The following is a 576716-nucleotide window of genomic DNA, read 5'->3' as shown; positions in this document are numbered from 1 at the left end:
TAATAAAGTATCTATCTATCTATCTATCTAATGTGTTGAAATGTATTGCTGTGGATGTGTTGTTTGTTGTCATGGTTGTTAGCACTGTCATATGTTTCTTCTTTGCTATATAAGTTTAGCTTTTATCAAAATTAACATTTGATTGATATTTTTATTATTATCTATTTATTGTATTTATGAGTGGTGTGCCACCTTTCCACTGCCATGGCATTTACTCAAAGTGTTCCTCATGTACAACAGACCAGAACCTACATATAGTATGTTTAAAAATAAGCCACGATTCCTGTGTGAGATGACTGAAAACAGATGAAAATATGTGCATATGGCTACATTTTGAAAAATACAAGCAATGAAGCTACGTAAAAGTTCAGAATAGAACTGTGCATGTTGTATATCACAAGTACTTTCCCATGTTAGGTTTATGCACCTTCTTGACAATTTATTCAATCACAGCCTCTTATGTTCTCTTGTTAACCAATCATTTGTAAACCAGCAGTCAATATGCTCTTACCTGTGTGTACTGACATGCAGCTAACATTGCAGAACTGAAGACCAGGAAACCATCTCTTCCCTTCAGCAACCCACCCCAGACACCTGGCACGTCCAAACAAAGTTGACTATGACTATGACTTTGCAGTGAACTTTCAAACGGGAGCTAGGCATCAAAGACCATAGCTTTTTTCAGGATAAATGAAATAATTTTATCAGATTTAGGGGTTCATGTCTCAATTGTGGTGAATAAGTAATTTATGAATCACAGTAGGGGAAGTGAAAGTGGCAAGCACTTATAAAAAATGCTTATTGTAACTGTCCATTCTCACCTCCTTGGTAAAACCACTTAATCCTAATCTTCAACCAGAGACTCCTGAAAAGGCTGTTCAAGTGAAGCTTCCAAGAGACTGACCCTTTCTGACTGGATTCAAACCATCAGTCAGGGACCTTGCATAGCAAATAAAACAGCAGTAAGATGCGAATCAAACCTATGACTTCCATACCGGATCATTCGAGGCCCGGGTTAACAACGACCGCCATCGGTGCTGTTGACCTACAGGGCGCCGGTGGAAATTGGATTACTGTCGGTCGAAGAAGGAGAGGAGGAAAGTGTGTTCGTAGGAAGAAAGAGAAGAGGAACACCAAGAGTATATGACTGAGAGTAGGACATTGAATGTTAGAACTATGACAGGAAAAGGTAGAGAGTTGGTTGACGTGATGCAGAGGAGGAAGGTAGACATACTGTGTGTCCAGGAGACCAGGTGTAAAGGTTGCAAGGCTAGAAGTTTAAGAGCAGGGTTCAAGTTGTTCTATCATGGTGTAGATAGGAAGAGAAATGGAGGAGGAGTTATCCTGAAGGAGGAGTTTGTTAGGAATGTCCTGGAGGAAAAAAGAGTGTCAGATAGAGTGATGAGTCTGAAGCTAGAAATAGAAGGTGTGATGTTCAACGTTGTTAGCGGGTATGCTCCACAGGTAGGATGTGAGCTGGAGGAGAAGGAGAAATTCTGGTTGGACTTTGATGAAGTGATGAAGAGCATGCCTAGAAGTGAGAGAGTTGTCATTGGTGCAGACTTCAATGGACATGTTGGTGCAGGTAACAGAGGTGATAAGGAAGTGATGGGCAGGTTTGGTATCCAGGAGAGGAATGCAGAAGGACAGATGGTAGGTCACTTTGCCGGTTGGCAAGACAGAGAGACAGAGATGGGAAGGACGTGCAGCAGGTTAGGGTGATGAAGGATAGGGATGGAAGTCTATTGACAGGTGCCAGTAGTGATGATGGGAAGATGGAAAGAGTACTTTGAAGAGTTAATGAACATGGAAAATGAGAGAGAACAAAGACTAGAAGAGGTGACTGTTGTGGACCAGGAAGTAGCCAGGATTAGTCAGGATGAGGAAAAAAAAGAAAGACAAGGGAAGTGTTGAAGCTAGACCAAGGGCAGAAGGAAGCATTTGTGAGCAGCAGTATGGTTTCATGCCAAAAAAGAGTACCACAGATTCAGTATTTGCTTTGAGGATGTTGATAGAGAAGTACAGAGAAGGCCAGAGGGAGCTGCATTGTGTTTTTGTAGATCTGGAGAAAGCTGATGACAGGGTGTCCAGAGAGGAACTGTGGTATTGTATGAGGACGTCTGGAGTGGCAGAGAAGTATGTTAGAGTGGTGCAGGACATGTATGAGGACTGTAAGACAGTGGTGAGGTGTGTGTAGGTGTGACAGAGGAGTTCAAGGTGGAGGTGGGACTGCATCAGGGATCAGCTCTGAGCCCCTTCTTGTTGCTATGGTGATGGACAGGCTGACAGATGAGGTCAGACAGGAATCTCCATGGACTATGATGTTTGCAGATAACATTGTGATCTACAGTGAGAGCAGGGAACAGTTGGAGGAGAAGCTAGAGAGGTGGAGGTTTGTCCTGGTAAGGAGGGGAATGAAGGTTAGGTGGAATCCACCTAGAAGATCTTGTGCCCGAACCCAAGTTCGGGCCCGACCCGACCTGAATTTTGGTTGGGTCGGGGTCAGAAAGTCAACAATTACTTTCGGGTCGGGTCGGGCTTTAACACCCTCGGGCTCAAGTCGGGTCGGGCTGGGTTTTTTTGGACTCGGGTTCGGGCTTAAGATCCGGCCTGAACTTTTTAAATAAATATATATTTATACAGTACATTATGTATCTCAAACGATCTATGGGTATTAAACTAAGGGATACCCTTATAAAATAATTCAGGTAAAACAGAGAAGGCGCTGTGATGATCTGCTTCTTCTGTGTTCTATTTTGCCATATTAATTTGTTTCTGACCTAGTCTTGTTTATTGGTTTTTTATTGGTTTATGTACTTTTCTGGTTTTCTGTTACCACTGCATTCATGATTCACTTCACCTGGTTTGTTTCCCCTGATTGTTTCATTTGGTCGTTAACAAATCCGTGTTTAGTTCTTCCCATAGTCAATTAGAGTATCATTAGTTCCACCTCCTACTAACATAGCACCCTGGTCCCTCTATTTAAGGCCCTTCAGTTCAGGTTTGTCGCAGCGTAACACAGTGTCCATTAGAGCAGAGAATCTTGTATGCCTGATTGTGATTGTTGTTCCTGGACCGTTTCCGTACGACCACGAGTTTTGCCTTGCCTTCTCTGTGTTTGTTCTGGATTTTGATCTTTGCCTGTTGACCACGATTTTTGTCTTTTGATGCCCCGTGTATGACCTTTTGCCTGTCTGTTGGATTACGATTTTGCCTGCCTCCTTTGTACCGTCTCTTCCCTGATTTTCTGGTTTTGACCCCTGCTTGGATTTTGGACTACCAACTGATTAAAGGTTTTTGATTAATTGACACCTTGACTCTCGCGCCTGGTTCCTTTCGGAAAGCGTTACAGGCGCTGTATGAGAAACATTCATCTACAATACCTGCTCAGTTCCCTCCATGCGTCAGCTGTGTTTTCTCCTGTCACTTTACCTTTCCGATCTTATACGTGCTGAAAGTAGAGGTAAGATCTTTAGCCCAAATCCAAGCCCGAAATTTGGGCCGGTTCAGGCTCAAAATGTCAATAATTACATTCGGGTCAGGTCGGACTTTAATACCCTCGGGCTCCGGCCGAGTTGGGCTTGAATACCGTTGGGCTTGGTTCGGGTCGAGATGGATTTTTTAGGCCCGATCTTACCTCTAAATCCACCAAACCTTCATTCCATCTCCTGGTCCAGATGCTTAGGACCGTTTGGCATCGGCAGCTTTAATGAAAACTGCCAACGCCTCCTGGAGTTTTGCTCAATTTACGACCTGTGCATCACCAACAGATTTTTCTAGTCTACACCACATCACAAGGTATCCTGGCAACACCGGAGATTTCAAAAAATGGCATCAGCTGGACCTGATCATCACCAGAAGGAAGCACCTGTGAGGAGTTCTGAACACCTGTACTTGCCACAGAGCAGACTGTGAATCACTGGTCTATAGCAAAATCAAACTAGACCCCAGGAAGTTCCATCGAGCCAAACCACCTCAGAAACCTCGCTTGGATGTCACCAAGGTAAAGAACCCTGCAACTCAGGCTGCACTCTGCAACCATCTTCAAGAAGCATTATAAGCTGATTCCCCAGTAGATACTGCTGAAGAACACTGGAAGCCTGAAAGATAAGATCTATGGAGCAGCCAAGGGCACCTCTGGGATGAAGAAGGGCAGAAGGGAAGACTGGTTTGAATCAAGCACAGGTACTATGAACTCAGTGATTGATGAAGAAACGAGCTGCACGCCTAGCCTACCAACAAGACCCAAGTCAGTCAACCCTACAAGCCTTCAGAGCAGCGAGAAACGGGGCCAAACAATCAGCCAGGAAATGCATGAACCAGTACTGGAACAATCTCTGCGCGAAGATCCAGGCAGCAGCTGACACGGGCAATATCAGAGGTATCTTCGACAGTATCAAGCAAGCTGTTGGCCCCACGCAAAACAAGATCGCTACCCTCAAGAGACCATCAAAGTCAAGGGCGAGCAGATGGAACGCTAGGTAGAGTATTACGCAGACCTGTATTGCAAAGAAAGTACCATAGAACACTCAACAATTGAGGCTATTGAAGAATGGTCTGTCATGGAAGAACTTGACAACACACAGTGGAAGAGTTGATCAAAGTCATTGACAACCTACCTGCAGGAAAGGCACCCGGACTTGAAGGCATCCCTGCCTAAGTCATCATGAGTGCAAAAGGACCAATCAACTCCTGTACGAGATTCTCTGTGCATGTTGGGAAGAAGGAGGCATCCCTCAAGACATGCGCAACTGTAACATTGGTCACCCTTTATAAAAACAAGGGCACAAAAAGTGACTGCAATAACTACTGTTGGAATTATATCTTTTTATGTTATGTTGGAATTATATCTTTTTATGTTATTTTGCTGTGGAAAGTTACTGAGCTTAAAGTTCATCTTAGGTCACATCACGTGACAGTTAGAACTGCTGACTTATGCTAAATTGCTTGCACAGCTAGTCGAGCAGAAACTCTTGCAAGGCCGTCTTCCTCTTTCTTCTCTGATAATTGGCGTATATCTTCTTAGATAATTGGCGTATAGCTACGATAGTTTTCATGACCTGTCTGCTTATCACCTCTTGCCAGGCCGTCTGCAAGGCCGTCTTCCTCTTTCTTCTCAGATAATTGGGGCATCATGACATCACCTGAATGTAACCCACTGTCTTGCCTGCTATCTTGCAGCTGTTGTGATACCAGGTGAACCCCGCCTTCTGATGTGCATAAAATCCATGTGCTGCAAGTGCATCCTCGCACTCTGCAGGAAGTAATCTCCCATGAGACAAAGTGCCGAGAATATTCTCTTTGCAATTGAAAAATAAACTTTGAAGCTTCGACATTTCACTGAGTGTTTTGTTTATTTAACTCTGTTCAGAAATTGTCCACAACCAAGAGAAAACGAACACGAAGCTGGAGGACCAAGGGTCTTTAGGACCATATTATTTGGCTCCACTTCAACATTTGGTGACCCCGACGTGATCTTGGCTGGACTCCTGCCGGACAGAGACAACTCCAAAGGGTACCCCGACTTGTAAGGTAAGAGGAACTTTGCCTCTTAGGGCCTTGTCTCTGCCTGTCAGTATAAGGTTAAAATCTGTCTTTCCCTATTTGGAAAACGTTCTAGAATCATTGACTCGAACACCAGTGATTTGATTTAATAGACGTCTTTTTGTGAATGTCAAACCGGACGCTGTTTGGATTGATCGGTCTTTTAATTATACTTTGTGTCAGCGTCTGGTGGTTCTTACACCTAAATTATTCTTACAGTAAGAACACTCAACTAGGTTTACAGACGTTCAAACCTAGTTGTTTTAATACTGCGGTCGCTCAAAGAGTTTGTGGGGTTGCCCCAGCTGATGACATTAGGCTGTAGAGGTTAAAGCAAACTATTGGCTAAAAACGTCTGGTAAATTCTTCCATAACTGAGTAGACTGAGAGGATTGTCTGGGACATCCTGCGCGCTAGAGATTTTGCGTCTGGGACGCCCGTCTGGGAATATTAGTGAAACGATCCGGGATCGTGGGTCGAGTGATACTGAGTTCCGTGTTGAGGTTCTCGGAGGAAACGACGCCGAATTTTCTTAACTAAATTGGGAAAAGGCCTAATAGAATTTACAATGGAAGGTGAATTCGATCGGGAAACAGACTGGTTCAACTGGAACTTAATTCCAGACGACCCAGATGGTGCACCATTAGAAAATCAAGCAAAAATTGCTATTTTAGTGGCATCCGAGGGACTGCCCACAAAGATCCGCAGTAAGACGGAGTCTGAAATGAAAGATTGGTTTGAAGATTGCTGTAAAAAGGATGGTTACCACCGCTAACATCCAAAAAATCATTCGTCTTACTGATGAAAGAGGTTGAAAAAGCATGCATTAAAAAGTTAAATGTACTGGCCACAACTGTCTCTGCAACAAATAGAATCAGTATTCCAGGAAGGCGGGCACGAGAGTCATATGTAAAGGTGGAAAAAGTTAAGTCACATGTACGATTGCTGTCAATGGGAGGATCAGTCAGAGTAAGTAGACAAGAGGTCAAAGAAAAGTGTGCTTGGAATAATCCTGACCCGCCTCCTTATCTGGGGGAGAATTTTGCATCTGTTTTTTCCAAAACTAACCCGTTTGCCAGTAATCCTTATGCAGAATTACAACAGACTCTGACTCTGACTCAGACCAAACCAGACCCGCCGTCACTATACTTCCAGGCACCAGTCTGGAACATCACCAGCGGGAAACTGCACATGGATCAGACCGCCCCATCCGCGCCCACACCCGCGACTGAAGGTAAAGTGGTACCGGAACATGTCAGAATCATGGCCGCGCCCTGTGAACGAGCTAACAAACAGCTTAAAGATGAGTTTGAAGAAATCCTCAGGACCAGTAAAACTTATCCGGACCTGAGGCTTGCCCTGAGTGAGTTCAAGACGGAGCTGCTGCGCAGAGGGAATGCCTCCCGCAGCGTCAGAGACGAACTCCGTCAGAGGGTCCTACAAGCAGAACAAGAAGCGGAGGAACACTTCAAGACGTCACTCAAACATCATGAGGTATCATTTGACAACGAACAACATTCCACTTTACAGAAACAGGTGGCTGCACTTCAGGAACAGCTCTGTCGCCTCTCTTCCCGAGTGGAACCTCCCGTCTCCGCTCTTCCCCTCCCTTCTCTCCCTCCCTGGCCTCCAGCAGCGGAACCTCCCGTCTCCGCTCTTCCCCTCCCTTCTCTCCCTCCCCGGCCTCCAACCCCGCCTCCCTGTCAGCCCACCTCAGAGGGACCTGTGACTCGATCCAGAGCCGCTGTACAAGCTCCATTGATGGATACAGTGGACCCCAACTCCGGACGGCGTGTTGCCGTCTACCGCCCTTTCCCTGCAGCAGATCTCAATGCCATGCTTCAGACATTGCCACCTATTTCATCGGGGGGACGCAATTGGTTTGCATCCGTGCAGCGTCAGGCTATGGGCCACGACTTGTGTGGTGGTGACATGCAAATGATTTTAACTAAAGTATGTCCTTTGTCTATCTTACCATAGGTTCTAGAGGAAACAGGGGTGGGTCGTATGGCTAAAGATGAACCTCTAGACCACGAAAATTTGGACCGCATTGACGTAGGTCTTAACGCACATTTCCCTTTGCCTCTGTGTGCTGTCCATGACATGGTGTTCACTCCAAAAGTTGGAGAGGACGCGACTACTTACGTTGATCGGGCCAAAACTGAATATCACATTAAAACAGGTTTTCTACATAATACCTCGCCTTTCCATGACTCAGTCTTTCGAGCTTCCATTTTGAAGGGGATTCCCAAAACAGTGGTTACCGCCATGGAAAACATACCAGATCTGGCTGAAATGACGGATGACCGGTGGTGTTCCTGCCTGAGACACTTTCTGAGGAGACATGCCAAAGAAAAAGATACTAAGGTAGAAAAACATCAAACTGCTGTTTCTCAATTGACCGTCATGCAGATCCAGGACATCAAGAAGAAAGAGGACTCTGTTTCCTCTCCTGCCTCTGCTCTTCCACCTGATGATGCAGATAGAATGATGTATCAGTCGGGGCCACGATCTTGGGGTGGGGCTGACACTCAACGTTACGTATGTTTCCGCTGTGGCAGAGAAGGTCATTGGGTCAAAGATTGCCCCGAGAGGCCCCCACCTAGGGGGCGTGGTCGTGGATTCCAACGCCCTCGTGGACGTGGCAGAGACATGGGACGGTGGCAGTCTCTAGATCGGCAGCAGTACCAACAGCGCCGCCCAGTGGACTCCAACCAAGGTTCGCCCGTCCCGAATCGCCAGCGTCTGCCCCCTGGTGAACAGTTCTCACAATGAAGATGCCCGGAACCCACGGACATAGGCATGCAGGAGCCTATGATCACCATTACGGTAGGAGGAGTGTCAACTCCTTTTATGGTTGATACTGGTGCCCGTTATTCCACCATCCAACGGCTTCCTCCTGGCGCCTATGTCACCAATGACGTAATTCCTTTAGTTGGGTTCAAGGGTGAAGAAATTGCCCTGCCAAAGACTTCCTCCATTTTGGTTTCTGCACACAACCAGTTATTAACTCACTCCTTTATCCTGGCTCCCTCCAGCCCTGCCAATCTTTTAGGGCGTGATTTAATGTGCAAGTTGTGTCCTTTGATAAAGTGTTCTGCCGACGGCCTGCAACTGATGTTTCCGGATGGATCATCCCGACTGTGCCTGTCTGCCACCAACCCCGTCAACACCATGTTTCCGGTACATGCCAAAGTTGCTGTGGTGTGCATGTATGCTGACATCTTTTGGGTTGTGATGGACACTGATGCTGGACAGTGGACTCCTGTTGAGACTTTCTGGACAAAGTGGTCGCCCTGGGTCCGTCACCTACGCCCCTATGATCTGGTCTCTGACGCTTTGCATTGTACTCTGTATTATGACAGGATGGAAGACACAATTTTCCTGGGAGCCTTCCAGGAGGTGGAAGGACTCCCGTGGGATCTCTCTCTCCAAGATCTCTACGTAGGACCTCAGGGTGTGGCTTGGGCCGTATCCTTGACGCCCGAACAGCAGAAGTGGTATCGTATGGATGATCCTCCAGATCCTTCGATGCCGCCTTGCTATCCTCATGTCTCCTTGGCTGTCTCCCCAAAACACACACAGAAAGATCTGGGTCCCTTCGTGAAAGCTTGCATCGATGCTGATGATTGGAAGCCGACATTCTACTCTGGTTTGCACTATTCTGCATCTCTTGACTCATATCGCATTTTGTCTCCAGAATTTGTGATCCCTTCCGTCCTAGAACACAGCGTCCTGGACAGGCACCATGGCAGAGAAACATCCGACAGCGATTTGGCACCTGCGCTGATTGACTCTCTTCCCGACTCCCTCTGGACCCAGGGTCCTACGGATGTCGGTCGTTGTGACGTCACGCCAGTCACGTTTCAAATGAAACCGGGTCCCATTTGGGTTCCTCAATATCCGGTTCCTGCGAAGGGTAAGGCCGGTGTAACTGAGACCATAAACGGGTTGCTTGAAGCTGGTGTGCTTGCTCTAATTGAAAGCTCTCCTTTTAATACACCCATTCTCCCTGTAGAAAAGAAAGGTACAGGCAAATGGAGGATGGTCCATGATTTGAGAGCTATAAATGCTGCAGTCACCACTCCCACCCTTCCGGTCCCGAACCCTCATGCTGCACTCTCACTGTTGTCGCCCTCTCACACTCACTTCACTGTCATCGACTTGGCTAATGCTTTTTTCAGTATTCCTCTTCATCCATCCATGAAACCTTATCTGGCCTTCACCTGGGATGGAAGGAGATACTCCTACAACTGTCTGCCCATGGGGTTCCTCCTTTCTCCTGGTCTCTTCAACGTCCATCTTCGTGAGCTTCTGAAACCTTTGTCTCTTCCGCCCGGTGTGCTCCTCGTCCAGTACGTCGATGACCTCCTGGTTGCGGCTCCATCAGAGCAATCCTGTCTGGACACGACTCACTCTCTGCTCCTTCGTCTCCATGAAGTAGGCCTTAAAGTTTCTAAATCCAAAATTCAAGTTGCCAGAACTCAAGTCTCTTTCCTTGGTCGCTGTGTATCCCGGATGGGCACAGGCCTCTCCTCCTCGCACAGAGAAGACATTTTACACTCTGCTCGTCCATCTACCGTGAAGCAAATGCTAGCTTTTCTGGGGTTGTGTAACTACTCTCGCCATCATGTTGTTGACTTCTCAGAGTGCACGCATCCTCTCCGTGCTATGGTCAAGGAAGTCGGCATGCGGAACCTTTCAGCCGCTTTGGCCTGGACTCCGGACGCTGATGCTGCCTTTTCTCACCTTAAGGCATGTTTGGCCTCTGCTACATCTCTTTCCATTCCTGACTACAATAAGATGTTTTTCCTCGATGTGGCTGAAAAAGCAAGCAGTGTTTCTGCTGTGCTTTTTCAAAAGGGGGATAGAGGAGAACGAAACGTCTGTATGTATGTCTCAACACCATTGGACAATTATGAAAAACGCCAAACGCCCTGTTCATCTTTTGCCTCAGCACTAGCTAGGTTGGTCCAGAAAACTGCCCACGTGGTACTTCATCATCCACTGACCATCAGAACTGGACACAGCACTGTCCAATACATCACAAGCCAATTCTTCACCATGACTGGAGGACGCCAACGCAAGATTGAATCGGTCATCACTCAACCACACATCATCTTCATCCATGAAGGGATCAATATGGCTGATGGTCTGATTGAAGGTACCCCACACTTTTGTACAGAAAAAGTCCAAGACGACACAAAACTCAGAGATGACTTGTACGAACAGCCATTGACTAACCCCGACATGACGTTGTTCACCGACGGATGTTGTTTTAAAGGCATGGATGGCCTGCAATCAGGTTTTGCCATAGTTCAACATCAAAACGACGATTTTGAGACAGTTAAGGAAGTCAGACTGGACGGACCACAGTCAGCACAGAGAGCTGAAATCCTAGCAGTCGCAGAAGCTCTAGGACTCGCAAAAGACCAAACTGTAAATATCTACACTGATTCTGCTTATGCTCATTTGGTTGTACATACTGCATTAAGTGAATGGCAACGGAACAATTATCAGACAGCAACAGGAAGTCCAATTAAACACCTGAAAGAGGTAATGCATCTCCAGGAAATGCTGATGTTGCCAAAAGCTGTTGCTGTTATCAAGTGTCCAGGTCATTCCAGAAAAAATGACCTGATTGCAAATGGAAACGCCGCAGCAGATGCAGCTGCTAAAAAGGTGGCAGGTTATCAGCCAGCACTCCAACTCTCGGTGAGTGACAAAGAAATTGATTGCAAAATAACGAATGATGTGATCCGAGAGTGGCAGGTGAAAGCTAGCCCAGAAGAAAGGAGTTTGTGGAAGGCAAAAGGGGGTGAAAAGAATGATGAAGGAATCTGGAACAAAGAAGGTAAACCTGTGCCGCCTCAAAAACAATTGAAAGTTTTGATTCAAGAAGCCCATGGACCATGCCACGTAGGCACGGACGAAACACTGAGACGTCTCTGTGGCTGGTGGCATCCGTTCATGAGAACAATTGTGAAAAGTGAACTGCAGGACTGCAGTGTTTGCAATAGGCATAATTGCCTGCCAACAACTAAACCACCTCCAGGGGTGCAGGACCAGGAAGTGACAGCACCTGGTCAGGTAATTTCAATGGATTTTACCGACATGATCCAATCGGTTAATGGGTATCGATACCTGTTAGTGATTGTTGACTCTTTTTCAGGATGGCCTGAGGCTTATCCATGCAGAGCAGAGACAGCAGCTTCTGTAGTGAAACATTTGGTTAACCATTACATTCCAACTCATGGTTTTCCGAGAAAAATCAGGTCAGACAATGGAACTCATTTCAAAAACAAACATCTACAACAGGTGGAAAGTATGTTGGGATTGAGACACACTTTTGGCGCTGTGTATCACCCTCAGTCACAGGGAAAGGTCGAACGAATGAATCGCAACATCAAAGAAAAATTGTCAAAATCCATGGCCTCGTCAAAGATGAATTGGCTACAGGCCCTCCCTGTGGCTCTGTTGAATGTCAGAATGTCATTGAATTCATCCACAGGTTGGACCCCATTTGAGGCACACACTAACAGACCTTTTCCAGCTCCCACAGCTCCATTGGAACCAGTTCCCGGATTCCAAGGCCCAAAAGGCCTCCGCGAACTAACAGTCAATTTTTCCCATCTCACAGAACCACAGGAGAAACCACCAAAAAGTGTGAATGTGTGTGAATGGGTGTGGCTGAGAGTAATCAAACGAAAATGGTCTGAACCTAGGTGGACAGGTCCCCATCAAGTCATTGAGAGAACCGGAACCGCAGTTCGGCTTCTAGGAAGAGGGGACACGTGGTTTCATCTGACGTCCACCAGGCCTGCAAAGACCCCAACGGGAGTCGCTCTCCCCTCTCCAAAAGCTGCTAATAGTGGTGACGACCACTAGGGCATCCGCCCCAACTGAGGACATCGAGCAACGGCTCCAACTGAGGACATCGAGTGAGTGGTTGTTCAACGTGGCGTAAAGTCACAAAGCAACCCGAGAGCAGGCAATTACGTTCAGTAACTGACCTAAGCTTTTGAAGAGACCCCAGCGGTCACGGTGCAGCGTTCCCGAGCATCGCTCTCAACCAGCGTCCGGACGAGCCAGTATCCAGAGGGGTCAACCCAGAGGAAAAGGTGCAAGACCTCCCTCTCTACAAGCAACAACCGTTATCTTCAGTCTAAAAAAAAAAAAAAAAAAAAAAAACATGCTGTATTTCCTTGTTTTTAGTCTTTTGGCTGTCACTGCTGCATCCTCTCCTGACAAATGTTTACAACAGTATGGTGGGTTAACGCTTAGCTACACTGAGGGGGCTACAGCTTCTTATACCTTTGATCTCTGCAAAGTAATTAACTGCAGGGGTCCTGGCGCACCATGGCGACACTATGATGTTTACATCTGCGGTCACAGTGACAACTCCCTTAATGACCCGTGGTGTGCTTCTTGGTCCTCTGTTTGGTATTCCACAGAACATGGGTTCCAGCCCCCCACTTCTGGATTGGGCTCCTTCTTTTCTCTGCAAAGGGATTACTCCCCCACAAGTAATCCTTTAACTCTGTCCATTAAACCCCTATTTTTCCCAACATCTCAATGTCATGCTAGTGTTATGGAACCCTGCGGAAGGTTCTCTCCCGGCAGCAGGTTTTGCTCTACAGATTTTCTACATTTAATTTTAGGTGTTGGACTCTTTCGAGTCCAAAAGGGGGATTGTTGGAATTATATCTTTTTATGTTATGTTGGAATTATATCTTTTTATGTTATTTTGCTGTGGAAAGTTACTGAGCTTAAAGTTCATCTTAGGTCACATCACGTGACAGTTAGAACTGCTGACTTATGCTAAATTGCTTGCACAGCTAGTCGAGCAGAAACTCTTGCAAGGCCGTCTTCCTCTTTCTTCTCTGATAATTGGCGTATATCTTCTTAGATAATTGGCGTATAGCTACGATAGTTTTCATGACCTGTCTGCTTATCACCTCTTGCCAGGCCGTCTGCAAGGCCGTCTTCCTCTTTCTTCTCAGATAATTGGGGCATCATGACATCACCTGAATGTAACCCACTGTCTTGCCTGCTATCTTGCAGCTGTTGTGATACCAGGTGAACCCCGCCTTCTGATGTGCATAAAATCCATGTGCTGCAAGTGCATCCTCGCACTCTGCAGGAAGTAATCTCCCATGAGACAAAGTGCCGAGAATATTCTCTTTGCAATTGAAAAATAAACTTTGAAGCTTCGACATTTCACTGAGTGTTTTGTTTATTTAACTCTGTTCAGAAATTGTCCACAACCAAGAGAAAACGAACACGAAGCTGGAGGACCAAGGGTCTTTAGGACCATATTATTTGGCTCCACTTCAACACTACAGGGGCATATCACTTCTATTCATTGAAGTGAAGGCCTTTGCAAGGGTGCTCCTCAACTGCCAACAACAACTAGCGGACCGAATATACGCCAAGTCACAGTGTGGATTTCGGTCAGGCAGGTCAACAATTATGCATAATATTCTCATTAAGGCAGTTACTGGAAAAGGGCCGGAACAGAGGCATCCTTTTCATTGATCTCACTAAACCCTTCAACTTTGTGAGCCGTGAGGGGCTGTTCAGAGTCCTCGATAGAATTGGCTTTCCACCAAAGCTGCTAACAATTATAAAATCATTTCATGACGGCATGAAAGGAGTGGGTCAGTTTGACGGCTCATCCTCGACACCCTTCGAGATCAAGTGCGGAGTGAAGCAAGGATGTGTCCTAGCGCCTAGCCTCTTTGGTATATACTTCACGGTAATGATGAAACATGCTTTCACCAACGCAACTGAAGGATGGTATCTGCACACAAGAAGTGACGGAAAACTGTTCAACATAGCAAGATTAAGAGCAAAGACGAAAATACGCAAAGTACTCAACAGGGACTTGCTATTCGCTGCTGACGCTGAGCAAGTTCTCCAAAGCGTGCGAAGCCTTCAAGCTCATCATCAGTTTGAAGAAGACCAACATCATGAGCGTTAACACCGAAATCCCACCAAGCATCAGCATTAACGATCACCAACTGGAAGTGGTAAACAAATTCATTTACCTGCACACAGTGGTCAACGACGACTTCTCTCTGGATTCTGATGTCAACACATGAATGACTTGCAGCAATGACATTCGCCAAGCTGACAAAAAGAGTCTGGGAGAATAAGAACTTGTCACTTACCACCAAAATGGCAGTGTACAGAGCTTGAATCCTCAGTACACTGCTGTATGGTAGAGAGTCCTGGACTCCGTATGCAAGACACAGGAAACGCCTCAACACCTACCACCTGAGGAACCTCCGAAGGATCCTGAAAATCAAGTGGTCTGACCGCATCACCAACAATGTGGTGTTACAACGAACAAAAATGACCAGCACTCTCCTGCGACTACGTCATCTCCGTTGGCTGGGAAATGTGCGGAGAATGGAGGATGGGAGGATACCTTAGGACATACTCTACGGCGAACTACAACAAGACAGGAGACCTCAGGAACACCTCCACCTATGATTCAAGGATGCCTGCAAGACTGATATGAAAGATATTAGAATAGATGTTTGTAGATTGGGAGAAACTTGCAGAAAACAGGGCAGGATGGAGGCATGAGCTACACATCAAGCTCTAGGATTGAGAAGAATTCCTCCAGAAAGCAGCAGAACAACAGCGGAGACAGAAGAAAGAGGCTTATGGATGTAGTGCAAGAGGACATGAAGGTAGTTGGTGCAAGAGAAGAAGATGCAGACGACGGGGTTAGATGGAGGCAACTGATTCGCTGATTTGCTGAAGGGAAAAGCCGAAAGGAGAAGAAGACTGTCTGAATGAATACCAGCCAGTCACAGGGACCAGTTGCAGGAACTCCTCATAAAAAAAAGTGAAATCCAGTCTCGGGACAGGTCAATATAGTAGGTGTAAGAGAATCACAGAGACCACAGGATATCCCCGTTTGTTTATCTCCGTGTTGAGATGTCGTCCTCCTTTGCCTCTTCCTTTTCTTCCTCCTCTGAGATGCAGAGACCCCCTGTACCTGGCAGGAATTCCTTCCCTGCTCCCTCCAGGATCTAAGATGAGGTGACGTCCTCCTCAGCGACATACTTCTCATTTTGTTTTGCTTTCCTTCGCTTTTTGGTAGCGAAATATCAAAGGAGGGGCCCCAGGACAGAACCTTGGGGCATGCCTGAAGTGACAAAGGTTGGGTTAGATTTAAAGGACTTAAGTTGAATGTCTAATGAGTGTGGGTGATGCCAACAGAAGAGAGCCTGTTGAGGAGGGTGGAATGAAAGATGGTAACAAAGGCTGCACTCAGATTGAGGAGGAAAAGAATGCAGAGCAGTCCAGAATTACCTGCCATGACAAGATCATTGGTGAGTTTTTTTAGAGCTGTTTTAGTGCTATAGGTGCAAACCGAACCGGAACTGTTCAAACAGGTTCACGTGGGATAGGTGAGATTGGAGTTGGGAGGCACCTGTTTTTTTGAGGATTTTTGGAAATGAAAGGTAGATTGGAGATAGGACAGAAGTTGTTGAGGATGGAGGGGTCAGCACCAGGATTTTTCAAAATTGGGGTAACGGCAGCAGTTTTGAAGGATGTAGGGACACTTCCAGTGGTGAGAGAGGAGTGGCCACCTAGGATAGGCTCCAGCGTCACCTGTGACCTGCAAGGCAAAAAAAGCAGCTGAAGACAAGACGATTATAATCATATTCAAGAAAATGGATGGATGGATAGTAGTCACAGTGTGCAGCAAACAGGCACAAAGTCAGGATTCTAACAACCCTTGTGAAAGGAAATTTTGCAATTTTTGCAAAGTCTTTTTGTTCCTACACTTCACAAGTTTTCTGTATGCAAGGTTGCCTTGGATAATTGGTAACCGGTTTATGTAAAACTGAGCTCATCTGGTGTGAGACTGGTTATGTTGTGTAGTTCCCGACATTTCACATCTTGTATCGTGTTTCACAGCATGATTATTTGCTCTTCAAATATGCAAAACAATAAAGATTGAAATAAATAATAATGTAACAGAAATCAACAAAGGCTATTCTTCTGCAATTAACTTTTCTGTCTCTTTTATGACTGTCAAATTAATTAACACTCAGGTTGCTGATTATGACTATTTCCATGCTTGTTTTAATGTAAAACAACAAAATAATTAGGTGAATTTCCTAGAGGGGAAGAATCAAATCATTCTTAATTATTAGTGTGCGGATCCACAACAGAGACAAAATATTATAATGAGGCACATCGCTATTCCCCTCTACACATTGCAACAAAGGTGAAAACTCATTTTTCAGCCTATCATTTGCATAAATTCTCCTTTTTTAACTTTCTTCTGCCAAAAGTGATAAAGTGCATGCAGCACCGGGTGGAGATTCTGGAGGAAGGAGGGGTGATGGGGATTGGGGTTAAAGGTTACGGAGAAGAGGAAGAAAAGCACGTTTAATAGACAGAACATAGAAGATCTGCATAGACTGTCGAAAAGAGTTTGTGCACTTGAAAGGAGGATTAACTATGAGAGGAAGTGGTGACACAAAATTGAGACAAAGAAAGAAGATTGAGAGAGAACGAGCGAGACTGACTGACATAATGTGGATGAATCAGATAACAGAGAACGCTGTAGGCAGGAGAATGTAATGAGCTTTTGAGAGGAGAGAATGAAACAGAGAGCTGAGTACAGTGAAAATACAGACTTAATGTGATAGAGTACTTAGTGGATGGATAAAATTGTGCTGTCTGTTATTTAAATGTATATATGGTGCATTTAACACAAAGTACATGAGAGGATAGGACAGTAATAATAGTTCATCATGTCACAAAGAAGAAACAACCTACTGCACACCAGACATAAACATTAATATTAAAGTAATTGTACTAGAATAGTTACAACAGTTGTCTTTGTGTTTCATGACTCCGTGAATTCTTTGAAAGGATAAATACGGGGGGAAAAATTGTGGTAAAATCTGACCAAAAGTTAGATAAGATGTGGTATAGTGGTAAGTAACATAAATTAATATTCAAACTTCTGCCTGCTCTCAGCATCAACAAAGACCAGAAACAAGAATGGGAAAATCACAAAGGAACCTTTGATGGCAAAAAATGCTATAAAGACATTATAAGTGAGTGTCTGTTTCTTGCTTTTGCAAGATGTCTGTTGTATGCTGTTCTCAGTGTGAAAGGTAAGCATTTGAAATTGTGCTTCTGTAGGTCAAACAACATTTAACACACACTGACCCACACATATCCACAGCACACATCAGTAGATCTGAACTATTTATTACTAACGACTGCTCCAAACAGTTGACATACATGTCTTAGCTGCTTTCACAATCATTCGCATGCGGCACACGTACACAAACGCACACAGTGTTCGGGTATCAGCTGAGCCTCACCTCTCCTCATGCCCCCTATCTCTTGTTTTTTTGCTGTGTTTGTGTACACTGGGCATGTTTCTTCTTTGTCTGATGACCTGTAACTGTGTCATTATGCTCACCTGGACTTCTACAGGTCATCACCCTACCTGCAGCATATAACCCCCATTCTGTGTTAGATTGTTCGATCACCCAAGTGATGCTGAAGTGCTGACAAATACTTTTTATACTTTTTTTTATACATTGATCAGAATTCCTGACTCTTGATTTGCCAGGTATTTTTAATTGTGTACAATTGGTACACTGCTTTTGCAGCTAAGTAAATGGTCTGTGACCTAATCCAGCATCTTGTCAAAATAAACATTGTCTGGTCTAACCTTTATCATCAGCTTTCTACGTTTTCCACTTTTTAAATGTTGTGAGGAAAAGAGCGGCTTTGTCTGGTCCAGTTGCTGCTGGCTGGGAACAAACACAACTCTATGGCAATAACATGTACCATATGTTCAACTCATGTGTTCATAGATGACCATTATTATGTTTGTATTTATGAATGTATTTTGGTTAGCATGTTTTTAACCTCAACCACTGACTATTGGTGTAACTGTAGATAATAGATGATGACACTATTTACTGCTGCAGGTAAACCTTGCTTGGAAAAGAGGTGGTAGAATAAAAAATCGCTCCTGTCACCACCACATGTTTTATGCATGAATTGGTCTTCAGTATATTGCCTCATACGGTTTGGCCTGTTTGAATGTATTTTTAAGTAGTCTCTTTATCATATTGTTAAAAATGTTTGGCATTATATTACATAACCAATGTCTTTACTACATCCATATCTAATTCACCTAAGCTGCATGTTTGTAGAGGTAGAAAGAAGCCAGAAAACCAGCAGAGAACCCACATAGACATGGACAGAACATACAAACTCTGCCCAGAAAGAAATCGAACCTGGAACCTTCTTGCTGTTATGCACCAGTGCTGCTCACTGTCCCACTGTGAGACCCAGGCAGTGATTAAAGAATAGTAAATGATTTTGTTATTATTCAAAAAATTAAGCTCAGTGTGTGACATTAATTGTAGCTGCTGTGGAGGAGCTGAGGAGGCTGCTGAGCTGAGTATACAACTGTGACTAGGGTATGGACGATAAATAGGATTGGAGTTTAGGTGAACATTACTGTATAAGGTGGTGCACAGAGCTAAAGTAGTGCATTTAATTACATTAATGGAAACTATCTCTGACAAGGAGGAAATATTTTTTGAAGTTTTTTAACTGTTACTTAAAAAAGTATGATATTTATTTTTTGTATTATAATTTTACAGCTAGACAGCAGACTGGACTGGTCACTCAACTGGGACTGTGTGTACAAGAAGGGGCAGAGCAGGATGTACTTCCTGAGGAGGCTGGCCTCCTTCAACATCTGTCCTAAGCTCCTTCTCATGTTCTATCAGTCCGTAGTCTCCAGTGTGCTGTCATACGGCATTGTGTGTTGGGGTGGGGGGGGCAGGAAAAGAGATATGGACCGTCTGAACAGACTCATCTGCAGAGCAGGCTCAGTGGTCGGGCTGAGCCTGGACTCTGTGGAGACAGTTCTGGAGAGCAGGACCATGTCCAAAGTCAGGGTCATCATGAACAACACCCCCCCCCCCCCCTACACACCACCTTCTCCCAGCAGAGGAGCACCTTCAGCGACAGACTGCTGTCACACAGCGCCTCCACAGAGAGGCTGAGGTCCTCCTTTGTGCCCCGTGCCATCAGGGGGTACAATGACTCTCTCAGGAGGAGCGGGGGGGGGGTCAGCACACGGTTAAATGGATTTTATTTAACTTTATACTGTTTATATTTTAGTGATAGTTTAGTATATATCCTGTTAATAATACATGTGTCTGTTAGTGTAGTGTATGTCCTGTGATGTCAGTGTTTCTTTTTTTCATGGTGTTTATCTAGTATTTATTATGTAATGCATGAGCAGTGGATATGTGCTATTTCCTCCGGAATTATTAAAGTAATATATATATATAATATATATATATATATATATATATATATATATATATATATATAGTCCAGAGTTAAAAGTTGTGCTTAATCAATATAACAATTAAGACAAAGTTATGACATTAAGAAATTGCTTGCCAGTGCCAGTTTCTAAATTCAATCAAGCTCTCACATTTGTTCTATGGTTTGGCCTTTAGGTCATGCCAACCTATATATAATCAAACGCATTGTTCTTTACTGCTGTGGATTGGAAATTCTGGACTATAAATTCAGCACCATAATTTTTATTAAATACAATATATAGAAGGGAAAGTCAACAAACTGTTTATCCTTCCATGCATTTTTTTGTAAATGGATGGATAGATTTACAGCTGATTCTTCTGCTTTTGGGGGTCACCTGTTGCTTGTTGTCCTGGCTCCCCCTTGACATAGCATTGTTTTAGTATTTCATCAATCTTTAGTTGTGATATTAGTTTTTGGAGGCATGGAGAAGTATGGTGATCAATCAATCAACCTTTATTTGTATAGCGCTTAATCATGTCAGCAGACATTTCAAAGCGCTTTAACAGAGAAACCCAACAGGACCCTGGTCTAACTCCTCGCTCTCACTGCACCCTGTCAAACGAGCAGACGGCATGTTGCCGTTTGGTCAATTTTAATAGGGCTGAATCACAGAGGTGAGTCTCCTGATGAGAAACTTGTGCGCAAAACTCGTGCGAGATCAAAGCATCACAGTCTGGTTCGTTGCTGCCACCCAAAGGGACAGGACAAGACTGCAAAGGGCAATCAGGTCTGCTGAGAAGATGACTGGGACCTCCCTGCCCTCCCTCCAAAAGTTGTACTCCTCAAGAGTTAGGAGTCTGGCAGGGAAGATCATCTTAGACCCATCACACCCTGGATACAGACTGTTTAAAAGTCTACCCTCTGGGAGGCGCTACAGAGCCCTCCTCTCAAAAACCACTAGGTTAAAGAACAGTTTCTTCCCCCAAGCCATAACACACTTGAACAGCAAATGTTAATTATCATGTCTTCCAGTCCTTGCACTCTGTTTACACATGCACTCTGCACTTGTACATTGTGTCCCCCACCCACTGTGATTTGTGTTTTTGTATTTAGCATAGTAATTTATAGTATTTAGCATAGTTAATTTAATGTTACAAATGTACAGTTTGAGACACCACCTGCCGGAAACAAATTCCTTGTCTGTTTTTTAACGTATGATGGCAATTAAAGCTGATTCTGATTCTGATAATGGCGGTTTCCAGGTTTGAGATTTAAGTTGAGAAATGGAAAAATTGTGAATGTTTTTGTTGAATGGAGGTGCCTTTTCCCCCAATATTATATTGCGGAAGAGGTAGAGTTGATTTTTTTTTTATTGTAAGTATTTAAAGCTTGCTTCCCATGGACGCGTGCTGTCTTATGATCATTCATCCCTGTCAAAATATTGTGTCAAAGACGCAAGGACGCACGCAAACGATAACACTAGTCCAGAGCTGCGAAGTAGAGCATATAGCGTGGTTTGAGAGGGCATGTAATAGTTCATTGTCTGGTTCACCAGCACCCTATGCCTAACTGGTGAACCTTGTTTTTCACCGGGCAGTAAGACACAAAAGGGCCAGGCTGGCCACAGTGTAGGCAGTGATTTTACCACAGGCGGCACTCGCTCTCAGCTGGAGATAGATGAGCTCAACCTAGTTGCATGAGCTTCACAAGACCCCCAGGGGCACAGGTGAGGAGAGGTGTGCCTGGAAAGCCTCAGGGAAACAAACTCTCTCTCTCCTCCACTCCCGGGGGCGGCCATCAATGCGGATAGCCAGGACTCGAGCGAATTTCAGTGGGAGGGTCCTGTGTCGCCAGCTCATCCTTAGTAAGGTCCAAAGAGTCCATTATAAAGGGGATGAAAAGGAAAATGGAGTTCCAGTCACTCTCCGCCGAGATGGTGCAGAAGTCAATGAAGTACTGGGTGACGGATCTCCCCCTTTGAGTTATCTTCAACAGCCCCCTAGCTATGATCAAACACTTTTCAAAGCTCAGCGGCAAACAACTGGACTGAAACAGAGATGGGCGGCTGTCGCTCCCACGGTTCCCCAGGCTCAGGCTGTCCCGTGAGGAGGGAGACGTTACCTGGGATCACTTGATAAGAAAGGCTGGAGTCTGCTGCTCGACGATGAGGGAACGCAGGTCCAGCAAAGGACGACAGGTTCCTGGAGCCCCGGAATGCTGTTCGGGGCCAGAATCCAAGCATCATAAATGATAGATGATTGAACGGGTGGTTTGGGGACAGCGGTAGTAGCTGCGGAGAGCCTTGCAAGATGGTCCTGGAGGACATCCATGCTGCATTCCTGGTGGGCAGCCATGGACTGCATTGCCTCAGCCAAAAAGGTAAGCTGATGGCCTGGCGCCGGATCATGCTGGCTTCTGTTGGCAGTTCCATCTGAGCCAGGATACCGTCGGCTGGGTTCATTTTGGCCGGATTGTTCTCTCACAAATTGAACAAGACTGGCAGAGGGCAATAATAAGTATTTTTTTTAAAACATTTTGAACTGGTGCCGCCAAACAAAGTAGATTTTGATTTCTAAGAAACTTGTTTTCAAGCTTTATTGCTCACACAGTAGAAAAGAATAAACCATACGTGTCATTTTTAATTTGGAGGTGAAGCGTTTGCTTTGTTCCCAGCCCCTGATGTACAGTGACAACACCAATGATGAGCTGTTACTTAGCCAGACATGAGAATGAAGCTGGTGGCGCTGCTGTGATGATGTCTCCATCAGGTGAGACACTATAATGTTTGTTGTCAGTCAATAACAAGGATATTTTACATCTGTAACTGTTTAAGAGCAAGGAGTCTGGGCGTTTGGGCGTATAAAATGAAACTAACTTCAAATGACAAACATAACTGTGTCTGTATTCTAAATTTAAATATTTACACCTTAACATTTACCCTTGCAGCTAACTGTGTTCCTTCTAAAACTAAATTAATGTATTGTTCTGCTAACATTTATATTTCGGGTACCTGGAAGCAAGAGCTTGATGAAGCTCTTGTGGATTTCATAGTGAAACGCCTGGACATTCACTGTGGTGTCTGGTCCTGGGTTCCTTGCTCTGGCAGCACAACAGGACCCCACATACATCCTTCCATCTAGGCAGGCAGTTAAAGCCATGGTGGAGAGGAGGTATACGGAGGAAAAGGAGGTCAAGGCAGCACTGCAGAGCGTCTATAGCATCAGCCTGACCGCAGACATGTGGACCTCCATCAACATGGATGCATATCTCGCCGTCACCTGTCATTCCGTTCATGCAGGTGAACTGTCAACCACACTGTAAGGAGTTCAGTCATTCCCGATAACTCACACGGTGGAGAATGCCAATGAGAGTGCCAATGAATTTGAGTGTGTTCACCAGTGCGTCAGGATGTTGGCACCTTTTCATGCTGCCACTGTGGAGCTGTCACAGGAAGCAAGAGTGTAGGGAGCCAAAGTTGTTCCACTTATCAGAATGTTGAAATATGCATTGAGTGAAGGAACGGCACGCGTGACTAATGACATGGCGAAAGAGCTTGGTTTGAACCTGTCAACGAGAAGTTCTGCGGGATAAATACCACAAGCATCTTTTTGTTGGCCTCACCACTTGATCCGACGTTCAAGGCTCTCGGGTTTCCAGAACCCTGCAAATGCCGAGTCAGTTGTGCGTTGGCTGAAATTTGAGTGTGCTGCTTTAATGAGCAATCTACCCCGAGAAGTGGAGCCACCGGCTTCAACTGACACACAGCCAGAACCAGCTGCATCTTCTCAAGGTAGACAGTTCCGTGGAATTTGGTTGAATATGGATGCTGAAGAGGCGAGAGCCGTCGATGCCATCGTGGTATTTTTCGACACTTCCACTGAAAAGATCCTTGGATCCTATGCGTTATTGGATAGAGCACAGAAGCTCCTATCAGAACTTTTTCCACCTGGCAATGCAGCGTGAGAGAGTCTTCTCCAAAGCAGGGAAAATTTTGTCCAAGAAGAGGAATCGGCTCAAACCCTCCCCACCTACTGTATATATTTGAATAAGCTCACTGGAAGACCTCACATGTCACATTTTAACTCCAACCACTACCTGTCAATCAAGCGCCCAACCAATCGTGGCGCATCTGCTAGCAGGAATCACGTGAACAAAATAGCGTAAGGCATCGGGCAGCGAGGCTTTTTGTTGCGGTTACGCCTTTCCTCCACACTAAAACGCAGGTATCCAGGACCAAAACGCCAGCGTTGTCGTGTGGATGCTGTAACCAAACTTTTTCTGTCCAGGGGGCGTCGCCCTGCGACAAAAACCGCTGTGACGTTAGTGTGTGTGACCCGTGTCTACATGTACACACAGAATGGATGGAGTTAAAACCAGCTATTTTCTGACATATAACAGATCCACATCGAAGACACTTTGATAAAAATGCTGACAGTTGGATATTTGTTCGTCTGTTTCTTTCGTTATAGGCCATTAAGTTTATATATTTATTTATTCATTCATTCATGTTCCTCGCCAAAGACGCCAATGCCAGTTCTGGGTCAGACCAAGTCGTGCTACCTGCTGGAGGAAGAACTCTGTGATGGGTGCGCTTGGTTTATAATACCAATATATTTGTTTTCATATGTTTGCTTTGATAATAATCATGAATCAATTTGCTATAATATATGGCAACAACATAGAAAGCAAGGATTACCGCATTAAAGTAAATTATATTCGGTTTTATTCAGAAAATGTATGCAATACAGAAAACGTCAAAGTGCTGATTTCTGGGCTCATTGACCGTTGTGTGGTTGCAGTACAGTCACTCTGCCAAAGAGGGCGCCCACATTCACAATGAATGGGGCGTCGAGTAATGAAAAAATTTTCGGCACAATTGTCACAAACGGTTTGAAGCCCAATGGGGCGCCATTCAGACATCACTACACAGAACCAAAGGTGAAGCCGGCTTGAGAAGCCTCAGGCTAATCAGCCTGATCAGGCTCAGGTGTGGAGATGAAGCTCCGCCCACCAGTTCAGCCCCGCCTGCTGTCACATCCAGCACAGCAGAGTAACGTGAGAATAGTACCAAACTGTTACAGTTCACAGTAGAACTACAAAGCGTACTTTAAAGATGAAACATACTAACCCTTAGACCCCTGACCTATTGTGGCCATTTTTGGTACCTTTGATACTTGTCTCTATATATCACATTAAAAATGATTTAACATACCCATGCTTGGTATGTTTATCTTCAGCACAACTTCAGCTATATTTATTTATTTATTTTGCTATAGGCCAAAATGCATTGACTCGGGATATATGCTCACTTGGTTGTTTCATCACAATTGTTTCCACGGCATGTTTTGTGATGACTTTGTTCATGCATAGTTATTGTCCAGCAGGTTTGACAAATATTAAATATCAAGCTAATTTTTTTTCTAATGTGTTTGATAATAATAATAATTCAAACTTTATTGATCCCCAGAGGGGAAATTCTCTTTTCACTCTCAGAACATGCTTATTTTTTTGTTAGTTTTTAGCACATCACACAGTGTTGTGAACAAGGCCCCTAAAACACAGCACACTATGGGCCTGTAATCATGCAGTTAGTCCATGGGAGGAAGAGTGACGGGTCGCGCACGGAGGTCACGTCCCAAATAAGCAGCTTGTGGTGGGGACGGTGTCTTGCTCAAGGGCGGCAGTGGCTGACACCTCCCACTGTCAGCTCACACTCCAAGGGATGTCATGGCGGTAGCGGGAATCGATCCACCAATGGCTGGGCGATCCATCTTCAAGACATCTGCTCTACCGCTGAGCCCTGTTTAAACAGCATTTCAAATTGACATAATGAAGTCAAATGAACATCTATTTTACATGTACAGTTCCAAACAGATCAGTTCCCGACAGCAGTGTCAAATATTTGGTCTTTTATCAGTACCAACATCTCACCAGTGGCACTTTTGAAAATGTTAGGGTTAGAAATGGAGGTCATTAAACATAGTAGGTTTTGCGGGTTGACTCTACATCACTTCTTTAGGGATAGGGTTATTTGTGTTCAGTTATAGACCGGAAGAAGTTCTGCAGTGGCACACACATTCTATTTACCAAGATAATGAGACTTAAAGCACATTTTCTTCAAGTACAATATGCAAATACCAGTAACTGTTAATTACTGTAGCAAAGGACCTGTACTGCAGAGCATGGATGTGGGTATTTGGTTTGAAATAGTGGTGATTAGTGGCAAGTCTCTCCTGAATCCAGCTGGAGAAGACTCTGGAGATATCTGAATCTCATCTAATGTAACTGTCTTTCAATCAAGAACGATAATCAGTGAATCTAGATGAAGTTCATTGTCAACATTCATCATCCAGTTCACAAAATACTTGTCAAACTATATGACTTAAATTTAACATGTAAAATTTACTTATGTTATCATTACACAGTACTGACAACCACAGAGACACAGTAAAGCTGTAAATAATGTACATTGACCACTTCTACCAATTCACCGTGGGCTGGTATGCATCAACTTTTTTAGTGTGTTAGCAGGTCGTATGTTATACTGATCGATTTTGGTGAAGCAGTCAAACTTCACACAAACATACAGCTTTTTGACTAATTTGGCAGAACATTTTCAACAAAAATACCTGTAATGGACTTTGCTCTTACATCCTCTGAATCTGGGAGGCTCACAGGACTTAGACGGATTGGTGCTGGGTTGTTTTGTGTAACCAACTACAGTGCAGTTACCTGTCATGTCCCCGAACGTTTAAGTATTCCTTTTGATTTTGGTTGTTTTTGTTTTTTCTAATATATATCTTTCCATATTCTGCCCCAATTACAATCAACTCATTCACTCCCCAATCTATCTCCAGCTTTCTTATACCCTGTTTAGTTCTCAGCTCTCTGCCAGCCCCTCGTTGGTTCTGTCTGCTCGTTTTTCTGGATTGCTCTCATGTACGATCCTGCCTGTCTCTTGGATTCTGCTTACCCGCCTGCCTCTCGTCGGATTAGTCTGCCCTGGGATCTGTACCCCAAAAGTCTGTCTGTGACAATTAAACCTTTTGAGACCCTTGACTCACCTGCTCCCCTGCCGTGCTTTAGGGTTCCCCCTGCCAGTCGTGTTTGAGCCTTGACATGTTCCATGGTTACCACATACCTTTGACATTGAGCTTGTACCCTTAACAATGGCAGTGAAATATGACTAAGTGAAGACAGGTATGGGTCAACATTCTCATGTAAGGAGAGGTATGTATTCACCAGAACAGACGGTTACAAGCACTGAATGGGCTTGGCTGTCAAAGTTAAATGATTGATACTAGATCCTCACATCATATGCCTGCCTGAGGGAGGCCAAGAAGGCGTACGGGAGGAGGCTGGAGAAGCAGCTGGGGCGCAACCAGGTCTGGAATGGGATGAGAATCATCACCGGACACCCGAAAGGGTGCAGCACTGTGGAGGGGAACAGTGAACGAGCGAATGAACTAAACAGCTTTTTCAATCTGTTCAGCCCCCCCACCACTCCTGTCTCCTCGTCCCATCGGACCGCTCTACTGATGCTCCCTCCTCCTGTGCTTCCTCTCCTTCCACCCCTGCAACTTCTCCCGAGACCACTCCAAGAGCTGCGAACCTTACCAGCCCCCACCTCAACCACTGGACTTCCAACCTCGCCACGACCTCCTGCTCCCACCACGACCAAGATTTCTGGCGGGCACCTCCCTCTCCACAACCAGTGATCATCGAGGGCAGTGAGGTGGAGGTGGTAGGAAACTATAAGTACCTGGGACTGCAGCTAGACAGCAGACTGGACTGGTCACTCAACTCGGACTGTGTGTACAAGAAGGGGCAGAGCAGGATGTACTTCCTAAGGAGGCTGGCCTCCTTCAACATCTGTCCTAAGCTCCTTCTCATGTTCTATCAGTCCGTAGTCTCCAGTGTGCTGTCATACGCCATTGTGTGTTGGGGTGGTGGGGCCAGGAAAAGAGATATGGACCGTCTGAACAGACTCATTCGCAGAGCGGGCTCAGTGGTCGGGCTGAGCCTGGACTCTGAGGAGACAGTTCTGGAGAGCAGGATCATGTCTAAATTCAGGGCCATCATGAACAACACCAGCCCCCCCTTGCACACCACCTTCCCCCAGCAGAGAAGCACCTTCAGCGACAGACTGCTGTCACACAGCGCCTCCACAGAGAGGCTGAGGTCCTCCTTCGTGCCCCGTGCCATCAAGGGGTACAATGACTCTGTCAGGAGGAGCGGGGGGAGGTGGGGAGGTCAGCACGGGGTTGTATGGATTTAATTTAATTTTATACTGTTAATGCTACATGTGTCTGTTAGTGTAATGTATGTCTTGTGGTTTGTCCTGTGATGTCAGTGTTTCATTTTTTCCTGGTGTTTATCCAGTATTTATTCATTATGTATGCCTGAGCAGTGGATATGTGCAATTTCCTGTGGGATTAATAAAGTATATATCTATCTATCTATATCACTGCACGACATCATTGAACACTTTGTGTGATTGTAGACACTGGAAATTATATAATTGAAATAAATATATATGAATGAATACTAATATTGTTTTTCAATGTCTCCTTTGATTAATAACATATTGAATATTTGAAAAACAGCCCCCATCCCTTGAAGTTAATGCTTAATGATGTATTCAGAATTTCAACAATGACAGTAGCGAACAGAAAAATCCATCCATGTATCTACCCCTATGGTTCATCCTTGATTTTCTCCAACAATAATGCTTCCTGGTAGGGTACCAGAAATTGCCCTGCAACCACATTGTTGGGTCTGCACAAATAGCCAGGCACTATTACCCAACTACAGTCTATTTGCTTTACACTGGTTGTAAAGTTACTTCCCTGGTTGAGTTAAATGAGGATTCACAATTACAGATCTCAAATAACATTTAACAAAGCTTCACATTTTGAACTAAAAGACTGAAACAAAAACTCAAAAAATTTTGAAAATGCAAACGTTTTACCTGTTAAAAGGAAAAGACTTGTTTTGATTTGACACTGTAAAAAATTATACATTTTATAAGTATATTTTATAAAATTTATAATTTCTTTTTCTTTTTTTACAAATGCTTTTGCTCTTGACTGTAGGTGCTGTGATGACTTTGGCTTAAAATATGTGGTTTTCATGTTGTTGTTTTCTGCTGTAATATAAATTCTTATTAAATTGTTGTGACTATAGGTGTAATGTTTTCATAGCCATATAGATAAATACAAAAAACATGAACATCACTACGGTGTGAAAGCAAGTGTCACTGACTTTCAGTCATTGTGAAATACATCCAACCATTCATCTTCTACTGCCATCTATCCAGGGCCAGGTCACTAAGGCCTGGCAGCAACAGTCTGGGCATCCCTGCTCAGACTGTTGCTGGCAGGACATGCCCGGAAAACTGTCAGCAAATAGGAGTCCAGGAGGCATCTGAGACCTACTGTACGCCTGAGCCATCTCAGCTGGTCCCTCTCAATGTGGAGAGGGTGACTGCTCTCCTCACCCTTTCTCTAAGGGTGCAACCAGTCACCCTATGGAGGAAACTTATTTCTGCCGCTTGTATCCAGGATCTTCTTTTTCACCTTTACAGACCAATATAAATACTGCATCACTTCAGCAGCTGCACCAATCTGTCATTTTCTTCATTTTTTCACCAATCTTCATTTCAAGCTCCATCCTTCCCTCACCCATGAACAAGACCTTTAGATATTTGAAGTCCATCACTTGAGGCAAAGACTTCCCACAGATCCATAGAGGGCAAACCACCTTTTTTCATCAAGAACCATGGCCTCAGATTTGAAGGTGTTGCTCCCCATCTTACTCGCTTGACACTCAGCCACAGACCACCCCAGTACATGCTGAAAGTCCAGGCTCAATGAGACCGCCAAAACATCATCTTTGGTTTGATACCCATACTGAACCTCTTCTGGCACCTGACTGCACCTAGAAATGCTGTTCATCAAGATTATGCACAGAACCTGTCATAAAGAGTAGCCTAGCTGAAGTTCAAAATGTGCCTGAAACAGGTCTGACTTACTTCCAGCAATGCGAACCAAGCCCCACTTTCAGCATATAGTGACTGGACAGCCTTTAGCAAAGGGCCCAGGGCCGTATACTCCCAAAGAACTCACAAAGATAACCACATTGTTCCTCCAAAATCTGAGGTCCAACTGTTGGTCTAATTCTCCTTTCCAATACCTTGGACCAGACTTTCCATGGGGAGTGTGAGCCCCCTTTAGCAGACCACACCCTTTTTGAAAAGGGGAACCACGAGCCCAGTCTGCCAATCCAGGGGTATTGTCCATGACCGTGATGCAGTGTTATGGAGTTGTCTCAACTTAAACCAGCCCTGCACCTCCAGGGACTTAAGATAGTCTGGGTGAATCTCATCTAACCTCAGTGCCCTGCTATCCAGGAGCTTGGCAACCATTGGTGACTTTAGCTTGGGTGATGGATGAGTCCACCTTTGAAACCTCAGCCTCAACTTCCTCCATGGAAGACACGGTAGTGGGATTGAGGATACCTTTGAAGTGTTTTATAACCTCTCAGGCTACGATATGGCTGGCCTGCCAGTAATTGTCAGTTGCCTCTGGAGTCCCAAGTCAGCAAGACTCCTACTTCAGCTTGACAGTATCACTGAAACTGTGTGGTCCCCTGCTTCGTCAGCTGATCCTAATCACCACCAGGTGGTGTTGGGTGAACAGATGTGCAGAACTGTCCACCAAAGTGTCCAAGACACAGCCAGTGGTCCAATGACTCAACAAGAAATTTAATCAGCAGCTTCCAGCCTAGGGTGACCTAGTTCCATGGGCACTGATGGACATCCCTGTGCTTGAAAACTGTGACTACCAAAAAAGTCCAATAACAGCACACCACTGGAGTTCAGATTAGGGAGGACACTCATCCTAACCACCCCCTCCATGTCTCACGGTCATTGCCCTCATGAGTGTTAAATGACCAAGAAGTGAAGTCCCCAGCTGTAGCACTATTCAGTACTCTGGAGGACTACAAGAAGGCCAGTAACTCTACACTGCTGTTCACCCCTGAGGCTGAAACAACAGTGAGACACCTATACCTGACCTGAAGATCCAGGGATGCAACCCTCTCATTTAGCTGAAATCAGAAATAGTATGAGACCTGCTGCATGATCCACATGCATCCACATTGCATACCGATTTGCTGGTAGGATATATGCAGATGATAAAATTATTATCCATTATTCCTGTAAAATGAACAGATTAAATTTTTATCTGCACTACGTGCCTTTACACGCTCACTGATTAAGAGGTAGCATCAACACAAACCCTCAAAGATACACACAGCTATAAATATAGATGGCCATGGTCATTTGCATTTATTAATAAGAGCACAATCAGGATTATGGAGTGAGATAAAAAGGAATAGACATTAAAGGACAGCATGGACAGGAAAAATAAATAACATCCAATTTAGCCCTGTGTTTTTCAAGTTACACCTTGGCATTTTGAATTCAGAATGGTTATTTTTCTTCACTGTATGCATGTCATTGTTTGAGGAAAAAGTTTTACAGTCCTCAAAAATGGCTTGTTAGCATCTGTAGAATGCCACATTGAAACCAAAGGGGCACACTAAGCAATCTCTATAAATCCTTAAAAAGGAGGAGGAAGAGGGACTAGGGGAAGGAAAAGACACGAAGAGGAGACCGAGCTGATGGTGGCTGTGGCTGAAGAGAGAAATGGAAATATCAGATTGTAGAGAATGAACAAATGAAGGGGAGGCAGATTTTATATAAAGTGTGAGAAACTATGGAAAATATGTGACTTCAAAACTGCTCTGAGTATGTTAGAAAAAGGTCAGATGGAGGCTCATGAAGATTATGAAAGCCGTTCGAGGTTCTTCTTCAGATGTGTGTGCCTCACGTCAGGATACATCTTTCTGTCCTTTATGTGTGTGTGCTGCTTTTTGAATTTGTGTATGTTATTGGGACTCACTTCTGTGGGTGTATGTGTGTCTCCTTTTATGCAGCTGAGCATTTCATTTAAAGGCTGAAAGCAGCCTTTTGTTTGGCGAACTGTTGAGGAGAGAGAAAGAAAGAGCAAAGTATCTTACTCTATTCAAATATGCGGTAGGAACGAAAGGAAAAGATTCGATTTTGTCCCTGTCTGCCTTGGATGAAGGACAAACTCTTTTCACTGGTGTTTAGAGAGAAAAAAATACTCACAGACAGATAATCACCATGTCCCATACTTGTTCAAGCACATATATGCATCCTTTTACTCATTGCCAGCACCCTGACCCTGACAGCACCCTTTGGTCACACACATACACATGCACACAGTGTGTACTACCTCCAGTTTAATGATGAAGTAGGGCCAACTTTCTGTTTGTTGTGAATCTGCATAATGTACCTAATGTGATGTACCAAATAATGTTTCCTACCCTTGTAGCACAGGGTGGAAAACCTTCAAATTTGAAGATTATCCAGAGGGTCATTGATATGTTGATTCTTCAAGGTAAATTGTGTGAAATAGAAACTCAACCAATAAATCTATCAAACTTGATTTAATTTGCAATACACGTGTTATTTAGACTATAACAAGTGAATAACAATACAATAACGACACAGAGGAATTGAAAGAACACCAAAAAGGGAGGACGAAGGGAACACTACGATGTCGGTTGAAGTAATTTTGAAGTCTGAATACATTTCTTTTCTCGTAACGTGAGATCACACTGTTCTCTTCTCTCAACAATACTGTGGGTAAGAACCACAATTACTTGATCTGATCACGTGTTAACATTTTGTTGGAGCATGCACAAGAACAAAAAAGGCAAGGGAAACAGTGTGTGAATGCCCAGCTTGTTTCTTAGAGACCAGGGAGTATTGTCGATGGCTAGGATATACCACATGGTTCGTAATTTATTTCTATGGCTGAAAGAATAAAGCCGGTGCAGAAAACAAAAAGAATGTTTTTCAGTAATACGAAAATAACAAATGTATTCTACACTACTGTGTGGTTCAACAACATCAAATTCTGGGATACAATATTTTTTTAGTTTGTTCTCATTTCCATACATATTCACAATTGACCTTCAGGTAGATGTAGAGAAAACAAGTTGTTCAGTCTGTAGAACAGAGACTGGGATCTTCTAAAGGATTGGAACTCCATTACTGATTTTAAAAACATTTTAAAACATTTTCTCCCCAGTAAAACTCTAATAAATTTAATCTAAAGGACATGGTGTAGTTGTTTAAGTCAGGCAGTTTGAAGTGTGTTGTAGCCAAAAAAAAAGGACATTCCACCAGAACACATCTGCAAATTTGAAGTGCAATTATTTCCCAGTACTTTGACACATTCAGAGAGAAAACAAATATTTTATTTCCAAGTGGCATGAATGTTGATGAACTTCAAATACAAAATCTTAGAACACCGATTCAGAAACACATAGCTACATGGCAATTAGAGAAACACTTTTTAATCAGAGTATAGCAACATATATCAGTCAAAGATTGCTTTGTTCACTCAAGGTCTGTTCATTTATTCATCTGTATAATTTTATTTTACTTGAACAATAAAAATTCGATTTCCAGCAAATAGCCTTCCATGTCATGAAGTCCTTGTCCAAACAATGAAATGTACGCTACAACAGGAGTGACCCCAGTTCTTTTGTTACGACCCAGAATGATGGAATGGCTAGAATGCCGGAACAGTAAGAGATGACCAATAAAACCATGAGTTTGGATCATTTAGCAGGAAGAAAAAGCTTTATTTGTACAATTCGTGTTCTCTGAGAACGAGCAAATGAAAGTATTGTGAAGGAGGGGAGTGAAGGTTGTGCCAAGATTACAAAAAGACAATAAAAATATCCGTCTGGAAACCTTGTGAAGGAAAGCAAACATCCTGCCTTTTCTGAAAACCAATTTAAATTAATAAAGAATAAAGTTTCTTTAAATAATAATAATAATAATAATAAAAGAGCACTCTACAAGGCAGAAAATGTGTTTTGTACAGAACAGGGGGGGTCAAACTCATTTTCACCGAGGGCTACATCAGTATAACTGCTGTCCTCAAAGGGCCAGATGTAACTAATAAATGTAAGTAGATGTAACTCAATGTAATCTAGGTTACAAACATTACAGTTGCAGAGAAAGAATATGTTTGCTTGTCGTTCTGTTATAACAAAAATCCCTTTAATTTGTCAGGTTATGACATCAAACACAAGTTGGGACACACGTTTTGTTGGCATCAAAATGGGCTGAATTACTGCATTTTGGGAATTTAGTTTTTGGTCAAGGCACACTTTGACCTATTTATTATTATACTCTGACCTTTTATGCTCTTGCAGGCCACATAAAATGATGTGGCGGGCCACATTTGGCCCCCGGGCCTGGAGTTCGACACCCTTTGCTGTAGAGGGTTAAAATATCCTTTAGCACAAATCGGTGGATTTTCAGATTGATCCAAAATGTATTATTCTCAAGATAAAAACTAGAAAATAAAACTATATTAACAAAGTGGAATGAAAAAAAATCACTTTCAAAAGAAAGGCATAAACGACTGGAAATCCCTCATCTGAGTCGAAAAACGTAAACTTAAAGGAAGCTGACCTCCTTCCTACTCTCAGAAAAGATTTTGGCTGATAACAGTTCCAGCAAAGCACCGAAATGTAAATCTGTCCACCACTGGAAGAAGAGACCGGGACCTCTTTCTCTCTGACACCAGACTTAGGGAAGCCTCTATAAGATGGAATCATTTATGCAGAGGATTAGAGGATAACATTAAAATAATTATCAGTGGGTGTGAGTCTTTTAATTTGTGCGTCATCAGTTTATCCCATGTTTAGAATACTGTGTCTTATTGTTCACAACAGATATGAAGTCCAGTTGAGGGTTGACCACAACTGAGCAATTGCTCTTCTCAGGGTACTTGTAGTTTGTAAGATGTGAACTAAGGCTTTCATTCATCAGAATCGACTGATCAATGGCCCACCAGTAATCTTTTGGATTATTACTTAAAGTAGATAAATGAAGATACTTTAACCAGCTCATTCTCTTCACTTTATTTTGCAAACAAATTTCAGTGGCTATGCCACTGAAGGCCCTTCAAAAGTTAAAAATTCAATATTCTGAATTTCAGGCTTCATAATGTCATTAAAAATAACCTTTGAAAATATTCTGTCAGAAGTGAAAAATAGCATGTTGGAATAAAATAATTGTATTAATGGATGGATTGTTTTTAAAAGCAAAATGAGTAACTGTCAGCTTTTTGTGAAATGTTCCATCCCCTTCCTAACAGCCACACACCTGAAAATATTGCATCATTGGTGCAGGAGCTGATGGTGGAATGGGGATTATGTGAAAAGGGGAGATGTTTGGTCACCAAAATATGATTGCCACTGCCAGAATCCTCAGTTAGGCATGCAGTCGCCTGCTGCAGCTTCCACAGGTCATATGTGGAATCATATGCCATATTCATGTCACTGAATATATGTTTTATAATATGTGTTTTACACCCCCCAGGTATTAACCTGTGGAAGCTACTGGACAGAGATCCAGAAGACACAAGATCAAAAAATGCCCCTGTGCCACATTTGCAGGGGTTCATTTGGATGATGACTCCAGATGAACAATGATCCCCACCGACAGCAGATGTCTCCAACAGACCTGAATGAAGCTTCAGGTAGTCAACCACTTTATGACACAGTGGTTCGGGAAAAGTGCAGAACTTCAGCAAACCGTGTTTTGCCATCTCTGTCCATATGCAGGACACCTGGAGAGACTAACGCTCATAGTTTAATCAGAAAAAGGCAATAAATCCAGGAAACACAAGAAAAATCAAGAAGTTCAACAAACTGGAGACACGGTAAAAAACACTCTGGTACCGAACCAAAGACGAAGCCGGTTTAAGAAGCCTCGGGCTAATAAGCCTGATCAGGTACAGGTGTGGATATGAGGAACAGGTGTGGAGATGAGGAACAGGTGTGGAGATGAGGAACAGGTGTGGAGATGAGGAACAGGTGTGGAGATGAGGAACAGGTGTGGAGATGAGGAACAGGTGTGGAGATGAGGAACAGGTGTGGAGACAAGGTTCTGCCCACCAGTTTGACCCCGCCTCCTGCCACACCCCAGCACAGCAGGGCAACATGAGACAAATACCAAACGTTAACAGATAAGATTTTGTCTTACTGTACATGGATTCATTGGGGTTTAGTAAATATCTTAACACATTAGCTATATGATAAATATAAGATAAGTAAATGTATGGTGACAGTAACGTTTCAAGTTCACATTAAACATATATTAGTGTTGCCACAGAACACAGGTGACTCAGTAGAATCAAATGGAGAGAAGCCAAAGAAAGGGATTAAACGAGATGGAAATGAAAGACTACCAGATGTGACGGCAGCGAGACAGAAGCAGTCGATAGTCGACACAGAGAGTGGCCATGAAAGACGCCCGTGGCTGTCAGCTGGTTCAGAACACACCCTGGGTACTGTGGTGCCAAGGGGCCTGTCTCAGCCAGACTGACACTAAATTTGACCCCCTACAGACAGGTTCAAGGGGGCAAACTAATGACACAACATTATGTGAGCTCACCTTGTGTTTGTATGAAAACAATGTTACACCTGGTTCTCTGGTTTTGAACATTACTGTCTCTTGTGTGGTGATGGATTTGAATTAGAATCAAATTGTGTTGAGGCCAAAGGGCATTATGAAATTTGTTGCACTTTTTAAATTTATTATTATTGTTACAGTAATAATAATTAATAACAATTATATTAATATTATTGTTATTATTACTATTATTATTATTTGTTGTTATTATAAACATGGGGGGCCCCCCCTGGAGATAGGGACCAATCAATCAATGTTTGCAGCATTTGAAAAGATTTTTAATTTGATGATTACAGCTTACATCCAAAAGAAATATATATAGCTCAACCTTGTGGGGTGGTATCTGTGTCATCCTCAAGCTCGGGTCCTCTACCAGAGGTCTGGGAGTCTGAGGGTTCTGTCAGTATCTTAGCTGTTCCTAGGACTGCGCTCTTCTGGACTGAGGCTTCAGATGTTGTTCCAGGAATCTGCTGGAGCCACTCTTCCAGTTTGGGGGTCACTGCCCCAAGTGCTCCTACTACCACGGGGACCACGTTAACCTTGACCTTCCACATCTGTTCCAGCTGTTCTTTCAACCCTTGATATTTCTCAATCTTTTTGTGTTCCTTCTTCAGAACTGAAGAAGTCTCTTGGATGAGAGACGAAACGTCTTCAAGAACTTTCTTAACGTCCAGTGGATTGACTTAAACAGCTGTGGGATTCCAAGGTATTTGTAGCTGTCCTTGATGTCTTCTATCCTGCCCCCTGGTAGGTCAACCCCTTCCGTTCTGATCATCTTGCCTCTTCTCGATACCGTCCGGCCACATTTATCTTATCCGAATGACATCCCTATGTCGTCGCTGTCCATCTTGGTGTGAATCCATGTAGAGGAGGTGGTTGATTGTTGCTCCGCTTCAGAATCAGTATCTGTAGCCACTCTTTGTGATGATCTGACTGAGGGGGTTCAGACCTATGCAGAACAGAAGTACGTGGGTTTTTTTAAAAATTGTAAATTCTTCTTTGTCACAACTGCTCACACACATACTCACACCTTTGGATAATTTGGAACTGACCAGTCCAACTTAAATTTATGTTTTTGAAGTGGGAGGAAACCAGAGAACCTGGAAAGACCCCACACAGACACTGGGAGAACATACAAGCTCCACACAGGTAGGACTCAAACCCAGAACCTTCTTGCTGTGAGGTAACAGCACTAACCCCTGCACCACCCAATGATGGATCAGAATATATTAATTTAATGAGGCAGTAGTACAGATGTGGCTGAAGAGAGCAGGAATAATTTCAAAAGAGAGGTGGGATGATTCTCAGTGAACACTGAGGGGATGTAGTTTGCTGGTTCTTGTGATGCAGGGGGTGTCAGCAGCATTCTGATGTGGCTTCAGCAGCAGCAGTAGTTCACTGCTGTATGATCTATGGTGGGGGGTTCTGTCCAAGGTGCTTTAGGCTGCTGGGACAGGAAAGGGCTGCATTGGAAGCAGCACAGGAAACAGGCTGGCGCCCCCTACAGCTGGTTTGATGGAAGTTAATGATATCTAGGGAGTGTCTGTCTTTACTCTGGGGTCAGAAAAGGACTCACTGGAGTTTTCAGCGGATTTCCCCCAATGGTAGGAGAGAGTTGTAGGTAGATTTTATTGCGTGACTGGGAAATGGAGCCGAACTATTGGTCTGGCCCAATATTGCTTACCATTATTCAAGGAAAATACAAGTATAGCTCACAGTGTTCTAGTTAGGTAGATCCACACAGCACTATTATTTCTTGAGTATTTCCGAAACGTTGCATGCTGTGTGTTTATTCTTTACCTTTTTTGTCTGAAATTACGATGTTTACTAGTCATGGGAAGATTCACCAATTTACCATCAACTGCTAAAGCTTCATTCCCCAACAGTCCCTTTTTACTGCAGAGATTGGAGACGTTATTGCAGAGATTAGTTTTAATCAATGATCAAAATTTGAATATTTCAGATTTTAAAATGAAATTCATTTTCATTCAACACACATTGTCCAGCAGCTCAGACATACACAAGGAGTTTCCTCATAAATATTTAATGCATATGAAGAAACGAGACAGTTTCTTTCTCCTCACACACACACACACGCACAGGCACACGCACACACACACACGCACACACACACACGCACACACACACACATCACAGAGCTCTGTAGGTCTTTACTTAATGAGCTCCAAATGCAGCTCTTCCCTACTGTGCTGCATAGCAAGAGAAAGATGGATGCATTAGAGAGGAGATGATGGAGGAGAGCAAAGAGGGGAGGCAGGAAGAGGTTTAGACAGAGAAGAGGTGTGGACGAGGAGCGTGATGTTTCAACTATCTGGATGAGTTATCACCATATTTATGTTTGCTGCTCTACGTGTTGTGTGACTGAGTGGTTCAAAACATTTTATACTTGTCCGAGGAGTTTTAACTTCCCATGAGTCTGGATTTGAAAAAGAAATACAGCGACTGCACTGACACTGCTCATGATCACACCTGAATTCTCAGATTTTATTTTGCAAATTGATTCCTAATTATAGTCTTCTTCTTTTTTCTGTCTCGTAGGGTTCGCATCTCTCTTAGCCACATTACCAAATATAGCACGGTTCAATTCATTTTGCATCTAGTTCACCCTATGAACTCTTCATTATGACCATCTTTCCCTTTTCAAGTACAACAGAGTGGCAGGAAAATCCCTCCAGTAAAGAAGAGTCTGCAAGGTGACATCCCTCATTACATTTACAGTATTTTCTGCACTACAAGGCACACATAGAAGCCTTTAATTTTCTCAAAAACCAACAGTGCGCCCTATAAAGTGGTTCCTCTACTTAAGAATGTCTCTACATACTAAATATTCTACATACGAAACGCCTCAACAGGAAAATATTGCCTCTAGTTACGAAAGAAAAATCCAAGTTACGAAAAGGTAAAAATACAGTAATGGGCTGATACTCGCAGTTCCCACAGGTTCCTGAACGCAACATTCTTATAGCTGCTCTGCCATTGGCTATTACCTAGCATCCTGGCATCCCATTGGCTAAGAGGGACCTCTGTGTGGAGCTGGATACTGTAGATGTCTATGCAGCGTCCTCGTCGTTCGGCCCTCGACCCATGAGGTGTTCTGATAGTTTTACGTAAATATATTAACTTTTAGAGTATTCACTATGGACCCCAAGAAAGTGACGGAGAAAAGAGGAAAAGAAAAGACGAAGAAAAGAGTTTTTTAGTCCGTACAAACAAAGCAAGAGATGATAGAAAAGCCTGAAAAAGGGATGCGTTTGGTTGATCTCACCAAAGAATATGGCCGTAATGCATCTACAATCACCACGTTATTAAAACTAAAGGAAGTTTAAGGAGTTTAAGGCGTCGCGTGGGTGGTTGGAGAAGTTCAGAAGGAGGACTGGAATTCACTCTGTTGTTCATGGTGGGGCAAGAGGGCATGAACCAAAGAGGGCAAAAAACAATGAGGACAGCAGTTAAAAGGTAAATGACCATCATTATTATTCTTTACTCTATTCTTTGTTTTTTACGTTATGCACAACTCTCATTTATTGTGTAATAATCTAATCGTAACATGTATTTGTTACATGTTTTGATGCATTTTTATGTTTTATAAAACATTTATGTCTGAATTTTGGGGGGCTTGGAATGGATTAGGGCATTTGCATGGAAAACGCGTCTCTACTTACGAAATTTTCTACTTAGGAAATTTCTTCCAGAACCAATTAATTTCATAAGTAGAGGTACCGCTGTATATGAAAACAGTTTTAAAATGGGCCGTTCATTGGAGGTGCGCCTCATAGTGCTGAAAATACTGTAATCAATAAAGTTTTAAATGGGAGTTGATATAAAACTAAACGTGTGCAAATATTACAATAATGAGATGGTTCTCCATTGAAGCCGTCAAATGCTAATTTTAATTTTAGCAAAGGTAGCAGAATAGAAACAGAAGCTCTGTGTAAGTCAGCACTAACAATATGTTACAGGGGCAGGTCGGTGAACAGAGAACGCCTAACACACCTAACACACTCTTAATGTGTGTGTGAGTGTGTGTGTGTGTGTGTGAGTGCCTTTGTGTCTACTATATTTTTTCACTTATAACTCTTATTTTCTGTCTCTCTCCCTTCACACACACACACACACACACACACACACACACACACACACACACACACACACACACACACACACACACACACACACACACACACACACACACACACACACACACACACACACACACACACACACACATGTATGCCCTGTCTGTCCCATATTCTCTGTGCCAGTCCTGACTTCAGCTCCAATTACCTGGTGGCTGCAGAAGCATCACCCTGAAATGGGTAGTAACAACGATCAGGCATGTCTGCAACGGATTTCCCAGTGGGAGAGAAGGAAGAGGACTAGGAACAGAATTGGGGGGGTGTAAAGGTGGGGGGGGGGGCATAGGTTGTGGAAATTAAAGGGATGAATAACAGAAAGAGTCAGGGCAAACAAGATGAGTGAGGATCAAAAATGTAAGACAGGAGAAGAGGAGGAGTTCTGAAGAAGTTTTAGGAGCAGAAATATGAGCCTGCAGAGGGAAGGAGGAAAGAGAAAAGGGGGTAAAAGGCACAAAACATGCAAAAGTTATCATTGATGAAGCTGTTTCAAACTGCATGTACCATAGACATTGATGGTGGTGTTTATTTTTGAAGCTTTTTCCTCAGTTTTCTTTCCAGTTTCACAATTATTTTTTCTCTATTTTCTGTCATATCTTAAGCATCCTGCATGTTTGCCTCCTTCTTCTGTTCTAATACCTCCTTTCACTTCCTTTATGTCTCTTTCAGGTTTGTGCGGAGACAAGGGATAAGAGGTGGAGGAGGGGACACTGAAAGAAAAGCAAGCAGAAAAAAGCCCCAGAGTGGGTGAGAATGAAAAGAAGCTGTCATTTCCTTCATGGCTTAAAAAATGATCTTACTGAACCTAATGCAAAATACAATTTGTGTGATTTATATTATATAGAAATGTTAGCAAATCTTCATTATTTCTGCCATTTCTGTATTTAGAAACAAAAATATTACCTCAAAGGAACAGCATCCTGAGAACTAATAGATACTTTTAATAGTCTCAATAAAACTCAGGACATACTGTACATTTTATTACATTTTTTTTGTTTCTCTAATAATGTCATCATGAAGTAAGTGTCTTGTGATTTTTTTTTATTTGTACATGAATGGAAAACAGTTTGAAGCATGAAAAAGACAGGTGTATTTCATTTACTAACTGATAAAGGTTACTTCTGAATGTTAAACACCCACATAGTCTATGTTGAAATGTTTGTATTAGATTTTGGGAGACTGTTTGTGAAGGTTATTTACTTCAGCCTGAGCTGGAGGGTTATTCATTCAGTAAGGAGCAGGTCAATGACCGTCAAGTCCAACTGAACCAGGGGTATTATTTGAAGTACATAATTAAACAAAAGTTTTGGTGGCATTATTATTTTTTATACTCAATGGGGACCTTGGAAAAATAAAATATGGGTTTAAGTTGGATTTAGGATGGGATGGATTGGGATGGGCTTAAATGGGTAGAAAAGATCAAAATGATTTGACAGTTGTCAGAGTCACAATCTCAAAGCGCTGCCTCTCCACACCAGTGTGTATTGAAGAGAAATGATTCCTCATTCCAAGTCCAATTTTTTGTGAGGGAATTTTTTTCTCTCACAAGTCCAACTGAAAATCAACTTCTTCAAAAAAAAAATTTAAATAAAAAAACCTTCAACAGGTCAAAATGTGTTTTCAGTTTCACATCATTTCATGTTAAAAGTTGAGGCTCTTTAAAAACAGACCATTAGTGTGTAAGATAGTCTTAAAAGAAAATGCTAATCAAGATGTATTCTTTGCTGTCAGCCTCACAAATAGGAGGTTGACAGATCCAATAGCTCATTATTCACTATTGGGACAAACATCCGATATCTGTGTGAGAGTTTTTGTCTTTAACTATCTTTTATGTCTCATAAACTCAGCGATGTTAAAAGTTGAGGTGATTTCTTAAGACTTTTATTGTCTTAATTCTCAAAATTATGTCAGAATTCTTTCTCGAAATCAAATGTCTTTGTCTGGGGTAAAACCTTAATAAATTCTAACATCTAAATATTTCTGAATGAATAGTAAATGAAGCTAAAACATCGCTTTTAAGTTTCATCTTTGAGAAATAAAATGAATTTACATTCATCCTGAAGTGTTTGTTAACATCATGATGATAAAAACCAAAATACCGGAAGATTTTAACTTCCTGCTGGATGATGAAATATGACAACAAAATGATACAGCATCTGTTCTGTGTGAAACAAACATCTAAAAGCCTGACATGTCCTGACCTTTAAATGTCCTGACCTCATGCTGCACCATGCTGGCTGCGCTGTGGAGAAGAGGGCACTGCAGAGGGTGGTCAAGTCTGCACAAAGGGCCATCAGGTGCAGCTTACTGCTCATCAGGTATACATCTACACCACCAGATGAAGTGCATGAGCTACCTGCATCATTGACTCCGCCCACCCTGCTGCTATGTGGAAAGAAGCTGCATCCAGGTTAAAAATACAGATTGTACCCAGATGGAGTCAGAATGCTGCACTCTTCATGTTGTTGAGCACCCTGTGATGCTGCTGTGGCTCAATTATGTAGCTCTATCTGCAATAATGATCATTTGGCTGTAGTGCCACATGTGCAATTTGAAAATACTGACATTTAAACATCTTTTCCTTACCTTGAAAAAAATAGATCAAGGTCAAATTTCAACTTTTGTACACTCAGGAACCGGATAAGACAGAAAGACGAGGGAGAAGGCCAGTGAAGGCTAGTGCTTTGATCTACCTATGCACTAGCTTTGACCTACCCTGCACTTGTCAGGTACTACTTTCAGGGTACCCCGACCTACCCTGGAAGTAGGTCAGGGTAGGTCGCAGGATGTTGCAGTGTCTGACTGCCTTGTTTAATTCTGTTACATTTTATTCTCCTCTATTGTACTTTAATAATATTATATTTATACTAGCAGGAACCTGTGGAAATTCCACGATAACACAATAACATCAGACTTCATACCAAACACATGAAAACAAATGTATTGGTATTATAAACCAAGCACACCCAACGTAGTCAAAAGTCAGCGTGGTGACATAATGACTTTGTGCTGGCCAATCGTGGATGGCGCTGGGCGGGCATTGTGAAGCCGTAGATGGATGCTAGCAGGTTCACTGGAGAAAGAAAGCAAACTACTGGTGAGACTGGGAGAGGAGCTAACGCTAAAAAGAAATGTTAGAGAAGTGATGGTTCTGTTGGGGAGCTCGTTCAAATAAAACTGAAGTAGAAGAAAGAAGATGTTTCTACTGAGTGTATTCACACTGCAGTGTGTTGTTTAGAGATGTTCATAACTTCCATTAATGCACTCCGTTTACCTCCAATGAGGATCTGGTGTTCGGCTATATCTTCGAAGTTTATGGGCTGTAATCACAACGAACAATCAAGTTATATGTAGCCTGTCTTACAATGTTTAAATATGATTATTGATGCCTCTACGCTCACAGTGAACGGCTATGAGGCGTGTGTCTATGGCCTTTCAGTGCAGGGTTAATAATGGTCACACACAAATTGTTCAGTGAATCACATGAATCACACGGCGATTGAGTCACACGGTTGATAGTGATTTGAAGGGGGACATGGGGGTAGTAGTGATCGAGAGGGAGCTAAATAATTAGCAATTAATCTATGAGGCCATTATTGTTTCAAGATGCACGCGTGTGTGTGTGTGTGTGTGTGTGTGTGTGTGTGTGTGTGTGTGTGTGTGTGTGTGTGTGTGTGTGTGTGTGTGTGTGTGTGTGTGTGTGTGAGAGAGAGAGAGAGAGAGAGAGAGTTTCTGCATTAAGTTACTTCAGTATCCTGATTACCTGCGCTCAGTGGCTTCTGTTCACTAGTGGGATCTGGAGACATGAAGAGTTTGTAATTTTTAAAAAATAAAAAAATAATAAAAAAATAAATAATTAAAATTAAAATTAAAATTAAAAAATAAAATATAAATAAATAAATAAATAAATAAATAGATAAAATTTGTCATTTAAAACCAAAAGCTGTAACAATGCAGTATCATGACAGCAAACTGATTTTTGATGATGGTTTGTTTGACTCTCAACAGAAAAGCAGAGCGAGTGTGTGACCGGATTTTCAGCATGAATCTCTTGTGTTAATTTAGCACGTGTTCGTGTGCAAGTAACTGTTAAGGTAAGTCTAAAGTCTTGCATTACAATAAATCTTAGTTTAACAATACTTGATTTGCCACTTGCTGCTGAGCTCCATGTCTTCATTGATCAAGACTGTGGCTGTTTTATTTTTCATGATGTAGGCCTTTCATTGCCAGAGATATTCATCTCTTTCCCATCTCCCGTGACCTACAAGAGATACAAGGGAGGAGGAACGGAGAAGTCATTGTGTTCCAGCATCAAAGGGGGGGGGGAGTATTCAGCTGAGCCGTCCATAAATAAATTTGTTAAGTGGGTGGGTGTGATTGAGTATTTGTGTTGGAGCTTGTGTGCAAGTCTCCCACTAAGAGGTCTGTAAAAAACACATTTTTCTCTCTTTGTACGTAATCTGCACATTTTTTCTGCTTTTCATGACACTTATGATTCTCTTGCTCTTGTTGTTCTTTAGTTTTTTTTGGATTAGATCATTAAGATCGTCTTTGTATTTCCTCAAAAGGGCTTTTGTGATATGATCACTCATTCCTTCATAATAATTGTGCGATAAAGTTCATCCATCTCCATCCTTTGTCTTAAATGCTGATGAATATGGTCCTCCCTCAATAAAATCTATTTTTATAATAGCATGTAAGCAGTTTCATATTACTACCTGCATCAATGAGGGTTATGATTTCATCATTTTATATTTGTTAGTTAATAAAAATGTCATAAGGTATTTCTATAAATTAGAATTTCACTTTAGAGAGAGGAGATTGTTGTAAAGGTGAAACAAGTGATTAGATTGGAGAAACACAGTGAGGTCACGGTGCAACAACAAATGTGACAACATACTGAAAAGCTCATTGTTGAAATACTCAGCTGAAAAAAGAAGCAGCTGAATACGAGACCATTACAGGATCACCAGGAAGGAGTCAATGAATCAACTGAAATATGTATGAAAATGACGTATTTTAATGACTTCAGAATTCACTGGTAGATAATTAATTAACATGTTTTGTCACGTCTTATCCTGTCGATGTATATGATCTGTACATTTATGAATAAGGTTTTGTGTAAAGTTCATCCAGGAAGACTAAATCTTAAAACAGCATTTTTGCCTTTATCTACCAGATTGGGAAGAAGGAGAGGAAGGAGAAATGTTAAAGAAATAAATACAGGTAAATATTTTTTAAAAAGAGTTACATATTTATATTTTTATATTATATTAAAAAAATTTATATATTGTGTATCTGTATATATACGTGTATATATATATACATATGTGTGTGTGTGTGTGTGTGTGTATATACTGTATATATATATATATATATATATATATATATATATATATATATATATATATATATATATATATATATAATTTTATTTTTTATTTTTTTTAGTCACTTTACATATTCTCTCCTGACCTGTGACGACTCAAGAGATCCCAAGGGAGCCCAGCCTGACCCAGATAACGGTCCCTGAACTCTAAATTTGTTCTTGGCTGCAGGTCAGGTGCTGCATGGAGCCCCCCCCCCCCTGTTTGCCAGTCATTCTAGGGTGAACCAAACACTTGAGCTGCTGAGCCACCATTTTTGTTGGACCTCCCTTAAATCGGATAAACTGACTAATGAAGTCAACCTATAGTTTTATTACTTTTTTCCCACTGTGTCTCTGATCTTTCCTACTTTTTATTTTTTAATCTGGTTTGTTCTTCCTGGATCATCCACTTTTGAGGTACCTCTCTTAGGTACACAGATTTTTAATGTGGATTAGCACCACTTTAGAAATCTGTGGATTACCATACGTATTATTTGTCATGGTTTTGCTGATCTTCTTGTGGACCATCTGCCCCTTTCCAGGTTATTATATCGGATCCACATTTTTCACACATACTTTTCCTTTTTTTATGAATCTAACTCTAGAAAATATTCACTAGAAAATACAGTAATTTTACTGTCTTGAGCCACACTTTATTTCTTATGACATTGTTTCATTCGCTCATAATTAATCTCCTGTCATGATTTAAAGCTGTCAGTTCAGTTATCTGTCTAATCAGGCCACGTCAAGCCCATTCCTTTAATTTCTTTCCTGCTACTGTTTTATAAGCCCTTCACCTCCTCATCTTAACACATTCACCAACTCTATCATTCATCAGCTTCAAGAGGGTCATAAGCCACCACCACCACCACCACTTCTACACACTTAAGGGAGAATACAATGGATCTCATCCAGAACAGAACAGATGCCCTTTGGTCGGAAGCCCACTGAAGACTCTAAGCACCAGGTCATACCTGACAAACTGTGACCCATGGTCAAGAGGTGGGAGATGGATGGATGGATGGATGGATGGATGGATGGATGGATGGATGGATGGATGGATGGATGGATGGAGATTTGATTGTTCCGGGAAAAAAAAGAACAAATGAAGAAGAACGGTCCAAAACAGGATACTTATCATAAATGTCAAATATATATACATTTGTTTTAAACGCTTCATACCATATCAAGTATCAGTTATGTCTGCGCTCCAGCCAACATTGCCCACTATGTGCAGGTACGCTATATGCTGTGAGTGAAAGGAAAACGTGTGCAAATTGGAAAGTACTCGCTGTTCCATGTTAAACGCTTGAACTACAGAAACATTACATTTATGATAAAGATCGTTTATCTGCACTTTGACTCAGAAAAACAAGGTGTTATCTTATTTTTTAATGCAGCTTATGAGTAAGCGTTGATAACATTCAGACTGTATTCTGTAGAATGTGTGTGAAACCTACGCTATGGTGCTTAGTCAATAGATGTAAAGGTCAAATAGCAACTAGCTTTGACAAAATAACATTACCAAAATAAATGTTTAGTTAATTATTTACTTTTTACAGAGTCACAAACTGAATATAACTACATATAAATTATAAGATTAGATTATTTACTAATATTGTTTGCAATTTCTCAATCGACATTCACATATGCAAGTTTCCTGGTGTTTAAACTGGGGATACACAGCAAAAAAAATGAAAGCATTCTCCAAAAACACCTGAAGTAGCTGTAGAATTTATGACATTTCAATGAAAGAATGTTTAAAATGTGGCTGATGAAAAAGTGAAAGCTTCTGAAACAGCGCCAGCGATGCCAAACACCTCCTTCCAGCTGACATAAGAGTGAAGCTGTTGTGTTGATTCATGTACAGACAGTGTCGGCTTCCTATGGATTTCCTTTTATGTGCTTCTCCTGGGATGGAATACCTTTATTTATTTTAATCTAGCACAATGAGAATTTAAGTACTAAGTACGAATGATCTAATATACAGGCATGAATCTATTAGATATTCATACATCACCTCGGAAATTCAGAAGGCATGATTCTGCAAGGTTATTTCATGTCGTATGGCTATTTCAACTAAGCACCCCCCCTCACACACACACACACACACAGACACACACACACACATACAGACGCACACACACACACACACACACACACACACACACACACACACAAACACAAACAAACTAAGGAGAAGCATGTGTCACATGTCAGCCTCCTATCACCTCACAGGTGGCAGCCACAGCTGGCTCACACACACATCCATCTGTAACCGTAGTAAAGGGACCCCTGGCGAAGCAATGATGCAGTTTTCACTGTTTCTGTGGTAGTCCTGCTTTTATTAGACTTGCTAACTAATGCACTGGAATTACAATTACAGTTTATTTCATATAAAATGGTCTCAGGTAATTATAATTTATGAAGGATGAATGCACTTTTCTACCCACTGTCACAGGTTTTGTTTTTTATTTATTTATTTTTCAGTCAAAGCAGCTGAACAAATGTGTGTTAAACAGTGTGTGTGTGTTAAACAGACAGAATTGGGTAATACTGTTAGCTTTTGTCTCTGTCTGCCACTCTCCATTATGTTACAACCCATAATTTATTTACTGTTTGGGTCTAGGCCTCAAATAATAGAAAAGTATGAAGGTTGGTAACAACTTTCAGTCAATATCACTAATCCATTTGGATCAGATGAGGGAACAATGGTTTCCATTCTCAAGCTTCTAGCGCCATCTAGTGTTTGGTGACAGTGATGACAGGAAAGCCCTTTAGATTGACATAAATCATCCATTTGATTTTTTATTTTTATTTTTTTTACAGATCAGACAAAGTCGCATTTTTGTGGCTATTCACGTTTTAAAATCTTTTACAGTAAATACAGAGATCTCTGAGCAACACTTGTGAAAAATCTGCAGTTCATAAATTTACTTTTTTACTTTTACGTTTTATGACTGAACAAAAATATATCACCCATCAACTTTAATGGGGAAGGCTACAGATAGTAAAAGAATGTACTTATTTGTCAAAGTAAAGTTATTTTTTTTATAATTCCTGTAGGAAAATTCCACAAGTACATACAACCACAATTCTACAGTACCAAATAATTTGTACTAAAAAAAAAAATCAAGAAAATATAATGTATGGATCGTTTTTTCACAGACCCTCAGTGTAAAACCAGGAATTCAGATGTTAAGTTTGGAATTTGCATTTTGTCTGCATGTTCTTTGACTTACTTTCAGCATTAGAATTGTCTAAAATTACTGCATATAAACCGCCAAATGTCCACTTACCAAATGTATAAAATTTCATAAAAAATAATTCAAAGGAAATATATCATTTCAATTTGATAGAATTTATGTAAACAATTTTAATTATTTTATTTATTAATTATTATTATGCTTTAAGCATAATAATAACAGCCTGAACACACTTATTAGTAGTACATAAATTTGTCAAATAAAGAAAAGTAAGGTTATTGTTTCTTAATGTAAATGTTTCCATACAAAGAGTAAAAATGGATTAAATCAGTTTAGCATTTTATTGTCAGTATCATAATATTTATAAAGAGAATAATAATAATAATAATAATAATAATAATAATAATAATAATAATAATAATAATAATAATAATAATAATAATAATAATAATAATAATAATAATAACAATAAGAAGAAGAAGAAGAAGAAGAAGATTTTTTAAAAAAAACAACAACATTTATTTATAAAAGCCAAATTACAAGAAAATCACGTTGACACAGAATCCAAAAGAGATTCACACAAAAAGGAATTCTCATCAAAAACATTCCTGAATGAAGAAAACTAACATTTATCAAACTAAAACAGAGGCTCTTGTCTCCATGTTGAATATGTTCCATTCATATTCAAAGTACAGGACTTAAAACACAGAAGAAGAAGAAGAAGATTTTTTTATATTTTCGCAAAAACACTTTAATCACATTCAAACATTTTGCAATTTTACATTAGATGAAGCACTAAAGTGTTTCAGAAGAAGATTTTTTGCAAAAAAAACTTCAATCACATTTAGAACATTTAGAACATTTTACAATTTTTCATTAGATAAAACTTCCAAAAACACTAAACACCAATAAACAAAGGGAAATACAATATAAAAATTAGTACATTATAACAGGAAGTTTGCAAAAGTGAGGTGGTCATCAACTAAGAAGAAGAAGAAGAAGAAGAAGAAAGTAGATAATATACGTATATCAATATCTAATATAAAAGCACTAACATGGAGGTGATGTTTTCACCATTTTGTCACAAGGATTGCACCAAAACTACTGAATGTCAAACTGTCAAACAAGGAAGAGGATCAGTCTTCAATGCAGGAAAATGTTGGTGCAACTTTGTGATTTGTGAGGGCTTTTTCCCATTCTTTTTTGTGTGTACACAAATACCCAACTTTTCAACAATTAGTCGGTTTAAAGTTCAAGCATTTCATTGAAGAATTATCCAACACACTCAACAATCAAGACAAAAGAAAGAAAGAAAAAAACACAGAATTTTTAAGGGAATGGAAAACATTTTACAAAAACATTTTGAAATGAATTATATTCCTGTAACAATAGTGAAACAAAAGTTTCTTAAACACGGGGGTGATATCATTCCACAAAATAGAAAAAAGAAAGTAGGTTAAAAAAAAAAGCAAGAAATAAAAAATTAACTCACTTAAGATGACTAAACACAAGGGCCATGAATGAACAGGATTAAATTAGTTTTTATAAATTTTACATCTCATAGGACATTGGTGCTACTGGCAAGTGGACTGTCATTTAATATAAATTAGCTAAATTAGCAATTTTTTTAAAGAAACAGTTAACCTATTTAAGAATTACAGTATAATCTAATATAGACAATCATATCATGGATCACATCTGTAAAGGACAGCGTAAGACAGGGGGATAAAAGTCATTTTCACTGAGGGCCACATCAGCATCAGGCTGTCCTCAAAGGGCCAGATGTAACTAATAAATGTAACTCAATGTAACTCAATGTAATGTAACATAAATGTAACTACTCCTTAATGTTAAATAACTCTCAATTTATTACTTATTCAAGTTAAAAACACTACAGTTACACAGAAAAAAGAATGTTTGTTTCTCTGTTAACATAATTTGTCAAGTTATTAAACCCACAGAACTCCGTCAATCAAGGATCAATCAAGGATCAAACTATCAATCAATAAAGAAAAATGACATCAGACACAAGTTAGGACGTTAACTTTGTTCAAAGTGTTTTTGTGCAATTCAAAATGGGCTTGATTACTGCATTGTGGGAAATGTAGTTTTTGGTAAAAGCAAATTTTTGACCTATTTATTTTTAGACACTGACCTTTAATGCTCTCGCAGGCCACATGACATGATGTGGCGGGCAACATTTGGCCCCCGGGCCTTGAGTTGCAAGTTGCACATGTGCAATAAAATACAGCAAACGTCTCCTTTTTTTCCGTATGTGTTCAGAGTTCACTTTACCTCAAGAAAGTAGCACATCCCTGGGATGCGCTCAGAGGTGTGTGACAAATTGCTGGTTTCTCACTGCCAGATCCTTCCTCTTATGGTGGGCGTGGCCACTCACATGGTGGGCGTGGCTTCTGTTGGCAATTAGCTCTGTGTCACCAGAGGCAACCACAAGCTTGATTCATCTCTTATCATGTCCTGAAGCACATAACTCTGGTGCAAGCCTCCATTCCTCAGTAGTACTGTAGTCTAGTCTGACAGTCAACTAATCTCTTTGACAGTTTCCTTTGGTGACTAATAACTTCTTTGCTTCCTGAAAGACACTCCGACTGCTGGTCTGCCCTCCTCTGCCCAGTTCTGAACTCCTATCAGTATGCTTCAGCCTCACCACCACCACTGATCTCACTACTCTTTCATCCCAGGATGCTCTCCACCCGTTACAAACTCAGTATTTGTTCCTCAGTTCAAAGGGTTGTTCCTGTACCACTACTGAACATCACCTACCTCCTCTCTGCTCTGCCATAGACTCCTCCTGAACCCCGTCCAGTGACGCTTCAGGAGTGTCACTGCAATCTGTTGGTTACTGTTAATTTCATTAAACTTGTTAGAACCATTGCCATTGTCAGTATATCTTGCATTTGGGTCTAATTATTTGTAATGCAGTCCTCAACACAAATCACTGTTACTCATTATGACTGACAAAAGCAGTAAATTCACTACATGCGATTGACACGAGGTGTATGTAGAATATAAGGACAATGTGGTTTTCCAGTGATCCTTGTGTAGTGTGTCATTATTATTTGACTGTATATGTGAAATGTATCTCCTAAAGCTATATCCCTTGATCCTTTGTTGATTTTTCTTTAATTGTACATTAGTTGCATAAGTTAACGTTCTGCTCCTCTTCTATTGCCTGCAATTCATTTATTAGTTGGACATTATTGCTATCATGTCATAGTTGTAACAATTCACTTTAATAACTGACAAAGAAATTAATATTTCGGGGAAGCAGTTTCTGGACTCGGGTTATTCAAAGTATTCTTGAATGGAAAAACAGTTCTTATTAACAGTTTTCACCACAAAGAACCAAACCTGAAACATTACCGGCAGCTAAAGAAAAATTAGAAACATTAGATTACTCCTTTCAAGAAAGTGTCATGTTTAAGATATGTGAAAATACACGTTCTTCTATGTTTCATGCATAAGAGACATTTTTCTGGTATGCCTTAATATCATAAAAAACTTAACTGTGTAATATAGCGGGGCAAAAAATAGAGGTAGAATATCAGAGGAATCTTTGAAAACAGATTAGAATAAAGTGTAAATTAACAGTAAATAAAAGATGGCTAATATTCTGGTAAAAGACGTGCAAAAATGTAACATATTTGAAAATGATGCAAAAATGATCATAAAATCGTTGGGGTATCTGATTCATGTAGATGTGACTTAATGTCACCAGATTGATGCGACACTCGTAGTGAATCACTATTACGTTTTATGATTATTTTTTTAAACCCAAGCTATTTTAATGCAGTTCATGGACCAACATGTATTTTTCATGTTTTATTTTCACCAGTTCTTTTGTTCTGTCCTGTCTATTCGGTCAGATAATGGTTGATAAATGCAGCAGCAACAGGCTGGTTTAGTAGCAAAAGACGTTCGTGTTTTAAAGGGACGCCGGAGCAAAAGAGGCATTTAATCTGATTATGAGCATAAAAATATCATCACCGTGATAACCAACCACAGCCATAAGGTAACGATCACATGACAATCCGTTCCTCAGGTGAATGAGATTAGCCACGATCCCTCCACGCTCACTGCGCAGGGCTGAGCTGTCGCCTCTTGATGACATCATCACGGGACTTTCCTGAGACGCATACTCAGGGCTTCCGAGTTACTAAGCTAGCTCTGCCCAGTGTCCATGACGTTGGCCACGATAATTGTCGCTTTGTTGCTCTAGAATCCGTTACTAAAGATACAATGAAAACACTAAAGGCTCCTAACGCCGCCTAAATGTCTGAATATTGAGACGTCGTCATCGGGAGTGACGGTCACACCGAGAAGCGGAATGTCAACAACGCGGCCCCTCCTCGGAATGAAGCGAGTCACCGAGCTCACGTGCCCGGAGCAGCCGAGCAGCAGGCTCCCTGCGTCGGCCGCCAGACAGCAGCGAGAGGCCCCCACCGTGGACGAGTTCACGGTGCCGGAGGATAAAGAGGAGGAGCTGAAATGCGCCAAGTGTCGTCTGGAACAGGTTTTTAAGGTGACGTTCACTATTATCGGTCTGTTGGACCACACGGGACAGTCACACGGGAGCAAAACATCACGGCAGATATGGCTGCAGCTCAGGGGGAACCGGGAAGACGTGTCGAAAGCTAAGGTGAGGTTCAGGTGTACCTTTTCACTTGATTTGGGTTTGTACAGATAAATCAGCGACACACCGTGACAGAGTTGTCTTAAGGGATAAATAAACGAGACATCATCCGGTTAGTAGTTAATTCTAAATCATTTTCTCTCTGTAAATGATGAGCAGGTGTATCAGTGACCAAAGACTGGCACTAGTCCTTGTATTTTATCACCAATCTCACCAATCCAGCCGAATTACACAGAGCTGGGAGATAAATAATATACTGTTTGCGTTTTCCTCGTCCATAAAAGTTCCATCACACCTATAACTTAAATGAAGTCATTGTTGTTGAAAGCAGATGTCCATGATATTAATTAAATTGATGATTGTAGATTCTTCTAATGGTTTGGTAATAAAGGATTAAAAGCAATAGTATGTGAATCTGATGATCTTAGGATAACATGATTGTATGTTTTCCCGTGAAACACACCTTTACCGCAATGTTAAGAAATGTGCAAATGTTTATTAGATACATGTAGTTGGTTGTTGATGTACCTGTGCAGTTATTTTTTATTTTATTTGTAATATTGTAAATATATAACCTTGTCTAACAAGACAAACTGTCCCTTCTACTCAAACAACACTTAATGTTAAAATTGATGCATGATCTATGTGGTGGAAAAATCAATTAGTCTAAATTACTTTTCTTGATCAACCATGAAAAAGTGAGAATATTGAAAAGAAACAGGTGTGATAAAATGCTGTACAGCGTTTTGCAAATGTTTTAGCAGGTGTGAAACAAATAACTTTTTTGGTGATTGTCAAAATACAAAGTGGGTAGAAAAACCTAAATCAGATCGATATTTACTGTGACTAGACTTTGCCTTCAAAATAGCATCAATTCTTTTAAGTAAACGTGCACAAAATCAGGGATCTTGTGAGATCAAAGTCAGGCGTATGATTCACTAAGTATGCCAAATACAAATTCAAATGATCATCAAATTCAAATGTAGGTTGAAGCACAGTCTTGAACTAGAACAGAAAAATCTGTGTACCTTCACCCTGGGCGAGAAACAGCCAAACTCCGCTACCAAGGTGAGATTGTGGAAGACGGTTTCATTTCACAGGTCGTATACCTTGACGAGACGGAGCACAGCAACAGACACATGGTAGTTTTGCATGCAAAAGTTTTACGTAGGCATGAAAAAAAAGCTGTAAAGTCAGTGTTCTCTCAGAAATATAGACTGAATAGTTTTTGTTTTTTAAATAAATTTACAAAACACCTACTAAACAAACCAACACAGTTTCCTTGGGTGGGGTGGGGGGTGGTGGGGGGGCATCATCATTTCCAGGACTCCTTGTTGGCCTTTTTACTTTCCTAATGACATTGACTGTATGGTTGGGGTCATTTTTGTGGAGCAGAATAAATTCTGGGTTAACCAGATGGCTCCCTGATACGTATCTGACTGTATTTCACCATAAATCCTGAACAAATGTCCCAATCCATTAGCAGAAATACCGCCCTAAATGTGTAAGGGACACTTTGCTGTTGCCTACAGACACTCTTTTGTACAGCAGTCCAGCCCTACATTGAACGAACTTCCTCCTACAGCCAAATATATTACATTTTGACTCATCAGTCCAGAGCAGTTGTTGCCATTTCTTTCTGCACAGAGTTTGTTTTTGTGCTTATGTGAACATTTCCCCTTGTTTCCATGTTAGAAATATCATTTTTGGCAGCAATTCTTCATTTGAGACCACTTCTCAGATTTCTGCAGAAAAATATGGGTGTACAGTAATACCTTGAAATACTATTTTAATTCAATCTGTGACTGAGCTCGTAACTCAAAAATTTTTCTCCATTTTAAATTACTCAAATCATTTTAATCCAATCCAGCCTTGTAATAAAGCCCCAAACCTCCTAAATTATGACCAAAAAAACATGTTATCGGCCAATAGACATGCAGATGTTACCTGTGCATAGTTAGTTACGTATAAGTTCCGTAAACAGTGATATGAAGAACGAAAAGTAGTGGCTCAGCGGTAGAGCGGGTCGTCCAATGTTCACAAGATCAACGGTTCGGTTCCCGTTCCTGCTCACCTTGGAGTGTGAGCTGGCAGTGGGAGGTGTCAGCTCACCTCCAGAGCACTGCCGAGTCGCCCCCCTTTACAAGTTGCTCATTTGGGGCACACCATGAAGGAGCTGCCCGCCGCTCTACCTCCCATTGCATGTTTACAGGACCCTTGTGAGTGTGAGTGTATTACAGGAGCCTGTACACACTAACATGTATATATGTGTTTGATTGAAGAATTTACTAACGAGATTGTGCTCTTCATTTCCCTTCGGGTATTAAAACAGTATAAAAAATTTTTAAAAAGTTAAAAATATACTAATATTCCTTGGCCATCACCACCTCTATTAACATCACTCGTTCTTTGTGCTTTTTCAAAAGAGCTTGAACAGGCAGACAGCAGAAGTATATTGGCTGTTACAAAGTCCAGTCTGTTCAAATAAATGAAGAAAAATTATGTCTGGTAACAACTCTACCAGATAAACAACATATGCAGCAGTTAAAGTCAAAGAAAAGTGTGTTTGTGTTGAATCGAGTTGGATTTGACTCCCAAATGTCAAGCACATTGTTTAATCACTGACAAAATGGTAAACTTTTTGTGGTGGGTTGTGTTTAAGAAATTGAAGTTTCAAAAACGTATTCAAATGTGTCAGAAAAGTTTACAACACAGACCAGAAAGGGACAGGTTTATGTTCATATTTTATGTAAACACTCAAGTGATTTCAAAAAACTGTATAATTTTTACTGAACATGGCACAAAAACTAAAACATTCAATGAATCCTCAGTCAGAATTTGACATAAAAAAGGATAACCTGTGTTACCACAAAATGCACGTTGTACTCGAGCTTCAGCTCACAGGCTGATGACCTTAATTGCCCCTGAATTGTCATCCTGCCCCTTATGGAGCAAAGCATCTCCACAGTATTACACTGCCACCCCCATGCTTAAACATGGGTAGAATGTTCATTTTTTTGAATGCTGTGTTCACATATTGTGTTTTTTAAAAATAGCCCACTCTTCCAGACGGTTCAGTTTTTGACTCAGTAGTCTATTGAATATTCTATTAGCTCATCAGGCTTTTTTGATGCAAAATTTACATGAGCCTTAAAAGTAGTGTAGCCCGAAAGACTGTCCTCTTTTAACATGAGAAAGGCCTGCACATCCTTGGATTTTATTTTCCTTTGGATGTTTTGTGACTTCTTCACTTCTCCACTATGCTCTGAGCGGTATTATTACTATTTGTCGTGTTCTCAATTTGTAGATAGAGGGGTTATGTAGTGTCCCAGAGCCTCAGAAAAAGCTTTGTAGCTCTTGTCAGACTTGTACTTCCATGGCCTTCTTCCTTGGTCATGGGATTTTTTATTTTAACACTACGTCCTACTGGTGAAACCTAAAAGTTTACAGCACACTTTTAAATATACAAAACTGTAATGCAATAAAAATTACGTTTTGACTAAAATTTCAAGATGACAATTTGAAAACAAAGTTTGATCTTCATTTATAGGTTGAAACGTAACCAAACTAAAGACTAAACTATTGAAGGAGTCAGAGGGATGCAGAGGAAAATTAAAAACAGCCTTTCTGGTAAAAATGATGCTGTGACAGGTAATAAGAATATAAATGAGTATTTCACACAAGAAATGTAACTCAACATTCCATACAACAAAGTATTTAAAAACAGCAATGACAAAAGACAAGGGATGAAGGAATGCATTATTACAATGAACAAATGCTAAAGTTATGGGCCCACTGAGATCTTGTTTCTAAATTATATTAACAATCAAAGTACAAATAATCACCATAATCGGAGCAACTAATTTCATCACATCAAGTAATGGGACCCAGTAATGTGTGCAGCCCGTCATCTCTTATTGTCCTCCCCATGCTCTTGATGAGTCAGCAGACGGTGTCTTAGGACCTGAATGTTTAGAACTGTAAGATTTCCACAACCTTTATACTCTTGCAAACATCTAAACATTCAAGATTCTTCCACCAACTCATTTCTTTGCTGAGTTTATCATTGGTGACTGTCTTCTGGAATAAGGAGCTGGCTACACATGAAGCTGATTATTGTCCTGCAGCTGGAGGGACCTCGTGACCACAGCACCATGTCTGACTATCTCTCTGAGGGTTTCTTCCTGGTACCTACCAGCAGTCAGTTCTATTTGATTATGACTTGGAAGTCTGTGCAACCAACCAAAGGTGTACCTCCTTAGAGCATCACTGACTGGTTTTGTTAGCCAGCTTTGCAGGCAGAACAAACAAGCGATCTTGGCTAAATTGTTGAATTACCATCTTATTTAAAACCAGTCACTCTCCATTGCCTCTTGGTAAACATATGATCATCTGGGATGTGCCTGCAGTGGTGAAGAGTCTTGGTTGAATTAAATGTTTTCCTACAACAGACTGTGGACTTCACCCAACGTCAGTCTTAACGTTAACAGTTTTTCTTGTCCTCTTTCAGGAATATGTTCGAGGACTCTGCAACCCTGAACTGAGAAAAGAAGAATGGTACCCAGTGGATATGCACTGTATTTTTGCTGGTGCCCGGGGTCTGTTCTTGGACAGACTTATTCGGGACACAAGTGCTGAAGTTCAGGTGCCTGAACCCGGCCATTTGAGGTTGCTGGGCCGGGCGGAACCCGTGGTGATGGCCCAGAGCAGAGTTCAACAATTTGTAGCTTTATTCCAGGTAGGGGTACTTTACATGTGTCACAGTATTTAAATCTCAGGCATGGATAAACATGTTCAGTCATTTGCCCACCCTTATTCCATCCCTCTTCAAAGCAGTGATGTATTGTAATTGTCAGTGTTCACTCCGTCCGTTCATCCAGATAGAAAGATGAAACAAAGAGCACTTGGGCAGCAAAGGGGATGAAAATGAGATGTTGACCTTGAGAAAACTAGGTCAAGGTCAAATTTCAACTTTTGTACACTTAGGAACCAGATAAGATAGAAAGACGAGGGAGAAGGCCAGTGTGAGTAAGACCATAGATCAAAGCACTAGCTTTGATCTATGACAGTAAGTCAGAGCACAATCTTTGACCTATGAAAGTAGGTCAGGGCAAAATTTTGAATCCAGTGGTTTTGCGGGATTGGATTGCAGTGGAACATCAATTTTTGAACTGACCCTCTTCTTTAGCAACGACCTAATGGTTTTTTCTGTGGTTCCTTTGAGACAACTCCTTCTTTTTTTCAGTCTACTGGTTACGTTCTTTTGGATATTCTGCTCTGTACAGTAGCTCCAGAAATGTACTTGGGATCTTCACCCTACTTTCTGTTAGTGATGGCAGTGAGTTGATAAAGATTGAAGATTATTTTTAGAAAGTGGAAGTTTCAGCGGCAGAGGGTTTGCTACTAACATTTCTGTAATTTTATAAAAGGCGTTTTGCTTGTAATCTAGTAATTTGAGAAGACTTACAACTGTACAGTTGAACATTTAAATATTCCAAAATGCAGCTGAAATAATTACTCCAATAATTTTTTCATACCTGCTTTCAGCTCCTCAAATATGCAGATTGGCCCTCTTCAAATGTTGTGCTAATAAATGTATTGTCTGGCTGGTGGGAGTAAAAGCTGTTGGCAATTATTATTTATAGATTTATTAATGTAAATAGCAAATCAATTGTCAGATTATCTGAGTGACAATGTGTGTCTTTTTTAATCCAGGAGAAGCAAAGTCTGCCCATCGACCGAGAGCCCACGGTGAAACGAGCGTTCAAGTCCTTTGTGGAGGAGCGGGATGATAAGTACACGATGGAGCTTCTTCTACTGCCTAGCGCCCTGAAGGAAGAGTTACTTGGACTGGCTCACAGCCCCACTGCAACAAACACAGCTGCCGTGGTCAGTTCACATCTTTTTCAATTTTATTTATTACAGAACAGGTTAACCTGCAAGTCAGAAGTATCTAATGTGTAGTTAGGATTAGGAAGTTGCGATCATGCCAAAAAAATGTTGTTTTTTGCTTGTTCAGTGCCTTCATTTGTTGTTCGGTCGTTCGCTATGGCCAGATTCAACAGATGTTTTCCTTTTTTTTTGGTTTGGTGACGTCTTTTTGTTGAACTCACCCAAGAGGCTTCTTCAGTACTGAGGCTGGTGGGGGGGTTCCAGATCTGGATTCTCAGGGATTTTCCACACCCAGAAAAGCATCTGGTTCTGTCTTTGCATCAGGGTTGTTCCAGCATGTTGGATTTTGCACTAGATGTCTTGTACTTATTGTGGAAGTCTGACAATCGACACAAGGTCACCACCGTAGAGTTTGTGCACCCAGCATCCTCCACTCCTCTATGAACTGGGGCAGTAGCGCTGGCTGTTCCAAGAGCTGCATCTGGACGCGGACTACTTTCAGCGGAACACCTGGCTGACTACGGTGGAGTTTGATGAGCTATTGGCTGGAAATGGGGCCAGGGTCACCCATTGGGATATCTACCCCAGACACTCCACCACCTGCAGAACTTCTCACTCTTTCCTGTGTTTTTAAAAGCAGCTACTTCTTGGTTTATCGTAGCCAATCACTGTGACTGGAGCCGGCAGCATATCGCTCCATTTGGGATTCGTCATCTCGGACATTGAGCGTTTTTTGTTCTATGACACTGTCGCTCTTGTATCGTCCCAAGGATTTGTCGCATGAGTGCCTTGAATGCATTGAATTTGTTTGTGAACTCATTACTAACAGAAAAAGTAGAACAGTGTCAACTTTTTTTAATACACAAGGGACTCAGAAGTTCAAGGAACTGTTGAATGCGTATTGAATTTTTTTGAATACAGTAATCCCTGGCTTGTTTGTGCTTCAAGATGCGCGGCTTCACTTCACTGCGGGTTTTTAGTAGGTAGTCATGTGATACCATACGCGCCTGCTATTGGCTAATGGCATCTGGAAGGTCACTACTCATGTAACACAGCGCACTTCCATAGAAACAAAAGTGCTTTAAACAGTCTATCAGAGTGTGGGAAAAGATAATGCAGGTACTGTAGGAGGTGGTTTAATATCAGTATGGGGAGGGTTCATAAACGTTTAAATTACCGTAAATAACAAAATAAGTACTTTGTTGTCATATCGCGGAGTTCAGCTTTTCACGGGTGGTTCCTGGAACGCATTAACTGCTATATATCAAAGAATTTTTCAATGTTGGGAGCGGTAGTGAGTGGTAGTGGTGATTGGTGGTGCACTAGTCTTTCCCAACCTCTGGCAGTTATTCAAACAAGCTTTAACACCAGATTCATCTTTGTGGTGTCAAAAACACTCCTCCGCAGCAAGCCTCAGTTACTGCATTGGATCCCCCCCCCCCCCCCCACAGTGCTTCCAGTGGTTGGTTCTGATTCCTCTTCAACCCAGCCGTTCATCCTCTCTGGATCTCCTCCAACTTGTCGACCTGTATATCATCAAATTCGCAGATAAAGCAAAAGGTTATGGACCTCATCAAAAATATCCATCACCTGATGCCACGGTTCCCTCTCAGAAAACTGGTCCTCATACCAACAAATCTAAGAAGCTCATTGGTGAATTCAGGAATGTCCAGAGCTTTGACACATGGACCCGTCCACATAAATCCAGTGTTTTTTTTAGCCTCTTTTTAGCTTCTTCTGTTTAGTTTATTTCAAGGTTTCAGGCTGTGTCCCTGAACCACCCATAGAAAACCTCTTTGAGCATTAATGTAATTTAAAAAACAGGCATAAAGCGTCAATAGTGCCATACCATATGTGCAGGTTAATGTTATGTGGATTTCCATCAGGAAAAATGTCCATTGTATCTCCTACAGTTTATTAGCACCATCCATGAGAGGTCAAAACGCAAATTCATGTTATTCTCTTCTGTTCTAGGCTCATCTCAACCACACGCTGCATCCCAACGTGGTGGAGATTGACCAGGACCGTTCTCAGAGCAGCACCCCCGTGACAGAACTCTCCAACCGCATCCTGGACACCAGCTTTGAGGAAAAAAGCACCAGAGTGGCGTCCGCTGGCAGAGAGAGCAAAGTAGAAGGAGCCGCGGGTCCAGAGACCGTCCTGTTCAACGGCACTCGACCTTCGCACAAGCGGCGCTCATCCGAGAGTGAAACCCGTGATACGAAGAGACAGTATTCTCTGGAGCGGAGGGACGACTCACCAGAGAGGACGAGAGAGAGGGAGCGGCAGAGGGACAGAGAAGGCCGTGAGAACAGCAGCAGCTGTAGATCCAGAACGTCCTCACACGCATCGGCTCTGTCCTCGTCAGCTAAAGCAAACGCAGGAGTCGGTCCAATCATGTTGGACTCCAGCGAAGGAGCCTCCGACGACGGGGAGACGGTCAGCCCGGAAACCAACCTCCGCTGCCTGGTTAACTTTTTCAGGTGAGTTCACAATGGCTGTTGTGGGTGAGCAAGTGTTTGAAAAATAATGAATCCTTACAGGAATAACCAGATTATGTAGTCATTGGTCCAGAAGTGTCACCTGACGTGTCTGTTTTCTGTTCATGATTCTGTTTATAGATTAGATGACCTCAGAACTTTTTTTTTGTGGCAATAGAAAAAAATTTGAAAATTAAAAATGCTCATGTCTTATTATGGACAAAGAAAGACTAAGGATTTGCTGACTGTTCAGGATTGACCTGGAAGATACAACTGAGATGGATGCATAATCTTGAATGTAATTACATACCATAATGCAATAACGCAATATCACGTCCTGGAAGTTATAGCAAAAACTATGTTGTGCTCTGATATCAAAGATACCAAAACACAAAGTGTTGCTTCAGGTCATGTGTTCCCATGTTGTCATGTGAGGAGAGTAAAAGCCTGTCAGATGGGACCTGAACATGTGAAGGGGGGGGTCACCCATGACCACAGTTTTCTAAAAAATGAAATGTAGTGAGTATTCAGGTGAGGCAGATAGTCCAGTTTGTTGGTAGAGAATCCCTCTGCAGCGGAGTTCATTCATTCATTCATTCATTCATTCATACATACACACATTTTCCGTTCCGCTTTTTCCGCTTACACGGGTCACAGGGGTTAATGGATTGTATCCCAGCTGATTTACAGACATGTTATCAGCACATCACGGTGCAACATAGTTAATGAGCATTAATATTACCCTTAACACACTATAGTTAAGTGGTTTAGCAGTTCACTGTTGATCAAAAGGTTGGTTTGACCCGTACCCCCGACAGTTTAAGATGAAGAAATCAACTTTATTTATCCCCCGTAGAGGAAATTATTGTCCTCCTAGTATTAATCATTCTGTTGTTAATCACATGCAAATTAAGAGTTTTATCCACTTCTCAGGCGGATGGCGCGACATGTTGTTAGAATAATAATTTGTTTTTTTAATTAAAGGTCCCAATAGACCTCTTCTGTATAGGAAAGATGACTATAAATGAGCAAGTGCAACAGCTGACACCAGCAGTAAAATCATTCCACGATATCAAATGTTAGCTTTAGAGAGAACTATAGAAGACACATGTTCAACCCCATAATCACTGCCTTAAATTTGTCTTCTTGTAGCTAAACACCTGTCACTGTCATCCCCCTCAGAACCATGGGATACCAGCAAGACTTGGTGGAGCGTGTCATCAAGGAGACGGGACAGACAGAGGATACCTTCCTTATTCTGGAGAAGATTGTTGAGGAGACCAAACATTCTGAAGAGACGAGCAGAGACAAAAAGGACAAACAGTTGAGCTTGATGTGCTCCTTGGAGACTCCCTCGTCCTCGTCGCCCTCCTCTCGTTTCAGAGGGAAGGAGCACGAACGAAACAGAGCGTTGGTCGACCCGGGCCGATCTAAAGAGAACATTAAGTCCAACCAGCACAGCAGCAGCAGTAACGGTCTGGGGCATCGGAGGCAGTGCAGCAGCAGCGAGACCAGCACCCAACAGGTGAACGCTCGCAGAAAACAGATGCATTTTCCTTTGATTCACACAACATCTCTCTGTGAGGAGCACAAATATCCTTGTCAAACTCTCTCTGAGCATTTGTGCGTTTCAGTTTCTAGAATATCATGAATTACCGTCTTTCAGATTCACAGGTTCTCCATAATGTTCTTAAATATTTGTTTGCCATCGAAAGAAAGAGAAAGTAAGAAAGTTTAATTTTTTTGCTGTAAGTAAACAATATAGATAGATAGATACAACACTTTTTGGAATTATTTCTGTTCCTGTAAGAAATCTCACTGCTGTGGGAGGGGGGAGGAAGCTGGACCACTCCTAGGATCAGCGCTTTGCATAATACTGTTGTCTTTCTACCGGTCTCTGTCATCTCAGTCACTTTTTTTTTTTTTTTTTTTTGTATTTTGACTGTATTTTTTAACCAGAAACACTTTTTTCTCAAGTATTTCTGTCAGCATGTGTTTAGTGAAGCAGTATAGTAGCAAAAAAAAGTATATAAAAGACATGTTCCTATGTAAATTATTTACCAGAAGAGTGTTAACTAGTGGGCTTTATGTTAAAAGATGTGCGTATAAAGTAAATATCATAAGATATTTATTTCTTATTAAGTTTGATATTTTCCAGATTGTCTGATTCATCCTGTTTTTTGTTTTCTTCATCCAGGCAATCACCATCAAGAGGAGCTCTAGTGCTCAGGGAGGGGCACGGAGCTACGAGGTCATCACCATCGACGATGAGGATGATGTCATCCCGGTAAACGCCAAAAGAGCCGATACCAAATCGTCTTGTATGATGACGGTACCACATCTGGACCAATCAGGATCCAGAACAGACTACTTGACCCGGGGAGGGGGTGGCATCTCACAGAGGGACTATCTCACAAGGGGGGGGACTCAAACTTTAGGAGGTCCAGTGAAGGTGGAGAGTGTCACAGCGCTGCGCAGCGCCCCCCAGTGGCTGACCACCAACAGCAGCTCATATGCTTCTAATCCCAGCGTAGGTATTTCCCTGGCGTTTCCCTCCTGTGTGTGTGTTGTGCATATTGTGACGTTTAGATGTTTGAATGTGCAGAAGGATGAACAGAATTTCCAGATCGTAGTGATGTCACACCTTCAACATCCAGGACATGAAGATCCTGTTGGCTGAATGCTTTTTGGTACTATACAGGCAAACCTCTGTTTCCGATCACAATTCGTTCCTGAAGGCTGTTCAAATAGCGATTTGTTCCAATTCCAAATACATTTTTCTCATTACAAATAATGTAAATGGTCTTAATCTGTTCCAAGATGCTACAAAGCTACCTTTTCTCAACATGTTATTTCATAATGTCATTTATATATCAAATTGTATAGTAATGAAACATATCAAAGAAAGTTAAAAGAAAGAAGCAAACACAAGAAAGAAAGGAAAAACATGGACTTAATCAGGTTAGCCTAAAGTACGAGTTACCGCCGTCTTTTGGACAGAAGTTTACGGTACTGTAACTCGTACCGTAGGCAATGGAACGCAGATTAAGTGAAAAATGATTGAATTCAGTAAACTAAAATAAAAAGCACATTACCGTCACTTTTTCTCTCAACTTTTCTCGCCTTTTTCTTGCACTTGGCGGCAAAAAAAAGGCGTTTGTTTCACGTTCGACTTCCAAATTTTGTTCGACTTTTAAGACAAAAAAATTACGAATTTTTTGATCGAATTCCGATTTGTTCGATGTCTAAAGCATTCAAAAACCAAGGTTTGGTTGTAGTTATATTTTTAACATCAGTACGGTCTCATCTCTAACCAAAAATCACACCCAGGCCTGACAGAGATCACTCATTTTTAATATTGATGAAATTATAACACATAGGAGAAGAAAAGGTGATCAGTGTGGGAAGGTTGATCACCTTTGAGATCTGGGACTGAACAGATCCATTTTATGACTTGAATCAATAGTTACGTATTTTGATATTGTTGATGATATAAAATGACCGCAGTATGACCATAAATATTTTAATTTATGTTGATAATGATCATTTTTGTGGTTATTAACTAAATTGTTAAGGAACTAGTTTTTGTCCTCGATGACGCTGTTGAATAATACTGTGGCACTCCAAAGAACATATACTATGATCAAGGTTCAACTTTTTTTGTTTTGTTTTTAGCGTAATGAAACTAAATTATAATACCCTTCAAATATATGAGATTATTTAGAATTCCTGGATTGGGAGAAAAAATTCCTTTCTGTTCAAGTCCCTACCACTCTTTTTTAAGTTTTTTGGAAGTTTCCAAACCAACCTGTTTCCAGGAAGTTTGAATAAATCATGGGCACTGCACATTTTGTTGTGGATTCATATAAATGGACAGACACAGAAAAGAGATCTTTGCTGGTGTAAAGTGTACATCAGTAAAGATTTGCAATTGGAATAATTTGATCATCAAGAACTGCATGTTTGACTTGTGTCCTTAATTCTTGTGAGCTGTGTATTCAGTCTGTCGAGGCAGTATTGGTGATGGAACTTTTCAAACTCAATACAGAAGCAGGTCACAGTCGTGGCTCAGAACGTCTACAGTGGTATTCTGGTAATTCTAGGCTGCTTGCTGTCTGTGTGTGGAAAAGCCAGCAGAACCTGTGATGGGTTTGCACTAAGCAGGGCTGTGTTGTCACTTTTTTCCAGCCAGAGTTGGTTTTGCCCGTTCACATGACACCAGTAGGGTGTACATTTTCAAAATGTACCGCTCAGAATTCTCTTCAACCAGCTGTTGTGTAACTGAACCCTAAACATCTGTATGGTAACATTGCTGGGGTGTGAATACGTGAATTCCTCATTCCTCACCAAATACTGCCAGAATTGAGGAAGCCTTTGATTGGAGATGAGATGTTTGTGAAAATTTTTATCAGCTTTAAGGATTACTGCGACTTTTTTTAATGAGAATATACAAAAGCATAAAATCCTCTTTGGATCATAAGATATTTATTTATTTGTGTTGCTCTCTTCTCAGTCTGCTCAACCAATCATGCGGCCCTCAGCCTCTGCCTACCAGACCATAGGCCACGTGGGCTTCCACAGGATCGGAGCGAGGACCCCTCCTGCAAATGAGCCCCCGCTGCCTCTGGTGACCGGTATGGCTCGTTTCCACCAGGCTCTGAAGACCCCCTACACGCTGAAGCTGCCCAACGAGCCGGGCTGTCAGGAGCTCAGACACGTCATCATCGACGGCAGCAACGTGGCCATGGCGTGAGTTACACACGATGAAAACTCTTCTTTGAGTGGCACACAACGGTTGGAGCTTTTGTAATCTTGTGTGTGTGTGTGTGTGTGTGTGTGTGTGTGTGTGTGTGTGTGTGTGTGTGTCTGTGTGTGTGTGTGTGTGTGTGTGTAACAACTGTGCCACCCAAACTGAAGACATTTTTTTATTAAAATTTAATGAAAGTATAAAAATTAGCCGTATCAGGTGTGTAGTTTTTGAATAAAAAAGCTGTTACAGCATGTGTGATTACTTTTGTATCTACATATGTAGTCTTCATCATCATGTGCATTTTTTTCCCTATTTGTTTACATCAGTGAGTCAGGGATGATTTACTGGAAGGGAAGAAAGCAAAAGTTTGATAAATGCTGAATTTGCCAGAAAGCATGAGTGATCCAGAATTTACCATTCCTGTTAAACAAACTTTATTACTTCTTTGCTGTTGCAGCGACAAAATTTCCAGGATTTGTTCCAGGGATTGTGGGTATTTTGCTGATACATTTTTCATGAGTGAACTCATTTGAATGAGTGTAGTTACAAGCATGGGCTGCTGACATTAGAAGAGAACCTAAACAAGTCGTTCTCATCACAATAATCCAAATAAAAATGAAATTGTAGCTCTTTTTACATAAATTGGTGTTGAAGCTTTTCGGTACCATGTTTACAGGAACAAGACAGATCAGTTTGGACCAATTTAATCAAAAATAGGAAGTTGTCCTTCTGAAACTTATAATGCAGAAACTTCTATTCAGCAGTGTGGTTCTGTTCTGGGACGTCCCTGCTCTTCCCTGCATGGAAAGCCCAAGACAGGAAGTGAACTCCTTTATGTTCTTCCATGAGTTGGCATGGGGAAGGATATTTCATGGTGCTTTTGCTTGTCCTCCCTGTGACAGCGGATGAAGCAGTTAGAAAAGGAATGAATGAATGATGGAAAGAGAGAGAGAAGAAACAAGGATACAGACATGTGAAAACTCTTTAACTAGAACAATTATATTCTAAGACAAAGGTTGTAATTTGTAGTATTTATAATAACTTCTACAGTGACAGCATAGAGTTATAATCTTGAGGCTAGTAATGGCATGATATGACAGAATTTATAATAAGAATGTTGATTAGGATGCAGTACTTACATGAAACACCAGGAGGAGCTATTAAACTACTGAGTAGAAGGTCATTACAAACTAATGTGTGACTGTTTCATGGTGTGTTTCTCAGTACTAATATTACAGTGGGAAGTAGTTCCAGTATTTTTCTTATTTCTTTTAGTGTTATAAAATGCTTGCATTTATCACCAGCTGCGCATCCCATAATTAAAATGAAGAAGAAGAAAAAACACTAGAATTTGATGCACACAGACACACCGTTACAAAACTCACAATCTTCACCAGAGCCTATCACTAACTGGTTAGAACTGTTCTTACTGAACTGGAAGACAGTATGTTCATCTTTAGTGGTTTATCAAAATGTAAAGCCTCTTTAACTACATGTGATGTTGGGATAATACTGGGGCAAACAGAAAGGAGTTATGACAACTTCTTCTTTCATATTTGAAGCATGACCACACCCACACCATTCTAAAAGAACTTTCACCCTCTGGGCTGAACATAGTGGCTGAACATAGTGCCAACCAAATGTCAAGTTCATCTGGTGAAATCACTCACACAGATTTGTTAAAATAGAGCGTGTGCAATGACCGGGGGTTTATTTTTAATAATTTGGAAAAAATGGCCACGGCGATTCTGTGTGACACCAGTCACACAGAATCAGAGTAAAACACAGAGAAATGGTTGAAACCACGCAAAGTTCCTGTTTGTCTTGGATTTAGCACCATGAGAATCATGGAGAGAGAGATAAGAGTAACTGGGGGGTTACATCATAACATTATAATGCAGCCAGCCATGACTATATTAGGGGATATGCAGCCTCCACACTCAAGTTTAAGATAATTTTGAGTTATACCCATTATTGCATATATTTAACACTGAAACCGACCGGATTGATCGTGGAAGGGTGTGTCTCAGATTTCATTAACTCCATGAGGACTGTCTGTAAAGTACCGTAGGTGTATTGAAATCTGATGTAGACAATTTCACTGCATTCATATTGTTTTCTGAGTTGATTAAATGAACTTACTATACAGAGGTCAGAGATTTTCACATGAACTTCAGTCATTCAAATAATGCAAACTGTTAAAGTAATAATGATTTATGCTGCTCTCCTGACTTTGTCCGTCCTGTTTCATCCTCACCTCTGCAGTCACGGCCTCCATCGGTTCTTCTCCTGCCGAGGCATAGCGCTGGCGGTGGAAACCTTCTGGAAGCGAGGCCACAGGGAGATCACCGTGTTTGTCCCTCAGTGGCGTCAGAAGAGAGACCGGCTCACAACAGGTACTGTGTAGATATTGTTCACAGGTTTGGCCCTCAGCGCACTTCCATCTAAACTACATCTAGTAATAATCTAACACACGCTGACGACGAGGCCACATTAAAGCTGAAGGGAGCTCAATGAAACCACAAAGTCCAACCTGTTTTATATTACACTACACCGAGTTAAAACCCCGTTATTTCCTGATTCATTCTTTCACATGAGTTCCATTTTATAAACAGTTAAGTTTTTCATTCATTTATTTAATACAAGGAAAATTTGCATAAACACACTTTTTAAAATTTTTATTTTTTTAATTTAATAATAATTTTAATTTAATTTAAAATTGATAATTTAATTTAATAATAATTTAATAATACAATTTAATACACGTTACATATCTTAATGTTATTTTTTACTGCTATGAGAATGGGTTTTTTTGGGGTTTTTTTGCAATTGTCCTACAGAATTGCCAGAAAGTTCTTTGATAAATTCTTGATGTGATCCTGCTACGAATTGTCCCTTGTGAATAATGACGCTCAAGATCAGTGTGTGCTATTGCACGTAACACTGATAGGTGTTGGGGCTGATGTAGGAGAAAATTAAGTTAATAAGATATTTGTGAACATGTTTTTGAATACAAATACTGTTTTTGTTTTCACTAAATCAATATTATTTTCATTATTATTATTTAGCAGTAAAAGTTCAACACTGTGGCTCTTACAACCAGCTGTGAAGGAGAAGACATGCTGTACTGGCAGTGTTACACTTTTTTTTTAAGGTCCAGATATTTTGTAGAACACATTTAATTGGAAGGTATTAGAATCAATTATTGTTTTGTTTAATGTTCCAAAAAGTATTTCCATGATGTAAGATTCTTTCTTGTCTTTGTTATTATCATGAGGTTAAAATTCCTGTTTTCTTATTTCAGAGCAACATTTCCTGAACCAATTAGAAGACTTGAGATTGCTCTCCTTCACTCCCTCCAGAGAGGTCTGTGGGCAGAGGATCTCCTCACATGATGACAGGTACACGTTCAGACAGAATACACAGGTCTAAAACTGTGGTTTAGTGTGTGCAAATGTGGTGTCTAACCCACACACACGCTGTCTGTGACTTTTCTGCACCAGGTTCCTGCTCCACTTGGCAGAAAAGACGGGTGGAATCATCGTGACCAATGACAACCTGAGGGACTTCGTCGACACATCGGACACGTGGCGCAAGATCATTCAAGAAAGGTCAGTCAGTCACTGCCTGTTACAATTCATTCAGGATATTACAATGAATGATGATAGAAAACTAAATAACACATTTACAGTTTCTGTTTTTATTAAAGTATGTTAAACACCAACCTTTTGTCACATCAAAGGAAGAAACAGCTTGAAGAACAAATAATCTCTCAAACAGAAAAGGTTCAATCAGATTTTGTCCAAGGAAAATAAAATAATTATCTAACTCCAGTTACTACAAACTGCATTCATAACTGGTTGTAACTGGATTAGACACGTCGGCCTGATTACCAGCAGCCCCATTCATGTAAATTTTATTTAGATAGAGAGTTTTCAGAAGCACTAAACTTGTAGGACTTCAAGAACAGAGGAGGAATAAAATGATGGAAAGAAATCATTCTAATGTTGAGGCTCTGGGGCTCCACAGAGAGACTGGATGAACTTATTTTTCCATCCTGTACTTGATGCAGCATGTATTACTCTACTGTCGAATTCATCAATTTTTTTTTTACATTTAAGAATCCATTTCCACTGTTTTAAATCTCCACACAGAAAAACAGTTTAGCCACAAACAGTCCAGCTTTATCCTAGCATAGCAGCCAGAAACAAATTGTGCTTGTGTATCAGCAACATCTGTGAAAGTTCCATCTTAATGTGTGTGTTAATGAAACTAAATCTTCCTGATTATCACTCTATTCTGTAACCCATACAGTAAGTTGATCAGAATTCTTCTCATTATAAATAAGAGATCCTCATGTATTCGGATCTCATTGTGACTGGTCGGCTGTGTACTCAGTTTCATTTCTTTCTTGTCCGTTAACAGACTACTCCAGTTTACGTTTGTGGAGGATCACTTCATGATTCCTGATGACCCACTGGGCAGAGATGGACCCCATCTCGATGTGTTCCTGCGTAAAGACAACAGGTGTGGAAGGTTCTGTTCACACTAACAGGAATGATTCTTATATAACTTTATAAAATGATTATCAGGCCTCTATGATGTGTTTCAGTAAATTGATGAGAGGAAGGACCAACGGGTCCTCAGCTCCTCATGGAACTCCCTTTATGTTGGAAAACCATTTCAAATGAACACTTTATGACGGTCTTGGAGAAAACATCAAAATCGTGTCAGTCGTCAAAGTGAAGGGAGAATGTTTAGAAGATCTAAAATATAAAACGTGTCTTGAGTTATTTCACCTTTTTTTTTTTTGCGTACTACATAATTCTATGTGTTCATTTATAGTTTTGATGCCTTGAGTGAGATGTAACTACTTTACAAAGATAAGGAAACCCAGTGAACATTATTCCCTACCTGAGTATGCAGTTAAAATGATTACTGACAAAACTTGTATTGGCTTTTAAAATATTGTCTAGGATGATTAATAGACTTTAATATCAATTAGATCAATCTTCTCACACATACAACCATTACACTGAAGAGAAAATATGTTTTTAAACAAGTGATCTATAATATATGATCAAGTGTTTTGATTGGGTCTTTATTCTAAATACACTCACTAACACAGTACTGAATGTTTGGCAGATTTAACTTAACAAATGTTGATCTTTTGTTGACCTTTTTATGATAAATGTTGGAGAAAATGTGTGAATCTTTTCCGTCGTATTCTTCGACTCACTCTTGTTTCTTTTTGTCAGGAGGGCTGCGGGTACACCTCCCCCCCTGAAAGCCCCAGACTTACGGCCGTCATCCCAGCAGCAGCCCATTTACGTGCAAGCCCTCCACTCTGCTCCCCAGACCCCCACCTCCATGGTAAGGCCCCCTCCTTCCCTGATACCCCACCCCACCACACACTGGCCCCATACCGGTCCTCCGGAAAGACACCCGCCCCACCGTTCGCCTTCCCCCTCGCCTCCCCCTCAACGGTCACCCGGAGAAACGTCGGAGCTGAAGCGGCAGCTGTACGACATCTTTCCCGACCAGAAGCAGCGAATCGACCGCATCCTGAGCGACAACCCGTACATGAGAGACCTGAACGCGCTCTCAGGGCTGCTGCTGGGGTAAAACACAAAAGAACAAACTGATGTAGCACTGAGAATCAATCAAACACACGCAAGAAAACATGTGTCATCATAAAAACTGTTGATTTCAACATGTCCTCGAGGTTGGAGGAATTGTAAAGTTTGAAGTTTTGTACATTATTTCAGCAAATTTACTGGTATTGGCAGCAGATGTATATTATTTCCTCTTTATTTTTTGTCTTTACTCTCAAAATCTTAAAACAAATTTGTCCATCAGTATGATCAGAAGGAACTGTTGAGCCAACACCAAGAGGAAAATGTTTTGTACCACAGAGTGAAGTGGTTGTGACCACATGTGACCGTCGTCCCAACTTGACTCATTTCCTTTACTTTTGTTTCCCATCAAATATAAGTTTTTTACAAAAACTTTGAGACACTGATGCATCATGTTATGTACGTTGGTTTTAAACTTACGTTATTGAATAGATTAAATTCGGGGGTCATGCAAAGTCTTTGAACTCATTGTTGGCAAGCAACTAAAAAAACATCTCACAATCTGCATATTTAAACTGATCTGTTTCCTTATGTCAAAGAAACTTTTAAACGGTTTATGTATTTCTTCATGCACACCATTCAAACACTCATCGCATTAAAGATAGTTCATTGTTGGTACGTATTCTTCATTGCTCAGTCAGAATCGTTGACAGTCTTTCAAAATAAGATGAGAGAGGAGCCATATTTCATCCAATGAACAGCCAGCTACATCACTCTGTTGGCTCACAGTGCTGATCCCCTAATCAAAGTCTGGAAAGAGAAGTAGGATGACATGAAGTACGTATACCGTGGGCACCGTATTCCTGCAGATTGATCCAAGTGAAAATGGTCAGATCTGCATGCCTACGTTCCACCGCTGGTTTGCTGTTGGTTTTAACAGACAGATAAACCAGTGAAACCTGTAGTAGTGGAAACGCTACAAGGCTGTGAAGTTATCCTTTCAAATAGCACATTGTTTTCCTGCCAGAAAAACCTGCAAAGCCAACAGATTTATGTTTGTAATTAGTGTTGATAGCCATTGAATGCACTGAAGGCATGGGTGTGTGTACTGTAGTCAGTAGAACAAGGTTTATCTAACTTTTGTTTTCTTAAATCCTCTACACCCAGGGATTCTTGGCCACAGCTTGCTGATTTAATGCGTGTCTGAGTTTTGTAATATGTATATAAGCTCTGTTTCTTTCAATAAAGGGTATTGGTACAAAACTTGATAAGGTGTAAAAAAAAAGAAATCAGTTGCTTTGTTGCTGGAAGGTATGGAGGATTTTTGTTCTCCATTGTATTATAAATTTTTGTTTATATTGATTTTTTTTTTATTAGATAGTCATTTATGTCTGCATTGCACATGGTTTTATGTACGTGGAAAAAAGTAAATAAATGCAGCCATCGCCAGAAAGATTTTTTTCCCACATTTGCTGTGTCTGTGTGTCGTTTCTCAGAGGCAGTATGACAAAGTGTTTAGTGTTGCCCATACTTGAAAGTTTTTGCACTTTCATGGTTAAGCATTGATATCATAAGGAACAGTTGGCCCAACTTCAGGAAGTTATAGATTCTGGTCAGGATGTAGAAATCTCTACCATTGAAAGATCACAGAACTTGATTGAAATGTCTTTTTTTGCTTTATATTGACTCAGGTTTTGCAAAATAATACAAAAGCATGCAACATAATTCCTGCTCAATCACATATTGACACACGTTTATGTATGTATGGGCAGGCTCTTCACTCCCAACGTCTTGACTGTCCTGATGAGTGACTGGAGAACAATTCCTCTGTATCCAACCTTGATGGGTTGCATCGGGTCCTCCAGCCCCTGCTTTGGCATACCTCTGCCAGTTTCTCATACTTGGCCCTCTTTCTGTCGAATGCCTCCTCCATCCGGTCTTCCCAAGGGACATTCAACTCCAGCAGGACCACTGGCCTTGTTATTTCTGACACCAGGACCGTGTCTGGCCTGAGTGTGGTCGCTGGGTCGTTCTCCTGGAATTTGAGCTGTCTCCCTTGGTCGACCTTCAGCTGCCAGTCCTGAGCTGTTGCCAGCAGCCCCCCTGGTTGACTCCGGTGCGGCTGTGGCTTCTCCCCAGCCTTAACGAAGGCGATGGACTGCCTTGTTGGCTGGTGGTGTTTGCTGGTGGAGATCTCTGTGCTGATGACCTCTGCTATGACCCACAGCACTTGGTCATGGTGACAGTGGTAGTGCCCATCTCCCAGTGCCTCGGCAGCAGCTCAGGATGTGCTCAAGCCATCTGGCTCTCTGGCAAAGAGGACACAATAGGGTCTCGGTCAAGCCCCAGCGGGACATGTTAGACGGGCTTGTGAGGACATCGTACACTGACTGAATGAGGAACTTGATCCGGTGTGGCTCAGATCTCCATACCTCTGTCCATGATATCTTCCAGTCAGCTACCTCTTCCCATCGGGTCCATGCCCCTTGCTGCTGCATCCCTGCGGCCTGACTGCAAAGGGCTTCCTCCACCCCTGCTCGGACCTCCCATTGGATCAGCTGATGCCTTTCCTTTCCCTGGGACTTGCTTCCAGATGCCACTGTTCCCACCAGCTCACTGTGGCACAAGCAGGACTCAACCATTCGTGAGCCTTCCACTTACTGTCGGTTCTCACTTCTATGCCGGCCAAGGAGACTTTGCTGTCGCTGGAGTCCCTATACAGCAGCACCTCTCTTGCTCTGTCAGACTACTGAAGGGCAGTTTCAGCTTGTTGTTCTTCCCATACAAGGCGATGCTGCAGAGACTTTACATAGGCCTAACAGCTGACCTTCCTTTCAAAGCACTCGACTGTGGTCATTGGCACATCGTAGACCAGCAGTGGCCAGAGGAGTTTTGGCAAGATGCCATCCTGGTAGATCCAGGCTTTAAACTTGCCTGGTAGCCCTGACTCACCCACTGCTGTCAGCCAGGTTCCCAACTCCTCTGATGTTGCTCAGAGTGCTGCGGTGTCCTTCGAGGTGCAGTCAAAAGTCTTGTCCAGGCTCTTAACTGGCAAAAAAAGTATATAGATAAAAAAAACTATTTATTTTCTGGAGCTGTGCCATGTCATGGGGACTAGAGCCAATCTCCTATCACCTATGGGAGTATTTGGGCTTTGCAAGGAAGCTACAGACATGGGAAGAACAGTATTCTTGAAGTCATAGCAATGATAGTAGCTGTAGATGATATTCACATGGGTTTATAATGAAGTGGTTGACATTAGAATTGAGTAGAGTAGCCACACAGACATCTAATAGTAAATAAGCAGTTGAGTACAATTAAATAATTATATAGCAACTTTGATCTTAGAAGCAGGAGAATAATTCAGCCTCATGTCCTGGTTTTATTCAAATTGATTAAAAGAAAATACACGACTTATGTACATATGTAATAGCATTACATTTACAGTAAATTGAGTTCATATAAAACATTTAAATAACTGATTTTCAAGTTTTTCCTTCTTCAGGAAAGCAAAAATATTTTAGCAATTGTAGTGTAGATGGTTTTGAACTGGCTTACCGTGATTGGCTCACCCTAATGTCCATCTCATGAGTTTACCCAATCGCACTCAAGATGCTTTTGGGTAAGCCCAGCCAATCAGAGAGAGGGAGGCCCGTGACGTCACTCTCATGCGCCAGTTTGAGAGGCTCTGCGCGTCCCGTTCGGCTTCGCTTCGAACAGCTGCGGTGAATCTCACGCAGGTTTTTAAAGTTTTTTAAAAACTTTAGCGGATTTTTTTTAAAGTTCCGCTAAAGATGACCGCAGCGATCCTGTCTGCGCTGAAGGTTCTGACGCAGCCGCTCGGAGGTGAGTCCGGAGCGGCGGACGCGAGTGGCGTCAGCCGGGGGGTACGGTTAGTGGTTATGTCGTGACATTAGAGACCTATGAATGTTAATAACTGTTAATAATACCGACAAAAACACTTTCAGGCACTAAACTGTAATCAAACAGGTGACACGTGGTAACACTTTATTTAATGAGACTGGTAGGTAGGTAACTATTGATCCCTTAAACCTGCCCTTACCACTGGAATGTGTTAATTATCATTTATTCTAATTAATTTTGCTCCACATGGTCAGGACCCCCCCCAAAAAAAATGTGTTTGCCAGCTGTGCATCACAATTGTTTTCAGTTTGTGCCAATTTTTTATTACCTTATATGTACATTTTATTCGGTTTACAAAAGACACACAAAGCACCAGATGTAATCATGTACTTAAATCCAAGTCAAACACTTACTTGTGATTCTGACTCCTGTTCTGATATAAATCTAAAAGATCCACGCCTGGGGTCAGGGGTCGTTCTGTGAGGGACCACAGCGTACCACCGTGACAGGGGTGGGGGATCTTTGTTAACATGTATGTGCTTTTGTTACAAATGGTGAGGTTTCTGAATTTAAGCAGACATCTTACAGTATTTTCCGCACTATAAGGTGTATTAGATTATAAGGCGCACCTTCAATTAATGATCCATTAAAACAAAAATCGTATGTAAGAGAGAGTAGAACTTTATTGATCCCGTCAGAAGAGAGTCCCACCTGCTCCTGTTTTCTCGTGCGGCTGTCAGAACTCTCCTTCCTGTCGTTCCGTCTGGTCTGCAGACCCGTCTCTCCGTGATGTCGGGGCCCCTCAGCGTGAAGCCTTGTCGGCGGCGCTCCGGTCCAACAGAGCCACGCTGCTGCAGCGGCTCCAGAGCGACTCCAGCCTGCAGGAGGCGAGAGCGCTGCGGGGGGGGGCGATGTCCGAGGCGGACTGGTTCTCCACCGACACCACTGACGCCACCTGGAGCTTCGTCCAGGAGTGTCTCCTCCTCCTCCTCGCCTTGGCACGACATCTTTCTGTTGAACTCCAACGTTTCCAGCAAAGCGCTGCCCCCTCCACGTGTAAACGACCCCCCCCTGAGGCGGCTCCACCTTTACCACCTGATGTCCTCAGTTTCAGCCAGCAGAAGACGGTCGGCGCCGCTCTTCAGTTCGTGGTGTGTCTGGGCCTGTGCCCCTACCTGGCTCCGGGCGTGGGTGTCCCCCTCCCCCACAGGTCGGCGTTCGGACACCTGGTGGAAAAGCTCGTCTGCGGTGAGGCGGCGCCGGCGGCGGGGCGTCGCCTTCTCACCACCGTGAACGTCCTGTTACGTCTGGCGGAGGTGGCGTCTCTCGCCACGCTGGTGTTCACGCAGCATCTGGGCGATCTGATGGCGGCGCTGAGCCAGCTGGGATACCGGCCCCATCGGGCCGAGAGGGGGGAGCCGGAGAGGAAGGTAACGCGTCTGGAGGGGCGGGGGAAGCTCACAGCTACATGCTAGGAAATAGATGATCATCTTCAGTCGAGATGAATGAAACGGGTTTTTCTTCTTCTTCCTAACGTCAGACGCAGGAGTTGACCTCTGAGGAGCGTCAGCGTTACAGAGAAGCCCTCAGGAGCCTTCTGGGTAAAGTGTACCAGCCAATCATCATCAAGGAGCTGCTGATACTCCAAGGTGGTCCCAAACAGGTTTGCATGACTTTGGTTTCCTCTTAGCTTTAGACGCTCCGGATATTTCTCGATGTTTTCTTTCTGTTCTTGATCAATCCCATGATGCTTTGCTCAGAGCGACACTTTGTTGCGTCATAAGCTGCTGATACTTCTCTGTCTTCCTCTGATTCTCCATCCTCTGTTCCGTAACTGGATCAGTTGTCATGACGATAAAGTCCGTGATCTGAAGCCTGATTTTCACTGAAAAGCTCCTGCAGACATCGCTGTTGAGAAACTTAATTAACGTCTCCGGACGCCATTGGCAGCCAGTGAGTGAAGACACCTCTGGTGGTCTGATGGTCATTTGTCCAACGGGAATAAAAGACGTGTTTTCTTCGATTACTACTGATATTAAAAGAAACATGAAATTTAAGTTACAAACTTTTTCACCTCTTGGCTCTTAACACCACATTGACACACATTATCATCTCCTGAAGCTGAAATGGTAAATGGAATCGAACTACACATTCAGCAGAAATCAGCATCATTAGTATTCATGTACAGTGCCTTCAGAAAGTATTGGCCCCCCCCAAGAACTTTCTGACATTTTGCTACATTTCAGGCTTTAAACTTAAAGATGACAAACTGAAAATGTTTTTTCCAGAATCAACAACATGTGAGACACAATCGTGAAGTGGAACCAGATTTATTCTACATTTTGTATTGTGTTTACAGATGAAAAACGTAAAAGTAGGACGTGTTGAAGTATTGGCCCCCTTTGAGTCAATACTTTGTACAACCTCCTTCTGCTGCGATCACAGCCACAAGTCTTTTTGGGTGTGTTTCTGTAAGTTTTGCACATCTTGAGACAAATATTTGCCCATTCCTCCGTACCGAACAGCTCAACAACCTCAAGGTTAGATGGAGATCGTTTCTGCACAGCGATGTTCAGATCTTTCCACAGACGCTCTATTGGATCGAGGTCTGGACTTTGGATTGGCCATTCTAACACCTTTATAAGGTCAGTCTTAAACCATTCCATTGTAGATTTGGCTTCATGTTTAGGATCGTTGTTCTGTTGGAAGGTGAACCTCCGCCCCATCCTCGGGTCTGTTAAAGACTCCAACAGATTTTCTGCCAGAATCGCCCTGTTTTTGGCTCCATCCATCTTCCCATCAACTCTAACGATCATCCCAGTCCCTGATGAAGAAAAGCCCCCCCAGATCACGATGCTGCCACCACCATGTTTGACGGTGGGGATGGTGTTTTCAGGCTGATGTGCAGTGTTACTCCTACGCCAAAAGTAACACTTTGCATTCAGCACAAAAAGTTAAATTTTGGTCTCCTCTGACCAGAGCACCTTGTTCCTCATGTCACCTGTGTCTCCATGGGGCTTCTTCAAAACTCCAAACGGGCCTTTTTATGGTTTTCTTTCAGAAAAGACTTTCTCCTGCCACTCTTCCATAAAGGCCAGATTTTTTGAACTTTTCCATAACTTCGTCCCGGACCTGCCTGGTGTGTTCTTTGGTTTTCATGATGCTGTTGGTTCTCCAGTGCTCCTTTCACAGACGTCTGAGACCTTCACAGAGCAGGTGCATTTAAACTGAGACCAAATGACACACAGGTGAACTCTGTTTGTCATTGTTAGTCATTCAGGTCAACATTGGATCATTCAGAAGTCATCAGGGAACTTCTGGAGTCGTTTGGCTGAGCTGAGAGAACAGGGGGCCGATACTTTAACACGTCCTACTTCTCAGTTTTTTATCTGTAAACACAATATAAGATGTTGAATAAATCTGGTTCCACTTCACGATTGTGTCTCACATGTTGTTGATTCGTGAAAAATATTTTCAGTTTGTTATCTTTAAATTCAAAGCCTGAAATGTAGCAAAATGTCAGGAAGTTCTTGGGGGGGGGGCAATACTTTCTCAAGGCACTGTAGTTCCTGACCCTCAGATGTCTGTGACTCTGATTTGGTTCCGTTGGTTGTAGAAAAACAAACATCCAGTACATCTGAAGTCACAGTAAATCCAACGGAGGGGCCCCTCACTTGTCTTGTGTTGTTTTCTGTGTGTATCTCTGAGTTGTGATGTAACTCTGATGTCACACATCCCAGCCTGGAGCAGCAGGAACCTCCAGCGGTTCCAGCAGCAGAGCTGCTCTGAGATCAGCTCCAGCCTGGTTGAGGCGTCTCTGTGGTCAGCTGCTGTCTGAACGCCTGATGCAGCCCAACGGCGTCCAGGCTGTGGTCAGAGCCATCCTGGGCGGGGGGGCAGGTGAGTCCGAGGGCATCTGAGATACAAGGAGCATCATCCAACCACCTGAACAGTTTGATGAGTCTGTTAGTCATCATCTCTTCATCCACACATTAAAAAAAGCTGCTGCTTTTTTTCCTCTTTACTCCATTGACAGTATTTGAATTTCCGTGTGTGTTTACGTCGTATTGATGTGTTCAGGTCTGTCTAACACAGTGTCCGTCACCTAGGTGACGAGTCAGACTGGAGGAAATGTGATGGAGTGGCCAAGATTCTGGTGACCTGTCCTCAACAGTCGACCTCAGAAGAGAGCTATTACAGACAAGTCTGTCCTCAGGTGTGCTCAGCACACACACACACACACACACACACACACACACACACACACACACACACACACACACACACACACACACACACACTTCAGTATCAGAGACTCTGATCTTCTCCCTCTCACATTGTCAAATCCAGTGCTTTTAATATCAACTCAATGCTTCCTGTGCTTCCTGGACTCCCTCTGGTTATCCAGTCAACATCTGATCCAGGAGCATCTCAAATAATTAGAATATCATAGAAAATGTGTTTATTTTATTGTCAGTTATATTAGATTTTGATCTTTACAGCCTAAAACTGAAAAAAAAGGGAACAAAACACAAAATAATACTTGCACTATTTCAAGTCAAGTTTGGTTAATCCCTGTTCATGCTGTTCAGTACACACCAGAACAATCAAAGTGACCTGACAGTTGTCCGGTCGTCATGGAAACCCCCCAGGCTGGCTGTTCTCATAGAGCTGTAATAAAACCTTTTCATGGAACGCTGACTGGAAGGACAAAGATGCTTGTGGAGCGTCTGTGCTTGATTGGCCGACCTGAACCTGGGGGTGGTCAGGAGGAAGAGGAGACCGTTTCAGATGAGATGAAGGCCTCTTTCATCAGAGATTCATGCAAAAGGAGCCCAAACAAGCATAGAACTCATGCCAATCTACTGCATGTCTGAATTTTACTGAGCTAATGAAATAAGATCTAATCGTTTTAGAGACCAGACGAGCTGAAAGCCATAATGATCAAAATTAACACAAAGGAAGGCTTAAAATGATTCAGTGTAATAAATGTAAAATATCTCAAATTTTAAGTTTGAATTTATGTGAACTTTTCTTTAACATTCTAATCTTTGGATGCGCCCTGAAAGGCTGCATTTGAAGGCTGACTGTCCCATTTATGAGCTCGATGTTAGCAGTTACTAATATGTTTTTTTTAATATTTAAAGTAAATGTTTTCTCTGTTTTTCTAGATACTCAACCTTCTCCACTTTGCAGACAAGCTGACGGCCCAACAGTTCCAGCGCGTGGCCACCAGGGCCTTCCTGTCTGTGGTGCAGGAGAAGCCTGGATTTGCCCAGCAGTATTTACTCACTCCTCTGCTCTCACCTCTCCTCAGCTGCACCACTGCGTCCAGTCAGTAACATCCAGTCATCCAGTCAGTAACACTGTCATCAGCAGGCTGTAGTAAATGATTCATGTCAATCATAATCACACTCATTCCTGTAATGTAAGGATTCTACATTTGTTACTCTCAGGCATTTAAATCTGGAAGGTCTGAATATTTATTTGGATCTACATCAGATAGCATAAAATAACAGATGTCTACCTCTGAAATATAACCTGATCTGGTTGCAGTAATCCTGAAGAAATTATTGGCATTTTGACTTTAATTGTAACTGTAAACTTTTTGTGTTTTTAGAGAGGCCCCTGGCAGAGGAAACAAAAAGTTTCATACAGATATTGATGGATTCCTTGTGAATGAAGTTGTGTTCTTTAGTAACCAAAGGACTGAATACGGATACACAAGAATGAAGTGATAATAAAAAATGACCATATATTATAAAACAACAAAGCAGGAGGAGCATTTTTAGTTACTGCAAACAACAAATGAATAAGGAAAAAAGGAAAAAGGGGTTCAGTGAACAAGCATTTATGTACAGTAAACCCAGAATCTACAGGTTTGACTTTTCTGTCGGGTTTTCTGTCCTGTTAGCGACGACCACCTTGTGTTACAGGCAGCTGATGAATATTTTGACACCAAGTGTGTGTGTGTGTGTGTGTGTGTGTGTGTGTGTGTGTGTGTGTGTGTTTTGTTACAGATAAGGATCATTCCCAAACTGCGGTGGAGGAAAGCGAGCTGACACGATGTATAGAGGATGTGTACAAAGTGAGGATGCTGAAAGGCATTGATGATACACCTCACCATATGTTGTGTGTGTGTGTGTACACGTGTGTGTACACACACTACCAGTCAAAAGCTCGGACAGACCTCCTCAAACTCATGGCGTTCTTTATTTTCATGACTATGTTATATTATAGATTCTCAAAGAAGACATCAGAACTATGAATGAACACATGGAATGTTGTAGAAAACAAAACAATGTGAAACGACTCACATTTTAGATTCTCCGTCTTTTGCCACTGAATGATCTTCAGCTCTTGAATAAAGATGAACAGATTTAGACTTCGCTCACATTTTGTGGTTTGCTGCGTAATTCAGTGCATATTGTTTCATGTTTTGATCAGAATCTTTTAATAATTGCTTTATGTTAGTCGCTCCGCAGTAGAACAAAGTAAAAAAGAGACAGGAGTAGAGAAATTGTGATTAAAAGGAGCAAATACTGTAATTTTGTTAATTATAATTACTTCTCCAGTAATTGACGTGTTTTTCTGCCCGTCTAACTCCAGTCTGTACTTCTAGTCTAACTCCAGTCTGTACTTCTAGTCTAACTCCAGTCTGTACTTCTAGTCTAACCCTAGTCTGTACTTCTAGTGTAACTCTAGTCTGTACTTCTAGTCTAACTCCAGTCTGTACTTCTAGTCTAACTCTGGTCTGTACTTCTAGTCTAACCCTAGTCTGTACTTCTAGTCTAACCCTAGTCTGTACTTGTAGTCTAACTCTAGTCTGTACTTCTAGTCTAACCCTAGTCTGTACTTCTAGTCTAACCCTAGTCTGTACTTCTAGTCTAACTCTAGTTTGTACTTCTAGTCTAACTCCAGTCTGTACTTCTAGTCTAACTCCAGTCTGTACTTCTAATCTAACTCTAGTCTGTACTTCTAGTCTAACCCTAGTCTGTACTTCTAGTCTAACCCTAGTCAGTACTTCTAGTCTAAACCTAGTCAGTACTTCTAGTCTAACCCTAGTCAGTACTTCTAGTCTAACCCTAGTCTGTACTTCTAGTCTAACCCTAGTCGGTACTTCTAGTCTAACCCTAGTCTGTACTTCTAGTCTAACCCTAGTCTGTACTTCTAGTCTAACCCTAGTCTGTACTTCTAGTCTAACCCTAGTCTGTACTTCTAGTCTAACCCTAGTCTGTACTTCTAGTCTAACCCTAGTCGGTACTTCTAGTCTAACCCTAGTCTGTACTTCTAGTCTAACCCTAGTCAGTACTTCTAGTCTAAACCTAGTCAGTACTTCTAGTCTAACCCTAGTCAGTACTTCTAGTCTAACCCTAGTCGGTACTTCTAGTCTAACCCTAGTCGGTACTTCTAGTCTAACCCTAGTCTGTACTTCTAGTCTAACCCTAGTCTGTACTTCTAGTCTAACCCTAGTCTGTACTTCTAGTCTAACCCTAGTCGGTACTTCTAGTCTAACCCTAGTCGGTACTTCTAGTCTAACCCTAGTCTGTACTTCTAGTCTAACCCTAGTCGGTACTTCTAGTCTAACCCTAGTCTGTACTTCTAGTCTAACCCTAGTCTGTCCTCTTGTTGCTGACAGATCTGGGTGGTTGGAAACAGTTCTTCAGCTCCTCTCCTCAAATCTCTGGAACAAGTCATTCCCGTTATTTTCAAACTGCTGTGCTTCAGCCTGCAGAACGTCTCCCACCTCCGGTAGGTTTCCTGTCATTCCTGACTTTTGTTTGTGGAAATGTTGAGGAATGAATGTTTGCACAGATTCTGACAGATGGACATGTAACCTGTAAAAAAAGCCACGTATGAAGGTAATTTCCAGACGGATGAATCGGCACAGAATTACCTGTATTTGAGACTCGTCTGTGCGTGAGCAATACATTTGTGGAGATCTGTGGTAAATAATAAAGTAATAATAATAAAAAATAAATATAATAATAATATAATATTAATAAGAAAAATAAATAAGAAAAAAGAGTGTTGTTTTGTCATCGAGAAGCCGGTTTAAATACCCGGTGGGGATGGAGGAAGGTGACCACACACAACAGCAGCTAGATTTTGGTTTGGAAAAGAGGACATTTTAGTGTATTTGTTTTAAAAAATATATAATGTGACATAAATAGACTGGACACTCCAGAGTGTTGTTCATGTATGGATAGAACGTTTATTGTTTGGGGAACTTCTACTCCAGTTTGTTCTGTGCTGTGTTGTGCTGTAGCGCCCCCTGTAGGGAGATCCTGCTGTGGTACCTGAGACACAGCGAGACGCCGGACGCTCTGTCGACTCTACGGCGCCTTTCAGGCTTGCAGGGACCGGAGGACTCGATGACATCAGAGCTCAGCTTCACGCCCGGCAGCGATGGAGGAGCGAGACTCACCTTCAGAGAGAGCTGCAGGTGAAATAAGCTCGTTTTCAACTCTACGTTGTTCAGATGGTCACTGACACGTGACTCACAGCTCTTGGGAAAAGAGCCACGCTTTATTTTTTGTCTCCTGTGTTCGTCAGTGATGAAGATGATGCTCTGTATGAGAAGCTGCTGGGGGAGCAGCAGAGCCTCCAGTGTCTGATGCAGACGCTGGCTGAAATGAAAGACTGTGACCTGCCTGGGGAGTTCTTCCATTGTCTTCTGCAGGTGAAGAATCCACACACACTGACACACACAGCTCAGCCCAGCTTTGTGTATTCCGTCGGAGCTGTGGGTGTCCCATCGTCTCCTTGCATCCCCCCCCCCCAGGAGTTGACCAGCTGGACGGCTGCAGAAGATGAGAATCAGGAAGACGAAGAGCATCTGGACGTGTCGGCCATGAGTCTCCTGGAGGTGGAGCAGCAGCTGTTGGGGAGGGCGACGACCCGGGGTCAGAGACTGGCTCTGCTCCAGGTGCTGGCGGTGATGGTGGAGTCTCTAGATCACACTGTGCTGCTGAAGAAACACACACAGGTGAGTGGAGGGGTTATAAACGGGTTATAAACGGGTTATAGATGAAGATTCCTGCATTGTTTGTTGATGAATTGAGCTTGAAACAGTTCAAAGGTCAACAAGATGTTAACAAGGTTGGAATCACAAACTCATTGAGTTTTGACACTGTTGACGAGTCAGCATAAAGAAACATTTTTATTATAGCATGTGGACGTCATAGAGTGACAGTGTCCGACATGGACATCGCTCGTCGCCTGGTGACCCGTCATCAGGCTGATGGTGTGTTTCTGTGCAGTGAAGTACAGCCACAGGGAGAAAATAGGTTCATGCTTCCTTTCTAGTGCGTTTGGGGGCGTTTAGGAGATGCTGTTGTGGAGCCAACACACATTCCTTCATAGATGAGGTCACCTCTGATAAACTGACGCTGCTCCTGTGGACATTTTGTTTGTGATGTCTTTATAAGGACTCTTTCTGTCCTGAGAGTTTTCTGTCTTGTTCTTTACATCCTTGAACATGAAACTTTGCTGTGATCTTAACAGGATATAACTTCCACCTTCAGCGTTCATAGTTCACATGTTTGAGGTCTTCAGTTTCATTCCAGTCATTATAACTGTGGGGCCTTTCCTCCAGGTGGTGGACTTCCTGTCCTCCCTGTTCCAGAGGGCCTGTGTGGGTCTGGATCAGGCCCCGGATCTGAGCCGGAGGAACCCGGTAGAGAGCCAGATGCTGAGCCTGGGGATGACCCTGGTGGCCGCTCTGCTGTCTGGACCTCAGGTAGACCCAGAGGGACCTACACACACACACACACACACACACTTTCCCTGGGTTTTCAAATGAGCGTTCCGATGAGAAGGGAATGACTGGATTATAGTGGGGCGGTTTTTGGGGGGGGTGAACTATTTCTTTTAAAGTCACATATATATTTATATTTTCTCCATAAAACTCTATTACAGACTATTATAAAGTGCTCTCTGCCGATCACGTTCTCCCCTTTTTAACCTTCCAGGTGAGGGCGGAGGACTACTCCTCCATGTGCGGGCTGCTTCCCCTCCTGGAGACGCTGTCTCAGATGCACCCTGAGGGGGTCGTCCAGCAGCTAGCGTTCAACCTCAGAGCCGTCATTGCCACTCAGGGAGCCTATCGACCTGAAACCTCCACGGCTGATGCTAAGCCCTCTGGAAACCCCCCTGGGAACCCCCCTGATAGAACAAATCAGAAGCTGGGAACTGAATCAAACGGCTTGCAGAGGAGCCCACATCCATCTCCTGGATCACCAAGAAACCCCCCAACCAGACAGCCGTCCTCTGAAGGCTCTGCATCAGGAGTGTGTTCACACACTGCGGGGAGGACGAACGCCACCGGCGAATTCTGCACCACCTCCAATAAAGCCTTTTCTGATTGGCTGTTGGAAGCATGTGACCCAGACATCCCAACCAGAGCTGCTGCCCTGAGGAGCCTGACCCAGATGGTTCAGAAACGGAATCCAGAAGCGGTTCAGGCTCAGGAGAAAATCCTCAGGGTGGGTGGCTTTGTCATGTACAACATATTTAGTGTTTAACTACTGTAAAGACACTAAGAACCCATTTTTGGGATGTTTTCAACCATCTTTCACTGATGCATTTCCAAAAGGACAAAATGCATACTGTACTTCTGTCTGTTACTTTGCAGTGACTGTCGTTAGATGAGTGTGTAGCGAGGGAACATGAACAAGGATCAATTTATGGAATAATATGGACTGAGTAACTATAGACCAATTAGAACCGCTTCGGATTAAGTGTTGGTTATTCGTATTAGGTATAGAATAAACCATTCATTTTTCTTAGTGTTTGAAGTCGTTGTTGACGATGTGAGTTCTCCTACCTGGACCTCATTGATACTGACATTTCATTGTTGGTATACTCAATGCTTCATCTGGTTATCAGGTCGTCTCTCCATTGATTCTGTTGAAAGCCAAAGGTCTCACAAGTGTAGATTTTGACAAGTTGGATTAAAAAATGAACTGATTGCATTATTCAACATTATTCAGCACCATAACTCAGAGAAGTGAAGGGAAAGTCATGTTTTCTTTGACTCCTTACCTCACTTGGTTGAAGCGTGTGCGTTTGTGCAGCAGGAACACGTCGTCACCAACATGTATTGTTGGGGTCTGGAAAGACATTTATAATAGATGAGGTGGTTGAACGTCACCCCCCCAGGAAAGGGTTCAAAAGGGTCTGTGGTGCCCCCTGGGGACTTATTATTGCAGTATGGGTGAGAAAGATGACTCGTATAGTATTCTCTGTCATCACAAAGATCCCACTGTGTCACTGCACCACCAGTCAAACCAGTGTCTTCACAGACCCCTGGTAGTCTGGAGTTCATGTTTGGATTGTTCTTCTTTATATTACAGTATTTTTCGGTGCTATAAGACGCACTGGATTATAAGGCGCACCTTCAATGAATGGCCTTTAAAAAAAGAAAAATCTTCCCTATATAAGGCACACTGTATTATAAGACGCATTCTCAGTTTTTGAGAAAATTAAAGGCTTTTGGGTGCGCCCTATGGCGCAGAAAATACTGTAATTGATTCTCTTTGATTCTGCTTTTTTGTTATCATTCTATGCAAAACTTGCGAAATATTAAAAGTAGAACATTGTTTATTTGGATAAATAATGCTGATGCCTTTCTTTTCCAGCTTTTCCAAGAAAACTTAGAACACGAGGACTCGTTCGTCTACCTGTCGGCCATTCAAGGTAAGATTGTCCAAATGTTGACCTTCAGTCAATGTAAATGGTGTTCTAACCTTGTGACAACGTCACGTCTTGCTGTAACCGTTAGCACATGAGCTGAGTGGAAACTTTCTTCAGGTCTGGCTGCTCTGGCTGAATCCTATCCTAAAAGGATTCTGGAAAGACTCCTGAAAGACTTCCAACATGGTCCCTCCCTCCCCACATCCAACAAGCAGCGCTCCCTGGAAACACGACTCAAAGTGGGAGAAGTCCTGATGAGGGCCAGCAGAGCTCTGGGTGAGCGTTGTGATGACGGGCCTTGTGCTGTCACGTCAGTATGCTAGACAGTGCTCTGGTTTGCGTGCGTCCTTGTATCTTTGACGCATATTTCCTGACAGGGACGCACGATCTTCAGGCAGCGTGCGTTCCTGGGACGCAAGCGTTAAATACACCTCTGTTCAACAAAAATATTCACAAGTTTTCTATTTCTCCACTTAAATTTCGAACCCGGAAATCACCATTATGGTTTGATGTCGCAAAAGTTTCAACAGATATTACTGCAGATATTACTACAGATATTACTACAGATATTACTACAGATATTACTACAGATATTACTACAGATATTACTCAATGTGTGTGAAGGTTCTGTCAGCTTGGTTCAGTGTCCTCAGGAGAAAATATGAATTAAAGGAGAAGAAAACTATCGAGTGAAAAGCAAAAGTGACACAAAAACTATTACATCTTCATTTCTAAATGACTACCAGGCTTTAAAAAATTGATAAGATTAATATATAATTTTATTCTTTTTTTTACGTAAACAGTTATTAGTAAAAACATTAAAATTAACAGTTTACCTTTTATATTGTACCTTTGACTAACCTCAATCCTTGCATACTCTTCTACCGTATATTCTCTTATTAATTTGGAATGCATAAACGTCATGTTGGGATGCATACATTTTTCTTGAAGCGCATCCCAGGGATGCACTACTTTCTGGAGGTAAAATGAACTCTGTATATATTTCAAAATATTTCATACAGTAATGGATACAGAGCATCAATCTGTAGCTACAAATGTATGAAATCTCCTCAAGGACCTCTGGCTGTTGACGATAAATCGGAGCTGCTCCGGTTGTGTGTTCGGCTGCTCTGTCAAAGTGGAACCTGTTGTTGGAGGTTCAGGTGTTGGTGACTGAACCTCAGTCGGTCCCTGAGCCTGATGTTCACATCGGTGGAGTTGGACTCTTTGTGAGTGCTCAAAATTACTGACATTTGTCCTTGTCTTAAGTCACAACTGCAGCATCACCAAAGCCCCAGTGGAGCCTCGTGTTCCACACAGATCTCTGCTCAGAAAGGAGTCCGTTTCTCAGAACCGATAGAAAGCCCTGCTGGCCTTTCTTCTTACTCCAGTCATCTGCCAGATTGCCATCGTTCCATCGCCCCAACACAAGGGTTTATGACTCTGCTGAGAAACTGGATGGACCTTCAGTGGCTGCACAGATGTCTAGAGGGTCTCTTTGTTGAACCCCCCCCCCCCAGTGAGACCAGGATTTGCCTTTTGCTCGGCTGTCATTGGTAAATAAGAAGGTTTTCTTAATGGACTGGCCTGGTTGAGTAAATGTTGAATAAATTGGCTGGCTGTGCTGTGGTGTGCTCCCAGTAGCTGACGGGAACTACACTGGTAGTCCTGAGAGCTCCTTTAGTCAGCAGTGATGGGCAGAGAGTGGAGTTAAAGAGAAGAAGCAACTGATAACTTATCTAAAAGGACAATGTAGACGTCTTGATCTACTTTTATTATTGGGTTATTGTTGTGATCAGGCATTCAGAAATGGAGCAATCCAAAACTTGAATTAAAACATATCTGGTTACAAATACTGGTGAGGGTGAATGACTGCTATCTGGAATGAGAAGCTTCTGACGCATGAATGGATTGAATGAATTGTCATTTGTTCTTTGAAGGATAAGGGTGATGTCGTATGAGAATAACCATGTTATAAACAGCAGGATTTTTAGGTGCTTCTGGATTCAGAGCCTCCAGCTTCACAGGAAATAGTTTTCTGAAATAACTTTATTCATAACGTGCAAGAAGCAGAAGACGGGCTAAGAATGCTGGCAGTGTGGGACCAGTTCTGGTTCTGGAGGGGCCACTGATGACCAGACACATGTAACATTCTCAGTATAAAATAACCACTAATAGAATAGAACAGAAGTTTGATTTGATGTTGGAGCAGAAAACAGACAAAGGACCAAACCCACACACTGAGTGTCATTAAGAGTCGTTACCATTCATAGGGGGGTCATTGTCCCGCCCACCCTCAGGTGTCAAAAGGTGTTGTGGTTTCTGGGTCGCTACTGCATCGTAGGTTACTGATAGAAGGTGTCTTAAAGGTCCCATATTAGACACTTCTTAATACATTTCCACAGAACTGTCAGACGTTCAGTGATAAATATTCACTAATACATATGTATTTATATATACGTATATATATATATTAATTTATTTTCATAAAAGGACTATGAAAATAGGACCCCTCAGGTGTAATCCTGTCTCTTTTTATTATTATTGTTATTATTCTCCATTATTGCTGAGAATCAGACAGCTGTCACTTTTTTTTGGGGGGGGGGGGGGGGGGGCTCTAATGTAGGTTTTTCTTAATTTTGCATCAGAATGGGAAGATCAGTGTCCCCCTTTTGAAAAAGTTCAGCTAGGTCCACCTGGTTGGAGGGTGCTTATTATCTCCCACCACTAATTACAGAGGTGGGGGGGGGGGTCTTTATGTCACCTTTGGTTTCTGTAGAAAAATTCAGAACCTGTATTTTTCCTGTCTGGTTATTATTTGTCTTTTAGCTCCCCTCAGGTAACTTCTGGAACTTAGTCTTGTTTCCTTAGAGGAACTGAAATACTATTTATTTTCTCCATCATTTCACACAAAAAGACAAAAGTGATGCCTTTTGTCATTTTGGGACGTTTCACGTTTTAATCTATTCTGTTTCCATGATTGCAGGTTAAACTGGTGCTTTTCTGAGATGAGGGATTTGGTGTGTGACTAAAGTTCTTCATTCATCTTTGTGAACCCATCCTACCTACAGCTGGGGCATCGTTGTCTTTGGAGGAATGGTAACGTCTATTCACCAAACTGAACCTTCTCACTGGACCGTCTCTTCCTTCAGGGGAACTGGCTCCACATCTAGGCCGTCCTCTGGTGGGCGTCTTTCTGCAGGGAACCCGGGACCCCGACCAAAGTGTTCGGGCGAGCAGTCTGTCCAACCTGGGGGAGCTGTGTCAGAGGCTGGACCACGCCCTGGGGGCCCTGGCTCAGGAGGTGGGGCACAACGCTTCATAGCAACATCTACCTCTTGTCGATGTGTGTTACAAGAACAGAGAGCATTTACTTGTGTGTGTGTGTGTGTGTGTGTGTGTGTGTGTGTGTGTGTGTGTGTGTGTGTGTGCACGTGTGCAGCTGAGCTCCTGTCTAACAGCTCTGATAAAGACTGAGAAGGAAGCAGAGGTCAGGAGAGCTGCTGTCCATGTTATCACCCTCCTGATCAGAGGCCTCAGCGACAGAACAACCCAGGTACACACACACACACACACACACACACACACACACACACACACACACACACACTGACAACTACTATACTTTGGGTCATTTTCCTTCAATCGATCAGTAAATTCACTGATCTCTCTGCTGTTATTTTTATATTCTCATGCCTCATGTCTTAAACTAATTAATTGTAGCGTTGGTGTTAAAATAATATTAAAATATATTCAGTTATATTTACGAGAGGGTTTAATAGATGATTATATGATATGATTTGATTGTTCCTTAGGCAACTGACGCCCCGGTTGATACATAAATAATACATCTTTATCAACCTGAAGCCGTTCAATGCTCGTTTCCCAGCGTTACCCCTGTATGACATAAAGAAACTACTGGCTTTAATGTTAACGTCACCAAATATCTTTCAAGAACTTACGTCGTAAGTAATCAGCAGGTTTTTTAATGCTCCAAATTGATTTTATGGAGGTGTCTGCAGCCTGTGCGTTCATTTTGAATGACGGAACAGTCGGTTTCACTGGACTTCTTAATAGGTGTGTGTTTATTATATGAAAATAATGGAGGGCTTGCAGCCAATCAAAATGTAGCATTCACCCATGGCAGGAAAAAACTGAGATATGGTTTGTTTTCAGTCAGTGATTGGAAATATTTTGTCAATGACGATCTGCTGCCATTGGATGAGCAAAGACACCAGACTGTAAAGGTCAGTGAGGTCATCAATGGGACTTTTCATAACAGCTGAAAAATGTTCACAACAACTGAAAATATCAGATCCAACTCCAGCAGGAGCTCAGAGTGTGTGTCTTCTGTACTGTGCTGAGCAGTAATGTGTCCCAGGGTGTGTTTATGGGAATGACAGACGCTTTTACAGAGCAGCTCAGGTCCTTTAATTTACCTCCACCTTCCTGCGGACATCATCAGGTTGTTAGCGTTAGTCTGCAATTAAGACAAGGAGGCTGAACACAAACACCACAAACTGGAGTCACACTGGTCTGTCCCGCTGCTAAACCTTCCTCTGGTTTGAGTTTGAAGGATCGTTTTTAGAATGTTCAGAGTCGTCACATCACAGTTCTGTGAACCCTAACATGGAGGCAAATCAGAATGTTTTTTACTGTGGCAGAATGTAAATTATCATAATTTAGTTTGATATATCACAGTATTTTCCACCTTCAATCAAAAGCCTATTTTAATTATTTTCATATATAAGGCGCACTATCAGTTCTTGAGAAAATTAAAGGCTTTTATGTGCGCCTTACTGCATTGAAAACTAGAGTAGAGTAGAACTTTATTGATCCCTTAAGGAGGTTCCATCAGGGAAATTAATTTCTCCGTCGCACTACACACAACACAGTGAGTACACAAAACACAGAAAAAGCACACAGGAAGCACCAGCACATAGAAAGTAGTACCAACACCAAATAGAAAGAGTAATAAATAACCCATAAAGAATATACAAATAGAAAGGCATAAATAGGCATAGAAACAATTTTTTTTTTAAATAATAATAAATAAAAAAAATTTAAAAACTAAAAAAACTAAAAGCGCCCTCAACTGAATGCTAATTTTTCAAATGTCTTAAAATGTCTTACTAATTAAAATAAACCCTAATTCAATTCTAATAAGGCATACGTGTCAACGAAGAAACAGTCATTATGTATATCCTCCTCTTGTTCACCCTCTTTGGCTGATGGGTGCAGGTTTACGACCACCACTGGCAATGAGATTTATTTAGTCTCACAATCAAAAATGGAAGTGCCAGTTGGCCGTTGTCTTCTTTGCAGTGTGAGTGAGTTTCATGAGGGAGAACATCGCAGCTCGTTCTGTCATGTCTCTGTTTCCTGTCTGGGGCGTCAGCTGATCGATGCATGACGCCGATGTAAGGAAGCACAGACGTAATAAACCAGTTTCCAACAGGAATATAAAAACAGACACGAGACTATTGATTCCCATGTGCTTGTCCACTCCACATTCACGTATATACGAGCTGCTGGCTGCTTCCATTTGCTGTGACTCGTGATCAGTTCAGGTCCTCTTGTTACTGGTAACATCTGGAGCCGTTCAGAACCAGCTGGACGTGACTAATGATATACAGATACATGAGAGCAGACGAGAAGGACTGACCAGCCAAACTACAAAAGAACAGACCAGGTGTGGGTCAGGAAAGGTCAGAGGTGACAGGAAGCAGAGGAACACTGGAATCTGTTGATCCATCTAAAAACAGGGACTTGTTGATGGTTTGGAACAAGTTTGCTGTGGAGGTCTGAGCCTAATGATCAGATGATTAACAGATTGGTGTTTCAAGATCAATTTTCTGGTGAATTGACTGATTCTAATGTGACTTTTTCAGGACGAAGGATGGGTCACGTGTAAATACACTGTAATCAAAGTCTTGTGGCTCTGGCCCTGACACTGAACAGAAGTTTTCTGACATCCCATTCTAAATTCATTGGCCTTAATTTGGTGTTGACACATTACTCCTGTGACTTCCTCAGGTTCTCAGCGACGTGTTGTTGGACCTGTACCGAGCTCTGAAGCTGGTGGTTGTCTCAGACCCCGATGACGTCACCGTGGTTCATGCCCAGCTGGCTCTGGAGGAGCTTGATGACGTCATGAGGAGCTTCATCTTCCCCAAGCAGAAGCTGGAGAAGAAGATTGTCGTACTGCCGTAGGGCTGAAATGTTTTTGTTGGGTCTTCATCACTCCTTCATAGTTGGTTCCTGTGTGGCTGCCTACATGTAGTTCATTAAATGTTCTGTACCAAATGTCATCTTTAGGGCAGTAACAGTGAATTCTTTCCATCAAATTGACTCTGACACCAAATATCCACTTCCAGAATAAAATCTTGAACACTGAATTTGTTTGGAAGTCTACATAGTATGTTGCTAAAATGCTATTGTTGCTGATATGTTTGCTATGTTACCTGGGAAGGAGCCTCATGGAACGTAGCATGAAGCTGACAGATGGATATCTTTACCAACACCGCTTCAGTTTTTCTTGTATGCAATAAAAAAATGAAGTACTCCATAAAATAACACTAGGAAATACTACGTTTGCAGGGGATTGCAGCTACCAACATCAAGTCAGGTGACGGCTCAAATATTTTCTTGGAAACTGACTGAAAACAGCTGCAATGATGATAGAAAAAATGCTTATACATTTTTTAAATGTATACAATATATACAGTACATGTGTGTGTGTGTATTTATATATGCATACACACACAGACAAGCTGTAGAAAAATGAGGTGGGAATTGAGTTTTTTGCTAAGATATGATATTGACTGACTTTACATTTAAGGTCATATTTAATTGGTGGTTCATCCCTTTGGTTCATTACACATCAAATATTTCTAGATTCCTATAATGTAGGTAGCAGTTGTCCAATAATGATTTACTACTGTGTGAAGTCATGATTGTAAAACCATTTCCAAAATTACCTATGCTTTGTAGAAAATTACTTGTGCTGCAGTCAATAGATTTTTTTTAACCTTTCATTGAGTCCAACACAGAAAAAGGTGATGAAAAAGACTGAATAATGATGTTTGACAGTTTTAACAAGGTTTGCAAGTTTTACTTGCCTCTTGACAGCTTAAAAAAAAAAAACCTGCCCCATCTTTTCATTTTTGTCGCACCTTAAGGCTGAGCTGAAAGGGAGACTGGACTTTACATGTGTCTGTGGTATATTTGCATGTATATTTGGACTCCAGGAGGGTTTGAACAGTCAGGCTCAAGGGTGACAGAAAGGAATGAGACATTCCTTCTTTTGTTTCATCTATTGACTGACAGACAGACACACACACACACACACACACACTGTAGAAGCCACGACTTTGTCCAGCTCTTCCTCCGTGTGAACACACCGCGAACAAATATGAAGAGCTTCGGTTTGTTTGCAGTCTGTGGATATTGGACCCAAGAAATTACAATTGACATGGAGGCTCCACCAAACTGGCTCAACTATCCCATATTTACTTGTAAGGTTATAGTTTTCTTAACAATACAAACTCAAGTGGCCTGCAAGACATTTCCAACATTCCTTCATTAATAGCGTTGACTGAGTCTTGGATAGGTTCACGGTGACCTGACTGTCAGGGGACAGCTTATGACCTACAAAGACACACTGTCCTGCACCACACAAACCCAACTACCCTCCTATCGACAGGCATCAACACAACAAACACTGCACTCCACCAGTCCGTCCTGATTACCCCCTCCCCTGAGATGAAGCTGGGCGTATTAGAGCCCATGCCTATTGTCTTATTGATCAAACGCTACCCTTATTCTGCCCTCTCATGGTCAATATTGTTAATAAGTCAGTGTGGCCCCCATCCCCAAAGAAATCAGGCCTGGATTTGTGCGATCTTAATAACTACCGTTCTTCTCCATCCTCCCTGGAAGACTCTGAAAAGAGCAGTTACCATTCAGATACACCAACATATGTTCAATCATGCCTGATGAGCTGGCATCTCACCCAGGGTGCACCCTGCCTCTCACCCATAGCCAGCATCACTGGTCTACTGGTGTACGCCCCAGTAGACCAGTGATGCCCGCAGTGCTCTTGACTAGAGGTTTAAACAATGGATTCCGATCTATTCAACATCTACTCAGATACCTGCTACCGAGGGATTTTGTTGTCAATAAATACAACGTACTGCAAATTTGGATAAACATGACGTAATCAAGACCATGATGGGAATCTACAAGTCAAGAAGGTGAGAACATTTCTGAGGACCAGTGGTTGTATATTTGGAGCTCATACTGCTGGAAGAATTTAATAAAATTCTTTAGTACAGCAATCCCTCGTGCATTAACACTCGCAGCTTCACCTCATCGCAGATTGTTAGTAGGCAGTCACGTGATACCGTACGCACATTCTATTGGCTGACGGTATCCAGAAGTGCCCTGGGTTCCGTGAGTCTTGGAACGCAGCGCACTTCCATGAGTCACAAAAGTGCTTTAAAGAGTTTATAAGAGCGTGGGAAAGGTAATACAGATAGAAGGTGGTTTAATATCAGTGTGGGGAGGGTTCATAAATGTTTAAATTATCCATTGTTGAAGGAAATTCCCAACATCGCTATATCACAGAATTTCGTTTTGCAGGTGGTCCTGGAACACATTAACCGAGAGTAATGAGGGATCACTGTACACACAAAATTAAGAGCAAATGCAGTATTCCCAACCATGTTGGAGGAAATGTAGGGCTAAAAATGTGCATCATTCCCATGTTTGATTTCGCCCTGAAATTGTAGAATTCTGGAAAGATGTTCACCTTGTTATTGTTGAGATTCTGGGCAATGAGATAACCAAGATATTTATGTTAATGTGTTTTGCAAACATGAAGAAAAATGTGTTGAAAAGAGAGATATTTGATTTAAAAAAAATTGTTACTAGCTTGTAAAAAGGCAATCACAAGACGATGGTATAAAACAGACCTTTATGCAATAGATGCCTGGTTGAAACTAGTCAAATATTGTGAGATGCACCTCCCTTGTCCGACACAGGTCTTTAACCAGCGACTCTCCGGTCCCCAGGCAAAGGCTTGGTGGGCTGCCCCTGCCCCTGCCCCTACCCCTGCTCCTGCTCCTGCCCCTGCCCTTGCCCCTGTCCCTGCCCCTGATCCTGTCCCTGCCCCTGTCCCTGTCCCTGCCTCTGCCCCTGTCCTTGTCCTTGTCCTTGTCCTTGTCCCTGTCCCTGCCCCTTCTCCTGCCCCTGCCGCATCTCCTAGAGATCAGATTTGGTCCCATCCTATCCATCATGTTCGTCAGACAGTAGAAGTATAGTCTCACTTTCCATTCATGAGCAGATAACGCACAACTTTACCTCAGTTGCCAGCTCTCTGCATCAACCGCCTCCATAAACCACTGGCTGATCTCAAATGTTCTTATGCTGACGTCATGGTTACGACCCCCAAAGTCCTGCTTGGGAAGGTCAAAGATCACATGGTGAACACAGGTGTTTGCTCCGTCTCTCATCTGCTGTGGTCTGTACCCTTTGACTTCAGTTGCATTGCCGGACTACATCTAACTGACAGGAAATGCTTTTGGTCATTTCCTGTCAGTTATTTGACGATTAAGAAGTAGTTTGTCTCAAGCTGCCCTCTTTGGTTTGGACCCTGCCTGATGTCAGCAGCTTAGTCCCAGAGCAGAAGAGGTGAGGGAGGGGCCGGGGATAAATGAATCCATAAAGGATGCTTTAAGTCAGGCAGAGAGGTGGAAAAGAGGGGGTGGGGGGCGCTCCGGTCAAACAGTCCACAGGCTTGTTGCAGGCAGCTGGCTGGCTGCATTGCAGAGAGATAGGGAGCTTGCTTGGCTTTGCAGGGAGGTGGGGGGGGGTGTGAGCTAAGGAGAGTAAATTTAAAGGAGACAGAGTGGAGCAAGAGAGGAGAAGCTCAGCATTTTTGGTCCACCAGCCTGGCAGGAGGGACGGTAGGGCGGAGGACGGACAGGGACTGGGGTCCTGCTGCAAACACAGAATGCAGAGAAAAGTTGATATCTGAACACGGGACAGAGGAATAGGGGGTGAGGAAACCTGGGGGAACAAACATGACTGACTTCAACAAGATCTAACTACCTGCTGTGGTGCTCAGTCTTCACTTCATTATCACATTGGTGGAGATCAGGGGTGAAGATGAGAAGCCAGAGAGGCCCAACCAGCTGCTGCCAACCTGTAATCTGCACATGTAAGCCTGCAGCGGCACCACCACTGATCACATCTCAGTCGGGGGGCTTCATGCCCTGGGACAGTCCTGGGTGATAGAGGCAGGGGGAGGAGGAGGAAGAGGAGGAGGCAAAGGGAGGCTGGCTCAGAGAAGAGGTGGAGGGTGGTGGTTAAAGCTGCCTGCTGTATTTTTGGATGTGGCATCTTGTGAATTAAGCGAGCAAGCTGGAATAAAGATGTAGTGTGAGCTGGTGGAAGGAGGGGGACAGAACAAGGAGAGGGCTGTGCTGAGGAGAGGAGAGGGCTGGATGTCCCGGCTCCGCAGACGGACCAGGCGGTCGGAGATCTGGGGGGAGTCCTGAGGGGGAGACGAAGACGAAGGGTCCACTGGATCACAAAGGTAAGGACTTGTGTTTATAGAGAAGCAAATTTGTACAGGGATGAAAATAAAAGGACCTTTCAACTCTTCACACTGGCCAGATTACCATTTAATCTGAGGATGAAGTCTAGATTTAAGTGATGCTTCAACTTCAGGTACATATAAAGGTTTGATGAAAAGAGAATGAATTAAATTGTTTAAATTAAATTGTTCTGTGAAAGCGACACTTCTGAAAAATTGGATTAAGAAACTTCAGGGAACATGACAGACTAGTTAGAAAACCCGGGACAAAGGGTCGAGTGTGTTCAGCCTTGTGTGGTGAACGTGTTTGCAAAATGAGGTAGAGAAAATATTTTTTCTGCCAGACATTGCGTGTGTGTGTGTGTGTGTGTGTGTGTGTGTGTGTGTGTGTGTGTGTGTGTGTGTGTGTGTGTGTGTGTAACAGAGAGAGATGAAGTTCACAATCGCTGCTGACTTGTGTTTTAATTGGATTTAATGGATGTTGTGTCTTTGCTCTGAGGACACAGACTGACGGTTAGGAAACACGAACACCAGAAAGTGTCTGTTTGTGGGCATCTCTAAAGAAAATGCTGGTGTGTTTGATTTTCCATGGCATCACAGCTGTGTTGGACCTTCATACAAAGCCTGCTGTTTTCTGCCTTGCTACTGACTCCATGTATAGTGAGCATTCAGGTGAAGCAGTCTTGATCCACTACACATCCTCATCCAACCACAAAATCAGAACTCCAGACAGGCTGAAGTATCTCAGATCACACCTACATTTCTTTCCTATGAGGATGTTTACATGTTATTTTCCTTATTCATGCTAAAACTTCCTACTTTGGCTTTTTTTTTCTGCTTCCAAATATCCTGGAGCTAGGGTTTACAGACTTGTTGAGCCGTATGATCAACACTAACCCATACGAAAACTAGTCAGAAGTTCTATTTTCGTCAGGAGGTGCAGGTTAGGACCTACATGCAGGACACCAGGAGAGAAGCTCTCAGTCATAGTTCAATCAGGTCAGTCAAAAATCCAGGAAACACAGGAAAACTCAACAAATCCAACAAACTGGAGACGCGAGCAAGGATATAAAACAACCTGGCCCCAAACCAAAGGAAAAGCCGTCTTAAAAAGCCTCAGGCTAATCAGTCTGATCAGGTAGAGGTGTGGAGACGAGGCTCCGCCCAAACGTTTTGCCCCGCCTCCTGCCATATAAAAGCACAGCAGAGCAACACGACACAAATACCAAACCCAATAACCAATAAATGTTTGTTAGGACACATTTTTAAGCACTGCATCAACACGCGCGACTTCACTACGGCGCCAATTGTTAGTAGGTAGTCACCTGATACTGTACGCGCATTCTATTGGCTGACAGCATCCGGATCCGGCCCCCACTTTGACATATTTGACCTTATATCAAATAAAGTTGATTGACTAATTGATTGATCAGACAAATAGCGGCACCAGTAGCTCAGGTGGTAGAGCAGGTCATCCGATGATCGTAGGATCGGTGTTTCGAATCCCACTCCCCCATCTTGCGTCCTTGGGCAACAAACTTCCCCCTCCTTGCCCCCAGCGAGGGTATTCACAGGCAATGTAGTTTGGCTGCCCCCGCTGAGGCAGGGCTCCTCCTCATGAAGGAGTGCAACTAAGGGTCATTTGATTGATTTTCACCTGGAAATTTCAGTTTTAACATTTGTTCATTTTACCTGCATCTTTTCGTAATATTATTTGGACAGTATGAATCTCTTTTGCCTGGACCACGTTGTTTGTCACTAGTGTGTGTGTCTATGTGTGTGTGTGTGTGTGTATGTGTGTGTTTGTTTGTTTGTTTGTTTGTTTGTTTGTTTGTTTGTTTGTTTGTTTGTTTGTGTTTGGATCTTAGGCCAGAACTCAGGTAAATGTGGACATTATCACTATAAAATTCATTCTTGACATCTGGATGGAACCCAAAATAGGTTTCTTCAAGTCCAACGAAAAGACTCTCCTTCCGACAAAGAGACACTGAGCCTCTTGAGAGTACCTGATTGTCTTGTCATTATATCAGACATTCTTATTTTGAATGATACTGAATGCAGCAGGAGAAAAACCGTGTCAACAGCATCAGAAACAGTGTGAGGATGTAGATCTGTCCATCCACCCAGAGGTAGGTGGTGTTTCTGTGCTAGAGCGTCTCACGGAGCTGGAGGACATGAGTACCAGTCTGTTCTAGGAGGTCGTTTCATGAAGGACAGCACAGAGTTGTTGGTTCACACTGACTACTGCTGATGACTGGCCACAGCCTGGATTGCCTTCATTTCCAGCTATTAGACCAGAGAGGAATAGGAAGAGGGGCCCCACGGGGTGAGGTGTGGAGGGGTGAGGAAAGGTGAGGAAAGAGGTACAACTGGAAGCCTTTTCACTTCGGGTTAGTGAATGTGGATCACATATGAGCAGGTGTTCCAGCAATAGGAGCAGCAGCAATATTAAATGATCGAGAAGGTAGTAATTAAACACATAAATATCTATATATTAATAACATGTCGTCACATATTGTCACGATTGATGCAGAGTGTCCCTGTTGACTCAATGTTAATATCAAAACTAAATTAAATTCAAAACCCGTGCACGGTGGAACCGCCGCACAGCAAGGTAGTTCCAGGTTCTCCGGCTTCCTCCCACCTCCCGAAACAAACCTCCAAATTGTCCTAAGGTTTGTTTCTGGAGGTGGGGGTGCACTCAGCGGTGCACTGGTGTGGCGCCCAGAGTGTACCCTGCCTCACGCCCCCAGTCCACCGGTGACCAAAATATGGAGTGTGAACTGATAGCTGGAAAGATGACCAGTTCACTGTCGGAGCACTGCTGAAAGGCACTAAACCCAAAAAACACTTCCAGGGTGCCCCCACACAGCTGCCCTTCACTCCACCATCTCTCTCTGTCTCTCTCTCTCTTGTGTAAACAAATTTCCCCAAATTATTTTATAGGAACGAATTATTTTAATTTTTAGTATTATTTTTACTATTATAAAAAAAAAAATATATATATATATATATATGTGTGTGTGTGTGTGTGTGTGTGTGTGTGTGTGTGTGTGTGTATGTGCATATATATATATATATATATATATGTGTGTGTGTGTGTGTGTATATATATATATATATATATATACACACACACACACACACACACACATTTCCATGAGGGAATTGTGTGTGCTACAGGGGCCTGTACTCACTAATATGTATTCATGAACAGAAATAAAGAAAGAGCCTACACCCCCAAAGGTAAAGAAAATGTCTCAGAAGTTTACTTAATCCAAATCCTTCTCAAAGTAAATCTATATGTCTTCCCTGTTCAAAGGACCATTTCTCCCTAAAATTTAATTCACGTCTCTCCAGAAAGGTTTTTAGGTGTTCTGATAATCAAACAATCCGACAAACCACAATGAAAGGACTGTTCCTGAAGCTGTAAACCACTGGTGAACCGTTTGGTATTTTCTCTCGTACTACAGTACAATAAGTCTCCACAACGTACCTGCGGAGGGTGTTACCTCAGCCGATGGTGGCTGATTAACCCTTTAAATGGGAACAAACAGGAAATGACACGCGGGTCGACTAGTCAGGAGTTAAAGGTCTCTCTGTCGGAGCCTCAAAGGACCCCCAGAGGCCGGGGGCTCTGCTGACATGTTCTCCAGGCCGTGTTGATGCAGACACCTTCATGTGCTCAGTAACACCTTGAACTTCCTCACGTCTGCCGGCCGGGGTGAGGTCTCACTTTCCACTGAAGTGCCCTGCAGAGTGTCCTGAACTCACCAACATGTTTGATGAGGACGCATCAGTTTAACGACCTTACTTTAAAAGACATGCACTAGAGTTTGCTTCCAGATAATTCTAAAATTCCTTCACAGTAACGTTTTCAGAAGCTGATGGGGTTTCAGCTTTCACAATGTTTAACGCTCATGGTACTTTCTCTAACTTCTTTTCAACGCTGTATTTGTAACTGAAAAAGGAGGAGTTAAAATATAAGAATTATACTGAATTTAACACAAAAAAAAATAGTCAAAGTACTAGTATTAGTGTACTAGTAAAATGGATTCAATGCAGGAGTACAGTAATCCCTCGTTACTTGCAGTCAATGCGTTCCAAGAACCACCTGCAAAAAGTAAATTCCGAGATAAAGCAACAAACTACTTGTTTAATTATTTACAGTAATTTAAACATGTATGACCCCCCCCCCCCATACTGACATTAAACCACCTTCTATTGAATCACCTTTTCCCACACTCTGATAGACTGTTGTTGATCTTTTGTGTGAGAGTCACGGAAATGCCCTCAGCCAATAGAATGCGGGTGCGGTATCACGTGACTACCTGCTAAAAATCCGTGATGAGGTGAAGTCACGAGTGTATGTAAATGTATATAAATACTGTATATAAAATAATTTCCTCTACAGGAGATGAATGAAGGTGGTTCTTCTTCCTTTCTTCTTCTACTAGTGTCTTTTCCCACTCGCCCATCGCCGTGTGCCAACCTCCCTCTCTTTTTCTCTTTATTTCTTGCCATAATATCTTGGATGTCTTTTTTTAAGCAGGTCGCTGAAATAACAATCACAACTTTTAAAATGGACACCTCTGTAATGACATTGTTGTAAAGCGTCCTGCACCTCTTTCCCTCTTGCCCCCCTCCAGATGCCCTCTCGCTGCAGGAATGTGCTCAACATCATCGTCACCACCCTGTTTGCTGCGGTGGTGCTCTTCACCATCCTACTGGCCTACGTCACAGGTTTTTCATTTGAATCATACAAACACTAACATACCAAAAGCGATCCGATCAGTGATGTGCATGTTTTTTGTGTGTTTTTTTTTACTGGTTCCCGCTGTGTCATGAAGGTTACCAGTTCATCCACACCGAGCAGCACCACCTCTCCTTTGGCCTCTACGGTGCCTTCCTCTCCCTCCACCTGTTCCTCCAGAGTCTTTTCGCCTTCCTGGAGCATCGACGGATGAGAGGCCCCTCCCAGCCTCAGCACCTCCGTCGCTCTGTAGCCCTCTGTGTTGCTGCCTATCAGGAGGACCCGGACTACCTGAGGAAGTGCCTGCGCAGTATTCGTAGGATCTCCTTCCCTGGACTGAGGGTGGTGCTGGTGGTGGACGGAAACCGGCCTGAGGACCGCTACATGATGGATATTTTCCAGGAGGTGATGGGTGGAGCTGACCAGGCTGGCAGTATGGTGTGGAAAGGAAACTATCACAGTGATGGGAGTGGAGAGGGAGGGGTCAGGCGTGGTGGGACGAGTACAGTGCACATGGAGGAGGCTGCACGAGTGGCTCGCCTGGTCAGAGGCTGCCGGTACTCCTGCATCATGCAGGAGTGGGGAGGGAAAAGAGAGGTGATGTACACTGCCTTTAAAGCGCTGGGGGACAGCGTGGATTATGTGCAGGTAAGGAGCACAAAAACAGGATACTAGGCCTGTAGGTCTGCAGTGACAGAGCTCAGAGAAAAGGTGGAATCATTGAAAAGTTGCAAGAGATTAAAGAAAGGACAAAGATCCTCATTTAAAAAGCTGCTTAGCTGATTTTAGGTCCAGTTTGTCTGATTTAAAGACAGAGTGATCATGTGTCTTTTATGATTGGGGCAGAGGCTTTCGGTCTTGTACGGCATTATCAACGATAACTAGAGCAGGAGAAGTGATTGGTGATCAGTTTACATCCATAGCACTACATGCTCTAAGTTAGGGGTGTTAAACTCATTTTCGCCGAGCGCCACATCAGCGTGTCTGTCCTCAAAAGATCAGATGTAACTTATAAATGTAACTCAATATAACTCGATGTAATGTAAAAAAAATGTAACTACTCCTTCTTCTTCTCCTTGGGGCTTTTCCCTTCAGGGGTCTCCACAGCCAATCAGTGTCCTCCATCTAACCCTGTCTTCTGCATCCTCTTCTCTCACGCCAACTACCTTCATGTCCTCTTTCACTACATCCATAAACCTCCTCTTTGGTCTTCCTCTAGGCCTCCTGCCTGGCAGTTCAAGACTCAGCATCCTTCTACCAATATATTCACTATCTCTCCTCTGGACATGTCCAAACCATCTCAGTCTGGCCTCTCTGACTTTATCTCCAGAACCTCTAACATGTGCTGTCCCTCTGATGGACTCATTCCTGATCCTATCCATCCTGGTCACTCCCAGAGAGAACCTCAGCATCTTCATCTCTGCTACCTCCAGCTCTGTCTCCTGTCTTTTCCTCAGTGACACTGTCTCTAGACCAAACAACATCGCTGGTCTCACCACAGTTTTGTACACCTTTCCTTTCATTTTAGCTGAAACTCTTCTATCACACATCACACCTGACACTTTCCTCCACCCGTTCCATCCTGCCTGGACACGCTTCTTCACCTCTTTTCCACCCTCTCCATTGCTCTGGACTGTTGACCCTAAGTTCTTCAAATCCTCCACCTTCTTGATCTCTTCTCCCTGTAACCTCACTCTTCCACTTGGGTCCCTCTCATTCACACACATGTACTCTGTCTTACTGCGGCTAACCTTCATAGATTTGATTTGCATGTTTGATTTGGCAAAAGTTTTACATCAGACGCCCTTCCTGACACAGCCCTCTGTATTTATCCGGGCTTGGGACCAGCACAATAAGACACTGGCTTGTGCCAGCTACATTACTCCCACACCATTTGAACATTATGCTGCAAATAGGATTTAAAGGTGTGCCATAAATGATTCAATAATCTTGAATTAATCAACAATAAAGCCGTGGTTCCAAAATTAACTCCCACTTATTCCAATAATGGGAAAGATTTTTGATGTGGTGAGTACCTCTGGGAAAATGTTTAAGCCAAAACTTTCACATCATAAAAACTGTGTTTAGAGTGTTAAGTAGTATTCACCACCTGCCGTCTGGGCACAGACATCATGGAATATTAAAGACATATCTTGTAAACTCATTGCTATGATGACAGTATGAGCGCTTACGGGGGCTTCAAGTTACTCCTAAGATTCCCTCAACAAAGAAAACATCGTAGAGGGGAGCAATGACTTCAAACTTGTTTTCATATTGAAGTAGTAAAATAGTACATCAGTTAAAGACAACATTATGACCTAACCTCAAAGATTAGCACTTGGGATATGTCAGTCTAGACTTGTTTCTATTTTTTAAATAATCCAGGTGATGGCAACACAAAATTTCCTTTGGGGTACAAACTGGACTCAAAGAGTCTGATATGCAAGGAGGTTTTATCAAAGAAATTTAGGGTGGATTGATGATTGGAAAACAATTTATCAAAGGTTGAATACGCTGCAATGAAAGTCCAAATGAACAATCTGCCTGTCCTCATCCATAATCTGTCCTTGACATTTTTATGCCTACAAGACATTTCCAGCTAAATATGGTGCTCATAATTGGCCACTTGTTCTGCAACAGTTGCCTCATTATGTATGTTGTGAGTTAAGAGTTCTTTAACATTTCTTCCCCAGAAACTAAAACTATCCTAATATCTTACAAGGCTCTCACCTAGGTAACAAGAATACAATAGTCAAACCAACTCACTCTTCACACCCAGCTGTTGCGTGACCTCTGTGGCCATGCTGTGGAGCAAAGGTCATGTCGACAGCTGATTTTCTTCTGTGCCATTGTGATGAATTGGCCGCGTCTGCAGCCTGTTCTTTTTCACATGGAGCTCAGCACTAATACTATTCCGTGTTCTACTGCACCTGCAGCCTCAATGCGTATGTACCGTTGGTTGTCAGCATTAATGTAGCCTGTGTCTGTTCGTCCTCTCTCAGGTGTGTGACTCAGACACTGTTCTAGATCCAGCATGCACCATAGAAATGTTAAAGATTCTTGAGGAAGATCCAATGGTGGGAGGGGTTGGCGGAGATGTTCAGGTGAGATGCGAAAGATATGATGAATATCATGAAGGCTCAAGAATAAAATGTTTGAAAGTCAGTTACAAACTTAAGAGTGAGAGAAATCTCACCAAACATGTAAAAGTACAGCCAGAGCTGACACTGTGTCTTCTTGTTCCGTAGATACTTAACAAGTACGACTCCTGGATCTCCTTCCTGAGCAGTGTGCGCTACTGGATGGCCTTCAACATCGAGCGGGCCTGCCAGTCCTACTTTGGGTGTGTCCAGTGTATCAGCGGCCCTCTGGGAATGTACAGGAACTCTTTGCTTCAGCGTTTCATGGAGCCCTGGTACCACCAGACCTTCCTGGGCTCCAAGTGCAGCTTTGGTGATGACCGTCACCTCACAAATCGAGTACTTAGCTTTGGCTTCAAGACAAAATTCACAGCACGATCGCAGTGCCAGACTGAGACGCCAACGCAGTATCTGCGTTGGCTCAACCAGCAGACTCGATGGAGCAAGTCTTACTTCCGTGAGTGGCTCTACAATGCCCTGTGGTTCCACAAGCACAGTCTCTGGATGACCTATGAGTCTGTGGTCACTGGCTTTTTTCCCTTCTTCTTGGTTGCCACAGTCATCCATCTCTTCTACCGTGGAAGGCTGTGGAACATCCTGCTCTTCTTGTTGACTGTCCAGCTGGTTGGGATGGTGAAGGCCACCTATGCCTGTTTCCTTCGTGGTAGTCTGGTCATGATCTTCATGTCTCTGTACTCTCTGCTCTACATGACCAGCTTGCTCCCTGCCAAAATATTTGCTTTGCTCACCATCAACAAGGGTGGATGGGGCACTTCAGGCCGCAGAAAGATTGTAGTCAACTTCATAGGTGCTGTACCTGTTGCAGTGTGGGTATTGGTGCTGCTTGGAGGTGTAGTCTATACAGTCTACTGTGAAACACAGGAGCCCTTCAGTGAAACAGAAAAAGCCTTGTTGATAGCAGGTACGATACTCTACGCCTGCTACTGGCTCATCTTATTAGTGCTGTACCTGGCAATAGTGGCCAAGCGTTGCAACAAGAGGGAAGAGCAGTATCACCTGCCCTATGCCGAGGCATAAACACTGCAACAGAAAAAGTGGTAGGATATTTTTGTGCCAAGTTTTACTGCAGTATGATTCTAGCAAGATCTCTCTTGACCCTGTCAGTGGTTCAAGTGGCACACTGTGAACACGCATCTTCATCACTGGTGCTAAAAATGCGTGAATCTGAAGTCTGAGTGACAAGAATCTCCAGCAGGAGGAGATGCGAGATGACTCTAACAGCTCTCCCATACTCCATGGTGCTTGGCTTTGATAACCAGTCCAAACTAAACTGATCCCATTTTTAAGTATTCAGACACTTGGCATGGTCAGAAGAACATTGGGTAGTTTATGGGTAAAGGTTTGCTGTGACAAAACAGCGTAGTTCTAAAATGGTATGACAACGTAATAGTCAACAGTTTTATTTGTCTTTTATTTTAATAAAGATGAAATGGGATGAACAAGATAGAACTGAGTCTGATGAACAACAATAAATAATGTATTTTCCCTCTAGTAGTCAAAACATAGCTTTCTTTTAATAAAGGTAAGTCAGTTTTAACCAGTTAAGAATGCAAAGAAACTGATTGGCTGACTAAACAGTCAATAAATACAAATATAAAGGCTTCCATTGTGAGTTGAAACCTGGGAGCTTGAGTGTAGGAGTGGGTTGCTCTCTGATGTAAGTGCAGCGATGAGAGAAGATAACAGACAGAACTGAGGTTTATACAATGTCCACATCCTGGCGACTTGCTCAGGGTGTACCCCACCTCTCGCCTGCAGTCAGCTGGGATAGCTTCCAGTAAACCCGTGACCCGCCTTCAGATAGACGACTGAAAATAAACAAATTGATCGGTATTACCAATCCTACAAGGTCCCATTGTACTGAAGCGAAAGTGATCATTTTTAAAATTTACAAAATTTATAATGTTATGAAGTTAATCTTGCTAATATGAGCAATAACCCAAACCCAAATGGTAATGAAATATTCGTTAGTTATTCTTGGGGGTAAGTGGTTTAAAGTGTTGACTCTAATACCCTGTAGGTGGGAAAGTGGAATGTTTGTATGTCTCTGTACAAGTCTGCCCCGTGATGATACGGTGCCTTCTCAGGGTGTACCCCACCTTCTTTGCCAATTCCAGCTGGAATAAGCGTCGACCCCTCATGATGATGGATAGATCAATAATTTATTACTTTAAAAAAATATTACTAGGATTTGGCAACTCAGACTTACTCTGTCAACCATACCTTTAAGCAAAATTTTTACATCCGTTGCATTGATGTGACAGAGTTCCTGCACAGTACTTATATTAGGATTTAATTGATTTTTTTTATTCAGAAAATGCAGAGAATCTGATAAATCTTCTGTCACAATAACAATTTGAGTGTAATTGAATGATTACAATATAATTATGTCAGCGTCACCAAATTAAGACCAAGTGTCACGGAAATAGCAAAATTTTAAATTCTTCATGAACTAACTGCACAGGAAAATACATGTTTACTAATTGATTCACTGATCTATGAATATAATATACAATATGAATGAACAAAAACATTGCAAAATTGTACTATTTATTATTTCAAGTTTAGAGGTATTGAATAGTGATCAATCAGGAAATATCTCAAATAAAAATTGTTCTGCCAAAGTAATATCAAACAATCACAAAATGTAAAAATCTGTTAGAAAATGCTGTCAAAACAGTTAATTTAAAATATGATTTGTTTGATTTGTATGCATTCTTTTTTTTTTTATTAGATGTTATCTTTTTTTTCTCTCCAAGTGTCTATTTTGCATTGTGAATTATTTTTTGTCTGCATTGATATTTCTGTGGTATATTTGGTCCTCTGTAGCCTCAGACACGACCCTCCACACACTCTTCAACCAGGAACAGCACAATAATTAGCAGCTGATGGAGCAGCTCTCATGTGGCACAACAGACAGTCTGACATGTGAAATGTATCTTTGGTGATGTTTAGCTTGAACATATTGTTGTACATCACGCTCCAGTTCTCACTTTACAACCACCAGGGGGTCAAAGTTTCATTGAGTCCTCTAGAGATATTTTTCATATGCTCACTTTTACATATCATTAAAAATAAGGTGCCAATTTGCATTTGTGAAACTGAATGATTTGACTGGAAGTGTTGTTCATTCATTGTTTCAGTAGGATTTGACCAACAAAGATGTTTAATTTAACATGAAAACTGCTTTGCTTTGGTTTATTTTCTGTCTTTACATTTTAATGACTTCATTTCATGACTTCAGGTTACGTTCAGGTGTGTTTAAATGAACAAAAATCTCAGCTGCATAAAATTAATGAATAGATGTAAACAGAGTGTAATTTATCCAAAAAAAAAAGGAGAGGATTTTTTTTCTTTGAAATCAATCAACAGGCCTAATTCTATTTTTAGATTAATGGTCGGCTCTATGAGCTTCAATCCCACACATTAGAACATTCATATTCAATACACACTTTAAAACACATGATATATTTAATTTTCTGCATCGGTCACATTGTAGAAGATGAAGATGATGAAGATTAGACTTCAGGAGAGGAGTTAGCCTGATGCTAACGCTAACAGTCTGTTAGACGTAATATTAACACCCCATAGATTCAGATTTCACAAGTCATGTTAACATGACTCAGCAGATCTCAGACTCAGTGAACAGTTTGCTCTGATGTCACTTCCTGTGGTCTTTTGGTCTTTCCTGTTGGCGTCATTTGCAGCGTTTCTCCTTTTCTCCACATCTGTCAACTTCTGACAGGGCTACAAACATCTGGCCCGTTAATGGCAACAACAACAAAAATACGGTGGACATCAGAGTGGACATTTTCATTCTGTTGCGCTCATCAGTAAGGATGCGATTCAACAGAGGTAGACATCTAAAAATTGCAGGGAGTGTTGATCCTACCTTTGCCCAACAAATTGCTCCCTGGATGTAAAATTAAGGTAGCCAGAGAACACATCTGACACAAAATACACTTGGAAGGTTGAAGTGGACAACGTTTAAGAGCCCATTTGTGTAGCACCTGCAACTACCATTAGAATGTCTGCACTCATTCATGCTGAAACCCAGGCGTGGATCCAGGTCAGACTTGAGGGGAGGCTTTGTCTAGAACGTTTTGTTGTCACAAGGTAGGCTAAAGATGCACATGGCACAGAATTATACTGAAAACTTTCTGGCAGATAAAAGATAACTAATTTTGCCATTTCAGTGTTCCCATCTTCTGTGCAGCACTGTGGACGTTACAGAAAGCTAGACCTCTAGAATCCAATGGGTGGACAGGAGACAGACAAAACAACAAAATGTGACATGAATGTATGCAAAATTGTGATGCTTTAATGCTATTTATATTTCAAGTTTATTCTCTATTTTAGGAACCTGTTATTTAATTTCTCTTATTTTAATTGACATTCTTAGTCTCTTTATATTAGATATATTTAAGTTTCTATCTCTTAGTTTGAAGGAAGATGCTGCAGTACTGTAATCATTATGTGAATTTACAAAATCTACACATTAGACTGGTATACAGTCATTGATTGAAGGCAATACAAAATCAATAAATCAAATTCAACATGTAAAAATAAATAAATAAAAGTAATCATTTTCTTCTCTCCAACCAAATTGATCTTGTGGAACCCGAGAGGCCTGAAGCGGTTTGGACCTGTGTCTGTCTTCTCTAAATCAGAATCTTCACATCCTGCTGCTCTGGTCTGGTGGCCTGAATTCTGTCTTTTTTGGTCTGTTCTCTCTCATCTCCAGAGATTCTCTCTCCTCGTGTTGTGGAAATAAACAAATTTCAACTCCCTTTAAACTGTCACATTCAACCTGGGTATTTTTGCTACGTTATGTGAACTTAACCGAACAGCTCGCCAAACTCAGTCAATGGCTACAGGGACGTAAACAAGTAATCGCACTCATGTCTGACCATAAACATGACCTTTTTTGGCCCCAAAAAACAATTTCACTGCTTAAAGTTTGATAAATTAAGCCATTCTTTGACAACATAAATCTTGTTAAAATAAAATAAGCAATCATCATCTGTCGGTGTGAGTCTTTAAAGCAGCTGTCCTTTAGGTAACAAAACACTGAATGGCTTCTTACCTCTGGGATCCATCCCAATGTGGAACTAATGTAAAACCAAAAGACTTAGGTGCTGTAAATATTCTAATATTTTGAATGTTTATCATTGGGCTGCTCTCCCAGCTGCTTTGTAAGACTATCATTTATATCCGATCACAGCTCCTCATTTTAACCTCACCCCTCATTTTTGAGTGTCCGTTGGGATTGGGATTAGTCTGTAACCTCGAACACACGTCTGATCTTGGATTTCTTAATAAAAAGATAGCAACTTCTCAAAAATACAGCCAGCCAATGACAGTTTATCTTGCCACCACAACACAGAATACATTGTAAACCACCACTGAGTAGATGGATTTACTCTTTTTTATATAAACCTCCCATTTTCACGTCACCAAAGTGCTTCCTTTCCCAGGCCCTGATCACAGGGACTCATCTCTATGTCCACAGCTGTTTTAGAAAAGAAAAAAAAGACTCCTGGGAAAAGCAGGACTCTTCTGTCCTCAAAACACTGATCTGTCTGTGGACGGTCAAATATAGTTAAAGGAAAAAGCAGTGCATCTGTACCTTCTGTTGTGAATGCTCCACCAACATCAGCATGAATCAGTCATCAGTTTATTCAAGAAATATCTATACAATTCTGCAAGTTCAACAGGGAAAGGAGTGTTTTTAATCCTGACACTGCAATATTTTACATATAATAATGAAATAATACACAGTACTGAACCATTAAGGTGTCTAAACACGTGCTGACAGACTTAATTATAACAGAAAGCCTGTCTTATAGAGTGGAGTTGTGAGTTCAGCAGGTTGTGGGTCTGATCATAGTAGTACTGGAAGAACTACTATGTCAAATCCTTTTATAAGAAAATGTACAGTCTATACATCCAATAACCCCCCCCCCCATAAAAGCTACACTCATCATTCTACAAAGAATGTGATTTTCTTTTTTCTTGAAACAAGCCTTTACAACAATATTTAAAGCATTGTATGGTTTAAATGTTTCTTGTGGATTTGTGAAAAAAATCACATTAACTTGTGATGACCAGGAGCCTAAAAGTCTTTTGTTGGTTTATCAACATGAGGCTCAGTGTTCCAACTACACAACAAATATGTTGATAAAGAAATTTGATCTTGTCAGCGCTGGATGCCACAAACTAAATCATGTATTGAGATGGATCAGTTTCTGGTCATCAGACAGGATCTCCAACTCAGTGATGGGCCTCACTAGACCTTCTTGGGTACATTAGTGATGATAGGTTTAGGGCGCGTCTTAAAAATCAGTTTCCATTTGATGAGGGCGGTCACTGAATATGACGTTGAGGTGGATCCTTCATCATTAGTTTCCATCGGTGTGACATCACTGCTGCCCAAATTGTCCTTCAGATGGCCGGGATGCTTGGTGAGGACAGCAAACGGTTTCTCCAGTTTGACCGGTTTTCCATACAGAATATGGTGTCCAACGATCAGGACTGGCACCCCCTGGTGGACAGAGTGAGAAAAACTTCCACCCGTGAACAGGGAAACGACGCAAAGACGTTCATGACTCGTTTGTTCAGGATTACAAACACAGCAACACAACCGGGATGTTGTGAGCGACAGAATGGTACTGCGTTTTAGATACTACCCAGAATTGGTTTGCCTGCTAGTCTGACATTAGGACTACTCCAATCTTGATGGAGTATGGACCAAAAATAGTGGTGATCTGGGTCTCATCTGCATCCAGGGTGGGATGTCATGGAAAATGACAAATTGTGTTTTTCAAACTTCATGGATAAATCCCACAATTACTGGACAAGAATGACTTCATGACATCCTGACTAGATCTAGTCTAATCTGGATCAAAGTAATACATTTTGTGTATTACTGACCCAGACTGTTCTGACTCAACAACAAACAGTAATGTCACAGATTACAGATATATCTGGATTGTATCTTAAATTGATGTCAAATTGATAGACACACACTGGTATTCTCAGGTACTACACTGGTTGTGGTATCAGATCACCCTATAGTTCGTCTAACAACATTCCCACTAGCGTGTCTTCTGGCTCTTCCGGTCACCTCTTTGGTGTAGAGGAGGTCTCCCATCACGCTTCCAGCCAGACCAGAGTTGTGTCTTGACATCATCTCACCCTGGAGCTCCACCAGCAGCCATTCTGGAGGGCTGCTGCCGTCCACACTGCCTCTGCGCCAGACGACACACCAACATCACACACTTCCTTCAGACTTCCACATTGATTACACACCCAGAGTTCATTTTACCTGAAGAAAGTAGTGCATCCCTGGGATGCGCTTCAAGAAAAATGTGTGCAGCCCAACACGACGTTTATGCATCCCAAAACTTATAAGAGAATATACAGTAGGAGCGTACCCAAGGATTGAGTTTTGCCAATAATGCAATATAAAAACCAAACAAAATGTTAATTTTAATGTTTTTATTAATAACATCATAACTGTTTAAGTAAAAAGGGAAAAAAAGAATATTATATTTTAGTTTTATCAAAATGTTAAAGCCTTGTAGTCATTTATAAAAAAAACAACTTTTAAAAATAAAGATGTAATTTTAAAAAAACAACTTTTAACTCAGTATTTTTCTTTTCCTTTATCTCATGTTTTCTCCTGTGGACACTGCACCAGGCTGACAGGACCTTCACACACATGTAGTACTACAGTACAGTACACTGTCGCTACACGGTTCTCCTCAAGGCAGGGACAGGAAAACCTTTCAGATATTAAATTATCAGACCTCTAAGTTAAAGTAGTTCATTCATACCTGATGAACATTTGAACCATTTTCTTGATGACGGTCGAAAGAAGCCGTTCTGTAGCATTAATGTGGACAGAAGTCACACAGACGGTCTCCGTGTTGCCCCGTAGCCGCTCCGTCTCCGCTGGCATTTCCCGCCCGTTGTGTTCGGCCCTTCGGTGACGTATTTCCGTCCCGCTTCCTGTCTCAGGGATTCGTTTCCGGTTCAGATGTCACAACGTGACTGCTGGTGTTTTCCAACGTGTTAGAGGAGGTTTAGTGCCGGGAGGGAGCTACCAGCTGGTAAACGGAACTAAATGATGAAAACACAACTAGTTGTTGACAGATAATCTGCCTTAATCCCGTGACGTCACTGACGTGGCTGACAGACTGCAGGTTGAGGAGCCGCTAGCTTTGCTAACCCGTCTGTTTTTCACTATAGTGAACACAGACCGCTTGTGCTCTCCTCTGGTGAACATGGGGGAGTTCACGGCGCACCGCGTTCGCTTCTTCGACTACATGCCCTCTGCTATCCGGACGATGAGGTTTAACGCGGGGACGGAGCGGCTGGCTTTAGCCCGGGCGGACGGAGCCGTGGAGATCTTCAACTTCTCCGACCACTACCACCAGGAGAAGGTAACACAGATCAGTATTTCTGCTGGAACAAACACTTCCTGACGTGTTTCCATTCAACACGTTTGTTTCAAGAAAGCTGCGGCTAAATAAGTGCTGTGTTGCGTTCACGTGTCCCTCGGTCATTCAGACTCTGCTGCACTTCAACATCAGGGGGGTCAAAAGTCATCAGCGTGACCGATCAGAGGGTCAGATGTAACTCATCAATGTAACTAAATGTAACTCAATGTTATGTCAAATAAATGTAATTACTCCTTAATGTTAAGTAACTATTTATTACTTATTCAAGTTACAAACATGTTACACAGAAAAAATGTGTTTGTTTCCCTGTTATGTAATGTAATTTTTTAAAATAAAAAAATACGGAAAAATTATAGATTAGAATTACAGAAAATTTACAAATACTGCAGTTACACAGAAAAAAAAGTTTCTTTGTTCTAACATTAATCCTTTTAATTTATCAGGTTATTAAACCCAAAGAACTCCATCAATCAAGGATCAAACCACAGGGGGGGTCAAACTCATCAGCATCATGGCTGTAATCAAATGGCAAGATAAAATTAATAAATGTAACTAAATGTAATCAATGAATAAAGAAAAATCAAACGCAACTTAGGAAATTAACTTTGATCAAAATGTTTTTGTCGGAGTTAAAATGGGCTGAATTACTGCATTGGGGGATATGTAGTTTTTGCCCAAAGCACACTTTTGACCTATTTATTTTTAGACACTCTTGTAGGCCACATAAAATGATGTGGTGGGCCACATTTGGCCCCCGGGCCTTGTGTTTGACACATGTGCCCAACAACATCCTTCGTCATTAGACGTCTGGGCGGTTCAGTCTCAGTTAAAGGCTTGGCCCTGAATTCCTCTGTCCAGATCATTCCAGGACAGGACGGCAGGACGGTGGAGGCGCTGTGCTGGGTGGGCCAGCGTCTGTTCGGCGCTGGTTTGAATGGGGAGATCACCGAGTACGACCTGGAAAACCTGAGGCCCAAGTACACAGTGGAGGCCTACGGAGGACCAATCTGGACCATTACCAGCAACACACAGGGAACACTGCTAGCAGTGAGTCAATTCAGAAGAGATGAGTTACGTGGCCTTTAACTGTGATGAGCAGTCACATGAACGTTCTCCCTGTCAGGTGGGATGTGAGGACGGGACGGTGAAGATGTTTGAAATCCTGGAGGACAGGATTCAGTTTAAGACAAACCTGGACAGGCAGAAAGGTACGAGTTAAAGTCTCAGAAATAAAGTTTCATTTAGAAATATGTGCCTGTGTCAACAGCTAGTTACCATCATTTTGTGTGCACCATAAACCATTTCAACATTTACATTTATTTAGCAGACACTTTTATTCAAAGCGACCTCCTAGACTTCTAAACGATGCCCTAAATGACAAAATTAAAGGACTAACTAACCAAATTAAAGTTGATCTGGCCTCCGAGCCACTCTGACTACATGTTTAATGAGGTCTTGTCAGAGAGAAGGAACCCTGAAAACACTTAAAGTAAATAACAAAAAATGTTTGTACACTAGACTGAACATCTCAATTCAGTAAAAAAAAAATTTAATTCTGTGTTTTGTTTAGTTGAGAAAAACATGATGAGCTAGTATATGAGCATCATAATGACAGAAGCTTTTTTCAGTGGGATAAAATACATTAATGACTTACTTATTGAAATAAATGTAAATGGAGAAATTCTAGGCATCATCTTCTGCAAACACACACATATCCGGCCTTCCCTCGCTGGAGACTTAATCATGTCTGTGATCTTACAGGTCGCATCATATGTCTGTCCTGGCATCCCTCTGGAACGCTGATCGCTGCTGGCATGATGGACATGATCAGGATCTTTGATGCAGAGACGGGTGAGGATGTACTTCTGGATCCTGAACTGAACTCGAGAAGATTGCTCCGTGTGTTTTGTGTGATTCTGACCTTTGCTCTCCTGCCGTCAGGACACGCCACACAGAGGATGCTGGTGGAAAGAGGCTGTGGAGCATCAAAGAGCAGAGAGGTGGTGGTTTGGAGCGTCATCTTCCTCTCTGATCACACAATCGTTAGCGGTGATTCTGCGGGAAAGGTCCAGATCTGGGATGGAGTAACAGGAACTCTGATCAGAACTCACCTGGTCACTAAGTGGGACGTCCTGGAACTCTCTGTGTCACAGGTACGTTCACGTGAACCGTGGCTGAGGCGGATTGCTCTTGTATCAGCGATGAACTTTGTAAATGCCCAACAGGACGAGAGCAGTCTGGTCGCTGGGACTTCTGAAGGGACCGTGGTCCAGTTCCAGTTCCTCTCATCCACTGTGAACCAGCAGGACAGGGAGTGGATCAGAACCAGGACCTTTAAAAACCACACGCATGACGTGAGGGCCCTGGCACACACCGAGACCGCCGTGGTGTCCGGAGGTCAGTGGTGAAGTGTCTGTAGTGTTTCACTCATAGACAGGAAGTCTGGCTTCACAGGGGTCTAGTTTTTGATTAAATCTCATTACAGTGAGACCACTTGAGTCAGATCAATCAGATCTGTGCTTGTGCCTCTTTATTGTATTAATCTTTGACAACTTCTATCTTCTGTACGTACAGGTAGTACCTCAACATACGATTTTAATCCATTCTGTGAGTGACAAATTATCCCCATTTAAAAAAAAAAATCAGATCATTTTAATCCATTCCAGCCTTGAAAAAACCCCCCAAACCCCCTAAATTATAACAAAAAAATCTGATTTTTTTTATCGACAAATAGACATGCAGATTTTACCTGTGTATAATTTATTATATATAAGTTACGTAAACACTCTTTACCATGCCAGGGTGGTAAAGAACGGGATACGTCTCACTAATGCTGTATCCATCCGCCAACACGTAAAGAACGAGATCCGGTCTCACTGATGTCGTATCCCTCCGCTCGTGTCTCAAATAACTCGTATGTGGAGGTACTGCTGTACATACATACATGTATGTACATCTTGGCTTTCAGTCGTTTTAAATGTGAACTGTGTGTGAAATCGGTGAATGACGGTGATGTATTGATCCCTTCAGGTATGGACACACAGCTGGTGGTGCACCCCCTGCTGGACAAAGTGGAGAAGAACACCCAGGCGTCAGCGCAGCGCAAAATCGCTTTCCCACATGTGAGTAGAGGGAAAACGTCTCCCCACCACCACAAATCATTAACATTTAATTTACAGGGAAATTTACTTTGATACATCGATCAGTTAGGACTGTTTCCATGGTAACACGCCTTTTTTTTTTTTTGTATTTTTGTAGAAAAGTCTTGTTTGTTGTGCAAAGAAAGCAGCACTGCTGCTTTTCCAGTTCCCTGACCATTTAGAGCTGTGGAGACTTGGAGAGAGTGAAGGACATGGTAAAGAAAACACACACACACACACAGACACACACACACACGCTGGAACCTACATGGAAACACTCGACATTAATCTTTTGTTTCGTAATGGAGTGAGTTTCACTGTGTCTGAACAGGAAAGCCTGGTGATTTTCTACCTGTGAAGAGAAAACCAGAGAAGCTGATCCATCTGAAGAGGAAGGTGTGTTCTCCTCTCATCTTTTCATTCGTACTGCAGAGATTATTCACAAGCATCCAGGGTTTCGTGTATAGTTTGTGCCTTGACTGTATTTATTTAGATTACAGCCGTGTCTGCTCACTCTTGCAGGGAGATGATCACATCTGCAGCAGTGCCTTGTCTCCATGCGGGGGCTGGTTGGCCTACTCCACTGTCTCCAGTGTGCGTCTCTATGCAATACAGTACAACAACATCAGCATCACGAAGGTGAGCTCCTCACCTCCTCCTCTGTCTGATCAGGTTGCTGTAATGTTGAGGACCGTGATGACGCCAACCTCTCTGCCCCCCCCCCCCCCCAGGTGTCCAAACTACCCAAAGACCTTCGCTCAGCCCAGCAGCTGTGCTTCTCTTCTGATTCCTCCAAACTCTTTGCTTCCCACCATTCTTCGGTGTCTGTTGTGTCCCTCAGCCAGCAGGAGTGCAAACACCTTCACACCCTCAAACCGTCAAAGTCAGGTGAGTCTGAGTCTTTGTTTCCACCCAGTTATGTAACGTGATGAATTCTGATGGAACATTTTATGTTGTCGTACCATGAGTCTTTCCGGAAGAAATTTCGTAAGTAGAGGTACCACTGTACTCGCGTAATGAACTTAAAACAGGTCACTGTAATAAAGTATTGGTTCAGTAAACTTGTTTTACTTTATGGTCATTGTAACTATGATGGCTACCTCTATTATTAGTGTAAATGGTATCGTACTGTCAAAATTTAAACCCTTCAATGTTTTTCGTGACATTCACTACAGTATTTTGCTCACGTTAAGGCGCACCTCCAATGAACGCCCTATTTAAAACTAAAACGTTCAACATGAAATGCACTGTATTATAAAACGCATCTGAGAACTCATCTTGAATGAACGTTCTTCATATATAAGGCACACTGAGTTATAAGAAATTGAGAAAATACTGTACATCTTGGGACTTAGAATGAAGAAAAATGATGAAAATCCTATATTTAAACATTAAATCCATCTTTTTTGTTAAGTATTGTTTAGTCTCTGTTATGCTATGTTTGAGTGTTCTTGTGGACCCACAAGTTGAGTGGAAGCACTGAAATGGTTCTATAATAAGATAATTCCTATTTTGCATGTCAAAGCTAAGAAAAAGTATTTTAATGTATACTGACTGATATAAACTTCCTCTGTGCATTGGTCCAGCCTCCAGGCAGCCGGTCCATCTGCTGTGCACCAGCGAGGATGGCAGATGGCTCGCTGCAGCCAACACACACTGTGAGATCCACGTGTACGACCTCCAAAAGCTGAAGGTGACCCCTACAGATTCTTTTGTGTGATCTTTTTGAATGTAGCCAAAATGACAACATTAACGCTGTGTGTGTGTGTGTGTGTGTGTGTGTGTGTGTGTGTGTGTGTGTGTGTAGCTTCACTGTACAGTTCCAGTTTACAGCTCCTGTCCCACCGCCATAGGCATCCACCCAACAACCAGTAACCTCGTGGTGGTGCACGCTGACCAGCAGGTGAACACTGGTTCATATGTTTCAGTCAGGTTGATGAACCACCGGTGTCGTCACACCGTGTGTTTCCTGTCACACCGTGTGTTTCCTGTCACACCGTGTGTTTCCTGTCACACCGTGTGTTTCCTGTCGCACCGTGTGTTTCCTGTCGCACCGTGTGTTTCCTGTCGCACCGTGTGTTTCCTGTCGCACCGTGTGTTTCCTGTCGCACCGTGTGTTTCCTGTCACACCGTGTGTTTCCTGTCACACCGTGTGTTTCCTGTCGCACCGTGTGTTTCCTGTCGCACCGTGTGTTTCCTGTCGCACCGTGTGTTTCCTGTCGCACCGTGTGTTTCCTGTCGCACCGTGTGTTTCCTGTCGCACCGTGTCTTTCCTGTCACACCGTGTGTTTCCTGTCACACCGTGTGTTTCCTGTCGCACCGTGTGTTTCCTGTCACACCGTGTGTTTCCTGTCACACCGTGTGTTTCCTGTCGCACCGTGTGTTTCCTGTCGCACCGTGTGTTTCCTGTCGCACCGTGTGTTTCCTGTCGCACCGTGTGTTTCCTGTCACACCGTGTGTTTCCTGTCACACCGTGTGTTTCCTGTCGCACCGTGTGTTTCCTGTCACACCGTGTGTTTCCTGTCACACTGTGTGTTTCCTGTCGCACCGTGTGTTTCCTGTCGCACCGTGTGTTTCCTGTCATACCGTGTGTTTCCTGTCACGTGTGCTGCAGATCTTCGAGTTCTCTCTGCTGCGGAAAGAATACACAGACTGGAGCCGGAAGCTGCAGAGACAAGGACTGCACCATCTGTGGCTGGAGAGGGACACGCCCGTCACTCACGTCACCTTCAGTCCTAAAAACCCAGCCCACATCTTCCTGCACGATATGTTCATGTTCTGCATCATCGACCAGAGTCTGGTATGTGGGTCATGTGACCAGAGTCAGTGATGCCAGCCGCTTTGTGTGTGCTAGGTGTAAATGTGTTTGCTCCTACACACACAGCCCCTCCCAGAGGAGAAGACTCTCCTCTACAATCAGATGACACTGAGGAGTCTCCCCGAGAAGGAGAGGAGCAGACACAGTCACGCCTTCAAGATATGCAAGAATTTTAAGGTAGTGTCGTCATTTATCGACAGTAGGACTGGGACCGCGAGTAACGAGGGATCAGTGTAAATATGACATGTTTGGTGTCATCACAGACCACGACACTAATGTGTTCTGTATGTTAGGAAGGAAAGGAGTGTTTATAGTGGAGTTAATGCTTTAACGACATGCAAAACTAACTTGGATTCTTGTCCTGAATAAATAAATTGAACCTTCTCCCTCTCAACCACCCATCCACCGTCCATCAGGACGTGTGTGAGGAGTGTGTGTTTTCAGTTTGATCAGGACAGACGGGGTGAAGCCGCATTGTGTTAATGACATATTTAGACCAGGAGAGACTCAGGTTTTAATCTATACTTATTCACTGATCAACATTCTAACTGTTCTTTCTTCTTTATGTTCCCCTGTTCTACAGCACCTCTTGTGTGTCAGTTTGCTGGATGACCATTCTCTGGTCGTGGTTGAGCGCCCCCTGCTGGACATCATGGCCAAGCTTCCTGCACCTGTCCGTCAGAAAAAGTTTGCAACATAACTGAGTCCAATCAGTTTGTGTTTGATCTACGATCATGTATAGGCAGTGTTACAGTAGTGTGTCATCACTTTGTAGAAAAAGCTTTGGTGAAGTAATAAATAAAATTATTCACTAACTTTGTCTCATTGTGTTTTTAAAATGCTTGTTTTGTAATCAGAGAGAAATTTATACGGTGATTTCTTATTTATGTCTCCGAATCCAAGACTGGGAGTTGATTCTGAAAGAGAGGAGCTTAAACGCCGAAGGCTGGGGCTCCTTTTTGGCCCCATTTTTGGAGACTATAACAACAACAAGCCTTTATTCTGAGAGTGTTGTGTCCGAATGGTGGGATATGGTAATACGTGGTCTCAAAGATATGATGGTGTTATCCATACTCTGTCTCATAGGTTAAGAAAACAATTTTAAATTGCATTCAGGATTGTACTGGGGGCCGGTGCGGGGGTGTTAAAATAGAAATATTTCCTGCTTCCTGTCAGACGTGAAGCAGGATTGTGGTTCAAGGGACTTGCTGGGGCAGCCGGATAAACAGTTGAACTTTTTTTTTTCCCCTTTCTGTTTGAGACACAGTGTGCCTCATTTTTGTGATGTTACCTAGGCGATAAAGGGTAGTCATTGAAGTTTTATGTGGGAGAGGACATTCCAATCAAAGATACCTGCGATTCCTGGGTGACTTTCGATCAACTCCCCTTTGACTTGATGCCACTGCTCTTTCTTCACGCTACCCCTGTTCAGTTTGTCTTCAGAAGCATCTATGCGAGCAGATACACAAAGCTTATTACAGTATTATGTAATAATAAGATTTATTTTTTTTTTGACAATAAATCTTGATAAGACTGAGCACAGATCCCGTCTTGATGACCTAAAACCAGATATTAGCACAGTGACCAGGAGGACGTCTGGCCAGAAAACAAACACATTTATGGCATCTACATGTTTTAATACATTTTCAAGGGTAGATATATTTTCAATGTTTGGAATTCATTTGGAACAACATTTTAAAATGAACGGACTCCAGCTGTGCTCTTCGTTATGAAATTACTGCTCTATGTAGAACGTCTAACATGAACCTGTATGCTCGTTTGCCCTTTGGTCAAAGAAGATTCCTGCCTGCCTCAACTTTCCCTTTTAATCCGTAGTTTTACACAATCAGAAAAACTAAAACTAATAAAATATTATCATAAATTTTACCCTATGAAGTTTGGCACATGTACAGTATTTGAACAGGAAATTCGTAAAATCAGCAGTTTTGACTATGAAACCATCAACATTATTTGATTCAAAAAGAAAATCAATATGAAGCAAGGACCAGAGAATTTGGAATTTTACTTTATCATTTGATTTTTTTTTTCACTCTTTATAATGAACTGGACCTGAGACTTGGTCTTTAGCCCAAGTGAGGGCATCAGCTGGTCCTGGTGAGTTTCGAACACACTGGCTCTGACCAGCTATGAGACTAGAAGCAACTTTACTTTGGCTTGAAGACATGAACTTTTCATTGTTATTCATGCTTTCCTGTTGGAGTTGCAGCTGAGGGGAGCAAAGACAGAGCAGAAAGGGGAAAGAAGAAGCCTGAAGCAAAGAATGGCCAACAGAGAGCGTTTCTGAGGGAGCTCCGGCCTCTTACCCGATCAGAAGAAGATGGTCTTAGAATTGAAACCCAGGTGTAAAATGACCACCTGGGAAATACAATCTCCTTGTGCTGCCATGGGTCTTACTTTCTGGTGTTAACAGGCTTTAGACCAGTGGTTCTTAACCTTGTTGTTAGGTACCAAACCCTTCTTTAGTAAAAATGGTTGTTTTTTTTCAAATTGAAGACATAAGTATGTGTTTTACTGGTGTATTTAATGAAGTGTGCATTAATGTCACCTTTATCAAAGAACAAAACCAAGACAGTGCATGAACTCACATGAAATGACCTACCTGCAAATCAGTGTGACTTCTGCTGTTGTCATAGAGACCAGTTCAGATATGAGTGGCTTCACCTTGACAGGTGTTACTCTGATGTCATTTTACACCAAAGTCTGTTTCTGTGTTTTTCCATGTAGTTTAAGGAAGTGTTCCTTTATTTTTACCAGTGCCAGACTAGACAATGTCAAGTTGAGGAACTTGACATTGAAAATCCTGCAGAACGCTGACTCCCATCACGTTCTGTTATACAGTACGTGTAAATTCATGTTGCACATATTCATCTGACCACTTTCTTTTTTTGTTCAACATAGTTACTATGAATTAAAATATTAAGAAAGCAATCAGATATCGTACCATCATGACAGGTAGAAATCGACTACTGAGTGCGCAAAATCCCCTGTAGCACAGGTAGGCTAATTGATGTAGCGTCACGTGATCACCTGCAGCCAGTGATGGCTAAGGGGGCTTTACTCTACCCAGCAACCACCGTAAGACTATTTCATTGGTATGTGATATCCTTGGCATCTTCATCATTGGTCTTGGGGTTACCCTGGTTAAATCTACACAACCCAAATATTGACTGATCCAAGGTTTCCATTACAAGTTGAAGTCTTTTCTAGATTCTGTCCCACATATGAGCCGTTCCATCCCGGATCCACCCAAAAAGAGAGATCTAGTTTCAACACCTCCGTGAACGTCTAGACTTCCAGAAGGTATTCCACAAAGTCAAGGCTCTCTCTCCCTATCTCTGCATCAACCTTATGATTAGGCCATTGATCTAATCCCTAGTCCACCCAGTAGCTAGCTATACAACCACTCCAAACTAGGAGCAGGCTTCTTCTTTGTTGAAAAGAAGGACAAGACTCTGCAGCCATGTAGACCATGACCATGGGGTATTTAATGATTTCACCGTTAAAAACAAGTATCCTTTGCCGTTGATTGATTCTGCCTTAGGACCATCTTCTCTAAGTCAGACTTCCAGGATGCATACCATCTCTTAGAATTAGAGAGGGGGATGAGTGGAAGATGGCTTTCAATACCCCTCTTGGACACTTCTGACATTGGTTCTATTGCCCCTGCTCATTAATGACGTTGATCAACTGCTGATTAATGATGTTCTACGGGACATGCTTGTTTTGTGTTTGTTTATCTAGATGACATTTTTTATTTTTCCTGGCTCTCCAGAGGAACACATTCTTTACGTTAGGCTAGTTTTGCAACCTGTTCACAACCTTTTCTCCTGGAGGACAGGTTGTATGCTAAAGCTGAGAAAAGTCAGGTTAATGTTTCCTAATGCTTTCTGGGTTTTATGGTGGTGAAGGGACAGATAGGAACCTTCTTGCTGTGAGGTTCCCACTGCACCACCGTGCCACCCTTATTCTTATTTGCTGTTTCCATCCATCCATCCATCCATCTTCTGAACCGCTTTCACAAATTGATATTTTTTTCTTTACTTACCTTAAAAAGCACCGGATCACAGGCCATTAGATACTGGGTGGCACAGAACATTTACATTTTTCCTTTTTTTGTTATCACTCTAAGGATGTTTTATTTTGAAAAGTAGTGATTCAGAGCTACATTCGGTCTGAATGAAGCAGTGACGTGGTTCGAACATCCTCTGTGAGTCAACTGAAGCAAGCTCCGGCTCACTGCTTCATTATAACCAACTTGTGGAGTTTGAAGCGTGCTGAGACCGTCAGTGTTAGAGGTAGCATCACTAGGCGTGTTTGACCACTACACTAAAAGAAAAAGGGAATGGTTACCGTAGCAACGGCCCTTTCATACTTTGAGAAGAACAAACCCTTTGAAAACTATCAAAGGAAATATTTGTTCAAAAGATATCTGTATATACACAGTGTATATATATACAATAATCCCTCGAGTATTTGCGCTTCAAGATGCACAGCTTCATGTCATCACACATTTTTAGTAGGTTCTCACACGATACCATACGCGCATCTTATTGGCTGACAGCATCCGAAAGCGCGCTGCGTTCCGAGACTCATGGAGCGCAACGCACTAGATAATACAGATAGAAGGTGGTTTGATACCAGTATGGGGAGGGTTCAGTAACGTTTAAATTACCATTAATAATAAAATAAATCTCGCTATATCGCGGAATTTTGTTTTTCACGGGTGGTCCTGGAATGCATTAACTGCGAGTAACGAGGGATTACTGTATAACAGTTATATAGATGGATGGATGGATGGATGGATGGATGGATGGATGGATGGATGGATGGATGGATGGATGGATGGATGGATGGATGGATGGATGGATGGATGGATGGATGGATGGATGGATGGATGGATGGATGGATGGATGGATGGATGGATGGATGGATGGATGGATGGATGGATGGATGGATGGATGGATGGATGGATGGATGGATGGATGGATGGATGGATGGATGGATGGATGGATGGATGGATGGATGGATGGATGGATGGATGGATGGATGGATGGATGGATGGATGGATGGATGGATGGATGGATGGATGGATGGATGGATGGATGGATGGATGGATGGATGGATGGATGGATGGATGGATGGATGGATGGATGGATAGATAGATAGATAGATAGATAGATAGATAGATAGATAGATAGATAGATAGATAGATAGATAGATAGATAGAATTAACAGGACTTTATATTATACAGTATATACTGTATATTATACTTTTTATATTATACAGTATATACTGTGTGTATATATATATAAACACACACACACATATATATATATATATATACTATATATATAAACACACACATTTATATATCTCCTTGTATATATACATCACACACACACACACACACACACACACACACACACATATATGTTCAATAGTTTTCTTGGGGTCTGTTTGAAAGTCTTCTGTCTTGTTTTTGAGTTTCTCTGTATTCTTGTCTCTGTTTTGTCCTGTCCTGCTCTACAGCCGACATGGAACATAAACATTGCTCGTTGGTGGTTGAGAACGAGAAGGAAAGTTTTCCTTTGCCCGACCCTCTGGCTATGACCAAGATGCCAGAACCAGAGTCTGACACTGATAAACACCTGGTTGACTCGGGCATCACACTGGAGGAGAACAATGAAGAAACTCTGTGAGTGGAGCTGCTCCAAGTGCTTTTTTTTTCTTGATACAATTCTTTGCTTTCTTTCAACACATCTTGGATTACTTTCTTGTGTGAACACTCATCTTTCATCATCTTTAATCGTTTGTTTTGATCGGTCCTAACCGTTGCTGCTCTGGCTCCTCCGTAGCATCAACACTCCAGTGCTATGTATGTCCCAGGACACCATGTGGGATAACAGACAGGGTCTCCACGAGGAGGAACTCTCTGCTCATCAATATCCAAAACAGGTACCTGAACTGAATGCAGGCTCTTGGAGTCTAAATCTTGGACTCTAAAAGCCAAATCCATTTGCGTCCCTACACGTCCTTGCATCTCTAACTAATCCAAACTTCTGTTTCCCTTCAGATATGTGAGAACACTGCTCAGTGCTTGGAGATGGTTGAGATCAAGAAGAAATGTGTGACTTTTGCTGATCCTGTGGTTCAGATCAACTTTGAACCGGAGTTTGAGACTGATATCCCCGAGGATGCCCCTGTCTCTCACTTAGTCAGGGAATTCTTCAATGGGATACGCTTTCAGTCACTGCTACGCTGGTATCGCTTGAGAAGGAGGATGAGGAGGTTTTTTAATGGCAGAAGAGCATTGAACTCTTATGCATGCTAAAGGGAATCCCTGGGTGGAGGAGTGTTTGGGTCGCTGCTGGTGTTCCAGTTGCACTGAATCAAATTGGATTTTGACTCTGCCGTTGTACTTAATGTACACATACCCAAGTTTCCAGAGTATAAGTCGCACCAGCCAAAATATGTATGAACAAGAAGAATGCATTTAAACATAAGACAAAAAGTAAGGAAAATGACAATTCTACAAATAACAATAACAATACTCCTTCTGTTCCTTCATATCAGCGGTGCCCAACCACCGTGTTGCAACCCGTGGGTCACTAGGTACCGGGTGGCAGAGAATGTTTAGAAAAATTGTCCATCTAAAGATGTTTTATTTTGAAAAGTGACTTTTGTGCTGAATGACGCACAGACAAATGCAGGTTACCAGCCGTTACCCCAAAAATTAAGTGCACACACCTGTGCCAGTGTTCTGGATTAAAGTCAAGGCAGATTATTCTGAGATCGGCCCAAAAAGTATCGAAAAATCCAGCTTCCATTTCCAACCTCCTGTCTTTGTGAAAGAGGATTTTCTGCAGTGACCGTAAAGAAAACCAAACTATGGAGTAGACCGGACGTCCAGAACACACTTCAGGTGTCATTGTCTCCCCTTAGCCCTAGATGGGACCGGCTCATTGCAGAGAAACAAGCTCAGGCTCCCAGTAATTCTCATTATTTGATTGACTTGTTCACCCTTTTATATAGAAATGGTCAATATTTTTCTTATGTTGAATGCACTGATTGTAAGTCGTTATTATAATTATTTCTTATTAAAAATGATTTTTGTTCTAAAATGAATAATTTTGTTTACAGACATGTTATTAATTTATGACCAAACGGTTGTCTTCTGATGTCTGCCACAGGAGACCAGTCTATTGTTTAGGTTATTGTGTTCTTTATTAATATTTCTAATGTCATTGATAATTTGGTTTGTGTTTGTATTGTCATCATGTGTACTCTGCCCTGTGGGATCTGGGGTTCTGGTGTTATACCCCCCACCCCCATCTTACATCCCAGTTCAAACATCCACTCTCAACACCACACAAACTCCCACTTACACCGTGTCATCAATACATAAAATGTATTGATGATCACCGGGTTCTCTGGCTTCCTCCCACCTCCAAAAACATGCACTTAAGTTGAATTGGCCAGTCTCAAATTGCCCGTAGGCGTGTGTGTGTGTGTGTGTGTGTCATGTATGTGGCTCCATGGTGCACTGGCGTCGTGTCAGGTGTGTACTCTGCCTTCTATACCCCCAGTCCGCTGGGATAGACTCCATCAACTCTGCGACCCATGACGGCAGGAGAGGCAGGTAATGACAAATAAATGATTTTATTATCAATGTTGACATTCAAACCCTCACGCCAGTGTGGAGTTCTTACTACGAGCAATATCCTTGGATAGTTTTTGGGGAAAGTCATCCGACAAAATGCCTCCAAAATTGGCAGAACATTGCTCCAAACAGGGATAGTCCTCACCGCAAAGTGACGATCTGCTAATGGGAGCAGCTAATGCTGCTGCCAGTGATACCGGCCTTGAAGGTAATCTGAGATTGAACAGGAATCTGGAAATAATGCTTCAATAATGGGCGCAAAATTGTAGAAGATGCTACGTGATATTAATGCTCACATATCTCAGAGTCTAAAAATCTTTAAACCAGTCGGCGAGGCGGAGCAGCAGATTCTGGGAGTGGAGAACGCTGCGGATGTTTATGTTGGAAGAAACAATGGCCAAGTTAACTGAAGATCCTACGGATTAGTGGCCTCCCAGAGTCCTGGATTCCCAAGGTGCTGCAGCTTAACACCAAGGCGGGCCGCATCAAACTAGAAAGGGCGCATCAGTTCCTGGGTCTCAACAAGTTTCCTCGTACTGTTATACTGTTATAGTACGCTTTCAAAGCCTCAGTGACCGTCAGAGAGTAATGATACTGCCGGGTTACTCAAAGATGTGACACGATGGGCAAAGATTTCTTTCCAGACTTTGTTGCTAAAACAAATATTCCAGAACATAGACGGTGCCCGCTACACTATGATTTACCTTGCTTCCTTCCGGATTACCGTGAACAATACTGTGAAATCATTTCATTCTCCTGAAAAAGCTTCAAAGTATGTTGTCAGTATAATGAAAATAAATTAACACAATAAATGATGAAAAAAAATTGAAAATAATTAAAAAAATAAATAGGTAATACAAATGGTTTCGTGTCACAAACATGTTTTATTACGAATACCTGGAATATGAATGTATTACAACTTTTTATTTTGAAGCTGTTGAGGGAAAAACAATCCCTGGGGTCAGGTTTGACCTCCACTGTGGAAGACTGGATGCATCGGTAGAAAATCAAAAGAAGGACGATAACTCTGGTAAAAATACTTTTTCACCAGTTCATGTTAAATCAATTCAAAAACTTCATTCTTCTCCTTTTTTAATGTTTTGGAGAAAAATGTCTTCAAAAAGTTGGAAAATTTGAAGCAACATATTTCCATTGAAGTTGTGATGAGAAAATAAAGAATACTGCATCACTGCTTGTCTCTGTTCTCAGTTAAAACTAAAAACTAGTCTTTAATTTGCTGCTCTATGTTTAATACACATTGGTAGTAAGACATAAATAATGTGGTCCTTTGCTGAAGCAACATCCTATTCTGATCTGAGCTGGTCACATGTTGGGTCGTTCTTTGGTGAATGCTCAAGGAGGACAGTACAGCACCTGATCAGGATTCAGCACTACGCTCCACAAACAGATCCACGCCTGTGTGGGAAAAAAGAACGATATGAATACGATGACGTGTGTTTATTCCCCAGTATGTAACTAATCTAAGATTTGGATTCAGTCTTAATACATTTAATCATCACACATGGTTTTTGTTGTAAATATACATTTGCTCTCACCCGTTAGGTTGGCACTGCAGGCCGTCAGCACAGGGGCAGTGGTCACGGGGGCCCTCCTGGTCCCAGGCCAACATATCCATAAGTAGGTTGGGGTGGTTCCAGCAGGATTCCCCCTTGGCTGGTTTGGGATTACACACTGGGAACAGGAACTCTGGAGGAAGATGTTAGATGATGCCTCTTATTTTGTTTACCACAAGCACCGACTACCAGGTTCTTGTAACAGAAAATGATAAAATGAAGCCAAAATTCACAACTCAGGTCTCTTTTCCAGAAGTGAAAGACTGTGTGCAACTGAGTCAAGATTATTGTGTTTTAATAAAACTTAATTGAGAAAAAAAGGAATTTTACCCATTTTACCATTTTCAAAGGAAATTTCAAAGGAAATACTCAATGAAATTATATTTTTGCTTGCATTGCTCCTTTAAGTCCAGTCAACGATAAGAGGGGTTTTCCCATGGATATTTCTAGTTGGTTTAACTTTTATCTAACTCAACTGAGTTTAACATGTTCACTACTGCCTGAAAGATGAAGTTCTAGTGGATTACATTTGTGAGAAAAGTTTCTTTTTTGTATAACAGCAACTTCGCTTCAGCATGTCCCGCAACGGCGTGTCACTAACACATGCTCAACGATGTCCGCACCAATCCGGCTATGATAAAAATGAATGTTTGTCTTACCATTTCCATTTGGCTTACTTACATTGGGTCATGTCACATATTAGTGGAGGATAGAAGTCAGATTGAGATGAGGAAATACGTGAAAAAGGAATTTAACACCTCTTCATAAGACCGTTCCTCTCATAATGCTGCTGCAGGACAGCAGGACACCGTGACATTACTGTCTGGTGTGATTTCATGGGAAACAAAGATCACGTCTTATCACACTCAGCAGTGATGCAGGGTGTGGTCACATAATTCTAGCATCAGGATGAAACATGCTGATCGAATTAGAATTTAAGTGGGAACATAACAATGCCTTGCTAAGCCAAAGTGCAGTATCTGCAAAAATACCAAACAAAGAAAAAACTTGCGGTTTCCTTTTATCAAGTACAAACATAAAAATACATCAAAATACATCAAAAACTTAAGAAACTGTCTTCTAACGTTAAACGACTGGATCCGTCCATTTATTCAGGTCCTCACCAAAACTGAATGTTTTTCTGCTCTATTGAAAAGAAAAAAAAAATTGAGGTAGAGACATATAAACTAAACTGATATAACCTGAGCTCGTACTAACTAGTTATAGTTGTATGTGGCGTTAACTGACTAAGGTCCTTTTTGTGCTCACCCCGCTGAAAAGCACAACAGAGGTCGGACCTGCAGTCCATCTGCCCCTGACAGATAGTTCCTTCGGATCCGTTGGTGGCATTGACTGTACACTGGCCCCACACACACTTCTGATGTGTGCAACACTCCTCATCTTTTGTGCAGGGCTACATGGGGACACACAAGCAGATATGAAAGAGGTATGTTTGTTGTATTTGTCAGAAAAGACATTACCAGGAGATATTGTTGTCACTTAATAATACCGTTGTGCTCTGTAGCAATAGCACCTTGGCTGACCTGCATTTTCTGGATGCTGAGACACTTTATTGGGACAATTCGGATGATCACTCAAAATAAATAATCATGCATTCTCCGTCTAATCTCACGCTCCACTGTTCCCTCACTCGTGAGCAAGACCCCGAGATACTAAAACTCTTTCAATTCAGGAAGGACTTCATTCCCCACTCGGAGAAGGCAGTCCACTGACAGATATAGAGGTGCTGATCCTCATTCCCGCCACTTCAAACGGCGGCAAACCAGACCAGGGAGTGCTGCAGGTCACAGACAGATGATGCGAACAGGACCACATCATCTGCAAAAAGCAGTGATGTAATCCTCAGCCCACCAAACTGTAAATCCTCGTCCATCCTTGCTGTACACAGCTTGGATGGTCAGCCGTTTCAGACAGTCCTCCAGAACAACTTTGGTGCCTCCAGAACAACCATGGCCTCTCCGAACTCCCATACCCTCCGTTTTGCCTCCACAAAGCCGAGGCTGCAGTCCTTCTGGCCTGTTGGTACCCTGCAACTGCTTCAGGAGTCCCCTGGGACAACATGCCGATGAAAGCCTCCTTCAGTCGACCAGGTTCCCCGACCACCAGGCGTTCAAGGGTTACCGCCCCTTGAGGCACCCAAGACCATGAGACCACAGTTCTCAGCTATAGAGCTTCAGCAATGGGAGTTTTGAACATCGACTATTCAGGTTTCATTTCCTCAGCCTCCACAATGAGGCAAGAGTAGCTTCTTTGGAGGTGGGAGTTGACGGCCTCGTAGACAGTCTTACTCCAGACGTTTCGAGTTCACCCGCACTACTCGTTTGGGCTTACCAGGTCTATCCAGAGGCTTCCCCCACCAACGGACTCAACTCACAATGGTGATCAGTTGACAGCTCTGACCCTCTCTTCACCCGAGTGTCCAAAACACATGGTCGAAGGTCAGATGATACGATCACAAGATTGATCATTGACCTCCGACCCAGGGTGCTCTGGTACCAGGTACACTTATGAGCATCCTTGGGTTTAACATGGTGTTAGTTATGAACAATCTGTGACTAGCACAGAAGTCCAACAACATAACACCGCTCGGGTTTAGATCAGGGAGGCCATTCCTCCCAATTACGCTCCTCCAAATGTCTCTATCATTGCCGACGTGTGCATCGAAGTCCCCCACGAGAACAATGGAGTCCCTTGCAGCGATCCCATCAAGGACCCCATTTAGGGACCCCAAGAAGGCTGAATACTCCGAGCTGTTATCCAGTGCATACGCACAAACAACATTCAGAGACACCCCCCCCCACAGCCTTAAGGCTTAGGGAGGGGACCCTCTCATCCAACACAGCGGCGCTCAGCCGGGGGCTTGTGAGTATCCCCACATCCACCCTGCGCCTCACGCCTGATGCAACTCCAGGAAAGAACAAGGTCCAACCCCTGTCCAGGAATTTGGATCCAGAACCAAGGTATCTGGTCCCTCGTGACCCCCTGTCTTCGCTGCTACCCATATGGCAGCGCACCCGATTCCATTGGTCTGCCTTACGAGTGGTGGTATGTTTATTGATATATGTTAAATTCCAAACTAAATTAAGAGTATATACAGTATATATATATATATATATATATATATATATATATATATATATGTATATATATATATATATATATATATATATATATATATATATATATATGTGTGTGTGTGTGTGTGTGCATTTTCTGGATGGATAATATATATATATACAATTATCTCGGGGTCTCGTTCACGAGTGAGGGTACGATGGAACGGGAGATCGACGGGCGGATCGGTGCAGCGTCTGCAGTGATGTGGACTCTGTATCGGTCCGTCGTGGTGAAGAAGGAGCTGAGCCGAAAGGCAAAGCTCTCGATTTACCGGTCACTCTATGTTCCTGCCCTCACCTATGGTCACGAGCTGTGGGTCGTGACCGAAAGAATGAGATCCAGGTTACAAGCGGCCGAAATGAGTTTCCTCCACAGGGTGTCCGGGCTCTCCCTTAGAGATAGGCTGAGGAGTTCGGTCATCCAGGATGGACTCAGAGTCGAGCCGCTGCTCCTCCGCATCGAGAGGAGCCAGATGAGGTGGCTCGGGCATCTGGTCAGGATGCCTCCTGGATGCCTCCCTGGTCAGGTGTTCCGGGCACGTCCTACCGGGAGGAGGCCCCGGGGACGACCCAGGACACACTGGAGAGACTATGTCTCCCAGCTGGCCTGGGAACGCCTTGGGATTCTCCCGGAGGAGCTGGACGAAGTGCTAGGGAGAGGGAAGTCTGGGCTTCCCTGCTTAAGCAGCTGCCCCAACGACCCGACCCCGGATAAGCGGAGAAAGATGGATGGATGGATGGATATACACAATGAGATTATATTTAATCTCATTAAATATAATTACTGCAAGCATAGACAAAATAGTGTTTTTTAATCATTACATAAATCTTAGATTTATGTCATTGTGTCTGACCATTTATTCTTCCCTGTTTTGCCAAGAAGAAAAGATGCTACTTGTGTCCACATGCTAACAAATATGAGAAATATGTCTGACTTAACGCTAGCTTGCTAGATCACCTGCAAATTTTAAAAGAGTTCTCCTCTCTAAGTTGCTATTGCAGAATTCAGCATGCAGACAACTTTATCAGCTTTAGGTAAAGAAACTGACAGAAAGGCCAGTTGTGACTGAATTCCCACCATGTCTGTTGGTATGCAGGGGAGGCACTTGGACTTCTTTATCTCATACAGGCAGTATTTATGGTGGCCACAGTCCTCGTCCACCATACATTCCTAATGCAAGAGACAAGGGGAATGAGAAAAAGAACATTTCAGTATCCATTTGTATTAAAATAATAAAGTCAAACCAAACCGGTGTACCAGCATGAATTGCAGAGAGTTAGGGTTCAGGTCTCAAACTCAGACACACAATCAGGAGGCTGACAGCACATTACAAAGCAAAATACAACTCATTTGATAGAAACAGGAAAAGCAGTCCCACAATTCTGCTTTTTCCTCAAAAAGTAATTGTGTGTCTGATATTTTATCCAGTCAGGTCCACTTCAGAAATCTCTCTGCCGACACACATTCATTGGCCTAAAACTTTTACAGAGCTGCTGATAGAAGATGCGTAAAAGCCAAACCTTTATATGATCCTTCCTGTGTTTCTCAAAATGCACAGAAATGCATGAACAATTTAAGCCACTCACCAGAGACACTCTAGGAACAAAAAATGAGGATGAATGAAAGAATTGGTGCGGATTGGTGTAATTTGAACGCAGAAATTGAACATAGCTGTAGAGCAAAGCCAGAGCAGCTTCACTGTACTTATGGGACATTGTGGCAGTCAAGGCTAAAAATTAAGAAAGCTGGCATAAAGAGGATATACTAATAAGGCAGTCAGAGACTTCAACATCCTGCAACACCCCTGAATCCAATGGGTGTAGTAGGTCAGGGTCATTTAATAAATGACCCGTGATCCAACATGTAACTGGTGAATTCTATTTGTCACAGAGTTTCCGAGATCTTCTTTTCCTTTCAGCTTTTCCCTTCAGGGGTCCCCACAGTGAATCAATTGCCTCCATCTAACCCTGTCCTTTGCATCCTCTTCTCTCACACCAACTACCTTCATGTCCTCTTTCACTACATCCATAAACCTCCTCTTTGGTCTTCCTCTAGGCCTCCTGCCTGGCAGTTCAAAGCTCAGCATCCTTCTACCAATATATTCACTATCTCTCCTCTGGACATGTCCAAACCATCTCAGTCTGGTCTCTCTGACTTTATCTCCAGAACCTCTAACATGTGCTGTCCCTCTGATGTACTCATTCCTGATCCTATCCATCCTGGTCACTCCCAGAGAGAACCTCAGCATCTTCATCTCTGCTACCTCCAGCTCTGTCTCCTGTCTTTTCTTCAGTGACACTGTCTCTAGACCAAACAACATCGCTGGTCTCACCACAGTTTTGTACACCTTTCCTTTCCTTTTAGCTGAAACTCTTCTATCACACATCACACCTGACACTTTCCTCCACCCGTTCCATCCTGCCTGGACACGCTTCTTCACCTCTTTTCCACACTCTCCATTGCTCTGGACTGTTTACCCTAAGTACTTCAAATCCTCCACCTTCTTGATCTCTTCTCCCTCTAACCTCACTCTTCCACTTGGGTCCCTCTCATTCACACACATGTACTCTGTCTTACTGCGGCTAACCTTCATTCCTCTCCTTTCCAGGACAAACCTCCACCTCTCTAGCTTCTCCTCCACCTGTTCCCTGCTCTCACTGCAGATCACAATGTCATCTGCAAACATCATAGTCCATGGAGATTCCTGTCTAACCTCGTCTGTCTGCCTGTCCATCACCATAGCAACAAGAAGGGGCTCAGAGCTGATCCCTGATGCAGTCCCACCTCCACCTTGAACTCCTCTGTCACACCTACAGCACACCTCACCACTGTCTTACAGTCTTCATACATGTCCTGCACCGCTCTAACATACTTCTCTGCCACTCCAGACTTCCTCATACAATACCACAGTTCCTCTCTGGACACCCTGTCATCAGCTTTCTCCAGATCTACAAAAACACAATGCAGCTCCCTCTGGCCTTCTCTGTACTTCTCTATCAACATCCTCAAAGCAAATACTGCATCTGTAGTACTCTTTTTTGGCATGAAACCATACTGCTGCTCACAAATGCTCACTTCTGCCCTTAGTCTAGCTTCCACTACTCTCTCCCATAACTTCATTGTATGGCTCATCAGCTTTATTTCTCTGTAGTTGCTACAACTCTGCACGTCTCCCTTGTTCTTAAAAATGGGCACCAGCACACTTCTCCTCCATTCCTCCACAACCCAGTCAGAAACTCTACTGCCACCTCTCCTAGACACTTCCAAACCTCTACAGGTATATCATCAGGACCGACTGCCTTTCCACTCTTCATCCTCTTCAGTGCCCTCCTCACTTAATCCTGACTAATCTTTACTACTTCCTGGTCCACAACAGTCACCTCTTCTAGTCTTTGTTCTCTCTCATTTTCCACGTTCATCAACTCTTCAAAGTACTCTTTCCATCTTCCCATCACACTACTGGCACCTGTCAATAGACTTCCATCCCTATCCTTAATCACCCTAACCTGCTGCACGTCCTTCCCATCTCTGTCTCTCTGTCTTGCCAACCTGTATAGATCAGTCTCTCCCTCCTTACTGTCCAACCTAGCATACAAGTCATCATAAGCTTCTTGTTTGGCCTTTGCTACCTCTACCTTCACCTTACGCTGCATCTCCCTGTACTCCTGTCTACTCTCCTCAGTCCTCTCAGTGTCCCACTTCTTCTTAGCTAACCTCTTTCTCTGTATACACTCCTGTACCTCCTCATTCCACCACCAAGTCTCCTTATCTACTTTCCTTCCAGATGACACACCAAGTACTCTCCTACCTGTCTCCCTGATCACATTAGCTGTAGTTTTCCAGTCATCTGGAAGCACCTCCTGACCACCCAGAGCCTGTCTTAACTCCTTCCTAAAAGTCATGCAACACTCTTCCTTTTTCAGCTTCCACCATTTCGTCTTCTGCTCTGCCTTTGTCCTCTTCATCTTCCTCACCACCAGAGTCATCCTACACACCACCATCCTATGCTGTTTGGCTACACTCTCACCCACCACTACTTTACAGTCACTGATCTCCTTCAGGTTACACCGTCTACACAAGATGTAGTCTACCTGTGTTCTCCTACCACCACTCTTATAGGTCACCCTATGTTCCTGCCTCTTCTGGAAGAAAGTATTCACTACAGCCATTTCCATCCGTTTTGCAAAGTCAACTACCATCTGTCCTTCTGCGTTCCTCTCCTGGATACCAAACCTGCCCATCACAACCTCATCACCTCTGTTTCCTGCACCAACATGTCCATTGAAGTCTGCTCCAATGACAACTCTCTCACTTCTAGGCATGCTCTGCATCACTTCATCAAAGTCCGACCAGAATTTCTCCTTCTCCTCCAGCTCACATCCTACCTGTGGAGCATACCCACTAACAACATTGAACATCACACCTTCTATTTCTAGCTTCAGACTCATCACTCTATCTGACACTCTTTTTTCCTCCAGGACATTCCTAACAAACTCCTCCCTCAAGATAACTCCTCCTCCATTTCTCTTCCTATCTACACCATGATAGAACAACTTGAACCCTGCTCCTAAACTTCTAGCCTTGCTACCTTTCCACCTGGTCTCCTGGACACACAGTATGTCTACCTTCCTCCTCTGCATCATGTCAACCAACTCTCTACCTTTTCCTGTCATAGTTCCAACATTTAACGTCCCTACTCTCAGTCCTATACTCTTGGCGCTCCTCTTCTCTCTCTTCCTACGAACACACTTTCCTCCTGTCTTTCTTCGATGTGTACCTAAAAATGTATAGAAGTGAAAATGTGACCTTGACCTAGTTTTTCAAGGTCAAGGCGGTGAACTAATTTTCATCTCTTTGCCTCCCTGAATATAACGCTTTTTATTTCATCTTTCTATCTGCAACGGTTGTGAAGATATTTGGTGGACTAACGGATAGACGAACACACAAACACTGATAATTACAACACATCACTGCTTCACGGGCAGTAATCAATTCATCTAATGCATGCAAATGATAGTACATATATTTAATTCCGGGTGCACTCATTTCAAACAGTATTTGCACAGTTAAATCATTGGTGTGAGGATTGTAAACATTTCATTAAAAACTTTTTTTGGGGTGTTGTTCAGGAAGTCTTATGGAGACCAGATGGGACTCCAGTTCGCTCCAGTGGAGAGACATTGAAAGCACCACTGCACAAAGCAAAGTGTGCGTGCTCTGGCCTGTATGTGTGTGTCGAGTGTAAAAAGGATTTCCCCATTTGGGGATTAAAAAAATTTCATAAAGTTTTTACAAAAGAAAGAAGGAAACTCATGCACTGATCACAGAATAGTAAAGAAGTGTGAGGTAAATCAGGACTAATAGGGAGGCTGCATAGTAAAACAAAAAATGACTAAAACAAAGCCCCAAGTCAGAACAATTTGTCTCTGAAATTAAATTTTACTATTTGACCATTTGGCTTACTTTTTACTTATTTAAACCTATTTAGATGACAGAGCCTTAAAGATCTGTTAAAGTGGAATCTCCTGAGGCCCCCAGTTACTAATGACCTGAATGAAACAACGACATTAGCTAACCTTCAGTCACATGTACCCCAGGTGTCCACATGTCTTAAATTTACACCGTAAAAGTTTGCAGGAAAATTGCAGGTGCTGAGTCAACCACTTTTACTGTGACTCCCTGAGGTGTAATTCAAGAGAGACGCAATGCAGAGGGAAACATTTCTGTACAGTTAGTCATTTCAGTTTAGCAGACCCGTCCTGAATGGTTTGCAGATTTATTTGCTTCTGTGATGTATTTTTTTCCCTCCACCAACAGACTCCATTAACTGTTTTCTGTGTAGCTGCCAGAAAAGATCAAAAGCGCCATTTAAAGTTAAATGGCAAAGGAAGCAGCACTGGCGACCTCAATCCAAGCTGGTCTCTGGTTGGTTACAAGTATGAAAAGTACAGGGTAGGTTAGTCTGTGGGATGATGTCATTCTATCTCGACAAATTGAGAGCATAAAGCCACAGTTTTATTTAAGAATCTGTGGAAAAGTGTAATGGAGACATTTAAAATCACTGCTTCCAGTGCCTTTGTGGAGCCAGTGTAACTCAAAATGGGATGATAACACATAAGGACTTGAGTGTTTATCTGTGTTTCTGAAGTTTGTACTATTACTCTGAAAAAAGAAACATTTGACCTGAAACTGTGGGCAGTTGGATTTGTTACCTGCTGGAAGTAGAGCCAGCATGTTCCACAGCTGTGTGTTCATCCAAAAAGGCCACTCTGATATAAGCATGTCAGCATGTACAGAGAAACAAATGACCTCACAACAAAGGAAGTGCAGGAATCTTCTGAGTCCAATCTGCTAATTATTACCAAAGATCACATAAAAAGGACTCACGTGATCCACACTGTTCCAGTGAGCGTGTGTGTCTGTGTCAGCATGCGACAAGTCAGTGTGTCCGGTCGTGTTCATGGTTTCCTATAAATGGAAAAATGTAAGGATATTATGTCTCAAATAGACCACTAATTAATTAAACTATTATTTGATTTTTTGATTTCTTTTTGTTTTATTGTAATAACAGAAAATGACAAAGGAGCAAATTACTATATCATATATACAGTATATGAATATATGTACAGTATATACTGTATATATTATATATATATTATTTATATATTATACAAATTTATATATATATATACTGTATATACACATACACACACATATATAAATACATACATATATATACATACATACATATATATACATACATATACAGTATATATACATATATATATACACATATATATACATATATGTACATATATATATACACATATATATGTATATACTGTATATATACTGTATATACTGTATATAAAACCCATCAGATTTGAAAAAGAGGATCATTTTGTTAACCACTTTGTTTTCCTCTATTTAAGAAATATGTTTTACTGTAAACGTGTAGAAAAACATTTAAAAACAACAACTTGTCCCCCGTCTTGTCTGCTCCGTCTAGTGCCCTGCCTCCCGCCTTTATCACCTTCTTTGGGCCGTTGAGGGAGTTTGAACGGTGATCCAGTGATGATTTAGCCGTCTCAGTAGTTATCTGTTGAATTACACATGAGGATACACATGGGACTGATTCATAAATCTCAGGCACAACCACACAAACACACTCAGAAGGTACAAACCATCATAACTACAACAATTATTTAATGAAAATTTGTTGATAGAAAATTTAATACTCCTGCTTATAAGCAAATGAATGAAGCAATGATGGGAGAAAAACACATTAAATCCTTTGGTAGAGGAAATAAATGGAGTGGCCTTTGGTGCCTTCTGTAGATTTCTCTACTAAGGCATGAGAGTAAGCCTCACCCTGATGGGCATACTGAGGACATGTTCGTACTACTGACACAGACTAGTGTGCATATCGAATAAGCTGATGCTAAATTGAATTTAAAATGATAAAAAGTTGCTCAGTGGCTTGCTCAGTTTTCCAAATGTGTATGTCGTAGGAAAAGGGTAAAATAGCACAGTCGTAGTAGTCTTAGTATTAATGGAAATACTGATTTCTGGAATTACCATTAAATCTATGACACACGGAGACCTAAACATAGATTGTTACATGTCTGTTTACATGTTTACAGTCAGTACTAGTTACTGACTGAACCGACTGGACAGCATTTAGAGAACTTCTATCTTGATGAAGACTCTAATCATTGGACCTAGTGAAGGTCAGACTGACCTAAAAACAGCTCTGTTCTGAGTGGATAAAACATGACGCAGACCTGGTCCACAGCCTCCTCCAGAATGTGCTGGGTGTCCTCCATCAGCTCCTCCAGTTCCCTGAACATGTCGTTCAGACTGAGCGGGCTCCGGTCCAGGACGTCCCGCAGGGTGTCCGATCCGCTCCCCGCCGAGCCCCCGGTGGTCCACAACAGGCTCAGGCTCAGGGACACGGACAGCAGCGCCACGCCGGACATCTTCCTCTCTCTGGCGGCTGTCGGGTGACGCACCGAGGGCGCACAGCCGCACACAGCTGGATCAGGTTTATTTGGAAAGTCTGAGAGATGGTGGGGGTTCAAACTGGAAAGAATCTCGTTTAATAGCGTGGAACAGCTTCAAATTACGTTTCGTTAAGTCCGCGTCAAAACTCAAACGGATGCTTTAAAAAAAAGACCAGAGTACAAGGAAAAGTCGCAGGCAGGGTGACGTTGATCCATGAAGGTATCACACACACCAGTGGAGTCGAACACTCCAGCGGCTCACAGCCATAACCGTTCATGGTTGGAGATGGAAAACATGGAAGGAAAGAGTCATTAATGCATCTGTGTATACATGTAACCTGTGTGCGTTGACTTTTTCTTGACCGGGTGATTAAATACATTTACTTTAATTTCTCTCTACCTATTTCTGTGGATTTTCCAGCCAAAGCTGATAATAATTACAGTCAATATTTTAGTCTTAATTAGAATATTACATCCAAAATAATGCCATGTAAACAACAATATGTGTGCGTCTGGATAAAATTAGTGTGTACATGAGTGCTTAGTTTGTATGTCATGTTCGTGTATGTAGGACAACAATGACAAATGAGAATAAGAGGAAATGAGTGAATGCTGCTCAGAGGGGGTTGTGGCAGAAAGGGGAACTGCAGGACAATAGCTGGATATGGTGATGTTTGTTCGTATCTACGAATTTTCGTAAAAATCACATTAATCACTGGCCAGACATTTATCTTTTACAACAGTTCTCATGCCCCGACCACATTTGATTGTTGTTGAACGATGTACTGCATCCAATCCACTGTACAGTGTACAGTACTGTACGAGTTTCTCGTCACGAGACTCACCTGCCTGATTCTGCATGATTAAAATCAACCAAACGGCAACACGTCGTCTGCTCGTTTTACACGCTGCAGTGAGAGAGAGGAGTTAGTCTGATATTATCACCATGCCTCCAAAAAAGATGCAAAAGTTGGAGAAACAGCAAGTGACAATGAGTGTTTTCTTGCATAAAAAACAATTGAAAGTAATGAAGAAAAAGAGACAGATATTACTACAGATAGTACTAAGTGTGTGTGAAGGTTCTGTCAGCTTGGTTCAGTGTCCACAGGAGAAAATATGAATTAAAAGCATAGAAAACTATTGAGTGAAAAGCAAAAGTGAAAAAAATCTTCTTTACATCTTTCTTTATTTCTAAAACTGTTTTTTAAATGACTGACAGGCTTTACCATTTTGATAAAACTAATATATAATTTCACTCTTTTTTTTTTACTTAAACAGATATGATGTCATTATTAATAGATAAGTAATATTAACAGTTTAGTTTTTATATTGTACTTTTGGCAAACCTCAATCTGTGCGTGCTTCTACCATATATTCTGTCATTACTTTTGGGATGCACAAACGTCATGTTGGGATGCACAAATTTTTCCATCCCAGAGATGGACTACTTTATTTAGGTAAAATGAACTCTGTACATTGTACATAAAAACTTTTTACCACTAGCAAATCTGACAGAAATACTTTTAATCAAATTTCAAGGGGCTTTAACAGAAAGAAAAACCCAACAGGATGCTCCATCCATAGCCACGTTCTGAGCTGGATGTAAAGTCCTAATGGAGGAGCTTGAACAGCCTCAGAGTAACAACTGAAGTAGACTACTGTGATCTATAAGTAACAAAGGCATTAATGATTTTTTTCTACATCTTTAAAGGACAATAAATTTCTATTTTTAGCAATTTTTCATAAAAGAAAGAGGAATTTCTTTCAGTGGTTCATGTAACACATATTTACATAAACCACTAATTAAATAAGATAAACTAAGAAATGACAATATGATATATATAAAAAAATATTGCTTCAAGGCTTTATTTTGCAATGTAGAAATTTTGCACATATTTATTAGTAATTTATTAGTTTATTTTGTTTAATATACAGTATAATGCAAATTAAGGGATATGCATTAGTGATGTATTTCCAACCAAACACCCACTCCTCCCAGTTTATGAATTATTATAATCATTCTAATTAGTAATTATAGTTAGTTATACAATGTCCCATAATGATAATTGGATGGACGTAAATTATTTGCTCCTTCTGTTCTATATATAAAAACTTAAATATTTGTGTTCAAAAGAGGAAGTCCTTCAAGATGATAGCCCCCTTAATTTAGGGTTTAAATTTATCCAAGGTGACATCCTCTGAGTCCTCCGGGCCAAAGGTCCTCACGCCACGACCGAACACAGGGATACATGGAGTCCGATCTCCATCCTTTTTGTTGGGAATACTGAGAAAAAACAATGGGCAGACAGAAGAAAATGGGGCTTATTCCTCTAAAATCAATTCTTTTCTTTACAGCCATCCTGTTTTGTTAAAACACTGAGTGGAATAACACATAGATCAGTATGGCAGTGTCACTAAACTTAATGCACTACTAGAATATCAGTTTAAGCTAGGTCGCTTAAAATTTGTGTGTATACTTATGTATTTTTTCTACCTGCATAATATCCTGTTCCGGAACTCAGACACCTCCAGAGGTGAAAATTTGATGATGAAGTTGTGTTGTGCACCAGGCTCTATGGATCCAGTTCTGGGCTCAATACTAATGGGAGGTGCAGGCTGGGGCGTTCCAGAGGACATTCTTCTGGCCACACCTCCAGCAGAGCAGGCTCCAGCTGACCCTCCTGAAGGAGGGTGAGTTGGCGGAGGGAGGCCTGATGAAGGGAGGCCTGATAGGGGGCAGCTTGACAGAGGGCGGTCCGGTGGAGGACGGCTTGATGGAGGGCGGCGTGACCGAGAGCTGCCTGACATAGGGGGGCTTGAAGGAGGACTGCCTGTTGAAGAGCTTCCTGATGAAGAGTCAACGGTCAAATCTGCCAAAATATCAGAAGACCATCAAAACGTTTGCTCTCAATTGTACATACATTGTAAATTTAAATAATAAATATCGTTTGAATATACAATGTAAATTTACATTGTAAGTTTAAAAATGTACTTAAAATTGACAATTTACAATGTGTATTTAATATTAAATATAAAATATAAAATATCAACATAAAATAATGTTATATTAAATATTGAATAAAATATTAAATATTAATATTAACATTGAATTTCATATTAAATTTTTTAATTTAAATTTACAATGTATACATAATATTATGAAATATAAACGCTGATAAGTTGTTGTCATCTAATAAGGTAATAAAACAGCCACATTATTCATGGAGAGGATTACCTGTTTGTTCATGGAGGATCTCGTCATAGAACGGCTGTGTGAGGACCACACAGGAGAATTCCAATCTGACTTTGCCGGTGTTCACCATCTGAATCCTGCACACACACGCACGCACAGACACACACACACACACACACACACACACACACACACACACACACACACACACACACACACACACACACACGTCATGTTCAACTTCAGACGACTTTACTCTGTTTACATTCATTTCTTTAGGACAGCTGAAACGTAGCACCCACTTTAACGGCAACTTCAACATTGATCTAAACTTATACTTGATTTAATTTATGGTAAATCTCACCACAAGGTGAATCATTCAAATCTGATTTTCATATATGACATTGACATGTACACACACACAACTATGACACACTTTAAGGTGTTATTACTGTCAGAAAGATGTGCTAGAGGATGGTTTGCAACAATTCATCATTTTGATTGTAAGTATTTGGATTTTTTACGATATGTCTTTCCTTTGAGAGGTTGGGAAACAGAAAATCTTCCTGTAGTGTAATTATTTTGTTGAAATGATCCACAGGCTGCATCCGCTCAAAGGCCGACTTACTGGTGGAGCCTGGTTTGGTGAATCAAGGTGTCACTGAAGCGAATGGAGTCGGTGTCGCAGCTGAACTTCACGTAGTCACAAACTGCTTTAATACACAACTCCAGGTCCAGCTGTGAGCCCTCCACCACGGAGTGACCGGGCTCAGGGTCCGTGATCCTCACCTGGGGGCAACCACACAGTCCACATGTTAGCCCTGCTAAAGTCCGACACTCTCCACACACACGATGCTTACCTCCTTCTCCTCATTCCTCTGCCACGTTCTTGAAACCTGCTCGGCACTCTGCACCATCCCCCGTCGGTCATCCCAGTCAGCCACCTGCTCTATAGGCTGCTGGAACGTCACCTGACAAAGCTTGCATCTCATTGGCTGGGCCGTTAGAGTCAGTGGCTCGTTGGAGCAAAAGGTGACTGTCACTTCCTTTGAGCAACCAGCATGAATGTGTCCCACCTGAGAGGGAAAAGCTTATTCTGTATTGTTTTGACTACAACAGTAATTTGTATGTTTTTGGCAATCATGTCTTGTCCTTTGGGCTTTTCCCTTCAGGGGTCTCCACAGCCAGTCAGTGTCCTCCATCTAACCCTGTCTTCTCATCCTCTTCTCTCACACCAACTACCTTCATGTCCTCTTTCACTACATCCATAAACCTCCTCTTTGGTCTTCCTCTAGGCCTCCTGCCTGGCAGTTCAAAACTCAGCATCCTTCTACCAATATATTCACTATCTCTCCTCTGGACATGTCCAAACCATCTCAGTCTGGCCTCTCTGACTTTATCTCCAGAACCTCTAACATGTGCTGTCCCTCTGATGTACTCATTCCTGATCCTATCCATCCTGGTCACTCCCAGAGAGAACCTCAGCATCTTCATCTCTGCTACCTCCAGCTCTGTCTCCTGTCTTTTCCTCAGGGACACTGTCTCTAGACCAAACAACATCGCTGGTCTCACCACAGTTTTGTACACCTTTCCTTTCATTTTAGCTGAAACTCTTCTATCACACATCACACCTGACACTTTCCTCCACCCGTTCCATCCTGCCTGGACACGCTTCTTCACCTCTTTTCCACACTCTCCATTGCTCTGGATGGTTGACCCTAAGTATCTTCACACATTATATTGAATTCATGTGAGCAACCCCTTCATTTAAGTCTTTGCTCCAGTCTGATCCCTTCAGTCAAACCTTCTCATCTACTCATATCTTTTCTTCACCTGTGGTGAAAAGCTGATTTGAAGTCCAGCTGGAGGCCACTCAAACCTCACTGCCTTGCTGCTGCTCTGGTTGGTCATGAGAAAACTTTCTTGGTAGGGGCAATCTACGTAGCAGGCACCAAAATCCAGCAGTTCACAATTAACTGTGAGAGAGAAGCAGATGTCATGTTAATGAAACACTTATTTTCTAAGGAGTGACTGCTGATTATTGTGCTCTCTAGCAATATTCAGATCTAACAGTGAATGTGTGGACTGATATACAGTATTTTTCGCACTATAAGGCGCACCTGATGCCTTTAATTTTCTCAAAACTGACAGTGTACCTTATAAGTCAGTGTGCCTTATATATGAAAAAAGTTTCAAAATAGGCCATTCATTGGCTCTCAGCTGAATGTGCACCTTATAGTCCAGTGCACATTATAGTGCAGAAAATACTGTAAATAATTCACACCTCTTTTCCTCCATCCCAGCCACATTAATAGAGCCACTCTTTGCAGTCTTCTCTTACCCGCTTCATCGTCGTCTTCTGGCTGCGACGACCTGCTGAAGTTTGTTAGAGAGACTTTGTCCAGGTAGGCCTCTCCTGTTACTTGGATTATGGCGTTGCTCTCATTATTTTCCTTCACCCTGAGTGAAATTTTATCCTGAACATTCAAGGGCTTGTCAGAGCAGAATCTGACCTCAAACACCACCTTCTCTTTGAAATCCATGCTCACAATGGCTCTATGCACCAACTGATGGCCTGTGGAAAACAAGATAGTTATTGACTTGGGTGCATGGCAAACGCTTCAGTACCAACTTTGCGTATGTTCTTCATGAGACATTTTCTGTTCTGTACATTTTTTATACAAAGCCCATACAGCTGCTGACTGCCAGCAGTAGCCGGCCAGATATAAATGCGACAAATGACTCAAAGAGTAGAAATCAATCAATTGATTGATTGAAAGAGTAGAAAGGCTAACCATCTTGCAGAATGATATTGCTAATAAAAATCCTCCAAATAATTATAGCTTTTCTTGGAGAAAGCATTTTCTTAAACGAAAAGTCTGCAAGGTATACATAGTAAAGTCTGAGCTGTCACTGGTTTGATAAACATGGGATTACTATGGAATTACTTTCCACATGTTTTTCACATTCCATAACTACTACCAAGGGATTAAAACCAAATCTTGGTCTATTACCAATAATTATAAGTGTGTGCCTAGAAATTACCATGGTGGGGTAGAATATGGACTACAATAATCCATCGCGTATTCGCGCATCAACATGTGCGGCTTCACCTCATTGCGGATATTTGGTAGGTAGTTACGTGATAGCATACATGCATTCTATTGGCTGACGGCATCCGGAAGTGCGCTGCGTTCTGTGACTTTCTGAACACAACGCACTTGAGACACAAAAGTTCTTTAAACAGTCTATCAGAGTGTGGGAAAAGTTAATACAGATTGAAGATGGTTTAATATCAGTATGGGGAGGGTTCATAAACGTTTACATTACCGTAAATAATCAAATTGATAGTTTGTCGCTACAGCGTGGAATTTTGTTTTTGCGGGTGGTTCCTGAAACGCATTAACCTCGAGTAATGAGGGATCACTACAGCTAATGTGATCAGGGAGACAGGTAGGAGAGTACTTGGTGTGTCATCTGGAAGGAAAGTAGATAAGGAGACTTGGTGGTGGAATGAGGAGGTACAGGAGTGTATACAGAGAAAGAGGTTAGCTAAGAAGAAGTGGGACACTGAGAGGATTGAGGAGAGTAGACAGGAGTACAGGGAGATGCAGCGTAAGGTGAAGGTAGAGGTAGCAAAGGCCAAACAAGAAGCTTATGATGACTTGTATGCTAGGTTGGACAGTAAGGAGGGAGAGACTGATCTATACAGGTTGGCAAGACAGAGAGACAGAGATGGGAAGGACGTGCAGCAGGTTAGGGTGACTAAGGATAGGGATGGAAGTCTATTGACAGGTGCCAGTAGTGTGATGGGAAGATGGAAAGAGTACTTTGAAGAGTTGATGAACGTGGAAAAAAAAAAAAAGACAAGAAGAGGTGACTGTTGTGGACCAGGAAGTAGCAAAGATTAGTCAGGATGAAGTGAGGAGGGCATTGAAGAGGATGAAGAGTGGAAAGGCAGTCGGTCCTGATGATATACCTGTAGAGGTTTGGAAGTGTCTAGGAGAGGTGGCAGTAGAGTTTCTGACTGGGTTGTTCAACAGGATCTTTGATAGTGAGAAGATGCCTGAAGAATGGAGGAGAAGTGAGCTGGTGCCCATTTTTAAGAACAAGGGAGATGTGCAGAGTTGTGGCAACTACAGAGGAATAAAGCTGATGAGCCATACAATGAAGTTATGGGAGAGAGTAGTGGAAGCTAGACTAAGGGCAGAAGTGAACATTTGTGAGCAGCAGTATGGTTTCATGCCAAAGAAAGAGTACTACAGATGCAGTATTTGCTTTGAGGATGTTGATAGAGAAGTACAGAGAAGGCCAGAGGGAGCTCCATTGTGTTTTTGTAGATCTGGAGAAAGCTGATGACAGGGTGCCCAGAGAGGAACTGTGGTATTGTATGAGGAAGTCTGGAGTGGCAGAGAAGTATGTTAGAGCGGTGCAGGACATGTATGAGGACTGTCAGACAGTGGTGAGGTGTGCTGTAGGTGTGACAGAGGAGTTCAAGGTGGAGGTGGGACTGCATCAGGAATCAGCTCTGAGCCCCTTCTTGTTGCTATGGTGATGGACAGGCTGACAGACGAGGTTAGACAGGAATCTCCATGGACTATGATGTTTGCAGATGACATTGTGATCTGTAGTGAGAGCAGGGAACAGGTGGAGGAGAAGCTAGAGAGGTGGAGGTTTGTCCTGGAAAGGAGAGGAATGAAGGTTAGCCGCAGTAAGACAGAGTACATGTGTGTGAATGAGAGGGACCCAAGTGGAAGAGTGAGGTTAGAGGGAGAAGAGATCAAGAAGGGGGAGGATTTGAAGTACTTAGGCTCAACAGTCCAGAGCAATGGAGAGTGTGGAAAAGAGGTGAAGAAGTGTGTCCAGGCAGGATGGAACGGGTGGAGAAAAGTGTCAGGTGTTATGTGTAAGAAGAGTTTCAGCTAAAATGAAAGGAAAAGTGTACAAAACTGTGGTGAGACCAGCGATGTTGTTTGGTCTAGAGACAGTGTCCCTGAGGAAAAGACAGGAGACAGAGCTGGAGGTAGCAGAGATGAAGATGCTGAGGTTCTCTCTGGGAGTGACCAGGATGGATAGGATCAGGAATGAGTACATCAGAGGGACAGCACATGTTAGAGGTTCTGGAGATAAAGTCAGAGAGGCCAGACTGAGATGGTTTGGACATGTCCAGAGGAGAGATAGTGGATATATTGGTAGAAGGATGCTGAGTTTTGAACTGCCAGGCAGGAGGCCTAGAGGAAGACCAAAGAGGAGGTTTATGGATGTAGTGAAAGAGGACATGAAGGTAGTTGGTGTGAGAGAAGAGGACGCAGAAGACGGGGTTAGATGGAGGACACTGATTCGCTGTGGAGACCCCTGAAGGGAAAAGCTGAAAGGAAAAGAAGAACGAGGGATCACTGTAGTATAGGTGAGGAGACAATAAATATTGTCAAGTGAGCACTAAAAGCACGTAAACCTGGAACTTGACACCTCGGGGCAGAAGACCCTTTGATTTGTGTGGCTAGCATGAATCGCTGTCCTCATTGGCTGTTCAGTGAAGAGGCGGTGCGGTCGGATGTGTACCTGCATCAGTGGCGCCTTTGAGCTGAGTGCAGCTGATGGAGCTGCAAGTGTTTCCTGGAGCAGCTTTGAATGAGAACACTCCATGCTTGTCCAGCATGTCAATTTCAATCTGAATGTCGCACAAAGCACCATTGTTGGAAAAAATCAAAAAAAGGTGATGTGAAACGAATGACTTCCAGGATGGCCTAAATTAAAATTAAAATGAACAGGAAAAAGAAAATGTCTTCTCCCACCTGTGCTGAGAGCTCTCCATCATTTGACAGCACCAGAGTTTGGGTGTGTTCATGCCCTATCATCACTCGTCTGAACCGCAGCACCGGGTTTCCCCCAGCGTCCCTAAAAGCGGGACGTAACACGCTGATGTGGGGCAGCTTGCCTTCTCCCGTTAGCTCAAACTCCAGCACCTTGATTTTCTTTAAGTTTTTCCTTGAGAAAGAGCATACAGTCAGCACAGTGGAGCGAGAGATGATACCCCCTCGCACCTAAAAGGTGTAATTTTCTCAAAAACCGAAAATGCGCCTTATAGTGTGGAAAATACTGTAATGTAGAATTTGAATGCTTCACCATAACTGCTGTGCCGGGGGCTTGCTGTGGCATCACTTGCAAAGAGAACAGTAAAGTAGTACGCATGGTCGTCTAGTCCTACCTGTGGGGTATCTCCATTGAAGCCACAACCATGGCATTGTAGGCCCTTGCTTCCAGTGGTGTGAAGATGACTGTGGCGAATGAATGCGATTGGCCGGCAACACTCAGTGCTGTTGGAGGCAATTCAAAAGCTTCCACATTATTGGAAGTCTGTTGGATGATAAACAGATGTTGGATGTTATTGTATCATCCCTCCATCTATCTTCTGAACCGCTTCAGCCGCGGTTGTGGGTCAAGGGGAGCTGGAGTCTACCCCAAGCAGGCTTAGGGCGTGAGGTGGGGGAAACTCCGGATGCGGAGCCACACAGAGACATACAAACAGCGGTTCTCCAATCTCATCTGTGCATCCCCCAACAGAACCTGGAGAATCTCGATATGTCTTACCTTAGGTCGACTATCTCTGAAGGCCAAGCGGACGTCACAGGCCACCTTGCTGTCATTGGTGATTTTGAAGCGGGCCTGAGAGGGTCGTCCAACTAAGGCTTTGTTGAAAATGAACTTGCTCTCCTCCTTAATGTAAATGCTTTCAGCATTGCAAAATGGCTCAGAGGAGAGCTGGCTGCTGTCTTTGCAAATATGATGTTCTTCAAAGATGGAATCTAGGTCCAACTGTAAGGCTGCAGAACAAAAAGAAATTAAAACTTCTGTCCTGGATGTCTTCATATTCGCATAACTAATGAGCACTCATAAGAACGGTCGCTTGGAGATATCTTATTGGACCAAGAGAATCCAGGCCATGACATGAACAGTATGGAACTGAGCCAGTCTTACTCTGCTCAGATAAACTCAGACGACACTCACTTGGTTTACAGACTTCAGCTGCTAGTTTGTACGGAATTCCTCCAGGATGATCTGAGGGGTCTCGGTCAGTGATGTCAATGAGCAGATCCTGGTTCCAGTCGCCTACCTGGTTAGCTACACAGGTCACTGTTACCACCTGCTGAGAGCCTGGCTGCAGAGAGCCTGCGCAGGGAGACACTAAGAATGCCCCTATTTTTAAGCATTGCTGCAGACAAACACAGGAGGATTAAAATACAGATGAGAAGTTGGGGGAGACAAGGCAAGGCAAAAAAACCCCAAAAAACTGTTGATGTGATGCAGAAGTCATAGATACAGACCAGAAATTCACTTGTTGCTTGAAATAATAAAACCATTTAGTTTTCCTTAAATAAAAACAGCCTCAGAATTGAAATGGTCATTGTTCTCTCACCTGTGGAATACTCTTGTCAATATGGACGGAGTCAATGCTTTCTATGCTGCCAGCGGGGCTGACCCTCCTGGAAAGGCTCTTTGAAATCCTGAGACAGAAACAGTTCAATTTAAATACATCTCTACGCAAAGTGATACCATAATAACACTTTTGTTTGCTTGTTGTTTGGTCAGTCCATACACAACAGCTCCTGGGCAGAATGTCACCACATGACACCATCAAGTGTCGTATGCTTGCATCTATTTGTATTTTAAAAATCAGATTAAATTATAAACTAGAACCAGGGCAGTCAGAGACTGTAACATCCTGTGACACCCCTCAATTCAAAATTTTACCCTGACCTACTTGCATAGGTCAAAGATCAAAGCCAGTGCTCTGACCTACTGTCACCGATCAAAGCACTAGATTTGATCTATGGTCGTACTCAGACTGCAACATCCCGTGACTTACACTAACATACTTTTAGGGTAGGTTAGGGTACCCTGAAAGTAGTACCTGACTAGTGCATATGGAGAAGGCCAGTGTAAGACCATAGAGCAAAGCTAGTGCATAGTTAGATCAAAGCACTAGCTTTGATCTACAGTCTTACACTGGCCTTCTCCCTTGTCTTTCTATCGTATCTGGTTCCTGAGAGTACAAAAGTTTAAATTTGACCTTGACCTAGGTTGCTCAAGGTCAAGGTCATCAGCTCATTTTCATCCCCTTTGCTGCCGGAGTAATGTGCTTTTTGTTTCACCTTTCTATCTGCAACGGTTGTGAAGATATTTGGTGGACTAACGGACGGACGGACAAACATGAACACTTACAATGACAATACATCACCCTTTTGAAGCAGGATGTAATAACCATCATATATCGGTTTTTTGTCATTTATGCGCTTCTCTTTTTATATTTCCCAGGATGCACTGTGTAGCTGAAACAATACGACATCTAGCTGGCTCTACTAAGGCCTGAAAGAAAAACCCCAATCTGAGACTATTGATGTGGTCCACTGGTTGACTTTTGTAAGTTTTTACAAACAGCCCTCTAAATGAACTACAACCCCCACCGAGGACCCTTGTATGACCCTAGAAACCTCTACTCTATTCACTGCTCTCTGATTCTGTCCACACTTGGACTTCCAATACTTGGATGTTGGCGTAGTGTCCATATTTCTGTGTTTGGCTCTCTTACTCTGTCTTGCTCGCTGAAGTGGCGTCTGTGATCATGAATCGGGTCACAAAGATTCCATTGTTCTTGATTGTGAAACTGTGGCTTGTCCTGCGGTGATAGACCAGTGGTCCAAAGTCGACGCCACATTCAGGTGTGATGATGTACCTAAAAAAGGTCAATATTTAGAAGATGGATTTTCAGAGTTACTTGATCAACAAAAGAATATTGATGCTTGAATCGGGGCCTAACCTGGTGAATGCTGATGTGATGGAAACTAGCATGCCTACGTTGGCTATGGGCTCTCGTCCATTTGTGTTGGGATCGATCACCTGTACAAAAAAAATCCAAATGTTAACTTGAGTCAAGTAACCGACTGCGACATTTAAAGGGTTTACAGCATATTTGACTCCTCATTTAAATCTATTTAACTTGCAGTTAAATCTTTTCTAATTTTATTTTTTACGATTTTTACGATTACGATTGTAATTACAAGTTGTCTTTTCATGACTGAGTTTCTGCCTTGTATCTCATGATGTTAGGGTTCTGCAGAATTTTTTTAAAAAATCTTTAAAGAACACAAAACTATCAGACTGCTTACAGGTGACATTCAGAACAAACCTGGCAAATTAAAACTGGCTCCTCGTTGATCAAAAGTTCTGCATTGGGTTTGCAGAGGATCTGTACTACTGTGGGCTTCTCGTGGGGCGTGAGAGACCCACTGTCAGGTTCCATGGTGAAGATGGAGTCTAGTTCAGGCTGTGTTGGACTGGTTTTCTCTGATGCAAACCTTATGACCAGAACAGATTGAAGACCTGTACCATTTAGTTTTCCTTACAGTAATGTAGACTGAAGGTTAAGGGACAGCAGTTAAAACTCACTTGAAAGCTACTTTATATTTCCCCTTGTTTTTTATCTTGAGAGTTATTTTCCTCTCTCCAAAAACTTTGAGGGTTCCGAAGTTCAGACAGTCATCTGGCACAGATAAAATACTTAACATATCATTGATTTATCATAACATCACATCTGCAGTTCCATGTGTCTTCATAAGATTAAAAGGCCCGAATGAAATTAAATGTTTAGAAGCTGTTAGGACGGTTTCTACCTGGCATGAATTCCAGTGTTATGTCATAGGCTTCAGCAGCCACCTTTATATTTTCAGTCTGGACAATTCCTAGAATCTTCTCCACATCAGATACCTGAAATATAACATCAGCTATGTGTAGTACAACAACTGTACATTGTAGAGCTATTCAACATGAAATTTTGTATAGGTCTGGCACAGGTAGATTTCCGCTGACTTTTTCACGTAAACATTTTGAGGTAATTATTTTTTTCCATCAATATCAATGAAAAAATAATAACAGATAGTGATGTCCGCTTTGTTTCGGCACTCCAGTACCCACTCCAGACTCGTTAGGCGTTCTCTTGTGAACCACTGCTTCGAGGCCTGCTTCAAACATGGAAAAACTACGTGACTGATGACGTTTGACAGAGTCAAGTGCTTTGAAACACTACGTGTTAAAGTGTTAAAATGGATGAAACAGCGCAGCGCGCTACCTATCGGATCAATACTTTCTGGATTGATTAGATTAGTGTTCGGATTGCTGACGGTTTGCTTTCCAATTGCTTTGCAATGGAACCAAGTAGAAAGAGATCTCAAGTGTCCATGGTACGGAAACGGCACTCTTCAAGGTTAGCAATGACAGTCCATCCATGTCAGACTGTGGACTTGTTTCTATACTGGTTCTTTTGGATCTTAGCGCAACGTTTGACACAATTGACCACATTATTCTATTGAAACAACTGGACAAAACTGTTGGTATTAAGGGATCAGCACTAATGTGGTTTAAGTCCTATCTAAATGACCGTTCCCAGGTTGTTAACGTTAATAATCACTCCTCCCAGTCCACTTCAGTTAGTTATGGAGTTCCTCAAGGCTCAGTTCTTGGTCCAATATTGTTTATCTTATACATGCTTCCTCTGGGTAATTTCATATGGAAACACTCCATCAACTTCCATTGTTATGCTGATGATATGCAATTGTATCCATCAATTAAACCTCATGAAGTCAGTCAGCTGGACAAATTACAGGAGTAATTAAAGAGATTAAAAGAATGGATGACCAACAACTTTCTGCATCTTAAATTCTGGTAAAACTGAGGTCATTGTGCTCGGCCCAAAATCCATTAGGGATGCAGTGCCCGGTGATGTTATTGCCTCTAGTCATCTCCCTTTTGAGGCCAAAACCACTGTGAGGAATCCAGGTGTCACTTTTGATCAGAATCTGTTGTTTAATTCACACATAAACCAGGTTTCTAGAACGGCCTTATTCCATCTCCAAAATATTGCTAAAATCAGGCATACTTTTGCAACGGAATGATACAGAAGAAATCAATCCATTTGAATGGATTTCTGGCCATCTACCATTATTAACATTGGAACAATGCCCCTGCATTTAGCAGAAATCCACTTTCTACTGAGGTTTCATTGAACATTGTTTTGCCTTACCTCTAGACGTAACACCTTTTTAACGTAGAGTGGCCTCCTGGCCTCAAAGTGCATGGTCAAGAGGAAAGAGGAGTTAGCTTGGATGACGCCTTGGTCCTGTGAAACACTGAACTCCTCAGCCAACTCCTCCAGACCATCCAGTCTCCAGAAAACTGGCAAAGCTGTCTGATTATGCAGCGTCGCACTCCGGCTTTCCTCCCTGCAGAGAGCAGAACAAGTTATATACAGTGGTATAAATTTAACATGCTCTTTCTCTTACCTGTTATGATGGAGACAAAATAAAATGTCTTCCCTGTTTTTTTTCAGTAATTATTATTGTTATTGTTGTTACCCGAGCATCAAAATCCTGCCAAAGTGAAAGTCTTTGTTTTCCAGCTGCAGCTCTGGTTGAACGCCCCAGCAGGACAGACGGATCATGACGAGCTCTGGATTGTCTTTGATGGAGCAAACAACTCTGTCCTTTATTTGTCCCAGACTGGTTGGGTAGGCCCACACAGACAACTCCTGGTAGGACAGAGGATCGTTCATAAAATGACACTGGCAATTGAAAGTTGTATTTTGGACACACATTGGCAGTGTCCATCTGACACGCCTACCGCACCTGCTTCTCATCAGGTTTGAGAGTCATGGCTGTTGGGTCAAGCAGATATGTGGTGGCCTGGACATCATGGTGGAAATGGAACTGGACCTCAACCTCCATAACTGAATTGTTATGTATCACCAGTTTCTGTGAATTCTCTGGGTAGATGTGTTCCTTGTATCTACATGAAGACAAAGAGAGAGATGCAATGTTTTACACATTGCATAAAACGGATAAAAACAAACTCACTGGTATCACTTGGCCTCTCACCTGTCTCTGCTCTTGCCACAGATTAAAGGTCCAAACTCAAAGTATCCCGGGTCGATCACATAAGTCTTCTGGATTCCTTCTTTCACGTGACGCACCTTCTTACTCAGCGCAAATAGAGTCCTGGAGGGGCAGATAGGACTACATTATGTCTGACTGAACTCAGCGTTTGTAGGTTAGATAGAGAAGAAACTTGACTGTTGCATTGCAGACTGTCATCTGTTACTGCTTTGTTCCTCAAATGTATTCAGAAACTGTGATTGTCAGACTAATAAACACACAACACCAGATTCTTCCTCCAAAGCTTTTTAAATCAATCCACTGGACTGTAAGACAGTTTCTTGAAGATGTTTCTCCTCTCATCCAAGAGGCTTCTTCAGTTCTGAAGGTATCTGGTCTTGTCCCAGCATGCTAACCCTGTGGGGTGTGTTCACCTTCAGAACTGAAGAAGCCTCTTGGATGAGAGGCGAAATGTCTTCATGAAACTTTCTTAAAGTCCAGTGGATTGATTTGAACAGCTTTGGATAACCATGACCTGAATAAATGAGAACCTACACAGACAGATTTGTTTTTTTCCAAAGACAACATCATACATGTGATTTATAGACTTGTTATTTATATCTGTAGTGACTAGTATTTCTCTGTGTCTTTTCTTCAGCTTCTGTCTTCCTGTGACTGACCTGTAATCAGTGCAGATGGAGGGATAGGTGCAGATTCCTCTGCAGAGCAGGCGGTAGTTTCTCCGGGTTCCCAGCAGCTCAAAGTTGAAGACCTGTTCAAATGTCCCTTCGGAGTCCGAGTAGAACCACATCTTGAGAACCACCTCCCCGTTGGCTGGTACCACCCACCGAAATGTCCTCAGGCTACCCACAAATGCACATTTAATAGAACAACAATGAGGAATGACAAAAGTTAAATCTGTCTTTGTGATCTTGTATGCGTTCTCTCTTGCCTCTGCCTGCGTTTCAGCTCTAAGGCCAACTGGTGTTGGTCATCTGGCGTTGGGGAGTCAGATGTGGAGGCCCGTGACGTTGTTCGTTTCTTGCCCCTCTGATTCTTTCTGCCTTTTTTATCCTGGCTCTTTTTAGATGAGCCCCTGCTGATATGGTCAGATGTGGATGCTGCTTCCTCCTTCAATGTTCACAAAGACAAACATGTTCTGCTAAATCATAGGTTTGTACATCGCTAGATCATCATTTATCATCATGAGATGAAGGTTAACGTGTATTTCATGGCAACTAATAATTCTTTAGACTGAGTCCACATTTCCTGTAAATTCTTTACGATTGTAAATGAGGCACGGGTCTCACTTGTATTTGTAGTTTTTCACTTGCGTTTGTGAATCTATTTGTGTAAGTGTGTGTGTGATTGCTGTTACCCTTAGAATGGAAGCATGCCCATCTCCTGGGTCCTGCATCTCCTCCCCCTGTTCTCCCGGCCTCGAAGGAACCAGGAAGGTGAAACAGTCACTCCTCTGCTGACTGGTAGTTTGCTGCCTGTTTGGGGGGTAAGAAACTACTGAGAAAATAACAGGAGCAGGAATGGGCGGGCCACCGGATCCCTGCCCCAAATAATCCAGCACCTAAACACCAAACGGACAGACAGAGACAATTTAGACAGTGACGATAAAAAGGTTCCCCACTAGAAATAAAATTACAACATTTTCCGCACTATAGGGCACACCGAAAAGCCTTTAATTTCCTGAAAACCAACAGAGCCCCTTATAATCCTTATAGTGCGGAAAATTCTGTACAGTCGTAAAGGAAATCCTACCTCGTCCAGCGATGGAAGGCTGTTCATTAACAGCTCAGTGGCTCTCAGGTAGTCTTTCTTTGTGACATCCATCACAAAGTGGGGGATCACCTCCCGTACAGACGCCGTGTCTCCTGTCTTGTCAGAAGGCAGAACCTCAGCTGATTCTGTCTTCTGACTGGGAACTGGAGATACAATCTTGCCACTGTTCTTCTTGGTTTTCTTGCCCGCAGTAGCCTGTGTACGCAAGTTAAAAGTGGATTACGTCGATGTGTTTCACATTTAGCTTTAGTGCTAATTAGTGATAAGAACATCTATATCATTGGAGGTGTTTCAAATGTTTTCATGCTGAATATAACTTTACTTTATCTTGCCTGTAAAGTTCATATTTTAGTTAGTAATTTCTCATAATGGTGAAAGGAAGAAAAAAAATCTCTGTTTTTTATCATAGATTCAGATTATACAGGTTTTTTCTTATCTTATAAAGTACTCCAAAAAATAGTTACTACACCAGTAGATGTACATTTAATGCACCAAAACCAGAATTTTGTCTGGTTTTTAAAAAGGCTTGATGTATGTCAACATTATTGAAAATGAAACAACGTGGAAAAATATTTTCTTGTATTTCCAAACTGTTAAACACAGTTAGTGAATAGACAGCAAACAAGCTCACCCGTTTTTCTTTTGAGCCACCATCACTTTCAGTGGACAGTGGGACCAGCAACAACCCCTGGGTTCGGTCCCAGTACTCCAACATGTGCTGCACCTGCCTCCGAGTCCGCTCATATGCAATGAACTGGGATTGAATTTCATCTATGGGGGTCTAGATTAGATAACAAAGGTAGAAAGATTATAAATACCGCATAGGATTTGTTTCATTTCTTTCCATTGATCTTTAGTTGCAGATACATCCACACAACTGAAATGTAATTCTTTCTTTTTATTTTGATAGGCGAATACATTATGATGACAGATGGGTGAACATCAAACACCCTATCTTTAATTCAAGGGTTCCATATTATACTTTTTTTAAAATTCATGTCATTCAGCTGCCAGATGTCCAACTACAGTAATCCCTGGCTTATTCACGCTTCAAGATGCACGGCTTCCCCACATCGAGGATTTTTAGTAGGTAGTCACGTGATACCATACGCACATGCTATTGGCTGACAGCACCTAGAAGTGCACTGCGTTCCAAGACTCACGGAACGCAGTGCACTTCCGTGTATTAAATTTAAAAAAAAAAATTAATACAAAGGTTCTTTAAACAGTCTATGAGAGTGTGGGAGAGGGTATTGCAGATAGAAGGTGGTTTAATATCAGTATGGGGAGGGTTCATAAACGTTTAAATTACTGTAAATAATAAAATACATAGTTTGTCACTATATCGCAGAATTTCACAGAATAGCCACGCCTTTATCCGGGTAGAGGACATGTCAATCAATCAAATATGGCTCAGCATATGTCAATCACTCCTTTAATCATTTCAGTTATTATGTCAACTTGGGAGCTGCCATGAATTGGGACATTTTGATTTTGATTTCCAAAACATTTAAAATACTTATTGGTGCAAGATTCTAAGACTTGATAGGGTTAGGAAGGACCACCATGTATACTGTATGTAGAGACCTGAAAAAAATGTGTTTTTCAACCCTTTAAAGGTTACTTCTTATTACATCCATCAATCAGGTTGTGTTTTAATCTATGTCCCTTGGTTTGTTAACGGATTGCCTCAAAAAGTTGGAAGCCAAATTTCTCAAAACTTGTTGGAGGCATCAACCTAATCGATTAGGTTGACTGTTGCTGTTGAACATGCATTTTGGTAATCAATAAGTGATGAAATAATTGTGTACCGGCAGCAAACCTACATGTTCTTCCTCTGGCTTTTTGGGTCGAGGAGATTCTGCACATGATGCTTCAGTTTCTTCTCCCTGCGTCTGTAAATCACCAGTCCCTTTGGTGTGTTGCATAAAGAGAATATGTCACCAAGTAACCATGTTACAATCTATATGATGTCATGTACTGTCTATTATTTACATTTCCACAGCTAAGATGCGAGAAAAATCATACAAATTCACCTTTGCTGTCACTTTGTTGGTCCTCAGTGTCCACTGGCGAATTGGAGCTGGACTGAAGGGACACCATTGATGCAGCTGGTGACTGTAGAGACAAAATCAGACAAATCCAGTTGCTGATAATTGGGAGTCTAAGTGTGTTTATGCCTGAAGGGGGTAGATTAGGTGTATTTTTGTTCATATAGGACTTTCTTTATATAGAATGGTTACAGATACAGACCGGCTTGCCCTCCTTCAACACTTCTTTACTGCCCTTCTTCTTGTTCTTATTCTTTGTCTTGAGTTGTTCTTCTCTCAGTCTCCTTTCTTCTTCCTGCTGCTGCTGCTTTTCTTCTTCCTGCTTCTTTAGCAACTCAGCATTCCTTGGACACAGACACACAAATAAGGCATTTTCAGACTAAAGTGCTCAAATAAATTAGTAGAGACTTTCAACTACTACTATTATATTGGCTGGTACTGTTCTAGCCTTGCTTGCACCAGTTCATTGTAGAATCCTTTGTAATTGTTGTTTTTACTGGAATATTATTGTCCTGTCTTTGTAGGCTTTTTCCAACAGCCTACTTCCTGTGAGCAAGAGGAATGGGAGGGAAATTCACTCACTTGACAGAGTCCTCCCCTCCAAGGAACCATCACCTTATCGTGGTTGAGAGGTTTGTGTGCCCTACGAATCCTTGGGTGACCCTACACCTGGTGGGTCACCCAAGGCAATCAAGCCTAAGGTGGATGGCCAGACAAAGAATGGTTCAAATGACCCAATGATAACTTGAGAAGGCAATAATGTGACCCTGCCCGGTCTTCTATGTCATAGAGCTGCTGTCAAATGTCACCAGACCCAAAGATCTACTAGCTGTGTAGAGCAGTACTGTTGGATAACAGACATACGGTGGAAATAAGATCTAATATTCATACCAAGTGTCTTTCTATCATTAATATGAAAGGAGGTCAAAGAAAGAGACAAGCATCAGACAATAGAATACAAAATACGGCTGAGAATAGTACTGGACAAGACCTGTCATCATCATCTTCATCCACATTATCCAGAGACGGGTCGCGGGGGCAGCAGTTTTAACAGGGAACCCCAAACTTCTCTTTCCCCAGCCATATCAATCAGCTCTGACTCGGGGATCCCAAGCCAGTGTCGAGATATAATCCCTCCCTCTAGTCCTGGGTCTCCCCCGAGGTCTCCTCCCAGCTGGACAAGCCAGAAACACCTACCTACGGAGACGTCCTGGAGGCATCTGCACCAAATACCCAAACCACCTCAGCTGACTCCTTTCCATGTAAATGAGCAGCAACTCTACTTTAAACCCCTCACAAACAGCAGTTTCTCACCCTATCTCTAAGGGAGACACCAGCTATCTGCCTGAGAAAACCCATTTCTGCCACTTGTATCCGCGATCTCGTTCTTTGGGTCATGACCCATCGCTCATGACCATAGATGGGTAGGAACGAAGATTGAAAGGTAGATGGAGAGTTTTGCCTCTCGGCTGAGCTCCCTCTTTGTTGCAACAGTGTGGCACGATCCATTGTTCCCTCACTTGTGAACAGGACCCTAATATACTTAAACTCCTTCACTTGTGGAAGAACCTCATTCCCCACTCGGAGAAGGTAGTCCACCGGTTTCCTGCTAAGGACCATGGCCTCAGATTTGGAGGTGCTGATCCTCATCCCCGCCGCTTCACACTTGACTGCAAACCAGAACAGTGAGCGCTGCAGGTCAGAGGCCAATGACGCAAACAGGACCACATCATCTGCAAAAAGCTTTGATATGATCCTCTGCCCACCAAACTGTAAACTCTCCTCACCACGACTATGCCTTGATATCCTGTCCATGGAAATCATGAACAGAATTGGTGACTAAGCGCAACCCTGTAGAAGGCCAACGCCCACTTGGATCAAGTCTGACTTACTCCCGAGACAACACAGTTCTCATTTTGGGTGTGCAAGGATTGGGTGGCCCTGAGGAGAGGCCCCCTCACTCAATAGTCCCGCAGTACCTCCCACAGTATATCCCTGGGGACCCGATTGTATGCCTTCTCCAAGTCCACGAAACACATGTAGACTGGATGGGCATACTCCCAAGCCCCCTCCAAGATCCATTGTTCCATGACCAAGACGGAACCCACATTGTTCCTCCTCATTCTGAGGTTCGACAATCGGCCAACACCCTTTCATCCCTCTTTTTAAAAGGAGGGACCACCACCCCAGTCTGCCCCTCTTTCGGTACTGTCCCAGACTTCCACGCAATGTTAAAGAGGTGTGTCATCCATGACAGCCCCTCAACACCCAGAGCCTTCAGCATTTCAGAACGAATCTCATCAATACCCGGGGCTTTGCCATGGGTGTTGATGTTGTTTAACCAACTCGATGACTTTTCCCAGAGAGATTGACTCGAGTCCCCCTAACCACCGGAGTCCACCACGTTGTTCGAGGGTTACCGTCCTTTTAGGCACAGAAGACCTTGAGACCACAGTTCTCAGCTGCAGCTTCAGCAATGTAAGCTTTGAAATCAACCACTCAGGTTTGATGTCTCCAGCCACAAGGACACGAGAGAAGCTTCTTCGGAGGTGAGAGTTGAAACCCTTGCGGACAGAGTCCTCCTATAGATGTTCCCAGTTCACCCGCACTACTCATTTCGGCTTACCAGGTTTATCACAAGGTGTCCCTTGCCAACGGACCCAACTCACCATCAGGTGGGGATCAGTTGCCCCTCTTTTCACCCGTGTATCCAAAACGTATAATCTAAGGTCAGATGATACAATCACAACATCGATCATTGACCTCCAACCAGGTTAATCTGGTACCAGGTACGCTTATGAGCATCGTTGTGTTCGAATATGGTGTTAGTTATGAACAATTCATAACAAGCACAGAAGTCCAACGACGTAACACCGCTCAGGTTTAGATCAGGGAGACCATTCGTCCCAATCACTCCAACTGTCTTTGTCTTTTACAAAGTGTGCATTAAAGTCCTCCCAGGAGAACAGTTGAGTCCCCTACAGTAATCCCATGAAGGACCCAAATTAGAGAACCCAAGAAGGCCGAATACTCCAAGCTGATATTTGGTGCAGACGCACAAATAACAGTCCGATTTTTCTGTCCTACAGCCTTAAAGGGTAGGGAGGTGACCCTCTCATCCACCGGGGTAAACTCCGACACAACGGGGCTCAGCCGACTGCTTGTGAGTATCCCCACACCTGTACTGCGCCTCACGCCTGATGCAACTCCAGAAATAGTCCAACCCCTTTACAGGAGTTTGGTTCCAGAACCAAGACTATGCATGGAGGTAAGCCCCACCAGATCCAAATAGAAACGCTCCACCTCCAACACAAGCTACGGTTCCTTCACCACCAGTGAGGTGACATTCCACTTTCCCAAAGTCAGCTTCTGCCGCCAGGGTCTGGTCCGTCTTGATCCCTTGTCTTCATTGCACCCAACCCCATTGGTCTGCCCTGTGGGTGGTGGGTCCACAGGGATGAGGAAAGTCCACGTTGCCATTTTGGCCTGGCCCTCCTCACTTACAGGCCCTCCATCCAGGCCTGGCTCCAGATGTGGGCTCCGTGGGCCACCTTATGTCTGTTATCCAATAGTACTGCTCTGTAATCTACACAGCTAGTAGGTCTTTGGGTCTGCAGACATTTAACAGCAGCTCCATGACATGAAAGTCCTTTTTTTTTAGTGCTGCAAATAGATTTTTGACTGAAACTTGCCAATTAACAGAGGGCGACTGCTTGAGACTGAAATGAGCAACCCAAGTAAAGTATGGTCAGCTGAGAGACTCTGGTGTTTTAGACATGAAATAATCATGGAAGAAAACCTCCCAAAAAACACTGATAAAGTTATGATAACACATAAATGTTTGCTTTCTAGTTATTACCTGAGTTTCTCCTTTTTCAGCTTGTCTCTGTGTTGTTGAAGAACATGCCCCTTGTCCTCATCTGGCAGAGCATCGTATTCCTCCTCATCCAGCTCCTGAAGCCATCGCTCCTTCCTCTCAGCTCTTTCTTTCTCCAAAACCTCTGAAGGGCAAACACACAGAGACGGCGTTCAGTGTTATTAACCTTTCTGCTCAGAAACGACAAGGACTACTCAGAAACTACTCTTTCACAGAATAACAATTTGTGTTGAGTATGTGCGTATAGTACCCTCAGCTTCTCTCTGCGCTCTCTGTCGTTCTTTGAAGGCAGCGTGTGAGTCGTATACGTTGACGGCGTAGATGTATCTGCGATTATTAAGGACCTTGAGAAGAACTTGCAGTGTGCTCGCTGCTGACTGAGTGTACACAGAGTCCAGGCCATCTATCACTAAGCCACGGTGACAGTCATCCAGCTGTTACCACGACAGCAGCAGCAACAGCAAGAAGACGGAGACAACAATCATAAGGAAACAGAGTTAGAGGTAGGACATCTGACAGTTTTAATGTGTAGCTATAATCTAATTGTCTAATACTAGATTCTGTGGGCACTAATGTAAGGTCCTGTGACCTCACCTGAAATCTTTCTGCCAGAATATCAACCAGTATCTGTTCAGGGAAGATGTAGCTGATTGCAGTCGTGTTTCCAACCTGTCGTAGAATCACAACAGAATAAATGATGTTTCATAAATAAATATTACACTGTGTTCAAGACAAAACACATTCAAGAGACATTTTGTTCTACAAAAATGGCTTTAGTTCTCAAACCTGAAGAAAATCTCAAACTACAATATTGACCAGTCAATATGAAGCTAAAATTACCAGGCAAAGGTCAGAAGCTTTGTTTTCAGTCTCCTGAGGAGAATGTGAGTCATTTCTGCTGTCCTCATGGGGTTGTCCAACAACGTCCACTGAATCATGTGGAACTGAAGCTGGATCTGAGGCTTCGGCCCCAGCTGCAGGTCCTGACACTATAAATAAATGAAATATTACATTTTACCTTTAATTTAATATGCAGACCCTAAAATCTGAAGACAATTCATATCAGCACTCATAAACATATCATTCAAAGCAGCCCTGCCCTGAATTGTCCACAATAGATCAGGGGTGTCAAACTCATTTCCACCGAGGGCCACATCAGCATAATGGCTGTCCTCAAAGGGCCAGATGTAACTAATAAATGTAACTAAATGTAACTAAATGTAATGTAATATAAATGTAAAATAAATGTAACTAATCCTTAATGTTAAATAACTGAATTTATGACTTATTCAAATTACAAGTATTAAAGTTGCACAGAAAAAACATGTTCTGTTCTAACATAAAACCTTTTAATTTGTCAGGTTATTAAACCCACAGAACTCCATCAATCAAGGATCAAACTATCAATTAATTAAAAAAAATAACATCAAAAACAAGTTAGAAAATTAACTTTGTTCAAAATGTTTATGTCGATGTTAAAATGGGCTGAATTACTGCATTGTGGGAAATGTAGTTTTTGGTCAAAGCACACTTTTGACCTATATATTCTCTTGTGGGCCACATAAAGTGATGTGGGGGGCCACATTTGGCCCCCGGGCCTTAAGTTTGACACATGTGACACAGATGACTGGTACACGCCAGGCTGAGTCAGGCTGCTGGTGAGCTCATCCCTTAAGGAGAACCAAACCCACACAACATAAAGATAGTGTTCAATGAACATTCTGATGGTGAGATCATCCTTCAAGGACAGTCTAACCCAAACACCATATAGATCACACTCAATGAACATTCGGGGCTCTCCTCCAGAGGTTTGTTGCTGCGTCTGTTGGGGATCCCACTGCTGTATCTTCACCAACTTTGAAAACTGCTGAACTTCTTCAGTAAACCTTGTTTCAACAACAACTTGTCTCACTGGAGATACACCTCTCAACCGAGCCAAATGAACCAAAGAGGGTTTTGTTCAAAGTAAAACCCGAACAAACAAAAAGCAAAGAGTGTACACACCTGTCTCCACAGGCCTCCCCTCAGCATTCTGCTCAGCAGCACAGCTATAAAGTTGCCTTGCAGACAAGCTAACAGGTGAAGTTCCATTTCGCAGCACGTCTTTAATCACAGCATCAACACTCAGGCGTGCGCCTCCATAGTGTCGGGCCAGAGCAGCTGCTGTGTCGCTCCTGTCTGGAAGGTGAACAGACACTTCAGACATATATAATAAATCTCTATGTTTTAGAAGCTTAGTCATCACATATTTGATGAGAACATTAAGATTTCCCAAATGCTGAAGTGATGTCATAATCCACTTGTTTCAGTTGTGTCACCTGTCAGTGGTGCTCCATATAAAATAACGGCAATGCCTCCGCAGTCGTCTGCACCCAGACCCTCAGGTGACAGGTCAGGACAGATGTGGCGGACAAGTGATCTGGAGACGGGGGTCATCTCCAGCTGCCTCAGTCTGCCTCTGCCCCCCCTCTGGCACGTCTCTGAAATCACTGAATATACAAAAGACAAGCATTAGGGAGTCTAGAGCCCTCCTCTGGGACCAGAGTTCATTTTACCTCAAGAAAGTGGTACATCCCTGGGATGCACTACAAGAAAAAATTATGCATCCCAACATGACGTTTATGCATCCTAAAAGTAATAACAGAATATACGGTAGAAGCGTACACAAGGATTGAGTTTAATCAATAGTACAATATAAAAACTAAACTTAATTTATTCTCTTGTGTGTTTTTATCAAAATCATTATAACTGTTTCAGTAAAAACATCTGTAGTAATACCTGTAGTAATATCTGTAGTAATATCTGTAGTAATATCTGTGGTAATATCTGTGGTAATACCTGTGGTAATACCTGTAGTAATACCTGTAGTAATATCTGTAGTAATATCTGTGGTAATATCTGTAGTAATATCTGTAGTAATATCTGTAGTAATATCTGTGGTAATATCTGTGGTAATATCTGTTGTAATATCTGTGGTAATACCTGTGGTAATACCTGTAGTAATACCTTTAGTAATATCTGTGGTAATATCTGTGGTAATATCTGTAGTAATACATGTAGTAATGCCTGTAATAATATCTGCAGTAATATCTATAGTAATATCTGTAGTAATATCTGTGGTAATATCTGTAGTAATATCTGTAGTAATATCTGTAGGTATATCTGTAGTAATATCTGTAGTAATATCTGTAGTAATATCTGTAGTAATATCTATAGTAATATCTGTAGTAATATCTGTGGTAATATCTGTAGTAATATCTGTAGTAATATCTGTAGTAATATCTGTCTATATTGTTGCTCTGGAGGGTCGAACTAACTCCTCTCTCACTGCAGCGTTTAAACCAGCAGACGTCGTGTTGCTGTTTGGTACTTTAATAAGGCAGAACCACGCAGGTGAATCTTGTGACGAGAAACTCACACAAGATCAAAACATAATGGCTCGAAATTTAAATGGAAAAATTGTGAATATTTTTGTTGAAGTGCATGTAAAGCTCGCGTCCCAGGGACGCACCCTGTCTGACGAGTGTGCGTCCCTGTCAGAAAATGTGTGTCAAAGACGCAAGAACGCAGGCAGAACGAGAACTCTGTGTGACAGTAACACGCTTTACCTTAGGAGATAGTCAACGCCATGGGTCTTCTATAAACATGTCAAGTTGTGCTTCTGTAATGTTCTACTCACATAAATGTGCTGTTTCCACACTTATAGTCTGTGGTCCTTCCTGTCTGCTGTTACTTCCGTGGGAATCACTTCCTCTTGACCCCTGTTCTTCCTCCCATTTGTCACTCATCTCGTCTTCTTTTTCACTACCGTCCATGTTTAGCGCTGCTGCAGAAATGAGGAACAGATTACAAAAGTTATGGAGAGAGAATATGACCTCTCACAGGTAAACGATTTCATCATATCTACCGTCGTCTTTCAGCTGGGAGCAGGAGCCGTTGTAGTACCCCAGCAGTTCATTGGGAAGACCTTCCCCAGCAGCCCTGGGAGGCAGCAGTAATTTGTTTTTCTCATCATATCCCTGAATCAGGCGCAAAATCTAGATGGCAGGAGACATGAGACGAGAAGGAGTGAATCAGGATTCATTGTGTCCCTGTTGTCTCAGGCCCCGTCCACATGTAGCCGGATCTTTTTGAAAACACAAGTGTTTTGTTGCGGTTACGCCTTCCGTCCATACGACAATGTGTGCAGCTTTCAAAAGGCAACCAATACGTACCGATACATAATATGTAGTGTAATATACGCCATCAGCTGTGTATTACAAAAATAAATCAGTGATATTATTCCAGAGCTCGATCACCTTTTCCTCCTTGAGGTACTGCGTGTCCATCTCCAGCGAGTAGAACTCGATGGGGAAGGAGCAGGGGTTTCTGACGGTGACCTCAGCTTCCACCTGGGTGCTGGTCGGCAGGCAGGGACCTAGTTCCAGTACCGACGGGCTGAAGTCCAGCTGCGGCAACTCCCCCTCGCCCAGGGCAGTTATGAACATCTGCTGGTGGCTCTCAGCCACGCTTAACACCAGCCGTCTCCTGTAAGCGTACTGCAAAGGACAAAAAGTGTTTCCACAGCTCCACATGAAGAGTAAATGATGCTACAAACCCTACCCTCCATTAGGTAGACGTCCACTTACCCCCACAGTGGGGCTGAACGTAATTAGGACATTGACTCGTTCTCTAGGGGACAGCGTGCCAGAGCTGGGACTCATGTCAAACGCCGCTGGAGGTGGTCTTAGCTGCCGCAGCACCTTTCTGCGCTGGTGGAGAGGCAGGAACTTATCGATCTGAGGGGGAAGACCAGAAGAGGTTATCACCTTAATACAGTCTGGGATACTTAAAGCTTGATTTTCCTCCATCTAAAGACGATGGATGCCGTCTACTTTTAGTTATTGGTGCAATATTAAAAGTTCATTATAACTGTTTCCATCAGATGACCTTTACCTTGACAGGTACCACCTCCTCAGCTATGCTCCAAGAGCAGGGCACACGCGCATGATTGAACAGCTGGACTGTCTTAATCTGAAAGGGGGATTATAGAGCACCACTTTAAAAGGTTTTCAACAATAATCTGAGTTTATTCTCTGGTGCGTTTCGCTGAAAACAGATGCATGATCTTCTGCTTCTGCATCAAATGGTTAAAAATGTGTTACTACAAACAAACAAGCACTTGTATCAGCTCAGGAAGAGAAATCTTTGGAAATGATGGATTGGACCTGATCTAACAACAGGATAGCATGACAGCATGTTGTCTTTGGATGTAATCATGTTGGACTTTATTACCTGACACATGCCACACTGCACATCATCAAACTGCAGTGTGTCTGAGGAAACACTGAGGGTCGGAGCAGACACCACCGCACAGATCCGCACCTGGACCACTGGACCATGAAGGATCTGCAAACACAATCCTCTCAAGAATCAGCAATAATGATGGGATTCATGCTCACAGACATGTTTATGTGTTCATACCTGCATAATAACACACTGGTTGTGTCTCAGACTCAAACACCAACAGAACCACGTAGCAGCTGAAGCGCTAAGACTACCTTTGATTCTTAGATAGCCTAAGACAAGGAAAGCACCCCATACCCAAATGACCCCCAGTGTTCATCTATACCTCTATTGGCATCACAACACTAATGTCTGCATTCTTCAGGTCGGCTTCAGTGGGATCAAATTTAACTGAGAACGTCTGCGTCTCACCGCAGGGCAGATTTTGCACTCTTTCAAATTCTGCACTGAAACCTAGAGAAACAGCAACATATTCAAAATCAGTCAAAGTGTTTGTCACATATCTGTCAGTTATGAAGCTGGATCCAGAATGATTGGCTTGGCATAAGTACTAGAAGCTGGGGTGTATGATCCCTAGCATGAGCTCTAATCTATTGTAAAATACTTGAAAATGTACACAAAAAAATCACAGCTAAAGTTACAGTTTGTAGTCAGACTCCCTTTAATCCCTGCCAGACATGCAGAATCTCTACCTGCACAGGTGAAGCTCTCTCTGTACTTCTGTCTGGGTCTAACTATTCCAGCTGTGTTGCTAAGGCAACCATATCTTGGCTCCAGCTTCAAGCGTTTAAAGATCAGTAGAAAATTATTATCAATCCTCTCATTTAAGGTTTATCAAGAAAACAAAATGAGTGTATTTCCCAAAATATCATGTTTTCTTTTTTTTTAGATAAGCTGCCATTTTCTGAAATAAGGATATTTTAACAATTCAGCATTCTTCAAGGAGAATTAATTTTCCGTTTTAATGGTTGTTGCTGAGAGGAGGTGAAACATTCCTGTTTTGTACATTATTATCGTTGGGCCAATCAAAGATGTCACAGAGAAATGAAGATGTACAAAAGTCACAATGCTGTCAGTGCTGTAATGCCTGACCTGTGCCAGCCAGAGGGGTGAGGTTGGCTTTGAAGGACACAGCCACTGGTCCAGTGTTGGTGACGGTCACAGAGTGATGGACGAGCTGGCCTGGGACCACGGGACCAAAATCCAAAACATACTCTGGGAGCAGGAACCTGGGGGAGAGGAACGAAGTGGAGGTGGATACAAGCATCAGGCAACAGAAAACTACATCCATGTCACAGACCTGCTAAGTCCTGCTAAGTCCTGTTAAGTCCTGCTAAGTCCTGCTAAGTCCTGCTAAGTCCTGCTAAGTCCTGCTAAGTCCTGCTAAGTCCTGCTAAGCACTTCGGTCAGTGAAGCAGGAATTAGCAATTCAGTGATCCCTGGTTCCTCGTGGTTAATGCGTTGCAGGAACCACACGCAATTAATGAATTCCACGATACAACATAAAACTATTTATGTTATTATTTAGGATAATTGAAATGTTTCTGAACCCCCCCCCCATACTGATATTAAACCCCCTTCTATCTGTATTACCTTTAAAACAATTTTGTGTCTCACACAAGTCCAAGACTCACAGAACGTAGCGCACTTCCTGATGCCGTCAGCCAATAGAATGCGTGTATGGTATCACGTGACTGCCTACCAAAAATCTGCGATGAGGTGAAGTCGCGACTGTTGATGCACGAATGCATGAGGGCGCACTGTATGTCAACTTAATAATGATCAATACTTTGTGTGTGTGTGTGTGTGTGTGTGTGTGTGTGTGTGTGTGTGTGTGTGTGTGTGTGTGTGTGTCTTTAAGCATACTCGCTGAGTTTGCGACACTGTCTGAAGGAATCTTGTGAGTCTCTGAGCTCCAGCGAGCTGCTGCTCACAGCCAGAGTGTTTTCTTTCACCAACATCTGGTCAAACTTCAAGTGATGTAACTGTTGATTCTAGAGCAGCGGGCGAAGCAAAGCATAAAAATGAGAAGAAGGCAGACGGAGGAGCATCTAACTGCAGAAAGTGTATTACACTTGAATACGTACGGTGAGCGTGTAGCTGGCATCTGTTTGCTTCAGCGCCGTCTCTCTGACTCCACCCGCCTCCAGCTCCGTCCTGGCTTCATGCAGCCCATCTTGGTTGGATTCATCTGCTGCAAGAGAATGATGTCAACCCATCAGTTCATGTGTCCGTTGAACCCTCACTTGACCTTTCTAACTGTACGACCAATTGTAGCAACATGGATTTCAGGCATAACGTAAATTCATTTATACAAACAGAATCTGCTTACCATACAAAATAGCCATTACAGTAATCCCTCACACATTTTTTTTAGCAGGTAATCATGTGATACCGTACATGCACTCTATTGGCTGATGGCACACAGACACAAAGGTGCTTTAAATCAGTGGTGTCCACTGAGGGCCACATCAGCATAACAGCTGTCCTCAAAGGGCCAGATGTAACTAATAAATGTAACTAAATGTAACTCAATGTAATGTAAAACAAATGTAAGTACTCCTTAATTTTAAATAACTCATTCAACTTATTCAAGTTATAAACATAAACATAAATCCTTTTAATTTGTCAGGTTATTAAACCCACAGAACTCCATCAATCAAGGATCAAACTATCAATCAATAAAGAAAAATAACATCAGACACAAGTTAGGATATTAACTTTGTTCACAACGTTTTTGTCAAATTTAAAATGGGCTGAATTACAATATTTTGGGAAATGTAGTTTTTGGTCAAAGCACACTTTTGACCTTTTCATTTTTAGACACTCTCGTGGGGGCCACATAAAATGATGTGGCGGGCCACATTTAGCCCCCGGACACATGTGCTCTAAACAGTCTATCGGAGTGTGGAAAAAGGTAACACAGATAGAAGGTGGTTTTAAATCAGTATGGGGAGGGTTCATAAACATTTAAATGACCGTAAATAATAAAATAAATAGTTCATCACTTCTTCTTGTTTTCCTTTCGGCTTTTCCCTTCAGGGGTCGCCACAGCGAATCAATTTTCTCCATCTAGCCCTGTCCTTTGAATCCTCTTCTCTCACACCAACTACCTTCATGTCCTCTTTCACTACATCCATAAACCTCCTCTTTGGTCTTCCTCTAGGCCTCCTGCCTGGCAGTTCAGAACTCAGCATCCTTCTACCAATATATTCACTATCTCTCCTCTGGACATGTCCAAACCATCTCAGTCTGGCCTCTCTGACTTTATCTCCAGAACCTCTAACATGTGCTGTCCCTCTGATGTACTCATTCCTGATCCTATCCATCCTGGTCACTCCCAGAGAGAACCTCAGCATCTTCATCTCTGCTACCTCCAGCTCTGTCTCCTGTCTTTTCCTCAGTGACACTGTCTCTAGACCAAACAACATCGCTGGTCTCACCACAGTTTTGTACACCTTTCCTTTCATTTTAGCTGAAACTCTTCTATCACACATCACACCTGACACTTTCCTCCACCCGTTCCATCCTGCCTGGACACGCTTCTTCACCTCTTTTCCACACTCTCCATTGCTCTGGATGGTTGACCCTAAGTACTTCAAATCCTCCACCTTCTTGATCTCTTCTCCCTGTAACCTCACTCTTCCACTTGGGTCCCTCTCATTCACACACAAGTACTCTGTCTTACTGCGGCTAACCTTCATTCCTCTCCTTTCCAGGACAAACCTCCACCTCTCTAGCTTCTCCTCCACCTGTTCCCTGCTCTCACTGCAGATCACAATGTCATCTGCAAACATCATAGTCCATGGAGATTCCTGTCTAACCTCCTCTGTCAGCCTGTCCATCACCATAGCAACAAGAAGGGGCTCAGAGCTGATCCCTGATGCAGTCCCACCTCCACCTTGAACTCCTCTGTCACACCTACACACACCTCACCACTGTCTTACAGTCCTCATACATGTCCTGCACCGCTCTAACATACTTCTCTGCCACTCCAGACTTCCTCATACAATACCACAGTTCCTCTCTGGACACCCTGTCATCAGCTTTCTCCAGATCTACAAAAACACAATGCAGCTCCCTCTGGCCTTCTCTGGACTTCTCTATCAACATCCTCAAAGCAAATACTGCATCTGTAGTACTCTTTTTTGGTATGAAACCATACTGCTGCTCACAAATGTTCACTTCTGCCCTTAGTCTAGCTTCCACTACTCTCTCCCATAACTTCATTGTATGGCTCATCAGCTTTATTCCTCTGTAGTTGCCACAACTCTGCACATCTCCCTTGTTCTTAAAAATGGGCACCAGCACACTTCTCCTCCATTCCTCAGGCATCTTCTCACTATCTAAGATCCTGTTGAACAACCCAGTCAGAAACTCTACTGCCACCTCTCCTAGACACTTCCAAACCTCTACAGGTATATCATCAGGACCGACTGCCTTTCCACTCTTCATCCTCTTCAATGCCCTCCTCACTTCATCCTGACTAATCTTTACTACTTCCTGGTCCACAACAGTCACCTCTTCTAGTCTTTGTTCCCTCTCATTTTCCACGTTCATCAACTCTTCAAAGTACTCTTTCCATCTTCCCATCACACTACTGGCACCTGTCAATAGACTTCCATCCCTATCCTTAATCACCCTAACCTGCTGCACGTCCTTCCCATCTCTATCTCTCTGTCTTGCCAACCGGTATAGATCAGTCTCTCCCTCCTTACTGTCCAACCTAGCATACAAGTCATCATAAGCCCCTTGTTTGGCCTTTGCTACCTCTACCTTCACCTTACGCTGCATCTCCCTGTACTCCTGTCTACTCTCCTCAGTCCTCTCAGTGTCCCACTTCCTCTTGGCTAACCTCTTTCTCTGTATACACTCCTGTACCTCCTCATTCCACCACCAAGTCTCCTTATCTCCTTTCCTTCCAGATGACACACCAAGTACTCTCCTACCTGTCTCCCTGATCACATTAGCTGTAGTTGTCCAGTCATCTGGAAGCACCTCCTGACCACCCAGAGCCTGTCTTAACTCCTTCCTAAAAGTCATGCAACACTCTTCCTTTTCAGCTTCCACCATTTTGTCCTCTGCTCTGCCTTTGCCCTCTTCATCTTCCTCACCACCAGAGTCATCCTACACACCACCATCCTATGCTGTTTGGCTACACTCTCACCTACCACTACTTTACAGTCACTGATCTCCTTCAGGTTACACCGTCTACACAAGATGTAGTCTACCTGTGTGCTCCTACCTCCACTCTTATAGGTCACTCTATGTTCCTGCCTCTTCTGGAAGAAAGTATTCACTACAGCCATTTCCATCCTTTTTGCAAAGTCAACTACCATCTGTCCTTCTGCGTTCCTCTCCTGGATACCAAACCTGCCCATCACATCCTCATCACCTCTGTTTCCTGCACCAACATGTCCATTGAAGTCTGCTCCAATGACAACTCTCTCACTTCTAGGCATGCTCTGCATCACTTCATCAAAGTCCAGCCAGAATTTCTCCTTCTCCTCCAGCTCACATCCTACCTGTGGAGCATACCCGCTAACAACATTGAACATCACACCTTCTATTTCTAGCTTCAGACTCATCACTCTATCTGACACTCTTTTTACCTCCAGGACATTCCTAAAAAACTCCTCCTTCAAGATAACTCCTACTCCATTTCTCTTCCTATCTACACCATGACAGAACAACTTGAATCCTGCTCCTAAACTTCTATCCTTGCTACCTTTCCACCTGGTCTCTCTGACACACAGTATGTCTACCTTCCTCCTCTGCATCATGTCAACCAACTCTCTACCTTTTCCTGTCATAGTTCCAACATTCAACGTCCCTACTCTCAGTCCTATACTCTTGGTGTTCCTCTTCTCTTTCTTCGAGCGAACGCACTTTCCTCCTCTCCAAAATAAATAGTTCATCACTACATTGCGGAATTTCCTTTTTTGCGGGTCGTTCCTGGAACGCATTAACCGCCAGTAACGAGGGGTCACTGTAGCTACTGTAGATGAGTTTACATACTCAGGCTTCGTGGCAGGTCGAGGTGGATCATCGGACACACTCCCTCCCCAGCTAGAGTGATGTCCTGGGGAGGCAGGAGAGCCACTTTCAGCTGAATGTGCTTTTCAAACACCTCGAGGAGTCCCGGGAGGTAAAGCACACGCAGTCGTTGCTCCTCCCCAGCCTTAACGTGACCCTGACAAACACAAAAACAAACAGTGTCAGAAAATAGTCCCACCGTGGGTCTGAAACACATTCCAGGAGGAGCTCACCATGCTGGGGATGACCACGGGCCGACCAGGTCTGAGCTCCTCTTCCGTTTCCTTCGGCTCATCGTCCCTTTGCTGCTGCTGGGTATCCCCCACCATCTCCCTCTGCCCCTCTCCCCCCTCATCCAGGTCCTTCTCTCTTTCAGGATCTAGGATTTTAAATTTAAAACCCACCTTTCCAGTGTTCCTCACTGTCAGTTCAGCTTCCCCACTAGTATCAAACACCTGGAAGATAAAGAGGAAAATGATGACCTTGACCTTGAGAAAACTAGGTCAAGGTCAAATTACAACTTTTGTACACTCAGGAACCGGAGAAGATAGAAAGACCACGGGGAAGCCCAGAGTGAGTATGACCATGGATCAAAGCTAGTGCTTTGATCAGTGAACACTAGCTGTGATCTTTGACCTATGCAAGTAGGTCAGGGTAAAAATTTAACTCAGGTGTGTTGCGGGATGTTGCAGTCTGTGAGTGCCTTGGTTTTGACCTTTCTGGTTTATGCCAATAAGACGCAGGACAAAGACACAGGTCAAGACTAACTCAAAAGCGCTACAGAACGTGGAACTATTCAAATTTGTTCGTCTCTAGTTGTTCAACCGCCAAAATATTGCAGACAAATCAGCTATTTTCTGTAAGGACGCAACAGAGGGAGAGAGATGAAACAGTCACATGCTACAATGGAAGCCTTTAATAACTTGTGCTAAAGGAGCTCTGTGTTCGTACCAGCAGACCAAAGTCAACATGGGAAGAGTCGAGGCTGTAGCTGACGACGGACGCTTCCGCTCTGAGCTGGATGTTAAACGTGGAGCCATGCTTTACGTGACACTGTGCCGTCACTTCTGTGCTGTCGTTTTCCTGGCCGTAGTAAAAGACCATGACCTGCTGCTTCTCTCCAGGCTGTAGATTACCCTTAAGAGGCAAGATATCAAAGACCTGCAGGCAAGGAGACAATCTGTTCAGGTAACATCTGATTCATTTTTAGCATGCATGCATTCCACCAACATGCCCTTAAATGATAATGTCAGCACCACTCTCGCATTGGCAATATACAGTATATTATGGGTTCGAGTGTGCTGGACTATTTCATAGTAGGATGATGTCTATCTTTTATAAAGCAGTAACTTTCCAGGAGGCTCCTCTTAGTTGTCAGTAACCATTACATTCATGCAAAATAACAACCATTCTGCACACTGATACACAGAGGTAATACTCTAAATTTCATAATGCAAAAATGTATGTATGGGCATAGACGTAGTTTGTACCTATGTATCCCTCAAAACTGCAAAAAAAGTGAGAGAACTTCCATTAGTTTGCAAATATTTGCCTACCTCTTGAATCTTTTGTGCGCTGTCCTCTTCATCTTCGAAAGGTCCGTGGATGGCAGTTGGAACAAAACCGCTGTAAAGAAGCAAGAGCAAAAAGAAAAAAACAGCTGAATGACAATTGGCAATGAAATAAGTGTCAGGTATGATCTTGTTAACAGAAACAGCTGGTTGGGTAGTTGTGCAAAGATAAAAGTCTGTCTTTGCTAGAGGCCTGCCTCAAAAAGGCTTGGGACATTTTGTAGGGAAACCAGTAAATATACTGTACCTTGTAAAAGTCCAGCGGTAGGACACCGGCAGTGGAGAGCAGTTTGTGATGTAGAGTCTTTGCCAAGCCTGTGAGTTGTTGAGCACACAGCCAAAATCCACTGTGGTGGAGGAGAAATGCAGGTTGGGGTAGTGGACTTCAGCATGTAGGTTCACTGTGTAGTTAAGTTGATATCCTCGGTAGTGGAATTCAAGCAACTGCAGAAAAAGGGGAAAAAAAGTCAAGTTAAAGAAATAAATTTAGCAAAAAGAGGTGACATAACCAGAAACATTTCAATCAATCAATCAATCAATCAATCAACTTTTATTTATATAGCGCTTAATCACATCAGCAGACATTTCAAAGCACTTTAACAAATAGAAACCCAACAGAACCCTCCAGAGCAAGCATGAGCAAAGGTGGCGGGGCAAAACTCCCTCATTGAGGAAGAAACTCTGGGCAGGACACAGACTCTGGAAGGCGGGCAGCAGTTGGTGTAACTGATATTTCTAAATTTTCCCATGTGGGGATTTTCAAAAGTGAAATATCCAGATTTTTAACAGTTGAAAGTAGGATAGATTTAATTATTAATATCCCAAGAAGTCTAAAAATCCTAGGAAGAACACATTATCCCAGATTAAAAACTGAAACCTACTGCATGAAATATGTAAAGCAAAAAAGCATCACGACATTACCTCATCAAAGACTCGTGGCACTGGATCCAGACAGTCCGCCGGATTAAAACACACCCACAACTCTGCCTCCTCTTTCTCACCTAACGTCAGGCTCTGGACAAGACAAGAAACATTTAAACTGTGTTGCATAAAGTCACTGAAGGATTCTTCTTGACTTCTTGAAATATTTACGATGATAGACTTTGCCAGTGAACCAATGAACAGAATTTATCAGCAGTTTTATCTTCATTTTCACAGACAGCATTTATCTGTCGTGCTTCTGCCCCAACTGTCCATCAAGTTTCAATCATCTGACAAGTAGTTCATTCATTCATTCATTCATTCATTCATTCATTCATTCGTTCATTCATTCATTCATTCATTCACAAAGACAGATAACCACTCACACACACACTCACTCCTATGGGCAATTTGGGACCTGCCAATTAACCTGAAGTGCATGTTTTTGGAGGTGGGAGGAATGTGGAGAACCCGGAGAGAACCTACACAGACACGGAGAGAACATGCAAACTCCACACAGAGCGGGACTTGAACCCATAACCACCTTGTTGTGCGGCGACAGCGCTACCCAGTGTGCCACCGTGACGCACGACAAGTAGTTCATGCAAGACAAAAATCTTAGTAATAGTTGTGTCTTTAAGTGTTGGAATAACATCCTGAATTCACACCTCAGGTCAATCTGACCTGGGACATGAAGTACGATGTGTACCTTCATGGGAGCAGAATGTTGGCCTCCTACGGCCAAATGCAGAGAAAACGGCTCTACAACAGAGACATCCAAGGACAGAGACAGACTTGTCTCATTCCTCAAGGCCAGCCTCTCATAAACAGGCAACAAAGTGTTTTCTGGGACCTGAAAAACATATAGATATGTTTGAAGAACAGGAAGAACAGCACATTAATTCAGGTTAGAAAGGTTGGTGCTAAAAATCGCACACCGTCTATATTCAAATTGTGAGTAGCGTTGTCATGTTCCTGGTGGTATTTGGACTCTGTGGCCATCCTTCTCCACAGATCCTGTCGTAGTCATAGAATCTTTGGGAAGGAAAGAACTCTGTCTCTGCTTTTTGCAGATGATGACCTTCTGTATGTTTGTGAACTTGAACTCTCAGCAGGGCAGTTTGCTAACACCCAAACCAGATGGGTTGTAGAAACCAACAATGACTTTAAATGAACGGCTGATAAAACATTATAAACTCAAATACATTCCCTAATCTCTACAGATCTGCTGAAATCCGTCTTTGAATAAGTTACCTGTCTGCTGTACATGAAGCATTAGATTTAAGATCAAACTGTATAACACTGTATGGGCAGGTTTTTGCCAAATATCAATTTTTATGTGTGAATTCAGTATTCTCTTGATTCCTTGACTAACCTTTAAGCAGAAGTTCAGCAGTGTGGGATTCATGCTGAGCCAAGAAGCTACAAATTCACATGAAACATCCACAGACATGATGTCCTGAGGAGCTTTCTGGCCACCGATGAAGGCGCGGCATATCAATCTCTCCCGTACCACCTGAGACGTCAGGAACATGAAAACGGATCAAGTAGACTCACAGCTGTTCTAATCAACACACTGACAGTGTTTGTAAAATTCACTTGTGTGCCTGTAAGCAAACTGTCTCACCTTTGGAGTGTCTGAATATCCTGTCAGCACCGTGTGAACAGAGGAGCCTGGGAGAATTTCCACACGAGGGGGGCTGAGGCTGAACACTGGCTTCAGAATTGTGGATGTGTTATGTTGTTTTCTGCCCTTATTGGATAAAGGAGAGTTGTCAGTTCTCCAGTACACCTCGTGTTTCCTCTGGCCGAGGTTGGTCAGTTTGAAGTGATACTCGAATGACCCAGGGCTAGAAGGAGAAACAGACCGGTGTGGGATAGAGTCAGCACATTATCTTCAGCTCTACGTCATCATATCACTGTTACCATGGGTGTGATCACTTTTACGATACCTGCACTGTGTGCCGAAGTCAATGCTGGGTGCAAAAGGCTTGTCACTGACAATGGAAGTGCCAGTACCGGTGGCAGACAGAAAGATAGTCTGTGTTGGACTGTTAAGGATGGATAACTCCAATCTGTCCTCAACAAGAATGGTATCCCTCAGGTGTGCCACCACCCTGAGCACCAGCTTGCTCATTGGAGGCATAGACCCCTCATTGGGCTCAACACGCCACAACGACATGTCAGCGCTCTGGGGACACAGAAACACCAACACAACTCCATTTTTGAGCCAAACATGTATCACTGACAAGGTCATTCCCATGTTGACATTAAGCAAAAGAGAAATACTTTTCTTTTTCTTCAGAACTGATCAAACTTTGACTTGTAAAAGCAGTCGATATATCAGTTTGAACCCAAGCACAAAAAGTTATTGAACTTGTCAGCTGACAAGTAAGAATTGACAATGACTTAAGAGTAAAAGATGAAATATACTGTAGTTAACATATGGGGAACATGTTTTTGGTGCGTGACGACTGAAAGCAGTTGAGCCATTATTTTATGAGTGAGAAATTCCTGTTGAAATGAAAGTTGAATTGTAAATTTAAGTTTTGTAAACAAAATGATCTTTTGTGCATAAAACCCTAAACATGAACATTCCAAGATGAGCATCACTGAATCAAACCATCAGACAGGTTCATAAACAGGGAGAACACCCCTTGTTCTTCTGGAGTGTGGTGTAAATCTAACTCCCAAATACGTAATTACTGTATTTCTAGAGCTATCAATGCAAACTTAGCTTATTTCGCACATATCGAATTTTAAGTTCATCATTAATTTGTGTGTTCAGACCATGCGAGCAGTAAAGTGGGCAGGAATAGTCGACTCGTTTGACAGGGGCAGGACTCGAGTATGATCCATCAGAACCTGGATTGGGCCAAAGTTCAGGCTTTGGCACGGAACACAGACTACTGGTCCCTGTCCGATACATGACAAGACCGCCTCCTGGAAAACGCAGAAATATGATTAGACATAATTTTACAATGCAAGTCAGAGAAAAACACTGCATGTGTATTCAGACTTAATCTAAATATTCACTTAGAGAAGCTTCTACTCACCAGGGGTGGCTTTAAACAACCAAACACGTGAATGAGCAGAGTCTGATACAGTTGTCCGAGTTTCTTTGCCAACAAAATCACTGGAACCTCCACTGAACTTTCAGGATAAATCACTCCTCTTGGTCTGGAAAATCCACACTCTAGGGCGAAAGTATCCTCGGGCTCCTGAAGCACGTCACAGAGATGAAACGGGATGTTTAAATGGAAGCAGACTAAACCTGCTTTGACCATTGAATACACATGGAGACACAAAAGCACACATACACACACACCCTAAACTGCGATCATCTAGTTTACCTGGTCAAGCACGGCGTAGCAGGCAGTCACTTTTCCGCTGTTGGTTAATCGTAAGCTGTGTTCATATTTCTGATCCAGGAAACAAGTTCCAAAATAAAGCACTGGAGTCTCCACCACAATATCAGGAACAACACATCTGATCAGAAGGAGAAATAATGGGAGGGAAGAGGTGGAAACATTCACTAGTGATGGATGAATAGCAGCAGAAAGAAACCTACACAATGCCAGTTGGATTCTACTCAATAGAAATGATTCACACTACTGCTGTTCGCCAGGGAGCTCAGACGCTAATGTCCTTTTTAGACCGATGTGTCAGGCTGAATTTTAAAATATTATAATGCAAATAGCTCCGCAAGTGCGCTGGCGTCACGCCAAGAGTTTCCCCCACCTCACGCTCTCAGTCAGCTGGGACCCGTGACCCGCCACAGCGGATGAAGCGGTTGTGAAAATGAATGAGTGAATATAATGCAAATAAATTTAAAAATATTAAACAAATGTACCACAAATTTAATCAACACCTGTACGGAGGCTCATCTGGACATCCAGCAGACATTACTGCCAGAAAAATGTAGATCTTCATCCTAACACTTAATGTTTTTTTTAATTTAATATAATTTAGTAATCCCCAAAGGGAAATTAAATGAAGTTAGTCAAATCCAATCCAATCACATGCATATGTTAGAGTGTACAGGCCCTGGACACACACAAACACAGGGGGCCTGTATGCATGCAGGGGGGGTAGAGTGGCGGGCAGCTCCTTCCTGGTGCGCCCCAAATGAGCAACTTGTAAGGGGGACGGCGCCTTGCTCAAGGGCGCCTCGGCAGTGCTCCGGAGGTGAGCTGACACCTCCCACTGTCAGCTCACCTCCGGGTGTTTTTGGGGCGGGAGCGGGAATCGAACCGCCGACCTCAGATCATTGGACGACCCGCTCTACCGCTGAGCAACTGCCGCCCCAAAAATGGTGGTAGGATGAAAATACGAGATGAACCTTTAATTTAATACATCACACATCAATACACCATTTAATATGATTTACCGTCCTTTTGTGTTTCACCTTATATTTTGTGTTGTACTGCTTGTGTTGTACTACCTGTGTTGTACTGCTTGTGTTGTACTACTTGTTGTACTGCCTGTTGTACTGCCTGTTGTACTGCCTGTTGTACTGCCTGTCTACCGTGGGTCAGAGAGGACTGCAATTTCATCTGTGCTGCATGTCGTGCATGTACGGTACATTTGACAATAAAGTTGACTTTGACATGTGACACTCATGTGACAGGAATATGTGATATTCAATTCGATTTGGATATTGATTAATTCTTTTTCAGTTCATCACGTTTTTATGAATCATGTTTTCAAGAGGGAAAAGATCCCACAGCGTGACGGCAACAGCAAAAATAAGTTAGCAGCTGACAAAATGATGTGTTCGGGCCTTAAATGGCAAATATACTGACATGACTTTGCTGATCTAGCTGTAAATGAATATCTGTGTCATAACACAGGATAGTGTGTGTATGTTCGCATCACGTAAATGTGTCTAACCTGGCATTGATCGGCAGAGTCATGATCTCCTCCCCAACACCTTCAATATCAATGGCCAAGGCATTCCTGTACGTCCCCACTGTGTTGGAACACAGAGTCACCTGGAAACACAACGCACGCATACAAAGTTCAATTCAGCTTCAATGGTTGGAAACATGAAAGTAGTGTAGATGTATTTTATGTGAGGAGCCTCACTGTCTGACACCAATGAGGCTGCAGACGACCTGAAGAAATCCCTTAGTATTTAGAGCAGGATTGTACATTTCCTTTGTTCAGTAATGAGGTCATTGCCACTTTTATGAAATGGAGATATAATGCATAATCAACTACAAAATTCTGACTTTCTGTGTGCTCCATTCTTGTAAGTTTCGTGTACCTTAATGGTGACATCTGACAAACAAGGCAAAGTTCCTGAAGACGGACTGATGGTGAACTCCACAGGCCGTTCAGCAACAGCTTGATGGTTGTTTATGGGCACGTCACACAACAGATTATGCCAGGTAGCACTGGAAGAGCCCAAGCCATCATTCAAGATGCGTAGGTTAAAGGTCATAGGCACATAGGATGTATTGGAGAGGGAAAATATGACTGTTCTCGCGAAACCTGGAAAAAGAAAGGCAGCATAAAAGAAATCCAGAATGAGAAAGGACAGGCTGAAGAGTAGACACTCAACTGAATTTTGACCTTCTGTTAAGTATTTGTTATGCAGTTAGAAAAATGAGGTATGAATGAGGCGCATCCACCTCGATAAGCCTCTCACCGTAACCTAAATCTCCAAAATCCAACTCTGAAACGTTGAATTCGAAAGTGGGACAAATGACGTGACCCCTGAAAGTAAAGAGGAAGATGTAAATAAGAGGCCTTGGAAATAACAAGACAAATTCATTATGGTTGTAGACCTAGGGGGTAGTTGGAGAGTGCAAATATCGGTTTACCCATTATAAGCACAGCTTTGCCTACAGTCTGATCTAATGTTCACAGTAAGTTACATTTTATGTGAGCCAAATTAATGTAGCCATCAGAGATGAACTGATCTGGTCCTAATTACCAGCCCAATCTACTGGATTGTTTCTTGGGCCATATTCTCCCTCTCAAGGTTTCTTAAAATCTATTGCTCACTTATCATATACAGTATTTTACGCACTACAAGGCGCACCTAAAAGCCTTTAAATTAATCATAACCTACAGAACTCAGATGAGTTTTCAGCTCTCAGCTCTAACCTCGACTTCCACGCTGTTGCCTATCTGGTCAGCAGTCCAGACAGAATACACAAGTCTAAGCTGCCCCACACACACACACACACACACACACACACACACACACACTGTTACATGATGTTTCAGGTACCAACCATATTTGCGCATCAATTGTAGCATGCCAGGCAACTTTGGTTAGCAGTGACTTGGCTCTTGAAATTTTAGAACAGCCTGCAGAGTTGTGAATGCTATCCCTTTAGCGCAGTTCAATCTAGTGGATGCATAACACAGCCACAGCCACTACAGTAGATTATATTCTATGTGCCTTATAATGCAGTGCGCCCTATTCTGGTGAAAACAGTTTTAAAATAGGATATTCATTGAAAGTGTGCCTTATAATCCAGTGCGCCTTGTAGTGTGGAAAATACTGTATTCCTACTAACATGGAGACAAAATTGAATTGCTGTGACTCTCCTGGGAAGTGTTAATATTAAACAACACTGTCAGTGCTTTTTGAAGGGTTTTAAATGACTAAAGTAAACCTGGATGTTCCAGTATTTGAGTTTACCTCAAAGTCATGGTTGTGACTGCAGGCTGTCCTCTCACACTTAGCACCAAATCCTCAGAGAAATCTCCCACTGTGCCACTTCGGAAGGTGATATCCACAATGTAGCTACCCCCAGGTGGAACGACACCATGATCAGGTTTCAAAGAGAAACATTGGCCAAAACTCGTGTCGGGAAGTAACAACCTGAAAGGGGCATCGATCAGACCTCTGTTGTAGAGTTTCACCTGGAAAGAATATTTCACAGCACAATCAATGCTAAATACACAATATGCAACATATGCACAAAATGCAAATCTGCTCATTGGAAATATTCTATATTTAACTGGTTGTAGCTTCTCCTGCAGTGTGCTGTATTTTAGTAGTCTGGAGGTTATAGAAGCAGGCTAGTACCTGAAAGTCGAATTCAGTTACAACCTCTCCCCACAGTCAATAATTACAAAATAAGAATAAATGATTTACTCAAATCAGAACTGAAAAGTGACTTAAAATTTATTTTAAAATTTAAATGTTTTAAAAATAAAATAAAATTCTAAAATTTTTATTTGAAGGAAGGGTTTTAACCCTTCCTTCACCAACATTCAATTCCATAGAATTTATTTTCTTTTGAAGATCATGGTTTTCCAATAAAGCTAAATCTAAAGTACTGAGACTTCTCACCATAACCAGTTTATCAAAACAAGAAGGTAGTCTTGACACCCAACTGGACATCCAGTGGGCCCAACAGGTCTGCTTTACATCCAGGACTACGTATCTTGTGCTATACAAGTGGAGACTTTGGAGGGGGACTGTTAGCTTGTAGTTTCTTTTCCTTTCAGCTTTTCCCTTCAGGGGTCGCCACAGCGATTCAATTGCCTCCATCTAACCCTGTCTTCTCATCCTCTTCTCTCACACCAACTACCTTCATGTCCTCTTTCACTACATCCATAAACCTCCTCTTTGGTCTTCCTCTAGGCCTCCTGCCTGGCAGTTCAAGACTCAGCATCCTTCTACCAATATATTCACTATCTCTCCTCTGGACATGTCCAAACCATCTCAGTCTGGCCTCTCTGACTTTATCTCCAGAACCTCTAACATGTGCTGTCCCTCTGATGTACTCATTCCTGATCCTATCCATCCTGGTCACTCCCAGAGAGAACCTCAGCATCTTCATCTCTGCTACCTCCAGCTCTGTCTCCTGTCTTTTCCTCAGTGACACTGTCTCTAGACCAAACAACATCGCTGGTCTCACCACAGTTTTGTACACCTTTCCTTTCATTTTAGCTGAAACTCTTCTATCACACATCACACCTGACACTTTCCTCCACCCGTTCCATCCTACCTGGACACGCTTCTTCACCTCTTTTCCACACTCTCCATTGCTCTGGACTGTTGAGCCTAAGTACTTCAGATCCTCCACCTTCTTGATCTCTTCTCCCTGTAACCTCACTCTTCCACTTGGGTCCCTCTCATTCACACACATGTACTCTGTCTTACTGCGGCTAACCTTCATTCCTCTCCTTTCCAGGACAAACCTCCACCTCTCTAGCTTCTCCTCCACCTGTTCCCTGCTCTCACTACAGATCACAATGTCATCTGCAAACATCATAGTCCATGGAGATTCCTGTCTAACCTCGTCTGTCAGCCTGTCCATCACCATAGCAACAAGAAGGGGCTCAGAGCGGATCCCTGGTGCAGTCCCACCTCCACCTTGAACTCCTCTGTCACACCTACACACACCTCACCACTGTCTGACAGTCCTCATACATGTCCTGCACCGTTCTAACATACTTCTCTGCCACTCCAGACTTCCTCATACAATACCACAGTTCCTCTCTGGACACCCTGTCATCAGCTTTCTCCAGATCTACAAAAACACAATGCAGCTCCCTCTGGCCTTCTCTGTACTTCTCTATCAACATCCTCAAAGCAAATACTGCATCTGTAGTACTCTTTTTTGGCATGAAACCATACTGCTGCTCACAAATGCTCACTTCTGCCCTTAGTCTAGCTTCAATTATTCTTTCCCATAACTTCATTGTATGGCTCATCAGCTTTATTCCTCTGTAGTTGCCACAACTCTGCACATCTCCCTTGTTCTTAAAAATGGGCACCAGCACACTTCTCCTCCATTCCTCAGGCATCTTCTCACTATCTAAGATCCTGTTGAACAACCCAGTCAGAAACTCTACTGCCACCTCTCCTAGACACTTCCAAACCTCTACAGGTATATCATCAGGACCGACTGCCTTTCCACTCTTCATCCTCTTCAATGCCCTCCTCACTTCATCCTGACTAATCTTTGCTACTTCCTGGTCCACAAGTCACCTCTTCTAGTCTTTGTTCTCTCTCATTTTCCATGTTCATCAACTCATCACATCCTTCCCATCTCTGTCTCTCTGTCTTGCCAACCTGTATAGATCAGTCTCTCCCTCCTTACTGTCCAACCTAGCATACAAGTCATCATAAGCTTCTTGTTTGGCCTTTGCTACCTCTACCTTCACCTTACGCTGCATCTCCCTGTACTCCTGTCTACTCTCCTCAGTCCTCTCAGTGTCCCACTTCCTCTTGGCTAACCTCTTTCTCTGTATACACTCCTGTACCTCCTCATTCCACCACCAAGTCTCCTTATCTACTTTCCTTCCAGATGACACACCAAGTACTCTCCTACCTGTCTCCCTGATCACATTAGCTGTAGGTGTCCAGTCATCTGGAAGCACCTCCTGACCACCCAGAGCCTGTCTTAACTCCTTCCTAAGAGTCCAACACTTTCTTTTTCACCTTCCACCATTTCGTCCTCTGCTCTGTCTTTGCCCTCTTCATCTTCCTCACCACCAGAGTCATCCTACACACCACCATCCTATGCTGTTTGGCTACACTCTCACCTACCACTACTTTACAGTCACTGATCTCCTTCAGGTTACACAGTCTACACAAGATGTAGTCTACCTGTGTGCTCCTACCTCCAGTCTTATAGGTCAACCTATGTTCCTGCCTCTTCTGGAAGAAAGTATTCACTATAGCCATTTCCATCCTTTTTGCAGAGTCAACTACCATCTGTCCTTCTGCGTTCCTCTCCTAAATACCAAACCTGCCCATCACATCCTCATCAGAGTCTTTATTTGTCATGCTGACACACATTTTCACATTTGACAGTGCGAAATACGTCTCTGAAGGTCCCAGTAAGCCCGGTCGATAAATAAGATAAAAAAGATAAGTTAAGAAAAACAAGAGGAAAAAAGGGTTAAAATTTAAGATAAATAAGAAAGAGACAAGAGAAAAGTTAAGAATATGAGATATATAAAGGGAAAAGTGTAAATTGAAAAGTGTCTGAACAGTAAAAATTTATTTACAATGCAGCAGCTTAAGTATGTAGGTGCTCCATCCATTGCACCTGATGAAGCACCATATTGCACCAGATCCCCGTGTGTCTGTGGTGACACTCGGAGCGTCGTGAAGGTGACTACAGAGCACCACAGGATTTCAGCTGTCTAACAGCCTCTGGGAAGAAGCTGTTCCTCAGCCTGGTGGTCCTGGTGGTCCTGGTGGTCCTGGTGGTCCTGGTGGTCCTGGTGGTCCTGCTCCGGATGCTCCGTAGTCTCCTGCCTGAGGGGAGGGGTTGGAACAGACAGTGTGCTGGGTGGGTGGGGTCTGTCATGATGTGGGTGGCCCTCCTTCTACACCTACTTGTGTAGATTTCTGTGGTGGTAGGTAGGCCACCCCCTACAGTCCTCTGTGCAGCCTTCACCACCCTCTGCAGAGCTTTCCTGTCTGCTGCAGAGCAGCTGCCGTGCCACACAGTGATGTTGGTGGTGAGGATGCTCTCCACCGCTCCCCTGTAGAAAGCCTTCAGGACGGGACCCCCCAGTCCAGCACGCCTCAGCTTCCTGAGGAAGTAGAGCCGCTGGTGGGCCTTCCTGACCAGGTAGGAGGTGTTACAGCTCCAGGTGAGGTCCTCAGTGAGATGAACCCCCAAGTACCTGTAGCTGGAGACCACCTCCACAGATGCTGCTCCAATGTGCAGGGGGGGAGGGGAGTGTCTCTTCCTCCTGAAGTCCACCACCATCTCCTTGGTCTTCCCCAAGTTGATGCAGAGGTTGTTGTGTCTGCACCAGTGCACCAGGTGCTCCACCTCCTCTCTGTATCTGGACTCATCATCGTTCTGGATGCGTCCCACCACGACTGTGTCGTCTGTGAACTTTACTATATGACAGCTCGGGTGTTTTTCTGAGCAGTCATATGTCAGTAGGGTGAACAGGAGGGGGCTGAGCACACAGCCCTGTGGGGAGCTGAGGGCGATGGGGGAGGAGACGGTGTTGTTGACCCTGACAGTTGTGATCTGTCTGCCAGGAAGTCCAGGACCCAGTTCATTTTAGCTGAAAGAGGTGAAATCCAGGAAGAGCAGGTGGATGTAGGAGTCCTTGCTCTCCAGATGGGTCAGGGATGTGTGGACCACAGAGGAGATGGCGTCATCGGTGGAGCGGTTCCTCCTGTAGGCATATTGGTGGGGGTCCACCGTAATGTCTATGGAGTCCTTGATATGTGCCATGACCAGCTCCTCAAAGCACTTCATGACTATCGGGGTAAGGACCACCGGTCGATAGTCATTCAGCTCCTTCACCGAGTGGCCTTTGGGGACCAAGATGATGGTGATGGCAGCTGGGGACCGTTGCTAGCTGCACTGATGTGTTGAAGGTGTCTGTTAGCACCTCTGCTAGCTGGTGGGAACAGTCCTTCAGCCCCCTCCCTGGGACGCCGTCGGGCCTGCAGCCTTGCGAGGATTTATCTTTTGCAGGGTCCTCCTCACATCCTCTGTGGTCACACTGAGGGGTGTGTCGTCTGGGGGGGGGGTGTTAGTTTGGTGCTGGGGGGGGGGCTCCTCCAAGCAGGCATAAAACGTGTTGAGGGCATGTCGGGCCCTGTGCATTCCTGGTGTTAAAGTTAGTGATTTACTTGGTGCCCTTCCACATGCTCCGTGGGTCCCCTGAGGTCAGGTGACCCTGGATCTTTTGAGCATAAGTGGATTTGGCCTCCTTTATGCCCTTATCCAGAGCCCTCCTCGCTGCCCTTAGTGCCCCTGCCTCCCCCACCCTGAAGGCAGCATCCCTGGCCTTCAGCAGAGCTCTCACCTCTGCATTCAGCCAGGGCTTCTGGTTCAGGTAGACGGTGATCGTTCTGGTGTTGGTCACATCGTCCGCACACTTGGAGATGAACCCGAGGACAGAGGAAGTGTATTCCTCCAGGTTCACCTCTCCCCCCTGTGTGGCTGCCTCCCTGAACATCTGCCAGTCTGTGTGCTGGAAACAGTCCTGGAGCACCGGGGCCGCGTCCTGGGGCCACACAGTGACAGTTCTCCTCGTGGGTTTGAGGGATTTCACCCGGGGACGATATGCTGGGGCCATCAGGATGGAGATGTGGTCTGATAGGCCCAGGTGTGGTCGGGGGAGGGATCTGTATGCGCCGTGTAGGTTGGTGTATACACGGTCCAGCGTGCTGTCGTCCCCCCTGTGGGTACGGTGACATGCTGGTAAAAGCTGGGCAGTGTGTCCGTTAGTCTTACGTGGTTGAAGTCCCCTGCTACCACGTAAAACGCCTCCGGGTGCCTGGTCTGCAGTGAGCTGATGGTGTCGTGCAGCTCACGTAATGCTTCGTTTCCGTTAGCGTTAGCATTAGCACCCGGAGGGATATAAACAATGATGAACACCGCCGTGAACTCACGAGGCAGATAGTGCAGCTGGCATTTAACAGTCACGTGTTCTATCGCCTCGGAGCAGTAGCTCTTGACCAGTTCACTATTTGTGCACCAACCTATATTCACGTATACACACAGTCCTCCCCCGCCTTTTTTCCCGGATCGATGGTCCCGGTCCGCTCGGAACAGCTGTAATCCATCGATCTTGAAAGCAGAGTCCGGCATGCTGTTGTTTAGCCAGGTCTCTCAACTGTTTCCTCAACCTCTGTTTCCTGCACCAACATGTCCATTGAAGTCTGCACCAATGACAACTCTCACTTCTAGAGACTGTTAGCTAATGGTACTAATATAATCTAATATAATCTACACAATGTAAATTGGTGTGAGTGCGCTTAGCTAGCACCATCCAATCCAATACTAAATACGCCAATACTAAAGCTAACCCAAAACTCAAATCAATACAAATCAATCATCGCAAATAACGCACTGAAAATCTACTCTTAAGTGAGAGATGAAATGTTTGTGACGAGCAGAGATTGAACACAAAGATGTCTACAGTATAACACCCTCCTATACATCTCACCTCGCATATGGAGATGTACAGAAATACTTTATATACTTCACTCTTGTCAACTAGTACAAATCTTGGTCATTCTTTTTAACAAGTATCTTGGCTGACTGTGTGGGACAGAGGATATGGATATGCTCTGGACACACACATATCTTACCTGATGGCATTCCTCCTCTCCAATGAAGATATCTTTCATGTCCAACAGTTGGTATTCAAAGTGGAGGTTAGGTCCCATGCCCTTGCCGTTTATTCGGAGAGGTAACCGAGCCTCACAGCCTGAGAATAGATCCAGACAGAAAGATATGCACTGTCAGATTGAAACATGGGATCAAGTAAGATTAAGGCTGTTTCCAACCTTTGGTGTTTGAACCATGTTTGCATGTGGTCAATCGATTTTAAAACCAAATAGTTGATGAGGAGTTGTATTGTGAAAATACACCCGGGATGTGTGTTTCTTTTGGTACGATTTGACTTCACCAAACATTTAGCATGTACCCAATCATAGGCTCAGTCGAAGGCTTGCGAATCAAAGTCTTACCATTTTGCTCAGTTAAATGTATAGTAGGTGCTGACTTTTTGCTGTTAGGGTTAATACATGCACGGCATGTTACAATTTGCAAATGTGGTTGACACCTGAAAAAGCAGGTAACGGGGGGGGTACTTGTGTATTCTGAGCTGCTGACCAGATAGGCAACAGCATGGGGGTTGAGGTTACAGCTGAGAACTCATCTGAGAACTCATTTTCAATGAATGGCCTATTTTAAAACTTTTTTTCATATATAAGGCGCAGTGCATTAGAAGGCACACTGTCAGTTTTTGAGAACATTAAAGGCTTTTAGGTGTGCCTTATAGTGCAGAAAAGACTGTACAGTGCGCCCTCATTCTTCACGGTTGCATTCCAGGAACCACACACGATTGAGGAATCCGCTATCAAGATTGCGATGTGCTAATATGTTCAAACACAGCATGTATACAGGAGCTAAGACTGAGCTTAAATCAATCATAAACCATTTCTGGCGACTAAATATTCAATGAATCTTATCTTTTCTAGCTGGGCACTGACCTTCAACATCACAATAGATGGTCTGCTGGTACACTGTGGGCTCCTTGGGTTCAAAGACAACGTTCAAATTTGATGTGATTGTGGGCCAGACTTTCCCCTCCTGAGGAACGCACAGAAAGGAAGAGAGCCGAGGCATTACTTCATCACAAATGAATATGTCAGACATGAAAACACATGTTAAGGGACTGATTTGAGTTAACTGCATTCGTAGCATTCAGGATTTCACTTGAGTTGGAAGGAAGGGGAAGGACCTAAACCTACCGCTGGGAACACAGATAAGCATCCCTGAAGGAGGACCAGATGATGTTGTTGCATGGCCTGGTGTCGATGTTGCTGCAGGGCTTGGGACAGCCCTGGGATGTGATAGACAGCCATTGGGTCGGATTCACACTGAGAAATGAATGTATGTCTCTCTTTCTCCTCCAGGTGCTGGAGACTTGAACTATCCCTAGAGAAATGTAGGAGAAATGGAAGGTTAACGGGGGAAAGAGGTAAAGGATACAGAAAAGAGGTACCATAGAAAAAAAGTGATGGACACATGTTGAGGCAGTTTACCATATACAGGTACAGTAATCCCTCGTGGATTCGCACATCAACACGCGCAGCTTCACCTCATCGCTGATTTTTAGTAGGTAGTCACGTGATACAGTAAGCTCATTCTATTGGCTGATGGCATCTGGAAGCGCGCTCTGTTCTGTGAGTCTGAGACTTCCGCGAGACACAAAAGTGCCTTAAAAAGTCTATCAGAGTGTAGTTTAGTATCAGTATGGGGATGGTTCATAAATGTTAAATTACCGTAAATAATAAAGTAAATATACATTGTTATAGCGGGTGGTTCCTGGAACGTGTTAACCGCGAGGAACGAAGGATTACTGTACAAGCACATGGACCAGTGGGGGGTCTTTAACAGGTCATAAGAGAGTAATAAAATATCTATCAAAGCCACATCCTGTCCTGTGTGTCTAACCGTTTGTGCACACATCATACCTCAGGAAGCTCAGGACCTCCTCTTGCAGGCTGGGCCACGTGCTCCAAAAGTACTGAAGAGGAACGTCACCCTTGTTAGTGAGAGACACTCTCTCCACTACCATCTGTGTAAGTGCACACGGTTTAAATAGCACTGTGTGCGTGCTGAGGAGCACATTCACTTTTTTACAAGTCCCGGACAACTTGATGTAGACATCTTCACCTGGTTGGACAACATGAGAATCATGAGACCAGTGGCTGAGGGAGGAAACAGGTTCACCTTCACGCCGTCAGCCGACACACAACACAATAATGTGTTTAGAAGTAAGAGAAGACGAGCACTGGAGTGCCGACGGTTTTTAATCTGCGTTTGCCGGAGTTGATTGACCTTCTGCTATTACTGCATTTACATTCGCTAAGTCGTCATGTCAACATGAGAACACATTTCACATTGTCCAGAGGACACATACATAAACCCAACACAACTGCTCAAAAGAGCAGCAAAAAATTCTCGAAAGCACAAATAGCAATTAATTCAAGCTTTTATCAGCATTGTATGACATAAAATATAATATTAATGATTGAATGAAGGATGGATTTTTCATCACTTTAAAGCACTGGGCTTAGGAAAATATAGAAATAAAATAATTTATCTGTTTTGTTCTTGTTAATCTGATTTTTGATCCTTGACTGAGTTCTGTGGTTTTAATAACCTGACAAATATAACAGAGCAATAAGCAAACTTTTTTTGTTCTATGTAACTGTAATGTTTGTAACTTGAATAAGTAATGAATTCAGAGTTATTTAAAATTAAGGGGTAGTTACATTTATTTTACATTACATTGAGTTACATTTAGTCACATTTATTAGTTACATCTGGCCCTTTGAGGACAACTGTTATGCTGATGTGGACCTCAGTGAAAATGAGTTTGACCCCCCTGCTGTGAGGTCATGAGGTCACCTCAGACACGCAAAGGGAAGCTGAGCATTAATTCCAATGGATGACTGATGCTAACGTTATCAGTAGTCTTTTTAGTCACTGGACGTTTGTCATTAGCTTGCTTAAAGGTTCTTGTTTTCTTTATGTTAAGAGGTGTGGATTTCTCTAACCTGTGTCATAATGAATAATGAGGTCCTGGTTGTGGTCTCCTATGGTCTTGGGCTTGAAACTCACAGTTACCTGCATGCTCTCACCCACATTAAGGGCTCCGTCAGAGGGTGTCACTGAGAACGGCCTGGAACAAATCAGCAGACAACACAAATTCACCAGCTGCAATAAGAAGTATAAGATGTCAAAGCGTATTTTCTGAACAATAATGTTTTCTGTAAATATAAGTTGGATTTCTTACCAATGCTCTTTTAGCAAGTGTCATTATTAAATTTTAAAATACTAGCGGGGACCCATGGAAATTCCACGATAGAACAATAATATCAGACTTCATACCAAACATGTGAAAACAATGTATTGGTATTATATAAACCAAGCACACCCAAAGTAGTCAAAAATCAACGTGGTGCCATAACGACTGTGTAGGACTATTGGAAGAAAAACAATGCACACAAAACACAGTGGGGTAATGCTTTTTACACTTTTACACGTTCATTCATTCTTTCATCTTCTTGACCACTTCTGCTTTCGAGGGTCACGGGGGTTGCTGGAACGTATCCCAGCTGACGTATGGGCGAGAAGTGGGAGACGCTCCAAACACGACAAGCATAACTTTTAGGATAGATTCTATAGCTGAGGTGTTCAATTGGATAAATAATTCATGTTTGATCAGCAGTTTAATTTTAATTTTAAAAAATGTCTTCATTATTTCCCAGGGTTTTGTGCTCCAGAACATCTCAGAGCTACAAAGGTACAAAAATCTCTCGGTCCTGCTTTGACCTGCCCCCCTGCTGCACAATAAAATAAGAATCTTAATTCCCGTAAAGGCAGCTGAATCTTACCTCTGAGTCTCTAACTTGAAAATTGCTTTGGCCTTTCCTGTGTTGCGAACAAGGTGAGTTTTCTCCGTGAAGGATTTGAAAATACATGTTGGAAGACAGATTTCGTCATCACAGTCCAGAATTGCACGTGGTCCAATGGCTCGGACCCTGACGTCAAACCGCTGTCCTTTCTCTGTTTCAAATGGGATTCTGTGGTCGTAGTCCTACATGGACAAACACACGGACTATTTCAGACTCCAAACTCCATATATCTTTTACATTACTAAAGACACGTTGGTAAACAGACGTAAAGCAGAGGATTGTGTGGCACTGTGATGAAACAATGTGTTGATGTAAACTAATGACTCTGACTTATCAAATGATTTGCTTAAGATTCCCTTCTGTCTCCGGTACCGTGTTCTCCAGCGGTGTGAAGTAGACGGTGAAGGTAGCAAACATTCCTGATGCCACTTTGCTTCCATCGTTTGAGCCCGCCACATGGAAATATGGTGAATCCTGAAGCTCCAGCTTCAACCGCTGTGGAACCTTAAAGTTGAAAATATATAAATAAATACATAAATAAAATTAAATAAATATATAAATAAATAAGTACACATCATTTTGGTGAGCACACGTATTTATTCAAATCAAGTGTCTTGTATGCCTTGTGTTATAAATGTGAACAAACAGAAAAAACATTTACTGAGTACTAAACATAACTAAAGCTGCATCAAAATAAAAATAGATAATAGATAGATAAATATCAGCTCAGTACACGACAAAATAAAAAATGTCCACAGTAGACGAATGCAATACAGCTCTTATCCTTTATGCAGTGTTGACAGAATCTTAAATTAACCACTAAATAGTGTGCTGTTCACACGCTTACTGCTATTCCAGTCAGATTAGCATACTGAACAACATGTAAGTCATGAATTTCAGTGGCTGGGTTTGGATTATGACCAATTTATATTTGAAACTATTTACTCATTGATCATTCTTTTACACACCTTGTCATTGTTCAGAAGATGGATCTGTAATTGACAGGTCTGTCCAGGCGCAAAATTCTGGAAGACCAGCTCAGACGGGTAGGGCTGAAAAAGTGGCTTTTCCTTATTGATGGAGACACAAAACCCAATATAAAAACCAGCGAAAGCATGTCGATCACATAAAAACCCTACACAACACTCACATTTTCAAATTTTAACTTTTGTGCACTCAGGAACTGGATAAGATAGAAAGACGAGGGAGAAGGCCAGTGTGAGTAAGACCATAGATCATAGCTGGTGCTTTGATCCATGACAGTAGCCTCAAAGAGAGACCACATGAAAAGGGTTCATTCATTTGTGGGTTCCTCCGACCTACAGAAACATCTAGCTTAGGTAAATTGGTCAGCTCCCAATTGTCTACAGGTGTAAGTGTGTGCATGAGTGGTTGTTCATCTTTCATCTGGCCCAATGATGCACTGGGAACGAGTCCAGAACATATTCCCGCCTCATGCCCATAAGTCCGATGGCATAGGCTTCAACAACCCCCATGAAAGCAGTACAGAAAGTGAATGGATGAAAAAAGTTCTCCAATGGGGGCACATTGGATCATACATAACAATGATCACAGTAGAGAAAAGGTATCACGATGAGACCACGAGCAGATGGTAGGTGCATGGGGAGATGTTTAGCTTCAGAACACAATATCAAAGCAGAAGTCAATGTCAGTGATGTTTAATAGATGGGTGAATATTTGTCTGTGTCGTGGCATTTCTCTTTTATATGATCCTAGATAAGCCTATCCCATAACCTCGGAGGATCATTGGGACACCACAGACAACACACGGTTGTCATCATATATTGTGTCTAGGGTTAGTTTTAGGATTCTCCAACCTAAGCTTTTTAATATTACAGTAATCCCTCGTTACTCGCAGTTAATGCGTTCTAGGACCACCTGCAAAAAACGAAATACCGGGATATAGCGACATACTACTTATTTTATTATTTATGGTAAACGTTTATTTGCTTCTTTAATACACTGAAGTGTATTAAAGAAACACTTAAGCCATGCATCTTGAAGCGCGAATACGTGAGGGATCACTGTAATTTATGTTGAAACACTTAACTGTATTGAAACCTTTCAAAAGCTAATCATACAGACAAATGAAAACAGGATAGTGAAAGTCTAAAAACTGCCAAGTTACTGATGCATCAGTGATATTAGATAGAACCCTACTTTTTTGTTTTCCTTCTTGCACTTATCCTGCAGGATGAGGGGTGTGTACACCACCTCAGTTCTGGCGTAGCGCTGCTCAGAGGACAGCGACATGTTCTTGTTGTAAGTAGATGGAGTCATCTGCAAACAAAACAGAAGAGTGTATTATGTTATGCACTACTGACTCGTTTTCTGTTTCTATCCAGCAGTGATCAGGAACAACAATGTCGGTAAAGGTTCTCGCTCCATTCAGGTCATGGTAAATGGATTTGTGTGTTGAATCAAGTCAACTAGATATGGGAACAGCTTGAGGAGCTTGAGATTCAGGGTTTGGTTGTCACTTTGATAACATGTCTGATGTCAGAAGTTGTCACCTTTTGAGTCTCTTTAGATTGCAGGACTTTACACCTCATTAAAGCTGGGTTTGTTTTCTTGGATGACATTGTTACGGTTCTCTAAAGACTGATTGATGATGCCCGTAAAAAATTTGTGACATATATATAGAAGATCTTTGATGAACTAAAGAGCTTTGATGTGATCTACTGAGTTGATCAAAGCCACTTCTTTTTTCTTTTTTCATTCATGATCTTAGTGATGGACAAATGAAGCTTTTGTGAAGCATTGAATCACTTGAGCCAACTGGTCCGAAAATGGGTTCATTACTCGAAGTTTCAGTTATAGTGACCTCTCCTGGCGAAGTTCAAACCCTGCACTGCAGGTTAGTTTGACAAGAAGCTTTCAACTACACACACGCACAATCACCTCCTTTTTGCTTGGACTTAAAGTATCTTTTTTTTAAATTTTGATATACCCTAGACTGAATATTATATTCTATGCACTTATAATAACTGACAAATGTGTGGATTGTTGTTGAGGAGTGAATGCTTGTGCAACTATGGAAGGGCTGATAATTTGGGATGAGGGTGGTCAAAGATTTTTATTGAGATACATTACCTTTTCCACAGTATTTGGATTAATTAAGTCTGTTTCTTCTTTTAGTCACAGTTTCTCCACATTTGGAGAAGACTCGTTCACATGGAACAGATGAAGCCGGCATGCATAAAAAAAATTTCGCCAGTTTAAATAAGTTTGGGTATACATTCTGGTGGTTCTTCCAGTAATCCACAGGGTCTTCTGACCTGGCCAGCGGTGGTTCGGTCAGGTACCGCTGCACCTCCACAGTTGCGTCTGCAGTAGCCTCCTTGCCCTCCTTGCATCCAACGCATCTCGGTCTAGCGTTTCCCAAATGTTCCTATCTGAAAGACAAACACGACAACAATCATCAGCATTTTAACTTATTGGAAAAAAAATACTATCCATAATATTACTTGTGGATGTTAGATTTTCAGCAGATGCTGGTTGAGCCGATGTGGAGGGCTGTTCTTCAGAGACTGTGGGGAGGGTGGTTTTGTTTCTTATAGATTCGAAGCATTGTGCTGTCAGTCGCCTCACTGCTGCCTGGGCCTGTCCTTGATTGTAGAATCCAATAGTTTTAAATCTTGGATCCAGCAGCGTCGACATCGTCAGGGCCGTTTGGCTTTCCGCAGCCTCAAATTTATCTTGCATCAATGACACTAAGTTTTGTCCCAGTTGTTTCGCTGTTCCATGGGTTATTTTTCCCGTAGTGTCAAACAAATACAACATAAGCCTTTTTACCATTGGGATCACTTTGGACACTGACACTCTTGTCCTCAGAAAGTTCGACCGTTGCCTGGAAAAGGGGGGAAAGTAACTGGAGGCATGTTGCTGTCGTGTCATCCTCATCAGAAGATGACATCAGTTTTTAGTGTTGAGAGCTGCACCCACAGACTCTGTTCATATAAGCGTCGCAGCATGAGGAAGGTGCTGTTCCAGCGTGTGTCCACCTCCTGAATTTGTGTTTTGACAGGAATTCCCATCTGCTCTTGCACGTCTTTCAGTTTTTCTCTGGCTGTTGTGCTGGCGCTAAAGAGAGACACCACCTTCCGTGCCCTTGTGCGTAGTTCGTGGAGGCCAGGGGTTGAATCCAGAGACTTAACGACCAGATTCACAGAATGGGCAAAGCAAAGTGCATGTCTCAAGCATTCTGACAGAAGCAAGCATATTGGCTCCTGCGTCAGTCATAATTAAGGTCACTTTTCCCTCAAGGCTCCATTCCTCCATCAGAGATCTTGTAGCTGCACTGATGTTAGCTGCAGTATGTGCTTCAGGGAACGGCACCACTCCCAGGAGCACTGTGGCCAGCTTCATCGGGTCCTCCAGTAGTGGCAGGTCACTGCAAGACAGGCCTCCATGTTAATGGACGTCCACATATCAGCAGTGAGACTCACAGCCTCCACCCTCGCCATGACAGCCTTGGTCTTGGTCTCCTCCTCCTCATATTTCTGAAGCACCTTGCTCTTGAGAGCTCGCCTGGATGGAAGAACGTATGAGGGATCAAACAATCCCACAAACTCCTTGAAGCCACAGTCATCCACGATGGAAAAGGGCTGCGAGTCTTTCACCACCAGATTTACCAGAGCTTCATCCAGCTCTCGCTTCCGGTCCACTAGGACAGAAATGAAAAGTAAATGATTAAAATAATACCAGAAGATTGATGTGAAACTTCACTTAAGTTAAGCTGGCCTACGACTCATGAAACACAGCCAGACCACATTATGTTAGTGTGTCTAATAATATAATAATATAACCAACCTTGATTTGGGGTCCCCTGATTTCCAGCAGCTCCATGTTTGGCAGTGAAGTGTCTGATCATGGAGGAAGTATTCCCATGATACTTCAGCTCAGCAGAACACACCAACCAGACCTGGACAGAAAGTAATTTGTTAATAATAATAAAGTTTGACTCTATAAAGTTGTCACGTTAACAGCATAATTTATTATCATTAATCAATATACCCGGATGGTAGACCATAGCTATAGCTAGTTACTGTTAGACATGTAACTTCCTTCATTACAGATGTGACATTACACCTACCTTATCAGCAGAGATCAGAACGCAGTGTTCCCACATTTCAGAACGACCTGTCTCCCTGACTGGCTCCATAATGATCCAACGATCCAAAAAAACAACACAATAACAACAGCAACAGCAACTCTCCGACAAAAACCCACAAACGGTGCATTTTCCAGAGCGTATATGAAGGAGTTTAGGCGCTAACATTCAAACCTGTCACAGGTGAGGAGGCGGGTCAGTGAATGACCTCCTTGGACCTCGAACCAGTCAGGTGGTTCCTCAGGAAACAAAGCAGTTGCTGCTTTGGACGTCATTGTCACGTGTACCGAAGCTTCAGTGTCGAACTGCCATCACTGCATGATCTCCTTCGTCCGCTGTCGCGGGTCGCAGGGTGCTGGAGCCTCTCCCAGCAGGCACCAGAGTCTCTACCTGGTGGGAAGCTTTAAAACAGCCCCAAGTTACACCTGACGTCCAGTTAGCGTGTTCTGTATTATGAGGACAGACTACACGCATCAGAATGAGAAGATAGACAGGCACAGAGTGATAGAACAGTAAAGACATGAAGTATCCAAGTTCACAATTCAAAATGGAAAATATTATTCCAGAAAATTATTTTAGCAAATTATTTTTACGTGTCCATGTACCGGTTAAAAATTAGTCCCTGAAGTACAGCATGAAATCATAGCCTGTGGCGAATGTAAAATGAGTGTATAGTTCAAGCAAAATGTTGGGAGATTTACGTCATGTTTGTAAGTATGAGAATGAATATGAAGACCGTCTGAAAGAAGCCATTCACAGAAAAGTATGATTCGCAAAAGCTAAAAAAAATTACAGGAAGACACAAAAAGTTCAAAGGCCAAATTATAAAATCTCTCTCCTGCCCTCAACATGTTTCTGGATAGCGTCAGTTTTCATTGGAAAAATCCAGAAGGACGTGACCAACCAGTTTTTACAGACCAAGAGCTTTTTAGCTTCAAGAAACTAATGACAAAAGTAAAAAGGATGATTGTGGAGAACGGTTAGTTGTTTTTTTGAATTCTGTCTGCTTTTTTTTTTGTTTAATACATTTTAAAGGTTAGATGTGTTCTTTCTGCAGGAAACACAGTACTGTTAAAAATCCTGCCTTTGTTCCGTTTTTGAGATGTGAATTCCTTTTTGCGTGAATCTCTTTTGAATTTTGTGTCAATTTTGTTTTTTTGGTTTTTTTAATGACTAAACGTGATTTTTAAAAAATCAAAAATCTCTTTTTCTCTAATTCACACACACTCACACGCGCGCGCTAAACACACGCACGTGACCTGGTGCCCCGCCCCCTTGACGTCACTTCCCTTTGGAGCGCAGAGCGGTGAGGATCAGCTGGAGGCTGCGTCACAACACCGACTTTTTTGCTCGCTTTGTGGCTGAATTTCGGCCGAACCTTCTGGACTCTGGTGTGATCATGGAGTAAGAATCCATCATGGTGGTGAATTCCGTGCACTGGTTCCGCAAAGGTCTGCGGCTGCACGATAATCCCGCCTTGCAGGAGGCCCTCAGCGGGGCGGACACGGTGCGCTGTGTTTATATCCTGGACCCGTGGTTTGCTGGCGCCGCTAACGTGGGAATCAACCGATGGAGGTGTGTAAAATAATCCGTGGCGCTAATCTAGCATACCAAACGCTGCTAGAGCGGAATGTAGATTAGCGCATGTTAGCACGTCGACATTTGTACGAGTCATTGCCGGGTAAATAACGGGTCCAGAGAGCCGAGGCCCGGGCCTCCGGGATGCTAACGCTAGCTTAAAAACGGAGCGTCTGCCACAACATTTACGTGTTCGTAAAGTCGAACCTTCATTCTCGTTCACAGTTACGAACATCCAGTTAATGTTTGGCAAACAGAAGATTCAGGAGTAGAATCCGGTTTTCACAAACCAGGAATTTGCGTTGGATTTGACGCAATATTAAGAGATATGCAGAATACAAATACACACATAAAATACTAGTTACACACACACACACACACACACACACACACTCATGCACGGATACTACTGTACTCCATTACTACTGCAAAATAAAAAAGTATTATTCTCTAAGACTTGTCAGAAACAATAACTAGACATTAAAACAACACGTAACCAGAACCAATGCAGTCACAGACTGCAACAACCCGCGACACCCCTGAATTCAAAATGTTACCCCGACCTATTTTGCACAAGTCAAAAAGCAAAGCTAGTGCTCTGACTTACTGTCATTGATCAAAGCTAGTACTTTGACCTATGGTCTTACTCACACTGGCCTTCTCCCCTGTCTATTTTATCTGGTTCCTGAATGTACAAAAGTTGAAATTTGACCTTGACCAAGCTTTCTCAAGGTTGAGGTCATCATCTCATTCTCATCCCCTTTGCTGCCTGAGTCATGTGCCTTTTGTTTCATCTTTCTATCTGCAACGGTTGTGGAGATGTTTGGTGGACAAACACACAAACACTGACAATTACAATACATCACCGCTTTGAAGCGGGGTGGAAATAGGCCATTCATTGAATGTGTGCTCTCTGAGACCAAAAAGCCCAGTGGTTGGGATGGCATTCAGGGAGGCTGTTACTACTGGAAACTGACAAACCTTGATTTAGCACAACAACCTTTAATGTCATATTGTCCATTAGTCAGTGCCGTTATTACAGGCTTTCTTGGAGAGTCTCAAAGGCCAGAATGTCAGCAACAATTAGCTCCGGTTTTTTGTGGTGGGTTTTTACACAATGTCCTGCAAGAGCGTTCCAGACAGGTTCAATCAGCCTTGCATTTGTGAAAATGGTTAAAATGTCCATATAAATCACAAACTAATATAAATCATTGTTGCTTGATATTTTGCATTCTCCTCGTCACCAAAGACTCCTGTAGGGTGTTTGTGTTTGAATGAGAATAGAACAGAAATGGAACAAATAAGGATCTTCCAGGTTCTCCAGCTCCTGTACTGTGTGGAGACCTTTTGAGTTTTGTTTTATTTAACTTTTGTGGACTTATATCAACAACCTACTGTAGGAAGGCCTACCTTCCTACCTTGGAAGAAGCAATGCACCGACATGGAGAACACCGTAAATATGGCCCAGACAGTTAAATTATCATTCTCACAAAATCATCCTCACTGTGGGAATCAGTATGATTGGTTATTGATCTCTATCGCATACTGTGAACACATCTATCACCTTAAATGCCAGCGTGTGTTCTATACTGACTATAAAACATATGTGTAGAACGTATCATTTTAAAGTGGACTGACCAAACCTGTATTTGCAGCTTTGTTTGTTGTAGAAATATTAACACTGACGGCTGTCTGATGGGAAAAATGAAGGCTGAAAGTTAAACATGACTTTAATAAATAGTGAACAACACAGCATCCCAATGTCTGTAATAATTTATAACTGTCCTTGGAACAAAAGGTGTGCTTCAGTTGGTCTGCAGATGTTTTCTGTGTATATCACTGCCTTCATAAAATCCAAAGAAGGAAAGAATTAAAAGTGACTTAAAATTAATACACTTTAATAAAAGTGTTAAAAAAAATCACGCACCAGTTACCAGTGATGTCTTTTCTTCAGGCAGATTTTGGCTAAAATAAGGATGCATCCTTCCCAGTTGCATGCTGGGAAGTTAGCTGGACTCTTACATAGTTGAGTTTGTCCTCCAAAGAGTGGAGTGTTGTCAGTGCCGGTGTTAAGCCTTGAGCCTTGAGAGGGTAGCACTTTGAATGCATTTGTTTTGTGTGACATTGAAATATGATTGGATCTTCAGTCCATGCACACAGAAGTTTATTCCGTCAAGTTTATAATGAACTTTCATAAAAAAAGATCTCTTTTTGATCTGAAGTTCGCTGCTCTTTTTTATGACAACCAAGGTCCAGATGCAATTATCTCTGCTGAGGTCATGTTCTCATTGCTAGGAGGATAGTAGAAAAAATGGCTGAAGGATGGACGGGTTTTGTGTTTCCTAGAACATCAGCCACATGTAGTTGTGACTGTAGACTGGCAAGCTTTGACGTATAGCGATGATATAACCGTGTTTATTTCATTATTTCAGACAGCATGTTCTTTGCTAATTGTATTCTTGTATGTCTGTGTCTTCAGGTTTTTGCTGGAGGCTCTGGAGGACCTGGACAATAGTCTGAAGAAGCTCAACTCCAGGTTGTTTGTAGTTAAAGGACAGCCGACTGATGTTTTTCCAAAACTTTTAAAGGTGTGTATCGTAAGCCACCAACAGCTCCTGATCTAAAGAACAACACAATACTGAATCTATTGAATCTAAGGCTTACATTTTGATCTTTTGTCATATAACTCATTAGAACTGTACCTCTCTAACCCGGTGCTCACGTCCACAGTTTTCATGATAAAAGAAAACGCCTGAAACCGTCTGTGAAATAGTGGCTTGTTTTGAGAATAAAATCCCCCACCAACATTTTAAATTAGGACTTTTTGATTGCAGTAGAAGAAACAACTCTATTCCCTGAAAGTTTGGGTGGGATGTCGTTGAGTTTCAGGATCATGCCCTCTGCGAGATCCATTCTCACTGATGTTGTATCCATCCGCCAATACGTGTTAAAGAACTAGACCCGGTGTCACTGATATTGTATCCATCCGCCAACACGCAGTAAAGAACGAAATCCGGTCTCAGCTGTATCCCTCCGCCGACATGCGATGGTGACCTGAAGCACGACTCTTGTCTCAAATTTTGGTTCATCACCTTCGGTCTATCGTCTCTCTGCTTGGTGTTGATGTATGATGAATTCATAAATTTAATGCTAAATCAAACAGCACTAGAAAGGTAATGTAATACCTGCATTGAGCTGACATCTCATTACAAGTTAGCTGTCACCAGATTCTACTCCCACGATGCACCAGGGTTCTTTTCTGGTTTTCTTTCTCCTCATTTTCTGTTGTTCTATCTGTGTTTGGGTGCAGGAGTGGAAAGTCACCAGGTTAACATTTGAATATGACCCAGAGCCTTATGGGAAGGAGAGGGACGGAGCCATCATTAAGATGGCACAAGAGTTTGGAGTCGAGACCATTGTAAGAAACTCGCACACCCTCTACAACCTGGACAGGTATGATACAAACTAGAACTGGCTTTCTATTCTTGACTTATTTGTACCAAATGATGGTTAAGATGAAAGGTGTCTCCGGCAATGAGCGTCTCAAAACGAATCATCTGGCCCCATAGCTCAAACGTTTCTTTATTCACCTTTGTGTGCGCTGGTGTGTTGTGAATATTGATCTCTACCGTTACATCTAAACCTCAGCTCTGAGCGACAAACAGGAAGATGCTGAACATCATCTGAACAGTAAATCCCCACCTGCAGCAGAGCCTGCCTGTCATCATCTCATGTTACTCCCATGATGCACTCTGTTACCGTGCTGTGGTCTAGGACGATGAGTCCGCTGCGTGATGAAGATGGGTGTCATGTGTCTTAGCTTGCCGTGCTTCATCCAGTCTTCTATGTAGAGATCGTTCCTACCGTGTTGTGTTATGTAATGATTTGGTGTGTTGCTTGCACTGACACGTGTGTGTGTGTGTGTGTGTGTGTGTGTGTGTGTGTGTGTGTGTGTGTGTGTGTGTGTGCTGTTACAGGAGATGAGGGGGGGTTGGGCTTAGCTTTGGGTGTGTAGTTTTCCAGGTTTACGCTGGTGTTTGCAGACATGTGGCGTGCTTACTGTGCTCATTGACAGTGGTGGCATTAAACCGACCAATAGGAAGCCAGGCCTGCTGCAAAGCCTCACTCACATGGCCGAGTTGTATAAGACGGAAACTATAAATACAGAGCTGCCCTGGTAAAATAGCCTGAAAAGACTGTGGTGTGTCCATATGTCAGACAATGATGTGTGGGGTAATCTGTGTAGCTCATCAGTGGTGAACTTGATTTTATCATTTCTATGTACATTTGCATACATTTTCTACTACAGTAAAGCCTGTTTCTGCTGCCATTGTCTACCGTTGTCTACCCTCTCCAAGGGTAGACAACTCTGACTTTGAGCGGTTTACAAGCACTGGGGTTTTGACCTCTGACCTCAGGAAGGAGCTGCATGGACAATAATGTGTGCATTTCCTTCCTTTGCTACGTATGACTTCTTCCAGTGGAGTCGATGTGGTTGCGTACAATTCAAGCGTTCACTGAGTCGTGTTCTGCTCGTGAAGACTTTGTGTGCGTGGTAGCGAAGGAGTTTAGCGTGTCCACGTGATCTGAATCAGCTGTGTCCTCTGGTGCCGGAGGGGATCACCAGGACAAACACTGGTGGAGAGTGTGGCCGAGGTTGGTCTGCGGTGGCGCCAACTCGATCCATTCCTCTGTTTTAATCAATCACACCAGCAAACCCACAGCCTTCAGCCAGATTTAGTTCCCAGTAACACCAACAGTCAGTTCTAGAAGTGATTAATGGCGACAAGAATAAGTTCTTTAAGATGACAGGAAGTCAGTGGCGCTGACCAAACCACTTCCTTTAACATTAAGTATGGTCTGGTACACTTTACCCACAAGAAACACAGGAGTGACGGTGATTGGTCAGACCCAGCAGGAGACATCTTTTTGTGCTGGTGTTGTATCACAGCTCTACCTTTGTGTAGTCATCTTGTTGGTTGTCATGGTTTGTTATAACAGGGATGTTGGGATGTGTTTTAGAAGACAAACTCTCTGTAAAGTTTAGGGAAAAGAATCAGATATTCTATTTCATTCCTTCACAAAACCTGTTGTGCACAGCTTGATCTCACGAGTGCTGAAGATGTTTTGAGAATTTTTGTATTGTTATCATTTTTCTGAGGTGTCCATTTAATAAATCATAATTAGTACACATCTGAGTGTTTCATGCTTCTTTTTCAGATGGAAATGAATGTCATCTATTGAAAAATTCAATGTTCACATTTGAGTTTTAATAATCTTTGAGCCACAATGTCCTTTCATCTGTCTACGTCATATCATATGGGGGGGAGGGGGATCCTGTTCGCATAAAATTGTCACTGGTGCGACCTGTGGAACACATTTTCATTTTCGTTCTGTTTTCCATCACTCACAGGATAATAGAGACAAACAACAACAATCCACCGCTGACCTTCAAGCGCTTTCAGACCATTGTGAGCAGACTGGAGTTACCCAGGAGACCCCTGCCTCCCATCACCCAGCAACAGATGGACAAGTGTCGCACTAAAATAACCGACAACCACGACCAGCTCTACAATATACCTTCACTGGAAGAACTGGGTAAACATTATTATTTTCAGTGTGTTATTGGACTTTAAAATGATTCTTTATTTTTCATTCAGGCAGTAGTTTGGGCGTCCTGAGGACACAGCTCTGAAGGTCTTCATTCGTGTTAACACACACACACACACACACACACACACACACACACACACAGTTTGTAACAGTGTAGTGAATAGGAGGTTGTTTCCTGTGATTCATCTTCCATGCCTTTCAAGAACAGGAACCCTGGTGAGGCGGGAGCTGGCTTTTCTTTCTTTAACCTTGTCTCTGTGGGGAAATGTGTGCAGGTTTCAGGACGGAGGGGCTACCTTCTGTTATTTGGCGGGGAGGAGAGTCTGAGGCTTTGGACCGACTCAACAAACATCTGGACAAAAAGGTAACCACACACACACCATCGGTCTGACCCAGCGTTCAGTCAGCACGTCGTCGCTCGGAGACGTTTGGCTTGTGTTTCTGACGTTTAGCTGATCCAGTGATTTTAAATTTGTCAGTGTCACACCTGCATGTGGTGTTTGAGGGGTGGCCTGACGTGTTGTTGTGTTCTTCTTCTATGGTGGGTTGTGTTATGTATTGATTGTGGTCTGTCTACAGGTGTGGGTGGCTAACTTTGAACACTCCCGGGTCAACATGTGCTCTCTGTACGCCAGTCCCACTGGTCTCAGCCCCTACCTGCGGTTCGGCTGTCTGTCCTGTAGGGTCCTGTACTACAACCTCAGAGAGCTCTACATGAAGGTGCAGTGGACACTGACCCAGTAGCAGTACTGAACAGAACTGACCTGTAGGGTAACCGTTGTGTTTGCTCTTTCTCTTCCCATCAGCTCCGTAAGCGTTGCAGCCCCCCGCTCTCCCTGTTCGGACAGTTGCTGTGGAGAGAGTTCTTCTACACCGCTGCCACCAACAACCCAAACTTTGACCGCATGGAAGGAAACCCCATCTGTGTCCAGGTGGGAACCGGTTGGAAGGAGAGGTTCTGAACTCCTGAACCACCTTTCTAAAGGTTCTAAAGTTCTCAGATCTATAAGAAGAGGGGTAACAGTGTCAGATCTGAGAACTTTAGAACCCAGAGTAAGAAGAGGGGTAACTGTCAGGCGCTGCAATGCAGCTGCTAGATGAACTCATTGGTTGCTAGCGCTTTGTGATCTCCTTCGGTGGACTTTCTCCACCGCTCTGGACATTTATCGGTGTTTGATTCTTTCTGTTCTTGACCAATCCCAAGACGCTTCACTCAGAGCTTCACCTGTTCGCTCGCCGGTGAGCTCTGACACACACAAACTTTGTTGCATCGTCAGCTGCCACAATTTATTTTTCTTCTTCTGCTTCTCCATCCTCTGTCCCGTGAGTGGATCAGTCGTCATGATGCTGAATCCCATGATTAGAAGCTTGATTGTCGCTGACAAACTCCTCCAGATCGTCTATTAACCCTTTGAGGACAATCTTTTGACGGCACTGGCAGCCAGCAAGTTAAAAAAAATCAAAGCCACTGATATTTGTGGCAAAATAAAGAGAGATCCATCAGAAAGGAAAAGAGGAGTATTGAGTCTGGTACCTCTCCCCTGTGTCACACGTCTCCAGATCCCGTGGGACCAGAACCCGGAGGCTCTGGCCAAGTGGGCGGAGGGTCGGACCGGCTTTCCCTGGATCGACGCCATCATGACCCAGCTCAGACAGGAGGGCTGGATCCACCACCTGGCCCGACACGCCGTGGCCTGTTTCCTCACCAGGGGGGATCTGTGGATCAGCTGGGAGAGTGGCATGAGGGTAGGATTCCAAAGCGTTTCCTCTGGCTGCCTCAAACCCAAAGCTGCCGCGTGACAGGAGGAGAAAGACGTCTCTCTGTCCCTGCAGGTGTTCGAGGAGCTGCTGCTGGACGCCGACTGGAGCGTGAACGCTGGCAGCTGGATGTGGCTGTCCTGCAGCGCCTTCTTCCAGCAGTTCTTCCACTGCTACTGTCCTGTCGGCTTCGGAAGAAGAACGGACCCATCAGGAGACTACATCAGGTAGATTTCATACATACGTAGTCTACAGCCGTGTCACTCTGGTGTGCGGTGTGTTTCTGAATAAGTTGATTGTATATACGTGGAAAAATGTTGTATTCTGTTTCTGTGTTCCGATAATTCCTGGATGATGCAAGAAATTAACAAATTAGAAGCTGAATAAACAAATATGCGGTTGAACATTTGGAATACAGTGGTACATCTACTTACGAAAGTAATTGGTTCTGGAAGAAATTACGTAAGTAGAAAATTTTGTAAATAGAGACGTGTTTTCCATGCAAATGCCCTAATCCGTTCCAAGCCCCCCAAAATTCCGACATAAATGTTTTATAAAGCATAAAACTCCATCAAAACATGTAACAAATGTTACAATTAGATTATTACACAATAAATGATGTAATAAAATAAATGTAAAAAATAAAGAATAAAAATGATGGTCATTTACCTTTTAACTGCTGTCCTCATTGTTTTTTGCCTTAAACTCCTTAAACTTCAGTCATCTTCAGATCACCACCGCTGTTTCCGCCGCAGCGGGTCACGGGGAGCCGGAGCCTATGTCGGCGGCATAGGGCAAGGGGCGGGGGACATCCCGGGCACGACGCCAGTGCACCGCGGAGCCACACACAAAGACATACAACGATGCACACACATTGGGGTCCATAGTGAATACTCTAAAAGTTAATATATTTACGTAAAACTATCAGAACACCTCAGGGGTCGAGGGCCGAATGACGAGGACGCTGCATAGACACCTATCTAGCTCCACACAGAGGTCCCTCTTAGCCAATGGCATGCCAGGATGCTATGTAATAGTCAATGGCAGAGCAGCTATAAGAATGTTGCGTTCAGGAACCTGTGGGAACTGTGAGTATCAGCCCATCCTGTATTTTAACCTTTTGTAACTCGAAATTTCTTTCGTAACTAGAGGCAATATTTTCCTGTTGAGGCGTTTCGGAACTAGAACATTTCGTATGAAGAGACATTCGTACGTATTTGCTTATATTCCAAATGTTTTAGTAGATTTCCGTTGGTGGAACCCCTTCCAAACTGTTTTGTAGCACCTCTTAACGTGATCATCTCAGACGTTTGTAACAAAGGTCTTTGGGGTTTTTGTGCTCAACAGTGTTCGGAGTCTTTTCTCTGTTCTGTTCTTGAGTCTTGTAATGTTCACACACATCACAGGATGTGACTACAACCGGGCTTTTCAAACCTTTCCTGCAGACGTTACGTCCCTATCCTGAAGGACTACCCAAACCGGTACATCTACGAGCCGTGGAACGCCCCGGAGTCGGTCCAGAAGGCAGCCAACTGTGTGGTGGGGGTGGATTACCCCAAACCCATGATAAACCACGCAGAGGGCAGCAGGCTCAACATCGAGAGGATGAAACAAGTTTACCAGCAGCTCTCCCACTACAGAGGACTCAGTAAGTCACCTAGACTGGTTCTGTTATGAAAAAACATTTGTTCTGGTCTCTCTATGCATATAGTGGTCCTCCCTAACCCGACCAAAACAAACGTGTCCTGGAGCGACCGTGGAGCCCATAAACTCTTGAAAGGAGCCTGAAAAAAACAGGTTTAGGATCCGTTAGCGTCTCTGATCAGCTGATGTGAACAAAGATCGTGTGAAGAAATCTGCATGGAGGCGTTACAGTCAGCTGAGAGTGAAAGTACCTCCATGATTACCAAAGAAAAATTAGAGAGAAATAATTAGTTAATTTAAAGATGTAAAAGCAACAGGGGCAGCGGGATCAGTTTGGGGCAAAACATTTCAAATACAGAGTAGCTGGGCATTAATTAAAAAGAGAATAAAATGGGACCTTTAATATATTAAGGTTTCTGTTCTTTCAGTCAGTTTTGACTTTACTTTCGCTCGAGTGAAATTCAGGTTTCTGTCGTGGTTGGATGCGGCTTTCGCTGTTTCTACCTTCCAGGCTTTAGACCAGACCCAACAGAGCTGTTGCTCTGAAACACGCCAATGTGGCGGTGCAGCACTTCACTCACCGCCTCACTTCCTGTTGGTGTAACAGAGAAAGCACAACCCCCAGGTCTGCCCAGGCTAATACCATGATCTAAACGGGGCATTAGCTTTAATCCTCTGGGAAGAACGTTCCATTTGTCCCGTCTGGACAAGAGTTTAAACCTGTTCTGTGTCGTTGTAGATGGTCGACCTGATGGATTTCCAGTTATTTTATCACACATCTAGTAGACCCCACATTGGGATATTTTTTGGAGGCAATCAAGATTCTACAAAGTCTCAAAACCCCACCTGACCTGACGGCTAAACATCTGAATTTTAAAACATTAGCAGAAGTCCCAAATAATAGATTGACTTGATCAAATCTGTTCTCTGAAAGTTAGTAAGTTTAAGATAGTACCAGTTCTTCACAGGTCAAAGGTCGTCCTGTCAGAATAAAACCTGAGGTCGGGGTCATTCTGGGTCACTCCCAGGTTCTGTGTAATTCTTGGCTGCCCAATGCTGGTACTCTCTCTCTAAACTCGATTAATACTATTTTCATTATTTTATTGTTGTCATTTAGTTTATTTGTCTTCTCCAAACTTATATAATGTTGGTTATAATTTAAGTTAGGGCTTGTGGGTAGGGGGGGGGGCTTGATAAACCAACACTGTCCCTTCACACTGGACTTCTAGCAGCTTGGATTCTGTCTTTCATAAATCTGTTTTATATAAGTTACCGTGTGTGTGTGCTCCAGGTTTGTTGGCGTCGGTACCGACGATCCAGGAGGAGGCGGAGCCACCGATGACGGACGAATCCCAAACCAGCAGCGGCGCCGGTAGGAACCAGAAGCAGCCCCATCAGTGACGTTTAGTGTCTGAGCTCCAACCATTGTTCTCGTCCTCCAGACTCTCCCCCCAGGGTTCCTGCTGACGCTGAGGCGGCTGGTTGCTCCACAGCTCCTGATTCGTCCACCGCCTGTGCGTCCTTCATCCACGTTCCACATGCAGACGCTTACCCCTCCCAGACTCCCTGCCCCCCCTCAGGCCCACACACATGCCCCTCCTCAGCCGTAACATCTACATCTGCCCTAAACCCTCCTCCCTCCCCACCCCACAGCCTCGTGCTGAGATCCAAACCCTCGTCTCCGTCATGTCCCACCTTGTCCTTGTCCCCAAGTCCCTCCCCCACCCCGATTCAGTCCTGCCTCCACGGGCAGAGGAGAAAAGGCTTCACTCGTAAGGCCCGGCGCAACCAGAGGCCCCGAGGGCGGCAGAACTGCCCCCAGGCTGACCCAGAGAGACGGAGAGATGAAGATGTGAGGTCAGAGGAGGAGGAAGCTGGAGGGGAGTCGAGGATGGAGGAGGACACCGAGCAGGATGAGGAGAGGATGGAGGAGGAGGCGTCTGTGGAGACAAACGGGCATCATTAGAGACATCAGGTACTCCGTGCCACAGTCTAGATTTTTACAGGCTAACGGTCTCTAGGGGGCGCTCTAGCAGCAAGCAAGACTGACAGCTGGAAGAGATAATGCAGCGAGCAAGACACTACCGTGGTTTGATTGAGTTCTGAACAGACATTTTGCACATCATGAACACCCCTCATGATGGGAAACACACGGGGGGGAGCAACATGACGCAGATTTAAAGTTAAAGACGATCTGGTCGTCCCAGCAGGAAACAGCTGCTGCAGGTTGTTTCCAGGAAAAAACACGAGTCTTTCTTTTAGAACTGAGTTGGAGCGGTTTATGTTCAGCTGCACTCAATAATCCAGAATTTACAGCACAAAAAGACAAATGGTGATTAAAATATAGTAGAAAACATTTCTTAGTATATGTGTGAGTTAATTTTCAAACAGCTTTTTTTATTATCGTCACTACAGACAAACCTCGGTTTCCGACCACACTTCATTCCTGAAGGCTGTTCAAACAGCGATTTGTTCCAATTCCAAATACATTTTTCTCATTACAAATAATGTAAATGGTCTTAATCCGCTCCAAGACGCTAGAAAACTACCTATTTTCAACATAATATGTTATTTCATAATGTCATTTATCAAATTGTATAGTAATGAAACATATCAAAGAAATGTAAAAGAAAGAAGCAAACACGAGAAAGAAAAGAAAACATCAACATAATCAGGTTAGCCTAAAGTACGAGTTACCGTCGTCTTTTGGACAGAAGTTTACGGTACCGTAACTCGTACCAGAGGCAACGGAACGCAGATTAAGTGAAACATTATTGAATACAGTAAAATAAAATAAAAATCACATTACAGTTAAAGCATAAGAACAATAGAGATAAGAGTTTTTACCTTTGTGGTGGTGAGCAGTTGGCATACGTGAACGTTGAAGAGGGAGAGGAGGAGGATGGATGTTACTGCGTTTGTTTGGCGTTCAACTTACAAAGTTTATTTGACTTCTAAGACAAAAAAAAATCCAAATTTTTTGGTTGAATTCCGATTTGTTTGATTTCTAAAGCGTTCTAAAACCAAGGTTTGCTTGTATTTGAAGTAACTGAGTGTTCTGTGCTGTGACTTTCAGATGAGACCTGCAGACGGTCAGACAGCTGAACTCATGATGACCAGCAGCGGACGGCGTTCTGGACGTGTCGTCAATGTAAACAGACAATCTGCACACGTAAAGGCAGACTAGGAAATGGACACACACTCTGGTGCCAGAAACATTTTGCTTTCTATTTTTAGTGCTTGTAGTATCGACCAACAATGTTTGTGCAGGCTTTTGCTGCAGCGGGTAAACGGTTGTCGTTGGCGACAAGTCACTCCAGGATTACCGATCCAGATGAAGGCGGGCATCGTCTTCACTCACCGACCTCATCGGAGTCTCGCTGCCATCCCAGAAGCCCCAGAACATTATCTGTTGTCACCAGAGACCAGATGGATAACAAACACGTACCAACATGCAGACAAGTGGACCGCAGAGAGGTTTTGCACATTTCCCGTTGCTCCATGGGAAAGAACTCAGAGTTAGTAAAGGCACCTGCGTACAGCGATCCCTCGATCCTCGTGGGTAATGCGTTCCAGGAACCATACGCGATTTACGAATTCCATGATAGAACAATTAGTACAAATAGTATAATTTCCTCCGGGATTATTAAAGTATCTATCTATCTATTGTGGAATTTCGTTTTTGCAGGTGGTTCCTGGAAGGTTAGGATAAATCTTTAACCTGATGAATTTGTTTCTTTGAACTCAAAGCCAGAACATATTGAAATTATCCAATTTCCACATTATTTTGATGTCAAGTAAATGGTTAAGCACTTTCCTTCAAAGCTATCCGTCAAGTTGTGATCAGCTCGGGGCTTCTTGATTAAACCTGTGTGGTTTGGGACGATGTTGAGACATTCACTAAAATCATTACATTAGAAAAATATGAGTACATTTCTTACCAAAGGAAACAAACTGGTCATGTGACTCCTGGAGGAACCGTTCATTCTTTGAGTTTTCCAGTCACACGATCAGAATGTGTTTTTAAAAATGACAATCACTACATCCACTTCACTTTATTTCAAGCTCAGGTTTGTTCTTTTCTTAATTTGCAGACAAAGCGGTTCTGTTTAGAGTGGGACTTCGTGAAGCCCCCCCCCCCAGTGATGCCTGTTAGGGTGGAGGTTTCCCCAAAGACGTTTCGTAGACATGTTCAGACGTTTTGTTCTTGTGTTTCAGACAAACTGGTAATTGTAATGTTTGAATCGTAGAACGTAACCGGCCTGCTCAGCATCTCAGGTCAGAAACCATGACGGGGGTCACCCCCGCCCCCCCAGAACGCAACACGAGCTCTGATGAGATGCTCCTGCTCTGCTGTACATTCCAGCTAACAACAGTATGAGGCTCTGCTGGACTGAACAATGGACATGTAGTTGTTTTGTATTGCACTAAAAGACTTTATTTTCATTAAAATTGCTGAAGGACTAATTCTAATCACAGTTTCTGGTGTTTCCTCTTTTTGCTGAACAACACTGGTGTCAGATAGATGACATCCTAGCCCAGAAACACGGTTTACGAATGAAACATTCTGGTGTCTGAACAACATGTGATCAGGACTGAAGTATCTATGGATAGATAATTCAGTATCAGTACAAATCACATAAAAACTTTGATGATTACAAATCAATTTCAGTTTTTAAATCTATTCAATAGTTTGAAATAACCTTTGAAAATGTCTAAGTTGGTTTTCTGTACTGTAAATCTAGTTGTGTGTGCAAGACTAAAGCTTAACCTAATTTTTTCTTATCAGTATAAAGTGAAAAGAAAATGATTTCAGTTGTATAGTTAGATCTGACTTGGATCCAATATAGATCTCCTTTATGGAAAAAATGAAGACCAAAAGTTACATTTCTTGCAAAAGGTGAGTTATCGTTTCCTTTCTGATGTAAAGGAAGAAAAAAAAAAAAGGTCAAAATTTCATCTAAACTTTGTGGTAACAAATTTAACCAAATGAAATCTAATGTTTTCCCTGATATATTTCAGACCTTAACTGAAACAAAACACTTCCTGGGTGATAACCCAGTTTTCTCCTAGTTTCTATCATAACTATTCCAGTCAGGCCTTAGTGGCGTGCAGTCAGGTGAGCACGGCCTCATCTGCCATCATGAGAGGAAAAAAGAGATGTTTATGTTTATCCAGTGATGTGTATAATGAAATTATTTTCTATTTAACGTCACCAATTTTAGGTTATTTTTACTCAAAATCGCTGAATTTTCTCATTTTCCACTGAAACACTGATCAGAGACCTGTGGTGAGACGCCAGCCAGACGAGCCTCGCCATGGATTGATCAATGACTCCACTAGCTGTGCTGGTAGCTAAACAGTGAGACCAATGCCATCTCTCTGTATGTCGCTATTAAAATGTTCAAACACGTTTGCTATATAAACCAAATTTCCATACTTTAGCTAATGTATATAATGTACACTGCTTGTTTTTGTCAACAACTCCATGTGTGTAACGTCTTTCTGGAGTGGAGCGGTCCTGAAACCGCCGGGAAAAGGCATGAAGTGAGGCACGCAGTCCTCCTGCTTCATGGTAGGGGGCGCTGGTGATCCCAGGGATTCGGCCGAGGATTCTTCTTCCTTAGCCGTAGAAGAAGTGACGGCAAACTACAGCTACATACAGTATCTCAACTCACAATTTTTCGCTGCTTTTGTTCAGAAGGAGCGGCGCATGGACTTCATTTAGAAGTAAACGTAAGATAAACAAGATGGCTGACGAGTGAACGCTGGCGCAACTGGCTGCTGCTGCTCGCAGCTCTAATTCCCTCCAGACTACTTCTTCTGGTTTTATGATTTTATATAACCGAGTAATATCCTTCAGTTGTAATTCTCCCACGATCTGCTGTCACTACTGTCAGTGTGAGTCCTCACTTCTGGCTCACCTGTCCTCTCCTGACGTGAGCCTCACCTGGCGTTTGCTGACCATCGACACGGCCTCAGTCCTCGTCCACAGTGTGGGCTGGTGGAATAAACATCTTGTTTGTCTGTGCCTGGCTCTTTCTGCTGCCTGATCACCTGCCAGTGACAGCTCTCCTTCGGTACTCGGCCGCTGACCTGCTCCGGCTGCGCTGTCGCCTGCCTGGACCTGGGCCAGAGGCACTCCGCCTCCACCCGGACATCACCGTCCAGCCCCGCCGGAGATACATCCACCGAGGGTCTCGCCGGAATCTCCACCACAACCGTTCAACACCAATAAAGTCCATCTGGTCCAGCTCTCGATGCCCTCCACGTTCCACCAGCCGGGCAGTTGACCTCCTGGCTCGGTCGGCTAGCTCCTTCACCAGCTGCGACAACACGGCCCTCAACTTCCCTCTGCTCAACATCCGATCACTGACGGGCAAGGGACAACTCATCCAGGGCCTCATCACTAACCGAAAGATAGACTCTCTTTGTTTAACCGAGACATGGCAGCAGCCCGACGACTTCTCTCAGCTCCTCGAATCCCCCCCTGGTGGGTTTGTGTACGTACACCTGTCGACCCAGTGGCTCCGGTCGGGGAGGAGGTCTCGCAATAATTTCAGGCGAAAAGTGGAAAATGCCAGCCTTCAGGTCGTTTGAATCTACGGTCTGTGAGTTGTCTGGTCCCACTCCAACCATCATTGCCACAGTCTACCGCCGCCTTAAACCGAACTGTGACTTTTTAAGTGACTTTGCTGCTTTCCTCACCCACCTATCCTCTCTCTCACCAAGCATAATACTGCTGGTTGATTTCAACATCCACATGAACAAAGTCGATCTGCCTCTTACCAAAGACGTCACGACCTGTTTGGAGAGTTTTGGATGTCCCACACATTCTAAAGGACACATTCTGGACCTAATTTGCTGCTCTGGTGTCACCCCTCTTGACCTTACAGCCGATAAACTCCCCATAACTGACCACTTTCTTCTTTCATTTACTGTAAAACTCACCTTCTCTTCTAAAACATAATTTCCCCATTGTGTGGACTATTAAAGGTGGATTATTATTATTATTATTATTATTATTATTAAAACACCACATCTCATTTCATTCCAGAACATAAAGAACATAAACCCGGCCACACTCAGCTCAAGTGTCCATTCCTTGCACCCCCCAGAAATCCACAACCTAGCTACTCCTGATGATCTGGTTTCCTATTGTAACAACAATCTCCATCATATTGTAAATTCTCATGCTCCTTAAAAATCAGATCTGTCTCTTTCTCCATCTCTGCTCCCTGGTTCACCTCCGATCTTCGTTTCAAGAAAGCCCAAGGTCGGCAACTTGAACGACTTAACAGGAAAACTGGTCTAACCATCCACAAAGAATTATACAATTACCACGTGTCAAGCTACAAAGAGGCCATTGCCAACACCAAAACCCAATACTTCACCAGTATAATCACAGCCAATAAGGGAAAATCAATGTCACTGTTGTCCAAACTGCTGCCATCACCCCAATAATGAAAAAACCTCGTGCCAATCCCTCTGACTTCAATCAACTCAATCAATCAACTTCTATTTATAAAGCGCTTAATCACATCAGAAGACATTTCAAAGCGCTTTACAGATAGAAAGCCAACAATGCCCTCCAGAGCAGCATAAGCGACAGTGGCGGGGGAAAACTCCCTCATTTAGGAAGAAACTCCGGGCAGGACCCAGGATCTGGAGGGCAGTCATCCGCCTTGACCTATTGGTTAGGAAATATAAATACATTGAGGAAAGAGATAGGTCAAGTAAAAGAGACAGAGAGACAGAGAGAGTTGCAGATAGGCCAGTTTGAGTTTCATGTCCACTGCGCTGTCGCTGAATTGGGGGTGGGATTTCCAGGCCTTTTGATATCCTGTCTTCCATCCGCGTTCTCCACCTGTGGAACAGAGGCACAAAGACAGCGGCAGCATCGTGCAGAAAACGAGTGTGATTTGACAATAGTAATAAATTCTAGGAGAATAGAAAGATAAAGAAAGAAGTGACAGAAGCTCCAGAGTATCTCCCTTTAACGGGAGAGACGGAGAAAAATACCCTCAGCAGTCTAGGCCTATAGCAGCATAGCTAGTGGGGTGTGTGTCATTTCAATTGTAGGCTCTATCAAAGAGGAGGGTTTTTAGTCTACTCTTAAATAAGTTAAGGGAGTCTGCCCCCCGGACCGAGGCTGGGAGATCGTTCCAGAGTAAGGGAACCAGATAGCTGAAGATTCTGCCTCCTGTTCTACTCTTAAAAACCCGACGGGTCGCCAGAAATCCTGCATCCTCAGATCCAAGGGCCCTGGGAGGGTGATACACTTCAATAAGATCTTCAATGTAAGACAGAGCCTTACAGTGGAGAGCTTTATATGTGATCATGAGCACTTTGAATTGTATTCTATGATTAATCGGGAGCCAATGGAGTGACGCTAGGACAGGAGAGATGTGTTCTCTCCTCTCATTTCCAGTCAGTCAGTGGGCAGCTGCATTCTGAACTAACTGTAGAGTCCTAATAGAGGAGCTAGAACAGCCCATAATAAGGAATTGCAGTAATCCAATCTAGAAGTAACAAAGGCATGAATGATTTTCTCTGTGTCTTAAAAGGATAAGAAATTTCTAACTTTAGCAATATTTGGCAAGTGAAAAAAGTCTGTCCGGGATACAGACTTGATGAGAATTAAAGGACAGATCTTGATCAAAAATCACTCCCAAGTTACTGACTTCATTGGTGGGGGATAGAGCAATGCTATATAAGAGAATTACAATGTTAGAAAAATCATCTCTAAGATGCTTCGGCCCAATAATAATAACTTCAGTTTTGTTACTGTTTAACATCAAGACATTGTGAAGCATCCAGGATTTAATATCCCTGAGGCAGGTTTCCAATTTAATTAACTGATCGGATTCATTTGTTTTAATTGATATAATTGAGTATCATCAGCAAAACAATGAAAATTAATATTATGTTTCCTTATAATATTTCCCAAGGGTAACATATAGAGACTACAGAATTGGTCCCAGAACAGATCCTTGAGGTGATCCACAGGTGACAGTCCCTTGATTTGAAGATTTATTATTTACATAGAAAAACTAAAATCGGTGGGATAGATATGACCTGAACCAGTCTAGTGCTGAGTTTTTAATCCCAACTTCAACAACTTCTGACCCATCTCAAATATACCCTTCATTTCCAAAATCATTGAAAAGACAGTCGCCTCCCAACTCCATCCTCTCCTCTCCTCAATAACCTGTATGAACAGTTCCAGTCTGATTTCCACCCACTCCACAACACTGAAACTGCCCTCAATAAAATCATCAATGATCTTCTCATGGCAGCTGATTCTGGACTCCTCACCATCCTCGTCCTCCTTGGCCGGAGTACACCCTTCGATACCATCTGTCATTCCAACCCTCCTCAACAGACTATCTTCTATTGGCATCACCCACAGTCCGTTAGCCTGGTTCTCATCTAACCTTTCTGGCCGCACTCAGTTCATTCAACTCAAGTCTGTTAAATCCTCCCCCAGCCCCATCACTTCAGGTGTGCCCCAGGGTTCTGTCCTGGACCCCTCCTTTTCTTCATATACCTCCTTCCCCTTGGCAATATTTTTTGTAAATTCAACATTCATTTCCACTGTTATGCTGATGACACACAACTCTACCTCACCACTAAACCCTAGTCCACTCTTCTGCCCACCTCCCTTACTGATTGCATCTCTGAAATAAAAATCTGGTTCACCCTAAACTTACTTAAATTAAACAACAATAAAACCGAGGTTCTCCTCATTGGCACCAAATCCACCATTTCCAAAATGGACAGTTTTTCTCTCATCATTGATGATTCCACCGTTTCGCCTTCTCCTTGGTTAAGAGTCTGGGCGTCATTCTTGACAGCACATTATCCTTCCAGTCACACATCACCAGGTCTGCCTACTTCCACCTACGCAATATCAATTGTCTCTGCCCCTCCCTCACGACCCTCACTACTGACATTCTAGTCCATAGTCTTGTCACCTCTCGACTCGACTATTGTAATTCTCTGCTATTTGGGCTCCCTCACAAATCCCTTCAGAAACTACAACTGGTCCAGAATTCAGCTGACCGCATCATAACTCGAACCCCCCCATCCACCACATCACTCCTGTCCTTCAACAGCTTCACTGGCTTCCGGTCCAGTTCCGAATCCATTTCAAAATTCTTCTCCTCACCTTCAAGGCCATCCACTACCTCGCCCCTCCATATCTGTCTGATCTCCTCCACGTTACCACCCTCTCCCGCCCCCTCAGATCCTCCTCCTTACACCTGTCCGTCCCTTCAGCCCGTCTCACTACCACGGGATGCAGAACATTCAGTCGCTCTGCTCCCCGTCCCTGGAACTCGCTACCACCCCAACTAAGAAATACCTATTCACGCCCCCATTTGAAATCACAACTGAAAACACATCTGTTTAAGACTGCATATTCAGCTGAAATCTGTTGCTCTTTGTATTGATTTCATGTATTTTTATTTGTTGATTGTACAACGGACTTTGTGTAATCTTGTACGATGACCTTGAGTGTCTAAAAGCACCTTTAAATAAAATGTATTATTATTATTATTATTATTATTATTATTATTATTATTATTATTATTAAGTAGGAAACAACGTAACGTTTTTATTTAATTAAATGTGCAGTTGTTACAGTTTGTACGTGTAAATAATTCTGCTATGAGACTATTAAAAATAATAATTAAACGGTGAATAAGCTACACTGTAGGTTCATATTTTTGAAAATCTAATTCTGATGAATTCAGTGCCTCACCAGAATGAGCATCACCGCACGTCACTGGATTAAATCATCTTGAATCTTGGGTGAGAATCTGAGAATCTGAGTCAGCTGTTAAAATTCCCATTGTCTGAGGAAGACGACCTGACGACCTTCACCGTGTTTCTGGTCATTAAGCTGAGATGAAGTAATATTAACTTCACATTCAGTGTCTTTACTTCATAGGTGGATGGATATTCAGGGTTTCTTTTTTTAATTTCAGGTGAGAACAAGATCAAATGTTGATCCTCAGCTCCATCCGTCTATTTTCATCTGATATTTATGTCACAAATTCTGTTTGAGTGAATTGATTGAATGTTATGATGGTTTATGTAAGTGTGTGATAATGGTTTATAGCAAAGGAGAGAGCAGTATATTTAATATTTCATGGTGATGTGTTTCATATAGATAGAATGTCATGAAGCGTAACATACTCCTGGTTTATAATAACACATTAAACTGTATACCAGTTTAATTTGTACATTTAATAATACTAATGATCAATGCAGCATCTTCCTTCAAACTAAAAGAGATTAGATAGAAACTTAAATATATCCAATAGACAAACACTAAGAATGTAAGTCAGTTAAAATAAGAGAAATTAAATAACAGAGGTTCCTAAAATAGAGAATACATTTGAAATGTAAATAGCATTAAAACATCAAAAATTTGTATACATTTACAGTATCACACATTGTGTTGTTTCGCCTGTGTCCTTCCAGCTGAATTAAATCTACAAAATATTATCCATCAATAATAATAATAATATAATAATAACGATGATAATAATAATAATAATAATAATAATAATAATAATAATAATAATAACAATGATAAAAGTAATAATTAGCTTTTTTAGATGGTTTGTTGGTGGACTGAATCACACACACACACACACACACACACACACACACTCACACACACACACACACACACACACACACATAGATTTTATTATCCTTAATTCAAGCAAACCAGCTGATGATGTCATGCCTTGCTCTGATTGGTTGGCTCTGACTTCCTCCTCCCCCTCCCTCTGTGCTGCTCTCTCCACTGCCTTCGTCACTCCATCAGTCCCACTTCACTCCATCCCTGTTGGAACGCCACCCGCTCCTCTTCCTCTCCCTGTGTGTGTTTCTCTCCATTCCACTACTGCCGGGAAGATGATGCTGATGATGATGATGATGATGGTGATGATGTGACACTTTTGCCATCCAATGATTGTGCAGAGGTTAAGCGGAAGGGGCGTGTCCTGAAGAGAATCTTGGAGCTGATTGATGCTGAGAGGAGCGAGGAGGAAGACGGGGCAGAGAGAGAGGAAGAGGAGGGTGGGAGAGGCCTTGTCCGAGCTGAGCGGCTCCTGTGCTGGCTTACCGAAGGAGGAGGAGGAGAGGAGGAGGAGGAGAGGAGGAGGAAGCTGTCCTCTTTCAAAAGGGACCAACCTGTGCTGTCATGGACAAATACCGACCCAAGAGGCCGACCACGCTGGCTCTGTTCCCCCAGCTGCCACAAGCCGGTACCCAGGTAGGGATGCTGGGGGAGTCCGCTGGCTGGGAGACGAGCTGAGAGGCTGGATGGGTGGAACCGTGTGTGTGTGTGTGTGTGTGTGTGTGTGTGTGTGTGTGTGTGTGAGATGACACCCTGCACCACCCACACACAGGTCTGTCCACACGTCTCCTGCGTGGAGCTGACGTGTTTCCCTCCTGCTGACCCACATCTCATCAGCTCCTGGTCGCTCCTCATGGAGTGTGTTTCAGATGAGGCTGAGCTGTAGCGTCGTGTCCCAGGAGTCAAATCCCGAGGCAAAGCAGGAGCATTACCTTGAAAACAGACTCTGAAGCAGGCAGCGGTTAGTGATGAGTGGCTGTTTCTGAGTTAACTTCCTTTAATCTGCTTTAATCCTGTTTAAGACTACAGATAAGAGCTGTCACCTCATCCTAACCTAGACTTCCCTTCACAGTAAACTGAGTAACAAAGGGTTGCTGGGAGAATCAAATAAAATGCAGGAATTAGCTTCTAAATGATAACCAGACATTAGAGGCTTTAGTTTAGTCACGGTGTTTTTACATCCAGCAACACCTGTAGTCTGTCCCCCAGCCCCCAAGTTTATTTACCTTCACTTGACCGAAAGCTACATCAAGCATATCCTTCTCTACTATATATGTACGTACATTATTCCTCTATGATTTGATCAGTTGATTTTTAGCAAATATAAAGAAAATCCCTTGTAGAAAGGATTTCTACAAGGGATTAAGAGTTCTTCTGGGTTTTGAGTCTTGATGGAACTCCATTCTGCCACAGCAGATTATATGAATGGAATTCTTTGCTTTTGTTGTTGTTGGGTTTTTCTATCAAGTCAAGTCAGGATCAGGCCTTAAATCCCATTGGATATGGAAAATCTGAGAATGGCGGGTTTACTTCAGGGGCATTGAACCAGAGGGGACTTAAACTTCCTTCATTGGTCTCGATGCATGTTGCTATAGTTGGAGTCCAGGTGCTGAACTGACCCACCTGCAGCCTTCACTCGTCTTCCTTTTGAAAAGGTTTGGCAACAATCCTATGGAGCTGAATCATTGAGGTCCTGACTCTGACTGGTGAACCTACATGCTAACAGCTGCCATTACTATATTACCCCCACCACATGGGCTATTTGAACTGGTTGATGTTTCCCTTCAAACTGCTCCACACAAACATAAAATCCATTTGTGTCAGACGTGGACTGTGGGTTTAGTCCCCTTCTCTTACTGTTGAGGTGAAAAGAAAGAATCTCATAGTGAGTTTAGTTTTTTGACAGGGTCGACAGTTTGAGCCCATTGTTGAGCATCGCCTAAGTGCAGGAGAGAGATGTGAATTGTCTGTTTAATAATCCTCCTATGACCTTTCATAGTCGTTTGACTGCAGGCCGTTCAGAAGCTGAGCTTCACTGACTGAACCCTGAGAAACAAACAGGAACAGCTGATCCCACTCTGCAGTGGACCAGAACCTGCAGATGCATGATGAGCAAACAAGAAGACGCAGACTCTGACATAAAGATACATACATGTGTTATAATGCATCCGTTATGTCAGTGCATCCTACATATCATGCATGGCGGTTTAGTAAACCTGCAGTGAAGATGAAGGTGACGGGGCTGCAGCTTATGGAGGCTCAAGGGGGGGGGGCAGTGAAATAAATATGAAGTAAATAAATGCTCTAATAATAGAAAAGAAAGGCTTGCCAGAGTTGGATGATTCAGCCATTGATCTGTTATGTCTGTCTGAAGGGGGGTGTCTGGTGTCGGTTAGAGAGGCTCGCTAACCTGTTAGCCAAGAGCGATGTGGCCTCATAGCTCACCCGGTGGTGCCGTGGACTGGATGTGGTCATTTTCATTTGTCTTCCTCTTCACACCCCCTGATCTGTGGGGTGCGACTCATACAGTCGTCATCTTCACACCCCCTTCGCATGTATCTAAATAGCACATGGGCATCCGCCCTCCTGTGCAGCCATGGGGGTGTTGGGCTTACAGTAAATGAGATCAGGTGCATTTTTTGCAGATGCAGATGCACAGCTGATGGAAACATTCTGGACAGAAGGCATCAGAGGGCCGTTATCAGAGGCACCGATGTCCATCAGGACCTCACAGCTGGACCATGTACTTTAGAACATGTCTTGTCAAAAGCATCACATTTATTCAATGAAAATACTATAACCTGCAATACGATAACCTGCAGCAATGGTTAAAATGATCAGTTCTAAGTTATCTATTTATTGGCAATACCACATATTTATTACAACAAACTTCCTTCTAAAATCAGCTGATTGATGAGTTTGATTCCCTGGAGATCAATTGTGTTCTAAAGAGGAGTTTATATTTTAGCTCAGTGACCATCAAGTGTTATCTGGGTTGAACTTAGGCCCAAATTCCTACATAATGATAAAAACAACAACATTCATGTTCTGTTATTCAGCTGGGTGCATGTGCACGGTCTAATGAGCTCTGTCCACTCGTGTTTATGTGAATGAAATCTACTTACAGTACTCTATATACTGCAGCACCTCAAATAATCACCCAACATTCCCACAGCTGTGACTAAGTTTTCCATCTTGTGTGACTAAATGATTTTCTACATGTATACAAGTGTCTGAGCCTTAACCGCTGTTATTGGTTACTAATCTGCATGTAAATTTAATCACAGATCTAAAACCTTCTATAATAACACAAAACTATATAAATCTGTTTCACTTGAATAAACATGAACTATTTCCTACAGATTATGTTACACAGTCCAGTCAGGCTTCTACAGACTGATTTGTGCTTCACAACAGGAGTGGGCTGTGTTGAGTGGGTTCGTCCTACCCCCCAAAATATGTAATGTTGTGAATATTAATGGTTGTACCCCTAAGAGCACAGTATTTTCAGCACTATAAGGCGCACCTAAAAGCCTTTAATTTTCTCAAAAACCAACAATGCGCCTTATATATGAAAAGGTTGTAAAATAAGCCATTTTATTGAAAGTGCGCTTTATAATGCAGAAAATACTGTAATTTAAATTAATGCTTCCTCTTATTGTGAAAGGAGCTGAAGCACGACGTCTGACACAGAAGTGATTGTTTCAGGAGTCAGAACACAATGGTTCACACTCCCCCAGCTGTATTTTAATAGAATCACACCCAGCAGCCGAGACAGCCAATCAGATTAAACGTTTAGAGGTGTGTGTGCACACACACGTCACCCCATACTGTTGTAATGGCAGGCTGGGAAAAGACAGCAAGACACAAGCGGAGGTTCCTCACATACTGGACCCCAACACACACACACACACACACACACACACACACACACACACACACACACACACACACACACACACACACACACACACACACACATGCTTAGTAACCATAGTAACAGAAGAGAGGGCGCAACAGGGAGCACAGATGCATGATGGGATTTCTGTCAGTGAGTCAGCAGTCTTGTAGTTGATATCGATGCTCTTTCCTCTTCCTGGCAATGATGTCATCAGACGGGATGGGGGGGGGGACACGCAGAGGAAACCTGAATTATATGTGTTTATGTGTTAACACCTCTTCCTTCAGCAGACACTGATCAGTACTAATATAAATATTAGTGTCCATAGATTTCCAGCTGTGTATAGTTTAGTTTTGTGTTTATATATATATATATATATATATATATATATATATATATATATATATATATATATATATATATATATATATATATATATATATATACACACATATGTGTATATATATATATATATATATATATACACATATGTGTATATATACAAATATGTGTATATATACACACACACACATATATATATAATTTCATTTGACTATTTGTTAATCTGGAATGGATTATTGGGCCTCCTGGTGAAGCCACTGGTTTGATGTAAAGCAGTCCGGTTGACCAAAGCCATGATAGGAGCTTATTGCCTGCAGCTAGCGACCGACTCTGTGTGTGTGTGTGTGTGTGTGTGTGTGTGTGTGTGTGTGTGTGTGTGTGTGTGTGTGTGTGTCAGAGACAGAAATAATTGTATTCTGCGTTGTGATGTCTGCTCGTTGCTTTGCAGGACTCCATCAACAACAACTCTTTGGGCAAGAAGGACAGCTGGAAGGACTCCCGCTCCTCCTCCCCACACATCACAGGTGTGGACACGGAACAAAAGAAGAAAACAGATTACTATTTTATTTCAAAACAAGATTAAACGATTTATCTCAACACACAGTAGAAAAGCTACTTCAACATCAATGATTTATACCATAAAGAGACCAAAAAAGAAAGAAAAGAATTAAAGAAGACATGAAACAAATAAAGAAGTACTAGAGTCACAATTGGAGAAAATGTCTTCCTCACTTTAGTGCAATATTCTTCTTTAATATTCTTTGCTGTTCTGACTTTCCCCTCATTTCGGAGTTACCAGGAGTGCCCCATTCAAGAAACTGGTCATCGATATATACGTCACAAATACCTGAAGTCACAGATAACTATCACACATTTTCACAGTGGAGTTCTTTTTTACAGGAAATCAGATTAGACTCCTGGTTTGTTCAGGTGTGAAATGGTGAAATGAACACAAACTGAATGTCCAAGTCCATGTTTACTGCTCAACAACCTTCTGTATATTAATTTAATTTACATTAAGTACACCTATTGATTTTATTTGTCTAAGAAGTATGAGATTTAAGCTCTTCTTTTACCAGAACGACAACCATGTTTCATTTACACTGCCTGTGTTCCAAAAGCATTGTGGGAGTTTCTCCCTCTAACACATCCCCTCCATTTTGAGTCTGCATGTGAAACTTCATCTGGGGGATCGATGACCACTGACTCTCTCTCCCCGGAAGCCGGGGGGGCTAAGGCATCGCTTTGACTTTCAGTATTTGATAGACGGGCTGGTCCAACAGTAGACGCATTCATATCAAATATTAACACAAAAATGACATTACAATATTCATATTCCTAACTTCTGGTGCTAGCAGTGTTGTCAATCACCCTCTCTTGCCAGCGCATCAAAGTCTGGTTTTAGTTTTGCTGTGGAAGTTCTCAGAACTTCCTGAAGCCAGCTGTCAATCTTTCAAAAATCAGAGAAGTGACAGTAGAATTGGTCCCTGCAGGTCGTCCAGAGACTTCCTGTATTTTCTGTGGTGGGGCCTCAGTCAGCTCAGTCTGGTGTGGAGACAGGAGCTATTGACATGTTTGACATTTTTTGCTTTTGAAGGCTCTGACATTTGTGTACATTTCATGGTCTTTCCCTCGGAGCTTCGCCTTCAGCTCATTCATGGTCAGGAATGACAACAGGACAACTCCAACCAGTGATTTGGGGTTTTCTGAGAGGTTTTCAGTAATTTGTATCCAATTTAGGTTGAAATTATTGATAAGAAAAACAAAAAACATAAACATAAACGTAAGTTAAGGTTTTCTGGTCTCTGCTCATTTGAATACCAGCAAATAATTTGCCTTCATGCTCGATTCTTGGATGGCATTTTGTCAGATAAAACAGTTTTGTTGACCCTGGTTATTAACATGATTTTGAATAATGCTTGGTGGAAAATGATGGCAGATTGTATTTCTTTAAAACCGCAACAGTTTCCTGATTGACACGTTAATTCAGAAGGCAGGCATCTCCGGCGTCTCAAGGTGTGTGGAGCACGCTAGTGTCATCTGGCATCAGATCCAGGTCGCCAAGAAGGAGGGAAAAGATCTCCACGTGGTGTTCCTGGACCTGACAAATGCCTTTGGCTCAATCCCTCACAACCTTCGTTGACTACTTCAGAGTCCCACCAGCTCTTACAACCCTTGTCAAGGCTTGCTTCCAGGACATCCAGCTCTGTGTGACAACATCAGAGTACACCACGGCATGTAAACACCTGGAGTAGGGAATCATAGCCGGCTGCACGATCACCCCAGTGGGCCTCTCCCTAGCCATGGAGGTCATCACATGGGCCTCTCGATGAGTGGTGGGTGGACAGCAAATAAGATCTGGGCTGAAGCTGCCACCAGTAAGGGCCTATATGGATGACCCCACAACATTGACCACGACCAAGGCTTCGGTCTCCGAGAAGCATTTAAAGAGCCTATGTTGCTCGTATGATGCTTACCTCAAAGACAAAGACTAGGTGGAGTGACTCAGGAAGGAGGTCAGGTGCATGCAGTATGGACTTCTCCCACATCCTCTGTGGCCATTAACCCTCTATGAAGTTCTGCTCTCAATGGTAGAAAAGCTGGAGAGATTTGTTAGCTCATATGCAAGGAAGTGGCTTGGCCTTCCCAGGTTCCCGAGCAGCATTGGGCCTTATGGCAAAGGGATGTTACATCTGCCCATTTCCAGTCTGGCAAAGGAGTACAAGTGTGCCAAGGTCTGACTGTACCTTATCACCTTATCAGTGAAACATCAGTGAAAGAGGGCCCACTTGACAACCCGAAGGATCCCATTTACTCACTTGAACTCCACAGTCTAATCGGTGCCTGAAGTACTGTATCTATTGAGGGATATCGACACCTAGTCCTATACAACGGATTTGGTCAATAAGACACGCAGCCTTTGACCGGACTTTAGTGGAAAAGTATTTAGTTGTATATTCTTTATTAAACACTCTCCACTCACTGTCGAGTAATATCAAGGAGTAGCCTAGACTCTTCAAAAACAAATCAGTACTGTACTTCATGCACCACCTGGTGGAACACCGGGCGTCACAGGACAGGGTGAAATGAATGGAAGCAGTCATGGTTTTATTTGATTTGATTTGATTTGGTTTGGGAAAATCTGTTCCAAGTTTTTGGTGGGCAGGATTAAAAAAGACCAATGGGGCCGCTGTAGCCCCCCACGCCATAGTTTGCCCATTCCTGCCCAGAAAGAAATGGGACACACCATCCTACAAGGGAGCATGCTGATTTGATTGAAAGGGGCAAATGATAGGGGTAAGGGGGGGAAATGATGGGGCCTAAAAAAGATTGAAAAGATAAAGAACTCACGTCTGGCTATTATTTGTTCAATGCTTTGAAAGATGCTGAAAATATCTGCAGATCGTCACCTCTGGGAACGGCTCCTGTGTCTCATGTCGTCAGATTCAGACATGTCCAGTCTGTTAGTCCAGTGCAGGACCCTGGCAGGTGTGAGGGTCTCTGTCTCAGAACCTCATGGGCATTCTTTACCATCGTCATGCTAGTAGGATTGTGCGTGTTGTTCCAGCATGTAAATACGTACAAGTTTGGACTCAAAAGCTGCATTTTTATTTTGAATACACTAAGCTAAGAGTTCCTTCCCATTTTTAGTCTTCATGCAAAGTTAATACCAAGTTAAAAATAGTTTTGTTCATTCTAGTTATTCGTTTCCTCTCCCATTTTTTGTGAAATTCTTATTTTGTTGGGATATGATGAGATACAGTGGAGTGTTTAAAGGGACAATCCACTTCTTTTGCACACAGAAGTGATGATTGGTTGGACTGATTACCCTCTTAGAGGAGTAGAATAAGGAATAGCAGGAAGTTCAGGACCCTATTCATCCAGTAAGTACCATTATACTAGCAGTTTTCAACATTGAATGCTTTGTGGTGAAATGGTGTCTTTGTTAGAGTATAACAGCAGCAACAGACCCTCAAGAATTAGAATCTTTAGCTTCTTAATTGTCCTTCTGTTCTAGGGTCTGGTATTATTCAGGATAACCTGCTTACTGTGGGTGTTGTGATAAACCCTTTGTGCACGTCATATGGAATGTAATATGTTTGTTTCCATGTGTTCTAGGGGATCTCACCCCTCCGGCTGCTCAGCCAAAAGCTGAGGACAAAGTCCGGCAGATCACGCGCCGGCAAGCCCCCAAACCACCGGCCGCCAATGGAGCCAAAAGCAAAGGCAACACTGCTGCCACCACCGCAGACGTACGAGCTCGACCACGGGACAGACATGTGTCTGCAGCCACACAGTCGTCACAGAGGAGTCAAAGGAGAGGAGGAGGAGGAGCAGGAGGAGGGAGAGGGGCAGGGAAAGGAGTTCCAGCTCTGAGAGACAAGAACCAGGGGGACATCAGAGGAAGGGATGGAGTGACAACAGGTAAGGAAGACAGAAGAGGAGGAAGACTGTGTGAGGAGTCCAAAGGGAGGGAGAAAGAGAAAAATGGACATCCGAGACCAAAAGAAGCAAGTGGACTGAGAAGCCGAGGGGCTGATGGGAAAGGAAAAGCAGGAGTTAAAGACGGAAACAGAGCCAAGCCTAATAACGTTCTGTCCAACCAGGAAGTCTATCTGACAGCCATGGTGGTCCCACGTACGCCCATAGTGCCAAGAAACCAGGACAAGGCCCAAGACCCAGGTAAGGATCCAACTCCAGAACTAACAGTGGTCTGTTTTCTAGTGTGTGAGGAGGAGGGGCATCTGGCCCTATATAATAATATTCATACCCTGCTGATGGGTTCTTGTCTGTGGGTGTACAATCACTGGACACGTCTTCCATTGTACAGCCATCAGTTTTCACTTAAATAACACTAATCATGAAGACAGTTCAGAAGCGACCTTCTTGACTACCTTTATGGTTGTACGAAGTACAAAGTAGCGTTCACGTTCTAGTTTGTCTTATGTTCATTTTATGTTTTTATAGGTTTAAAGGGACAGTTCACCCAAAATCCAAGGTTTGCTTTGGTTCCGTTTGTTCTTTCTCTTTGTTGTACACTATCCTTCTTGATTGTTTTGGTGTGTATTGCTGATGAGTCTGATGGAAATACCTGCTCCTTGTTGCTCAAGGTTGTGTAACAAACTTGTGAAGAAATCAGGAACCAGCTACTGAAGATAATAATTAGATAATTACATAATTAGTGTTCTCTAACATGTCGATCCAGTCGGAACTTCTAACATTTGAAGATCTGGAAGGACAGCATGATTGAGCCGTTACCATCAGCAGAATCAACACAATGTGCAGCACAATTAAAACCAATCTGGTCAACCACAGGTTCAGATAACTGATAGTTTAGTGATGGATTGATATTGTTCACCATCTGTTCATCAGGGTCACGTTTGTTTAAAATGTTTGGACACAACTAGTTTTAATTTAAGCTTTGAGAAGTAAAACAAAACCTTCTCTGTAAAATGTGTGCGCTGCAGGGGAACAAGGGCTGACGGGAAATCAGCCCAACCCCACCAAATCAAAGATTGTGGATTAGCTTGAAAAGGCAGATTTTTATTTGTGGACAGAAATTTTTCAAATGTTTTTTCTGGTGTTTTGAGCTCCACGAGTCGAGTTTTTAAGTTTAGTAATCCCTCACGCATTCACACATCAACGCGTGCGACTTCACCTCATCATGGATTTTTAGTAGGTAGTCACGTGATACCGTACGTGCATTCTATTGGCTGACGGCATCCTGAAGTGCGGTACGTTCCGTGAGTCTCGGACTTCCGTGAGACACAAAAGTGCTTTAAACAGTCTATCAGAGTGTTTTAAAGGTGATGCAGATAGAAGGTGGTTTAATATCAGAATGGGGGGGGGGTTCAGAAACTTTTAAATTACCGTAAATAATAAGATAAATAGTTTGTCGCTCTATTGCGGAATTTCGCTTTTGCCGGTGGTTCCTGGAACACATTAACTGCCAGTAACGAGGGATCACTGTGGTGGTTGACATCTCTACAGCAAACATCTCTGTATTGTAACGTAGAAACTCACACCTAAACAATATAATTGGGTGACTTCACTCTTCATTTTGGGCTGAACTGTCCCTTGAAGTTTGTGTGTAATATATCTGAGGTGGTGTGACTTTTATTCACAGAATGTACTGTCCACACACTCTGTCCTCAGGCCAGAACCATGACAGGACCCAGGAAGACCCCCCTTTCCTCTCCAGGTCCAGCAGCGAGGGTGGATCCAACAGGATGTCTCTGGGCTCTGACACTGAGGGGCCCCCACCTGGGCCCCTTCCGCCCTCGGTACCTCACCGAATAAACGCTGACATCAGCGAAGAAGACGGGGAAGGAGTCGTGACTCCCTTCACAAATGTCCTGAATGGCTCCACCTGCCGTCCTGCAGATCATGTGGTAACAGATCCAGACGTGGATGTAGCTGAAGGCAACATGGAGGTGGACGGCGCCGGTTCTGCCGCTCAGGGGGGTCATGTGACCGCTGAGACGGAACCACAGAGCGACGCCACAGCGGCGTTGAACTATGATTCTGTCAAGTACACACTGGTGGTGGATGAGCACGCTCAGCTGGAGCTGGTCAGCCTCAAGGACTGCTTGCACGGTTACAATGAGCACAACCAAGACAGCGACACGGAGACGGTTTATCAGTCAGCCAATGAGGAGGAGGACCCGGAGTACGAGGAGGAGAGGAGGAGGAGAGAGGAAGCAAGGAAGCAAGGTGAGGATACAGGATACAGGTTTGTTTAAAATGTGTCAATCGATCGATCGATCGATCAATCAATCAATCAGTCAGGCAGACTTGCTGCCTTCCACTGGATGAAATCAATGATTTCTGGTTGAATAAGACTACAGACACCTCAGACAGACACTAGGAATCATATCAGTGTTACTAGAATGTCAGTCGAGTCTCTGCCAGGCTACATATTCATGTCCATGTCCTACAAACTCTTCCTGTTCCTGGTGATAGATAGATAGATAGATAGATAGATAGATAGATAGATAGATAGATAGATAGATAGATAGATAGATAGATAGATAGATAGATAGATAGATAGATAGATAGATAGATAGATAGATAGATAGATAGATAGATAGATAGATAGATAGATAGATAGATAGATAGATAGATAGATAGATACTTTAATGATCGCAAGGGAAATTCAGGTGACATCTGCTCACAAGAGATACAATAAATACACATAACAATGACAGAGAGAAATGGCACAGCCAAAAGACGTTGTATAAATTACATTATTTACATACTGTTACATAATTATAACAACAGGAAACAGAAGAACCAAAAGGAAGCATAGGGACATGAGAGAAGAAGGAAGCATTGGGCGTAGATGATGTACCGAGCTGTAAACTGACACTAAGGACCCCCACAAAGTGTCCCACAGTGCATCCACAGTGTGTCCCAGGCCCCCCTCGTCTATCCCTTCTCACCCGGCCTTGATGACCCTGCAGCTTCGGCCCCCCTCCTTCTGAGAGAGTGGTTGTGCCCCCTGATGGCACGGGGCACAAAGGAGGTCCTGAGTCTCTCAGTGGAGGAGCTTGGTGACAGCAGTCTGCCACTGAAGGAGCTCCTCTGCTGGGTGAAGGTGATGTGCAGGGGGTGGGTGGTGTTACCCAGGATCGACCTAAACCTGGACATAGTCTTCCTCTCTAGAACAGTCTGTATTGAGTCCAGATCCTGACCGATCACAGAGCTAGCCCTCCGGATGAGCCTGTCGAGTCTCTCTGTGTCCCTTTTCCTGGCACCACCACCCCAACACACAATGGTGTAGGACAGCACACTGGACACAATGGACTGGTAGAACAGTCTGAGCAGATTAGAGCTGACGTTGAAGGAGGCCAGCCTCCTCAAGAAGTACAACCTGTTCTGACCCTTGTTGTACACACAGTCCAGGTTGTGCGACCAGTCCAGTCTACTGTCCAGCTGCAGCCCCAGGTACTTATAAGTCCCCACTACCTCCACCTCCTTACCCCCGATGACTTCTGGCTGTGGGGAGGGAGGTGCCCGCCGGAAATCCAGCACCATCTCCTTGGTTTTGGAGATGTTCAGCTGAAGCTCATTCCGCTGACACCACCCCACAAAGTCCATCACCACCCTCCTGTACTCCCTCTCGTCACCCTCTCTGATACATGCCACAATTGCAGTGTCATCAGAGAACTTCTGCATGTGGCACGTACCCGAGTTGTGTTGGAAGTCTGTTGTGTAGAGGGTGAAGAGAAGGGGGGAGAGTACCGTTCCCTGCGGGGCCCCTGTGCTGCTGGTCACCACTGATAACAGACAGTCCCCCATATGGATGTACTGGGGTCTGTCTGTTAGATAGTCCGTGATCCAGCTCACGAGATAGGGATCCACGGCCATGGATGACAGTTTCTCCTGCAGGAGCCGGGGCTGGATGGTGTTGAAGGCGCTCGAGAAACGGTGAAACGGGTTAAGCAGTTGGTGACTTTCAGAAATTCTCCTAAAATGTCTTTTAATACCCTGTTTACTATATTTACTCTGGATATAAAAAGATGTGCACCAAAACATAATGTAATGAGGATGACCACTGACAGCGACTAGAGCGCCAGACTTCAGCAGTTCATACCGGTTTAACCTGACCCTGTGTTCTGCTCCAAGAGAGGAGGACAGAGGAGGAAAAGAGAAGAAAGGAGGAAGAGGCCAGGAGGAGGAGGGAAGAGGATGTGCGGAGGAGGAGGGAGGAGGAGGTGAAAAGAAGGAAGGAGTACGTAGCAAGGGTCTGCAAGCAGCCCAAGGTCTGTTCAGCTACGACTTCAGAAGATGGGAACGGAGTAAAGACGGGAGCTTCCAGAAGCAGGAAGTTCCTCAACCTGTTCGGCAACAGCAGCAACCATTACGTCGCCACTGGTTTGTATATTCCAGAGTTCATATTACATCAAGAAAGTAGTGCATCCCTGGGATGCACTTCAAGAAAGATTTGTGCATCCCAACATGACGTTTATACATTCCAAAAGTAATAACAGAATATACGGTGGAAGAGTACGCCAGGATTATGTTTTGACAATAGCACAAAATAAAAACTAAACAAATTGTTAATTCTAATGTTTTTATTAATATTATCATAACTGTTTAAGTTCAAAGAAAAAAAGTAAAATTACATATTAGTTTTATCAAAATGTTAAAGTCTGGTAGTCATTTAAAAAAAACAGTTTTAGAAATAAAGATGTAATAGTTTGTTTTTTTTTCACTTTTGCTTTTCACTCAATAGTTTTCTTTTCCTTTAATTCATATTTTCTCCTGAGGACACTGGACCAAGCTGACAGAACCTTCACACACATTTCAGTAATATCTGTAGTAATATCTGTAGTAATATCTATAGTAATATCTGTAGTAATATCTGTTAGTAATATCTGTAGTAATATCTGTAGTAATATCTGTAGTAATATCTGTAGTAATATCTGTTTCTTTTTCTTCATTAACTTCTGATTGTTTTTTATGCTAGAAAACACTCATTGTCTCTTGATTTCTCTCCAACTTTTGCATCTTTTTCTTAGGCATGGTGATAATCAATCAATCAACCTTTATATGTAGAGCGCTTAATCACATCAGCATGTAAAACGAGCAGACGTCGACTTGCCGTTTGGTCGATTTTAATTAGGCAGAATCACGCGGTTGAGTCTCGTGACGAGAAACTCACGCGAGATCAGAACATTTCATGGCGATTTCCGGGTTTGAAATTTAAGTGGAGAAGTGGAAAAATTGTGAATATTTTGGTTGAATGGAGGCGCATTTAAAGCTTGCGTCCCAGGGACACACGAGGTCTGACGATCGTGCGACCCACGCTATGGGTCATGTGACCTACAGGAACAACCTGCAGCAGGAACCATAAGATCTAGCCCCCAAGATCTAATGCTTGTTGTGTTCTTCTACAAGTCCTAAAGCTTCTCCTCACAGCCCGGGTGAACTAGGCAGAGTCTCCAGATCCTCCTGATCATTTCACAGTAGAGCTGGAGGTGACAAATGTTCATGACAGTGTCTCTGAAAGAGAGAAATGACTTCAGGTCAACCAGCCTATGTAGGCCACGTGTCGCTAGCTCCCAGTCTTTTATAACACAGGTATTAGCATCAGAGCGTTGATGGGTGTTGTGTCTCCTAGGGGCCGGGCCCTTCGGTCTGTTCTCCTGTGTGCTGGATGGAGTGGAGAGACAGCAGAGCCACAGAGCGGTCTACAGGTGACACCCCCCACACACACACAAGTTCCTGACGACACCCTCCCAGACCAAACACCGGATCGTGTCGTTTCTGTTTGGTAGGTTTGTGCCCCGCCACGCGGACGAGCTGTGTCTGGAGACAGACGACCCCGTGCTGATGCTGGATCAGTCTGAGGACCTGTGGTGTCAGGGCTACAACATGAGGACGGGGGCCGCTGGCATTTTTCCTGCTTTCTACGCTGTCAAGGTGGCCAAAGATACAAGCAAAGGTGCCGATGTAAAAATCTGCTGTCAAAGAAATTCTCATCATGATCAACTTCACAAACTGATCTCTTTTTGGTTTTGGCTTTCAGTCCTGAAGGAGGGTTGGATCGAACAGTTCCTGGTTCAGTTCCTGGGGTCGGTTCAGGTCCCCATTCACAAAGGCAATGATGTGTTGTGTGCTGCCATGCAGAAGGTACAGTGTGTGTGTGAGTGTGTGTGTGTGATAACTTGTGATGAGCTAGGGTGTTGTTTATCGTCATAGATTGTGTCTCATCTGGAGTCTCACATATCTGAATCTCCCATCAGATAAATAATTCTATAAAGTATAAAACTTGTTAAACTCACTACGTAAATCTCACATTTTTCTGATTATTTAGCTGCATCCTCATGATTCTTTAAGGAAATATGACCTTAAAAGTCTCCCCCAGCCTGGAAACAGAAATCTTTCAGCCTTAAGTGGTGTTCAAACATCCTAAGCCACACAAACAGATGGATGAACGGCTAGTTATTGTAGGTTTTTACTTTTGTTCAACAACACACCTGAGTTTATGCGTCGACGTTCTCCGTCGCTCAGACTGATCACAGGTGGAGCCGTTTGGGATAATCTCCTGGTTTCCTCTCAAGCCGGCGCTGCGTCCAAAGCCTCTTTAAGAACACTACAACACAGAGCTGCTTTACCTTCAGTCTCTGACCAAACTCGTGATACTTCATGGTTGAACCCTTGATTTTGTTATATGAAACGGATTTTATTGGTTCCACAGATTAAATTAACTCTTTAAATGTAGGTTTCTGAATAAGGATAATGGAACTCTTACCTTGTAAAACGTAAAATCCCAAAAACCCGGTTCATTCCATTAATTAGTCTTATTATTAGTAGATTAGCAGTGATTAATGGTTACGTCTTCTACTTTAGAAAAAGCCTTTCATGGATCATCTGTGTTGGACTACCCTGTTTACCGGAGCCCACAGCTGAACAAACACACACACCCACCAAACTCAAACCCTGGAGGCTCAGAGGAGACGCGTGAAGTGGTCCTGGTAGTCCAGGCTGCTGTTTGGGACGTTTAACAGACTGCAATGTGGAGCCACACCACTAGAGGCCACTATGTCATTGTGCATTAAGAAAAACTGCCAATGCAGAGCAGATGTGAAACAAGGAATGAACCAAATATATCAATATGTTTACCAGATGATCAATAAGCCAGACTGCTAACACTCAGGAAAACCTGTCCAGAATTTTTTGTTTTTTTGCTTAATCTGCTAAAATTCTCCCGCTGGAGGAAACAATGCGGGGAGGAGGTAACCATGCCAACGCTCAGATAAAGCTGGTCTCATGATATTTGCTGACTGGACACTTGTGCTGACAGGTGGCGTGTAACAGGCGGTTAGCAGGTCTGCCCCTGTCCACCTGTGTGCTGGAGGTGAGCGTGAAGGGAGTGAAGATCAGCGTTCAGGACCAGTGTCACTCTGCTCACAGGGTACGTGCATCACTCCAGCCCACCAGCACACCAGGCAATGGTGAACCGTGCAGCCGGTGCAGCAGTGATGGTGATGAAACTCACTAACCCCGCTGGAAAATGACTGACAGTGTTTTGACTGGATCGTTCATGTGTGACCTGAAAGTGAAACTTGTAACTGTACTTCTGCACATCTGGCCTCCCATCCGGCATTCGTGACAGGCAGTGTGAAAATATCTACTGGTGTCTCAGTCTCCATAAGACCTGTTACATATGGATGTATGACCTCTGACCTCTGCAGCTACGAGTACATGTAGACCTCGGCTTACGTCATTTCAAGTCATGTCGTTTTTCAGAAAAAAATACACGGAAAAATAAAAATCCATTCTACTTTAGGTCTGTGCGTCACAAATATTGGAATCATAAAATCACCATTAAACCGTTAAAAGCACATAATATCATGTTACTGTACAATAAATAAGAATAAATCACAAAATATTATATTAATAGCCTGTAGCAACCCCCGTGACCCACAGTGAGGAAGAAGCGGACAAAGATGAGACGACGACGTTTTTCTGTGCTATATAAATTAAATAAAATTTGTTGGTAAGCTCAAAATAGATTAGTATTAACCAAATGCGTTCATTAATAAAGATCAGTACAGAATTGGGAATGGTTATTTTCAGTTCAGCCTAATTAATTCGACTTACATTGTTTTCCGATTTCTTTGCGTCTCCTGGAACCGATGAACAGCGTAGGCCGAGGTGAACCTGTAGACGTTTCTCTAGAACTTTTCTACTTTAAGGAGATTCACACAAACATCCCTGCTGCACGACCTTTATTTAATGCGTGTCTTCAATAATCCCCTGTTTCAACACCAAGACAACAGTTTCTCCACCTTTAATTCTCTCTCTGTGCTTCTGTCAGGGCGACCAGTGTTTTCATTACTTCCAGCTGAAGAATATCTCATTCTGTGGCTGTCATCCCAAACACAACAAGTGAGTCAGACCGCGCTGCACATAATTTGATGAAATCAGTTCTTATACAAACAACAAAATAATTCATGAATGAATCATAAATACCGCGTTAGGGTGGAATAAACCTTTTAATGCACGGCAGGTATTTTGGCTTCATCACCAAACATCCGGACCAACAGCGCTTTGCATGTCATGTGATGATGTCAGAGACGACGTTACATCCTCTGGCAGAGTCTCTGGGGTAAGACTCTTACTTTCACACTACTGCACGCTCATGTTCTGTTGGTGTCGGTGAATTCCTAAAACTCCCTAAATGAGCGGAGGAGGTCTTCCGTGTTACAGTCACACTGCTGCTTTTCTTGTGTTTGTTCAAAATCACCTTTTTTTTTGCTATTCAACTTCTGTAATCTCTAGGACTATAACTGTTGACTGTATTGACTTCAACCATGTAGGTACAAATAAACAGCCATGAATTAAACTATAAAACAAACATCAACTCTGACATTTCTGTTAAATCATATCACATTTTTACTCATCACCAAATCTGCAGTATTTTTTGAACAAATTATTGCATCTTTTACTTTCATGAAAAATTATTTTTCTCTTTTGTGTGCAGTATTTTAGTTTCACATTGCCAGTGTTTCACTGTTTCTGAGAGAATTTCCGTTACTTTGGGTGTGGCTGAACTTCCTGTGTTTTCCTCTGTTTGCTCTTGATAATGTTCATATCAGAAAACATTAACTGAGGACACTGTCACTGTTTAGCAGTGAGAATTTAATCTCCCCCATCCAGAAAACAGATGAATGTTGATATGTTTTGCTTAACAATGCTTGGCATGCCCACTTGCATGAAAGCATTTGAAAAGAAACGCACACATGGCTCAAGCTGATTACTCAATAACTTTTCATGACATTCATGACCTTCAGTGTTTTTCATCATCATCTTTCTTTTTTTTATTATACAGTTAAAAACCAGGACAAACTAGAAGAAACTTTATAATTTGAATTGAAAATTCTTTGTTGTCCATTTTTGTGTTCATGTCACGTGACGGTAAAACATCTAAACACTAGAGGGGGGAGGGGGGAACGTTTCCCTGCTATATCTGACACAGGCTTCGTCAAAGTCAAAGTCAGCTTTATTGTCAAGTACACCAGATATGAACGACAGGCAGCACAGATGAAACTGCAGTCCTCTCTGACCCACGGTAAACAGGCAGTACAACAGGCAGTACAACACAGGCAGTACAACAGGCAGTACAACACAGGCAGTACAACAGGCAGTACAATAAAGACAGTACAACAGGCAGTGCAACAGGCAGTGCAACGCAGGCAGAACAACACAGGCAGAACAACACAGGCAGAACAACACAGGCAGAACAACACAGGCAGAACAACACAGGCAGTAGAACAACAGGCAGTAGAACAGACAGTACAACACAAAGTACTCGTCCTCGTTGTTGAAACCACAGCATTGCAAATAAGAGCAGAAGCTAAAGTAAAGAATCGGTCTCACCAGGCTAGAACCAATCCGGTAGCAGTGCCAACTTGGTTTCGATATGATCGATATTTGGATCGATCTTCCCACCAGCAGGACTCCACTGGTGTTCTCCAGAGAGGAGATATTACCCATGAGGAAGAACCTGGAATTTGAGATCTTATCCCGGCTGAGATCTAGCGAAGCTGCAGAGGCAACCAAGGGACAGCAATATGAGAAGCAAATGAATAGCGCCTTTAGCCAGGGGGCACTCTGAGCGCGACACCGGTGCACTGCAGGGCCACACGAGAGGCCGCTCACATACACACCCACACCATATTACAATCACCAATTTGACTGAAGAGGATGTTTTTGGAGGTGGGAGGGAGCTGGAGAACCCAGAGAGAACCCACGCAGACACGAGGAGAACAGAGAAAGAATCTGAACCGGGAACCTTCTAGCCGTGAGGCGACAGCGCTACCCACTGTAAAATAAAATGAAAAAATCCTGTTTTCTTTCATTTGTATTTTTCTTTACTTCTGGGGGGTCAAAACACTTTCTAGAGGTGCCCACTCACCTGTCGTGGTACAGATTTTGAGTTGTATTGGTATTTTGTCAGTGTCCATTGATGACTATTGACTATTTTTTCGAACATCCCCTGAAGGCACCTGCAAGTGCCTTCGGGCCCCGTATTGGTGGCCCCTGCTCTGTTTTCTGTCATCTACTTTATGGTTTCATTTTCCATCTATCTCCTCTCCCACAGGAGGGCATTCAAGCAGTATTACAAGGAGAACATCGGCTACTCCTGTCCCACTGAAGACATCTTCATTGAATAACACCTCCCCTCCATCCACACCATGGACTGACTGGTCGCTGTGTGCTTGTAGCACTGGTCTGACACCAACTGGACTACAGATATATTCCCCTTCAAAGTACCTGCTTGGTGGATCATCTTTAATGGCATCCAGCAACAGGCAAGCTTTCCTCCCTTTGCCCACAGTAAAATCCTGTGGACGGGATCAGATGGGCCGACAGCAAGAGCAACACAAACACAATATATGTATTTGATGTGCTAAAATGATGACATGCTAAACCAGACGACGGCTTCAGGGCTGTCGACTTATCTTCACGACGGAAATTGAACTTATGCAAGCTGTGCAAGTTGAAAAGAATCCATATCTGCAGCTCGGGTTCCAGTTTGTTGTTCACCATTTTTATTCGTCTGTCATCTTTTCACCTATTTTCTGCTCATTTTAATAGCGACACAATCAAACATGAAGCACATTTACAGGACAACCTCTTCAGGAAGGAAGGAAACAAGATTTTCAGCCATGTCAGTTGATAAGTGTTGATTATGCATAAATGTTTGTGCTCTCTTGTGGTTTACATAACCCTATCGTACCAACGTCACAGTGACTTCCCAGGAGCTCACAGGCAAAAATCTGGAGTAGATCACATGAGCAGTTCTCACAATAGAAGATTTAAAGATACGCAGATGTTTCTCGACTGCACTGGTGGCTCAGCAGCAATCGTCTCTGTCCATTCGGTGGTCTACAGTGTTTCACATGACCTGCTCAGGACCTGCTCAGGTCATGTGAAACACTCGACCTGAGCAAATTCATGACCACTTGATTTAGTAATGGCTTTTTGCGAGTCAGAAGCACCTGGGTAATGCACAAACGAATTATTTATTGTAAATATCTACATGATGAAGTGGAATTTATAGTAATTTCGTTTACAGTATTTTCCACACTATAAGGCGCACTTAAAAGCCACTAACTTTCTCAAAAACCAACGCTGCGCCTTATAATCGAGTGCGCCTTATATGTGAAAATATTTGCGGTGGGTCATTCATTGAAGGTGCGCCTTATAATCCAGCGCGCCTTGTAGTGCGGAAAATACCGGAAAATATTAGATTATGTGGGATCAGCAAACTAGAACTCATTGCAGATATTTTCCAGGTTGAGCTTCACTTAGCAGCCGTCTCTGGCTTAGAATGGAGCCCAAGGGAGGAATGCTAACCGCTAACGATATGACTGAATACCAACACCCTGCTGACCTTATGTCTGTAACTTAGCTTATCATGTGACAGAAGGACAAAACAGTGGTTCGCATTAACTTAACTCTACACTAATGGACCTGCATTATTTTATTCACAGATGGACTCATTCATGTTTTTGGTTTTTTGTTTAATGAAGTTCAAATTGATATCTCGCTTCACCAGACTTGACAATCTACTGCTGAAAACCTTTGAAGTTACTGTTAATGTGCCTAATTTCTCTTTTTTGCTGCTGGATGTTTCTGTCCCTTTTAAATGGAGTTCAGCTACATGCAGGTCTTCGTTGAATGAGTGATATAATAAGTCCCCTAATTAACTCTGTGTGACAATAAGGCCCAAATGGCGCCGTGCAATTTAGTATGTGTGCAACAGAGCCGACCGGTGGGATGGGGATCACAGTACAGTCACGTCCAAGTCTGTCCACATCGCATTCAGCTCAAACATTTCCTGATTTGCCTGCTCAAATTTGGGATTTGATTTGAAGTTAGCATTTTAAAACAATTGCCTGGAGTTCCAATTGTCATTGTTTGGAGATGAGGTTTGAACTAAGCCTACATCGGGGGTTTTTTTATTTGTTTTGTTTTTTGTAAAAAAGCATTTTTTCCCCATAAAACAGTGTTGTCTAATTGTTCTACAGTGTATTCCAACACATTTGAAACTTTCCCTGGACCAGTAACCTGACCCCAGTTTGGACGCATTCATTCAGACGATGGCAGACGGTGAATATGAATCTAAATGCGTAGAGATGTAACGATGAAGGTGACAGGATGAGTTCATTTAAAGCTATTCATTAACGCAACATGAAAGTAAACCCAGATGGTATGTATGTATCATAAAAATCAACCTTGGCTTGACTTTTAGATGTAAAAAGCACATTTAAAACTTACTGTACAGATCCAAACAACATGTAACCTTAGACACCAAATAAGATAAATTCTTATTGCAGGTTTAATGTTTAGTACTTCAACCTTTCCAGTCAATCAGGGAACGTCTGAAGAGCTGAATTATGGCATACAAACAGATTTGAGCAGGTAAAGTGGAAACAAATCTGATGTATTTTGTGTTCTAACACCAGTGCCTACATTATTTAGTGGTGCAGTGATGTTGGCTGTGGTCTACATGTTGACCTCAGATGGGTGGGCCGTACCGTGAAGCAGGATCGACAGGTTATCTGCATCGTGTTCCCATCAGCCTCCTGTGCAGGAACAGGCTCAGCACAGCTAACATTATGATCATGTGACTGACCTGCATTTGCTGGTGATTTATGTAGAATTCCACCTTGATTTGGCCAAAGACCAAAGTGATGTCAAGTCAGGTTTACGTATACATTGAAAAAAATTGTACACTGAGGAAAATTGCTTTTAACAGGCAGAAACCTTGAGCAGAACCAGGAGTTTATCGAGAGATGATGCCAAATTTAATTTTTTTTGCGAATGTTTAAATCTGTCGTGTAAAGTTTGAATTGAAGAACCCTACACTAAGAGTGGAAACTATACAATCAGTACAGTTGTGACAGAAATCCTTTCCTTTTTACTTTAATATTTATAACATTAAATATTTTATCGCTGTCTTTGTGACAGAATAAGAAAATCCAAAGATTTTTTGGGGGAAAAAATCAAATAACTCACAAATTGACCTGTCTCAGGAACTGAGGTCGTAAAGGGAGCTGACGCTGAATCACACTGAAACAAAGCCTGACTGTGTTGAACCTGCTTCAGTTACTCCCCTCCTCTCCATGTCTCCAATCACAGAACCTATAATGATATCTCTGTTCTACCACACAGCCAGGATCATTCAAACGGATGTTCATGCAACAGGTGTGACTTGGTCTATCAAAGATGGCTGCCATGGAAAGTTGAATACTGGTTACTTCTGTCGAGTAGTCTTTCATTTAATATACTGTATATATCATGTCAGCATCAAACCAACATTCTATGTGGGATGATATGCAACATTGTGGAGAGATTTTATGCACATGTGCAATAAAAGAAATAAAACACTGTCAGAATTATGGAACCTTTAGCCTGAGAAATAATGATCTGGGCTGGTATTTTTGTGAAGCCTTTTTGTCTCATGATCTCTACATTTGTAGCCTTGGGAGGATAAAAATGCAGAACCGATAGTAAAGGTTTACAAATGTTGGCATGAAAATGATTTAAGGTTACAACACACCTTTCAAAGCATGCATCCTACACACAATACCAAAAGTCCCAATTCTTGTAGATTTTCTTTATAAAATTAAGTAGTATGAAAATAATTCATTTATGTGATTTAATATTTATAATCAATTTAATCTGTGCTGACTATGATGGATTCCAGCTTTCAAGTCAGATATTTCAGCATAAAATGGGAAAACTAACGTGACTGGAAATGAGTGAGAACCTCAAGGCATCACGTTCACCACATGTTCATTTCCATGTCGGCCATCTTGACTACACCACAGGATCCACCAGGAAGTGTCCTTTTTACTGACGCGATACCAACGTGTGGATCTAATACTGTACATGACCCATCTATATATACCTATAGATGCCCGACTGTATGTTTGTTTGTCTAGGAGTTAATGTTGTATGCTGTTGGTTTGACCAAAACACTGCATGATATTGTTGTAAAAATGAAGATGCACAGACTGCTGAAAACGGTGGTAATTATTCTTGTCAATAAATCTCATTTTATCTCAACTTAAATGTTTTATTTCTCATAGTCATAGTTTCTCATAGTCTCATATGAACACACACACACACACACACACACACACACACACACACACACACACACACACACACATTTAATGTAAATGACAAACAGGACAGACGGTGCTGTCACACTACAGAAGACTTCATTCATTCTAAGCTGAATGTAGCCACAAGAGGACACAAGCCAGTGTCTTATTGTGCCGGTCCCAAGCCCGGATTAATACAGAAGGTTGTGTCAGGGAGGGTATATGACATAAAACTTTTGCCAAATCAAACATGCGAATCAAACCGATGACTTCAATCAATCAATCAATCAAGTTTTATTTATATAGCGCTTAATCATGACAGCAGACATTTCAAAGCGCTTTAACAGACAGAAACCCAACTGGACCCTCCAGAGCAAGCATAAGCGACAGTGGCGGGGAAAAACTCCCTCCATGAGGAAGAAACTCCGGGCAGGACCCAGACTCTTTTGGACGGCCAGGACCCCAGCCGATGGATAGTTGAGGGGTGGTACTGGTGGGCTTGGAGGATAAGGTGCACAGCACATGGAGAGATGGGGGTGATACTGGTGGGCTCGGAGGTGCAGGTCCACAGAGGAAGGTCCACGGCGGCTGGGCGGATGAGGGGTGGAAAAGTAAGATGACACCAAGGAAGACAGGCAGCAGGACCCCAGTCGATGGATAGGTGGGGGGTGATAATGGTGGATGGGAGGTGACTTCCATACCGGGTTAACAACGACCACCATCGGTGTTGTTGACCTACAGGTTGCCGGTGGAAATTGGATTACTGTTGGTCAAAGAAAGAGAGGAGGAAAGTTTGTTCGCAGGAAAACAAAGAAGAGGAACGCCAAGAGTATAGGACTGAGAGTAGGGACGTTGAATGTTGGAACTATGACAGGAAAAGGTAGAGAGTTGGTTGACATGATGCAGAGAAGGAAGGTAGACATACTGTGTGTCCAGGAGACCAGGTGGAAAGGTAGCAAGGGTAGAAGTTTAGGAGCAGGGTTCAAGTTGTTCTATCATGGTATAGATGGGAAGAGAAATGGAGTAGGAGTTATCTTGAAGGAGGAGTTTGTTAGGAATGTCCTGGAGGTAAAAAGAGTGTCGGATAGAGTGATGAGTCTGAAGCTAGAAATAGAGGGTGTGATGTTCAGAGAATCAGAATCAGAGAATCAGTCTTTATTTGTCATACTGACACACGTTTACATATGACAGTACGAAATACGTCTCTGAAGGTCCCAGTAAGCGCAGTTGATAAATAAGATAAATAAGATAAGTTAAGAAAAGATAGGTTAAAAATGTAAGGTAAATAGGAGAACAGAGAAAAATTAAGAATTGTAAACTGTAATTGAAAAGTGTAAATTGAAAAGTGTCTGAACAGCTAAATCTATTTACAGTGTAGCAGCTTAAGTATGTGGGTGCTCCATCTATTGCCCCTGATGAAGCATCATGTTGCACCAGATCCCCGTGTGTCTGTGGTGACACTCGGGGCGTCGTGAGGGTGACTACAGAGCACCACAGGAGTTCAGCTGTCTAACAGCCTCTGGGAAGAAGCTGTTCCTCAGCCTGGTGGTCCTGGTGGTCCTGGTGGTCCTGGTGGTCCTGCTCCGGATGCTCCGTAGTCTCCTGCCTGAGGGGAGGGGTTGGAACAGACAGTGTGCTGGGTGGGTGGGGTCTGTCATGATGTGGGTGGCCCTCCCTCTACACCTACTTGTGTAGATTTCTGTGGTGGTAGGTAGGCCACCCCCTACAGTCCTCTGTGCAGCCTTCACCACCCTCTGCAGAGCTTTCCTGTCTGCTGCAGAGCAGCTGCCGTGCCACACAGTGATGCTGGTGGTGAGGATGCTCTCCACCGCTCCCCTGTAGAAAGCCTTCAAGACAGGACCCCCTCAGCTTCCTGAGGAAGTAGAGCCTCTGGTGGGCCTTCCTGAGCAGGTAGGAGGTGTTACAGCTCCAGGTGAGGTCTTCAGTGAGTTGAACCCCCAAGTACCTGTGGCTGGAGACCACCTCCACAGCTGCTCCTCCGATGTGCAGGGGGGGAGGGGAGTGTCTCTTCCTCCTGAAGTCCACCACCATCTCCTTGGTCTTCCCCACGTTGATGCAGAGGTTGTTGTGTCTGCACCAGTGCACCAGGTGCTCCACCTCCTCTCTGTATCTGGACTCATCATCGTTCTGGATGCGTCCCACCACGACTGTGTCGTCTGTGAACTTTAGGGCCAACGGCCGATAGTCATTCAGCTCCGTCACTGAGTGGCGTTTGGGGACTGGGACGATGGCGGCGGACTTCAGGCAGCTGGGGACGGTTGCTAGCTGCACTGAGGTGTTGAAGATGTCTGTTAACACCTCTGCTAGCTGGTGGGAACAGTCCTTCAGCACTCTCCCTGGGACGCCGTCGGGGCCTGCGGCCTTGCGAGGGTTAATCCTTTGCAGGGTCCTCCTCACATCCTCTGTGGTCACACTGAGGGGCGTGTCCTCGGGGGGGGGGGTGTTAGTTTGGTGCTTGGGGGGGTGTTGGGGTCCTCAAAGCGTGCATAAAATTTATTGAGGGCATCTGCTAGGGAGGGGTCTGTCGGGCCCTGTGCGTTCCTGGTTTTAAAGTTAGTGATGCACTTGATGCCCTTCCACATGCTCCATGGGTCCCCGGGGGGCCAGTAACCCTGGATCTTTTGAGCATAGGTGGATTTGGCCTCCTTTATGCCCTTATCCAGAGCCCTCCTCGCTGCCCTTAGTGCCCCTGCCTCCCCCGCCCTGAAGGCAGCATCCCTGGCCTTCAGCAGAGCTCTCACCTCTGCGTTCAGCCTCTGCATTCAATGTTGTTAGTGGGTACCCACATAGCACCCGACACCGGGGTGGATCCACCCTTAACATGGGCAGTTCCGCCCCGGAACCGCCCCGAGCCGGTGGCAGTTCCGGGGCGGAGTCAAAAGGCTATCTGGGTATGCTCCACAGGTAGGATGTGAGCTGGAGGAAAGGAGAAATTCTGGTTGGACTTTGATGAAGTGATGCTGAGTATACCTGGAAGTGAGAGAGTTGTAATTGGTGCAGACTTCAATGGACATGTTGAGGCAGGTTTGGTATCCAGGAGAGGAACGCAGAAGGACAGATGGTGGTTGACTTTGCAAAAAGGATGGAAATGGCTGTAGTGAATACTTTCTTCCAGAAGAGGCAGGAAGAGTGGAGGTAGGAGCACACAGGTAGACTACATCTTGTGTAGACGGTGTAACCTGAAGGAGATCAGTGACTGTAAAGTAGTGGTAGGTGAGAGTGTAGCCAAACAGCATAGGATGGTGGTGTGTAGGATGACTCTGGTGGTGAGGAAGATGAAGAGGGCAAAGGCAGAGCAGAGGACGAAATGGTGGAAGCTGAAAAAGGAAGAGTGTTGCATGACTTTTAGGAAGGAGTTAAGACAGGCTCTGGGTGGTCAGGAGGTGCTTCCAGATGACTGGACAACTACAGCTAATGTGATCAGGGAGACAGGTAGGAGAGTACTTGGTGTGTCATCTGGAAGGAAAGTAGATAAGGAGACTTGGTGGTGGAATGAGGAGGTACAGGAGTGTATACAGAGAAAGAGGTTAGCTAAGAAGAAGTGGGACACTGAGAGGACTGAGGAGAGTAGACAGGAGTACAGGGAGATGCAGCGTAAGGTGAAGGTAGAGGTAGCAAAGGCCAAACAAGGGGCTTATGATGACTTGTATGCTAGGTTGGACAGTGAGGAGGGAGAGACTGATCTATACCGGTTGGCAAGACAGAGAGACAGAGATGGGAAGGACGTGCAGCAGGTTAGGGTGATTAAGGATAGGGATGGAAGTCTATTGACAGGTGCCAGTAGTGTGATGGGAAGATGGAAAGAGTACTTTGAAGAGTTGATGAACGTGGAAAATGAGAGAGAACAAAGACTAGAAGAGGTGACTGTTGTGGACCAGGATGTAGCAAAGATTAGTCAGGATGAAGTGAGGAGGGCATTGAAGAGGATGAAGAGGGGAAAGGCAGTCGGTCCTGATGATATACCTGTAGAGGTTTGGAAGTGTCTAGGAGAGGTGGCGGTAGAGTTTCTGACTGGGTTGTTCAACAGGATCTTAGATAGTAAAGAAGATGCCTGAGGAATGGAGGAGAAGTGTGCTGGTGCCCATTTTTAAGAACAAGAGTATGTGAAGAGTTGTGGCAACTACAGAGGAATAAAGCTGATGAGCCATACAATGAAGTTATGGGAGAGAGTAGTGGAAGCTAGACTAAGGGCAGAAGTGAACATTTGTGAGCAGCAGTATGGTTTCATGTTTTTGTAGATCTGGAGAAAGCTGATGACAGGGTGTCCAGAGAGGAACTGTGGTATTGTATGAGGAAGTCTGGAGTGGCAGAGAAGTATGTTAGAGCGGTGCAGGACATGTATGAGGACTGTAAGACAGTGGTGAGGTGTGCTGTAGATATGACAGAGGAGTTCAAGGTGGAGGTGGAAGAGGGAGGTTACAGAGTGAAAAGATCAAGAAGGTGGAGGATTATAAGTCCTGAAGAGTTTCAGCTAAAATGAAAGGAAAGGTGTACAAAACTGTGGTGAGACCAGCGATGTTGTTTGGTCTAGAGACAGTGTCACTGAGGAAAAGACAGGAGACAGAGCTGGAGGTAGCAGAGATGAAGATGCTGAGGTTCTCTCTGGGAGTGACCAGGATGGATAGGATCAGGAATGAGTACATCAGAGGGACAGCACATGTTAGAGGTTCTGGAGATAAAGTCAGAGAGGCCAGACTGAGATGGTTTGGACATGTCCAGAGGAGAGATAGTGAATATATTGGTAGAAGGATGATGAGTTTTGAACTGCCAGGCAGGAGGCCTAGAGGAAGACCAAAGAGGAGGTTTATGGATGTAGTGAAAGAGGACATGAAGGTAGTTGGTGTGAGAGAAGAGGATGCAGAAGACAGGGTTAGATGGAGGCAACTGATTCGCTGTGGCGACCCCTGAAGGGAAAAGTCAAAAAGAAAATAAGAAGATTCATTCTAAGCTGCTTCAAGGTCTTTTAACTTTACTCTTTAGACCTGGATCAGTTAAACCTGCTCTTAATCTAGAGGCAGCTACATAGCCTATTTGAGGTTTTTAGTAGCAGATGTAGTTATAGATGACATAGAAAATTAAAGGTTCAACTACAGTCCTACATCCCCCCCATCCAAACGTATCATGCTGGTTTCCTGTCTGTACTGCTAGCTCTGCTTCAGGCGCCATGTTTGAAGCACATACATCCTGTTTCTACACAGATGTTTTCGCTTCAGAGACGGTCAGTGGCTGACACCCCGCCTAAAGGTGGAGGCAGCAACACTTCCTGTTTATGATTCTCCTTCACACACATCATTCCACTCAATACCATACAGATATCACACACACACTCCACTCTTTACACACTCATGCAACCAGCTTGCCAGTTTGTACGATCCGTGTCTCAAAGCTTCAATAATGAAATAACAAAAACACAACTTTGTGTTTCAAGACTACTGGACAGAAAGAGATGAAGGAATGTTTCATCCTGTTAATGTTTCTCAGAGGCAGCGGCTTGTCAGCGGCTAGTCCACCTTTCCCCAGTCACAGCCAATGTGGCACAGTCTGATAATCTGTCTGTCTGTCTGCCTGTCTGTCTGTCTGTCAAAATATTTTAAGCATTTATTCATTTTCACTGGGTTGTGTCTGTAATTGAAATAAAGATAAAAGACGATTTTAAAGGTCCCATATTCTGTATTTTTAGCTTAATGTCATTCAGCTGCCAGATGTCCAACTAGACTGTATTCCAAATATTTTGACCTAAAGTGATCTGTGGTCCTAAATATCAGCTTTTCAAAATCCCTCATCTGAGCTCCTCACAAAACGCTTCGTTTCAGGCCTCCGGCTGCAGTATGTTAATGAGCTCCGCTGGGCCACGCCTCCTTCACCTGGACCACGCCCCTCTGAGGTAGAGCATGAGGCTAACCGGACACTGATCGGAGTTACGTTTGTTAGCATTATGGCGTTTGGAGGACCCGTCGTGTCGCCGTACATTCATGACCCTGAGTCGGACCCAGAAGCTCCTACAGAAACACCGACTGTGCGGCTGCAGCAGGACGTTTCTGATTGGTTAGTCCGGGTGAACGGTACTTAGTTGGTTCTGTTGTTTTGTTGTGTAACCTACGTCATCACAGGACGTTAGCATCGTCCGGTAGCTACTTTAGCTTCTACTCCCGCCTCTCATCACAGTAATAATGTCACATGTCTTATTATGTATTTAGTATGTGTACAGATGTGTTCAGTGTTAAAATGTTCCTGTATTTCTATAAGTGACAGTAAAGTCTGATGGTGGTTCTGATAGTTATTACCATGTGGCTAATGCTAGCTCCTGCTCACGGCTAAGTGACTTTATTTTTCCATCACATTGATTTAACCCGTTACTAAGCTGCTAAATGTTTGAGGCAGTCCTCTGTGACGAGACACGGAGCTGACACCTGCTACCATCACACCAGGTTAATGGTGAAGTGATGTCACCATACTGCAGTGATGCCTTTATCTGCTCCATTTTGAGGTGTCTTCACCTGTTGTACAGGTGTCTTCACCTGTTGTACAGATGTCTTCACCTGTTGTACAGGTGTCTTCACCTGTTGTACAGGTGTCTTCACCTGTTGTACAGGTGTCTTCACCTGTTGTACAGGTGTCTTCACCTGTTGTACAGGTGTCTTCACCTGTTGTACAGGTGTTCCTGTGGACACTGAATGTGTGCCAACAGAAGCAGAAAACATCTGTTTGGAGACACAAGTAACAAGCTCACAGCTAAACCACAAAGTTATGTCTCTACGGTATTCAGCTACTTTTACCATGTTTTGCTACTTTTACCACTTTTACCATGTTTTCACTGTAGGTTAGGAGCCGTCTGCAGGTTGGTGAGGTTCCGTTCATGACTCAACATCCTGGGTTCCAGCCTGTGTGCCTAAACGTGTACACCCTACAAAGGGCAGGTCAGGTACTGAGGGCCGAGTGTGGCCCTTCAGTCTGAGACCAATACATCGGTAAGTCGTTCTTTGAAAAATATCGGAATAAAAACTAGTTATGTCTTATTTTGCCTCATTAGGCATTCCTTCATTAATGCAGTAACATGACATATATAGGTACAACAAAGTCTAATGTATTGTATTTGCGACACCTTGATTTTTATCTTATTAATAGACACGTTGAACATTTTTTGGTATTCACAATCCATTTATGTTGACATATACAAGCATTTATTTACATAAAACAATACATCCAATAATAATGAGAACACAGAACCATCCTGTCAGGAGATCAACAACAGTTGTAATACTCAGGATTGAAAACATTATGAGGTCCAACATGTCAGCTACAAAACCTGTTCAATAAAACACAAAGATAGATCTTTACTGTTATTGATATTGTTTGATTCATTTCTTTGTTTAGAAAAATTGTGTTCAAAATACATCCTGGTACTTGCTACTAATTTATTTATTTGTATGGTTACTTTTTACTGTGTTTTGGTGCGAACAATTACTAACAGAATTTCAAAACATGTTTGTTTGAAATATTAAAATATTACAACACTAACAGAATGTTGGCTCTGTCTTGTGAGGTTTGACTCTACATTGTCCCTTCACAAGCCTTTGGAACGTGGATCTTGTAGAGGGGAACACCAAACGTAACGAAATAAGGAGCCAAAACAATACATGACATACATGAATCTGTCTCAAAATATTTTATACTAAAGTCTTCACTTCCTGTCTTGCTGGAATATTCTAATACACAACACTTATTTTTTACTGAACTACTATCAACACATGTACATTCACTAACACCTGTAGACAACTATATTTATAAAATTAGTGTAACCAATTTTATTAAAACATTGTATGGAATATGACTTGTACATACCTTTACTTCAATACTGGGAATGAAGAGTCCTGCAGGACAGCTGTGTACCAACAGGATGAGTGTCCCCTGGGTCAGTTTGGCCCCCCACGTCCCTTCAAGCTGAAGGCTGAAAGGATGCACAAGGAAGAGGGACACTAATGTCAGGACACCAATGTTCTGATATTGGATAAGGAGGACAGACCTGTGTGCGTTGTCGCTATGACGACCAGCAAACAATATTCTAACACGTGCGCACACAATACGAAACAAAGCACAACTCCCTACGTAGCCTAGCATAAGTTGACTTTATTTACGCTGACAGATAATAGAAAAGAAAATATGAGACCAACTTACTGTGTTTTAGTTTTATACTGTAGGTCCAGCACGCACACACGTGTGGGAGTGCACGCACACACACACACACACACACACACAAGACGCAAACGTGAAACAAAGCAGACCTCCCTACATAGCCTAGCATAGCATGACTTCATTCAGGCTAACAAACAAAAAGACAAAAGATAAATGTGAGCCCAACTCTGGTGCCTTGTACCTACAGTAGGTACTGTAGGTTCAGCACACACACGTTGTACCTACAGTAGGTACTGTAGGTTCAGCACACACACGTTGTACCTACAGTAGGTACTGTATGTTTAGCACACACACGTTGTACCTACAGTAGGTACTGTAGGTTTAGCACACACACGTTGTACCTACAGTAGATACTGTAGGTTCAGCACACACACGTTGTGCCTACAGTAGGTACTGTAGGTTCAGCACACACACGTTGTACCTACAGTAGGTGCTGTAGGTTCAGCACACACACGTTGTACCTACAGTAGGTGCTGTAGGTTCAGCACACACACGTTGTACCTACAGTAGGTGCTGTAGGTTCAGCACACACACGTTGTACCTACAGTAGGTGCTGTAGGTTTAGCACACACACGTTGTACCTACAGTAGGTACTGTAGGTTCAGCACACACACGTTGTACCTACAGTAGGTACTGTAGGTTCAGCACACACACGTTGTACCTACAGTAGGTACTGTAGGTTTAGCACACACACGTTGTACCTACAGTAGATACTGTAGGTTTAGCACACACACACGTACCTACAGTAGATACTGTAGGTTCAGCACACACACGTTGTACCTACAGTAGGTACTGTAGGTTTAGCAAACACACGTTGTACCTACAGTAGGTACTGTAGGTTCAGCACACACACGTTGTACCTACAGTAGGTGCTGTAGGTTTAGCACACACACGTTGTACCTACAGTAGGTGCTGTAGGTTTAGCACACACACGTTGTACCTACAGTAGGTACTGTAGGTTCAGCACACACACGTTGTACCTACAGTAGGTACTGTAGGTTCAGCACACACATGTTGTACCCACAGTAGGTACTGTAGGTTTAGCACACACACGTTGTACCTACAGTAGGTACTGTAGGTTTAGCACACACGTTGTACCTACAGTAGGTACTGTAGGTTTAGCACACACACGTTGTACCTACAGTAGGTACTGTAGGTTTAGCACACACACGTTGTACCTACAGTAGGTACTGTAGGTTCAGCACACACACGTTGTACCTACAGTAGGTACTGTAGGTTTAGCACACACACGTTGTACCTACAGTAGGTACTGTAGGTTTAGCACACACACGTTGTACCTACAGTAGGTGCTGTAGGTTTAGCACACACACGTTGTACCTACAGTAGGTGCTGTAGGTTTAGCACACACACGTTGTACCTACAGTAGGTGCTGTAGGTTTAGCACACACACGTTGTACCTACAGTAGGTGCTGTAGGTTTAGCACACACACGTTGTACCTACAGTAGATACTGTAGGTTCAGCACACACACGTTGTACCTACAGTAGGTACTGTAGGTTTAGCACACACACGTTTTACCTACAGTAGATACTGTAGGTTTAGCACACACACACGTACCTACAGTAGATACTGTAGGTTCAGCACACACACGTTGTACCTACAGTAGATACTGTAGGTTCAGCACACACACGTTGTACCTACAGTAGGTACTGTATGTTTAGCACACACACGTTGTACCTACAGTAGGTACTGTAGGTTTAGCACACACACGTTGTACCTACAGTAGATACTGTAGGTTCAGCACACACACGTTGTGCCTACAGTAGGTACTGTAGGTTCAGCACACACACGTTGTACCTACAGTAGGTGCTGTAGGTTCAGCACACACACGTTGTACCTACAGTAGGTGCTGTAGGTTCAGCACACACACGTTGTACCTACAGTAGGTGCTGTAGGTTCAGCACACACACGTTGTACCTACAGTAGGTGCTGTAGGTTTAGCACACACACGTTGTACCTACAGTAGGTACTGTAGGTTCAGCACACACACGTTGTACCTACAGTAGGTACTGTAGGTTCAGCACACACACGTTGTACCTACAGTAGGTACTGTAGGTTTAGCACACACACGTTGTACCTACAGTAGGTGCTGTAGGTTCAACACACACACGTTGTACCTACAGTAGGTACTGTAGGTTCAGCACACACACGTTGTACCTACAGTAGGTACTCTATGTTTAGCACACACACGTTGTACCTACAGTAGGTACTGTAGGTTCAGCACACACACGTTGTACCTACAGTAGGTGCTGTAGGTTTAGCACACACACGTTGTACCTACAGTAGGTGCTGTAGGTTTAGCACACACACGTTGTACCTACAGTAGGTACTGTAGGTTTAGCACACACACGTTGTACCTACAGTAGGTGCTGTAGGTTTAGCACACACACGTTGTACCTACAGTAGGTACTGTAGGTTCAGCACACACACGTTGTACCTACAGTAGGTACTGTAGGTTCAGCACACACATGTTGTACCCACAGTAGGTACTGTAGGTTCAGCACACACACGTTGTACCTACAGTAGGTGCTGTAGGTTCAGCACACACACGTTGTACCTACAGTAGGTGCTGTAGGTTTAGCACACACACGTTGTACCTACAGTAGGTACTGTAGGTTCAGCACACACACGTTGTACCTACAGTAGGTACTGTAGGTTCAGCACACACACGTTGTACCTACAGTAGGTACTGTAGGTTCAGCACACACACGTTGTACCTACAGTAGGTACTGTAGGTTTAGCACACACACGTTGTACCTACAGTAGGTGCTGTAGGTTCAACACACACACGTTGTACCTACAGTAGGTACTGTAGGTTCAGCACACACACGTTGTACCTACAATAGGTACTGTAGGTTTAGCACACACGTTGTACCTACAGTAGGTACTCTATGTTTAGCACACACACGTTGTACCTACAGTAGGTACTGTAGGTTCAGCACACACACGTTGTACCTACAGTAGGTGCTGTAGGTTTAGCACACACACGTTGTACCTACAGTAGGTGCTGTAGGTTTAGCACACACACGTTGTACCTACAGTAGGTACTGTAGGTTTAGCACACACACGTTGTACCTACAGTAGGTGCTGTAGGTTTAGCACACACACGTTGTACCTACAGTAGGTACTGTAGGTTCAGCACACACACGTTGTACCTACAGTAGGTACTGTAGGTTCAGCACACACATGTTGTACCCACAGTAGGTACTGTAGGTTTAGCACACACACGTTGTACCTACAGTAGGTACTGTAGGTTTAGCACACACGTTGTACCTACAGTAGGTACTGTAGGTTTAGCACACACACGTTGTACCTACAGTAGGTACTGTAGGTTTAGCACACACACGTTGTACCTACAGTAGGTACTGTAGGTTCAGCACACACACGTTGTACCTACAGTAGGTACTGTAGGTTTAGCACACACACGTTGTACCTACAGTAGGTGCTGTAGGTTTAGCACACACACGTTGTACCTACAGTAGGTGCTGTAGGTTTAGCACACACACGTTGTACCTACAGTAGGTGCTGTAGGTTTAGCACACACACGTTGTACCTACAGTAGGTGCTGTAGGTTTAGCACACACACGTTGTACCTACAGTAGGTGCTGTAGGTTTAGCACACACACGTTGTACCTACAGTAGATACTGTAGGTTCAGCACACACACGTTGTACCTACAGTAGGTACTGTAGGTTTAGCACACACACGTTTTACCTACAGTAGATACTGTAGGTTTAGCACACACACACGTACCTACAGTAGATACTGTAGGTTCAGCACACACACGTTGTACCTACAGTAGGTACTGTAGGTTTAGCAAACACACGTTGTACCTACAGTAGGTACTGTAGGTTCAGCACACACACGTTGTACCTACAGTAGGTACTGTAGGTTTAGCACACACGTTGTACCTACAGTAGGTACTGTAGGTTTAGCACACACACGTTGTACCTACAGTAGGTACTGTAGGTTTAGCACACACACGTTGTACCTACAGTAGGTGCTGTAGGTTTAGCACACACACGTTGTACCTATAGTAGGTGCTGTAGGTTCAGCACACACACGTTGTACCTACAGTAGGTACTGTAGGTTTAGCACACACACGTTGTACCTACAGTAGGTACTGTAGGTTCAGCACACACACGTTGTACCTACAGTAGGTACTGTAGGTTTAGCACACACGTTGTACCTACAGTAGGTACTGTAGGTTTAGCACACACACGTTGTACCTACAGTAGGTACTGTAGGTTCAGCACACACACGTTGTACCTACAGTAGGTGCTGTAGGTTTAGCACACACACGTTGTACCTACAGTAGGTGCTGTAGGTTTAGCACACACACGTTGTACCTACAGTAGGTGCTGTAGGTTTAGCACACACACGTTGTACCTACAGTAGGTGCTGTAGGTTTAGCACACACACGTTGTACCTACAGTAGGTACTGTAGGTTCAGCACACACACGTTGTACCTACAGTAGGTACTGTAGGTTTAGCACACACACGTTTTACCTACAGTAGATACTGTAGGTTTAGCACACACACACGTACCTACAGTAGATACTGTAGGTTCAGCACACACGTTGTACCTACAGTAGGTACTGTAGGTTCAGCACACACACGTTGTACCTACAGTAGGTACTGTAGGTTCAGCACACACACGTTGTACCTACAGTAGGTACTGTAGGTTCAGCACACACACGTTGTACCTACAGTAGGTACTGTAGGTTTAGCACACACACGTTGGAGCCACACACGCAAACACGAAACAAAGCAGTACTACCTAATTAGCCAAATAGCACTGATCACCCATGCTAACAGACAACTGCTAAAGATAAATGTGGCGAGACTTACCTTAACCAGGGTGCAGGTCCTTGGTCCTTGGTCCAGGGTGCAGGTCCTTGGTCCTTGGTCCAGGGTACAGGTCCTTGGTCTTTGGTCCAGGGTACAGGTCCTTGGTCCCTATGGTTGGGAGTGACCCTTGAATGAGGACCAGTCTCAGACAAAGCCCCGTCTGGACTGACCCTCATTGCTAACACAGGCTGGACTGAAGTGGTTCACACACAAACTAACGAGCAGGAGATGTAGCTGCACAGAGCCATTAAACATGAAATGTAACCACGGTCTGTTCTGTTCTTCATTGATGGGATGAAAAATAAACACTGGTGTTGATTTGTACAACCAACAACTGAACAACTACCTTGTCTCCTTGTCACAGACGCCATTTCAACAGACTGCTACCTCTCGTCCGACACGAAGAACTCCATTTTGGGGATGACCACGCCCTTGGGCGTGTCATCCAGTCCATATCGTCCACGCCCCTGAGCATGTCCACCAATCCATATCGACCAATACTCTGTCCAATAGCAGAGTGCAAAGTCTGACGTCAAGGATGCCTATTCTAGCAATCGAGTCGTTCAGAGCCATGACTTCCTAAAAGTCCAAATATCTATTGATGCAGGAAGTGTTTGTTTACCAGATTCTAGGAGTTGGTCGGGTTAGGGAGGACCACTATGTATATGTAGAGACCTGAAAAAGTGTGATTTTCATAATAGGGCCCCTTTAAATCAAGGACTGATGGGTGGAAAATACCATACTGAGAGGTGTCCTCAACAAATACAAAGAGTTTAATGCGGAACGTGTTGACTGCTAAGTAAATACACACAGAACTCACTCATTCATTTTCTAAAACTGCTTCTTCCACCATTGCGGGTCGTGGGAGCCTATCACAGCCGACTGGGGCGTAAGGCAAGGATATACTCCTGGCGTGACGCCAGTGCATCGTAGAGCTGCATGTAGACAAACACTCACACCTACAGTTATCTGAGACCAGCCAGTCCACCTGAAGCGCATGTTTTTGGAGGTGGGAAGAAGCCAGAGAACCGTTCAGACATCCACCACACATCCTTGATGAATGAAACAACCATCAGACTGAATGTCTCCTAGAATCCCTCCAATTTCTCTCCTACTGATAACTTGAACTCTTGTGTTTCTCAGAAATCCCATGACCACAGAACGCACCGTGCACTGAATACTGATGACTTTTAAGCTCAGATTATTTCTATGAGCAGTAGCTGCTTTTTCATTGGGGGCTCACAGTCAGTGTTTCTGATAAGTCATGTGACCTGTGCTCTGCCCAGCCCCTCCCTCTGCCTTTATATTCCTCTCCCGTCTCTCTGTGGTCGGAGAGCTTCAGGACGACAACAGGTGAGAACGCTGATGGTTGTCTGGACTTTGAATATGCCAATTTATTTATGAGAAAATACATTTGAATGTTTTGTGATGTGTATCTTTTCCATCCAATGAGACATGAGATAATGATGTAAACTTTTTCTGGTGTTTATGACGTGAGACAGAAATGAATCAATAGGATCACAGTTTGCTTGTTTCTTGTGTGTAAAGAGTTGTGTGCACATATTTACATGTATAATGTAACCTCCATACTGAACTCCACTTTGAACCCTTTTTCTATTTTTATGTCTTCGTTATGTATTTCCTGTTTCTGCTCTCATCAGACTGTTTGGACACTTTTTTTCCCTTGTGTTGGTAATTTGTCTCCTCCCATGAGTTTAAAAATGTTTTATCTTCTATCAATAGAACTGATAAGCTGGTCCATTCTCAAGACTGTCTACACCCACAACAATGGCAACGTGAGTAAAATCATTACTTTATTGAAATGTATAAAATACATTTGTTTTTGTTTTAGAATCTACCTCTGCAGCATCTTTGACTTGTAAATTATACACAAGTATAGAAGCAAAAACATACAAATTAGGTTTGTCTATCAATTGGCTCAGTGACGCGCTGGCGAAGCGTCCAGAGTGAAGTCTCGTCGTGTAAATCAAGGATGGATGAAAAATAGTTGTCAGCTTTTTATTGTGATGATGAAATAAAGCAGTCTGGAATGATATGAGCTGGAAAAATCTAAAATCATGATTAAAATCATGATTTACCTTCTCCAAGGAAGAAAGAATGACTTTGCCCTGGAATGTTATAACCACATAAAATTAATTTTAAAAAAGGTTTGACTTTCACCAATATATATATATATATATATATATATATATATATATATATATATATATATATATATATATATATATATATATATATATATATATATATATATATATATATATATATACACAGTATATGTATGTATGTATGTATGTATGTATGTATGTATATAAGCATATATAAAAACTGAAGTGTCTACCATGTTTGTCAACTTTACAATATCAATGCTAATGAATTAGCTAGTTGGACACATTGCTCTTGAAGGTACAATTTCAGCTCTCACAGCCTATGCAAGCTAATGTAAGCTAATGTATCATCGTGTCTTAGTTAACATTGGCTGGTTTCAGCTCTGGACTGGGCTCATACTCCATCAGTGTCATTTTAATTCAGTGAACCAGGTTGAGATAAGTATAGAGAAAAAAATTCTCCTCCTGTGACATAATGTTGCTGCTGCTGACTTCTTTTTACATGAGGGTAAAGTACCCCAAATCGGTAAAGATATGGGATCAACGTGGGTAGGGGTTAGGAAGTGATAGGCAACACCTGTGGCCATTGAAATTATTCTGTTGATGCTGATTCATGTTTTGGGCATTATGTAAAATGTATGTATGTCTTTTTCTACAGACCAAACTCTTCCAAATTTGATTACATCACCTCCAAACGTTTGATCCAATCAGGATGTCCTGATATCTACCAGCTGACTCCAAAGAAAGAGACCAGTGGAACTCTAAGAAGAATGACTCTGGGTGAAAGAAATAGTCTAGCACCAAACAAAACCATCTTGCTCGTTGGAGAAACTGGAACAGGAAAATCCACTCTGATCAACGCTCTGGTCAACTACACCATTGGAGTGAAGTTTGACGATGATGTCTGGTTTCAGATCATCGAGGACCAGGGAGATGAGGGGCTCCCAGGGAGAAACCAGTCTGAGAGTCAGACATCAGATGTCATTGTTTATGAGATCTTTGGTTTTCAAGGTAAATCTCTTCCTTTCTCCCTGACCATCATCGATACTCCTGGATACGGGGATACCAGATCGATCGATAAAGACGACATTGTCAAACAAAGACTGTTTGACTTGTTCCGCGCAAATGATGGCATTCATGAGATCGATGCAGTGGGTCTGGTGCTGAAAGCGACAGAGAACCGAGTGAGCGATCGACTGAGGTACATCTTTGATTCAGTGATGTCTCTGTTTGGAAAAGACATGGAGAAGAAGATTGTTGCCCTCATCACTCACTCAGATGGCATGACACCTGATAATGTTTTAACGGCTCTTGAAGACGCAAAAATCACATTTGCCAAAGATAAGGACAACGACCCAGTCTACTTCCTGTTCAATAACCGCCAGACCGTTGCCAAAACAAAGAAAACTAAGGGTCCCTTAAAAAATGCATGGGACTTCACAACGGAGGAAATTCGCCAATTTTCAGAATTTCTGGAAGGAAATTCAGCTCAAAACGTGACAAACACTGTGGAGGTGTTGAATTCACGCATCAAACTGACCGCCTGCATCCAGAATCTGCAAGAGAGAATTCAGTTGGCTGAATTGAAACAGAAAGAAATCCAACAAACGCAGGAAGCGCTGAAGAAATATGAGCAGGAGATGAAAAATAATGCAAACTTTGTCATAGAAATCGAAGAGCCCTACAAAGTCAAAGAAAGTATCAAAGGTGGGTGGTGGGGTTGGGGTTGGTTGGGCTGGCAGTGGAGGCAGCTGTTTTATGAGGGAGCTGTCTGCTGCACCACCTGTGAGGAGACCTGCCACTACCCAGGATGCACAGTGGCCTGGTCTCCAATGCTCTGTGAGGTCATGAAAGAGGGTCGCTGCACTTCATGCACCAACAACTGTCCCGTGTCAACCCACGTGAAAGAAGAATGGATCTATGTGAACAAGTCAAGGAAGGTTCAGAAGACCCTGCAAGATGTGAAGGACAAGTACGAACAGTATCAGGCAGGAAGTAAGAGCAAATTGAGCCTCTTGGAAACTCTTCAAGGGAAAATGAACGAATATCAGAAAGAAAAACAAATATATTTGCAAGAGTCCTACAATCACGTGATGAAACTGGAGAGCATCGCCCTGAACAGACAATCACTGTCCACTCAGGTCCACCTGGACTTCCTCATTGCAAAGATGAGGGAGATGGGAGATTATTCAAAGGTCGGCACGCTGGAAGGTATAAAACGTCAGTTAGACAAAGACAAAGGCATCAAAGCAGCAATGCAGTACGGGTTCAGCAAACTAACAGAAGCAGCTAAAGGAATGTTGTAGGAGGACGGCCTGAGTGAGAGACGTCAGCTGTTCATGCACACATTTAATCCTGAAGAAGCTTCTTGATTCTACTCACTGGACATCACCACACCATTATGTTTAAATACGGAATTACTGAAGTACTATTGACTTGCAGTTACACTTCTCAGTCTGGCCTGTCTAGTTAATAGTTTCATGACATCTGGACACACTTGGGGGAGAGCGCCCCCTGATGGACATTTTCAAGAACTTTTTCTGGCCTCTAAAATCACATACGGTTCAATAAGAATTATTTTATTTTTTTCCACTTTTTTTCCAGATGCTTTGCTACTGTCAATAGACATATCTAATAATGTGCTTAGTTTGTCGGGAAACAAAAAAAAAGTAAGACATTTAGCCCGGTGGTGGTTTGAAGCCTCCTCCTGTGTCCCTGTGTTCTAGCAATGTCAATATATGCAATGCAAAATAAATGATGTATGGATTTATATATGTGTATGTAAATATTATACTAAAGGTGTGAACAAACCGATGCTCTTTATAATGAAATATGCAAACAATAAAGATAAGCTGAGAATCTGATGCATCATCTGGTGTTTGATGACCATTTTTTATTTGTATGAGATGAAGTGTTTTAATCAGAAACAAAATCAGAATCCTTTCATAATTCCTGAGAGGGAAATTGTTTGTTGTTGCAAGACAAGAGTAGATAAATTAGAATTTTAAAAAAACGATCAATGAATGAATTTATTTCTACTAAATAAATTCAATCATAAGCAGTATTATGAAAAAAACAGATGAAAATATGGAGGAATGATGACTAAATGTGACCAACATGGAGGGTTCAGGGTCAAAGGGGTGTAAAAGTGAATAATCAGGTTATTCAGGAAAAGACATTTCCATCATGTTTAAATCAGCTGCACCTCATGTATGACATGAATTTATATGATTACATTGAACAAAAACAATACCAATCAGGCCACATAGTTATTCTGGATCAGGTTTTCCTTTCATCAGTACTGGGTTCATAAATCACATGAGCTGGTGTCATCAGGACGTTTGTATACATTTAAGATGATCAGAAAACATCGACACTGATCAGTGATCAATGTGAGGATGTTTTGGAGGCTGGATTGGAAAACACACCGATCAGTAAAAAGAACTCAGAAAGTCTGAAGTCATGTTCTGAAGGTTAGCGTTAAAGAACTCAAAGACCCCCCCACCTCCTCTCTTAGTGATCTGAACTCACGCTGGTTCTCAGAAATCATGTGACTACAGATGGTGGAATGATTTATGAATGTATTATTCTGATGCTCTCCCTTCAGCAGCTCAGTGGTTTAAATCTGACTTCATTTACAGGACAGAACATAGTTACTGTCAAACACTGCTGAGGATAATGTGGGTAAAACCAGGTGGGTAAAACCACGTGGGTAAAACCAGTGGGTAAAACCAGGTGGGTAAAACCAGGTGGGTAAAACCAGGTGGGTAAAACCAGGTGGGTAAAACCAGTGGGTAAAACCAGGTGGGTAAAACCAGGTGGGTAAAACCAGGTGGGTAAAACCAGTGGGTAAAACCAGGTGGGTAAAACCAGGTGGGTAAAACCAGGTGGGTAAAACCACGTAAATAACGTTGTTGTTGTTTTTGTTTGTTTGTTTTTCCAAATTAAATTGTGGCAAATTGGAGTTTCAACAGATTTTGTACATAACAGATTCTGCCTGGTTATTTGTGATCTTTGCATTTACCTTTAAACAGTAACATGTTCCAGTTACTGTAAAGACCTGCAGAGGATCGTGAGCGTGGAGCTCAGAGTCACGTGGAAACCTGAACGCAGCAGAGCTCTGAATACAAACGACGGCTAACGGCTCTCACGGTCGACCGGTTTCACTTCGCCAACAGTCAGGCTGTTTCTGTGAAGTCACGTGACTCCTCCTCCCGCCGTTCTGCCCTCCTGTTGGCGGCTTCCGCATAGCAACAGGTGACGCCTCGACGGACACGTGGAGACGAATCAGAACCTCACGTTTGGTTTTTCAGTAATACTGGAAACTAGTTTGAGCGTCAAGAGTTGAAAACCTGCGTGATGTGACAGTTAAGGAGGTTTTCACCTTTAAAATGTATTTGTCAGGACTTTGTTCCTCAAACTCTGACTCTGTCCTTATATTATAGCTGTAGAAACAAATTAAACAACAATAACTGGCCGTTAGCGTTAGCCTAGACTTCTCACTGAGGTCAACCAACTTCAACCACCATAACTGACATTAGTTTATGTAAAGTAAGATATTATTGGCTATCATAGATTTGTGCTATCATCATTTCAAGTTCATCACCTAACAATTAGTGAATAAATAATCAATCATCCGCGATGCACTGGCGTCATGCCCAGAGTGTCCCCCGCCTCACGCCCTATGCCAGCTGGGATAGGCTCCAGCTCCCCGTGACCCGCTATGGAGGATACAGGGGCAGTACATGACAATGAATGAATAATCAGTCATAGTTACCACTAGCTAATATCAACCAGTGTGAGGTTAGCTTTCAGCATCATTGTCTAATTGTAGTCGTCCTATATATCTTTAAACCTTTTTTATGCTCATATTAGATTAGATTAGATTAAATTTTATTGTCATTACACATGTGCAAGTACAATGTAACAAAATACAGTTTGGCATCTAACCAGAAATGCAATTAGTGTAAGTACAATTACAAGATATACAGATTGTCGGGTGTGATATACAGTATATATGTACATGTGTAGCGCTATGAACAAACTATACAGAATATACATAATACGGTATACAGGTTACTGGAATATACAGACTAAAATGCAGTGGTTATCAAGTGTGGAATGTCTGGAACTGTATAAGATCAACAGGACACTAAGAGCCTTCATCAAGAACTCAATGGGGAAGTGGAAGACAACCCTGGAGGCTAACTCCAAGCCAATTGCCCAAGTTAACATCAAGTGCGGCATATACCAAGGGGATGCACTATCACCACTGCTGTTCTGCATAGGCCTGAACCCCCTCAGTCACATCATCACAAAGAGCGGCTACGGATACCGATTCCGAAGCAGGACAACAATCAGCCATCTCCTCTACATGGATGACATCAAGCTGTATGCCAGGAATGAGCGAGAAATTGACTCACTGATCCACACCACCAGGATCTACAGCGACGACATAGGGATGTCATTCGGATTAGACAAATGTGGCCAGATTGTATCAAGAAGAGGCAAGATGATCAGAACTGAAGGGGTCAACCTACCAGGGGGCAGGATAGAAGACATCAAGGACAGCTACAAATACCTTGGAATCCCACAGGCTAATGGCAACCATGAGGAGGCCGCAAGGAAGTCATCCACAGCCAAATACCTCCAGAGAGTAAGGCAAGTCCTGAGAAGTCAGCTGAATTGCAAGAACAAGGTCCGAGCCATCAACATGTATGCACTGCCAGTCATCAGATACCCCGCTGGGATCATAAGCTGGCCAAAGGAGGAGATAGAAGCCACAGATATTAAGACCGGAAAGCTCCTCACCATGCATGGAGGGTTTCACCCCAAGTCCAGCACCCTGAGGCTGTACACTAAGCGGAAAGAGGGAGGCCGAGGACTAGTGAGCATCAGGGCCACTGTCCAGGATGAGACATCAAAAATCCAAGAGTACATCAGGAAGATGGCCCCAACAGATGAACTGCTCAGTGAATGCCTTAGACAGCAGAAACCTGAGGAGGAAGAGGAGGAGGAGACAACATGGAGGGACAAGCCCCTACACGGCATGTACCACCGTCAGATAGAGGAAGTGGCTGATATCAAGAAGACCTACCAATGGCTGAATAAAGCTGGACTGACAGACAGCACAGAGGCACTGATCATGGCAGCACAAGAACAGGCCCTAAGTACAAGGGCAATAGAGGCTAATATCTACCACAGTAGATCTGACCCAAGGTGCAGGCTATGTAAAGAAGCCCCAGAGTCAGTCCAGCATGTGGTAGCAGGGTGTAAGATGCTCGCCAGCTCAGCACACATGGAAAGGCACAACCAAGTAGCTGTGATAGTGTACAGGAACATCTGTACCCAGTATGGACTAGAAGTACCCAAATCCCAATGGGACATACCACCGAAGGTGGTTGAGAACAACAAGGCTAAGATCCTGTGGGACTTCAGCTTCCAGACCGACAAACAGCTGCTGGCTAACAAACCGGACATAGTGGTGATGGACAAAGAGCAGAAGAGAGCAGTGGTGATAGATGTGGCGATTCCAGCTGATGCCAACATCAGGAAGAAGGAACACGAAAAGATTGAGAAATATCAAGGGTTGAAAGAACAGCTGGAACAGATGTGGAAGGTTAAGGTTAATGTGGTCCCCGTGGTAGTAGGAGCACTTGGGGCAGTGACCCCCAAACTGGAAGAGTGGCTCCAGCAGATTCCTGGAACAACATCTGAAGCCTCAGTCCAGAAGAGCGCAGTCCTAGGAACAGCTAAGATACTGACAGAACCCTCAGACTCCCAGGGGTCTGGTAGAGGACCCGAGCTTGAGGATGACACAGATACCACCCCACAAGGGTGAGAGGGACATTATTTTATACACACACACACACACACACACACACACACACACACACACACACACACACACACACACACACACACACACACACACACACACACACACACATATACACAAAGATACACTTTGTCATATTGTGGTGAAAATGTTGTTTTATTTGCACGATCATAGCCACAAAAGGTGTACCTCTAGGCTTTAATACCAATAATGCTGAAAACAGTAATTTTAGCTTTATAGTATTTTGAATAGAGATATGTAATTAAACTTTAAGGTATTGAACTTTAAATCTACAAAATAAAAATTACATTAAACATGATCAAACTTCTTACTGAAAAAAGCATCTCGATATTTGGAATTATTATCTAATAATTATGTTTAGTAGATCAGAATGTTTTCTAGTGGGTGTGACTCCATGCTTCACTAGAAAACATTCTGATCTGGAGAAGGGAGCAAAAATCAAGATGATATCCACTGGGTTGCCAGCTGAAGCTGGAACGGGAGACGGGGTCGAGATTCTGTTTGTGGTTCATCACCAGCTCAGGAAAGGGAGTGAAAGATGGTGGAGACTAAACGTAGGAGACAGGATGGAGGATGAGGAGCAGGGCACAGCATGTCCAAAAGAAACCATCAGCAAACGGCATCACAGTTTCCTCTTTTATTCTTCACATTCACAGAAGTGTAATATCTCATCAACAGACGGTAATCAATAAATCAGTGGAGTTATGGACAGGCTGGAAGAGATCTTCTCTGTCATTCTCTAGGTCTCTATCCTTTAAATTAATAACACAAAAGACTGACAAACAGGTTTAATATCAATAAATATAAATATTTTATATAATATATATAATAATGATACAATATAATAGCCAGTTACAATACATTTATAAAATACTATATATATATACAGTATATTTATATATAATATACATTATATATTACATATGTGTATATATACACAGTATATATATAATTATTTAAATTTTAAAATTAAATTTAAAATATCTTATATATGTATAATGATACAATATAATAATAATAATCAGTGACAATAAATGTATAAATTAATATCAATAAATACTGAAGGGTGTATATGTGAGAATCTGAAAGCGCTGGAGGGTGGAGGGACGTCACATGACCGTCATCACAAACAGTGTCTGTTAGTAACGGAAGCATCGACAGTGAACCCAGACGTCTGACCTGCATCAGTCATTTTGTGGAGGAACAGACGCTCATCCTGTCGTGTCATTCGTTCTCCTCTGATCTGTAGTTATCCTCTAGTGGTTCATAAAGTGGATGGGAGGTGATGTCACGGGGGGGGGGGGGGGGCGACAGGCTGGAGTTCAGTTTTCAGAGGAATCTGTCTCTTCTGTGGAGCCGTCGCTTTCCACCTCCATCCTCCTCCTGTGGTGGATGTTCCTCCTGGGGGAGGCCTTCCTTTGCACATCCTTCAGCACCCCCACAGCACTGCCACTGCTGTTGCTGCTGGGACTCACAGAGATCTGGGCGATTCTGGACCAGGGCGGGGGGACAAGACAGGAAGCGACGGAGATGGTTAGGGCCTCTGTGTGTCTGCTACTACAGGAGTGTGTGTGTGTGTGTGTGTGTGTGTGTGTGTGTGTGTGTGTGTGTGTGTGTGTGTGTGTGTGTGTGTGTGTGTGTGTGTGTGTGTGTGTGTGTGTGTGTGTGTGTGTGTGTGTGTGTGTGTGTGTTCTCACAGCTTGTCTAGCTCCTGGTCCATCTCTGGGTCAATGAGCAGGTCTGACCTGCTGGGGAGGGCTCCTGCAGACAGAAAGTGACCACAGAGACGATTTAGGTCACATGTGTCAAACTCAAGTCCCGGGGGCCAAATGTGGCCCTCCACGTCATTTTATGTGGCCCGTGAGAGAATTAAAGGTCCACTTTGTGTTTTTAAAAAACCCAAAAACGATCAAATGAAAGGGTTTCATCAAACCCACCTATAGTGTGGTTGATGCTCTCCTGCTTGGCCAGAGTCATTAAGAAGGTGAAGTAGGAGACTCTGTCTGTTCGCTCCAGTGCCTCCATCACACAGGACCTGGGAGGATGACTACACACACACACACACACACACACACACACACACACACACACACACACACACACACACACACACACACACACACACACACACACACACACACACACACACACACACACACACACACACACACACACACACACACACACACACACACACACACACAGGGTTGTACCTTGATAGTAAAATTGCAGCTGGAGGGCGTACAGGAAGTCACAGAAAGACATCAGACAGTCTGTGGCGTCGTCAATCAGAACGATTCTACAGGACATGAACAAAACATCAGAATTCAAATCAGCCAAAAGGCTGAAAGACTGTGGTAGAAAACGTGTTTTAGAAACACTTCATCATTTCCTGATGGAAAATGACAAATCAAACCTTCTGTCAAAGGAGAAACACATACTACACTGTCTTTGTTGAAAGAAAATCTTCTGAAGTTTAATTTTCTGACAATCCGAAAAATCACAGGAGATAATGTGAGAAATAATAATGACTTCATGACAGCAGGAAAACAGATTGAAGTGGTCAACCAGTGTGAAATGCAAAGAACTTCACTTTGCTGATCATTAATACGAAAGGTGGCTGATCGAACAGGATGAATCCAACCAACTTTGGACAATATTTACACCCGATGCTGCAAGAAAGAACCCATAAAATCACCAGACACACACCACCCAGCCCACTTCCATCTCAGACACACACACACACACACACACACACACACACACACACACACACACACACACACACACACACACACCACATTTTGCTAAGCGTGTTTCGTACCCAGTGAGACTGCAGGCTAACAGCAGCCGTGGTGCTAAACATGAGCAATGATGAATAACCACTGAGCACAGAACAGTCTCATCAGGAAACACTCCTGCTGACAAGCACCAAACCTTTTCTGTTTTGACTCCAGAGCTTAGAAACGGAAACTCCTCCAGCCTGAACTCTAGAGAGTTCAGGCAAATGACAGATAAAGTCCTGAATCTTCCCATAAAACAAAATTAAGAGGCTTCCAAAGTTCTTATTGTCTTTACTTTGCCGCACCAATCAGCTGCACTTAAGCATGTTTATTTTTACTGACTGCATGTGATGGTGGTGTGTGTGGTGTGTGTGGTGTGTGTGGTGTGTGTGGTGTGTGTGGTGTCGTGGTGTGTGTGGTGTGTGTGGTGTGTGTGGTGTGTGTGGTGTGTGTGGTGTGTGTGGTGTGTGTGGTGTGTGTGGTGTCGTGGTGTGTGTGGTGTGTGTGGTGTGTGTGGTGTCGTGGTGTGTGTGGTGTGTGTGGTGTGTGTGGTGTGTGTGGTGTGTGTGGTGTGTGTGGTGTGTGTGGTGTCGTGGTGTGTGTGGTGTGTGTGGTGTCGTGGTGTGTGTGGTGTGTGCGGTGTGTGTGGTGTCGTGGTGTGTGTGGTGTGTGTGGTGTCGTGGTGTGTGCGGTGTGTGTGGTGTCGTGGTGTGTGTGGTGTGTGTGGTGTGTGTGGTGTGTGTGGTGTGTGTGGTGTGTGTGGTGTGTGTGGTGTGTGTGGTGTGTGTGGTGTGTGTGGTGTGTGTGGTGTGTGTGGTGTGTGTGTGGTGTGTGTTGCATATATCCACTGCTCAGGCATTACATAACAAATAATACTGGATAAACACCAGGAGAAAAGGAAACACTGACATCACAGGACATACCACAAGACATACATTACACTAACAGACAGGCACATGCAGCACTAACAGGACTTATATACTAAACTATAACTAAAATATAAACTGTATAAAATTTAAAAATATTACAGTATTAAAATATAAACAGTATAAAATAAAATCTAAACAGTATAAAATTGAATTAAAATATAAAACAGTATAAAAAAAGGAGGCTCTGTTGTGAGGAGTGGCTCTGATGTAGTTGAACTCCCTGAAGAGGATGTGGTTACCGTTCTTCACGCTGCTGAAACTACAAACACATAGAATAAATGTAACTCCTGCTTAATATTAAATAACTGAATGTATTACTTATTGCAGTTACAAACAATACAGTTAAAAATATGTTTGTTTGTTTCTCTGTTCTATCATAAATCCTATTAATTTGTCAGGTTATTAAATCCACAGAACTCCATCAATCAAGGATCAAACTCTTCTTCTTTTCCTTTAGACTTTTCCCTTCAAGATAACTCCTACTCCATTTCTCTTCCCATCTACACCATGATAGAACAACTTGAACCCTGCTCCTAAACTTCTAGCCTTGCTACCTTTCCACCTGGTCTCCTGGACACACAGTATGTCTACCTTCCTCCTCTGCATCATGTCAACCAACTCTCTACCTTTTCCTGTCATAGTTCCAACATTCAACATCCCTACTCTCAGTCCTATACTCTTGGTGTTCCTCTTCTCTCTCTTCCTATGAACACACTTTCCTCCTCTCCTTCTTCAACCAACAGCAATCCAATTTCCACCGGCACCCTGTAGGTCAACAGCGCCGATGGCGGTCGTTGTTAACCCGGGCCTCGACCGATCCGGTATGGAAGTCATAGGTTTGATTCGCATCTTTGATTTGGCAAAAGTTTTACGCCGGATGCCCTTCCTGATGCAACCCTCTGTATTTATCTGGGCTTGGGACCGGCACAATAAGACACTGGCTTGTGTCCTCTTGCGGCTACATTAAAACCGCCTCCAGATCAACGCGGGTAAAACCAAGGAGCTGGTGGTGGATTTCCGCAGGCGATCACTCTGCCCGGTTACACCGGTGAAGATCCAGGGTACGGACATCGAGGTGGTGTCCTCGTACAAGTACCTGGGTGTTCACCTCAACAATAAACTGGACTGGAGTACCAACACTCACTCCCTCTATAAAAAGGGTCAGAGCAGACTCTATCTGCTCAGGAGGCTGAGGTCGTTTGGAGTGCGGGGGTCGCTCCTAAAGACCTTTTATGACACAGTTGTAGCCTCAGCTATTTTTCATGGGGTGGTCTGCTGGGGCAGCAGCATCACTGCGGCCGACAGGAAGAGACTGGACAGGCTGATTAGGAGGGCAGGTTCTGTCCTAGGATGCTCCCTGGACTCAGTGGGGGTGGTGGTGGAGAGGAGGAGGACAAACAAGCTGTCATCGATGATGAAGAACCACTCCCACCCTCTACAGGGCACACTGACATCACTGGAGAGCTCCTTCAGCGATAGCGTTCCTTCACGCATCTTGGGTGAAGCAACCTATCGCAGGTCCTTCCTGCCCACGGCCGTCAGTCTACGACCAGCCGTCCTCCCAGCAGACCACTCAAAGAACTCACAGAACAAAACATTGTAATTCTGGATGAACAATGTAATCTTCAGCCTGTAGTGTATATTTTTGATGTGTAAATATAACTGTAAATTTCTAATATGATATATGTTAATATGTTTACAATATGTGAATATGTAAATTTCATTTGTTGCAGATGTTAATATGTATGTATATTATTTAACTATATATGTTTGACCCCCCCCCCGCTGCCACGATCGCACAAATTTCCCCACTGTGGGACAATAAAGGTTTATTATTATTATTATTATTATTATTATATAGCACAAACAGTCACACACACACACACACACACACACACACACACACACACACACACACACACACACACACACACACCTTAACACTCGGCATCCCAGAATTCTGCACCTGCTAAAACTCCCACAGAAAGTGCTTTTGACCGCCCGAACAATACTTGTACAGTATTTAAACGGCACACAGAGGCGGAACCATCGGAGGGCGCGTTGCTCGGGGCGGTGATTACTGTAACTCACAACAATCCGCTGTTTCCGGGGCAGTCCGCCATGTTGGACTAGCGCGTCCAGCGGCAGCTAGCAAACAGCGTGCTGGTAGGAAACCCAATGACATCGCGCACCTAGCTACCAGGACAGGTAGCCGCCTGCGTCACAGGTCACGTGCTCCTGACCTCTGCTCATTGATTACCGATTCTACGTCACGATGAGCCGTTTGTCTCCCCCCGTCCCCGTTGACGAATATCTGGGTAGGTGTGTGCTAGCTGTGCAGCTGTCACAGGCTAACTGGTTCAGCTAACTCCTTTTACGGAACATTTGTTCATTTGTCGCTACCTGTGTGTTCCTCCTCTGAATTCACTAAGTTATTCACGACGCTGTTTCCTTCTTGCTGTGACTTGATGGTCATTTTCCCGCAGCGGACAGTCACGTGATGTTTTACCTGAGTGACGCGGTGACGCAGCTGCTGGAGCACAGAGAGGAGTGTACCCAGTTTGGGCTCATCCGCTACTTCGCTGAATAGTATGTGACCTTTAAAGAACAACAATTAGAGATAGCTGGGCATCATTGGTCTGTAGCCTTCAGTCATGTACATCCTGCTATGTTGGTATTTTAAACCACGTGTCAAACTCAAGGCCAGGGGGCCAAATGTGGCCCGCCACGTCACTTTATGTGGCCCGAGAGAGTGTCTAAAAATAAATGGGTCAAAAGTGTGTTTTGACCAAAAACTACATTTCCCACAATGCAGTAATTAATCCCATTTTAACTCTGACAAAAACGTTGTGAACAAAGTTAATGTCCTAACTTGTGTTTGATGTTATTTTTCTTTATTCATTGAAAGTAGTGGTAGGTGAGAGTGTAGCCAAACAGCATAGGATGGTGGTGTGTAGGATGACTCTGGTGGTGAGGAAGATGAAGAGGGCAAAGGCAGAGCAGAAGACGAAATGGTGGAAGCTGAAAAAGGAAGAGTGTTGCATGACTTTTAGGAAGGAGTTAAGACAGGCTCTGGGTGGTCAGGAGGTGCTTCCAGATGACTGGACAACTACAGCTAATGTGATCAGGGAGACAGGTAGGAGAGTACTTGGTGTGTCATCTGGAAGGAAAGTAGATAAGGAGACTTGGTGGTGGAATGAGGAGGTACAGGAGTGTATACAGAGAAAGAGGTTAGCTAAGAGGAAGTGGGACACTGAGAGGACTGAGGAGAGTAGACAGGAGTACAGGGAGATGCAGCGTAAGGTGAAGGTAGAGGTAGCAAAGGCCAAACAAGAAGCTTATGATGACTTGTATACTAGGTTGGACAGTAAGGAGGGAGAGACTGATCTATACCGGTTGGCAAGACAGAGAGACAGAGATGGGAAGGACGTGCAGCAGGTTAGGGTGATTAAGGATAGGGATGGAAGTCTATTGACAGGTGCCAGTAGTGTGATGGGAAGATGGAAAGGGTACCTTGAAGAGTTGATGAACGTGGAAAATGAGAGAGAACAAAGACTAGAAGAGGTGACTGTTGTGGACCAGGAAGTAGAAAAGATTAGTCAGGATGAAGTGAGGAGGGCATTGAAAAGGATGAAGAGTGGAAAGGCAGTCGGTCCTGATGATATACCTGTAGAGGTTTGGAAGTGTCTAGGAGAGGTGGAGTAGAGTTTCTGACTGGGTTGTTCAACAGGATCTTAGATAGTGAGAAGATGCCTGAGGAATGGAGGAGAAGTGTGCTGGTGCCCATTTTTAAGAACAAGGGAGATGTGCAGAGTTGTGGCAACTACAGAGGAATAAAGCTGATGAGCCATACAATGAAGTTATGGGAGAGAGTAGTGGAAGCTAGACTAAGGGCAGAAGTGAACATTTGTGAGCAGCAGTATGGTTTCATGCCAAAACAGAGTACTACAGATGCAGTATTTGCTTTGAGTATGTTGATAGAGAAGTACAGAGAAGGCCAGAGGGAGCTGCATTGTGTTTTTGTAGATCTGGAGAAAGCTGATGACAGGGTGTCCAGAGAGGAACTGTGGTATTGTATGAGGAAGTCTGGAGTGGCAGAGAAGTATGTTAGAGCGGTGCAGGACATGTATGAGGACTGTAAGACAGTGGTGAGGTGTGTGTAGGTGTGACAGAGGAGTTCAAGGTGGAGGTGGGACTGCATCAGGGATCAGCTCTGAGCCCCTTCTTGTTGCTATGGTGATGGACAGGTTGACAGATGAGGTTAGACAGGAATCTCCATGGACTATGATGTTTGCAGATGACATTGTGATCTGCAGTGAGAGCAGGGAACAGGTGGAGGAGAAGCTAGAGAGGTGGAGGTTTGTCCTGGAAAGGAGAGGAATGAAGGTTAGCCGCAGTAAGACAGAGTACATGTGTGTGAATGAGAGGGACCCAAGTGGAAGAGTGAGGTTAGAGGGAGAAGAGATCAAGAAGGTGGAGGATTTGAAGTACTTAGGGTCAACAGTCCAGAGCAATGGAGAGTGTGGAAAAGAGGTGAAGAAGCGTGTCCAGGCAGGATGGAACGGATGGAGGAAAGTGTCAGGTGTGATGTGTGATAGAAGAGTTTCAGCTAAAATGAAAGGAAAGGTGTACAAAACTGTGGTGAGACCAGCGATGTTGTTTGGTCTAGAGACAGTGTCACTGAAGAAAAGACAGGAGACAGAGCTGGAGGTAGCAGAGATGAAGATGCTGAGGTTCTCTCTGGGAGTGACCAGGATGGATAGGATCAGGAATGAGTACATCAGAGGGACAGCACATGTTAGAGGTTCTGGAGATAAAGTCAGAGAGGCCAGACTGAGATGGTTTGGACATGTCCAGAGGAGAGATAGTGAATATATTGGTAGAAGGATGCTGAGTTCTGAACTGCCAGGCAGGAGGCCTAGAGGAAGACCAAAGAGGAGGTTTATGGATGTAGTGAAAGAGGACATGAAGGTAGTTGGTGTGAGAGAAGAGGATGAGAAGACAGGGTTAGATGGAGGACACTGATTCGCTGTAGCGACCCCTGAAGGGAAAAGTCTAAAGGAAAAGAAGAAGAAGATTGATTGATGGAGTTCTGTGGATTTAATAACCTGACAAATTAATAGGATTTATGATAGAACAGAGAAACAAACAAACATATTTTTAACTGTATTGTTTGTAACTGCAATAAGTAATAAATTCAGTTATTTAATATTAAGCAGGAGTTACATTTATTTTATGTGTTTGTAGTTTCAGCAGCGTGAAGAACGGTAACCACATCCTCTTCAGGGAGTTTAACTACATCAGAGCCACTCCTCACAACAGAGCCTCCTTCATCAGAGTCTTCTGGAGATGTTACAGGCAGATCGGCAAGAGTGGAGGTGAGATCAGAACCAACGGTGGAGGCTGACGTCAAACAAATCCAAAGCTCGTAAAAAAATTAAAAAACAACAGGATACAGAGGCCGGCGTTGTCACTGGCTGCCAGATATTAACTTCCTCTGTAAAAATGTGAACCACCTGACTGGTGTTCTACGTTGAACTGGTGGTTAACCGGGGCTTTTTCTGTAACTACACTGACTGTACGTGTGTGTTTTCCTTCAGACCTGCTGTCCATGCTGGAGTACAGGTCTCTGCTGCAGCTGTTGTGTCCAGACTTCCCAGTGGAGGTGGTTCAGAGTGTAGCCAGGTGCACACACCACACACACACCACACACACCACACACACCACACACACCACACACACCACCATCACTTGTAGAAGGCCACCACTAAATTATTGTGACCATTCAGCCTCACCTTAATTCCATGATCCTAGTTTATGCAGTCAGTAAAAATAAACATGCTTAAGTGCAGCTGATTGGTGCGGCAAAGTAAAGACAATAAGAACTTTGGAAGCCTCTTAATTTTGTTTTATGGGAAGATTCAGGACTTTATCTGTCATTTGCCTGAACTCTCTAGAGTTCAGGCTCGAGGAGTTTCCGTTTCTAAGCTCTGGAGTCAAAACAGAAAAGGTTTGGTGCTTGTCAGCAGGAGTGTTTCCTGATGAGACTGTTCTGTGCTCAGTGGTTATTCATCATTGCTCATGTTTAGCACCACGGCTGCTGTTAGCCTGCAGTCTCACTGGGTACGAAACACGCTTAGCAAAATGTTGTGTGTGTGTGTGTCTGAGATGGAAGTGGGCTGGGTGGTGTGTGTCTGGTGATTTTATGGGTTCTTTCTTGCAGCATCGGGTGTAAATATTGTCCAAAGTTGGTTGGATTCATCCTGTTCGATCAGCCACCTTTCGTATTAATGATCAGCAAAGTGAAGTTCTTTGCATTTCACACTGGTTGACCACTTCAATCTGTTTTCCTGCTGTCATGAAGTCATTATTATTTCTCACATTATCTCCTGTGATTTTTCGGATTGTCAGAAAATTAAACTTCAGAAGATTTTCTTTCAACAAAGACAGTGTAGTATGTGTTTCTCCTTTGACAGAAGGTTTGATTTGTCATTTTCCATCAGGAAATGATGAAGTGTTTCTAAAACACATTTTCTACCACAGTCTTTCAGCCTTTTGGCTGATTTGAATTCTGATGTTTTGTTCATGTCCTGTAGAATCGTTCTGATTGACGACGCCACAGACTGTCTGATGTCTTTCTCTGACTTCCTGTACGCCCTCCAGCTGCAATTTTACTATCAAGGTACAACCCTGTGTGTGTGTGTGTGTGTGTGTGTGTGTGTGTGTGTGTGTGTGTGTGTGTGTGTGTGTGTGTGTGTGTGTGTGTGTGTGTGTGTGTGTTCCACAGTTAATGGAGTGAAGCACAAATCCCATTTGGCAATTAAAGTGGAGGAAATTCTGATTTTCACTTCAGCGAAGGAGAAATTATTACATTAGATGTGGACATCTGTTTTTTTTTAATCGTTTTGAGTAAATCTGAGAATTTAATCCCATAATGTCCTCCTGCCCATCGCCCCATGTGTCTGTAGAGTTCTTGGATAGCGTGCTGTTGATCTACCAGGATCTGTTGGCCGGGAAAAGTCCCAACACCGTCATCGTGCCCACGTCCACCTCTGTGGAGCAGCTCCCCCCTGTGGCCACAGAGGAGAACAACAGGGACAAGCAGGACGGCGTGGAGCCGTCCACTCTGGCTCAGTGTGTGGACGCCCTCTGCGACAGGTTCAGATTCAGGTAACACATTGTACGGATTTAAATCCATACATTCACCCGTTTTTCCTCACTGTGTGTCGACTTCTGTGGATTCAGGGAATGAGATAAAGTCACCTTAGCAACATCTTGACGTTGCTAAAGGAGACCCTGGAATGTTTTGACTTGGGGGCTTTTAGCTGACTGACATGAGGATTATCTCCTTCTGTCCGTATGGAGGGATTGGAAAATCTGGATTGAAACGACGTCAACAAAAGTTCCTTCAGATTATGAAGAAGTAATCGTCTCGTCTTTAATTGATTCAAAATATTCCCCCACATATTCGTGATTTTGGGCCGTTTTGTGCGGAAAAGAGAAGCGGAATCTTATTCTCATTAATTTGAGACATGTACCACTTCTCTGGTGGTACATTTATTTATTCATGCATCTACTGCAGCTGCTTGTCTCCCAGCCGACTGGGGGCGAGAGGCAGGGGACGCTCCGGGCGTGACGCCAGTGCATCGCAGAGACCAGAAGTTTAATACAGTAATCACTTGTTTATTTGCACTTCAAGAAGCACGACTTCAGTACATCGCTGATTTTTAGTAGGTTAGTCATGTGATTCCGTACGCGCTTTCTATTGGCTGATGGCATATGGAAGTGTTCTGCGTTCTGAGACTCACGGAACGCAGAACACTTCTGTGAGACACAAAAGTGTTTTAAACAGTCTATCAGAGTGTTTTAAAGGTAATACAGATAGAAGGTGGTTAAATATCAGTATGGGGGGGTTCAGGAACGTTTATATTACCCTAAATAATAAGATAAATAGTTTGTTGCTATATCGCAGAATTACGTTCCTGGAAGGCATTAACCGTGAGTAACGAGGGATCACTGTATTCTACATTATATAAAGATGGAACCTGTAGCTCTTACTGCTGTTTCAGCTGACTTGATCTGTGTGTGTGTGTGTGTGTGTGTGTCTGTGTGTGTGTGTGTGTGTGTGTGTGTGTGTGTGTGTGTGTGTGTGTGTGTGTGTGTGTGTGCAGTCATCCTCCCAGGTCCTGTGTGATGGAGGCACTGGAGCGAACAGACAGAGTGTCCTACTTCACCTTCTTAATGACTCTGGCCAAGCAGGAGAGCATCAACCACACTATAGGTGGGTTTGATGAAACCCTTTCATTTGATCGTTTTTGGGTTTTTTAAAAACACAAAGTGGACCTTTAATTCTCTCACGGGCCACATAAAATGACGTGGAGGGCCACATTTGGCCCCCGGGACTTGAGTTTGACACATGTGACCTAAATGTCTCTGTGGTCACTTTCTGTCTGCAGGAGCCCTCCCCAGCAGGTCAGACCTGCTCATTGACCCAGAGATGGACCAGGAGCTAGACAAGCTGTGAGAACACACACACACACACACACACACACACACACACACACACACACACACACACACACACACACACACACACACACACACACACACACACACACACACACACACACACACACACACACACACACACACACACTCCTGTAGTAGCAGACACACAGAGGCCCTAACCATCTCCGTCGCTTCCTGTCTTGTCCCCCCGCCCTGGTCCAGAATCGCCCAGATCTCTGTGAGTCCCAGCAGCAACAGCAGTGGCAGTGCTGTGGGGGTGCTGAAGGATGTGCAAAGGAAGGCCTCCCCCAGGAGGAACATCCACCACAGGAGGAGGATGGAGGTGGAAAGCGACGGCTCCACAGAAGAGACAGATTCCTCTGAAAACTGAACTCCAGCCTGTCGCCCCCCCCCCCCCCCGTGACATCACCTCCCATCCACTTTATGAACCACTAGAGGATAACTACAGATCAGAGGAGAACGAATGACACGACAGGATGAGCGTCTGTTCCTCCACAAAATGACTGATGCAGGTCAGACGTCTGGGTTCACTGTCGATGCTTCCGTTACTAACAGACACTGTTTGTGATGACGGTCATGTGACGTCCCTCCACCCTCCAGCGCTTTCAGATTCTCACATATACACCCTTCAGTATTTATTGATATTAATTTATACATTTATTGTCACTGATTATTATTATTATATTGTATCATTATACATATATTATATAAGATATTTTAAATTTAATTTTAAAATTTAAATAATTATATATATACTGTGTATATATACACATATGTAATATATAATGTATATTATATATAAATATACTGTATATATATAGTATTTTATAAATGTATTGTAACTGGCTATTATATTGTATCATTATTATATATATTATATAAAATATTTATATTTATTGATATTAAACCTGTTTGTCAGTCTTTTGTGTTATTAATTTAAAGGATAGAGACCTAGAGAATGACAGAGAAGATCTCTTCCAGCCTGTCCATAACTCCACTGATTTATTGATTACCGTCTGTTGATGAGATATTACACTTCTGTGAATGTGAAGAATAAAAGATGAACCTGTGATGCCGTTTGCTGATGGTTTCTTTTGGACATGCTGTGCCCTGCTCCTCATCCTCCATCCTGTCTCCTACGTTTAGTCTCCACCATCTTTCACTCCCTTTCCTGAGCTGGTGATGAACCACAAACAGAATCTCGACCCCGTCTCCCGTTCCAGCTTCAGCTGGCAACCCAGTGGATATCATCTTGACTTTTGCTCCCTTCTCCAGATCAGAATGTTTTCTAGTGAAGCATGGAGTCACACCCACTAGAAAACATTCTGATCTACTAAACATAATTATTAGATAATAATTCCAAATATCGAGATGCTTTTTTCAGTAAGAAGTTTGATCAGGTTTAATGTAATTTTTATTTTGTAGATTTAAAGTTCAATACCTTAAAGTTTAATTACATATCTCTATACAAAATACTATAAAGCTAAAATTACTGTTTTCAGCATTATTGGTATTAAATCCTAGAGGTACACCTTTTGTGGCTATGATCGTGCAAATAAAACAGCATTTTCACCACAATATGACAAAGTGTATCTTTGTGTATATGTGTGTGTGTATGTGTGTATAAAATAATGTCCCTCTCACCCTTGTGGGGTGGTATCTGTGTCATCCTCAAGCTCGGGTCCTCTACCAGAGGCCTGGGAGTCTGAGGGTTCTGTCAGTATCTTAGCTGTTCCTAGGACTGCGCTCTTCTGGACTGAGGCTTCAGATGTTGTTCCAGGAATCTGCTGGAGCCACTCTTCCAGTTTGGGGGTCACTGCCCCAAGTGCTCCTACTACCACGGGGACCACATTAACCTTAACCTTCCACATCTGTTCCAGCTGTTCTTTCAACCCTTGGTACTTCTCAATCTTTTCGTGTTCCTTCTTCCTGATGTTGGCGTCAGCTGGAATCTCCACATCTATCACCACTGCTCTCTTCTGCTCTTTGTCCATCACCACAATGTCCGGTTTGTTAGCCAGTAGCTGTTTGTCGGTCTGGAAGCTGAAGTCCCACAGGATCTTAGCCTTGTTGTTCTCAACCACCTTCGGTGGTATGTCCCATTGGGATTTGGGTACTTCTAGTCCATACCGGGTACAGATGTTCCTGTACACTATCACAGCTACTTGGTTGTGCCTTTCCATGTATGCTGAGCTGGCGAGCATCTTACACCCTGCTACCACATGCTGGACTGACTCTGGGGCTTCTTTACATAGCCTGCACCTTGGGTCAGATCTACTGTGGTAGATATTGGCCTCTATTGCTCTTGTACTTAGGGCCTGTTCTTGTGCTGCCATGATCAGTGCCTCTGTGCTGTCTGTCAGTCCAGCTTTATTCAGCCATTGGTAGGTCTTCTTGATATCAGCCACTTCCTCTATCTGACGGTGGTACATGCCGTGTAGGGGCTTGTCCCTCCATGTTGTCTCCTCCTCCTCCTCTTCCTCCTCAGGTTTCTGCTGTCTAAGGCATTCACTGAGCAGTTCATCTGTTGGGGCCATCTTCCTGATGTACTCTTGGATTTTCGATGTCTCATCCTGGACAGTGGCCCTGATGCTCACTAGTCCTCGGCCTCCCTCTTTCCGCTTAGTGTACAGCCTCAGGATGCTGGACTTGGGGTGAAACCCTCCATGCATGGTGAGGAGCTTTCCGGTCTTAATATCTGTGGCTTCTATCTCCTCCTTTGGCCAGCTTATGATCCCAGCGGGGTATCTGATGACAGGCAGTGCATACATGTTGATGGCTCGGACCTTGTTCTTGCCATTCAGCTGACTTCAGTTTCACCATCCACTAGGGGAGTGCTGGTTCTGCCTCAGTTGGTTCTGCTGTGGTTTTGGGGTTTTGCCAGAGTAACCTTGACTTTAACTTTTTTGAGCTGAATGACTTAGGCACTGTCTGGTCTGTCCTCAGAGTGGTGGATCCTCGGCAATCGGTGACCTCTGTGCTTCATCGGCTGGTGGTGACTCGCTCTACTGGATGGATCGGCATGCCTTTGTTATACATTTATTGTTACTGTTATTGTTACTGTTATTATTATTGTGTTGTTAATCTGTACATGCGGTATCTATTGCTTCGTCTGTCCACTCCTGGAAGAGGGGTCCCTCCTCTGCAGTCTTCCTGAGGTTTCTCCCATCCATTTTTTCCCCTGTTAAAAGGGTTTTTGGGGGGAGTTGTTCCTTATCCGATGCGAGGGTCGCACTGCTTGCAGTGCACAAAGGTCAGAGGGATATCGTCCATGTGCAGATTGTAAAGCCCTTTGAGACATTGTTTGTGAATCTGGGCTATATAAAAATAAATAAACTTGAAACTTGAAACTTGACTTCTCAGGACTTGCCTTACTCTCTGGAGGTATTTGGCTGTGGATGACTTCCTTGCGGCCTCCTCATGGTTGCCATTAGCCTGTGGGATTCCAAGGTATTTGCAGCTGTCCTTGATGTCTTCTATCCTGCCCCCTGGTAGGTCAACCCCTTCAGTTCTGATCATCTTGCCTCTTCTTGATACCATCCGGCCACATTTGTCTAATCCGAATGACATCCCTATGTCGTCGCTGTAGATCCTGGTGGTGTGGATCAGTGAGTCAATTTCTCGCTCATTCCTGGCATACAGCTTGATGTCATCCATGTAGAGGAGATGGCTGATTGTTGTCCCGCTTCGGAATCGGTATCCGTAGCCGCTCTTTGTGATGATGTGACTGAGGGGGTTCAGGCCTATGCAGAACAGCAGTGGTGATAGTGCATCCCCTTGGTATATGCCGCACTTGATGTTAACTTGGGCAATTGGCTTGGAGTTAGTCTCCAGGGTTGTCTTCCACTTCCCCATTGAGTTCTTGATGAAGGCTCTTAGTGTCCTGTTGATCTTATACAGTTCCAGACATTCCACACTTGATAACCACTGCATTTTAGTCTGTATATTCCAATAACCTGTATACCGTATTATGTATATTCTGTATAGTTTGTTCATAGCACTACACATGTACATATATACTGTATATCACACCCGACAATCTGTATATCTTGTAATTGTACTTACACTAATTGCAATTCTGGTTAGATGCCAAACTGTATTTTGTTACATTGTACTTGCACATGTGTAATGACAATAAAATTTAATCTAATCTAATCTAATCTAATATGTACGGCAGCGTAGAGCTGCCACACAAAGAAAATAAAAACCGGGACGTATCTCGGAATTTCGTGATACGTATCTCGGAATTTCGTGATAGTATCTCGGAATTTCGTGATACGTATCTCGGAATTTCGTGATACGTATCTCGGAATTTCGTGATAGTATCACGTTATTTCGTGATAAAATGTTATGTTGACCCGCGACCTGCGTTTGCGGATTAAGCGGTTTAGAAGATGAATGAATGACTGAATGAATGAATGTTATGTTGACATGATGGAGCTTGTATCCATGCAGCCGGCTGTGTCCCTCCAGCTCATCAATGAGGAACGACCCTCAAGAGGGTCCGACTCGTTTTTCCTCCGGTATAGCCCCATCTTTTTCAAGTGTCGTCTTAGGGTACGTATCACGAAATTCCGAGATACTATCACGAAATTCCGAGATACGTATCACGAAATTCCGAGATACTATCACGAAATTCCGAGATACGTATCACGAAATTCCGAGATACTATCACGAAATTCCGAGATACTATCACGAAATTCCGAGATACGTATCACGAAATAACGTGATACGTCCCGGTTTTTATTTTCTTGGTGTGGCAGCTCTACGCTTCCGTAAATATGAGCATAAAAAAGGTTTAAAAATATATAGGACGACTACAATTAGACAATGATGCTGAAAGCTAACCTCACACTGGTTGATATTAGCTAGTGGTAACTATGACTGATTATTCATTCATTGTCATGTACTGCCCCTGTATCCTCCATAGCGGGTCACGGGGAGCTGGAGCCTATCCCAGCTGGCATAGGGCGTGAGGCGGGGGACACTCTGGGCATGACGCCAGTGCATCGCGGATGATTGATTATTTATTCACTAATTGTTAGGTGATGAACTTGAAATGATGATAGCACAAATCTATGATAGCCAATAATATCTTACTTTACATAAACTAATGTCAGTTATGGTGGTTGAAGTTGGTTGACCTCAGTGAGAAGTCTAGGCTAACGCTAACGGCCAGTTATTGTTGTTTAATTTGTTTCTACAGCTATAATATAAGGACAGAGTCAGAGTTTGAGGAACAAAGTCCTGACAAATACATTTTAAAGGTGAAAACCTCCTTAACTGTCACATCACGCAGGTTTTCAACTCTTGACGCTCAAACTAGTTTCCAGTATTACTGAAAAACCAAACGTGAGGTTCTGATTCGTCTCCACGTGTCCGTCGAGGCGTCACCTGTTGCTATGCGGAAGCCGCCAACAGGAGGGCAGAACGGCGGGGGGAGGAGTCACGTGACTTCACAGAAACAGCCTGACTGTTGGCGAAGTGAAACCGGTCGACCGTGAGAACCGTTAGCCGTCGTTTGTATTCAGAGCTCTGCTGCGTTCAGGTTTCCACGTGACTCTGAGCTCCACGCTCACGATCCTCTGCAGGTCTTCACAGTAACTGGAACATGTTACTGTTTAAAGGTAAATGCAAAGATCACAAATAACCAGGCAGAATCTGGTATGTACAAAATCTGTTGAAACTCCAATTTGCCACAATTTAATTTGGAAAAACAAACAAACAAAAACAACAATAACGTTATTTACGTGGTTTTACCCACGTGGTTTTACCCACCTGGTTTTACCCACGTGGTTTTACCCAGTGGTTTTACCCACCTGGTTTTACCCAGTGGTTTTACCCAGTGGTTTTACCCACCTGGTTTCACCCACGTGGTTTTACCCACGTGGTTTTACCCACCTGGTTTTACCCAGTGGTTTTACCCACCTGGTTTTACCCACCTGGTTTTACCCACCTGGTTTTACCCAGTGGTTTTACCCACATGGTTTTTACCACTGGTTTTACCCACATGGTTTTACCCAGTGGTTTTACCCACCTGGTTTTACCCAGTGGTTTTACCCACCTGGTTTTACCCACGTGGTTTTACCCAGTGGTTTTACCCACATGGTTTTACCCACCTGGTTTTACCCACGTGGTTTTACCCACATTATCCTCAGCAGTGTTTGACAGTAACTATGTTCTGTCCTGTAAATGAAGTCAGATTTAAACCACTGAGCTGCTGAAGGGAGAGCATAAGAATAATACATTCATAAATCATTCCACCATCTGTAGTCACATGATTTCTGAGAACCAGCGTGAGTTCAGATCACTAAGAGAGGAGGTGGGGGGGTCTTTGAGTTCTTTAACGCTAACCTTCAGAACATGACTTCAGACTTTCTGAGTTCTTTTTACTGATCGGTGTGTTTTCCAATCCAGCCTCCAAAACATCCTCACATTGATCACTGATCAGTGTCGATGTTTTCTGATCATCTTAAATGTAAACAAACGTCCTGATGACACCAGCTCATGTGATTTATGAACCCAGTACTGATGAAAGGAAAACCTGATCCAGAATAACTATGTGGCCTGATTGGTATTGTTTTTGTTCAATGTAATCATATAAATTCATGTCATACATGAGGTGCAGCTGATTTAAACATGATGGAAATGTCTTTTCCTGAATAACCTGATTATTCACTTTTACACCCCTTTGACCCTGAACCCTCCATGTTGGTCACATTTAGTCATCATTCCTCCATATTTTCATCTGTTTTTTTCATAATACTGCCTATGATTGAATTTATTTAGTAGAAATAAATTCATTCATTGATCGTTTTTTTAAAATTCTAATTTATCTACTCTTGTCTTGCAACAACAAACAATTTCCCTCTCAGGGATTATGAAAGGATTCTGATTTTGTTTCTGATTAAAACACTTCATCTCATACAAATAAAAAATGGTCATCAAACACCAGATGATGCATCAGATTCTCAGCTTATCTTTATTGTTTGCATATTTCATTATAAAGAGCATCGGTTTGTTCACACCTTTAGTATAATATATACATACACATATATAAATCCATACATCATTTATTTTGCATTGCATATATTGACATTGCTAGAACACAGGGACACAGGAGGAGGCTTCAAACCACCACCGGGCTAAATGTCTTACTTTTTTTTTGTTTCCCGACAAACTAAACACATTATTAGACATGTCTATTGACAGTAGCAAAGCATCTGGAAAAAAAGTGGAAAAAAATAAAATAATTCTTATTGAACCGTATGTGATTTTAGAGGCCAGAAAAAGTTCTTGACAGTGTCCATCAGGGGGCGCTCTCCCCCAAGTGTGTCCAGATGTCATGAAACTCTATTAACTAGACAGGCAAGACTGAGAAGTGTAACTGCAAGTCAATAGTACTTCAGTAATTCCGTATTTAAACATAATGGTGTGGTGATGTCCAGTGAGTAGAATCAAGAAGCTTCTTCAGGATTAAATGTGTGCATGAACAGCTGACGTCTCTCACTCAGGCCGTCCTCCTACAACATTCCTTTAGCTGCTTCTGTTAGTTTGCTGAACCCGTACTGCATTGCTGCTTTGATGCCTTTGTCTTTGTCTAACTGACGTTTTATACCTTCCAGCGTGCCGACCTTTGAATAATCTCCCATCTCCCTCATCTTTGCAATGAGGAAGTCCAGGTGGACCTGAGTGGACAGTGATTGTCTGTTCAGGGCGATGCTCTCCAGTTTCATCACGTGATTGTAGGACTCTTGCAAATATATTTGTTTTTCTTTCTGATATTCGTTCATTTTCCCTTGAAGAGTTTCCAAGAGGCTCAATTTGCTCTTACTTCCTGCCTGATACTGTTCGTACTTGTCCTTCACATCTTGCAGGGTCTTCTGAACCTTCCTTGACTTGTTCACATAGATCCATTCTTCTTTCACGTGGGTTGACACGGGACAGTTGTTGGTGCATGAAGTGCAGCGACCCTCTTTCATGACCTCACAGAGCATTGGAGACCAGGCCACTGTGCATCCTGGGTAGTGGCAGGTCTCCTCACAGGTGGTACAGCAGACAGCTCCCTCATAAAACAGCTGCTTCCACTCCCAACCCAACCAACCCCAACCCCACCACCCACCGTTGATACTTTCTTTGACTTTGTAGGGCTCTTCGATGTCTATGACAAAGTTTGCATTATTTTTCATCTCCTGCTCATATTTCTTCAGCGCTTCCTGCGTTTGTTGGATTTCTTTCTGTTTCAATTCAGCCAACTGAATTCTCTCTTGCAGATTCTGGATGCAGGCGGTCAGTTTGATGCGTGAATTCAACACCTCCACAGTGTTTGTCACGTTTTGAGCTGAATTTCCTCCCAGAAATTCTGAAAATTGGCGAATTTCCTCCGTTGTGAAGTCCCATGCATTTTTTAAGGGACCCTTAGTTTTCTTTGTTTTCGCAACGGTCTGGCGGTTATTGAACAGGAAGTAGACTGGGTCGTTGTCCTTATCTTTGGCAAATGTGATTTTTGCGTCTTCAAGAGCCGTTAAAACATTATCAGGTGTCATGCCATCTGAGTGAGTGATGAGGGCAACAATCTTCTTCTCCATGTCCTTTCCAAACAGAGACATCACTGAATCAAAGATGTACCTCAGTCGATCGCTCACTCGGTTCTCTGTCGCTTTCAGCACCAGACCCACTGCATCGATCTCATGAATGCCATCATTTGCGCGGAACAAGTCAAACAGTCTTTGTTTGACAATGTCGTCTTTATCGATCGATCTGGTATCCCCGTATCCAGGAGTATCGATGATGGTCAGGGAGAAAGGAAGAGATTTACCTTGAAAACCAAAGATCTCATAAACAATGACATCTGATGTCTGACTCTCAGACTGGTTTCTCCCTGGGAGCCCCTCATCTCCCTGGTCCTCGATGATCTGAAACCAGACATCATCGTCAAACTTCACTCCAATGGTGTAGTTGACCAGAGCGTTGATCAGAGTGGATTTTCCTGTTCCAGTTTCTCCAACGAGCAAGATGGTTTTGTTTGGTGCTAGACTATTTCTTTCACCCAGAGTCATTCTTCTTAGAGTTCCACTGGTCTCTTTCTTTGGAGTCAGCTGGTAGATATCAGGACATCCTGATTGGATCAAACGTTTGGAGGTGATGTAATCAAATTTGGATGAGTTTGGTCTGTAGAAAAAGACATACATACATTTTACATAATGCCCAAAACATGAATCAGCATCAACAGAATAATTTCAATGGCCACAGGTGTTGCCTATCACTTCCTAACCCCTACCCACGTTGATCCCATATCTTTACTGATTTGGGGTACTTTACCCTCATGTAAAAAGAAGTCAACAGCAGCAACATTATGTCACAGGAGGAGAATTTTTTTCTCTATACTTATCTCAACCTGGTTCACTGAATTAAAATGACACTGATGGAGTATGAGCCCAGTCCAGAGCTGAAACCAGCCAATGTTAACTAAGACACGATGATACATTAGCTTACATTAGCTTGCATAGGCTGTGAGAGCTGAAATTGTACCTTCAAGAGCAATGTGTCCAACTAGCTAATTCATTAGCATTGATATTGTAAAGTTGACAAACATGGTAGACACTTCAGTTTTTATATATGCTTATATACATACATACATACATACATACATACATACATACATACATATACTGTGTATGTATATATATATATATATATATATATATATATACACACACACACACACATATACATATACATACATATACTGTATATATATATATATATATATATATATATATATATATATATATATATATATATATATATATATATATATTGGTGAAAGTCAAACCTTTTTTTAAATTAATTTTATGTGGTTATAACATTCCAGGACAAAGTCATTCTTTCTTCCTTGGAGAAGGTAAATCATGATTTTAATTATGGTTTTAGATTTTTTTCCAGCTCATATCATTCCAGACTGCTTTATTCCATCATCACAATAAAAAGCAAATATGCTGCAGAGGTAGATTCTAAAACAAAAACAAATGTATTTTATACATTTCAATAAAGTAATGATTGTACTCACGTTGCCATTGTTGTGGGTGTAGACAGTCTTGAGAATGGACCAGCTTATCAGTTCTATGGATAGAAGATAAAACATTTTTAAACTCATGGGAGGAGACAAATTACCAACACAAGGGAAAAAAAGTGTCCAAACAGTCTGATGAGAGCAGAAACAGGAAATACATAACGAAGACATAAAAATAGAAAAAGGGTTCAAAGTGGAGTTCAGTATGGAGGTTACATTATACATGTAAATATGTGCACTCAACTCTTTACACACAAGAAACAAGCAAACTGTGATCCTATTGATTCATTTCTGTCTCACGTCATAAACACCAGAAAAAGTTTACATCATTATCTCATGTCTCATTGGATGGAAAAGATACACATCACAAAACATTCAAATGTATTTTCTCATAAATAAATTGGCATATTCAAAGTCCAGACAACCATCAGCGTTCTCACCTGTTGTCGTCCTGAAGCTCTCTGACCACAGAGAGACGGGAGAGGAATATAAAGGCAGAGGGAGGGGCTGGGCAGAGCACAGGTCACATGACTTATCAGAAACACTGACTGTGAGCCCCCAATGAAAAAGCAGCTACTGCTCATAGAAATAATCTGAGCTTAAAAGTCATCAGTATTCAGTGCACGGTGCGTTCTGTGGTCATGGGATTTCTGAGAAACACAAGAGTTCAAGTTATCAGTAGGAGAGAAATTGGAGGGATTCTAGGAGACATTCAGTCTGATGGTTGTTTCATTCATCAAGGATGTGTGGTGGATGTCTGAACGGTTCTCTGGCTTCTTCCCACCTCCAAAAACATGCGCTTCAGGTGGACTGGCTGGTCTCAGATAACTGTAGGTGTGAGTGTTTGTCTACATGCAGCTCTACGATGCACTGGCGTCACGCCCGGAGTATATCCTTGCCTAACGCCCCAGTCGGCTGTGATAGGCTCCCACGACCCGCAATGGTGGAAGAAGCAGTTTTAGAAAGAATGAGTGAGTTCTGTGTGTATTTACTTAGCAGTCAACACGTTCCGCATTAAACTCTTTGTATTTGGTGAGGACACCTCTCAGTATGGTATTTTCCGCCCATCAGTCCTTGATTTAAAGGGGCCCTATTATGAAAATCACACTTTTTCAGGTCTCTACATACACATAGTGGTCCTCCCTAACCCGACCAACTCCTAGAATCTGGTAAACAAACACTTCCTGCATCAATAGATATTTGGACTTTTAGGAAGTCATGGCTCTGAACAACTCGATTGCTAGAATAGGTATTCTTGACGTCAGACTTTGCACTCTGCTATTGGACAGAGTATTGGTCGATATGGATTGGTGGACATGCTCAGGGGCGTGGACGATATGGACTGGATGACACGCCCAAGGGCGTGGTCATCCCCAAAACGGAGTTCTTCGTGTCGGACGAGAGGTAGCAGTCTGTTGAAATGGCGTCTGTGACAAGGACACAAGATAGTTGTTCAGTTGTTGGTTGTACAAATCAACACCAGTGTTTATTTTTCATCCCATCAATGGAGAACAGAACAGACCGTGGTTACATTTCATGTTTAATGTCTCTGTGCAGCTACATCTCCTGCTCGTTAGTTTGTGTGTGAACCACTTCACTCCAGCCTGTGTTAGCAACGAGGGTCAGTCCAGACGGGGCTTTGCCTGAGACTGGTCCTCATTCAAGGATCACTCCCCACCATAGGGACCAAGGACCTGCACCCTGGACCAAAGACCAAGGACCTGCACCCTGGACCAAGGACCTGCACCCTGGACCAAGGACCAAGGACCTGCACCCTGGACCAAGGACCAAGGACCTGTACCATGGACCAAGGACCTGCACCCTGGACCAAGGACCAAGGACCTGCACCCTGGACCAAGGACCAAGGACCTGCACCCTGGACCAAGGACCAAGGACCTGCACCCTGGTTAAGGTAAGTCTCGCCACATTTATCTTTAGCAGTTGTCTGTTAGCATGAGTGATCAGTGCTATTTGGCTAATTAGGTGGTGCTGCTTTGTTTGGTGTTTGTGTGTGTGGCTCCAACGTGTGTGTGCCAAACCTGCAGTACCTACTGTAGGTACAACGTGTGTGCTAAACCTACTGTATCTACTGTAGGTACAACGTGTGTGTGCTAAACCTACAGCACCTACTGTAGGTACAACGTGTGTGTGCCGAACCTACAGTATCTACTGTAGGTACAACGTGTGTGTGCCGAACCTACAGTACCTACTGTAGGTACAACGTGTGTGTGCCGAACCTACAGTACCTACTGTAGGTACAACGTGTGTGTGCCGAACCTACAGTACCTACTGTAGGTACAACGTGTGTGTGCCGAACCTACAGTACCTACTGTAGGTACAACGTGTGTGTGCCGAACCTACAGTACCTACTGTAGGTACAACGTGTGTGTGCCGAACCTACAGCACCTACTGTAGGTACAACGTGTGTGTGCCGAACCTACAGCACCTACTGTAGGTACAACGTGTGTGTGCCGAACCTACAGCACCTACTGTAGGTACAACGTGTGTGTGCCGAACCTACAGCACCTACTGTAGGTACAACGTGTGTGTGCTAAACCTACAGGACCTACTGTAGGTACAACGTGTGTGTGCTGAACCTACAGTACCTACTGTAGGTACAACGTGTGTGTGCCGAACCTACAGCACCTACTGTAGGTACAACGTGTGTGTGCCGAACCTACAGCACCTACTGTAGGTACAACGTGTGTGTGCCGAACCTACAGCACCTACTGTAGGTACAACGTGTGTGTGCCGAACCTACAGCACCTACTGTAGGTACAACGTGTGTGTGCCGAACCTACAGCACCTACTGTAGGTACAACGTGTGTGTGCTAAACCTACAGTACCTACTGTAGGTACAACGTGTGTGTGCCGAACCTACAGCACCTACTGTAGGTACAACGTGTGTGTGCCGAACCTACAGTACCTACTGTAGGTACAACGTGTGTGTGCTAAACCTACAGTACCTACTGTAGGTACAAGGCACCAGAGTTGGGCTCACATTTATCTTTTGTCTTTTTGTTTGTTAGCCTGAATGAAGTCATGCTATGCTAGGCTATGTAGGGAGGTCTCCTTTGTTTCACGTTTGCGTCTTGTGTGTGTGTGTGTGTGTGTGCACTCCCACACGTGTGTGCGTGCCGGACCTACAGTATAAAACTAAAACACAGTAAGTTGGTCTCATGTTTTCTTTTCTATTATCTGTCAGCGTAAATAAAGTCAACTTATGCTAGGCTACGCAGGGAGTTGTGCTTTGTTTCGTATTGTGTGCGCACACGTGTTGGAGTCGATTGTTTGTTGGTCGTCATAGCGACAACGCACACAGGTCTGTCCTCCTTATCCAATATCAGAACATTGGTGTCCTGAAATTAGTGTCCCTCTTCCTTATGCATCCTTTCAGCCTACAGCTTGAAGGGACGTGGGGGGCCAAACTGACCCAGGGGACACCCATACTGTTGGTACACAGCTGTCCTGCAGGACTCTTCATTCCCAGTATTGAAGTAAAGGTATGTACAAGTCATATTCCATACAATGTTTTAATAAAATTGGTTAAACTAATTTTCTAAATATAGTTGTCTATAGGTGTTAGTGAATGTACATGTGTTGATAGTAGTTCAGTAAAAAATACACAAGTGTTGTGTATTAGAATATTCCAGCAAGACAGGAAGTGAAGACTTTAGTATAAAATATTTTGAGACAGATTCATGTGTGTCATGTATTGTTTTGGCTCCTTATGTCGTTACGTTTGGTGTACCCCTCTATAAGATCCACGTTCCAAAGGCTTGTGAAGGGACGATGCAGAGTCAAACCTCACAAGACAGAGCCAACATTCTGTTAGTGTTGTAATATTTTAATATTTCAAACAAACATGTTTTGAAATTCTCTTAGTAATTGTTCGCACCAAAACACAGTAAAAAGTAACCATACAAATAAATAAATTAGTGCAAGTACCAGGATGTATTTTGAACACAATTTTTCTAAACAAAGAAATGAATCAAACAATATCAATAACAGTAAAGATCTATCTTTGTGTTTTATTGAACAGGTTTTGTAGCTGACATGTTGGACCTCATATGTGACAAAGTCTTGGTGGACCCCGTGCCATACACACCTGAGATGTTGGCCATTCCTCTCCCAGAGAATCTGTCTGCCCAGTGTGAGCGTCCGGACAAGGAGGAGGTCATTGCCAGCTACATGACCAGGGTCAACCAAGACTCGGTCTAAATCCAGCGTAGTGGCCTTTGTCTTCAGGAAACTCCTGGCGTATGTGAAGGACCACACAGGCTGGAATGACGACCCGGATTCTGCGTCCTAAGTAGCCCCAGCACCAGCCAACAAAGGGGCGATAGGCCAGATGTCTGCACCGTCTACAGAAGGAGGACACAAAACTATTTATTTCACAATGTTTTCAATCCTGAGTATTACAACTGTTGTTGATTTCCTGACAGGATGGCTCTGTGTTCTCATTATTATTATTGGATGTATTGTTTTATGTAAATAAATGCTTGTATATGTCAACATAAATGGATTGTGAATACCAAAAAATGTTCAATGTGTCTATTAATAAGATAAAAATCAAGGTGTCGCAAATACAATATATTAGACTTTGTTGTACCTATACTGTATATGTCATGTTACTGCATTAATGAAGGAATGCCTAATGAGGCAACATAAGACATAACTAGTTTTTATTCCGATATTTTTCAAAGAACGACTTACCGATGTATTGGTCTCAGACTGAAGGGCCACACTCGGCCCTCAGTACGTGAGCGGCCCTTTGTAGGGTGTAGACGTTTAGGCACACAGGCTGGAACCCAGGATGTTGAGTCATGAACGGAACCTCATCAACCTGCAGACGGCTCCTAACCTACAGTGAAAACATGGTAAAGGTCATTTGAATTTACAGTTGTAAAAGTAGCCAAACAGAGACATAACTTTGTGGTTTAGCTGTGAGCTTTTTACTTGTGTCTCCAAACAGATGTTTTCTGCTTCTGTTGGCACACATTCAGTGTCCACAGGGACACCTGTACAACAGGTGAAGACACCTGTACAACAGGTGAAGACACCTGTACAACAGGTGAAGACACCTGTACAACAGGTGAAGACACCTGTACAACAGGTGAAGACACCTGTACAACAGGTGAAGACACCTGTACAACAGGTGAAGACACCTGTACAACAGGTGAAGACACCTCAAAATGGAGCAGATGAAGGCATGACTGCAGTATGGTTCCATCACTTCAGCATTAACCTGGTGTGATGGTAGCAGGTGTCAGCTCCGTGTCTCGTCACAGAGGACTGCCTCAAACATTTAGCAGCTTAGTAACGGGTTAAATCAATGTGATGGAAAAATAAAGTCACTTAGCCGTGAGCAGGAGCTAGCATTAGCCACATGGTAATAACTATCAGAACCACCATCAGACTTTACTGTCACTGATAGAAATACAGGAACATTTTAACAGTAAACACATCTGTACATATACTAAACACATAATAAGACATGTGACATTATTACTGTGATGAGAGGCGGGAGTAGAAGCTAAAGTAGCTACCGGACGATGCTAACGTCCTGTGATGACGTAGGTTACACAACAAAACAACAGAACCAACTAAGTACCGTTCACACGGACTAACCAATCAGAAACGTCCTGCTGCAGCCGCACCGTCGGTGTTTCTGTAGGAGCTTCTGGGTCCGACTCAGGGTCATGAATGTACGCCGACACGACGGGTCCTCCAAACGCCATGATGCTAACAAACGTAACTCCGGTCAGTGTCCCGTTAGCCTAACGCTCTACCTCAGAGGGGCGTGGTCCAGGTGAAGGAGGCGTGGACCAGCGGAGCTCATTAACATACTGCAGCCGGAGGCCTGAAACGAAGCGTTTTGTGAGGAGCTCAGATGAGGGATTTTGAAAAGCTGATATTTAGGACCACAGATCACTTTAGGTCAAAATATTTGGAATACAGTCTAGTTGGACATCTGGCAGCTGAATGACATGAAGTTAAAAATACAGAATATGGGACCTTTAAAATCGTCTTTTATCTTTATTTCAATTACAGACACAACCCAGTGAAAATGAATAAATGCTTAAAATATTTTGACAGATAGACAGACAGGCAGACAGACAGACAGACAGATAGACAGACAGACAGATTATCAGACTGTGCCACATTGGCTGTGACTGGGGAAAGGTGGACTAGCCGCTGACAAGCCGCTGCCTCTGAGAAACATTAACAGGATGAAACATTCCTTCATCTCTTTCTGTCCAGTAGTCTTGAAACACAAAGTTGTGTTTTTGTTATTTCATTATTGAAGCTTTGAGACACGGATCGTACAAACTGGCAAGCTGGTTGCATGAGTGTGTAAAGAGTGGAGTGTGTGTGTGATATCTGTATGGTATTGAGTGGAATGATGTGTGTGAAGGAGAATCATAAACAGGAAGTGTTGCTGCCTCCACCTTTAGGCGGGGTGTCAGCCACTGACCGTCTCTGAAGCGAAAACATCTGTGTAGAAACAGGATGTATGTGCTTCAAACATGGCGCCTGAAGCAGAGCTAGCAGTACAGACAGGAAACCAGCATGATATGTTTGGATGGGGGGGATGTAGGACTGTAGTTGAACCTTTAATTTTCTATGTCATCTATAACTACATCTGCTACTAAAAACCTCAAATAGGCTATGTAGCTGCCTCTAGATTAAGAGCAGGTTTAACTGATCCAGGTCTAAAGAGTAAAGTTAAAAGACCTTGAAGCAGCTTAGAATGAATCTTCTTATTTTCTTTTTGACTTTTCCCTTCAGGGGTCGCCACAGCCAATCAGTGTCCTCCATCTAACCCTGTCTTCTGCATCCTCTTCTCACACCAACTACCTTCATGTCCTCTTTCACTACATCCATAAACCTCCTCTTTGGTCTTCCTCTAGGCCTCCTGCCTGGCAGTTCAGAACTCAGCATCCTTCTACCAATATATTCACTATCTCTCCTCTGGACATGTCCAAACCATCTCAGTCTGGCCTCTCTGACTTTATCTCCAGAACCTCTAACATGTGCTGTCCCTCTGATGGACTCATTCCTGATCCTATCCATCCTGGTCACTCCCAGAGAGAACCTCAGCATCTTCATCTCTGCTACCTCCAGCTCTGTCTCCTGTCTTTTCCTCAGTGACACTGTCTCTAGACCAAACAACATCGCTGGTCTCACCACAGTTTTGTACACCTTTCCTTTCATTTTAGCTGAAACTCTTCTATCACACATCACACCTGACACTTTCCTCCACCCGTTCCATCCTGCCTGGACACGCTTCTTCACCTCTTTTCCACACTCTCCATTGCTCTGGACTGTTGACCCTAAGTACTTCAAATCCTCCACCTTCTTGATCTCTTCTCCCTGTAGCCTCACTCTTCCACTTGGGTCCCTCTCATTCACACACATGTACTCTGTCTTACTGCGGCTAACCTTCATTCCTCTCCTTTCCAGGACAAACCTCCACCTCTCTAGCTTCTCCTCCACCTGTTCCCTGCTCTCACTGCAGATCACAATGTCATCTGCAAACATCATAGTCCATGGAGATTCCTGTCTAACCTTGTCTGCCAGCCTGTCCATCACCATAGCAACAAGAAGGGGCTCAGAGCTGATCCCTGATGCAGTCCCACCTCCACCTTGAACTCCTCTGTCACACCTACACACACCTCACCACTGTCTTACAGTCCTCATACATGTCCTGCACCGCTCTAACATACTTCTCTGCCACTCCAGACTTCCTCATACAATACCACAGTTCCTCTCTGGACACCCTGTCATCAGCTTTCTCCAGATCTACAAAAACACAATGCAGCTCCCTCTGGCCTTCTCTGTACTTCTCTATCAACATCCTCAAAGCAAATACTGCATCTGTAGTACTCTTTTTTGGCATGAAACCATACTGCTGCTCACAAATGCTCACTTCTGCCCTTAGTCTAGCTTCCACTACTCTCTCCCATAACTTCATTGTATGGCTCATCAGCTTTATTCCTCTGTAGTTGCCACAACTCTGCACATCTCCCTTGTTCTTAAAAATGGGCACCAGCACACTTCTCCTCCATTCCTCAGGCATCTTCTCACTATCTAAGATCCTGTTGAACAACCCAGTCAGAAACTCTACTGCCACCTCTCCTAGACACTTCCATACCTCTACAGGTATATCATCAGGACCGACTGCCTTTCCACTCTTCATCCTCTTCAATGCCCTCCTCACTTCATCCTGACTAATCTTTGCTACATCCTGGTCCACAACAGTCACCTCTTCTAGTCTTTGTTCTCTCTCATTTTCCTCGTTCATCAACTCTTCAAAGTACTCTTTCCATCTTCCCATCACACTACTGGCACCTGTCAATAGACTTCCATCCCTATCCTTAATCACCCTAACCTGCTGCACGTCCTTCCCATCTCTGTCTCTCTGTCTTGCCAACCTGTATAGATCAGTCTCTCCCTCCTTACTGTCCAACCTAGCATTCAAGTCATCATCAGCTTCTTGTTTGGCCTTTGCTACCTCTACCTTCACCTTACGCTGCATCTCCCTGTACTCCTGTCTACTCTCCTCAGTCCTCTCAGTGTCCCACTTCTTCTTAGCTAACCTCTTTCTCTGTATACACTCCTGTACCTCCTCATTCCACCACCAAGTCTCCTTATCTACTTTCCTTCCAGATGACACACCAAGTACTCTCCTACCTGTCTCCCTGATCACATTAGCTGTAGTTGTCCAGTCATCTGGAAGCACCTCCTGACCACCCAGAGCCTGTCTTAACTCCTTCCTAAAAGTCCTGCAACACTCTTCCTTTTTCAGCTTCCACCATTTCGTCTTCTGCTCTGCCTTTGTCCTTTTCATCTTCCTCACCACCAGAGTCATCCTACACACCACCATCCTATGCTGTTTGGCTACACTCTTGCCTACCACTACTTTACAGTCACTGATCTCCTTCAGGTTACACCGTCTACACCAGATGTAGTCTACCTGTGTGCTCCTACCGCCACTCTTATAGGTCACTCTATGTTCCTGCCTCTTCTGGAAGAAAGTATTCACTACAGCCATTTCCATCCTTTTTGCAAAGTCAACTACCATCTGTCCTTCTGCGTTCCTCTCCTGGATACCAAACCTGCCCATCACATCCTCATCCCCTCTGTTTCCTGCACCAACATGTCCATTGAAGTCTGCTCCAATGACAACTCTCTCACTTCCAGGTATACTCAGCATCACTTCATCAAAGTCCGACCAGAATTTCTCCTTTCCTCCAGCTCACATCCTACCTGTGGAGCATACCCAGATAGCCTTTTCACTCCGCCCCGGAACCGCCACCAGCTCCGCCTCGGATCGGTTAAGCGGGCCCAGAACGGATTCCACTTGCACAACGCGACGGACCCGGAGCAGGCAAAGCCCGCGGACCCAAACCAGATCGGGGGCAGAGCCGATCCGAATCCGTTAATAAAGTGGCTGACCCGACGCAGACCCGGTCCGGGACCATTCATGAAGCAGCTGACCCAGCAGGCGCAGACCCAGTCCGGGACCGTTCATTAAGTGGCTGACCCGGCCAGTGCAGAGCCGTGCATGAAGCGGCTCATCTGGACAAGATCCTTTATTCAAAATGGCTCATTTGGCCATAACGAGCAACAGAAATATCCAACACCAATGTTATTCTGAAAAAGCTTGAATACTTCCCTTAACCAGTCTGCCCTTATTAATACTGTAAATGGAAAAATGAAATGCAACCATGAATTGTATCCAAAGCATTTTACTGCCACGTCTCTGGGAAATCAATTACAAAATAATATGATTGATAATCATGAGGGGCGGCACGGTGGCGCAGTGGTTAGCGCTGCTGCCTCACGACACAGCGGACCCGGGTTCGAGTCCCGCTCTGTGCGGAGTTCGCATGCTCTCCCCGTGTCTGCGTGGGTTCTCTCCGGGTTCTCCGGCTTCCTCCCACCTCCAAAAGCATGCGCTTCAGGTTAATTGGCTGGTCCCAAAATTGACCATAGGAGTGAGTGTGTGTGTGAATGCTTGTTTGTTTCTATGTGGCTCCGCGGTACACTGCCGTCGTGCCCGGAGTGTCCCCCGCCTCACGCCCTGAGACTGCCAGGATAGGCACTGGCTACCCCGCGACCTGCGTTAGCGGATTAAGCGGGTTGGAAAATGACTGACTGACTGATAATCATGATAGGAAGACATGAAAACCAAACATGACAACATTGCTTTAACTTGGAACTGGTGGGTCCTCATCTGAAGAACCAGGACGCCTCTGGAGTTCCATCAGCTGCGTGGTTGAACCAGCAAATCGTCCATCGTCTGATTGTCTTCAGTCCCAACACAGCCGTGTCTCTTTTACAGCATCTGAAATCACACAAACACATTTTCATACAAAATTCCATGAACTCAGACACCAGTTGTAATGTTTTAAAAAGTTGTGTAGAACCATTGGCTTATCAAGTGACATTTTGCTGCCTGACATTAGCCCCCATTTGCATTGTTGACGAAACTCAGCAAATCTCATGTTTGAAGAGTGAATTTAAATCTATAACCAGATACTAGTTGGTTTAACTCAGTGTAAATGCTGAAAACGTGTTCTAATTTTCTCTTGGTGTGGCTGATAAATGAGCAAATGATGAAACAGCCGCCGCAGCGCGGGCTAAACATCGTATCGCTGCACACCAATCGACACTTCACATTTGAGTGCCCGTAAAACAGAGACAATAATACAGATTACCAAAATGTCAAATGCATTCACATTACCGTACGTCCAAAGGCGTTCAAAAGTTAACCACTACAAGTAACCTGTGAACACAGGTGAATGGCATTAATTATTGATTTCTGAAGACACACCCATAGTGCCACTCCTCCCACCATAAGCCAACACCAACAATCAGACACCTGCACATTGGTCTGAACTCATGGATCACTTCTACTACTCTTTACTCGTCCTGACATGACAGCTCCACACACACCTGGACTGAGTTTATTCTAATGTGGTCCTTCAGGACTGGATTAAAGTCACTGAGCAAGGCATGTAGCTACTGTTCAGTTCTCCCCACCTCCCAGATATAAAAACATCGTCCAAAATTTAAAGTTAACTTTAGGTAGTTACCTTATTAAGTTTGAGAATCCCTTAAGCTAATGTTGATGCTAGCTCTGTACCGTTAGTGAGCCTAACTTACCATAATTGAACATTTCAGAGACAAGGAAACAAGTGGCCTTTATCGTTACGATATCCGACCTGCGCAGGAGGAATAATAAGTGGAGTAAATATCTTTTCTTTACTGGACATGAGCCTGCTACGTCACACGAACACTCGCACAGTAATCATGCCTCACTAGATCTGTCAAGCCCATCACATTTACATACACATACAACAGAACTACTTCCGCTCACAACAGGAAGTACCAAAATAAGAGCGTCACATACTTATGCTTCACATCTATGATGAATATAATTTTGCTAGTAAGACTAAAGTACATATTAGATATATATATATATAAGAAAACTTTCGAGGAGCAGGATTTTTTCATTTTATTTTACAGTGGGTAGCGCTGTCGCCTCACGGCTAGAAGGTTCCCGGTTCAGATTCTTTCTCTGTTCTCCTCGTGTCTGCGTGGGTTCTCTCTGGGTTCTCCAGCTCCCTCCCACCTCCAAAAACATCCTCTTCAGTCAAATTGGTGATTGTAATATGGTGTGGGTGTGTATGTGAGCGGCCTCTCGTGTGGCCCTGCAGTGCACCGGTGTCGCGCTCAGAGTGCCCCCTGGCTAAAGGCGCTATTCATTTGCTTCGCATATTGCTGTCCCTTGGTTGCCTCTGCAGCTTCGCTAGATCTCAGCCGGGATAAGATCTCAAATTCCAGGTTCTTCCTCATGGGTAATATCTCCTCTCTGGAGAACACCAGTGGAGTCCTGCTGGTGGGAAGATCGATCCAAATATCGATCATATCGAAACCAAGTTGGCACTGCTACCGGATTGGTTCTAGCCTGGTGAGACCGATTCTTTACTTTAGCTTCTGCTCTTATTTGCAATGCTGTGGTTTCAACAACGAGGACGAGTACTTTGTGTTGTACTGTCTGTTCTACTGCCTGTGTTGTACTGCCTGTGTTGTACTGCCTGTGTTGCACTGCCTGTTGCACTGCCTGTTGTACTGTCTTTATTGTACTGCCTGTTGTACTGCCTGTTTACCGTGGGTCAGAGAGGACTGCAGTTTCATCTGTGCTGCCTGTCGTTCATATATGGTGTACTTGACAATAAAGCTGACTTTGACTTTGACGAAGCCTGTGTCAGATATAGCAGGGAAACGTTCCCCCCTCCCCCCTCTAGTGTTTAGATGTTTTACCGTCACGTGACATGAACACAAAAATGGACAACAAAGAATTTTCAATTCAAATTATAAAGTTTCTTCTAGTTTGTCCTGGTTTTTAACTGTATAATAAAAAAAGAAAGATGATGATGAAAAACACTGAAGGTCATGAATGTCATGAAAAGTTATTGAGTAATCAGCTTGAGCCATGTGTGCGTTTCTTTTCAAATGCTTCCATGCAAGTGGGCATGCCAAGCATTGTTAAGCAAAACATATCAACATTCATCTGTTTTCTGGATGGGGGGAGATTAAATTCTCACTGCTAAACAGTGACAGTGTCCTCAGTTAATGTTTTCTGATATGAACATTATCAAGAGCAAACAGAGGAAAACACAGGAAGTTCAGCCACACCCAAAGTAACGGAAATTCTCTCAGAAACAGTGAAACACTGGCAATGTGAAACTAAAATACTGCCCACAAAAGAGAAAAATAATTTTTCATCAAAGTAAAAGATGCAATAATTTGTTCAAAAAATACCACAGATTTGGTGATGAGTAAAAATGTGATATGATTTAACAGAAATGTCAGAGTTGATGTTTGTTTTATAGTTTAATTCATGGCTGTTTATTTGTACCTACATGGGGCAGAAAACTTGATTTTAATTAAAATAAATGACCAAGTTGAAGTCAATACAGTCAACAGTTATAGTCCTAGAGATTACAGAAGTTGAATAGCAAAAAAAAAGGTGATTTTGAACAAACACAAGAAAAGCAGCAGTGTGACTGTAACACGGAAGACCTCCTCCGCTCATTTAGGGAGTTTTAGGAATTCACCGACACCAACAGAACATGAGCGTGCAGTAGTGTGAAAGCAAGAGTCTTACCCCAGAGACTCTGCCAGAGGATGTAACGTCGTCTCTGACATCATCACATGACATGCAAAGCGCTGTTGGTCCGGATGTTTGGTGATGAAGCCAAAATACCTGCCGTGCATTAAAAGGTTTATTCCACCCTAACGCGGTATTTATGATTCATTCATGAATTATTTTGTTGTTTGTATAAGAACTGATTTCATCAAATTATCTGCAGCGCGGTCTGACTCACTTGTTGTGTTTGGGATGACAGCCACAGAATGAGATATTCTTCAGCTGGAAGTAATGAAAACACTGGTCGCCCTGACAGAAGCACAGAGAGAGAATTAAAGGTGGAGAAACTGTTGTCTTGGTGTTGAAACAGGGGATTATTGAAGACACGCATTAAATAAAGGTCGTGCAGCAGGGATGTTTGTGTGAATCTCCTTAAAGTAGAAAAGTTCTAGAGAAACGTCTACAGGTTCACCTCGGCCTACGCTGTTCATCGGTTCCAGGAGACGCAAAGAAATCGGAAAACAACGTAAGTCGAATTAATTAGGCTGAACTGAAAATAACCATTCCCAATTCTGTACTGATCTTTATTAATGAACGCATTTGGTTAATACTAATCTATTTTGAGCTTACCAACAAATTTTATTTTATTTATATAGCACAGAAAAACGTCGTCGTCTCATCTTTGTCCGCTTCTTCCTCACTGTGGGTCACGGGGGTTGCTACAGGCTATTAATATAATATTGTGTGATTTATTCTTATTTATTGTACAGTAACATGTTATTATGTGCTTTTAACGGTTTAATGGTGATTTTATGATTCCAATATTTGTGACGCACAGACCTAAAGTAGAATGGATTTTTATTTTTCCGTGTATTTTTTTCTGAAAAACGACATGACTTGAAATGACGTAAGCCGAGGTCTACATGTAGTCGTAGCTGCAGAGGTCAGAGGTCATACATCCATATGTAACAGGTCTTATGGAGACTGAGACACCAGTAGATATTTTCACACTGCCTGTCACGAATGCCGGATGGGAGGCCAGATGTGCAGAAGTACAGTTACAAGTTTCACTTTCAGGTCACACATGAACGATCCAGTCAAAACACTGTCAGTCATTTTCCAGCGGGGTTAGTGAGTTTCATCACCATCACTGCTGCACTGGCTGCACGGTTCACCGTTGCCTGGTGTGCTGGTGGGCTGGAGTGATGCACGTACCCTGTGAGCAGAGTGACACTGGTCCTGAACGCTGATCTTCACTCCCTTCACGCTCACCTCCAGCACACAGGTGGACAGGGGCAGACCTGCTAACCGCCTGTTACACGCCACCTGTCAGCACAAGTGTCCAGTCAGCAAATATCATGAGACCAGCTTTATCTGAGCGTTGGCATGGTTACCTCCTCCCCGCATTGTTTCCTCCAGCGGGAGAATTTTAGCAGATTAAGCAAAAAAACAAAAAATTATGGACAGGTTTTCCTGAGTGTTAGCAGTCTGGCTTATTGATCATCTGGTAAACATATTGATATATTTGGTTCATTCCTTGTTTCACATCTGCTCTGCATTGGCATTTTTTCTTAATGCACAATGACATAGTGGCCTCTAGTGGTGTGGCTCCACATTGCAGTCTGTTAAACGTCCCAAACAGCAGCCTGGACTACCAGGACCACTTGGGCTCCGGTAAACAGGGTAGTCCAACACAGATGATCCATGAAAGGCTTCTTCTAACGTAGAAGACGTAACCATTAATCACTGCTAATCTACTAATAATAAGACTAATCAATGGAATGAACCGGGTTTTGGGGCTTTTACGTTTTACAAGGTAAGAGTTCCATTATCCTTATTCAGAAACCTACATTTAAAGAGTTAATTTAATCTGTGGAACCAATAAAATCCGTTTCATACAACAAAATCAAGGGTTCAACCATGAAGTATCACGAGTTTGGTCAGAGACTGAAGGTAAAGCAGCTCTGTGTTGTAATGTTCTTAAAGAGGCTTTGGACGCAGCGCCGGCTTGAGAGGAAACCAGGAGATTATCCCAAACGGCTCCACCTGTGATCAGTCTGAGCGACGGAGAACGTCGACGCATAAACTCAGGTGTGTTGTTGAACAAAAGTAAAAACCTACAATAACTAGCCGTTCATCCATCTGTTTGTGTGGCTTAGGATGTTTGAACACCACTTAAGGCTGAAAGATTTCTGTTTCCAGGCTGGGGGAGACTTTTAAGGTCATATTTCCTTAAAGAATCATGAGGATGCAGCTAAATAATCAGAAAAATGTGAGATTTACGTAGTGAGTTTAACAAGTTTTATACTTTATAGAATTATTTATCTGATGGGAGATTCAGATATGTGAGACTCCAGATGAGACACAATCTATGACGATAAACAACACCCTAGCTCATCACAAGTTATCACACACACACACTCACACACACACTGTACCTTCTGCATGGCAGCACACAACACATCATTGCCTTTGTGAATGGGGACCTGAACCGACCCCAGGAACTGAACCAGGAACTGTTCGATCCAGCCCTCCTTCAGGACTGAAAGCCAAAACCAAAAAGAGATCAGTTTGTGAAGTTGATCATGATGAGAATTTCTTTGACAGTACATTTTTACATCGGCACCTTTGCTTGTATCTTTGGCCACCTTGACAGCGTAGAAAGCAGGAAAAATGCCAGCGGCCCCCGTCCTCATGTTGTAGCCCTGACACCACAGGTCCTCAGACTGATCCAGCATCAGCACGGGGTCGTCTGTCTCCAGACACAGCTCGTCCGCGTGGCGGGGCACAAACCTACCAAACAGAAACGACACGATCCGGTGTTTGGTCTGGGAGGGTGTCGTCAGGAACTTGTGTGTGTGTGTGGGGTGTCACCTGTAGACCGCTCTGTGGCTCTGCTGTCTCTCCACTCCATCCAGCACACAGGAGAACAGACCGAAGGGCCCGGCCCCTAGGAGACACAACACCCATCAACGCTCTGATGCTAATACCTGTGTTATAAAAGACTGGGAGCTAGCGACACGTGGCCTACATAGGCTGGTTGACCTGAAGTCATTTCTCTCTTTCAGAGACACTGTCATGAACATTTGTCACCTCCAGCTCTACTGTGAAATGATCAGGAGGATCTGGAGACTCTGCCTAGTTCACCCGGGCTGTGAGGAGAAGCTTTAGGACTTGTAGAAGAACACAACAAGCGTTAACGTTAGATCTTGGGGGCTAGATCTTATGGTTCCTGCTGCAGGTTGTTCCTGTAGGTCACATGACCCATAGCGTGGGTCGCACGATCGTCAGACAGCGTGTGTCCCTGGGACGCAAGCTTTAAATGTGCCTCCATTCAACAAAAATATTCACAATTTTTCCACTTCTCCACTTAAATTTCAAACCCAGAAATCGCCATGAAATGTTCTGATCTCGCGTGAGTTTCTCGTTACGAGACTCAACCGCGTGATTCTGCCTAATTAAAATCGACCAAACGGCAAGTCGACGTCTGCTCGTTTTACATGCTGATGTGATTAAGCGCTCTACATATAAAGGTTGATTGATTGATTATCACCATGCCTAAGAAAAAGATGCAAAAGTTGGAGAGAAATCAAGAGACAATGAGTGTTTTCTAGCATAAAAAACAATCAGAAGTTAATGAAGAAAAAGAAACAGATATTACTACAGATATTACTACAGATATTACTACAGATATTACTACAGATATTACTACAGATATTACTAACAGATATTACTACAGATATTACTACAGATATTACTACAGATATTACTAACAGATATTACTACAGATATTACTACAGATATTACTACAGATATTACTAACAGATATTACTACAGATATTACTACAGATATTACTACAGATATTACTACAGATATTACTACAGATATTACTACAGATATTACTAACAGATATTACTACAGATATTACTACAGATATTACTACAGATATTACTAACAGATATTACTACAGATATTACTACAGATATTACTACAGATATTACTACAGATATTACTACAGATATTACTACAGATATTACTACAGATATTACTACAGATATTACTACAGATATTACTACAGATATTACTACAGATATTACTACAGATATTACTAAATGTGTGTGAAGGTTCTGTCAGCTTGGTTCAGTGTCCTCAGGAGAAAATATGAATTAAAGGAAAAGAAAACATTTGAGTGAAAAGCAAAAGTGAAAAAAACAAACTATTACATCTTTATTTCTAAGACAGTTTTTTTTAACATTTTGATAAAACTAATATGTAATTTTACTTTTTTTCTTTGAACTTAAACAGTTATGATAATATTAATAAAAACATTAGAATTAACAATTTTTTTAGTTTTTATTTTGTGCTATTGTCAAAACGTAATCCTGGCGTACTCTTCCACCGTATATTCTGTTATTACTTTTGGAATGTATAAACGTCATGTTGGGATGCACAAATCTTTCTTGAAGTGCATCCCAGGGATGCACTACTTTCTTGATGTAATATGAACTCTGGAATATACAAACCAGTGGCGACGTAATGGTTGCTGCTGTTGCCGAACAGGTTGAGGAACTTCCTGCTTCTGGAAGCTCCCGTCTTTACTCCGTTCCCATCTTCTGAAGTCGTAGCTGAACAGACCTTGGGCTGCTTGCAGACCCTTGCTACGTACTCCTTCCTTCTTTTCACCTCCTCCTCCCTCCTCCTCCGCACATCCTCTTCCCTCCTCCTCCTGGCCTCTTCCTCCTTTCTTCTCTTTTCCTCCTCTGTCCTCCTCTCTTGGAGCAGAACACAGGGTCAGGTTAAACCGGATCCCAGCCGTCTTCTTAGACCCAGCTCTCCACGCAGACAGTGCCAGTTTGTTGCTCCAGTTTGATGTAGGTGATTCTGGTCTCCCTGCTGCTGCTCCCTTTTACCACACTCGTGCTGTGATCCTCCGCCTGCTTTTGTTTGAATAAACACAGCTTTTTGGATTTTTGGACTCTGGTGTCACTAATTGGGTTCTACTCTATAGTGTGCCATAACAGCACGTACGGTATCACGTGACTACCTACTAAAAATCCGTGATGAGGTGAAGCCGCACGCGTTGATGTGTGAATGTGTGAGGGATTACTGAATTTAAACACTCGACTCATGGAGCTCAAAACACCAGAAAAAACATTTGAAAAATCTCTGTCCACAGATAAAAATCTGCCTTTTGAAGCTAATCCACAATCTTTGATTTGGTGGGGTTGGGCTGATTTCCCGTCAGCCCTTGTTCCCCTGCAGCGCACACATTTTACAGAGAAGGTTTTGTTTTACTTCTCGAAGCTTAAATTAAAACCAGTTGTGTCCAAACATTTTAAACAAACGTGACCCTGATGAACAGATGGTGAACAATATCAATCCCGCAACCGGGCCGTTTCCTGCTTCCCCAAATGAGTGAGTCGCTGAGGCGGAACCGCCCCGGTGTCGGGTGTTATGTGGGTACCCACTAACAACATTGAACATCACACCTTCTATTTCTAGCTTCAGACTCATCACTCTATCTGACACTCTTTTTACCTCCAGGACATTCCTAACAAACTCCTCCTTCAAGATAACTCCTACTCCATTTGTCTTCCCATCTATACCATGATAGAACAACTTGAACCCTGCTCCTAAACTTCTAGCCTTGCTACCTTTCCACCTGGTCTCCTGGACACACAGTATGTCTACCTTCCTCCTCTGCATCATGTCAACCAACTCTCTACCTTTTCCTGTCATAGTTCCAACATTCAACGTCCCTACTCTCAGTCCTATACTCTTGGTCTTCCTCTTCTCTCTTTTCCTGCGAACAAACTTTCCTCCTCTCTTTCTTTGACCAACAGTAGTCCAATTTCCACCGGCACCCTGTAGATGAACAACACCGATGGTGGTCGTTGTTAATCCGGTATGGAAGTCATAGGTTTGATTCGCATGTTTGATTTGGCAAAAGTTTTACGTCATATGCCCTCCCTGACACAACCTTCTGTATTAATCCGGGCTTGGGACCGGCACAATAAGACACTGGCTTGTGTCCTCTTGCGGCTACATTCATCTTAGAATGAATGAAGTCTTCTGTAGTGTGACAGCACCGTCTGTCCTGTTTATGTCATTTACATTAAATGTGTGTGTGTGTGTGTGTGTGTGTGTGTGTGTGTGTGTGTGTGTGTGTGTGTGTGTGTGTGTGTGTGTGTGTGTGTGTGTGTGTGTGTGTGTGTTCATATGAGACTAATTGATAACATGAATGAAGCTCAGAAATAAAACATTTAAGTTGAGATAAAATGAGATTTATTGACAAGAATAATTACCACCGTTTTCAGCAGTCTGTGCATCTTCATTTTTACAACAATATCATGCAGTGTTTTGGTCAAACCAACAGCATACAACATTAACTCCTAGACAAACAAACATACAGTCGGGCATCTATAGGTATATATAGATGGGTCATGTACAGTATTAGATCCACACGTTGGTATCGCGTCAGTAAAAAGGACACTTCCTGGTGGATCCTGTGGTGTAGTCAAGATGGCCGACATGGAAATGAACATGTGGTGAACGTGATGCCTTGAGGTTCTCACTCATTTCCAGTCACGTTAGTTTTCCCATTGTATGCTGAAATAACCGACTTGAAAGCTGGAATCCATCATAGTCAGCACAGATTAAATTCACTATAAATATTAAATCGCATAAGTGAATTATTTTCATACTACTTAATTTTATAAAGAAAATCTACAAGAATTGGGACTTTTGGTATTGTGTGTAGGATGCATGCTTTTAAAGGTGTGTTGTAACCTTAAATCATTTTCATGCCAACATTTGTAAATCTTTACTATTATAGGTTCTGTGATTGGAGAGGTGGAGAGGAGGGGAGTAACTGTGAAGTACCTGCTTTCAGAACATGACTTCAGACTTTCTGAGTTCTTTTTACTGATCGGTGTGTTTTCCAATCCAGCCTCCAAAACATCCTCACATTGATCACTGATCAGTGTTGATGTTTTCTGATCATCTTAAATGAAACACACTGAAAACAAACGTCCTGATGACACCAGCTCATGTGATTTATGAACCCAGTACTGATGAAAGGAAAACTGGACCCAGAATTAGAACCAGGACCAGTTAGGCTTCGTTCAGGTCACTGTTGCAGGTCCCAGGTGGCCGGGACAAACATTCAGATAATGTTGTCCTGTTAAACAGGAGAAAGAAGCACACAGAACATTGTCGCTGTTATCAGACTGGTTGCTCTCTTTAGAATATATTCACAAACATCACAAATCCATCAAATCTCTTATTTTCCATTTCTTTTCGTATTATTATTTCAATGTATTTTACTTTATCTCCAACGCTCTTTTCATCAACATAAACAAATACTTCAATAAAACCATCACTGTATCACTGGAATTATTTACCATTACAATACTGCATGTTTGACCCATATTCTTTTTTTATAGTACACCGGTTACGTATCATCACTTCAAAACACACAACAAAGTACTGTAATAGACCTTCAATCATTGTCTTATTCATGTTAGGGATATCCACCTTTAAATCAGTGCACTTTGCAATGCTCCTTTAAGATATAACAAGTACAAAAATAAATTAACCGATATCATAGGAACAAGCAAACGATTATACTATCAAAAAAATTTTTGCATGAAAATAAAAACAACATAAAAGGAACTTGGAATGCTTTGAAAAGCCTAATCAAACAGAAATCCTCAAAGTTGACATACCCTGATTATAATGAAGATTATTATATGAATAATGTAGTAAATAAGTTCAACAAATTTTTTGTGAATGTTGGCCCTAAGTTGGCTGCTGATATTCTTGATAGTGGAATTGCAAAGTCGTCTATTGGAAATAATGCCTTTTCATTCTTCCTCTCAGCTACTAATGAGCAGGAAGTGACAAAGATCGTGCAGAAGTGTAAAAGTAAGTCCTCCACCGACTGTCATGACATTAGCATGTCATTGGTTAAAAAAATTATACTTAATATTGTCAAACCTTAAACTTATACCTATAACTTGTCATTCCAGACTGGCTGTTTTCCAAGAAAAATGAAAATTGCTGAAGTAATTCCATTCTTCAAAAATGAAAACAAACATGCATTAATAATTACAGACCAATCTCACTTTTGCCTCAATTTTCAAAAATTTTAGAGAAACTCTTCAACTCTCGACTTGAACAGTTTCTTGAGAAACATCACATAATTAATGAAGGTCAGTATGGTTTTCGAACCAAAAGAACTACAGCAATGGCAATAACTGAAGCTATTGAAGAAATAACTAACGCACTGGAGCAGAAAAAGTATGCAGTTGGTCTCTTCATTGATCTGAAAAAAGCATTTGATACTATTAACCATGAAATATTACTAAATAAAATGGAAAGATATGTATTTAGGGGGTTGGCTGGGGACTGGTTAAAAAGTTATTTAACAGGGCGGGTACAGTTTGTTAAAATGGGTCAACATTCATCAGATGTACTTGACATTGCTTGTGGTGTCCCCCAGGGGTCAGTGTTGGGGCCCAAACTGTTTAATCTGTACATAAATGATATATTTAACACAACCAAAGTCCTGAAACTCATACTATTTGCAGATGACACAAATATATTTTACAGTAGTGATGATTATTTTGAGCTTGTAAACACAGTAAACAGGGAACTAAACACAATAAAAGATTGGATGGACTCAAATAAATTATCTTTGAATATAAATAAAACCAAGGTAATGATGTTTGGAAATCGCAATTTAATGTCTGAACAAAAAATAAGTATTGATGGCACTCAAATTGAATTTGTAAGTGAAAATAAATTTTTAGGAGTTATTATTGATAGCAAATTGTCATGGAAACCCCATGTCAGACACATAAAAACACAAATCTCCAAAACCCTCTCAATTATAAATAAAGCAAAACAATACCTTGATGGAAATGCACTCCGTACTTTATATTGCACCTTGGTCCTCCCATACTTTACATATTGTATTGAAGTTTGGGGAAATACTTACCAGAACACAATTAATCCTCTGATCATACTACAGAATAGAGCAGTGTGGATCATTCACAAGGTTGGTTTTCTTGAACATACTCATAACCTGTTTACGCAGTCAAAGTTGCTAAGATTTCATGATCTTGTGCAATATAATACATCAATAGTTTTATATGAAGCATTCAACAAATTATTACCACCAAACCTCCAACGATTCTTTATAACTCCAGTCAGGGCTCACAACTTGAGAGGGTTTGGATATTTTTCATTGCAGAAAGCTCAAATCACACGCAAACGTTTTCGTGTGTCTGTGTTGGAGTGAAACTCTGGAACAATCTGGACTCAACACAAGAAATGTAAAAGTACTAATCAATTCAAACTGTTATATAAACATCATGTCTGGTCAAAGTATAGAGATGAGGGTCTTTAACTCAAACTGCTGTTCTGTTTGTTAACATGTGCTCACAGTGCTTCTTGATCATCGTTGGTATTTGTTAATTACTGTTGTTGGCATTTGTCCATTACCATTGTTGGTATATTGTACATTACCATTGTTGGTATATCGTGCCTTCCTTGCATTGTGTGGAAGTGCAATTGCAATGTGATAATTTCATTGTTGCCCATGGTGACGCAATCATGACGCAATTATTGTGTGGTTATCCTTGAATCTTCAAAGTAGGAGTGAAGCCCAGTGGGTTGACCTCTGAATCAGGAACTGCGGTGGGATTACATAAGTTTTCTTCTTCCCACTTCCTTTCAGGCAAAATTGTATTGTTGAGTTATGATCTTTATTTATTATTTGCTTATTTAATTATTTCGTTTGTTGTTTTTTGTTTTGTTTCTCCTTGCTTTGCCTGAAATAAATGAATAACTAACTAACTAACTAACTAACTAACTAACTAACTAACTAACTAACTAACTAACTAACTAACTAACTAACTGACAACATTCCTGGTCGTATCCTGAGAGACTTTGCTGATGAGCTCACAGATGTCTTCACAGACATCTTCAACATCTCCCTGAACCAGGCTATTGTCCCTACCTGCCTCAAAGCCACCACCATCATCCCAGTCCCGAAGAAGTAGCCCCAGTCTTGTTTCAACGACTACCGCCCTGTTGCACTCACTCCCATCCTCATGAAGTGCTTCGAGCGGCTAGTCATGCACCACATCAAGTCTGCCCTCCCTTCAACCCTGGACCCTTTTCAGTTTGCTTATCGGTCCAACCGCTCGACCGATGACGCCATCTCCACGCCCTACACTCAACCCTCACCCACCTGGAGACCAAAGACTCATATGCCACAGCACATGGAGGAAGTCCATGTGCTGTGGTCCTTCTCCTCCAAGCCCACCAGTACCACCCCTCAACTATCCATCGGCTGGGGTCCTGCTTCTTCCTCCATGCTGCCATACAGTCATCCACGCAGCTGTAATTGTGCCTTGACTTTCGCAATGGGAAACATAGCCATATTGACACTGACTCTATCTGGCCTATCTGCCACTCTCTCTCTGTCTCTCTTTCTCTTTCCCTGTTCTTATCTTCCTTTGATTTATTTTCCATCCAACCGGTGAAGGCGGATGGCCGCCCAAAAGAGTCTGGGTTCCTGCCCGGAGTTTCTTCCTCATCGAGGGAGTTTTTCCCCGCCACTGTCGCTTATGCTCTGGAAGGTTCAGTGGAGTTTGATTAAGCGCTATATAAGTAAAACTTGATTGATTGATTGATTGATTGATTGATTGATTGATTGATTGATTGATTGATTGATTGATTGATTGAATGCTGTTCGACTTCAGCTCAGTATTCAACACAATCATCCCACAGCAGCTCATCCATAAACGGGACCAGCTTGGACTCAACACCTCCATTTGCAACTGCTGCTGACCTTCCTGGCAGTTCGAGTCGGTAGCAACACCTCCAGCACCATCACGCAGAACACAGGAGCCCCCAAAGGTGTGTACTGAGCACGCTCCTTTTCACTGACCCACGACTGCACACCAACTTCCAGCTCCAACCTCTTCATAAAGTTTGCAGACGACACGACTGTGGTGGGTCTCATCAACAACAATGATGAGACAGCCTACAGGAATGAGGGGGGCCTCCTGGCTATGTGGTGCAAGGACAACCATCTCCATCTGAATGTGGAGAAGATGAAGGAGATTGTTGTGGACTTCAGGAGAGCACGCACCCAGATGCTCCACCAGATCCTCAACCATCGACGGTGCTGCAGTAGAAAGGGTCAGCAGCACCAAGTTCCTGGGTGTGCACTTCTCCGAGGACCTGTCCTGGAGCCGCAACACCTCATCACTGGCCAGACAAGCCCAACAGCGCCTCTACTTCCTCTGCAAACTGAGGAGGGCAAGAGCTCAAGAGCCCCATCCCCCCATCATGCTTTATTAGTACAATACGTTAGTACAATACGTGTACGATCTCTTATTGGCATGTGAGATACCGGAAATTTGTTTAGCAGCCACTGAGTGTTTATTGAGGAAATTGTTCTCATGTGGTTTTAAAGTGTCCAAACAGGAATTAGAGTGTTGCAGGAAGTCAGTTGCTTTCCTGGGACGTGTTGTGTCAGCACACGGCTCGGCAGTGTCCACGGCTCATCGCTCTGCTATCCTGCACCACCCGAGGCCTGAAGCGGTAAAAGACACGCTATCATTTTTGGGTTTGTGCAGTTACAGTCGACACTACAGCCCTTGTTTTATAGACGGCGGTGGCTCAGCGGTAGAGCGGACGTCTTCCAACTAGACATCGCCCAGACATCAGCGCCTCAATTCCCTCTCCCGCCAGACATCCGACATCAAAGTGTGAGCGGACAGAGGGAGGTGTCAGCTCACATAAACTGTCAGCTCTCCTCCAGGCCACTGCCGGGGCGCCCTTGAGCGAGGCGCCCTTGAGCAAGGCGCCGGCCTTTACAATTGGGGCGCTATCAGAAGTGGCTGCCCTTCACTCTCTGCCTCCCAATGTACTGTTTGCTGTGTTCACTAACTGCATGCTCACAGGCCCCTTGTGTGTTGTGTGTTTCTAATACTGTGTTTGTGTGTGCCTGTACAAATGTATATCCTGTATGGTACACAAAGACATGTATACAGTAGAGTGAAGCTAAGACACATTTTGATGTACTGTAGTGCTCGTCTTGACCCCATTGAGAGTAGACAGCCGCCTTGCGCCAAATTTCCGGCAGACCTTGCCATATTGATAACCAAAACAGCACACATAGTCCGAGGCCACCCACTTATCATTCTCACAGAACGTTCAGTCACATCGTTTGTTGCGTCTCAGGCCTTCACCACGTCTGCTTTGCAACAAACTAGATTATTTAAGATTCTTCAAGCTACTAACATCCAGTACATCCATTCCAGCGTCAACATGGCGGAGTCATGGTGAGAATGCCACAGTCTCCTACACCTACGTAACCTGTGCATACAAAGGAGGTGCTTATGTAGCGGAGTTGGTTGTTTCCACTTCTCATTGGTTGATAAGTTGTTAGAGCTCCCCCTATGGTACTCTGGTGGTTGTGCTTGGAATACCTGGAGACCCCACCTCAGTCGGTAATCACCGCGGCTGAGAGAGGTACGTGTCTGTAGCGGGTGGGATCAATCTTCATTGTTGGGGGCTAGATAAATAGCGGTGACAGTCGTAAGGTCTTAACTAACATTGTGCTTCACCGCGACTGTTTAAACCTAAGTTGTCTTTTCCCCCAATAGGTGATTTGATGAAGTTTATGATCGCCATTCGCACATGGTTTGTGTGTTGCCAGAATAAACGGCTGGTGATTGAAAACACAAGAGTGGACTCATCATTTGAAGAAAACTAAAAAAGAAACACAACGCAAAGTACGAACCGCTACACTAACCCATCAGCAGTCTGCCTCCCCAGAAGAATTGAATCTTTGACGCCTTATAGTGTGGCATCTTACGAGGCCAAGAGGGGGAATGAAGAGATATAAATACATGCTATTCATTATTTTGGTGGCAGTACAAGTATTTAGTTTTAATCATGCAATTAACTTTTCTATCACTCCGTCTCCTTAAATTTACACACACTTGAACTCATCTAATTTGACACACACACACACACACACACACACACACACACACACACACACACACACACACACACACACACACACACACACACACACACACGTACACACACACACACACACACACACACGTACACACACACACACACACACACACACACACACACACACACACACACACACACCCAAGGTATCAATTACATTTATGGAAGTTTTCACACATATGGGGTGATCAGGATGTAGGCAGGATTGTTTACAGGATGAAACCAGAAACTGCGCCGGGAAGATGTGGCCGAAAACCACCTGTCACGATGTGATTGGACCAGAAGACACCACATCCCCTCATGCATATTCCTCATCTGAATTGTTTAAATTTGACTGGGCTGAGATAGAATTTGCTCTTCTTCAGCTGCGTCTGATGTAACACCCGTGTATTACCGGCGAGAGCCCGGATTTCAGTATTAGACTTGTTGTCAGAAATAAACTTATCAAACTTATAAAGATTGGTTAAGTCTCCTACTTTACCACAATAACAAGAACCCACGGAATAAAGACTTTGCTTCAACATTGATTGTAAATTTTAAGCAATGGAAACCTCACCACACCACACCTCCATATCATGGATCATTCACAGGTTAGCTTGCTCATGGATCAAAATGAGCAGGCTGGAAAGTATTGCCTTATTCAGGGAAGGACACTCTGATGATCGATGAGCAGCTACATAGATGAAGCGGTGGGTTTATGTTGTCGCAAAATGTATATAACAGCAACTGTATGGTTAATGTGACTTATGAACCATAATCTATGTTAGTAATTGGTGAATGACAGTTATTTGATCTTAATTTTGGAACATCATGTGTAAAGAATTATCTTCAGGTGAAAAATGCTGCCTTTTAGGGCAGTACTCCAGCAGCAAGGAATGGAAGACCTCCAGCTGTCCAGTGTGGAAGAAGTCCACAAGACCATGCAAGTCTCTCAGCAGGTACTCGTCGTACATGACATCCTGAAATAATCCGACAGAACAATATGCATTTTAAAACAAAACAAGATATTACAAAGTGATAACGCTGAATAGCAGCATCTACTGATATTGAAATCACTTTTTAAGATATTCTCATCAGTCTGGTTGACTTAGACTGTTATAGCATATACCTTATTGAACTGATTTTTTGTTAGTCCTTGTCACTTTATAAGTAATAACATGATTTTTATATATATATATATATATATATATATATATATATATATATATAAAATTTTCTTGTCTGCATGTATTCTCATAGTTTAACCCCATGAAAGGGGGTCAACCTTTTATGAGATCAATGCTTATTTTAGTCTTGCAGCAAAATCTTTTATACATTTTAATGTGTGCATGTGGGGCGGCACGGTGGCGCAGTGGTTAGCGCTGCTGCCTCACAACACGGCGGACCCGGGTTCGAGTCCCGCTCTGTGCGGAGTTCGCATGCTCTCCCCGTGTCTGCGTGGGTTCTCTCCGGGTTCTCCGGCTTCCTCCCACCTCCGGTCCCACATTGACCATAGGAGTGAGTGAGTGTGTGTGAATGATTGTTTGTTTCTGTGTGGCTCCGCGGTACACTGGCGTCGTGCCCGGAGTGTCCCCCGCCTCACGCCCTGAGACTGGGTGTAGCACTGGCTACCCCGCGACCTGCGTTAGCGGATTAAGCGGGTTGGAAAATGAATGAATGAATGTGTGCATGTGACCGTCACCAGTCCTCTCTGGGAACTAAATTGTCTTTATTAGAATGTCCTATTGTGAGCCAGAGGGGGGGGTGCTGCACCTCTGTTCGTTTAGGGGGAAGGCAAAAGGAGACAGGGAGAGAGAACATAAACAAGGTAGTGGATAGACAGGCAGTGCTGTTGGAGTGAAAAAGGTTTAGGCTGTTTTATCCTATCTTAGAACTGATGTCTCAACACCAACGTTACAACACATCAGACTAGTGGAGGTCCTGACAGTATAGAATAGTCCACCAGAGGAGACCAGTGTAGGAGGAAGACAGAGGGCATCAGATTGTGATGACTGAAGTGAGACTCATCACATTCTGACGGGACCCAATGGTTCTCAATACTTGGACTTGACAGTAGCTGGTAAACCCTGACCCAACATGCATGTGTGATGAAACCAACACCCAGATAGGCTACTATCAGGGACGCACTAGCCGAGCAACCCCAACCCCGTCAGCCAGGAGCATCCAGAAGCCATCATCCGAAGAGCCACCGGGGCACCGAGAACCACGTAGACCCAGGGACCCAGAGGAGGCAACGGCCGCCATCACCAGGGTGCAGAGGACCGGCCCAAGGGGCATGGGGATAGGAGGCCCCCCACCACCCACTCCCCCAACCCCAGGAGACAGGAATGCCCCCCGCAGCCCCAGGGGTCAGCCGCAGTGACTGGGCGACATGTGACCCACCCCCCTACATAGCCCCCCAGTCCGAGTATAGGGTCTTGCAACGCCATATGCCCGTCATGCATCCCGCAAGCGTGGGCAGACCAGAGATAGGGGCCACACCAACCCCCCAGATACGGCCCACAGCCCCCCGCGCCGCTGCCCACAGAGGAAAGCCGACCAGAGCCCACCAGCCCCGGCACACCGCCGGCCGTCACAGTCAGCCCATGCCAGGCCCTATCAGAGGCCCACCGCAGCCAACCCGCCCACAGGCGCCCCCCCGCAGAGCCCTGCCTATAGCCCAGGTCCATCGGCAAACTGAAGGCGACGCCATCCCACACCCCAGCACCCAGCAAAGTAAACCGACCACCGGCCACCAACCGCCGATCCCCGGCCAACAGCGGCAGCCAGACACATGTTACAAAGCCAACCTAATGTGCTACGCCCGATAGGGCAGCTGGTGAACCGTGTAGCACCCAAAGGTAAATGGGAGACATGGTCCGCGGGGGAGAAGCCAAGCCGCCCAGCAACCATTTCGCCCCCAAATGCATCTCCCCGTAGCCCGACCCCCATGCCAGGTCAGACGGCCCACACATGGCCCCATCCCCACATCAGCGCCGCAGCGCCACACCCCAGGTCACCATCGCCACGCGGCGAATCAATGGCCATGACCGACAAGTGAGGCATATATGGAGAGGATGCAGCGCCCTACAGCACTGCAATCCGCCCCACAACCAAGCCCACTGCCCTCACCCCCATCCATTCCCAAAGCCCTAACTGTGCCCTGCATGTGCCTAAAAGTTATCATGTATCGTGCAGTGTGTGATAGGTGAAGTGAACATTAGGAGGCAATCTGGTGGGGGCCCGGCCCACATGAACAGGGCTGTAAGGGGGATCAGGATCACAACTGGCCAACCAGCCCGAGCCCGCAACCCGGCCCGGCCACGACCACCAGGGCCCCGGCAAGACCACAGGTGCCTGGTGTCAACCAAAGCTGCCAATGACCAACCGGCAATCGGCCCAAGCCACCAACCCGTCCTGCAACAACACCCCAGAGACGCACCACGGCACCACAGAGGGGAATGAAGGCAATGCATGCCCCGCCCCACCAGGCCCGGCCGCCGGACCACAGAGGGCCAGCCCCGCAGGACCGAGGCCAGCGAGAAGCCCAATGCCACCACACCATCCAGGGGAGGCAGCCGCCGAACAGCCACTTCCGAACAGCCCCCCCCACTTCCCACCCCCACCCACCGACCCCACCTCTTTCCTCCACGACCAACCACTGAACCAACCAACGGGGCCACACCGCCCACGAGCCAGCCACCCATACCAGGCCTGGCATCCCGGCATCGCAACACATGGCCACCAACCACCGCCAACAGCCAGCAGTCAGCTCACCCCCGACGCACTGAGGCGTTTTCCAATACCATCACCGGTCCACCAGCCAGACCAAAGGTCAAGAGTAGGCCCAACGAAACAGCTTTTGTCAACCGTTTCAGCAAGGCTTCAACAAAGTGCCACACATCGTATTGATGCTTGACGTTGGGATACTGCTTTCTGATGCAAGCCTCAATACCCAGATGTCTGTCAGTTACAATTGTGTCAACTTTGACATTCTGTTGTAGAAGGTTGTCACGGGTTTGTTGCAATCCAGCTTTCTCCATAGCTGTGGAACTTGTGACATCCGTCACTTGGATGACTGTGAAGCCTGCCACACAGTCAGTTGTAGAGTCAAGCAGTGTATACGTCCCGTATTTTGCTCTGTACCCGGGCGAGTCACACCGCCCATCGCCTGACATCACTGTCTTCTCCTGCTCTAGAAGCAAACCAAGGACTCGTTTCTGCTCCTCATTCCAGGTGTCCCAAATCTGTGGGAGAAGGTGTGACCTCTGCACATTGAAGTATGTTTGGAGTGATGGTACTTGGAGGTTTGTACATTGAGCCAAGTGGTGAATTTTCCCATAGCTGTTTCCTGAAAACAGGGTAGCAGCAGGCAGGAGGATGTTAATGCTAGACATTCTGTTCAGCACAGGAGACGATCTCCATGTGAAGTTGCAGTGTTTCATACAGGTGGTTACAAAAATGGCTTGTGCACCTCTGTATTTGAGGTCAGAATGCACCACAGGAGCTCCACACAGTTGGCAGTGGGTGAACAATTGTTTTAGGTTCCCCACAAAATACAATAACTTTTGTTTTTTTTACCAACATGTTTGTGTTTGGTGTGTAGCGTGAAGATGTCATATTCACAGAAATGTCAGCAAAAGATGCATTTGATTCATCCAAAGTGTTGCTGTAGATGAAGGGTCATGGGGGTCCCCAGGTTCAGGCTCACTCTCTGAATCTGAAGGAAGAAAGAGATTGCTATCAAAAGATAACCTCCTGTGGAAATAACTGTGGTCAGGCTCTACAGGTGACAGGTTGCCAAAAGTGTTAGGATGCAGACTTTGATTTGCTGTGATTGGGGAAGACTGATGGGTAACTTTGTTTGGTGGGGGTGGCTGAATTGAGCTGCACTGGGTGGATGGTTCACAGATGGATGACGGGTGGCGACAATACTTCGAAGACCTCCTCAATTCCGGCGACACGCCTTCCCATGAGGAAGCAGAGTCTGGGTTCTCTGAGGCGGGCTCTCCTATCTCTGGGGTTGAGGTCACCGAGGTGGTTAAAAGCCCCTCGGGGGCCCCGGGGGTGGATGAGGTCCGCCCGGAGTTCCTAAGGGCTCTGAATGTTGTGGGGCTGTCCTGGTTGAAACTCCTCTGCAAAATCGCGTGGACATCAGGGACAGTGCCTCTGGATTGGCAGACTGGGGTGGTGGTCCCCCTTTTTAAGAAGGGGGACCGGAGGGTGTGTTAAGACTACACGGGGATCAAACTCCTCAGCCTCCCTGGAAAGGTCTATTCAGGAGTTCTGGAGAAGAGGGTCCGTCGGGAAGGCAAATCTCGGATTCAGGAGGAGCAGTGTGGTTTTCGTCCTGGCCGTGGAACAGTGGACCAGCTCTACACCCTCCGCAGGGTCCTTGAGGGGGCATGGGAGTTCGCCCAACCAGTCTACATGTGTTTTGTGGACTTTGAGAAGGCGTTCGACAGTGTTCCTCGGGGGGTTATGTGGGGGGTGCTTCGGGAGTATGGGGTACCGGACCCCTTGATAAGGGCTGTTTGGTCCCTGTACGACCGATGTCAGAGTTTGGTCCTCATTGCCGGCAGTAAGTCGGATTCGTTTCCAGTGAGGGTTGGACTCCGCCAAGGCTGCCCTTTGTCACCAATTCTGTTCATAACTTTTATGGACAGAATTTCTAGGCGCAGCCAAGGCGTTGAGGGTGTTCGGTTTGGTGGCCTCAGTATTGCGTCTCTGCTTTTTGCAGATGACGTGGTGCTGTTGGCTTCATCAAGCCGTGATCTCCAACTCTCACTGGAGCAGTTCGCAGCCGAGTGTGAAGAGGTTGGGATGAGAATCAGCACCTCCAAAACTGAGACCATGGTCCTCAGTCGGAAAAGGGTGGAGTGCCCTCTCTAGGTTGGGGATGAGATCCTGCCTCAAGTGGAGGAGTTCAAGTATCTCGGGGTCTCGTTCACGAGTGAGGGTACAATGGAACGGGAGATCGACAGGCGGATCGGTGCAGCGTCTGCAGTGATGTGGACTCTGTATCGGTCCGTCGTGGTGAAGAAGGAGCTGAGCCGAAAGGCAAAGCTCTCGATTTACCGGTCGATCTACGTTCCTGCCCTCACCTGTGGTCACGAGCTGTGGGTCGTGACCGAAAGAACGAGATCCCGGATACAAGCGGCCGAAATGAGTTTCCTCCGTAGGGTGTCCGGGCTCTTCCTTAGAGATAGGGTGAGAAGTTCGGTCATCCGGGAGGGACTCAGAGTCGAGCCGCTGCTCCTCCGCATCCAGAGGAGCCAGATGAGGTGGCTCGGGCATCTGGTCAGGATGCCTCCTGGACGCCTCCCTGGTGAGGTGTTCCGGGCACGTCCTACCGGGAGGAGGCCCCGGGGACGACCCAGGACACGCTGGAGAGACTGTCTCTCAGCTGGCCTGGGAACGCCTTGGGATTCTCCCAGAGGAGCTGGACGAAGTGGAAGAAGATGGATGTATAAATAAATAAATACATTAATAAATAAATATAAGATGAAATCTATGAGGGTGTGCAAGTATTAAAATTAAGATTAAGATTAAAGATTAAATCACTTTAATGTCCACACAATTGGGAAATTAATAATTTTTTAAATAATATCCTAATGTTTAAAAACTTTGACTTCATTTCTTCAAAACATCTTAAACGTTAAAGTAAAAATAAAAAGGAGTTAGAAACGTTTTACTTTGGAGCTTTTAGGATTCGAGACCCAGAAAAAACAAGATTCAAACATATAAAAACACAATTGAAGAATGAAAGAACGTTCAAATCCTCCAGGACGACCCTGATACAACCAGCAGGTGGCGCCAAAGCACCAGAGAAAAACTTTTCACTTCCTTGGTTCACAGAAATGTTTGAAATCGTTAGAAAGTTTCTAAATCAAACGTTTCTGTGACCCAAGGAACTGAAACGTTTTTCTCTGGTGCTTTGGCGCCACCTGCTGGTTGTATCAGGATCGTCCTGGAGGATTTGAACGTTCTTTCATTCTTCAATTGTGTTTTAATCTTGTTTTTTGTTCGTCGATAATCCTAAAACCTCCAGGAGAAAAACGTTTCTAACTCCTTTCTATTTTTACTTGAAAGTTTTAGACGTTTTGAAGGAATGAAGTTAAAGTTCGTTGACATTAAAGTAGTTTTACAGAATCCCGTGAAGGTCCAGTGGCAGAAACAGACATCACGGACCGTGGGAGGGGGCTGGGGAACACTCTGTGGAGAAGGAACGTGTCAACACATCTATGACATGTTCTAGATCAGGGGGTCAAACTCATTTTCACTGGGGGCCACATCAGCATAACGGCTGTCCTCAAAGGGCCAGATGTAACTAATAAATGTAACTCAATGTAATCTAAAATAAAGGAAACTTCTTCATGTGAAATAACTCTGAATTTATTACTTTTTCAAGTAACAGTTACACAGAAAAACATGTTTGCTTGTTGTTCTATTATATTTGTTCTATTTATATTTGTCAGGTTATGAAACCCACAGAACTCCATCAATCAAGGATCAAAACTATGCCAGTGCATAAAGGAAAACGGGTCCTGGAACGACCCGGACTGATCTACTACCTCCCCCAGTCCACCAGGCGTGATGACCCACGACCCGCATTCCACACCGACAGAGACAAAAGGTTTCAGTGCGTTAGTCTGACCCCTGTGGCTCCATCAAACACACACTCTCATCACCTCGGACCCCCCAAACGGTGGAGTGACGTGAAGATCTGAATGAACAACTTAGTCTAGAAGATGACGTCACTCTACGGGTCAGGGTCCAAGAGTCGGAAAGCACTTTGTTCATTTTCAAGCATTCATTCCGACATCAGAACAGAACCGATCAACACGTGGATTCTACCAATCAGATCAGGATGTGTTCCAATCAGCTGGTGATCGATCAGTCTGTCTGTCAATGCAGGCAACAAGAAGTGATGGGAGAACGTGACGTCACGTCAGTGGATGAGGTCAGAAGGCTGCAGCTCAGGTGACCTCGTGCAGTTCCTCCGTTGGTGGATCAGTCGGGTCACGTGACTGCAGGTCCATCAGGTGACATCAGCGAGGGTCTCTCCTCTCTGCGGGACCGGGACCTCCCGCGCACTCATCCTGTCCTCCTCTTCCAGAACCGGTCCGGACCGGCGGGTCGAGCCCGCATCAGTCACCCGATCAGGCGGCGGAAGTCTCCGGTTCGGTCCGGTCCCGTCTCAACGCCCGTCGGTCTCCTGCGGTAGGAGGCCGGCTGCGTGGCCCGGTCCCACTCGTTCTCCCCGCTGACAGCGGTCCAACTCGGGTCCGGTTCGGCTCAGCCGTCCTGGAGGTCCAGGTGTGGAACCCACAGGCTGCAGCAGCGGTTCTCCTCGAAGAAGCTGCCGATGTTCTCCAGGGCCGGACACCGGAGCGGCTGCACCGGGGGGTTCTGCAGAACACGGAGGAGAGGGCGGTGACACTCCCGGACAGCCGTGACGTCACCACCGTGGAGCCGAGCTGGACTTACCGTGACCAGGATGCAGTGCAGGTCCCGGGGCTCGTCGCCGTCGCTGTCCCCGGTGTCCCGCTCCAGGACCCGGGCCAGCCGTCTCACGCCGGACACCCTCAGGATGTTGATGTCGTTCTCGCAGCAGAACGCCTGCAGCAGCGTGACGTGGATCTGCAGCGCCACGTCATCTTCATCCTCCTCATCCATGGCGAGGACGCACAGAACCACACTGTCCGGATCTCTGCGGGGGGGGGAGAGGAGCCAGGCCGGCTTGGTGTCAGGCTTTCAGGAGAACATCAGGAAACCGCGCTAAAGACAGAGACACTCACGCAGTCAGGAGTTTCGCGGACTCGTGGACTCCCAGCGTGACGCGGTCCTTCTGCTGAGCCGCGACCAGCAGCTCCTCCAGAGCCGGACGCAGCGTCTCCATCCTGCAGACACAGCGGAGGTCAGGAACCCGCAGAAAGAGCGCACAGCTCTGCGCCAAACACCGACGTTCTCTCCAAGAAAGCAGCTGAGCGTCGTTAACCTACCTGTTCTCGTTGCTGGTGGAGCCAACGACCTCCTCCAGAGTCATGGTCAGGTCGCTCCAACAGTCCGGCAGATAATCCACGGGAGGGACTGATGCCCACGGCGGAGAGGCTGCTGTCCCGCTAAAATCCCGGAATCGAGTCCGAACGAGCGTCGATCCGGATCGGTGCAAAGATCCTTCAGAGTCCGTGAAAAGAGGAGCAGAGGCTCAGGTCCGGTCCGGGATGCGGGTCTCACAGATCTGCTGCAAACTGCTGAGACGCTCCACCTGGAGCCGCTCTAAGCGGCAGGTGTGGCCCCGCCCCGCCCAGCCGCTCGCTCTCTGATTGGCTGTCCCGGCCTCACCTGGACACGCTTCCTGTTTACCATCGTTCTGTTCACCTGAGTGTGAAGATGAAACCAATCAATAGACCAATCGATACCGGTCAACACGAAGACAGAAAACAAATCGCTGCTTTAATAGTTTCAATAAAGAAACTTTGAGTTTAATGAAGAGGAAAAAAATCACTTCAAACTGAAATAAAAATGAATTTAGGGAATAAAAGATTTATGAAAGTATAAAAACACTGAAAGGGTTAAAACTAAACTTTAAATATTGGGAAAATTTCAAAGAGAAATTCAAACGTAAAATTTTAAATTTAAAACATGGAATTCTGTGAAATTACTTTACAAATTGAGGCTTCATTTTTCTTTAATAACCCCTTAAACTCCTAAATTACTGAAATTTTTTTAAAACTTGAATCCAAGAACGGAAACTTCAAAAAAGTCGAAAAACTAAATAAAATAAAAAGATAGAACTGACCTGGAAAAGGTTTAAAGAAAAAGTCAAATTTAACAGAAAAGTTTAAAACATTTTTTTCAGTAATTTAGGAGTTTAATGGCGTATTTCAGTAAAAATGAAAGCAGTTATCTGCTCCTCACAATAAAACCTCAATCTTTAAACAAATGACAAGGAATTTAATGTTCTAAATTTAAATTTCTCCTTCTGAAGTTTAGTGAAGAGGAAAAAAAATCACTTCAAACTGAAATAAAAATGAATGTAGGGAATAAAAGATTTATGAAAGTATAAAAACACTGGAAGGGTTAAAACTAAACTTTAAATATTGGGAAAATTTAAAAGAGAAATTCAAACGTGAAATTTTAAATTTAAAACATTGAATTCTGTGAAATTACTTTACAAATTGAGGCTACATTTTTCTTTAATAACTCCTTAAACTCCTAAATTACTGAAAAAAATTTTAAACTTGAATCCAAGAACGGAAACTTCAAAAAAGTCGAAAAACTAAATAAAATAAAAAGATAGAACTGACCTGGAAAAGGTTTAAAGAAAAAGTCAAATTTAACAGAAAAGTTTTAAACTTTTAAAAGTTGAAGTTGAGTCATTTCGTTTTTAAATGTGAGGGTTTCGTTTCTGTGTGAAACGACTCATGGTTGTCATTAATAAAGTTTTGTGTGAGTGTGAAGATAATGAAATACATCAGGACATGACCCCCGAAATCTTTCACTGTTTTTTAGACTTTCTTGTAGTTTTCGGTCTTGGATTCAAGTTTAAAACATTTTTTTCAGTAATTTAGGAGTTTAAGGACGTATTTCAGTAAAAATGAAAGCAGTTATCTGCTCCTCACAATAAAACCTCAATCTTTAAACAAATGACAAGGAATTTAATGTTCTAAATTTAAATTTCTCCTTCTGAATTATCGTCTTTAACTTTTCCCAACATTCAAACTTTACCTTTAACCCTTTCTGTGGTTTTGTACTTTTATACTTTCATAAATCTTTTTTTCCCTAAATTAAATATTTTTTTCAGTTTGAAGTGGGTCTAAGATTTCTAAATAGAGTCTCTTTGAATTAAGAAAGCAAAAACAAAGTTTAGTTTAAAGATAGAAATGACCTGAAAAAGATTTAATGGAAAAAGTCAAATTTAACTGAAAAGTTTTAAACTTTCAAAGTTGAAGTTGAATTTAGAGATAAAAGATGAATGAAAGTATAAAATTATAAAAAGACTGAAAGATTTCTAAATAGAGTCGCTTTGAATTAAGGAATAAAACAAGTCTTGGACTCAACCCTTTTTGCTCCACGGACCGGTTTCATCTCTGACATTATTTTCACGGACCGGCCTTCATCGGCTGTGGTCTAATAATAAATCATCGCTGTGGTTTTATGTCAAATGCAGACAACAACAGACAAAAACAACATTTTGTTCATAAATTATTCATGTCTGGACACAAAATGATTTATTTTAGAACGAAAATCCGTTTTAATCAGAAATAATTAGAATAACAAACTCGATTCAAGTTACTGCGCTGATGAGGTTCATTTTAAATACAGTGACTAATAATCAGTTCCTTCAACGGAGGACACATATCGATCATTTCTATATCAAAGGGTGAACAAGTCGATCAAACAGAGACGATGACACCTGAAGTGGGTTCTGGGGGGTAAAGGATGGGCCCCTGCACCGGGGCCCCAGGACCGGCAGCTCGTGTCCTGGATGCATTTCATTATCTTCACACTCTTTGTTGTGTGGATTGAAATCTAAAGGTTGAGGCAGGAAAAGAACTTTATTGATTGATCATTGATCAATAAAATAATGCATTGCATATTATTCCATCAGAAACTTTCATCCTGCATTTCCAAATATGGAAATCTGTCCATGAAAGGATCTGATGCACAAGTCACATGACCTGTGGGCGTTTTAATTGTAATCTCTGAACTGTGATTGGCTGAAGGCCCCGAACACGAATGACTGAATAGAATCATGTCTTCATACCTGAGGAGGATCGTCTGAATTCATTCAAACTGAATAGAATCAGTTTCTGTTTTCTATTAATCTATTGTTGTGTTGTTTTTATGTTGATCACATGACTGATGATCTACTGATTGTGAATCAATGACACAATCAAAAGTTTATTAATGACAACTATGAGTCGTTTCGCACAGAAACTAAACCCTCACATTTAAAAACTAAATGACTCAACTTCAACTTTTGAAAGTTTAAAACTTTTCTTTTCTCTTAAATTTGATTTTTTCCATAAAATCTTTTTCAGGTCAGTTCTTTAATCTAAAATTTATTTTGCTCCTTAATTCAAAGTGACTCTATCTAGAAATCTTTCTTTGTCTTTAGACTTTCTTGAAGTTTCTTTTCTTGGATTCATGTTTTAATTTTTTTTCCAGTAATTTAGGAGTTTAAGGACTTATTAAAGAAAAATGTAGCCTCAATTTGTAAAGTAATTTCACAGAATTCAATGTTTTAAATTTAAAATTTCACGTTTGAATTTCTCTTTTAAATTTTCCCAATATTTAAAGTTTAGTTTTAACCCTTCCAGTGTTTTTATACTTTCATAAATCTTTTATTCCCTACATTCATTTTTATTTCAGTTTGAAGTGATTTTTTTTTTAAGGTAAAGTTTGAATGTTGGGAAAAGTTAAAGACGATAATTAAGAAGGAGAAATTTAAATTTAGAACATTAAATTCCTTGTCATTTGTTTAAAGATTGAGGTTTTATTGTGAGGAGCAGATAACTGCTTTCATTTTTACTGAAATACGTCCTTAAACTCCTAAATTACTGAAAAAAATGTTTTAAACTTGAATCCAAGACCGAAAACTACAAGAAAGTCTAAAAAACAGTGAAAGATTTCGGGGGTCATGTCCTGATGTATTTCATTATCTTCACACTCACACAAAACTTTATTAATGACAACCATGAGTCGTTTCACACAGAAACGAAACCCTCACATTTAAAAACGAAATGACTCAACTTCAACTTTTAAAAGTTTAAAACTTTTCTGTTAAATTTGACTTTTTCTTTAAACCTTTTCCAGGTCAGTTCTATCTTTTTATTTTATTTAGTTTTTCGACTTTTTTGAAGTTTCCGTTCTTGGATTCAAGTTTAAAAATTTTTTCAGTAATTTAGGAGTTTAAGGAGTTATTAAAGAAAAATGAAGCCTCAATTTGTAAAGTAATTTCACAGAATTCCATGTTTTAAATTTAAAATTTTACGTTTGAATTTCTCTTTGAAATTTTCCCAATATTTAAAGTTTAGTTTTAACCCTTTCAGTGTTTTTATACTTTCATAAATCTTTTATTCCCTAAATTCATTTTTATTTCAGTTTGAAGTGATTTTTTTCCTCTTCATTAAACTCAAAGTTTCTTTATTGAAACTATTAAAGCAGCGATTTGTTTTCTGTCTTCGTGTTGACCGGTATCGATTGGTCTATTGATTGGTTTCATCTTCACACTCAGGTGAACAGAACGATGGTAAACAGGAAGCGTGTCCAGGTGAGGCCGGGACAGCCAATCAGAGAGCGAGCGGCTGGGCGGGGCGGGGCCACACCTGCCGCTTAGAGCGGCTCCAGGTGGAGCGTCTCAGCAGTTTGCAGCAGATCTGTGAGACCCGCATCCCGGACCGGACCTGAGCCTCTGCTCCTCTTTTCACAGACTCTGAAGGATCTTTGCACCGATCCGGATCGACGCTCGTTCGGACTCGATTCCGGGATTTTAGCGGGACAGCAGCCTCTCCGCCGTGGGCATCAGTCCCTCCCGTGGATTATCTGCCGGACTGTTGGAGCGACCTGACCATGACTCTGGAGGAGGTCGTTGGCTCCACCAGCAACGAGAACAGGTAGGTTAACGACGCTCAGCTGCTTTCTTGGAGAGAACGTCGGTGTTTGGCGCAGAGCTGTGCGCTCTTTCTGCGGGTTCCTGACCTCCGCTGTGTCTGCAGGATGGAGACGCTGCGTCCGGCTCTGGAGGAGCTGCTGGTCGCGGCTCAGCAGAAGGACCGCGTCACGCTGGGAGTCCACGAGTCCGCGAAACTCCTGACTGCGTGAGTGTCTCTGTCTTTAGCGCGGTTTCCTGATGTTCTCCTGAAAGCCTGACACCAAGCCGGCCTGGCTCCTCTCCCCCCCCCGCAGAGATCCGGACAGTGTGGTTCTGTGCGTCCTCGCCATGGATGAGGAGGATGAAGATGACGTGGCGCTGCAGATCCACGTCACGCTGCTGCAGGCGTTCTGCTGCGAGAACGACATCAACATCCTGAGGGTGTCCGGCGTGAGACGGCTGGCCCGGGTCCTGGAGCGGGACACCGGGGACAGCGACGGCGACGAGCCCCGGGACCTGCACTGCATCCTGGTCACGGTAAGTCCAGCTCGGCTCCACGGTGGTGACGTCACGGCTGTCCGGGAGTGTCACCGCCCTCTCCTCCGTGTTCTGCAGAACCCCCCGGTGCAGCCGCTCCGGTGTCCGGCCCTGGAGAACATCGGCAGCTTCTTCGAGGAGAACCGCTGCTGCAGCCTGTGGGTTCCACACCTGGACCTCCAGGACGGCTGAGCCGAACCGGACCCGAGTTGGACCGCTGTCAGCGGGGAGAACGAGTGGGACCGGGCCACGCAGCCGGCCTCCTACCGCAGGAGACCGACGGGCGTTGAGACGGGACCGGACCGAACCGGAGACTTCCGCCGCCTGATCGGGTGACTGATGCGGGCTCGACCCGCCGGTCCGGACCGGTTCTGGAAGAGGAGGACAGGATGAGTGCGCGGGAGGTCCCGGTCCCGCAGAGAGGAGAGACCCTCGCTGATGTCACCTGATGGACCTGCAGTCACGTGACCCGACTGATCCACCAACGGAGGAACTGCACGAGGTCACCTGAGCTGCAGCCTTCTGACCTCATCCACTGACGTGACGTCACGTTCTCCCATCACTTCTTGTTGCCTGCATTGACAGACAGACTGATCGATCACCAGCTGATTGGAACACATCCTGATCTGATTGGTAGAATCCACGTGTTGATCGGTTCTGTTCTGATGTCGGAATGAATGCTTGAAAATGAACAAAGTGCTTTCCGACTCTTGGACCCTGACCCGTAGAGTGACGTCATCTTCTAGACTAAGTTGTTCATTCAGATCTTCACGTCACTCCACCGTTTGGGGGGTCCGAGGTGATGAGAGTGTGTGTTTGATGGAGCCACAGGGGTCAGACTAACGCACTGAAACCTTTTGTCTCTGTCGGTGTGGAATGCGGGTCGTGGGTCATCACGCCTGGTGGACTGGGGGAGGTAGTAGATCAGTCCGGGTCGTTCCAGGACCCGTTTTCCTTTATGCACTGGCATAGTTTTGATCCTTGATTGATGGAGTTCTTTGGGTTTCATAACCTGACAAATATAATAGAACAAATATAATAGAACAACAAGCAAACATGTTTTTCTGTGTAACTGTTACTTGAAAAAGTAATAAATTCAGAGTTATTTCACATGAAGAAGTTTCCTTTATTTTAGATTACATTGAGTTACATTTATTAGTTACATCTGGCCCTTTGAGGACAGCCGTTATGCTGATGTGGCCCCCAGTGAAAATGGGTTTGACCCCCCTGATCTAGAACATGTCATAGATGTGTTGACACGTTCCTTCTCCACAGAGTGTTCCCCAGCCCCCTCCCACGGCCCGTGATGTCTGTTTCTGCCACTGGACCTTCACGGGATTCTGTAAAACTACTTTAATGTCAACGAACTTTAACTTCATTCCTTCAAAACGTCTAAAACTTTCAAGTAAAAAATAGAAAGGAGTTAGAAACGTTTTTCTCCTGGAGGTTTTAGGATTATCGACGAACAAAAAACAAGATTAAAACACAACTGAAGAATGAAAGAACGTTCAAATCCTCCAGGACGATCCTGATACAACCAGCAGGTGGCGCCAAAGCACCAGAGAAAAACGTTTCAGTTCCTTGGGTCACAGAAACGTTTGATTTAGAAACTTTCAAACGAATTCAAACATTTCTGTGAACCAAGGAAGTGAAACGTGTTTCTCTGGTGCTTTGGCGCCACCTGCTGGTTGTATCAGGATCGTCCTGGAGGATTTGAACGTTCTTTCATTCTTCAATTGTGTTTTGATATGTTTGAATCTTGTTTTTTCTTGGTCTCGAATCCTAAAAGCTCCATAGTAAAACGTTTCTAACTCCTTTTTATTTTTACTTTAACGTTTAAGATGTTTTGAAAAAATGAAGTCAAAGTTTTTTAACATTAGGATATTATTTTAAAAATTATTAATTTCCCAATTGTGTGAACATTAAAGTGATTTAATCTTTAATCTTAATCTTAATTTTAATACTTGCAAACCCTCATATATTTCAGCTTATATTTATTTATTAATGTATTTATTTATTTATTTATACATCCATCTTCTTCCACTTTGTCCAGCTCCTCCGGGAAAATCCCAAGGCGTTCCCAGGCCAGCCGGGAGACATAGTCTCTCCAGCGTGTCCTGGGTCGTCCCCGGGGCCTCCTCCCGGTAGGACGTGAGCGGAACACCTCACCAGGGAGGCGTCCAGGAGGCATCCTGACCAGATGCCCGAGCCACCTCATCTGGCTCCTCTCGATGCGGAGGAGCAGCGGCTCGACTCTGAGTCCCTCCCGGATGACCGAACTCCTCACCCTATCTCTAAGGGAGAGCCTGGACACCCTGTGGAGGAAACTTATTTCCTCCGATCTCGTTCTTTCGGTCACGACCCACAGCTCGTGACCATAGGTGAGAGTAGGAACGTAAATTGACCGGTAAATCGGTAAGTCCATAAAAGTTATGAACAGAATTGGTGACAAAGGGCAGCCTTGGCGGAGTCCAACCCCCACTGGAAACGAATCCGACTTACTGCCGGCAATGAGGACCAAACTCTGACATCGGTCGTACAGGGACCGAACAGCCCTTATCAAGGGGTCCGGTACCCCATACTCCCGAAGCACCCCCCACAGAACCCCCCGAGGAACACAGTCGAACGCCTTCTCCAAGTCCACAAAACACATGTAGACTGGTTGGGCGAACTCCCATGCCCCCTCAAGGACCCTGCGGAGGGTGTAGAGCTGGTCCACTGTTCCACGGCCAGGACGAAAACCACACTGCTCCTCCTGAATCCGAGATTCGACTTCCCGACGGACCCTCCTCTCCAGAACCCCTGAATAGACCTTTCCAGGGAGGCTGAGGAGTGTGATCCCCGTGTAGTCTGAACACACCCTCCGGTCCCCCTTCTTAAAAAGGGGGACCACCACCCCAGTCTGCCAATCCAGAGGCACTGTCACCGATGTCCACGCGATGTTGCAGAGGAGTGTCAACCAGGACAGCCCCACAACATCCAGAGCCTTTAGGGACTCCGGGGGGATCTCATCCACCCCCGGGGCCCCCGAGGGGCTTTTAACCACCTCGGTGACCTCAACCCCAGAGATAGGAGAGCCCGCCTCAGAGAACCCAGACTCTGCTTCCTCATGGGAAGGCGTGTCGCCGGAATTAAGGAGGTCTTTGAAGCATTGTCACCACCCGTCATCCATCTGTGAACCATCCACCCAGTGCAGCTCAATTCAGCCACCCCCACCAAACAAAGTTACCCATCAGTCTTCCCTAATCACAGCCAATCAAAGTCTGCATCCTAACACTTTTGGCAACCTGTCACCTGTAGAGCCTGACCACAGTTATTTCCACAGGACGTTATCTTTTGATAGCAATCTCTTTCTTCCTTCAGATTCAGAGAGTGAGCCTGAACCTGGGGACCCCCATGACCCTTCATCTACAGCAACACTTTGGATGAATCAAATGCATCTTTTGCTGACATTTCTGTGAATATGACATCTTCACGCTACACACCAAACACAAACATGTTGGTAAAAAAAACAAAAGTTATTGTATTTGTGGGGAACCTAAAACAATTGTTCACCCACTGCCAACTGTGTGGAGCTCCTGTGGTGCATTCTGACCTCAAATACAGAGGTGCACAAGCCATTTTTGTAACCACCTGTATGAAACACTGCAACTTCACATGGAGATCGTCTCCTGTGCTGAACAGAATGTCTAGCATTAACATCCTCCTGCCTGCTGCTACCCTGTTTTCAGGAAACAGCTATGGGAAAATTCACCACTTGGCTCAATGTACAAACTTCCAAGTACCATCACTCCAAACATACTTCAATGTGCAGAGGTCACACCTTCTCCCACAGATTTGGGACACCTGGAATGAGGAGCAGAAACGAGTCCTTGGTTTGCTTCTAGAGCAGGAGAAGACAGTGATGTCAGGCGATGGGCGGTGTGACTCGCCCGGGTACAGAGCAAAATACGGGACGTATACACTGCTTGACTCTACAACTGACTGTGTGGCAGGCTTCACAGTCATCCAAGTGACGGATGTCACAAGTTCCACAGCTATGGAGAAAGCTGGATTGCAACGAACCCGTGACAACCTTCTACAACAGAATGTCAAAGTTGACACAATTGTAACTGACAGACATCTGGGTATTGAGGCTTGTATGAGAAAGCAGTATCCCAACGTCAAGCATCAATACGATGTGTGGCACTTTGTTGAAGCCTTGCTGAAACGGTTGACAGAAGCTGCCAATAAAAAGGGTTGTGGGAAACTGTTCAAGTGGATACCATGCATCACCAATCATGTATGGTTGGCAGCAGCACAATGTAATGGAGATGTCAACCTACTCAAGGAAATGTACCTCTCCATAGAGCATCATGTGGTCAATTGACATTCTTGGAATGGGCAGGACGGGGACATGTTTACTAGACGTGCTCATCTTCCCTTCCCTGATGATGAAGCTCGCCGTACCAAATGGATCAAGAAGGGCTCTGCAGCTCACAAAGCACTTTTTGTAAGTAATATAATATTATTATAATATTAATCATGTTATTACTTATAAAGTGACAAGGACTAACAAAAAATCAGTTCAATAAGGTATATGCTATAACAGTCTCAGTCAACCAGACTGATGAAAATATCTTAAAAAGTGATTTCAATATCAGTAGATGCTGCTATTCAGCGTTATCACTTTGTAATATCTTGTTTTGTTTTAAAATGCATATTGTTCTGTCGGATTGTTTCAGGATGTCATGTACGACGAGTACCTGCTGAGAGACTTGCATGGTCTTGTGGACTTCTGCCACACTGGACAGCTGGAGGTCTTCCATTCCTTGCTGCTGGAGTACTGCCCTAAAAGGCAGCATTTTTCACCTGAAGATAATTCTTTACACATGATGTTCCAAAATTAAGATCAAATAACTGTCATTCACCAATTACTAACATAGATTATGGTTCATAAGTCACATTAACCATACAGTTGCTGTTATATACATTTTGCGACAACATAAACCCACCGCTTCATCTATGTAGCTGCTCATCGATCATCAGAGTGTCCTTCCCTGAATAAGGCAATACTTTCCAGCCTGCTCATTTTGATCTATGAGCAAGCTAACCTGTGAATGATCCATGATATGGAAGTGTGGTGTGGTGAGGTTTCCATTGCTTAAAATTTACAATCAATGTTGAAGCAAAGTCTTTATTCCGTGGGTTCTTGTTATTGAGGTAAAGTAGGAGACTTAACCAATCTTTATAAGTTTGATAAGTTTATTTCTGACAACAAGTCTAATACTGAAATCCGGGCTCTCGCCGGTAATACACGGGTGTTACATCAGACGCAGCTGAAGAAGAGCAAATTCTATCTCAGCCCAGTCAAATTTAAACAATTCAGATGAGGAATATGCATGAGGGGATGTGGTGTCTTCTGGTCCAATCACATCGTGACAGGTGGTTTTCGGCCACATCTTCCCGGCGCAGTTTCTGGTTTCATCCTGTAAACAATCCTGCCTACATCCTGATCACCCCATATGTGTGAAAACTTCCATAAATGTAATTGTTACCTTGGGTGTGTGTGTGTGTGTGTGTGTGTGTGTGTGTGTGTGTGTGTGTGTGTGTGTGTGTGTGTGTGTGTGTGTGTGTGTGTGTGTGTGTGTGTGTCAAATTAGATGAGTTCAAGTGTGTGTAAATTTAAGGAGAAAAGTTGGTAGAAAAGTTAATTGCATGTTTAAAACTAAATACTGACACCTGCCACCAAAATAATGAATAGCATGTATTTATATCTCTTCATTCCTCCTCTTGGCCTCGAAAGAGGCCACACTATAAGGCGTCAAAGATTCAATTCTTCCGGGGAGGCGGACTGCTGATGGGTTAGTGTAATAGTGTGTAACAGTGAGTAGGTACTAATATGTAATAGTGTATAATAGATGATAATAGGGTGTAATAGCTTGTAGCTGAATATTGAAATGCTAAAGTAAATATAACAACATGGTCAGGCAAAATGGATTAGATAAAGCAGAATTTAGATAAAGACGAGATAGGATTTGGGTTAAGAAAAAGCAAAACAGATAATAATAGTCCAATATTTTAGAAATGCTGTTATGGTACAAATGGTACAAATGGTAAAGCATACATGTGCATATGTGTTTATTGATCTACATTAGGAAGATTGAACTGTTTAATTGATGATATGGTCATAGTTTGTATAAAGAGAACTGAACAAATATGATAAGAATGTTTATTACTTTAACTGATTTTGGGTTTATCACAGTGTAAGAACATGGTAATGATCGATGTTTATTTCATTGTCTTTATTTGTTATTTGAAAACAAAACAATGTTATTTTGATTTTTTATTCATTCCAGGAGTGTTTTTATTGCAATATGACAGCCTGTTTTATGCAATGATATCTGTTTAGATTGCAAATGTCTAGATCTGTACATGCAAAAATGGATTGGTTTGGTCTGCGACCAGACTGGAGAGTTTCGCGAGGTTTGGTGAGAAAAAAGAGAAGGAGAGCGAAAGAGAGACGAAGAAGTTGGCGAGCGTCATATGGATGAATGAAAAATTAAAACTATACACCTGGATTAAGAAAACGGCATCGCTTGTTGGTGATTTTAATTACCCCCTTTTTCCGGAGTGTAACATAAGCACCTCCTTTGTATGAGGTTACGTAGGTGTAGGAGACTGTGGCATTCTCACCATGACTCCGCCATGTTGACGCTGGAATGGATGTACTGGATGTTAGTAGCTTGAACAATCTTAAATAATCTAGTTTGTTGCAAAGCAGACGTGGTGAAGGCCTGAGACGCAACAAACGATGTGACTGAATGTTCTGTGAGAATGATAAGTGGGTGGCCTCGGACTATGTGTGCTGTTTTGGTTATCAATATGGCAAGGTCTGCCGGAAATTTGGCGCAAGGCGGCTGTCTACTCTCAATGGGGTCAAGACGAGCACTACAGTAGAAGAAGAAGATCAACCTTTATTTATCCCCTTAACGGGGAAATTACTTTTTTCACTCTACTGTATACATGTCTTTGTATACCATACAGGTATACACACAAGGGGCCTGTGAGCATGCAGTTAGTGAACACAGCAAACAGTACATTGGGAGGCAGACAGTGAAGGGCAGCCAGTTCTGGTAGCGCCCCAATTGAGCAACTTGTAAGGGGACGGCGCCTTGCTCAAGGGCGCCTCGATCAAGGGTGCCTCGGCAGTGGCCTGGAGGTGAGCTGACACCTCCCTCTGTCAGCTCACACTCTGATGTCGGATGTCTGGCGGGAGCGGGAATCGAACCGCTGATGTCTGGGCGATGTCTAGTTGGAAGACGTCCGCTCTACTGCTGAGCCACCGCCGCCCCTGCAGTACATCAAAATGTGTCTTACCTTCAACCTTCTGGTACAGGACTCCATTAGTGATATCATCTGAGATAGAGACATCCAGATGGAACGCAGAGCCTGAATTGGGGGTGGCTGAAGCAGCCGCCGTCTATAAAACAAGGGCTGTAGTGTCGACTGTAACTGCACAAACCCAAAAATGATAGCGTGTCTTTTACCGCTTCAGGCCTCGGGTGGTGCAGGATAGCAGAGCGATGAGCCGTGGACACTGCCGAGCCGTGTGCTGACACAACACGTCCCAGGAAAGCAACTGACTTCCTGCAACACTCTAATTCCTGTTTGGACACTTTAAAACCACATGAGAACAATTTCCTCAATAAACACTCAGTGGCTGCTAAACAAATTTCCGGTATCTCACATGCCAATAAGAGATCGTACACGTATTGTACTAAAACGCAACCTTTTGGTAACTGCATGTCAGACAACATTTTTTTCAAAGCTTGATTGAAGATTCCAGGGCTGTTCTCAAATCCTGGGGTCTGGTGTATTGCAGCTTGACTCCATGGTACCAAAACACAAAGTATTTTCTGGAATCTGGATGGAGAGGGAGGTAAAAGAAAGCATTTGCCAAATCCAGAACTGTACACCATTTGAATTTAGGTGAGAGTGATGTCAATACCCTATGTGGATCAGGCTCTCAAATCATGTGCCATTCGATAACTTACTCCGTCTGCTTTTTGAACTGGCCTCAATGGGGTTGACCAAGGTGAGAACACCAGCATCCCACAGTCCACATAGTGTACTCTCCATCCCCTCCTTGGCTGCTTCCGGCCATGGATACTGTTTTCTGCAAACAACTTGTGCATCAAAAACAACGTCAGGGTTATCTTTACAATGCCCTACATCAAATAGACCTGTAGGACCTTTGTTCTTCAGTGGAGGTGCCAAAACATTGAAGAGAGCTGTTCTTAACAGTGTCTCAGTTACCTCATTGTTGGCGGGATGAACTCCAGTTGCTGCTGACAATTTGCCAGGAAGTTGTCATAATACACCAATGGTTCCTCCTTACCGTCCCGGGAACGAGGCAGGGGTTTTTCCACGGGGTGTCGGGAATTCATCTCTCAGCACATTAAACAAGACTCTGGCGTATGGTCCAAACGGTCTTTGCTCCCACACCATTCAGACCTGTCACGGTTCTGACAGCTTTTTTTGTAGCCATGCCTTTGACATCAGTAAATAAACGGTTTATATTCTCTAAAATCATCTTGCTAATCGATTCTCAGGGGCATCTGACGATAAGTCTTACCACTGTGCGTGTGTGGCGGGGTATCTTCTTCCCTTCATCACAAGGGTGCGCTACTGACTCAATGTACCGTTCATTCTCACCTGCAATGTGATTTGTCAATTTATACTCGTCTGGAACTCCACGTGGGATGCCAATAGCATCTGTGTAGACTGGACGATCCTCCAGCATCGTGGTGTATGAGCTCAGGTGTGACCATGTCCTCACCTCAGCCTTGGACACATTGTAAATCTGTATGGGAGAAATGAGACTCACAAGTGCACATCTTCCTGTCCAGTTTGGGACAAGGAGTCCTTTGTGTCTTGGTTTTAATGTTGTTAATTGACAGTTGAGCTTGAGCGAATTACAACTGTATTTTTCAAAAGTCAGTTTCTAAATCAGTAAATTTATTTTGGTATTTGTCATTGAAGTGGCAACATCTCCTCTCTTTCCCTACTTGACTTTACTCTTTCTTCAACATCCTCCACTTTCTTCCATATCAGCTTACTTTTGCTCTCGTGACCTTCCAACAGGGCCCACTGACATCCTCTCTCTCTCATTTAGAACTTCTGCTTCTCTTCCTTGTCTGACTTCTTCTAGTTCCTTTCTCAGTCTCTACTGCTCACGGTCCACTCTCTCTATCCCTTCTCTGTCTTTCGCTCTCTGTCACTATTATTGCCATTTTTAATTCAAATAAAGTTCAACGTGCATCATCTGTTTCTCCGTCCTCTTCAGTTTTTAACACTCCCTCTTTTATATGCCACAGAGCTTGTGGATTAGCTGGACTAGCTGCAACATTTGTGGTTGATGGCTTACTTTGTGTTTGCTTTAACATTTCTCGAACCTGAGCTTAAGGCCCACTGGTGCAATGTTCCTCTCTACTTTGAGTTGGCATGTTCCTGATTGGAATGTTACCCTTGTTTTCAAAATAAAATGCCTCCCTATCTCCAGTGAAACTGTTGTCCTTGTCCATGGGCTCCAGCTGCTGCGGGAGGGCCCGTCCCCTGCCAACCAGAATGCCACACACAGGACAGGAGGTGTGTTCTGCTGTTTTCTACACAATTTGAAGGAAAATCAATTTTGGATCACACCCCGAGTGAATTTCAAATCATCTTCTATTTTTTGCAGTTTCCATCTTTTCCTAAAAGCTGCTTTATGACTTAACTGAATAAAGAATACTCTAATAAGGTTACGGTTTTGGCGAGCAATGGAGTAGGCAGTGAATCGGAAGGGCTCTGTCATCTTCGATTTTAGTTTGATATATTTGTAGTGTTACATGCTCTTTTGGAACTTGGTGTTTCAACCGGCTGTTGAAAGCTCTCCCTGGCTGGCATATTCTGCTCCCAACTAACCATGGGCAAAAGAGGTAAAAAGTCAGAAAAACGACAGCGGACAAGACGACAAGTTAGCCCCCGAACAACTAACTAGCAGAAGCCCAGCTAGTAGCACATGCGAGGCCGACCTACAGGCTCCGTCGCTGACAGAAATAATGACACAGCTCACCGGTATGGAGGAGCGGATAATTCAAAACCTGAGAGCACAAATTTCTGCCAACCACGCCGCCATAACCAAACATGACCAAACAATTCAAGTCATGGAAACTTCCATGAATGATTTGCACTTGCGACTGACCACTCTGGAGACCACGGTCAAGAGTTACGCCAAAGTAAACGAGCAGCTGCAGTAAAAGGTGGATGACCTCAAAAACAGGTCCAGGAGATGTAATATTCGTATGATAGTGATACCAGAGGGAAGCGAGGGCATCAAACCGAGCTCTTTCCCTGAATCCTCCCTGGGAGAAGTCTTCGGCCCCGATGCGTTTTCACGCACCCCGACTGTAGACAGAGCCCACAGGCTGGCCGTCCAGAGGAGACAAGACGGCGCGCCCCGACCATTTATCGCCTGCATCCATCACCTCCAAGTGAAGCAGCGCATCCTGCAGCTCGCTCATGAAAAGGGATCTCTGGCCTTCAGGGGCAACACGATTCACATCTACCCAGATTACAGTGCCGAGGTGTCCAAGAGGAGAGCCGCTTTCGCCCCGATAAAAGCTGAACTGAGGAGAGCGGGATTCCAGTTTAGCCTACGCTTCCCCGCCATACACCGCATAATCACTGATGGATCCAGGCACGAATTCAGCACCCCCGCGGAAGCCGCCACGTTTTTGGAGCATAGACAACCAACTGAGTGAGTCCCTTACAAAGTTGGTGGAAAACGGAGTCACATCCCTCTTTTTTTCTCTTTGTACCCTGCTGGGTCATTTGGTAAGTGAACCGATCCCATTGATTTCATGAAGATTCCTGAAGTATATAACACCAACCAATTAACCTAATAACTAAGGTCTCCTTATATTGCGTTACTTTATTTACTGTATCTGTTTTATATACTCATTTTGTATTGCTTTTATCATCAGTCGCTACCTTGAGTCGACTCCTTTTATTTACTCATTCACTCACTCTTAGCCCGGATTTAAACTGATTCTGTTTGGAGAATGGGCTTTTCACCTGTGGACATTGCGCGGCAAGGATATATACTTAAAACACATAATTTCTGTAAGAGCTGTGAAGACTCACTACGTAACTTCTCAGTTTATTTCAATAACCCACCACGATGACAGCAAACTAAATTGACCATTTGTTTATTTTCTCTCTTCTCCCCATATGACTCCCATATATTTGTTCTGGGTTCAAGTTTAAAGTTCAAGGGACAGACTCCCTGATGTAGTTACTTTAAGTCCTTTACCTTAGTTTTAAGTGATTCGCCAAACACAATTCTACCTTTCTATGTATTTCACTGAAATCATTTCACTTTCAAGACAGAGCCTGAAGTGCAGACTAGAACAAAGCGCAAAGTAAGTAGAAGCACAAGCCTCGAGATAGGGTATATAGGTTACACATGTATGACGAATGCAATACTGTTTATTTATCCTTTTTTTGCCCCCTCTTATTTTCTGTCTACTCCTTTTTCCTGTTCTCCTTTTGTCAGCACGATACTCTCGGACATGGACCACTACACCACCTCCAACCTACACTATTCATTTACTATCCCTTCTGAACATACATGAGTACAGATCTCAATAAAAGGATGGGTAATACCACCAAATTTATATCCTGGAGTCAACAACCCAATCAAAAGACAAAAAGTCATGTCTCACCTACAACAGCCTAACATGGATGTTGCATTTTTACAAGAAACGCACCTCTGCAATGCTAATATTCTCAGCCTTAAAAAAGGCTGGGTCGACCAACTGTGCGATTCTAAATTCAATGCAAAATCTCGGGGGACGGCCATATTAATAAATAAAAAAATCTCTTCTCACTCTCAGGAGGTCATTAGCGACCCCAACGGGCAGTACATCATAGTTGTGGGACAGCTTTTTGCCAACCCTGTAATCTTGGTAAATCTATATGCACCAAACTGTGACGACAACAATTTTTTTGAAAGACTGTTTTTGACTATCCCGAAATTTGATACTGGATATCTTATAATAGGAGGGGATTTTAACCTTGTACTGGATGTCACTCTCGACAGGTCTTCAATCAAACCCCAGAATCTTACCAGGTCAGCCAGAGCAGTAAATGATTTTATGAATCAATGTGGTCTTTCTGATGTTTGGAGACTTCAGTCTCCCCATACCAGAGCTTATTCATTTTTCTCCAATGCTCATCACACCTATACACGTATAGATTACTTCCTGCTTGACAACAGGCTCTTACCCAAGATTACAGTATGTTCCTACACCGGTATTGTAATTTCAGATCATAGTATCCTTTATTTTGACCTAGAACTCCCAAACCACTCTCCTCCAAACAGGATTTGGAGACTTAACCTTTTATTATCGGACCAGAAATTTGTAGACTTCATTTCGTCTCAAATTGACTTTTTTCCTGGAGACAAATGCCTCTCCCAAGATTTCATACACCACATTATAGGAAACCCTTAAAGTATATATACGAGGACAAATCATTTCCTACTCCTCTACACTTAGAAAAGAAAAGGTAAGAAATCTGCAAGATATCTCTCAATAGTTATTGGACATTGACTCAAAATACGCTCAAACTCCCACTCCAGATTTGTATAAAGACCGTTTAAGACTACAGACAGAATTTCACTTATTAACCACTGACGAGGCAATGTAGCCGCAAGAGGACACAAGCCAGTGTCTTATTGTGCCGGTCCCAAGCCCGGATAAATACAGAGGGTTGCGTCAGGAAGGGCATCCGGCGTAAAACTTTTGCCAAATCAAAGATGCGAATCAAACCTATGACTTCCATACCGGATCGGTCGAGGCCCGGGTTAACAACGACCGCCATCGGCGCTGTTGACCTACAGGGCGCCGGTGGAAATTGGATTACTGTTGGTCGAAGAAGGAGAGGAGGAAAGTGCGTTCGCACGAAGAAAGAGAAGAGGAACACCAAGAGTATAGGACTGAGAGTAGGGACGTTGAATGTTGGAACTATGACGGGAAAAGGTAGAGAGTTGGTTGACATGATGCAGAGGAGGAAGGTAGACATACTGTGTGTCCAGGAGACCAGGTGGAAAGGTAGCAAGGCTAGAAGTTTAGGAGCAGGGTTCAAGTTGTTCTATCATGGTGTAGATGGGAAGAGAAATGGAGTAGGAGTTATCTTGAAGGAGGAGTTTGTTAGGAATGTCCTGGAGGTAATAAGAGTGTCAGATAGAGTGATGAGTCTGAAGCTAGAAATAGAAGGTGTGATGTTCAATGTTGTTAGCGGGTATGCTCCACAGGTAGGATGTGAGCTGGAGGAGAAGGAGAAATTCTGGTCGGACCTTGATGAAGTGATGCAGAGCATGCCTAGAAGTGAGAGAGTTGTCATTGGAGCAGACTTCAATGGACATGTTGGTGCAGGAAACAGAGGTGATGAGGAAGTGATGGGCAGGTTTGGTATCCAGGAGAGGAACGCAGAAGGACAGATGGTAGTTGACTTTGCAAAAAGGATGGAAATGGCTGTAGTGAATACTTTCTTCCAGAAGAGGCAGGAACATAGAGTGACCTATAAGAGTGGCGGTAGGAGCACACAGGTAGACTACATCTTGTGTAGACGGTGTAACCTGAAAGAGATCAGTGACTGCAAAGTAGTGGTAGGTGAGAGTGTAGCCAAACAGCATAGGATGGTGGTGTGTAGGATGACTCTGGTGGTGAGGAAGATGAAGAGGGCAAAGGCAGAGCAGAAGACGAAATGGTGGAAGCTGAAAAAGGAAGAGTGTTGTATGACTTTTAGGAAGGAGTTAAGACAGGCTCTGGGTGGTCAGGAGGTGCTTCCAGATGACTGGACAACTACAGCTAATGTGATCAGGGAGACAGGTAGGAGAGTACTTGGTGTGTCATCTGGAAGGAAAGTAGATAAGGAGACTTGGTGGTGGAATGAGGAGGTACAGGAGTGTATACAGAGAAAGAGGTTAGCCAAGAGGAAGTGGGACACTGAGAGGACTGAGGAGAGTAGGCAGGAGTACAGGGAGATGCAGCGTAAGGTGAAGGTAGAGGTAGCAAAGGCCAAACAAGAAGCTTATGATGACTTGTATGCTAGGTTGGACAGTAAGGAGGGAGAGACTGATCTATACCGGTTGGCAAGACAGAGAGATAGAGATGGGAAGGACGTGCAGCAGGTTAGGGTGATTAAGGATAGGGATGGAAGTCTATTGACAGGTGCCAGTAGTGTGATGGGAAGATGGAAAGAGTACTTTGAAGAGTTGATGAACGTGGAAAATGAGAGGGAACAAAGACTAGAAGAGGTGACTGTTGTGGACCAGGATGTAGCAAAGATTAGTCAGGATGAAGTGAGGAGGGCATTGAAGAGGATGAAGAGTGGAAAGGCAGTCGGTCCTGATGATATACCTGTAGAGGTATGGAAGTGTCTAGGAGAGGTGGCGGTAGAGTTTCTGACTGGGTTGTTCAACAGGATCTTAGATAGTGAGAAGATGCCTGAGGAATGGAGGAGAAGTGTGCTGGTTCCCATTTTTAAGAACAAGGGAGATGTGCAGAGTTGTGGCAACTACAGAGGAATAAAGCTGATGAGCCATACAATGAAGTTATGGGAGAGAGTAGTGGAAGCTAGACTAAGGGCAGAAGTGAACATTTGTGAGCAGCAGTATGGTTTCATGCCAAAACAGAGTACTACAGATGCAGTATTTGCTTTGAGGATGTTGATAGAGAAGTACAGAGAAGGCCAGAGGGAGCTGCATTGTGTTTTTGTAGATCTGGAGAAAGCTTATGACAGGGTGCCCAGAGAGGAACTGTGGTATTGTATGAGGAAGTCTGGAGTGGCAGAGAAGTATGTTAGAACGGTGCAGGACATGTATGAAGACTGTAAGACAGTGGTGAGGTGTGCTGTAGGTGTGACAGAGGAGTTCAAGGTGGAGGTGGGACTGCATCAGGGATCAGCTCTGAGCCCCTTCTTGTTTGCCATGGTGATGGACAGGCTGACAGACGAGGTTAGACAGGAATCTCCATGGACTATGATGTTTGCAGATGACATTGTGATCTGCAGTGAGAGCAGGGAACAGGTGGAGGAGAAGCTAGAGAAGTGGAGGTTTGTCCTGGAAAGGAGAGGAATGAAGGTTAGCCGCAGTAAGACAGAGTACATGTGTGTGAATGAGAGGGACCCAAGTGGAAGAGTGAGGTTACAGGGAGAAGAGATCAAGAAGGTGGAGGATTTTAAGTACTTAGGCTCAACAGTCCAGAGCAATGGAGAGTGTGGAAAAGAGGTGAAGAAGCGTGTCCAGGCAGGATGGAACGGGTGGAGGAAAGTGTCAGGTGTGATGTGTGATGTGTGATAGAAGAGTTTCAGCTAAAATGAAAGGAAAGGTGTACAAAACTGTGGTGAGACCAGCGATGTTGTTTGGTCTAGAGACAGTGTCACTGAGGAAAAGACAGGAGACAGAGCTGGAGGTAGCAGAGATGAAGATGCTGAGGTTCTCTCTGGGAGTGACCAGGAAGGATAGGATCAGGAATGAGCATATCAGAGGGACAGCACATGTTAGAGGTTTTGGAGATAAAGTCAGAGAGGCCAGACTGAGATGGTTTGGACATGTCCAGAGGAGAGATAGTGAATATATTGGTAGAAGGATGCTGAGTTTTGAACTGCCAGGCAGGAGGCCTAGAGGAAGACCAAAGAGGAGGTTTATGGATGTAATGAGGGAGGACATGAAGGTAGTTGGTGTGAGAGAAGAGGATTCAAAGGACAGGGCTAGATGGAGGAAATTGATTCGCTGTGGCGACCCCTGAAGGGAAAAGCCGAAAGGAAAAGAAGAAGAACCACTGACGAGGCAACTTGTTTTATCATGAAGGCTAGGCACAATACTTACGAATTCGGTGACAAAGCAGACAAGCTACTAGCCATGCAAGCCCGTCAAGCAGCTGCCTCCCATTCGATCACAAAGATTCAGTCACACACAGGTGACATATTGACAGACCATGACGACATAAACAGCACTTTTTTACAGTTCTACTCCAACCTTTATACACCAGAATGCAGTGATGACTCTGACCTCCCTCACAATTTCTTTGACAATTTGACCCTTCCTGCTCTTTCCAGTGACCAAAACGCCAAACTAAATGCAGAAATCTCAATCTCTGAAATTGTCGCAGCTATAAAAGCTATGCAAAACAATAAATCACCTGATGGTTTCACATGTGAATTTTATAAACAATTTGCCCCCCAATTGGCACCAACCTTCAAGCAATGTTTAAAGAAGCATTCTCCTTAAGGATTCTCCCCATGACACTGAGACAAGCCTTGATCACCTTATTGGCAAAGAAAGATAAAGATTCACTTTTATGCTCATCATATCGTCCTATCTCTATGCTAAATGTGGATTTTAAAATTCTATCGAAGGTTCTAGTTAAAACACTTTAAAAAAAGTGGTCGCTGATATTATTTTACCCGATCAAACGGGATTCATCCAGGGCCGACACTCCTACTCAAACTTAAGAAGGCTATTTAATGTGGTCCAGTCGGCCCAGTCAAAATTACATGAGGTAGTAATTTCACTTGACGCTGAAAAAGCTTTTGACCGGGTCGATTGGACACATCTACTGTTCACTCTTCGTAGGTTCGGCTTTGGTAATGAGTTCATCGTGTCACGCCCTGTGTTGGTGACTGCTCCAGCCTCTCCTCCTAGTCTTGTGTTCACAGGTGTGGGTGTGGGCGGAGTCGTCCTGGGAGTAGCTTCACCTGGATCCCATCTGCAATCAGCCGGCTTCTTAGACCCAGCTCTCCACGCAGACAGTGCCAGATTGTTGCTCTATTTTGATGTTGGTGATTCTGGTCTCCCTACTGCTGCCTCCTTTTACCACACACGTGCTGTGGTCCTCCGCCTGCTTTTGTTTGAATAAACGCAGCTTTTTGGATTTTTGGACTCTGGTGTCACTAATTGGGTTCCACTCTATAGTGTGCCGTAACAGAACAATCTGGCCATGACAAACCCAAGTGACCTAGACGCTTTTAAACAAGCTTTGTCCTCACAAGGGATTCTTGTGGGCCAACATGAACTGACGTTACGGGGAGTAGTGGAGAAGCTTCACGACCTGTCTTCAACTATCTCCGAGCTCACTAACCAGATGAACCAGCTCCCTGCTCTTCTCGCCTCCTCTGCTGCTGCTGCTGCTGCTTCTCCTGGACCAAGTAATTCTTCTGACCCTGCTGTACCACCATCGGGCCCACCTCTTCAGCCTTCCTCCTCCCGGGAACCCCTCATGCCCATTCCTGAGAGATACTCTGGTGATTTGGGCGCTTGTGGTCGCTTCCTCCTCCAGTGCTCTCTGGTGTTCCAGCAACAACCCTCCACATACAACTCAGGTAAGTCCCGCATTGCATTCATTCTAAGTTTACTTACTGGCAAGGCTGCTCAATGGGCTACGGCCTTGTGGGACAGTAATTCACCTACATGTCAATCATATGTGGTATTTTCCCGAGAAATGAGGAGAGTGTTTGATCATCCTGTCAAAGGAAAGGAGGCTTCTAAGCGTTTGCTAGCTCTTAGCCAAGGTTCCTCCTCAGTAGCCCAATATGCCATAGACTTCCGTATTTTGGCTGCTGAGAGTGGATGGGACAATGAGGCCCTCCAAGGTGTGTTTTTACAGGGATTAGCTGAGAATATTAAAGATGAATTGGCAGCCCGGGATGAAACCAATAATCTTGAAGAGCTCATAACTCTGACTATCCGTCTGGATAACCGGCTTAGGGAGAGGCGCAGAGAGAAGGCCAATCGTCCACCTACTCCTCGGGGCCACATCTTTTCTCAAATGCCTGTGTTTAATGTTCCAACCAGTTCTCCTGTGCCGTCTAACCCTTTGGAAGTACTGCCTACGGAGGAACCTATGCAATTGGGTCGAGCCCACCTTTCTCCTGATGGACGACTACGACGCCGGAGATCGGGCCGGTGCATTTACTGCGGTGAGGCCGGCCACTACATTAAGCACCTGCCCGAAACGGCCAAAAGAGAGGGCTCACCAGTGAGGGGAGAGGTCAAGGTGAGCCAAATCTCCTCTCCCCAGTCCAACTGCCCTGATCGCCTCCAAGTCCCGTCATCTCTCTTCTGGCTGAGTGAGTCTGTTCCCGTCTTCTCGTTCATTGACTCTGGTGCAGACGATAATTTCATTGACGCAGCCTTAGTTCAGCAAGCCAATATTCCCACTGTTTTAATTGAGGCACCTCGCAATGTTAAGGCATTAAATGGACACACCCTAGCCAAAATTACTCACCGCACTGTGCCCTTAACCCTCCTACTGTCTGGGAATCATAGTGAAACTATACAACTTTTGGTTATCAGCTCCCCCGATGCCCCAGTTGTCCTTGGTCTTCCCTGGCTTAAGATCCATAACCCTCACATTGATTGGGCAGTTAACAAGATAACCAGCTGGAGTATTTTTTGCCATTCCCATTGCCTCAACTCGGCTGTAACTTCCAATGTCCGACCCCCTACTCCACCACTCAGTCCTCCAGATTTGTCTCTAGTTCCTGAGGATTATCACGATTTAGGAGAGGTTTTTAGTAAGCAAGGGGCTCTGTCTTTACCCCCACACAGACCATATGACTGTGCTATTGACTTGTTGCCTGGCGCCCCCTTGCCCTCAAGCCGTCTGTACAAGTTATCACGCCCCGAAAGGGAAGCAATGGAGATGTATATCAAAGACTCATTAACAGCTGGGTTAATTCGTCCATCATCGTCTCCATTGGCTGCAGGATTCTTTTTTGTTGACAAGAAAGACAAGTCATTGCGCCCATGTATTGATTATCGTGGATTAAATGAAATTACAGTGAAAAACAAGTATCCCCTGCCTCTCATAGACTCGGCTTTCCAGCCACTCCACCAGGCTACCATTTTCACCAAATTAGACCTCAGGAATGCATACCATCTTGTTCGCATCAGAACTGGAGATGAATGGAAAACTGCCTTTAACACACCTATTGGACATTTTGAATATCAGGTTATGCCATTTGGGTTAACCAATGCCCCTGCGGTTTTTCAGACATTAGTTAATGACGTTCTCAAGGACATGATCAACAAGTTTGTTTTTGTCTATTTAGATGACATCCTGATTTTTTCCAAAGACCTTCCGCAACATAGACAACATGTCCGCACTGTTCTTCAGCGTCTGCTCGAAAACAAACTCTTTGTTAAGGCCGAGAAATGTCAGTTTCATGCAACTTCAGTTAATTTTCTTGGTTTTGTTATTGAGCAGGGTCAAGTCAAAGCAGACCCCGAAAAAGTACAAGCAGTGGCCGAGTGGCCGAGACCTGAGACCCGCAAACAACTCCAACGTTTTCTTGGTTTCGCGAACTTTTATCGCAGATTCATTAAAGACTACAGCAGGAAAGCAGCCCCTCTTACCCAACTCACCTCCACATCTATCCCATATAAGTGGTCCTCTGAAGCAGATGCTGCATTCAATATGCTTAAGACTCTTTTTGTTTCAGCTCCAGTTCTCTCTCACCCAGATCCCACCAGGCAATTTATTGTGGAGGTTGATGCTTCTGACTCTGGAGTAGGTGCCGTCCTTTCTCAACGCTCTGCTATGGACCAAAAACTTCACCCGTGTGCTTTCTTTTCCCGCCGACTCTCTCCAGCAGAAAGGAATTACGATATTGGTAACAGAGAACTGTTAGCTGTGGTTTTGGCTCTCCAAGAATGGCGTCATTGGTTAGAGGGAGCTGAGCATCCCTTCATTATCTGGACGGACCATAAAAATCTTTCCTACCTGCGGGCAGCTAAAAGGTTAAACTCTCGGCAAGCTAGATGGGCTCTCTTCATGGGGAGATTTAACTTCACCCTTACCTACCGGCCTGGCTCTCGGAATATTAAACCAGACGCTCTATCCCGTCAGTCAGTTGTTGATGAATCCGATTCTCGGCCTGAGACCATTCTCCTTCCAGCACAAATTGTGGATTACCCGGTGACCATGCCTGCCTGCATGATTGGGTCCTTGCACTGGGAGATTGAGAAGGCAGTTCAGGAAGCTCAGCGCTCTCAGCCAGACCCAGGTAATGGCCCACCAAATTGTTTATTTGTCCCAGACTCTGTCCGGTCCAAAGTTCTTCAATGGGGGCATTCATCTAAACTTACCTGTCACCCTGGTTATAACCGCACACTTTCATTTCTGCAACAAAGGTTTTGGTGGCCCACCATGAAGCAGGATACTCGATCCTTTGTTTCATCTTGTACTGTTTGTGCTCGCAGCAAGTCCTCTCATCAGCAGCCAGCTGGTCTCCTTCACCCACTCCCTATTCCCAGCAGGCCATGGTCTCACATCGCCATAGACTTTGTCACGGATCTTCCTCCTTCAGAGAGTAATACCTGTATACTTACAATAGTAGATCGATTCTCCAAGTCAGTGCATTTTGTTCCCCTAACTAAATTACCTTCTGCTACAGAAACTGCTAACCTTCTCGTCAATAATGTATGTAGGTTGCATGGAATTCCCCTTGACATAGTCTCTGATAGAGGACCTCAATTTACATCTCAAGTGTGGAAAGCTTTTTGCCGTGCTCTGGGGACATCTGTTAGTCTCTCTTCAGGTTACCATCCACAATCGAATGGACAAGCAGAGCGGGTGAATCAGGACTTGGGGTCTGCCTTGCGTTGCGTGACCTCACGCCATCCATCCTCCTGGAGTACATACCTGCCATGGATTGAATACGCACACAACTCCCTTGTCTCTTCTGCTACTGGGATGTCTCCCTTCATGTCCTGTCTGGGCTACCAACCGCCTCTGTTCCCTGACCAGGAGAGGGATGTCTCTGTACCTTCTGTCCAAGCTCACCTCAGACGTTGCCGCCTCGTGTGGAAGACCACTCAAGCTGCTCTACGCCGCACGGCAACTCGGAATCAGGAGCTTGCGGATAAGCGTCGTAAGCCAGCCCCTGCTTATAAACCTGGTCAGAAGGTGTGGCTTTCCTCTCGGGATCTCCCTCTCCAGGTGGAGTCACGTAAGCTGGCACCCAAATTCGTTGGCCCGTATGTCATTGAAAAAGTGATTAACCCTTCTGTGGTCCGCCTTAAGTTGCCGTCCTCTCTAAATGTCCACCCTTCGTTCCATGTATCCCTCCTCAAGCCTGTCTCTTGCAGCCCTCTGTGCCCTCCGTCCGTTCCCCCTCCTCCCCCCCGGTTGGTGGATGGGCATCCGGCCTTTACTGTCCGTTGCGTCCTGGACGTCCGGCGGAGGGGTAGGGGGTTCCAGTATCTGGTGGACTGGGAGGGGTATGGTCCGGAGGAGCGTTCCTGGATTCCACGGGGCCACATCCTTGATGTTTCACTCCTCCGTGACTTCTACAGGGCTTTTCCTGATAAGCCTGGTTGGGCGCCTGGAGTCGCCCGCTAGAGGGGGGGGGGTACTGTCACGCCCTGTGTTGGTGACTGCTCCAGCCTCTCCTCCTAGTCTTGTGTTCACAGGTGTGGGTGTGGGCGGAGTCGTCCTGGGAGTAGCTTCACCTGGATCCCATCTGCAATCAGCCGGCTTCTTAGACCCAGCTCTCCACGCAGACAGTGCCAGATTGTTGCTCTATTTTGATGTTGGTGATTCTGGTCTCCCTGCTGCTGCCTCCTTTTACCACACACGTGCTGTGGTCCTCCGCCTGCTTTGTTTGAATAAACGCAGCTTTTTGGATTTTTGGACTCTGGTGTCACTAATTGGGTTCCACTCTATAGTGTGCCGTAACACATCGCTTGGATCACTCTACTTTACTCCTCCCCCCTGGCATCAGTAATCACTAATAATACTAATAATAATTTCCCTTTGGGAAATAAGTTGATCGGGATGAGACAAGGATGCCCCCTATCGCCCCTACTTTTTGCAATCTCAATCGAACCTCTCGCAATTACACTGCGACTTTGCAAAGATTTTAAAGGAATACAGCGAGTGAGCTTGGAATTCAAAGTTTCCCTATATGCAGATGACCTTCGTTTATACGTTTCTGATTTGGCTTCTTCTCTCCCTTCCATCTTAAACATTCTAAGACAATTCGGACAAATTTCAGGATACAGGTTGAATTTGCAAAAGAGTGAAATGTTTTCCTTGAAAGCTGAGACTGATCCACCCTCAAACCTCTTCCCCTTCAAAACGGCCTTAAATACTTAGGGATCACGAGTACTCGCACTTTGCCCACCACCTTCACAAAGAATTTTTCCACTCTCCTTGATAAATGTAAACAGGACATGAACAGATGGGCTTCTCTACCACTAACAGCTGTAGGGCGTGTTAACCTTGTCAAGATGTTAATACTGCCAAATTTCTATACCTATTCCAAAATATTCCAATTTTAATCAAAAGATCCTTTTTCAAAACACCTGATAAAATCCTCGTTTCTTTCATATGTGAGAACAAACCCAGCCGTATCAGCAAGATTCACCTCCAGAAATCAAAGCAATCAGGAGGTCTGGCCCTGCCAAATTTTCTTTTCTACTACTGGGCATGCAACTTTCAAAACCTAATCCACTGGTTTGAGGATGATTCAGATACAGGGACACCAGACTGGGTGCAACTAGAACTCTCATCATGCCGATACAGCCAAAACTCAGTGATCTGTGCTGCCCTCCCCCTCGTTAGTAATAACTTGACTTCAAACACAATAGTTAACAATTCTATGAAAATATGGGCTCATTTTAGAAAACACTTTGGAATTCAAAGTCCTTCCACTCTCTCTCCCATTAAGATGAATCTCATGTTTACCCCATCCTGGACGGATCCTACATTTACCCAGTGGTTTGACAGAGGCATTAAAACAATTTGTAACCTATACATGGAAAATACATTTGCATTCTTTTCCCAACTCTCTCAAACATACAGTTTGCCCAAGAACCACTTCTTTCGCTACCTTCAGATCAGGAGCTTTGTACAGAAGACATTTCACCCTTTCACAGATAAACCTGGTGACTCACAAACACACTGTATCTTAGAACCGAAATCAGACAGCAAAGGACTGACAACTCAGATCTACGACATCATTCAGCAAATTAACCCACCCTCGACGGAAGACTTGAGAAGGACTTGGGACTCTGACCTTGGAATAACTCTTAGAGATGGACAATGGGCCTCTGTATTCATAATTAATCTATATCTGCAACGCATAGCTTAATTCAGCTGAAAATCATACATGGAGCTCACTTTACCAAAATTAGGTTGGGAAAGATCTGTCCGAACCTCGATCCATTATGCCCTCGATGCAGAAACCAGCCTGCTGATTTAATCCATATGTTTTGGCTGTGTCCGAATCTTTTGGACAAGTATTTTTAAAGCCCTTAGTGAGATTTTTGGGACTCGTTTCGACCCCAACCCAATCTGCGCCCTTTTTGCCCTCACACCTGAGGAATCCCAGGGTGTCCTACCTGCTAAAGCCCATGTTGTCATAGCTTTTACCACACTCCTTGCACGGTGCCTGATTCTCTTTAAATGGAAGCAGCACACTCCGCCATCTTTTTCTCATTGGGTTAAAGACGTCATGTACTTCTTGAAACTAGAAAAAATTAATATACACTCAGAGGGTCCTCCCAAGCCTTCCTCAAAGGTTTGGAGGCCATTCTTTGACTACGACGACTCTGTACAAGAACCCCTTAACACTCCGTAGGAGCGGCCTCTCACAATCCCTGTGGTGTGTTTGTGTTTGTGTGCCTGTGTGATCTTATGTGCATGTGGACATACAATGCCTTCTTTTTGGCAGCTCTGTGGTGCGGCACGTTAAACTAGAGACACCAGCAACCATAGTCAAGTGTATCCCGGGTGCCAGAGCGGGCGTCATCGAGTCATTTTTGAAACTGCTGGCTAAAGATAAACGTACATATGGTAAGATAGTAATCCATGTCGGCGGTAATGACACCCGGTTACGCCAATCGGAGGTCACAAAAATTAATATCCAATCGGTGTGCAGCTACGCAAAAACAATGTCAGACTCCGTAGTGTTCTCTGGCCCCCTTCCCAATCTGACCAGTGATGACATGTATAGCCGCGTGTCTTCACTCAACCGTTGGCTGTCTAGGTGGTGTCCTGCTAATGACATTCAGTTTGTTGATAATTGGCGGACTTTTTGGGGAAAACCCGGTCTCATTAGGAGAGACGGCATACATCCCACTTGGAATGGCGCTGCTCTCCTGTCAAAAAAGCTGACCACTTTTATTTCTGCCCCAAAACCATGACCCAGAGTTGAGACCGGGATGCAGAGTCGCAGTCTTAAACAAGTCTCTGCACTCCTAGAACGGTCACCCACTGTACCATCACCCACTGTAATGTTACCCACTGTAATGTTACCCACTGTAATGTTACCCACTGTAATGTTACCCACTACACTTTCACCTACTGTAGTGTCACCCACTGTACACACCATTGAGACTGTGTCTGTCCCTCGACCATTTAAAGTTAATTCATGCAAATTCAAGTCATTTCAAGTCCAGAGGAAAGCAAAACCAGGACTTCAATAGTTCTGGAGTACAAAACAATAAAATGTGGTCTCCTAAATATTAGATCTCTGTCTTCAAAAGCTGTTTTAATCAATGACATTATATCAGATTATCAAATAGATTTATTCTGTTTAACGGAAACCTGGCTAAGTGAGGATGAGTATTTTTCCCTAAATGAAGCTACTCCTCCTGGTCACCTAAATTATCAGATCCCTCGAGTCTCAGGCAGAGGTGGTGGAGTTGCATCAATATTTAATTCCTCGCTAGAATTGAGCCCTAAACTAAAAATTATCTTCAATTCATTTGAAAGTCTTAGTCTGAGCCTATCAAACCCAATCCAGAAACTACTTCAGCCCCTATTATTTGTCATCATTTTATCGTCCTCCTGGTCCATACAGTGACTTTCTATCTGAATTTGCCGATTTCTTAACTAGTTTAATTCTTAAAACTGATAAGGTCTTAATTGTTGGTGATTTCAATATTCATGTGGACGACAGTAATGATAGCCTCAGTAGAGCATTTATGGCATTATTAGACTCAATAGGCTTTAGTCAGTGTGTACAGGAACCTACCCACCAGTTCGAGCATACTCTGGATTTAGTCTTGATTTATGGGATTGAAATTGAGGAGTTGATCATCTTTCCTCGTAATCCTATCCTTTCTGACCACTGCCTGATAGCTTTCGACATTCGGCTATTGTGTAATTCTCTTCCTGCAAAAAATGTTTGTACTAGAAACTTATCAGATCATACTATTTCTAAATTCAGGGAAGAAATCCCAAGTATGCTTAATCTAATCCCACTACTGAACAATACAGGGGGTCATTTTCTGAACTAAGTTAATGCTAGCCCATCTCAAATTGATGAGTTTGTTGACGTTACTTCTGACTCTCTGCGAAAAACCTTAGATTTAATTGCTCCACTAAAAAATAAGACTATAAAACAGGGGATGCGAGCTCCCTGGTTTAATTCTCATACCCACCAATTAAAGCAAGAATCCCGACAACTTGAGAGGAAATGGCGTTCTACTAAATTAGAAGAATACCGCACTGCGTGGCATGATGGTTTACATAAATACAGGAAGGCACTTTGTTCCGCTAGAGCAGCCTATTATTCATCATTAATCGAGGACAATAGAAACAATCACAGATTCTTGTTCAGTACTGTATCCAGACTGACAAAGAACCACAGTGCATTTGAGACTTGTATTCCATCAAGTCTCCACAGCAATGATTTTATGAATTTCTTCAATAATAAGATCCTGCTCATCAGAGACAAATTAATGGTGTCCTGTCCTCAAACTCTGGTCCTTCTTTAGGTCCCTTAGATCCGGAAAACACACAGCTGACTCCTGAACCCTTTGGTTCTATGGATGTCTTTTCTCCAATACAGATCAGTCAGCTGATTAAAATAGTCTCCTCAGCTAAACCATCCTCCTGTCTGTTAGATCCAATTCCAACTAAACTCATCAAAGTAGCCCTACCTTTACTTGGCAACCACTTCCTTAATATAATTAACATGTCTTTATCTACTGGATATGTACCACGGTCCTTTAAAGTAGCTGTAATTAAGCCACTTCTCAAAAAACCTAACCTGGACCCTACTGTTCTAAATAATTATCGACCCATCTCAAATCTCCCGTTTTTATCTAAGATGTTGGAGAAAATAGTCGCTAATCAGTTTTGTGATTTCCTTAAATCCAACAGTTTATTCGGGAATTTCCAGTCAGGTTTCAGGGAACATCATAGTACGGAAACAGCACTTGTCAAAGTTAGCAACGACCTTCTAACCGCTTCAGACAGAGGACTTGTTTCTATACTGGTTCTCTTGGACCTCAGTGCGGCGTTTGACACAATTGACCACAATATTCTTCTGGCACATCTGGACCAAACAATTGGTATTAAGGGATCAGCACTGATGTGGTTTAAGTCCTATTTAACTGACCGTTCCCAGTTTGTTCACGTTAATAACGACTCCTCTCAGTCAACTACAGTTAGCTATGGAGTTCCTCAAGGCTCGGTTCTTGGTCCAATACTGTTTATCTTGTACATGCTTCCTCTGGGTAATTTGATAAGGAAACACTCCATCAACTTCCATTGTTATGCCGATGATACGCAATTATATCTCTGGATTAAACCTGACGAAGTCAGCCAGTTATGCAAATTACAGGTGTGTATCAAAGGGATTAAAGATTTGATGACGGATAACTTTTTGCATCTCAATTCTGATAAAACTGAGGTTGTTGTGCTCGGCCCAAAAACTGTTAGGGATGTAGTGCCAAGTGATGTAATAACCTTGGATGGCATCACGTTTGAGGCCAAAACCACTGCGAGGAACCGAGGTGTCATCTTTGATCAGGATCTCTGGTTTAACACACACATTAAGCAGGTTTCTAGAACAGCCTTTTCCATCTCAAACATTGTTAAAATCAGGCATATTTTAAAATGGAGTGATGCAGAGAAATTAATCCACGCTTTCATCACTTCCAGACTAGATTACTGTAACGCACTTTTTTCAGGCTGCCCCAAAAAGTCGCTGAAGTCTTCAACTAATTCAGAATGCTGCCACCCAGGTTCTGACCAGGACCAGTACCAGAGACCAGGTTCTGACCAGGACCAGTGCCAGAGACCAGGTTCTGACCAGGACCAGTGCCAGAGACCATATTTCTCCTGTGTTGCTTCTCTGCACTGGCTTCCTGTGAAAGCTAGGATAGATTTTAAAATACTCCTCCTCACTTCCAAAGCCCTTGATGGCACCGACCTATCGGAAGGAACTTTTAGTTCCTTATAATCCATCTAGAGCATTACGCTCTCAACATACTGGCCTACTAGAATTTATAAAAGTAGGACGGGGGCTAGAGCCTTTTGCTATCAAGCCCCTCTATTGTGGAACCACCTCCCTACCTCAGTTCGGGGGGCAGACACCCTCTCACTATTTAAGACTAGACTTAAAACTTTTCTTTTTCATAAATTTTACAATTAATGGCAACTTAGGTTACTACGTTTATATTCATATAGACCTACACTGGTGGAGACTCAACATCCAGACTCACTGAGTTCCTCTCTCCTCCCCCTTCTCTCCAACCATCTCTGTTACTCCTCCTCCTCTCTGACCTCACTCTCCAAGTCTCCAATCACACCGTACTAACTAAACTTCTTCCCTGGAGTCTCTGTGCTCTATGTCCTCACAGGTTTTTCTCAGGTTCACCCCTCATCCACCCATCTGCTATGGACCTGCTCTTCCCATCCCACCAGTACCACCCCTAACCTAATTATGGGCTGGGGTCCGGCTTCCTTTTTCCTCAGCGCCACCATACTGTTCCACCCCTCATCCACCCATCTGCTGTGGACCATCTGCTGTGGACCTACACCTCCGAGCCCACCAGTATCACCCCCATCTCTCCATGTGCTGTGGACCTTCTCCTCAAAGCCCACCAGTACCACCCCTCAACTATCCATCGGCTGGGGTCCTGCTTCCTTTCCTCCTCCTTCCTCCATACAGTCATCCACACAGCTGTAATTGTGCCTTGACTTTATCAACCTTAACCATATTGATACTGTCTCTCTCTGGCCTGTCTCACTCTCTCTCTCTGATGCTGTTCTTATCTTCCTTTGATTTCTTTTCCCCCCAACCGGTCGAGGCGGATGGCCGCCCAAAAGAGTCTGGGTTCCTGCCCGGAGTTTCTTCCTCATCGAGGGAGTTTTTCCCTCCACTGTCTCTGATGCTCTGGAGGGTTCAGTTGGGTTTCTCTGTCTGTTAAAGCGCTTTGAAATGTCTGCTGTCATGATTAAGCGCTATATAAATAAAACTTGATTGATTTTCCCCCTTTTTTCTCTTTTATTTGTATTTTTTTTATTTGTATTTTATATTTGTTTCTTTTCTATATGTAACCTTGTGTGTTTGTGGGTGGTTGGTGGGACGGCGGCCTGCAGCTGGACCTGTGGAAGGCGGAACGGGAGGGATGATTTCTGATATACATTGTAGTGTGTGTGTGTGTGTGTGTGTGTGTGTGTGTGTGTCAGATTAGAAGAGTTCAAGTGTGAGTTCGATCTCTTCAGTGTGGTTCCCGATCCAGCCTCCAAAACATCCTCATATTGATCACTGATCAGTGTCGATGTTTTCTGATCATCTTAAATGAAACACACTGAAAACAAACGTCCTGATGACACCAGCTCATGTGATTTATGAACCCAGTACTGATGAACCAGGAACCAGTCAGGCTTTGATCAGGTCACCAGGCTGAAGTCGCCCCATCTGATTTTTTGTGTAGATGTCAAACACACATTCCACACTCAACACGCCATGGTTTAGCACGTGTCATGTCACAATCACTATGTGACTCATCTGATCGGTTTTGTTTTTAGGTCAATGCAATCGTATAAATTCATGTCATTATTGTCATACATGAGGTGCAGCGGATTTAAACAAGATGGCAATGTCTTTTCCTGAATAACCTGCGTCACGTATGTCGGGGTATGGACCCAAATGCAGGACACCAAAGGCAAAACTGTCATCCATGATTTATTAACAAACTCAAAACTTCTCCAGACAGACAAGAAACTCAAAATCAGGAAAGACTACCAGGAACCAAACATGAGCAATGCGCCAGCACCTAGCTCTCATTCAGCGAGACTTAAAAAGCCTCGGGGTCATTGGCCCAAAACAAGTTCAGGTGTGACGATAAGTAACAGGTGTGGAGCCGTGGCTCTACCCACAAGCTTGGCCTCTCCCTGCCAAACCCAACTGTGACAGTACCCCTCCCTCAAGGGACAGGGTCAGACTCGGACTGGGGAGAAGGGACAGGGTCAGACTCGGACTGGGGAGCAGGGACAGGGTCAGACTCGGACTGGGGAAGAGGGACAGGGTCAGACTTGGACTTGGGAGCAGGAACCCCAGTGAGGTCTGGAGCAGGAGTAGAAGAACCTGACGACGCCCCGAGACAGGTCCGCTGGCAGGTCGCGCCCCACTCCCGAACGCAGAAGGCTGTCCAGTCGATGTTGGGATTGTGCAGGCGGAGCCAGGAGTACCCCAGAATGACGGGCTGGTTAGGTGTGGACAGAAGCAGGAACTGGATGCTCTCACCGTGCCCCCCTGGCAGGAGCATGCGCACCGGGTTGGTTTGAGATGTTACCCTCCCCAGCACATGTCCGTCCAGGGCTCTGGCTGCAACGGGCGACGGCAGCGGCTCCGGGCGTAGACCCAGCTGAAGAGCGAGGTTCTCATCCATGATGCTCCCATCAGCCCCAGAATCCAGGAGTGCGGCGATGGAGTGGGAACCAGAAGGCAGCAGGAACTCGGCGGTGATGCTTGGCCTTTCAGAGGAGGCGGGATCAGCGATGGAGCTCACCAGTATGCCTCCGTTCACTGGTGAGCTCTGGCTTTTACTGGGCACCGGCTGACGAAGTGCCCTGGCTGACCGCAGTACATGCAGAGGTTCAAGCGCTGTCTTCTCTCCCTCTCCTCAGGTGAGAGGCGGGTGCGGCCAAGCTGCATCGGCTCCGGATCCCCCTCACACACAGGGGTGACTGAGGCAGACAGGAGAGAGGTCGGTGCCGCTGTAGGCTTGGAGCGAGGAGGACTGCGGGGACGGGCAGGGCGTGGCTGGAGCTCAGAGCGTCTCTCTCTCCGGCGTGCCTGGATGCGCAGATCAATGCGGGTGGCGAGTTCAATCAGGCGCTCCAGTGTTGACGGCAGCTCATACGCAACCAGCTCGTCCTTGATGTATCCAGCCAGCCCCCGCAAAAAGATGTCACGGAGGGCGACCGGGTTCCAGTCACACAGAGGGGCTGTCGTATGAAAGTCTATGGCGTAATCCGTGACTGAACGGCTGCCCTGGACCAGATCCAGCAGTTCTCGTCCGGCGTCGGCCCCCAGAGGTCCGGTACCAAAAACCTTCCGGAGCTCGTCGGCGAAGGACCGGAAAGAGCGACAGGCGGGGGTCCCTCTCTGCCACTCCGCAGTGCCCCCAGACGTGCCCGCCCGGTGAGGTGATTGACGGTGTAAGCCACCTTAGCCTCCTCCGAGGAGAAGGTGAGCAGCTGGAGGGAAAAAATGATGGAACAGTTGCAGAGAAAGGCGTTGCAGGTGGCAGGATCGCCGTCATAACGCTCCGGTGCTCCCACGTTAGGCTCCCGGAATCGAAGGCGGAATGGCGGCGACACCCGCTGAGGTGGACGGCGGAGCAGCAGCGCCCGCCAAGGCAGGTGACGAGAACGTGGCTCCCGGTGAGACAGACGGTGTTAGCCCCAGGGCCTGGGTGCGGGCGTGGAGACTTGCTACATCACACCGAACTTGTGCCAGAACCTGCTGGTTTTCTGCTGCAGCCGCAACGGAATTCTCAACCAGCTGGTCAAGCATGTCCTCCATCCGGGAGATCCGGTGATCAACCTGTGCTGGATCCATTTATGGCCAGATTGTACTGTGACGGGTCCGAGGTAGGACCCAAGTACAGCACAGACTGAGACCAGATCAGGAATAGTCCAACAGTTTATTCTGAGGTTCACACGGAATGGCAGCAATATTCCAGAAAAACAGTCTCGGTAAACAGGAATCCCAGGTGACAGGTAGCAGACAGGGAACGAGCAGGCAGACTAGTCAAGGACAGAAGGCTGGTCAGTTTACCGGGGCAGAGACGAGGAAGACTGGTTGAAGACAGGCAGGGTCGAAACCGAGGAAGCAGTCCGGAGATCAACGCGAGAGAGCTTTGCATGATAAAAAGACAATCTGGCAGAGACTGAGAGGAATGGGAGGGTATATGTCCTGAACAGGCAGGTGATAATCAGGTGAGGAAACACAGGTGAAGGCAGTTGCACTGATGAGGTGGGAGTGGAAGGCAGGTAGAGCTGGGCAGATGAGAGGAAAACCAGGAGCGGATTGTAACAATAACAGCAACTGTGTATGGTTAATGTGACTTATGAACCATAATCTATGTTAGTAATTGGTGAATGACAGTTATTTGATCTTAATTTTGGAACATCATGTGTAAAGAATTATCTTCAGGTGAAAAATGCTGCATTTTAGGGCAGTACTCCAGCAGCAAGGAATGGAAGACCTCCAGCTGTCCAGTGCGGCAGAAGTCCACAAGACCATGCAAGTCTCTCAGCAGTAATCGTCGTACATGACATCCTGAAACAATCCGACAGAACAATATGCATTTTAAAACAAAACAAGACATTACAAAGTAATAACACTGAATAGCAGCATCTACTGATATTGAAATCACTTTTTAAAGATATTTTCATCAGTCTGGTTGACTTAGACTGTTATAGCATATACCTTATTGAACTGATTTTTTTTTTTAGTCCTTGTCACTTTATAAGTAATAACATGATTTATTTATATTTATTTATTTATTTATTTATTTTCTTGTCTGGATGTATTCTCATAGTTTAACCCCATGAAAGGGGGTCAAACTTTTATGAGATCAATGCTTATTTTAGTCTTGCAGCAAAATCTTTTATACATTTTAATGCGTGCATGTGACCGTCACCAGTCCTCTCTGGGAACTAAATTGTCAGTCTTTATTAGAATTTCCTATTGTGAGCCAGAGAGGGGGATGCTGCACCTCTGTTCGTTTAGGGGGAAGGCAAAAGGAGATAGGGAGAGAGAACATAAACAAGGTAGTGGATAGACAGGCAGTGCTGTTGGAGTGAAAAAGGTTTAGGCTGTTTTATCCTATCTTAGAACTGATATCTCAACACCAATGTTACAACACATCAGACTAGTGGAGGTCCTGACAGTATAGAATAGTCCACCAGAGGAAACTAGTGTAGGAGGAAGACAGAGGGCATCAGATTGTGATGACTGAAGTGAGACTCATCACATTCTCACGGGACCCAATGGTTCTCAATAATTGGACTTGACAGTAGCTGGTAAACCCTGACCCAACATGCATGTGTGATGAAACCAACACCCAGATAGGCTACTAGAACCCAACAGGGACGCACTAGCCGAGCAACCCCAACCCCGTTAGCCAGGAGCATCCAGAAGCCATCATCTGAAGAGCCACCGGGGCACCGAGAACCACGTAGACCCAGAGACCAGAGGAGGCAACGGCCGCCACCGCCAGGGCGCAGAGGACCGGCCCAAGGGGCACGGGGCAAGGAGGGCCCCCACCACCCACTCCCCCAACCCCAGGAGACAGGAATGCCCCCCGCAGCCCCAGGGGTCAGCCGCAGTGACTGGGCGACATGTGACCCACCCCCCTACATAGCCCCCCAGTCCGAGTCTTGCAACCCCATATGCCCGTCATGCCTCCCGCAAGCGTGGGCAGACCAGAGATAGGGGCCACACCAACCCCCCAGATATGGCAGAGATCCCCAGTGGGCCGCAAGCCCCCCCGCGCCGCCGCCCACAGAAGAAAGCCGACCAGAGCCCGCCAGCCCCGGCACACCGCCGGCCGTCACAGGCCCTATCAGGGACCCACCGCAGCCAACCCGCCCACAGGCACCCCCCCCCGCCGAGCCCCGCCTATAGCCCAGGTCCATCGGGAAACTGAAGGTGACTTCATCCTACACCCCAGCGCCCAGCAAAGTAAACCGACCACCGGCCACCAACCGCCGATCCCCGGCCAACAGCGGCAGCCAGACACATGTTACAAAGCCAACCTAATGTGCTACGCCCGATAGGGCAGCTGGTGAGCCGTGCAGCACCCAAAGGTAAATGGGAGACATGGTCCGCGTGGGAGAAGCCAAACCGCCCAGCAACCATTCCGCTCCCAAATGCATCTCCCTGTAGCCCGACCCCCATGCCAGGTCAGACGGCCCACACATCGCCCCATCCCCACATCAGATCCGCAGCGCCACACCCCAGGTCACCATCACCACGCGGCGAATCAATGGCCATGACCGACAAGTGAGGTGTATATGGAGAGGATGCAGTGCCCTAGAGCACTGCAATCCACCCCACAACCAAGCCCACTGCCCTCACCCCCATCCATGCCCAAAGCCCTAACTGTGCCCTGCATGTGCCTAAAAGTTATCATGTATCGTGCAGTGTGACATATGTGTAGTGAACATTAGGAGGCAATCTGGTGGGGGCCCGGCCCACATGAACAGGGGTGTAAGGGGGATCAGGATCACAGCTGGCCAACCAGCCCGAGCCCGCAACCCGGCCCGGCCACGACCACCAGGGCCCCGGCAAGACTACAGGTGCCTGGTGTCAACCAATGCTGCCGATGACCAACCGGCAATCGGCCCAAGCCACCAACCCGTCCCGCAACAACAACACCCCAGAGACGCACCACGGCACCACAGAGGGGAATGAAGGCAAAGCATGCCCCGCCCCACCAGGCCCGGCCGCCGGGCCACAGAGGGCCAGCCCCGCAGGACCAAGGCCAGCGAGAAGCCCAAAGCCACCACACCATCCAGGGGAGGCAGCCGCCGAACAGCCAGCCCCCAACCCCCCCCCCCACCTCTTTCCTCCACGACCAACCACTGAACCAACCAACGGGGCCACACTGCCCACGATCCAGCCACCCATACCAGGCGTGGCATCCTTGCATCACAACACATGGCCACCAACCACCACCAACAGCCAGCAGTCAGCTCACCCCCGACGCACTGAGGCGTTTTCCAATGCCATCACCAGTCCACCAGCCAGACCAAAGGTCAAGAGTTGGCCCAACGAAACAGCCCCATGAGTGGATAGCAGACCAACAGCGCGCCACCAACAGAGCCCGACCTCCAGCCAGCCACACCAGCCAGCAGCGTGACAGCCCCAGCAGCACCCAGCAGACCCCCCACCACAAACAGCGACATGGAGACTGAACCCACGGCCCGCCCAGAATCCCACCGAACCCAGATAGTGTGTGATAGGGTGTGTCATCCCTCCGCCCACCCCCACCCCAAACCCGCCCACCACCCCGAAAGGGAACACACAACCCCCCAGCCAACCTCAAGGAAGCTGAGGGGCCCCAGCCCCCACAAGGCAGGAGAGGGACGAGACGGGGCGGGCAGAAATTAGAGGAGAGACGAGGAGGAAGCGGAACAGAGATGGGAGAACAAAGCAACAGGAGGGGCATTCCACCCCACACCCCAAAGGCCAACCCAGAGCGCCCCAGAGGAGACAGGCACAGCGCCCCCCAAATCCCCGGAGACCACAGGAACTCAGCACCCCCAGGTCCCAAAAAGCAAGACAACAGATACAACAGCCACCAGGGCGAGGTGCCAGGAGATCCAGAGAGCAAACCAAGCGTAGCTGTAGAGGGGTCCCCTAGTGCGAGCACACATCCATGGTCTCCCAGATCCATCATTCAACTATAAGATGGCAGAAGAGACATAAGTTAGTCATCAGATCATGAGCGCAGACAGCATGTTCAGAAAAATATCAGATGTGTGAGAATGGAGGCATACGCTGACACACAAGAGAGAGCTATAGATTTATATTTAAAGATCTAACAAATGGAGACCATTTCTCTGTAAATGATGCCAATTGTTTCTTTCAAGCAGCAGATATTTTCTCAAGCCAAATACGATCAATGAGGAGATTCAACCAATGGATGATGTTTAGGGGTTTTTTATCTTTCCAATTGACCAAAATGGTTTTCTTGGCAATGGCAAGAGCTACAAGTGTGGGCTGTAACTGAGCGTGAGGTAAGGCCATTTCTGTTACATCGCCAATTAGGCAGATGTTTGGAGATTGTGAAATCATGATTAATATTATAATAATATTATATTACTTACAAAAAGTGCTTTGTGAGCTGCAGAGCCCTTCTTGATCCATTTGGTACGGCGAGCTTCATCATCAGGGATAGGAAGATGAGCACATCTAGTAAACATGTCCCCGTCCTGCCCATTCCAAGAATGTCAATTGACCACATGATGCTCTATGGAGAGGTACATTTCCTTGAGTAGGTTGACATCTCCATTACATTGTGCTGCTTCGAACCATACATGATTGGTGATGCATGGTATCCACTTGAAAAGTTTCTCACAACCCTTTTTATTGGCAGCTTTTGTCAATCGTTTCAGCAAGGCTTCAACAAAGTGCCACACATCTAATTGATGCTTGACGTTGGGATACTGCTTTCTCATACAAGCCTCAATACCCAGATGTCTGTTAGTTACAGTTGTGTCAACTTTGACATTCTGTTGTAGAAGGTTGTCACGGGTTCGTTGCAATCCAGCTTTCTCCATAGCTGTGGAACTTGTGACATCCGTCACTTGGATGACTGTGAAGCCTGCCACACAGTCAGTTGTAGAGTCAAGCAGTGTATACGTCCCGTATTTTGCTCTGTACCCGGGCGAGTCACACCGCCCATCGCCTGACATCACTGTCTTCTCCTGCTCTAGAAGCAAACCAAGGACTCGTTTCTGCTCTTCATTCCAGGTGTCCCAAATCTGTGGGAGAAGGTGTGACCTCTGCACATTGAAGTATGTTTGGAGTGATGGTACTTGGAAGTTTGTACATTGAGCCAAGTGGTGAATTTTCCCATAGCTGTTTCCTGCAAACAGGGCAGCAGCAGGCAGGAGGATGTTAATGCTAGACATTCTGTTCAGCACAGGAGACGATCTCCATGTGAAGTTGCAGTGTTTCATACAGGTGGTTACAAAAATGGCTTGTGCACCTCTGTATTTGAGGTCAGAATGCACCACAGGAGCTCCACACAGTTGGCAGTGGGTGAACAATTGTTTTAGGTTCCCCACAAAATACAATAAGTTTTGGGTTTTTTTACCAACATGTTTGTGTTTGGTGTGTAGCGTGAAGATGTCATATTCACAGAAATGTCAGGAAAAGATGCATTTGATTCGTCCAAAGTGTTGCTGTAGAAGGAAGGGTCATGGGGGTCCCCAGGTTCAGGCTCACTCTCTGAATCTGAAGGAAGAAAGAGATTGCTATCAAAAGATAACCTCCTGTGGAAATAACTCTACAGGTGACAGGTTGCCAAAAGTGTTAGGATGCAGACTTTGATTGGCTGTGATTGGGGAAGACTGATGGCTAACTTTGTTTGGTGGGGGTGGCTGAATTGAGCTGCACTGGGTGGATGGTTCACAGATGGATGACGGGTGGCGACAATACTTCGAAGACCTCCTCAATTTCGGCGACACGCCTTCCCATGAGGAAGCAGAGTCTGGGTTCTCTGAGGTGGGCTCTCCTATCTCTGGGGTTGAGGTCACCGAGGTGGTTAAAAAGCTCCTCGGTGGCAGGGCCCCGGGGGTGGATGAGGTCCGCCCGGAGTTCCTAAAGGCTCTGGATGTTGTGGGGCTGTCCTGGTTGACACTCCTCTGCAACATCGCGTGGACATCAGGGACAGTGCCTCTGGATTGGCAGACTGGGGTGGTGGTCCCCCTTTTAAGAAGGGGGACCAGAGGGTGTGTTCCAACAACAAGAGGATCACACTCCTCAGCCTCCCTGGCAAGGTCTATTCAGGGGTTCTGGAGAGGAGGCTCCGTCGGGAAGTCGAATCTCGGATTCAGGAGGAGCAGTGTGGTTTTCGTCCTGGCCATGGAACAGTGGACCAGCTCTACACCCTCCGCAGGGTCCTTGAGGGGGCATGGGAGTTCGCCCAACCAGTCTACATGTGTTTTGTAGACTTTGAGAAGGCGTTCGACAGTGTTCCTCGGGGGGTTCTATGGGGGGTGCTTCAGGAGTATGGGTACCGAACCCCTTGATAAGGGCTGTTTGGTCCCTGTACGACCGATGTCAGAGTTTGGTCCGCATTGCCGGCAGTAAGTCGGATTTGTTTCCTGTGAGGGTTGGATTCCGCCAAGGCTGCCCTTTGTCCCCGATTCTGTTCATAACTTTTATGGACAGAATTTCTAGGCGCAGCCAAGGCGTTGAGGGTGTCCGGTTTGGTGGCCTCAGTATCGCGTCTCTGCTTTTTGCAGACGACGTGGTGCTGTTGGCTTCATCAAGCCGTGATCTCCAACTCTCACTGGAGCGGTTCGCAGCCGAGTGTGAAGAGGTTGGGATGAGAATCAGCACCTCCAAATCTGAGACCGTGGTCCTCAGTCAGAAAAGGGTGGAGTGCCCTCTCCAGGTTGGGGATGAGATCCTGCCCCAAGTGGAGGAGTTCAAGTATCTCTGGGTCTCGTTCACGAGTGAGGGTACAATGGAACGGGAGATCGACGGGCGGATCGGTGCAGCGTCTGCAGTGATGTGGACTCTGTATCGGTCCGTCATGGTGAAGAAGGAGCTGAGCCGAAAGGCAAAGCTCTCGATTTACCGGTCGATCTACGTTCCTGCCCTCACCTATGGTCACGAGCTGTGGGTCGTGACCGAAAGAACGAGATCCCAGATACAAGCGGCCCAAATGAGTTTCCTCCACAGGGTGTCCGGGCTCTCCCTTAGAGATAGGGTGAGAAGTTCGGTCATCCAGGAGGGACTCAGAGTCGAGCCGCTGCTCCTCCGCATCGAGAGGAGCCAGATGAGGTGGCTCCGGCATCTGGTCAGGATGCCTCCTGGACGCCTCCCTGGTGAGGTGTTCCGGGCACGTCCTACCGGGAGGAGGCCCCGGGGACGACCCAGGACTTGCTGGAGAGACTATGTCTCTCAGCTGGTCTGGGAACGCCTTGGGATTCTCCCGGAGGAGCTGGACGAAGCGGAAGAAGATGGATGGATGTATAAATAAATAAATACATTAATAAATAAATATAAGATGAAATCTATGAGGGTGTGCACGTATTGAAATTAAGATTAAGATTAAAGATTAAATCACTTTAATGTCCACACAATTGGGAAATTAATAATTTTTTAAACAATATCCTAATGTTTAAAAACTTTGATTTCATTTCTTCAAAACATCTTAAACGTTAAAGTAAAAATAAAAAGGAGTTAGAAACGTTTTACTATGGAGCTTTTAGGATTCGAGACCAACAAAAAACAAGATTCAAACATATAAAAACACAATTGAAGAATAAAAGAACGTTCAAATCCTCCAGGACGATCCTGATACAACCAGCAGGTGGCGCCAAAGGAACCAGAGAAAAACTTTTCAGTTCCTTGGTTCACAGAAATGTTTGAATTCGTTAGAAAGTTTCTAATTCAGTTTCTAATTCATTAACCCTAGAACACTAACGCTAAAATAAGTAACACCATCACTAACGTTGGGTATATTTTACCCGATACAATATCCTGGATAAAAATCAGTTTTCATCAGTTAATGTAAAAGTACAACACTGTATGACAAACTGTAGTACTCTTCTTTAATTTCAAAATATGCAGTATCACATACATTTTAAAAAAGGTACCATGGTGGACCCTTTAAAAAGGCAGCAAAATTATTGAAAAAACAGGTCATCCTGACCGATAAATTTCAGAACCAAAAAAAAACTGGAGCTGGGAACTTGTTCTTTGGTCCACCCATTCCTAGGACCTGTGAGCCTTGTCTGGTGAAGGCACAGTCTTCTTGCATCATTGACAACTGTGGGAGAGAGAGATAAAAAATGGCTTTTTTTGAGAGGGAAAAAATCACCAATTTTTTTTGACTATATGAATTTCCTTGGAAATTAACATTAAGTGATGTTCATTCACAGACATTATACTAGTTAAGGATTACATGCAAATTCTGGGACAACTTTTAACTTACCTTATGCCTTACATGCAGTTGGTACAGGCAGGGTAGTAATGGCGAGGACACACTGGTCGATGGCAGACATGACACCTGTGTCGTGCCCATGGCTTGATGAGTGCCATTGCCAAAGCCTGCACATACTGCCTCCTCTTCATTTGTGGGTCACCTCTCTTCATGGCATTCTCCTTGTGAATGATCCATGACTTTATCACACCAGCGTTCATCATGCCATATAGCACACAGTGGCCACCTCTTGGTGTTTCTTCCACAGCTGTATTGAGCACACGTCTGGTCAAAAGTATCAACACCTCCCTTTGTTTGGTTGTAAAATTTGATCATGCCAGGGTTGTGAGTGGGTCCAATACTTGGTTGTGTGTGCAAGGATGACAAAGAGTAGGACAAGCTTCTTTTTTGATGCTGTGTCATGGAAGGACACCAAAGTTAGGTCTTTGGTGTCAGGATGACAGCTGTGGATGAAATGGGGCAGGGAATGTGGCCGGCCTGAAGGTTGTTTCCATTGGAAAGTGCTAAAAATGCCTGATTTAAACACACAAACACTCACGTTGGGTAAATTCCACCCGTAAAATATGTTACCCTCTATCACTAAAGTCGGGTGAAAATCACCCGAACACATGCCTCTTGAAAAAACCATGGATGGGAGGAGGGAAACAAACATACAATTAATAACATCAGTGAGCAGCTTGAAGCTACCCAAGGACCCATGGAACTCAGACAATGGCAACACAGTGAAAATCACATGACAAGAATTGTGTGGGTGAAAATCACCCGAGGTTAGTGTTCTAAACTTTTGTGTGAGTGTGAAGATACTGAAATACATCAGGACATGACCCCCGAAATCTTTCACTGTTTTTTAGACTTTCTTGTAGTTTTCGCTCTTGGATTGAAGTTTAAAACATTTTTTTCAGTAATTTAGGAATTTAAGGACGTATTTCAGTAAAAATGAAAGCAGTTATCTGCTCCTCACAATAAAACCTCAATCTTTAAACAAATGACAAGGAATTTAATGTTCTAAATTTAAATTTCTCCTTCTTAATTATCGTCTTTAACTTTTCCCAACATTCAAACTTTACCTTTAAAAAAATCACTTCAAACTGAAATAAAAATGAATGTAGGGAATAAAAGATTTATGAAAGTATAAAAACACTGGAAGGGTTAAAACTAAACTTTAAATATTGGGAAAATTTAAAAGAGAAATTCAAACGTGAAATTTTAAATTTAAAACATTGAATTCTGTGAAATTACTTTACAAATTGAGGCTTCATTTTTCTTTAATAAGTCCTTAAACTCCTAAATTACTGGAAAAAAAATTTAAAACATGAATCCAAGAATAGAAACTTCAAAAAAATCTAAAGACAAAGAAAGATTTCTAGATGGAGTCACTTTGAATTAAGGAGCAAAATAAATTTTAGATTGAAGAACTGACCTGAAAAAGATTTTATGGAAAAAATCAAATTTAAGAGAAAAGAAAAGTTTTAAACTTTCAAAAGTTGAAGTTGAGTCATTTAGTTTTTAAATGTGAGGGTTTAGTTTCTGTGTGAAACGACTCATAGTTGTCATTAATAAACTTTTGATTGTGTCATTGGTTCACAATCAGTAGATCATCAGTCATGTGATCAACATAAAAACAACACAACAATAGATTAATAGAAAACAGAAACTGATTCTATTCAGTTTGAATGAATTCAGACGATCCTCCTCAGGTATGAAGACATGATTCTATTCAGTCATTCGTGTTCGGGGCCTTCAGCCAATCACAGTTCAGAGATTACAATTAAAACGCCCACAGGTCATGTGACTTGTGCATCAGATCCTTTCATGGACAGATTTCCATATTTGAAAATGCAGGATGAAAGTTTCTGATGGAATAATATGCAATGCATTATTTTATTGATCAATGATCAATCAATAAAGTTCTTTTCCTGCCTCAACCTTTAGATTTCAATCCACACAACAAAGAGTGTGAAGATAATGAAATGCATCCAGGACACGAGCTGCCGGTCCTGGGGCCCCGGTGCAGGGGCCCATCCTTTACCCCCCAGAACCCACTTCAGGTGTCATCGTCTCTGTTTGATCGACTTGTTCACCCTTTGATATAGAAATGATCGATATGTGTCCTCCGTTGAAGGAACTGATTATTAGTCACTGTATTTAAAATGAACCTCATCAGCGCAGTAACTTGAATCGAGTTTGTTATTCTAATTATTTCTGATTAAAAAGGATTTTCGTTCTAAAATAAATCATTTTGTGTCCAGACATGAATAATTTATGAACAAAATGTTGTTTTTGTCTGTTGTTGTCTGCATTTGACATAAAACCACAGCGATGATTTATTATTAGACCACAGCCGATGAAGGCCGGTCCGTGAAAATAATGTCAGAGATGAAACCGGTCCGTGGAGCAAAAAGGGTTGAGTCTAAGACTTGTTTTATTCCTTAATTCAAAGCGACTCTATTTAGAAATCTTTCAGTCTTTTTATAATTTTATACTTTCATTCATCTTTTATCTCTAAATTCAACTTCAACTTTGAAAGTTTAAAACTTTTCAGTTAAATTTGACTTTTTCCATTAAATCTTTTTCAAGTCAGTTCTATCTTTAATCTAAACTTTGTTTTTGCTTTCTTAATTCAAAGAGACTCTATTTAGAAATCTTAGACCCACTTCAAACTGAAAAAAATATTTAATTTAGGGAAAAAAAGATTTATGAAAGTATAAAAGTACAAAACCACTGAAAAGGTTAAAGGTAAAGTTTGAATGTTGGGAAAAGTTAAAGACGATAATTCAGAAGGAGAAATTTAAATTTAGAACATTAAATTCCTTGTCATTTGTTTAAAGATTGAGGTTTTATTGTGAGGAGCAGATAACTGCTTTCATTTTTACTGAAATACGTCCTTAAACTCCTAAATTACTGAAAAAAATGTTTTAAACTTGAATCCAAGACCGAAAACTACAAGAAAGTCTAAAAAACAGTGAAAGATTTCGGGGGTCATGTCCTGATGTATTTCATTATCTTCACACTCACACAAAACTTTATTAATGACAACCATGAGTCGTTTCACACAGAAACGAAACCCTCACATTTAAAAACGAAATGACTCAACTTCAACTTTTAAAAGTTTAAAACTTTTGTTAAATTTGACTTTTTCGTTAAACCTTTTCCAGGTCAGTTCTATCTTTTTATTTTATTATGTTTTTCGACTTTTTTGAAGTTTCCGTTCTTGGATTCAAGTTTAAAACATTTTTCAGTAATTTAGGAGTTTAAGGAGTTATTAAAGAAAAATGAAGCCTCAATTTGTAAAGTAATTTCACAGAATTCCATGTTTTAAATTTAAAATTTTACGTTTGAATTTCTCTTTGAAATTTTCCCAATATTTAAAGTTTAATTTGAACCCTTTCAGTGTTTTTATACTTTCATAAATCTTTTATTCCCTAAATTCATTTTTATTTCAGTTTGAAGTGATTTTTTTCCTCTTCATTAAACTCAAAGTTTCTTTATTGAAACTATTAAAGCAGCGATTTGTTTTCTGTCTTTGTGTTGACCGGTATCGATTGGTCTATTGATTGGTTTCATCTTCACACTCAGGTGAACAGAACGATGGTAAACAGGAAGCGTGTCCAGGTGAGGCCGGGACAGCCAATCAGAGAGCGAGCGGCTGGGCGGGGCGGGGCCACACCTGCCGCTTAGAGCGGCTCCAGGTGGAGCGTCTCAGCAGTTTGCAGCAGATCTGTGAGACCCGCATCCCGGACCGGACCTGAGCCTCTGCTCCTCTTTTCACGGACTCTGAAGGATCTTTGCACCGATCCGGATCGACGCTCGTTCGGACTCGATTCCGGGATTTTAGCGGGACAGCAGCCTCTCCGCCGTGGGCATCAGTCCCTCCCGTGGATTATCTGCCGGACTGTTGGAGCGACCTGACCATGACTCTGGAGGAGGTCGTTGGCTCCACCAGCAACGAGAACAGGTAGGTTAACGACGCTCAGCTGCTTTCTTGGAGAGAACGTCGGTGTTTGGCGCAGAGCTGTGCGCTCTTTCTGCGGGTTCCTGACCTCCGCTGTGTCTGCAGGATGGAGACGCTGCGTCCGGCTCTGGAGGAGCTGCTGGTCGCGGCTCAGCAGAAGGACCGCGTCACGCTGGGAGTCCACGAGTCCGCGAAACTCCTGACTGCGTGAGTGTCTCTGTCTTTAGCGCGGTTTCCTGATGTTCTCCTGAAAGCCTGACACCAAGCCGGCCTGGCTCCTCTCCCCCCCCCGCAGAGATCCGGACAGTGTGGTTCTGTGCGTCCTCGCCATGGATGAGGAGGATGAAGATGACGTGGCGCTGCAGATCCACGTCACGCTGCTGCAGGCGTTCTGCTGCGAGAACGACATCAACATCCTGAGGGTGTCCGGCGTGAGACGGCTGGCCCGGGTCCTGGAGCGGGACACCGGGGACAGCGACGGCGACGAGCCCCGGGACCTGCACTGCATCCTGGTCACGGTAAGTCCAGCTCGGCTCCACGGTGGTGACGTCACGGCTGTCCGGGAGTGTCACCGCCCTCTCCTCCGTGTTCTGCAGAACCCCCCGGTGCAGCCGCTCCGGTGTCCGGCCCTGGAGAACATCGGCAGCTTCTTCGAGGAGAACCGCTGCTGCAGCCTGTGGGTTCCACACCTGGACCTCCAGGACGGCTGAGCCGAACCGGACCCGAGTTGGACCGCTGTCAGCGGGGAGAACGAGTGGGACCGGGCCACGCAGCCGGCCTCCTACCGCAGGAGACCGACGGGCGTTGAGACGGGACCGGACCGAACCGGAGACTTCCGCCGCCTGATCGGGTGACTGATGCGGGCTCGACCCGCCGGTCCGGACCGGTTCTGGAAGAGGAGGACAGGATGAGTGCGCGGGAGGTCCCGGTCCCGCAGAGAGGAGAGACCCTCGCTGATGTCACCTGATGGACCTGCAGTCACGTGACCCGACTGATCCACCAACGGAGGAACTGCACGAGGTCACCTGAGCTGCAGCCTTCTGACCTCATCCACTGACGTGACGTCACGTTCTCCCATCACTTCTTGTTGCCTGCATTGACAGACAGACTGATCGATCACCAGCTGATTGGAACACATCCTGATCTGATTGGTAGAATCCACGTGTTGATCGGTTCTGTTCTGATGTCGGAATGAATGCTTGAAAATGAACAAAGTGCTTTCCGACTCTTGGACCCTGACCCGTAGAGTGACGTCATCTTCTAGACTAAGTTGTTCATTCAGATCTTCACGTCACTCCACCGTTTGGGGGGTCCGAGGTGATGAGAGTGTGTGTTTGATGGAGCCACAGGGGTCAGACTAACGCACTGAAACCTTTTGTCTCTGTCGGTGTGGAATGCGGGTCGTGGGTCATCACGCCTGGTGGACTGGGGGAGGTAGTAGATCAGTCCGGGTCGTTCCAGGACCCGTTTTCCTTTATGCACTGGCATAGTTTTGATCCTTGATTGATGGAGTTCTGTGGGTTTCATAACCTGACAAATATAATAGAACAAATATAATAGAACAACAAGCAAACATGTTTTTCTGTGTAACTGTTACTTGAAAAGGTAATAAATTCAGAGTTATTTCACATGAAGAAGTTTCCTTTATTTTAGATTACATTGAGTTACATTTATTAGTTACATCTGGCCCTTTGAGGACAGCCGTTATGCTGATGTGGCCCCCAGTGAAAATGAGTTTGACCCCCTGATCTAGAACATGTCATAGATGTGTTGACACGTTCCTTCTCCACAGAGTGTTCCCCAGCCCCCTCCCACGGTCCGTGATGTCTGTTTCTGCCACTGGACCTTCACGGGATTCTGTAAAACTACTTTAATGTCAACGAACTTTAACTTCATTCCTTCAAAACGTCTAAAACTTTCAAGTAAAAATAGAAAGGAGTTAGAAACGTTTTTCTCCTGGAGGTTTTAGGATTATCGACGAACAAAAAACAAGATTAAAACACAATTGAAGAATGAAAGAACGTTCAAATCCTCCAGGACGATCCTGATACAACCAGCAGGTGGCGCCAAAGCACCAGAGAAAAACGTTTCAGTTCCTTGGGTCACAGAAACGTTTGATTTAGAAACTTTCTAACGAATTCAAACATTTCTGTGAACCAAGGAAGTGAAAAGTTTTTCTCTGGTGCTTTGGTGCCACCTGCTGGTTGTATCAGGATCGTCCTGGAGGATTTGAACGTTCTTTCATTCTTCAATTGTGTTTTAATCTTGTTTTTTGTTGGTCTCGAATCCTAAAAGCTCCATAGTAAAACGTTTCTAACTCCTTTTTATTTTTACTTTAACGTTTAAGATGTTTTGAAGAAATGAAGTCAAAGTTTTTAAACATTAGGATATTATTTAAAAAAATATTAATTTCCCAATTGTGTGAACATTAAAGTGATTTAATCTTTAATCTTAATCTTAATTTTAATACTTGCACACCCTCATAGATTTCAGCTTATATTTATTTATTAATGTATTTATTTATTTATACATCCATCTTCTTCCACTTCGTCCGGCTCCTCCGGGAGAATCCCAAGGCGTTCCCAGGCCAGCCGGGAGACATAGTCTCTCCAGCGTGTCCTGGGTCGTCCCCGGGGCCTCCTCCCGGTAGGACGTGAGCGGAACACCTCACCAGGGAGGCGTCCAGGAGGCATCCTGACCAGATGCCCGAGCCACCTCATCTGGCTCCTCTCGATGCGGAGGGGCAGCGGCTCGACTCTGAGTCCCTCCCGGATGACCGAACTCCTCACCCTATCTCTAAGGGAGAGCCTGGACACCCTGTGGAGGAAACTTATTTCCTCCGATCTCGTTCTTTCGGTCACGACCCACAGCTCGTGACCATAGGTGAGAGTAGGAACGTAAATTGACCGGTAAATCGGTAAGTCCATAAAAGTTATGAACAGAATTGGTGACAAAGGGCAGCCTTGGCGGAGTCCAACCCTCACTGGAAACGAATCCGACTTACTGCCGGCAATGAGGACCAAACTCTGACATCGGTCGTACAGGGACCGAACAGCCCTTATCAAGGGGTCCGGTACCCCATACTCCCAAAGCACCCCCCACAGAACCCCCCGAGGAACACGGTCGAACGCCTTCTCCAAGTCCACAAAACACATGTAGACTGGTTGGGCAAACTCCCATGCCCCCTCAAGGACCCTGCGGAGGGTGTAGAGCTGGTCCACTGTTCCACGGCCAGGACGAAAACCACACTGCTCCTCCTGAATCCGAGATTCGACTTCCCGACGGAGCCTTCTCTCCAGAACACCTGAATAGACCTTGCCAGGGAGGCTGAGGAGTGTGATCCTCTTGTAGTTGGAACACACCCTCCGGTCCCCCTTCTTAAAAGGGGGACCACCACCCCAGTCTGCCAATCCAGAGGCACTGTCCCCGATGTCCACGCGATGTTGCAGAGGAGTGTCAACCAGGACAGCCCCACAACATTCAGAGCCCTTAGGAACTCCGGGCGGACCTCATCCACCCCCGGGGCCCCCGAGGGGCTTTTAACCACCTCGGTGACCTCAACCCCAGAGATAGGAGAGCCCGCCTCAGAGAACCCAGACTCTGCTTCCTCATGGGAAGGCGTGTCGCCGGAATTGAGGAGGTCTTCGAAGTATTGTCACCACCCGTCATCCATCTGTGAACCATCCACCCAGTGCAGCTCAATTCAGCCACCCCCACCAAACAAAGTTACCCATCAGTCTTCCCTAATCACAGCAAATCAAAGTCTGCATCCTAACACTTTTGGCAACCTGTCACCTGTAGAGCCTGACCACAGTTATTTCCACAGGACGTTATCTTTTGATAGCAATCTCTTTCTTCCTTCAGATTCAGAGAGTGAGCCTGAACCTGGGGACCCCCATGACCCTTCCTTCTACAGCAACACTTTGGACGAATCAAATGCATCTTTTGCTGACATTTCTGTGAATATGACATCTTCACGCTACACACCAAACACAAACATGTTGGTAAAAAAAACAAAAGTTATTGTATTTGTGGGGAACCTAAAACAATTGTCCACCCACTGCCAACTGTGTGGAGCTCCTGTGGTGCATTCTGACCTCAAATACAGAGGTGCACAAGCCATTTTTGTAACCACCTGTATGAAACACTGCAACTTCGCATGGAGATCGTCTCCTGTGCTGAACAGAATGTCTAGCATTAACATCCTCCTGCCTGCTGCTACCCTGTTTTCAGGAAACAGCTATGGGAAAATTCACCACTTGGCTCAATGTACGAACCTCCAAGTACCATCACTCCAAACATACTTCAATGTGCAGAGGTCACTCCTTTTCCCACAGATTTGGGACACCTGGAATGAGGAGCAGAAACGAGTCCTTGGTTTGCTTCTAGAGCAGGAGAAGACAGTGATGTCAGACGATGGGCGGTGTGACTCGCCCGGGTACAGAGCAAAATACGGGACGTATACACTGCTTGACTCTACAACTGACTGTGTGGCAGGCTTCACAGTCATCCAAGTGACGGATGTCACAAGTTCCACAGCTATGGAGAAAGCTGGATTGCAACAAACCCGTGACAACCTTCTACAACAGAATGTCAAAGTTGACACAATTGTAACTGACAGACATCTGGGTATTGAGGCTTGTATCAGAAAGCAGTATCCCAACGTCAAGCATCAATACGATGTGTGGCACTTTGTTGAAGCCTTGCTGAAACGGTTGACAAAAGCTGTTTCGTTGGGCCTACTCTTGACCTTTGGTCTGGCTGGTGGACCGGTGATGGTATTGGAAAACGCCTCAGTGCGTCGGGTGTGAGCTGACTGCTGGCTGTTGGCGGTGGTTGGTGGCCATGTGTTGCGATGCCGGGATGCCAGGCCTGGTATGGGTGGCTGGCTCGTGGGCGGTGTGGCCCCGTTGGTTGGTTCAGTGGTTGGTCGTGGAGGAAAGAGGTGGGGTGGGTGGGTGGGTGGGGGTGGGAAGTGGGGGGGGCTGGCTGTTCGGCGGCTGCCTCCCCTGGATGGTGTGGTGGCATTGGCTTCTCGCTGGCCTCGGTCCTGCGGGGCTGGCCCTCTGTGGTCCGGCGGCCGGGCCTGGTGGGGCGGGGCATGCATTGCCTTCATTCCCCTCTGTGGTGCCGTGGTGCGTCTCTGGGGTGTTGTTGCAGGACGGGTTGGTGGCTTGGGCCGATTGCCGGTTGGTCATTGGCAGCTTTGGTTGACACCAGGCACCTGTGGTCTTGCCGGGGCCCTGGTGGTCGTGGCCGGGCCGGGTTGCGGGCTCGGGCTGGTTGACCAGCTGTGATCCTGATCCCCCTTACAGCCCTGTTCATGTGGGCCGGGCCCCCACCAGATTGCCTCCTAATGTTCACTTCACCTATCTCACACTGCACGATACATGATAACTTTTAGGCACATGCAGGGCACAGTTAGGGCTTTGGGAATGGATGGGGGTGAGGGCAATGGGCTTGGTTTTGGGGCGGATTGCAGTGCTGTAGGGCGCTGCATCCTCTCCATATACGCCTCACTTGTCGGTCATGGCCATTGATTCGCCGCGTGGCGATGGTGACCTGGGGTGTGGCGCTGCGGCGCTGATGTGGGGATGGGGCGATGTGTGGGCCGTCTGACCTGGCATGGGGGTCGGGCTACGGGGAGATGCATTTGGGGGCGAAATGGTTGCTGGGCGGCTTGGCTTCTCCCCCGCGGACCATGTCTCCCATTTACCTTTGGGTGCTACACGGTTCACCAGCTGCCCTATCGGGCGTAGCACATTAGGTTGGCTTTGTAACATGTGTCTGGCTGCCGCTGTTGGCCGGGGATCGGCGGTTGGTGGCCGGTGGTCGGTTTACATTGCTGGGTGCTGGGGTGTGGGATGGCGTCGCCTTCAGTTTGCCGATGGACCTGGGCTATAGGCGGGGCTCTGCGGGGGGGCGCCTGTGGGCGGGTTGGCTGCGGTGGGCCTCTGATAGGGCCTGGCATGGGCTGACTGTGACGGCCGGCGGTGTGCCGGGGCTGGTGGGCTCTGGTCGGCTTTCCTCTGTGGGCAGCGGCGCGGGGGGGCTTGCGGCCCACTGGGGATCTTTGCCATATCTGGGGGGTTGGTGTGGCCCCTATCTCTGGTCTGCCCACGCTTGCTGGATGCATGACGGGCATATGGCGTTGCAAGACCCTATACTCGGACTGGGGGGCTATGTAGGGGGGTGGGTCACATGTCGCCCAGTCACTGCGGCTGACCCCTGGGGCTGCGGGGGGCATTCCTGTCTCCTGGGGTTGGGGGAGTGGGTGGTGGGGGGCCTCCTATCCCCGTGCCCCTTGGGCCGGTCCTCTGCACCCTGGTGGTGGCGGCCGTTGCCTCCTCTGGGTCCCTGGGTCTACGTGGTTCTCGGTGCCCCGGTGGCTCTTCGGATGATGGCTTTTGGATGCTCCTGGCTGACGGGGTTGGGGTTGCTCGGCTAGCGCGTCCCTGATAGTAGCCTATCTGGGTGTTGGTTTCATCACACATGCATGTTGGGTCAGGGTTTACCAGCTACTGTAAAGTCCAATTATTGAGAACCATTGGGTCCCGTCAGAATGTGATGAGTCTCACTTCAGTCATCACAATCTGATGCCCTCTGTCTTCCTCCTACACTAGTTTCCTCTGGTGGTCTATTCTATACTGTCAGGACCTCCACTAGTCTGATGTGTTGTAACGTTGGTGTTGAGACATCAGTTCTAAGATAGGATAAAACAGCCTAAACCTTTTTCACTCCAACAGCACTGCCTGTCTATCCACTACCTTGTTTATGTTCTCTCTCCCTGTCTCCTTTTGCCTTCCCCCTAAACGAACAGAGGTGCAGCACCCCCCTCTCTGGCTCACAATAGGACATTCTAATAAAGACTGACAATTTAGTTCCCAGAGAGGACTGGTGATGGTCACATGCGCGCATTCATTTTCCAACCCGCTTAATCCGCTAACGCAGGTCGCGGGGTAGCCAGTGCCTATCCTGGCAGTCTCAGGGCGTGAGGCGGGGGACACTCCGGGCAGTGTACCGCGGAGCCACACAGAAACAAACAATCATTCACACACACTCACTCACTCCTATGGTCAATGTGGGACCGGCCAATCAACCTGAAGCGCATGCTTTTGGAGGTGGGAGGAAGCCGGAGAACCCGGAGAGAGCCCACGCAGACACGGGGAGAGCATGCGAACTCCGCACAGAGCGGGACTCGAACCCGGGTCCACCGTGTTGTGAGTCAGCAGCGCTAACCACTGCGCCACCGTGCCGCCCCACATGCACACATTAAAATGTATAAAAGATTTTGCTGCAAGACTAAAATAAGCATTGATCTCATAAAAGGTTGACCCCCTTTCATGGGGTTAAACTATGAGAATACATGCAGACAAGAAAATTTTATATATATATATATATATATATATATAAATCATGTTATTACTTATAAAGTGACAAGGACTAACAAAAAATCAGTTCAATAAGGTATATGCTATAACAGTCTAAGTCAACCAGACTGATGAGAATATATTTAAAAAGTGATTTCAATATCAGTAGATGCTGCTATTCAGCGTTATCACTTTGTAATGTCTTGTTTTGTTTTAAAATGCATATTGTTCTGTCGGATTGTTTCAGGATGTCATGTACGACGAGTACCTGCTGAGAGACTTGCATGGTCTTGTGGACTTCTGCCACACTGGACAGCTGGAGGTCTTCCATTCCTTGCTGCTGGAGTACTGCCCTAAAAGGCAGCATTTTTCACCTGAAGGTAATTCTTTACACATGATGTTCCAAAATTAAGATCAAATAACTGTCATTCACCAATTACTAACATAGATTATGGTTCATAAGTCACATTAACCATACAGTTGCTGTTATATACATTTTGCGACAACATAAACCCACCGCTTCATCTATGTAGCTGCTCATCGATCATCAGAGTGTCCTTCCCTGAATAAGGCAATACTTTCCAGCCTGCTCATTTTGATCTATGAGCAAGCTAACCTGTGAATGATCCATGATATGGAGGTGTGGTGTGGTGAGGTTTCCATTGCTTAAAATTTACAATCAATGTGGAAGCAAAGTCTTTTTTCCGTGGGTTCTTGTTATTGAGGTAAAGTAGGAGACTTAACCAATCTTTATAAATTTGATAAGTTTATTTTTGACAACAAGTCTAATACTGAAATCCGGGCTCTCGCCGGTAATACACGGGTGTTACATCAGACGCAGCTGAAGAAGAGCAAATTCTATCTCAGCCCAGTCAAATTTAAACAATTCAGATGAGGAATATGCATGAGGGGATGTGGTGTCTTCTGGTCCAATCACATCGTGACAGGTGGTTTTCGGCCACATCTTCCCGGCGCAGTTTCTGGTTTCATCCTGTAAACAATCCTGCCTACATCCTGATCACCCCATATGTGTGAAAACTTCCATAAATGTAATTGTTACCTTGGGTGTGTGTGTGTGTGTGTGTGTGTGTGTGTGTGTGTGTCAAATTAGATGAGTTCAAGTGTGTGTAAATTTAAGGAGACGGAGTGGTAGAAAAGTTAATAGATAGATAGATAGATACTTTATTAATCCCGGAGGAAATTGCATAATTGCATGATTAAAACTAAATACTGGTACAGCCACCAAAATAATGAATAGCATGTATTTATATCTCTTCATTCCCCCTCTTGGCCTCGTAAGATGCCACACTATAAGGCGTCAAAGATTCAATTCTTCTGGGGAGGCGGACTGCTGATGGGTTAGTGTAGCGGTTCGTACTTTGCGTTGTGTTTCTTTTTTAGTTTTCTTCAAATGAGTCCACTCTTGTGTTTTCAATCACCAGCCGTTTATTCTGGCAACACACAAACCATGTGCGAATGGCGATCATAAACTTCATCAAATCACCTATTGGGGGAAAAGACAACTTAGGTTTAAACAGTCGCGGTGAAGCACAATGTTAGTTAAGACCTTACGACTGTCACCGCTATTTATCTAGCCCCCAACAATGAAGATTGATCCCACCCGCTACAGACACGTACCTCTCTCAGCCGCGGTGATTACCGACTGAGGTGGGGTCTCCAGGTATTCCAAGCACAACCACCAGAGTACCATAGGGGGAGCTCTAACAACTTATCAACCAATGAGAAGTGGAAACAACCAACTCCGCTACATAAGCACCTCCTTTGTATGCACAGGTTACGTAGGTGTAGGAGACTGTGGCATTCTCACCATGACTCCGCCATGTTGACGCGGGAATGGATGTACTGGATGTTAGTAGCTTGAAGAATCTTAAATAATCTAGTTTGTTGCAAAGCAGACGAGGTGAAGGCCTGAGACGCAACAAACGATGTGACTGAACGTTCTGTGAGAATGATAAGTGGGTGGCCTCGGACTATGTGTGCTGTTTTGGTTATCAATATGGCAAGGCCTGCCGGAAATTTGGCGCAAGGCGGCTGTCTACTCTCAATGGGGTCAAGACGAGCACTACAGTAGAAGAAGAAGATAAACCTTATTTATCCCCTTAACGGGGAAATTACTTTTTTCACTCTACTGTATACATGTCTTTGTATACCATACAGGTATACACACAAGGGGCCTGTGAGCATGCAGTTAGTGAACACAGCAAACAGTACATTGGGAGGCAGACAGTGAAGGGCAGCCAGTTCTGGTAGCGCCCCAATTGAGCAACTTGTAAGGGGACGGCGCCTTGCTCAAGGGCGCCTCGATCAAGGGTGCCTCGGCAGTGGCCTGGAGGTGAGCTGACACCTCCCTCTGTCAGCTCACACTCCGATGTCGGATGTCTGGCGGGAGCGGGAATCGAACCGCTGATGTCTGGGCGATGTCTAGTTGGAAGACGTCCGCTCTACTGCTGAGCCACCGCCGCCCCTGCAGTACATCAAAATGTGTCTTACCTTCAACCTTCTGGTACAGGACTCCATTAGTGATATCATCTGAGATAGAGACATCCAGATGGAACGCAGAGCCTGAATTGGGGGTGGCTGAAGCAGCCGCCGTCTATAAAACAAGGCCTGTAGTGTCGACTGTAACTGCACAAACCCAAAAATGATAGCGTTTCTTTTACCGCTTCAGGCCTCGGGTGGTGCAGGATAGCAGAGCGATGAGCCGTGGACACTGCCGAGCCGTGTGCTGACACAACACGTCCCAGGAAAGCAACTGACTTCCTGCAACACTCTAATTCCTGTTTGGACACTTTAAAACCACATGACAACAATTTCCTCAATAAACACTCAGTGGCTGCTAAACAAATTTCCGGTATCTCACATGCCAATAAGAGATCGTACACGTATTGTACTAAAACGCAACCTTCTGGTAACTGCATGTCAGACAACATTTTTTTCAAAGCTTGATTGAAGATTCCAGGGCTGTTCTCAAATCCTGGGGTCTGGTGTATTGCAGCTTGACTCCATGGTACCAAAACGCAAAGAATTTTCTGGAATCTGGATGGAGAGGGAGGTAAAAGAAAGCATTTGCCAAATCCAGAACTGTACACCATTTGAATTTAGGTGAGAGTGATGTCAATACCCTATGTGGATCAGGCTCTCAAATCATGTGCCATTCGATAACTTACTCCGTCTGCTTTTTGAACTGGCCTCAATGGGGTTGACCAAGGTGAGAACACCAGCATCCCACAGTCCACATAGTGTACTCTCCATCCCCTCCTTGGCTGCTTCCGGCCATGGATACTGTTTTCTGCAAACAACTTGTGCATCAAAAACAACATCAGGGTTATCTTTACAATGCCCTACATCAAATGGACCTGTAGGACCTTTGCTCTTCAGTGGAGGTGCCAAAACATTGAAGAGAACTGTTCTTAACAGTGTCTCAGTTACCTCATTGTTGGTGGGATGAACTCCAGTTGCTGCTGACAATTTGCCACGAAGTTGTCATAATACACCAATGGTTCCTCCTTACCATCCCATGGGAACGAGGCAGGGGTTTTTCCACGGGGTGTCGGGAATTCATCTCTCAGCACATTAAACAAGACTCTGGCGAATGGTCCAAACGGTCTTTGCTCCCACACCATTCAGACCTGTCACGGTTCTGACAGCTTTTTTTGTAGCCATGCCTTTGACATCAGTAAATAAACGGTTTATATTCTCTAAAATCATCTTGCTAATCGATTCTCAGGGGCATCTGACGATAAGTCTTACCATTGTGCGTGTGTGGCGGGGTATCTTCTTCCCTTCATCACAAGGGTGCGCTACTGACTCAATGTACCATTCATTCTCACCTCCAATGTGATTTGTCAATTTATACTCGTCTGGAACTCCACGTGGGATGCCAATAGCATCTGTGTAGACTGGACTGTCCTCCAGCATCGTGGTGTATGAGCTCAGGAGTTACCATGTCCTCACCTCAGCCTTGGACACATTGTAAATCTGTATGGGAGAAATGAGACTCACAAGTGCACATCTTCCTGTCCAGTTTGGGACAAGGAGTCATTTGTGTCTTGGTTTTAATGTTGTTAATTGACAGTTGAGCTTGAGCGAATTACAACTGTATTTTTCAAAAGTCAGTTTCTAAATCAGTAAATTTATTTTGGTATTTGTCATTGAAGTGGCAACATCTCCTCTCTTTCCCTACTTGACTTTACTCTTTCTTCAACATCCTCCACTTTCTTCCATATCAACTTACTTTTGCTCTCGTGACCTTCCAACAGGGCCCACTGACATCCTCTCTCTCTCATTTACAACTTCCGCTTCTCTTCCTTGTCTGACTTCTTCTAGTTCCTTTCTCAGTCTCTACTGCTCACGCTCCACTCTCTCTATCCCTTCTCTGTCTTTCGCTCTCTGTCACTATTATTGCCATTTTTAATTCAAATAAAGTTCAACGTGCATCATCTGTTTCTCCGTCCTCTTCAGTTTTTAACACTCCCTCTTTTACATGCCACAGAGCTTGTGGATTAGCTGGACTAGCTGCAACATTTGTGGTTGATGGCTTACTTTGTGTTTGCTTTAACATTTCTCGAACCTGAGCTTAAGGCCCACTGGTGCAATGTTCCTCTCTACTTTGAGTTGGCATGTTCCTGATTGGAATGTTACCCTTGTTTTCAAAATAAAATGCCTCCCTATCTCCAGTGAAACTGTTGTCCTTGTCCATGGGCTCCAGCTGCTGCGGGAGGGCCCGTCCCCTGCCAACCAGAATGCCACACACAGGACAGGAGGTGTGTTCTGCTGTTTTCTACACAATTTGAAGGAAACTCAATTTTGGATCACACCCCGAGTGAATTTCAAATCATCTTCTATTTTTTGCAGTTTCCATCTTTTCCTAAAAGCTGCTTTATGACTTAACTGAATAAAGAATACTCTAATAAGGTTACGGTTTTGGCGAGCAATGGAGTAGGCAGTGAATCGGAAGGGCTCTGTCATCTTCGATTTTAGTTTGATATATTTTTAGTGTTACATGCTCTTTTGGAACTTGGTGTTTCAACCGGCTGTTGAAAGCTCTCCCTGGCTGGCATATTCTGCTCCCAACTAACCATGGGCAAAAGAGGTAAAAAGTCAGAAAAACAACAGCGGACAAGACGACAAGTTAGCCCCCGAACAACTAACTAGCAGAAGCCCAGCTAGTAGCACATGCGAGGCCGACCCACAGGCTCCGTCGCTGACAGAAATAATGACACAGCTCACCGGTATGGAGGAGCGGATAATTCAAAACCTGAGAGCACAAATTTCTGCCAACCACGCCGCCATAACCAAACATGACCAAACAATTCAAGTCATGGAAACTTCCATGAATGATTTGCACTTGCGACTGACCACTCTGGAGACCACGGTCAAGAGTTTCGCCAAAGTAAACGAGCAGCTGCAGTAAAAGGTGGACGACCTCGAAAACAGGTCCAGGAGATGTAATATTCATATGATAGTGATACCAGAGGGAAGTGAGGGCATCAAACCGAGCTCTTTCCCTGAATCCTCCCTGGGAGAAGTCTTCGGCCCTGATGCGTTTCCGCGCACCCCGACTGTAGACGGAGCCCACAGGCTGGCCGTCCAGAGGAGACAAGACGGCGCGCCCCGACCATTTATCGCCTGCATCCATCACCTCCAAGTGAAGCAGCGCATCCTGCAGCTCGCTCATGAAAAGGGATCTCTGGCCTTCAGGGGCAACACGATTCACATCTACCCAGATTACAGTGCCGAGGTGTCCAAGAGGAGAGCCGCTTTCGTCCCGATAAAAGCTGAACTGAGGAGAGCGGGATTCCAGTTTAGCCTGCGCTTCCCCGCCATACACCGCATAATCGCTGATGGATCCAGGCACGAATTCAGCACCCCCGCGGAAGCCGCCACGTTTTTGGAGCATAGACAACCAACTGAGTGAGTCCCTTACAAAGTTGGTGGAAAACGGAGTCACATCCCTCTTTTTTTCTCTTTGTACCCTGCTGGGTCATTTGGTGTATAGTATATAACACCAACCAATTAACCTAATAACTAAGGCCTCCTTATATTGCGTTACTTTATTTACTGTATCTGTTTTATATACTCATTTTGTATTGCTTTTATCATCAGTCGCTACCTTGAGTCGACTCCTTTTATTTACTCATTCACTCACTCTTAGCCCGGATTTAAACTGATTCTGCTTGGAGAATGGGCTTTTCACCTGTGGACATTGCGCGGCAAGGATATATACTTAAAACACATAATTTCTGTAAGAGCTGTGAAGACTCACTACGTAACTTCTCAGTTTATTTCAATAACCCACCACGATGACAGCAAACTAAATTGACCATTTGTTTATTTTCTCTCTTCTCCCCATATGACTCCCATATATTTGTTCTGGGTTCAAGTTTAAAGTTCAAGGGACAGACTCCCTGATGTAGTTACTTTAAGTCCTTTACCTTAGTTTTAAGTGGTTCGCCAAACACAATTCTACCTTTCTATGTATTTCACTGAAATCATTTCACTTTCAAGACAGAGCCTGAAGTGCAGACTAGAACAAAGCGCAAAGTAAGTAGAAGCACAAGCCTCGAGATAGGGTATATAGGTTACACATGTATGACGAATGCAATACTGTTTATTTATCCTTTTTTTGCCCCCTCTTATTTTCTGTCTACTCCTTTTTCCTGTTCTCCTTTTGTCAGCACGATACTCTCGGACATGGACCACTACACCACCTCCAACCTACACTATTCATTTACTATCCCTTCTGAACATACATGAGTACAGATCTCAATAAAAGGATGGGTAATACCACCAAATTTATATCCTGGAGTCAACAACCCAATCAAAAGACAAAAAGTCATGTCTCACCTACAACAGCCTAACATGGATGTTGCATTTTTACAAGAAACGCACCTCTATAATGCTAATATTCTCAGCCTTAAAAAAGGCTGGGTCGACCAACTGTGCGATTCTAAATTCAATGCAAAATCTCGGGGGACGGCCATATTAATAAATAAAAAAATCTCTTCTCACTCTCAGGAGGTCATTAGCGACCCCAACGGGCAGTACATCATAGTTGTGGGACAGCTTTTTGCCAACCCTGTAATCTTGGTAAATCTATATGCACCAAACTGTGACGACAACAATTTTTTTGAAAGACTGTTTTTGACTATCCCGAAATTTGATACTGGAAATCTTATAATAGGAGGGGATTTTAACCTTGTACTGGATGTCACTCTCGACAGGTCTTCAATCAAACCCCAGAATCTTACCAGGTCAGCCAGAGCAGTAAATGATTTTATGAATCAATGTGGTCTTTCTGATGTTTGGAGACTTCAGTCTCCCCATACCAGAGCTTATTCATTTTTCTCCAATGCTCATCACACCTATACACGTATAGATTACTTCCTGCTTGACAACAGGCTCTTACCCAAGATTACAGTATGTTCCTACACCGGTATTGTAATTTCAGATCATAGTATCCTTTATTTTGACCTAGAACTCCCAAACCACTCTCCTCCAAACAGGATTTGGAGACTTAACCTTTTATTATCGGACCAGAAATTTGTAGACTTCATTTCGTCTCAAATTGACTTTTTCCTGGAGACAAATGCCTCTCCCAAGATTTCATACACCACATTATAGGAAACCCTTAAAGTATATATACGAGGACAAATCATTTCCTACTCCTCTACACTTAGAAAAGAAAAGGTAAGAAATCTGCAAGATATCTCTCAATAGTTATTGGACATTGACTCAAAATACGCTCAAACTCCCACTCCAGATTTGTATAAAGACCGTTTAAGACTACAGACAGAATTTCACTTATTAACCACTGACGAGGCAACTTGTTTTATCATGAAGGCTAGGCACAATACTTACGAATTCGGTGACAAAGCAGGCAAGCTACTAGCCATGCAAGCCCGTCAAGCAGCTGCCTCCCATTCGATCACAAAGATTCAGTCACACACAGGTGACATATTGACAGACCATGACGACATAAACAGCACTTTTTTACAGTTCTACTCCAACCTTTATACACCAGAATGCAGTGATGACTCTGACCTCCCTCACAATTTCTTTGACAATTTGACCCTTCCTGCTCTTTCCAGTGACCAAAACGCCAAACTAAATGCAGAAATCTCAATCTCTGAAATTGTCGCAGCTATAAAAGCTATGCAAAACAATAAATCACCTGATGGTTTCACATGTGAATTTTATAAACAATTTGCCCCCCAATTGGCACCAACCTTCAAGCAATGTTTAAAGAAGCATTCTCCTTAAGGATTCTCCCCATGACACTGAGACAAGCCTTGATCACCTTATTGGCAAAGAAAGATAAAGATTCACTTTTATGCTCATCATATCGTCCTATCTCTATGCTAAATGTGGATTTTAAAATTCTATCGAAGGTTCTAGTTAAAACACTTTAAAAAAAGTGGTCGCTGATATTATTTTACCCGATCAAACAGGATTCATCCAGGGCCGACACTCCTACTCAAACTTAAGAAGGCTATTTAATGTGGTCCAGTCGGCCCAGTCAAAATTACATGAGGTAGTAATTTCACTTGACGCTGAAAAAGCTTTTGACCGGGTCGAGTGGACACATCTACTGTTCACTCTTCGTAGGTTCGGCTTTGGTAATGAGTTCATCGTGTCACGCCCTGTGTTGGTGACTGCTCCAGCCTCTCCTCCTAGTCTTGTGTTCACAGGTGTGGGTGTGGGCGGAGTCGTCCTGGGAGTAGCTTCACCTGGATCCCATCTGCAATCAGCTGGCTTCTTAGACCCAGCTCTCCACGCAGACAGTGCCAGATTGTTGCTCTATTTTGATGTTGGTGATTCTGGTCTCCCTGCTGCTGCCTCCTTTTACCACACACGTGCTGTGGTCCTCCGCCTGCTTTTGTTTGAATAAACGCAGCTTTTTGGATTTTTGGACTCTGGTGTCACTAATTGGGTTCCACTCTATAGTGTGCCGTAACAGAACAATCTGGCCATGACAAACCCAAGTGACCTAGACGCTTTTAAACAAGCTTTGTCCTCACAAGGGATTCTTGTGGGCCAACATGAACTGACGTTACGGGGAGTAGTGGAGAAGCTTCACGACCTGTCTTCAACTATCTCCGAGCTCACTAACCAGATGAACCAGCTCCCTGCTCTTCTCGCCTCCTCTGCTGCTGCTGCTGCTGCTTCTCCTGGACCAAGTAATTCTTCTGACCCTGCTGTACCACCATCGGGCCCACCTCTTCAGCCTTCCTCCTCCCGGGAACCCCTCATGCCCATTCCTGAGAGATACTCTGGTGATTTGGGCGCTTGTGGTCGCTTCCTCCTCCAGTGCTCTCTGGTGTTCCAGCAACAACCCTCCACATACAACTCAGATAAGTCCCGCATTGCATTCATTCTAAGTTTACTTACTGGCAAGGCTGCTCAATGGGCTACGGCCTTGTGGGACAGTAATTCACCTACATGTCAATCATATGTGGTATTTTCCCGAGAAATGAGGAGAGTGTTTGATCATCCTGTCAAAGGAAAGGAGGCTTCTAAGCGTTTGCTCTTAGCCAAGGTTCCTCCTCAGTAGCCCAATATGCCATAGACTTCCGTATTTTGGCTGCTGAGAGTGGATGGGACAATGAGGCTCTCCAAGGTGTGTTTTTACAGGGATTAGCTGAGAATATTAAAGATGAATTGGCAGCCCGGGATGAAACCAATAATCTTGAAGAGCTCATAACTCTGACTATCCGTCTGGATAACCGGCTTAGGGAGAGGCGCAGAGAGAAGGCCAATCATCCACCTACTCCTCGGGGCCACATCTTTTCTCAAATGCCTGTGTTTAATGTTCCAACCAGTTCTCCTGTGCCGTCTAACCCTTTGGAAGTACTGCCTACGGAGGAACCTATGCAATTGGGTCGAGCCCACCTTTCTCCTGATGGACGACTACGACGCCGGAGATCGGGCCGGTGCATTTACTGCGGTGAGGCCGGCCACTACATTAAGCACCTGCCCGAAACGGCCAAAAGAGAGGGCTCACCAGTGAGGGGAGAGGTCAAGGTGAGCCAAATCTCCTCTCCCCAGTCCAACTGCCCTGATCGCCTCCAAGTCCCGTCATCTCTCTTCTGGCTGAGTGAGTCTGTTCCCGTCTTCTCGTTCATTGACTCTGGTGCAGACGATAATTTCATTGACGCAGCCTTAGTTCAGCAAGCCAATATTCCCACTGTTTTAATTGAGGCACATCGCAATGTTAAGGCATTAAATGGACACACCCTAGCCAAAATTACTCACCGCACTGTGCCCTTAACCCTCCTACTGTCTGGGAATCATAGTGAAACTATACAACTTTTGGTTATCAGCTCCCCCGATGCCCCAGTTGTCCTTGGTCTTCCCTGGCTTAAGATCCATAACCCTCACATTGATTGGGCAGTTAACAAGATAACCAGCTGGAGTATTTTTTGCCATTCCCATTGCCTCAACTCGGCTGTAACTTCCAATGTCCGACCCCCTACTCCACCACTCAGTCCTCCAGATTTGTCTTTAGTTCCTGAGGATTATCACGATTTAGGAGAGGTTTTTAGTAAGCAAGAGGCTCTGTCTTTACCCCCACACAGACCATATGACTGTGCTATTGACTTGTTGCCTGGCGCCCCCTTGCCCTCAAGCCGTCTGTACAAGTTATCACGCCCCGAAAGGGAAGCAATGGAGATGTATATCAAAGACTCATTAACAGCTGGGTTAATTCGTCCATCATCGTCTCCATTGGCTGCAGGATTCTTTTTTGTTGACAAGAAAGACAAGTCATTGCGCCCATGTATTGATTATCGTGGATTAAATGAAATTACAGTGAAAAACAAGTATCCCCTGCCTCTCATAGACTCGGCTTTCCAGCCACTCCACCAGGCTACCATTTTCACCAAATTAGACCTCAGGAATGCATACCATCTTGTTCGCATCAGAACTGGAAATGAATGGAAAACTGCCTTTAACACACCTATTGGACATTTTGAATATCAGGTTATGCCATTTGGGTTAACCAATGCCCCTGCGGTTTTTCAGACATTAGTTAATGACGTTCTCAAGGACATGATCAACAAGTTTGTTTTTGTCTATTTAGATGACATCCTGATTTTTTCCAAAGACCTTCAGCAACATAGACAACATGTCCGCACTGTTCTTCAGCGTCTGCTCGAAAACAAACTCTTTGTTAAGGCCGAGAAATGTCAGTTTCATGCAACTTCAGTTAATTTTCTTGGTTTTGTTATTGAGCAGGGTCAAGTCAAAGCAGACCCCGAAAAAGTACAAGCAGTGGCCGAGTGGCCGAGACCGGAGACCCGCAAACAACTCCAACGTTTTCTTGGTTTCGCGAACTTTTATCGCAGATTCATTAAAGACTACAACAGGAAAGCAGCCCCTCTTACCCAACTCACCTCCACATCTATCCCATATAAGTGGTCCTCTGAAGCAGATGCTGCATTCAATATGCTTAAGACTCTTTTTGTTTCAGCTCCAGTTCTCTCTCACCCAGATCCCACCAGGCAATTTATTGTGGAGGTTGATGCTTCTGACTCTGGAGTAGGTGCCGTCCTTTCTCAACGCTCTGCTATGGACCAAAAACTTCACCCGTGTGCTTTCTTTTCCCGCCGACTCTCTCCAGCAGAAAGGAATTACAATATTGGTAACAGAGAACTGTTAGCTGTGGTTTTGGCTCTCCAAGAATGGCGTCATTGGTTAGAGGGAGCTGAGCATCCCTTCATTATCTGGACGGACCATAAAAATCTTTCCTACCTGCGGGCAGCTAAAAGGTTAAACTCTCGGCAAGCTAGATGGGCTCTCTTCATGGGGAGATTTAACTTCACCCTTACCTACCTCTGGTGTCACTAATTGGGTTCCACTCTATAGTGTGCCGTAACACATCGCTTGGATCACTCTACTTTACTCCTCCCCCCTGGCATCAGTAATCACTAATAATACTAATAATAATTTCCCTTTGGGAAATAAGTTGATCGGGATGAGACAAGGATGCCCCCTATCGCCCCTACTTTTTCCAATCTCAATCGAACCTCTCGCAATTACACTGCGACTTTGCAAAGATTTTAAAGGAATACAGCGAGTGAGCTTGGAATTCAAAGTTTCCCTATATGCAGATGACCTTCGTTTATACGTTTCTGATTTGGCTTCTTCTCTCCCTTCCATCTTAAACATTCTAAGACAATTCGGACAAATTTCAGGATACAGGTTGAATTTGCAAAAGAGTGAAATGTTTTCCTTGAAAGCTGAGACTGATCCACCCTCAAACCTCTTCCCGTTCAAAACGGCCTTAAATACTTAGGGATCATGAGTACTCGCACTTTGCCCACCACCTTCACAAAGAATTTTTCCACTCTCCTTGATAAATGTAAACAGGACATGAACAGATGGGCTTCTCTACCACTAACAGCTGTAGGGCGTGTTGACCTTGTCAAGATGTTAATACTGCCAAATTTCTATACCTATTCCAAAATATTCCAATTTTAATCAAAAGATCCTTTTTCAAAACACCTGATAAAATCCTCGTTTCTTTCATATGTGAGAACAAACCCAGCCGTATCAGCAAGATTCACCTCCAGAAATCAAAGCAATCAGGAGGTCTGGCCCTGCCAAATTTTCTTTTCTACTACTGGGCATGCAACTTTCAAAAACTAATCCACTGGTTTGAGGATGATTCAGATACAGGGACACCAGACTGGGTGCAACTAGAACTCTCATCATGCCGATACAGCCAAAACTCAGTGATCTGTGCTGCCCTCCCCCTCGTTAGTAGTAACTTGACTTCAAACACAATAGTTAACAATTCTATGAAAATATGGGCTCATTTTAGAAAACACTTTGGAATTCAAAGTCCTTCCACTCTCTCCCCCATTAAGATGAATCTCATGTTTACCCCATCCTGGACGGATCCTACATTTACCCAGTGGTTTGACAGAGGCATTAAAACAATTTGTAACCTATACATGGAAAATACATTTGCATCCTTTTCTCAACTCTCTCAAACATACAGTTTGCCCAAGAACCACTTCTTTCGCTACCTTCAGATCAGGAGCTTTGTACAGAAGACATTTCACCCTTTCACAGATAAACCTGGTGACTCACAAACAGACTGTATCTTAGAACCGAAATCAGACAGCAAAGGACTGACAACTCAGATCTACGACATCATTCAGCAAATTAACCCACCCTCGACGGAAGACTTGAGAAGGACTTGGGACTCTGACCTTGGAATAACTCTTAGAGATGGACAATGGGCCTCTGTATTCATAATTAATCTATATCTGCAAAGCATAGCTTAATTCAGCTGAAAATCATACATGGAGCTCACTTTACCAAAATTAGGTTGGGAAAGATCTGTCCGAACCTCGATCCATTATGCCCTCGATGCAGAAACCAGCCTGCTGATTTAATCCATATGTTTTGGCTGTGTCCGAATCTTTTGGACAAGTATTTTTAAAGCCCTTAGTGAGATTTTTGGGACTCGTTTAGACCCCAACCCAATCTGCGCCCTTTTTGCCCTCACACCTGAGGAATCCCAGGGTGTCCTACCTGCTAAAGCCCATGTTGTCATAGCTTTTACCACACTCCTTGCACGGTGCCTGATTCTCTTTAAATGGAAGCAGCACACTCCGCCATCTTTTTCTCATTGGGTTAAAGACGTCATGTCTTTAACTGACGTTAAAGACGTCAGTCTTCTGCGCATGCGCGAGCAGGCTGCAGTTTCCTCTGCTCAGAGCGAGTTTGTTTGCATAATTTTTCGTTTTTTTCTATGTTTCTGCGTGTATTTTTCTAACATTAAATTATATAATGTATAGTGATATGCTGGTGTACTCCAGGGAGGAGTTGATGTCCATGAGGGTCAAAGGAGACCCAGCAACACGCGATCTCATCCCCGCTGAGCTCCGACGGAGATATCGCGGATGCCGAGCGGGTCGAGTTGAAAGGACTAGACTAACAGCTAGAGCCGCTAACCGGAGGAGAGTCAAGCCCTCCGTCCCCTCCGTCATCATGGGGAACGTGAACTCTCTACCCAACAAGGTGGACGAACTGACGGCGCTGTGCTGGACTGATCATCGCTACCGGGAGACCAGCTTGTTGGTGTTCTCTGAGACGTGGCTAACTGGCGACGTGCCGGACACTAACGTCCGACTAACCGGCTTCTCCTCCGTACGAGCGGACCGGGACACGAACACCGCCGGTAAGAAGAAAGGAGGTGGATTAATCATCTACACCAACGATAGATGGTGCCATCCGGGACATGTGACGGTGAAATCAACACTGTATAACCGCGACCTGGAGCTAACAGCTGTTAGCATCAGACCCTACTACCTGGCGCGTGAATTCTCACACGTCATCGTCCTCGCCGTCTACATCCCTCCACGTGCGGACCCTGAGACGGCACGAGAGACCATCTGTGGGACCACCTCTGCTCTTCGGACCCGGCACCCAGAGGCGCTCGTCATCATCACCGGTGACTTTAACCACGTCACCTTGGACTCATCTCTGCCCACAATGGTCCAGTGTGTAGACTGTCCCACACGGAAGAACAGAACCATCGATCTGTTCTACGCTAATGCTAAGGAGGCATACACCGCCACCCCCCTCCCTCCACTAGGTAAATCAGACCATAACCTAGTGTACCTACAGCCCACCTACATCCCGCTGGTGAAACGGCTGCCAGCAACAACACGACAGGTCAGGAGGTGGTCCCCGGAAGCAGAGGAGATGCTGAGGAACTGCTTCCAGACCACCGACTGGGATGTTATTGTGGGCTCACATGGGGAAGACATTGAGGGGGCAGCTCAGTGTTTTACAGACTACATGAACTTCTGTGTGGACACCGTGGCCCCTGTCAGGACAATCAGGTGTTACCCCAACAACAAACCATGGGTAACCAAGGAAGTCAAGGCTGTCCTGAACAGGAAGAAGTGGGCGTTCAGGAGCAAGAACGAGGAGGAGATGAGGAAGGCCCAGAAGGAAGTGAGACTCTGCCTGAGGGAGGCCAGGGAGGCGTACAGGAGGAAGCTGGAGAAGCAGCTGGGGCGCAACCAAGTGCGGGAGGTCTGGAATGGGATGAGAACCATCACCGGACACGGGAAAGGGCGCAGCACTGTGGAGGGGAATATTGAACGAGCGAATGAACTTAACAGCTTTTTCAATCGGTTCAGCTCCCCCACCACTCCCGGCTCCTCGTCCCAGGCCTCTCCTGGCCTACAGACCTCTCCTGGCCTACAGGCCTCTCCTGGCCCTACAGACCGCTCCACTGATGCTCCCTCCTCCTGTGCTTCCTCTCCTTCCACCCCTGCCACTTCTCCCGAGCCCACTCCAAGAACTGCAAAGCTCAACGGCCCCACCTCAACCACTGGACTTCCAACCTCGCCACAACCTCCTGCTCCCACCACGACCGAGACCATCATCACTGCAGACCTGGTGACGACAACGCTGAGGAGGCTCCGTCCCTACAAGGCGGCTGGACCAGATAAGGTCTCCCCAAGACTCCTCAGAGCCTGTGCTTCGGAACTAGGGGACCCCCTGCAACAATTGTTCAACCTCAGTCTGCGGCTGGGGAGGGTCCCGTCACTGTGGAAGACCTCCTGCATTGTCCCTGTACCCAAGAAAGGACGCCCTACTGAGCTCAACGACCACCGACCGGTCGCTCTTACCTCCCACGTAATGAAGACCCTAGAGCGACTGGTCCTGGAGCTCATGCAGCCACAGGTGCAGGGTGCTATGGACCCTCTCCAGTTTGCCTATCAGGCCAAGGTTGGGGTTGACGATGCTGTCATGTACCTCCTCCACCGCACACTCTCCTACCTGGACGCCGGGGGCTGTGCCGTCAGAGTGCTCTTCTTCGACTTTTCGAGTGCCTTCAACACCATCCAGCCCCAGCTCCTGCAGGATAAACTGACCTCCATGGCTGTGGACCCCTACCTCGTGAGCTGGATTACGGACTACCTAACGGACAGACCCCAGTACGTCCGTATGGGAGACTGTTTGTCTTCTATGGTGACCAGCAGCACGGGGGCGCCACAGGGGACCGTTCTATCCCCCATTCTCTTCACCCTCTACACATCAGACTTCAAGCACAACTCGGATACATGCCACATACAGAAGTACTCCGATGACACCGCGATAGTGGTATGTATCCGGGAGGGTGATGAGGGGGGGTACAGGGCATTGGTGGCTGACTTCGTGGAGTGGTGCCAACAGAACCAGCTCCAGCTCAACGTCTCCAAGACAAAGGAGATGGTTCTGGATTTCCGGCGGGCACCTCCCTCTCCACAGCCGGTGATCATCAAAGGCAGTGAGGTGGAGGTGGTAGAAAACTATAAGTACCTGGGACTGCAGCTAGACAGCAGACTGGACTGGTCACTCAACTCCAACTGTGTGTACAAGAAGGGGCAGAGCAGGATGTACTTCCTAAGGAGGCTGGCCTCCTTTAACATCTGTCCTAAGCTCCTTTTCATGTTCTATCAGTCCGTAGTCTCCAGTGTGCTGTCATACGCCATTGTGTGTTGGGGTGGGGGGGCCAGGAAAAGAGATATGGACCGTCTGAACAGACTCATCCGCAGAGCAGGCTCAGTGGTCGGGCTGAGCCTGGACTCTGTGGATATGCTTCTGGAGAGCAGGACCATGTCTAAAATTAAGGCCATCATGAACAACACCAGGCACCCCCTACACACCACCTTCTCCCAGCAGAGAAGCACCTTCAGCGGCAGACTGCTGTCACACAGCGCCTCCACAGAGAGGCTGAGGTCCTCCTTCGTGCCCCGTGCCATCAAGGGGTACAATGACTCTCTCAGGAGGAGCGGGGGGGAGGTGGCGAGGTCAGCACGGGGTTGAATATGGATTTAATTTAATTTAATTTAAATTTAATTTTATACTGTTGTATATATATATATATAATTTATTTATTTTTTATACTGTTTTATATTTTAATTCAATTTTATACTGTTTAGATTTTATTTTATACTGTTTATATTTTAATACTGTAATATTTTTAAATTTTATACTGTTTATATTTTAGTTATAGTTTAGTATATAAGTCCTGTTAGTGCTGAATGTGTCTGTCTGTTAGTGTAATGTATGTCTTGTGGTATGTCCTGTGATGTCAATGTTTCCTTTTCTCCTGGTGTTTATCCAGTATTATTTGTTATTTAATGCCTGAGCAGTGGATATATGCAATTTCCTCCGGGATTAATAAAGTATCTATCTATCTATCTATCTATCTATCTATCTATGTACCTCTTGAAACTAGAAAAAATTAATATACACTCAGAGGGTCCTCCCAAGCCTTCCTCAAAGGTTTGGAGGCCATTCTTTGACTACGACGACTCTGTACAAGAACCCCTTAACACTCCGTAGGAGCGGCCTCTCACAATCCCTGTGGTGTGTTTGTGTTTGTGTGCGTGTGTGATCTTATGTGCATGTGGACATACAATGCCTTCTTTTTGGCAGCTCTGTGGTGCGGCACGTTAAACTAGAGACACCAGCGACCATAGTCAAGTGTATCCCGGGTGCCAGAGCGGGCAACATCGAGTCATTTTTGAAACTGCTGGCTAAAGATAAACGTACATATGGTAAGATAGTAATTCATGTCGGCGGTAATGACACCCGGTTACGCCAATCGGAGGTCACAAAAATTAATATCCAATCGGTGTGCAGCTACGCAAAAACAATGTCGGACTCCGTAGTGTTCTCTGGCCCCCTTCCCAATCTGACCAGTGGTGACATGTTTAGTCTTCACTCAACCGCTGGCTGTCTAGGTGGTGTCCTGCTAATGACATTCAGTTTGTTGATAATTGGCGGACTTTTTGGGGAAAACCCGGTCTCATCAGGAGAGACGGCATACATCCCACTTGGAATGGCGCAGCTCTCCTGTCAAAAAAGCTGACCACTTTTATTTCTGCCCCAAAACCATGACCCAGAGTTGAGACCGGGATGCAGAGTCGCAGTCTTAAACAAGTCTCTGCACTCCTAGAACAGTTCCCCACTGTACCTTCACCCACTGTAATGTTACCCACTGTAATGTTACCCACTACACTTTCACCTACTGTATTGTCACCCACTGTACACACCATTGAGACTGTGTCTGTCCCTCGACCATTTAAAGTTAATTCATGCAAATTCAAGTCATTTCAAGTCCAGAGGAAAGCAACAGGACATCCAAATTTAATAAAAATCAAAACCAGGACTTCAATAGTTCTGGAGTACAAAACAATAAAATGTGGTCTCCTATAGATTAGATCTCTGTCTTCAAAAGCTATTTTAATCAATTGCATTATATCAGATTATCATATAGATTTTTTCTGTTTAACGGAAACCTGGCTAAGTGAGGATGAGTATTTTTCCCTAAATGAAGCTACTCCTCCTGGTCACCTAAATTATCAGATCCCTCGAGTCTCAGGCAGAGGTGGTGGAGTTGCATCAATATTTAATTCCTCACTAGAATTGAGCCCTAAACTAAAAATTATCTTCAATTCATTTGAAAGTCTTAGTCTGAGCCTATCAAACCCAATCCAGAAACTGCTTCAGCCCCTATTATTTGTCATCATCTATCGTCCTCCTGGTCCATACAGTGACTTTCTATCTGAATTTGCCGATTTCTTAACTAGTTTAATTCTTAAAACTGATAAGGTCTTAATTGTTGGTGATTTCAATATTCACGTGGATGACAGTACTGATAGCCTCAGTAGGGCATTTATGTCATTACTAGACTCCATAGGCTTTAGTCAGTGTGTACAGGAACCTACCCACCAGTTCGAGCATACTCTGGATTTAGTCTTGATTTATGGGATTGAAATTGAGGAGTTGATCATCTTTCCTCGTAATCCTATCCTTTCTGACCACTGCCTGATAACTTTCGACATTCGGCTATTGTGTAATTCTCTTCCTGCAAAAAATGTTTGTACTAGAAACTTATCAGATCATACTATTTCTAAATTCAGGGAAGAAATCCCAAGTATGCTTAATCTAATCCCACTACTGAACAATACAGGGGGTCATTTTCTGAACTCAGTTAATGCTAGCCCATCTCAAATTGATGAGTTTGTTGACGTTACTTCAGACTCTCTGCGAAAAACCTTAGATTTAATTGCTCCACTAAAAAATAAGACTATAAAACAGGGGATGCGAGCTCCCTGGTTTAATTCTCATACACACCAATTAAAGCAAGAATCCCGACAACTTGAGAGGAAATGGCGTTCTACTAAATTAGAAGAATACCGCACTGCGTGGCATGATGGTTTACATAAATACAGGAAGGCACTTCGTTCCGCTAGAGCAGCCTATTATTCATCATTAATGGAGGACAATAGAAACAATCACAGATTCTTGTTCAGTACTGTATCCAGACTGACAAAGAACCACAGTGCATTTGAGACTAGTATTCCATCAAGTCTCCACAGCAATGATTTTATGAATTTCTTCAATAATAAGATCCTGCTCATCAGAGACAAATTAATGGTGTCCTGTCCTCAAACTCTGGTCCTTCTTTAGGTCCCTTAGATCCGGAAAACACACAGCTGACTCCTGAACCCTTTGGTTCTATGGATGTCTTTTCTCCAATACAGATCAGTCAGCTGATTAAAATAGTCTCCTCAGCTAAACCATCCTCCTGTCTGTTAGATCCAATTCCAACTAAACTCATCAAAGTAGCCCTACCTTTACTTGGCAACCACTTCCTTAATATAATTAACATGTCATTATCTACTGGATATGTACCACGGTCCTTTAAAGTAGCTGTAATTAAGCCACTTCTCAAAAAACCTAACCTGGACCCTACTGTTCTAAATAATTATCGACCCATCTCAAATCTCCCGTTTTCATCTAAGATGTTGGAGAAAATAGTCGCTAATCAGTTATGTGATTTCCTTAAATCCAACAGTTTATTCGGGAATTTCCAGTCAGGTTTCAGGGAACATCATAGTACGGAAACAGCACTTGTCAAAGTTAGCAACGACCTTCTAACCGCTTCAGACAGAGGACTTGTTTCTATACTGGTTCTCTTGGACCTCAGTGCGGCGTTTGACACAATTGACCACAATATTCTTCTGGCACGACTGGACCAAACAATTGGTATTAAGGTATCAGCACTGAGGTGGTTTAAGTCCTATTTAACTGACCGTTCCCAGTTTGTTAATGTTAATAACAACTCCTCTCAGTCAACTACAGTTAGTTATGGAGTTCCTCAAGGCTCGGTTCTTGGTCCAATACTGTTTATCTTGTACATGCTTCCTCTGGGTAATTTGATAAGGAAACACTCCATCAACTTCCATTGTTATGCCGATGATACGCAATTATATCTCTGGATTAAACCTGACGAAGTCAGCCAGTTATGCAAATTACAGGTGTGTATCAAAGGGATTAAAGATTGGATGACGGATAACTTTTTGCATCTCAATTCTGATAAAACTGAGGTTGTTGTGCTCGGCCCAAAAACTGTTAGGGATGTAGTGCCAAGTGATGTAATAACCTTGGATGGCATCACGTTTGAGGCCAAAACCACTGCGAGGAACCTAGGTGTCATCTTTGATCAGGATCTCTGGTTTAACACACACATGAAGCAGGTTTCTAGAACGGCCTTTTTCCATCTCGGAAACATTGTTAAAATCAGGCATATTTTAAAACGGAGTGATGCAGAGAAATTAATCCACGCTTTCATCACTTCCAGACTAGATTACTGTAACGCACTTTTTTCAGGCTGCCCCAAAAAGTCGCTGAAGTCTTCAACTAATTCAGAATGCTGCCGCCCATGTTCTGACCAGGACCAGTACCAGAGACCAGGTTCTGACCAGGACCAGTACCAGAGACCAGGTTCTGACCAGGACCAGTGCCAGAGACCAGGTTCTGACCAGGACCAGTGCCAGAGACCATATTTCTCGTGTGCTGGCTTCTCTGCACTGGCTTCCTGTGAAAGCTAGGATAGATTTTAAAATACTCCTCCTCACTTCCAAAGCCCTTGATGGCACCGACCTATCGGAAGGAACTTTTAGTTCCTTATAATCCATCTAGAGCATTACGCTCTCAACATACTGGCCTACTAGAATTTATAAAAGTAGGACGGGGGCTAGAGCCTTTTGCTATCAAGCCCCTCTATTGTGGAACCACCTCCCTACCTCAGTTCGGGGGGCAGACACCCTCTCACTATTTAAGACTAGACTTAAAACTTTTCTTTTTCATAAATTTTACAATTAATGGCAACTCAGGTTACTACGTTTATATTCATATAGACCTACACTGGTGGAGACTCAACATCCAGACTCACTGAGTTCCTCTCTCCTCCCCCTTCTGTCCAACCATCTCTGTTACTCCTCCTCCTCTCTGACCTCACTCTCCAAGTCTCCAATCACACCGTACTAACTAAACTTCTTCCCTGGAGTCTCTGTGCTCTATGTTCTCCCAGGTTTTTCTCAGGTTCACCCCTCATCCACCCATCTGCTATGGACCTGCTCTTCCCATCCCACCAGTACCACCCCTAACCTAATTATGGGCTGGGGTCCGGTTTCCTTTTTCCTCCGCGCCACCATACTGTTCCACCCCTCATCCACCCATCCGCTGTGGACCATCTGCTGTGGACCTGCACCTCCCATCCACCAGTATCACCCCCCACCTATCCATCGACTGGGGTCCTGCTGCCTGTCTTCCTTGGTGTCATCTTACTGTTCCACCCCTCATCCGCCCATCCGCCGTGGACCTTCCTCTGTGGACCTGCACCTCCGAGCCCACCAGTATCACCCCCATCTCTCCATGTGCTGTGGACCTTCTCCTCCAAGCCCACCAGTACCACCCCTCAACTATCCATCGGCTGGGGTCCTGCTTCCTTTCCTCCTCCTTCCTCCATACAGTCATCCACACAGCTGTAATTGTGCCTTGACTTTATCAACCTTAACCACATTGATACTGTCTCTCTCTGGCCTGTCTCTCTCTCTCTCTCTCTGTCTCTCTCTCTCTGATGCTGTTCTTGTCTTCCTTTGATTTCTTTTCCCCCCAACCGGTCGAGGCGGATGGCCGCCCAAAAGAGTCTGGGTTCCTGCCCGGAGTTTCTTCCTCATCGAGGGAGTTTTTCCCTCCACTGTCTCTGATGCTCTGGAGGGTTCAGTTGGGTTTCTCTGTCTGTTAAAGCGCTTTGAAATGTCTGCTGTCATGATTAGGAGCTATATAAATAAAACTTGATTGATTTTCCCCCTTTTTTCTCTTTTATTTGTATTTTTTTTATTTGTATTTTATATTTGTTTCTTTTCTATATGTAACCTTGTGTGTTTGTGGGTGGGGGGTGGGACGGCGGCCTGCAGCTGGACCTGTGGAAGGCGGAACGGGAGGGATGATTTCTGATATACATTGTAGTGTGTGTGTGTGTGTGTGTATGTGTGTGTGTGTGTGTGTGTGTGTGTCAGATTAGAAGAGTTCAAGTGTGAGTTCGATCTCTTCAGTGTGGTTCCCGATCCAGCCTCCAAAACATCCTCATATTGATCACTGATCAGTGTCGATGTTTTCTGATCATCTTAAATGAAACGCACTGAAAACAAACGTCCTGATGACACCAGCTCATGTGATTTATGAACCCAGTACTGATGAAAGGAAAACTGGACCCAGAATAAGAACCAGGAACCAGTCAGGCTTTGATCAGGTCACCAGGCTGAAGTCGCCCCATCTGATTTTTTGTGTAGATGTCAAACACACATTCCACACTCAACACGCCATGGTTTAGCACGTGTCACGTGACAATCACTATGTGACTCATCTGATCGGTTTTGTTTTTAGGTCAATGCAATCGTATAAATTCATGTCATTATTGTCATACATGAGGTGCAGCGGATTTAAACAAGATGGCAATGTCTTTTCCTCAATAACCTGCGTCACGTATGTCGGGGTATGGACCCAAATGCAGGACACTAAAGGCAAAACTGTCATCCATGATTTATAACAAACTCAAAACTTCTCCAGACAGACAAGAAACTCAAAATCAGGAAAGACTACCAGGAACCAAACATGAGCAATGCCCCAGCACCTAGCTCTCATTCAGCGAGGCTTAAAAAGCCTCGGGGTCATTGGCCCAAAACAAGTTCAGGTGTGACGATAAGTAACAGGTGTGGAGCCGTGGCTCCACCCACAAGCTTGGCCTCTCCCTGCCAAACCCAACTGTGACAGTACCCCTCCCTCAAGGGACAGGGTCAGACTCGGACTGGGGAGCAGGGACAGGGTCAGACTCGGACTGGGGAGCAGGGACAGGGTCAGACTCGGACTTGGGAGCAGGAACCCCAGTGAGGTCTGGAGCAGGAGTAGAAGAACCTGACGACGCCCCGAGACAGGTCCGCTGGCAGGTCGCGCCCCACTCCCGAACGCAGAAGGCTGTCCAATCGATGTTGGGATTGTGCAGGCGGAGCCAGGAGTACCCCAGAATGACGGGCTGGTTAGGTGTGGACAGAAGCAGGAACTGGATGCTCTCACCGTGCCCCCCTGGCAGGAGCATGCGCACCGGGTTGGTTTGAGATGTTACCCTCCCCAGCACATGTCCGTCCAGGGCCCTGGCTGCAACGGGCGACGGCAGCGGCTCCGGGCGTAGACCCAGCTGAAGAGCGAGGTTCTCATCCATGATGCTCCCATCAGCCCCAGAATCCAGGAGTAAGGCGATGGAGTGGGAACCAGAAGGCAGCAGGAACTCGGCGGTGATGCTTGGCCTTTCAGAGGAGGCGGGATCAGCGATGGAGCTCACCAGTATGCCTCCGTTCACTGGTGAGCTCTGGCTTTTACTGGGCACCGGCTGACGAAGTGCCCTGGCTGACCGCAGTACATGCAGAGGTTCAAGCGCTGTCTTCTCTCCCTCTCCTCAGGTGAGAGGCGGGTGCGGCCAAGCTGCATCGGCTCCGGATCCCCCTCACACACAGGGGCGACTGAGGCAGACAGGAGAGAGGTCGGCGCCGCTGTAGGCTTGGAGCGAGGAGGACTGCGGGGACGGGCAGGGCGTGGCTGGAGCTCAGAGCGTCTCTCTCTCTGGCGTGCCTGGATGCGCAGATCAATGCGGGTGGCGAGTTCAATCAGGCGCTCCAGTGTTGACGGCAGCTCATACGCAACCAGCTCGTCCTTGATGTATCCCACCAGGCCCCGCAAAAAGATGTCACGGAGGGCGACCGGGTTCCAGTCACACTGAGGGGCTGTCGTATGAAAGTCTATAGCGTAATCCGTGACTGAACGGCTGCCCTGGACCAGATCCAGCAGTTCTCGTCCGGCGTCGGCCCCCAGAGGTCCAGTACCAAAAACCTTCCGGAGCTCGCCGGCGAAGGACCGGAAAGAGCGACAGGCGGGGGTCCCTCTCTGCCACTCCGCAGTGCCCCCAGACGTGCCCGCCCGGTGAGGTGATTGACGGTGTAAGCCACCTTAGCCTCCTCCGAGGAGAAGGTGAGCAGCTGGAGGGAAAAAATGATGGAACAGTTGCAGAGAAAGGCGTTGCAGGTGGCAGGATCGCCGTCATAACGCTCCGGTGCTCCCACGTTAGGCTCCCGGAATCGAAGGCGGAATGGCGGCGACACCCGCTGAGGTGGACGGCGGAGCAGCAGCGCCCGCCGAGGCAGGTGACGAGAACGTGGCTCCCGGTGAGACAGACGGTGTGAGCCCCAGGGCCTGGGTGCGGGCGTGGAGACTTGCTACATCACACCGAACTTGTGCCAGAACCTGCTGATTTTCTGCTGCAGCCGCAACGGAATTCTCAACCAGCTGGTTAAGCATGTCCTCCATCCGGGAGATCCGGTGATCAACCTGTGCTGGATCCATTTATGGCCAGATTGTACTGTAACGGGTCCGAGGTAGGACCCAAGTACAGCACAGACTGAGACCAGATCAGGAATAGTCCAACAGTTTATTCTGAGGTTCGCACAGAATGGCAGCAATATTCCAGAAAAACAGTCTCAGTAAACAGGAATCCCAGGTGACAGGTATCAGACAGGGAATGAGCAGGCAGAGTAGTCAAGGACAGAAGGCTGGTCAGTTTACCGGGGCAGAGACGAGGAAGACTGGTTGAAGACAGGCAGGGTCGAAACCGAGGAAGCAGTCCGGAGATCAACGCGAGAGAGCTTTGCATGATAAAAAGACAATCTGGCAGAGACTGAGAGGAATGGGAGGGTATATGTCCTGAACAGGCAGGTGATAATCAGGTGAGGAAACACAGGTGAAGGCAGTTGCACTGATGAGGTGGGAGTGGAAGGCAGGTAGAGCTGGGCGGATGAGAGGAAAACCAGGAGCGGATTGTAACAATAACAGCAACTGTATGGTTAATGTGACTTATGAACCATAATCTATGTTAGTAATTGGTGAATGACAGTTATTTGATCTTAATTTTGGAACATCGTGTGTAAAGAATTACCTTCAGGTGAAAAATGCTGCATTTTAGGGCAGTACTCCAGCAGCAAGGAATGGAAGACCTCCAGCTGTCCAGTGCGGCAGAAGTCCACAAGACCATGCAAGTCTCTCAGCAGGTACTCGTCGTACATGACATCCTGAAACAATCCGGCAGAACAATATGCATGTTAGAACAAAACAAGACATTACAAAGTAATAACACTGAATAGCAGCATCTACTGATATTGAAATCACTTTTTAAAGATATTTTCATCAGTCTGGTTGACTTAGACTGTTATAGCATATACCTTATTGAACTGATTTTTTTTTTTTAGTCCTTGTCACTTTATAAGTAATAACATGATTTATTTATATTTATTTATTTATTTATTTTCTTGTCTGGATGTATTCTCATAGTTTAACCCCATGAAAGGGGGTCAAACTTTTATGAGATCAATGCTTATTTTAGTCTTGCAGCAAAATCTTTTATACATTTTAATGTGTGCATGTGACCGTCACCAGTCCTCTCTGGGAACTAAATTGTCAGTCTTTATTAGAATTTCCTATTGTGAGCGAGAGAGAGGGGTGCTGCACCTCTGTTCGTTTAGGGGGAAGGCAAAAGGAGATAGGGAGAGAGAACATAAACAAGGTAGTGGATAGACAGGCAGTGCTGTTGGAGTGAAAAAGGTTTAGACTGTTTTATCATATCTTAGAACTGATGTCTCAACACCAACGTTACAACACATCAGACTAGTGGAGGTCCTGACAGTATAGAATAGACCACCAGAGGAAACCAGTGTAGGAGGAAGACAGAGGGCATCAGATTGTGATGACTGAAGTGAGACTCATCACATTCTGACGGGACCCAGTGGTTCTCAATAATTGGACTTGACAGTAGCTGGTAAACCCTGACCCAACATGCATGTGTAATGAAACCAACACCCAGATAGGCTACTAGAACCCAACAGGGACGCACTAGCCGAGCAACCCCAACCCCGTTAGCCAGGAGCATCCAGAAGCCATCATCTGAAGAGCCACCGGGGGCACCGAGAACCACGTAGACCCAGAGACCAGAGGAGGCAACGGCCGCCACCGCCAGGGCGCAGAGGACCGGCCCAAGGGGCACGGGGCAAGGAGGGCCCCCACCACCCACTCCCCCAACCCCAGGAGACAGGAATGCCCCCCGCAGCCCCAGGGGTCAGCCGCAGTGACTGGGCGACATGTGACCCACCCCCCTACATAGCCCCCCAGTCCGAGTCTTGCAACCCCATATGCCCGTCATGCCTCCCGCAAGCGTGGGCAGACCAGAGATAGGGGCCACACCAACCCCCCAGATATGGCAGAGATCCCCAGTGGGCCGCAAGCCCCCCCGCGCCGCCGCCCACAGAAGAAAGCCGACCAGAGCCCGCCAGCCCCGGCACACCGCCGGCCGTCACAGGCCCTATCAGAGACCCACCGCAGCCAACCCGCCCACAGGCACCCCCCCCGCCGAGCCCCGCCTATAGCCCAGGTCCATCGGGAAACTGAAGGTGACTTCATCCTACACCCCAGCGCCCAGCAAAGTAAACCGACCACCGGCCACCAACCGCCGATCCCCGGCCAACAGCGGCAGCCAGACACATGTTACAAAGCCAACAGAGATGGGAGAACAAAGCAACAGGAGGGGCATTCCACCCCACACCCCAAAGGCCAACCCAGAGCGCCCCAGAGGAGACAGGCACAGCGCCCCCCAAATCCCCGGAGACCACAGGAACTCAGCACCCCCAGGTCCCAAAAGGCAAGACAACAGATACAACAGCCACCAGGGCGAGGTGCCAGGAGATCCAGAGAGCAAACCAAGCGTAGCTGTAGAGGGTTCCCCTAGTGCGAGCACACATCCATGGTCTCCCAGATCCATCATTCAACTATAAAATGGCAGAAGAGACATAAGTTAGTCATCAGATCATGAGCGCAGACAGCATGTTCAGAAAAATATCAGATGTGTGAGAATGGAGGCATACGCTGACACACAAGAGAGAGCTATAGATTTATATTTAAAGATCTAACAAATGGAGACCATTTCTCTGTAAATGATGCCAATTGTTTCTTTCAAGCAGCAGATATTTTCTCAAGCCAAATACGATCAATGAGGAGATTCAACCAATGGATGATGTTTAGGGGTTTTTTTATCTTTCCAATTGACCAAAATGGTTTTCTTGGCAATGGCAAGAGCTACAAGTGTGGGCTGTAACTGAGCGTGAGGTAAGGCCATTTCTGTTACATCGCCAATTAGGCAGATGTTTGGAGATTGTGAAATCATGATTAATATTATAATAATATTATATTACTTACAAAAAGTGCTTTGTGAGCTGCAGAGCCCTTCTTGATCCATTTGGTACGGCGAGCTTCATCATCAGGGATAGGAAGATGAGCACATCTAGTAAACATGTCTCCGTCCTGCCCATTCCAAGAATGTCGATTGACCACATGATGCTCTATGGAGAGGTACATTTCCTTGAGTAGGTTGACATCTCCATTACATTGTGCTGCTTCGAACCATACATGATTGGTGATGCATGGTATCCACTTGAACAGTTTCTCACAACCCTTTCTATTGGCAGCTTTTGTCAACCGTTTCAGCAAGGCTTCAACAAAGTGCCACACATCGTATTGATGCTTGACGTTGGGATACTGCTTTCTCATACAAGCCTCAATACCCAGATGTCTGTCAGTTACAATTGTGTCAACTTTGACATTCTGTTGTAGAAGGTTGTCACGGGTTCGTTGCAATCCAGCTTTCTCCATAGCTGTGGAACTTGCGACATCCGTCACTTGGATGACTGTGAAGCCTGCCACACAGTCAGTTGTAGAGTCAAGCAGTGTATACGTCCCGTATTTTGCTCTGTACCCGGGCGAGTCACACCGCCCATCGCCTGACATCACTGTCTTCTCCTGCTCTAGAAGCAAACCAAGGACTCGTTTCTGCTCTTCATTCCCGGTGTCCCAAATCTGTGGGAAAAGGAGTGACCTCTGCACATTGAAGTATGTTTGGAGTGATGGTACTTGGAGGTTTGTACATTGAGCCAAGTGGTGAATTTTCCCATAGCTGTTTCCTGAAAACAGGGTAGCAGCAGGCAGGAGGATGTTAATGCTAGACATTCTGTTCAGCACAGGAGACGATCTCCATGTGAAGTTGCAGTGTTTCATACAGGTGGTTACAAAAATGGCTTGTGCACCTCTGTATTTGAGGTCAGAATGCACCACAGGAGCTCCACACAGTTGGCAGTGGGTGAACAATTGTTTTAGGTTCCCCACAAAATACAATAAGTTTTGGGTTTTTTTACCAACATGTTTGTGTTTGGTGTGTAGCGTGAAGATGTCATATTCACAGAAATGTCAGGAAAAGATGCATTTGTTTCGTCCAAAGTGTTGCTGTAGAAGGAAGGGTCATGGGGGTCCCCAGGTTCAGGCTCACTCTCTGAATCTGAAGGAAGAAAGAGATTGCTATCAAAAGATAACTTCCTGTGGAAATAACTGTGGTCAGGCTCTACAGGTGACAGGTTGCCAAAAGTGTTAGGATGCAGACTTTGATTTGCTGTGATTGGGGAAGACTGATGGCTAACTTTGTTTGGTGGGGGTGGCTGAATTGAGCTGCACTGGGTGGATGGTTCACAGATGGATGACGGGTGGCGACAATACTTCGAAGACCTCCTCAATTTCGGCGAAACGCCTTCCCATGAGGAAGCAGAGTCTGGGTTCTCTGAGGTGGGCTCTCCTATCTCTGGGGTTGAGGTCACCGAGGTGGTTAAAAAGCTCCTCGGTGGCAGGGCCCCGGGGGTGGATGAGGTCCGCCCGGAGTTCCTAAAGGCTCTGGATGTTGTGGGGCTGTCCTGGTCGACACGCCTCTGCAACATCGTGTGGACGTCGGGGACAGTGCCTCTGGATTGGCAGACTGGGGTGGTGGTCCCCCTTTTAAGAAGGGGGACCAGAGGGTGTGTTCCAACAACAAGAGGATCACACTCCTCAGCCTCCCTGGCAAGGTCTATTCAGGTGTTCTGGAGAGGAAGCTCCGTCGGGAAGTCGAATCTCGGATTCAGGAGGAGCAGTGTGGTTTTCGTCCTGGCCATGGAACAGTGGACCAGCTCTACACCCTCCGCAGGGTCCTTGAGGGGGCATGGGAGTTCGCCCAACCAGTCTACATGTGTTTTGTAGACTTTGAGAAGGCGTTCGACAGTGTTCCTCGGGGGGTTCTATGGGGGGTGCTTCAGGAGTACCGAACCCCTTGATAAGGGCTGTTTGGTCCATGTACGACCGATGTCAGAGTTTGGTCCTCATTGCCGGCAGTAAGTCGGATTTGTTTCCTGTGAGGGTTGGATTCCGCCAAGGCTGCCCTTTGTCACCGATTCTGTTCATAACTTTTATGGACAGAATTTCTAGGCGCAGCCAAGGCGTTGAGGGTGTCCGGTTTGGTGGCCTCAGTATCTGAGACGACGTGGTGCTGTTGGCTTCATCAAGCCGTGATCTCCAACTCTCACTGGAGCGGTTCGCAGCCGAGTGTGAAGAGGTTGGGATGAGAATCAGCACCTCCAAAACTGAGACCATGGTCCTCAGTCGGAAAAGGGTGGAGTGCCCTCTCTAGGTTGGGGATGAGATCCTGCCCCAAGTGGAGGAGTTCAAGTATCTCGGGGTCTCGTTCACGAGTGAGGGTACAATGGAACAGGAGATCGACGGGCGGATCAGTGCAGCGTCTGCAGTGATGTGGACTCTGTATCGGTCCGTCGTGGTGAAGAAGGAGCTGAGCCGAAAGGCAAAGCTCTCGATTTACCGGTCACTCTATGTTCCTGCCCTCACCTATGGTCACGAGCTGTGGGTCGTGACCGAAGGAACGAGATCCCAGATACAAGCGGCCCAAATGAGTTTCCTCCACAGGGTGTCCGGGCTCTCCCTTAGAGATAGGGTGAGAAGTTCGGTCATCTGGGAGGGACTCAGAGTCGAGCCGCTGCTCCTCCACATCGAGAGGAGCCAGATGAGGTGGCTCGGGCATCTGGTCAGGATGCCTCCTGGACGCCTCCCTGGTGAGGTGTTCCGGGCACGTCCTACCGGGAGGAGGCCCCGGGGACGACCCAGGACTTGCTGGAGAGACTATGTCTCTCAGCTGGTCTGGGAACGCCTTGGGATTCTCCCGGAGGAGCTGGACGAAGCGGAAGAAGATGGATGGATGTATAAATAAATAAATACATTAATAAATAAATATAAGATGAAATCTATGAGGGTGTGCAAGTATTGAAATTAAGATTAAGATTAAAGATTAAATCACTTTAATGTCCACACAATTGGGAAATTAATAATTTTTTAAATAATATCCTAATGTTTAAAAACTTTGATTTCATTTCTTCAAAACATCTTAAACGTTAAAGTAAAAATAAAAAGGAGTTAGAAACGTTTTACTATGGAGCTTTTAGGATTCGAGACCAACAAAAAACAAGATTCAAACATATAAAAACACAATTGAAGAATAAAAGAACGTTCAAATCCTCCAGGACGATCCTGATACAACCAGCAGGTGGCGCCAAAGGAACCAGAGAAAAACTTTTCAGTTCCTTGGTTCACAGAAATGTTTGAATTCGTTAGAAAGTTTCTAATTCAGTTTCTAATTCATTAACCCTAGAACACTAACGCTAAAATAAGTAACACCATCACTAACGTTGGGTATATTTTACCCGATACAATATCCTGGATAAAATACAGTTTTCATCAGTTTATGTAAAAGTACAACACTGTATGACAAACTGTAGTACTCTTCTTTAATTTCAAAATATGCAGTATCACATACATTTTAAAAAAGGTACCATGGTGGACCCTTTAAAAAGGCAGCAAAATTATTGAAAAAACAGGTCATCCTGACCGATAAATTTCAGAACCAAAAAAAAACTGGAGCTGGGAACTTGTTCTTTGGTCCACCCATTCCTAGGACCTGTGAGCCTTGTCTGGTGAAGGCACAGTCTTCTTGCATCATTGACAACTGTGGGAGAGAAATAAAAAATGGCTTTTTTTGAGAGGGAAAAAATCACCAATTTTTTTTGACTATATGAATTTCCTTGGAAATTAACATTAAGTGATGTTCATTCACAGACATTATACTAGTTAAGGATTACATGCAAATTCTGGGACAACTTTTAACTTACCTTATGCCTTACATGCAGTTGGTACAGGCAGGGTAGTGATGGCGAGGACACACTGGTCGATGGCAGACATGACACCTGTGGCGTGCCCATGGCTTGATGAGTGCCATTGCCAAAGCCTGCATATACTGCCTCCTCTTCATTTGTGGGTCACCTCTCTTCATGGCATTCTCCTTGTGAATGATCCATGAGTTTATCACACCAGCGTTCATCATGCCATATAGCACACACAGTGGCCACCTGTTGGTGTTTCTTCCACAGATGTATTGAGCACACATCTGGTCGAAAGTATCAACACCTCCCTTTGTTTGGTTGTAAAATTTGATCACGTCTGGGTTGTGAGTGGGTCCAATACTTGGTTGTATGTGCAAGGATGACAAAGAGTAGGACAAGCTTCTTTTTTGATGCTGTGTCATGGAAGGACACCAAAGTTAGGTCTTTGGTGTCAGGATGACAGCTGTGGATGAAATGGGGCAGGGAATGTGGCCGGCCTGAAGGTTGTTTCCATTGGAAAGTGCTAAAAATGCCTGATTTAAACACACTAACACTCACGTTGGGTAAATTCCACCCGTAAAATATGTTACTCTCTATCACTAAAGTCGGGTGAAAATCACCCGAACACATGCCTCTTGAAAAAACCATGGATGGGAGGAGGGAAACAAACATACAATTAATAACATCAGTGAGCAGCTTGAAGCTACCCAAGGACCCATGGAACTCAGACAATGGCAACACAGTGAAAATCACATGACAAGAATTGTGTGGGTGAAAATCACCCGAGGTTAGTGTTCTAAACTTTTGTGTGAGTGTGAAGATAATGAAATACATCAGGACATGACCCCCGAAATCTTTCACTGTTTTTTAGACTTTCTTGTAGTTTTCGGTCTTGGATTCAAGTTTAAAACATTTTTTTCAGTAATTTAGGAGTTTAAGGACGTATTTCAGTAAAAATGAAGGCAGTTATCTGCTCCTCACAATAAAACCTCAATCTTTAAACAAATGACAAGGAATTTAATGTTCTAAATTTAAATTTCTCCTTCTGAATTATCGTCTTTAACTTTTCCCAACATTCAAACTTTACCTTAAAAAAAAATCACTTCAAACTGAAATAAAAATGAATGTAGGGAATAAAAGATTTATGAAAGTATAAAAACACTGGAAGGGTTAAAACTAAACTTTAAATATTGGGAAAATTTAAAAGAGAAATTCAAACGTGAAATTTTAAATTTAAAACATTGAATTCTGTGAAATTACTTTACAAATTGAGGCTACATTTTTCTTTAAAAAGATTTTATGGAAAAAAATCAAATTTAAGAGAAAAGAAAAGTTTTAAACTTTCAAAAGTTGAAGTTGAGTCATTTAGTTTTTAAATCTGAGGGTTTAGTTTCTGTGTGAAACGACTCATAGTTGTCATTAATAAAGTTTTGATTGTGTCTTTGATTCACAATCAGTAGATCATCAGTCATGTGATCAACATAAAAACAACACAACAATAGATTAATAGAAAACAGAAACTGATTCTATTCAGTTTGAATGAATTCAGACGATCCTCCTCAGGTATGAAGACATGATTCTATTCAGTCATTCGTGTTCGGGGCCTTCAGCCAATCACAGTTCAGAGATTACAATTAAAACGCCCACAGGTCATGTGACTTGTGCATCAGATCCTTTCATGGACAGATTTCCATATTTGGAAATGCAGGATGAAAGTTTCTGATGGAATAATATGCAATGCATTATTTTATTGATCAATGATCAATCAATAAAGTTCTTTTCCTGCCTCAACCTTTAGATTTCAATCCACACAACAAAGAGTGTGAAGATAATGAAATGCATCCAGGACACGAGCTGCCGGTCCAGGGGCCCCGGTGCAGGGGCCCATCCTTTACCCCCCAGAACCCACTTCAGGTGTCATCGTCTCTGTTTGATCGACTTGTTCACCCTTTGATATAGAAATGATCGATATGTGTCCTCCGTTGAAGGAACTGATTATTAGTCACTGTATTTAAAATGAACCTCATCAGCGCAGTAACTTGAATCGAGTTTGTTATTCTAATTATTTCTGATTAAAACGGATTTTCGTTCTTAAATAAATCATTTTGTGTCCAGACATGAATAATTTATGAACAAAATGTTGTTTTTGTCTGTTGTTGTCTGCATTTGACATAAAACCACAGCGATGATTTATTATTAGACCACAGCCGATGAAGGCCGGTCCGTGAAAATAATGTCAGAGATGAAACCGGTCCGTGGAGCAAAAAGGGTTGAGTCTAAGACTTGTTTTATTCCTTAATTCAAAGCGACTCTATTTAGAAATCTTTCAGTCTTTTTATAATTTTATACTTTCATTCATCTTTTATCTCTAAATTCAACTTCAACTTTGAAAGTTTAAAACTTTTCAGTTAAATTTGACTTTTTCCATTAAATCTTTTTCAGGTCATTTCTATCTTTAATCTAAACTTTGTTTTTGCTTTCTTAATTCAAAGAGACTCTATTTAGAAATCTTAGACCCACTTCAAACTGAAAGAAATATTTAATTTAGGGAAAAAAAGATTTATGAAAGTATAAAAGTACAAAACCACTGAAAGGGTTAAAGGTAAAGTTTGAATGTTGTGAAAAGTTAAAGACGATAATTCAGAAGGAGAAATTTAAATTTAGAACATTAAATTCCTTGTCATTTGTTTAAAGATTGAGGTTTTATTGTGAGGAGCAGATAACTGCTTTCATTTTTACTGAAATACGTCCTTAAACTCCTAAATTACTGAAAAAAATGTTTTAAACTTGAATCCAAGACCGAAAACTACAAGAAAGTCTAAAAAAGAGTGAAAGATTTCGGGGGTCATGTCCTGATGTATTTCATTATCTTCACACTCACACAAAAGTTTATTAATGACAACCATGAGTCGTTTCACACAGAAACGAAACCCTCACATTTAAAAACGAAATGACTCAACTTCAACTTTTAAAAGTTTAAAACTTTTCAGTTAAATTTGACTTTTTCTTTAAACCTTTTCCAGGTCAGTTCTATCTTTTTATTTTATTTAGTTTTTCGACTTTTTTGACGTTTCCGTTCTTGGATTCAAGTTTAAAACATTTTTCAGTAATTTAGGAGTTTAAGGAGTTATTAAAGAAAAATGAAGCCTCAATTTGTAAAGTAATTTCACAGAATTCCATGTTTAAATTTAAAATTTTACGTTTGAATTTCTCTTTGAAATTTTCCCAATATTTAAAGTTTAATTTGAACCCTTTCAGTGTTTTTATACTTTCATAAATCTTTTATTCCCTAAATTCATTTTTATTTCAGTTTGAAGTGATTTTTTTCCTCTTCATTAAACTCAAAGTTTCTTTATTGAAACTATTAAAGCAGCGATTTGTTTTCTGTCTTTGTGTTGACCGGTATCGATTGGTCTATTGATTGGTTTCATCTTCACACTCAGGTGAACAGAACGATGGTAAACAGGAAGCGTGTCCAGGTGAGGCCGGGACAGCCAATCAGAGGGCGAGCGGCTGGGCGGGGCGGGGCCACACCTGCCGCTTAGAGCGGCTCCAGGTGGAGCGTCTCAGCAGTTTGCAGCAGATCTGTGAGACCCGCATCCCGGACCGGACCTGAGCCTCTGCTCCTCTTTTCACGGACTCTGAAGGATCTTTGCACCGATCCGGATCGACGCTCGTTCGGACTCGATTCCGGGATTTTAGCGGGACAGCAGCCTCTCCGCCGTGGGCATCAGTCCCTCCCGTGGATTATCTGCCGGACTGTTGGAGCGACCTGACCATGACTCTGGAGGAGGTCGTTGGCTCCACCAGCAACGAGAACAGGTAGGTTAACGACGCTCAGCTGCTTTCTTGGAGAGAACGTCGGTGTTTGGCGCAGAGCTGTGCGCTCTTTCTGCGGGTTCCTGACCTCCGCTGTGTCTGCAGGATGGAGACGCTGCGTCCGGCTCTGGAGGAGCTGCTGGTCGCGGCTCAGCAGAAGGACCGCGTCACGCTGGGAGTCCACGAGTCCGCGAAACTCCTGACTGCGTGAGTGTCTCTGTCTTTAGCGCGGTTTCCTGATGTTCTCCTGAAAGCCTGACACCAAGCCGGCCTGGCTCCTCTCCCCCCCCCGCAGAGATCCGGACAGTGTGGTTCTGTGCGTCCTCGCCATGGATGAGGAGGATGAAGATGACGTGGCGCTGCAGATCCACGTCACGCTGCTGCAGGCGTTCTGCTGCGAGAACGACATCAACATCCTGAGGGTGTCCGGCGTGAGACGGCTGGCCCGGGTCCTGGAGCGGGACACCGGGGACAGCGACGGCGACGAGCCCCGGGACCTGCACTGCATCCTGGTCACGGTAAGTCCAGCTCGGCTCCACGGTGGTGACGTCACGGCTGTCCGGGAGTGTCACCGCCCTCTCCTCCGTGTTCTGCAGAACCCCCCGGTGCAGCCGCTCCGGTGTCCGGCCCTGGAGAACATCGGCAGCTTCTTCGAGGAGAACCGCTGCTGCAGCCTGTGGGTTCCACACCTGGACCTCCAGGACGGCTGAGCCGAACCGGACCCGAGTTGGACCGCTGTCAGCGGGGAGAACGAGTGGGACCGGGCCACGCAGCCGGCCTCCTACCGCAGGAGACCGACGGGCGTTGAGACGGGACCGGACCGAACCGGAGACTTCCGCCGCCTGATCGGGTGACTGATGCGGGCTCGACCCGCCGGTCCGGACCGGTTCTGGAAGAGGAGGACAGGATGAGTGCGCGGGAGGTCCCGGTCCCGCAGAGAGGAGAGACCCTCGCTGATGTCACCTGATGGACCTGCAGTCACGTGACCCGACTGATCCACCAACGGAGGAACTGCACGAGGTCACCTGAGCTGCAGCCTTCTGACCTCATCCACTGACGTGACGTCACGTTCTCCCATCACTTCTTGTTGCCTGCATTGACCGACAGACTGATCGATCACCAGCTGATTGGAACACATCCTGATCTGATTGGTAGAATCCACGTGTTGATCGGTTCTGTTCTGATGTCGGAATGAATGCTTGAAAATGAACAAAGTGCTTTCCGACTCTTGGACCCTGACCCGTAGAGTGACGTCATCTTCTAGACTAAGTTGTTCATTCAGATCTTCACGTCACTCCACCGTTTGGGGGGTCCGAGGTGATGAGAGTGTGTGTTTGATGGAGCCACAGGGGTCAGACTAACGCACTGAAACCTTTTGTCTCTGTCGGTGTGGAATGCGGGTCGTGGGTCATCACGCCTGGTGGACTGGGGGAGGTAGTAGATCAGTCCGGGTCGTTCCAGGACCCGTTTTCCTTTATGCACTGGCATAGTTTTGATCCTTGATTGATGGAGTTCTGTGGGTTTCATAACCTGACAAATATAATAGAACAAATATAGTAGAACAACAAGCAAACATGTTTTTCTGTGTAACTGTTACTTGAAAAAGTAATAAATTCAGAGTTATTTCACATGAAGAAGTTTCCTTTATTTTAGATTACATTGAGTTACATTTATTAGTTACATCTGGCCCTTTGAGGACAGCCGTTATGCTGATGTGGCCCCCAGTGAAAATGAGTTTGACCCCCTGATCTAGAACATGTCATAGATGTGTTGACACGTTCCTTCTCCACAGAGTGTTCCCCAGCCCCCTCCCACGGTCCGTGATGTCCGTTTCTGCCACTGGACCTTCACGGGATTCTGTAAAACTACTTTAATGTCAACGAACTTTAACTTCATTCCTTCAAAACGTCTAAAACTTTCAAGTAAAAATAGAAAGGAGTTAGAAACGTTTTTCTCCTGGAGGTTTTAGGATTATCGACGAACAAAAAACAAGATTAAAACACAATTGAAGAATGAAAGAACGTTCAAATCCTCCAGGACGATCCTGATACAACCAGCAGGTGGCGCCAAAGCACCAGAGAAAAACGTTTCAGTTCCTTGGGTCACAGAAACGTTTGATTTAGAAACTTTCTAACGAATTCAAACATTTCTGTGAACCAAGGAAGTGAAAAGTTTTTCTCTGGTGCTTTGGCGCCACCTGCTGGTTGTATCAGGATCGTCCTGGAGGATTTGAACGTTCTTTCATTCTTCAATTGTGTTTTTATATGTTTGAATCTTGTTTTTTCTTGGTCTCGAATCCTAAAAGCTCCATAGTAAAACGTTTCTAACTCCTTTTTATTTTTACTTTAACGTTTAAGATGTTTTGAAAAAATGAAGTCAAAGTTTTTAAACATTAGGATATTATTTAAAAAATTATTAATTTCCCAATTGTGTGGACATTAAAGTGATTTAATCTTTATTCTTAATCTTAATTTTAATACTTGAACACCCTCATAGATTTCAGCTTATATTTATTTATTAATGTATTTATTTATACATCCATCCATCTTCTTCCACTTCGTCCGGCTCCTCCGGGAAAATCCCAAGGCGTTCCCAGGCCAGATGGGAGACATAGTCTCTCCAGCGTGTCCTGGGTCGTCCCCGGGGCCTCCTCCCGGTAGGACGTGCCCGGAACACCTCACCAGGGAGGCGTCCAGGAGGCATCCTGACCAGATGCCGGAGCCACCTCATCTGGCTCCTCTCGATGCGGAGGGGCAGCGGCTCGACTCTGAGTCCCTCCCGGATGACCGAACTCCTCACCCTATCTCTAAGGGAGAGCCCGGACACCCTGTGGAGGAAACTTATTTCCTCCGATCTCGTTCTTTCGGTCACGACCCACAGCTCGTGACCATAGGTGAGAGTAGGAACGTAAATTGACCGGTAAATCGGTAAGTCCATAAAAGTTATGAACAGAATCGGTGACAAAGGGCAGCCTTGGCGGAGTCCAACCCCCACTGGAAACGAATCCGACTTACTGCCGGCAATGAGGACCAAACTCTGACATCGGTCGTACAGGGACCGAACAGCCCTTATCAAGGGGTCCGGTACCCCATACTCCCGAAGCACCCCCCACAGAACCCCCCGAGGAACACGGTCGAACGCCTTCTCCAAGTCCACAAAACACATGTAGACTGGTTGGGCAAACTCCCATGCCCCCTCAAGGACCCTGCGGAGGGTGTAGAGCTGGTCCACTGTTCCACGGCCAGGACGAAAACCACACTGCTCCTCCTGAATCTGAGATTTGCCTTCCCGACGGACCCTCCTCTCCAGAACCCCTGAATAGACCTTGCCAGGGAGGCTGAGGAGTGTGATCCCCGTGTAGTCTGAACACACCCTCCGGTCCCCCTTCTTAAAAAGGGGGACCACCACCCCAGTCTGCCAATTCAGAGGCACTGTCCCCGATGTCCACGCGATGTTGCAGAGGCGTATCGACCAGGACAGCCCCACAACATCCAGAGCCTTTAGGGACTCCGGGGGGATCTCATCCACCCCCGGGGCCCTGCCACCGAGGGGCTTTTAACCACCTCGGTGACCTCAACCCCAGAGATAGGAGAGCCCGCCTCAGAGAACCCAGACTCTGCTTCCTCATGGGAAGGCGTGTCGCCGGAATTAAGGAGGTCTTTGAAGCATTGTCACCACCCGTCATCCATCTGTGAACCATCCACCCAGTGCAGCTCAATTCAGCCACCCCCACCAAACAAAGTTACCCATCAGTCTTCCCTAATCACAGCAAATCAAAGTCTGCATCCTAACACTTTTGGCAACCTGTCACCTGTAGAGCCTGACCACAGTTATTTCCACAGGACGTTATCTTTTGATAGCAATCTCTTTCTTCCTTCAGATTCAGAGAGTGAGCCTGAACCTGGGGACCCCCATGACCCTTCATCTACAGCAACACTTTGGATGAATCAAATGCATCTTTTGCTGACATTTCTGTGAATATGACATCTTCACGCTACACACCAAACACAAACATGTTGGTAAAAAAAACAAAACTTATTGTATTTTGTGGGGAGCCTAAAACAATTGTTCACCCACTGCCAACTGTGTGGAGCTCCTGTGGTGCATTCTGACCTCAAATACAGAGGTGCACAAGCCATTTTTGTAACCACCTGTATGAAACACTGCAACTTCACATGGAGATCGTCTCCTGTGCTGAACAGAATGTCTAGCATTAACATCCTCCTGCCTGCTGCTACCCTGTTTTCAGGAAACAGCTATGGGAAAATTCACCACTTGGCTCAATGTACAAACTTCCAAGTACCATCACTCCAAAGATACTTCAATGTGCAGAGGTCACTCCTTTTCCCACAGATTTGGGACACCTGGAATGAGGAGCAGAAACGAGTCCTTGGTTTGCTTCTAGAGCAGGAGAAGACAGTGATGTCAGGCGATGGGCGGTGTGACTCGCCCGGGTACAGAGCAAAATACGGGACGTATACACTGCTTGACTCTACAACTGACTGTGTGGCAGGCTTCACAGTCATCCAAGTGACGGATGTCACAAGTTCCACAGCTATGGAGAAAGCTGGATTGCAACGAACCCGTGACAACCTTCTACAACAGAATGTCAAAGTTGACACAATTGTAACTGACAGACATCTGGGTATTGAGGCTTGTATCAGAAAGCAGTATCCCAACGTCAAGCATCAATACGATGTGTGGCACTTTGTTGAAGCCTTGCTGAAACGGTTGACAGAAGCTGCCAATAAAAAGGGTTGTGGGAAACTGTTCAAGTGGATACCATGCATCACCAATCATGTATGGTTTGCAGCAGCACAATGTAATGGAGATGTCAACCTACTCAAGGAAATGTACCTCTCCATAGAGCATCATGTGGTCAATCGACATTCTTGGAATGGGCAGGACGGGGACATGTTTACTAGACGTGCTCATCTTCCCTTCCCTGATGATGAAGCTCGCCGTACCAAATGGATCAAGAAGGGCTCTGCAGCTCACAAAGCACTTTTTGTAAGTAATATAATATTATTATAATATTAATCATGTTATTACTTATAAAGTGACAAGGACTAAAAAAAATCAGTTCAATAAGGTATATGCTATAACAGTCTAAGTCAACCAGACTGATGAAAATATCTTAAAAAGTGATTTCAATATCAGTAGATGCTGCTATTCAGCGTTATCACTTTGTAATATCTTGTTTTGTTTTAAAATGCATATTGTTCTGTCGGATTGTTTCAGGATGTCATGTACGACGAGTACCTGCTGAGAGACTTGCATGGTCTTGTGGACTTCTGCCACACTGGACAGCTGGAGGTCTTCCATTCCTTGCTGCTGGAGTACTGCCCTAAAAGGCAGCATTTTTCACCTGAAGGTAATTCTTTACACATGATGTTCCAAAATTAAGATCAAATAACTGTCATTCACCAATTACTAACATAGATTATGGTTCATAAGTCACATTAACCATACAGTTGCTGTTATATACATTTTGCGACAACATAAACCCACCGCTTCATCTATGTAGCTGCTCATCGCTCATCAGAGTGTCCTTCCCTGAATAAGGCAATACTTTCCAGCCTGCTCATTTTGATCTATGAGCAAGCTAACCTGTGAATGATCCATGATATGGAGGTGTGGTGTGGTGAGGTTTCCATTGCTTAAAATTTACAATCAATGTGGAAGCAAAGTCTTTTTTCCGTGGGTTCTTGTTATTGAGGTAAAGTAGGAGACTTAACCAATCTTTATAAGTTTGATAAGTTTATTTCTGACAACAAGTCTAATACTGAAATCCGGGCTCTCGCCGGTAATACACGGGTGTTACATCAGACGCAGCTGAAGAAGAGCAAATTCTATCTCAGCCCAGTCAAATTTAAACAATTCAGATGAGGAATATGCATGAGGGGATGTGGTGTCTTCTGGTCCAATCACATCGTGACAGGTGGTTTTCGGCCACATCTTCCACATCTTTCCGGTTTCATCCTGTAAACAATCCTGCCTACATCCTGATCACCCCATATGTGTGAAAACTTCCATAAATGTAATTGATACCTTTTATGTGTGTGTGTTTGTGTGTGTGCGTGTGTGTGTGTATGTGTGTGTGTGTGTGTGTTTGTGTGTATGTGTGTGTGTATGTGTGTGTGTCAAATTAGATGAGTTCAAGTGTGTGTAAATTTAAGGAGACGGAGTGGTAGAAAAGTTAATTGCATGTTTAAAACTAAATACTTGTACTGCCACCAAAATAATGAATAGCATGTATTTATATCTCTTCATTCCTCCTCTTGGCCTCGAAAGAGGCCACACTATAAGGCGTCAAAGATTCAATTCTTCCGGGGAGGCGGACTGCTGATGGGTTAGTGTAATAGTGTGTAACAGTGAGTAGGTACTAATATGTAATAGTGTATAATAGATGATAATAGGGTGTAATAGCTTGTAGCTGAATATTGAAATGCTAAAGTAAATATAACAACATGGTCAGGCAAAATGGATTAGATAAAGCAGAATTTAGATAAAGACGAGATAGGATTTGGGTTAAGAAAAAGCAAAACAGATAATAATAGTCCAATATTTTAGAAATGCTGTTATGGTACAAATGGTACAAATGGTAAAGCATACATGTGCATACGTGTTTATTGATCTACATTAGGAAGATTGAACTGTTTAATTGATGATATGGTCATAGTTTGTATAAAGAGAACTGAACAAATATGATAGGAATGTTTATTACTTTAACTGATTTTGGGTTTATCACAGTGTAAGAACATGGTAATGATCGATGTTTATTTCATTGTTTTTATTTGTTATTTGAAAACAAAACAATGTTATTTTGATTGTTTATTCATTCCAGGAGTGTTTTTATTGCAATATGACAGCCTGTTTGTATGCAATGATATCTGTTTAGATTGCAAATGTCTAGATCTGTACATGCAAAAATGGATTGGTTTGGTCTGCGACCAGACTGGAGAGTTTCGCGGGGTTTGGTGAGAAAAAAGAGAAGGAGAGCGAAAGAGAGACGAAGAAGTTGGCGAGCGTCATATGGATGAATGAAAAATTAAAACTATACACCTGGATTAAGAAAACGGCATCGCTCGTTGGTGATTTTAATTACATCCTTTTTCCGGAGTGTAACATAAGCACCTCCTTTGTATGAGGTTACGTAGGTGTAGGAGACTGTGGCATTCTCACCATGACTCCGCCATGTTGACGCTGGAATGGATGTACTGGATGTTAGTAGCTTGAAGAATCTTAAATAATCTAGTTTGTTGCAAAGCAGACGTGGTGAAGGCCTGAGACGCAACAAACGATGTGACTGAATGTTCTGTGAGAATGATAAGTGGGTGGCCTCGGACTATGTGTGCTGTTTTGGTTATCAATATGGCAAGGCCTGCCGGAAATTTGGCGCAAGGCGGCTGTCTACTCTCAATGGGGTCAAGACGAGCACTACAGTAGAAGAAGAAGATCAACCTTTATTTATCCCCTTAACGGGGAAATTACTTTTTTCACTCTACTGTATACATGTCTTTGTATACCATACAGGTATACACACAAGGGGCCTGTGAGCATGCAGTTAGTGAACACAGCAAACAGTACATTGGGAGGCAGACAGTGAAGGGCAGCCAGTTCTGGTAGCGCCCCAATTGAGCAACTTGTAAGGGGACGGCGCCTTGCTCAAGGGCGCCTCGATCAAGGGTGCCTCGGCAGTGGCCTGGAGGTGAGCTGACACCTCCCTCTGTCAGCTCACACTCTGATGTCGGATGTCTGGCGGGAGCGGGAATCGAACCGCTGATGTCTGGGCGATGTCTAGTTGGAAGACGTCCGCTCTACCGCTGAGCCACCGCCGCCCCTGCAGTACATCAAAATGTGTCTTACCTTCAACCTTCTGGTACAGGACTCCATTAGTGATATCATCTGAGATAGAGACATCCAGATGGAACGCAGAGCCTGAATTGGGGGTGGCTGAAGCAGCCGCCGTCTATAAAACAAGGGCTGTAGTGTCGACTGTAACTGCACAAACCCAAAAATGATAGCATGTCTTTTACCGCTTCAGGCCTCGGGTGGTGCAGGATAGCAGAGCGATGAGCCGTGGACACTGCCGAGCCGTGTGCTGACACAACACGTCCCAGGAAAGCAACTGACTTCCTGCAACACTCTAATTCCTGTTTGGACACTTTAAAACCACATGAGAACAATTTCCTCAATAAACACTCAGTGGCTGCTAAACAAATTTCCGGTATCTCACATGCCAATAAGAGATCGTACACGTATTGTACTAAAACGCAACCTTCTGGTAACTGCATGTCAGACAACATTTTTTTCAAAGCTTGATTGAAGATTCCAGGGCTGTTCTCAAATCCTGGGGTCTGGTGTATTGCAGCTTGACTCCATGGTACCAAAACGCAAAGAATTTTCTGGAATCTGGATGGAGAGGGAGGTAAAAGAAAGCATTTGCCAAATCCAGAACTGTACACCATTTGAATTTAGGTGAGAGTGATGTCAATACCCTATGTGGATCAGGCTCTCAAATCATGTGCCATTCGATAACTTACTCCGTCTGCTTTTTGAACTGGCCTCAATGGGGTTGACCAAGGTGAGAACACCAGCATCCCATAGTCCACATAGTGTACTCTCCATCCCCTCCTTGGCTGCTTCCGGCCATGGATACTGTTTTCTGCAAACAACTTGTGCATCAAAAACAACGTCAGGGTTATCTTTACAATGCCCTACATCAAATGGACCTGTAGGACCTTTGCTCTTCAGTGGAGGTGCCAAAACATTGAAGAGAGCTGTTCTTAACAGTGTCTCAGTTACCTCATTGTTGGCGGGATGAACTCCAGTTGCTGCTGACCATTTGCCAGGAAGTTGTCATAATACACTAATGGTTCCTCCTTACCGTCCCATGGGAACAAGGCAGGGGTTTTTCAACGGGGTGTCGGGAATTCATCTCTCAGCACATTAAACAAGACTCTGGCGTATGGTCCAAACGGTCTTTGCTCCCACACCATTCAGACCTGTCACGGTTCTGACAGCTTTTTTTGTAGCCATGCCTTTGACATCAGTAAATAAACGGTTTATATTCTCTAAAATCATCTTGCTAATCGATTCTCAGGGGCATCTGACGATAAGTCTTACCACTGTGCGTGTGTGGCGGGGTATCTTCTTCCCTTCATCACAAGGGTGCGCTACTGACTCAATGTACCATTCATTCTCACCTGCAATGTGATTTGTCAATTTATACTTGTCTGGAACTCCATGTGGGATGCCAATAGCATCTGTGTAGACTGGACTGTCCTCCAGCATCGTGGTGTATGAGCTCAGGAGTTACCATGTCCTCACCTCAGCCTTGAACACATTGTAAATCTGTATGGGAGAAATGAGACTCACAAGTGCACATCTTCCTGTCCAGTTTGGGACAAGGAGTCATTTGTGTCTTGGTTTTAATGTTGTTAATTGACAGTTGAGCTTGAGCGAATTACAACTGTATTTTTCAAAAGTCAGTTTCTAAATCAGTAAATTTATTTTGGTATTTGTCATTGAAGTGGCAACATCTCCTCTCTTTCCCTACTTGACTTTACTCTTTCTTCAACATCCTCCACTTTCTTCCATATCAACTTACTTTTGCTCTCGTGACCTTCCAACAGGGCCCACTGGCATCCTCTCTCTCTCTCATTTACAACTTCCGCTTCTCTTCCTTGTCTGACTTCTTCTAGTTCCTTTCTCAGTCTCTACTGCTCACGCTCCACTCTCTCTATCCCTTCTCTGTCTTTCGCTCTCTGTCACTATTATTGCCATTTTTAATTCAAATAAAGTTCAACGTGCATCATCTGTTTCTCCGTCCTCTTCAGTTTTTAACACTCCCTCTTTTATATGCCACAGAGCTTGTGGATTAGCTGGACTAGCTGCAACATTTGTGGTTGATGGCTTACTTTGTGTTTGTTTTAACATTTCTCGAACCTGAGCTTAAGGCTCACTGGTGCAATGTTCCTCTCTACTTTGAGTTGGCATGTTCCTGATTGGAATGTTACCCTTGTTTTCAAAATAAAATGCCTCCCTATCTCCAGTGAAACTGTTGTCCTTGTCCATGGGCTCCAGCTGCTGTGGGAGGGCCCGTCCTCTGCCAAACAGAATGCCACACACAGGACAGGAGGTGTGTTCTGCTGTTTTCTACACAATTTGAAGGAAAATCAATTTTGGATCACACCCCGAGTGAATTTCAAATCATCTTCTATTTTTTGCAGTTTCCATCTTTTCCTAAAAGCTGCTTTATGACTTAACTGAATAAAGAATACTCTAATAAGGTTCCGGTTTGGCGAGCAATGGAGTAGGCAGTGAATCGGAAGGGCTCTGTCATCTTCGATTTTAGTTTGATATATTTGTAGTGTTACATGCTCTTTTGGAACTTGGTGTTTCAACCGGCTGTTAAAAGCTGGCATATTCTGCTCCCAACTAACCATGGGCAAAAGAGGTAAAAAGTCAGAAAAACGACAGGGGACAAGTTAGCGAGTTAGCCCATAACAACTAACTAGCAGAAGCCCAGCTAGTAGCACATGCGAGGCCGACCTACAGGCTCCGTCGCTGACAGAAATAATGACACAGCTCACCGGTATGGAGGAGCGGATAATTCAAAACCTGAGTGCACAAATTTCTGCCAACCACGCCGCCATAACCAAACATGACCAAACAATTCAAGTCATGGAAACTTCCATGAATGATTTGCACTTGCGACTGACCACTCTGGAGACCACGGTCAAGAGTTTCGCCAAAGTAAACGAGCAGCTGCAGTAAAAGGTGGATGACCTCAAAAACAGGTCCAGGAGATGTAATATTCATATGATAGTGATACCAGAGGGAAGTGAGGGCATCAAACCGAGCTCTTTCCCTGAATCCTCCCTGGGAGAAGTCTTCGGCCCCGATGTGTTTTCGCGCACCCCGACTGTAGACGGAGCCCACAGGCTGGCCGTCCAGAGGAGACAAGATGGCGCACCCCGACCATTTATCGCCTGCATCCATCACCTCCAAGTGAAGCAGCGCATCCTGCAGCTCGCTCGTGAAAAGGGATCTCTGGCCTTCAAGGGCAACACGATTCACATCTACCCAGATTACAGTGCCGAGGTGTCCAAGAGGAGAGCCGCTTTCGCCCCGATAAAAGCTGAACTGAGGAGAGCGGGATTCCAGTTTAGCCTGCGCTTCCCCGCCATACACCGCATAATCGCTGATGGATCCAGGCACGAATTCAGCACCCCTGCGGAAGCCGCCACGTTTTTGGAGCATAGACAACCAACTGAGTGAGTCCCTTACAAAGTTGGTGGAAAACGGAGTCACATCCCTCTTTTTTTCTCTTTGTACCCTGCTGGGTCATTTGGTGTATAGTATATAACACCAACCAATTAACCTAATAACTAAGGCCTCCTTATATTGCGTTCCTTTATTTACTGTATCTGTTTTACTACGTAACTTCTCAGTTTATTTCAATAACCCACCACGATGACAGCAAACTAAATTGACCATTTGTTTATTTTCTCTCTTCTCCCCATATGACTCCCATATATTTGTTCTGGGTTCAAGTTTAAAGTTCAAGGGACAGACTCCCTGATGTAGTTACTTTAAGTCCTTTACCTTAGTTTTAAGTGGTTCGCCAAACACAATTCTACCTTTCTGTGTATTTCACTGAAATCATTTCACTTTCAAGACAGAGCCTGAAGTGCAGAATAGAACAAAGCGCAAAGTAAGTAGAGGCCTCGAGATAGGGTATATAGGTTACACATGTATGACGAATGCAATACTGTTTATTTATCCTTTTTTTGCCCCCTCTTATTTTCTGTCTACTCCTTTTTCCTGTTCTCCTTTTGTCAGCACGATACTCTCGGACATGGACCACTTACACCACCTCCAACCTACACTATTCATTTACTATCCCTTCTGAACATACATGAGTACAGATCTCAATAAAAGGATGGGTAATACCACCAAATTTATATCCTGGAGTCAACAACCCAATCAAAAGACAAAAAGTCATGTCTCACCTACAGCAGCCTAACATGGATGTTGCATTTTTACAAGAAACGCACCTCTGCAATGCTAATATTCTCAGCCTTAAAAAAGGCTGGGTCGACCAACTGTGCGATTCTAAATTCAATGCAAAATCTCTTCTCACTCTCAGGAGGTCATTAGCGACCCCAACGGGCAGTACATCATAGTTGTGGGACAGCTTTTTGCCAACCCTGTAATCTTGGTAAATCTATATGCACCAAACTGTGACGACAACAATTTTTTTGAAAGACTGTTTTTGACTATCCCGAAATTTGATACTGGAAATCTTATAATAGGAGGGGATTTTAACCTTGTACTGGATGTCACTCTCGACAGGTCTTCAATCAAACCCCAGAATCTTACCAGGTCAGCCAGAGCAGTAAATGATTTTATGGATCAATGTGGTCTTTCTGATGTTTGGAGATTTCAGTCTCCCCATACCAGAGCTTATTCATTTTTCTCCAATGTTCATCACACCTATACACGTATAGATTACTTCCTGCTTGACAACAGGCTCTTACCCAAGATTACAGTATGTTCCTACACCGGTATTGTAATTTCAGATCATAGTATCCTTCATTTTGACCTAGAACTCCCAAACCACTCTCCTCCAAACAGGATTTGGAGACTTAACCTTTTATTATCGGACCAGAAATTTGTAGACTTCATTTCGTCTCAAATTGACTTTTTCCTGGAGACAAATGCCTCTCTCAAGATTTCATACACCACATTATAGGAAACCCTTAAAGTATATATACGAGGACAAATCATTTCCTACTCCTCTACACTTAGAAAAGAAAAGGTAAGAAATCTGCAAGATATCTCTCAATAGTTATTGGACATTGACTCAAAATACGCTCAAACTCCCACTCCAGATTTGTATAAAGACCGTTTAAGACTACAGACAGAATTTGACTTATTAACCACTGACGAGGCAACTTGTTTTATCATGAAGGCTAGGCACAATACTTACGAATTCGGTGACAAAGCAGGCAAGCTACTAGCCATGCAAGCCCGTCAAGCAGCTGCCTCCCATTCGATCACAAAGATTCAGTCACACACAGGTGACATATTGACAGACCATGACGACATAAACAGCACTTTTTTACAGTTCTACTCCAACCTTTGTACACCAGAATGCAGTGATGACTCGTTTCTTTCATATGTGAGAACAAACCCAGCCGTATCAGCAAGATTCACCTCCAGAAATCAAAGCAATCAGGAGGTCTGGCCCTGCCAAATTTTCTTTTCTACTACTGGGCATGCAACTTTCAAAACCTAATCCACTGGTTTGAGGATGATTCAGATACAGGGACACCAGACTGGGTGCAACTAGAACTCTCATCATGCCGATACAGCCAAAACTCAGTGATCTGTGCTGCCCTCCCCCTCGTTAGTAATAACTTGACTTCAAACACAATAGTTAACAATTCTGTGAAAATATGGGCTCATTTTAGAAAACACTTTGGAATTCAACGTCCTTCCACTCTCTCCCCCATTAAGATGAATCTCATGTTTACCCCATCCTGGACGGATCCTACATTTACCCAGTGGTTTGACAGAGGCATTAAAACAATTTGTAACCTATACATGGAAAATACATTTGCATCCTTTTCCCAACTCTCTCAAACATACAGTTTGCCCAAGAACCACTTCTTTCGCTACCTTCAGATCAGGAGCTTTGTACAGAAGACATTTCACCCTTTCACAGATAAACCTGGTGACTCACAAATAGACTATCTTAGAACCGAAATCAGACAGCAAAGGACTGACAACTCAGATCTACGACATCATTCAGCAAATTAACCCACCCTCTACGGAAGACTTGAGAAGGACTTGGGACTCTGACCTTGGAATAACTCTTAGAGATGGACAATGGGCCTCTGTATTCATAATTAATCTATATCTGCAAAGCATAGCTTAATTCAGCTGAAAATCATACATAGAGCTCACTTTACCAAAATTAGGTTGGGAAAGATCTGTCCGAACCTCGATCCATTATGCCCTCGATGCAGAAACCAGCCTGCTGATTTAATCCATATGTTTTGGCTGTGTCCGAATCTTTTGGACAAGTATTTTTAAAGCCCTTAGTGAGATTTTTGGGACTCGTTTAGACCCCAACCCAATCTGCGCCCTTTTTGCCCTCACACCTGAGGAATCCCAGGGTGTCCTACCTGCTAAAGCCCATGTTGTCATAGCTTTTACCACACTCCTTGCACGGTGCCTGATTCTCTTTAAATGGAAGCAGCACACTCCGCCATCTTTTTCTCATTGGGTTAAAGACGTCATGTACTTCTTGAAACTAGAAAAAATTAATATACACTCAGAGGGTCCTCCCAAGCCTTCCTCAAAGGTTTGGAGGCCATTCTTTGACTACGACGACTCTGTACAAGAACCCCTTAACACTCCGTAGGAGCGGCCTCTCACAATCCCTGTGGTGTGTTTGTGTGCGTGTGTAATCTTATGTGCATGTGGACATACAATGCCTTCCTTTTGGCAGCTCTGTGGTGCGGCACGTTAAACTAACGACACCAGCGACCATAGTCAAGTGTATCCCGGGTGCCAGGGCGGGCGACATCGAGTCATTTTTGAAACTGCTGGCTAAAGATAAACGTACATATGGTAAGATAGTAATTCATGTCGGCGGTAATGACACCCGGTTACGCCAATCGGAGGTCACAAAAATTAATATCCAATCGGTGTGCAGCTACGCAAAAATAATGTCGGACTCGGTAGTGTTCTCTGGCCCCCTTCCCAATCTGACCAGTGGTGACATGTATAGCCGCATGTCTTCACCCAACCGCTGGCTGTCTAGGTGGTGTCCTGCTAATGACATTCAGTTGATAATTGGCGGACTTTTTGGGGAAAACCCGGTCTCATCAGGAGAGACGGCATACATCCAACTTGGAATGGCGCTGCTCTCCTGTCAAAAAAGCTGACCACTTTTATTTCTGCCCCAAAACCATGACCCAGAGTTGAGACCGGGATGCAGAGTCGCAGTCTTAAACAAGTCTCTGCACTCCTAGAACGGTCACCCACTGTACCTTCACCCACTGTAATGTTACCCACTGTAATGTTACCCACTGTAATGTTACCCACTGTAATGTTACCCACTACACTTTCACCTACTGTATTGTCACCCACTGTACACACCATTGAGACTGTGTCTGTCCCTCGACCATTTAAAGTTAATTCATGCAAATTCAAGTCATTTCAAGTCCAGAGGAAAGCAACAGGACATCCAAATTTAATAAAAATCAAAACCAGGACTTCAACAGCTCCGGAGTACAAAACAATAAAATGTGGTCTCCTAAATATTAGATCTCTGTTTTCAAAAGCTGTTTTAATCAATGACATTATATCAGATTATCAAGTAGATTTATTCTGTTTAACGGAAACCTGGCTAAGTGAGGATGAGTATTTTTCCCTAAATGAAGCTACTCCTCCTAGTCACCTAAATTATCAGATCCCTCGAGTCTCAGGCAGAGGTGGGGTAGTTGCATCAATTTTTAATTCCTCGCTAGAATGGAGCCCTAAACTAAAAATTATCTTCAATTCATTTGAAAGTCTTAGTCTGAGCCTATCAAACCCAATCCAGAAACTACTTCAGCCCCTATTATTTGTCATCATCTATCGTCCTCCTGGTCCATACAGTGACTTTCTATCTGAATTTGCCGATTTCTTAACTAGTTTAATTCTTAAAACTGATAAGGTCTTAATTGTTGGTGATTTCAATATTCACGTGGACGCCAGTAATGATAGCCTCAGTAGAGCATTTATGTCATTACTAGACTCCATAGGCTTTAGTCAGTGTGTACAGGAACCTACCCACCAGTTCGAGCATACTCTGGATTTAGTCTTGATTTATGGGATTGAAATTGAGGAGTTGGTCATCTTTCCTCGTAATCCTATCCTTTCTGACCACTGCCTGATAACTTTTGACATTCAGCTATTGTGTAATTCTCTTCCTGCAAAAAACGTTTGTACTAGAAACTTATCAGATCATACTATTTCTAAATTCAGGGAAGAAATCCCAAGTATGCTTAATCTAATCCCACTACTGAACAATACAGGGGGTCATTTTCTGAACTCAGTTAATGCTAGCCCATCTCAAATTGATGAGTTTGTTGACGTTACTTCAGACTCTCTGCGAAAAACCTTAGATTTAATTGCTCCACTAAAAAATAAGACTATAAAACAGGGGATGCGAGCTCCCTGGTTTAATTCTCATACCCACCAATTAAAGCAAGAATCCCGACAACTTGAGAGGAAATGGCGTTCTACTAAATTAGAAGAATACCGCACTGCGTGGCATGATAGTTTACATAAATACAGGAAGGCACTTCGTTCCGCTACAGCAGCCTATTATTCATCATTAATCGAGGACAATAGAAACAATCACAGATTCTTGTTCAGTACTGTATCCAGACTGACAAAGAACCACAGTGCATTTGAGACTAGTATTCCATCAAGTCTCCACAGCAATGATTTTATGAATTTCTTCAATAATAAGATCCTGCTCATCAGAGACAAAATTAATGGCGTCCTGTCCTCAAACTCTGGTCCTTCTTTAGGTCCCTTAGATCCGGAAAACACACAGCTGACTCCTGAACCCTTTGGTTCTATGGAGGTCTTTTCTCCAATACAGATTAGTCAGCTGATTAAAATAATCCCCTCAGCTAAACCATCCTCCTGTCTGTTAGATCCAATTCCAACTAAACTCATCAAAGAAGCCCTACATTTACTTGGCAACCACTTCCTTAATATAATTAACATGTCTTTATCTACTGGATATGCACCACGGTCCTTTAAAGTAGCTGTAATTAAGCCACTTCTCAAAAAACCTAACCTGGACCCTACTGTTCTAAATAATTATCGACCCATCTCAAATCTCCCGTTTTTATCTAAGATGTTGGAGAAAATAGTCGCTAATCAGTTTTGTGATTTCCTTAAATCCAACAGTTTATTCGGGAATTTCCAGTCAGGTTTCAGGGAACATCATAGTACGGAAACAGCACTTGTCAAGGTTAGCAACGACCTTCTAACCGCTTCAGACAGAGGACTTGTTTCTATACTGGTTCTCTTGGACCTCAGTGCGGCGTTTGACACAATTGACCACAACATTCTTCTGGCACGTCTGGACCAAACAATTGGTATTAAGGGATCAGCACTGATGTGGTTTAAGTCCTATTTAACTGACCGTTCCCAGTTTGTTCACGTTAATAACGACTCCTCTCAGTCAACTACAGTTAGCTATGGAGTTCCTCAAGGCTCGGTTCTTGGTCCAATACTGTTTATCTTGTACATGCTTCCTCTGGGTAATTTGATAAGGAAACACTCCATCAACTTCCATTGTTATGCCGATGATACGCAATTATATCTCTGGATTAAACCTGACGAAGTCAGCCAGTTGTGCAAATTACAGGCGTGTATCAAAGGGATTAAAGATTGGATGACCAATAACTTTTTGCATCTCAATTCTGATAAAACTGAGGTCATTGTGCTCGGCCCAAAAACTGTTAGGGATGTAGTGCCAAGTGATGTAATAACCTTGGATGGCATCACGTTTGAGGCCAAAACCACTGCGAGGAACCTAGGTGTCATCTTTGATCAGGATCTCTGGTTTAACACACACATTAAGCAGGTTTCTAGAACGGCCTTTTTCCATCTCGGAAACATTGTTAAATTCAGGCATATTTTAAAACGGAGTGATGCAGAGAAATTAATCCACGCTTTCATCACTTCCAGACTAGATTACTGTAACGCACTTTTTTCAGGCTGCCCCAAAAAGTCGCTGAAGTCTTCAACTAATTCAGAATGCTGCCGCCCGTGTTCTGACCAGGACCAGTGCCAGAGACCAGGTTCTGACCAGGACCAGTGCCAGAGACCATATTTCTCGTGTGCTGGCTTCTCTGCACTGGCTTCCTGTGAAAGCTAGGATAGATTTTAAAATACTCCTCCTCACTTACAAAGCCCTTCGTGGCACCGACCTACCTGAAGGGGTCCTACTTCCTTTTTCCTCCGTGTCACCATACTGTTCCACCCCTCATCCACCCATCCGCTGTGGACCATCTGCTGTGGACCTACACCTCCCATCCACCAGTATCACCCCTCACCTAACCATCGACTGGGGTCCTGCTGCCTCTCTTCCTTGGTGTCATCTTACTTTTCCACCCCTCATCCGCCCAGCTGCCGTGGACCTTCCTCTGTGGACCTGCACCTCCGAGCCCACCAGTATCACCCCCATCTCTCCATGTGCTGTGCACCTTATCCTCCAAGCCCACCAGTACCACCCCTCAACTATCCATTGGCTGGGGTCCTGCTTCCTTTCCTCCTCCTTCCTCCATACAGTCATCCACACAGCTGTAGTTGTGCCTTGACTTTATCAACCTGAACCATATTGATACTGTCTCTCTCTGGCCTGTCTCACTCTCTCTCTGTCTCTCTCTCTCTGACCCTGTTCTTATCTTCCTTTGATTTATTTTCCACCCAACCGGTCGAGGCGGATGGCCGCCCAAAAGAGTCTGGGTCCCGCCCGGAGTTTCTTCCTCATCGAGGGAGTTTTTCCCTCCACTGTCTCTGATGCTCTGGAGGGTTCAGTTGGGTTTCTGTCTGTTAAAGCGCTTTGAAATGTCTGCTGTCATGATTAGGAGCTATATAAATAAAACTTGATTTTCCCCCTTTTTTCTTTTATTTGTAATTTTTTTATTTGTATTTTATATTTGTTTATTTTCTATATGTAACCTTGTGTGTTTGTGGGTGGGGGGTGGGACGGCGGCCTGCAGCTGGACCTGTGGAAGGCGGAAAGGGAGGGATGATTTCTGATATACATTGTAATCGTGCGTGTGTGTGTGTGTGTGTGTGTGTGTCAGATTAGAAGAGTTCAAGTGTGAGTTCAATCTCTTCAGTGTGGTTCCCGATCCAGCCTCCAAAACATCCTCACATTGATCACTGATCAGTGTCGATGTTTTCTGATCATCTTAAATGAAACACACTGAAAACAAACGTCCTGATGACACCAGCTCATGTGATTTATGAACCCAGTACTGATGAAAGGAAAACTGGACCCAGAATTAGAACCAGGAACCAGTCAGGCTTTGATCAGGTCACCAGGCTGAAGTCGCCCCATCTGATTTTTTGTGTAGATGTCAAACACACATTCCACACTCAACACGCCATGGTTTAGCACGTGTCACGTGACAATCACTATGTGACTCATCTGATCGGTTTTGTTTTTAGTTCAATGCAATCGTATAAATTCATGTCATTATTGTCATACATGAGGTGCAGCGGATTTAAACAAGATGGCAATGTCTTTTCCTGAATAACCTGCGTCACGTATGTCGGGGTATGGACCCAAATGCAGGACACTAAAGGCAAAACTGTCATCCATGATTTATTAACAAACTCAAAACTTCTCCAGACAGACAAGAAACTCAAAATCAGGAAAGACTACCAGGAACCAAACATGAGCAATGCCCCAGCACCTAGCTCTCATTCAGCGAGGCTTAAAAAGCCTCGGGGTCATTGGCCCAAAACAAGTTCAGGTGTGACGATAAGTAACAGGTGTGGAGCCATGGCTCCACCCACAAGCTTGGCCTCTCCCTGCCAAACCCAACTGTGACAGTACCCCTCCCTCAAGGGACAGGGTCAGACTCGGACTGGGGAGCAGGGACAGGGTCAGACTCGGACTGGGGAGCCGGAACCCCAGTGAGGTCTGGAGCAGGAGTAGAAGAACCTGACGACGCCCCGAGACAGGTCCGCTGGCAGGTCACGCCCCACTCCCGAACGCAGAAGGCTGTCCAGTCGATGTTGGGATTGTGCAGGCGGAGCCAGGAGTACCCCAGAATGACGGGCTGGTTAGGTGTGGACAGAAGCACGAACTGGATTGTCTGACCGTGCCCCCCTGGCAGGAGCATGCGCACCGGGTTGGTTTGAGATGTTACCCTCCCCAGCACATGTCCGTCCAGGGCTCTGGCTGCAACGGGCGACGGCAGCGGCTCCGGGCGTAGCCCCAGATGAAGAGCGAGGTTCTCATCCATGATGCTCCCATCAGCCCCAGAATCCAGGAGTGCGGCGATGGAGTGGGAACCAGAAGGCAGCAGGAACTCGGCGGTGATGCTTGGCCTTTCAGAAGAGGCGGGATCAGCGATGGAGCTCACCAGTATGCCTCCGTTCACTGGTGAGCTCTGGCTTTTACTGGACACCGGCTGACGAAGTGTCCTGACTGACCACAGTACATACAGAGGTTCAAGCGCTGTCTTCTCTCCCTCTCCTCAGGTGAGAGGCGGGTGCGGCCGAGCTGCATCGGCTCCGGATCCCCCTCACACACAGGGGCGACTGAGGCAGACAGGAGAGAGGTCGGCGCCGCTGTAGGCTTGGAGCGAGGAGGACTGCGGGGACGGGCAGGGCGTGGCTGGAGCTCAGAGCGTCTCTCTCTCCGGCGTGCCTGGATACGCAGATCAATGCGGGTGGCGAGTTCAATCAGGCGCTCCAGTGTTGACGGCAGCTCATAAGCGACCAGCTCGTCCTTGATGTATCCAGCCAGGCCCCGCAAAAAGATGTCACGGAGGGCGACCGGGTTCCAGTCACACAGGGGGGGCGTAGTACGAAAGTCTATGGCGTAATCCGTGACTGAACGGCTGCCCTGGACCAGATCCAGCAGTTCTCACCCGGCGTCGGCCCCCAGAGGTCCAGTACCAAAAACCTTCCGGAGCTCGTCGGTGAAGGACCGGAAAGAGCGACAGGCGGGGGTCCCTCTCTGCCACTCCGCAGTGCCCACAGACGTGCCCGCCCGGTGAGGTGATTGATGGTGTAAGCCACCTTAGCCTCCTCCGAGGAGAAGGTGAGCGGCTGGAGGGAAAAAATTATGGAACAGTTGCAGAGAAAGGCGTTGCAGGTGGCAGGATCGCCGTCATAACGCTCCGGTGCTCCCACGTTAGGCTCCCGGATCGAAGGTGGAATGGCGGCGACACCCGCTGAGGCGGACGGCGGAGCAGCAGCGCCCGCCTAGGCAGGTGATGAGAACGTGGCTCCCGGTGAGACAGACGGTGTTAGCCCCAGGGCCTGGGTGCGGGCGTGGAGACTTGCCACATCACACCGAACTTGTGCCAGAACCTGCTGGTTTTCTGCTGCAGCCGCAACGGAATTCTCAACCAGCTGGTTAAGCATGTCCTCCATCCGGGAGATCCGGTGATCAACCTGTGCTGGATCCATTTATGGCCAGATTGTACTGTAACGGGTCCGAGGTAGGACCCAAGTACAGCACAGACTGAGACCAGATCAGGAATAGTCCAACAGTTTATTCTGAGGTTCGCACGGAATGGCAGCAATATTCCAGAAAAACAGTCTCAGCAAACAGGAATCCCAGGTGACAGGTATCAGACAGGGAATGAGCAGGCAGAGTAGTCAAGGACAGAAGGCTGGTCAGTTTACCGGGGCAGAGACGAGGAAGACTGGTTGAAGACAGCCAGGGTCGAAACCGAGGAAGCAGTCCGGAGATCAACGCGAGAGAGCTTTGCATGATAAAAAGACAATCTGGCAGAGACTGAGAGGAATGGGAGGGTATATGTACTGAACAGACAGGTGATAATCAGGTGAGGAAACACAGGTGAAAGCAGTTGCACTGATGAGGTGGGAGTGGAAGGCAGGTAGAGCTGGGCGGATGAGAGGAAAACCAGGAGCGGATTGTAACAATAACAGCAACTGTATGGTTAATGTGACTTATGAACCATAATCTATGTTAGTAATTGGTGAATGACAGTTATTAGATCTTAATTTTGGAACATCATGTGTAAAGAATTATCTTCAGGTGAAAAATGCTGCCTTTTAGGGCAGTACTCCAGCAGCAAGGAATGGAAGACCTCCAGCTGTCCAGTGTGGCAGAAGTCCACAAGACCATGCAAGTCTCTCAGCAGGTACTCGTCGTACATGACATCCTGAAACAATCCGACAGAACAATATGCATTTTAGAACAAAACAAGATATTACAAAGTGATAACGCTGAATAGCAGCATCTACTGATATTGAAATCACTTTTTAAAGATATTTTCATCAGTCTGGTTGACTGAGACTGTTATAGCATATACCTTATTGAACTGATTTTTTTTTTTAGTCCTTGTCACTTTATAAGTAATAACATGATTTATTTATATATATTTATTTATTTATTTATTTTCTTGTCTGGATGTATTCTCATAGTTTAACCCCATGAAAGGGGGTCAAACTTTTATGAGATCAATGCTTATTTTAGTCTTGCAGCAAAATCTTTTATACATTTTAATGTGTGCATGTGACCGTCACCAGTCCTCTCTGGGAACTAAATTGTCAGTCTTTATTAGAATTTCCTATTGTGAGCGAGAGAGAGGGGTGCTGCACCTCTGTTCGTTTAGGGGGAAGGCAAAAGGAGATAGGGAGAGAGAACATAAACAAGGTAGTGGATAGACAGGCAGTGCTGTTGGAGTGAAAAAGGTTTAGACTGTTTTATCATATCTTAGAACTGATGTCTCAACACCAACGTTACAACACATCAGACTAGTGGAGGTCCTGACAGTATAGAATAGACCACCAGAGGAAACCAGTGTAGGAGGAAGACAGAGGGCATCAGATTGTGATGACTGAAGTGAGACTCATCACATTCTGACGGGACCCAGTGGTTCTCAATAATTGGACTTGACAGTAGCTGGTAAACCCTGACCCAACATGCATGTGTAATGAAACCAACACCCAGATAGGCTACTAGAACCCAACAGGGACGCACTAGCCGAGCAACCCCAACCCCGTTAGCCAGGAGCATCCAGAAGCCATCATCTGAAGAGCCACCGGGGGCACCGAGAACCACGTAGACCCAGAGACCAGAGGAGGCAACGGCCGCCACCGCCAGGGCGCAGAGGACCGGCCCAAGGGGCACGGGGCAAGGAGGGCCCCCACCACCCACTCCCCCAACCCCAGGAGACAGGAATGCCCCCCGCAGCCCCAGGGGTCAGCCGCAGTGACTGGGCGACATGTGACCCACCCCCCTACATAGCCCCCCAGTCCGAGTCTTGCAACCCCATATGCCCGTCATGCCTCCCGCAAGCGTGGGCAGACCAGAGATAGGGGCCACACCAACCCCCCAGATATGGCAGAGATCCCCAGTGGGCCGCAAGCCCCCCCGCGCCGCCGCCCACAGAGGAAAGCCGACCAGAGCCCGCCAGCCCCGGCACACCGCCGGCCGTCACAGGCCCTATCAGAGGCCCACCGCAGCCAACCCGCCCACAGGCACCCCCCCGCCGAGCCCCGCCTATAGCCCAGGTCCATCGGGAAACTGAAGGTAACTTCATCCTACACCCCAGCGCCCAGCAAAGTAAACCGACCACCGGCCACCAACCGCCGATCCCCGGCCAACAGCGGCAGCCAGACACATGTTACAAAGCCAACCTATTTTGCTACGCCCGATAGGGCAGCTGGTGAACCGTGTAGCACCCAAAGGTAAATGGGAGACATGGTCCGCGTGGGAGAAGCCAAACCGCCCAGCAACCATTCCGCTCCCAAATGCATCTCCCCGTAGCCCGACCCCCATGCCAGGTCAGACGGCCCACACATCGCCCCATCCCCACATCAGATCCGCAGCGCCACACCCCAGGTCACCATCGCCACACGGCGAATCAATGGCCATGACCGACAAGTGAGGCGTATATGGAGAGGATGCAGTGCCCTAGAGCACTGCAATCCACCCCACAACCAAGCCCACTGCCCTCACCCCCATCCATGCCCAAAGCCCTAACTGTGCCCTGCATGTGCCTAAAAGTTATCATGTATCGTGCAGTGTGACATTTGTGTAGTGAACATTAGGAGGCAATCTGGTGGGGGCCCGGCCCACATGAACAGGGGTGTAAGGGGGATCAGGATCACAGCTGGCCAACCAGCCTGAGCCCGCAACCCGGCCCGGCCACGACCACCAGGGCCCCGGCAAGACTACAGGTGCCTGGTGTCAACCAATGCTGCCGATGACCAACCGGCAATCGGCCCAAGCCACCAACCCGTCCCGCAACAACAACACCCCAGAGACGCACCACGGCACCACAGAGGGGAATGAAGGCAATGCATGCCCCGCCCCACCAGGCCCGGCCGCCGGGCCACAGAGGGCCAGCCCCGCAGGACCAAGGCCAGCGAGAAGCCCAAAGCCACCACACCATCCAGGGGAGGCAGCAGCCAAACAGCTAGCCCCCAACCCCCCCCCCACCTCTTTCCTCCACGACCAACCACTGAACCAACCAACGGGGCCACACTGCCCACGATCCAGCCACCCATACCAGGCGTGGCATCCTGGCATCACAACACAACCACCACCAACAGCCAGCAGTCAGCTCACCCCCGACGCACTGAGGCGTTTTCCAATGCCATCACCGGTCCACCAGCCAGACCAAAGGTCAAGAGTAGGCCCAACGAAACAGCCCCATGAGCGGATAGCAGACCAGCAGCGCGCCACCAACAGAGCCTGACCTCCAGCCAGCCACACCAGCCAGCAGCGTGACAGCCCCAGCAGCACCCAGCAGACCCCCCACCACAAACAGCGACATGGAGACTGAACCCACGGCCCGCCCAGAATCCCACCGAACCCAGATAGTGTGTGATAGGGTGTGTCATCCCTCCGCCCACCCCCACCCCAAACCCGCCCACCACCCCGAAAGGGAACACACAACCCCCCAGCCAACCTCAAGGAAGCGGAGGGGCCCCAGCCCCCACAAGGCAGGAGAGGGACGAGACGGGGCGGGCAGAAATTAGAGGAGAGACGAGGAGAAAGCGGAACAGAGATGGGAGAACAAAGCAACAGGAGGGGCATTCCACCCCACACCCCAAAGGCCAACCCAGAGCGCCCCAGAGGATACAGGCACAGCGCCCCCCAAATCCCCGGAGACCACAGGAACTCAGCACCCCCAGGTCCCAAAAGGCAAGACAACAGATACAACAGCCACTAGGGCGAGGTGCCAGGAGATCCAGAGAGCAAACCAAGCGTAGATGTAGAGGGGTCCCCTAGTGCGAGCACACATCCATGGTCTCCCAGATCCATCATTCAACTATAAGATGGCAGAAGAGACATAAGTTAGTCATCAGATCATGAGCGCAGACAGCATGTTCAGAAAAATATCAGATGTGTGAGAATGGAGGCATAGGCTGACACACAAGAGAGAGCTATAGATTTATATTTAAAGATCTAACAAATGGAGACCATTTCTCTGTAAATGATGCCAATTGTTTCTTTCAAGCAGCAGATATTTTCTCAAGCCAAATACGATCAATGAGGAGATTCAACCAATGGATGATGTTTAGGGGTTTTTTTATCTTTCCAATTGACCAAAATGGTTTTCTTGGCAATGGCAAGAGCTACAAGTGTGGGCTGTAACTGAGCGTGAGGTAAGGCCATTTCTGTTACATCGCCAATTAGGCAGATGTTTGGAGATTGTGAAATCATGATTAATATTATAATAATATTATATTACTTACAAAAAGTGCTTTGTGAGCTGCAGAGCCCTTCTTGATCCATTTGGTACGGCGAGCTTCATCATCAGGGATAGGAAGATGAGCACGTCTAGTAAACATGTCCCCGTCCTGCCCATTCCAAGAATGTCGATTGACCACATGATGCTCTATGGAGAGGTACATTTCCTTGAGTAGGTTGACATCTCCATTACATTGTGCTGCTGCGAACCATACATGATTGGTGATGCATGGTATCCACTTGAACAGTTTCTCACAACCCTTTTTATTGGCAGCTTCTGTCAACCGTTTCAGCAAGGCTTCAACAAAGTGCCACACATCGTATTGATGCTTGACGTTGGGAAACTGCTTTCTCATACAAGCCTCAATACCCAGATGTCTGTCAGTTACAATTGTGTCAACTTTGACATTCTGTTGTAGAAGGTTGTCACGGGTTCGTTGCAATCCAGCTTTCTCCATAGCTGTGGAACTTGTGACATCCGTCACTTGGATGACTGTGAAGCCTGCCACACAGTCAGTTGTAGAGTCAAGCAGTGTATACGTCCCGTATTTTGCTCTGTACCCGGGCGAGTCACACCGCCCATCGCCTGACATCACTGTCTTCTCCTGCTCTAGAAGCAAACCAAGGACTCGTTTCTGCTCCTCATTCCAGGTGTCCCAAATCTGTGGGAAAAGGAGTGACCTCTGCACATTGAAGTATGTTTGGAGTGATGGTACTTGGAAGTTTGTACATTGAGCCAAGTGGTGAATTTTCCCATAGCTGTTTCCTGAAAACAGGGCAGCAGCAGGCAGGAGGATGTTAATACTAGACATTCTGTTCAGCACAGGAGACGATCTCCATGTGAAGTTGCAGTGTTTCATACAGGTGGTTACAAAAATGGCTTGTGCACCTCTGTATTTGAGGTCAGAATGTACCACAGGAGCTCCACACAGTTGGCAGTGGGTGAACAATTGTTTTAGGCTCCCCACAAAATACAATAAGTTTTGGTTTTTTTACCAACATGTTTGTGTTTGGTGTGTAGCGTGAAGATGTCATATTCACAGAACTGTCAGCAAAAGATGCATTTGATTCGTCCAAAGTGTTGCTGTAGAAGGAAGGGTCATGGGGGTCCCCAGGTTCAGGCTCACTCTCTGAATCTGAAGGAAGAAAGAGATTGCTATCAAAGGATAACCTCCTGTGGAAATAACTGTGGTCAGGCTCTACAGGTGACAGGTTGCCAAAAGTGTTAGGATGCAGACTTTGATTTGCTGTGATTGGGGAAGACTGATGGGTAACTTTGTTTGGTGGGGGTGGCTGAATTGAGCTGCACTGGGTGGATGGTTCACAGATGGATGACGGGTGGTGACAATACTTCGAAGACCTCAATTTCGGCGACACGCCTTCCCATGAGGAAGTAGAGTCTGGGTTCTCTGAGACAGGCTTTCCTATCTCTGGGGTTGAGGTCACCGAGGTGGTTAAAAAGGGCCCCGGGGGTGGATGAGGTCCGCCCGGAGTTCCTAAAGGCTCTGAATGTTGTGGGGCTGTCCTGGTCGACACGCCTCTGCAACATCGCGTGGACGTTGGGGACGGTGCCTCTGGATTGGCAGACTGGGGTGGTGGTCCCCCTTTTAAGAAGGGGGACCAGAGGGTGTGTTCCAACTACAAGAGGATCACACTCCTCAGCCTCCCTGGCAAGGTCTATTCAGGTGTTCTGGAGAGGAGGCTCCGTCGGGAAGTCGAATCTCGGATTCAGGAGGAGCAGTGTGGTTTTCGTCCTGACCATGGAGCAGTGGAGCAGCTCTACACCCTCCGCAGGGTCCTTGAGGGGGCATGGGAGTTCGCCCAACCAGTCTACATGTGTTTTGTAGACTTTGAGAAGGCGTTCGACAGTGTTCCTCGGGGGGTTCTATGGGGGGTGCTTCAGGAGTACCGAACCCCTTGATAAGGGCTGTTTGGTCCCTGTACGACCGATGTCAGAGTTTGGTCCTCATTGCCGGCAGTAAGTCGGATTTGTTTCCTGTGAGGGTTGGATTCCGCCAAGGCTGCCCTTTGTCACCGATTCTGTTCATAACTTTTATGGACAGAATTTCTAGGCGCAGCCAAGGCGTTGAGGGTGTCCGGTTTGGTGGCCTCAGTATTGCGTCTCTGCTTTTTGCAGATGACGAGGTGCTGTTGGCTTCATCAAGCCGTGATCTCCAACTCTCACTGGAGCGGTTCGCAGCCGAGTGTGAAGAGGTTGGGATGAGAATCAGCACCTCCAGATCTGAGACCGTGGTCCTCAGTCGGAAAAGGGTGGAGTGCCCTCTCCAGGTTGGGGATGAGATCCTGCCTCAAGTGGAGGAGTTCAAGTATCTCGGGGTCTCGTTCACGAGTGAGGGTACAATGGAACGGGAGATCGACGGGCGGATCGGTGCAGCGTCTGCAGTGATGTGGACTCTGTATCGGTCCGTCGTGGTGAAGAAGGAGCTGAGCCGAAAGGCAAAGCTCTCGATTTACCGGTCACTCTATGTTCCTGCCCTCACCTATGGTCACGAGCTGTGGGTCGTGACCGAAGGAACGAGATCCCAGATACAAGCGGCCCAAATGAGTTTCCTCCACAGGGTGTCCGGGCTCTCCCTTAGAGATAGGGTGAGAAGTTCGGTCATCCGGGAGGGACTCAGAGTCGAGCCGCTGCCCCTCCGCATCGAGAGGAGCCAGATGAGGTGGCTCAGGCATCTGGTCAGGATGCCTCCTGGACGCCTCCCTGGTGAGGTGTTCCGGGCACGTCCTACCGGGAGGAGGCCCCGGGGACGACCCAGGACACGCTGGAGAGACTATGTCTCCCGGCTGGCCTGGGAACGCCTTGGGATTCTCCCGGAGGAGCTGGACGAAGCGGAAGAAGATGGATGGATGTATAAATAAATAAATACATTAATAAATAAATATAAGATGAAATCTATGAGGGTGTGCAAGTATTGAAATTAAGATTAAGATTAAAGATTAAATCACTTTAATGTCCACACAATTGGGAAATTAATAATTTTTTAAATAATATCCTAATGTTTAAAAACTTTGACTTCATTTCTTCAAAACATCTTAAACGTTAAAGTAAAAATAAAAAGGAGTTAGAAACGTTTTACTATGGAGCTTTTAGGATTCGAGACCAACAAAAAACAAGATTCAAACATATAAAAACACAATTGAAGAATAAAAGAACGTTCAAATCCTCCAGGACGATCCTGATACAACCAGCAGGTGGCGCCAAAGGAACCAGAGAAAAACTTTTCAGTTCCTTGGTTCACAGAAATGTTTGAATTCGTTAGAAAGTTTCTAATTCAGTTTCTAATTCATTAACCCTAGAACACTAACGCTAAAATAAGTAACACCATCACTAACGTTGGGTATATTTTACCCGATACAATATCCTGGATAAAATACAGTTTTCATCAGTTTATGTAAAAGTACAACACTGTATGACAAACTGTAGTACTCTTCTTTAATTTCAAAATATGCAGTATCACATACATTTTAAAAAAGGTACCATGGTGGACCCTTTAAAAAGGCAGCAAAATTATTGAAAAAACAGGTCATCCTGACCGATAAATTTCAGAACCAAAAAAAAACTGGAGCTGGGAACTTGTTCTTTGGTCCACCCATTCCTAGGACCTGTGAGCCTTGTCTGGTGAAGGCACAGTCTTCTTGCATCATTGAAAACTGTGGGAGAGAGAGATAAAAAATGGCTTTTTTTGAGAGGGAAAAAATCACCAATTTTTTTTGACGATATGAATTTCCTTGGAAATTAACATTAAGTGATGTTCATTCACAGACATTATACTAGTTAAGGATTACATGCAAATTCTGGGACAACTTTTAACTTACCTTATGCCTTACATGCAGTTGGTACAGGCAGGGTAGTGATGGCGAGGACACACTGGTCGATGGCAGACATGACACCTGTGTCGTGCCCATGGCTTGATGAGTGCCATTGCCAAAGCCTGCATATACTGCCTCCTCTTCATTTGTGGGTCACCTCTCTTCATGGCATTCTCCTTGTGAATGATCCATGACTTTATCACACCAGGGTTCATCATGCCATATAGCACACACAGTGGTCACCTCTTGGTGTTTCTTCCACAGATGTATTGAGCACACATCTGGTCAAAAGTATCAACACCTCCCTTTGTTTGGTTGTAAAATTTGATCACGTCTGGGTTGTGAGTGGGTCCAATACTTGGTTGTGTGTGCAAGGATGACAAAGAGTAGGACAAGCTTCTTTTTTGATGCTGTGTCATGGAAGGACACCAAAGTTAGGTCTTTGGTGTCAGGATGACAGCTGTGGATGAAATGGGGCAGGGAATGTGGCCGGCCTGAAGGTTGTTTCCATTGGAAAGTGCTAAAAATGCCTGATTTAAACACACAAACACTCACGTTGGGTAAATTCCACCCGTAAAATATGTTACTCTCTATCACTAAAGTCGGGTGAAAATCACCCGAACACATGCCTCTTGAAAAAACCATGGATGGGAGGAGGGAAACAAACATACAATTAATAACATCAGTGAGCAGCTTGAAGCTACCCAAGGACCCATGGAACTCAGACAATGGCAACACAGTGAAAATCACATGACAAGAATTGTGTGGGTGAAAATCACCCGAGGTTAGTGTTCTAAACTTTTGTGTGAGTGTGAAGATAATGAAATACATCAGGACATGACCCCCGAAATCTTTCACTGTTTTTTAGACTTTCTTGTAGTTTTCGGTCTTGGATTCAAGTTTAAAACATTTTTTTCAGTAATTTAGGAGTTTAAGGACGTATTTCAGTAAAAATGAAGGCAGTTATCTGCTCCTCACAATAAAACCTCAATCTTTAAACAAATGACAAGGAATTTAATGTTCTAAATTTAAATTTCTCCTTCTGAATTATCGTCTTTAACTTTTCCCAACATTCAAACTTTACCTTAAAAAAAAATCACTTCAAACTGAAATAAAAATGAATGTAGGGAATAAAAGATTTATGAAAGTATAAAAACACTGGAAGGGTTAAAACTAAACTTTAAATATTGGGAAAATTTAAAAGAGAAATTCAAACGTGAAATTTTAAATTTAAAACATTGAATTCTGTGAAATTACTTTACAAATTGAGGCTACATTTTTCTTTAATAAGTCCTTAAACTCCTAAATTACTGGGAAAAAAATTAAAACATGAATCCAAGAAAAGAAACTTCAAGAAAGTCTAAAGACAAAGAAAGATTTCTAGATGGAGTCACTTTGAATTAAGGAGCAAAATAAATTTTAGATTAAAGAACTGACCTGAAAAAGATTTTATGGAAAAAATCAAATTTAAGAGAAAAGAAAAGTTTTAAACTTTCAAAAGTTGAAGTTGAGTCATTTAGTTTTTAAATGTGAGGGTTTAGTTTCTGTGTGAAACGACTCATAGTTGTCATTAATAAAGTTTTGATTGTGTCTTTGATTCACAATCAGTAGATCATCAGTCATGTGATCAACATAAAAACAACACAACAATAGATTAATAGAAAACAGAAACTGATTCTATTCAGTTTGAATGAATTCAGACGATCCTCCTCAGGTATGAAGACATGATTCTATTCAGTCATTCGTGTTCGGGGCCTTCAGCCAATCACAGTTCAGAGATTACAATTAAAACGCCCACAGGTCATGTGACTTGTGCATCAGATCCTTTCATGGACAGATTTCCATATTTGAAAATGCAGGATGAAAGTTTCTGATGGAATAATATGCAATGCATTATTTTATTGATCAATGATCAATCAATAAAGTTCTTTTCCTGCCTCAACCTTTAGATTTCAATCCACACATCAAAGAGTGTGAAGATAATGAAATGCATCCAGGACACGAGCTGCCGGTCCAGGGGCCCCGGTGCAGGGGCCCATCCTTTACCCCCCAGAACCCACTTCAGGTGTCATCGTCTCTGTTTGATCGACTTGTTCACCCTTTGATATAGAAATGATCGATATGTGTCCTCCGTTGAAGGAACTGATTATTAGTCACTGTATTTAAAATGAACCTCATCAGCGCAGTAACTTGAATCGAGTTTGTTATTCTAATTATTTCTGATTAAAACGGATTTTCGTTCTTAAATAAATCATTTTGTGTCCAGACATGAATAATTTATGAACAAAATGTTGTTTTTGTCTGTTGTTGTCTGCATTTGACATAAAACCACAGCGATGATTTATTATTAGACCACAGCCGATGAAGGCCGGTCCGTGAAAATAATGTCAGAGATGAAACCGGTCCGTGGAGCAAAAAGGGTTGAGTCTAAGACTTGTTTTATTCCTTAATTCAAAGCGACTCTATTTAGAAATCTTTCAGTCTTTTTATAATTTTATACTTTCATTCATCTTTTATCTCTAAATTCAACTTCAACTTTGAAAGTTTAAAACTTTTCAGTTAAATTTGACTTTTTCCATTAAATCTTTTTCAGGTCATTTCTATCTTTAATCTAAACTTTGTTTTTGCTTTCTTAATTCAAAGAGACTCTATTTAGAAATCTTAGACCCACTTCAAACTGAAAGAAATATTTAATTTAGGGAAAAAAAGATTTATGAAAGTATAAAAGTACAAAACCACAGAAAGGGTTAAAGGTAAAGTTTGAATGTTGGGAAAAGTTAAAGACGATAATTCAGAAGGAGAAATTTAAATTTAGAACATTAAATTCCTTGTCATTTGTTTAAAGATTGAGGTTTTATTGTGAGGAGCAGATAACTGCTTTCATTTTTACTGAAATACGTCCTTAAACTCCTAAATTACTGAAAAAATGTTTTAAACATGAATCCAAAACCGAAAACTACAAGAAAGTCTAAAAAAGAGTGAAAGATTTCGGGAGTTATGTCCTGATGTATTTCAGTATCTTCACACTCACACAAAAGTTTATTAATGACAACCATGAGTCGTTTCACACAGAAACGAAACCCTCACATTTAAAAACGAAATGACTCAACTTCAACTTTTAAAAGTTTAAAACTTTTCTGTTAAATTTGACTTTTTCTTTAAACCTTTTCCAGGTCAGTTCTATCTTTTTATTTTATTTAGTTTTTCGACTTTTTTGAAGTTTCCGTTCTTGGATTCAAGTTTAAAAAATTTTTCAGTAATTTAGGAGTTTAAGGAGTTATTAAAGAAAAATGAAGCCTCAATTTGTAAAGTAATTTCACAGAATTCCATGTTTTAAATTTAAAATTTTACGTTTGAATTTCTCTTTGAAATTTTCCCAATATTTAAAGTTTAATTTGAACCCTTTCAGTGTTTTTATACTTTCATAAATCTTTTATTCCCTAAATTCATTTTTATTTCAGTTTGAAGTGATTTTTTTCCTCTTCATTAAACTCAAAGTTTCTTTATTGAAACTATTAAAGCAGCGATTTGTTTTCTGTCTTTGTGTTGACCGGTATCGATTTGTCTATTGATTGGTTTCATCTTCACACTCAGGTGAACAGAACGATGGTAAACAGGAAGCGTGTCCAGGTGAGGCCGGGACAGCCAATCAGAGGGCGAGCGGCTGGGCGGGGCGGGGCCACACCTGCCGCTTAGAGCGGCTCCAGGTGGAGCGTCTCAGCAGTTTGCAGCAGATCTGTGAGACCCGCATCCCGGACCGGACCTGAGCCTCTGCTCCTCTTTTCACGGACTCTGAAGGATCTTTGCACCGATCCGGATCGACGCTCGTTCGGACTCGATTCCGGGATTTTAGCGGGACAGCAGCCTCTCCGCCGTGGGCATCAGTCCCTCCCGTGGATTATCTGCCGGACTGTTGGAGCGACCTGACCATGACTCTGGAGGAGGTCGTTGGCTCCACCAGCAACGAGAACAGGTAGGTTAACGACGCTCAGCTGCTTTCTTGGAGAGAACGTCGGTGTTTGGCGCAGAGCTGTGCGCTCTTTCTGCGGGTTCCTGACCTCCGCTGTGTCTGCAGGATGGAGACGCTGCGTCCGGCTCTGGAGGAGCTGCTGGTCGCGGCTCAGCAGAAGGACCGCGTCACGCTGGGAGTCCACGAGTCCGCGAAACTCCTGACTGCGTGAGTGTCTCTGTCTTTAGCGCGGTTTCCTGATGTTCTCCTGAAAGCCTGACACCAAGCCGGCCTGGCTCCTCTCCCCCCCCCGCAGAGATCCGGACAGTGTGGTTCTGTGCGTCCTCGCCATGGATGAGGAGGATGAAGATGACGTGGCGCTGCAGATCCACGTCACGCTGCTGCAGGCGTTCTGCTGCGAGAACGACATCAACATCCTGAGGGTGTCCGGCGTGAGACGGCTGGCCCGGGTCCTGGAGCGGGACACCGGGGACAGCGACGGCGACGAGCCCCGGGACCTGCACTGCATCCTGGTCACGGTAAGTCCAGCTCGGCTCCACGGTGGTGACGTCACGGCTGTCCGGGAGTGTCACCGCCCTCTCCTCCGTGTTCTGCAGAACCCCCCGGTGCAGCCGCTCCGGTGTCCGGCCCTGGAGAACATCGGCAGCTTCTTCGAGGAGAACCGCTGCTGCAGCCTGTGGGTTCCACACCTGGACCTCCAGGACGGCTGAGCCGAACCGGACCCGAGTTGGACCGCTGTCAGCGGGGAGAACGAGTGGGACCGGGCCACGCAGCCGGCCTCCTACCGCAGGAGACCGACGGGCGTTGAGACGGGACCGGACCGAACCGGAGACTTCCGCCGCCTGATCGGGTGACTGATGCGGGCTCGACCCGCCGGTCCGGACCGGTTCTGGAAGAGGAGGACAGGATGAGTGCGCGGGAGGTCCCGGTCCCGCAGAGAGGAGAGACCCTCGCTGATGTCACCTGATGGACCTGCAGTCACGTGACCCGACTGATCCACCAACGGAGGAACTGCACGAGGTCACCTGAGCTGCAGCCTTCTGACCTCATCCACTGACGTGACGTCACGTTCTCCCATCACTTCTTGTTGCCTGCATTGACAGACAGACTGATCGATCACCAGCTGATTGGAACACATCCTGATCTGATTGGTAGAATCCACGTGTTGATCGGTTCTGTTCTGATGTCGGAATGAATGCTTGAAAATGAACAAAGTGCTTTCCGACTCTTGGACCCTGACCCGTAGAGTGACGTCATCTTCTAGACTAAGTTGTTCATTCAGATCTTCACGTCACTCCACCGTTTGGGGGGTCCGAGGTGATGAGAGTGTGTGTTTGATGGAGCCACAGGGGTCAGACTAACGCACTGAAACCTTTTGTCTCTGTCGGTGTGGAATGCGGGTCGTGGGTCATCACGCCTGGTGGACTGGGGGAGGTAGTAGATCAGTCCGGGTCGTTCCAGGACCCGTTTTCCTTTATGCACTGGCATAGTTTTGATCCTTGATTGATGGAGTTCTTTGGGTTTCATAACCTGACAAATATAATAGAACAAATATAATAGAACAACAAGCAAACATGTTTTTCTGTGTAACTGTTACTTGAAAAAGTAATAAATTCAGAGTTATTTCACATGAAGAAGTTTCCTTTATTTTAGATTACATTGAGTTACATTTATTAGTTACATCTGGCCCTTTGAGGACAGCCGTTATGCTGATGTGGCCCCCAGTGAAAATGAGTTTGACCCCCTGATCTAGAACATGTCATAGATGTGTTGACACGTTCCTTCTCCACAGAGTGTTCCCCAGCCCCCTCCCACGGTCCGTGATGTCTGTTTCTGCCACTGGACCTTCACGGGATTCTGTAAAACTACTTTAATGTCAACGAACTTTAACTTCATTCCTTCAAAACGTCTAAAACTTTCAAGTAAAAATAGAAAGGAGTTAGAAACGTTTTTCTCCTGGAGGTTTTAGGATTATCGACGAACAAAAAACAAGATTAAAACACAATTGAAGAATGAAAGAACGTTCAAATCCTCCAGGACGATCCTGATACAACCAGCAGGTGGCGCCAAAGCACCAGAGAAAAACGTTTCAGTTCCTTGGGTCACAGAAACGTTTGATTTAGAAACTTTCTAACGAATTCAAACATTTCTGTGAACCAAGGAAGTGAAACGTTTTTCTCTGGTGCTTTGGCGCCACCTGCTGGTTGTATCAGGATCGTCCTGGAGGATTTGAACGTTCTTTCATTCTTCAATTGTGTTTTTATATGTTTGAATCTTGTTTTTTCTTGGTCTCGAATCCTAAAAGCTCCATAGTAAAACGTTTCTAACTCCTTTTTATTTTTACTTTAACGTTTAAGATGTTTTGAAAAAATGAAGTCAAAGTTTTTAAACATTAGGATATTATTTAAAAAATTATTAATTTCCCAATTGTGTGAACATTAAAGTGATTTAATCTTTAATCTTAATCTTAATTTCAATACTTGCACGCCCTCATAGATTTCATCTTATATTTATTTATTAATGTATTTATTTATTTATTTATACATCCATCTTCTTCCACTTCGTCCAGCTCCTCCGGGAAAATCCCAAGGCGTTCCCAGGCCAGCCGGGAGACATAGTCTCTCCAGCGTGTCCTGGGTCGTCCCCGGGGCCTCCTCCCGGTAGGACGTGCCCGGAACACCCCACCAGGGAGGCGTCCAGGAGGCATCCTGACCAGATGTCCGAGCCACCTCATCTGGCTCCTCTCGATGCGGAGGAGCAGCGGCTCGACTCTGAGTCCCTCCCGGATGACCGAACTCCTCACCCTATCTCTAAGGGAGAGCCCGGACACCCTGTGGAGGAAACTTATTTCCTCCGATCTCGTTCTTTCGGTCACGACCCACAGCTCGTGACCATAGGTGAGAGTAGGAACGTAAATTGACCGGTAAATCGGTAAGTCCATAAAAGTTATGAACAGAATTGGTGACAAAGGGCAGCCTTGGCGGAGTCCAACTCTCACTGGAAACGAATCCGACTTACTGCCGGCAATGAGGACCAAACTCTGACATCGGTCGTACAGGGACCGAACAGCCCTTATCAAGGGGTCCGGTACCCCATACTCCCGAAGCACCCCCCACAGAACCCCCCGAGGAACACGGTCGAACGCCTTCTCCAAGTCCACAAAACACATGTAGACTGGTTGGGCAAACTCCCATGCCCCCTCAAGGACCCTGCGGAGGGTGTAGAGCTGGTCCACTGTTCCACGGCCAGGACCAAAACCACACTGCTCCTCCTGAATCCGAGATTTGCCTTCCCGACGGACCCTCCTCTCCAGAACCCCTGAATAGACCTTGCCAGGGAGGCTGAGGAGTGTGATCCCCGTGTAGTCTGAACACACCCTCCGGTCCCCCTTCTTAAAAAGGGGGACCACCACCCCAGTCTGCCAATCCAGAGGCACTGTCCCCGATGTCCACGCGATGTTGCAGAGGCGTGTCGACCAGGACAGCCCCACAACATCCAGAGCCTTTAGGGACTCCGGGGGGATCTCATCCACCCCCGGGGCCCTGCCACCGAGGGGCTTTTAACCACCTCGGTGACCTCAACCCCAGAGATAAGAGAGCCCGCCTCAGAGAACCCAGACTCTGCTTCCTCATGGGAAGGCGTGTCGCCGGAATTGAGGAGGTCTTTGAAGCATTGTCACCACCCGTCATCCATCTGTGAACCATCCACCCAGTGCAGCTCAATTCAGCCACCCCCACCAAACAAAGTTACCCATCAGTCTTCCCTAATCACAGCCAATCAAAGTCTGCATCCTAACACTTTTGGCAACCTGTCACCTGTAGAGCCTGACCACAGTTATTTCCACAGGACGTTATCTTTTGATAGCAATCTCTTTCTTCCTTCAGATTCAGAGAGTGGGCCCCCCATGACCCTTCATCTACAGCAACACTTTGGATGAATCAAATGCATCTTTTGCTGACATTTCTGTGAATATGACATCTTCACGCTACACACCAAACACAAACATGTTGGTAAAAAAAACAAAAGTTATTGTATTTGTGGGGAACCTAAAACAATTGTCCACCCACTGCCAACTGTGTGGAGCTCCTGTGGTGCATTCTGACCTCAAATACAGAGGTGCACAAGCCATTTTTGTAACCACCTGTATGAAACACTGCAACTTCACATGGAGATCGTCTCCTGTGCTGAACAGAATGTCTAGCATTAACATCCTCCTGCCTGCTGCTACCCTGTTTTCAGGAAACAGCTATGGGAAAATTCACCACTTGGCTCAATGTACGAACCTCCAAGTACCATCACTCCAAACATACTTCAATGTGCAGAGGTCACACCTTCTCCCACAGATTTGGGACACCTGGAATGAGGAGCAGAAACGAGTCCTTGGTTTGCTTCTAGAGCAGGAGAAGACAGTGATGTCAGGCGATGGGCGGTGTGACTCGCCCGGGTACAGAGCAAAATACGGGACGTATACACTGCTTGACTCTACAACTGACTGTGTGGCAGGCTTCACAGTCATCCAAGTGACGGATGTCACAAGTTCCACAGCTATGGAGAAAGCTGGATTGCAACAAACCCGTGACAACCTTCTACAACAGAATGTCAAAGTTGACACAATTGTAACTGACAGACATCTGGGTATTGAGGCTTGTATGAGAAAGCAGTATCCCAACGTCAAGCATCAATACGATGTGTGGCACTTTGTTGAAGCCTTGCTGAAACGGTTGACAAAAGCTGTTTCGTTGGGCCTACTCTTGACCTTTGGTCTGGCTGGTGGACCGGTGATGGTATTGGAAAACGCCTCAGTGCGTCGGGGGTGAGCTGACTGCTGGCTGTTGGCGGTGGTTGGTGGCCATGTGTTGCGATGCCGGGATGCCAGGCCTGGTATGGGTGGCTGGCTCGTGGGCGGTGTGGCCCCGTTGGTTGGTTCAGTGGTTGGTCGTGGAGGAAAGAGGTGTGGTGGGTGGGTGGGGGTGGGAAGTGGGGGGGGCTGGCTGTTCGGCGGCTGCCTCCCCTGGATGGTGTGGTGGCATTGGGCTTCTCGCTGGCCGGTGGTCGGTTTACTTTGCTGGGTGCTGGGGTGTGGGATGGCGTCGCCTTCAGTTTGCCGATGGACCTGGGCTATAGGCGGGGCTCTGCGGGGGGGCACCTGTGGGCGGGTTGGCTGCGGTGGGCCTCTGATAGGGCCTGGCATGGGCTGACTGTGACGGCCGGCGGTGTGCCGGGGCTGGTGGGCTCTGGTCGGCTTTCCTCTGTGGGCAGCGGCGCGGGGGGGCTTGCGGCCCACTGGGGATCTCTGCCGTATCTGGGGGGTTGGTGTGGCCCCTATCTCTGGTCTGCCCACGCTTGCGGGATGCATGACGGGCATATGGCGTTGCAAGACCCTATACTCGGACTGGGGGGCTATGTAGGGGGGTGGGTCACATGTCGCCCAGTCACTGCGGCTGACCCCTGGGGCTGCGGGGGGCCTCCTATCCCCGTGCCCCTTGGGCCGGTCCTCTGCACCCTGGTGGTGGTGGCCGTTGCCTCCTCTGGGTCCCTGGGTCTACGTGGTTCTCGGTGCCCCGGTGGCTCTTCGGATGATGGCTTCTGGATGCTCCTGGCTGACGGGGTTGGGGTTGCTCGACTAGCGCGTCCCTGTTGGGTTCTAGTAGCCTATCTGGGTGTTGGTTTCATCACACATGCATGTTGAGTCAGGGTTTACCAGCTACTGTCAAGTCCAATTATTGAGAACCATTGGGTCCCGTCAGAATGTGATGAGTCTCACTTCAGTCATCACAATCTGATGCCCTCTGTCTTCCTCCTACACTGGTCTCCTCTGGTGGTCTATTCTATACTGTCAGGACCTCCACTAGTCTGATGTGTTGTAACGTTGGTGTTGAGACATCAGTTCTAAGATAGGATAAAACAGCCTAAACCTTTTTCACTCCAACAGCACTGCCTGTCTATCCACTACCTTGTTTATGTTCTCTCTCCCTATCTCCTTTTGCTCCCCCCTTAACGCACAGAGGTGCCGCGCCCCCCTCTCTGGCTCACAACAGGAAATTCTAATAAAGACTGACAATTTAGTTCCCAGAGAGGACTGGTGATGGTCACATGCACACATTCATTCATTCATTTTCCAACCCGCTTAATCCGCTAACGCAGGTCGTGGGGTAGCCAGTGCCTATCCTGGCGGTCTCAGGGCGTGAGGCGGGGGACACTCCGGGCACGACGCCAGTGTACCGCGGAGCCACACAGAAACAAACAATCATTCACACACACACTCACTCCTATGGTCAATTTGGGACCGGCCAATCAACCTGAAGCACATGCTTTTGGAGGTGGGAGGAAGCCGGAGAACCCGGAGAGAACCCACGCAGACACGGGGAGAGCATGCGAACTCCGCACAGAGCGGGACTCGAACCCGGGTCCGCCGTGTTGTGAGGCAGCAGCGCTAACCACTGTGCCACCGTGCCGCCCCACATGCACACATTAAAATGTATAAAAGATTTTGCTGCAAGACTAAAATAAGCATTGATCTCATAAAAGGTTGACCCCCTTTCATGGGGTTAAACTATGAGAATACATGCAGACAAGAAAATTTTATATATATATATATATATATATATATATATATATATATATATATATATATATATATATATATATATATATATATATATTTTTTTTTATATATATATATATAAATCATGTTATTACTTATAAAGTGACAAGGACTAACAAAAAATCAGTTCAATAAGGTATATGCTATAACAGTCTAAGTCAACCAGACTGATGAAAATATCTTTAAAAAGTGATTTCAATATCAGTAGATGCTGCTATTCAGTGTTATTACTTTGTAATATCTTGTTTTGTTTTAAAATGCATATTGTTCTGTCGGATTGTTTCAGGATGTCATGTACGACGAGTACCTGCTGAGAGACTTGCATGGTCTTGTGGACTTCTGCCACACTGGACAGCTGGAGGTCTTCCATTCCTTGCTGCTGGAGTACTGCTCTAAAAGGCAGCATTTTTCACCTGAAGGTAATTCTTTACACATGATGTTCCAAAATTAAGATCAAATAACTGTCATTCACCAATTACTAACATAGATTATGGTTCATAAGTCACATTAACCATACAGTTGCTGTTATATACATTTTGCGACAACATAAACCCACCGCTTCATCTATGTAGCTGCTCATTGATCATCAGAGTGTCCTTCCCTGAATAAGGCAATACTTTCCAGCCTGCTCATTTTGATCCATGAGCAAGCTAACCTGTGAATGATCCATGATATGGAGGTGTGGTGTGGTGAGGTTTCCATTGCTTAAAATTTACAATCAATGTGGAAGCAAAGTCTTTTTTCCGTGGGTTCTTGTTATTGTGGTAAAGTAGGAGACTTAACCAATCTTTATAAGTTTGATAAGTTTATTTTTGACAACAAGTCTAATACTGAAATCCGGGCTCTCGCCGGTAATACACGGGTGTTACATCAGACGCAGCTGAAGAAGAGCAAATTCTATCTCAGCCCAGTCAAATTTAAACAATTCAGATGAGGAATATGCATGAGGGGATGTGGTGTCTTCTGGTCCAATCACATCGTGACAGGTGGTTTTCGGCCACATCTTCCCGGCGCAGTTTCTGGTTTCATCCTGTAAACAATCCTGCCTACATCCTGATCACCCCATATGTGTGAAAGCTTCCATAAATGTAATTGTTACCTTGGGTGTGTGTGTGTGTGTGTGTGTGTGTGTGTGTGTGTGTGTGTGTGTGTGTGTCAAATTAGATGAGTTCAAGTGTGTGTAAATTTAAGGAGACGGAGTGGTAGAAAAGTTAATAGATAGATAGATAGATACTTTATTAATCCCGGAGGAAATTGCATAATTGCATGATTAAAACTAAATACTTGTACTTCCACCAAAATAATGAATAGCATGTATTTATATCTCTTCATTCCCCCTCTTGGCCTCGTAAGATGCCACACTATAAGGTGTCAAAGATTCAATTCTTCTGGGGAGGCGGACTGCTGATGGGTTAGTGTAGCAGTTCGTACTTTGCGTTGTGTTTCTTTTTTAGTTTTCTTCAAATGATGAGTCCACTCTTGTGTTTTCAATCATCAGCCGTTTATTCTGGCAACACACAAACCATGTGCGAATGGCGATCATAAACTTCATCAAATCACCTATTGGGGGAAAAGACAACTTAGGTTTAAACAGTCGCGGTGAAGCACAATGTTAGTTAAGACCTTACGACTGTCACCGCTATTTATCTAGCCCCCAACAATGAAGATTGATCCCACCCGCTACAGACACGTACCTCTCTCAGCCGCGGTGATTACCGACTGAGGTGGGGTCTCCAGGTATTCCAAGCACAACCACCAGAGTACCATAGGGGGAGCTCTAACAACTTATCAACCAATGAGAAGTGGAAACAACCAACTCCGCTACATAAGCACCTCCTTTGTATGCACAGGTTACGTAGGTGTAGGAGACTGTGGCATTCTCACCATGACTCCGCCATGTTGACGCTGGAATGGATGTACTGGATGTTAGTAGCTTGAAGAATCTTAAATAATCTAGTTTGTTGCAAAGCAGACGTGGTGAAGGCCTGAGACGCAACAAACGATGTGACTGAATGTTCTGTGAGAATGATAAGTGGGTGGCCTCGGACTATGTGTTCTGTTTTGGTTATCAATATGGCAAGGCCTGCCGGAAATTTGGCGCAAGGCGGCTGTCTACTCTCAATGGGGTCAAGACGAGCACTACAGTAGAAGAAGAAGATCAACCTTATTTATCCCCTTAACGGGGAAATTACTTTTTTCACTCTACTGTATACATGTCTTTGTATACCATACAGGTATACACACAAGGGGCCTGTGAGCATGCAGTTAGTGAACACAGCAAACAGTACATTGGGAGGCAGACAGTGAAGGGCAGCCAGTTCTGGTAGCGCCCCAATTGAGCAACTTGTAAGGGGACGGCGCCTTGCTCAAGGGCGCCTCGATCAAGGGTGCCTCGGCAGTGGCCTGGAGGTGAGCTGACACCTCCCTCTGTCAGCTCACACTCCGATGTCGGATGTCTGGCGGGAGCGGGAATCGAACCGCTGATGTCTGGGCGATGTCTAGTTGGAAGACGTCCGCTCTACCGCTGAGCCACCGCCGCCCCTGCAGTACATCAAAATACATCTTACCTTCAACCTTCTGGTACAGGACTCCATTAGTGATATCATCTGAGATAGAGACATCCAGATGGAACGCAGAGCCTGAATTGGGGGTGGCTGAAGCAGCCGCCGTCTATAAAACAAGGGCTGTAGTGTCGACTGTAACTGCACAAACCCAAAAATGATAGCGTTTCTTTTACCGCTTCAGGCCTCGGGTGGTGCAGGATAGCAGAGCGATGAGCCGTGGACACTGCCGAGACGTGTGCTGACACAACACGTCCCAGGAAAGCAACTGACTTCCTGCAACACTCTAATTCCTGTTTGGACACTTTAAAACCACATGAGAACAATTTCCTCAATAAACACTCAGTGGCTGCTAAACAAATTTCCGGTATCTCACATGCCAATAAGAGATCGTACACGTATTGTACTAAAACGCAACCTTCTGGTAACTGCATGTCAGACAACATTTTTTTCAAAGCTTGATTGAAGATTCCAGGGCTGTTCTCAAATCCTGGGGTCTGGTGTATTGCAGCTTGACTCCATGGTACCAAAACACAAAGTATTTTCTGGAATCTGGATGGAGAGGGAGGTAAAAGAAAGCATTTGCCAAATCCAGAACTGTACACCATTTGAATTTAGGTGAGAGTGATGTCAATACCCTATGTGGATCAGGCTCTCAAATCATGTGCCATTCGATAACTTACTCCGTCTGCTTTTTGAACTGGCCTCAATGGGGTTGACCAAGGTGAGTCTGATTCTTCCAGAACACCAGCATCCCACAGTCCACATAGTGTACTCTCCATCCCCTCCTTGGCTGCTTCCGGCCATGGATACTGTTTTCTGCAAACAACTTGTGCATCAAAAACAACGTCAGGGTTATCTTTACAATGCCCTACATCAAATGGACCTGTAGGACCTTTGTTCTTCAGTGGAGGTGCCAAAACATTGAAGAGAGCTGTTCTAAACAGTGTCTCAGTTACCTCATTGTTGGCGGGATGAACTCCAGTTGCTGCTGACAATTTGCCACGAAGTTGTCATAATACACCAATGGTTCCTCCTTACCATCCCATGGGAACGAGGCAGGGGTTTTTCCACGGGGTGTCGGGAATTCATCTCTCAGCACATTAAACAAGACTCTGGCGAATGGTCCAAACGGTCTTTGCTCCCACACCATTCAGACCTGTCACGGTTCTGACAGCTTTTTTTGTAGCCATGCCTTTGACATCAGTAAATAAACGGTTTATATTCTCTAAAATCATCTTGCTAATCGATTCTCAGGGGCATCTGACGATAAGTCTTACCATTGTGCGTGTGTGGCGGGGTATCTTCTTCCCTTCATCACAAGGGTGCGCTACTGACTCAATGTACCATTCATTCTCACCTCCAATGTGATTTGTCAATTTATACTCGTCTGGAACTCCACGTGGGATGCCAATAGCATCTGTGTAGACTGGACGATCCTCCAGCATCGTGGTGTATGAGCTCAGGTGTGACCATGTCCTCACCTCAGCCTTGGACACATTGTAAATCTGTATGGGAGAAATGAGACACACAAGTGCACATCTTCCTGTCCAGTTTGGGACAAGGAGTCATTTGTGTCTTGGTTTTAATGTTGTTAATTGACAGTTGAGCTTGAGCGAATTACAACTGTATTTTTCAAAAGTCAGTTTCTAAATCAGTAAATTTATTTTGGTATTTGTCATTGAAGTGGCAACATCTCCTCTCTTTCCCTACTTGACTTTACTCTTTCTTCAACATCCTCCACTTTCTTCCATATCAACTTACTTTTGCTCTCGTGACCTTCCAACAGGGCCCACTGACATCCTCTCTCTCTCATTTACAACTTCCGCTTCTCTTCCTTGTCTGACTTCTTCTAGTTCCTTTCTCAGTCTCTACTGCTCACGCTCCACTCTCTCTATCCCTTCTCTGTCTTTCGCTCTCTGTCACTATTATTGCCATTTTTAATTCAAATAAAGTTCAACGTGCATCATCTGTTTCTCCGTCCTCTTCGGTTTTTAACACTCCTCTTTTACATGCCACAGAGCTTGTGGATTAGCTGGACTAGCTGCAACATTTGTGGTTGATGGCTTACTTTGTGTTTGCTTTAACATTTCTCGAACCTGAGCTTAAGGCCCACTGGTGCAATGTTCCTCTCTACTTTGAGTTGGCATGTTCCTGATTGGAATGTTACCCTTGTTTTCAAAATAAAATGCCTCCCTATCTCCAGTGAAACTGTTGTCCTTGTCCATGGGCTCCAGCTGCTGCGGGAGGGCCCGTCCCCTGCCAACCAGAATGCCACACACAGGACAGGAGGTGTGTTCTGCTGTTTTCTACACAATTTGAAGGAAACTCAATTTTGGATCACACCCCGAGTGAATTTCAAATCATCTTCTATTTTTTGCAGTTTCCATCTTTTCCTAAAAGCTGCTTTATGACTTAACTGAATAAAGAATACTCTAATAAGGTTACGGTTTTGGCGAGCAATGGAGTAGGCAGTGAATCGGAAGGGCTCTGTCATCTTCGATTTTAGTTTGATATATTTGTAGTGTTACATGCTCTTTTGGAACTTGGTGTTTCAACCGGCTGTTGAAAGCTCTCCCCGGCTGGCATATTCTGCTCCCAACTAACCATGGGCAAAAGAGGTAAAAAGTCAGAAAAACGACAGCGGACAAGACGACAAGTTAGCCCCCGAACAACTAACTAGCAGAAGCCCAGCTAGTAGCACATGCGAGGCCGACCCACAGGCTCCGTCGCTGACAGAAATAATGACACAGCTCACCGGTATGGAGGAGCGGATAATTCAAAACCTGAGAGCACAAATTTCTGCCAACCACGCCGCCATAACCAAACATGACCAAACAATTCAAGTCATGGAAACTTCCATGAATGATTTGCACTTGCGACTGACCACTCTGGAGACCACGGTCAAGAGTTTCGCCAAAGGAAAAGAGCAGCTGCAGTCAAAGGTGGATGACCTCAAAAACAGGTCCAGGAGATGTAATATTCATATGATAGTGATACCAGAGGGAAGCGAGGGCATCAAACCGAGCTCTTTCCCTGAATCCTCCCTGGGAGAAGTCTTTGGCCCCGATGCGTTTTCGCGCACCCCGACTGTAGACAGAGCCCACAGGCTGGCCGTCCAGAGGAGACAAGATGGCGCGCCCCGACCATTTATCGCCTGCATCCATCACCTCCAAGTGAAGCAGCGCATCCTGCAGCTCGCTCGTGAAAAGGGATCTCTGGCCTTCAAGGGCAACACGATTCACATCTACCCAGATTACAGTGCCGAGGTGTCCAAGAGGAGAGCCGCTTTCGCCCCGATAAAAGCTGAACTGAGGAGAGCGGGATTCCAGTTTAGTCTGCGCTTCCCCGCCATACACCGCATAATCACTGATGGATCCAGGCACGAATTCAGCACCCCTGCGGAAGCCGCCACGTTTTTGGAGCATAGACAACCAACTGAGTGAGTCCCTTACAAAGTTGGTGGAAAACGGAGTCACATCCCTCTTTTTTTCTCTTTGTACCCTGCTGGGTCATTTGGTGTATAGTATATAACACCAACCAATTAACCTAATAACTAAGGCCTCCTTATATTGCGTTACTTTATTTACTGTATCTGTTTTATATACTCATTTTGTATTGCTTTTATCATCAGTCGCTACCTTGAGTCGACTCCTTTTATTTACTCATTCACTCACTCTTAGCCCGGATTTAAACTGATTCTGCTTGGAGAATGGGCTTTTCACCTGTGGACATTGCGCGGCAAGGATATATACTTAAAACACATAATTTCTGTAAGAGCTGTGAAGACTCACTACGTAACTTCTCAGTTTATTTCAATAACCCACCACGATGACAGCAAACTAAATTGACCATTTGTTTATTTTCTCTCTCCTCCCCATATGACTCCCATATATTTGTTCTGGGTTCAAGTTTAAAGTTCAAGGGACAGACTCCCTGATGTAGTTACTTTAAGTCCTTTACCTTAGTTTTAAGTGGTTCGCCAAACACAATTCTACCTTTCTATGTATTTCACTGAAATCATTTCACTTTCAAGACAGAGCCTGAAGTGCAGACTAGAACAAAGCGCAAAGTAAGTAGAAGCACAAGCCTCGAGATAGGGTATATAGGTTACACATGTATGACGAATGCAATACTGTTTATTTATCCTTTTTTTGCCCCCTCTTATTTTCTGTCTACTCCTTTTTCCTGTTCTCCTTTTGTCAGCACGATACTCTCGGACATGGACCACTACACCACCTCCAACCTACACTATTCATTTACTATCCCTTCTGAACATACATGAGTACAGATCTCAATAAAAGGATGGGTAATACCACCAAATTTATATCCTGGAGTCAACAACCCAATCAAAAGACAAAAAGTCATGTCTCACCTACAACAGCCTAACATGGATGTTGCATTTTTACAAGAAACGCACCTCTATAATGCTAATATTCTCAGCCTTAAAAAAGGCTGGGTCGACCAACTGTGCGATTCTAAATTCAATGCAAAATCTCGGGGGACGGCCATATTAATAAATAAAAAAATCTCTTCTCACTCTCAGGAGGTCATTAGCGACCCCAACGGGCAGTACATCATAGTTGTGGGACAGCTTTTTGCCAACCCTGTAATCTTGGTAAATCTATATGCACCAAACTGTGACGACAACAATTTTTTTGAAAGACTGTTTTTGACTATCCCGAAATTTGATACTGGATATCTTATAATAGGAGGGGATTTTAACCTTGTACTGGATGTCACTCTCGACAGGTCTTCAATCAAACCCCAGAATCTTACCAGGTCAGCCAGAGCAGTAAATGATTTTATGAATCAATGTGGTCTTTCTGATGTTTGGAGACTTCAGTCTCCCCATACCAGAGCTTATTCATTTTTCTCCAATGCTCATCACACCTATACACGTATAGATTACTTCCTGCTTGACAACAGGCTCTTACCCAAGATTACAGTATGTTCCTACACCGGTATTGTAATTTCAGATCATAGTATCCTTTATTTTGACCTAGAACTCCCAAACCACTCTCCTCCAAACAAGATTTGGAGACTTAACCTTTTATTATCGGACCAGAAATTTGTAGACTTCATTTCGTCTCAAATTGACTTTTTCCTGGAGACAAATGCCTCTCCCAAGATTTCATACACCACATTATAGGAAACCCTTAAAGTATATATACGAGGACAAATCATTTCCTACTCCTCTACACTTAGAAAAGAAAAGGTAAGAAGATATCTCTCAAGATATCTCTCAAGATATCTCTCAAGATATCTCTCAAGATATCTCGCAAGATATCTCTCAATAGTTATTGGACATTGACTCAAAATACGCTCAAACTCCCACTCCAGATTTGTATAAAGACCATTTAAGACTACAGACAGAATTTGACTTATTAACCACTGACGAGGCAACTTGTTTTATCATGAAGGCTAGGCACAATACTTACGAATTCGGTGACAAAGCAGGCAAGCTACTAGCCATGCAAGCCCGTCAAGCAGCTGCCTCCCATTCGATCACAAAGATTCAGTCACACACAGGTGACATATTGACAGACCATGACGACATAAACAGCACTTTTTTACAGTTCTACTCCAACCTTTATACACCAGAATGCAGTGATGACTCTGACCTCCCTCACAATTTCTTTGACAATTTGACCCTTCCTGCTCTTTCCAGTGACCAAAACGCCAAATTAAATGCAGAAATCTCAATCTCTGAAATTGTCGCAGCTATAAAAGCTATGCAAAACAATAAATCACCTGATGGTTTCACATGTGAATTTTATAAACAATTTGCCTCCCAATTGGCACCAACCTTCAAGCAATGTTTAAAGAAGCATTCTCCTTAAGGATTCTCCCCATGACACTGAGACAAGCCTTGATCACCTTATTGGCAAAGAAAGATAAAGATTCACTTTTATGCTCATCATATCGTCCTATCTCTATGCTAAATGTGGATTTTAAAATTCTATCGAAGGTTCTAGTTAAAACACTTTTAAAAAAGTGGTCGCTGATATTATTTTACCCGATCAAACGGGATTCATCCAGGGCCGACACTCCTACTCAAACTTAAGAAGGCTATTTAATGTGGTCCAGTCGGCCCAGTCAAAATTACATGAGGTAGTAATTTCACTTGACGCTGAAAAAGCTTTTGACCGGGTCGAGTGGACACATCTACTGTTCACTCTTCGTAGGTTCGGCTTTGGTAATGAGTTCATCGTGTCACGCCCTGTGTTGGTGACTGCTCCAGCCTCTCCTCCTAGTCTTGTGTTCACAGGTGTGGGTGTGGGCGGAGTCGTCCTGGGAGTAGCTTCACCTGGATCCCATGTGCAATCAGCCGGCTTCTTAGACCCAGCTCTCCACGCAGACAGTGCCAGATTGTTGCTCTATTTTGACGTTGGTGATTCTGGTCTCCCTGCTGCTGCCTCCTTTTACCACACACGTGCTGTGGTCCTCCGCCTGCTTTTGTTTGAATAAACGCAGCTTTTTGGATTTTTGGACTCTGGTGTCACTAATTGGGTTCCACTCTATAGTGTGCCGTAACAGAACAATCTGGCCATGACAAACCCAAGTGACCTAGACGCTTTTAAACAAGCTTTGTCCTCACAAGGGATTCTTGTGGGCCAACATGAACTGACGTTACGGGGAGTAGTGGAGAAGCTTCACGACCTGTCTTCAACTATCTCCGAGCTCACTAACCAGATGAACCAGCTCCCTGCTCTTCTCGCCTCCTCTGCTGCTGCTGCTGCTGCTTCTCCTGGACCAAGTAATTCTTCTGACCCTGCTGTACCACCATCGGGCCCACCTCTTCAGCCTTCCTCCTCCCGGGAACCCCTCATGCCCATTCCTGAGAGATACTCTGGTGATTTGGGCGCTTGTGGTCGCTTCCTCCTCCAGTGCTCTCTGGTGTTCCAGCAACAACCCTCCACATACAACTCAGATAAGTCCCGCATTGCATTCATTCTAAGTTTACTTACTGGCAAGGCTGCTCAATGGGCTACGGCCTTGTGGGACAGTAATTCACCTACATGTCAATCATATGTGGTATTTTCCCGAGAAATGAGGAGAGTGTTTGATCATCCTGTCAAAGGAAAGGAGGCTTCTAAGCGTTTGCTAGCTCTTAGCCAAGGTTCCTCCTCAGTAGCCCAATGCCATAGACTTCCGTATTTTGGCTGCTGAGAGTGGATGGGACAATGAGGCTCTCCAAGGTGTGTTTTTACAGGGATTAGCTGAGAATATTAAAGATGAATTGGCAGCCCGGGATGAAACCAATAATCTTGAAGAGCTCATAACTCTGACTATCCGTCTGGATAACCGGCTTAGGGAGAGGCGCAGAGAGAAGGCCAATCGTCCACCTACTCCTCGGGGCCACATCTTTTCTCAAATGCCTGTGTTTAATGTTCCAACCAGTTCTCCTGTGCCGTCTAACCCTTTGGAAGTACTGCCTACGGAGGAACCTATGCAATTGGGTCGAGCCCACCTTTCTCCTGATGGACGACTACGACGCCGGAGATCGGGCCGGTGCATTTACTGCGGTGAGGCCGGCCACTACATTAAGCACCTGCCCAAAACGGCCAAAAGAGAGGGCTCACCAGTGAGGGGAGAGGTCAAGGTGAGCCAAATCTCCTCTCCCCAGTCCAACTGCCCTGATCGCCTCCAAGTCCCGTCATCTCTCTTCTGGCTGAGTGAGTCTGTTCCCGTCTTCTCGTTCATTGACTCTGGTGCAGACGATAATTTCATTGACGCAGCCTTAGTTCAGCAAGCCAATATTCCCACTGTTTTAATTGAGGCACCTCGCAATGTTAAGGCATTAAATGGACACACCCTAGCCAAAATTACTCACCGCACTGTGCCCTTAACCCTCCTACTGTCTGGGAATCATAGTGAAACTATACAACTTTTGGTTATCAGCTCCCCCGATGCCCCAGTTGTCCTTGGTCTTCCCTGGCTTAAGATCCATAACCCTCACATTGATTGGGCAGTTAACAAGATAACCAGCTGGAGTATTTTTTGCCATTCCCATTGCCTCAACTCGGCTGTAACTTCCAATGTCCGACCCCCTACTCCACCACTCAGTCCTCCAGATTTGTCTCTAGTTCCTGAGGATTATCACGATTTAGGAGAGGTTTTTAGTAAGCAAGGGGCTCTGTCTTTACCCCCACACAGACCATATGACTGTGCTATTGACTTGTTGCCTGGCGCCCCCTTGCCCTCAAGCCGTCTGTACAAGTTATCACGCCCCGAAAGGGAAGCAATGGAGATGTATATCAAAGACTCATTAACAGCTGGGTTAATTCGTCCATCATCGTCTCCATTGGCTGCAGGATTCTTTTTTGTTGACAAGAAAGACAAGTCATTGCGCCCATGTATTGATTATCGTGGATTAAATGAAATTACAGTGAAAAACAAGTATCCCCTGCCTCTCATAGACTCGGCTTTCCAGCCACTCCACCAGGCTACCATTTCCACCAAATTAGACCTCAGGAATGCATACCATCTTGTTCGCATCAGAACTGGAGATGAATGGAAAACTGCCTTTAACACACCTATTGGACATTTTGAATATCAGGTTATGCCATTTGGGTTAACCAATGCCCCTGCGGTTTTTCAGACATTAGTTAATGACGTTCTCAAGGACATGATCAACAAGTTTGTTTTTGTCTATTTAGATGACATCCGGATTTTTTCCAAAGACCTTCCGCAACATAGACAACATGTCCGCACTGTTCTTCAGCGTCTGCTCGAAAACAAACTCTTTGTTAAGGCCGAGAAATGTCAGTTTCATGCAACTTCAGTTAATTTTCTTGGTTTTGTTATTGAGCAGGGTCAAGTCAAAGCAGACCCCGAAAAAGTACAAGCAGTGGCCGAGTGGCCGAGACCTGAGACCCGCAAACAACTCCAACGTTTTCTTGGTTTCGCGAACTTTTATCGCAGATTCATTAAAGACTACAGCAGGAAAGCAGCCCCTCTTACCCAACTCACCTCCACATCTATCCCATATAAGTGGTCCTCTGAAGCAGATGCTGCATTCAATATGCTTAAGACTCTTTTTGTTTCAGCTCCAGTTCTCTCTCACCCAGATCCCACCAGGCAATTTATTGTGGAGGTTGATGCTTCTGACTCTGGAGTAGGTGCCGTCCTTTCTCAACGCTCTGCTATGGACCAAAAACTTCACCCGTGTGCTTTCTTTTCCCGCCAACTCTCTCCAGCAGAAAGGAATTACGATATTGGTAACAGAGAACTGTTAGCTGTGGTTTTGGCTCTCCAAGAATGGCGTCATTGGTTAGAGGGAGCTGAGCATCCCTTCATTATCTGGACGGACCATAAAAATCTTTCCTACCTGCGGGCAGCTAAAAGGTTAAACTCTCGGCAAGCTAGATGGGCTCTCTTCATGGGGAGATTTAACTTCACCCTTACCTACCGGCCTGGCTCTCGGAATATTAAACCAGACGCTCTATCCTGTCAGTCAGTTGTTGATGAATCCGATTCTCGGCCTGAGACCATTCTCCTTCCAGCACAAATTGTGGATTACCCGGTGACCATGCCTGCCTGCATGATTGGGTCCTTGCACTGGGAGATTGAGAAGGCAGTTCAGGAAGCTCAGCGCTCTCAGCCAGACCCAGGTAATGGCCCACCAAATTGTTTATTTGTCCCAGACTCTGTCCGGTCCAAAGTTCTTCAATGGGGGCATTCATCTAAACTTACCTGTCACCCTGGTTATAACCGCACACTTTCATTTCTGCAACAAAGGTTTTGGTGGCCCACCATGAAGCAGGATACTCGATCCTTTGTTTCATCTTGTACTGTTTGTGCTCGCAGCAAGTCCTCTCATCAGCAGCCAGCTGGTCTCCTTCACCCACTCCCTATTCCCAGCAGGCCATGGTCTCACATCGCCATAGACTTTGTCACGGATCTTCCTCCTTCAGAGAGTAATACCTGTATACTTACAATAGTAGATCGATTCTCCAAGTCTGTGCATTTTGTTCCCCTAACTAAATTACCTTCTGCTACAGAAACTGCTAACCTTCTCGTCAATAATGTATATAGGTTGCATGGAATTCCCCTTGACATAGTCTCTGATAGAGGACCTCAATTTACATCTCAAGTGTGGAAAGCTTTTTGCCTTGCTCTGGGGATATCTGTTAGTCTCTCTTCAGGTTACCATCCACAATCGAATGGACAAGCAGAGCGGGTGAATCAGGACTTGGGGTCTGCCTTGCGTTGCGTGACCTCACGCCATCCATCCTCCTGGAGTACATACCTGCCATGGATTGAATACGCACACAACTCCCTTGTCTCTTCTGCTACTGGGATGTCTCCCTTCATGTCCTGTCTGGGCTACCAACCGCCTCTGTTCCCTGACCAAGAGAGGGATGTCTCTGTACCCTCTGTCCAAGCTCACCTCAGACGTTGCCGCCTCGTGTGGAAGACCACTCAAGCTGCTCTACGCCGCACGGCCACTCGGAATCAGGAGCTTGCGGATAAGCGTCGTAAGCCAGCCCCTGCTTATAAACCTGGTCAGAAGGTGTGGCTTTCCTCTCGGGATCTCCCTCTCCAGGTGGAGTCACGTAAGCTGGCACCCAAATTCGTTGGCCCGTATGTCATTGAAAAAGTGATTAACCCTTCTGTGGTCCGCCTTAAGTTGCCGTCCTCTCTAAATGTCCACCCTTCGTTCCATGTATCCCTCCTCAAGCCTGTCTCTTGCAGCCCTCTGTGCCCTCCGTCCATTCCCCCTCCTCCCCCCCGGTTGGTGGATGGGCATCCGGCCTTTACTGTCCGTTGCGTCCTGGACGTCCGGCGGAGGGGTAGGGGGTTCCAGTATCTGGTGGACTGGGAGGGGTATGGTCCGGAGGAGCGTTCCTGGATTCCACGGGGCCACATCCTTGATGTTTCACTCCTCCGTGACTTCTACAGGGCTTTTCCTGATAAGCCTGGTTGGGCGCCTGGAGTCGCCCGCTAGAGGGGGGGGGTACTGTCACGCCCTGTGTTGGTGACTGCTCCAGCCTCTCCTCCTAGTCTTGTGTTCACAGGTGTGGGTGTGGGCGGAGTCGTCCTGGGAGTAGCTTCACCTGGATCCCATCTGCAATCAGCCGGCTTCTTAGACCCAGCTCTCCACGCAGACAGTGCCAGATTGTTGCTCTATTTTGACGTTGGTGATTCTGGTCTCCCTGCTGCTGCCTCCTTTTACCACACACGTGCTGTGGTCCTCCGCCTGCTTTGTTTGAATAAACGCAGCTTTTTGGATTTTTGGACTCTGGTGTCACTAATTGGGTTCCACTCTATAGTGTGCCGTAACACAACGCTTGGATCACTCTACTTTACTCCTCCCCCCTGGCATCAGTAATCACTAATAATACTAATAATAATTTCCCTTTGGGAAATAAGTTGATCGGGATGAGACAAGGATGCCCCCTATCGCCCCTACTTTTTCCAATCTCAATCGAACCTCTCGCAATTACACTGCGACTTTGCAAAGATTTTAAAGGAATACAGCGAGTGAGCTTGGAATTCAAAGTTTCCCTATATGCAGATGACCTTCGTTTATACGTTTCTGATTTGGCTTCTTCTCTCCCTTCCATCTTAAACATTCTAAGACAATTCGGACAAATTTCAGGATACAGGTTGAATTTGCAAAAGAGTGAAATGTTTTCCTTGAAAGCTGAGACTGATCCACCCTCAAACCTCTTCCCCTTCAAAACGGCCTTAAATACTTAGGGATCATGAGTACTCGCACTTTGCCCACCACCTTCACAAAGAATTTTTCCACTCTCCTTGATAAATGTAAACAGGACATGAACAGATGGGCTTCTCTACCACTAACAGCTGTAGGGCGTGTTAACCTTGTCAAGATGTTAATACTGCCAAATTTCTATACCTATTCCAAAATATTCCAATTTTAATCAAAAGATCCTTTTTCAAAACACCTGATAAAATCCTCGTTTCTTTCATATGTGAGAACAAACCCAGCCGTATCAGCAAGATTCACCTCCAGAAATCAAAGCAATCAGGAGGTCTGGCCCTGCCAAATTTTCTTTTCTACTACTGGGCATGCAACTTTCAAAAACTAATCCACTGGTTTGAGGATGATTCAGATACAGGGACACCAGACTGGGTGCAACTAGAACTCTCATCATGCCGATACAGCCAAAACTCAGTGATCTGTGCTGCCCTCCCCCTCGTTAGTAATAACTTGACTTCAAACACAATAGTTAACAATTCTATGAAAATATGGGCTCATTTTAGAAAACACTTTGGAATTCAAAGTCCTTCCACTCTCTCCCCCATTAAGATGAATCTCATGTTTACCCCATCCTGGACGGATCCTACATTTACCCAGTGGTTTGACAGAGGCATTAAAACAATTTGTAACCTATACATGGAAAATACATTTGCATCCTTTTCCCAACTCTCTCAAACATACAGTTTGCCCAAGAACCACTTCTTTCGCTACCTTCAGATCAGGAGCTTTGTACAGAAGACATTTCACCCTTTCACAGATAAACCTGGTGACTCACAAACAGACTGTATCTTAGAACCGAAATCAGACAGCAAAGGACTGACAACTCAGATCTACGACATCATTCAGCAAATTAACCCACCCTCGACGGAAGACTTGAGAAGGACTTGGGACTCTGACCTTGGAATAACTCTTAGAGATGGACAATGGGCCTCTGTATTCATAATTAATCTATATCTGCAAAGCATAGCTTAATTCAGCTGAAAATCATACATGGAGCTCACTTTACCAAAATTAGGTTGGGAAAGATCTGTCCGAACCTCGATCCATTATGCCCTCGATGCAGAAACCAGCCTGCTGATTTAATCCATATGTTTTGGCTGTGTCCGAATCTTTTGGACAAGTATTTTTAAAGCCCTTAGTGAGATTTTTGGGACTCGTTTAGACCCCAACCCAATCTGCGCCCTTTTTGCCCTCACACCTGAGGAATCCCAGGGTGTCCTACCTGCTAAAGCCCATGTTGTCATAGCTTTTACACTCCTACACACTCCTTGCACGGTGCCTGATTCTCTTTAAATGGAAGCAGCACACTCCGCCATCTTTTTCTCATTGGGTTAAAGACGTCATGTCTTTAACTGACGTTAAAGACGTCAGTCTTCTGCGCATGCGCGAGCAGGCTGCAGTTTCCTCTGCTCAGAGCGAGTTTGTTTGCATAATTTTTCGTTTTTTTCTATGTTTCTGCGTGTATTTTTCTAACGTTAAATTATATAATGTATAGTGATATGCTGGTGTACTCCAGGGAGGAGTTGATGTCCATGAGGGTCAAAGGAGACCCAGCAACACGCGATCTCATCCCCGCTGAGCTCCGACGGAGATATCGCGGATGCCGAGCGGGTCGAGTTGAAAGGACTAGACTAACAGCTAGAGCCGCTAACCGGAGGAGAGTCAAGCCCTCCGTCCCCTCCGTCATCATGGGGAACGTGAACTCTCTACCCAACAAGTTGGACGAGCTGACGGCGCTGTGCAGGACTGATCATCGCTACCGGGAGACCAGCTTGTTGGTGTTCTCTGAGACGTGGCTAACTGGCGACGTGCCGGACACTAACGTCCGACTAACCGGCTTCTCCTCCGTACGAGCGGACCGGGACACGAACACCGCCGGTAAGAAGAAAGGAGGTGGATTAATCATCTACACCAACGATAGATGGTGCCATCCGGGACATGTGACGGTGAAATCAACACTGTGTAACCGCGACCTGGAGCTAACAGCTGTTAGCATCAGACCCTACTACCTGGCGCGTGAATTCTCACACGTCATCGTCCTCGCCGTCTACATCCCTCCACGTGCGGACCCTGAGACGGCACGAGAGACCATCTGTGGGACCACCTCTGCTCTTCGGACCCGGCACCCAGAGGCGCTCGTCATCATCACCGGTGACTTTAACCACGTCACCTTGGACTCATCTCTGCCCACAATGGTCCAGTGTGTAGACTGTCCCACACGGAAGAACAGAACCATCGATCTGTTCTACGCTAATGCTAAGGAGGCATACACCGCCACCCCCCTCCCTCCACTAGGTAAATCAGACCATAACCTAGTGTACCTACAGCCCACCTACATCCCGCTGGTGAAACGGCTGCCAGCAACAACACGACAGGTCAGGAGGTGGTCCCCGGAAGCAGAGGAGATGCTGAGGAACTGCTTCCAGACCACCGACTGGGATGTTATTGTGGGCTCACATGGGGAAGACATTGAGGGGGCAGCTCAGTGTTTTACAGACTACATGAACTTCTGTGTGGACACCGTGGCCCCTGTCAGGACAATCAGGTGTTACCCCAACAACAAACCATGGGTAACCAAGGAAGTCAAGGCTGTCCTGAACAGGAAGAAGTGGGCGTTCAGGAGCAAGAACGAGGAGGAGATGAGGAAGGCCCAGAAGGAAGTGAGACTCTGCCTGAGGGAGGCCAGGGAGGCGTACAGGAGGAAGCTGGAGAAGCAGCTGGGGCGCAACCAAGTGCGGGAGGTCTGGAATGGGATGAGAACCATCACCGGACACGGGAAAGGGCGCAGCACTGTGGAGGGGAATATTGAACGAGCGAATGAACTTAACAGCTTTTTCAATCGGTTCAGCTCCCCCACCACTCCCGGCTCCTCGTCCCAGGCCTCTCCTGGCCTACAGACCTCTCCTGGCCTACAGGCCTCTCCTGGCCCTACAGACCGCTCCACTGATGCTCCCTCCTCCTGTGCTTCCTCTCCTTCCACCCCTGCCACTTCTCCCGAGCCCACTCCAAGAACTGCAAAGCTCAACGGCCCCACCTCAACCACTGGACTTCCAACCTCGCCACAACCTCCTGCTCCCACCACGACCGAGACCATCATCACTGCAGACCTGGTGACGACAACGCTGAGGAGGCTCCGTCCCTACAAGGCGGCTGGACCAGATAAGGTCTCCCCAAGACTCCTCCGAGCCTGTACTTCGGAACTAGGGGACCCCCTGCAACAATTGTTCAACCTCAGTCTGCGGCTGGGGAGGGTCCCGTCACTGTGGAAGACCTCCTGCATTGTCCCTGTACCCAAGAAAGGACGCCCTACTGAGCTCAACGACCACCGACCGGTCGCTCTTACCTCCCACGTAATGAAGACCCTAGAGCGACTGGTCCTGGAGCTCATGCAGCCACAGGTGCAGGGTGCTATGGACCCTCTCCAGTTTGCCTATCAGGCCAAGGTTGGGGTTGACGATGCTGTCATGTACCTCCTCCACCGCACACTCTCCTACCTGGACGCCGGGGGCTGTGCCGTCAGAGTGCTCTTCTTCGACTTTTCGAGTGCCTTCAACACCATCCAGCCCCAGCTCCTGCAGGATAAACTGACCTCCATGGCTGTGGACCCCTACCTCGTGAGCTGGATTACGGACTACCTAACGGACAGACCCCAGTACGTCCGTATGGGAGACTGTTTGTCTTCTATGGTGACCAGCAGCACGGGGGCGCCACAGGGGACCGTTCTATCCCCCATTCTCTTCACCCTCTACACATCAGACTTCAAGCACAACTCGGATACATGCCACATACAGAAGTACTCCGATGACACCGCGATAGTGGCATGTATCCGGGAGGGTGATGAGGGGGGGTACAGGGCATTGGTGGCTGACTTCGTGGAGTGGTGCCAACAGAACCAGCTCCAGCTCAACGTCTCCAAGACAAAGGAGATGGTTCTGGATTTCCGGCGGGCACCTCCCTCTCCACAGCCGGTGATCATCAAAGGCAGTGAGGTGGAGGTGGTAGAAAACTATAAGTACCTGGGACTGCAGCTAGACAGCAGACTGGACTGGTCACTCAACTCCAACTGTGTGTACAAGAAGGGGCAGAGCAGGATGTACTTCCTAAGGAGGCTGGCCTCCTTCAACATCTGTCCTAAGCTCCTTTTCATGTTCTATCAGTCCGTAGTCTCCAGTGTGCTGTCATACGCCATTGTGTGTTGGGGTGGGGGGGCCAGGAAAAGAGATATGGACCGTCTGAACAGACTCATCCGCAGAGCAGGCTCAGTGGTCGGGCTGAGCCTGGACTCTGTGGAGACGCTTCTGGAGAGCAGGACCATGTCTAAAATTAAGGCCATCATGAACAACACCAGGCACCCCCCCCTACACACCACCTTCTCCCAGCAGAGAAGCACCTTCAGCGGCAGACTGCTGTCACACAGCGCCTCCACAGAGAGGCTGAGGTCCTCCTTCGTGCCCCGTGCCATCAGGGGGTACAATGACTCTCTCAGGAGGAGCGGGGGGGAGGTGGCGAGGTCAGCACGGGGTTGAAAATGGATTTAATTTAATTTAAATTTAATTTTATACTGTTGTATATATATATATAATTTATTTATTTTTTATACTGTTTTATATTTTAACTCAATTTTATACTGTTTAGATTTTATTTTATACTGTTTATATTTTAATACTGTAATATTTTTAAATTTTATACTGTTTATATTTTAGTTATAGTTTAGTATATAAGTCCTGTTAGTGCTGAATGTGTCTGTCTGTTAGTGTAATGTATGTCTTGTGGTATGTCCTGTGATGTCAAATGTTTCCTTTTCTCCTGGTGTTTATCCAGTATTATTTGTTATGTAATGCCTGAGCAGTGGATATATGCAATTTCCTCCGGGATTAATAAAGTATCTGTCTATCTATCTATCTATCTATCTATCTATGTACCTCTTGAAACTAGAAAACATTAATATACACTCAGAGGGTCCTCCCAAGCCTTCCTCAAAGGTTTGGAGGCCATTCTTTGACTACGACGACTCTGTACAAGAACCCCTTAACACTCCGTAGGAGCGGCCTCTCACAATCCCTGTGGTGTGTTTGTGTTTGTGTGCGTGTGTGATCTTATGTGCATGTGGACATACAATGCCTTCTTTTTGGCAGCTCTGTGGTGCGGCACGTTAAACTAGAGACACCAGCGACCATAGTCAAGTGTATCCCGGGTGCCAGAGCGGGCGTCGTCGAGTCATTTTTGAAACTGCTGGCTAAAGATAAACGTACATATGGTAAGATAGTAATTCATGTCGGCGGTAATGACACCCGGTTACGCCAATCGGAGGTCACAAAAATTAATATCCAATCGGTGTGCAGCTACGCAAAAACAATGTCGGACTCCATAGTGTTCTCTGGCCCCCTTCCCAATCTGACCAGTGGTGACATGTATAGCCGCATGTCTTCACTCAACCGCTGGCTGTCTAGGTGGTGTCCTGCTAATGACATTCAGTTTGTTGATAATTGGCGGACTTTTTGGGGAAAACCCGGTCTCATTAGGAGAGACGGCATACATCCCACTTGGAATGGCGCTGCTCTCCTGTCAAAAAAGCTGACCACTTTTATTTCTGCCCCAAAACCATGACCCAGAGTTGAGACCGGGATGCAGAGTCGCAGTCTTAAACAAGTCTCTGCACTCCTAGAACAGTCCCCCACTGTACCTTCACCCACTGTAATGTTACCCACTGTAATGTTACCCACTACACTTGTCACCCACTGTATTGTCACCCACTGTACACACCATTGAGACTGTGTCTGTCCCTCGACCATTTAAAGTTAATTCATGCAAATTCAAGTCATTTCAAGTCCAGAGGAAAGCAACAGGACATCCAAATTTAATAAAAATCAAAACCAGGACTTCAATAGTTCTGGAGTACAAAACAATAAAATGTGGTCTCCTAAAGATTAGATCTCTGTCTTCAAAAGCTATTTTAATCAATTGCATTATATCAGATTATCATATAGATTTTTTCTGTTTAATGGAAACCTGGCTAAGTGAGGATGAGTATTTTTCCCTAAATGAAGCTACTCCTCCTGGTCACCTAAATTATCAGATCCCTCGAGTCTCAGGCAGAGGTGGTGGAGTTGCATCAATATTTAATTCCTCGCTAGAATTGAGCCCTAAACTAAAAATTATCTTCAATTCATTTGAAAGTCTGAGCCTATCAAACCCAATCCAGAAACTACTTCAGCCCCTATTATTTGTCATCATCTATCGTCCTCCTGGTCCATACAGTGACTTTCTATCTGAATTTGCCGATTTCTTAACTAGTTTAATTCTTAAAACTGATAAGGTCTTAATTGTTGGTGATTTCAATATTCACGTGGATGACAGTACTGATAGCCTCAGTAGGGCATTTATGTCATTACTAGACTCCATAGGCTTTAGTCAGTGTGTACAGGAACCTACCCACCAGTTCGAGCATACTCTGGACTTAGTCTTGATTTATGGGATTGAAATTGAGGAGTTGGTCATCTTTCCTCGTAATCCTATCCTTTCTGACCACTGCCTGATAACTTTCGACATTCGGCTATTGTGTAATTCTCTTCCTGCAAAAAATGTTTGTACTAGAAACTTATCAGATCATACTATTTCTAAATTCAGGGAAGAAATCCCAAGTATGCTTAATCTAATCCCACTACTGAACAATACAGGGGGTCATTTTCTGAACTCAGTTAATGCTAGCCCATCTCAAATTGATGAGTTTGTTGACGTTACTTCAGACTCTCTGCGAAAAACCTTAGATTTAATTGCTCCACTAAAAAATAAGACTATAAAACAGGGGATGCGAGCTCCCTGGTTTAATTCTCATACACACCAATTAAAGCAAGAATCCCGACAACTTGAGAGGAAATGGCGTTCTACTAAATTAGAAGAATACCGCACTGCGTGGCACGATGGTTTACATAAATACAGGAAGGCACTTTGTTCCGCTAGAGCAGCCTATTATTCATCATTAATCGAGGACAATAGAAACAATCACAGGTTCTTGTTCAGTACTGTATCCAGACTGACAAAGAACCACAGTGCATTTGAGACTAGTATTCCATCAAGTCTCCACAGCAATGATTTTATGAATTTCTTCAATAATAAGATCCTGCTCATCAGAGACAAAATTAATGGCGTCCTGTCCTCAAACTCTGGTCCTTCTTTAGGTCCCTTAGATCCAGAAAACACACAGCTGACTCCTGAACCCTTTGGTTCTATGGATGTCTTTTCTCCAATACAGATCAGTCAGCTGATTAAAATAGTCTCCTCAGCTAAACCATCCTCCTGTCTGTTAGATCCAATTCCAACTAAACTCATCAAAGTAGCCCTACCTTTACTTGGCAACCACTTCCTTAATATAATTAGCATGTCTTTATCTACTGGATATGTACCACGGTCCTTTAAAGTAGCTGTAATTAAGCCACTTCTCAAAAAACCTAACCTGGACCCTACTGTTCTAAATAATTATCGACCCATCTCAAATCTCTCGTTTTTATCTAAGATCTTGGAGAAAATAGTCGCTAATCAGTTATGTGATTTCCTTAAATCCAACAGTTTATTCGGGAATTTCCAGTCAGGTTTCAGGGAACATCATAGTACGGAAACAGCACTTGTCAAAGTTAGCAACGACCTTCTAACCGCTTCAGACAGAGGACTTGTTTCTATACTGGTTCTCTTGGACCTCAGTGCGGCATTTGACACAATTGACCACAATATTCTTCTGGCACGACTGGACCAAACAATTGGTATTAAGGGATCAGCACTGATGTGGTTTAAGTCCTATTTAACTGACCGTTCCCAGTTTGTTCACGTTAATAACAACTCCTCTCAGTCAACTACAGTTAGCTATGGAGTTCCTCAAGGCTCGGTTCTTGGTCCAATACTGTTTATCTTGTACATGCTTCCTCTGGGTAATTTGATAAGGAAACACTCCATCAACTTCCATTGTTATGCCAATGATACGCAATTATATCTCTGGATTAAACCTGACGAAGTCAGCCAGTTATGCAAATTACAGGCGTGTATCAAAGGGATTAAAGATTGGATGACGAATAACTTTTTGCATCTCAATTCTGATAAAACTGAGGTTGTTGTGCTCGGCCCAAAAACTGTTGGGGATGTAGTGCCAAGTGATGTAATAACCTTGGATGGCATCACGTTTGAGGCCAAAACCACTGCGAGGAACCTAGGTGTCATCTTTGATCAGGATCTCTGGTTTAACACACACATGAAGCAGGTTTCTAGAACGGCCTTTTTCCATCTCGGAAACATTGTTAAATTCAGGCATATTTTAAAACGGAGTGATGCAGAGAAATTAATCCACGCTTTCATCACTTCCAGACTAGATTACTGTAACACACTTTTTTCAGGCTGCCCCAAAAAGTCGCTGAAGTCTTCAACTAATTCAGAATGCTGCCGCCCATGTTCTGACCAGGACCAGTACCAGAGACCAGGTTCTGACCAGGACCAGTACCAGAGACCAGGTTCTGACCAGGACCAGTGCCAGAGACCAGGTTCTGACCAGGACCAGTGCCAGAGACCATATTTCTCCTGTGTTGCTTCTCTGCACTGGCTTCCTGTGAAAGCTAGGATAGATTTTAAAATACTCCTCCTCACTTCCAAAGCCCTTGATGGCACCGACCTATCGGAAGGAACTTTTAGTTCCTTATAATCCATCTAGAGCATTACGCTCTCAACATACTGGCCTACTAGAATTTATAAAAGTAGGACGGGGGCTAGAGCCTTTTGCTATCAAGCCCCTCTATTGTGGAACCACCCCCCTCCCTCAGTTCGGGGGGCAGACACCCTCTCACTATTTAAGACTAGACTTAAAACTTTTCTTTTTCATAAATTTTACAATTAATGGCAACTTAGGTTACTACGTTTATATTCATATAGACCTACACTGGTGGAGACTCAACATCCAGACTCACTGAGTTCCTCTCTCCTCCCCCTTCTCTCCAACCATCTCTGTTACTCCTCCTCCTCTCTGACCTCACTCTCCAAGTCTCCAATCACACCGTACTAACTAAACTTCTTCCCTGGAGTCTCTGTGCTCTATGTTCTCCCAGGTTTTTCTCAGGTTCACCCCTCATCCACCCATCTGCTATGGACCTGCTCTTCCCATCCCACCAGTACCACCCCTAACCTAATTATGGGCTGGGGTCCGGTTTCCTTTTTCCTCCGCGCCACCATACTGTTCCACCCCTCATCCACCCATCCGCTGTGGACCATCTGCTGTGGACCTGCACCTCCCATCCACCAGTATCACCCCCCACCTATCCATCGACTGGGGTCCTGCTGCCTGTCTTCCTTGGTGTCATCTTACTGTTCCACCCCTCATCCGCCCATCCGCCGTGGACCTTCCTCTGTGGACCTGCACCTCCGAGCCCACCAGTATCACCCCCATCTCTCCATGTGCTGTGGACCTTCTCCTCCAAGCCCACCAGTACCACCCCTCAACTATCCATCGGCTGGGGTCCTGCTTCCTTTCCTCCTCCTTCCTCCATACAGTCATCCACACAGCTGTAATTGTGCCTTGACTTTATCAACCTTAACCACATTGATACTGTCTCTATCTGGCCTGTCTCTCTCTCTCTCTCTCTGTCTCTCTCTCTCTGATGCTGTTCTTGTCTTCCTTTGATTTCTTTTCCCCCCAACCGGTCGAGGCGGATGGCCGCCCAAAAGAGTCTGGGTCCTGCCCGGAGTTTCTTCCTCATCGAGGGAGTTTTTCCCTCCACTGTCTCTGATGCTCTGGAGGGTTCAGTTGGGTTTCTCTGTCTGTTAAAGCGCTTTGAAATGTCTGCTGTCATGATTAAGCGCTATATAAATAAAACTTGATTGATTTTCCCCCTTTTTTCTCTTTTATTTGTATTTTTTTTATTTGTATTTTATATTTGTTTCTTTTCTATATGTAACCTTGTGTGTTTGTGGGTGGGGGGTGGGACGGCGGCCTGCAGCTGGACCTGTGGAAGGCGGAATGGGAGGGATGATTTCTGATATACATTGTAGTGTGTGTGTGTGTGTGTGTGTGTGTGTGTGTGTGTGTGTGTGTGTGTGTGTGTGTGTCAGATTAGAAGAGTTCAAGTGTGAGTTCGATCTCTTCAGTGTGGTTCCCGATCCAGCCTCCAAAACATCCTCACATTGATCACTGATCAGTGTCGATGTTTTCTGATCATCTTAAATGAAACGCACTGAAAACAAACGTCCTGATGACACCAGCTCATGTGATTTATGAACCCAGTACTGATGAAAGGAAAACTGGACCCAGAATAAGAACCAGGAACCAGTCAGGCTTTGATCAGGTCACCAGGCTGAAGTCGCCCCATCTGATTTTTTGTGTAGATGTCAAACACACATTCCACACTCAACACGCCATGGTTTAGCACGTGTCACGTGACAATCACTATGTGACTCATCTGATCGGTTTTGTTTTTAGGTCAATGCAATCGTATAAATTCATGTCATTATTGTCATACATGAGGTGCAGCGGATTTAAACAAGATGGCAATGTCTTTTCCTGAATAACCTGCGTCACGTATGTCGGGGTATGGACCCAAATGCAGGACACCAAAGGCAAAACTGTCATCCATGATTTATAACAAACTCAAAACTTCTCCAGACAGACAAGAAACTCAAAATCAGGAAAGACTACCAGGAACCAAACATGAGCAATGCCCCAGCACCTAGCTCTCATTCAGCGAGGCTTAAAAAGCCTCGGGGTCATTGGCCCAAAACAAGTTCAGGTGTGACGATAAGTAACAGGTGTGGAGCCGTGGCTCCACCCACAAGCTTGGCCTCTCCCTGCCAAACCCAACTGTGACAGTACCCCTCCCTCAAGGGACAGGGTCAGACTCGGACTGGGGAGAAGGGACAGGGTCAGACTCGGACTGGGGAGCAGGGACAGGGTCAGACTCGGACTGGGGAGCAGGGACAGGGTCAGACTCGGACTGGGGAAGAGGGACAGGGTCAGACTCGGACTTGGGAGCAGGAACCCCAGTGAGGTCTGGAGCAGGAGTAGAAGAATCTGACGATGCCCCGAGACAGGTCCGCTGGCAGGTCGCGCCCCACTCCCGAACGCAGAAGGCTGTCCAGTCGATGTTGGGATTGTGCAGGCGGAGCCAGGAGTACCCCAGAATGACGGGCTGGTTAGGTGTGGACAGAAGCAGGAACTGGATGCTCTCACCGTGCCCCCCTGGCAGGAGCATGCGCACCGGGTTGGTTTGAGATGTTACCCTCCCCAGCACATGTCCGTCCAGGGCTCTGGCTGCAACGGGCGACGGCAGCGGCTCCGGGCGTAGACCCAGCTGAAGAGCGAGGTTCCCATCCATGATGCTCCCATCAGCCCCAGAATCCAGGAGTGCGGCGATGGAGTGGGAACCAGAAGGCAGCAGGAACTCGGCGGTGATGCTTGGCCTTTCAGAGGAGGCGGGATCAGTGATGGAGCTCACCAGTATGCCTCCGTTCACTGGTGAGCTCTGGCTTTTACTGGGCACCGGCTGACGAAGTGCCCTGGCTGACCGCAGTACATGCAGAGGTTCAAGCGCTGTCTTCTCTCCCTCTCCTCAGGTGAGAGGCGGGTGCGGCCAAGCTGCATCGGCTCCGGATCCCCCTCACACACAGGGGCGACTGAGGCAGACAGGAGAGAGGTCGGCGCCGCTGTAGGCTTGGAGCGAGGAGGACTGCGGGGACGGGCAGGGCGTGGCTGGAGCTCAGAACGCTCTCTCTCCGGCGTGCCTGGATGCGCAGATCAATGCGGGTGGCAAGTTCAATCAGGCGCTCCAGTGTTGACGGCAGCTCATACGCAACCAGCTCGTCCTTGATGTATCCAGCCAGCCCCCGCAAAAAGATGTCACGGAGGGCGACCGGGTTCCAGTCACACAGAGGGGCTGTCGTATGAAAGTCTATGGCGTAATCCGTGACTGAACGGCTGCCCTGGACCAGATCCAGCAGTTCTCGTCCGGCGTCGGCCCCCAGAGGTCCGGTACCAAAAACCTTCCGGAGCTCGTCGGCGAAGGACCGGAAAGAGCGACAGGCGGGGGTCCCTCTCTGCCACTCCGCAGTGCCCCCAGACGTGCCCGCCCGGTGAGGTGATTGACGGTGTAAGCCACCTTAGCCTCCTCCGAGGAGAAGGTGAGCAGCTGGAGGGAAAAAATGATGGAACAGTTGCAGAGAAAGACGTTGCAGGTGGCAGGATCGCCGTCATAACGCTCCGGTGCTCCCACGTTAGGCTCCCGGAATCGAAGGCGGAATGGCGGCGACACCCGCTGAGGTGGACGGCGGAGCAGCAGCGCCCGCCGAGGCAGGTGACGAGAACGTGGCTCCCGGTGAGACAGACGGTGTTAGCCCCAGGACCTGGGTGCGGGCGTGGAGACTTGCTACATCACACCGAACTTGTGCCAGAACCTGCTGGTTTTCTGCTGCAGCCGCAACGGAATTCTCAACCAGCTGGTCAAGCATGTCCTCCATCCGGGAGATCCGGTGATCAACCTGTGCTGGATCCATTTATGGCCAGATTGTACTGTGACGGGTCCGAGGTAGGACCCAAGTACAGCACAGACTGAGACCAGATCAGGAATAGTCCAACAGTTTATTCTGAGGTTCGCACGGAATGGCAGCAATATTCCAGAAAAACAGTCTCAGTAAACAGGAATCCCAGGTGACAGGTAGCAGACAGGGAATGAGCAGGAAGAGGAATCAAGGACAGAAGGCTGGTCAGTTTACCGGGGCAGAGACGAGGAAGACTGGTTGAAGACAGGCAGGGTCGAAACCGAGGAAGCAGTCCGGAGATCAACGCGAGAGAGCTTTGCATGATAAAAAGACAATCTGGCAGAGACTGAGAGGAATGGGAGGGTATATGTCCTGAACAGGCAGGTGATAATCAGGTGAGGAAACACAGGTGAAGGCAGTTGCACTGATGAGGTGGGAGTGGAAGGCAGGTAGAGCTGGGCGGATGACAGGAAAACCAGGAGCGGATTGTATAACAGCAACTGTATGGTTAATGTGACTTATGAACCATAATCTAAGTTAGTAATTGGTGAATGACAGTTATTTGATCTTAATTTTGGAACATCATGTGTAAAGAATTACCTTCAGGTGAAAAATGCTGCATTTTAGGGCAGTACTCCAGCAGCAAGGAATGGAAGACCTCCAGCTGTCCAGTGCGGCAGAAGTCCACAAGACAATGCAAGTCTCTCAGCAGGTACTCGTCGTACATGACATCCTGAAACAATCCGACAGAACAATATGCATGTTAGAACAAAACAAGACATTACAAAGTAATAACACTGAATAGCAGCATCTACTGATATTGAAATCACTTTTTAAAGATATTTTCATCAGTCTGGTTGACTTAGACTGTTATAGCATATACCTTATTGAACTGATTTTTTTTTTTAGTCCTTGTCACTTTATAAGTAATAACAGGATTTATTTATATTTATTTATTTATTTATTTATTTTCTTGTCTGGATGTATTCTCATAGTTTAACCCCATGAAAGGGGGTCAAACTTTTATGAGATCAATGCTTATTTTAGTCTTGCAGCAAAATCTTTTATACATTTTAATGCGTGCATGTGACCGTCACCACTCCTCTCTGGGAACTAAATTGTCAGTCTTTATTAGAGTGTCCTATTGTGAGCCAGAGAGGGGGGTGCTGCACCTCTGTTCGTTTAGGGGGGAGCAAAAGGAGATAGGGAGAGAGAACATAAACAAGGTAGTGGATAGACAGGCAGTGCTGTTGGAGTGAAAAAGGTTTAGGCTGTTTTATCCTATCTTAGAACTGATGTCTCAACACCAACGTTACAACACATCAGACTAGTGGAGGTCCTGACAGTATAGAATAGTCCACCAGAGGAAACCAGTGTAGGAGGAAGACAGAGGGCATCAGATTGTGATGACTGAAGTGAGACTCATCACATTCTGACGGGACCCAATGGTTCTCAATAATTGGACTTGACAGTAGCTGGTAAACCCTGACCCAACATGCATGTGTGATGAAACCAACACCCAGATAGGCTACTAGAACCCAACAGGGACGCACTAGCCGAGCAACCCCAACCCCGTTAGCCAGGAGCATCCAGAAGCCATCATCTGAAGAGCCACCGGGGCACCGAGAACCACGTAGACCCAGAGACCAGAGGAGGCAACGGCCGCCACCACCAGGGCGCAGAGGACCGGCCCAAGGGGCACGGGGATAGGAGGCCCCCCACCACCCACTCCCCCAACCCCAGGAGACAGGAATGCCCCCCGCAGCCCCAGGGGTCAGCCGCAGTGACTGGGCGACATGTGACCCACCCCCCTACATAGCCCCCCAGTCCGAGTCTTGCAACCCCATATGCCCGTCATGCCTCCCGCAAGCGTTGGCAGACCAGAGATAGGGGCCACACCAACCCCCCAGATATGGCAGAGATCCCCAGTGGGCCGCAAGCCCCCCCGCGCCGCCACCCACAGAAGAAAGCCGACCAGAGCCCGCCAGCCCCGGCACACCGCCGGCCGTCACAGGCCCTATCAGGGACCCACCGCAGCCAACCCGCCCACAGGCACCCCCCCCACCGAGCCCCGCCTATAGCCCAGGTCCATCGGGAAACTGAAGGTGACTTCATCCTACACCCCAGCGCCCAGCAAAGTAAACCGACCACCGGCCACCAACCGCCGATCCCCGGCCAACAGCGGCAGCCAGACACATGTTACAAAGCCAACCTAATGTGCTACGCCCGATAGGGCAGCTGGTGAGCCGTGCAGCACCCAAAGGTAAATGGGAGACATGGTCCGCGTGGGAGAAGCCAAACCGCCCAGCAACCATTCCGCTCCCAAATGCATCTCCCCGTAGCCCGACTCCCATGCCAGGTCAGACGGCCCACACATCGCCCCATCCCCACATCAGATCCGCAGCGCCACACCCCAGGTCACCATCACCACGCGGCGAATCAATGGCCATGACCGACAAGTGAGGTGTATATGGAGAGGATGCAGTGCCCTACAGCACTGCAATCCACCCCACAACCAAGCCCACTGCCCTCACCCCCATCCATGCCCAAAGCCCTAACTGTGCCCTGCATGTGCCTAAAAGTTATCATGTATCGTGCAGTGTGACATATGTGTAGTGAACATTAGGAGGCAATCTGGTGGGGGCCCGGCCCACATGAACAGGGGTGTAAGGGGGATCAGGATCACAGCTGGCCAACCAGCCCGAGCCCGCAACCCGGCCCGGCCACGACCACCAGGGCCCCGGCAAGACTACAGGTGCCTGGTGTCAACCAATGCTGCCGATGACCAACCGGCAATCGGCCCAAGCCACCAACCCGTCCCGCAACAACAACACCCCAGAGACGCACCACGGCACCACAGAGGGGAATGAAGGCAAAGCATGCCCCGCCCCACCAGGCCCGGCCGCCGGGCCACAGAGGGCCAGCCCCGCAGGACCAAGGCCAGCGAGAAGCCCAAAGCCACCACACCATCCAGGGGAGGCAGCCGCCGAACAGCCAGCCCCCAACCCCCCCCACCCACCTCTTTCCTCCACGACCAACCACTGAACCAACCAACGGGGCCACACCGCCCACGAGCCAGCCACCCATACCAGGCCTGGCATCCCGGCATCGCAACACATGGCCACCAACCACCGCCAACAGCCAGCAGTCAGCTCACCCCCGACGCACTGAGGCATTTTCCAATGCCATCACCAGTCCACCAGCCAGACCAAAGGTCAAGAGTTGGCCCAACGAAACAGCCCCATGAGTGGATAGCAGACCAACAGCGCGCCACCAACAGAGCCCGACCTCCAGCCAGCCACACCAGCCAGCAGCGTGACAGCCCCAGCAGCACCCAGCAGACCCCCCACCACAAACAGCGACATGGAGACTGAACCCACGGCCCGCCCAGAATCCCACCGAACCCAGATAGTGTGTGATAGGGTGTGTCATCCCTCCGCCCACCCCCACCCCAAACCCGCCCACCACCCCGAAAGGGAACACACAACCCCCCAGTCAACCTCAAGGAAGCGGAGGGGCCCCAGCCCCCACAAGGCAGGAGAGGGACGAGACGGGGCGGGCAGAAATTAGAGGAGAGACGAGGAGGAAGCGGAACAGAGATGGGAGAACAAAGCAACAGGAGGGGCATTCCACCCCACACCCCAAAGGCCAACCCAGAGCGCCCCAGAGGAGACAGGCACAGCGCCCCCCAAATCCCCGGAGACCACAGGAACTCAGCACCCCCAGGTCCCAAAAGGCAAGACAACAGATACAACAGCCACCAGGGCGAGGTGCCAGGAGATCCAGAGAGCAAACCAAGCGTAGCTGTAGAGGGGTCCCCTAGTGCGAGCACACATCCATGGTCTCCCAGATCCATCATTCAACTATAAGATGGCAGAAGAGACATAAGTTAGTCATCAGATCATGAGCGCAGACAGCATGTTCAGAAAAATATCAGATGTGTGAGAATGGAGGCATACGCTGACACACAAGAGAGAGCTATAGATTTATATTTAAAGATCTAACAAATGGAGACCATTTCTCTGTAAATGATGCCAATTGTTTCTTTCAAGCAGCAGATATCTTCTCAAGCCAAATACGATCAATGAGGAGATTCAACCAATGGATGATGTTTAGGGGTTTTTTATCTTTCCAATTGACCAAAATGGTTTTCTTGGCAATGGCAAGAGCTACAAGTGTGGGCTGTAACTGAGCGTGAGGTAAGGCCATTTCTGTTACATCGCCAATTAGGCAGATGTTTGGAGATTGTGAAATCATGATTAATATTATAATAATATTATATTACTTACAAAAAGTGCTTTGTGAGCTGCAGAGCCCTTCTTGATCCATTTGGTACGGCGAGCTTCATCATCAGGGATAGGAAGATGAGCACGTCTAGTAAACATGTCCCCGTCCTGCCCATTCCAAGAATGTCGATTGACCACATGATGCTCTATGGAGAGGTACATTTCCTTGAGTAGGTTGACATCTCCATTACATTGTGCTGCTTCGAACCATACATGATTGGTGATGCATGGTATCCACTTGAACAGTTTCTCACAACCCTTTTTATTGGCAGCTTTTGTCAATCGTTTCAGCAAGGCTTCAACAAAGTGCCACACATCGTATTGATGCTTGACGTTGGGATACTGCTTTCTCATACAAGCCTCAATACCCAGATGTCTGTTAGTTACAGTTGTGTCAACTTTGACATTCTGTTGTAGAAGGTTGTCACGGGTTTGTTGCAATCCAGCTTTCTCCATAGCTGTGGAACTTGTGACATCCGTCACTTGGATGACTGTGAAGCCTGCCACACAGTCAGTTGTAGAGTCAAGCAGTGTATACGTCCCGTATTTTGCTCTGTACCCGGGCGAGTCACACCGCCCATCGCCTGACATCACTGTCTTCTCCTGCTCTAGAAGCAAACCAAGGACTCGTTTCTGCTCCTCATTCCAGGTGTCCCAAATCTGTGGGAAAAGGAGTGACCTCTGCACATTGAAGTATCTTTGGAGTGATGGTACTTGGAAGTTTGTACATTGAGCCAAGTGGTGAATTTTCCCATAGCTGTTTCCTGAAAACAGGGTAGCAGCAGGCAGGAGGATGTTAATGCTAGACATTCTGTTCAGCACAGGAGACGATCTCCATGTGAAGTTGCAGTGTTTCATACAGGTGGTTACAAAAATGGCTTGTGCACCTCTGTATTTGAGGTCAGAATGCACCACAGGAGCTCCACACAGTTGGCAGTGGGTGAACAATTGTTTTAGGTTCCCCACAAAATACAATAAGTTTTGGGTTTTTTTACCAACATGTTTGTGTTTGGTGTGTAGCGTGAAGATGTCATATTCACAGAAATGTCAGGAAAAGATGCATTTGATTCGTCCAAAGTGTTGCTGTAGAAGGAAGGGTCATGGGGGTCCCCAGGTTCAGGCTCACTCTCTGAATCTGAAGGAAGAAAGAGATTGCTATCAAAAGATAACCTCCTGTGGAAATAACTGTGGTCAGGCTCTACAGGTGACAGGTTGCCAAAAGTGTTAGGATGCAGACTTTGATTTGCTGTGATTGGGGAAGACTGATGGCTAACTTTGTTTGGTGGGGGTGGCTGAATTGAGCTGCACTGGCTGGATGGTTCACAGATGGATGACGGGTGGTGACAATACTTCGAAGACCTCCTCAATTTCGGCGACACGCCTTCCCATGAGGAAGCAGAGTCTGGGTTCTCTTAGGTGGGCTCTCCTATCTCTGGGGTTGAGGTCACCGAGGTGGTTAAAAAGCTCCTCGGTGGCAGGGCCCCGGGGGTGGATGAGGTCCGCCCGGAGTTCCTAAAGGCTCTGGATGTTGTGGGGCTGTCCTGGTCGACACACCTCTGCAACATCGTGTGGACGTCGGGGACAGTGCCTCTGGATTGGCAGACTGGGGTGGTGTGAGGGTGTGTTCCAACAACAAGAGGATCACACTCCTCAGCCTCCCTGGCAAGGTCTATTCAGGTGTTCTGGAGAGGAGGCTCCGTCGGGAAGTCGAATCTCGGATTCAGGAGGAGCAGTGTGGTTTTCGTCCTGGCCATGGAACAGTGGACCAGCTCTACACCCTCCGCAGGGTCCTTGAGGGGGCATGGGAGTTCGCCCAACCAGTCTACATGTGTTTTGTAGACTTTGAGAAGGCGTTCGACAGTGTTCCTCGGGGGGTTCTATGGGGGGTGCTTCAGGAGTATGGGTACCGAACCCCTTGATAAGGGCTGTTTGGTCCCTGTACGACCGATGTCAGAGTTTGGTCCGCATTGCCGGCAGTAAGTCGGATTTGTTTCCTGTGAGGGTTGGATTCCGCCAAGGCTGCCCTTTGTCACCGATTCTGTTCATAACTTTTATGGACAGAATTTCTAGGCGCAGCCAAGGCGTTGAGGGTGTCCGGTTTGGTGGCCTCAGTATCGCGTCTCTGCTTTTTGCAGACGACGTGGTGCTGTTGGCTTCATCAAGCCGTGATCTCCAACTCTCACTGGAGCGGTTCGCAGCCGAGTGTGAAGAGGTTGGGATGAGAATCAGCACCTCCAAATCTGAGACCGTGGTCCTCAGTCGGAAAAGGGTGGAGTGCCCTCTCTAGGTTGGGGATGAGATCCTGCCCCAAGTGGAGGAGTTCAAGTGTCTCTGGGTCTCGTTCACGAGTGAGGGTACAATGGAACGGGAGATCGACGGGCGGATCGGTGCAGCGTCTGCAGTGATGTGGACTCTGTATCGGTCCGTCATGGTGAAGAAGGAGCTGAGCCGAAAGGCAAAGCTCTCGATTTACCGGTCGATCTACGTTCCTGCCCTCACCTATGGTCACGAGCTATGGGTCGTGACCGAAGGAACGAGATCCCAGATACAAGCGGCCCAAATGAGTTTCCTCCACAGGGTGTCCGGGCTCTCCCTTAGAGATAGGGTGAGAAGTTCGGTCATCCGGGAGGGACTCAGAGTCGAGCCGCTGCTCCTCCGCATCGAGAGGAGCCAGATGAGGTGGCTCCGGCATCTGGTCAGGATGCCTCCTGGACGCCTCCCTGGTGAGGTGTTCCGGGCACGTCCTACTGGGAGGAGGCCCCGGGGACGACCCAGGACACGCTGGAGAGACTATGTCTCCCGGCTGGCCTGGGAACGCCTTGGGATTCTCCCAGAGGAGCTGGACGAAGCGGAAGAAGATGGATGGATGTATAAATAAATAAATACATTAATAAATAAATATAAGATGAAATCTATGAGGGTGTGCAAGTATTGAAATTAAGATTAAGATTAAAGATTAAATCACTTTAATGTCCACACAATTGGGAAATTAATAATTTTTTAAACAATATCCTAATGTTTAAAAACTTTGACTTCATTTCTTCAAAACATCTTAAACGTTAAAGTAAAAATAAAAAGGAGTTAGAAACGTTTTACTATGGAGCTTTTAGGATTCGAGACCAACAAAAAACAAGATTCAAACATATAAAAACACAATTGAAGAATAAAAGAACGTTCAAATCCTCCAGGACGATCCTGATACAACCAGCAGGTGGCGCCAAAGGAACCAGAGAAAAACTTTTCAGTTCCTTGGTTCACAGAAATGTTTGAATTCGTTAGAAAGTTTCCTAATTCAGTTTCTAATTCATTAACCCTAGAACACTAACGCTAAAATAAGTAACACCATCACTAACGTTGGGTATATTTTACCCGATACAATATCCTGGATAAAATACAGTTTTCATCAGTTTATGTAAAAGTACAACACTGTATGACAAACTGTAGTACTCTTCTTTAATTTCAAAATATGCAGTATCACATACATTTTAAAAAAGGTACCATGGTGGACCCTTTAAAAAGGCAGCAAAATTATTGAAAAAACAGGTCATCCTGACCGATAAATTTCAGAACCAAAAAAAAAATGGAGCTAAGAACTTGTTCTTTGGTCCACCCATTCCTAGGACCTGTGAGCCTTGTCTGGTGAAGGAACAGTCTTCTTGCATCATTGACAACTGTGGGAGAGTGAGATAAAAAATGGCTTTTTTTGAGAGGGAAAAAATCACCAAATTTTTTTGACTATATGAATTTCCTTGGAAATTAACATTAAGTGATGTTTATTCACAGACATTATACTAGTTAAGGATTACATGCAAATTCTGGGACAACTTTTAACTTACCTTATGCCTTACATGCAGTTGGTACAGGCAGGGTAGTGATGGCGAGGACACACTGGTCGATGGCAGACATGACACCTGTGTCGTGCCCATGGCTTGATGAGTGCCATTGCCAAAGCCTGCATATACTGCCTCCTCTTCATTTGTGGGTCACCTCTCTTCATGGCATTCTCCTTGTGAATGATCCATGACTTTATCACACCAGGGTTCATCATGCCATATAGCACACACAGTGGCCACCTCTTGGTGTTTCTTCCACAGCTGTATTGAGCACACATCTGGTCGAAAGTATCAACACCTCCCTTGTTTGGTTGTAAAATTTGATCACGTCTGGGTTGTGAGTGGGTCCAATACTTGGTTGTGTGTGCAAGGATGACAAAGAGTAGGACAAGCTTCTTTTTTGATGCTGTGTCATGGAAGGACACCAAAGTTAGGTCTTTGGTGTCAGGATGACAGCTGTGGATGAAATGGGGCAGGGAATGTGGCCGGCCTGAAGGTTGTTTCCATTGCAAAGTGCTAAAAATGCCTGATTTAAACACACTAACACTCACGTTGGGTATATTCGAACCGTAAAATATGTTACCCTCTATCACTAAAGTCGGGTGAAAATCACCCGAACACATGCCTCTTGAAAAAACCATGGATGGGAGGAGGGAAACAAACATACAATTAATAACATCAGTGAGCAGCTTGAAGCTACCCAAGGACCCATGGAACTCAGACAATGGCAACACAGTGAAAATCACATGACAAGAATTGTGTGGGTGAAAATCACCCGAGGTTAGTGTTCTAAACTTTTGTGTGAGTGTGAAGATAATGAAATACATCAGGACATGACCCCCGAAATCTTTCACTCTTTTTTAGACTTTCTTGTAGTTTTCGCTCTTGGATTGAAGTTTAAAACATTTTTTTCAGTAATTTAGGAATTTAAGGACGTATTTCAGTAAAAATGAAGGCAGTTATCTGCTCCTCACAATAAAACCTCAATCTTTAAACAAATGACAAGGAATTTAATGTTCTAAATTTAAATTTCTCCTTCTGAATTATCGTCTTTAACTTTTCCCAACATTCAAACTTTACCTTTAAAAAAATCACTTCAAACTGAAATAAAAATGAATGTAGGGAATAAAAGATTTATGAAAGTATAAAAACACTGGAAGGGTTAAAACTAAACTTTAAATATTGGGAAAATTTAAAAGAGAAATTCAAACGTGAAATTTTAAATTTAAAACATTGAATTCTGTGAAATTACTTTACAAATTGAGGCTACATTTTTCTTTAATAAGTCCTTAAACTCCTAAATTACTGGAAAAAAAATTAAAACATGAATCCAAGAAAAGAAACTTCAAGAAAGTCTAAAGACAAAGAAAGATTTCTAGATAGAGTCACTTTGAATTAAGGAGCAAAATAAATTTTAGATTAAAGAACTGACCTGAAAAAGATTTTATGGAAAAAATCAAATTTAAGAGAAAAGAAAAGTTTTAAACTTTCAAAAGTTGAAGTTGAGTCATTTAGTTTTTAAATGTGAGGGTTTAGTTTCTGTGTGAAACGACTCATTGTTGTCATTAATAAACTTTTGATTGTGTCATTGATTCACAATCAGTAGATCATCAGTCATGTGATCAACATAAAAACATCACAACAATAGATTAATAGAAAACAGAAACTGATTCTATTCAGTTTGAATGAATTCAGACGATCCTCCTCAGGTATGAAGACATGATTCTATTCAGTCATTCGTGTTCGGGGCCTTCAGCCAATCACAGTTCAGAGATTACAATTAAAACGCCCACAGGTCATGTGACTTGTGCATCAGATCCTTTCATGGACAGATTTCCATATTTGAAAATGCAGGATGAAAGTTTCTGATGGAATAATATGCAATGCATTATTTTATTGATCAATGATCAATCAATAAAGTTCTTTTCCTGCCTCAACCTTTAGATTTCAATCCACACATCAAAGAGTGTGAAGATAATGAAATGCATCCAGGACACGAGCTGCCGGTCCAGGGGCCCCGGTGCAGGGGCCCATCCTTTACCCCCCAGAACCCACTTCAGGTGTCATCGTCTCTGTTTGATCGACTTGTTCACCCTTTGATATAGAAATGATCGATATGTGTCCTCCGTTGAAGGAACTGATTATTAGTCACTGTATTTAAAATGAACCTCATCAGCGCAGTAACTTGAATCGAGTTTGTTATTCTAATTATTTCTGATTAAAACGGATTTTCGTTCTTAAATAAATCATTTTGTGTCCAGACATGAATAATTTATGAACAAAATGTTGTTTTTGTCTGTTGTTGTCTGCATTTGACATAAAACCACAGCGATGATTTATTATTAGACCACAGCCGATGAAGGCCGGTCCGTGAAAATAATGTCAGAGATGAAACCGGTCCGTGGAGCAAAAAGGGTTGAGTCTAAGACTTGTTTTATTCCTTAATTCAAAGCGACTCTATTTAGAAATCTTTCAGTCTTTTTATAATTTTATACTTTCATTCATCTTTTATCTCTAAATTCAACTTCAACTTTGAAAGTTTAAAACTTTTCAGTTAAATTTGACTTTTTCCATTAAATCTTTTTCAGGTCATTTCTATCTTTAATCTAAACTTTGTTTTTGCTTTCTTAATTCAAAGAGACTCTATTTAGAAATCTTAGACCCACTTCAAACTGAAAGAAATATTTAATTTAGGGGGAAAAAAATTTATGAAAGTATAAAAGTACAAAACCACAGAAAGGGTTAAAGGTAAAGTTTGAATGTTGGGAAAAGTTAAAGACGATAATTCAGAAGGAGAAATTTAAATTTAGAACATTAAATTCCTTGTCATTTGTTAAAAGATTGAGGTTTTATTGTGGGGAGCAGATAACTGCTTTCATTTTTACTGAAATACGTCCTTAAACTCCTAAATTACTGAAAAAAATGTTTTAAACTTGAATCCAAGACCGAAAACTACAAGAAAGTCTAAAAAAGAGTGAAAGATTTCGGGGGTCATGTCCTGATGTATTTCATTATCTTCACACTCACACAAAACTTTATTAATGACAACCATGAGTCGTTTCACACAGAAACGAAACCCTCACATTTAAAAACGAAATGACTGAACTTCAACTTTTAAAAGTTTAAAACTTTTCAGTTAAATTTGACTTTTTCTATAAACCTTTTCCAGGTCAGTTCTATCTTTTTATTTTATTTAGTTTTTCGACTTTTTTGAAGTTTCCGTTCTTGGATTCAAGTTTAAAAATTTTTTCAGTAATTTAGGAGTTTAAGGAGTTATTAAAGAAAAATGAAGCCTCAATTTGTAAAGTAATTTCACAGAATTCCATGTTTTAAATTTAAAATTTCACGTTTGAATTTCTCTTTGAAATTTTCCCAATATTTAAAGTTGAATTTGAACCCTTTCAGTGTTTTTATACTTTCATAAATCTTTTATTCCCTAAATTCATTTTTATTTCAGTTTGAAGTGATTTTTTTCCTCTTCATTAAACTCAAAGTTTCTTTATTGAAACTATTAAAGGAGCGATTTGTTTTCTGTCTTTGTGTTGACCGGTATCGATTGGTCTATTGATTGGTTTCATCTTCACACTCAGGTGAACAGAACGATGGTAAACAGGAAGCGTGTCCAGGTGAGGCCGGGACAGCCAATCAGAGAGCGAGCGGCTGGGCGGGGCGGGGCCACACCTGCCGCTTAGAGCGGCTCCAGGTGGAGCGTCTCAGCAGTTTGCAGCAGATCTGTGAGACCCGCATCCCGGACCGGACCTGAGCCTCTGCTCCTCTTTTCACGGACTCTGAAGGATCTTTGCACCGATCCGGATCGACGCTCGTTCGGACTCGATTCCGGGATTTTAGCGGGACAGCAGCCTCTCCGCCGTGGGCATCAGTCCCTCCCGTGGATTATCTGCCGGACTGTTGGAGCGACCTGACCATGACTCTGGAGGAGGTCGTTGGCTCCACCAGCAACGAGAACAGGTAGGTTAACGACGCTCAGCTGCTTTCTTGGAGAGAACGTCGGTGTTTGGCGCAGAGCTGTGCGCTCTTTCTGCGGGTTCCTGACCTCCGCTGTGTCTGCAGGATGGAGACGCTGCGTCCGGCTCTGGAGGAGCTGCTGGTCGCGGCTCAGCAGAAGGACCGCGTCACGCTGGGAGTCCACGAGTCCGCGAAACTCCTGACTGCGTGAGTGTCTCTGTCTTTAGCGCGGTTTCCTGATGTTCTCCTGAAAGCCTGACACCAAGCCGGCCTGGCTCCTCTTCCCCCCCCCGCAGAGATCCGGACAGTGTGGTTCTGTGCGTCCTCGCCATGGATGAGGAGGATGAAGATGACGTGGCGCTGCAGATCCACGTCACGCTGCTGCAGGCGTTCTGCTGCGAGAACGACATCAACATCCTGAGGGTGTCCGGCGTGAGACGGCTGGCCCGGGTCCTGGAGCGGGACACCGGGGACAGCGACGGCGACGAGCCCCGGGACCTGCACTGCATCCTGGTCACGGTAAGTCCAGCTCGGCTCCACGGTGGTGACGTCACGGCTGTCCGGGAGTGTCACCGCCCTCTCCTCCGTGTTCTGCAGAACCCCCCGGTGCAGCCGCTCCGGTGTCCGGCCCTGGAGAACATCGGCAGCTTCTTCGAGGAGAACCGCTGCTGCAGCCTGTGGGTTCCACACCTGGACCTCCAGGACGGCTGAGCCGAACCGGACCCGAGTTGGACCGCTGTCAGCGGGGAGAACGAGTGGGACCGGGCCACGCAGCCGGCCTCCTACCGCAGGAGACCGACGGGCGTTGAGACGGGACCGGACCGAACCGGAGACTTCCGCCGCCTGATCGGGTGACTGATGCGGGCTCGACCCGCCGGTCCGGACCGGTTCTGGAAGAGGAGGACAGGATGAGTGCGCGGGAGGTCCCGGTCCCGCAGAGAGGAGAGACCCTCGCTGATGTCACCTGATGGACCTGCAGTCACGTGACCCGACTGATCCACCAACGGAGGAACTGCACGAGGTCACCTGAGCTGCAGCCTTCTGACCTCATCCACTGACGTGACGTCACGTTCTCCCATCACTTCTTGTTGCCTGCATTGACAGACAGACTGATCGATCACCAGCTGATTGGAACACATCCTGATCTGATTGGTAGAATCCACGTGTTGATCGGTTCTGTTCTGATGTCGGAATGAATGCTTGAAAATGAACAAAGTGCTTTCCGACTCTTGGACCCTGACCCGTAGAGTGACGTCATCTTCTAGACTAAGTTGTTCATTCAGATCTTCACGTCACTCCACCGTTTGGGGGGTCCGAGGTGATGAGAGTGTGTGTTTGATGGAGCCACAGGGGTCAGACTAACGCACTGAAACCTTTTGTCTCTGTCGGTGTGGAATGCGGGTCGTGGGTCATCACGCCTGGTGGACTGGGGGAGGTAGTAGATCAGTCCGGGTCGTTCCAGGACCCGTTTTCCTTTATGCACTGGCATAGTTTTGATCCTTGATTGATGGAGTTCTGTGGGTTTCATAACCTGACAAATATAATAGAACAAATATAGTAGAACAACAAGCAAACATGTTTTTCTGTGTAACTGTTACTTGAAAAAGTAATAAATTCAGAGTTATTTCACATGAAGAAGTTTCCTTTATTTTAGATTACATTGAGTTACATTTATTAGTTACATCTGGCCCTTTGAGGACAGCCGTTATGCTGATGTGGCCCCCAGTGAAAATGAGTTTGACCCCCTGATCTAGAACATGTCATAGATGTGTTGACACGTTCCTTCTCCACAGAGTGTTCCCCAGCCCCCTCCCACGGTCCGTGATGTCCGTTTCTGCCACTGGACCTTCACGGGATTCTGTAAAACTACTTTAATGTCAACGAACTTTAACTTCATTCCTTCAAAACGTCTAAAACTTTCAAGTAAAAATAGAAAGGAGTTAGAAACGTTTTTCTCCTGGAGGTTTTAGGATTATCGACGAACAAAAAACAAGATTAAAACACAATTGAAGAATGAAAGAACGTTCAAATCCTCCAGGACGATCCTGATACAACCAGCAGGTGGCGCCAAAGCACCAGAGAAAAACGTTTCAGTTCCTTGGGTCACAGAAACGTTTGATTTAGAAACTTTCTAACGAATTCAAACATTTCTGTTTGAACGGCTGCCCTGGACCAGATCCAGCAGTTCTCACCCGGCGTCGGCCCCCAGAGGTCCGGTACCAAAAACCTTCCGGAGCTCGTCGGCGAAGGACCGGAAAGAGCGACAGGCGGGGGTCCCTCTCTGCCACTCCGCAGTGCCCCACAGACGTGCCCGCCCGGTGAGGTGATTGACGGTGTAAGCCACCTTAGCCTCCTCCGAGGAGAAGGTGAGCGGCTGGAGGGAAAAAATGATGGAACAGTTGCAGAGAAAGGCGTTTCAGGTGGCAGGATCGCCGTCATAACGCTCCGGTGCTCCCACGTTAGGCTCCCGGATCGAAGGTGGAATGGCGGCGACACCCGCTGAGGTGGACGGCGGAGCAGCAGCGCCCGCCGAGGCAGGTGACGAGAACGTGGCTCCCGGTGAGACAGACGGTGTTAGCCCCAGGGCCTGGGTGCGGGCGTGGAGACTTGCCACATCACACCGAACTTGTGCCAGAACCTGCTGGTTTTCTGCTGCAGCCGCAACGGAATTCTCAACCAGCTGGTCAAGCACGTCCTCCATCCGGGAGATCCGGTGATCAACCTGTGCTGGATCCATTTATGGCCAGATTGTACTGTAACGGGTCAGAGGTAGGACCCAAGTACAGCACAGACTGAGACCAGATCAGGAATAGTCCAACAGTTTATTCTGAGGTTCGCACAGAATGGCAGCAATATTCCAGAAAAACGGTCTCAGTAAACAGGAATCCCAGGTGACAGGTATCAGACAGGGAACGAGCAGGCAGAGTAGTCAAGGACAGAAGGCTGGTCAGTTTACCGGGGCAGAGACGAGGAAGACTGGTTGAAGACAGGCAGGGTCGAAACCGAGGAAGCAGTCCGGAGATCAACGCGAGAGAGCTTTGCATGATACTATGACAATCTGGCAGAGACTGAGAGGAATGGGAGGGTATATGTCCTGAACAGGCAGGTGATAATCAGGTGAGGAAACACAGGTGAAGGCAGTTGCACTGATGAGGTGGGAGTGGAAGGCAGGTAGAGCTGGGCGGATGAGAGGAAAACCAGGAGCGGATTGTGATAACCTGATTATTTACTTTTAAACCCCTTTGACTCTGAACCCTCCATTGGTCACATTTAGTCATCTTCTTCTTCTTCTTTTCCTTTCGGCTTTTCCCTTCAGGGGTCGCCACAGCGAATCAATTTCCTCCATCTAGCCCTGTCCTTTGAATCCTCTTCTCTCACACCAACTACCTTCATGTCTTCCCTCATTACATCCATAAACCTCCTCTTTGGTCTTCCTCTAGGCCTCCTGCCTGGCAGTTCAAAACTCACCATCCTTCTACCAATATATTCACTATCTCTCCTCTGGACATGTCCAAACCATCTCAGTCTGGCCTCTCTGACTTTATCTCCAGAACCTCTAACATGTGCTGTCCCTCTGATGTACTCATTCCTGATCCTATCCATCCTGGTCACTCCCAGAGAGAACCTCAGCATCTTCATCTCTGCTACCTCCAGCTCTGTCTCCTGTCTTTTCTTCAGTGACACTGTCTCTAGACCAAACAACATCGCTGGTCTCACCACAGTTTTGTACACCTTTCCTTTCATTTTAGCTGAAACTCTTCTATCACACATCACACCTGACACTTTCCTCCACCCGTTCCATCCTGCCTGGACACGCTTCTTCACCTCTTTTCCACACTCTCCATTGCTCTGGACTGTTGACCCTAAGTACTTCAAATCCTCCACCTTCTTGATCTCTTCTCCCTGTAACCTCACTCTTCCACTTGGGTCCCTCTCATTCACACACATGTACTCTGTCTTACTGCGGCTAACCTTCATTCCTCTCCTTTCCAGGACAAACCTCCACCTCTCTAGCTTCTCCTCCACCTGGTCCCTGCTCTCACTACAGATCACAATGTCATCTGCAAACATCATAGTCCATGGAGATTCCTGTGTAACCTCGTCTGTCAGCCTGTCCATCACCATAGCAACAAGAAGGGGCTCAGAGCTGATCCCTGATGCAGTCCCACCTCCACCTTGAACTCCTCTGTCACACCTACAGCACACCTCACCACTGTCTTACAGTCCTCATACATGTCCTGCACTGCTCTAACATACTTCTCTGCCACTCCAGACTTCCTCATACAATACCACAGTTCCTTTCTGGACACCCTGTCATAAGCTTTCTCCAGATCTACAAAAACACAATGCAGCTCCCTCTGGCCTTCTCTGTACTTCTCTATCAACATCCTCAAAGCAAATACTGCATCTGTAGTACTCTTTTTTGGCATGAAACCATACTGCTGCTCACAAATGTTCACTTCTGCCCTTAGTCTAGCTTCCACTACTCTCTCCCATAACTTCATTGTATGGCTCATCAGCTTTATTCCTCTGTAGTTGCCACAACTCTGCACATCTCCCTTGTTCTTAAAAATGGGCACCAGCACACTTCTCCTCCATTCCTCAGGCATCTTCTCACTATCTAAGATCCTGTTGAACAACCCAGTCAGAAACTCTACTCCACCTCTCCTAGACACTTCCATACCTCTACAGGTATATCATCAGGACCGACTGCCTTTCCACTCTTCATCCTCTTCAATGCCCTCCTCACTTCATCCTGACTAATCTTTGCTACATCCTGGTCCACAACAGTCACCTCTTCTAGTCTTTGTTCTCTCTCATTTTCCACGTTCATCAACTCTTCAAAGTACTCTTTCCATCTTCCCATCACACTACTGGCACCTGTCAATAGACTTCCATCCCTATCCTTAATCACCCTAACCTGCTGCACGTCCTTCCCATCTCTGTCTCTCTGTCTTGCCAACCTGTATAGATCAGTCTCTCCCTCCTTACTGTCCAACCTAGCATACAAGTCATCATAAGCTTCTTGTTTGGCCTTTGTTACCTCTACCTTCACCTTACGCTGCATCTCCCTGTACTCCTGTCTACTCTCCTCAGTCCTCTCAGTGTCCCACTTCTTCTTAGCTAACCTCTTTCTCTGTATACACTCCTGTACCTCCTCATTCCACCACCAAGTCTCCTTATCTACTTTCCTTCCAGATGACACACCAAGTACTCTCCTACCTGTCTCCCTGATCACATTAGCTGTAGTTGTCCAGTCATCTGGAAGCACCTCCTGACCACCCAGAGCCTGTCTTAACTCCTTCCTAAAAGTCATGCAACACTCTTCCTTTTTCAGCTTCCACCATTTCGTCCTCTGCTCTGCCTTTGCCCTCTTCATCTTCCTCACCACCAGAGTCATCCTACACACCACCATCCTATGCTGTTTGGCTACACTCTCACCTACCACTACTTTACAGTCACTGATCTCCTTCAGGTTACACCGTCTACACAAGATGTAGTCTACCTGTGTGCTCCTACCACCACTCTTATAGGTCACTCTATGTTCCTGCCTCTTCTGGAAGAAAGTATTCACTACAGCCATTTCCATCCTTTTTGCAAAGTCAACTACCATCTGTCCTTCTGCGTTCCTCTCCTGGATACCAAACCTGCCCATCACCTCCTCATCACCTCTGTTTCCTGCACCAACATGTCCATTGAAGTCTGCTCCAATGACAACTCTCTCACTTCTAGGCATGCTCTGCATCACTTCATCAAGGTCCGACCAGAATTTCTCCTTCTCCTCCAGCTCACATCCTACCTGTGGAGCATACCCACTAACAACATTGAACATCACACCTTCTATTTCTAGCTTCAGACTGATCACTCTATCTGACACTCGTTTTACCTCCAGGACATTCCTAACAAACTCCTCCTTCAAGATAACTCCTACTCCATTTCTCTTCCCATCTACACCATGATAGAACAACTTGAACCCTGCTCCTAAACTTCTAGCCTTGCTACCTTTCCACCTGGTCTCCTGGACACACAGTATGTCTACCTTCCTCCTCTGCATCATGTCAACCAACTCTCTACCTTTTCCTGTCATAGTTCCAACATTCAACGTCCCTACTCTCAGTCCTATACTCTTGGTGTTCCTCTTCTCTTTCTTCGTGCGAACGCACTTTCCTCCTCTCCTTCTTCGACCAACAGTAATCCAATTTCCACCGGCGCCCTGTAGGTCAACAGCGCCGATGGCGGTCGTTGTTAACCCGGGCCTCGACCGATCCGGTATGGAAGTCATAGGTTTGATTCGCATCTTTGATTTGGCAAAAGTTTTACGCCGGATGCCCTTCCTGACGCAACCCTCTGTATTTATCCGGGCTTGGGACCGGCACAATAAGACACTGGCTTGTGTCCTCTTGCGGCTACATCATTCCTCCATATTTTTGTTTGTTTTTATTTCAGAATACTGCTCGTGATTTCTTCATGAATTAATTTGTTTCGTAGAAATAAATTCATTCAGTGATCTTTGTTTAAACTGAATTTATCTACTCTTGTCTTGCAACAACAAACAATTTCCCTCTCAGGGATTATGAAAGGATTCTGATTTTGTTTCTGATTAAAACACTTCATCTCATACAAATAAAAAATGGTCATCAAACACCAGATGATGCATCAGATTCTCAGCTTATCTTTATTGTTTGCATATTTCATTATAAAGAGCATCGGTTTGTTCACACCTTTAGTATAATATATACATACACGTATATAAATCCATACATCATTTATTTTGCATTGCATATATTGACATTGCTAGAACACAGGGACACAGGAGGAGGCTTCAAACCACCACCGGGCTAAATGTCTTACTTTTTTTTGTTTCCCGACAAACTAAGCACATTATTAGACATGTCTATTGACAGTAGCAAAGCATCTGGAAAATAAGTGACAATAATTAAATAAAAAAATTCTTATTGAACTGAATGTGATTTTAGAGGCCAGAAAAAGTTCTTGACAGCGTCCATCAGGGGGCGCCCTACCCCAAGCATGTCCAGATGTCATGAAACTCTATTAACTAGACAGGCAAGACTGAGAAGTGTAACTGCAAGTCAATAGTACTTCAGTAATTCCGTATTTAAACATAATGGTGTGGTGATGTCCAGTGAGTAGAATCAAGAAGCTTCTTCAGGATTAAATGTGTGCATGAACAGCTGACGTCTCTCACTCAGGCCGTCCTCCTACAACATTCCTTTAGCTGCTTTTGTTAGTTTGCTGAACCCGTACTGCATTGCTGCTTTGATGCCTTTGTCTTTGTCTAACTGACGTTTTATACCTTCCAGCGTGCCGACCTTTGAATAATCTCCCATCTCCCTCATCTTTGCAATGAGGAAGTCCAGGTGGACCTGAGTGGACAGTGATTGTCTGTTCAGGGCGATGCTCTCCAGTTTCATCACGTGATTGTAGGACTCTTGCAAGTACATATTTTTTTCTTTCTGATATTCATTCATTTTCCCTTGAAGAGTTTCCAAGAGGCTCAATTTGCTCTTACTTCCTGCCTGATACTGTTCGTACTTGTCCTTCACATCTTGCAGGGTCTTCTGAACCTTCCTTGACTTGTTCACATAGATCCATTCTTCTTTCACGTGGGATGATACGACACAGTTGTTGGTGCATGAAGTGCAGCGACCCCCTTTCATGACCTCACAGAGCATTGGAGACCAGGCCACTGTGCATCCTGGGTAGTGGCAGGTCTCCTCACAGGTGGTACAGCAGACAGCTCCCTCATAAAACAGCTGCCTCCACTCCCAACCCAACCAACCCCAACCCCACCACCCACCTTTGATACTTTCTTTGACTTTGTAGGGCTCTTCGATTTCTATGACAAAGTTTGCATTATTTTTCATCTCCTGCTCATATTTCTTCAGCGCTTCCTGCGTTTGTTGGATTTCTTTCTGTTTCAATTCAGCCAACTGAATTCTCTCTTGCAGATTCTGGATGCAGGCGGTCAGTTTGATGCGTGAATTCAACACCTCCACAGTGTTTGTCACGTTTTGAGCTGAATTTCCTCCCAGAAATTCTGAAAATTGGCGAATTTCCTCCGTTGTGAAGTCCCATGCATTTTTTAAGGGACCCTTAGTTTTCTTTGTTTTCGCAACGGTCTGGCGGTTATTGAACAGGAAGTAGACTGGGTCGTTGTCCTTATCTTTGGCAAATGTGATTTTTGCGTCTTCAAGAGCCGTTAAAACATTATCAGGTGTCATGCCATCTGAGTGAGTGATGAAGGCAACAATCTTCTTCTCCATGTCCTTTCCAAACAGAGACATCACTGAATCAAAGATGTACCTCAGTCGATCGCTCACTCGGTTCTCTGTCGCTTTCAGCACCAGACCCACTGCATCGATCTCATGAATGCCATCATTTGCGCGGAACAAGTCAAACAGTCTTTGTTTGACAATGTCGTCTTTATCGATCGATCTGGTATCCCCGTATCCAGGAGTATCGATGATGGTCAGGGAGAAAGGAAGAGATTTACCTTCAAAACCAAAGATCTCATAAACAATGACATCTGATGTCTGACTCTCAGACTGGTTTCTCCCTGGGAGCCCCTCATCTCCCTGGTCCTCGATGATCTGAAACCAGACATCATCGTCAAACTTCACTCCAATGGTGTAGTTGACCAGAGCGTTGATCAGAGTGGATTTTCCTGTTCCAGTTTCTCCAACGAGCAAGATGGTTTTGTTTGGTGCTAGACTATTTCTTTCACCCAGAGTCATTCTTCTTAGAGTTCCACTGGTCTCTTTCTTTGGAGTCAGCTGGTAGATATCAGGACATCCTGATTGGATCAAACGTTTGGAGGTCATGTAATCAAATTTGGATGAGTTTGGTCTGTAGAAACAGACATACATACATGTTACATAATGTCCAAAACATGAATCAGCATCAACAGAATAATTGCAATGGCCACAGGTGTTGGCTATCACTTCCTAACGCTAACCCACGATGAACCATATCTTTCCCAATTTGGGGTATTTTACAAGTCAGCAGCAGCAACATTATGTCACAGGAGGAGAATTTTTTTCTCTATACTTATCTCAACCTGGTTCACTGAATTAAAATGACACTGATGGAGTATGAGCCCAGTCCAGAGCTGAAACCAGCCAATGTTGGATTTAATGTATTTAATTTAATTTAATTTAATTTTATACTGTTTATAATGTATTTAATTTAATTTAATTTAATTTTAGACTTTTTTTTTTAATTTTATACTGTTTTATATTTTAATTTAATTTTATACTGTTTATATTTTAATTTAATATTGTTATATTTTTTTAAATTTTATACTGTTTTTATTTTAAAGTATCTATCTATCTATCTATCTATCTATCTATCTATCTATCTATCTATCTATCTATCTATCTATCTATCTATCTATCTATCTATCTGTTAACTATGACACAATGATACATTAGCTTATATTAGCTTGTTTGCTTTGAGAGCTGAAATCGTACCTTCAAAATCAATTTGTCCAACTAGCTAATTCATTAGCAATCATGTTATAAAGTTGACAAACACGCCGCCATCCCTCTGTAGATGGGATGGCGGCGTGTGAGATGTTTACCATTCCTTGCGTTTCGTCTCATACTTTGTGTTGTACTGTCTGTTGTACTGTCTGTTGTACTGTGTGTTGTACTGTCTGTTGTACTGCCTGTGTTGTACTGTCTGTTGTACTGCCTGTTGTACTGCCTGTGTTGTACTGCCTGTGTTGTACTACCTGTGTTACTGCCTGTTTTACTGTCTGCGTTGTACTGCCTGTGTAGTACTGCCTGTGTTTTACTGCCTGTAGTACTGCCTGTGTTTTACTGCCTATGTTGTACTGCCTGTGTTTTACTGCCTATGTTGTACTGCCTGTGTTTTACTGCCTGTGTTTTACTGCCTGTGTTGTACTGCCTGTGTAATACTGCCTGTGTTTTACTGCCTGTGTTGTACTGCCTGTGTTTTACTGCCTGTGTTGTACTGCCTGTTGTACTGCCTGTTTACCATGGGTCAGAGAGGACTGCAATTTCATCTGTGCTGTATGTCGTGCATGTACGGTACACTTGACAATAAGGCTGACTTTGACTTTTTAGTTTCTATATGCTTATATATTTTGTTTAAAGTGGAATCTTTTTTTTAATCAATTTTATGTGGTTATAACATTCCAGGACAAAGTCATCCTTTCTTCCTTGGAGAAAGTAAACAGGGAGTGATTTTAATCATGATTTTAGATTTTTCCAGCTTATTTCAGCTGACAACTATATTTCATCCATCCTTGATTTACACGACGAGACTTCACTCTGGACGCTTCGCCAGCGCGTCACTGAGCCACTTGATAGACAAACCTAATTTGTATGTTTTTGCTTCTATACTTGTGTATAATTTACAAGTCAAAGATGCTGCAGAGGTAGATTCTAAAACAAAAACAAATGTATTTTATACATTTCAATAAAGTAATGATTGTACTCACGTTGCCATTGTTGTGGGTGTAGACAGTCTTGAGAATGGACCAGCTTATCAGTTCTATTGATAGAAGATAAAACATTTTTAAACTCATGGGAGGAGACAAATTACCAACACAAGGGAAAAAAGTGTCCAAACAGTCTGATGAGAGCAGAAACAGGAAATACATAACGAAGACATAAAAATAGAAAAAGGGTTCAAAATGGAGTTCAGTATGGAGGTTACATTATACATGTAAATATGTGCACACAACTCTTTACACACAAGAAACAAGCAAACTGTGATCCTATTGATTCATTTCTGTCTCACGTCATAAACACCAGAAAAAGTTTACATCATTATCTCATGTCTCATTGGATGGAAAAGATACACATCACAAAACATTCAAATGTATTTTCTCATAAATAAATTGGCATATTCAAAGTCCAGACAACCATCAGCGTTCTCACCTGTTGTCGTCCTGAAGCTCTCTGACCACAGAGAGACGGGAGAGGAATATAAAGGCAGAGGGAGGGGCTGGGCAGAGCACAGGTCACATGACTTATCAGAAACACAGTGACTGTGAGCCCCCAATGAAAAAGCAGCTACTGCTCATAGAAATAATCTATGGTTAAAAGTCATTAGTATTCAGTGCACGGTGCGTTCTGTGGTCATGTGATTTCTGAGAAACACAAGAGTTCAAGTTATCAGTAGGAGAGAAATTGGAGGGATTCTGGGAAACATTCAGTCTTCTTCTTCTCCTTTTGGCTTTTCCCTTCAGGGGTCGCCACAGCGAATCAATTGCCTCCATCTAACCCTGTCTTCTCATCTTCTTCTCTCACACCAACTACCTTCATGTCCTCTTTCACTACATCCATAAACCTCCTCTTTGGTCTTCCTCTAGGCCTCCTGCCTGGCAGTTCAGAACTCAGCATCCTTCTACCAATATATTCACTATCTCTCCTCTGGACATGTCCAAACCATCTCAGTCTGGCCCCTCTGACTTTATCTCCAGAACCTCTAACATGTGCTGTCCCTCTGATGGACTCATTCCTGATCCTATCCATCCTGGTCACTCCCAGAGAGAACCTCAGCATCTTCATCTCTGCTACCTCCAGCTCTGTCTCCTGTCTTTTCCTCAGTGACACTGTCTCTAGACCAAACAACATCGCTGGTCTCACCACAGTTTTGTACACCTTTCCTTTCATTTTAGCTGAAACTCTTCTATCACACATCACACCTGACACTTTCCTCCACCCGTTCCATCCTGCCTGGACACGCTTCTTCACCTCTTTTCCACACTCTCCATTGCTCTGGACTGTTGACCCTAAGTACTTCAAATCCTCCACCTTCTTGATCTCTTCTCCCTGTAACCTCACTCTTCCACTTGGGTCCCTCTCATTCACACACATGTACTCTGTCTTACTGCGGCTAACCTTCATTCCTCTCCTTTCCAGGACAAACCTCCACCTCTCTAGCTTCTCCTCCACCTGTTCCCTGCTCTCACTGCAGATCACAATGTCATCTGCAAACATCATAGTCCATGGAGATTCCTGTCTAACCTTGTCTGCCAGCCTGTCCATCACCATAGCAACAAGAAGGGGCTCAGAGCTGATCCCTGATGCAGTCCCACCTCCACCTTGAACTCCTCTGTCACATCTACAGCACACCTCACCACTGTCTTACAGTCCTCATACATGTCCTGCACCGCTCTAACATACTTCTCTGCCACTCCAGACTTCCTCATACAATACCACAGTTCCTCTCTGGGCACCCTGTCATCAGCTTTCTCCAGATCTACAAAAACACAATGCAGCTCCCTTTGGCCTTCTCTGTACTTCTCTATCAACATCCTCAAAGCAAATACTGCATCTGTAGTACTCTGTTTTGGCATGAAACCATACTGCTGCTCACAAATGTTCACTTCTGCCCTTAGTCTAGCTTCCACTACTCTCTCCCATAACTTCATTGTATGGCTCATCAGCTTTATTCCTCTGTAGTTGCCACAACTCTGCACATCTCCATTGTTCTTAAAAATGGGCACCAGCACACTTCTCCTCCATTCCTCAGGCATCTTCTCACTATCTAAGATCCTGTTGAACAACCCAGTCAGAAACTCTACTGCCACCTCTCCTAGACACTTCCAAACCTCTACAGGTATATCATCAGGACCGACTGCCTTTCCACTCTTCATCCTCTTCAATGCCCTCCTCACTTCATCCTGACTAATCTTTACTACTTCCTGGTCCACAACAGTCACCTCTTCTAGTCTTTGTTCTCTCTCATTTTCCATGTTCATCAACTCTTCAAAGTAATGTAGCCACAAGAGGACACAAGCCAGTGTCTTATTGTGCCGGTCCCAAGCCCGGATAAATAGGGTTGCGTCAGGAAGGGCATCCGGCGTAAAACTTTTGCCAAATCAAAGATGCGAATCAAACCTATGACTTCCATACCGGATCGGTCGAGGCCCGGGTTAACAACGACCGCCATCGGCGCTGTTGACCTACAGGGCGCCGGTGGAAATTGGATTACTGTTGGTCGAAGAAGGAGAGGAGGAAAGTGCGTTCGCACGAAGAAAGAGAAGAGGAACACCAAGAGTATAGGACTGAGAGTAGGGACGTTGAATGTTGGAACTATGACAGGAAAAGGTAGAGAGTTGGTTGACATGATGCAGAGGAGGAAGGTAGACATACTGTGTGTCCAGGAGACCAGGTGGAAAGGTAGCAAGGCTAGAAGTTTAGGAGCAGGGTTTAAGTTGTTCTATCATGGTGTAGATGGGAAGAGAAATGGAGTAGGAGATATCTTGAAGAAGGAGTTTGTTAGGAATGTCCTGGAGGTCAAAAGAGTGTCAGATAGAGTGATGAGTCTGAAGCTAGAAATAGAAGGTGTGATGTTCAATGTTGTTAGCGGGTATGCTCCACAGGTAGGATGTGAAATGGAGGAGAAGGAGAAATTCTGGTCGGACTTTGATGAAGTGATGCAGAGCATGCCTAGAAGTGAGAGAGTTGTCATTGGAGCAGACTTCAATGGACATGTTGGTACAGGAAACAGAGGTGATGAGGAGGTGATGGGCAGGTTTGGTATCCAGGAGAGGAACGCAGAAGGACAGATGGTAGTTGACTTTGCAAAAAGGATGGAAATGGCTGTAGTGAATACTTTCTTCCAGAAGAGGCAGGAACATAGAGTGACCTATAAGAGTGGCGGTAGGAGCACACAGGTAGACTACATCTTGTGTAGACGGTGTAACCTGAAAGAGATCAGTGACTGCAAAGTAGTGGTAGGTGAGAGTGTAGCCAAACAGCATAGGATGGTGGTGTGTAGGATGACTCTGGTGGTGAGGAAGATGAAGAGGGCAAAGGCAGAGCAGAAGACAAAATGGTGGAAGCTGAAAAAGGAAGAGTGTTGCATGACTTTTAGGAAGGAGTTAAGACAGGCTCTGGGTGGTCAGGAGGTGCTTCCAGATGACTGGACAACTACAGCTAATGTGATCAGGGAGACAGGTAGGAGAGTACTTGGTGTGTCATCTGGAAGGAAAGTGGATAAGGAGACTTGGTGGTGGAATGAGGAGGTACAGGAGTGTATACAGAGAAAGAGGTTAGCCAAGAGGAAGTGGGACACTGAGAGGACTGAGGAGAGTAGACAGGAGTACAGGGAGATGCAGCGTAAGGTGAAGGTAGAGGTAGCAAAGGCCAAACAAGAAGCTTATGATGACTTGTATGCTAGGTTGGACAGTAAGGAGAGAGAGACTGATCTATACCGGTTGGCAAGACAGAGAGATAGAGATGGGAAGGACGTGCAGCAGGTTAGGGTGATTAAGGATAGGGATGGAAGTCTATTGACAGGTGCCAGTAGTGTGATGGGAAGATGGAAAGAGTACTTTGAAGAGTTGATGAACGTGGAAAATGAGAGGGAACAAAGACTAGAAGAGGTGACTGTTGTGGACCAGGATGTAGCAAAGATTAGTCAGGATGAAGTGAGGAGGGCATTGAAGAGGATGAAGAGTGGAAAGGCAGTCGGTCCTGATGATATACCTGTAGAGGTATGGAAGTGTCTAGGAGAGGTGGCGGTAGAGTTTCTGACTGGGTTGTTCAACAGGATCTTAGATAGTGAGAAGATGCCTGAGGAATGGAGGAGAAGTGTGCTGGTGCCCATTTTTAAGAACAAGGGAGATGTGCAGAGTTGTGGCAACTATAGAGGAATAAAGCTGATGAGCCATACAATGAAGTTATGGGAGAGAGTAGTGGAAGCTAGACTAAGGGCAGAAGTGAACATTTGTGAGCAGCAGTATGGTTTCATGCCAAAAAAGAGTACTACAGATGCAGTATTTGCTTTGAGGATGTTGATAGAGAAGTACAGAGAAGGCCAGAGGGAGCTGCATTGTGTTTTTGTAGATCTGGAGAAAGCTTATGACAGGGTGCCCAGAGAGGAACTGTGGTATTGTATGAGGAAGTCTGGAGTGGCAGAGAAGTATGTTAGAACGTTGCAGGACATGTATAAAGACTGTAAGACAGTGGTGAGGTGTGCTGTAGGTGTGACAGAGGAGTTCAAGGTGGAGGTGGGACTGCATCAGGGATCAGCTCTGAGCCCCTTCTTGTTTGCCATGGTGATGGACAGGCTGACAGACGAGGTTAGACAGGAATCTCCATGGACTATGATGTTTGCAGATGACATTGTGATCTGCAGTGAGAGCAGGGAACAGGTGGAGGAGAAGCTAGAGAAGTGGAGGTTTGTCCTGGAAAGGAGAGGAATGAAGGTTAGCCGCAGTAAGACAGAGTACATGTGTGTGAATGAGAGGAACCCAAGTGGAAGAGTGAGGCTAGAGGGAGAAGAGATCAAGAAGGTGGAGGATTTTAAGTACTTAGGCTCAACAGTCCAGAGCAATGGCGAGTGTGGAAAAGAGGTGAAGAAGCGTGTCCAGGCAGGATGGAACGGGTGGAGAAAAGTGTCAGGTGTGATGTGTGATAGAAGAGTTTCAGCTAAAATGAAGGGAAAGGTGTACAAAACTGTGGTGAGACCGGCGATGTTGTTTGGTCTAGAGACAGTGTCACTGAAGAAAAGACAGGAGACAGAGCTGGAGGTAGCAGAGATGAAGATGCTGAGGTTCTCTCTGGGAGTGACCAGGATGGATAGGATCAGGAATGAGTACATCAGAGGGACAGCACATGTTAGAGGTCTTGGAGATAAAGTCAGAGAGGCCAGACTGAGATGGTTTGGACATGTCCAGAGGAGAGATAGTGAATATATTGGTAGAAGGATGCTGAGTTTTGAACTGCCAGGCAGGAGGCCTAGAGGAAGACCAAAGAGGAGGTTTATGGATGTAATGAGGGAAGACATGAAGGTAGTTGGTGTGAGAGAAGAGGATTCAAAGGACAGGGCTAGATGGAGGAAATTGATTCGCTGTGGCGACCCCTGAAGGGAAAAGCCGAAAGGAAAAGAAGAAGATCAACTCTTCAAAGTACTCTTTCCATCTTCCCATCACACTACTGGCACCTGTCAATAGACTTCCATCCCTATCCTTAATCACCCTAACCTGCTGCACGTCCTTCCCATCTCTGTCTCTCTGTCTTGCCAACTGGTATAGATCAGTCTCTCCCTCCTTACTGTCCAACCTAGCATACAAGTCATCATAAGCCCCTTGTTTGGCCTTTGCTACCTCTACCTTCACCTTACGCTGCATCTCCCTGTACTCCTGTCTACTCTCCTCAATCCTCTCAGTGTCCCACTTCCTCTTGGCTAACCTCTTTCTCTGTATACACTCCTGTACCTCCTCATTCCACCACCAAGTCTCCTTATCTACTTTCCTTCCAGATGACACACCAAGTACTCTCCTACCTGTCTCCCTGATCACATTAGCTGTAGTTGTCCAGTCATCTGGAAGCACCTCCTGACCACCCAGAGCCTGTCTCAACTCCTTCCTAAAAGTCATGCAACACTCTTCCTTTTTCAGCTTCCACCATTTTGTCTTCTGCTCTGCCTTTGTCCTCTTCATCTTCCTCACCACCAGAGTCATCCTACACACCACCATCCTATGCTGTTTGGATACAATTTTCTCCGGGATTAATAAAGTATCTACCTATCTATCTATCTATCTATCTATCTATCTATCTATCTATCTATCTATCTATCTATCTATCTATCTATCTATCTATCTATCTATCTATCTATCTATCTATCTATCTATCTATCTATCTATCTATCTATCTATCTATCTATCTATCTATCTATCTATCTATCTATCTATCTATCTATCTATCTATCTATCTATCTATCTATCTATCTACACTCTCTCTCAGGTTCAAGCAACCTAGAACATTTAAAACACACTCACAAAAAGGAGGAGACAACAGTTATATTTTTTACTCGCGAGGAGAACGGACAGAGATGTGCTCAGTTACAGTTCTCCAACCTGTTCTCAACATGTCTCTGCCGAAACCTCTTTTTTATTCTCTTGGGGTGTTGCCTGTTTACATTATTTTTCTAAGGGATGGGGGGCAGAAAACCAACCGTAAAACAACACCTGTGGCATGATGCCATAAAAGAGTTAATAATTCTTCTTTTTACAGCATCCTCTCCTTAAAAAACAACAACCAGGCACATTCCAAATTAACAGTTCAGAGGTCACATCCTGCTCAAGACACCTCTAGTATCACTCCAGTGATCCCATTGCTGTTGTTGTCTCCCTGAAAAAATAACTCAATACATAGCAAGACACTTACACACAGGTATAAACATTTATATGGTCATGCTATGTAGTACAAATATTAAGGGAATATAAAAGAGTATTTATGAGATAACTTATATCCATTATTCTAACTCTCACCTACCACTACTTTACAGTCACTGATCTCCTTCAGGTTACACCGTCTACACAAGATGTAGTCTACCTGTGTTCTCCTACCTCCACTCTTATAGGTCACCCTATGTTCCTGCCTCTTCTGGAAGAAAGTATTCACTACAGCCATTTCCATCCTTTTTGCAAAGTCAACTACCATCTGTCCTTCTGCGTTCCTCTCCTGGATACCAAACCTGCCCATCACCTCCTCATCACCTCTGTTTCCTGCACCAACATGTCCATTGAAGTCTGCTCCAATGACAACTCTCTCACTTCTAGGTATGCTCTGTGTTGCGGCTGATAAACGAATGAACGACATAACAGCCACCGTAGGCTACACACGGGAGTTACCTGGTGACGCGCTATCCAATTAATTGCTTGACTTCTGTATCTCATCAATAATCCTTGTTTATTATACACTGCACCATAATTGATATTTACATTCTGAGTGGCCATAAAACAAAGACAATAATACAGATAATCAATATGCAAATGCAAGTATAAGCATAAACGTAATCTTAAGCGTAACGTAATGTAAAATATAAATGTAAACATAAGCGTAAGCGTGAAACGGTCAACAGAAAGTTTCACTCCGGTGTTCACCCCACGTCTTAACAAACAAACCCACCGTGAAAACAGGTGAGTGGCATTAATTATGAACTTCTACGAGACACACCCAGTGCCACACCTCTCACCATCAGCCAATACACACACATACACCATCAGACACATACACATCAGTCCAACCCTCATGTATGGCTCCTACACTCTGCATCATTTCATCAAAGTCCAACCAGAATTTCTCCTTCTCCTCCAGCTCACATCCTACCTGTGGAGCATACCCACTAACAACATTGAACATCACACCTTCTATTTCTAGCTTCAGACTCATCACTCTATCTGACACTCTTTTTACCTCCAGGACATTCCTAACTAACGTTTGATTTGGCAAAAGTTTTACACCGGATGCCCTTCCTGACGCAACCCTCTCTAGTTATCCGGGCTTGGGACCGGCACAATAAGACACTGGCTTGTGTGCTCTTGTGGCTACATTAAAACAATGAAAACAATGCCATTAAATTAAATATCAAATAAGAAAATCCAACAAAATAAGTCAAAAACGGAAATAAAATCAAATTAATAGAATTAATGTGAAATAATAAACAAAATCAACACTATGTATACAGTATATGTTTTTAGTATATATAATATATACTGTAGTATACATACACACTGTTTATATATACTTCAGTATACATACACACTGTGTATATATACTCTAGTATATATACACAGTGTACTGCCATCACTAGTATATACATGTTTTCCATCCTTTATTTTTATTCACAGGCTGTCTGCAAAACGCCACACACTTCAAACTCATGCCAACTGATATTTTTGTGTCCACTAGATGTCCTACTAGTCCAGCTTGCTCTGGACTGAACCAATTGGATGAAAGGCTTCAAAGCTTTATGAAGCTTCATCTGCTCAGATGAAGAAACATGCTTTTTCTGATTCAACTATGAATGAAAGCTTCTCCACGGATGTCCTGCATATGGTCCTAACCCTGAACCTCATGACAGAAACACAATTATATAGCACCTTTTTAGTCTGCTTGACTACTCAAGGAACCACCCGAGTTTAGCAGCTTAAACCATCCTCACAATCTCACACACACAGACACACAAGTGAAACAGTCACTTGGAATGTATCTTGCCCAGAGACACTTTTAAACCACAATTAAATTATATATGTTTTATTTTATTTCTTGTTTCATTCATGGATCATCTGTAGGGGTGGACACACTGCGGACTTCTGCAAAACTTCAGTGCAGGTGCAGTTCAATTTTAAGTTCATGTTACATGAGATTTTTTGGCTTTCCCCTCTTTGTCATATCAAGTCATGGTACTTATAAATAATATATAATGTGTACTCTATATAACATTCCAATTGACGTATGTTCAAGTTGCTTCAAACATTAATAACATGTGGACTCTTTCCTTCTCTCAGCTTCCCTACAATATGTACACAAAGCAGTACATACAACATGCAGTATCACCACAGTGTGTTTTTGAGGATTTGCACAAAAAAAAAGTAAATTAAAAAATAAAGAAAGCTTGTGAGTGGACACCAATGGGGGCCCAAATTTGTCCATATATTTGCCATGGTATACGTTATCCTAAATATTCTGCAAAAGAAATGACTCAGATTGTATATAAATTTTGGATTCAGAAGGATGATATGCGTTTGACATAAGCCTTTCATTAATTAAGTAAACAAAAAACTTTTAAAAAAATCAAATACAGTATAGAGATATACATCGGATCTGTGCGCTCGAAATAAATATTCAATGGTTCATTTCGAAGCGCGTTGAAAATACTATGACAATACTTGAAATTGACCAATAGTATTAAGACTTTCACAGTTTGGGGAGGGCTTAAATTCAAAGCAGCCAATCACATTTCTTTCAGTAACCAGTCACTAAAAGGACTCATACTTTGGGGAGGAGCTTAATTCAAATGCAACCAATCAGCGTCTGTGTAATGTCTATCACGGAAGTTTATTACACTATTTTAATGAATACAATGTAAATGTTTGAAACCACTTTGTTAAAGACAAAGTTTACACCAAACGTACGTGTTTGCTAGTGTTTCCGTTCACAGTGAGACTCCCACTGTCTGTGACGTATCAGGGTGGTGTCTCCTGTTTCCGCCCTGCCATTGGAAGCGGCACCGGGAACTGGTCCGGAAGTTGATACAAATTTTCTTTATTCAAAATAAGAGCGTGAATTTTTTTTAGTTATTATTTTTAAATTTTTAATTTTATATCTCAAATGTATGGAGAATTATTGAAAAAAATTAAATGTACAATGCACTCTTGACATACTTAAAATGTTTACCAGCATCAATAACATATGATCAATTTATGCTTCGTGTTAATTTAGGGACACTTTTTATTTTCAAGAGGAAGTGACGTATTGTCTCTGCTCTGGCAATATTTGCATAAAGCTCGACTGGGCTTCACCCGGAGACAGCAGGTCGCACTAGCATCTTTCTCCGACTAGACAGCCAGCATCAGTTTGATTCCTGCCACCGCAAACAGGTATTCCATTGATATGAAGGCATTTCCTGGCGTCAGGTCCAGGTCGTGTTTGACTGTGATGGAGGATGTAATGTTGTTCAGTGTCTGCAGCCGTTTGGAACTGCGTTGTTAGGCCTGACTATGTTGGCGCGGATGGAGGGTTAGCATGTAGCCTGGTTCCTATGCAGCTAGCAGCGGCTACGGATTGTTAGCAAACATTAAATTGGTGCTAAATCATATTAATGTCACAAATGTTAATAAACTACATGTTGTTATTGAAGCAGTATTGTACAATACGGGCTGGTTTATGTAATAAAGGAGTAACCAGTTACTGCCGCTGTAATTTAATGGTAGTTAGGATGAGCGCCATTAACTAGTGACCTCAGTTGGCTGGTTAAAATGACGAGTGAACTGCATTCATTTACAACTAGTGATTATTGATTAGTGGTTCATATCACAATATCAGGTTTCATGTGAGCTCAGTATCACTGAGCTCTGGTTCATTCATTCTAGGCTGCTGCCCCTGTCATACCTGTGACACACAACAGTCATGTGACCAAGATCCTTTTTATGGTTTTGGTTCAAGTCCCATTTTGTTTATCTGAACGACACTGAGTTTGGACCGAATACAGACTACCTGCTTTGCCTTCACATTCACATTATTTATGTTATTCCTTCCATTGAACCAGGAGTGTCAAAGTCATTTCTACCAAGGGCCACATCAGCATAATGGCTGTCTGCAAAAGGCCAGATGTAACTAATAAATGTAACTCAATGTAGTGTAAAATAAATGTAACTACTCCTTAATGTTAAATAACTCTGAATTTATTACTTTTTCAAGTTACAAACATTACAGTTAGACAGAAAAACATGTTTGTTTCTCTGTTCTAACATAAATCCTTTTAACTTGTCAGGTTATTAAACCCACAGAACTCCATCAATCAAGGATCAAACTATCAATCAATAAAGAAAAATAACATCAGACACAAGTTAGGACATTAACTTTGTTTATGTTTTAATCAAAGTTAAAATGGGCTTAATAACTAAATCGTGGAAAATGTAGTTTTGGTCAAAGCATGCTTTTGACCTATTTATTATTAGACTCTGACCTTCTATGCTCTCCACATAAAATGATGTGGCGGGCCACATTTGGGCCCCGGGCCTTGAGTTTGACACATGTGCATTGAATGATCAGTTCATACTTGAGATTATTTGTTAGCAACCGTGGCTTAAGTTTTGCTCGGTATCCTGAGTAAAATATACTTTATTGTGTCAAAGATGTTGAAGTGTAGTTCTGGTCATTACTGTGCATCGTTACAGTTTCTGACTCTTTTCCTCCGTATCTCTGGTGCCTCGGTTCAGACAGTGTCCCCCAATTTAATGTCACAAGAACATCCAGCCTGGTAACAAATAATGTACAGTATTTTCCGCTGTATAAGGCGTTATCTACAAGCCTTTAATTTTCTCAAAACTGACAGTGCACCTTATAATCCAGTGCGCCTTATATATAAAAGTTTTAAAATAGGCCATTCGTTGAAGGTGCGCCTTATAGTGCGGAAAATACTGTACTATTGATTTTGACATTTATGGACCACTTTCTATTTAAGTATTATTTTAAGATGTTTGTGTACCTGAATCACCAAGGTCACATTGAAGCAGTAGTTTTGAATGGTGTTCTGTGCGCTTCCTGTATAGCAGGCTGTTATTACATTCATTTATTCATTTAACATTCATACAAATTGGAGATTTGTACAACAATAGCATCTATTACTTAATCTTCTCTGCTGTGTTATTTATTTTGTGTTGCAACTTGCAAATCACTATTGAAATAGTTCTTTGTTATTTGGACAGCTCTTTGTATTCTCCAGTGTGGAAACACAAACCATCAAAGCAGAGAGCAAATACTACTGGTAACGTGGAAAAAGAGTTCTTTGACAGTCGAAACAAAGCTTAAACATGGAAAGTTTGTGTCTATTACATTTTGTTATGAATATCTAATGCAAACCACAATTATATTCTCTAAAAATAATTCACCTTCACCTGACAGTATTTATGAAGAGATTCACATTCAAGCTTGTTTGTTTTTGCTCTGTTGGCAGAGCGATTTTAACATTTATGACAGGTGAACTGGGTTTGTTTGTTTGGTCTGTCTGATCTCTTGTTAACCATTATGAGCAGAGGTGCGGCATTTAGCTGTAGCACATACTTAATCACACCAGTCATTTCAATCAACAGTGAAACAGTAATAATAGTAATTAATATTTTATTTTTCTCAAATTCTGAAGGTACATTTGAACAAATGTAATAAAAAGATGAAAATAGTCAAATAATTGTGTGATCTGAAATACTATACAGTGTGGAATGCTTTTCTACCTGGTCACTCTGTATGCCATATTCATTATCTGTACCAGACAGTTGCTTTGTGATTGTGTTTTTATCTGGATGTGAACCCACAGCTATGGGGGTAATATATTTTTATTATCTTTCTTATGACTCAAAATGGATTCACAGTCAGGTTTGCTGCACTTTAATCGAGGACTGGCTCCAAGCTAACAAAACTTTTCAGAGGTTTAGCTGGTGCCTTTAGATGTTTACTGGCTGGACTAGATCGATATGAGAAGTGAACGTAGAGCCCCTCCCTGAGTGTGCATTAGTCAGTCACATGTTCTCTCTTTAAGTGTGAGTGCATGCGAGTAGGTTTGAGATGGAATGCAACAGGATTAGTTGGAGGACACAAATTGTCTTTGGTGGTTTTATGGGCGCATTTTTCATGGCAATTTAAATTTAATGTGTTAAGATTGTTAATAATATGGTTACAGATTTAAATTTGTTCCTATGACTCATTTTTTCGGCTGTAAGACACTGACGAGATGCATGAAATGTAATTTTATTTTGTAATGTTCCTGTTTTTCCAGCTGAAAGCCTTTGGGGAAGCTCACCCCCCCAGTGGCCACCATGGGGGACGATAGTGAGTGGATGAAACTTCCCATCGACCAGAAATGTGAACACAAGGTAACTCTCTTCAGTCATTTTTGTCTGCAGTTAATTCACAAAAACAAAGGCTCTTACAGCAATCTGTTGGTGTGACTATTAATAATAAAATTCTGACAGTCTTGGGGTTTCACAAAACAATGTCAGGCCAAACAAGAGTGGGAATTTTAAAAGCCTTCAGACACGATTGCTCCGTCTCTTTCATCACTTTTTTTTTCATATACAGTGTATAAAGCGCACTGGATTATAAGGTGCGCTGTTGGTTTTTGAGAAAATTAAAGGCTTTTATGTGCACTTTATAATAAGGAAAATACTGTATGCACAAGTAGAGTCAGGAGAGGTAACACATTATACTGTTAGTTATTTTAGGAGGGCTGAAAAAACTTCCAGCAGGTATTTAATTTAATGTATTTACTTTTTATTAAAATAATTCCTGAACATGGGAGCCAGTGTGAGGATTTCTGCTTCACAACTGAATGCAGATCAGTGGCGAAAAGTAAAGATGGCTGAAATATCAGGCCCACTGCAGGCTTAAATTAATTTCCTGCTTTTTTTTTCTTTTTTTTTCCTCTATTGCATTCTTGTTAGGTGTGGAAAGCCCGTCTGAATGGTTACGAAGAAGCTCTGAAGTTGTTCCAGAGGATTGAAGATGAGAAGAGTCCCGAGTGGGGGAAGTACCTGGGGCTGGTCAAGAGGTTTGTCACGGACTCCAACGCCGTCGCTCAGCTCAAAGGCCTGGAGGCCGCCCTGGCCTTTGTGGAGAACGCCCACGTGGCTGGGAAGTAAGTTACACACTTTTCCTTTCAGCAGACGTCAGAATAAGTCAACCTATAATATTTAAACTGATTTCATTTGAAAAGAGTACTCTGATTTAATTCCCGGTGTCCATGGACATGTAGTCTTGGGTGTCTGAACATTTCTGTGTTAAAGGTTGTGTTTGAATAACGTGGTCGACTACTTTTGGCTGAATTCATAGCCGTGTGTTGTGACAGACTTCATGTGTGTGTGTCCCCTTTGCTCCAGGACAACAGGTGAGGTGGTGTCAGGCGTGGTGACCAAAGTGTTCAACCAGCCCAAGGTGCGAGCTAAAGAGCTGGGCTCAGACATCTGCCTCATGTACATCGAGATTGAGAAGGCTGAGGTGGTTCAGGACGAGCTCCTTAAGGGACTGGACAACAAGAACCCCAAGATCGTGGTGGCTTGCATTGAGACGCTCAGGAGGGCTCTCAGGTCAGTGCCCCCCGTCTCGGGGTTAGGGTGGTGCCCTTCATGTGTATCACGCATGAAGCGTCCAACATCTGCAGTGGTGTGACAGTCAGCGATCTTGTTCTTGTTCTTAGATGAATGTTAACTTGTCCATTTATTTTTTATATAAATTAGCAGCCCAGTGTTCGCCATAGAATTTTTTTCAGGCCGGTTGGTGCCCATTGAGAAAGACCCTACAGAGGTGAAGCATGTAGGACAACAGGTTAACAGTCAGTGGATCAGGTGGCGCAGCAGCAGTCTGTAATTCATGTATGGGTTCACGTTTTGTAGGTGGAGTAAAGACTTAAAGTCATCATGAGGAGAGGATGACTTCAAAATTACTTTTATTGTTAAAAAAGCAAAACAAGCGTTGACCTATTTATATATACACTAGACAGTACACATTCACACATCAGCGCTCACGACTTCGCCTCATCGCAGATTTTTAGTAGGTAGTCACGTGATACCGTACACGCATTCTATTGGCTGATGGCATCCTGAAGTGCGCTACGTTCTTAAGTCTCAGACTTCCGTGAGACTCAAAGTGCTTCAAACAGTCTATCAGAGTGTTTTAAAGGTAACACAGATAGAAGGTGGTTTAATATCAGTATGGGGGGGTTCATAAACGTTTAAATTACCGTAAATGATGATAAATAGTTTGTTGCTCTATTGTGGAATTTGTCAATCGCGTGTGGTTCCTGGAACGCATTAACGCGAAGAACGAGAGATCACTGCATAAAGCGACAAACAATTTTATTATTTACGGTAATTTAAACGTTTCTGAACCCTCCCCATACTGATATTAAACTACCTTTTCCCACACTCTGACACTGTTTAAACCACACACAAAGAAAAGTGGCAGGAGGAACAGTGGGTCCCGTAATGCAGTGCACACACAGATGCTGCCAGCCAATAGAATGCATGTACAGTATCACATGACTACCTACATCCGCAATCGATGTAGTGAAGCCACACATCTTGAAGCGTGAATAAGCGAGGGGTTACTGTACACGAGACACTGAATGTGTGATAGATGATGAGGAATTCACAACTCCACCCCATAATCTGGAGTCATTAAATGTAATTGGTTGAATCCAGTTATTTATCCCTGTGGGGACAAATATATATAACATCTGATCGTCCTCTGTCCCCTGGGGGTTTGTTCAGGTTGGTCTTTGGTGACCAGAAGCGTTTTGCTGATGATGATGATGATGATGATGATGTTTACTAACTATTCATCACCTCCTGGTCGTCTTCTAGTGAGTTTGGATCCAAGATTGTGACTCTGAAGCCTGTCGTGAAAGTTCTACCCAAGCAGTTTGAATCCAGAGAGAAGGCGGTGAGGGACGAAGCCAAACTTCTCGCTATTGAGGTGTACAAATGGATCCGAGACGCTCTGAGACCTCCACTGCAAAACATCAACTCTGTGCAGGTGGGGCTCCCTCCGATCCACACATCCTGCTCCAGCTCTAGTCAGCTTTTCAGAAGCATCTCCATTGATGGACGTTTGTTGTGTCCCCACAGCTGAAGGAGCTCGAGGAGGAGTGGGTGAAGCTGCCCACGTCTCCACCCAAACAAAGCCGCTTCCTGCGCTCGCAGCAGGACCTGAGGGCCAAGTTTGAACAGCAACAAGCCCAAGGAGGAGATCAGTCCGACGGTAGGCTCAGCCCGTGTGCTCACCTGGATTCCAGAAACATTCCTGCTTCTCTTCCAACTCTTTCTGTCCGTCTCCCAGGAGAGGACGAAGCAGAAACGGTGGCGGCGGTGGATGCGTACGAGCTGCTGGAAGCTGTGGAGATTCTATCCAAGATACCAAAAGATTTCTACGAGAAGATAGTAAGACTGTCACCAATATTCTGACCTCTTGAAACAATTTAGACATTGTGATAATGAAAGACGGGTTTCTCCTAGCAGAAGAGACCTTCATGATTACTTGAAAGCTTGACTCGTTTTGATATGTGAAATTCATCAGAGTTTGAAACAAACGTGTTGCATCCGTGTTCAGTCTGTTACACGGAAGTGCTGCAAGTATTTATGTACTGAATTTGTGGGGAAAGGTGTCTAATAATAATAATAATAATAGATCTTTATTGTCCACCGGGGTGGAAATTCTTCAAATTTATGCCGTTATGACGTGATATGTACAGTATTTTAATGGTGATACTTCAAGCGACCACCAGCAGACGCCGGGTTCAGACCACAGCCACAGATCCTGAGTCTGTTCTGTCAGACGTTCGCTGGAGGAAGTGCGGTGGTTCCCTCACCATTTCTGTCTCTGCAGGAGGCTAAAAAGTGGCAGGAGAGGAAAGAAGTCCTGGAGGCTGTAGAAGCTCTGACAAAGAACCCCAAACTAGAGAATGGGGACTACGGAGACCTGGTCAGAGCCCTGAAGAAGGTAACTTCTTTGCTACACTCCAGTGTTAAACTGTAGGGAGTTTATCACTGATATTTTAGACAACGGGAGAATTGAATGAAAGGGGATCCGGTGAGTTTGTATTCTATGCTTACTGGTTTTGTGTTCCAGGTGGTGGGGAAAGATGCCAACGTGATGCTGGTGTCAGTGGCAGCCAAATGTCTGGCCGGGCTGGCTTCTGGTCTCAGGAAGAAGTTTGGGACGTACGCAGGACAAGTAAGTCAAGAGAACCTCTTTGTGACCCATCGACCAGACACGACCTGACGACCGTCTCGTGTGATTAAAGTTGTTTTTCCTTCAATGCAGCGGTCAGCAATATAAATCTAGATCTAATATAAGTTATTCAATGATGGAGATTTGAAAGTGATTTGAAATTTGAAGACTGCTCAGATGAACAGTAATTGGGTGATACAACTTTGAAATTTAAGTCACACAATTTGTGCTAAATTGGAGCCTTTTGAACGTCTTAGGTTGTTCCCACCATCCTGGAGAAGTTCAAGGAGAAGAAGCTCCAGGTTGTGCAGGCCCTACAGGAGGCTATTGATGCCATCTTCCTCACCGTGAGTACAGTTTCATTATTTCCGTTGGATATTTATTAGTGATCAGCTCCTCTTAGCTCATTGGCTGCCAGCGCTTTGCAGCGATGGATCTCCTTCAGCAGACGTTCTCGTGTCATGACTCCTGTTGATCAGGCGCTTTACTGGACGCCCAGACTAACTTCTCATGCAGTTTTGGACACATTCAAACCTGAGTTGTACAGACTGAGCTGTTTCTTTTACGGGAAAGTCTAACTTATCGATGTACGTGGTTTTCCAGACCACTCTCCAGAACCTGTCGGAAGATATTTTGGCGGTGATGGACAATAAAAACCCCTCCATCAAGCAACAGGCCTCTCTGTTTCTGGCTCGCTCCTTCAGACACTGCACACAGGCCACGCTACCAAAGAGTGTCCTCAAACCCTTCTGCGCTGCTCTGATCAAGGTAAAAACACCCGGGTGGAAACATCTTCAGCTTTACTACCTTTCTGATTCACTAGTTCTGCACATGAGACTTTTGAACACGTTGTCCTTCAAAGCTGACCTGAGATCTGTATCTGTTCATCTCAGCAAGTGAACGACTCCGCTGCGGAGGTGCGTGATGCTGCCTTCGAGGCTTTGGGGACGGCCATGAAAGTGGTGGGCGAGAAAGCTGTGAACCCTTTCCTGACTGACTTGGACAAGATCAAACTTGAAAAGGTAAAAGTCGGTCGGATTAAGCCCCGAGAACTGTTTGGGCCCAAAAGTGAAATTTTTGTTGCTTTAATGTGTTTGTCTCCAAACAAATCAGTCAGTTAAAAAACTAGATATATGAAATTTTGCCAGTAATTTTTTCATCTTTGTTTTCTAAATTCCTTAATGCCTGTTATTGGACGTGGATAGATGGCAGATTTTCACTGTGTACACTAAATACTTAAAATGGTCAAAAATGGTCCAATTGACTCCCAATATAACCACATGTTTTTCATATACTAATATATCTATATATATATATATATATATATATATGTATACATATATACCTTTACTTTTTTTTCTCTATACCAACAGATAAAGGAGTGTGCTGATAAGGTGGAGCTTCCTGGAGGGAAGAAGGGAGGAGGAGGTTCTGCAGGGGGGGACAAGAAAGCAGCTTCTAAATGTCCTCCTGCTGCAGAAGCTCCTCCCAAATCCTCAGCTCCGCCCAGGAAGACCCCAAGTGCTGCTAGCAAGGTACGCTCAGACCGGAGACGGCTGGATTCAAACAAAATCATGTGTCGCTTGTTTGTGTGTCTCAGATGTTCTGTGTAGACACGGGTGTTCTGTCGCTTTCAGCCGTCTGCAGGTCCGTCTAAGAAAGGCAAACCACCATCTGCAGCCGGCGGGAAACCCAAGAAGACTCAGGAAAATAAAGATTTCACAGAGACCGAGCTGTCTGTAAGTGTGGACACTGAGTATGGGCTGATATTTATTCACATTTAGTTCTGTCTTTTAATAACCTAGATGAATTCAGTAGAAAAAAAATAAATATATATATATATATATATATATATATATATATACACACACACACACACTCAGTAGAACCTTGAGATGCGAGTTCAGTTTGTTCGTTACAGCCTTGTAAAAAAAAGAACTATATTTAAAACCTTATATTATTTATCAACCAATAGACAAGCAGATTTTACCTTTGTATAATTAATTGCAAGTACAAGTTAAGTAAAAAATGATAAAGTATTAAAAGAAACACAAAAGTCACGGGAACACACGAGGTACGTCTTCACTCCACCAATGAGAACGAGATCCGGTCTCACTGATGTCGTATCCATCCGCCAACACGTGGTAAAGAACGAGATCCGGTCTAACTGATGTCGTATCCATCCGCCAACACGTGGTAAAGAACGAGATCCGGTCTAACTGATGTCGTATCCATCCGCCAACACGTGGTAAAGAACGAGATCCGGTCTAACTGATGTCGTATCCATCCGCCAACACGTGGTAAAGAACGAGATCCGGTCTCACTGATGTCGTATCCATCCGCCAACACGTGGTAAAGAACGAGATCCGGTCTAACTGATGTCGTATCCATCCGCCAACACGTGGTAAAGAACAAGATCCGGTCTCACTGATGTTGTATCCATCCACCAACACGTGGTAAAGAACAAGATCCGGTCTCACTGATGTCGTATCCATCCACCAACACGTGGTAAAGAACAAGATCCGGTTTCACTGATGTCGTATCCATCCACCAACACGTGGTAAAGAACAAGATCCGGTCTCACTGATGTCGTATCCATCCACCAACTACCGTCTAGACTCTTAACTGTGTGAATTGTTGGACCAACTTTGTTCCGGTTGTAATATCTGTTTGCTTGGTGTGTGTGTTTGTGTGTGTGTGTTTTGTCAGGCTGAGGTGTGTGAGGAGGTTGCAGCGGGTGTGCTTCCTGCTTCCTGCCTACAGCAGCTGGATTCGGCTAACTGGAAGGAGAGACTGGCCAGTATGGAGGAATTCCAGAAGGTTCTCTTGTTTTCCTCCATGAACTCCTGAATCGTGATTTTGCCCCAGACGCTCACCTCCCAGGGCCCAAACAGGAGCTGATGAGCTTGAAATTGGACACAAAATGATAAATCAAGAAACTAGTTGTTTGCTGCAGCACTATCTTCTTCAAAATGTATTATTTAGAGTGTCTACACATAATTTTTTATTATAAAGTGCTTAAACTCTGCATGACGCTGTGGGAAAGCTCGACGCGTCACCATTGCTCCTCGTTTTCCACTGCCGTGCAGCGTTGTTGATCGGTGCTTTCGTCCCTGCCTCCAGGCGGTGGAGACCATGGACGCGTCCGAGTTGCCCTGTCAGGCTTTGGTCAAGATGCTGGCTAAGAAACCAGGATGGAAGGAGACCAACTTCCAGGTAACAGTCTCACTGATGCGGAGCTGCGTCACAGCTGGAGTTTTACTGTCGAGTCTAAAATGACTGAGACATCTGACACGTCAGATAGAAGGATCTGGTTTGGTCCCTCGCCTCGGTGTCGTTTGTGATGGTGGTACAGACACACGGTACGAGGAGCTAATTCATCAGAACGTTTGTTCTTGTCTCTCCTCGTGCAGGTGATGCAGTTGAAGCTACTCGTGGTGGCGTCCATCGCAAAGAGAGGACGCTTTTCGAAGACGTCGGCCTCTGTGGTTTTGGACGGCCTGGTGGATAAAGTGGGAGATGTTAAATGCGGTGGGAACGCCAAAGAGGCTATGACGGCGATCGGAGAGGCCTGCTCACTGCCGTGGACCGCAGAACAGGTTTACAATCCATTTATTATCAGATATTTAACCTGAAAAAAGACTGAGTGACTGACAGGCCTGTAGATGGTGCTGGTGGCTGATGAACTGCATCCACAGCTTCTGTTTTTCATCTTTTAGGTTGTGTCTATGGCGTTTGCACAGAAGAACCCCAAAAACCAGGCGGAGACTCTCAACTGGTTGGCTAATGCTATGAAGGAGTTTGGCTTTGCTGGGTAACTAACGCTTGTAATTTTAATGTCTTTTAGAGTCAAATCTTAATTTTTATTTATCATTTGTTTTTTCATTGAAATAATTCTGATTCTTTCCTTGAATTGGTTTTGAGCGTCACCCTGCAGACAAAATGTTCCCACTGCTGAATGATCGCTTCAGCTTCACTGCAAACCGAAATCCTGCATGTGGTCTCCACAATGATGCATTCACTTGCGTTTATAGTCGTAGTGAGGCAGAAGAATGGTTTCAGGTTGATGGTTGTTGGAATTCTTTTTGTCAGACATGTCAGTGGAGTCAACATTTTTCCTAAGATGTGGGAAGAGTCCAGTTTGAAGCATATTAGTGTTTAACCCTCGAACTGTTTGGACCCAAAAGGGACATTTTTGTTGCTTTCATGTGTTTCTCTCCCAATAAATCAGTCATTTAAAAGGCTAAATGCTGTATATGAAATGTTGCCAGTAATTGTCTTTCATTTTTATTTTCTAAATTCCTTATTGCCTGTCATTGAAAGTGTATAGAATAGCAGATTTTCACCGTGTACACACATTACCTGATAGGGTCAAAAATGGTCCAATTGACTCCCATCATAACCACATCTTTTTCATATACTATAAGCATATATTAAAATATTATTATACATGGATATGATATATATTACTACATACATGTTTTTCCATTCATCCAATAGTTTTAATGTCTTTATCAGAAGTATTAAACTGCACTAACTTTTGGAAATATTCCATATTTTGTGTTTTTCGCATTGGAAGAAAAACAGGGTCCTAATGACAAATACCATACAAACATATAGTAATTTTTAAAAAAAACAAAACGTCATATATATGGATAGGTCTGAAGTAATGGAAAAGATCTGATGCAGTGAAAGAAAAAATATTTCTGTATTAAATTTTTTTTACACTTTTATGAGACGGCCCTTTTGTGACCCGATTAGATATTGTGTGTAGACATTTTAATAGGTCCCTGAGGGTCAAATGTATGTCTGGAGGCAAGGAAAAGAGGAAAGAGGTGCATTTGAGGAAGTGTCTTGCTGACCTTTGACCTTCTCTCTCCACAGCATCAATGTGAAAGGTTTCATCAACAACGTGAAGACGGCTCTGGGAGCGACCAACCCCGCCGTGCGGACGGCGGCCATCGCCCTGCTGGGCGTCATGTTCCTCTACATGGGAGCGCCGCTCAGGATGTTCTTCGAGGACGAGAAGCCCGCCCTGCTCTCACAGATAGACGCCGAGTTCGAGAAGGTTGGAACTCTTTGTCCCTGAAAACAGTTAGTCTTTTAGATGAAGTGGAAAAATATGGTGTGTGTTTCTCAGTTAATTTGTTGAAGAGTGAAGTAAACCGAGACCTGCTCCTCCCCACTTCATCCGAACACCCACGTGTCCCTTTCAGATGCAGGGTCAGTCTCCGCCGGCTCCCATCCGATTCACCAAGAAGACGGTCTCTGAGGAGGAGGGTGATGAAGGAGAAGAGCATGAAGAGGACGGAGGAGGACACGACATCATGGATCTGCTGCCCAGAACAGATATCGGGTAACCAGACACCCGCCGTCACGTAGACACACCATCGATGGAGGATGGGGATAGTTGATGAGTGTCAATCATGTTGAGAAATGTTTCACTCCCAGCTGATGGTCTAGGGTTAATTTTGATCATCAGATTCATTTTATTCATTCATGTTTCTCTTCCATCTCTCTTTTTTTTTTTTAAGTGACAAGATCACGTCTGATCTGGTGTCTAAAATCGAGGATAAGAACTGGAAGATCAGGAAGGAAGGTCTGGACGAGACGGCTGCCATCATTTCTGAGGCCAAGTTCATCACAGCCAACGTGGGAGAACTTCCTCTGGCCCTGAAGGGACGACTCAGTGACTCGAACAAGATCCTGGTGAGAACAACTGACAAATCCAACCTCAGCACTTTTAAAGAGCGGCGTTGCACACAAGTTGAATTCCTCATCTGGTAATAGGGATGAGCATATCCAGGAAACATCCAGCCCCCCTCTGCTCCGATCAATGCACTGATGAAGTTTGCAGCTCATCAGAGCTTCTCCAGTCTTATAATCAGTTGCATCTGATTATAAGGTGCTCCTTATAATCAGATGCGCTTTATAATCCAGTGCGCCTTATAAGGAATAATATCTCAGATCTCTCATCTGTGATTAGTCTATATCAGGAGTATTCAATTAAAAGTCACGGAGGTCCGGTTATAAAACATTCCTCTTAGTCAAAGGTCCGAACCCCAGTCCAGTTTGTGTCTTATAGCCGGCTCCTATGTCCACATTATCCTTTATTATCAATTTTCAATGCAGGATATGTTTAAGTGAGTGTACAGCTGGCTCTGTGACCTCACCATAAATAAAAGTAGACCCAGGAAAATAAATGTTAAGCCTTTATGTTAGATTGAAAAGACACAAACCTCAGAATTAAAAAAATAAAGTGAAAAAGAGCTGAATAATCCTTTTTCTCGTCAATTAAAGACGTCCCAGCCTGAAGAACTGAAGGACGACACTTTAAGTAAAAAACATGAACATGTTCAGAAAGCATGGAGAAAAACTGGCTCCTTCAGGGGAAACATGCAAACAGAACTTTGTTCATGAGAGAAAGGGGCGTGTGGTCTGACAGTCATCTACCTGTTCACAAGTAACCTAGTAACAAGGTGTGCCTGTGTACACCTGGTGGTGGTCACCTGGTGGTGGTCACCTGGTGGTGGTCACCTGGTGGTGGTCACCTGGTGGTGGTCACCTGGTGGGGGTCACCTGGTGGTGGTCACCTGGTGGTGGTCACCTGGTGGGGGTCACCTGGTGGGGGTCACCTGGTGGGGGTCACCTGGTGGTGGTCACCTGGTGGGGGTCACCTGGTGGGGGTCACCTGGTGGGGGTCACCTGGTGGGGGTCACCTGGTGGGGGTCACCTGGTGGGGGTCACCTGGTGGTGGTCACCTGGTGGGGGTCACCTGGTGGGGGTCACCTGGTGGGGGTCACCTGGTGGGGGTCACCTGGTGGGGGTCACCTGGTGGGGGTCACCTGGTGGGGGTCACCTGGTGGGGGTCACCTGGTGGGGGTCACCTGGTGGGGGTCACCTGGTGGTGGTCACCTGGTGGGGGTCACCTGGTGGGGGTCACCTGGTGGTGGTCACCTGGTGGGGGTCACCTGGTGGGGGTCACCTGGTGGGGGTCTCTGTAGTGTTGGTGAAAGAGAGCACTGGACTTGATCAGCATCTCTTATTATATGTCCCCTCCCCTTGTGTGTGTGTGTGTTTCATAGTGGTGTTACACTCAGCAAAGAGCTCCTTATCTTTGTGAAGGAACGTGACACACACACACAAACACACACACATGCTCTGTCTCTCTTTCTTTCTCACACAGTCACTCAGTCACATACACCTGCACAAACAGTCACACACACACACACACACACACACACACACACACACACACACACACACACAAACTACATCTCATCAGTGTCCACAGATATACATGGTTCTCTCTGAATGGCTGCATCAAGCTGTTAATATTTCTGATTCTGGATCCGGGCCGCGGTCCGTCATGTGGTGACCCCTGGTCTACATCCTGTTCACTGCAATTTCGTTCCATAATGTTTAAAGGGAGCTTCTAACACACAAGTAACTCGAAATACAGGAAGAAGTGCTTTAGCCGGTACCAATAAGTGAAGACTTGAATTGCTTTTTCAGTGATATTTGAAGTTAAACTGACGTGTGTCGTGTCTCCAGGTCCAGCAGACGCTCACCATCCTGCAGCAGCTGGCTACAGCCATGGGGCCGGGGCTGAAGCAGCACGTTAAAGCACTGGGAATCCCTGTGATCACCGTACTGGGAGACAGCAAGGTACTGGTTGGCCCTGCTCAGATCAGACACACACCTGGACCGCTCTCACCTGTGTTTAGTAATGATAATACATCAAAAATGTTGGAACCTACAGGTAACCGGTGACTTGTTCAGAGTGTCCCCCACATGTACACTCACCCTTTGAAAATACAGATTGTTAAGATGATTTCAAAGCCTGCAGACCGCCCGTCTCCACAGACGTGCATCATAGACGTCAGCCGTCCACTGATCAACCAATTTCTGCTGATTTTAATTTAAACTGATCACTTCGTCTACATCCCTGAACTCCCATCACTGATGCACACGTCTCTGTTCTTCAGGCTAATGTCAGGATGGCTGCCATGACGACGCTGCAGGCCTGGGTGGGGCAGACGGGCATGAAGGAGTGGCTGGAGGGAGAGGACCTGTCGGAGGAGCTGAAGAGAGAGAACCCCTTCCTGCGACAGGAGGTACCCGCAGACGCACGTTTCTTCCTTTAGAGGTTCTGCAGGTGTTCCTGAGCGAGGTCACGTGACCCTGATGCTGACGGGACACACACTCTCCTCGTTTCCCAGCTGCTGGGCTGGTTGGCGGAGAGGCTGCCCACCCTGAGGGCGGTGCCTGGCGACCTGATGCTGTGCGTCCCTCAGCTCTACGCCTGCCTGGAGGACCGGAACGGAGACGTGAGGAAGAAGGCTCAGGACGCCCTGCCGGCCTTCATGATGCACCTGGGCTACGAGAAGATGAACAAGGCCACCGGCAAGCTCAAAGTACTGGACCCCAACATGTTCTGACCCACAAACGTCTATCAGGTGTTTTTCTCCGTGCCTGACCTCATCTTTTTCTGTTCTCGTCTCGCTGCAGCCGGCCTCTAAGGATCAGGTGGTGTCCATGCTGGAAAAAGCGAGAGCAGTGATGCCAGCTAAACCTGCTGCTCCGGCCAAAACTGGGGGGGCCAAGGGTCCATCAGAGCCGAGCAGGACTAATTCAGGTTTGTGTGACATCCAGGTGAACGATAACGGCAGCCTGGCCTCAAGAACAATATTTTCTGTACTAAAAGGCACTGTCAGGTTTTGAGAAAATTAAAGGCTTTTAGGTGCGCCTTAAAATGCAGAAAATACTGTAATATGTTTGAATATTACTGATTTTCAAACGGGGGGAAACGCTAAACCCAAAGCTACTGCAGTATTCTGTAAAATTGCTGACTTGTGGGTCTCTGCTCCGTGCATTAGGCCTGAGCAGACTACTGGTGTAACGTATAAACTGTTTATTCTGCTATCCAGTCAGAATACACATGGGTTCAGACGGGTTTACACTGCAGCGTTTGTTTGTTCCGGCTTCATCTTCACACCCGTGTCTGTCCTGCAGCCTCCAGGTCCCAACAGGCTTCAGATGACTTGGAAAGTAAACCTGAAGCCAAGAAGGTTCGAGGAGGAGGGGTCGCTAAGAAGGTACGTCTGCGTTCCGTTCCTGATTGGCTGTCTGGTAATCACATGGTGTTTAACGCTTGAATGGATTCGGAGAAGACGAACCGGTTCAAACTGAACTCACCGTTCATTTTAGTTTGATTCAGTTTGACTAAAATAACTGTTTTTAGGGTAAAGACGCGTTTCATCTGTCGGTGCTGTCAGTCCTCCTCCAACACGTTTCATCTTCTCGTTTTGTCGATGCACACCTGTGGGGTCTCTCATTTCATTGGCCGTGACCTGCAAACATGTTCTTTTTTACCCACCCAGCCTCCCTCCCCTCCCGAGGAACCCGCCACTCCCCTTCCCTCCAAGGACAAGGACAGTAATGCTAGTAAAAAGCCCCCCAGCAAAGGGAAGGCTGCTGCTGGCGGTCAACAGGTAGATTTGTAGCGCGATTGAACTCCGTCTGCAGCTGGTCGGACTGATTTTAACCCCGTAAAGCTTCTGTCTGCCGGCTCCTGGCTCCGCCTCTAATCACTAACACCCCCACTAAACGTAGAACTCAGTTTCACAATCATGAGGTGAAACACGACCGGCCGATCTGTTGTACGATCTCTACATGATAACATTTGCTCAGCACAGAAATCAATCCTTCCGTATGGCTGGGTATCAGTGTGAGTACTGCAGCAGCATCGCCAGGACTCCAGTTCTCCATTCAGGTTCACTGGTCCTGATTTCTTTATTCTGGAATTTCCTAACATGACTATGATGTTCAGTTTAATCACACAGTCTGCTTCTAGCAGTCAAACATTGTTCGTTTGTGGCCAGGTGGGGGTTGACATTTACTGGTGAATGTCGTACGTCTTTTCTCCTGCTCCTCATCATTATTATTTGTCAGTGTTTCAACCAACGTAAACATGAATCAAGTGCTGCAGTGTTGAATACAGGAAGTCTTCAACCTGCCAACACGATTGGTTCAGAGAGTCAGTTCATATAATCACCTGTTAAGGTCATCTAAATGCCGTAACTACAGTATTTTCCATACTATAAGGTGTACCTTAATTTTCTCAAAAACCAACAGTGCGCCTTATAATCCAGTGAACCTTATATGTGAAAAATATTTAAAATAGGCCATTCATTGAAGGTGCGCCTTATAGTGCAGAAAATAGTGTACTCCAAATTAAAATAATATTCCCTAAGATGTACCTGAAACTATTCCAGGACTTAAAAACAACACAAAATAGCTGCAGGTCGTTTTGAGTGGAAAAAAAAAACATGGAAAAATTAAAATCAGGGTTACATCATTTTACCCTCCGTCTGTCCTCTACAAGTACTGGACGCTTAAAAACCATTAAAGTCAGATCATGCAAAAGAAAGCGGTGTGCAGCGCTCATACCCAGCCTTACATTCACGCATGTTCAGAGTGAAGGAGGTCACGTGACCGCTGCGGGTCACTCCACTGCATGAGTGTGTGTGTGTGTGTGTGTGTGTGTGTGTGTGTGTGTGTGTGTGTGTGTTTGCCTGCACTGAGACGTGTCATCTGTCTTCGTCTCGTGTTCCTGCTCCTCGTCTGTTAACACACGCCTGTTGAACACACAGGAAGAGGAGAGGTGACTCCAGGAAGCGGCGCTTCAGACGCGTCCTCACACACGCTGATGCTGCCTCCTCTCTTTCAGGGAGCAGCTGGGAAGAAGCCTGCAGCCAAAGCCCTGAAGGATGATGAAGATCGGTCCGGCCCCATCTTCATCCTCACCCCCAACGCTAAAGAACAGAGGATCAAGGAGGAGAAGCAGCTGAAGGTAGAGATAGCTGGGGGGGTTTGGAAGATGATATGCGAGAACGGTTTGGTGATCTGGTGTCTGATTGGTCCTGATGGTCACACTGGGTCAGATGTTCCATCTCCATCGTGCACACATACATTGTGTGTAGTTCCAACAATGAAGAACTACCTTGTGAATGTCATTTTAACACGAGGCTCAGAGACGTAGGTGTGAATCCTGTCGTTTAAACACCAGATTAACACTTAAATGATCCTGACCCTGGGCTTGCGCTAGCCGATCGCCACTACGCCAAAGGAAAAGTAAATTCCAGAGTGGCTACGAGGTTTTTAGCCTTTGTAGCCACAGTGGCGCTCCTATTTTTAGGAAAAAAAGGCTGAAACTTGCACTCGGGTCATGACCTCCTCTCGTCCAGTGAAAAAACAAGGATTCTATTTTTACAAGCTAAACCCGCGAATTGCTGTACGACAAGGAGAGGACGATCGATCGAAAGAAAATGAGAATAGAATGTTTTATAGTCGAGTTTGTGTTCAAACTCTAATTGAACAACTAATGGTGAATGCTGAGAGGGGGGAGGAGTGGTGACAGACCGATCAGAAGGTCAATGAAATTATCAATACTTTTTTGCAGTCTTAGACTTTTGATCCCTCTGACCAGCAGGAATAACCAGCGATGATGTAAATGTGTTTTCACCTCACTTGATATTTTATATGCCTTTTTAAATTGAAATGAAAAATCAGATAATCTACAGATATTACTACAGATATTACTACAGATAGTACTACAGATAGTACCACAGATAGTACCACAGATAGTACTAAATGTGTGTGAAGGTTCTGTCAGCTTGGTCCAGTGTCCTCAGGAGAAAATATGAATTAAAGGAGAAGAAAACTATTGAGTGAAAAGCAAAAGTGAAGAAAAACTATTTCATCTTTCTTTATTTCTAAAACTTTTTTTAAATGACTATCAGGCTTTAACATTTTGATAAAACTAATACACGTATAATTTTACTTTTTTTTTTCCTTGTTACTTAAACAGTTATGACGTTGTTGTTGGTAAAATTAACAGTTTAGTTTTTATATTGTACTATTGATTAAACCCAATCCTTGTGTACGCTTCTACCGTATATTCTGTTATTACTTTTGGGATGCGTTAACGTCATGTTGGGATGCACAAAGTTTTCTTGAAGCGCATCCCATGGTGCACTACTCTCTGGAGCTAAAATCAACTCTGGAATCTACATTATTTTATGCGTTTTTGTTTTTTTCGTTTATTTGTTTTTTAAGCCCTAAATGAACCTTCTGCCTTTTAACTCACTGGCTTCCGATGACGTCAGTGAAGTTTTTCGATGGGGAGGTCTGTCATGGAAAATCAGGCTTCTAATCATGGAATTTAGCGTCATGACGACTGATTCAGTTATGGAACAGAGAATGGAGAATCAGGAAGTCTGAGAAATTGCAGCAAGTTAGGATGCAACAAAGCTAAGTCAGCTCTGCTGCTTTGCCCCAGAAGCCGATCCAGGCTGGTCTCTGATCCACTGACTCTTTTCCTCCTGTAGGTTCTGAAGTGGAACTTCATGACGCCTCGGGACGAGTACGTGGAGCAGCTGAAGGCTCAGACGTCCTCCTGCTTCGCCAAGTGGCTGCAGGACGAACTCTTCCACTTCGACTTCCAGAGACACGTCAAGGCCATCGGCGTCATGATGGAGGTGGAGCTCGTTCCTGCAGGAGCTCCTGGGACTGAGAACAGGCTGGTCTTACAGTGTGTGTGTGTGTGTGTGTGTGTGTGTGTGTTCCACAGAGGTTGGAGAGTGAGAGCGAAGCCACCATCGGCTGTCTGGACCTGATCCTGAAGTGGTTCACTCTGCGGTTCTTCGACACCAACACCACGGTGCTGATGAAGGTGCTGGAGTATCTGAAGCTGCTGTTTGCCATGTTGAACAGGGAGAACTATCACCTGACGGAGTTTGAGGCCTCCTCCTTCGTCCCGTACCTCATACTCAAGGTGGGCGTCCGCTCAAGGATGAAATCATGGTTCTTGTTTCTTTTTTCTTGAATTTTCTGTGTCTTCTGTCTCCCCCAGGTTGGAGAGTCCAAGGATGTGGTGCGCAAAGACGTTCGGGCCATCTTGACCATGCTCTGTAAGGTTTACCCAGCGTCTAAGGTCTTCCCGTTCCTCATGGACGGAACAAAGGCTAAGAATTCCAAGCAGAGAGCCGGTGGGTGTCGGTAGATGTTGAGCTGGTGTAACCTGACTGTGTGACTCTGATGGACGTCAGTGGATCGACGTGCTCTCCTGTCTGTCCTCAGAGTGTCTGGAGGAGCTGGGCTGTTTGATCGAAGGCTACGGGATGAACGTGTGCCAGCCGACTCCGGCTAAGTCCCTGAAGGAGATCGCCGTGCACATCGGGGACAGGGACACCTCGGTCCGTAACGCCGCCCTGAACACGGTGGTGGCCGTCTACAACGTGTGTGGGGAGCAGGTTTACAAACTGATAGGAAACGTAAGATCAAGTTCTTCACGTCGTTATCAGAATCTACTGGGTGTCCTCAGAAATAACCCCAAAAACCTCCCCCCAAAAACTGAACGTGATTCCTTTCCTGCCCCCTCCAGCTGTCAGAGAAGGACATGAGCATGCTGGAGGAGCGGATCAAGCGCTCGGCCAAGAAGACCCCCGCAGCCCCCACCAAGCAGAGCGCAGCAGAGAGGAACCAGAGAGAAGCCCCAGCCAACCCCAACGCCACCTTCCTCCGCAAGCCGGCGCAGGAGGACCCCAACAAGCTGAAGTGGGTTGATTGGTCCCATAATCCACTCCTCCGAACTCATCATCCCTCTCTTCCTGTCTGGTTTCTGGATCTTTGCATGCTGGGTTCTTTCACAGATGCACATTTTGTTTGAACTGACTCTGGATCTGTGAAATGAACCGTCGTGTCTCTGACTGCCTCTTTTCTGCCCGTCTCTTTAACCCTTCGTCTTTCTTCCTGTGTGATTTCCTCCTCTCTCTGCTCCGCCTGCCTTCTGTTCTGGAGCAGAATAATGTATCGCACGTATAGGATGTGAGTACCGCCTCCTCCACCCTTCTTTCTAAGTGTTGTCACGGTAACGGCTCCATCCTCACGCTCGGTGTTCAGAGAACTAATGATTTTGAGTTGTTTGCACCGGACCGATGTTCAAATCGTCTCTTGTCGGTTTGAAAAAGGGTTTATTGTTCATCCCATCAGCCCTTTGTCTTTGTTGTGTTTTGTGCACCTAAAGCTGTGACCCCCCCAGTCCACACAATCCCAGCTACAGCTAAAGCGCCCAAAGAATTGTGGAAGTTTGGTTTTGTTGGTCATCACTTACTTGAGGGGAGGTGGAGAAAATTTTTTTTGTTTGTTTTATTCCCCCACAAAGACCCAGTGTTGGTTTGAGATCAGTGCTGATCCATCCCAGTCCTGTCAGTCCAAGATCAAGACTCAGTTCCATCAAGTTCTACCAAACGGCTTCCTCAAGAAGTCGATGTTTGAGATGCATTTAAAATGGAGAAACCGTGTTATTTAAACCCAGAAAACATAAACCTTTTTTGTGGTTTTTCTGGGGACAAACAGAAGTTTTTACCCTCTTATTTCTGGACACTCAGGACTGGACATGAGAGGCGCTGATCTGCGGTACATTGAGCTAAATCTGTCCTCCCCTCTGCTCCTCCGTTCAGCCAAGCCCGACAGAACGCGCAGCTCAGCGAGTCGTCCCACCCGTCCGTCCCCAAGGAGTTCCAGTTGGACCTGGACATGATCGAGATGGACCACAGCCGCGTGTGCGAGCTCCCAGACCTCGTGCAACACAAGCTGGATGAGCTGCTGGAGCCCATCATGATCCCAGAACCCAAGTAATCACCTCAGGCCGGCTCTGATCGCTTATCAATGATGGGAACGGAGTTAAGTTTGGATCATTGAATTGATCTTTTCTCTGCTGTAGGATGCGTTCCATCTCGCCGCACTTCGACGACATCCACAACAGCACAGCCTCCACCATCAACTTCGTCATCTCTCAGGTGGCCAGTGGGGACATTAACACCAGTATACAGGCACTGGCACAGGTACCACACACACACACACACACACACACACACACACACACACACACACACACACACTCACACACACACACAAACACGCGTACATATAAACACAAATACAGGTTATAGCTCGGCTTATGTCGTTTTGAGTTACGTTGTTCTCGATTATATTTCCATTTTCAAAACAATCTTTTTTCTTACTACATAAAAAAATAGAATTTAATTGTTTGTAAGCTTAAAATATATTTGTATTAACCAAATTGTATTGACAGTGCATTCATAAATAAAGTTCTGTGCAGAACTGGGAATGGTTATGTTCCGTTTAGCCTGGAGACAAGTCTCCTGGAACCAGTTGATAACGTAAGCCGAGGTTCACCCGTACGTAGCGTGGGTCTAAGATTTGAAACTGTTTCTGCAAATGACAAGACTGTTGTTAGCATTATCTTATCTGTAAACTGAGAGACACGGTCATCTTTTCAGATAAAAAAAATACACAACCTCACCAAACGAGCCTGGATTGGGCCTTTTTTGATCACTAGTGACTAAAATCAAAAATAGTTTCTAAAAAGTTTGTTTCAGTTGATTTCAATTCTGTACTGGATCACAACTATTTGATTAAAAAATTGTGAATTAAAACATGATAAGAAATGATCATTAAAGTATAAACTTTGTAAAGTTTGGTGTTTAATGGCTGCCTTCAGATATTTAAAGCCACCAACTGGAGGTTGAGCTTAAATGGTAGTAAGGTGTCCGTGATGAAGTTCTTTAAATGAAATTAGTTCGTCATCAACTCAGAGACTACAACAACGATGCGTGAACAGTGAGCGTGAACCCAAACACACCACTGTGACGTGGACGTCCACCTGAGCTGACTGTGTTTCCCTCCAGATCGACGAGGTGCTGCGGCAGGAGGACAAAGCAGAAGTCATGTCAGGACACATCGACCAGTTCCTCATCGCCACCTTCATGCAGCTGCGCCTCATCTACAGCACACACATGGCCGACGAGCGTCTGGACAAGAGGAGCGTCATCAAGCTGTGCAGCTGCATCATCGGAAACATGCTCTCTGTACGTCACCGTCACACGTAACGCTCCACACATAACACTCCTCACGTAACGCTCCTCACGTAAAGCACCACACGCAACGCGCCACACATAACACTCCTCACGTAACGCGCCACACGTAAAGCACCACACGTAACGCTCCACACATAACACTCCTCACGTAACGCTCCTCACGTAAAGCACCACACGTAACGTTCCTCACGTAACACTCCACATGTAATGCTCCACACATAACGCTCCTCATGTAACTCCATGACGTAACGCTCCACACGTAACGCTCCACACGTAACGCTCCACACGTAACGCTCCTCACGTAACGCTCCTCACGTAATGCTCCTCACATAACGCTCTTCACGTAACACCATGACGTAACGCGCCACACGTAACGCGCCACACGTAACGCGCCACACTTAACGCGCCACACTTAACGCGCCACACGTAACGCGCCACACGTAACGCGCCACACTTAACGCGCCACACGTAACGCGCCACACCTACTGACTGCGTCATTGGTGGCTGCTCGGCCAATAAGTGACACCGAAACTAGATATACCTTCAGACGATTTCAGGAAATAATGATTTACACTATTATTGTATTCAGAGCTGGTTACTGGATACAGTAGAACCTCAACGTACCTGTTCTTTAAGATATGAGCCGTCACTCTGTCCATGTTTTTGTGGGACATACAAACTAAAATCCAACATAAGAGTCGTGCTTTAGGATGCTACCACGTGTTGGCGGATGGATACGACATCAGTGAGACCGGATCTCGTTCTTTACCACGTGTTGGCGGATGTATACAACATCAGTGAGACCGGATCTCGTTCTTTACCACGTGTTGGCGGATGGATACAACATCAGTGAGACCGGATCTCGTTGTCGTTGGTGGAGTAAAGACGTAGCTCGTGTGTTCTCGTGACTTGAGTTGTTTTCATTCTTTATCGTTGTTTACATAAGTTATAAATAATTAATTACACACAGGTAAAGTCTGAATGGCTGCTGGTTAATTTTTTAAAATAACTTTTGAGGTTTGAGGCTTTTTAACTCGTTCTGAACGGGGACACGTTTGACTTGAAGCTCAGTACAGGACAGACTCTCCTCACTTCTCTGTGAGGAGTAGCTAAACTCGGTGAACCTCCTCGTCTGTCTTCCAGCTCTTCTCCATGGAGTCTCTGGCCAGAGAGGCGTCCATGGGCGTGCTGAAGGACCTGATGCACGGGCTGATCATGCTGATGCTGGACAGCCGGCTGGAGGACACAGAAGACGCCCAGCAGGTCATCAGGTCGGTCAACCTGCTGGTGATCAGCGTCCTGGAGAAGTCTGACCAGACCAACATGTTCAGGTGAACGCCCCTCCAGACACACAGACCAGCCATCCCATCATGTAGACAATGATGGAACCTCATTCTGTCACTGCCCTGGTTGACTCCTCCCCTTCCTGTCTCCTCCCAGCGCCCTGCTGGTCCTGCTTCAGGACACTCTGGTCACTACAGCCGGCCCCGCCATGTTCTCCGAGCTGGTGATGAAGGTGAGGAGTGTGTGTTCTGCATCCTGCACAGCTGTGTCAGTGTGTTACCAACTGGTGTGTGTGTGCTGGTGCAGTGTTTGTGGAGGATGATCCGTTTCCTCCCGGAGACCATCAACAGGGTCAACCTGGACCGGATCCTGCTGGACGTCCACAACTTCATGAAGGTTTTCCCCAAAGAGAAGCTCAAGCAGCTGAAGAACGACATGCCGCACAGAACCCTCAAGACGCTGCTGCACACGCTGTGTAACCTGACGGGGGCTAAGGTAACACCCTCACGTGGTGGGTCATGTGATCAGCAGCGGCGTCCGTCCTGGGTTAATGCGTGTGTGTGTGTGTGTGTGTGTGTGTGTGTGTGTGTGTGTGAGCAGATCCTGGATCACCTGTCGATGATAGAGAACCGGAACGAGTCGGAGCTGGAGGCCCACCTGAGGCGGGTGGTCAAACACTCCGGAAACCTGTCGGGGCTCAAGAGCGACTGTGGCAACGAGAAGACCGGCCTGAGGACGGTGAGTAACCCCCAGCCCCCACCACAACGACCCACAGCCCCCACTGACACAGGTCAGTGTGGGGCTGTGGGTCGTACCACTCCACACATTCTATTGGCTGTGCAGTTTGTACCTTTTCAAACCTTATTTTTCTTTTTAATTTCCTAAAACGTGAACACACCTCCTCAGTTTTCTCCTCTGAAGTCATCTTGTCTCCATGAAGGGGGGGGGGCGTTTGACATCAAGTCCTTTGTATTTCAGGAAGATCGAATGTCAAAGGCCAAGGTCAGCGACATCCTGTGTGAGATCTTCAAGAAGATCGGCTCCAAGGAGAACACCAAGGAGGTGATCTGTCGGCGCTCTCGGTACAGATGACCTCCTGGGTCAAACGTGTTTCTAAACGGGTGGTCTCCTCAGGGTCTGACCGAGTTGTACGAGTACAAGCAGAAGTACTCCGACACCGACCTGGAGCCCTTCCTCAAGAACACGTCCCACTTCTTCCAGAACTACGTGGAGCAGGGCCTCCGGGTCATCGAGTCGGAGCGGGAGAGGAAGGCCTGCCTCACCTCCTCCCCTGGTACGACTGCAGTCTGACCCCCCCCCCCCCACCTGTAGCTGAACCCTCAGGAACTGTTTGGACCCAAAAGTGACATTTTTAGAGCTTTTATGTGTTTCTCCTGATAAATCAGTTAAAAGGCTCAATATATGACATTTTGAGGGTTAAATGGGGTGTGTGTTCTGACGCTGGTGTGTGTGGGGGGGCTCCTCTGCAGTGATCCAACACAGCGTGGACTCCAGTCTGAGCGGGGGCACCGAGGAGATGAAACCAGCCGTCTACCACGAGCGGCTGAAGATCCTGAGGCAGAGACACGGCCTGGAGAACACCTCCAGGGTCAGTCCATGGCTACTTCCTGCCCCCCCGAGTCCCGTAAACCCCTCCTTTTAACCCAGATCTCCTCCCCCAGCAGGGCGTCAGAGGAGGAGGCGAGGAGGACCCTCAGCAGCGACCCCCCATCTCCTCGCTGCTGTCCTCCAAGCCCGCCGTGGCCTCCTCCACAGACATGCTGCACAGCAAGCTGTCCCAGCTCAAAGAGTCCCGAGAGCTGCACCAGCAGGAGCACCACCCCCGCCCCCACTCGCCCCCCCACGGCCACGCCCGCCCCACGTCACAGGCGTCCAACCTGGACGACCTGAAGAAGCGTCTGGAGCGGATAAAGAGCAACCGGAAGTGAGGGGGCGTGGCGGCGTTAGACCCCTCCCCCCACCCCCGGAGCTCAGCTGGTAGAAAACAAGCGTCCACCTGTTTATTAACCCTTTATGCGTTTCTGTTCAGACATTCTGTTCATGTTCCGGTTGGTGGGAAACGGCCCCGACAGACAGGTAGCAGCGTGTAACCACACCCCCATCTCCAGCCTGACTCCGCCCACTGTGCCTGTAAATTATAACGCATCAGATTTCATCTGAGATCCCAGAAACCATCAGTGTTTTTAGCGTCTAGAGCCCACAAATGTACAGTGTGTGTGTGTGTGTGTGTACAGACACGCACAGCGTGTGTGTGTGTGTGTGTGTGTGTGTGTGTGTGTGTGTGTGTGTGTGTGTGTGTGTGTGTGTGTGTGTGTGTGTGTGTGTACGGATCCATCTTCCAGTCTGATTTTACTCTTCCAGGTGCTCATCCTCCATTTTCACTGTATTCTAGTGAAACGTGCCCCCCCACCCCGCCTCCCCACGTTTTTACTATCGTTGTTGATCTTTAAAGGTCGTCACCCCTCACTGTCACCAAGGAAACACTCCTGATGGACGCCGACCTCTCAGTCTGTGTGTGTGGTCGGTCGGTGCAGGCTGTGACTGCCCCCTTGTGGCTGAATGTGGTCAGTGACCGGAGCTGAAGCCACGCCCCTTCATGTTACCTGCAGTGAGTGAGTGAATGTACGTTTGGGGGGGGGGTCTGGCTGTGGTTGTCTCTGACAGGAGGAGCGCAAACAGGGTTTGTGTCAGTAATCGGGACACAAAATCAAATGAAGTACATTTTCAAGGGAGGGGGGGGCCGGAACTCACGCTGGTGTTGATGGAGGGGGGTTGGTCCGGTTGGTCGGGGTCACACCGAGTGTGAGGCCACGCCCCTCAGCAGACTGGTGCACTGGTGTGGTTAACGGTGTGTGTCGGCTGTAAATACTGTACGTACCTAACACCCCCCCAGTCGTGTGTGTGTGTGTGTGTGTGTGTGTGTGTGTGTGTGTGTGTAGGCTTAAAGAGCATGGCATGACGTCTGACTGGTTTGATTTTCTCCTGTAAATAAAATTTCCATTAATAAAAGCATTGTTTTAATGGAGTATTTTTTTTTATGCGGGGGGGGGCTGTTCTGTCGACGAACGTTAACCTGAAAACATTGTTTTTGTATTTGATGGTCTGTCTGACTTCATCTCTCTCTGGCGCTAGCTTCTATTTAATCCGTAGTGTAAGATGGCAATAAAGTCCTGTCTCTTTTCCAACGGTCCTGCGTGTTTTCATTTGTTTCATGGGTCAAACCGTCTGTTTGGGGGCTTTTGGGGGGGGGTCGTTTCTATTTCATGAAGGATTCGTTCGATTCAAGTTGCAAACGTTACATGTGCACAGAAAAGTAATGACCTTTAGCTTAGAGAAGGAAATGTTCGCTTTCTAGACCAACATCAAGCAAAGGAACTCGTCTACAGACGTGTTATATATATAATATATATGTTCTGTTTACCGCTGAAACATCCCAGCTGATCTTCCTTCTCTGCTCACACCGAAATGTCTGGTTTTATTAAGTCAGACTCAAAGAACTTGAGATTTTGACATTGTCATAGAAAATAAAAAAAACTTGATTCAGTGAAAGTTTAGGATTATTTACAACAAAACAAAATGAGATTTATTTTCCAATTTATTTCACAAAATATAAAGAATACAAATATTTACGAAAATAAGCATCTGTATGTTAAGAGAGGACTATCTACTCCATCTAACGCTGCTGTCCTCTATACACAACCTGAGGGGAGGTAACCCACGTGTGAACACACACTCAGCGGGCGTCCCCTCTTCATCACACACTCATCACACGTGACTTCTCATGACACCGTGATCTCCTCGCTGTCGGACTCTGACTGCTCCGACTGTTTGCTTGACTCTGAAGGGGAGGGGGGACTGTGGTGGCGATGATGATGGTGATGATGGTGAAGATGTGACTTGAGGCGTTCCTGGTTGCCGGGGGCAGCCGAGTCCAGCCGGTGGCAGAAGGTGCTGCTCACGTCGGTGAGGTCTGGGTGGGGGTTGGTCTTGGTGGGGAGGGTCTGCTGGCGGCTGCCCCCCGTGGACAGCAGCTCCCTCTCCTTGGAGTTCCTCCACTTCATCCTGCGGTTCTGGAACCAGATCTTCACCTTCAGGGGGGGGGGCACAAACAGACATCAGCTGAGCATGAAACACGTTTATCATGTTCACGATAATAAAGGTGTTATTATAATGTTATCGTGTGGCTGAGCGTGGAACACGCAGGAACACGTCATGAACATGTTACTGACACACGTGAGACTGGAGCACCTGGGAGTCTTTCAGGCCCAGCCTGCCGGCCAGCTTCTTCCGCTCTGGTTTGCTGATGTACTTCTGCTTCTGGAAGGTCTTCTCCAGAGCCTTCCTCTGGAGGTCAGAGAACACCGCCCGCCGCAGCATGCCCCTCCTGGGCTTCCCCCTGGGCACCAGGGGCCACGAAAACGTCCCCGGGACAGGAACCACAGAGGAGGACGCTGGGGGACAAAACACATCACTTTATGTATATACTCTACTGTATATACTGTATATATATGTGTGTGTGTGTGTGTGTATATGTATATATTTTAAAAATTAAAATTAAATGTGCATACAGTGTGTCTTTAAGCACACACAGACAGTGTGTGTGTGTGTGTGTGTATATATATATATATATACACATACATATATATCCCTTCAGGGATTATTAAAGTATTTACTTTTATTTACATCCTAAACATAACCTCTTTGTAGAAGTGACTCCTGCTTTAAGTCTGTCGCCCTCCTGCCATTATTATTGTTATTATTATTATTATTATTGTTATTATTATTGTTATTGTTATAATCAGCATCATCACTATTGTTATTGTTAATAATAATATTATTATTACTGGTAATAGTACTACTACTACAACTACTACTACTACCACTAGTATTATTATCATTATTATTATTATTATTATTGATAATATTATTGTTAGTATTATTACTACTACTATTATTGTTTTATTATTATTATTATTATTAGTAGTAGTATTATTAGAGTACAACATCCATTTAATCATATCGCTCCTTCATGCTCGTGGTATTATTACTACTAAGACAACAAACTACTTATTTCCATATTTTCATGTTGATTTCAAACAATAATTAAAATAATCCTCCTAAAAATATCAAATGAAATCTTGCCTGTTGACTGATGTGGTTTTTTTCACATGAACATTTGAATTTCCACCAGTGGAAACAGACTGGGTGGTGCAGCGGGTTGTGGGTTCAATTCCTAATTAAAATCATCTCATCTTCAAGAAAACGACTGATTGATTGGAGTCGGGTCAGATTAGTTTCTCCAGATTAAATCCATTCTTTCTTTCATCACATGTAATGTAATTATTCCACACATTCTTCTGGACATTTTACTGAATCAATCATTTCCATTGAGTGGATTTATATTTTCACTTGTAATTTAATTCATCGTTATAAATTCAATGCTCTATGTGTTATTAATGTTTTTAAATGGGTTCATATTTAATTAGTGTAATAAAAAATTATTTTGGGGTCTGGTGAAGTGAATCTGATTTTATTGATGCATCACATGATAATTTGTATTATTAGCATTTTATTTTTTTAAATAATGGTGGTTGATTTTCAAGCCTTTTGTCAGTTTATTGTCGCCCTGGTTTTTACGTCCTTCATCCCGCGGGTCCCGTCTAAACGCTGCATCTCCATCTTTTCCTTCTTGTCTCGTTTTAAACGTCTCCACAGCAGAAGAAACATTTCTGAACGGACAAAAGTTTGACCTCACTGACATTGATGACGTATTTTTTATGACTAATGAGAGAATTGGCAGCGCGGATCTAAAGATCTCCATCCTCCTGGTCTCCAGCATCACCAGGCTGCCTCCTGCTGCTGCCCGTGATATTATTGTTCTGTCTGCTGTTTTTAAAGCCCAATTTGTCCAGTAGTGGAAACAGAGCCTATGCTAATGAGACAGGCTCTCCAAAGCGGGGCTCACACCGCCCCTAATGAGGCGTGAAGGGGGATTGTATGGGCTGCAAACGCATAGAGAACGCTGATTGTGTTGTAATGAATTGAGTGGAAAAGGCCGTCGACAGGCCAGTATATTACAGGCCCATTAAAGACAGGTCAGCATAATGTAGAGCTTTAGAGAGCGTTCACTTGAGCTCTAGAGGATGCAGGGAGGGAAACGCTGCTTCACCTGCTTTCACTCAGTTCACACTGAATATGATCACAAGTCTGGTAGTGGTGATCACACTGATGTCAGCAGTGGAACAGTTAAAAGACCTGACCCATTTTATCAGAAACAAACTTAATTCAAGATGTGTGTGTGTGTGTGTGTGTGTGTGTGTGTGTGTGTGTGTGTGTGTGTGTGTGTGTGTGTGTGTGTGTGTGTGTGTGTGTGTGTGTGTGTGTGTGTGTGTGTGTGTGTGTGTGTGTGTGGTTTTGCCTCCTATTGGTCATGGTGCTGGGAGCTTTGTGGACAAGCAGAGGGGTTGGTGGGAAAATGACGGCGCGTGAAGAGGCGCTGAGTTCCTGAGCTGGGAAGAAACCCGCCTCACATTTAGACCATGACAAACGGCACTAATATATTTAGAGCGTGACCAACTGGACTAATTTGTAGATTAGGACAACTTGTCCTGATGTCAGCAGTCAGTGCTCGGCCTAAATAGGCCTTCAAATTGGCGGAGCTGATTCCGTGCTGTCCGAGGTGTTCCCAGGCTGAAAGGCTGACAGAGTCTCCACACGGCAGCAGATCCTCACTACTGTTGTGTGTGTCACCAGCAGGCACTAGGATGGTCTCTCCCCGAAAAAGTGTGTCAACACGTCTCCTAGAAGTGATCTCTACAGTGTGATCCAGTGTGATCCAGTGTGAATCAGTGTGAATCAGTGTGATCCAGTGTGAATCAGTGTGAATCAGTGTGAATCAGTGTGATCCAGTGTGAATCAGTGTGATCCAGTGTGAATCAGTGTGATCCAGTGTGAATCAGTGTGAATCAGTGTGAATCAGTGTGATCCAGTGTGAATCAGTGTGATCCAGTGTGAATCAGTGTGAATCAGTGTGAATCAGTGTGAATCAGTGTGATCCAGTGTGAATCAGTGTGAATCAGTGATGTCTTTCACTCAGAGTCTCTCAGATCCCGATCAAAGTCAACCACAGAGAGTTAATACGGTCTCCTTACTCATTCAAAGTGTGTCAAACCTTCAGTCTCACTACATGGTGAACCACGGTGCACACAACTGTAGTGAAGTTCAGGACAGTGTTTCTCAGCTCCTTCAAACTGACGTTCGCTGCTGTAAATTCTGTCATTATAGGATTTTCTTCCACACTTCCTCCACGACCCTCGACCAATCTTTTCTTTTCTCTCTTAAAATCTGATCAAATGATCCATTAGCAATTTTCAATTCTTTGCTTTTTTTATTGCCCATATTAATATTTGACGTTCTCCAAAAAAGACAGCAGCTAATTCACGTGTATCATATTTATAACTCTATGCTGCTCTAGTTTTAACTTAAACACATGGGCAGAAAATGAACGGCAAAACTTCATAAAAAGGAATATATCCATCTGAAATGTAGATCTTTTTTTCCTGGATGTGGTGAGGGGGGGGTGACCTACCTGTGAAATAAGATGCTCTGATGAAAGGATGGAGGCTTCCATCAAAGAAAGGCACAGGGAGAGATTTAGTCTGGAGGCTCTGGCCTGAGGAGCAGAAGGACACACAGATTTCATTTCTGGGACAGAAAAAAAACACATCACAGTCTCCAGAAATAATGTGCAATAAATCAATAATCGTTTGTCTGTCACTTAATATTAATAAAAATTATAATTGAAATGAGGATAATAAAACATATGCGATGCATCTCAGCAGACTGTAAAATATCATTCTTAGTCTAACACTTTATTGGCAATTAAAGGCTCTGACATGAGTCCATATAATAATAATAATAATAATAATAATAATAATAACAATATTATTATTATTATTATTATTATTATTATTATTATTATTATTAATAATAATAATAATAATAATAATAATAATAATAATAATAATAACAATAATAATATAATAATAATAATAACAATAATTATAATTATAATTATAATAATTATAATATACATTACTCACCGCTCCGGGAGGACGGGGCCAGGATGGCGCTGACGCCGAACTTGAGATGCCGGGAGTCCGGGCAGACCGTCTGCGGGGAGCCGGGGCCGCAGCTCGGCTGTCCGGAGCTCTGGAGCGCAGACCGGTCTGAGCTGTGGCCCAACGCCCGGGGAGAGACCACCGGCCCGGCGCTGAACGGCACAAAGTCCCCGGGACTTCTGGAGGAGAAAGTCCGCTGCATGTAGCTGATAGGCTGGCTCAATCGAAGGATATCTTCCACTAGGAAACCTGTGGGCAGCGAGCGGCTCAGGGGCGCGGGGAGCGCCGCAGGGGGACGCATTAAGCCGGAGTAGAGAGGAGGCGGCAGGGCGCTGCAGGGAAACATCCTGGCTCCACGGTCCGGGCTCCTGGTCCTCTGTGATTTATTAGTATTAATATTCTATTATTTATGTAGAGCTGAGAAAAATAAAGTCAAAGTTTAAAAGCAGCCGGTGTGAGTCTCTGCGGAGGTTTTATACCGCGGATCAACATCTCGGTGAGCCTCTTCAAACGCGGGCGCAGGGCGCGGGGATTGGTCAGCGGCCCGCGGGCCCATCTGATTGGACCTCAGGCAGGAACCACCGCGTCGCCCCGCAGCTCCATCCAGGCTGGGATCGTTTCCATCAGTTCACCCCAGAGCACAGAGGTGTGAAACACGTCCTATAGTGGTGATCAAAGTGTGAAACACGTCCTATAGTGGTGATCAAAGTGTGAAACACGTCCTATAGTGGTGATCAAAGTGTGAAACACGTCCTATAGTGGTGATCAAAGTGTGAAACACGTCCTATAGTGGTGATCAAAGTGTGAAACACGTCCTATAGTAGTGATCAAAGTGTGAAACTCGTCCTATAGTAGTGATCAAAGTGTGAAACACGTCCTATAGTAGTGATCAAAGTGTGAAACACGTCCTATAGTAGTGATCAAAATGTGAAACACGTCCTATAGTAGTGATCAAAGTATGAAACTTGCCTCTAGTAGTGATCAAAATGTGAAACACGTCCTATAGTAGTGATCAAAATGTGAAACACGTCCTATAGTGGTGATCAAAGTGTGAAACACGTCCGATAGTAGTGATCAAAGTGTGAAACACGTCCTATAGTAGTGATCAAAGTATGAAACTTGCCTATAGTAGTGATCAAAGTGTGAAACACGTCCTATAGTAGTGATCAAAGTATGAAACTTGCCTATAGTAGTGATCAAAGTGTGAAACACGTCCTATAGTAGTGATCAAAGTGTGAAATACGTCCTATAGTAGTGATCAAAGTGTGAAACACGTCCTATAGTAGTGATCAAAGTGTGAAACACGTCCTATAGTAGTGATCAAAGTATGAAACTTGCCTATAGTAGTGATCAAAGTGTGAAACACGTCCTATAGTAGTGATCAAAAGTGAAACACGTCCTATAGTAGTGATCAAAGTGTGAAACAGGTCCTATAGTGGTGATCAAAGTGTGAAACACGTCCTATAGTGGTGATCAAAGTGTGAAACACGTCCTATAGTAGTGATCAAAGTGTGAAACACGTCCTATAGTAGTGATCAAAGTGTGAAACACATCCTATAGTAGTGATCAAAGTGTGAAACACGTCCTATAGTAGTGATCAAAATGTGAAACACGTCCTATAGTGGTGATCAAAGTGTGAAACACGTCCTATAGTGGTGATCAAAGTGTGAAACACGTCCTATAGTAGTGATCAAAGTGTGAAACACGTCCTATAGTAGTGATCAAAATGTGAAACACGTCCTATAGTAGTGATCAAAGTATGAAACTTGCCTCTAGTAGTGATCAAAGGTGTGAAACAGGTCATGGGGGACGTTTCCTCCCTCCCACTAAACTAATTCTTCGAATGAAATCACTGGAATATTCTGAACAATAACTTTGGATTCTTCGGGTCCAACAATCAGTTTTATGTTGAACTCAAACCAGAAAGGCTTTAACAAAAAATAAAAATACTTTTTCGACTCCAACATTTACGACTTCTTGTAAATCAAGATATAATAAATAATAAATAAACTAATAAACAAACAAACAAACAAATAAATAAATAAATCTACCGTGTCAATATGTTGTGTTTATTAAACCTAAAGGATTTTCTACATGGAACACTCAGGATGAGTAAAACATTATTTTATTAAACGGGGTCAAATTTTGGAGGAAGAACGAACAAAAACATGAACTTCAGGTTATTATTTATTGATTGCTAAACATAGGACATAACACCACATGATGCAGTGTGTGTGTGTGTGTGTGTGTGTGTGTGTGTGTGTGTGTGTGTGTGTGTGTGTGTGTGTGTGTGTGTGTGTGTGTGTGTGTGTGTGTGTGTGTGTGTGTGTGTAACCTGTGAACACAAACGCAGATAAACAATTAAAGATAAACTGCTGTCAGGTGAAGATTATTTGATGGGCCTGAAGCAAAGACCTGCGACTGATCAAACACACACTGGTCATCTATCACGGGCTCATTTCTCTGTTTCGATGACATCATCAGTTAGCAGCGGTCAGGATCCTGTCCTGGTGAACTCAAAGCTGAGATCCATAAAAAACATAAAAACGGTTCAGAGTTTGAGTAAAAAAAGAATGAAATATTGAGAAATTCCTTTTACTGTCAAAACTGTTTAAATTGTGTTTTTATTTGTTTATGTGCCAAATAATGATCTTCAATAAAGAAAATAAATACACATTATTTTCATGTGTCCAGCCCACTGTCTATTTCTGGTCAAATAAACCTCATTAAAGTTTATTTAAAAAAGAAACAGTTTGGATTCCTGTTGCTAAAACGCTCCATCACAGAGTCGAAGAGATTAAATTGAAATGCAGTGAATTTAATGAATGTGTGTGTCTGAAGCGTTCAGATGGAATGAGAAGGTCCAACAAAAGGAGCCCATCGTCGGCGTACAGCAGGTCGTCTGGATGGAAACACCACACCTTCACCAACAGCCCCATAAAGGACAGAGAGGAGAGAAATTGTTGCGCTCAAAGCATTTTATTCCTTCAGAAAATCCCTCTATTGTGCTGAAGAGGAGCAGATGGTTCTCTGGGAGGAACTCGGCTTCAGCAGAACTAATTTGTCCTCCTGGTCCGACAGAAAGACCAGCCTGTGGCTGATCCTTAACCAGGACAGCAGCAGCTGGTGAATTAAACACCAGTTAAGACTCATTTTAAAGCCATTAGCCCGTTGAGGAACAACGTGGACCCCCCCACCCCCCAACACCGACTGAATTGATTACACATCGGAGGAGGGCCGACGACTAGTTAAGACACATGTCAGAGCTCTAAGCCCCGTAGGAGCGCCAGGAAGTGGCTCCTCCCACAGGAAGTCCTCATCACCACCAGAACCACTGGTTCATCCATCCATCATCCATCCATCCATCCATCCATTTTGATTCAGGTTTGATTTAAACCACATGTCTCCAACTCAAGGCCCGTGGGCCAAATGTGGCCCTCCATATCATTCTACGTGGCCCGTGAGAGCGTAAAAGGTCAAAGTGTCTAAAGATAAATAAACAGGACAAAAGTGTGCTTTGAGCAAAACTACATTTCCCACAATGCAATGCTAATTTTAACTCTGACTAAACGTTGTGAACAAAGTTAACGTCCTAACTTGTGTCTGATGTTATTTTTCTTTATTGATTGATAGTTTGATCCTTGATTGATGGAGTTCTGTGGGTTTAATAACCTGACAAATGAAAAGGATTTATGTTAGAACAGAGAAACAAACTAACATGTTTTTTCTGTCTAACTGTAATGTTTGGAACTAGAATCAGTCAGAAATTCAGTTATTTAACATTAAGGAGTAGTTACATTTAGTTACATTACACTGAGTTACATTTAGTTACATTTATTAGTCACATTAAGGAGTAGTTACATTTAGTTACATTACACTGAGTTACATTTAGTTACATTTATTAGTTACATTAAGGAGTAGTTACATTTAGTTACATTACACTGAGTTACATTTAGTTACATTTATTAGTTACATTAAGGAGTAGTTACATTTAGTTACATTACACTGAGTTACATTTAGTTACATTTATTAGTTACATTAAGGAGTAGTTACATTTAGTTACATTACACTGAGTTACATTTAGTTACATTTATTAGTCACATTAAGGAGTAGTTACATTTAGTTACATTACACTGAGTTACATTTAGTTACATTTATTAGTTACATTAAGGAGTAGTTACATTTAGTTACATTACACTGAGTTACATTTAGTTACATTTATTAGTTACATTAAGGAGTAGTTACATTTAGTTACATTACACTGAGTTACATTTAGTTACATTTATTAGTTACATTAAGGAGTAGTTACATTTAGTTACATTACACTGAGTTACATTTAGTTACATTTATTAGTTACATTAAGGAGTAGTTACATTTAGTTACATTACACTGAGTTACATTTAGTTACATTTATTAGTTACATTAAGGAGTAGTTACATTTAGTTACATTACACTGAGTTACATTTAGTTACATTTATTAGTTACATTAAGGAGTAGTTACATTTAGTTACATTACACTGAGTTACATTTAGTTACATTTATTAGTTACATTAAGGAGTAGTTACATTTAGTTACATTACACTGAGTTACATTTAGTTACATTTATTAGTTACATTAAGGAGTAGTTACATTTAGTTACATTACACTGAGTTACATTTAGTTACATTTATTAGTTACATTAAGGAGTAGTTACATTTAGTTACATTACACTGAGTTACATTTAGTTACATTTATTAGTTACATTAAGGAGTAGTTACATTTAGTTACATTACACTGAGTTACATTTAGTTACATTTATTAGTTACATTAAGGAGTAGTTACATTTAGTTACATTACACTGAGTTACATTTAGTTACATTTATTAGTTACATTAAGGAGTAGTTACATTTAGTTACATTACACTGAGTTACATTTAGTTACATTTATTAGTTACATTAAGGAGTAGTTACATTTAGTTACATTACACTGAGTTACATTTAGTTACATGTATTAGTTACATCTGGCCCTTTGAGGACAGCCTGATGCTGATGTGGCCCCCCGTGAAGTTTGACCCCCCTGATTCTAACAGCTCAGGTTAAATGATTGTACCTGTAAACACAGCATCACCGCTGCAGAAACATCTAACTCTACATGAACCACTGACTGAGTCCTGAATAATAAACGACGTCTCGGCTGCAGCGTTTCTCCAGGCGGCTGAACAGAAGGGATTATGGGAGCTGGAGTGTGGCAACGAGCGTCAAAGCCAAATGATCTCCCATCAAGCATCACCTCGCTCTCCCAAGAGAGACGACACACACACACACACACACACACACACACACACACACACACACACACACACACACACACACACACACACACACACACATACACACACACACACACACACACACACACACACACACACAGAATATTTTGTTGTTGTTTTTTGTTTCATGATGGGATTTAAAGTGAATCTTCTCCACAATTATGTCTTTTTTATTAACAAAGACAATTTTCCAAAACAGCAACAAGCTGATCTTCAGTTTTGTCACAGATGAGCGACACACATGTAAAAATGTAAATAGATACCAAACATCTTGAAACAAAATCTTCTAAATCTTTATGAATAAATGAATCCGTTTAAGTTAAATGAACGCTTACAACCCTTGAACCCTTACAAAATAAAACTCAAGAGTAACAACAAGTCTCTCGTGCTTCCTTCTCTTTTCTAGCAGCCACCCTGCTTGTTTCAGAAAAAGACAAGACCTTCCAGGTACTTGAGAAAAAGTCTTTTACCACACCAACATGTGTTCTTGAAATCCTGATCTGTTGACACAGAAATGAGAATCTCACTCCCTCCACGCTTTGGCAGCTGCCTGCGTTGAGTCCATGTGGTGTGGGAGCGCCTCAGCGCATCACACGTACAATAGGAGTGAAACTTGACCGAAGCGATTAGTCCGTGTTGCTGACAAATATGAGAAATTTCTTGCCTCGGAGTCCTGGTAGTCCCTCAGAGCTGTGGTGACACAGAGCACGCTCGCTGAATGCTCATTAGTTGTGGATTGGTCATGGGGGCTCAGAGGACACATCGCTGTGCTAACAATCTCTGCCATTATTACAGCTGCTATTCTTCCATTCACAGCCTTTTCTGCTCTAATCTCTCACAATGTTCTGCGGCCCTTCAGCGGGGGGCTTAAAGCACCTGGCAGGTTGTTAAGAGGGGAGCTTGTAAATGCCTGTGGTTAAAACGACTCCGGGGCCCCAACACAAGCCAAGCACCGCCAGGGAAGAGGGGAGGGGGACCGGCCTGGTTGTCAAGTCCAGTTTATGTTTAGTCAGTGTTTGGAAGTGGAATGGAGAAAGAGTTGGAGAAACCTGTTCCTTCAGTTCCTCCGTTGTTGTAGATCCTCATTGATCAGGTCAGGTGATTCTCAGACTCTTAAACTCTTCTGTGATCACGGACGACGACAATCATCAAATCAAAGCACCATCACGAATCAATAACGTCCTTGAAGACACCAGTGGTCGGTCTGCCTCACGCCGCGTCACCATCAGGTTTACTGGACTCCATGTGTGAATGGTGAAACGTTCTGGGGAGGGATGTTCAGGCTGCATTGCATGCTGGGAGGTGATAGGATGGACAACCACCTCCATTTAAATAGCAAAGAAACCTACCTGGACTGACGATGTGAGTCCTCAACCTATGAACACAATTTGTTTCAAGAAGTAGTTTGTAAGTTGAATTGTTTGTAATTCCTTATTTATTAAATTTCTCACTATAATCACCATTTAAGGTTATTTAAAGTTATATTTGTCATTTAAAACAAATAAATCTTACCCTTTATTAGATTAGAGACTTGCCTCAGAAATATTAAGTCTCGAATGCTGCGCAACGTTTATTATTATTGGGTCTAAGCACCTTAAAGGTGATTTTTTAAGATGATTTGTCCTTTAACAACCATCCAGGTTTTTGAATTTGAATCATTCATTCATTCATTTATTGTCACAACCGTTTTATCTGCTGTTGCAGGTCACGGGGAGCTGGAGCCTATCCCAGCTGACTTAGGGTGTGAGGTGGGGGAAACTCCTGGTGCAATGCCATTGCACCGCGGCCATATCAATCAATCGACTTTTATTTATAAACCGCTGAATCGCATCAGCAGACATTTCATGCTGTCATCCTGGGTATGACGTTAAACTGCATCCTACCTGGGGGGGGATGGGCGCCACCAGGTGCATGACACCCCATATGATGACAACCACAGGTCGTCTTTGGTGCCCCAACTACATCACCCTCCCAGGGCCCTTCAATCTGAGGATGCAGGATTTCTGGTGACCCGTCAGGCCTTTAGAGTAGAACAGGAGGCAGAACCTCTGGCTCCTTAACTCTGGAGCAATCTCTCGGTCCAGGGGGCAGTTTTTCCCTGCCGCTGTCTCTTGTGCCTGGAGGGTCCTGTTGGGTTTCTGTGTCTGTTAAAGCGCTTTGAAACATCTGCTGATGTGATCAAGCACTGTACAAATAAAGTTTTATTGATTGATTGTTCATAAGTTGGATGTTCATATCTTGAGGACTAGCTGCATTTCTAACAGGTGTTTTATGCTAAACAACTAGCATTTAGACTTCTACTAGTATCACTAGCTGCTAGTTAACACTGAAGAGACCCCCTGCAGGAGGATCCATGGATGTGGATCGGCTGTGTGTCCCTCAGCATCGTTCATTCAGGAACAGGGTTGTTGCATCGACTGTCTCCCTGGATTATTTCCACAAACACATTTTAGTGAACTGTGTAGAAACCACTGAAGCTATTCTGAACCAGGATGGTGTTGTTGCCTGACCAGGGACACAGTACTGCCCCACCTCCCACACCCTGCTGAGCATTGCATCACACATGTGGATGGTCTTATTGGTCCATGCACTCCTTGGAAAATTCGAATTTCAGCCTACAGTAAGGACGTTTTAAGTTTCTGCTTTTGCCACAGTTTTGTTTCATTCATTTATAACTTGTTTATTAACTTATAATTTAAGTTTTTATGTTCCATCAACCAGATCAACTGTGTAGTTGAACAGGCCCAACGGATTTTAAATAGAATGTTGACATTATTTTCTTGTCTAGAGTTGCTGTTGTCTAGTCCCTGCTGTTGGGTAGTCTCTGGTCACTGCAGGTCCTGGCTATGTTAGTGAGACACAAGTAAACAACACAGGAATACTGTTTGGTAGCGTCATTATAACACTCAACACACATCATTAAATAAGTAAAAATATATGATAAGGATGTGTAGCGGCAGCAGAACATCACAAAAGTCCTTTAGATGGAGACTTCCTGTCTAGCTTCAATGGTTATTCACCACCACTGCTTTCTGGGGTAGCTTAGAGGGGGTTTTCTTTGGTGTGGGGGTTTTCAGAGAGCGAGCACCTCGTCCAACACCCTGGATAAAGCCGGACTGGACGTTTGAGGGTTGAGGGCAGAGAATCGGTGCGAGCCGAGGTGAACAGACCGAGGTTAGTGCGAGGCTCCAGGATGAATGAGGCCAGTCTTATTTCTGAGGCCGACTGAATACAAGGACGCCAGCGCAGCGCCACATGGCTAGCAGGTATTGAGGCGGGCCACGCTACATAATTGGATTGAACGCTGGCCACGGTATTTATGTCACTTCTCGTTTTGTCAATCCCATAACAGGCATGGCAACGGCGTGGGGATCTCCCATGGTGACAGGACTTTGCCTCATTCAGAGCGAAAGGAGAGAAAAGAGCCAAGCCTCATTTAATTCACGTTTAATTCTCACTCAAACCGTTTTAAGGGCTGATGTTATTTGCATAACAGGGAAAAAGGGACTCTGCCTTTTCAGGGTTCCTGTGTGTGTGTGTGTGTGTGTGTGTGTGTGTGTGTGTGTGTGTGTGTGTGTGTGTGTGTGTGTGTGTGTGAGAGAGAGAGAGAGAGAGAGAGAGAGAGAGAGAGAGAGAGGGGAACAGGAATAGTGTTGTAATTGAAAGTGTCTAGTAGGCTTCTATATGCATACGCTGAGGGACAGGCGTTCTCACACGGATCAGCAGACTGATTTTCATGTCGCAGTTTATCTGCACATCGTTTATGTGATGGAATTACACACACACACACACACACACACACACACACACACACACACACACACACACACACACACACACACACAGCTCCATGTCGTTCACGCTCAACAAATACTGAAGGCTTTGAAAACTCTACAATAATGATCAACATGACTTTACATTTAGAAAACAATCCTTTTCACATTCAGCAACAGATCGAAATCCATCAGCTTCCGTCAGAAGCATCAAATGCTTCTGCTGCTCATATTCCATCAGATGACTGCAGACACAGAAAACAAGAGTGAATTTAAACAATATCGACACCAGATCAGTGAAATATGTATGTACTTTATGTAATATGTACTTTAAGAAACGGTGAACAACAAGACTTAAGAATGAACAGCAGATGAAGTCAAAAAGATTAGGAAAAATTAAATATTGTAAGTAGACAGAACAGTCACGCAGTGAATTAATGAAATGTCCTTAAAGTGATTTAAAACAGATTCCCCTTTTTATACCGAATGGATTCTTTCAGATCTAAGACTCATTCTTTCACCAAGTTTTAAGGAAATGTGTCCAGCTGTTTTTGAGTAATATGAACAACAAACCAACAAACGGGCAGTACAGGTGAGATACAACCTCCACAGTGGATGTAACGCTCCTCTGAAAGGCAGCAACACCTTTTAAACCTCGTCAGACTGTCCAATGTCCACGACCTGTTGTTTGGTCTAGAGACAGTGTCCCTGAGGAAAAGACAGGAGACAGAGCTGGAGGTAGCAGAGATGAAGATGCTGAGGTTCTCTCTGGGAGTGACCAGGATGGATAGGATCAGGAATGAGTCCATCAGAGGGACAGCACATGTTAGAGGTTCTGGAGATAAAGTCAGAGAGGCCAGACTGAGATGGTTTGGACATGTCCAGAGGAGAGATAGTGAATATATTGGTAGAAGGATGCTGAGTTCTGAACTGCCAGGCAGGAGGCCTAGAGGAAGACCAAAGAGGAGGTTTATGGATGTAGAGAAAGAGGACATGAAGGTAGTTGGTGTGAGAGAAGAGGATGAGAAGACAGGGTTAGATGGAGGACACTGATTGGCTGTGGCGACCCCTGAAGGGAAAAGCCCAGAGGAGAAGAAGATATTTGTTTTCAGCACCCCATTAATTTCATTTGCAGACAGTCATTCCTCTTCTGTTCCTCGATCCTTGTTCCTGCAGTGATAATAGAATGGATCTAAACATAATGACAGCAGTAAGATGACTGAATCATATAATGAATGAGCTCCATGAACAATACCACTGCAACAAGTGTGATGTCACTCAGTAGAGGACATACATCCACCAGGGGGAAAGTTCAGTTGTGAAAAATGGTAATTTAAGAACCTAAATCTAAGAGTTTCTTTCCTGATCCAGAGAAGCACAAGTTTTATTAAAAGTAGTTTGTAATTAGGAAAAATATTGACACTCTATTATGAAACAGGAGGTTGTAGTAGTCTTCTTTTATATCAAAAAACTGACTTGGTAAAAACATATCTTTACCCTCAGTAGAGCTAATTATTAGATTTTGGGCAAAATGTAAGAATCTAGAGGGAATACATCGTACTCAACTGTTGAGTGCAGCGTATGATCCAGATTCATCGACCATCCTGCCTCTAAAACACATCAAATCTGAATAGAATTGAACTCAAAGTGGCCATAAGGAAAAATCATCACCCTGGTTGACCACGCTGGGATGTGCAGCAGCTGGAGCTCCTGGTGTTCCTGTCTGTGGGCGACCAGAACACAGATGAGGGAGGCAGACAAACTAATCTGAGCACTGAAATTCATCCTCTCTCCGCCTCTATGGCTCTCTTTAAACCTGAACCTCTGCCTCGACCCCCCAGCCCTATCCTCTCAGGACTAATCCCCGCTTCAACCTTTGATTTTAACTTCAACTTTCCTCCCTTGATCCCCCCGTCTACCCGAGCAGAGAGGGACGGAGAGAGAGATAGACAGAGGAGGGATAAAGTGACTAGTCAGCTTCCTGCTGGCTCTCTCTTCTTGTTCTTTGTTGCCTTTCGGCCCTGCAGCTTGGCTCTTTGCTCCCCGCACGTCCTCACAGGAACACATGTGCACACGTTATGATATGCACAGTCTGCACACTTACATTTGTGTGTGAGGTTTGATCTGGTTTCCTGGTGGACTCCATTGTATGGGGGCAGGAAACAGCTAATCCGGTCAGACCCGGCCCCGTCAGGGAGCTGCTGCTCATATAATGTGACTGGCAGGAGCTCCGCTGTGGGACGCAGAGAAGAAACCATCACTCACCAGACGGGGTTGTGTTGTGTTCTTCACCCAACGATGTCAAAGTGAGCTGGGAGGAGCTCCAGCCCGCCCCGTACGCTGAAAAGGAGAAGTGGTTTTACGATCAACCCAGAACAGGTGATGAATTTTATTAACGGTGTTAAAGATAAAGCTTCAAAAACACTCACTTAATATTTGGAAGATTTTGTTTGTGTGTAAGGTGTGATCACAGCCGCGTCAGGAAGAGCACAACGGAAAGACTTACAGTATTTTCCGCACTGTTTGGCACGCTTAAAAGCATTTCATTTTGTCAAAAACAGACAGTGCACCTTATATATGAAAAATATTTAAAATAGGCCATTCATTGAAGGTATATATACCTTCAATGAATATATATTAACCCGGTCGAGGTCCGGGTTAATATATATAATATATATATATATATATATACATATATATATATATATATATAATATAGCCACAAGAGGTCACAAGCCAGTCTCTTATTGTGCCGGTCCCAAGCCCGGATAAATACAGAGGGTTGCGTCAGGAAGGGCATCCCGTGTAAAACTTTTGCCAAATCAAAGATGCTAATCAAACCTATGACTTCCATACCGTGGAATATATATATATATATATATATATATATATATATATATATATATATATATATATATATATATATATATATATATATATATATATATATATATATATATATATATATATATATATATATATATATATATATATATACACACTGTATATATACACACAGTATATATACAGTATATATATAAATATTTATCTGACAGATCTCAGTTTGTATGTCTCCATAATAAATCTTGGTGCTTGGACCTTTTAATCCCCATTTTGAAATCAGCTCCCTGGTGTACATCATCAGCCCAACTGTTATCATCACCCATAGCATTAGCATCTGCAGTTTTACTATTTCCTGTATAGCAGCTCTCAAATCAGTCAAATCATTCGTTCATTCATTTTCCATACAGGTGTGCTAAATCTATCCCAGCAGACCTATGGGCATGAGGCGGGGAGATGCTACAGGTAAGATGCCAGTACAGGGCAGAACCACATGAATAACAAACCAACATTCACGCAAACACTCACACCTATGGACCATTTGGAACCAACCAATCTGTCATTCTCTTTGTTTCTCTCCCTCTGTCTTTGTCTCTGTCTAATTCTCCCTCTCTCTCCCTCTCTCCCTCTCTCTCTCTCTCTCTCTCTCCTCTCTCTCTCTCTCTCTCTCCCTCCCTCTCTCTCTCTCTCTCTCTCTCTCCTCCCCACCGCTCAAGGCAGATGGCTGTCTACTATGTCGGGTTCTGCTCAAGGGTTTTCTTGCCTCTGTTGCCACAGTGTTTGCTCATGTTGGACCAGTTGGGTTCTATTAGAGCTGGTGTTCACCTGATCTAGATGGTCAGTGCCTTGAGATAACCAATTTACCTCACATTCAATTCTATCTCAGATGAGAGTCACCAATTCACCTCTACTGCAGGTTTCTGGTGGTGGGACGAAACTGGGGAACCCAGAGAGAACCCCTGATATGTGGAGAACACGCACTCTCTACACAGAAAGGTCTCAGATTGTTTAGACCCAGGATGGTAAAGAACGAGATGCGGTCTCACTGATGTCGTATCCGTCCGCCAACACTTGGTAAAGAACCAGATCCGGTCTTGATTTGGCGGTGGTATATCAATTCTATCAGTTCCATCTTTGAAATAAACAACCTGTGACCAACAGTAATATAAGGAAGGTTTTGGTAAAGATTTGTCTGAGTTCTTCCTTGTCTGTACTTGTACTCTGTTTGAATGTTTGATCTCTATTCAACCCTCTAGCAGCAGGAGGACCTCCATCCTGTGTGTCCTCCAACTTCATTTCCACAGTGAAAATACTGGAGTTGCTAAAATGAGTTATTTAAATATCAATTTTGCAAAAAATCCCCACTTTTCATTGTCCAAGCAGACGGGCGGGTTGACGTCGTTGGTACGAGCCGACCGTCGTGTGTGTTAGCACTGACGAACAATTAACAAGGTACCATTCAACAGTCATCAATGAACGGATGAAAAACATTTTCATTTCCTGTTTGAAGGTCGTGCCAAAACTTCTTCCCTACACACACACACACACACACACACACACACACACACACACACACACACACACACACACACACACACACACACACACACACACACACACACACACACACTCACCAGATTATGGTCATGGTGCCAGCGTGAGTGCTATTCATTCCACTTCCTGTTTCAGCTTTGTTTGGAAATTTGACATTGACCAAAGTCAGCAGCCCACACAAAACACACACACACACACACACACACACACACACACACACACACACACACACACACACACACACACACACACACACACACACACACACATGCACATTACCTGCAGGAACACACACGCTGACTCACACTAGAATAAAAGAATAAAGAAACAGCTTGGAGGATATCCCCATTTCTTCCATATCAGGGCTCCTTTGAAAGCCTCCACCCTGAGCTGAATGGAAGGTTCCTCAGAGGCCATTCACATCAATGATCTGCTCTGATCTACTCACAATCAACCATATCTGTCATACATGGCTAGGTCTGACCCAGGGCGGGGGCGGCGGGGGTGGGCGAGGCAAACAACAGGGGGAGTAACATAAGAATGACTCAAATCAGTTTGGTACCTTCACCTGTCAGTCACACACACACACACACACACACACACACACACACACACACACACACACACACACACACACACACACACACACACACACACACACACACACACTTAAACAAGCAGCAGTTACAAACTTGCCGGTGGTGGAACACAGAGACGGTCTTTAGTTCTGCCTTTTTCACAAGTTGACAGTAATGATATCGATTTACCATGGCCATTACCAGCATGAACACACACACACACACACACACACACACACACACACACACACACACACACACACACACACACACACACACACACAGTTAAAGGGTGATTTCATGGGGTAGAGCTGTATAAATCCCTGCCCCTCAGGTCCAGGTGCTTCTCTGCTCCAACGCTTGTCCATTCTAATCCCACATGTGTGTGAAACTATTGAACTACACCATTATTTACACTTTTGTGTCCACCTCACTGACCAAAAGCAAATCTGTCATTTTTAATTTAACTTAATGTGATTTTAGGAACTGAAAGTGGTTCCACAGAAGCAGCGTCCATAAGACACATACACACACATGGAGTGTGTGTATGTGTGTGTGTGTGTGTGTGTGTGTGTGTGTGTGTGTGTGTGTGTGTGTGTGTGTGTGTGTGTGTGTGTGAGAATCCTACACTCCATACCCCTCTAATCCCTGTAATGGAGTTAAGATCATGAACGTCCTTCTAGCCCTGCGACTGGCCATACTTCACCATATGCCGACGACATTCTCCTTAAACGATCGTTCCCAACAGCTCCATCCATCCTCCCCTTCCTTCAATCTGTCCATCCTTCCTTCAAAGCATGCATGTCTTTGTGTGCTGGTAATTATTGCTTTCAGTGAGCGATAAAGGAGTGAAGGGGAATCCTTCATGACCGGTGGCATTAACATAGACCAACACGAGGCCCTGGTCTCCACGGCCCACTTCAGGAAGAACCAAAGAACGTTGTGTTGGTCGCTTTTGTTAAACAGCTGACATCTAATCCAGGAGGCTCACATTTGGTTAATACCTATTATTGAGTTTCAATATGTTATTTTCAGCTAATACTGGTTCATAATCAGCAAAGCTCTCTTACAAACTTATAAGTTACACTTATGTCAAGTCACCCATATATGCATATATTTATATTTCCTGGATTTGTTATCATGCAGATGAAGATTCTTTCATAGTTGTGAATTATTTCTTAATGCTTTGTGGAATAAAATGAAGATCTTGATAACTTTAGATTACGTGGAGAGAAGCTGGCCAAACCGTCACATCAGATTCCTTGAAGAATGTCTTCAGTAAATATTCAGTCATCATTCATGTAATTTTTTCCCACTGTATTCCAGCTGAACTGTAGAGCTGCCAGTCAGTAACTGCGACTGAAGTAACGTCTGTCCGCTACGATCAGCCTCTGCTTCTTTTGAGGTTTTGGGCCCTTTTTGTGGTCCAGAAAACAATCACATCATCGACATATAAAGATACTTTATGTGTTTGTGCTTGAGGACTAGTTTACTGTCTGCCAGCCACAAAGGTGATATATCTGAAAGTGACTAGCATTCCCCTACTGGATTAGAGTGTACAGACATGTTTACCATCCCTTGTGTTTTGCCTCATACTTTGTCCTGTACTGTCTGATGTCTGTATTGTCCTGCCTGTGTTGTACTGCCTGTTGTACTGTCTGTTGTACTGCCTGTTGTACTGCCTGTGTTGTACTGCTTGTGTTGTACTGCCTGTGTTGTACTGCCTGTTGTCCTGCCTGTGTTGTACTGCCTGTTGTACTGCCTGTTGCCCTGCCTGTGTTGTACTGCCTGTTGTACTGCCTGTTTACCGTGGGTCAGAGAGGACTGCATTTTCATCTGTGCTGACTTTGACTTTGGGAACACAACCAGGGCAGGTCTGATGAAAACTGGTCAGTTTCAGCTCAACAGAGAGAAACTGAATCCGCTGAAGAAATACTTTTTCAAATCCAACTTGTGAGAATAAAACTAAAAAGGAACAGTTGTGTTCTGTCCGGTGGCTGTTGGGCTTCTGATGATGATATTGCTGTATGCTTTATTCATGTGTTGTTACATATTGAAAACTCCTCTGATATTTTGAGAACTTGGCTAAATTTGAAAAACACAATTACGATTGTTAGGATTTGGAACAAAGCTTTACAAAGAAATGTGATATTTATGTACGTTCATACAGTAATCCCTCGTTTCTGGTCCAAGAAACTCTACCTCTGTTAATGTGAACGTTGCTGCTTCCAGCTCTTCAAATGGCCAGTCCAGGTTTTTCTAATTATTTTCTATCATCACAAACTGTTGGCTAGTTTTCTAGAAAACCCTTTAAATCTACCGATGACCTTAGGAGATGTTCAACATCTGCTTTTACGGTTTTGTTTAAATTCTACATAAATTATCACATGATGTCAAACATTCATGCTCAGCTGAACACTTCTACATGAACAACCACTTTATTAATAATGTATTTTTGTGTGAACCAGAGTTAAAATCATATTCATATCCATATTGATCCAGCATCTGCATTTAAATCCATATTTTGCAAGCAAGTGGTTAACATCTCATAAGTTTGACATGACGTAATAGAAATAAGAGAACATTTGTTGAGCTTATTGACTGAGAAACTGTTAAATAAGTTCCCACTGTGAAACTTCTTTTTCTGTAATAGAAAAGCAGAGAAGCTCATTCTGTTTGGGAGGATTTCACTCATCGCTGTAAAACCCAACTTTATTCCACATTCCCATTCTGTTTGTTTCTCAAAGGTGGTTTGATTGGGGATTTAATATATATAAGGCCCTGGAAGGCCTGCTAATCCAACACAAGCCCATACATCCCAGCCTCGGCCATCAGAGCGCCGGGATTATTATTCCCCTGAAGAGCTGCAACAGCACTTTGAAGTTCCCCATTCATTCATGTCTTTCTTCTCTCTGTGGTAGTATCTCTGCTCAGGACTAACACCATAATGATGTTTAGAGGCAGCGGAGGAGGGGATTTAAATTAGAGCGCCGTCTTTCTCTCTCATTGTATTTAATGGCTCTTATTGTGAGAGCTGTCAGGCCACAAGGGATCCCTGAAGGAGGGTTAGGGCCATTCCCTCTGCCAGCGAAGAAAGGATGAAGGGACAAGTGGATGAAGAGAAGGTGTATGGCCGGTGTTAGTGGGTAATACCCAAGGGCAGAGATGTGAGAGGCAGAAAGAGTGTCAGCAGTGAGTAGCCGGGCTCCTTTCTTGGGTTTTAATTAAAACACCCTGAAGGAATTCTGAACAAGCCTCTTCTTTCTTTCTCTGAGTTCAGAGCTTAATGTGTTGGAAAACTTGTCTGGGTTTTCTACCGGGAAGGAGCCGAAGAGGAGGACGCTGAAAGCAAATGAGAGGCTGTTTACAGATGAAGCCATTCCCGTTTCTCGTTAATCAATTAGTTCATTCATGGTTAATGAAAAGACTAATTAACTCCTGGTTAAAAGGCCATGGGAGGCTCGTGAGGAAGAGATGGATGCACAATCTGAGGAGTGTTCTCTGAAAGACAAAACAATAGTATCAGCAAATCCTTTTCAATTAGATTGTGCTCATTTAAAGTAGTTTAACATATCGCTTTAATTTGAAAGGGTCAGTGAAAACACGTTTCCTGTTCTGTTTCTCCTCTCTGTTCCCATAAATCCCTCCAACTGTTCCTTTCCTCTATTTAATCCTGTTTTAACATCACCATGAATGTCGTTCATTCGGTCTGAAGAACTACGTTCCCAGGTTACGTGATACTTGGTGGAAGCATTGCATCATGGGCCAAAGAGTGATCCCCTCAGTGGAGACACTGAGTGTTGTGTTAATCTGGAGACTTTGAACACAATGATGCTGTTGTTGACCAATAACAACAGGAATCTTCCCAGCATTCTTGTGCCTGCACATTATTTTTCCTGCGTTTATATTAATGACTCCGATGCCCAGTTAAAACCTGAACGGCAATGTTGAAAATATAATTTGGGAGTCAACAGAATTTTGTACTTTATTTGATCAGATTTCCTTTTATTCCTCCATGTTTTCTTTTTCAATTGAGATGTACAATGAACACAGAGACAAACTTTATCTTGTAACTGTCTGAAATGCTTCCCCCAGTGTGTTCTTTACTCTCTATCTGGGCTCCCCGCTGGAAAATAAAGACAGAAGAAAGAGAAACTACGATAAAAATGTTCAAACAGAATATACACTTGTATTTCTTCAGTGTACATTTTATAAACCAAACTCCTGCATGTATTTCCACTATGGTCAGTGTGTGTTTTATACACATCTCCTATCAGCACTAATATTCACCCAAAAACCTCATGGATCCACAAAGGTTCTGCTGTTTTCATTATTTTATTCCACCCCAATCTGTTTCTTGTTCATCCAGCATCTCCCTGTCTCTCTCTCCTCCTAGAACCAGGATGCTCACTTCCTTGGAAGATATGGTGAGAAGAAGAAGAAGAAGAAGAAGAAGAAGAAGAAGAAGAAGAAGAAGAAGAAGAAGAAGAACAGAGTCAGTGGGAGTGGGAGCGGGAGTGGGTAGGGGCTGGATTTAAGTGTCCAAGCTCCTTTCAGTTGGAGAAATGGGTGATAAAAGAGGCAGTGAGGCTTGTGAGGACAGGGAGTGATCGGCTGGCTTCTTCTACCTGAAAGGAAACACACACACACACACACACACACACACACACACACACACACACACACACACACACACACACACACACACACACACACACACACACACACACACACACACACACACACACACTAACAATGTGCTGTCAAGTGCAGCTGAGAGGGGCTGTGAGTGGGGCAGTAACAATGGGCCCCTGGGGATACAGGGTGACCCTGAGGAGTCTATAATTCAGACAGGGGTTAGTCTATCACTCACAGAGCCACACTAACTCTCTGAACACATTCACAGGGGCAGGACAAGCAGTTCATTATCACTGAGGGGGGGGAGGAGAAAGGAAAGACCAGAGGATGGCCGAGGAGAGCGAAGAAAAGGAGAGAAGTTACAAAACAGGAAAGAGATTTTCATAGTGATTGAAGCAGCAAACAGGCGTAACAACCACAGTAGAGATATACGACCGTTACCGTGGTGAACCCCTACAGAACCCAAAGCCCCAGTTTATAATGTAGGTCTACTTTACATCAAACCTGCACCAGGTCATTGTTCAGTCTTGTGACATTTAGTGACATCGACTGATTGGTCCAAACTGCTGAGAGACCACAACCAGACTGACGGAGTCACAGAATAGTCAGGTTTGGGACCTGACTTGGTGAAGCAGCTCTAGATCGCCCACTTCTAGATTATGACACTCTCATCAGCATCTCAAAGAACGTCATCCTTCGAGAGATGACAGCTCCATGAGAGAGAATTTGGAGGAGATACCAGGAGGTGGGTCGGAGTTGGAGGACAGTCTGGAGGCTCGCTGTGAGCGTTCTGAGGTGGGCTGTAGAGGACTTCACCACCAAGTCTGTGCAACGTCCACACTGAACGTAACAGGACATCAACATGACATCACAACATCATCTGCATAGTGTGTAACTCTGTCTGCCTCCTGACACATGGAAGGTATCTGGCATCACTCTGTCTATTTCCATGTCTCCATTTAAACTGGAAGGAAAGCATTTGACTCTGGGTGGACAAGTGAGAAACATCCAGAGGAAAGTCACGTGTCATCTGCATCCATGTTGGTCCGGCACAGGATGAAACCATGGTAGACGATTACGACTATCAGTAATTCTAACCTGCAGACACTGGTTGTGTTGGACATTTTTAAACGTTTAAAACCGTAACTGATAGCAAAAATATCACTTTTTGTTGTGTGCCATTCATTATCTTTTTCTTTCAGGATCCAACCAAAATAAAAATCTTTTTTTTTTTTTTCCCAGTAGATACAGCAGGAAATAGAAACAGGTTTATCGTGACACCTTCAACAGGTATTATCAAAATGTCTTCAATCAAAACAAAAAAATGTGTTATTTCCTGATTCCATGACCAATAGAAACGAGGCAACTTGTCAAGATCTCTGTTTCATCACTTCATTGACTTCTCCCATCGATCATATGTCCATATCATAAATCCTTGAATCCGAGTGACAAAATTATCTTGGTCCGATCTGTTTGGCTGGGTTTTATTGCAGTCTTGCTGTTTTTACGAATCCTGAATATCTGTGACATGGAGATCTTTTGTTCTTGTAGATGGAGCATCGTGACGCCTCCAGGGGTGGACCCTCCACCCGTGTTCAGATTCATTCAAGATGTTCAGTCAAACAATCAGCTTTGGGTCTGTTTTAATGACCGTAGGCCACTTATTGATGAAGAATTTACCTAAAATACAACAAGAAAAAAGTTTATGGTTTTGTTGGGTTAGGGCTGGTGCTTTTCAAAATAAGGGTCTGGTTCACTGTTTCCACCGACATGAAACTAAACTAAAGCTTTGACCTTCCAGCACAATTTTATCATCCACTTAAAATAATTGCCCAAGTCATCAACAAATGGCTCCGTTTATTGTGTTTCTTGAAAAATCTGAAAAAATGACTTAGGGGATTATTTTAGAAAGGCATTGATGCCTCTTGGATGATTGTTCTCCATGGGAACCCAACAGAGACCTACAGTGTGGTTCTAACGAGGAGACCACATGAGCAACACAACACATGTGTTTCTGGTACGTGGATGTGTGTGTTTACATGGCGACCAAGTGTTAGGAGATACCACACAGAGCTGTGACTAAAGGAGCAAAATACAGACATTTCACACACACACAGACACACAGACACACACTCACGCAGCAGTTTTTCAGCTCATTAGGCAGAGGGTTGCGTGTCTAATCAGGTTTTGTAAGGATGATGCAGTGTCATTATGACCTAATTTACCTTTAGTGGTCATTCAGCTGGGCAGAAGAAGAGGGAGGAGGAAGAGGAGGGATGCTTCAGACCAGAGTGGAACTTGTGCAACATGTTTTTTTTTCCTTACACCAATAAGAAAGCATCATTTCTTAATAATGCTGCATCAAAACACACAAATAAAATAGCAGCTACAGTCCAACATGAATGTAAATTCACTGCAGTAGGATGGAAGTCCTGCATTACACCAGAACTGTAGTTCAATGAGGATTAAATATGGCCAACATTTAAATAAAAATCCCCGATAGCCCCGCCCAGCTCCATGCAAGTTCAGTGACCATTGGGTGACCACCGTGGAACCTTTAGCATTGGGAAACTATTATATAAGATACCTAAACGTCCTTTTGGTTTGTCCTGTTAGCTTTAGCCACAGCGTGACATCATTTTCCCGCCATTTTTTTAGATGAACGCTCACATTTGTTTGGCAAAGTTTTTTTAAACTGGATGCCCTTCCTGCTACAACCTTCTGCATTTCCGAGATTGAACCCAGGGCAGCAGACATTCAAAGCAAGTGCTCTACTACTGAGCTACATCCCCGTACTTATCATCATCCAATGTGAGCAAGAGGAACATGGAACACATCTGATATCAGACGGACTGGACACACTGAAATCTGGATTTATTTGACCACTCAAGTTCAAAATCTGTAAAAGATTAGGAAAATCTAGAAAAATCTGTAGAGATTAGGAAGAATTTTGAAAAATCTGATGTCTGGGTGAATTAAATTATACAGTTTAAATTAAATCATTCTTATTCTTTATAAATATCAATGTCATGAGACCAAATGGCCCCAACTCTGGAGTCCAGGAGCCGGTGAAATTCCAAGCTGTTCTTTGGTGCAGAAACATATATACATGGGGGTCCACTGCCTTTGTTCAAGTGTGTTAAATGGGTTAAAGAGTGGTGTCCAGAAGCAGCAGTGTGTGTCCTGCTCAGTGTGCAGGGATAAAGGCCTCCATATGCTAGTGGTCAGTGAGCTCCAGCACCCAGCCAGGAGGGCTGACCACCTGTCAATCACCCAGAGTTCAGCGAACAATAGTAGGGCATCAGCCGGGACAGGCAAACCCCCCCACACACAAACGTGTTCTGAAGACGGCAAGTCTCAGTGGACAATCCACGGCGATAACTGTTTTCTGATCATACATGGACAACCAAAAGACCCGTGACACCAATTTAATGCAAAGCAAAGTCTAAGCAATTCACCAAATGCACCACAAGATGTAGATGGAGCCCAAATCCCTAAAAATGTAGGGATAATGTAAACCTGGTGTGTCTCATCTTCCTCCTGATGATGCCAAACAGATTTTATTTTTTAGTCATCAAAATGAAAAATAAATAAATGCCAAGACTCCTTTTGAGTCTTTTTTTACCCTTGTCACTGACATTCAAATGCTTATTGATCAGCTGTAGAACAGCTAGATGAATCGATCGATGGAAAGATAAGATCGATAGATCAATCAGACAGATATGTTATTAGTCCAAAAAGGAAACAAGGCAGTCAGAGACTGCAACATCCCGCGACACCCCTGAATTCAACATTTTCCCCTGACCTAAACATTTTTGTGCCTCTGGCTTCCTGAAAATGTTGTTTCTTGTGTAGTGATTATATCTCATCTGGTTTCAGAGACGTGGACCTAAAAAGGTATAAAAGTGATCCCTCGTTCCTCGTGGTTAATGCGTTCCAGGAACCACACGGGATTAAGGAATTCCGCGATAGAGCAACAAACTATTAATTTTATTAATAAAAATAATTTAAACGTTTGTGAACCCTTCCAGCCACCTTCTATCTGTATTACCTTTAAAACACTCTGATAGACTGTTTAAAACAGTTTTGTGTCTCACGGAAGTCTGAAACTCACGGAATATAGCGCACTTCAGGATGCCGTCAGCCAATAGAATGAGAATACGGTATCACGTGACTGCCTACCAAAAATCTGCGATAGATACAACCGTTAAAATTTTACCTTGACCTCATCTCATCTTCATCCCCTTTGCTGCCCAAGTAATGTGCTTTATGTTTCATCTTTCTATCTGAACGGTCGTGAAGATATTTGGTGGACGTACGTACGTAAGTACAAACACTGACAATTACAATAAATCATCACTTAGCTGGATGTAATAACTGTTTTTTGTTTTTTGTAGATAAAGAGTGAAAAAATATGAAAGACGCATTTTATTCATTCGATCTACATTCACCATCCATAAAGCCATCCTGACATTGTGAGACACCGCTTGTGTAGTAAAAAGCCTGATCCTAGAAACAGAAAGTAAAGCACGCGGCTGAACATGTCAGTAATAGAATGAAATGTGAATTTATCCATGTGAAATAAAACCCTGCTAATCTTGACCCCTATCAGAATAACGTCTACTAGTGCCCGTCTTCACACAGCTCCACCATCCAGTGAATTCCCAGCATGCTTTGAGTGCAGATCTTCATCTGCTCTGTTCCAACCACTTGCATTAATCTTTTATAATAACACTTCAGCGTGTCTGTCTCCAATGCCGGCTGGATTCGTGTTTATCTTTTCAAACGCTTAAAGAAGTAATTCAAATGGCTGGCTCAATCCACCAATCAAAGCCTGGTAATGATGCCATTCTTTTGATGCTGCATTTCAACCATTCCGATTCTTTGAGAAGCTTTTGGCACATTTGATTAGGAGATTAGAAAAAAAACAGAAAATTGGTGGAAGAGAAATAAGAAAAGCGGCTTTGCGGGGGTGTTTACCGATTGTGATTGTGTCCCCCGACAGAGGGCAGGGTGTGTGGTCGAGGTCTTCAAGTGCTACTTCACCGTCACACTCACATGTTTGGCAGGATTGGGGCTCTGATCTGCTTAGACCACATTTCTGTGGGCCCATATTTCCAATCTTCTATACTTTGTTATGTAGACGACCGACACGCATTGAGTTATGAGTCCGTATTATGTCACGTTAGAGGAATCCAAGAAAGCCTGGGCAGCGTGTTTGAACCAGAAGCTAAAGGCACAAAAACACCAAACCACCGTTTTCCAGAAGCATGTGGAGCCTTCCCATGACCCGGTAGCCGTGGGTCCTGACCCGCTGTGTGGTCTGATCACATGACTTCAATTTGCACTTCAGTTTCACAGCCAAACAGGCCTCCACAGAAAATGTGTTTGCAAAGGGAAGCAGCACCAAAAAGGCTTCCATGTGGAATCAGCAGCGTCAAACACTGGAGGTAGTGGGCAGTCTGATGAGACAAAGGATCGGTGAGGTGGAATTAGGTGGGGTCACTTAGTCTGGGATGGATCACATGTTGGGAAAAGTGATGCCATCTCATGTTGGCTGTGTGTGTGTACAGTGTGTGTGTATGTGTGTGTATGGGACTGTATATCCACGGAGACCCCAACTCACACCTTTCAGGACTTAAACAGAGTTCTCATTTGCGTGCGTCCTTCTGTCTTTGACGCACGTTTTCTGACAGGGACCCACGATCGTCAGACAGCGTGCGTTCCTGGGACGCAAGCGTTACATACACCCCCATTCAACAAAAATATTCACAAGTTTTCCATTTCTCCACTTAAATTTCGAACCCTGAAATCACCATTATGTTTTGATCTTGTGTGATTCAGTCTGATTAAAATGGACCAATCAGCAACAGGTCTGCTGGTTTAAACGCTGCAGCGAGAGAGGAGTTAGTTCAACCCCCCAGAGAACAAGAAGAGTCCTGTTGGGTTTGTCTGTCTGTTAAAACACTTGCGAACGTCTGCTGGTGGGATTCAGAGATAGACTAATAAAGGCTGATTGATTGATCAATTGATTGATTGATTGATTGATTGATTGATTGATTGATTGATTGATTGATTGATTGATTGGTTGATTGGTTGATTGATTGGTTATCACCATGCCACTGAAAAAGATGAAAAAGTTGGAGAAAAATCAAGAGACAATGAGTGTTTTCTAGAATGAAAAACAATCAGAAGTTAATGAAGAAAAAGAGACAGATATTACTACAGGTATTACTACAGATATTACTATAGGTATTACTACAGATATTACTACAGATATTACTACAGGTATTACTACAGATATTACTACAGATATTACTACAGGTATTACTACAGATATTACTACAGATATTACTACAGATATTACTACAGATATTACGACAGATATAACTAAAGGTATTACTACAGATATTACTACAGATATAACTACAGGTATTACTACAGATATTACTACAGATATAACTACAGGTATTACTACAGATATTACTACAGATATTACTACAGATATTACTACAGGTATTACTAAAGATATTACTATAGGTATTACTACAGGTATTACTACAGATATTACTACAGGTATTACTACAGATATTACTACAGATATTACTACAGGTATTACTACAGATATTACTACAGATGTTACTACAGGTATTACTACAGATATTACTACAGATATTACTACAGATATTACTACAGATATAACTACAGGTATTACTACAGATATTACTACAGATATAACTACAGGTATTACTACAGATATTACTACATATATAACTACAGATATTACTACAGGTATTACTACAGATATTACTACAGATATTACTACAGATATTACTACAGATATAACTACAGGTATTACTACAGATATTACTACAGATATAACTACAGGTATTACTACAGGTATTACTACAGATATTACTACAGATATTACTACAGGTATTACTACAGATATTACTACAGATATTACTACAGATATTACTACAGATATAACTACAGGTATTACTACAGATATTACTACAGATATAAGTACAGGTATTACTACAGATATTACTACAGATATAACTACAGGTATTACTACAGATATTACTACAGATATAACTACAGGTATTACTACAGATATTACTACAGATATTACTACAGATATTACTAAAGATATTACTATAGGTATTACTACAGGTATTACTACAGATATTACTACAGGTATTACTACAGATATTACTACAGATATTACTACAGGTATTACTACAGATATTACTACAGATATTACTACAGGTATTACTACAGATATTACTACAGATATTACTACAGGTATTACTACAGATATAACTACAGATATAACTACAGGTATTACTACAGATATTATTACAGATATAACTACAGGTATTACTACAGATATTACTACAGATATAACTACAGGTATTACTACAGATATTACTACAGATATAACTACAGGTATTACTACAGATATTACTACAGATATTACTACAGATATTACTACAGGTATTACTAAAGATATTACTATAGGTATTACTACAGATATTACTACAGATATTACTACAGGTATTATTACAGATATTACTACAGATATTACTACAGATATTACTACAGGTATTACTACAGATATTACTACAGATATTGCTACAGGTATTACTACAGATATTACTACAGGTATTACTACAGATATTACTACAGATATTACTACAGGTATTACTACAGATATTACTACAGGTATTACTACAGGTATTACTACAGATATTACTGCAGATATTACTAAAGATGTTACTACAGGTATTACTACAGATATTACTACAGATATTGTTACAGATATTACTACAGATATTACTACAGGTATTACTACAGATATTGTTACAGATATTACTACAGATATTACTACAGATATTGCTACAGGTATTACTAAAGATATTACTACAGATATTACTACAGATAATACTACAGCTATTACTACAGATATTACTACAGGTATTACTACAGGTATTACTACAGATATTACTACAGATATTACTACAGATATTGTTACAGATATTGCTACAGATATTGTTACAGATATTACTACAGATATAACTACAGATATTACTAAATGTGTGTGAAGGTTCTGTCAGCTTGGTTCAGTGTCCTCAGGAGAAAATATGAATTAAAGGAAAAGAAAACCATTGAGTATAAAGCAAAAGTAAAAAAAAAATAAAAAAAGTATTTTTATTTTTATTATTTATTTCTAAAACTGTTTTTTTTTAATGACTACCAGGCTTTAACATATTGATAAAACTAATATATAAATGTACTCCTTTTTTTCTTTTTTCAAACAGTTATGATATTATTAATAAAAACAATGAAATTAACAGTTTGTTTAGTATTTATATTGCACTATTTGCAAAACTCAATCCTTGTGTACACTTCTACTGTATATTCTGTTATTACTTTGGGATCATGTTGGGATGCACAAATTTTTCTTGAAGCGCATCCCAGCGATGCACTACTTTCTGGAGGTAAAGTGAACTCTGCTTAAAGGATCTGCTGCCACAGCACACCTTCAGAAGTCCAGGCTGGAGGGGTGGAGGCTGTTGGGGCAGCAAAGAGGAACCGACATGATATTAGACAGGAGATCATCAGTTTAAAGTAAACGCTGACAGCCATCCCTCCTCATCCTGCCTGAACTCAGCCTCTATGACCACCTGACAGGAGAGATGCTGGATTCATCAATAAAACGGTCAATAAATGTGAGCTCTGAGGCAGGTAGTCACAAAAACATGGAACAAAACAAGAGGAACGAAGCTGAGGATGAAGCACCGGTAGAGATCTGAAGAAATACAGAGATAAAGGCTGGAAATTTTTCCTTTTTTAAAACTTTATTTTTGTTTCGTTTTAACAATTAAATAAAAACGTGAATGAGCAATAAAGCACAAGAATAAGACAACAACAAAAACCAGCGTTCCAAAAAGTTCCGCGTTTGACCACATGAGGGGACCCATTGCATTCTGGGAGTACCATCCAGGAACACACACAGCTGTGCCTGACAGCTGCTGAGCTGTCTACACACACCGACGGTCGTGACACCAGTGTGACACCAGTGTGACACCAGTAACACCAGTAACACCAGTAACACTAGTAAAGTAACTAAATGTAACTACTCCTTAATGTAACTAATAAATGTAACTAAATGTAACTCAGTGCAATGTAACTAAATGTAACTACTCCTTAATGTAACTAATAAATGTAACTAAATGTAACTCAGTGTAATGTAACTAAATGTAACTACTCCTTAATGTAACTAATAAATGTAACTAAATGTAACTCAGTGTAATGTAACTAAATGTAACTACTCCTTAATGTAACTAATAATGTAACTAAATGTAACTCGGTGTAATGTAACTAAATGTAACTACTCCTTAATGTAACTAATAAATGTAACTAAATGTAACTCAGTGTAATGTAACTAAATGTAACTACTCCTTAATGTAACTAATAAATGTAACTAAATGTAACTCAGTGTAATGTAACTAAATGTAACTACTCCTTAATGTAACTAATAAATGTAACTAAATGTAACTCAGTGTAATGTAACTAAATGTAACTACTCCTTAATGTAACTAATAAATGTAACTAAATGTAACTCAGTGTAATGTAACTAAATGTAACTACTCCTTAATGTAACTAAGAAATGTAACTAAATGTAACTCAGTGTAATGTAACTAAATGTAACTACTCCTTAATGTAACTAATAAATGTAACTAAATGTAACTCAGTGTAATGTAACTAAATGTAACTACTCCTTCATGTAACTAATAAATGTAACTAAATGTAACTCAGTGTAATGTAACTAAATGTAACTACTCCTTCATGTAACTAATAAATGTAACTAAATGTAACTCAGTGTAATGTAACTAAATGTAACTACTCCTTCATGTAACTAATAAATGTAACTAAATGTAACTCAGTGTAATGTAACTAAATGTAACTACTCCTTAATGTAACTAATAAATGTAACTAAATGTAACTCAGTGTAATGTAACTAAATGTAACTACTCCTTAATGTAACTAATAAATGTAACTAAATGTAACTCAGTGTAATGTAACTAAATGTAACTACTCCTTAATGTAACTAATAAATGTAACTAAATGTAACTCAGTGTAATGTAACTAAATGTAACTACTCCTTAATGTTAAATAACTGAATTTCTGACTGATTCTAGTTCCAAACATTACAGTTAGACAGAAAAAACATGTTTGTTTGTTTCTCTGTTCTAACATAAATCCTTTTCATTTGTCAGGTTATTAAACCCACAGAACTCAATCAATCAAGGATCAAACTATCAATCAATAAAGAAAAATAACATCAGACACAAGTTAGGACATTAACTTTGTTCCAAATGTATTTGTAAATGTTAAAATGGGATGAACTACTGCATT

General features: G+C 44.2%; 25 protein-coding genes and 1 long non-coding RNA gene across 42 annotated transcripts; 15 read left to right on the top strand and 11 right to left on the bottom strand.

Annotated features, from left to right (window-relative positions):
• The first annotated feature begins 53355 nt into the window (after positions 1 to 53355).
• n4bp1 (nedd4 binding protein 1) lies at positions 53356 to 74032 on the top strand. 2 transcript variants are annotated; one of them, XM_068312531.1, is made up of 12 exons: positions 53356 to 53755; positions 58377 to 58604; positions 59582 to 59755; positions 61733 to 62241; positions 63421 to 63763; positions 64436 to 64768; positions 66752 to 66987; positions 69254 to 69384; positions 70293 to 70389; positions 70492 to 70599; positions 71414 to 71515; positions 72247 to 74032. In XM_068312531.1, exons 1-12 carry the CDS (start codon positions 53561 to 53563, stop codon positions 72611 to 72613), a joined length of 2823 nt encoding a protein of 940 aa, XP_068168632.1. In that variant the 5' UTR covers positions 53356 to 53560; the 3' UTR covers positions 72614 to 74032. The 2 variants fall into 2 exon arrangements, with proteins under 2 accessions (XP_068168632.1, XP_068168630.1); XM_068312529.1 differs by having other exon boundaries at positions 53356 to 53872.
• Positions 74033 to 76248: 2216 nt separating this feature from the next.
• On the top strand, positions 76249 to 94560 carry tango6 (transport and golgi organization 6 homolog (Drosophila)). 4 transcript variants are annotated; one of them, XM_068313941.1, is made up of 18 exons: positions 76249 to 76410; positions 77203 to 77858; positions 77969 to 78091; positions 80169 to 80328; positions 80538 to 80644; positions 81600 to 81762; positions 82449 to 82516; positions 84068 to 84180; positions 84698 to 84874; positions 84985 to 85111; positions 85214 to 85417; positions 86027 to 86170; positions 86403 to 86915; positions 88071 to 88128; positions 88243 to 88401; positions 91278 to 91429; positions 91568 to 91681; positions 94162 to 94560. In XM_068313941.1, exons 1-18 carry the CDS (start codon positions 76359 to 76361, stop codon positions 94336 to 94338), a joined length of 3267 nt encoding a protein of 1088 aa, XP_068170042.1. In that variant the 5' UTR covers positions 76249 to 76358; the 3' UTR covers positions 94339 to 94560. The 4 variants fall into 4 exon arrangements, with proteins under 4 accessions (XP_068170042.1, XP_068170043.1, XP_068170044.1 ...); XM_068313942.1 differs by lacking the exons at positions 91568 to 91681; positions 94162 to 94560 and having other exon boundaries at positions 91197 to 91420; XM_068313943.1 differs by lacking the exons at positions 91568 to 91681; positions 94162 to 94560 and having other exon boundaries at positions 91112 to 91420.
• Positions 94561 to 98069: 3509 nt separating this feature from the next.
• has3 (hyaluronan synthase 3) lies at positions 98070 to 111369 on the top strand. 2 transcript variants are annotated; one of them, XR_011035268.1, is made up of 6 exons: positions 98070 to 98725; positions 103375 to 103468; positions 103576 to 104126; positions 106481 to 106582; positions 106727 to 110755; positions 110836 to 111369. XR_011035268.1 is itself a non-coding variant. In XM_068314154.1 (5 exons), exons 2-5 carry the CDS (start codon positions 103375 to 103377, stop codon positions 107654 to 107656), a joined length of 1677 nt encoding a protein of 558 aa, XP_068170255.1. In that variant the 5' UTR covers positions 98070 to 98725; the 3' UTR covers positions 107657 to 111369. The 2 variants fall into 2 exon arrangements, 1 of the variants encoding a protein (XP_068170255.1); XM_068314154.1 differs by having other exon boundaries at positions 106727 to 111369.
• A 976-nt stretch (positions 111370 to 112345) lies between these two features.
• Positions 112346 to 114926, bottom strand: chtf8 (CTF8, chromosome transmission fidelity factor 8 homolog (S. cerevisiae)). The gene is made up of 3 exons (XM_068312853.1): positions 114478 to 114926; positions 113766 to 113889; positions 112346 to 113183 (listed from the first exon to the last, which is right to left on the bottom strand). The coding sequence occupies exons 1-3, from the start codon at positions 114600 to 114602 to the stop codon at positions 112929 to 112931; spliced, it is 504 nt and encodes a 167-aa protein (XP_068168954.1). The 5' UTR covers positions 114603 to 114926; the 3' UTR covers positions 112346 to 112928.
• utp4 (UTP4 small subunit processome component) lies at positions 114659 to 121864 on the top strand. The gene is made up of 17 exons (XM_068312852.1): positions 114659 to 114753; positions 114893 to 115086; positions 115963 to 116151; positions 116228 to 116312; positions 116866 to 116955; positions 117046 to 117257; positions 117330 to 117501; positions 118135 to 118226; positions 118363 to 118459; positions 118576 to 118640; positions 118767 to 118883; positions 118976 to 119132; positions 119831 to 119937; positions 120052 to 120147; positions 120859 to 121044; positions 121129 to 121239; positions 121646 to 121864. The coding sequence occupies exons 2-17, from the start codon at positions 114928 to 114930 to the stop codon at positions 121760 to 121762; spliced, it is 2052 nt and encodes a 683-aa protein (XP_068168953.1). The 5' UTR covers positions 114659 to 114753; positions 114893 to 114927; the 3' UTR covers positions 121763 to 121864.
• Positions 121865 to 129608: 7744 nt separating this feature from the next.
• LOC137594621 (dickkopf-related protein 3-like) lies at positions 129609 to 141654 on the bottom strand. Of its 2 annotated transcripts, none has more exons than XM_068314261.1 (7): positions 141241 to 141654; positions 140481 to 140555; positions 139844 to 139924; positions 134534 to 134626; positions 131588 to 131732; positions 130301 to 130451; positions 129609 to 130160 (listed from the first exon to the last, which is right to left on the bottom strand). In XM_068314261.1, exons 1-7 carry the CDS (start codon positions 141433 to 141435, stop codon positions 130136 to 130138), a joined length of 765 nt encoding a protein of 254 aa, XP_068170362.1. In that variant the 5' UTR covers positions 141436 to 141654; the 3' UTR covers positions 129609 to 130135. The 2 variants fall into 2 exon arrangements, with proteins under 2 accessions (XP_068170362.1, XP_068170363.1); XM_068314262.1 differs by having other exon boundaries at positions 140490 to 140555; positions 141241 to 141649.
• Positions 141655 to 143625: 1971 nt separating this feature from the next.
• On the bottom strand, positions 143626 to 197310 carry LOC137593390 (hydrocephalus-inducing protein homolog). Its single transcript, XM_068312053.1, is given in 68 exon segments — positions 143626 to 143743; positions 143954 to 144329; positions 144695 to 144789; positions 145281 to 145436; positions 145502 to 145728; positions 146486 to 146628; positions 146994 to 147227; positions 150215 to 150323; positions 150448 to 150640; positions 150861 to 151009; positions 151244 to 151476; positions 151655 to 151865; positions 152070 to 152157; positions 153243 to 153386; positions 153471 to 153550; positions 153840 to 154008; positions 154100 to 154193; positions 154315 to 154417; positions 155730 to 155941; positions 156074 to 156233; positions 156331 to 156490; positions 156580 to 156699; positions 157257 to 157433; positions 157484 to 157707; positions 157955 to 158158; positions 158350 to 158565; positions 159002 to 159151; positions 160624 to 160765; positions 164281 to 164422; positions 164549 to 164732; positions 164893 to 164967; positions 166376 to 166476; positions 166617 to 166787; positions 168032 to 168124; positions 168206 to 168335; positions 168597 to 168836; positions 168927 to 169076; positions 169228 to 169311; positions 169573 to 169686; positions 169910 to 170037; positions 170677 to 170813; positions 171451 to 171578; positions 171672 to 171778; positions 175603 to 175777; positions 175854 to 176075; positions 176572 to 176781; positions 177177 to 177246; positions 177439 to 177635; positions 178822 to 178965; positions 179488 to 179628; positions 179740 to 179962; positions 180065 to 180303; positions 180903 to 181055; positions 181169 to 181333; positions 181466 to 181601; positions 183006 to 183106; positions 183382 to 183608; positions 183766 to 183833; positions 184771 to 184994; positions 191167 to 191285; positions 192073 to 192172; positions 192334 to 192520; positions 193060 to 193261; positions 194149 to 194273; positions 194989 to 195191; positions 195382 to 195513; positions 195978 to 196079; positions 197191 to 197310. Coding segments are annotated over 68 exon segments (10656 nt in total).
• A 4135-nt stretch (positions 197311 to 201445) lies between these two features.
• On the top strand, positions 201446 to 215209 carry cry2 (cryptochrome circadian regulator 2). The gene is made up of 13 exons (XM_068312480.1): positions 201446 to 201718; positions 204201 to 204309; positions 205032 to 205174; positions 207135 to 207319; positions 207610 to 207698; positions 207914 to 208054; positions 208141 to 208266; positions 208895 to 209080; positions 209168 to 209319; positions 210538 to 210740; positions 212028 to 212108; positions 212179 to 212711; positions 213813 to 215209. Exons 1-12 carry the CDS (start codon positions 201561 to 201563, stop codon positions 212700 to 212702), a joined length of 2097 nt encoding a protein of 698 aa, XP_068168581.1. The 5' UTR covers positions 201446 to 201560; the 3' UTR covers positions 212703 to 212711; positions 213813 to 215209.
• A 7385-nt stretch (positions 215210 to 222594) lies between these two features.
• Positions 222595 to 245705, top strand: LOC137594599 (C-Jun-amino-terminal kinase-interacting protein 1-like). Of its 3 annotated transcripts, XM_068314212.1 has the most exons (12): positions 222595 to 223028; positions 227084 to 227159; positions 230755 to 231318; positions 232792 to 233349; positions 235264 to 235512; positions 236762 to 236837; positions 236919 to 237085; positions 237170 to 237273; positions 238448 to 238558; positions 239465 to 239535; positions 239657 to 239755; positions 241751 to 245705. In XM_068314212.1, exons 1-12 carry the CDS (start codon positions 222957 to 222959, stop codon positions 241821 to 241823), a joined length of 2220 nt encoding a protein of 739 aa, XP_068170313.1. In that variant the 5' UTR covers positions 222595 to 222956; the 3' UTR covers positions 241824 to 245705. The 3 variants fall into 3 exon arrangements, with proteins under 3 accessions (XP_068170313.1, XP_068170312.1, XP_068170314.1); XM_068314211.1 differs by having other exon boundaries at positions 236919 to 237273; XM_068314213.1 differs by lacking the exons at positions 239465 to 239535; positions 239657 to 239755; positions 241751 to 245705 and having other exon boundaries at positions 236919 to 237273; positions 237994 to 238583.
• A 279-nt stretch (positions 245706 to 245984) lies between these two features.
• LOC137593389 (uncharacterized) lies at positions 245985 to 248551 on the bottom strand. Its single transcript, XM_068312052.1, has 3 exons — positions 248374 to 248551; positions 246694 to 248263; positions 245985 to 246531 (listed from the first exon to the last, which is right to left on the bottom strand). Exons 1-2 carry the CDS (start codon positions 248549 to 248551, stop codon positions 247452 to 247454), a joined length of 990 nt encoding a protein of 329 aa, XP_068168153.1. The 3' UTR covers positions 245985 to 246531; positions 246694 to 247451.
• Positions 248552 to 260179: 11628 nt separating this feature from the next.
• On the top strand, positions 260180 to 263852 carry LOC137593436 (uncharacterized). 2 transcript variants are annotated; one of them, XM_068312126.1, is made up of 3 exons: positions 260180 to 260205; positions 260596 to 260648; positions 261640 to 263852. In XM_068312126.1, exons 2-3 carry the CDS (start codon positions 260641 to 260643, stop codon positions 263285 to 263287), a joined length of 1656 nt encoding a protein of 551 aa, XP_068168227.1. In that variant the 5' UTR covers positions 260180 to 260205; positions 260596 to 260640; the 3' UTR covers positions 263288 to 263852. The 2 variants fall into 2 exon arrangements, with proteins under 2 accessions (XP_068168227.1, XP_068168226.1); XM_068312125.1 differs by lacking the exon at positions 260180 to 260205 and having other exon boundaries at positions 260493 to 260648.
• Positions 263853 to 268177: 4325 nt separating this feature from the next.
• Positions 268178 to 273814, bottom strand: LOC137593816 (centriolar satellite-associated tubulin polyglutamylase complex regulator 1-like). Its single transcript, XM_068312845.1, has 4 exons — positions 273644 to 273814; positions 269778 to 270139; positions 269538 to 269601; positions 268178 to 269331 (listed from the first exon to the last, which is right to left on the bottom strand). The coding sequence occupies exons 1-4, from the start codon at positions 273673 to 273675 to the stop codon at positions 269163 to 269165; spliced, it is 627 nt and encodes a 208-aa protein (XP_068168946.1). The 5' UTR covers positions 273676 to 273814; the 3' UTR covers positions 268178 to 269162.
• Positions 273677 to 280792, top strand: cstpp1 (centriolar satellite-associated tubulin polyglutamylase complex regulator 1). The gene is made up of 9 exons (XM_068312844.1): positions 273677 to 273870; positions 274039 to 274141; positions 276800 to 276930; positions 277153 to 277237; positions 278149 to 278234; positions 278521 to 278722; positions 279724 to 279833; positions 280009 to 280072; positions 280283 to 280792. Exons 1-9 carry the CDS (start codon positions 273828 to 273830, stop codon positions 280449 to 280451), a joined length of 993 nt encoding a protein of 330 aa, XP_068168945.1. The 5' UTR covers positions 273677 to 273827; the 3' UTR covers positions 280452 to 280792.
• A 4769-nt stretch (positions 280793 to 285561) lies between these two features.
• LOC137593437 (uncharacterized) lies at positions 285562 to 501210 on the top strand. 5 transcript variants are annotated; one of them, XM_068312130.1, is made up of 5 exons: positions 290643 to 291124; positions 291837 to 292065; positions 293551 to 293656; positions 294196 to 294222; positions 294551 to 294624. In XM_068312130.1, exons 1-4 carry the CDS (start codon positions 290896 to 290898, stop codon positions 294202 to 294204), a joined length of 573 nt encoding a protein of 190 aa, XP_068168231.1. In that variant the 5' UTR covers positions 290643 to 290895; the 3' UTR covers positions 294205 to 294222; positions 294551 to 294624. The 5 variants fall into 5 exon arrangements, with proteins under 5 accessions (XP_068168232.1, XP_068168228.1, XP_068168229.1 ...); XM_068312131.1 differs by lacking the exons at positions 290643 to 291124; positions 294196 to 294222; positions 294551 to 294624 and adding exons at positions 285562 to 285708; positions 500870 to 501201; XM_068312127.1 differs by lacking the exons at positions 294196 to 294222; positions 294551 to 294624 and adding an exon at positions 500870 to 501210 and having other exon boundaries at positions 290640 to 291124.
• On the bottom strand, positions 287050 to 290633 carry LOC137593435 (uncharacterized). The gene is made up of 3 exons (XM_068312124.1): positions 290594 to 290633; positions 290151 to 290203; positions 287050 to 289252 (listed from the first exon to the last, which is right to left on the bottom strand). Exons 2-3 carry the CDS (start codon positions 290156 to 290158, stop codon positions 287605 to 287607), a joined length of 1656 nt encoding a protein of 551 aa, XP_068168225.1. The 5' UTR covers positions 290159 to 290203; positions 290594 to 290633; the 3' UTR covers positions 287050 to 287604.
• LOC137593439 (uncharacterized) lies at positions 294385 to 297117 on the bottom strand. The gene is made up of 3 exons (XR_011035118.1): positions 295785 to 297117; positions 294870 to 295017; positions 294385 to 294517 (listed from the first exon to the last, which is right to left on the bottom strand). It is a non-coding gene; the product is annotated as an uncharacterized lncRNA (long non-coding RNA).
• On the bottom strand, positions 299149 to 318664 carry LOC137593373 (C-Jun-amino-terminal kinase-interacting protein 1-like). Its single transcript, XM_068312033.1, has 10 exons — positions 318533 to 318664; positions 314484 to 314580; positions 307843 to 308091; positions 306193 to 306268; positions 305945 to 306111; positions 305757 to 305860; positions 304534 to 304644; positions 303557 to 303627; positions 303337 to 303435; positions 299149 to 300507 (listed from the first exon to the last, which is right to left on the bottom strand). Exons 1-10 carry the CDS (start codon positions 318662 to 318664, stop codon positions 300393 to 300395), a joined length of 1221 nt encoding a protein of 406 aa, XP_068168134.1. The 3' UTR covers positions 299149 to 300392.
• Positions 324665 to 325415, bottom strand: LOC137594118 (growth arrest and DNA damage-inducible protein GADD45 beta-like). Its single transcript, XM_068313384.1, has 4 exons — positions 325372 to 325415; positions 325168 to 325269; positions 324857 to 325079; positions 324665 to 324778 (listed from the first exon to the last, which is right to left on the bottom strand). The coding sequence occupies exons 1-4, from the start codon at positions 325413 to 325415 to the stop codon at positions 324665 to 324667; spliced, it is 483 nt and encodes a 160-aa protein (XP_068169485.1).
• On the top strand, positions 329948 to 330698 carry LOC137594121 (growth arrest and DNA damage-inducible protein GADD45 beta-like). The gene is made up of 4 exons (XM_068313388.1): positions 329948 to 329991; positions 330094 to 330195; positions 330284 to 330506; positions 330585 to 330698. Exons 1-4 carry the CDS (start codon positions 329948 to 329950, stop codon positions 330696 to 330698), a joined length of 483 nt encoding a protein of 160 aa, XP_068169489.1.
• On the top strand, positions 373452 to 374202 carry LOC137594115 (growth arrest and DNA damage-inducible protein GADD45 beta-like). Its single transcript, XM_068313379.1, has 4 exons — positions 373452 to 373495; positions 373598 to 373699; positions 373788 to 374010; positions 374089 to 374202. The coding sequence occupies exons 1-4, from the start codon at positions 373452 to 373454 to the stop codon at positions 374200 to 374202; spliced, it is 483 nt and encodes a 160-aa protein (XP_068169480.1).
• LOC137594120 (growth arrest and DNA damage-inducible protein GADD45 beta-like) lies at positions 416143 to 416893 on the top strand. Its single transcript, XM_068313387.1, has 4 exons — positions 416143 to 416186; positions 416289 to 416390; positions 416479 to 416701; positions 416780 to 416893. The coding sequence occupies exons 1-4, from the start codon at positions 416143 to 416145 to the stop codon at positions 416891 to 416893; spliced, it is 483 nt and encodes a 160-aa protein (XP_068169488.1).
• On the top strand, positions 449451 to 450201 carry LOC137594119 (growth arrest and DNA damage-inducible protein GADD45 beta-like). Its single transcript, XM_068313385.1, has 4 exons — positions 449451 to 449494; positions 449597 to 449698; positions 449787 to 450009; positions 450088 to 450201. The coding sequence occupies exons 1-4, from the start codon at positions 449451 to 449453 to the stop codon at positions 450199 to 450201; spliced, it is 483 nt and encodes a 160-aa protein (XP_068169486.1).
• Positions 494936 to 495687, top strand: LOC137594240 (growth arrest and DNA damage-inducible protein GADD45 beta-like). Its single transcript, XM_068313591.1, has 4 exons — positions 494936 to 494979; positions 495082 to 495183; positions 495273 to 495495; positions 495574 to 495687. Exons 1-4 carry the CDS (start codon positions 494936 to 494938, stop codon positions 495685 to 495687), a joined length of 483 nt encoding a protein of 160 aa, XP_068169692.1.
• Positions 501211 to 501634: 424 nt separating the features above from the next.
• LOC137593846 (uncharacterized) lies at positions 501635 to 505938 on the bottom strand. 2 transcript variants are annotated; one of them, XM_068312899.1, is made up of 3 exons: positions 505905 to 505938; positions 505463 to 505515; positions 501635 to 503844 (listed from the first exon to the last, which is right to left on the bottom strand). In XM_068312899.1, exons 2-3 carry the CDS (start codon positions 505468 to 505470, stop codon positions 502197 to 502199), a joined length of 1656 nt encoding a protein of 551 aa, XP_068169000.1. In that variant the 5' UTR covers positions 505471 to 505515; positions 505905 to 505938; the 3' UTR covers positions 501635 to 502196. The 2 variants fall into 2 exon arrangements, with proteins under 2 accessions (XP_068169000.1, XP_068168999.1); XM_068312898.1 differs by lacking the exon at positions 505905 to 505938 and having other exon boundaries at positions 505463 to 505602.
• Positions 505939 to 515262: 9324 nt separating this feature from the next.
• On the top strand, positions 515263 to 542664 carry ckap5 (cytoskeleton associated protein 5). 3 transcript variants are annotated; one of them, XM_068312865.1, is made up of 44 exons: positions 515263 to 515368; positions 518263 to 518359; positions 518927 to 519120; positions 519362 to 519568; positions 520844 to 521015; positions 521108 to 521240; positions 521319 to 521419; positions 521865 to 521978; positions 522108 to 522212; positions 522467 to 522556; positions 522813 to 522977; positions 523103 to 523231; positions 523583 to 523744; positions 523847 to 523948; positions 524919 to 525029; positions 525333 to 525425; positions 525623 to 525808; positions 525929 to 526023; positions 527094 to 527277; positions 527426 to 527565; positions 527744 to 527918; positions 529764 to 529877; positions 530198 to 530326; positions 530432 to 530626; positions 530721 to 530847; positions 531225 to 531307; positions 531593 to 531703; positions 532942 to 533064; positions 534602 to 534751; positions 534844 to 535047; positions 535126 to 535261; positions 535353 to 535546; positions 535657 to 535829; positions 536735 to 536908; positions 536998 to 537118; positions 537986 to 538165; positions 539318 to 539505; positions 539615 to 539690; positions 539765 to 539953; positions 540059 to 540196; positions 540437 to 540520; positions 540593 to 540752; positions 540949 to 541067; positions 541144 to 542664. In XM_068312865.1, exons 2-44 carry the CDS (start codon positions 518303 to 518305, stop codon positions 541405 to 541407), a joined length of 6147 nt encoding a protein of 2048 aa, XP_068168966.1. In that variant the 5' UTR covers positions 515263 to 515368; positions 518263 to 518302; the 3' UTR covers positions 541408 to 542664. The 3 variants fall into 3 exon arrangements, with proteins under 3 accessions (XP_068168966.1, XP_068168965.1, XP_068168967.1); XM_068312864.1 differs by having other exon boundaries at positions 541141 to 542664; XM_068312866.1 differs by lacking the exon at positions 531593 to 531703 and having other exon boundaries at positions 541141 to 542664.
• A 506-nt stretch (positions 542665 to 543170) lies between these two features.
• On the bottom strand, positions 543171 to 547945 carry LOC137594435 (homeobox protein DBX1-B-like). The gene is made up of 4 exons (XM_068313894.1): positions 547582 to 547945; positions 547068 to 547151; positions 543728 to 543930; positions 543171 to 543567 (listed from the first exon to the last, which is right to left on the bottom strand). Exons 1-4 carry the CDS (start codon positions 547943 to 547945, stop codon positions 543259 to 543261), a joined length of 960 nt encoding a protein of 319 aa, XP_068169995.1. The 3' UTR covers positions 543171 to 543258.
• Positions 547946 to 576716: the final 28771 nt, after the last annotated feature.

The sequence above is a fragment of the Antennarius striatus genome, chromosome 4 (assembly GCF_040054535.1).
Source record: "Antennarius striatus isolate MH-2024 chromosome 4, ASM4005453v1, whole genome shotgun sequence".
NCBI lineage: Eukaryota > Metazoa > Chordata > Actinopteri > Lophiiformes > Antennariidae > Antennarius > Antennarius striatus.
Note: the sequence above shows the minus strand (reverse complement) of the source record. Positions and strands in the feature narration are given on the sequence as shown.

What these genes read in the sequence shown, in the direction of transcription:
- n4bp1 (XM_068312529.1), top strand. Translation starts at nt 53,561, where the DNA reads ATGTCAACAACGCGGCCCCTCCTCGGAATGAAGCGAGTCACCGAGCTC. An exon ending in AATTTGTAGCTTTATTCCAG is followed by an intron (nt 58,605 to 59,581) that starts GTAGGGGTACTT and finishes TTTTTAATCCAG; the next exon opens with GAGAAGCAAAGTCTGCCCAT. An exon ending in GCGAGACCAGCACCCAACAG is followed by an intron (nt 63,764 to 64,435) that starts GTGAACGCTCGC and finishes TTCTTCATCCAG; the next exon opens with GCAATCACCATCAAGAGGAG.
- tango6 (XM_068313941.1), top strand. Translation starts at nt 76,359, where the DNA reads ATGACCGCAGCGATCCTGTCTGCGCTGAAGGTTCTGACGCAGCCGCTC. An exon ending in ACCTTCAGAGAGAGCTGCAG is followed by an intron (nt 84,875 to 84,984) that starts GTGAAATAAGCT and finishes TGTGTTCGTCAG; the next exon opens with TGATGAAGATGATGCTCTGT. An exon ending in TGCTGAAGAAACACACACAG is followed by an intron (nt 85,418 to 86,026) that starts GTGAGTGGAGGG and finishes CCTTTCCTCCAG; the next exon opens with GTGGTGGACTTCCTGTCCTC.
- has3 (XM_068314154.1), top strand. Translation starts at nt 103,375, where the DNA reads ATGCCCTCTCGCTGCAGGAATGTGCTCAACATCATCGTCACCACCCTG. An exon ending in ACAGCGTGGATTATGTGCAG is followed by an intron (nt 104,127 to 106,480) that starts GTAAGGAGCACA and finishes GTCCTCTCTCAG; the next exon opens with GTGTGTGACTCAGACACTGT. An exon ending in GGGTTGGCGGAGATGTTCAG is followed by an intron (nt 106,583 to 106,726) that starts GTGAGATGCGAA and finishes CTTGTTCCGTAG; the next exon opens with ATACTTAACAAGTACGACTC.
- chtf8 (XM_068312853.1), bottom strand. Translation starts at nt 114,602, where the DNA reads ATGCCAGCGGAGACGGAGCGGCTACGGGGCAACACGGAGACCGTCTGT. An exon ending in ATGGTTCAAATGTTCATCAG is followed by an intron (nt 113,890 to 114,477) that starts GTATGAATGAAC and finishes CGTCTGGCGCAG; the next exon opens with AGGCAGTGTGGACGGCAGCA. An exon ending in ACCTCCTCTACACCAAAGAG is followed by an intron (nt 113,184 to 113,765) that starts GTGACCGGAAGA and finishes TCTGTCCACCAG; the next exon opens with GGGGTGCCAGTCCTGATCGT.
- utp4 (XM_068312852.1), top strand. Translation starts at nt 114,928, where the DNA reads ATGGGGGAGTTCACGGCGCACCGCGTTCGCTTCTTCGACTACATGCCC. An exon ending in ACCACTACCACCAGGAGAAG is followed by an intron (nt 115,087 to 115,962) that starts GTAACACAGATC and finishes TCCTCTGTCCAG; the next exon opens with ATCATTCCAGGACAGGACGG. An exon ending in TGGAGAGAGTGAAGGACATG is followed by an intron (nt 118,460 to 118,575) that starts GTAAAGAAAACA and finishes GTGTCTGAACAG; the next exon opens with GAAAGCCTGGTGATTTTCTA.
- LOC137594621 (XM_068314261.1), bottom strand. Translation starts at nt 141,435, where the DNA reads ATGTCCGGCGTGGCGCTGCTGTCCGTGTCCCTGAGCCTGAGCCTGTTG. An exon ending in TGGAGGAGGCTGTGGACCAG is followed by an intron (nt 140,556 to 141,240) that starts GTCTGCGTCATG and finishes GTAATTCAACAG; the next exon opens with ATAACTACTGAGACGGCTAA. An exon ending in GCCCAAAGAAGGTGATAAAG is followed by an intron (nt 139,925 to 140,480) that starts GCGGGAGGCAGG and finishes TTCCATTTATAG; the next exon opens with GAAACCATGAACACGACCGG.
- cry2 (XM_068312480.1), top strand. Translation starts at nt 201,561, where the DNA reads ATGGTGGTGAATTCCGTGCACTGGTTCCGCAAAGGTCTGCGGCTGCAC. An exon ending in TCAGAGAGCTCTACATGAAG is followed by an intron (nt 208,055 to 208,140) that starts GTGCAGTGGACA and finishes TCTTCCCATCAG; the next exon opens with CTCCGTAAGCGTTGCAGCCC. An exon ending in CCATCAGGAGACTACATCAG is followed by an intron (nt 209,320 to 210,537) that starts GTAGATTTCATA and finishes CCTTTCCTGCAG; the next exon opens with ACGTTACGTCCCTATCCTGA.
- LOC137594599 (XM_068314211.1), top strand. Translation starts at nt 222,957, where the DNA reads ATGGACAAATACCGACCCAAGAGGCCGACCACGCTGGCTCTGTTCCCC. An exon ending in AGAGGAAGCAAGGAAGCAAG is followed by an intron (nt 233,350 to 235,263) that starts GTGAGGATACAG and finishes TTCTGCTCCAAG; the next exon opens with AGAGGAGGACAGAGGAGGAA. An exon ending in TGTGTGCTGCCATGCAGAAG is followed by an intron (nt 237,274 to 238,447) that starts GTACAGTGTGTG and finishes TTGTGCTGACAG; the next exon opens with GTGGCGTGTAACAGGCGGTT.
- LOC137593389 (XM_068312052.1), bottom strand. Translation starts at nt 248,551, where the DNA reads ATGCAGAGGCTGAACGCAGAGGTGAGAGCTCTGCTGAAGGCCAGGGAT. An exon ending in GCCCCCCGGGGACCCATGGA is followed by an intron (nt 248,264 to 248,373) that starts GCATGTGGAAGG and finishes GCACGCTTTGAG; the next exon opens with GACCCCAACACCCCCCCAAG.
- LOC137593816 (XM_068312845.1), bottom strand. Translation starts at nt 273,675, where the DNA reads ATGGCGGACTGCCCCGGAAACAGCGGATTGTT. An exon ending in CCCGGAAACAGCGGATTGTT is followed by an intron (nt 270,140 to 273,643) that starts GTGAGTTACAGT and finishes CATGTCCTGTAG; the next exon opens with AATCGTTCTGATTGACGACG. An exon ending in GAGCATCAACCACACTATAG is followed by an intron (nt 269,602 to 269,777) that starts GTGGGTTTGATG and finishes TTCTGTCTGCAG; the next exon opens with GAGCCCTCCCCAGCAGGTCA.
- cstpp1 (XM_068312844.1), top strand. Translation starts at nt 273,828, where the DNA reads ATGAGCCGTTTGTCTCCCCCCGTCCCCGTTGACGAATATCTGG. An exon ending in GTGGTTCAGAGTGTAGCCAG is followed by an intron (nt 277,238 to 278,148) that starts GTGCACACACCA and finishes CATGTCCTGTAG; the next exon opens with AATCGTTCTGATTGACGACG. An exon ending in GCTGCAATTTTACTATCAAG is followed by an intron (nt 278,235 to 278,520) that starts GTACAACCCTGT and finishes ATGTGTCTGTAG; the next exon opens with AGTTCTTGGATAGCGTGCTG.
- LOC137593437 (XM_068312127.1), top strand. Translation starts at nt 290,896, where the DNA reads ATGTGTGGTGGATGTCTGAACGGTTCTCTGGCTTCTTCCCACCTCCAA. An exon ending in GGACCTGCACCCTGGTTAAG is followed by an intron (nt 292,066 to 293,550) that starts GTAAGTCTCGCC and finishes GCATCCTTTCAG; the next exon opens with CCTACAGCTTGAAGGGACGT. An exon ending in TTCCCAGTATTGAAGTAAAG is followed by an intron (nt 293,657 to 500,869) that starts GTATGTACAAGT and finishes TTTTACCTCCAG; the next exon opens with GACATTCCTAACAAACTCCT.
- LOC137593373 (XM_068312033.1), bottom strand. Translation starts at nt 318,664, where the DNA reads ATGCCCCTTGGGCCGGTCCTCTGCACCCTGGTGATGGCGGCCGTTGCC. An exon ending in CAACCATTACGTCGCCACTG is followed by an intron (nt 306,269 to 307,842) that starts GTTTGTATATTC and finishes TGTGTCTCCTAG; the next exon opens with GGGCCGGGCCCTTCGGTCTG. An exon ending in AGCCACAGAGCGGTCTACAG is followed by an intron (nt 306,112 to 306,192) that starts GTGACACCCCAC and finishes TCTGTTTGGTAG; the next exon opens with GTTTGTGCCCCGCCACGCGG.
- LOC137594118 (XM_068313384.1), bottom strand. Translation starts at nt 325,415, where the DNA reads ATGACTCTGGAGGAGGTCGTTGGCTCCACCAGCAACGAGAACAG. An exon ending in TCCACCAGCAACGAGAACAG is followed by an intron (nt 325,270 to 325,371) that starts GTAGGTTAACGA and finishes CTGTGTCTGCAG; the next exon opens with GATGGAGACGCTGCGTCCGG. An exon ending in TGCACTGCATCCTGGTCACG is followed by an intron (nt 324,779 to 324,856) that starts GTAAGTCCAGCT and finishes CGTGTTCTGCAG; the next exon opens with AACCCCCCGGTGCAGCCGCT.
- LOC137594121 (XM_068313388.1), top strand. Translation starts at nt 329,948, where the DNA reads ATGACTCTGGAGGAGGTCGTTGGCTCCACCAGCAACGAGAACAG. An exon ending in TCCACCAGCAACGAGAACAG is followed by an intron (nt 329,992 to 330,093) that starts GTAGGTTAACGA and finishes CTGTGTCTGCAG; the next exon opens with GATGGAGACGCTGCGTCCGG. An exon ending in TGCACTGCATCCTGGTCACG is followed by an intron (nt 330,507 to 330,584) that starts GTAAGTCCAGCT and finishes CGTGTTCTGCAG; the next exon opens with AACCCCCCGGTGCAGCCGCT.
- LOC137594115 (XM_068313379.1), top strand. Translation starts at nt 373,452, where the DNA reads ATGACTCTGGAGGAGGTCGTTGGCTCCACCAGCAACGAGAACAG. An exon ending in TCCACCAGCAACGAGAACAG is followed by an intron (nt 373,496 to 373,597) that starts GTAGGTTAACGA and finishes CTGTGTCTGCAG; the next exon opens with GATGGAGACGCTGCGTCCGG. An exon ending in TGCACTGCATCCTGGTCACG is followed by an intron (nt 374,011 to 374,088) that starts GTAAGTCCAGCT and finishes CGTGTTCTGCAG; the next exon opens with AACCCCCCGGTGCAGCCGCT.
- LOC137594120 (XM_068313387.1), top strand. Translation starts at nt 416,143, where the DNA reads ATGACTCTGGAGGAGGTCGTTGGCTCCACCAGCAACGAGAACAG. An exon ending in TCCGCGAAACTCCTGACTGC is followed by an intron (nt 416,391 to 416,478) that starts GTGAGTGTCTCT and finishes CCCCCCCCGCAG; the next exon opens with AGATCCGGACAGTGTGGTTC. An exon ending in TGCACTGCATCCTGGTCACG is followed by an intron (nt 416,702 to 416,779) that starts GTAAGTCCAGCT and finishes CGTGTTCTGCAG; the next exon opens with AACCCCCCGGTGCAGCCGCT.
- LOC137594119 (XM_068313385.1), top strand. Translation starts at nt 449,451, where the DNA reads ATGACTCTGGAGGAGGTCGTTGGCTCCACCAGCAACGAGAACAG. An exon ending in TCCACCAGCAACGAGAACAG is followed by an intron (nt 449,495 to 449,596) that starts GTAGGTTAACGA and finishes CTGTGTCTGCAG; the next exon opens with GATGGAGACGCTGCGTCCGG. An exon ending in TGCACTGCATCCTGGTCACG is followed by an intron (nt 450,010 to 450,087) that starts GTAAGTCCAGCT and finishes CGTGTTCTGCAG; the next exon opens with AACCCCCCGGTGCAGCCGCT.
- LOC137594240 (XM_068313591.1), top strand. Translation starts at nt 494,936, where the DNA reads ATGACTCTGGAGGAGGTCGTTGGCTCCACCAGCAACGAGAACAG. An exon ending in TCCACCAGCAACGAGAACAG is followed by an intron (nt 494,980 to 495,081) that starts GTAGGTTAACGA and finishes CTGTGTCTGCAG; the next exon opens with GATGGAGACGCTGCGTCCGG. An exon ending in TGCACTGCATCCTGGTCACG is followed by an intron (nt 495,496 to 495,573) that starts GTAAGTCCAGCT and finishes CGTGTTCTGCAG; the next exon opens with AACCCCCCGGTGCAGCCGCT.
- ckap5 (XM_068312864.1), top strand. Translation starts at nt 518,303, where the DNA reads ATGGGGGACGATAGTGAGTGGATGAAACTTCCCATCGACCAGAAATGT. An exon ending in CTGCCCAGAACAGATATCGG is followed by an intron (nt 527,566 to 527,743) that starts GTAACCAGACAC and finishes TTTTTTTTTAAG; the next exon opens with TGACAAGATCACGTCTGATC. An exon ending in ATCATGATCCCAGAACCCAA is followed by an intron (nt 536,909 to 536,997) that starts GTAATCACCTCA and finishes TCTCTGCTGTAG; the next exon opens with GATGCGTTCCATCTCGCCGC.
- LOC137594435 (XM_068313894.1), bottom strand. Translation starts at nt 547,945, where the DNA reads ATGTTTCCCTGCAGCGCCCTGCCGCCTCCTCTCTACTCCGGCTTAATG. An exon ending in GGCCCCGTCCTCCCGGAGCG is followed by an intron (nt 547,152 to 547,581) that starts GTGAGTAATGTA and finishes TCTGCTCCTCAG; the next exon opens with GCCAGAGCCTCCAGACTAAA. An exon ending in TGGGCCTGAAAGACTCCCAG is followed by an intron (nt 543,568 to 543,727) that starts GTGCTCCAGTCT and finishes CCCCCCCTGAAG; the next exon opens with GTGAAGATCTGGTTCCAGAA.